At 41.8% G+C, this 546,331-nt stretch overlaps 5 protein-coding genes, 1 non-coding gene and 3 pseudogenes across 11 annotated transcripts; 4 read left to right on the top strand and 5 right to left on the bottom strand.

Annotated features, from left to right (window-relative positions):
* The first annotated feature begins 38,974 nt into the window (after positions 1-38,974).
* Positions 38,975-94,597, top strand: TUBGCP5 (tubulin gamma complex component 5). Of its 2 annotated transcripts, none has more exons than XM_060153142.1 (23): positions 38,975-39,143; positions 41,542-41,595; positions 41,714-41,822; positions 61,068-61,164; positions 61,615-61,694; positions 62,095-62,230; positions 65,851-65,965; positions 71,295-71,384; positions 72,147-72,240; positions 72,739-72,985; positions 74,724-74,926; positions 76,011-76,126; positions 77,625-77,893; positions 78,865-79,063; positions 80,545-80,733; positions 81,545-81,727; positions 87,359-87,443; positions 87,676-87,796; positions 88,272-88,447; positions 89,538-89,663; positions 90,659-90,747; positions 92,397-92,497; positions 94,047-94,597. In XM_060153142.1, exons 1-23 carry the CDS (start codon positions 38,998-39,000, stop codon positions 94,100-94,102), a joined length of 3,081 nt encoding a protein of 1,026 aa, XP_060009125.1. In that variant the 5' UTR covers positions 38,975-38,997; the 3' UTR covers positions 94,103-94,597. The 2 variants fall into 2 exon arrangements, with proteins under 2 accessions (XP_060009125.1, XP_060009126.1); XM_060153143.1 differs by having other exon boundaries at positions 39,017-39,143; positions 41,559-41,595.
* Positions 94,598-123,156: 28,559 nt separating this feature from the next.
* CYFIP1 (cytoplasmic FMR1 interacting protein 1) lies at positions 123,157-216,807 on the top strand. Its single transcript, XM_060153137.1, is given in 33 exon segments — positions 123,157-123,238; positions 150,067-150,189; positions 150,265-150,354; positions 151,623-151,700; positions 151,868-151,969; positions 152,821-153,002; positions 157,307-157,403; positions 157,504-157,632; positions 160,823-160,927; positions 163,120-163,211; positions 165,751-165,868; positions 172,953-173,075; positions 173,948-174,073; positions 180,473-180,639; positions 181,994-182,141; positions 182,946-183,129; positions 183,132-183,214; positions 183,216-183,474; positions 184,417-184,573; positions 186,058-186,154; positions 187,924-188,000; positions 188,094-188,202; positions 189,123-189,242; positions 193,331-193,530; positions 198,164-198,251; positions 202,897-203,040; positions 203,304-203,394; positions 205,758-205,888; positions 211,372-211,444; positions 211,982-212,076; positions 212,867-213,105; positions 213,504-213,651; positions 215,628-216,807. Coding segments are annotated over 32 exon segments (4,134 nt in total). The 5' UTR covers positions 123,157-123,238; positions 150,067-150,072; the 3' UTR covers positions 215,793-216,807.
* A 687-nt stretch (positions 216,808-217,494) lies between these two features.
* NIPA2 (NIPA magnesium transporter 2) lies at positions 217,495-242,003 on the bottom strand. Of its 3 annotated transcripts, XM_060153139.1 has the most exons (8): positions 241,901-242,003; positions 240,840-240,975; positions 237,650-237,793; positions 232,520-232,750; positions 231,069-231,125; positions 223,762-223,852; positions 222,413-222,573; positions 217,495-219,051 (listed from the first exon to the last, which is right to left on the bottom strand). In XM_060153139.1, exons 4-8 carry the CDS (start codon positions 232,656-232,658, stop codon positions 218,417-218,419), a joined length of 1,083 nt encoding a protein of 360 aa, XP_060009122.1. In that variant the 5' UTR covers positions 232,659-232,750; positions 237,650-237,793; positions 240,840-240,975; positions 241,901-242,003; the 3' UTR covers positions 217,495-218,416. The 3 variants fall into 3 exon arrangements, with proteins under 3 accessions (XP_060009122.1, XP_060009121.1, XP_060009123.1); XM_060153138.1 differs by lacking the exon at positions 240,840-240,975 and having other exon boundaries at positions 241,726-241,997; XM_060153140.1 differs by lacking the exon at positions 240,840-240,975 and having other exon boundaries at positions 241,901-241,985.
* Positions 237,741-237,917, top strand: LOC132522452 (DNA-directed RNA polymerases I, II, and III subunit RPABC4-like; annotated as a pseudogene).
* A 6,808-nt stretch (positions 242,004-248,811) lies between the features above and the next one.
* Positions 248,812-286,120, bottom strand: NIPA1 (NIPA magnesium transporter 1). Of its 3 annotated transcripts, XM_060153135.1 has the most exons (6): positions 285,947-286,075; positions 285,311-285,560; positions 270,813-270,860; positions 269,756-269,846; positions 252,670-252,830; positions 248,812-250,366 (listed from the first exon to the last, which is right to left on the bottom strand). In XM_060153135.1, coding segments are annotated over exons 3-6 (765 nt in total). In that variant the 5' UTR covers positions 270,814-270,860; positions 285,311-285,560; positions 285,947-286,075; the 3' UTR covers positions 248,812-249,854. The 3 variants fall into 3 exon arrangements, with proteins under 3 accessions (XP_060009118.1, XP_060009117.1, XP_060009119.1); XM_060153134.1 differs by lacking the exon at positions 285,311-285,560 and having other exon boundaries at positions 285,947-286,120; XM_060153136.1 differs by lacking the exons at positions 285,311-285,560; positions 285,947-286,075 and adding an exon at positions 285,679-285,784.
* LOC132521930 (large ribosomal subunit protein eL21-like) lies at positions 260,311-260,844 on the bottom strand (annotated as a pseudogene).
* A 29,302-nt stretch (positions 286,121-315,422) lies between the features above and the next one.
* HERC2 (HECT and RLD domain containing E3 ubiquitin protein ligase 2) lies at positions 315,423-546,041 on the top strand. The gene is made up of 93 exons (XM_060153132.1): positions 315,423-315,587; positions 315,963-316,065; positions 327,854-327,968; positions 346,689-346,826; positions 356,085-356,304; positions 358,763-358,863; positions 359,353-359,509; positions 359,954-360,064; positions 360,610-360,781; positions 362,506-362,679; positions 364,348-364,536; positions 365,096-365,247; positions 367,277-367,434; positions 367,524-367,637; positions 369,212-369,463; positions 373,531-373,724; positions 379,065-379,265; positions 383,041-383,269; positions 383,375-383,499; positions 393,421-393,599; positions 397,875-398,059; positions 399,687-399,842; positions 400,544-400,729; positions 406,095-406,265; positions 406,655-406,758; positions 407,632-407,782; positions 410,120-410,334; positions 410,586-410,718; positions 410,818-410,945; positions 411,037-411,232; positions 413,498-413,625; positions 414,182-414,355; positions 414,432-414,568; positions 414,680-414,831; positions 415,497-415,688; positions 420,766-420,953; positions 422,058-422,250; positions 423,574-423,756; positions 425,619-425,800; positions 426,331-426,478; positions 426,559-426,755; positions 426,995-427,225; positions 428,083-428,221; positions 429,641-429,784; positions 432,383-432,525; positions 436,118-436,385; positions 436,531-436,667; positions 437,124-437,222; positions 438,747-438,915; positions 439,019-439,144; positions 440,839-440,947; positions 441,065-441,204; positions 447,030-447,220; positions 447,935-448,040; positions 448,129-448,220; positions 467,920-468,095; positions 471,275-471,386; positions 472,712-472,793; positions 472,899-473,042; positions 474,478-474,568; positions 474,874-475,051; positions 475,239-475,320; positions 475,401-475,572; positions 478,617-478,761; positions 479,418-479,643; positions 492,700-492,871; positions 493,721-493,910; positions 494,709-494,849; positions 498,799-498,990; positions 501,509-501,662; positions 508,820-508,927; positions 510,435-510,566; positions 511,007-511,165; positions 511,250-511,365; positions 511,961-512,086; positions 512,540-512,695; positions 513,098-513,213; positions 513,315-513,513; positions 519,319-519,533; positions 527,571-527,748; positions 528,277-528,438; positions 529,587-529,678; positions 529,891-530,030; positions 533,582-533,769; positions 534,301-534,498; positions 536,857-536,940; positions 540,415-540,556; positions 540,686-540,880; positions 541,530-541,642; positions 542,278-542,468; positions 543,312-543,417; positions 543,737-543,949; positions 545,094-546,041. The coding sequence occupies exons 2-93, from the start codon at positions 315,994-315,996 to the stop codon at positions 545,364-545,366; spliced, it is 14,505 nt and encodes a 4,834-aa protein (XP_060009115.1). The 5' UTR covers positions 315,423-315,587; positions 315,963-315,993; the 3' UTR covers positions 545,367-546,041.
* LOC132522550 (U6 spliceosomal RNA) lies at positions 336,027-336,133 on the bottom strand. The gene has a single exon (XR_009541288.1). It is a non-coding gene; the product is annotated as a U6 spliceosomal RNA (small nuclear RNA).
* On the bottom strand, positions 483,354-483,694 carry LOC132521896 (NADH dehydrogenase [ubiquinone] 1 alpha subcomplex subunit 5-like; annotated as a pseudogene).
* Positions 546,042-546,331: the final 290 nt, after the last annotated feature.

Raw genomic sequence — 546,331 nt, 5'->3', positions numbered from 1 at the left:
CCTTGGTCCAGCATCTGGAAACTCTTGTTTCCAATTTTTTTCAAAATTCAAAACTTTTTCTCCCTGTTTTCTACTAGCCTCTGAAATTTCTAAGGTAGAATTTGGACCCAGCTGGGGGGAAAATTTTTTTTTTAAGGTACATCTACATCTTGCTTACCCAGAAATAACTTTTCACTTTCATTTCTACTCATCAGAAATATGGTTAAAAAAGAAAGTTCTGAATATGTTTGGAGAGGAGTGAGCAGTTTGGGGTGGAGGCATATTTTGGGCCAGCATGACCCAGGGGTCCCTGCATCTGAGAGTCCTACTTCATTACTGGAGAGACCAGCCAAATACTCATAGAACAACTAGAAAATGACCAAGTGCTAAACAGGCTTCCAGAGCAAGAGAAAGGCCTGGACTGGACAGAGTTCACAGAGCTCCTTAGGTTTCAATAAGCCTAGAAGGGGAGTGAGAGTTCAGGCAGAGAAGGTTCTTGAAGAACAGCCTCTCAGAACACTGTGCAAGGACAGGTCGACAAGGTAACCCAGGTTATGTAAGGTCTGGGGTTGCTCATTCCTTCATCATTCAGTTCTGCCTGTTCTGGTGGAAAGAGAAGAAGGGAATGAAAAAGAAAAGTGGGGAAGGGCCCTAGAGCTGGGCAGTGCCCTCTGCGCCCTGCTGGCTCCAGGTGGGTTGGGGCAAGTGGCGCCCTGCAGTAGAGGCTGTCAGGGCTCTGGCTGGGCTGCATGACGGCCCGGCGGATGCTCATATGACCAAGGGCCCAAGGCCCTGAAGTCCCTACCCCCTCAGCCCCAGCAGCTGGACCTCGTGAGCTCTCGGAACCCAGCAGGGCTGGATCTGGAGTATCCCATGATGGGAGGGCACGGAGAACACCAGGACCTCGAAATGCTTGAGGCCCTGGTCTCAGGCACACAGCAGGCTGGCCTGCCTGCTACTTTCCAGACGCAGCTAGTAGGAGGCATGGGCAGCAGAAGCGAGGCCTACCGCCTGGGCCGGCTGGTGGTGCGCCCAGACCTGGCAAGCAGGGACCTCGCTGTGCCTGGTCCAGAGCCGCGTGGGGAGCCAGAGTGGCCAGAGCAGGCCATGGGCTTCTGGGGCCCTGGCGTCAGAACATATCACCTGGAACCTGCCCAATCTCCCCTGACCTCAGGAGCGGGGTTACTGACCTGGTTATTACTTGGTTTGCAGACCTCCTGGGGACACCAGCTGCTGAAGGCTTTAGCCTTCCACCCCCTCCCTCTCCCGCAGCTCTTTCCAAAGGCACCCCCCCCGTCCGTCCTCCCTCCCCGCCCTCCAGCCACTGCCCTCCCCATCCTAAAATCCCACCTGCCCGCTACATCCCAGTGGCCTTCGGTGGCCCCCTACGGCAACACTGGCAGGAGGCAGCATTCCAGCCCCTCAACCTCACAGCCCCACCCAGACTCAGGGCAATTGGGTGGGCGGGGGCACTGACTGAGGGGACCCCTAACGTGCGGGCAGCAGGCTCCCTACGTCCTTGAGTTCTTCCTATACTGGGAGCTCCAAGAAATTCACAAGGCAGGGGCTGCAGGCCACAGCCAACTCCAACACAGTCATTCCCTTTCCCAAGGGAAAGACGTTCCCTTGGCAAGACAGGGACAAGCCAAGAGAACGAATGTCCTTTTGCACCTGGACCCCATAGTACAAACTTTGTGTGCCCTTAGGTCCCAAGGACAAAAGACCTATCTGAGGCCTCAGGCCCCGCTGGTGTGCTCATGGATATCGCTCTTACAGAGCACCGGGTGGGGCTGGCAGGCACCCTGCGAGGGGCAGCCACAATACTTCCTGGCCCAGCTAGAGCAGACAGCCCTCCCTCGGGGAGCTGCCCTCTCCCCCACAGCCTGCCCTCTCTCCCTCTCTCTCTCTCCCCTCCTCTCTCCTCTTTTGGCCACCTGTGGGCAGGGTTCTGGTCTGGGTGGGTTGCATGGTGGGTTTGCAGGAAAGGCTGGGCTACTGCCCTCTGGACTTCCTGGCTGGCTTCCATTGGGTGGAGCAAGTCTGAGCTGAACTGGAACACAGTACTCAATGCTAGCAAACTGTATGCTCAAAATGGACCAATGGCTGACGTGAAATTTGGAATACTTCTTACAACTACCATTAAATATGTAGTTTCCATGTGCTGAAAGTGACCTCCATCCCACATCTTCAAATTAAGGGGAATAAAATGGTTCATATGTGACTCATATAATTGCAGTGATAAGTGCAGGCAATTTAGTCATGAAGGAGAATGACCCTGTGTGATTCTCTTTGTTTCAGTTCCATGAGTCTCTGAGGACTTTGTGAAGTGTCACACTTTAAGTATCATTACTGCAGTTCAAGAGATCATTTGAACTGCAATTTATAGATGAGTAAATGAAAGTGTGAGAGATGAGTCCAAGGTCAACAGATCCAGAATAAGAAACCAGCTAGTTATGGTTTTTTCAAAGGCATGCATCAGCCACTTGGATACTTGATATGCTAACACTGTCCACGTAGACTTTAAATCCAACCTCACTGACCCATATATGAGGTGGTCGAGAAACATTCGGGTGCTTACTTGAATTCTTATTTAAAAAGTACCCTTAGGGCTTTCCAGGGCTTCCCTGGTGGCGCAGTGGTTGAGAGTCCGCTTGCCGATGCAGGGGACACGGGTTCGTGCCCCGGTCCGGGAACATTCCGCGGCCCGCGTGCCGCGGAGCGGCTGGGCCCATGGGCCATGGCCGCTGGGCTTGCGCGTCCGGAGCCTGTGCTCTGCAGCGGGAGAGGCCGTGACATTGAGAGGCCCGCGTACCACAAAAAGTACCCTTTACTGCTGGAACAGTGAAGTACAGTTCCTTAGTACATAACACTCCTTTTTTTTCTGGTCTACATTCTGGTTCCTTGTCACTATCCTGGGTTCCAAGTGAATATGAAAACACAAGGGGAAATAGTTTCCTTAAAATCACTAGTTCAACTGGTTTAACCTATTTACAAAAACAGGAAGGTCTGTCAGAATGAGAACGTTCTTAGAGACCAAGGAGTTGGTACATTGGCACTCCAGCAGGTGACCACTACACCAACCATTCTTTTTTCAGATCATTATTCCTAGGGGTTTATTGATTTTATAAATCAAGTTTGGGCTTTGTTAATTTTCTCTATGGTTATTCATTTTCTATTTAATTTCTGCTCTTTTTATTTACTTCACTTAATTGGGTTTGATTTGCTCTTTTTTTTTTCTAGCTTCTTAAGAGGAAACTTGGATAACTGGTTTTAAACTTACCTTTTTTCTTTTTCTAATGTAAGTATTTAAAGCTACACATTTCCCTCTAAGCACCACTGTAGCTACATCTTACCAAATTTGATATGTTACCTTTTTATTATCATTATTTGAAATATTATATAATTTCTTTGTTATTTCTTCTCTAAAGCATGGAGTTTTATAAAGTGTATTGTTCAATTTCCAAATATTTAGGGCTTTTCTAGACATCTTATTATTACTGTTTTCTAATTTAATTCCAGTGTGGTCAGAGAACATAATTTGTAATATTTTAATATATTGGTATACATTGACCCAGAATATCTCAGTGAATTTTCCATGTTTACTATGAAAAAATGTTATTTTTTTCTACAGTAGTTAGGTGGAATAGCCGATAAAAGTCAATTGTGTCAAGATTTATAGTGTCATTCAGAAACCTTCTATGTACATATTGATTTTTTGTGTAGATGTTCTATCAGCAAACTTTAATTATATATTTTATTCTTCCAAATTCTTTTCCAATATACACTTTTATATTCCATGTTAGTAGTTCACTAAAATTATATAACTCATCTTTGGAATTTCATAAACAATTTTAAACTGTAAACAATACTTATTAAAATTCAATAAATACATATAGGTGGTAGCAAAACCAACTTAATTATTAATTAACTAATTCATAGTGATCATTAAATAGGTAATGTTTTAACATTACAATTCCCTTCTAAGTGTTTTTATTTCCAGGTAACCCAAGTCTTTATAATAAGTTTATGAAATTTCAGTTTCTCATTTGGTCAGTCAGTGTTTCTAACAGGGCATTTTTAATTACTATTAAGAAATAACAATAATAAAGTAATGAAGTTGCAAAGAAAAGAAATAACATAGCATAAATTGTTCACCAACTACTGTTTTACATCCAAAATATTGACCTTCCTTCAATCCAAAATATTGATAACCTTTACTTTGTTTTTTCCCCTTTGCTTACTGATATATCTGAAAATTAGATTGAAGGATAGCTGAGTCCCTTACATTGATCTCTTTTAGAACACTAAAGATAAGGCTTAAAAAGTCAACACTTAGGGCTTCCCTGGTGGCGCAGTGGTTGAGAGTCCACCTGCCGATGCAGGCGACACGGGTTCGTACCCCGGTCCAGGAAGACCCCACATGCCGCGGAGCAGCCGGGCCTGTGAGTCATGGCCACGGAGCCTGTGCTCCGCAACGGGAGAGGCCACAACAGTGAGAGGCCCGCGTACCGCAAAGAAAAAAAAGAAAATCAACACTTACATTTTCACTGAGTTCAGGTTTTCCTCTATGTCTATAGGGACTAATTTTCCAACAGAATGTCCATGTCTTTTATCCATTCAACTAACATCAGTCGAGCACCTAAACTGTGTCAGGCACTGAGGTGGAGGGAGGACCTGCACAGCTATCAGCTAAAAGGTCAGAGGCCATCCTGACTTCTCCATTTAAATTAGCCTCCTTTCCACATAAGGGGCGTGTAGAAGTTCTCTTTGAGGGAATGATAACACCTGCGGGATGTGCAGGTGATGAGCAAGAAAAAGAGTATTCTAAGCAGAGAGGATAGTACCAGAGATAGGAAAGAACTTGGTGTGTTCAAGAAGCTGCAAGAAAGTTGGCATGATCAGAGGATAGTGAACGATGGAGAGAGGGTCAAAAGGTGAGATGCAGAGACAGGATACAAATCAGGCAGGGTATGATCAAGGATTTGTGGATAATGCATTCTCTTATCCCATGATATTCTTCTCATGCATTGGTTTGAAAAAGGACATTTATTTTCTACTGCTGAAAGACAGAGAGAAAACATAAACAGGGAAGAGAATATATATCTGTATGTATGCAAGAGAGATCATAGCATCTCTGTGCCTGAAACTAAGGGATGTGTTAAGAGTGAACCAGAAAATAAGAACATATCTCTGCCATCCCATCACAGAGAAAAAACAACTAGCAAGACCCTGCAAATAGACAGTTCAATAATTCAGTGCAACAAATATTTATGATTTCGTCTGGGCAGGTCCCTTTGTTAGACACTGTGTGAAATCCTGAAAAGAGTGGCCACAGACCCTGTGCTCTGGTAGACATTTGTGAGGGGGGTTCAGTGGGAAAAGTCTAACAAGAGATGGATGGGAGAGACAAGAGAGGAAAACCCATTAGAATCTAGCATTGCTGATTGGAATACAGCCATTCAAATATAATGAAGTCTAGAGGAAGGATTCTTGGTGAGGATAGGAGAGGTTTGTGTCTGTGTGTTTATGTTTTGGAGACAGAAGGGACAAAGTAGAGATAACAAACATAGTTTTAAAAGTTGAGATCAGCTACACTTTTCTTATCCTCTCGCTCCAAGTTTAGTGGTTCGCATCCCTGTCTTCCCATTAGAATCACCCAGGGGAAACTAACAAAAACAGACAAACAAACAAATAAAGCTTAATATAAGACTCCATCCCATCCCATCCCATCACATCCCATCAAATCACATCACATCACATTACAATTAGAGCAGTCTCCAGCAGTGTGGCTGGATAGCAGCATATTTAAATATTTACCCTGAGTATTTTAAATTGCAGCCAGAGTAGAGAACCATGAGCCTAGCCTCTACTTTGGAAGAAAGTCTAAAACGATGAAAGCCTCAATATTTGAATTACTTTCTGGATATTTTTTATTGTTTCTGGAATTTCAATAAATGGTCTCAAAATACACGATGTGACCAACTGAATGATTGCCTTAGAGACTAAAAGGCTTTCAATGCATATACACTTTACTAATGCTTTTCCCTTAATTTACAAAACTACTTTCTAATGGAAATAAAATCAATGTAGTTCAGATTAAAGTAGACACAAATCTTTCAGTTATGGTATGTATAAAAGTTTTTTACAGTTAAAAAACCCTCCTGATTTTTTTTAAAAAACAGGATACTACAGAAGGAGATAAATTGCATAACACAACTTCATCAATTCTTTTCTTTTTCTCCCCTAAGAACTGGACAGTAATGGTAATAATCTGAAACCAGAAAGGAAAAGATAATTTACTTCTCTTAGACCTCTCAGAGCAAAACTCCATCCCATTAATGTAATAAAACCAATTGAGATAATCACTAAAATAGTAATGATTATGATAATAGTTATGGATTGAACACTTTGGGCCTCAAATTTACTTTTTTAAGTTAGTTTATCCCTTCACAAAACTATTAGTAACCTCCAATGTACATGAGTGTATGTGTATGAGTTGGAAGGGGGCAGGATCAGAGCTGGAGGATGAATAATGTATGCACAACCACAGGGAGCCTTTTCACACATGTAGATCTAAACACTGGATTACCCGGGTTGGGTGGGGAGTGGGGTCTTCTGCACTTTAAAAAGTTAGCTTATTAATTCTGGTACATTTTCCTTCTGTACAGTTGAAAACTACCATTTAAAACTACGAGCCATTCAAGATGAATAAAAATCAAATAACATAAAAATATTTAAAAGTTTTCATTTTAATAGTAAAACTGGGAAAGTCCCAAGCAAAGTGGAATGATCAGTCACTCTAGTATAATCATCTATGGTACATTTTAACCCATATGCACCTTGAGAAATTTCTACTGTGGAGTGATGTCAGCATCATGGCAGAATAAAATGTCTCATTTTTGTGCCCCTCTCAACAAGAATTATTTGGCATCTGTCCATGGATGCAAGTGCCTTTGAGGGAGCTGTGGAATTCAGCACCATATATCAAGAGACCTGGGAAGAATCTCACCCACCCATGAATTGGGTAATAGGCATACAGACCTCCGTCCTAGCTGTGGTCCTAGCCCATGGATCAGCTCTAACCGCTCTTGGCCATGGTCCAGTACCCTCTGGAAAACAATATTTTAGACAATGACCCAAGAATGAGAGAGCTTTTGTGGAAATCCAGGTTTCCAGAAGAGAAGTTCCAGCACACCACTGGAACAAAAACAAAAACATGTGAGTTTGGGTGCAATGGAGAGGAGTACTGAATCATGAGCTGCAAGAATGGACGGTGGGAAAAGACTAGGAGAGTGGCAGATGGCACTCTCTGAGAGAATTAAAGGGCCACCGATCCTACTAACTGCATCACAAGTTCTATCAAGAAGCCTGCCCACAAGCTTCTGGGAGCACCTTACCTGAAGATACCCTGAATGGCCCACAGGCATCCCAGCACTCAGTATGCCTCACTTTTCCTCTACCTTCACCCCTCCGCCCCTGGGGCTAGCTCCCAACACAGGCACACTCCAGACAGCAGCAGCAAGAGTGAGATTTGGCAGACAGCTGGTGGGCATGCACAGATAATGGAACCAGATCAGGCCAGGAAGAGACCACAAACTTGAGTTTTAGTGCCACCTTATGGAAAACAAAGACTGTCAAAATCCAGGCTGGTGCATTGCAGGATTGAGGGCAGGCATACAATCTTAAGAATTTTACACTCCCTCTACCACCAAGAGGGAACAAGAGGGGTGGTGAAGGTGTAACCACAAAAGGTGGGAGAAAGCCTCAGAATCACTAGCAGCACTGATAGAAGGTATTTCTCTCCTGAAGGCAGTAAAGACTGAAGGAGGTGACTGCTATTTCAAATGCAAAGACAGCAATGAAAAACTTCAAGGAACATGAAAAATCAAAGAAACATGACACCAGGACTTCCCTGGTGGCGCAGTGTTTAAGAATCCACCTGCCGCTGCAGGGGACACGGGTCAAGCCCTGGTCTGGGAAGATCCCACATGCCACAGAGCAACTAAGCCCATGTGCCACAACTACTGAGCCTGCACTCTAGAGCCTGCAAGCCACAATTACTGAGCCCATGTGCCACAACTACTGAAGACCGCGCGCATAGAACCTGTGCACCACAACAAGAGAAACCACCACAATGAGAAGCCTGAGCACCACAACAAAGAGTAGCTCCTGCTCACCACAACTAGAGAAAGACTGCGTGCAGCAGCAAAGACCCAATGCAGCCATAAATAAATAAATAAATTTATTTTAAAAAAACAAAGAAACATGACACCACCAAAGGAACACAATAATCTTCCAGTAACCAGCACCAAAGACATGGAGATCTGCAATTTACCAAATACAATTTCAAAATAGTTATTTTAAGGAAATTCAGTGAGCTACAAAAAAACACAGAAGACAATTCAACAAAAGAGGGAAAATAATACATTAACAAAATGAGAAGTTTAACAAAGAGATAGAAATCATAAAAAAACACAAATTCTGGACCTGAAGAATAAAATGAATGACATGAAAAATGCCATAGAGAACATTAACATCAGAATGGATCAAGCAGAAGATAGAATCTGTGAGATAGAAGACTAGAACTTTGGAATTATCCAGTCAGAGGAGAAATAAGAAAAAAAGACTGAAAACGAGTGAGGAAAGCCTATTTGATCTACGGAATGACATCAATAGAGCCAATTTGCAAATTATCAGAGTTCCAAGGGGAGAGGAGAGGGAAAAGGAGACAGAAAGTTTATTTAAAGAAATAATAGCTGAGAATGTCCCAAATCTGGGGAGAGATTTGGATAACCAAGCTTATGAAGCTCACAGGTCACCAAACAAAATCAACTTAAAGAGTTCCTCTCAGTGACACATTATAATATAACTCAAAAAACAAAGACAAAGAGAGAATCTTAAAAGCAGCAAGACCAAAGAAATTGTAATTTATCAGAGATGAAGAGAACTTAAAGAGATGAAAAAAAGATATTCCATGCAAATGGTAAACAAAAGAGAGAAGAACCAGCTACATGTAGACAAAAATAGATCTTAAACTAAAAACAGTAACAAGAGAAAGACAAATTCTTGATGAATTGACCTCTTTATCATTATATATATAAAACATTCGTAAATATATGTGCACCCAACATCAGAGCACCCAAATACATTAAACAAATACTAACAGAGCTGAAGGGAGAAATAGACAACAACAGTAGGGGATTTCAATTCCTCACTTTTAACAATGGATAGGTCATCCAGACAGAAAATCAATAAGTAAACATTGAATGTGATCTATACTTTATACCAAATGGACCTAACAGACATGTACAGAACATTCCATCCAAAAGCACCAGAATACACATTCTTCTTAATGCACATGGAGCCTTCTTTATGATAGGTCATGTGATAGGTCACAAAAGAAGTCTCAGAAAATTTAAGAAGATTGAAATCATACAATGTATCTTTTCCAACCACAATGGCATAAAACTAGAAATCAATAACAGAACAAAAGCTGGAAAGTTCTGAAATACTTGGAAATTAAACAACACACCCCTGAATGGGTCAAAGAACAAATCCAAGGGAAAAGTCAAATATCGTGAAAAAATGAAAAATAGAAACAAAAAATATCACAACCTATAGAATGCCACAAAAGCAGTTCTAAGAGGGAAGTTTATAGTGATTAATACCTACATTAATGAAGCAACTGACAAAGATTAATCTCTAAAATTTACAACCAGCTCATGCAGCTCAATGTCAAAAAGCAAATAACCGAATCCAAAAATGGGCAGAAGACTTAAACAGACATTTCTCCAAAGACGATATACAGATTGCCAACAAATACATGAAAGGGTCAACATCACTAATCATTAGAGAAATGCAAATCAAAACTACAATGCAGTATCACCTCACACCAGTCAGAATGGCCATCATCAAAAAATCTACAAACAATAAATGCTGGAGGGACTTCCCTGGTGGCGCAGTGGTTAAGAATCCACCTGCCAATGCAGGGGACACGGGTTCAAGCCCTGGTCTGAGAAGATCCCACATGCCGTGGAGCAACTAAGCCCGTGTGCCACAACTACTGAGCCCATGTGCCACAACTACTGAAGCCCATGCACCTGGAGCCTGTGCTCCACAACAAGAGAAGCCACTGCAATGAGAAGCCCATGCACCACAACGAAGAGTAGCCCCCGCTTGCCACAACTAGAGAAAGCCCGCGCGCGGCAACGAAGACCCAAATGCAGCCAAAAATAAATGAAATAAAATAATTTAAAAAAAATAAAAATAAAAAAATAAATGCTGGAGAGAGGGTGTGGAGAAAAGGGAACCGTCTTGCACTGTAGGTGGGAATGTAAATTGATACAGCCACTATGAAGAACAGTATGGAGGTTCCTTAAAAAACTAAAAATAGAACTACCATACGACGCAGCAATCCCACTATTGGGCATATACCCTGAAAAAACCATAATTCAAAAAGAGTCATGTACCACAATGTTCACTGCAGCACTATTTACAGTAGCTAGGACATGGAAGCAACCTAAGTGTTCATCGACAGATGAATGGATAAAGAAGATGTGGCACATATATACAATGGACTATTGCTCAGCCATAAAAAGAAATGAAATTGAGTTATTTGTAGTGAGGTAGATGGACCTAGAGTCTGTCATACAGAGTGAAGTAAGTCAGAAAGAGAAAAACAAATACCGGATGCTAACACATACATATGGAATCTAAAAATGGTTCTGACAAACCTAGGGGCAGGACAGGAATAAAGACGCAGATGTTGAGAATGGACTTGAGGGCACGGGGAGGGGGAAGGGTAAGCTGGGATGAAGTGAGAGAGTGGCATAGACATCTACACACTACCAAATGTAAAATAGCTAGTGGGAAGCAGCTGCATCGCACAGGGAGATCAGCTCGGTGCTTTGTGACCACATAGAGGGGTGGGATAGGGAGGGTGGGAGGGAGATGCAAGAGGGAGGAGATATGGGGATATATGTATATGTATAGCTGTTTCACTTTGTTATACAGCAAAAACTAACACACCATTGTAAAGCAATTATACTCCAATAAAGATGTTAAAAAAATAATGCTAGAGAAACAGAGGCCTGTTGCTCAGTGAAAAGGCTTGCTCTTATCTTGAAAGCTGGGGATTGTCACTGAAAGCTTTTAGCATGGGAGTGACATGACCTGTGTTGTAGAAAAATCACTTTTTCTAAATGTAAGACTGACTTGACAAGAGGAAGACTGGTTAGGAGATGGTTGCATCCAGGTGAGGATAGGAGTTAATGAAGTAAGTCAGGGCAGAGGTTTGAACAGGAGCTAATATGAGAGCCACTCAAATCTTCAGGTTCTGGCATTGGGTTGGGCAAAAGTGGTGAGAGGGAGGCACTGAGGACGACCCTGAGGTTTCTGGCATGGGCAAATGAGTAGTGTAGGATGGTGGGTGAGACCTCTAGCCTGGGAGTCAGAGACACTTGGTTCTGGATACAAAAATTAAAAAAAAAAAAAGGATCCCTGTCCTGGTGGGGGATACAGACTAAAAAATACTCACTTTCAATACCAAGTAGTCACAGCAAAGATAAAGATAAGCACAGGACACAGCCTGGGAGGGGGAGGCGTGGCAGGAGAGTGGTTTAAGGCATGCTTGCTAGAATTATACGGCATTGGAGTAAAGAAGGTGAGAAAGGTGCTCAGGATGGAGGGGGCTACATGCCTAAGACACAAAGGAACAAACAGCATGGTGGCCTGGGAGATGTCCCTGACTCTCTGGCTTGGGTTCCACTCACCTGCTAACAGCACCCAGATCTACATTTCAGGCAGACTGCTGCCTCTGTCCACCGGCCACCGCCACATCAAAGTTCCACCTCAAAGCAGTGCATCCGTGAGTCTTCCCTGCACATGCAGCGCCCCCTCCTGAAGTGCCCACTCAATCTGCTCCTCACCCGCCTGGCCCAATGCCACTCCCATCCACACAGGCTACCACTTCTGGGATCCTGAGAACCAGCCTCCATTCCTGTCTCTCCTGCCCCATACCCAACCTGTCACCAAATTCTATTCCACTGTTTCAAAAGTTCTAGAACCTGCTCCATCACCATTACTACCTTTATTCCAGTTTCCAGCAGCCGTAGGAGCACCTCTCTCTTTTCACATTATTTTAATTGAAATATAGTCTACATACCACAATATATCCTTTTAAAGTGGACGATTCAGTGGTTTTTTAGTATTTTCACCATGTTGTGCAACCATCACTCTTATCTAATTCCAGAGCGTTTTCATCACCGCAAAAGAGAAGCTCTGTACCCATCAGCAGTCCCCATTCCCCCCTCCCCCTTCCCTCTATCAACCACTAATCTACTTTATGGCTCTATAAAGTCCCCTGTTATGGACATTTCACAAAACGGAAATCATACAATATGTAACCTTTTGTGTGTTTGCTCAAGAATCCATCTCAGGAATTTCTCGGATTTCTTCACTATTAACGGCAGTGATTTCAAAGCCTGCTTCACTGTGAATTTCATATCAAAATGAATTAAGCATAATGTTTTTAAGTTTCATCTATGTTGTAGCAATGTATTAAACATGTTTTTTATTTTCTGTTTTCTGATGCTTTGACATCTGGGGCCTTGCTGACTCTGGAGGGATGGCCTCCTCTCTCAGGGCTCGCTAATTCCTAGAGATAGTAAATGACTTCTCTGCAAAGTGTACCTTTCATTTGCAAACCAACCAACTCACCACTGCCCATCTACTTTACCTGGGTCAATACCAATATCCACCTGTCCTAATCACCCCAGGTCCAGGTACCAGACAACTAGGGACAGCCTCTATGCCCCAGAGCCCACTGAAATTATTCAAAGTAGTCAATCTTAACCCTGCTTCCCCTGCCTTGCCCATTACTTGCCATGGAAACCACAATAAATGTTTTCTCCTCACTCCCTCTGCCTCTTGAAGCTGGTGCTTCCCCGTGTGACTCCCTGTGGCAGGGTGTGCCCCCTCCTTTTGGGAACTGTGAGTAACAAGTATCTTTTCAATGCTAATTGTCTCCTGATCTGTTGCCCTTACTAAAACCCTCAAATTTTCTACTAATACACTGTATTTTTTAACAGTTGGAAAACCACTTATCTTTATTATCAGTGTCAGGGGTCCACCTTCAAGAAGGTGAGGCTCACCTGCATCACATCAGGATCCCCAAGTGCACCTAGGTACCTAGATCTGACCTTCATTTGTTGAACTTGTTCCAGGAAAATCCTATGGTTTCTTCTTTTGCTTCCTCAGCCCTGATTAACCTGGACAAGAGCGAGATTTTAGCCACTCTGGCTTGTGATGGAATCCAAGATTGATTCAACATTCTTTGTTCTCACCTCTCCTGCACTGACTGACCCAATCAGTCACAATTTGTTTATTTTGTCTTCCAAGCTGGGCTCTAGCACCATCCTGGTGGAGGAAGCACCTTAGCAGACTGTCCAATCTGAGTACAAACATGGAGTAGTCTTTCCGTACTGTTGACACACAGCTTTCAATCCAGTATATAAATGCTGCTACTTTGCAGCCCGCTTTACCCTCTCTCCAGGGCAGCCAGGGAAGTGAGGGGTTCCAAAGCAGAGGTCCTAGGGACACTAAGTCAGCACACAGTTTTCAGGCTGACCTCCATCCACTCACACAGAAACACATTTCTCTCCTTCAACAATCATCATCCTTGTACCATTTCAATGGTGTGATCTAATCATGACTCAGCATGCTGTTTGTCTATTGTTATGTAACAAACCACCTCCAAATTTGGTGGCTTGAATTGAAAATGGAGTGTCAAATACATATTTCTGTACCCATATTCATAGCTGCATGATTCACAATAGCCAAAAATTAGAAGCAACCCAAGTGTCCATCGGCAGATGGATGGATAAACAAAATGTGGTATATCCATAAAACGGAGCCTTTACAAGGAAGGAAATTCTACACATGCTACAACATGGATGAACCTTGAGGACATTATGCTAAGTGAAATAAGCCAGTCACAAAAGAACAAATACAGGGCTTCCCTGGTGGCACAGTGGTTGAGAGTCCGCCTGCCGATGCAGGGGACACGGGTTCGTGCCCCCGTCCGGGAGGATCCCATGTGCCGCGGAGCGGCTGGGCCCGTGAGCCACGGCCGCTGAGCCTGCGCGTCCGGAGCCTGTGCCCCGCAGCGGGAGAAGTCACAGCGGTGAGAGGCCCGCGTACCGCAAAAAACAAAAAGAAAAAAAAAAGGACAAATACAGTGATTCCAGAAGACCTAGAAGAGTCAAATTCATAGAAACAGAAAGGAGAACAGTGATTGCCAGAGCCTTGCAGGAGGGAGGATGGGAAATTATTGCTGAATGGGTCTAAAGTTTCAGTTTTGCAAGGTGAAAGAGTTCTGGAGATGGATGGGTGATGGCTGCACAACATTATGAATGTACTTAATGCCACTGAACTGTACACTTTAAAATGGTTAGGATAGTACATTTTATGTTATGCATATTTTACCACAATTTTAAATTTTTACTGGCTTAAAATTATACTCTGTTATTATTTCTCAGAGTTGTGTGGACTGACAGGGGAGGGAGACATATTTGGAGACTAGCTACCACAATCCATCTCAGGGATTTCTCAAGTTTATTCTCTTTTTTTTTGGCTGCATCAGATCTTATTTGCATCACGCGGGCTCTTCCTTGTGGTGTGCGGGCTTCTCTCTAGTGTGGCGTGCAGGTTTTCTCTCTCTAGTTGTGGTGCACAGGCTCCAGGGTGCATGGGCTCTGTAGTTTGCCGCAGTCAGGCTCTCTAGTTGAGGCACAAGCTCAGTAGTTGTGGTGCATGGGCTTAGTTGCCCCGCGGCATGTGGAAACTTAGTTCCCTGACCAGGGATCGAACCCATGTCCCCTGCATCGGAAGGTGGATTCTTTACCAATGTACCAATGGACCACCAGGGAAGTCCTTCAAGTTTATTCAGTATTACAGCAGTGACTTCAAAGCCTGCTTCATTGTGAATTTCATAGCAACAACCAAGTTCCCAGAGAGCTTGTTTCAACTTATAAAGCACTGGAAAAGTTGTGAGCTCTTCTTGGCATATCTGCTACCAACCTCCTTTCCCATTCTAGAAAAAAAAAATCTTAATTTCTTATGAAACTATGTGTCCTTTGAGATTAGGTTAGAAGTCAACTTCTAATCGGTAATTCATGAGGGCATATTTTAGATAGGGTAACCACTCATATTTCAGAGTATACTTTGTGTTTCTATTATCAATGCCTAGCCCTTTCTCAGTTAGCATCGAATTTCCTGCATCCCAGGAAACCCATCAGCCTTAGGCAAACCAGGATGGGTGGTCACTCTACTTTTAGACCTTCTCAATTTTATGAACTCACCTAATGTTACATAAGGCTGATATTCTCAAACCATGTATATGTCTTAAAATTGTGATTCCAATCTTGAGATCTCTACAAAATTCCTTTGTCTTTCTGGTGGTTGTCCCAATCCATGATGCTTTGTGTCTGGTGCACTTGACTCCAGAGCTCTATAAATCCAACAATCTGGCAATAAAGATGCATTTTTAGATTGGGCCTATGGTGATTATTTTAATCCAAGATACACTTGGACACCATATCTTAGATCCACATTCTCATATGATAAGCCAGTGTTAAAATGCAACACATATAAACCAGGGAGTTCACACAACCCAGACTTGATGGGGTTGTCATAGTCAAAGAACCAGCAATTTGGCAGGAAAATATAACAAAAAGCAATTCAAATTTTATTTGGCTTGTGAATACTAATAAACTACTAGTTTTCTCCTTGTTATAATAGCATCAAACATCACAAAGTAGAAAGATTTCTGAGTAGACTAGAATCCTGCTGAGCGGCTCTGTGCCCTGGGTGCGGACAGTGAGGAAGGATACCCAGCTCTGCTCCCTGAGGTCCTCATTAGAATTAGAAGACCCCTCAGAAATCAGTTAGCGTCAGTCCCTTTAAGTAGTTTTCTACGATGTCTCTGTTCAATGAATTCTGGGTGATAATGTTCTTGGATAAATTTAATCTCTTAGCCTCAATGCCTAACATATTTCATATTTTGGTAAAGTTATGAGCATCTATATTCTAAGATTTAAAAAATATAGATAATATATTAAAATTTTAATGACAAATCATGATGATCCTATGGAAACTTTTTCATGACTACATTGGCTTCAGCAATATTATGTTTGGAGATAGGCTCTACTTTGACTCTTTGTGTTTCCATTATCAGTACATTGTCTTATCCATAACTGACCCCTACGTCGCCTCATCATTTTTGACTCAAGGAGGCAGACAGCAGCCCACAGGAGGGTAGGTAGAGCTGAATAGTATGAACCTCAAAGGAGGGAGGCTATTGCTTAATGCAAGGTAAATGATGGCTTGAAAGTAAAAAGTGGGAAGGAAAGAAAGACAACAGCCCTGCTGGGCTCATGGAACTTGGGAATATGCAGAAAAATTATCAGGACTTGTTCCAGAGGGCTTCAAGGGAACAATACCCTCAGGGAAAACCAGGAGGTAGAGCAGAACTTTAGGAAATTGGGAAGGAAGTTGAGGACGAGGAGAATTTCAATTTCAGGGAAAGAAAGATTTAAGAGGGCTCATTGGAGCATTGGGAAGAGGAGCATAGAGAGGTGGTGGTGATCCCACAGGCCTGATGTTCCCCAGGACTACAGGCTTTCTCCTCCCCCCATGGTCCAAGGATAGCTGCATCACTGGAGAAGCTGCTTCCTTCTCTTCAGAGACAACCTGAAGCTCCCACCAACCCCATGCTGAGACTGAGGCACTGCCAAGTGAAGACCCAGCCCCCAGGACCTTGAGCTTCCCACCTAGGTAGGCCATTGAATATGATGTGCTGTTCCAAGTCCTCTTTGCATCCTTCCACCCTCACAAAAACAGCCCCTGGCCACAGAGAACAGTAACTGAGATCAGAGGCTTTAGAATTAGTAAGACCTGACACATAGCAGCCACAGAACCTACAACAGGTGAGTTATTAGCCATTCTAACCCTCAGTTTCCTCATCTGAACCATAGGGATAATCATAACTCCTTATAATAGTACTGGCCTCTTTCACTGAGAACTTAATTTGGTTTGGGCAGTGACGCTCTTGTAGAAGGTTGAGGTTTGGGCCTTCTAGCACAGGTATGCAAACTCTGCATTCACAGCCCTGCACCCTCAGGAGCCTCTTCTCCTACTCATTCTTGCTGTCCTTCATGCCTGCCCACTTCAGTTCTGAAGAGGCGAGCACTCGTTTTGGGACTTACTCCCATTGGCTGCTTCCATTTTACTAATGCCTTTTTTTTTTCTCTTTCAGTCATTTCTTTTTTTTTGCGGTACGGCGGGCCTCTCACTGTTGTGGCCTTTCCCGTTGCGGAGCACAGGCTCCGGACGTGCAGGCTCAGCAGCCATGGCTCACGGGCCCAGCTGCTCCACGGCATGTGGGATCTTCCCGGACCGGGGCACGAACCCGTGTCCCCTGCATCGGCAGGCGGACTCTCAACCACTGCACCACCAGGGAAGCCCTCTTTCAGTCATTTCTAATGGAGAAACATATGCTACAGCTGCTGCCACTTGATGTTACAGAGCCAAAGGAACTGAAAACCATATTATCATTATGTGTGATATGAAGACAGCCAAGATATTTCTACTTATTTTTGTGCTTCCATAGTACTCACTGGTAGATATAAAATAGTTAAGCAGTCATCCTCTTGGAGCCCTTGCAGAAGACGGTGGGTGGGGATTTTTTAAATGATACTAAACAGAAAATGTTGTGATGTCCTTCTTTTTGACGGGTTTTCACGTTCAGCTCCTACCCCGAATTGGGAAATTCTTTTTCCTACCAAAGAGTGAACCAGATAAATCCTTTCCTTCACCACAGTACAGTAAGAGTTTCACAAAAAGCAGGAATGGCTGGCTATAGGGTCAAACCTCTAACTTCAGCCTCAAGGTCAACAATACAGGGGAGGTGGTGGACACAGAGAGATAGAGGAGGAGAGAGAGGAGGAGACATAGGAGAGAGAGAGAGACAGAGACAGAAAGCGACAGAGACAGAAAGAGAAAAAGAGAGGCCACTCTCTGGAGAATAAGTAGCAATAAACCTTTGAAAGAACTACTAGAAGCAGATTTCTCTGTAACACCACAGGTTAGGACTCTGTTCTTAAATTTTGAGCAAACATATAAGCAGAGGCACAATACAGAAACATTCATTAGGAAATTGGAATTGAAACCAGAATCTCTGGGAAAATTGTTTATAGTATGTCTAATATCGTTTCCAAGTTAACTGTATGGACAATTGCATGTAGCTCCTGTTCTGTTTGAAGACTCTCAGCCACTTTCAACTAATCCTTTTGTTGTCTCCATAAAATCCCAAGTTAAGTCCCCACTCCCTGAATATGCCTTAAGCAGACTAAATGTGGCCTCATTATCCCACCACAAATTCTGATAATAATCTCTGTGCTCTACTGACTTGTCACTAACAGAAAATTCTTAAAGTGGCTATTCACATACGGCATGTATTCTGTTTTCTAGTCTAGTTAACTTCTTACCTTAACCCAGGAACTAAAGTCAGGATGGCTCTGACCTCACAGCTGTGGTTGGTCATCACTGAATCCCAGACTGAGTGTCTCTGCAGGAGAGAGGGAGGTGGTGGGAAAGCAGGGAAAATAATCAGTATTTACCACGTGACTGCCTCGTCCCTGGCCCTGTGCTACCATGGATGTTCTGATTAATTGTCCCAACCACTTTATATCTACCTTCCAGATGGGGAAACAGGCTTAAAATGCTTGAGTAATTTGCTCAAGATCCCAGGTTAAGGACAGAGGAAAGCCAGAATTCCAACAGAGCTCTGTCCTGTTCCAGTGCCTATGGTCTCTTCACGGGAGGTTTGTGCAAATATCACCTAATCTTGAGGCTTTACTCTCAGTCTCAAATCACACAGAGCATTTCCAAATACACTTCTGATAATAGCATTATTCTAAGGCATGCTAAGGAGTCATGGGAATGATGTTTCATTATGGGAAGAGACATAGAGATGGAAAAAGAGTAGACAAAGGCAGTAGAGTAGACAAAGTTCTTGTCTAAGAACTGAAGTGGTTTTACCGGGATAAAGCCAAGTATACCTAAGATTGCCTCAGACCTGTGTACTGCCTGGCCATCCCTCAAGCTTTGGCTCAAAGGCTGCCTGACCCCTGTGCTGTCCCCACTTCATACTCCCCACCCCTGAATCCCTTTGGCTCAATTAAAAGGCATTCATGTACCTGACTGCCATCCCAGGGTGAATCTATTCCACCATGCCTTCCTTCGCCCCACCCCACAATGCCCCAGGCAGAAATAGCTTCTAAGTGGGTAGAAAGGATCCTGAGCTACTAGGCCTCTGTCCCCATGCCAAAATGAACTCAGAGGTTCAGCCTGTGGCTTCAGTTCAAGGGAGCAGGAAGGACAGGACCAAAGGGGACCTACTAAAATGTAACTTTGAAACAGGCAAAAACCGTGCGCATCTTGCCAGATAAACCTATCAGTGTTACTCCCAGACCGGTGGTTCTTAAACTCTTTGAACCTCTAGTAGTAATAGTAGTGGTAGTAAATACTCCAAACAGGTTTATGTGAGTACAAGAGTTTAGCCAACTCTGAAATTAGAGGGAACACAGTACACAAGATTTCCCTTACTTCTGTCAACAACTGCAAGTTTAGGGGTCCCTAAGATCACCCTTGGGTGTGATATTTCCCTAGGAAGACTCACAGAATTCACTGAAAGCAGTTATACTCATGATTATAGCTTATTACAAGAATACAGATTGAAATCATCTTACTGAAGAGTGCAAAGAGCAGAGTCCAGGAAAAATACCACACCTGGAGCTTCTACAGTCTTCTCGCCATGGGGTCAGGATGCCTCACCTTCCTGGCATGTGTGACAGCATGCACAGAGTGCTACCTACCAGGTGGGCTCACTCAGGTGTCAGTGTTCAGCATCTTTACTGGGGCTGTATTAAATAGGCATGGGTGATCTTAGGCTCCAGCCCCGCCGAGGGTGACACAAAGAAAGACCCCACCCACACATTGATAGTCTTTCTGGTGTAGCCAGCGCCCGGTCTAAATCATATTGTTAGACTATCCAGTGGGACCCAAGGTTTGCAAGCAAACAAAGGTTATCTCCCGGAAGCTAAGGGCAAAGGGCAAACCTTTCTTTGGGCAAGGTTAAATTTTTGACTATGCAGTGGGATATATCTATGGATGTTTACTAAATTAGAAATTAAAACAAAAGTTTTAAAATATTTACTGATTTGTGTAAAAATTATATACACCAATTACATGTTAACAAAAAATAGTAATTTAATGAAAAGCTATTTTCCCAAAACAAAAAAGAAATCAGTAAGAAGAGTTGCAATGTTTTAAATTTTTGCAAATCTCTTTAATGATTGGCTTACTTTAACTTATCTTTTCAGGTAACTGTGGATACTCTTCTTTGATATGACACTAAAACAAAACTAGCTGTAGTTTCTTAAAGGTTAATTACAGTGTGGAATCTGAAGCCTTAACAATGAACTTAGTGGATTCTGTTATATTACGGTTTGGCTTATCTTGCACTTTAGATGGATTTTTTACCCATAAATGATTGTAAAACATCACTGTGATGGTTAATTTTATGTATCAACTTGACTGGGCCACAGGGTGCCCAGATATAAGGTTAAACATTACTCTGGGTATGTCTGGATGAAACTAACATTTGAAGCAGTAGACTGAGTAAAGCAGATTGTCCTTACAATGTGGGCAGGCCTCATCCAATTCACTGAAGGTCTGAATAGAACAAAAATTTGAGCAACAGAGAATTGCTCTCTCTGCTTATAGTCTTTGAGCTGGGACAGTTCCTCTGGTCAGACTCGGACTCAGACTAGAATTTACACCATCCACTCTCCTGGTTTTCAGGTCTTTAGACTTAGACTAGAATGATACATAACTCTCCTGGGTCTCTCTAGCCTGCAGATTTTGGGACTTCTCAGCCTCCATAATCATGTGAGCCAATTTCTTCATAAACATTCTGTTTCTCTGGGGAACCCCAACTAATATAACCATGCATTGATCATTTGAAAAATATGGGTTCACTGAGTTATGCAGCTATTCCAAGTATTAATATACTTCCTTATCCAATATCAAAAATTACATTTGCTTCACTGTTGAATAGAAAAGCCTTTAAGGACTGGGAAGCCGTCAAGCTCATGGTGAATACAAGTATTTCAAAATTATAATTTTTCCTTCCAAGCCCAGATTTTAACACTGGCAACACATTCTTTCAGTTGTTTTCCTTGAAGTCAAAGACTCACTTTGATTATTTTTAAAAAATAACTACCAAACACCCAAGTTTGAATATTCATAGTGTTACTGAGTCTAAGCTTGTACTACTCACCGCACAACAGGCCAATAATCAAGAGACGAGTTTTGGGGACAAGGAATAAGACTTTATTTGGAAAGCCAGCAAACCGAGAAGATGGTGGGCCCGTGCCCCAAAGAACCATCTTGCCTGAGTTAGAATTGAGGCTCCTTTTATACTAGAAGGGGAGGAAATAAAGTGAAATACTTCTGGGGCTTCCCTGGTAGCGCAGAGGTTGGGAGTCCGCCTGCCGATGCAGCGGACGCGGGTTCGTGCCCCGGTCCGGGAAGATCCCACACGCCGCGGAACGGCTGGGCCCGGGAGCCACGGCCGCTGTGCCTGCGCGTCCGGAGCCTGTTCTCAGCCACGGGAGAGGCCACAACAGTGAGAGGCCCGCGTACCGCAAAAAAAAAAAAAAAGTCTAACACTTCCTGGTTCCCATCAGCCTCCAGAGGGAGAGTTTAATTTCTTCCTCTCTTCAGTCATTCACAGGTTGGCCTGGTCAGGATGTTTCCTGTAAGCTAAACAAAGGTATTTGAGCTTAATGCTCATTACATGGGAAGATTCCCAGAGATGGACCATTATGTATTATTTAAGCTTATAGGCAACATCCCTGTAGTGATTAGCTTGTAATAGAATGCAAAATGTTCTTCCCTATTACAATACTTTATCATAGTTGTTCTTCTGAGTAAAAATGGTGTTTCATTAAAAAAAAAAAAAAAACAGTACAAATCACAACTCAACAATCACCCCAGTGTGTGCCTCAAGAGCCCATCTGGTCTGGGACAGAAGTAACAGGCACAAGGCTGGCAACATGGAGCCCGTGACCTCAACAGCACTGCACTGCCTAAGCACAGGTAACGTGAACTCACCTAGCAACTGGTACCTAAGCACTTAGGGATTAGGGGCCCATGATGAGCGCCCCATTCTCACAAGGGAGCAGAGTGGGGCTGCCCACTTCATGCCATTGAAGGGCTTGATCAGATCACTGAGCCACCAGCAAGCAGCTGGGCATATCTGAGTCAAATTCTAGCTCCCTGTTGCCTGTTCTGATAGAGCACTGGAAGACTGCCCACAGAGCATCTGGAAGCCCTGAGTGGTCCACAGGGGCACCTTTTCCCTGGGATTTGATAGGGCACCTTGGGAAAGAAAACAATGTTGTTGAGGCCAGCAGTTCCTTTTCTGTGTTTACAACAGTGGAAACTCAGGGAAAACTCAGCTTACAAGTGCTACAGTTAGGGTGCAGGTCATGGCAAAACCTCAGACAAATAGCAAACGGTGGCAGTGGTCAAAGCACAAGCACTCCAGCGGGGAGTGATGCCTTCCAGGCTGCCTCCGCCATTCAGCAAATCCTGTTAGTAAGGCAAGAGCAATCAGGTGTCATCTGTCTCTGGGGACAAACCACCCTGCTCACTGCAGATTGTTTTAACCATAAAGCCTTGGGTGAGGTGTGGTAAGGTCAAGGGCAGATCAAGGGAGGGAAAATGGGAAGAATTTTACAGTTTGTTATACTCAGAGTCCTCTGAGAGAACGTGCATGCCACACAGGCCCATTCAGGGGAAGTATCGGGTTCAGTCGGGAGGCAGAGGGAGATAGGGGAACTGTGGGCACTTTACTGTGGTTTCCACAGGAAGGAACAGGCAAGGCAGAATAAGCAGGCTCATTAGCTAGTTTGAATACTTTCACCAGCTCTGGGGCATAGGGGCTGTCCCCGGTTATCTGGTACCTCACCCTGGATGATTAGGGCATGTCGATAGTCAGAGTGTGAGAGTCAGATAAGGTAGGTAGTTGGGGGTGTGGAATTCATTGGCTGCTCAAGAAGGGAAACTGACCAGCCTCTAGCCAGGGTCTCAAAACTAGGTCGAGAAGGCATTTATAAAAACTTTATTACAAGTGGCATTGAGTATATTCACAATGTTGTGTAACCATCACCACCATCTTTTTCCAGGACATTTTAATCATCCTAAACAGTAACTCTGCACCCATTAAACAATAACCCTCCACTCTTCACTACACACACACACCCAGTTAACCCCTATTCTACAATACTTCTGGCTCTATGAATCCGCCTATCTTAGATGCCTCATATAAGTGGAATCATACAATATTTGTTCTTTTTAATGTTCGAGGTTCATCCATGTTGTAGCATTCTCTTCGGTTCCTTTATGATTTTTATCTCTTTACTGATATTCTCTATTTGGTGAGAAATGTTTCTCCTGGTTTCCTTCATTTCTTTGTGGATGGTTTCCTTTCATTCTTTGAGCATATATAAGACAGTTGGTTTAAAGTCTTTGTCTATTATGTCCAATGTTTGAGCTTCCTTGAGGACAGTTTCTGTTAATTTCTTTTTTCCTATTAACGGACCATACTTTCTTGTTTCTTTACATGCTTCACAATTTTTTTGTTAAAAACTGGACATTTTGAATATTATAATGTGGCAAATCTAGAAATCAGATATTCCCTCCTCTCCAGAGTTTCTTGTTGCTACTTACTGTAGAGTGTTTGCTTAGTGACTTTTCTAAACTATATTTGTAAAGACTATATTCTTTGTTATGTGAAATGCCTGAAAAGAAGAAAGAAAAAAGAAAAGCCTCTTTACAAACTTTTAAGATTCTGGCAGGCAGAGATCTACACTTGTCTTATGGGCTCCAAGACAAGCCTGGTATGTAAGTTCCCTTGCTTATGAAACCTGTCACTTACCAGTCTGGAGTGGTCTGCCTCTTGCTTCAGTTTCTCTCTGCCCTCCATCCAAGGGGGCAGGTTTCAGATTTTACCCAGGAAGCCCCTGAGTGTGTGAACCAACGAAATGCTAGCAAACATAATTTAACAGACTATTAAAAGGATTATATAATGGTGTTGGGAAAACTGGATATCCGCATGTAAAAGAATGAGGCTGAGGGCTTCCCTGGTGGCGCAGTGGTTGAGAGTCCGCTTGCCGATGCAGGGGACACGGGTTTGTGCCCCGGTCCGGGAAGATCCGACATGCCGCGGAGCGGCTGGGCCCGGGAGCCATGGCCGCTGAGCCTGTGCCTCCGGAGCCTGTGCTGCGCAACGGGAGAGGCCACAACAGTGAGAGGCCCACGTACCGCAAAAAAATAAAAATAAAAAAAAATAAAAAGAATGAGGCTGAAATCTTACCTTACACTACATACAAAAATCAACTCAAAATGGGTCAAAGAACTCAACATAGAGCTAAATGTATAAAACTCAGAAGAAAACACAGGGGAAAACCTCATGGCATTGAATATGACACCAAGAGCATAGGCAACAAAAGGAAAAAATAGACAAATTGGACCCCATAAAAATTAAAAACTTCAGGGGCTTCCCTGGTGGTGCAGTGGTTGAGAGTCCACCTGCCGATGCAGGGGACACGGGTTCGTGCCCCGGTCCGGGAAGATCCCGCATGCCGCGGAGCGGCTGGGCCCGTGCATGGCCGCTGGGCCTGCACGTCCGGAGCCTGTGCTCCGCAACGGGAGAGGCCGCAACAGTGAGAGGCCCGGGTACCACAAAAAAAAAAAAAAAAAAAAATTAAAAACTTCAAAGTTTTTGTTTATTTTTTTATTTTTTAATAAATATTTATTTTATTTATTTATTTTTGGCTGAGTTGGATCTTCATTGCTATGCACAGGCTTTCTCTAGTTGGTGTGAGCAGGGGCTACTCTTCATTGTGGTGTGTGGGCTTCTCATTGCAGTGGCTTCTCTTGTTGCGGAGTACGGGCTCTAGGTGCGTGGGCTTCAGTAGTTGTGGCTCACGGGCTCAGTAGTTGTGGCGCACGGGTTTTGTTGCTCCGCGGCATGTGGGATCTTCCCGGACCAGGGATCAAACCCATGTCCCCTGCATTGACAGGCAGACTTTTAACCACTGTGCCTCCAGGGAAGTCTCAAAGGAAAGTTCTTATGAGACACTGTTTCTTTGTGAGAGGCTCTACCTGGAAAAGCATTGTGCTAGGAGGTATTGCTCTATGGGGATATATTGTGTTTCTGCCCCCTTCCAGAGCTGAGACCTCTCTGGAGGCCTAAGGGGTACTCTCTCCTTTGGTTGTGTCTGCCCCAGTGCCCAACACATACCTTCCAGAGTCACAGATACATCTAATTCAAGTGGTACCCCTGACTGGGAGGTGCTTAGAGCTTTAATCTGCTTCACTAACATCTTTCCCTTGTCAAAGGTGGCTTGTTGCCCTGATACCCAGTCCTATATGTGCCTTTCTTTACCAGATGGTGAGAGATGGAGGCATTGTGCCAGATGGGGAATGAAAGTCCTCCAAACCCCAAAATTCCTACAAAAGCTTGCACTTCTTTTACATTCTTAGGGATTGGATAGGTTTGTACCTTACCAATCACAGCTTCTGAGACAATGTACATCTTATCCAACAAAACAACTCCCCAAAACTTTATCATGTTGCCTGGGCCTTGAATTTTCTGTGGGCTCGCCACCCATCTTCTCCCTTGCCGATGTTAGCAAAGTCTGCAGAGTGTCCTGCAGCACAGGCAAGTCTTTACATTCAACATAATATCATCAATGTAAGGGGCCTGTTTTACTGATGTGCGAAGGAGAACAGGGGCAGGTCTCAGGCTACTATCCATGACATATGGTGGGGCTGTGCAGGCAGCCTTGGGGAACCACTTGAAAGGCCCACTATTGTCCCTCTCACATGAAGGCAAATTGATCTTAGTTACAGAAACCTGTATTTGTCAGAGTCTTTTCCATGAATCTCCTTGAAGATGAAGCACTTTTGCAGGAACTTTTGCAAACAGCAAAATAAACAATAACTGTCTATAAATTAGAAAAGACTTTAAAAATAGCCATGGTTAAAGATCTGATGAGAGTTCATTATAATGCAATTGACAAGGAAATTTCATTATCTCTGTGACATACAATTAAAAATTATGAATGATAACATCATACCAGGATATATCAGATTTTTAGGAATTTCATACAAATATACACTAAAGAAAGTTTAGCATCTGCTTCGCAGGTAATTTAACATATAAAATAAGCCCAATTCGTTTAATATCTCTCTTTTATAAGGAAAAAGAACATATCTTTTGAGATAGTTCAGGGACCCTCTGGAAAATCCCAAAGTTAGTTCAAGGTCAACAAGACCTCATTTAGAATTTGATTTTGGGGAAGCTTGTCAAAAATATCAAAAGGTTTTAAAACACTTGATTAAATAGGATCATCGTTCACTGTGAAACAATACTTAGTTATCCATTTAACTAGGCAAATATAGAAAGTTACATAGTTGTAAAAAAAAGTAACTCTTTTAACAGTTTTCTTGAGTAATCAAAAACCTGATAAAGACAACATGAAGCACAGGAAATTATTTTACTAGAACACAGAATCTTTGTTTTTAGGCAAATTACTTAAAAGGTAAAAAAAAAAAAGCCATTCCAAATCCCATCAAGAACAGACCAATAGTCCAATAAAAGTTTGTGCTTCTAGCAGATGAAAGAAAATTAACTTCTTAGTTTTACATAAGTGCACTATTGATATCAAAGCTTATTTTTCCTTTAAACCAATTAGAGACCTTTTACAAATTAATTTTGGCAATACCCTCTGAAGGTTAAAAAAAAATCACATATACATAACATATATCCATAGATATACATAAACGTAGAGACAGAGACAGAGACCCCATAGCATTCGTTCCAAAACCTTAGCCATACATCAGGTATAACAATACAAAACTCATTAGTTTATAAATAACGGTTGAATCCAAATTGTGTCCCTAGCAGGCAGAATGAGTTAAGGTTACCCATTCATACAGCTAAAGATTTTACTAATATTTATAGAGAAGACTTAATATTTGTATTTGCTCATGACAAATAACCTTATGGAGGCTGTGGACTAAATCTGGTTTGAGAAAGCTTCTGTATTTTAAAAAGTCTCTTTACCCCCTTTTTCCCTGAGAATCTGTGAGCAGTGTTTGAGTTATCTCCTGGCATGTTTACATTTCAAAGACATGATAAGATTTACAACTGCAAAGGACAGGGAAACAATGAGGTTTTCTCCCAAGAATTTTGGGGTATATTCCTCTACTATCAGAAGCCTAGGGAAATTACTATTTAAATTTTTCCTTTGTATTAGGGCACAGGGCACTCCAACCATTTCACTGTTAATATAACAATTCACCCTCCTCACTTTCCCAGGGATTTCACTTCTTAGTGTCCCAATCAGGATTTATCACAAATGCTTGGATTTTCATCCATAGCAACTTGCACCCTCCTAGCTTTGCAAAACAACACACTAAGGTCTGCAACTTATTATCCTGCTTTCCCACCTAGTCTGCTAACCCTGAAGCCAGCAGAGCAGTGGACACCAGAAGTCATTCTCTAACCTCAGCTCTTCTTCCAACATTCTAACTTGACCTTCAGCTTCTAGCTGGGCATTGGTGGTCAGCCCACTGTGCAGCCATGCATTCCACTTCTCTGCCACAGTGAGCTCTGCACAGTTCCTCAAACAAGTGAATTAGACCAGCCAGCATTTTGTGCATCCCCTTATTCACGTGGCAGTTCACAAGCACCTAACATACGGATCACCCTCCCCACATAGAGACTGATGGCCAACTCAGGATTTCCCCTGAGTATGCCTCTCTCCCAAGGCCCATTTCTTTGGTCGCCTGGCTGGCTCACCAATTGTTCGTTCACACACTCAGGAGTTTCCTGGGTGAAATCTGAAATGGGCCCCCATACACAGATGGTACGGAGAGACTAAAGAAAGAGGCAGACACTCTAAATTGGTAGGTAGCAGGTTTAATAAGGAAGGGAACTTGCATACAAGGCTTGTCTTGGGCAGCCACAAGTAGACCTCCATACTCACCCACTAGAATCTTAAAAGTTTATATAGATGTCTTAACTGAGTTCCGTCAGGCGTATGCCATCCAGATGGTCTCAACAGCACTTTATTATCTGAAAGTTGTGTCCCTGTGGCAACTTCTAGTATGGGGAAGGCAAGTGAATAAACAATCCAAGGACTGGGTAGAAGATGAGGAGCCTCAGATTGCCTGGGTCTAGCTCATGGGTCAATCAGCAGTGACGTCTTCTCAATGACTTCCTCCAGCACATTTTGTGGAGAGTCTTTGCATCAATAGTCATAAGGAATATTGGTCTGTAGTTTTCTTTTCTTATGGTTTCTTTGTCCAGTGTTAGTATAAAAGAAATTCTGGCTTCAGAATAAGTTTGGAAGTATCCCCACTTCTTCAATTTTTTAAAGAATTTGAGAAGGATTAGTGTTTATTCTTCTTTACAAGTTGGGTAGAATTCTGCCAGTGAAGTTATCTGGTCCAGGCCTTTTCTTTGTTGGGAGGTTTTGTGATTGTTTAAAAAAATGTGGTAAAATACATTCTTTGTTGGGAAGTTTTTGATTACTGTTTCAATCTCCTTGCTAGTAATAGGTCTATTTAGATTTTCCATTTCTTCGTGATTCAGTTTGGGTAGACTGTTTTTCTAGAAATTTGTCCATTTCGTCTAGGTTATCTAATTTTTGGCATACAACTGTCCATGGTACAGTTGTATACCTCTCTAATAACCCTTTTCATTTCTGTAAAATCCATATTAATATCCCCACTTTCATTTTAGTTATTTGAATTTTTGTTATCTGAGTCTTCTTTTTTCATAATCTAGCTAAAAAATGTTTATCACTTTTGTTGATCTGTTCAAATAACTAAACTTTGGTTGTATTGATCTCTCTACTGTTTTCCTATTTTCTATTTCATTTATCTCTGCACTAATTTTTATTATTTCCTTCCCTCTACTATCTTTGAGTTTAGTTTGTTCTTCTTTTTCTAGTTCCTTAATGTGTGAAATTAAGTTGTTGATTTGAGATCTTCCTTCTTTTTTAATGTAAGCATTTACAGCTATGAATTTCCCACTGAGCACTGTTTTTGCTGCATTCCATAAGGTTTTTTTTAATATAAAATTTATTTATTTATTTTTGGCTGCGTTGGGTCTTCGTTGCTGCGTGCAGGTTTTTCTCTAGTAGCAGTGAGGAGGGGCTACTCTTCGTTGTGGTGCACGGGTTTCTCATTGCAGTGGCTTCTCTTGTTGTAAAGCATGGGCTCTAGGCACGTGGGCTTCAGTAGTTGTAGCACATGGGTTTAGTTGCTCCGTGGCATGTGGGATCTTCCCGGACCAGGGCTCGAACCCGTGTCCCCTGCATTGGCAGGCGGATTCTTATCCACTGTGCCACCAGGAAAGCCCCTTCCATAAGGTTTTGTATGCGCTGTTTTTGTTTTATTTTGTCTCAAGATATTTTCTAATTTCCCTTGTGATTTTTTCTTTGACTCATGGGTTATTTGGAGTATGTTGTTCAATTTCCACATATTGTGAAATTTTCAGTTGTCCTTTTGCTATTGATTTCTAGTTTCATTCCACTGCAATCAGAAAATATACTTTGTATGGTTTCAATTTTTTTAATTTTTAAGATTTGTGTATCCTAACATATGGTCTATCCTGGAGAGTGTTTCATGTGCACCTGAGAAGAATGTGTATTCTGCTTTTCTTGGGCAGAGTGTTCTGTATATACCTGTTATGTTCTAACTATTATTGAAAGTAGGGTATTGCAGTATCCAACTACTGTTGTAGAACTATTTCTCCTTTCAATTCTGTTAATGTTTGCTTCACATATTGAGGAGCTCTGATGTTTGGTGCACATATATTTATAATTGTTAATATCTTCTTGGTGATTTGACCCTTTTATCAATATATTATGTCCTTTTTTGTCTCAAATAACAGTTTTTGACTTAAAGTCTATTTTGTCTGATATTAGATAGCCACCTCTGCTCTCTTTTGATTACTGTTTGTGCAGAGTACCTTTTCTATCCTTTCACTTTCTACCTATACATGTCTTTTAAACACAGGTATGCAGGTCTAATTCAACAAGTAATTGATATTTGAAATATCAATGTAATTCATCACATCAACAGGCAAAAGATAAAATCATATGATTATATCAATAGATGCAGAAAAAACATTTGACAAAATCCAACACCAATTCTTTTTTTTTTTTTTTTTTTTGGCCATGCTGCGTGGCTTGTGGGATCTTAGTTCCATGACCAGGGATTGAACCCAGGCTCTCGGCAGTGAAAGTGCAGAGTCTTAACCACTGGACCGCCAGGGAATTCCCTAACACCAATTCATATTAAAAACTCTCAGTAAAATAAGAATAGAGGGGAATTCCTTAACTTGATAATAAACATCTACAAAAAAACCTACAGCTAACATTATACTTAATGGTGAGAAACCAGATACAAAGAACTCTTAAAACTCAATAATAAGAAAACAAAAACTCAATAAAAATGGGCAAAAGATCTGAACAGAACCTCACCAAAGAAAATATATAGATGGCAAATAAGCACGTGAAAAGATGCTCAACATGATAACTGCCAAAAATGGAAACAGGTGAATGTCCTCGGTGAATGGATTAAAAAAACTATGATACATATATACAATGGGATATTATTCAGCAATAAAAAGAAATGAACTATTAAGCCATGAAAAGACATGGGGGAAACTTGAATGCATATTACTAAGTGAAAGGAACCAATCTGAAAAGGCTACATACTGTGTGATTCCAACTATATGATATTCATGAAGACACAAAACTATAAAGATAGTAAAAGTACCAGTGCTTGCCAAAGGTTTCCAGGAAGGGAGGGGTGAATAGTTAGAGCACAGGGGATTTTTAGGGCAGTGAAACTATTCTGTAAGATACTATAATGGTGGACAAGTGACATACACATTTGTCAGAATCCATAAACTATTTAATGCAAAGAACGAACCCTAATGTAAATGATGGACTTTAGTTAATAATAATGTATAAATATCATTTCTTCAATTGTAACAAATGTGCCACACTAATACAAAATGTCAATAAGAGAGAAACTGTACAGGGGTGAGGAGAGATGGGGTACACTTTCTGTACTTTCCCTCAATAATCCAGAAATTCCACTCCTAGGCATATACCCAAGAGAAATAAAAACATATAGCCACACAAAAACTTGTACACAATTATGCATAGCAAGATTATTCATAAGAGCCAGTAAGTGGAAACAACTCAAATGTTTATCAACTGATGAATGGGTAAATAAAAAGTGGTATCATAGGGCTTCCCTGGTGGCTCAGTGGTTGAGAGTCCACCTGCCGATGCAGGGGACACGGGTTCGTGCTCTGGTCCGGGAGGATCCCACATGCCACGGAGCGGCTGGGCCTGTGAGCCACGGCCGCTGGGCCTGTGCGTCCGGAGCCTGTGCTCCGCAATGGGAGAGGCCACAACAGTGAGAGACCCGCGTACTGCGAAGAAAAAAAAATGTGGTATCATAAAATTATTTGGAAAAAAAGAAATTAAGTATTGATAGTTAATATATGCTACGTGGATAAACCTAAAAACATTATGCCAAGTGAAAAAAGCCAGTCATCAAGGACAATTTATTGCACGAATCCATTTATATGAAGTGTCCAGAATAAGCAAACAAAAAAGTAGATTGGTGGCTGCCTAAAGCTGGAGGGAATGGAGGTTGCGAGATAATAGCTAAGAGATCCAGGATTTCCTTTAGAAAATTAAATTTTCTAAAACTGTTTATGGTGAGGATGCACAACTCTATACTAAAATAGCCATTGAATCATATGGTTTAAATGGGTGAAGTATATGTAGATGAGTTAATATCTTACTATAACTGTTTAAAAAACCAGAATGGCAGATGAACTTATGAATACAAAAATAGGTTTAAAACTGACAGATGAACAGAAATATAGTTGAAAGATGGACAGACAGTCAGATAAACAAATAGTGTAAAGGTAGACAAAGACAGATGGACAAGTGGCCACATAGAAACACATACAGAAAGAGAGTATGTAGATACTCCCTACATACTTGCATAGGGAGTTAGATAGATAGAGAGACAGGCAGATGGCTAGATAGAGGGATAGATAGATGGACATACAAGCATTCACACAGACAGACAGGTAGGTAAATAGGAAGAAAGAAACAAAAACAGAGATGATAGAAAGTAGGCATAAATATAGACAAAAAGATAGGTAGAAAGCCAAAATGACAGACATACAGAGACCTGCAGATAGACAGTTACTAGGATTGACAGACAGAAAGACAGATCTAGACAAACAGAATGACAGAGATACAGACACACAGAAAGATACAGAAACAGAAAAAAAATCAGGAAAAAAAGAGACAGAAGGACAGATCAATATTATGATACAGTGATAGACGATGAAATGGATAAATAGACGTATTGACAGATGGACAGAGAGACATATTGACAGCTATATAGATAGACAGGGAGCAGAGAGAGACTTAGAAATAGAGAAACAGAAAAATAGGCAGAGAATCAGACAGAAAACCAACAGAGTAAACAGACGGTCAGATAGGTGAACAGAGATTAAGACATCTAGACAGACAGAAGACAGACATATTGAAGATATATAGACAAATAGATGTATAAATGGATGGACAGAGAAACAGAATACAGACGCAGATAAATAGAAAATAACTAAGCATTCAGACACACAGACAAGTAGATAAATCAGAAAGAAAGATGAACAAGGGTTCCACTTATGTGATGCTGGCATGAGAGGCTCTGTGGGCCATCAAAACAAGCGGAGCTGTGAAAACATTTAAAATATCTGAAAATAGTCCTAAGGACATACTGTACAGGAAATGAAGAAACTTTTGTTTTTTTAATTTTTGGCTGTGCCGTGTGGCTTGCAGGATCTTAGTTCCCTGACCAGGGATCAAACCTATGCCCTTGGCAGTAAAAGCTCAGAGTCCTAACCACCGCCAGGAAATTCCCAACATTTGTTTTTTAAATCAATTAACACTCAATAAAAACAGCAACAGTCTACAGCATTTGAGGCACAACCAGCTCTCTTCCTCCCCAGCCTTCTCAGTGTGCTGAAAGCTCCTCTCCAGGTGGTGGCCAAGAAGGCAGGGCTCCACTCCCCTCAGCCCCCCACTGACCAGCATTTCACCGGGAGAATCAGCATTTCTCATCCCCTGCAACTCCAAGTAAAGAAGCTAACTTCCTGGTTTGTGCAGCTGAGCAGTTGGGGGATCCCTTTGTCCACCCATCACCCAGAGAAGTGACCAAGGATACTTGAAAACAATCACCCTCTTAATTAAGAGCAAGGAGCAAACTATGGCCAGCTGGCTCACCACCCAAAGCAGGGTGGAGACAGCTAAAAGAGCCCTCCTGGGGTCGAAACACAGTGATCACAAATACACAAACCACTCAACACAGTGTCTCTCTCTTTCTCACACCCCCCCCCACTCCCATAAGCTTCGAGCCCTCAAATACTCAGTGTCTCACACACAAAGCCCACCCAACACAGTGTCTGCCACAAACACACAACACTAAATACAGTTTCATATACATGTGTTTCTAAACAGTGAGTTGGAAACATCTTCTGAAGGTGGTTCAATAAAAAGGGCCATGTGGACACTTCTCGGCCCGTCTTGGCTGGCTCCATCTCCCCTCTGAAGCAACACAGAAAACCTTCTGGAGGTGCATCCTGCAACAGGGTCCCATATCCTCCTACAGCCGACACAAGCTGACTTTGGTGGAGTCCCTACCACCTCCCCAGGACTTCCTGGCCCCCCTCCAGAGAGAGACAGAGACATCTTCATGCTGTGCAAACACCTGCACCCTGTGAAGGGTCGTGGTGGGTCTGGGGCACCTCCTTGGCCCAGTCCTGGCCCTCTCTGAACAGTCCTGGTCCTCCACCCCCCCCGCCATTTGGACATTTTTTGGTGGAGGCTGCTCATTACTGAGACCCCACAGGACTGAGGCATGACCAGGTGTGCAACCTCTAGGACCCCTGGCCAACCCAGACCGCTGTCCCCACTCCAGGGGGTGGCCTGGAAATGGTAAGGGAGAGTCATACGCTCACCAGGGCCCAGGTGGAACCGTGCCCAGCCCCTCACCTCACCTTGGTGCCCCCAGGGCCTGCCTGTCCATCCTGGGTTGTCCCCACCACCAGAGGGGGACAGAAAACATTGGGAAACGCACTGACCAAGCAGAGTCAGCCAGGCCCGGGTGCCCCCTGTCAAAGATAAACACAGCGAGACATTAGTTAAAGCCAGAAAACAGGTTTTACTCAGTAACTTCTGATAGTAGGGGATAGAGCTGAGCTCTGTTCAAATAAGCGCAGAGCTGATTTGGGCATTTTAGGGGAGAATGATGGAGGGGCGTGTGACGGCTGGGCACAGTCAGAGAGCTGAAGAAGTACACAGGGTTGCTCAGTGCAGATGCAACGTGTTCATCTGTGTTTGTTCACTGGCAGTTTTGGAAGTTAGGACAGAGACTGGGAGACAGAGGCCTTATCTTAGTGATTACATTTCCAAGGAATGGCTCTCAGGTCCTTGAGAGAGATGCCTCTGAGTTGCAAGAGATAGATACAATTACAGACTCCTTTCAGTAAGTCCTCTAAGAAAGGGAGGGCAGGGGCCAATCATCAGGTGTCGGCTGGAACATTTCATGTCAGCACTGGGCGTTCCCAAGCAGGTATTTTGTTTGGGGTGGGTGGTGGGTGGGACATGGGGTCATCCTAGAGACACATGCTGCCAAAAGACAAGCCACAGTTTGCTCAAGTCTTTTAGTGGAAGGGTTTGGATGGAGTTGTTCTGTGCCATGAGTTCTTGCAGTTCTTACTCTCTGGGCCTCAGAGAGTGGGCCCTGTGCAGCGGTGTGGTGTGTGCATGGACAGCTTCCACAGTTGCCCCTCTCTGCCTGAATCATTCCAGGACTGTACAAAACATTGTGTGAGGTGCTCCCAACGCTGGGGAAGCCAGTCCCAGACTTCCTCTCCAAGCCTCCCTAGGTCCAGAAGTGGACATGGAAACATTTTCTAAAGGGGCGTGTGATGACAGGGGCCCATGTGGGACTGTGGCTGGACCATCTGCCCCTCCACAGGCATCTCTGGCTGGCCACTCCAGAGACACACATCTCTGTGTGTCTCTGGAGGCACATCTGACCACCAAGCCACACCTAGGACTGTGGTCAGGACGGTGCTATCACTGGGCCTCCCTGTCCAACCCAGATCAGTCTCTGACTCCAAAAGGGACTTGGTAAAAATTTCAACAGACACATGTGGTAACCAGGCCCCACGCAGGACTGTGTCTAGGCCCCAGTACCACCCCATGGCATCCCTACCCAGTGCTACGCATAGAGAAGACTTGGAGATATTTTCCACAGTTGACCAGGGCCCATGCCTGACCATGCTCAGGACACTCCGTGGGGCTCCCTGGCCATCCCAGGCCAGTCTCCACCACTGATGAGAGATTAGGAAAGTGGTTGGGTGCCGCCTCCAGTGACCTGCCCTACAGAGGACCTCATGGAGTCTCGGTGGGATCTCAGGGTGCATCTGACCTGCCTGCAGTGCCCCCTTCTCTGGTTGGGACATGAAAACATTTGGGGGGCTGCATGAAACGACCAGGCCCACATGGGATACCACCAGGCCTGGGCACGTCCTTCTTGATTCTCACTGGCTCCCCATCATTGGAATGGGTCTTAGGAATGTTTTAGGAGTGCCTTCTACGACTGGGCCCCATAAGGCACCCTTCCAGGGGCCTCTCTGGCCAGCTCAGACCAATCCCCATTTGTAAGGGGGATACAGAAACAACAGCTGAGATGAAGACTCCCACTTGGAGCCTCCATGTCGGTCACAGGCTGGTGTTCACCACCAAAGTGGGACATAAAATTTTCTGGGGGCACATCAAAAACTGGACCTCACACATTACTCTCCCTGGGCAGCCCTTGCTGACCTGGGCCAGTGCCCACGTCCTTCAGAGGTGAACATCCAGAGGCCATCCAATGACCAGACCCACACAGGACCAGGGCCTGACCCTGACCCTTAGTGCCCTCTCAGACCTCCCTGGCAGGCTCATGGTGGCACACACCCACCCTTTGAGGGGAACTTGGAAATGTTTTTGGAGGCACACCAATGACTTGGGCCCATGCAGGACCAGAGCTGTGTCCACGCTGCCCTCCCCTGCTTCCCATCTGGCTCGGGCCAGTCTCGGCCAGAGCGGGGCTAGGAACACTCAGGTGGGTGCTGCTGACAGCCGGGCCTTTGCGGGACTGTGGCAGAGCCCAGAGCCCTCCCCAGGCCTCCCTGGCAGGCCGTTCACATCTCAGCCACTGGAGGGGGATTGAGAAACGTTTTGGGGAGGCACCCTTTTCATTCAGAGTCAGGTACCAGCCCAGGTCAACAGGGAGGCCACAGGGGGCACCCCAGTTCTGGCCATGGTCCCACTTGGAGACTAAAAGGTGGGTGCACATTCTGAAGATATTGATGTCTCCCTCTTGAGGGGGGTCATCACCAAGACAAGCCTGGAGGCTGCAGAGGCACCTTGGCCCTGGCTGTGCTCCTGCCTGGTGACTGGTCCTTGGAGATACCTCAAAACATTTCTAAGCCTCTCTCTGGTGTGGAAAGGCCTGGGCAGGCCAGGGAGGCCTGGAGAAGGAGCCTGGATAGGTCCTGGTATTGGGATCCCCACCCCCAAAGTTTCTAATTGCCCTTCCAAGGCCAGGACCAGCCCCATTAGTACAGACAGGCCTGGGGAGGGCACTCTGACCACAATCCTGCATCAGTCCTGGTCTCTGGCTATATCTCCCCCAAACATTTCCAATTTCACCTCCAGAGGTGGGCATCACCTCAGGCTGGCCATGGTTGAAGGGAAGGGCATTGGACCTCCCCCAAATTTTTGTAAGTTCCCTCTAAAAGCCAGTCCAACTTGGCTGGGCATGTAGATCTGTGGTAGGCATCCCTAGACTGGCACAGTCCCATATATGGCACATTCGACAGAAACACCCCTTAAATATCTCTAAGTCCCTCCAAAGGGGACATTGGGACAGGCTGGACAGGAGGATGGGGATGGCACCCTTAGCCAGGCTGCAGTGGTGCCTGGGGCCTATTCTTTGAATGCACTTCCAGAAAATTTATCCAAGGGCCATTCTGGAGGGCTGCACTGGCCTGGGCCAGCAAGGGACACATGGCAGTGCACCCAGCCTGTTTGCTATCCTGTCTTTGTATGTTCTTTCCAAAAATGTTTCCACATCCCCTGCAGAGTGGGTGACCAGCCTTTGAGGCCCACAGAGGATATCTGGGGGCCAACTGTATTTTGAATGGGGCTCAGTCATCAGAGGCACCTCTAGAAAAAATTTCCAATTCCCCTTCCAGAATGGGAACATTGGCCCAGGCCAGCCAGGGAGGCCTGGGAGAGTAGCTCAGTCCCTACTGGGTCCAAGTCATTGGGAGCGCCCTGTGGAAAGTTTTCTAAGTATCCCTCCAGAGGTCAAGACCAACCAGCTACATAGGGAGGCAGGAAAGACACATGTAAGTGTGTATGTATACTTTGATTTTGGAGATGTACAATAAGCAATTATAGATTTGGAGTGCTAAGGAAAATGTGAGCTGCATACACAAATTTGAGAGTTATAAACACACAGATGATAGTTGAGACTGGAGTAGAAAAGACTGCCTAGGGAGAGAGTATAAATTCCGTTTCACAGAATCATTTCTACTGCTATGATTTTCACCTTCTTGTGGGATTTGTGCAGTTGTGTGCAGCCTATGTTTTAGGTAGTTGTTTGTGTCCCCTCAAAATTCATAATTTGAAATCCTAATGCCCAATATGCTGGTATTCGGGAGGTGATTAGAAAAGGAGGGTGGAGCCCTCAAGAATGGAATTAGTGCCCTTATAAAAGAGGCCCCAGTGAGCTCCCTTACCCCTTTCACCATGTGAGGACACAACCAGAAGTCAGCTTACAGCAAGCGGGCCCTCACCCAATCATGCTGGCACCCTGATCTCAAAATCCAGCCTCCAGAACTATGAGAAATAAGTTTCTGTTGTTTATAAGCCACCCAGTATGTGGTACTTTGTTACAGCAGCTCAAACAGACTGAGACAGTGGTGTATCAGCTATCTTTTACTACGGTAATGCAATGTAATAAACCACATGAAAACCCAGTAGATCCCTAAAAGAAAAAATTAAAGAGTTCTATGTAACAAGTCTTGGAATGGTTACGAGCAATTCTTAACGGAAACAGTTTTAAAGTACAGTTTTAATTACGAACAACAGCAAAGACATTACCTCTGGCCAACGAGGTTTACCAAATTCTCCTTTGGCCACTGGGAGTCACTGGCAAGAGCAGGAGGTGTAGCACTCAGCCTGTGTGGGGGACAACGCACTTTCCTTACACCTGCCGGAGCGTGGGCCATGTACTGTGTGTGGCCCTTGTAGGCAGAGCGGGACCGAAAGATCACTGGAGATCACCTCTAGGAGAAACTGAAGCTTAGAGAAGAATGGGCAACTAACGGATCATGGTACCTGAAAGTTCAGGTGCAAACAGATACACCGAATGAGAAGTGGCTGCTCTCAAAACATTAGGAGTTAAACCATCAACCAAGGTTAGCCAGAGACTATTATTAATAAAACTACTAATAACGTCTACCCCTTTTAAAACGTTCCTAAACTTAACCACGTGAGACCCAAGCCACCAACAAATATCAGAGCCAGGGCTCAACGCGATTGCAGCGCGAACTCTCGCGAGACAGGCCGCAGCCTCGCTCAACTAGGCGGTAGCTCGAACACTCGCGAGAGCGGGCGCGACCGGGCGAAGGACTGCGGGAGCGCCGGAGGTATGGCGTCTCCGGCGCCGTCTTGGAGCCGGCTGGACCGACGGCAAGAACGCGACGTGCGCGAGCTCGTCCGCCTTGTGGCGGGCGTCCAAGACGAGGCGGACCCCAACTTCCAGCTCGCCTTGCACTTCGCTTGGTCCAACTTCAGGTGCGGGCGCGGCACCGGAGCCGGGGACGGAAGGGGTCTGGCGAGGTGTGCGGCGCGTGGCGCGACCGGCAGAGCCCCAGCGCGCCTTGCCGCTCCAGCTGCTTGGTGACCTCGCGCCTTCTGGGTCCCTGACGCAGTGACACACGCAAGCTCGAACAGTGGGTTGTGGGTTGCTGGGGGTCGTCCTCCAGTCTTAGAAGTGCGCCCCTAGGGAAGGGTTCTGTCTATCCAGTTCCTTGCCCCGCCCACTGCGCTTAGCGCGGGCCACTGCCCATCAAACAATTTTTTGAATGGATGGGTGAGTAAAGTTTTAGAGCAAAATAATGGCCGTACCCAATTTAAAACTGTATTCTCGCTGACTCTCCCTCCCTGCTTGGGCCACTCCAGATCTCTTTTACCCTGCTCTTTTTCTTTTTCCAAAACGCGTAGCATGACACATGGGATAACTTACCTGTTGTTACTGTTTGTCGTCTCCTCCCCCACCTTCATGCAGAATACAGCTTCCACCAGGGTAGGGATCTTCGTCTGTTTTGTTCAGTTCTTATTCCAGCACCTAGAACAGTTCTTGGCATAGAGTACACCAGGCCACCTAATGCAACTTCTAATACAGTTTTTCATGTAATTAATTTTTAAAGATTTATTCAGTTTAGGTACTTAGGTGAAGTCAGAGCTCCCATTTTTCTTTATGGAACATGTAAATTAGACGATACTGTTTTGATCATTACCTGTAATTAAATTATTATTTTTAAAAAATTATCAGAAGAATGTTAGTCATTGTTAATATTCTACCTGTTTAATTTCAGTAGAAATCTTCTTGAATAGTAAACAGTTTTGCAAAATCTGTAATCTTGATTATCAACCTTAATGATCATAAAGTGCCTACCTGGTTTATAATAAGAATAGATGAGTCTAACAGCCCCCCCAAGTTTCTGAAATAAAATACTCAGTGCTTAAATGTAACTTATAAATATAACAATGCCTGAATAGGTGATATAAATAGAGAAATTTAAATGCTGTATCTCAAATAATTTTTTATATTATTATTTCTAAATGACAGTAGGTAAGTAGACATTATTTTAGAGTTGAGAGAGACATTAGCAGTTATTACCTACTTTTGCACACTGAGAAACTAAATTATTATAAGTAAAGTGGTATTCCACTCAGCCATTTACTGGGTTAGAATTTGATATGTTATTTAGTAGTATAATTTACTTCAAGTACAGATTATGTGGCTTTGATACTAAAAGATGAAAAACAAGAGTTGAGTGAGCTATACTATAATTTCATGATGCTTTAATCCATCAGAAAAATGAACAATTCATGTTTGTTTTTTAAAAAACTGACCACATTCTAGGCCTTAGAAATTCATAGATAGGCAAAATAAAGCTTCTGTCCTTCGGTAAGACAGACAAAAATTAATTACATATGATGTAGAATAGGACTTCTTAACCTGAGGGCCTGAAGATAGAATTCAGATGTTATGGATTTGGACAAGAAAAAAATTACACTAATCTCTAACTAAAAAGTAGCATTTCCTTCAACTATGAATGAAAGCAACAGGCCGTTACTTATTATATGACTGTATCACCAACAGAAATCACATATTTCACTGCCATATTGTAGTTATTGCAGATATTTTTAAATGTCATTTACTGTTACATAGTTATGAACCCACTGCTAGATTTTGTTATTTAATGCTGTAACAAAGATATATGTCTCTTACTGCATCACAAACTTTAAAAAAATATTTCACAAATAAATAAATAAAAATAAAAATATAGGGCTTCCCTGGGGGTTCGTGCCCCAGTCCGGGAAGATCCCACATGCCGCGGAGCGACTGGGCCCGTGAGCCATGGCTGCTGAGCCTGCACGTCCGGAGCCTGTGCTCCGCAGTGGGAGAGGCCACAACAGTGAGAGGCCCGCATACCGCAAAAAAAATAAAAAGTAAAAAAAATATTTCACAACTGTATTTCACTATGCTTGGCTTCTTTTGTATTTCATTTTATGATTAAAAGCATTAATCATACCCCATAATTAATTAACCCCTGAGAAGGGGTCCCTAGGATTCACTGGGCTTCGCTGGCATAAAAAGGTTAGGAACCCCTGCTATAGAATGTATTGTGCTGGACTTAGACACATGGCATTATGAAAAGACAGAGGAGCCAGAGGACAGGGTTGGGTAGCTCAGGACAGCCTGTGTCCTATGGAATGAATGCTTGAGCAGTCTCTCAGATTCAGTGGTGGTTTGCATGAATGATAGAGGTGATACAGGGAGAGAGGTGCACTCACTGGAAACATATAGCTGAGGATAGGGTGTCGGGGAGATGTGCATGGTTGTGAGACTAATCTGCATAGCTATATGACAAGATTGTTATAAGAATTACATTTTCTCATTTAGATTTCATCGTTTCTTAGATGTCAACAGCCACAAAGTAGAAAAGACAATAGAAGGGTAAGTTTATATGTGTGTATATATATATGTGCATGTTCAGATATATATGAATTTTCTTATAGACCTTTTTGTTAATATAGTTTTACAGTTACCGGTAGATATTTTTTTAACGTTTTAGGATTTATGAAAAATTCATCATTCATTCTGATCTCAGCAAAGCTGCTAGTTGGAAGAGATTAACTGAGGAATTTCTAAATGCATCACTTCCAAGCATAAAGGAAATCAAGGTATGCTATATTGTGAGATCTCTGTTGTATTTTACTGTTTCTAATCTGATTATTGTCAGCCTGTTTCTATTAACATTTAAACATTCATTCTGTTTTAGTATTGTCTACTAACTAGAACCAGAATCTCCTGGAAGTTGACTTAAGTGTTGCCATCAAATCCAGTGTGTCTCAAGCTTGTGATGAAAGAAGTATGTTCTTGTATAATCATCTTAGCCCCAACCTACTATGGAAATTGAGATCAGAGATTGGCAGAAATAATAGCACTCTCTGGCTATCCTTAAACTTTTAAATGACTTCTCTGCACTTGGCAATAATAATTATCCATATATTGCTCACTAGATGCCAGGTGCTTTTCTAAGGACTTCCATATTCTGTCATGGGTCCCCAAGACCACCTTTAGGCTCAATGATTCACTGGAAGCATTCGCAGAGCTCCCCCCCAAAAAATTGCTCTCCTTTTTGTTATGGTTTATTACAGTGAAAGGATACAGATTTAAAATGAGCAAAGGGAAAAGGCATGGGGTGAGGTCCGGGAGAAACCAGGCACAAGCTTCCAGATGTCCCTTCCCAGTGAACTTGCATGGGGATGCACTTAACTCTCCCAGTGACAAAATGTTGCAAACTAGGGAAACTTTCCTGAGTCTTGGTGTCCAGGATTTTCTTGGTGTCCAGGATTTTCTTGCCCATGTGGCTGACCTTAGCTACTCAATCTACAGCACTCCCAGAGGTCAAACCAAGGACTTCAGGCCTACAAAATCGTTCACCATAAGTCACATTGTTATCATAAACTGTCTGGTCAGGCTGATAACAGTGTGGCCCAAAGAATGGCATACAAATATACTGTACTAGCAGGGTATTCCAAGGGCTCAGAGGATATCTCAGGAGCCGGTCAAGGGCCAGTCCTGAAGATCTTTGAGATGTTCAGGGTTTGGGCAACCCAGGCCTCCTGAGTTAACCCTTTAGTGCGTACATATATTAACTCAATCTTCACAATAACCTCTGTGGAGTATTCTGTTATTGATAGACTTTCCCTTTGTCTGCACTGAGTTTGTGGCCTAAGAAAGAAAGCTTGAGATAATTTTTAAAACTGTCCATAAATTTAAGGAAGGGCTATAAAGGTATTTCTGGAGGAGAGAACTGCAGTGCTGTGAACCCATGCCCTAAGGATTAGAAATACACTTCTGTGTACTGTTCCTGCAAGGATCATTTTGAAAGAGAAGGAGGCAAATCTTTTTTTATATCTCTTCTTGATTCATTTTGTATAGCTTTCTGGATAGACTATAGAACTTAATAATTTAGGCACTATGACACCATAATATTAATAATAAATATAAAGGCAAGCATTTTTAGGGCATTTACTATGTGCCAAGCACTGTTAGTCCAATAAAGACCATCTTCAGTGCATACTGTTACTATCATTTTGCCAGGCAAATGCCCTAATCTCAGTTTCATCTGTACCAATGAAAATACCTATGTGGTGCAGAATAATTAAATGAAACATTGAGTGTCACTTCTGATTCCTACTTTGACCTTTTTGTTGCCATCTTTGGTTATTTTTCTGTACACCCCCAGTCACAGGGCTCACTGAACACAGTGAAACCACATACCCTAGTTCTTCTGTGGCACATCCTATGTCCTGTACCTGCCCTTCCCCTTGTGCCTGAGGAATCTCATCATTTAATGTTAAATTCAAATATTGTCTATACATACTTTTAACTTGTTTATCATGTTTGTTATTGTTTATTTCCTATCTTCCCATTAACATAGGAGTTTTACAGGTGTAGACTTTGCTTCTGATGTGTTCTCAGGCACCTAGAACAGAGTAGACAATAGATATTTGTTGAGGAAATAAATCTGTGTATTCCTTTCTGCCTTGCTGTCCCTCTCTGTCCTTGGCTTCTTCCCCACTTACACAGGCAAAGTTGGTTGGTTGCCCTTTTCTCCTTTGCTGTGGTGTCTTTGACACATCTCTTGTAGTGCAGCAATAACGTCACATTTTTTCAGCTTTATTGATATATAACTTACTATAAAATTCCTCCATTTTGAATGTACAGTTCACTGATTTTTAGTAGGTACGTAGTTATGCAACCACAGTCCAGTTTTAAAACATTTCCGTCACCCCAGAAGCTCTCCTCAAGCCCAGTTTTTTTGCAGTCAATGCCTGCTCTCACCCCAACCCCACACAACTACTGATCTACTTACTGTATGTATAAATTTGCCCTTCTGGATATTTCATATAAATGAGATTGTACAATATCCAGTTTTTGTGTCTGCTTTACTTGCATGATGTTTTTGAGGTTCATCCATGTGTAGCATGTGGCCATATTCTATTCCTTTTAATTACTAAATGGTATTCCATTGTATGGATATGGCCACATTTTGCTTAATCACCAGTGGATGACATTTGGATTGTTGCCAGTTTTTGGTTAGTATGAGTAATGAACTGCTGTGTATATTCTCATATGAGCTTTCTTCACGCTCCTTGGTAGATTTCTAGGAGTGGAAGGGCTGGTTTAAATGGTAAGCTTAGGTTTAACCTTTAAAAAAACTGCAAAATTATTTCCCAAAGTGGCTGTATCATTTTATATTCCCACTAACAGTGTTTAAGTGTTCCAGTTTCTCCACATCCTTTCCAACACTTGTTATAGTTTGTCTTTTTGATTGTAGACATCCTAGAGAGTAGGTAGTAATGTCTCCTATGGTTTGATTTACATTTCCTGAGTGACTAACGATGTTGAGCATTTTTTCATGTGCTTTTTAGCCATTTGTATGCCTCTGTGATATTCATTCGAGTCTTTTAACCATTTTTAAATTGGATTGTCGAAGGAGGATGTTCCTTTGTATTCCTAGTTTGGTGAAAGTTTTTACCATGAATGAGTGTTGGATTTTGTCAAATTTTTTTCTGTGTCTTTGAGATATCATATCTTTTTTTGCCTTGAATCCTATTCATGTGTCTTAGTCAGCTCAGGTTGCCGTAACAAAATACCACACGCTGGTATTTTGGTGACTTAAAAAACAAATTTATTTTCTCACACTTCTGGAGACTGGGAGTCTAGGTCAAGGTGCTGGCCAATTCGGTTCCTGGTAAGGACTGTTCCTGGCTTGTAGGTGGCTGCCTTCTCACATGGTGGAGAGAGAGAGAGCTCTCTGGTCTTATCCCATTGGACCAGTTTTTCCACCCTCGTGACCTGATTACCTCCCAAAGGCCCCATCTCCAAATACCATCACAATAGGAGTTCGATTTTCAACATATAAATTTGAGGGGGACATAGTTCAGTTCATAAGATATAGTGTATTACATTAAATGATTTTTGGTTGTTAATCTGATTTACTTGTGTGTGGACTGAGAAGTACATTCCTACTTAAGCTCTTTTCAAGACTGTCCTGGCTTATACTTTGTGTGGGCTCTCTCATCTCTGCACATGAACTCAGTCTCCATCAGCCAAAGATGTGGGTGGCTTGGGTCCACTCCAGTCTCTGCTGTGCACATCACAGCTTCTAGTCAACCCAAGACATGTGGAGAGCTTAGCAAGCCCCCTTTCATTGTCTTGCATCCAAGAGCTCCCTGATAAACCCTCAACTGTTCTGCTGGTCCACTGCTTGCCCGACACTCAGGTCTGCAACTGCTGGTTTCCCCACTCACTTGCCACTGCGATCACCACTAAGACAATGGCAGCAAAGCTGCTAGTGTTTACTTGCTTTACAGCCCTGGCTGAAGTACCACTCTGATGGAGCTGGTGGGAGAAGGGAGATAGCTTTAGGCATACATGCCTCAAACTCACACTGTTCTTACCTGAGGTTATTTTCATGGATAAACACTGCATTTGTATACCTATGCTTGATCCAGAGCGCTGAAATGGTTGTCTTTGGCAATCTTGTCCAGACTTACAGTTACTTTTTGGGGAGAAGATCTGAAGGCCATCTTCCTCCATCATGCCAGAAGCGAATCTCTAACCCCACTTTACTTAGATTTACAAATAGACATAGTTTCCATAGGAGTTACTCAGTAAAGGACACCTTACCTCCAGGCTTGAAACGATGTTTGGCAAAGGAGAATTTAGGGTTATTTGTTATTCCAGAAGAAATAAGCAAAGACTTTGGCATATCTGTAAAACGCCACTGGAACTAGGAATTCTGGCTCTTTGTAGCTTTGGACTTCAGAGGATGTGGAAGTAGAAAATTATTTTTAACTTTGAGATTCAAGGCCACCTCTGATATAATGAATGTATAGCACATGGAATTGCTCTTTCAATATATATGTACATGTATTTCTTGACTTTCCATAAAGTAGCAGGGATTGTGCAGGTCTTCATAAGACAGACTATGAAGGGACACGTGACTGATTTAGAGATGAAGCTCTAACTCTTTACTTTCGTCTCTTTGCGAACAGGTAGCATAAAAGAGCAAATTAACCCGTGTTTTAAAGGTTAATTGAAGTATAATTGACCTACAACACTATGTTAGTTCCATGTGCACAGTACAGTGGTTTGATATTTCTAGTTACCGTATGTCACCATACAAAGTTATTACAATATTATTCCTATGTTCCCAATAGGGTACATTTCTTCCCCATGACTCATTTATTTTGTAACTGGAAGTTTGTACCTCTTGATCTCCCTCACCTATGTCACTTATTCCCCATCCCTCTTCCCTCTGGTGACCACCTGTTGTTCTCTGTATCTGTGACTCAGTTTCTGTTTTGTATGTTTGTTTTGGTTTTCATTTGTTTTGCTTTTTGATTCCACATGTAAGTGAAATCATACAGTCTTTGTCTTTCTCTGTCTGACTTACTTCACTTAAGCGTAGTATCCTCTGGATCCATCCCTGTTGTCGAAAAAGGCAAGATTTCATTCTTTTTAATGGCTGAGTAATAGTCCATTAATACCACCACCACATCTTTTTTATCCATTCATCTGTCAATGAACACTTAAATTTCTTCCATATCTTGGCTATTGTAAATAATGCTGCAATAAACACAGGGGTGCATATATTCTTTGAATTTAGTGTTTCTATTTAGTGGAATTGCTGGATCTTATGGTAGTTTTTGTTTTGTTTTGTTTTTTCTTTTTTGGTTGTGCTGCACAGCTTGCAGGATCTCAGTTCCCCGACCAGGGATTGAACCTGGGCCATGGCAGTGAAAACCCAGAATCCTAACCACTAGGCCACCAGGGAACTCCCTATTTTTTATTTTTTGAGGAAGCTTCATACTGTTTTCCATAGTGACTATACCAATTTACATTCCCACCACCAGTATACAAGAATTCGTTTTTCCACATCCTCGCCAACACGTCTTATTTGTTTTCTTTTTCATAATAGCCAGTCTGACAAGTGTGAGGTGATATCTTGTGGTTTTAATTTGTATTTCCCTGATGATGACTGACGTTGGGCATGTTTTCCTGTGTCTGGCCATTTCTTTGTCTTCTTTGGAAAAATGTGTATTCAGATCCTCTGCCCATTTTTTAATCTGATTTTTTTTTTTAATATTGGCTGTATGAGTTCTTTGTGTATTTTGGATATAAACCCATATTGGATATATGGTTTGTAAATATCTTCTCCCATTCAGTAGGTGGCGTTTTCATTTTGTTGATATTATCTTTCATTGTATAAAAGCTTTTTATTTTCTGCAGTCCCATTTGTTTATTTTTGCTTTTGTTTCCCTTGCCTGAGGAAACATATCCAAAAAATATTGCTAAGACTGATGTCAAAGAGTGTACTACCTATTTTTTTCTAGGGATTTTATGGTTTCAGGTCTTATATTTAGTCTTTAATCCATTTTGAATTTATTTTTGTTCATGATGTAAGAAAGTTGTCCACTTTGATTCTTTTGCATGTAGCTGTCCAGTTTTCCCAACACCATTTATTGAAGAGACTGTCTTTCCCCATTGTATATTCTTGCTTTCTTTGTCATAGAATAATAGCCCATATAAATGTGGGTTTATTTCTGGGCTGTCTGTTCTGTAACACTGATCTGTGTGTCTGTTTTTGTGCCAGTACCATACTGTTTTGATTACTATCACTTTGTAATATAGTTTGAAATCAGGGCATGTGATACCTCAAGCTTTGTTTTTCTTTTTCAAGATTCTTTTGGCTATTTAGAGTCTGTTGTGTTGCTGTACAAATTTCAGAATTATTTGTGCTAGTTCTGTGAAAAATGCCTTGGTATTTTCATAGGGATTACATTGAATCTGCAGATTGCTGGGTAGTGTGGTCATTTTAACAGTATTAATTCTTCTAGTACATGACCACTGTAGATCTTTGCATTTCTTTGTGTCATCTTCAATTTCGTTCACCAGTGTGTTATAGTTTTCCAAGTATAGGTCTTTTACTTTCTTAGTTAGATTCATTCCTAAGTATTTTATTCTCCTTGATGCAACTGTAAATGGGATTGAGTTCCTAATTTTTCCTTCATTAGTTCATTGTTAGTGTATAGAAATGCAACAGATTTCTGTATATTAATTTTGTATCCTGCAACTTTAGTGATTTCATGAAATAGTTTTAACAGTGTTTTGGTGGCATCTTTAGGATTTTCTTATATATATTACCATGTCATCTGCAAACAGTGACAGTTTTACTTCTTCCTTTCCAATTTAGATTCCTTTTATTTCTTTTCCTTCTCTGATTGCTGTGGCTAGGACTACATTGTATGAAAGTGACAAAAGTGGGCATCCTTGTCTTGTGTCTGATGTTAGAGGAAATGCTTTTGCCTTTTTTTTTTTTTTTTTGCGGTACGTGGGCCTCTCACTGTTGTGGCCTCTCCCATTGCGGAGCACAGGCTCCGGACGCGCAGGCTCAGCGGCCATGGCTCACGGGCCCAGCCGCTCCGCGGCATGTGGGATCTTCCCGGAGCGGGGCACGAACCTGTGTCCCCTGTATCGGCAGGCGGACTCTCAACCACTGCGCCACCAGGGAAGCCCCTGCCTTTTTTTTTTTAACTTTTTTTTTTTAATTCAAACGAAGTCACAAAAATTATAATCATCCTCATCAGTTCACTCAGTCCCATTAATTAATTTTTTTTTCATCTTGATCTTTTGTTAGCACTTTTATGAATTCATCAGTTTTCCATTAGAGTTCTGAAAATGCTTATTCATTCAGCAGTATATTTCAGCAGTATAGTCAGTTGCCAGAAACCTGTACTTGTCAGAGTCTTTTCCATGAATTCCTTGAAGATGAAACCCTTTTACAGGAACATTTTTGCAAAAGCATCACAGTATACCCAGAACTGTCTGTAAATGACAAAACACTTAAAAATGACCACGGTTAAAGATTTGATGAAAGTTCATAATAATACAGTTGACAAGGAAATTTAGTTATTTCTGAGATATACATTTTAAAGTAATAACTAGAATTATGATTTATAACATTATACCAGAATATATAAGATTTTTAGGAATTTCATGTAATGGCTGAAACATTTATATTGATATATTTCCATACAAATAACCCAAAGAAAGTTTAGTATTAGTTTTTTTGTTTGTTTTATACAGCAGGTTCTTATTAGTCATCAGTTTTATACACATCAGTGTATACATGTCAATCCCAATCGCCCAATTCACACCACCGTCAACACCCCCCAACAGTTTTCCCCCCTTGGTGTCCATACGTTTGTTCTCTCCATCTCTGTCTCAACTTCTGCCCTGCAACCCGGCTCATCTGTACCATTTTTCTAGATTCCACATACACGCGTTAATATACGATATTTGTTTTTCTCTTTTTGACTTACTTCATTATGTATGACAGTCTCTAGATCCATTGACATCTCAACAAATGACTCAATTTCGTTCCTTTTTATGGCTGAGTAATATTCCATTGTATATATGTACCACAACTTCTTTATCCATTCGTCTGTCGATGGGCATTTAGGTTGCTTCCATGACCTGGCTATTGTAAATAGTGCTGCAGTGAACATTGCGGTGCATGTGTCTTTTTGAATTATGGTTTTCTCTGGGTATATGCCCAGTAGTGGGATTGCTGGATCATATGGTAATTCTATTTTTAGTTTTTTAAGGAACCTCCATTCTGTTCTCCATAGTGGCTGTATCAGTTTACATTCCCACCAACAGTGCAAGAGGGTTCCCTTTTCTCCACACCCTCTCCAGCATTTGTTGTTTGTAGATTTTCTGATGATGCCCATTCTAACTGGTGTGAGATGATACCTCATTGTAATTTTGGTTTGCATTTCTCTGATAATTAGTGATGTTGAGCAGCTTTCCATATGCTTCCTGGCCATCTGTATGTCTTCTTTGGAGAAATGTCTATTTAGGTCCTCTGCCCATTTTTGGATTGGGTTGTTTGTTTCTTTAATATTGAGCTGCATGAGCTGTTTATATATTTTGCAGATTAATCCTTTGTCCGTTGATTCGTTTGCAAATATTTTCTCCCATTCTGAGGATTGCCTTTTGGTCTTTTTTATGGTGTCCTTTGCTGTGCAAAAGCTTTGACGTTTCATTAGGTCCCATTTGTTTATTTTTGTTTTTATTTCCATTACTCTAGGAGATGGATCAAAAAAGATCTTGCTATGATTTATGTCAAAGAGTGTTCTTCCTATGTTTTCCTCTAAGAGTTTTATAGTGTCCGGTCTTACATTTAGGTCTCGAGTCCATTTTGAGCTTATTTTTGTGTATGGTGTTAGGGAGTGTTCTAATTTCATTCTTTTACATGTAACTGTCCCGTTTTCCCAGCACCACTTATTGAAGAGACTGTCTTTTCTCCATTATATATCTTTGCCTCCTTTGTCATCGATTAGTTGACCATAGGTGCCTGGGTTTACCTCTGGGCTTTCTATCTTGTTCCATTGATCTATGTTTCTGTTTTTGTGTCAATACCATATTCTCTTGATTACTGTAGCTTTGTAGTATAGTCTGAAGTCATGGAGTCTGATTCCTCTAGCTCTGTTTTTTTCCCTCAAGACTGCTTTGGCTATTCGGGGTCTTTTGTATCTCCATACAAATTTTAAGATTATTTGTTCTAGTTCCATAAAAAATGCCATTGGTAATGTCATAGGAATTGCATTGAATCTGTAGATTTCTTTGGGTAGTATAGTCATTTTCACATTATTGATTCTTCCAATCCAAGAACATGGTATATCTCTCCATCTGTTGGTATCATCTTTAATTTCTTTAATCAGTGTCGTATAGTTTTCTGCATACAGGTCTTTTGTCTCCCTAGGTAGGTTTATTCCTAGATATTTTATTCTTCTTGTTGCAATGGTAAATGGGAGTGTTTCCTTAATTTCTCTTTCAGATTTTTCATCATTAGTGTATAGGAATGCCAGAAATTTCTGTGCATTAATTTTGTATCCTGCAACTTTACCAAATTCATTGATTAGCTCTAGTAGTTTTCTGGTGGCATTTTTGGGATTCTCTATGTATATTATCATGTCATCTGCAAACAGTGACAGTTTTACTTCTTTTCCAATTTGGATTCCTTTTATTTCTTTTTCTTCTCTGATTGCCGTGGCTAGGACTTCCAAAACTGTGTTGAATAATAGTGGTGAGAGTGGACATCCTTGTCTTGTTCCTGATCTTAGAGGAAATGCTTTCAGTTTTTCACCATTGAGAATGATGTTTTCTGTGGGTTTGTCGTGTATGGCCTTTATTATGTTGAGGTAGGTTCCCTCTATGCCCACTTTCTGGAGAGTTTTTATCATAAAAGTGTGTGGAATTTTGTCAAAAGCTTTTTCTGCCTCTATTGAGATGATCATATGGTTTTTTTCTTCAATTTGTTAATATGGTGTATCACATTGATTGATTTGCGTATATTGAAGAATCCTTGCATGCCTGGGATAAATCCCACCTGATCATGGTGTAGGATCCTTTTAATGTGTTGTTGGATTCTGTTTGCTAGTATTTTGCTGGGGATTTTTGCATCTATATTCATCAGTGATATAAGTCTGTAATTTTCCTTTTTTGTAGTATCTTTGTCTGGTTTTAGTTTCAGGGTGATGGTGGCCTCATAGAATGAGTTTGGGAGTGTTCCTTCCTCTGCAGTTTTTTGGAAGAGTTTGAGAAGGATGGGTGTTAGCTCTTCTCTAAATGTTTGATAGAATTCACCTGTGAAGCCATCTGGTCCTGGACTTCTGTTTGTTGGAAGATTTTTAATCACAGTTTCAATTTCATTACTTATGATTGGTCTGTGCATATTTTCTATTTCTTCCTGGTTCAGTCTTGGAAGGTTATACCTTTCTAAGAATTTGTCCATTTCTTCCACATTGTCCATTTCATTGGCATAGAGTTGCTTGTAGTAGTCTCTTAGGATGCTTTGTATTTCTGCAGTGTCTGTTGTAACTTCTCCTTTTTCATTTCTAATTTTATTGATTTGAGTCCTCTCCCTCTTTTTCTTGATGAGTCTGGCTAATGGTTTATCAATTTTGTTCATCTTCTCAAAGAACCAGCTTTTAGTTTTATTGATCTTTGCTTTTGTTTTCTTTGTTTCTGTTTCGTTTATTTCTGCTCTGATCTTTATGATTTCTTTCCTTCTTCTAACTTTGGGTTTTGTTTGTTCTTCTTTCTCTAGTTCCTTTAGGTTTAAGGTTAGATTGTTTATTTGCAATTTTTCTTATTTCTTGAGGGTGGCTTGTATAGATATAAACTTCCCTCTTAGAACTGCTTTTGCTGCATCCCATAGGTTTTGGATCGTCGTGTTTTCATTGTCATTTGTCTCTAGGTTTTTTTTTTTTTTTTTCTGGGTTTAAACTGTCTTTTTTTTTTTTTTTAACATCTTTATTTGGGTATAATTGCTTTACAATGGTGTGTTAGTTTCTGCTTTATAACAAAGTGAATCAGTTATACATATACATATGTTCCCATATCTCTTCCCTCTTGCGTCTCCCTCCCTCCCACCCTCCCTAGCCCACCCCTCCAGGCGGTCACAAAGCACCGAGCCGATATCCCTGTGCCATGCGGCTGCTTCCCACTAGCTATCTACCTTACGTTTGTTAGTGTGTATATGTCCATGACTCTCTCTCGCCCTGTCACAGCTCACCCTTCCCCCTCCCCATATCCTCAAGTCCGTTCTCCAGTAGGTCTGTGTCTTTATTCCTGTCTTACCCCTACGTTCTTCATGACATTTTTTTTTCTTCTTAAATTCCACATATATGTGTTGGCATATGGTATTTGTCTTTTTCTTTCTGACTTACTTCACTCTGCATGACAGACTCTAGGTCTATCCACCTCATTACAAATAGCTCAATTTCGTTTCTTTTTATGGCTGAGTAATATTCCATTGTATATATGTGCCACATCTTCTTTATCCATTCATCCGATGATGGGCACTTAGGTTGTTTCCATCTCTGGGCTATTGTAAATAGAGCTGCAATGAACATTTTGGTACATGACTCTTTTTGAATTTTGGTTTTCTCAGGGTATATGCCCAGTAGTGGGATTGCAGGGTCATATGGTAGTTCTATTTGTAGTTTTTTAAGGAACCTCCATACTGTTCTCCATAGTGGCTGAACCAATTCACATTCCCACCAGCAGTGCAAGAGTGTTCCCTTTACTCCACACCCTCTCCAGCATTTATTGTTTCCAGATTTTTTGATGATGGCCATTCTGACTGGTGTGAGATGATATCTCATTGTAGTTTGGATTTGCATTTCTCTAATGATTAATGTTGTTGAGCATTCTTTCATGTGTTTGTTGGCAATCTGTATATCTTCTTTGGATATTTGTCTATTTAGGTCTTCTGCCCATTTTTGGATTGGGTTGTTTGTTTTTTTGTTATTGAGCTGCATGAGCTGCTTGTAAATTTTGGAGATTAATCCTTTGTCAGTTGCTTCATTTGCAAATATTTTCTCCCATTCTGAGGGTTGTCTTTTGGTCTTGTTTATGGTTTCCTTTGCTGTGCAAAAGCTTTGAAGTTTCATTAGGTCCCATTTGTTTATTTTTGTTTTTATTTCCATTACTCTAGGAGGTGGGTCAGAAAGGATCTTGCTGTGATTTATGTCATAGAGTGTTCTGCCTATGTTTTCCTCTAAGAGTTTGATAGTTTCTGGCCTTACCTTTAGGTCTTTAATCCATTTTGAGCTTATTTTTGTGTATGGTGTTAGGGAGTGATCTAATCTCATACTTTTACATGTAACTGTCCAGTTTTCCCAGCACCACTTATTGAAGAGGCTGTCCTTTCTCCACTGTACATTCCTGCCACCTTTATCAAAGATAAGGTGACCATATGTGCATGGTTTTATCTCTGGGCTTTCTATCCTGTTCCATTGATCTGTGTTTCTGTTTTTGTGCCAGTACCATACTGTCTTGATTACTGTAGCTTTGTAGTATAGTCTGAAGTCAGGGAGCCTGATTCCTCCAGCTCCTTTTTTTCGTTCTCAAGATTGCTTTGGCTATTCGGGGTGTTTTGTGTTTCCATACAATCTGCGAAATTTTTTGTTCTAGTTCTGTGAAAAATGCCAGTGGTAGTTTGATAGGGATTGCATTGAATCTATAGATTGCTTTGGGTAGTAGAGTCATTTTCACAATGTTGATTCTTGCAATCCAAGAACATGGTACAACTCTCCATTTATTTGTATCATCTTTAATTTCTTTCATCAGTGTCTTATAATTTTCTGCATACAGGTCTTTTGTCTCCTTAGGTAGATTTATTTCTAGATATTTATTCTTTTTGTTGCAATGGTAAATGGGAATGTTTCTTGATTTCAATTTCAGATTTTTCATCATTAGTATACGGGAATGCCAGAGATTTCTGTGCATTAATTTTGTATCCTGCTACTTTACCAAATTCATTGATTAGCTCTAGTAGTTTTCTGGTAGCATCTTTAGGATTCTCTATGTATAGTATCATGTCATCTGCAAACAGTGACAGCTTTACTTCTTCTTTTCCGATTTGGATTCCTTTTATTTCCTTTTCTTCTCTGATTGCTGTGGCTAAAACTTCCAAAACTATGTTGAATAAGTGTGGTGAGAGTGAGCAACCTTGTGTTGTTCCTGATCTTAGTGGAAATGCTTTCAGTTTTTCACCATTGAGGATGATGTTGGCTGTGGGCTTGTCATATATGGCCTTTATTACGTTGAGGAAAGTTCCCTCTATGCCTACTTTCTTCAGGGTTTTCATCATAAATGGGTGTTGAATTTTGTCAAAAGCTTTTTCTGCATCTATTGAGATGGTCATGTAATTTTTATTCTTCAATTTATTAATGTGATGTATCACATTGATTTGCAAATGTTGAATCATCCTTGCATCCCTGGAATAAACCCCATTTGATCATGGTATATGATCCTTTTAATGTATTGTTCAAGTCAGTTTGCTAGTATTTTGCTGAGGACTTTTGCATCTGTGTTCATCAGTGATACTGGCCTGTAATTTTCTTTTTTTGTGTGATATCTTTGTCTGGTTTTGGTGTCAGGGTCATGGTGGCCTCGTAGAATGAGGTCAGAAGTGTTCCTTCCTCTCCAATTTTTTGGAATAGTTTCAGAAGGATACGTGTTAACTCTTGTCTAAATGTTTGGTAGACTTCACCTGTGAAGCCATCTGGTCCTGGACTTTTGTTCATTGGGGCTTTTTTTGATTACTGATCCAATTTAATTATTGGAAATTGATCTGTTCATATTTTCTATTTCTTCCTGATTCAGTCTTGGGAGATTGTACATTCCCAGGAATTTGTCCATTTCTTCTAGGTTGTTCATTTTATTAGGTGTACAGTTGCTCGTGGTAGTCTCTTGTGACCCTTTGTATTTCTGTGGTGTCAGTTGTAACTTCTTATTCATTTCTGATTTTATTCATTTGGGCCTTCTCTCTTTTTTCATTTTTTTTTTGATGCGTCTGATAAATTACCAAATTTGTTTATCTTTTCAAGGAACCAGCTCTTAGTTTCATTGATCTTTTCTATTATGTTTTTGTCTTTATTTCATTTACTTCTGCTGTAGAGCTTTATGATTTTCCCTTTTATTAACTTTGGGTTTTATTTGTTCTTCTTTTTCTAGTTCCTTTAGGTGTGAGGTTAGGTTGTTTATTTGAGATTTTTCTTTTTTCCTGAGTTAGGTTTGTATTACTATAAACATCCCTCTTAGAACTGCTTTTGCCATGTCCAGTAGATTTGTATCATTGTGTTTCCACTTTCATTTGTCGCCAAGTATTCTTTTATTTCCTCTTTGATTTCATCAGTGAGCCATTGGTTCTTTAGTGGCATGTTGTTTAGCCTTCATGTGGTTGTGGTTTTTGCAAATTTTTTTCTTGTAGTTGATTTCTAGTCTCTTAGCAGCATGGTCGGAAAAGATATTTGATATGATTTTAGTCCTCTTAATTTTACTGAGACTTGTTTTGTGGCCTAGTGTGTGATGTATCCTGCAGAATGTTCTATGTGCACTTGAAAGAATGTGTATTCTGCTTTTTTGGATGGAATGTCCTACATATATCTATTTAGTCCATCTGGTCTAATGTATCATTTATGCTACTGTTTCCTGATTGATTGCTGTCTGGATGATCTGTCCATTTATGTAAGTGGGCTATTAATGTCCCCTACAATTATCATGTTATTGTCAGTTTTTCCTCTATGTTTGTTATTATTTGCTTTCTGTATTTAGGTGCTCCTATGTTGGGTGCATATATATTTACAGGTATTATATATTCTTCTTGGGTTGATCCCTTGATCATTATGTAATGTACTTTGTCTCCTTTTACAGTCTTCGTTTTAAAGTCTGTTTTTGTCTGATTTAAGTATTGCTACCCCAGCTTTCATTTCCATTTGCATGGAAAACCTTTTTCCATTTCCTCACTTTCAGTCTGCCTGTGTCTTTGGATCTGAAGTGAGACTCTTAGGAGTGGCATATATATGGGTATTTTTGTATCCCTTCAGCCACTCTGTATTCTTAGATTGGAGCATTTAGTCCACTTAAATTTAAAGTAATTATTGATAGGTAAATTCTCATTGCCATTTTGTTAATTGTTTTGGGATTGTTTTTTTATTTCTTTTTTGTTCCTTCTTTTGTTCTCTTCTCTTGTGATTTGATGACTATCTTTAGTGTTATGTTTGGATTCCTTTCTCTTTTTGTGTGTGTGTATCTATTATAGGTTTTTGGTGTGTTATTACCATGAGGTTTGTATATAGCAAGCTAATATATACACGTGATTATTTTAAGTTGCTGATTTCTTAAGTTTGAACACATTTTCACAACCCTGCATTTTTCCTCTCCCCATAACATTTAATGTTTTTGACATCATGATATATCTTTTTGTTTTGTGTATCCCTTAATTTACTTATTGTGGATATAGATCATTTTACTACTTTTATCTTTTAACCTTCCTGCTAGCTTTATAAGTGGTTGATCTACTACCTTTACTGTATATTTGCCTTTACCACTGAGGCTTTTACTTTTGTAATTTTCTTATTTCTCGTTGTGACCTTTTCTTTTCCAGTTAAAGAAGTCCCTTTAACAATTTTTTTTTTTTTTTTTTTTGCGGTACGCGGGCCTCTCACTGTTATGGCCTCTCCCGTTGCGGAGCACAGGCTCCGGAAGCGCAGGCTCAGCAGCCATGGCTCACGGGCCCAGCCGCTCCGCGGCATGTGGGATCTTCCCAGAATGGGGCATGAACCCGTGTCCCCTGCATCGGCAGGCGGACTCTCAACCACTGTGCCACCAGGGAAGCCCCCTTTAACAATTCTTGAAAAGCTGGTTTGGTGGTACTGAACTCTTTAAGCTTTTGCTTGTCTGTAAAACTTTTGCTCTCTCCTTCAAATCTGAATGATAGCCTTGCTGGGTAGAGTATTGGTTGTAGGTTTGTTTCCTTCCATCAGTTTAAATGCATCATGCCACTCCCTTCTGGCCTGCAAAGTTTCTGCAGAAAAGTCAAATGATAGCCTTATGGGAATTCCTTTGTAAGTAACTTGTTTTTCCCTTGCTGCCTTTAAGATTCTCTTTTTAACTTTTTTTTTTTAATTTTGTTTATTTTTGGCTGCATTGGGTCTTCATTGCTGTGCACAGGCTTTCTCTAGTTGTGGTGAGTCGGGGCTACTCTTCATTGCAGTGCACAGGCTTCTCATTGCGGTGGCTTCTCTTGTTGTGACGCACAGGCTCTAGGCACGTGGGCCTCAGTAGTTGCGGCTTGCGAGCTCTAGAGCGCAGGCTCAGTAGTTGTGGCGAACAGGCTTAGTTGCTCCGCGGCATGTGGGATCTTCCCAGACCAGGGATTGAACCCATGTCCGCTGCATTGGCAGGCAGTTTCTTAACCACTGCGCCACCAGGGAAGTCCATCTGTCTTTAACTTTAATTTTTGCATTTTAATTACAATGTGTCTTGGTGTGGATCTCTTCGGGTTGATCTTGTTTAGAACTCTCTGTGCTTTCTGGACCTGGATGTCTGTTTCCTTTCTCCCAGGTTAAAGAATTTTGCAGCTATTATCCTTCAAATAAGTTCTCTGCCCCTTTCTCCTTCTTCTAGGGCCCCTATGATGTGAATATTAGTACTCTTGATATTGTCCCAGAAGTCTCTTAAACAGTCCTTATTTTTAATTTTTTTTGTTCAGTTTACATGATTTCCACTACAGTCAGTTCACTGATCCATTCCTCTGTATCATCTAATCTACTGTGAATTCCTTCTAGTATATTTTTTATTTCAGTTATTGTATTCTTCACCTATGTTTGGTTTTTCTTTGTATTTTTTAACTTTTTGTTATGCTTCTCATTGTGTTCAATCTTCTCCCAAGTTTGTTGAGCATCTTTACAGTCATTGCCTTGGAAACTTTACCAGGTAGATTACTTATCTCCACTTTGCTTCTTTCTTCTGGCCTTTTATTGTGTTCTATCATTTGGAACATGTTTCTCTGTCACCTCATTTTGCCTAATTCTCTGTTTTCACTTCTGTTCATTAGGTGGAATGCTTACGTTTCCCAAACTTGAACAAGTGGCCTTATATAAGAGATGCCCTATGGGGCCCAGCAGACCACTCCCCTCTGGTCACCAGAGCTATTTGTTCTGTGGGTGCCCCCTCTATGGGCTGCATGGACCCTTCTGTTGTGGTGGGCTGACTACTGTGGGTGCAGTGGTACACAGGACGGTCCTCAGCACAGTTGGCTGCCAGACTCAGCCTCAGTTAGGTCTGCCCGGATGCTGGTGGGCAATGCCGGGTCCTGGCACAGCTGGCTGCAGGACCCAGGAGGTCCTGGGGCTGGGTCTGGCCCACTGGTGGGTGGGGTTGGGTCGTGGGCACACTGGTAGACAAGGCTGGGTCTCCACATGGCTGGCAGCTGGCCTGGGGGCCCTGGAATTGTTACAGACTGGCTGGTGGACAGGTAAGCCCCCTGTGCTAATAAGCTAGAGGAGGACTCCAAAATGGTGCTTGCCCACACTAATGTCCTTGTGGTAGAACAAGCTCCCCACGATGGCTGCCAGCAGCATCTGTGTCCCCAGGATGAGACCCAGTTACCTCCTGCCTCTCTGGGAGGTTCTCCAAGATCAGCAGGTGGGTTTGACCCAGGCTCCCTTCAGATTAGTGCTTCTGCCCTGGGTCCCAGAGCATGTGAGATTTTGTGTGTGCCATTTAAGAGTGGAGTCTATATTTCCCACAGCCTTCTGGGTCACCTGAATATAAGCCCTACTAGCCTTCAAAGCCAAACATTCTGGGGGCTTGTCTTCCCAATGCAGGACCCCCATGCAGGGGAGCTCAGTAGGGGGCTCAGACCCCACACTCCTGTGAAGAACTTTTGCAGTTATAATTATCCTCCTATTTGTGGGTCACTGACCTGGGATGGGAGCATGGGTCTTGACTATACCATGTCTCCACCCCTCTTAACCATCTCATTGTGGTTCCTTCTTTGTATCTTTAGCTTCAGAAAATCTGTTCTGCTAGTCTGCAGAGCATTCTCACTGATAGTTGCTCTGTAAATAGTTGTAATTTTGGTGTGCCCGTAGGAGGAGGTGAGTGCAGGTCTTCCCAGTCTGCCATCTTGGACGGTCTCCTGTATCATCTAAATGTTAAGTTCCAGGGCCCTAACTTTTAGCAGCAGTCTTCTTTGTTCTTTAATGCTATTAGTGACTTCAGTTAAAACGTGATATTAGCTGATTGATAGGTTATGTTTTAGCCATTAATGCTAATTTTTAGTTCAGTGATTACCTCAATTAATCAGTCTTCTAGGTGTCAAGCTCCCTTACAGATGTTAGCAAAAAAAATGAACAAGGGGTAGGGGAATGGCCTCATCCAGGTCCTCTTCCCAGGACCATGTGCTGCTTTTGTGCATCACCATGCAGCTACAGGGCGGTAGTTCTGGTCCTTGGCAAAGTAGGGAGGTCTGCAAGGGCACTGTGTGTGCTCTTGCTTTTACTGTACATAGTTCTCTCCTCTTTCACTGGTAACATTCACCTGTTTCAGGTGTACAGAATTCTTCCAAAATAAGCAATCTGATGTTAGCAATTATTACTAAATAATAGATTTATATATTGGGAGTTATTTTCTTCAAGTATTTACATTTTAGACTACTCTTCTCTATGGAATGAAAATTATTTTTTTTTGTTAAAGGAATTTAACGCATTTCTAAGCAGAGAATTTGTGATATATTGCCTTATCATTCCCAGGAAAGTTTACCAAGTGTCTACTGTGTCCCTGTCATCACTGGGTGGTAGGAATACGGAATAAACAAGACATGATCATCACTACCCAAGTAGTTGTGAATAGCTATTTAATTATAATTATGATAAACACTATGAAGCTGTACATAAAGTACTATAGAACATATAATAGGGAGAGGTAACCTGAGACTTCCTTACCTTCCTTGATTTTAATTCACCTCCTCTCTCCTTTCCATGCATAGTTTATGACTATTTGCATATTTGGAGTATTTTTCATTTTTGGCAGCTTTTTTAAATGTGATTTTTAAAATACAATTTAAGTTTTAAAAAAACTTAGAAGTTGAAGAATACTAAAAGGAACTCCTGTGTACTTTTTGCTTGGGTTCACCAGTTGGTGTCCTTTGATCTGGAACATTCCTCACCCTTTCTTTTTTTGACCGTGACATTATTGAAGAGAGCAGGCTAATTATTTGGTAGCTTGTCCCTCAGTTTAGGTTTGTCTGAGATTCCTCATTATGATTCAGGTAGTGCATTATTTGACAGGTTCCTTGTCTGTACATGTTTGAACTATAAAAACAAGTTTAGAGTTTGAGATTTATTTAGGTATGATTTGTGTTTTCTTAAACCAGGAAAAAAAATTGAGGACATAACTGTCATGGGGTTATCTTTTCTTTACTCAAACTAGTTTAGAAAGCTCTTACCAACCTCAGTGATTCATATTTTTCATTTCTTGTTTTAAAGACAGATGCACATTATTCCATACTGTCACTTCTTCTATGTCTGTCTGATTCTCCTTCAAACAGCAATTATGTGGAAACACCAAGAGATAAAGAAGTGGGTATGTTACCAAATGCTTTTCATATATATAACAAATAAAAGAGAAATTGGTTTTATGACTTAATTACCAGACTTTGAGATTTTATAAAAAGTTGTAAAAAAAATCTGAAACTAAAATATTTCTGTTGTCTTAAGTGCAATTATAGTTGTAAATTTTCTTTTAAAATATGAGTTCTGACTTTGTAAGTTAAACTTTCAGTTATATAAAGAGAAAAATCACTTTTGAAGATAAAGAAATTAAATTTTTTAATGTATTAGAATGTCAACTTATTGAGTGTTTCAATATTTTTGAACTTTCATTTCCCAAGTGTATTTTATTATGAGTTTTGTTAGACTTTTTACTGTAATTTGGGGTTTTTTTCCCACATTTTTTTTTAACATCTTTATTGGGGTATAATTGCTTCCCACATATTTTTGATCAAGCTGATGAAATTCTTCTGCTGTATTTTAGAAAAGAAAGACGATTTCGACTGGGGAAAATACTTGATGGAAGGTGAAGAAATTGACCTTGGCCCAAATGTAGACACACCAGTAAGTAGCAGTGGTTTTGCTACTGAAAATATAAATACATGCCAAGTTATTTAGATGATTTTTATGGGTCCTTCTGCCCTACAGCAACTTATCTAAAACAGGAACACTCTTCACTAAATTAGAGTGGTTTATTATGGAAGTTTTATTAAGATTTTGCACCCAAACATCGGTACTAGGAAGTTGATCAGAAAATATATGTATCCCTTAAGGAGCTGTAAATCTTGGGATTTTGCCACCAAAACTAATTCCATCTTATAATAGTAACTTTCAAGATATGTAGAAAAAGGTTTTATTTGATAAAGTTTTTGCTTTTCTTCTGAAATTTTCTTGATCTTTTAGTCTAAATAGCTCCAGTTGTTAGGTGCTCTAAAGGTAAGGTGTATTGCCTTCTTTTAATCAGAATTGGTCTGAAGAAAGTGAAGATGAAGATGATCAACAGCCTTTAAGCAGAGAGGACTCTGGGATTCAGGTGGACAGGACACCATTAGAAGAACAAGATCAAAACAAAAAGCTGGGACTTCAAGTCAGCTGGAAAGGTAGTGTGTGTTCTTAGATACTGGCATCATTTTCTGATAGAAGAATTCTCTAGAAGGAAAGGCAAGCTTTGAGAATCAGTTCCATGTGGTTTAAAATATTGGTAAGCTCTGCCGTCCTTAAAAACAAACCTTTTTAAACCATTAGTAGATCTTTCTTCTGTAGTGCCTAAGAAGTAGCTCTATAGAATTAATGTTGAAAGGGCATTTACAGTGCAATTTTGGTCTTTTTTTAATATAGTTCTGAGAACTTTGTTAGTCCTAAATGGTTGTTTCTTTTCTTTTCTTTTTCTTTTTTTTTTTTGAGAAGGATTGGCTTTGCTAAAGTTAGTGACTAAATAAAAGGAAAAGATCCATACAATTTAATTTTAAATTTGAATGTCTGCTTTATCAGTTTTTAGTAAAAAAAATATGAATTGGTAGAATCCAGAAAGAGCTGGAAACAACCTTAGAGATTAGAACATCTAATCCTACTTCTCATTTTGTAGATAAAAAACAGAGGCATGGTTACAGTGTTTTTCCCACGGTCACAGCCGGGAAGCTAACCCCAGAAGCTGGGGTCTGTGACCTAGCCCTGTTCATTGTACCTGAACCTTGCCAAATGCACATAAAGTAGTTAAAGCTGATTTAGCATGCTAACGATTTTCTGCTTTCTTTTCTCTTCCCTTTCTTTTTCATTCTTGAATTGGACCTTTAGGGTAGAGTGTGGGTTAATCAGCTCGGAGCATGTGAGCAGCAGCAGCAGCCCGTGCAGGGCCTTTTGGTTTAGTTTATTTCTTCTCTTCTGCCCTTCCTGATTCTCACTCCCCTTTCCTTTTCTCTGCCAGCCCAGTGACAGGCTCCTGTTCTAATGTATTTGATATCTGTTCTCAAACATGTTGAGTTCTTGTAAAGTACATTGTTTTGGTTGGTTGTATTCCTTTTTTAAAATTACATACTGGTATTATGCTTTGTGTAAACTCTGTTCTGTTCTTCTTTTCATTTAACTCTGTTTTAATCTGTCCATGTCACTCTGTGCATATCTCTTCTGTTGCTCCTAATGGCTGAGTAGGATGCTGCAGTTTGCAGTACCTCATTTCTGTAATAGCTTCTCTTGTGGACAGGCCTGAACTGCCTTCAGCCTTTCTCCCTAATGCCATGCCCAATTATGGACCTGGTCCACAATCTCATACCTACTTGATTAGGACCCCGCCTCTGATTTGGTCTGCTGTTTTCATTTGCATTTGTCTGACTACACAGGATAAGTACTTGGGATCAGTCTTGCCCCTTCTACGATGTATCCATTGATATCCTTTGCTTGCTTTTCTTTGGAGTTTCATGTCATTCTTGCCCATCCCTATACTTCAGAGTTCTTTGTATATCTAGATAGTAATTTCTAGGTTTTAGACATTGCAATTTTCTTCCTCTAGTTAGTCACCTGTATGTTCATGGTATCCTTCAAACAGAATCTGTGATTTTTAAAGATACCTTATTGTACTCAAATCTGAATTTTTCATGGTATGGTTAGAATTTGGGCCTTGATATTTTTCTCTAAAAGAACATTCCCCTGTATTTTCCTTCTGTTTGCTTTTTTAGAGCTTGTGTTTAGCTCTTTAGTGACCACCAGATCCTCTTTTATGTATGAAGTGAGGTTAAAAGGTCCAGCTTATTTTTCTCCCATGTCATGAGCAGATTTCCCAACAGTCCATTCTTTCCACATTGCTTTGTGGTTCTAACATTATTATGTATCTATACACTTATTTATTTCTGAACATTCAGTTCTCTTCCCTGAGTGTGAGTTGTGGAGGAACAGACTTTTTATTTATATGGCTTTGTACTGTGTTTCAACACATAGAAGGCAAGTTTCCCCCTCACCTCCTTTACTCTTTTTCAAAATAGGCTTAGCTATTTGTGGGCTTTTATTCTTCTAAAGACATTTTAAAAGTTCCTTTTTAAAAATCCAGCTGGAATTTTTATTGGGATTGCATTGAATTTATAGATTTAGCTTGGGGAGATCTGACATCTTTACTATGAAAATATCTGCATTTATTCTAATTTTTTAATGTCTTACCAGATTTTGGAAATTTTCTTTGTAAAGACCTTAAGTCTTTGTTAATTTCTGTGTATGTTAATAGTTCTTATTGTGAATAGTGTCTTTTTTTGTTTTATTTATTGCTGGAGTAGGGGGACACTTGTTTTTTGTAAATTGTTCTTATATCCAGCATTCTTGCTGAACTCTCATACTGCTTATATATTGTTGATTCCATTAGGTTTTTTGCGTAGACAATCAGTATTGTTTGCAAATATTGACAGTTTTATCTCCTGCCAGTTCTTCTTTTTTTTAATAAATTTATTTATTTTATTTATTTATTTTTGGCTGTGTTGGGTCTTCGTTGCTTTGTGGGCTTTCTCTAGTTGCGACAAGCGGGGGCTACTCTTTGTTGTGGTGCGCAGGCTTCTCATTGCAGTTGCTTCTCTTGTTGCAGAGCACGGGCTGTAGGCTTGTGGCCTTCAGTAGTTGTGGCGTGTGGGCTCAGTAGTTGTGGTACACGGGCTTAGTTGCTCTGTGGCATGTAGGATCTTCCCACACCGGGGCTCAAACCCGTGTCCCCTGCATTGGCAGGCAGATTCTTAACTACTGTGCCACTAGGGAAGCCCCTCCTGCCAGTTCTTATACCTTATATCTTCTTAATGACATGTTAACCGTGTCTCTTTCCCAGCCCTCTAGTCTGCAGAGGAAGCAGTGGCAATGAGCATGGGTTTCCTGGAGTAGTTTTTAATCCCAAGAGGGTTGCCCCTGAAATTCCTTAATTAAGTGTGATAGTTTTTGGCATAGGTTCTGGATATGTGTCCTTTGTAAAATTAAGACTTTTATTCCTGTTTTTCTAGGAGTCTTTAATTATAAATAAGTATTGAACTTTATCAAGTGCTGTTCTTTATCTGTGAGATAATTCTATAATTCATCACTTTTACTCTAGTACTTTACTGATAGATTTTTTTGATAGTGAATCATCCTTGAATTCCTGAGCTAAACTTCCTTGATCATTCTGTTATTTTTTTACTATAGTATTGGATTGGGTTAGCCTTTTTTAATTGAGAATTTTTAATCTTTATTCTTCGATGAATTACTTTTTCTATCATGTCTTTATCTGGTTTGGGAAGCAGGGTTATATTGGCTTCATAAAATGTTAGACAGCTCTCCCTTTTTCTGTTTTCTACTACAATCTGTATAAGATAGCTAATCCTTCAAACCCTGCTACTAGTCCTGAGGCTTTGGGGGTACTTGGGAACATCTTAAGTTACCATTTCAATTTCTTTTATGATTATTGAATTATTCAAGTATACTGATTGTGTCTTTTTATTCATGGGTCATTTTAAAATCGAGTAATTTTTTTTTTTTTTTTTTTTTTTTTACTTTCTAGCAGTGACAATTAAATTTTGTATGTCTCTGTGTGTGTGTGTGTGTGTATGGTTTTAAGTAAATGATTATATATATAAATGTTGTTGGGTAGCTGTTATTTTAAAGACCCTTTGTCAATTGAATATTTGAATGGAATCATAAGTCCAGATTTTGTAGCAAAGCTGATCAAGTATTTTGTTGTTAACTCTTATAACTTAAATGTAAATAAATTCCCTTCCACTAGATGAGTCAGATGCCCGAAGCTGGCTGGAACAACATGTGGTCCGTCAGTACTGGACAGTCAGGTCCTCGAGGTTTCCTCATAGTTTACATTTGCACTCCAATCTAGCTGCTGTCTGGTAAGAAGCTATTTTCCATTTCATGTGTTGATAGAGGAAACTTGGATGTTTTAATATTTGGTTTTGAATTGTGACTTAAATCAAATGCTTTCTTGAACTTTTTTTTAACAGTTTTCAAAATTGAAGTATTGAATTTAACAGTGTTGTGTTAGTTTCAGGTATACAGCAAAGTGATTGTTATACATACATACATTTATATATGTGTGTGTGTGTGTATATAATCCTTTTTCAGATTGTTTTCCATTATGAGTTATTACAAGATGTTTAATATAGTTGCTTATCCTATACAGTAGGTCCTTGTTGTTTACCTGTTTTATATGTAGTAGGGTGTATATGTTAATCCCAAACTCCTAATTTATCTCTCCCCCCGTCTGCTATCCCCTTTGGTAGCAGTTTCTATTCTATGCCTATGAGTGCAATTATGTCTTATAAATAAGTTCATTTCTATCATTTTTTTAGATTCCACATATAAGTGATATCATGTGATATTTGCCTTTCACTGTCTGACTTATTTCACTTAGTATGATAATCTCTAGGTCCATCCATGTTGCTGCAAATGGCAGTGTTTCATTCTTTTTGTGGCTGAGTAATATTCCATTGTGTGTATATGTGTGTGTGTGTGTACCACATCTTCTTTATCCATTCATCTGTCCATCTTTTGATGTACATGTAGGTTGATTCCATGTCTTATCTATTGTAAATAGTGCTGCTATGAACATTGGGGCTCTGTTTTTAGTTTTTTAAGGAACCTCTGCATTGTTCTCCATAGTGGCTGCACCAATTTACATTCCCACCAGCAGGGGAGGAGGGTTCCTTTTTCTCCACATCCTCTCCAGCATTTATTATTTGTAGACTTTTTTTTTTTTTTTTGTAGAATGCGGGCCTCTCACTGTTGTGGCCTCTCCCGTTGCGGAGCACAGGCTCTGGACGCACAGGCTCAGCAGCCATGGCTCACGGGCCCAGCCGCTCTGCGGCATGTGGGATCTTCCGGGACCGGGGCACGAACCCATGTCCCCTGCATTGGCAGGCAGACTCTCAACCACTGCGCCACCAGGGAAGCCCTATTTGTAGACTTTTTAATGATGGCTATTCTGACTGGTATGAGGTGATACCTCATTGTAGTTTTGATTTGCATTTCTCCAATAATTAGTGTACTGAGCATTTTTTCATGTGCCTGTTGGCCACTTGTATGTCTTTGGAGAAGTGTCTTTAGGTTTTCTACCCATTTTTTGATTGGGTTGTTTGTTTTTTTTCAAATTAAGCTGTATGAGCTGTTTATATATTTTGGAAATTAATCCCTTGTCATTTGCATCATTTGCAAATATTTTCTCCTTGTCAGTAGGTTGTCTTTTTGATTTGCTTATGGTTTCCTTTACTGTACAAAAACTTTTGAATTTAATTAGGTCCCATTTGTTTATGTTTCTCTTTATTTCCATTACTCTAGGAGACGGATCCAAAAAAATATTGCTGCGATTTATGTCAAAGAGTTTTCTGCCTATATTTACCTCTAGGAGTTTTATAGTGTCCAGTTTTATATTTAGGTCTTTAATCCATTTTGAGTTTATTTGTGTATATGGTGTTAGAGTCTGTTCTAATTTCATTCTTTTACATGTAGCTGTCCAGTTTTCCCAGCACCAGTTATTGAAGCGACTGTTTTTCTCCATTGCATATTCTTGCCTCCTTTGTTGTAGATTAATTAACCATGAGTGTGTGGGTTTATTTCTGGGCTTTCTATCCTGTTCCATTGATCTATGTGTCTGTTTTTGTGCCAGTACCATACTGTATTAATTATTGTAATTTTGTAATATAGTCTGAAGTCAGGGAGCCTGATTCCTCCACCTTCATTTTTCTTTCTCAAGATTGTTTTGGCTATTCAAGGTCTTTTGTGTCTCCATACACATTTAAAATTTTCTTGTTCTGGTTCTGTGAAAAATGCCATTGGTAATTCGATAGGGATTGCATTCTGTAGATTGCCTTAGGTAGTATGGTCATTTTAACAGTATTGATTCTTCCAATCCAAGAATACGGTATATCTTTCCAGCTGTTTGTATCCTCTTCAGTTTCTTTCATCAGTGTCTTACAGTTTTTGGAGTACAGGTCTTTGCCTCCTTAGGTAGGTTTATTCCGAGGTATTTTATTCTTTTTGATGCAATGGTAAATGGGATTGTTTCTTTAATTTCTCTTTCTGATATTTCATTGTTAGTGTATAGAAATACAACAGATTTCTATATATTAATTTTGTATCCAGCAACTTTACTGAATTCATTGATAAGCTCTAGTTGTTTTCTGGTAGCGTCTTTAGGATTTTCTTATATATATTATCATGTCATCTGCAAACAGTGACAGTTTTACTTCTTTTCCAATTTGGATTCCTTTTATTTCTTTTTCTTCTCTGATGCTGTGCCTAGGACTTCCAAAATTATGTTGAATAAATGTGGCAAGAGTGGGCATCCTTGTCTTGTGTCTAATGTTAGAGGAAGTGCTTTTGCCTTTGAGTATGATGTTAGCTGGGCTTATCGTATATGGCCTTTATTATGTTGAGGTATGTTCCCTCCACACCGATTTTTTTTAGAGTTTTTATCATAAATGTATGTTGAATTTTGTCAAAAGCTTTTTCTGCATCTATTGAGATGGTCATGTAATTTTTATTCTTCAATTTATTAATGTGATGTATCACATTGATTTGCAAATGTTGAATCATCCTTGCATCCCTGGGATAAACCCCACTTGATCATGGTATATGATCCTTTTAATGTATTGTTCAAGTCAGTTTGCTAGTATTTTGCTGAGGACTTTTGCATCTGTGTTCATCAGTGATATTGGCCTGTAATTTTCTTTTTTTGTGATATCTTTGTCTGGTTTTGGTATCAGGGTGATGGTGGCCTCGTAGAATGAGGTCAGAAGTGTTCCTTCCTCTGCAATTTTTTGGAATAGTTTCAGAAGGATACGTGTTAACTCTTGTCTAAACGTTTGGTAGACTTCACCTGTGAAGCCGTCTGGTCCTGGACTTTTGTTCGTTGGAATTTTTTTTGATTACTGATCCAATTTAATTACTGGAAATTGATCTGTTCATATTTTCTATTTCTTCCTGATTCAGTCTTGGGAGATTGTACATTCCCAGGAATTTGTCCATTTCTTCTAGGTTGTTCATTTTATTAGGCGTACAGTTGCTCGTGGTAGTCTCTTGTGACCCTTTGTATTTCTGTGGTGTCAGTTGTAACTTCTTATTCATTTCTGATTTTATTGATTTGGGCCTTCTCTCTCTTTTTTTCTTTTTTTTTTTTTGATGAGTCTGATAAGCAAATTACCAAATTTGTTTATCTTTTCAAGGAACCAGTTCTTAGTTTCATTGATCTTTTCTATTATGTTTTTGTCTCTATTTCATTTACTTCCACTGTGGAGCTTTATGATTTTTCCTTTTACTAATTTTGGGTTTTATTTGTTCTTCTTTGAGTTAGGTTTGTATCACTATAAACATCCCTCTTAGAACTGCTTTTGCTGTGTCCAGTAGATTTGGATCGTTGTGTTTCCACTTTCATTTGTCTCCAGGTATTTTTTTATTTCCTCTTTGATTTCATCAGTGAGCTGTTGCAGACTGTGGTTTTCTTGCTTCTGGTGTCTGCCCCCTGGTGGGTAAGACTGGTCCAGGGGCGTCTTCAGGCTTCCTGCAGGAGGTACTGGTGCCTGCCCACTGATGTGTGAAGCTGGGTCTTGTCCCTCTTGTGTGCAGGGTTGTATCTGCGGGCATGTGTAGGGGTGGCTGTGGGCTCAGGAAGTCTAGGCAGCCTGTCTGCTGAGGCGAGGGGCTGTGTCCCTGCCCAGTTTGTTTCACCTGTGGCATCCCCACACTGGAGCCTAGAGCCTACTGGGTGGGACCAGGTCTTGGTGCCAAGAGGTCAGCCTCCATGAGAGCTCACACAGGTGAATGCTCCCTGATATAGCCACCACTAGTGTCTTTGTCCCCAGGATGAGTCACCAGCCATCCCCCACCTCCCCAGGAAACCCTCCAAGACCAGCAGGTAGGTCTGGCCCGGGCTTCTATCATATTGCTGCCTTTGCCCTCCGTCTCGGTGCTCATGAGATTTTGTTTGTGCCCTTAAGAGTGGAGTCTCTATTTCCTTCCATCCTGTGGAGCTCCTGCAGTCAAGCCCCCCTGGCCTTCAGAGCCAAATGCTCTGGGGGCTCCTCTTCCCGGTGCCAGACCCCCCAGACTAGGGCATGCCTCACGTGTGGGAGAACCTCTGTAATATAATTATTCTCCGGTTTGTGGGTCACCCACCTGGGGAGTATCAGATTTGATTATATCACGAGTCTGCCTCTCCTACCTGTCTTGTTGTGGTTCCTTCTTTAATATTTTCTGGTATGTTTCAGTGTTTTTTATCAGTTTTTCTTTCCACAGTTAGTTGTAATTTTTCTGTGCTCATGAGAGGATGTGAGCTTAGGGTCCTTCTACTCTGCCATCTTGGCCGCTCTCCTCAGTCACTTATTCTTCATAACACTTTGCACTTGCCACTTAACCTGTGATCAGTTCCTCATCGAACTAGCGCCATTTGCCTGATGAGCAGCAAGCCAAATGCTGAAACTCCAAGGTTTGCAGCAGAAAGGGTTTATTCACAAGGCAGCCAAGTGAGAAGGGAAAACAAATCTCAAATCTGCTTTTCCTTGAAATTTTTAACAATTCCAATTAAGCAGGGGTTTTTTTGTTGTTTGTTTGTTTGTTTGCGCTACGCGGGCCTCTCACCGTTGTGGCCTCTCCCATTGCGGAGCACAGGCTCCGGACGCGCAGGCTCAGCGGCCGTGGCTCACGGGCCCAGCCGCTCCGCGGCATGTGGGATCTTCCTGGACCGGGGTATGAACCCGTGTCCCCTGCATCGGCAGGCGGACTCTCAACCACTGCGCCACCAGGGAAGCCCTAAGCAGTTTTGTTATTTAATTATTATTTTTAAAGTGAAATTATTTAACTATAATCTGTCTTTTGATTTGTTATTTTCAAAGTGAATGGATTGGTTTATATTAGGCCATTTATTTGATTTCTGTTTTAGTGTACTTACTGCAAAAATAGTTACTATTTTTCCAAAACAACAATACATAGTTTTAAATATTTGCCTAAGTCGGCAGTAAACTTAAAATTGCTCTGAAAGTGCTTCTCTGAGAGTATTTCAGTTGACTTGTGAAAATGAATATGGGAGGAAATTTAAAGTATGTATTATGTTTATTTGCTTATCAATTACTGGTTTAATTACCACTAAATTACACATATTCTTTGAGACTTCTACTTTTACTTAATGAGAAATCTTTTCATTGACATTTGATGTTTGTTATCTAATAGGGACCAACACTTGTATACCAGTGACCCATTATATGTTCCAGATGACAGAGTTTTTGTTACTGAAACGCAGGTTATTCGGGAAACCCTGTGGTAAGACCTGTTAACCTAATTCATAGTCTAAAGACTTTATTAATGAGAAGCAGAATTTTGGTTTTCTGAAGAAAGGTGTTTGAGGGTTTTTCACATGCATATTAGAAATAGACCATTAGGTATGAACCCAAATCAGGTCCCTGTCGACACCTAAATTTGGATTGGGAGACTCAGTAAGCCCAAACTTTAGAGTCGACCATGGAGATTTTGGTATATTTACCTCTTTTCCATTTAAATACTGTCATATATGATTTAACCAAGATTAGACTATCACTTTTTAAATATCTGAATTCAAGTTAAGGTTTCTAATTTTCTGCTTACTGCTTTTTAGGCAGAGCACATCAGTGAGAGTTACCTGTGCCCTGTACCTAGGAACCAGGAATCTCAGAATTTAGACTGTGTTCATACAAAAATGAAGATGAAGAATGTAACATGTAGTGCTGTTACTACTGAGATTTCCAGTTTCTGGTTCTCTCTGCCATAAAATATAATACTGACATGCTTAAAAGTGGGAAGATCTGTTTGGACCATCATGTATGTGAGGAAATGTTTTGACAATACTGTTTTGTACTTTCTTAAAGATGGTATTGAAATAATCAGTCTTAAAGTAATCAGATAAAAAGACTGATGTCTTGTTTTCTAATTATCTGACCTCTTTGTCCTCCCTTACCCTCCCCTTCTGAATCTTTTATTAAAATTTCTTAGGCATTACTGTAGTGTATATTTTTCTAAACTTAAAGTACATTCATCTTTTTATTTCAGGTTACTTTCAGGGGTAAAAAAGCTCTTTATATTTCAGCTGATAGATGGAAAGGTAACTGTGAGGAACAACATTATAGTAACTCATTTGACAAATGTAAGTTATTTGTATTTATTGTAATTAAAATTAAATAATAAGATTTATGTAAATCATGGTTATGTAACTTTAGAACATTTTGCAAAATTAAAATTAACTATTAAATATATTTAAGTTCCAAAAGGCAAAATTAAGTGTGTATTTTTATAGTGCTTAGAGAATTCTTTTATATTGTTTGTGGTGTTCATATTTAGTTCTGATTTGTATTTTCTGTCATTCTTTATTGGGAAAGCTGTCTACTGTAATTTTTTTGCCTACAGTACATTTACCTTATATTTATGTGTTTTTAAAAAGTGTAAGCCACAGTTCTATATTTTATAAAAATTAATGCTTACACTGTTTCCTCTGAATGTAAAACTAAATACTCGTTTTACTTTGTCTTTTACTAAGCATACTGTTTAAAAAAGTCACAAAAGAAATATTTTACAGTGAGGGGATATTAATTAGAATGCCTACAGAAGACTGACTTTAAATCATTCTGGTTTGCTTCTGTTGTAGAGCTGTTTACGATCAGTGCTAGAACAAATAGCAGCATATGGCCAGGTTGTGTTTCGACTCCAGGAGTTTATTGATGAAATCATGGGGCACAGCTCTGAAAGCATGTTACCTGGAAATGGTTCCGTTCCTAAGAAGTCGACAGAAGCACCTTTTAGAACATACCAGGCTTTCATGTGGGCCCTGTACAAATACTTCATTAGTTTCAAAGAGGAACTTACAGAAATTGAGAAGTGCATCATCAATAATGGTATTTAAATATTCTTCCCTTTTATGCATAACACATGTAACTCATATTTTGAATGCCATTTAGGTTAATAATTAATATAAGATTTGAAAATTACATGGCAAATAAGTAATTCTCCTGGATACACTCATTTTTTTAAATTATTTTAAATTTGTATTTTTAAGCCATTCATATCTCTAAAAATCCAAGCAGTATAGAAAGATTTACAGTGAAATTTTTTCCTGCTGCGTTAGTTCCCCAGCCCAGAGACAACCAACTGATCTATTTCTTGTACATCCTTCCAGAAATAATTTAGACATGTGCAAGCAACATGTATTCATATACACATGCCTAGTAGTCTTTTAACTGCTCTCTTCAAATTGCTTTCTAATTTAAATTTTGAGGAATATACCATACAAGTATTTAAAGAGCCTCCTCGTTCTTTTTTACATATTGAGCATCTTATTGTATGGATGTATCATAGACCAGTCCCCTTTTGATGGACATTTGGGCTGTACCTGATCTTTTCCTGTTGGCAACAGTGCTGCAGTGATAACCACTTACATATAAGTAATTGTACACATGTGCACCAAGTTAGCTATAGCACAAATTCTTGAGAGTGGAATTGCTAAGTCAAAGAGTATGTGATGGCATATGTGATTTTAGTAGATATTGCCACATTGTTCTCTACGGAGGTACAGATAAATAACTTTACACCCTTGCCAGCAATATATATGAGTACCCGTTTGTTCCCAGTCTTGCTAGCAGTGTGTTATCAAACTTTTGGGTCTTCATCAATATGACAGGTGAAAAGGGTAACCCAGTGCATGCAGGTTTTCCCCCTTAACTTTTATTTACAACTAATGCAAAAAATAGTGCATTGAAGTCCCATGTTCCCATCACCCAGCATCCTCCAGTGTTGACACCTATAGGACGTTATCAAAACTAGGAAATTGACATTGGCATAGTACATTAACTAATCTACAGGTCTGACATGGGTTTCACCAGTTTTGCAGGGCCTTGTTTTTTTGCAAGGAGGTAAGCAGTATCTTTCTGCCGTTCTTTTACATTTTATCACATGTGTAGATCTCTATGACCACCTCCATATTTAGGGTTCAGAGCTGTGCCATCCTGACGAAGGGACTTGCTCTTGTTACCTTTAGTAGTCACCCTCTCCGCCTCCCCTCACTAAAACAGGAGCCCATTGTAGTCTGTTTTGTATTTGCCCAGAGTAGTTTTATTCTGCATTCATTTTTCATAAGTTTGGTTGAGTATCCTTCTGTATGTTTAAGAATTGCTTGAATTTCCTTTTCCATGAATTGTCACTTCCTTTATTCATTATTTTTCTGCTGAGTTGTCTTTTCCTTCTTTAGGGGGTTCTTTTTTGGGGGAAATCAGTTCCTTGTAACATGAGATTAAAACCTGCCATCCTGGGCTTCCCTGGTGGCACAGTGGTTGAGAGTCCGCCTGCCGATGCAGGGGACACAGGTTCGTGCCCCGGTCCGGGAAGATCCCACATGCCGCAGAGCGGCTGGGCCCGTGAGCCATGGCCACTGAGCCTGCGCATCCGGAGCCTGTCCTCCGCAACGGGGGAGGCCACAACAGTGAGGGGCCCACGTACTGAAAAAAAAACAAAAAACCAATAAAAAACCTGCCACCCTCCGGTTTGCCATGCCTTTCCATAAGTAGGTTAGCATTTATATCACATTTTGAATGCAGATATTTTTCCTTGCTAATAAGTTTGATTTCTTGATATTTGCAGATACTACAATAACTCTTGCAATAGTGGTGGACAAGTTGTCACCTCGATTGGCTCAGCTCAAGGTTCTGCACAAAGTGTTTAGTACTGGAGTAGCAGAAGTTCCACCTGACACTCGAAATGTTGTTCGAGCATCTCACCTGCTCAACACCCTGTACAAAGCCATCCTTGAATATGACAATGTTGGAGAAGCCTCTGAGCAAACTGTATGTGGGGATCCTTGTCTAGTCCACCGTGTGTGACTAATTCTGCTCAGCCATAGGAGTGGTCAATAGCCTGTCATAGATATTTGTAAAAATAGTATGTCAGACAGTTGTTGTGAGTTTTCAAATTAGATTCTAAATTTGAGGCTGCAGGAAACTAGCTTTTCATCTATAATTGCCAAGATCACCAGATGGATGAGGCAAGAATAAAACAAAACATAAAAGCAAGATGTGAAAAATACCTAGCTGATTTTTATAGATATTTGTAATAACTCTTTCTTAAATAAAAATACAGATCTATTATATGAGGTATCTAGAGTAGTCAAATTCATAGAAACAGAGAAGAGAATGGTGGTTACCAGGGACCGGGGGAGAGGAGAAAATGGGATAGGTAATGGGTACAGAGTTTCAGTTTTGTAGCCTGAAAAAGGTTTAGGAGGTCTGTTTTCATAACAATATGAATACATTTAACACTACCAAACTGTACACTTTAAAATGGTTAAGACAGTGTAGTTTATATTATGTATTTTTTTACCACAATTTTAAAAAATACAAATCTAGACTTTAATCTAGAAAGCCGCATGTTTCTTTGGACACATAATTTAGGTGTTTTGCCTAGTTTGTTGGTGTGACTCTTTTGCCTCACCATTTTGATACTGCATTTCAATAAAAAGTTGATTTCTTTCAGCTCTGTAATTTCTTTTTATTAGGAACTATAGTAGAACAGAATCACTTGCTTGTTAATGGACATTTTGCTAATAGCACTATTTGGATAGGATAACCATATACCAGTTTGGACTGTCCAGTTTAGACCTTTTGTCCCTGGGTAACTTTCACTCCTAAGAGGGTCCTGCTATGGACAATATGGTCTTCTCATATTTAGGTGAGGTTTTTCATAAGGATTTTATAGCATATGGTTAGGATTTTTTTTTTTTTTTTGGTTAGGATTTTTAATTTCTTACTTTGTTTCAAAAAACATAGAAATTGGGTCACTTTTTAAAAGGTGCTTCAGAAACGCTCGAACCTCATTTAATCCAGAGACGAGGGAGTTCTGAGAATGGATGTGCGTGCTGCACTGTCTCCTCAGGTCTCCTTGCTGTTCTCGCTCTGGGTGGAGACCGTGCGGCCCTACCTGCAGACTGTAGATGAGTGGATCGTGCATGGGCACCTGTGCGACTGTGCCCGGGAGTTCATCATCCAGAGGTGAGGGAGGCACAGCAGGAGCTGGCTTTACCTCTCTTCTCCCATGTGGAGATCGTACAGTTCTGTTAGCTTCACCTGATCCATAGGCAGGTTCTTTTGCATTTTTATAGAAGACATCAGGTACCAGTGCAAAAATATTTTTCCAAGTTTTATGTCAATCACAGCTTTGCTTATTAGCAAATTATATTTTTGAGTGATAGTGTGTTTTGGGCTGGCTGGTATGGTGAAAGGCACACTGAGTCCCTTAAAATGAATTAGGTGATGTCAGATGGCTTCATTAAAGGGAACCAATGGGAATAAATTATCTATGAGACAAAAGGTGTGAAAATATTACAGAATATGCCTCTAATATATTTATTTCTCCTAATTGGCTGCTCTTTTTACCTTTTTAGTATAATATTTAATAAAACAATTAAGGAAAATCTTGATCATCATAAAATCTATGATGATTCCCCTTCACTTAATTGATTTTTCTGAACAGAATCATGGAAACTGCAATGTAGAACTATTTGCACTCTCTTAACTCAGTCTTAAGTTCTGCACTCTGTACAGATACATGTTTTTTGTTTTGTTTTGTTTTAATTTATTTACTTATTTTATTTTTGGCTGCGTTGCTGCATGAGAGCTTTCTCTAGTTGTGACGAGTGGGGCCTACTCTTCGTTGCAGTGCATGGGCTTCTCATTGCGGCGGCTTCTCTTGTTGCAGAGCACGGGCTCTAGGCATGCGAGCTTCAGTAGTTGTGGCTCGCGGGCTCTAGAGCACAGGCTCAGTAGTTGTGGTGCATGGGCTTAGTTGCTCCACAGCATGTGGGATCCTCCCAGACCAGGGCTCGAACCCGTGTACCCTGCATTGGCAGGCAGATTCTTAACCACTGCACCACCAGGGAAGTCCCTGGATACATGTTTTTATTGATAGCTATCCATTTAACTCATCAGGGAGAGTAACTTAGAGCTACAGAAAGGTAACCCTGTTTACACAGTGCTCATATAAAAAAACTGGCCTTTCTTTAGCTGAATCTTGGGTCTCATTATGTCTTGTTTCTTCTGTTGCACATGAGGATTTTTGTAAAAACAGGATTCTGACTATCCTTAGGGGGTGATGAGTACACCTTGTTTCATTGTTAAAATAGTCCAGTGGAAATAGTTGTGGAAAAAAAGATGTGGAATTCTGGAGTTTACTTTCAGAGGAGATGGGTAAACTTTTATTCTACCTTTAAAGAGAACCAAATTAATCATATTTTGTTTAATTCCAATTCAGGAAACTTTCTGCATAGTTAGATTTTACCTATGCCATTCAGAGTATTTGTCCACTTTTCTGTGTTAAGCTGAAGTCAGGTAAAAACATCTGTCCCATTTTACCTAAAGATTGCATTGTTTTACTAATAATTGATATTACTGTGTTTTGGAATGTTTGGACAACATGCCTAAGCTAGAATAGATATACTGTTGTTTTTAAGGAAGAGAAGTTAAAGTTTAAAATTCTTTTGAATCCCTATAGAAACAAGAATGTTCCGGTAAATCACAGAGACTTTTGGTATGCAACTTACACGCTATACAGTGTATCGGAAAAGACAGAAAATGAAGAAAAAATGAGTGATAACGCTAGTGCGAGTTCTGGCAGTGATCAAGGGCCCTCCAGCAGGCAGCACACCATGGTGTCCTTCCTGAAACCCGTCCTTAAGCAGATCATAATGGCTGGCAAGTCAATGCAGCTGCTGAAGAACCTGCAGTGCATGGAGAGCACCACGTGCCAAGCCACAGCCAGAGGTAACCCCTTAGTGGTGGAGCAGCTGCTCCAATCTTCACGCTTGCCATTCTGAGATATGACATTATTTTGCAGTTTGAAAATAATCAAAGCATTTTATTTTCATGGAACTGATCACCATGATCAAATTGATAGATCATGCTGCTCTGACTGAAAAAAGATTGTCCTCGTTGGAAACTTTTATCACGGTGTTTGAAAGGCAGTGATAATACGTTCCACATGCATTTTACTTATTCTTGATGCCTTAGGACTGGTCCTTTGACAATAATTCTCTGGTATTTCTTAATGCAGAGCAGCATTTGGCACCTGAGGACATGAACTCTGGCAGATAGGAATTTGTTGGTGAGCGGTTCAGACTTGATCATAGGTTTTGAGAAAATCTTGATATAATTTCTGGTCTTTTTGGATGTAATTTAAGCAATATACTTAAGGTTTTATCAACTGTCTAAAAAGGCTTTGAGAGGTATAGATGTGACCTTAGTTGTTTTGTTTGTAAATCATCTTAATGTTACGTTAATTAGTTTAAATTATTATATCTACTTTAAGTAATATTTTCACTTTGTGGAATGTTTCCTTTTTAACTGAATAATAAAACGTAAAGAACTTTCCAGGGCCACTGTTCAAAGTGTTTTTCCCAATGTAATTATGACTCCTATTAGTGTTATCATAGTGCTATCTAGTATAATGGTAACTTTACTTTCAGGCTTCCTGCTTAAGCTGTTACTCTGTTCAGAAAAAAACTAGCTTATACTTTGAATGTTTAACCATGAACTATTTGTTCTAACAGAGGTTATAAAAATGTTTAGTTGTACTAAGGGTACTATACTGTAAGGGTAACAAAACAGGGATAGACCTTCATAGGCCAAAGGAAAAATACCAGGCTATAATATATTTAGATAAGTTTACTTAATATTTCTTAATGTTAGTTATTTACTAGAACATAATGCACCTTACACATTTCTTTATGTTTCAGATGCAGAAAGAAAAAGTCTGTATACCCTGTTTCTGGAGTCTGTGCAGTCTCGTCTTCGACACGGAGAAGACTCCACTGCACAGGCCCTCACTGAGCAGCAGGCCACCAGAGAGACCCTCATTAAGATGCAGTCCATTGCCGAGAGGCATCTTGAACTGGATGATGTTCATGATCCGCTGCTGGCGATTAATTTTGCAAGGTGATACGCACCTGCAGGATTTTCAATGATTGAAATGGCAGAATCTGTGCTGCAATATTTAGTAACTGTTTATCTCTGCCAGGTAGGGCTTTCCAGCCTTAAAAATAGAAACCTTTGTAGCCTCTCCTTTCTAATGAATGAAATACAAGAATATATTGCATTCACTTATTTCAGATACATAACTTAGCCTCTTTATTATTTGTGAAAGTCCACAGATTATCATGAGCCCTAGGCCCATTGGCAGCGCTGTCACTCATACAGAAGACGCTCATGGAAGTTAGGGGTCCTGGGACATGTTGAGTCAGACCCTCCCGATGTATCTTGGCCCTTAGGGGCTTTTAGATAATTGCCCCAATGAAATAAATTATTAATACCCACACAATACCCTGTTTATTGTCTAATGGCCGTCATTCACTACTTTCAACCCTAAGGGCTAGAAAGACCTACTCAGTACTTGATCTTTTAGGCAGAAGCAACTCTGTGAAGGTCTGCTTCACACAAAGAATACTTTGAGGAAAAAGATTTTTATTTCTGTAATAGTTGGTAATTTTACGACTAAAGGTAAATATGGGACTCCAGAGTTTTGATTTAAGAGAATTCTGTTGAGATGAATGAATAAACATGTGGTGTATATGTATACAGTGGAATACTACTCAGTCATTAAAAAGAATGAAATTCTGCCATTTGCAGCAATATGGATGGACTTAGAGGGTATTATGCTTAGTGAAGTAAGTCAGATGGAGAAAAACAAATAATGTATGATATCACTTATATGGGAAATCTAAAAAATACAGGGCTTCCCTGGTGGGTCAGTGGTTAAGAATCCGCCTGCCAATGCAGGGGACACGGGTTCAATCCCTGGTCCAGGAAGATCCCACATGCTGCGGAGCAGCTAAGCCCATGAGCCACAGCTACTGAGCACGTGTGCCACAGCTTCTGAAGCCCACGTGCCTAGAGCCCACGCTCCGCAACAAGAGAAGCCACCGCAATGAGAAGCCTGTGCACCGCAATGAAGAGTAGCACCTGCTTGCCACAACTAGAGAAAGCCCACGCGCAGCAACGAAGACCCAACGCAGCCAAAAAATAAATTTTAAAAATAAAAAATACAAGAAACTGGTGAATATGACAAAAAAGAAACAGACTGACAGATACAAAGAACAAAATATTGGTTTACCAGTAGGGAGAGGGAAGGGGGAGGGGCGAGATAGGGGTGAGGAATTAAGAGATAACAAATTACTATGTATAAAATAAATAAGCTACAAGGATATATTGTACAGCACAGGGAATATGCCAATATTTTATAATAACTATATAACCTTTAAAAATTGTGAATCACTATGTTGTACACCTGAAACTTATATAATATTGTAAATCAGCTGTACCTCCATTCAAAGACAAAAAAAGAATTGATGTCTTTTTTTAAAAAGAGAATTCTGTTGACAGCAACTCTTACAAAGAAGACTCATATTTTTATATTAAAGGTTGTATTTGGAACAGAGTGACTTTCACGAGAAGTTTGCTGGTGGAGACATATGTGTGGATAGATCATCAGAATCTGTGACTTGCCAGACTTTTGAATTAACGCTGAGATCTTGCCTCTATCCTCATATTGACAAACAGTATCTAGATTGCTGTGGAAACCTCATGCGAACTCTAAAAAAAGATTACAGGTATGAGGAGTGGTTTCATTTGGGAGGTAGTTGGTAGTTTATTGTACTTTAAGAATAGCTGAAGTTATTTTTAAACCTAGATTTCAAGCTAATTTTTATTAGAGTAGGGAATGGTTAGGCAATAAACAATTTTCTTTTGAGAAGATCAGTAGACCATCAGTGTTTTCCTAACTTTACTGTGAAATTTGTTTCTGAGAATTTATCCCAAATGAAATACAGAAAAAGCTTGTTACACAAAAATGCTTGTCACGAAGTTTGCTATCAGAGAAAAAACATGAAATTACTTAGTAATGGATGACTAGTTCTTTAAATTGTGGCATATCCATAAATATGCACATCCATATTAAAATATGGCATATTCATTTACATGTATGAACTTCGTAAAGTTCATACAAATTATGTTTATACAGAGTTTTAAATAATGTAAAGTTTCTTAAATCTTAAAAAATAGGATATATATTATAGTAGGAACTATTTTTTTAATGCATGGAAAAAAGACTGGGAAGACATACCCTAAATATTAACAGTGGAAATTCATCATGAATAGATTTGGATTAACTTTTTTTATTACACTTTTGTGACTTTGCCAAATTTTCTTCAATGTTATAGAAAAATAACTTCTTTCTGATTATTAAAAGTAAACCATATGCTGTTTTTATTATTTTTGAAAATCTTTAAGATGTATTAGTATTTCTAATTTTAGTAAATGTACAGTGTAAACGCGTTTCACTAAAAATGATACCTGATCCTGATCTAGAATCCTATCTTATCAGCCTAAGATTTTTCTGTCACTTATTTTCTCTTCATTCAGGTTGGTTGAGTACTTACAGGCCATGAGGAATTTCTTCTTAATGGAAGGGGGGGATACCATGTATGACTTCTACACGTCAATTTTTGATAAAATAAGAGAAAAGGAAACCTGGCAGAATGTGTCTTTTCTTAATGTCCAGCTTCAAGAAGCAGTAGGACAGCGTTATCCTGAAGACAGTTCACGGTAAAATATGGGAGGACCTTTTATTTTAAAAATTATAAGATAATCCATGTGTCACGAACTCTTCTTTTATGTGTTATCTTATTTAATCCTCACACCAACCCCTATGAGTTTTACTAATGTTATTTTACACATTAGAAAACTGAGGCAGGGACTTCCCTGGTGATCCAGTGGGTAAGACTCCAGGCTCCCAGTTCAGGGAGCCCAGGTTCGATCCCTGGTCAGGGAACTAGATCCCACATACCGCAACTAATAGTTCATATGCCGTAACGAAAAAGATCCCTCATGCCACAGCAAAGATCCCACGTGCTACGACTAAGACCTGACACAGCCAAATAAATAAATATTTTGAGAAAAAAAAAAAGCTGAGACAGCAGCGACTTGCCCACTGAATGAGAGGAGATGTGAGATGGCACCGTGTGGTCTCTCAGGGTCTGATGGCCTTGCTCACATGGCTGGAGTCCATACTGGCCGCCTTCCTGACCCACCCTTGCCCTCCAGCCGGCTGCACCAGCCTTCATTGTGATGTCACAGGTGGTGTTCTGAGAGAGTGAGAGCAGAGCCCTTGGCACTGGCCAAGGCCTGAGCTGCAGGCCTCACCTCACAGACCCTTACTTCCACCACAGACCAAGTCAGAGGCCAGCCCAGTTAGAGGGGAAATAGATTCCACCACTTTTCACAGACAGCATTGCCTGTTTTCAAGCTGTTGTACTGGTTTATCCCCGGCTCGGGAACTCACCTTCCCTCCTCCCTGTCAGTCGGCCTGCTGAGCACCTGGGCCAGGTCTGTGGGTTGATGCCATTAAATCTTTGTATAACAGAGGCTCATTTTCCACCCTGCTTGTTCGTCTTTTTTCCTGTTCCGTGTCCTTGCTTGGCTACCTTTCTTGGCTCCCTCAGTGGCCCTTGAAAAGTAATAATGATAATAATTAACATTTATTACATGCCACTTAGGACATTATTTTCCTCACAGCCATGCCAGGTTACTGACCATCTACTACTTAGTAGTAGATAAAATAATTCCTTTTATTTATGTCATGTGTTACCTTTGATGATTCCACAGAAGTAGAATTTTCATCAATTATATGATTAGTAAAAGCAGGGTAACCGCTAGATTCTTTTCATAGTAAGGAATTAGTGCCTAGTAATCCCCAGGGGGGGGCCAGGGAAGGCTAAAGTTATATTTTTCACTATCAATAGAAACTCATGAATTTTGTTATTTTTAGTATGTTTCAATCTATTACAGTTATTCTTTTTTTCTTGCTCAGACTGTCCCATCTTTACCCAGACGGAACTCCTTCACTTGACTCTAGTAATCTTGGAGAGCATCTTTGCTTTCAGGACTGGATGTCTGGACTCATCTTGTGCACTTCCTGCCCCAGGCTCTGCACCTCTTCCAGGATCACTGGTCCTGTCTGTTCTGTGGCTTTAAAAGTCCTTGGTCTGTGTCCCAGAGTGTTCGTCTATACTGGATTATCAGTACTTCTGGGCTCACTCAGTGGATGGAGCTAGGAAATATGTAGAAAGAGGAAGATGAATCATAAGCTCATATTGATATTTCCAGTATGTATTAAAGATTATAGGATTTCACTTTTTTGATTTTCTTTTGTATCTTCCCTTGAGTGCTTACTAATGAAGATAAATATTTATTATATTTATTCTATAATAAATCATAATAGTTCCAAAGTAACAATAACAGCAACAAGCCCACTGAGAGTTTAAAACATGCTTGTGACTATATTCTCTTCCTTTACTTTCAAGTCATCAGAATCCTGTATTTCAGGGTCACCTGGAACAATTCTCAATGTGATTATACCACAAATATAGGGCTGGGTTCATTTGTTTTATTTTCTACTTTTAGGAATCACTTCATTTTTATTTTTCTTGATTCCATTTTGTTTTTTAATTGTATAAAACAGCTATATATTTCTTAAGTTAAAATCATTGATACAAAATTACTTTTAGGGAGCTCTGGCTTCTGTTCCTATTCCTGTCCATTTTCTCCCTTTCCTCATAACCTTTTTTATTAGATTTTATTTTATCCTTCCAGTGTTTATTTTTTGGAACCAAAACCGTATGTGTACATATTCCTTTTTCTCCTCACATGTTACAGAAAAGGAAGCACACAGTGTGCACTCTGTAACACCTGCTTAACTTTTCTTTAGTAGATAATACATCCCAGACCCACTGCATTGCAGGCTAGAGAGCTTGTCCTCACTACTTTACAGCTGATTGTGTTCATTCAACCAGGCGTCCTGTTGGTGGACACGTGGATTCTGTTCTTCTGCGATGTATGTATGCAGTGACTGGTCTTGTGCATTTCACTTCTTATTTTTGCCTGTGTAACTTTGGAGTATTTTTCTAGAATGGGATTGCCAGGTAAAAGGGTAAACACCTGTGTAACTCTGCTAGCTGTTACCAAATTCCTCTTCATAAAGGCCGTATTTTTTCTAATTCCCACCAGCAATGAGGCTTTCTCCACAGCCTCACCAACAGAGTATGTTGTCAGACTTTCGGATTTCTGCCAGTCTGATGATGAAAAATGATGTCTCAGTGTAGTTTTAATTTACATTTTTCCATGTGAGCATAGTTATCTTTTCATACGCTTATTTTTGCATTTGTTTAAAAGTGAACTCTCCATATCTTTTGCCACTATTTCTGTCAGTATCAAGTTGTTGGTCTTCATCCTCTCCATTTTTAGAAGCTCTTTTTTTCTTTTGGCTGTGCCACGTGGCTTGTGGGATCTTAGTTCCCCAACCAGGGGTCAAACCCACGCCCCCTGCAGTGGAAGTGCGGAGTCCTGACCACTGGACTGCCAGGAAGTTCCCTAGAAGCTCTTTTTATAGGTTTCCCAGTTTGGCATTTGTCTTTTTGTTCTGCTTATGGTATAACAATTTCTTGTTTTGTCATGAAGATAGTTTTTAGTTTTATAATGTATCTTTTTTATTACTTCTGAATTTTAAGTGATAGTTAAGAAAGTTTTACTGTATCCAAGTGTATAAAGAAATTCACCCATGTTTTCTTTTAATGCTTGAATGGATTTTTTTACATTTAGGTGTTGATCCATTTGGAATTTATTCAGCTAAAAAACATGAGAAATAGATCCAGTTTTATCTTTTTTCCAAATGACTGGTTGGTTGCCATCACTTATTTCTTTAAAAAAAAAATCCACCTTTCCCCATTTATTTGATACCCCTTTATCATTAAATTTTCATATGCATTTGAGTTATATGCATTGGGTCTCTCTCTGAATTTTCCATCCTATTTCGCTGTTCTGTTTATTCACATGCCAATAGCTTTCTGTTTTATTAATAGGGTTTTCCTGGCTATTCTTGCTTATTTATTTTAAAAAATGTACTTTATCATCTTGTCCAGCTCCATCCACCAAAACAAAAACAAAAACATTCGTGGTATTTTTATTGAGATTCCCACTCATAGATTAACTCAGGACAAATGGGCCACCCCATTGGGACCCCTTCTCCTATGGCTTCCATGTGTTCTAGGTGCCTGTCTGTGCCCTCAGGCTCCCTGAGTCTGCACCCAGAGGTCTCCTTCCCGGTTCCAAGCTCCCCTGCCCTGCCCATACCCCTCCCTTGTCACTGGTGCTCCTTCTGCATCCTCCCTGTGAGCCCCTTGCCCTCCGCCCACCCTTAGCGTAGCTTCTCGCTCTCCTGCCTGGGGCACCTTCGTTCCATGTCGATGGCTTCAGCGACCGCTAGTGACCTGCAGGTCAGTACCTTTAGCCCAGGTGTCTGCACAACCAGTGCCTCATGACTTTCCTCAGATGCCATGTGTCCAAAACTGAGCTTCATCGTTTTCTCAGCCCTTTGTTTCTTCTGGATGGGACCACTGTTCATCCCAGTGCCCAGTGTAGCTCACCTTAGATTCTTTCCTCTCTGCCGGCCCCCACATACCCTGGTCCCTCGGTTCTGCCTCCTGGATGACATTCCCCATGCCCTTCAGCGCTCACTGGAGAGCACCTCCCTGTCGCCTGCTAACCAGCTGTCTCCGCATCTCTCCCTTCCACTTGGCCCTCCAGGGCCACACGGGACACTAGCCGCCCCACCCCCACACACGCTTGGGCTGCTTGGCGCCTCGGAGCAGATGGGCCGAGCTTCACCTGAGAGAGAGCTTTTCACTGTCGGGCTCCCCACCTCGCTTCTTGTGCACACAGAGACAGACACATCACCTTCTCTCTCCACCATACTTCCCACTTCAGGGATTTGGGACATTTCTGTTTTCCCCGAGAGCTGTACTCTCTCCCCCAGGAGCCTTCACGTGTCTGCACCCTCCAGTTACCTGAGTTAGCTGCTCTCCCATGGGCATGGCCAGCAGTTGTCTGCACTCCTGCAAAGCTCTGCCCCCCTGGCTTGGTGACTGGAGGGTGACTGCACGTTTTGTATGCTCTGGGCTATAAGCCCCTGGAGGGGGGCAGGGATTGGCTTTTTATCACCTGCTTAGTGCAGCACTTGACAAGGTATTCAGTAGCTGCCTGCTAAGTACTTGGTAGATGCACGTGTAACAGACTTACAAGCTAAAAAAATTCTGACTAGTCTGTGACATGGAATGAATTGGCTAAACTCGTAAATCACACACCGGCCCTTACATCTCTGGTTGTAAGGCTAACTCCTGCCTTGGCCTTCAAGTTAACCTTCCGTGGGCTGCATCCAGGCATCGTCACAGGTGCCTCTGTATCCTGGGAGAGTCACGTCCTTTCTCAGCACAGTGACAGAACTGCTCTGAGGAGTGAAGGAAATAAGTGCCTGGCTCAGGAACATTTCCATGCCCTATGGTAGCTGCATTCTATTGAGAGTCACACTCAGACTAGTTGGGCAGGAGTGGATGAAGCCATGTGTGACCCTTTGCTTTAGAAGCAGACCCCATTCTTTGTTTGTTTGTTTGTTTTTTTAACATCTTTATTGGAGTATAATTGCTTTACAATGGTGTGTTAGTTTCTGCCCCATAACAAAGCGAATCAGCCATACACATACATATGTCCCCATATCTCTTCCCTCCTACGCCTCCCTCCCTCCCACCCTCCCTATCTCACCCCTCCAGGCGGTCACAAAGCACTGAGCTGATCTCCCTGTGCTATGCGGCTGCCTCCCACCAGCTATTGGTTTCACACTTGGTAGTGTATATATGTACATGCCACTCTCTCACTTTCAGACCCCATTCTTGCCCACACACTTGCATATGCCTGCTCTCCAGGGTGAGAACAGCCTCTCCCGCCACCAGACACACACACACACACTCCCTCTCCCTCTCTCTCCCTCTCTCTCTCTGTCTCTCTGTCTCTTCCCACCCTCTCTCCTGCCACCCCCAACAGAGTGTCCGTCTCCTGAGCCTCTCGCTGAACTCTACCAGGACTAGGCACCTGCCAAATACAGTTAACCTTCCCTGACTTTGTCTTTTTTCCTAAGTAATTTACTATAAGTATCTTCTTTTTTATAGCTAAACCCATTATTTAAAAATTTTGCCCCCTTCTTTATTTCTAAAACCTGATTTCTATTCTGGAATATATGCTTAGAAAAATATGGAATATCTGCATTCCTTTTATGAAATGTCTTTTTGGAATATATAAATTAAATAACTCAAAGTGCTAAATAACTAAAACTTATATTTCTTTATCTAGTCTATCTATATCTTTTGAAAATGTTGACACAGCTAAGAAGAAACTCCCTGTTCATATCTTAGATGGTCTGACCCTGAGCTATAAGGTATGTACTGATACTCTAAGAACATTTTCTATTAAAATTAAGGCATACAAGGGACTTCCCTGGCGGTCCAGTGGTTAAGACTCCACACTTCCAATGTAGGGGGCGCGGGTTCGATCCCTGGTCGGGGAACTAAGATCCCACATACTGTGCAGCACAGCCAAAAAAAAAAAAATTTGAGACATATGAGTAATAGGTTACTTTCTATTCTAATTTTCTGTTTTTGTTTTCATAGGTCCCATGGCCTGTGGACATTGTTATAAGTTTGGAATGTCAGAAAATTTATAATCAGGTGTTTCTTCTCTTATTGCAAATAAAATGGGCAAAATATAGTCTGGATGTTTTACTATTTGGTGGTAAGATTTGTTTTCAACAGATAAATTATAATTTAATTTTAGCACTGAAAAAAAGGTTGGCAGTCTTAGGTCATTTTTTATATATACACAAGTGCCAAAATGATATGTATTTATGGCCATAGCTTTACAGACATCAGAATTAACTTCCCTGAATGAGTACAGTTAATCTGAAATACAATAACTAAATTAGGAATTTAGCCAGAATAAAAATTCTTAGGTTATGTGAAAAAGTTTTAATGACAAGTTAATAGGACTTTGTTTTTATATTTTTGATGACAGTGATAATCAGGGTGATATGGCAGCTTTAACTGCTTCACCTTCCAGATAGGGAGGATGGGGTCCCTGCTGTGCATCCAGCTGAGTGCCCTTTACAGGGCAGACGACCACACCATTGCAAGTCCTGCTCTGTGCAGTGGTGCCGGTGGGGTCTGAGTGGATGCTCTTCCCACCCCCTCTCCTCTTCGTTCCTTTACAGAACTAGCTAGTCCTGCTGAAAAACCACAACTTGAAGGACTCTTAGGTGGACAAGACACAGCTGCTAATTTTGGACCACAGAAGGAGCCAGTAAGACAGCAGATTCATCGTATGTTCCTCTTAAGAGTAAAGCTCATGCACTTTGTGAACAGCTTACACAACTACATCATGACCAGGGTTCGTGTCTGTCCATCCACTCAGTTCTGTCACCGTGTATACATCTGTTCGTGGAGAATTACTTGTAATATATTTATAAATACAAACAAGCACACAAGATACTTAATAGACTGTAAATGTGAAGGTAGCACATACTAAAAACTTGATCATAAAATAACATGGCAGCAGAGGGAAGTGTTTTTTAAAACATGCCAGAGCACATGTTTCCAGACACTGTGTCTCTCCTGTCTAGTGACCCCTTGGGATGACACACCCAGAGCGCTTCTTTTGGACTTGCCATCAGAACTTGCCACATAGTCCTTTAAATGTCAGCAGTGGGAACAGGGCTGTCCCTGGAAAATGGCTTCAGTTTTTTGTAATGGAAGCCTAAAAACAAATCTGTCAGGCTACTATGGGGTGTAAGGAGGAAAATGCAGCCAGATTATATACTTTTTTTCTTAAATATAAGAAGTAACTCGTACAGTAAATAAAACTGCTTTTCTTACACATATTAAAACCAGTTCTAGAGGAACTTCTGAAGAGGAGTTCAGATGTTTGAACAGTAGCAGTGTTATTCGAGGACAGTACTCATTGGTATTATAATGGTTGCTAAAAAAGAATTTGTAGTCATTCTGGTAGATAGGTTCTAAGAACCCACTTTTGTTTGGTTGAAGTGAGCCTTTGAAGCCTGTGTTTTATACATGATACACATGGCAGAGGTGCTCCCTTTCCCGTGCACTAGTGGCCTTCAGAGGACCAACCTTAAGCCCTTAATTGTTGAGAGTAAATGGTTAAGTTTTTGTTTAATTTGTTTTTTGTGTTCTACTTGAAGTACAGTTATATTCCTTTTAAAGAAAGACCATTATGTAAGCAGTGGAATTTATTAAAACATATAAATTCAATTTATCTGGTGACGTTTTTTAAAAAAATCAATGCATATCCTATACAGTTCATATACTTGCCCCTCCACACAGGAGCAGTCTGTTAGTCCAGAGTGAGGCATTCCCTCCCTGTGCAAGTGAATGTAGAAGAGGTTGGTAAAAAAAGTTTTGTGTGTGGCACATTAGTTCTCAAAGAAAAAATCTATTGATTAAATTTGTCATCTTTCAAGATTCTTCACAGTACAGGGCTGGAGTTTCAACATCAAGTCGAAGAAGCCAAGGATTTAGATCAATTGATTAAAATTCACTATAGATACTTGTCAACCATCCATGATCGATGTCTGCTGAGAGAAAAGGTATGTGAGGTGTCACCTGTGAACTTGGCCACTGAGGCAGGAATGAAGCCAGCCAAGGGAAGTTGTCTCTCTACTTTGGAATTTTGTACTTATTAAGCTTCTGATCTGCAAAATATTTTTTTGACATCTTTATTGGGGTATAATTGCTTTACAATGGTGTGTTAGTTTCTGCTTTATAACAAAGTGAATCAGTTATACATATACATATGTTCCCAGATCTCTTCCCTCTTGTGTCTCCCTCCCTCCCACCCTCCCTATCCCACCCCTCTAGGTGGTCACAAAGCACCGAGCTGATCTCCCTGTGCCATGCGGCTGCTTCCCACTAGCTATCTACCTTATGTTTGGTAGTGTATATGTCCATGCCTCTCTCTCGCTTTGTCACAGCTCACCCTTCCCCCTCCCCATATCTTCAAGTCCGTTCTCTAGTAGTTCTGTGTCTTTATTCCTGTCTTACCCCTAGGTTCTTCATGACATTGCAAAATATTCTTTAAGGAAGGACCAGATCAAATAGGTTACAAATTTGTGCCATATGACTGGAAATTACATACAAGAGAAACAGCTGACAACTTTATTGTGACAGTCTGCACTCAGCACTGTGTTTGGATTCAATAAGAAAATTTTATCTGCAGTTATGGAATAATAGTGCTTTGGTCAGGAAATATGTCCAGCTTGATGTGAATATATTAAGTCATCTTACAGCCATTGGAATAACTTGCCCCATTTCACTGGTGAATTCAAATGGCTGTCCCAGGAAAAGGTAGCTTGCTGGCTCTGTTGGTCAGACTCTGCTGCTGATATACCTGTACTGTGGGTGCAGTAGGCGTGTGGTCCAATTCCAAGTGCATTTTGTTCAGAGCCTAGTACCCTTCCTTATACCTAGAAGGCAGCGATTGCACTGAGCTTTTTCTGTGACTCATTTAAATTAGGTGAAAGTGTTGGTGTCAGTGTCCAAACATGGTCACAGAGCCTATGTTCTTCCATGGCTTTCTCTCCAGGTCAGTTTTGTGAAGGAAGCCATCATGAAGGTGTTGAACTTGGCCCTCATGTTTGCAGATGGTTGGCAGGCTGGCCTGGGGGCATGGCAGTAAGTATGCAGCTTGTGGGGCCTCTGTGCTGTGACCATTTCAGTTTCACTTTTAGCTGGCTTCATTCTGGGAGCCTTGTTTTTCTTCTTGGCAACACATCACATACACTTATAATTATGGAAAGAATTGAATTTGTTCATCTAAACTAGGCAACATCAAGAATTATGCAATTCTTTTCTGAGCGGTAAAACAAGAAAAATCTGAAGTCTTTTGATTAGAACAAGCAAATATCCTTAAATTACATTCCTGTTGTATAGGTTTGCTAAATTTTTGTTAATGGATGCCTTTGAGCATACACAGAAGCGGGCGGGGAACATAACAGACCCTGGGGTCCATCACTCCACTTCAGCAGATGCCAGTGACAATCAGTTCTGTTTTGTGTTTACTGCCCACTCCCACTCCCATTCACTCAATTATTTTAAACCAAATTCTGGACATCATGCTAGATCCTAGTCCAAAATTGTATTTTAGAGAGCTCTAAAAGAATGATTGTATATTTTACTTTTAGGGTGTTTATTATCTACACCTATCACATAGAAAGAGGACCCAGGAGCTCTTTCTTCCTATCCAGAGTACCATCCTCTACTGTTACCTTGAATGTGCAGCTCAATAGTTTGTCCCTGTCTTGTTTATAAAATTAATGTAATCTTGCTATTATTACTTCCTTGAAATATATTTAAAAGAGCAAGTCTGGTTGACTGGGCTGTTGGGATAATAGCTTGTACTTAGTTGTTATCAGTAAGGAGCCGAAAGTTCATTATAGCACTAATCTAAAATCTTAACATATGGCTGTGTCAGAATACTCTGAATGGTAGATAAAATTCCTCATTGCAGGGGTGAAAACAGAAGTCTTACTTTATTATTGCTGTCTCAAGTGTGTGCAGCAGACTTCCCCCTCCATGTCACTGTCAGGTGGAGGAGAAGGTAATAACACTGCTGCATATTGTTGGCTAAAATTGAACTGTTTCTTCAACAAGGGGGTGAGGAGGACTTAAGAGGCATATTAACCATCACAGTTTATGGAAATTAACTGATCTTGATTCACATTTAAAGCAGAAAGTGAAAAATTTTTAAAGCAAGGTGAAATTTTTAAGCAAATGGTATGGTGGCTATGATTTTAAAGGAGTATTTATCTTTAGTGTGTACACACTGAAATATTTATGACTGAAATGCTATGATGTCTCAACTTTGCTTCTAAAGATATGGGGCTAAGGGTATAATTGGGACTGCCTGCAGGGGGGTGACTACTGAAGCTGGGTATGGGTGTTTGCTATTTCCCATAATAATAGTTTTCTAGTAAGTTTAAAATGTAAGGTTTTATATCTTTAATGTGCTGTTTATTTGAAAGAAGGTGTGCTTGTGAAAAGTAAAAGTATAGAACTGTACAATAGAAAAGGGAATATCCTCAGTTATCCTCACTCTAGAACTCACTACCATCCTGAAGCAGCAGTTTTGTATCCTAATGACACTTTCCTTCAGACTCTTTGAAAGTTTGGCAGGAAATTTTATATTTTATTTTAGAATCTTTAGAGTTAGGATTCTACATAATTAAACTGAAGCACATTTGAAATTACTCCAAAGGTATTTTATAGCCTACCTAGTAACTCCTTATGCATTTACCTAAATTGAAATTTACTTTCTTTCCTAGAATGGAATCTATAGAGAAAATGGAGTCTGATTTTAAAAACTGCCATATGTTTCTTGTAACCGTTTTAAACAAAGCTGTCTGTAGAGGATCCTTTCCCCATCGTGAGTATTATGTTAAAATATTACTGCTTTTATATTTTCTGGTAACTAAGTCTACCTGTTATTGTTTTGGTACTGATCTCATGAAGAATTAGAATTTTTCACCACTTCGAACCTGGAAAGTCCCTCAGCAGTTGAATTGTTTTTCCCAAATTACAGTGGGGTGAGTGAATCAGTTGTAAAACATTGAGACTGAAGATTTTGCTTTCTAGTATATCATGTGTTACACCAATGGATTTCTAAAACCATTGTTAATTAAAGCAGATGGCAGAATAGGTTTCAGTACACTTCACTGTCATGTGTAGCCTTTGTAACTATTCCTTTTCAAAAGATAGGGTTTGCGGGGGTGGGGGGGGTGTTTGTTTTTTGTTTTTTTAGCAATTTTAAAATTCCCAAGGCTGCCTCTTACACAAGGAAATGCAGGCCTGACGGTTCAGTACACAGACAGTGTGTGAAGCAGACAGAGGTCTGTGGGGTGAGTCATGGGGAGAAGACAGTCATTTAATCTACAGACACAAAGGACTAAGTAATATCTCTTGCAGAGCTTTTTTGGGAAAAGTATGCAGGACTAATTTGTTCCCTATTTCTGTATGTTCAAATTGTGATGTGCTCATTAAAAGTAGCTGAACATTTTTTAAAATACTGTTAGAGTAACGAGTGAACATAGAATAAACAAACAAAAACATATCATCAGAAAGTTGTGAATGCAAAGAAATCTAAATAAATTCTGGGATGAGATGAGCCCTTCAGTGCTGACCTGCTGCACCCACAGTTCAGGTAGGCGGGGCAGTGACCGGCCAGAAGCACATAATCTTTGCCAGGATAGTTTGCCAGGATAGAGAAACTCGTTGTTGGCGTGGCAGACTGGAATCCTAGAGGAGTGCACGCAGAGCCAGTCCTCCTGACCCCCAGCCCTCCCCGAATGCTCTGCGTAAGTGGTGAAGAAGCTGGGGGCCGGCCAGGCAGGAAAACAGAGAAAGTTCTGATCTCACAGTGCTTACTTAGATCCCTATATTCCTGTGTCGTGTGACTTCTACAACGAAGAGGCATTTGTTTATTACGCAAGTATTTAAAAACAAATTACTGTTGTAAGCCCCTACTGCCACCTCTCAGCCTCCCCCATTTTTACCCCTGGCCAAAAAAAAAAACCATACTGTGTTAGAAATGTGTTAGAGGAAACATTGATACATTTGTCCGTTTTTGCACTGGGTGACTATTAGGCAAGGAGATTCCACTCATAGCTCAGAACATGGCGTTTTGTTATGAATTGAGGCCAGATTTTATGACATTTTGAAAAATGTGATTTGCTCAGTGTAATGCCCAGATTTTTTTTGTTTTCAAAACTAAAATGATCTGAAATAGAAATAAATCATACTTTCTCAATTGTATTTAATAAATGATTATCATCTTTATTGTATGTTAGAAGTAATGAGTATTTTAATTAAAAATAGAAAGTGTCTCTAAATACTTTTCAAGACATTTATTAGAGCCTATTTAGCCATTTTCAAACATTTAAACCTATTTTATTAACCTATTTTTATTCTTCCCACAGTGGAATCTCTAGCACTGTCACTCATGGCTGGCATGGAGCAAATATCTTCAGTGTAGTAAATGCCTCAGATTTAATCTTCATACATATACATTTCCACCACATGCAGCTGCGAAACGGGAGTCTATTTTGGTTTGTTTTTAAAACTGTTGTTTACTATCTAGACAAGTGGGTTTTATGTGTTTTCTCTGGAGATTATTGGTTAGTATATTGGGTTATGCATATAAAACTGTATCAATAATGCAGAATGTGTATAGGCTGTTTACACTTATATTTCCTACTATAAGCTATAGATCTATGGTATTGATACCTTTAAATATAAAATAATTGTTTTTGAAAATGTAATTATTAATATTAAAAATAAATTAAAGCACTTTATTCCCCTTTTGCTTAGTCACAGAAGTTTTGTTTTTTTTTTTTGTATGCCTGGGAAGTTCCAAAATGGAAAATAGCTTCCACCAATGTCAATAAATGTAAAAGCCCGCTGTTGATACATCCTACCGTATGGCTTTTGTGAGCTAACCACAATTAATTAAAACTATATTTACTGTTCAGTTTTCCTACATTTTCTTTATATACTTCTTGGCATGTCTCTAGCATTTATGACTCACCCTATATTTACTACTTATTTTTTTAAAAACAACTACTGAAGTCCACATAGCCTCAGAGCTGAGCACCAGGGGCCTCTGCCCAATCTCAGTCGTTTTACAGCATCAGCATTTCCTGCATGCAGATGGCAAAGTTGGCTAATAAGCCCTCCTGGGAATGAGCCCAGGTCTCAGGCTTTACTTTGAAGTCTTGGAGGAAATTCACTGAGGAGGCCTTCAAATGCCAGGGATGAATAGTTACTTCCAGGTCTCAAGAAAACACTGCAGTATAACCTAACAGCTATAAGATATGAGAAGTATTTCTTGATCTGGTGCTTTAAGTCAAAACCCTGTAGAAACTGATGGAAGCATAGGCTCGCATAAAGCAGTCATGATGGAGTCAAGGTTCAAACAATGATGGCCTGGCTCTTTTGGTAAAGTTCTTTATGCATAGCAAAAATCATCACATCAAACATACCAAAACATAATTATTTCATAAACTGAATTATGTTTATTATCAGTGTTTCTAAACCTGGGATAGAATATACATTTATTTATAGGATATTTAGGAAAGTAAATATTTTCATTTTAAAAAATGAGTATTTGGAATTTGTTGTTATCTTAGACTGATTTTATACTGTATTTGTTCTTTTCTCATGACTTTAAGAGTTTCCAAGGGAAGATTAGCAAAGTTTAAATTGGGGGAAGAATAGACTTCACAAAGTGTCACTAGTTGGTTTCTTTGGGAAGGAGCCTCCAAGATGCAGAGTGCCCAGTGGGAGGAAGGGAAAGGGCGATGAACTGGCTGGAGAGAAAAGCCAGCCCTGCAGGGCTGAGACAATAGGCTTCTATCCCCCACCTTCATCAGTCCTTGGTTGTGGGTCCCTAGGGCAAGCATGACCTCTCCAGCTGAGGCCACCCCAGGAGCAGCGACACTGCAGCTGTGTGCTGGCAGTGCACCAGCACATCAGCTACACTCATCAGGTGATTCTTGAGTCATCTAAATAAAGGACTTTTACACTAACTCTAAGTAAGAACTGCTCCTTAACTAGTTTGTGTAGGAAAGTTAATGCTGTGATGTATATTAAATCACCTTCTCCTCTGTGTGGAATAGATGGGATCTCTTTTACTTAATTTTTCTTCTGGTTCTGTTTGGACCTTTAATCTTATGGTTTTCCCGTTGGGCATGTTAGGAGCTTGGAAGTCATCATTCCCATCCTTGGAACAAGAAAAAAACTAAACAAAATGAAGATCAAGGGCTTCCCTGGTGGCGCAGTGGTTGAGAGTCTGCCTGCCGATGCAGGGGACACGGGTTCGTGCCCTGGGCCGGGAGGATCCCACATGCCGCGGAGCGGCTGGGCCTGCGTGTCCGGAGCCTGTGCTCCTCAACGGGAGAGGCCACAACAGTGAGAGGCCCACGTACCGCAAAAAAATAAATAAATAAAATTTAAGAAAGGTCCTCTCCACTCCAAGATTTTATAAAATTTCACATTATTTCCCTTAGGAACTTTTAAGTTTTCATTTTTATATTTAACTGTTTGTTCCATCTAGAATTTATCTTGATGTAAAATATAATGTGTAAGATCAACTTGGGAGTGATTTCCCATGTGAACGGATCCAGGAAAGCCTCCTTGAGAGGTGACATTTGAAAGTCATGTCTTAACAGTCATGTAAAAGGTGGGGATGGGAAGAATGAGCCTGGTGTGTCCATGACAAAGCAAGACCTGTGTGGCTAGTGCACAGAGAGCAAGGGGCATGTCAGGAGACAGGCTTGGAGAGGTAGTTGGGTGGAGAGGGGAGTCCAGGAGGAGCCCCTGTGGACAGGAGCTGGTGCTACTGACAGGGCTAAAACTGTGTGCTACTCTACTCGGCAGTGGCCTTCCAATTGGAGTTTTTGTACCCTGGGGTACATGAAGACTCTCCAGGTATTTTATGGGCATGAAAAATTTAAGGGAATCTACCAATCCTAGAATTAGGATTCAGAAGTGACATGGTTGGCCTGGGCTAACACCTATGAAATTTAAAAATGAAGTCAGACATTTTCTGATAGGAAGTAATCTGACTTAGCTCATTACTTCAGTCAGAGAATGGTTTTGCCAATGAGGACTGGTTTTGCAATTACGTTAAACTTGGGGATATTTGGCATAAATTGCATAGGTAATGTGTAGCTTTAAAAATTTAATGAAGATGTATTGAAAGCATTTGTGATAAACCAATAGAGCAGAACCTATAACCTTTGCAAAGTTAAGAGAAAATGTTTGAAGACTACTGAGTTAGAACATAGGCTCAACTTCTGTAACAAAGAGACCAGAACACATTTCCATGAGGAAAGAGAAGTTCATTTCTCTCCCGTGATAGTGCAGAGGTCCAAGTGGGGTTCAAGGTGGCCGAGTGGTTCTACACCATGAGGTTGAGGACAGAGGTCCCTTCTGGCTTCTTATTGCCAATGATGTTGCCCTTGTTTGAATAGCCAAGGACAGCTGGCAGCCCTCTGTCTACTTTTCAGCCCACAGAGGAAGAGAGGAAGCAGAGGGCAAGCATCTGTCCTACATGTCACACGTAGTTGCAAGAAGACTGAGAATTTAGTTAAGGTACCTAGAGTTCCGGCCTTTTTCAAATACTGAGATATAATTTACCTACGCTTATTCACTTTTATCAGAGATTGATCTGAGACCTGATCCAAATTCTCTATCTCAGAAAATGCCCTACATACTTCCACCGGTGCAGGTGTGAGTTTGCAGTAGGACTTCATGTGCCGTAGATGGAGAGAATATACAGTTGAGAAGAAACCAGTTGAGTCTTTGACAAGCAATGTGGTCTGGTAGGATGGATTGGAATGTGAAAGCTGCGAATGAAAGATCAGTCACTTACCCCAACAATTTTTTCCCCCAGTCCTGCTCAGATTTTGCTGAGAAGGTGGCAGTAGATAAAAAGCTGGGAGTGTCGGAGTCCTGTGCCTTCTCGGAGTGATCGTATTCTGGAGCCCTGTCAAAGCCAAATCCAAATGTGGACCAAAAGTATCTGAAACTGCAGCCCAACCCCGCCTAGTTCAGATATTCACAGGATTAAAGAGGCGGTGGTATTAGAGGCTAGAGATTGGGAACCACAGGTTCAATATGATTAGTGCAGCTCAGCTGCAATTCAGTTCAAACCTAGGAGGAATCTCTAGAATCCTTCCCTGTCACCAAATATAGGACTCAAGATTCTGACACTCCCATTCTGATGTGTGTGTTTTTCCCCACACTACAATTCTGACACCAACTCGCTGTCATAATTCAACTCAGTTCTGACATTATCCACCTGCAGATAGTGTCAGATCAGGTTAAGGGCTCAGTCCTACCGTACTGCTGTGTACCCCACTTCAGATGCCAATCACAAGTCCGGGTTGTCGCCTGCTCTTCTGACTGATCGGCTGTAAATCGGAGGTGCCCACGACCCCCTCCTTGGGTTTGATTTGCTAGGATGGCTCACAGAACTCAGAGAAACATTTTACGTACTAGATTACCAGTTTATTATGAACTAATATAATTTAGCAGCAGCCAGATGGAAGAGGTGCATAGGGCAATGCATGGGGAAAGGGTGCGGAGCTTCCATGCTCTCTGAGCGCAGCACTCTCCCTGCATCTCCATGTGTTCACTAACCCGGAAGCACTCTGAAGGCCATCCTTTTTAGGTTTTTATGGAGGCTTCATTACATAGACGTGATTGATTAAATTATTGGCCATTGGTGATGAACTCAAGTCTCCAGCCGCTCTCCCCTCTAATCACATGGTTGGTTCCTCTGGTGACAAACTGTCATCCTTAGGTTACCTAGGCTAGGGGCTTTGAAAAAGTCACCTCATTAACGAAAGGAAACTGGAAAAATGTCTTTAAAGTGTTGAGAAAGACTGCAGGTTCTAATGATGGCAGAGTAGTGCATATCTGACTAATATTTTTACCAGTAGTGATAAAGTCCAGACAAAATGTTTACAGTGGTACTAAAAAATAAAAGACACCTTTGTTGCTCTCATCACAGGAAATCCTAAGGATTTTAGGAGCTCTTTGTCAGGAGCAGGGATAAAGACCAAATATATATTTCTTATTATAAAACACAGTATCACAAGGACAGAGTTGCATTCTCTAGGAAATTAAATAAAGCAATATTATACTACAGTGTCCAATGTTCTTTTTATAGACAATATCTAGATTACCATTTTAAAACTTAGAAGATGTGTAACTATCACCATATATAACAAAATGGGACCCATAATCAAGGAAAAACATAGTCAATAGAAGCACACCCACAGTTAATTCAGTTATTAAAATTACCAGGCAAGTACTTTGAAATAATTTTATGATTGTGTTGAAGAATTTGCAGGAACAGATGACATACATGGTGAAGAAGACAGGTATTTCAAGTAGAGAAATGGGAAGTCTAAAAAAAAAACTAAAATATACCTCCCGAAATTTTAAAATTTATTAGATGGATTTATCAGCAAATCTGCTGAGACCGAAGACAAAAAGGTTAATAAACTTGAAGACATTACTAAAAATTACAGGAAGAAAGAGAAAAATTGGGAATGAAACAGTATCACTAATTTTGTGTGATAATATTGTATAATCTAACATACATGTAATTGATGACCCAGAAGGAAAAGACAGAATGTGCCAGAAAAATATTTTAAGAAATAATGGCTGAGGGGCTTCCCTGGTGGTCCAGTTGTTAAGACTCCACGCTCCCAATGCAGGGGGCCTGGGTTCCATCCCTGGTCAGGGAACTAGATCCTGCATGCTGCAAATAAAAGATCCCGTGTGCCGCAACTAAGGCCGTGCACGGCCAAATAAATATTAAAAACAAAAAAGGAATAATGGCCAAGCCCTGGTTGGTTTGGTACCCGGGGACATGGATCTAGGGTGCAGTTGCAGGGTCGCCTGCCTGTTACCACACCCCACCCACCCCGGGAGTGTGACACAAGCAAGCCTGGGTGTGGGGTGCCTGTCTGTCTCTATCTGGGTGTCTGAGTTCCAAAAATGTGTGTCGTTTGTTCCTCCTCATCCTTTTCTAGGACTGTTGTTTTTTCAGAGCTTGATTGTGAGAGAAAAGCTTGTATGAAATCCCCCCTTTGCCTCCGCACCTCTCCCCAAATAAAAGGGGGAATAAACATTGGTCCCCTGAAGAAGCCCTGCCTGGGGGAGGGTGGAGCCAGCCTGCTGAGAGGGCAGTGCCCTTGGGGCTGGGGCTGGACTAGGGCTCACACTGGAGCACCTACTTTCTTTGCACACAAAGAGCACCCCATTTCCAACAGCAGAGGGGAGTCCCTGCAAGGTGCCCACACCGCCACAGCTCCAAGCCAAAGAGGTTCACGATTGCCTTGTGTTTGTTGGGCCCAGACTGCTGCCCTGGAACCCATACATGCCAAGCTGTTCTCCTCACTTGATAGCCCTCAAAGCATCACATCTTCACACTGGGTGCCGCTTCCCCTTGCCCGTTATTCAGCAGTGGCTTCGTGGTCACCGTCAGTGGCTCTGGCCCTGCCACAAGGACCCTGCTCCTCCTCTTGCTTTTAGGCAATCTTACCCAGCAAGGTAATTGTCCCAAGCATGTTGGCTTCCCTCTCAAGAGCAAACCCTTTCTGTACACATCTTTGGAGAGGTGAGCTCCTTGCAGAGGCCAGAGCAAGTGCAAGCCATGGAGTAGGGCTGGAAAGAGTCTGTGGTCCTCCCAGGGCCTGGAGGCTCTTAGTACCATTCATCCTGCCTCTTCTTGCTGGTTTGGGTTCTGAGCAAGTCCTAGAACCCCTCTTCTCCCCTGCCTAGTGGGGCGGCAGAGGCTACCCTCTCAACCGCGGTAGTCTCAGTTCCTCGGACTCTTTCCCAAATGGCAGGCTGCCTCTGGGCAGGACCATCAGTGTTTGGCACACACGAGGTGAGGCAGGCACCACCCTTAAGGACCTGAGCCCAGTGGGGGAGGCAGAGGGGCTCAGGCTTGAGAAGAGCCTATCTGTGTGCACAGAGTGAGGTGTGTGTGGATGTGTGTGCACGCGTGCATGATTTTATTCTGTTCTCCATGGGGACAGTTGAATTCAGGGCATTTTTCTACAAGAAACAGCCTTCTCTTCCCCCAGCAAGGACTGGCTGTAACCTTATGTCCATCTAAGACCCTTCCAGCCAAAAGAGAACCTCACCATGACAGCTGGTGTGGCCTGAGGGTGGCCAAGGTGGGAAGTGGGCATAAGAATAAATGCCTCCCCAAATTCAATGTGAGCCCCAGCAGGAGAGGGTGTCAGGGTTGCCAGGGCCCAGAAATGCAAGCTGACTCCCTGCCTGGCCTTTTCTTTGCTTCCTTGAGTAAACCTGGAGCAGCAGTAGCTGCCTTCTCCACCTGGGTGGACGGTGGCTGGGTGTCTGTGGTGGGGCCTCATGGTGCCTGGGAGGAGATGAAGGTGAAGAGGTTTTTCCTTACTGTATAAATGAATATTTGTATGGTTAAATTAGTGCGCGCGCACACACACACACACACACCAAAAAAAAAAAAGAATGGCCTAAAATTTTCCAGATTTGATGAAAAACATGAACCCGTAGATCCAAGAAGGTGAATGAATCTCAAGTTAGATAAAGACAAACAAAACCATACCTGGGTCCATCATAGTCAAACTGCTAAAAACAAAAGATAAAATCCTAAAAGGCAGCCTGAGGAAAAGAAATACATTACATACAGGGTAACAATGATAAGAGTGATACTGACATATATGAATCAAGGCAACTAAGAGAAACTGGAACAACATCTTTAAAGTATTGAGTAAGATTGCTGGTTCCAGTGACGGCAGAGTAGAGCATTATTAGACTAAAATTTATGCCAATAATAAACTCTGGACAAAATGTTTTTTAAAAAGGTACTAGAGAATGAACAAAAGCAGAAAATTCGGGGTATTTAGAGAAGGAAACCACATTATGTGAAACCCACATTTACAAGGGTTTCTCTAAGAGCACCCCAGGATACACAGCACTCCAGGATGAACAGACAGAGCTCAGCTGGAAAGCTGAAGTCTCACTGGCTTGGACTCTAGGACTGCTGGGAAGGCTCAAACCCTGAAGGGGAGCCCTATAATCTGTATTAAACTCCTCTCACATACTTGATTGACTCCTAAGCATGCATGTGTATGACAAGACCTCAAAGAGTGAAGAAGTAAATCAACAGCTGACAGTCAAAAGCACTGAACAAGGACTTTGAAAGATACTTCCAGAAGAAAAGGTGGTAAGTTCAAGACCCATTTGGTTAAACTCAAAAAAGCTGGAGAGGGCTTCCCTGGTGGCGCAGTGGTTGAGAGTCCGCCTGCCGATGCAGGGGACACGGGTTCGTGCCCCGGTCCGGGAGGATCCCACATGCCGCGGAGCGGCTGGGCCAGTGAGCCATGGCCGCTGAGCCTGCGCGTCCGGAGCCTGCGCTCCGTAACGGGAGAGGCCACAACAGTGAGAGGCCCGCGGACCGCAAAAAAAAAAAAAAAAAAAAAAAAAAATTATTTATTTATTTGGCTGCTCCAGGTCTTAGTTTCGGCACGTGGGATCTTCGTTGCGGCATGCGGGATCTTAATTGCAGCATGCGGGATCTTAATTGCAGCATGCGGGATCTAGTTCCCTGACCAGGGATCGAACCCGGGTCCCCTGCATTGGGAGCATGGAGTCTTAACCACCAGGGAAGTCCCTTGGAAAAGAATTTTTAAAAGAGTGAATATGTGTATATGTATAACTGATTCACTTTGCAGAAATTAACACAACATTTTAAATCAACTATACTCCAATAAAAAAATTTTTTTAAGTTCAGTTTGAGATTTCTTATGAAAAGTTCCAGCAAAGCCAATTCAAAAGAGCCTATATGATAAATTACACTTATGTAAATAATCAGGACAAGCTTATTGAAATGAGAATTATTTTACAAACAAATTAGCCTCAATTTGGCTATATCTGGTAAGAAATTAGGGTAATTTTAGAGAGAAAAGTTTATGGTTTCAATGGATATTAAGTTCTGGTGCTCTTGTTAATGGTTTTGAGGTTCAGTATATACTGCCTAAGACTCACTTCCTAGATGCTTCCTTGATGGTATGTTACATCATGGTAAAGTTTAATTGAATTATTAAAAGGACATTCGAAGTTTGTTTCTGAAGCTTATATTAATCTATATTTGAATGAAGGTCAGATGCCCCATGACCAACAACCACGAGATTATGCATACTGGAAAAGACACCACTTAAAGGACTGTCTCCAACTTAGATGGAAGGACCCTTATCAGGTATCTCATGCACAGCGAAACTGAAGGGAAATAACTCTTGAATTCAAATTTCCCACTTAAAAAGGGCCTCTGGGGACTTCCCTGGTGGTCCAGTGGTAAAGAATCTGCCTTCCAAGGCAGGAGACGCAGGTTCGATACCTGGTTGGGGAGCTAAGATCCCACATGCTGCGGGGCAACTAAGCCTGCACGCCACAACTACAGAGCCCACACACTCTGGAGCCCACGCGCCACAACTAGAGAGAGAAAATCCGCATGCCACAGCTAGAGAGAAACTCACGTGCCACAATGACGAGCCCGTGCCTCAATGAAAGATCCCGCATTCCTCAATGAAGACCCCACGTGCCGCAAATAAGACCCGACGCAGCCAAAAAAATAATAAAAGAAAATAAAAAGTAAATAAATATATATTTTAATAAATAAAAGTAATGTAGTGAATGCATGGTGTTTATTAAAAAAAAAAAAGGGCCTCTGCCCCAGACTGATGAACAGAGAGGACTACTGACCTCAAACTCACCTTAAAACAATGCTCAAACAGAGGAGAAATGACACCCACACCAGGATGAGAAGAAGACAACAGCATTGGTAGACAGTTGACCCAAGAATGCAGACCAGGCCTGTAAGACCCATCCTACCAGTTCAATTGAACTGTTTACCAAATGTTTGTCTCCCTATCAAAATTGAAATTTATTATTCTAAGTATACTTTTGCCCCAGTGTTCAGGATGGAAACAAAATTCTTTAGTGAAGTTGTCACAGAGTATAACTACTCATGACATGTATTGCCACTTGTTTTATGTCTACTGCTAAAAGTACATGTACAATGTTTGTGTGACAATTAGATATAATTGAGAAAATATATAATGTTTCCCTATTAGTATAAACCTCTGTGCTTGTTCACTATGTCCAATTAGTTTCCCCCAATTAGTTTTCTAGCTATTTATCTATAAATAAAAAAGAGGCCTAGCACTGAGGGACATTATGGACTCAGGGCAGGCAGCAAGCACCCTCGAGTCAAGGGACAAATATTTTGATCATCAGTGCTTTCTATCAAAAGATTTGTGATCAAAAGGGAGAAACAATGGAAGAAGTTTTCACCATGTTGAAATGGGGAAATCATTCTGACTTATACATGGTTTAATTTGAATTTTATGCTAACTAGAACAGCCTGGTTGGTGACGTATCAAACACCCATTGCACATCTGTTTTAATCATTAAAGAAAATGGTGGGTTGTCCAGAGTAAAGAATGACTGTTTTGAAGATAGAGATAAATGCCTCCCTTCCTGGGATGACAATGCTAGTACGCCAATGATAAGCCTCCCTTGCCAGGTTCCAAGGCCATACTGACTGTACATGCTGATTTGTCTTTTTGAAACCTTGAAAAAGTGTACCCCTGCCATGTTTGATATTCTTTGTTCTGATGAGATATAAAACTGTGCGGAAAACTATGAAACCATTTTGGACCCTAACCAATCCTTGCTTAACAAGCCTTACTCCTTGCCAACTCCAATCCTAATTTTTGGTAAACAACTTATGAAATTTTTTTAGGTTTTGTCTTTGTAAACCTTCCAGCAAAGGGCTCTAGATTCTTTAGTCAGAACAGTACTAGACAATAGAATTGCTTTAGATTATATTTTAGCAGAACAAGGAAGCATATGTGTAGTGGTCAATAGCTCCTGTTGTGTATATATTAATACCTCAAAAGTTAAAACCCACTCAGGTAAAATTAGACAACAGGCAACTAGGCTCCAACAAACGTCATCACAAGAACCTGGATCTGACCTCTTAGGAAATATCTTTTCGTGGGTCGCATCAGAAATAAGGTCTATATTTAAGGGATTATTTAAACTAGGTGTCATTGTTTTGTGCTTACTAGGATGTATATTCCTTCTTGTCAAACTCTGTATCTGATGTGTGCCTCCTATCCTTAGACCCCCTACCCCAACCCATATGATGATCATTCAACATACAGGCCCAAACCCAAAGCATTGGCCTCATCCTGGAACTCATGAATATTTATAATTAAATGCAAAACAATTTCATTCTTCAAACCGAAACCTGTACCCCTTACCAGAAGGAAGCAACTAGAGCTGTCATCACACCCTATCCTTCAAGACTGAAGAATGAACAACAAAAAGGTGGGATTTATAACTGCAGAACCAGCTCAAACTGACCCTATCCTTTATCTAATAAGATACTGAGTTGTTTTTCGGAGACAACAGGACAAAACTGCCATCATGCAGCTGAAGCATTTGCAGAGGAGAAATTTTGACTTCAAATAGCACCCAGAACCAAAATTTACCCTTCACCCCCATGGAACCAAAAAACAGGGACACGACCAGAACCTCAACACTGGAGCCCTTTCAGAAGTGAAGGGTCTGTTATCCAGGAAGATCCAGTGCTGAAACCCCTTTACCACACTTTACCATAAATGTTCCAAAGTTCCAAAGCCCTCCAATGGAATCCTGCCCCACCAGTATTTCCACATACCAACCCTCTTCCCCTAACTCATAAAAGTTTAATTGAACCCCAGAACAGGGAGACAGATTTGAGCCATGACTCCTGTCTCCTTGCTGGTGGACCTCACAGAAAAGCTCTTTATTTTCTTAGAAGCCAGTGCCATAGTGTTGGCTTCTATGCTCAGTAACAACACTACAGTACTACTATGTGATCCAAAGTTGGTTGAATCTGTGGATGTGGAACCATGGATACAGAGAGCTGACTCTAAGTTATACTTGGATTTTCAACTGTGTGGAGGGGCAGTGCCCTAACCCCTGCATTGTTCAAGGGTCAACTGTAAACCCTTATCTTCCTTGGATTCCTCCTGAGGAGTAGCCTCCTTAAACTTACTAGAGACCCTATGGTCTGAAAGTGTCTATGAGGCACACCCTTGATCTAGTCCTCTATGTGACTGAGGATAAGCTGGGGCACAACTTTTGAGTTTTCTGAAGTCTTAAGACAGTATTTTATAGTCGCACCTTCCCCCTTATCTTCAGACCACGTTGTCTTGGCAGTGAATTATATTTGATATTGGCACAGCAGCCATTTTTTAATTTTAGCATCATTTGCCACATGGAGAAACTGAACATCTTCAAACCATTAATTCAGGCTCCTTTTTTTTTTAAGTCTTTTTCTGCTACTTTTTTTTGGCCCCGTGGCATGTGGGATCTTAGTTCCCCAACCAGGGAGCGTACCCGCGTCTCCTGCATTGGAAGGCGGATTCTTTACCAGTGGACCACCAGGGAAGCCCCCAGGCTCCTTTTTATTTAAAAATCTTTTCTAAGTTATCACTCTCCTCTCACATTTTACTAAAACTGTAAAGAATAAACCAGGCAGCATCTGCAATACTTTGCTTGAAAACCTCATTAGCTAAATTACTCACTTCATTAGATATATTTTCTTCTCTCCATAAAACTGCAGGCAACAGCATTGTTAAATTTTCTCCTCCAGTTTTCAATGATATTTTTCTCCCTTTACTCTAAGCCCTCTCCAGCAACTTCCTCAAGGTCCTTGTCTGCAAAAACACTGTGTTTCAGGCACTTGAAGCTATCATTAACACACAGCTGAAACCCTGGTTTTAAAGACACACCCACGTTTTAGGGTTTTGTTACAGCAGCATCCCTCCCTAAGTAACAAATCCCGTAACAGTCAAGATTCAATCCAAGAAGCAGAACCACTAATATACATATTATTTGTGTAAATATGGATAATCACATATGGACTTGTCACAGGGATTTTTCTGTAAAGATTTGACCTTACACTGTTGCGGGAGCTGGCTTCTCAGTCTCCATAAGGTTGTGTCTGCATCTGATGCTGGAGTGTGTTGTCCACAGGACCAGTGGGCAGGAGAAGATGGATATGAAGTGAGGGAAAGAACAAGCTGGAGAACTTGTGTTTCCACAAGCATATGCCAGAAACCCCATTTTGGATAGACTAAAAGCCATGTCTATTTCTGTTGCCTCTGACTTGGCAGTGTGGTTGTCCTGCAAACCTAGGGCCCTTCTTCAGGAAGCTAAACATATGAATTGCTGTATGCGTCAGAGGATCCAGGGAAAGGCAGTGATTGGAGACCTTGCCACTGCTTCAAGTTAACTGTCCGACATATGACACGTGTAAACTACAAATAACTGCTGCCTCACCCACCAAGTCTCCCTTAAGAACCTCTGTTGTCATCCCTCAGGAACACACAGGAAAGAGAACACAACTTGGGTCAGGTGTCCACCCAGGTTTAATAAATGTGAGATAAGGTGGTGAGAAATATGAGGTCAGAGTGTACAAATACAGCTACTGAGATCCTGTCATTGTGAAATGGTGGGATCAGCTAAGAAATTATTAAGGTTCTGCTTAATGAAATAAGAAAAAAAGAATTAATATTGGAAATGAGACAAAATTATCATCATCTGAAGATAATCGAATTGTCTTTCTAGAACCCTCTCCCCTCAAAATGAGAGAACAATGCTCTGAAATTAGTAAGAATGCTTTCCTATATACCAATAATAAGTTAGAAAATATACTGGAGTAAAATAATCCATAACCCTGAAGATTTCTGCCACATTCAGACTAAGTTGTGTGGACTTTCTCCTGTGTAGAATGAGGAATGTATCAGGATTAGATTCAACAGAAATGATAGAAACCTCAAAATAACAAGGACATATAGAAATTAGAAGTTTGAAATATCATATATTAACGCATGTATGTGGAACCTAGAAAAATGGTACAGATGAACCGGTTTGCGGGGCAGAAGTTGAGACACAGATGTAGAGAACAAACGTATGGAAACCAAGGGGGGAAAGCGGTGGTGGTGGGGGTGGTGGTGGTGGGATGAATTGATTAGGATTAACATGTATACACTGATGTGTATAAAATTCACGACTAATAAGAACCTGCTGTATAAAAAAATAAATAAAATAAAATTCAAAAATTCAAAAAAAAAGAAATTAGAAGTTTGTTTCTCTCTCTTGCAAAAATGAAAAACAAAAGACCACTGAAATTAGTGCAGCTCAGGTATGGAACATCTTGGTGACAAAGTTGTGGACAAAGAGTGTCTCCTGCCATTTCAGTAAACGAAGTATGTTTTGGGCCATCAGCCACTGCAGCTGCTTCCAACGGCACATCCTGAGGGATTTCAGGATCAAGATAGTAGATAGTTAAGGTGCATATAAAAAGGATGATTTCAGTGAGCTCAGACTCTTGCATCTTCCCATACATAGAAAAGTGCTAAATTCATCAACTTGATGATGTCTGGTTTTCTTTAATAATTAGCAGTAATCTTGTTTTGTTGTTGGTGGTGGTGGTTGTACCGTGGCATGGGGAACTTCCCCAACCAGGGATCGAACCCACGTCCCCTGCAGTGGAAGCACAGAGACTTAACCACTGGGCCATTAGGGAAGTCCCAGTAATCTTTTTTATTATTATTATTAATTTATTTATGTTTGGCTGTGTTGGGTCTTTGTCGCGGTGCACGGGCCTCTCATTGCAGTGGCTTCTCTTATTGCGGAGTATGGGCTCTAGGCGTGCGGGCTTGAGTAGTTGCGGCTCACAGGCTTAGTTGCTCCGCGGCATGTGGCATCTTCCCGGACCAGGGCTCGAACCCGTGTCCTCTGGATTGGCAAGCGGATTCTTAACCACTGCGCCACCAGGGAAGTCCCCAGCAGTAATCTTTTGATGTTCAACTACTTGTTTTTGTTTTTGTTTTTGCAAAAACTCCTATATATCCTGGCTCCTCTCTTACCTCTTCAGAACAGTCCCTCAGAGCATCTGAGAGGCTGTGTCCCAAGTGTAAGTCCTCAGTAATGCCCCAAATAAAACATGATTCTCAACTTTTAGGTTGTGGGTTTTTTTTCAGTCAACAAAGTTGTAGGATTCTTTCTATCTTTTTGGCCCTCTACCCCCAGGTTTCATTTCATATTTCATGAGGATTATTTTATCAGTCAGCAGGAGAAAGAAAGTGCTGGAGGCTGGCATATCAAGCCCTTTAAAGACAGCTTCCTGAAGCTGCACACCCACTTCTTCTTAAGTCACATTGGCCAGAACTTTGTATCTAACTACACCTAACTATAAGCAGGCCAGGGACACATGCACCCAGCTAATCCTGGAGGTGATCCATACACTAACCAGAAAAGAGGTGAAGCAGGTATTGATGGCCATTAGCAGTTTCTACCACAATAAAAGCCAGAGAGAAAAATGAGCACCACCACATTTTACTTTTTATTTTGTTTTGATTTTGGTTCTTGTTGTTTTAAAAATTAATTCTGGGAACAAAACTGGAATAGGCAGCTCAAAGGGCCCTACCCCAACAAAAACATGAAAAAACAAGCAAGAACTCTAAGAATCAACTTTGTCAGAACCCTGGAATAGTTGAAGGTTAACAGCAACCAAGCAAGTACTGAATCAAGATAAAGCCAAATTAAAATGATGGGAAAGCTTTGTACATTTTTATGTGCCCTTGTCCCATCCCCTCCTCAACTTGCTGGTGACTTTGAAGACAAGCTAACGTTCCCAGTGCAGGACGCTGGTGGTCCCTGGCTTCAGAGGGAGCACAACTTATTTACAAAGAATTGTGTTTGCCTCTTCCAGACATCTGCAGCTACCTGAAGGACCAACATATGGTAATTGCCTTTGTTTTACCTAATTTAGAAAAGAGTTACTCAGGGAAGAAAAGAAGTAGGAATTCCTCAAAAACATTGTAAGACAAAAAGCAACACACAGCTACCTGGGGCAAAAGATTACAAATGAGGCATACCATACCATACCATACCATTTCTTCCTAAATCCTGGGAAGAAAAGCTGAAGAAAGTATTTCTTGAGGAAATTAACGCATTCGAAGTGTCTTATGGATTTCCCTGGTGGCGCAGTGGTTAAGAATCTGCCTGCCAATGCAGGGGACACGAGTTTGAGCCCTGGTCGAGATGCTCTGAGGGACTGTTCTGAAGAGGTAAGAGAGGAGCCAGGATATATAGGAGTTTTTGCAAAAACAAAAACAAAAACAAGTAGTTGAACATCAAAAGATTACTGCTGGGGACTTCCCTGGTGGCGCAGTGGTTAAGAATCCGCTTGCCAATCCGGAGGACACGGGTTCGAGCCCTGGTCCGGGAAGATCCCACATGCAGCGGAGCAACTAAGCCTGCGTGCCACAACTACTGAGCCTGTGTGCCACAACTACTGAAGCCTGTGTGCCTAGAGGCCATGCTCCGCAGCAAGAGAAGCCACCTCAATAAGAACTCCGAGCACTGTGATGAAGAGTAGCCCCTGCTCACCACAACTAGAAAGCCCATGTACAGCAACAAAGACCCAATGCAGCCAAAAATTAATTAATTAATTATTTTTAAAAAGTGTCTTGTATAGAAGCAATTGTGCCTACTGTGATGAAGCCACCATAAAAACCCAAAAGAAGAAGGTTGGAGAGCTTCTGGATTGGTGAACACGTGGAGATTCAGGGAGAGTAGCATGCTCAGAGAGGGTATGGAAGCTCTGTGCCCTCTCTCCATACCTTGCCCTATACATCTATTCCATCTGGATTTCCTGTATATCCTTTTATAATAAACTGTAATCTAATGGCCCTTCCAAATTTCTTTTTCCTGAAAAATACAATAACTGAATTGAACATTTCACTAGAGGATTTCATAGATATTTGAGCACCCAGAAGAAAGGATAAGCAAAATTGAAGGTAGATGGATATAAATCACCCACTGTGAGTAGAAAGAAGAAAAATGCAAAAGCCTAGGAGACCTGTGGGATACCACCAAGTGTATCGATATGCAGATAATGGAACTCCCAGCAAAAGAAGTGAGACAAAGGGGCAGAAATAATATTTGAAGAAACAATGGCCAAAAGCTTCCGAAATTTGATTAAAAAAACCCCAAAAACCTACACCTTCAAGAAGCTCAATGAATCCAAGAAGGATAAACACAAAGAGATGCACAGAGAGACACATTATTATCCAATTGTTGAAAACCAAGGACAAAAAGAGAATCCTGAAAGCAGCAAGAGAGAAATGATACATCAGCTAGAGGGGATTCTCAAAAAATTTATCAGCTGGAGGAGGGAGTTGAGACTGTGGAGTGAGAGGACGTGGAGCTCACCTTCCCCCCAACAAACATCAAAAATACCTGTGGGGGCTTCCCTGGTGGCGCAGTGGTTGAGAGTCCACCTGCTGATGCAGGGGACACAGGTTCGTGCCCCGGTCCGGGAGAATCCCAAGTGCTGCGGAGCGGCTGGGCCCGTGAGCCATGGCCGCTGAGCCTGTGCTGCGCAACGGGAGAGGCCACAACAGTGAGAGGTCTGCATACCACACACAAAAAAAATAATAATACATAAATAAATTGTAATAAAATACATATAACATAAAACTTACCATCTTAACCATTTTTAAGTCTGCAGTTCAGTGGTACATTCATATTGTTATGCAACCATCATCATAGTCCATCTACAGAACTCTTTTCATTTGCAAAACTAAAACTCTGTACCCATTAAATAATAACTCCCCATTTCCCCCTCCTCACAGCCCCTGGCAACCACCCTCTACTTTCTATCTCTATGTATTTGACTATTCTAGGTACTACATAGAAGTGGAATCATATAGTATTTGTCCTTTTATGACTGATTTATTTCACTTAGCATAAGGTTCTCAAGGTTCATCCATGTTGTAGCATGTGTCAGAATTTCATTCCTTTTTTAAGGCTGAATAATATTCCATTGTATAGATATAACACATTTTGTTTATCCATTCATCTGTCAATGGCCACTTGGGTTACTTTCATCATTTGGCTATAGTGAACAATGCTATTATGAACATGGGTGTACAAATATTTCTTTGAGACCCTGTTTTCAAGTCTTTTTGGCATATACCCAAAAGTGGAATTGCTACATCATATGTTGATTCTATTTTTCATCTTTTGTGGCATCACTGTACTGTTATCCACAGCATGTGCATCGTTTTACATTCTCACCTATAGGGCACAAGGGTTTTAATTTCTCCACATCCTCAGCAGCACTTGTTATTTTCTGTTTTTTTAATTAATTTTAATTAATAGCCATCCTAATTGATGTGAGGTAGTATCTCATTGTAGTTTTTTTTTAACATCTTTATTGGAGTATAATTGCTTTACAATGGTGTGTTAGTTTCTGCTTTATAACAAAGTGAATCAGCTATACACTCACTGTAGTTTTGATTAGTATTTTCCTAGTGATTACTGATGTTGAGCATCTTTTAATGTGCTTATTAGCCATTTGTTATTTTCTTTGGAGAAATATTTATTCGAGTCCTTTGCCCATTTTTGAACTGGGCTGTTTGTTGTTGAGCTGTGCAAGTTCTTTATGTATTTTGGATATTAACCCCTTATTAGATACATGATTTAGAAATATTTTCTCCCAGTCCAAGGGCTGCCTTTTCACTATGTTGATTGTGTCCTGTAGTGCAAAAAAGTTTCAAAATTTGATGTCAGTCCAATTTATCTTTTTTTTTTTTTTAATTTATCTTTTTTTTTCTCTTTTTGTTGCCTGTGTTTTTGGTGTCATAGCCAAGAAATCATTGCCAAATCCAATGTCGTGAAGTTCTCTCTTATGTTTTCTTCCAGAAGTTTTATAGTATTTTTTTCTTACATTTAGGTCTTTGATCTATTTTGAGTAAATTTTTGTGTATGGGTTAAGGTGATGGTCCAACTTCACTCTTTTGCATGTGCATATCCAGTTTTTCCAACACCATTTGTTGAAAAGACTGTCCTTTCCACATTGAGTGGTCTTGCAATCTTGTTAAAAATCATTTGACCATATATGTAAGGGTTTATTTATGGGATCGCTACTCTATCCCATTGGTCTGTCTGTCTGTCTTTATGCCAGTAACACACTGATGTGATTACTGTAAGCTTTGTAATGTTTTGAACCAGGAAGTTTGAGTCTTCTGGTTTTGTTCTGCTTTTTCAGGGTTTTTTGGCTATTTAGGGTCTCTTGAAATTTCATATTAATTTTAGGATGGATTTTTGTATTTCTGCAAAAAACACCATTGGGTTTTTGATAAGGATTGCATGAAGCTACAGATCATTTTGGATAGTATTGACATCTTAAGAATATTGTCTTCCAGACCTTTTTCCAAAGACAATATTCAAGTGGCCAACGTGTACTTGAAAAGGTGCTCAACATCACTAATCATCGGGGAAACGCAAATCAAAACCATAATTAGATATCATCTCACACCTGTTAGAATGGCTAGCATCAGAAAGACAAGAGATGGGCTTCCCTGGTGGCGCAGTGGTTGAGAATCTGCCTGCTAATGCAGGGGACATGGGATCGAGCCCTGGTCTGGGAGGATCCCACATGCCGCGGAGCAACTGGGCCCGTGAGCCACAACTACTGAGCCTGCGCGTCTGGAGCCTGTGCTCCGCAACAAGAGAGGCCGCGATAGTGAGAGGCCCGCGCACTGCGATGAAGAGTGGTCCCCGCTTGCCACAACTAGAGAAAGCCCTCGCACAGAAACGAAGACCCAACACAACAAAAATAAATAAATAAATTACTACAACTCCTACCCCCAACATCTTAAAAAAAAAAATAAAAAAGACGAGATAACAAATGTTGGGGAGGACTCAGAGAAAAGGAAACCCTGGTGTACTGTTCATGGGAATGTAAACTGGTTCAGCCAATATGGAAAACAGTATGGATGTTCCTCAGAAAATTAAAAATAGAACTATCATACTATTCAGCAAATCTGCTTTTGGGTACATATTCAGAGGAAACAAAATCGGTATGTCAAAGAGACATCGACAATAGCCAAGACATGGAAATAACCTAAGTGTACATCGACAGATGAATGGATAAAGGAAATTTGGTATATATACATATATATAATACATATATAATATATATATATAATGGATACCATTCAGCAATAAAAAAGAAAGAAGTCCTGCCCTTTGCAACAACATGGATAAAACTTGAGGTCATTATGTTAAGTGAAAGAGAAAGACAAAATATTTTATGATCTCACTTATATGTGAAATCTAAAAAAAACAAAAACAAACAAAACAGAAAAAAATCAGATTTGTGGTTACTAGAGGCAGAGGCTTGGATGTAGAGCAATTAGATGAAGAGGGTCAAAAGGTACAATCTTCTAGTTATAAGATAAATCACTACTGGGGATGTAGTGTACAACATGACTATAGTTAACACTGCTGTTAACTATATTTGAGAGTAGATCCTAAAAGTTCTATCACAAGGACATTTTTTTCTTGGCAACTATATGAAGAGATGGATATTAACTATACTTACTGTGGTAATAATTTTGCAGTGCATGCATTTTAAGCCATTATGAGGTACACCTTAAACTTACATAGAGCTGTATGTCAGTTATATCTCAATAAAACTGAAAAAAATTGTCTTCCAATTCATGAACATGAGATGTCTTTTCATATATTTGTTCCTTGTTTAATTTCTTTTAGCAAAGTTTTGTGGTTTTAAGTGTACAAGACTTTGCCTTCTTCATTTAGTTTATTCCTAAGTATCTTGTTCTTTTCGATGTTATTGTAAATGGAATTGCTTTCTTAATTTCCTTTCCGGATTGTCCATTTTTAGTGTATGTAAATGCACCTGACTTTTTAATGTGTTAACGTTGTATCTTGCAACTTTGCTGAATTGTTTTATTACTTCTAACAGTTTTTTTAATGGGATCTTTAGGTTTCCTACATGTAAGATCATGTCATCTACAAACAGATAATTTTACTTCTTCCTTTTTATTTTGGATTTTTTTTTTTTTCTTGCCTAACTGCTCTGGGTAGGTCTTCCAGTACTATGGTGAACAGAAGTGGTGAAAGTGGTTTATCCTGGAGAATGTTTCCTGTTCACTTGAGAAAAATGTGTATTCTGCTGTTGTTAATTGGTGTTCTGTATATTTCTTCAGGTCCAATTGATTTCAAAAAATTATTATAAAGCTACAGTAATTATGACATACAGTAATCACAACACTGTGGTACTGGCATAAAGACAGACATACAGACCAGTGGAATAGAATAAAAAGCTCGTAAATAAACCCTCACATACATGGTCAAATGATTTTTGACCAAATAAGGAAAGGAAATAGAGTACTTTAACAATGTTCCTTTAGCATATTAATCATAGTTTAAAAAAAAATTCCTAATCTGATAATTCCAACATTCTTGCCATAGCTGAGTCTGGTTCTGATGCTTGCTCGGTCTCTTCAAACTGGTTTTTTGTTTTTTGTTTTTGCCTTTTAGTTGTTGACTAAAAGTATATATATATATATATATATATATATATATATACACACACACAGCCTAAAAGTTGAGTATTATGCTTTCTTTTGTGGACTAACTGAGGACTTCAAGTCCAGGAGGCAGCATCTCAAGTAACCCTGAGAAAAGTGCTCTGATGAGGCAAGGCGGGAGCTAGAATATATAGGAGTTTTGCAACAAAGGGCAGGTGGTCTGAACATCAAAAGATTATTGTTAATTAAAGAAAACGAGATAGATCAAGTTAAGGAATTTATCACTTTTCTATGTATGGGAAGATGCAAGACTCTGGGATTACTGAAATCATTTCGTTGATATGCACCTCGGAAGGGAGTGGCTGCCGTCTGATGGCTGCTACACGGCAGGTATTCTACGTTTCCTTCCCCAGCTCATGGAGGGTTGCAGTCGCTGAGGACGGTGACATCGTGTTACTGATGTGGCAGGCAATATTTTATTTCTCATAGTATACCTTGTAATTTTTGTTGAAAGACAAAAATGTTGTACTGGATAAAACAATCTGTGGTAAATAAGCATTTACAGATGTGGTGGTAAGGTGTGGAGGGATGGGTAGCATTCCATAGACCATGAAATATTAGTTCTCAGTCTTTTAGGGAGACTGTACCCCTGAGCTGTGAACTTCACAGCTTTCCCCCTCCTTTATGTGGGACAGGATGGCTAGAGGGGCTGGCATTATTTCCCTTCATTCAGGTTGGTTATGCTCTGACAAAGCTCCAATAAGTTACGCTTTGTTGAGGTAGTTCTCTTGAGGGCAGGCTTTGTTAAGAACAGACTGCTCTGGCATATTTCAAAATGGTTCCTTTTCCCCTCTCTCTGTTGTAATCACAAGGCAATTTTTTTTCTCTAATCCTTACTTATAAGTAACTGGTAAGCCTCCTGGAGAGCAAACACACAAAATCACAAGCACACCTGTAACAGGGATGAGTCAAATCTGACCACATGTTGGATCTGTTTCTTGTACTTTAACCTTTGCTTCCTGTTGCTTTTGTTCACTAAAAGGATACTGTCTATACACAATGGCCTGCCTCAGGGAACCCTGCCCCTCTGCCTGAATGTTAAACTAAAGCGCCTTTGTTCAGGGAAGCATCCTGACCCTGTCCACCTGTGGATGGCTGCAAGAAAGAAGAAACTAACACATCCCCTCCCCGAGGCTGGCCATTCCACGGGACATTTGAAAATCTTATGGATTTTTCCCTTTACTTCTTCATCTCCTCCCTATCTCTGTTCTATAAAAAAAACTGGCATCCAAACCCTGATAAGATGTTTTTTTGAGACATTAGTCTACGCTCTTCTCGGTCTGCTGGCTTTCAAATTAAACTCGTATTCCTTACCTCAACACCTCGTCTCCCAATTTATTGGCACGTATTGGCCTGTTGGGTGGTGAGCAGAGTGAGCTTGGACTCGGTAACACACCCATCTAAGAATGGTCCCTTCTGGAGATTTAAACTCTCAGACTTTTCCACACTGAGCCTCCAACAATTCATCAGTTTCAGTTTAGGATTCTTACCCTGATACTAGCTCCCACAGAAGTTTCTATTCATGGGTTTCTGCTTTGGTGAGTTCTGATTCTCTGGATCTCCTTGTGTGTCTCTCTGATTTATGGGTCAGCAATTTGCCCTGTGACCTCACTTCTCTAATGGATCTAAGAAGAGTTGTTGATTTTTGGCCCATTTAGTTTTTTACTTGTTAGGACACAGGGACAACTTTCAAGCTCCTGATATGCTAGATCAGAAACTGGATCTCTATAATTTCTCTCTCTTGTAGATATTTTCATTTTGTTCATATATTGATTTCCTGATTTCCTTTAGTTCTCTGTATGTGTTCCTATTTAGGTTATCAAGCTTAATCACTAAGACAATTGTTTCAAAGTGTTAGGTAAATTTGAAACCTTTCTTTAGGGTCATTTTCTGGAGATTTATTTTGTTTCTTTGAATGGATCATGCATTTGTTGAAAACTGGGCATTTGACAATCAGATACCTCTCCCAATCTTTGCGTCCTTACTCTGTGCAGGTGTCAGTCCCCTAATCAGTGCATCATGAGGGCTCAGGGTCTTCTCAGGTGGTATACATCTTCCTTGGGCCTGTGTGTGTGCTTTTCCCCCTAATTCCTCTATATACACAGCTGCTTTTCAAAATATCTTATGTCCCTAAGAGTCTCACCCTTCTTCTTCTCAGGGACTTGAGTGTTCTATTGTATTCCTCCACCCACAGTCTCTTGCCCCCCGGTGCCCACAGGTCAGAAATCCCCCTGAGGCTCTCCACGGGGCCCTGCACCACACTGCTATCATCAGCTTCCAATCTGATACCCAAACTAATCCACCATTCGCGTCAGCACTCTGAGTCAGGGGAGAAAAAACAGACCCTCCAATAGCCCCCAGAGAAGTCAGAACAGTGTAGACAACTTCCTTCCGCCGTAAGGGAGGGATCGGGAATTGACTTCCTCTCTCTGAGGTATGCTTGGGTGGGGGTGGGCAAGGGTGATCAAAAATGCCACAGAATTTTCGTTTGGAATGTTTTGAGTGCGGCTGTTTCTTGGTTGTGCATTCAGTTGGCTGCTGCAGATCCTTAACTGGTTTCTAAAGTTCTCACAAAACTACTTAGGTCGGTATGATATTTACTTGGTGTTTCTGTGGGGAAATGAGGGCCTGGAGCTTCCTACTCTTCTTTCTTCCTCACATCAACCAATATCGTCTTTTGTACCTGGTAAAATTACATGATAATTTTGAGATTCATCTATTTTGTGATATTACTTGGATCAGTCATTCCTTCCTTTTTATTACTAATGTTCCATTGTATGAATATACCACAATTTGTTTATCTACTTTCCTAATTATATACCTTGAGTTGTTTTTAGTTTTTTGCTATTATGAATGAAGTTCATTAGAATATTCATGTACAAGTCTTTTTGTAGAGATAATTTTCATTTCTCTTAGGTAAATACATAGAAGTAGGGTTACTGTACCATAACATATATGTATATCTAACTTGATAAGAGACTTCCAAAGTAGTTTCTTCTTTGAAGTGTCCTATTTTTATTGGGTTGGCATTTTATTGTTGATGTGTAGGGGTTCTTTGTATATTGTGGATACAAGTCGTTTGTCAGTTATCTGTGTAGCAAGACTGTCTTCCAGTCTGGCATTTCACTCTCTTAACATTGTCTTTAGATGAGAAGTTTAAAATTTTTTTTTGGGGGGGGGTACGCGGGCCTCTCACCGCTGTGGCCTCTCCCGTTGCGAAGCACAGGCTCCGGACACGCAGGCTCAGCGGCCACGGCTCATGGGCCCAGCCGCTCCGTGGCATGTGGGATCCTCCCGGACCGGGGCACAAACCCGTGTCCCCTGCATCAGCAGGCGGACGCTCAACCACTGAGCCACCAGGGAAGCCCGAGAAGTTTAAAATTTTTGACCAAATCATTTATCATTTTCTTTCTAAAGGTACTGACCAAAGAGGTTAATACATTTTCTGTTCTAAGACATCTTTTCCTACCTCTACACTAAGGTTGTGAAATTATTCTCTATGTTTTCTTCTAGAAACTTTAGCTTTCACATTTAGGTCTATGATCCATATCAAATTAATTTTTGTGTATGATGTGGGCAAAGGGGTCAGTTTTTTCCACATAGTTATGCAATTACTTAGCACCATTAAAAAAAGACTTCCCTTTCTCCATTGAATTACTTTGGCATCTTTATTAAAAATCAACTGACTGTAGAGGTGTGGGCTTATCTTAGTCTGTTTGGGCTGCTATAACAGAATACCATAGACAGGGTGGCTTATAAACTATAGAAATGTATTTCTCACAGAGTCTGGAGGCTGGGAAGTCCAAGAGCAAGGTGCTGGCAGATTTGGTGTCTAGTGAGAGCCCAGTTCCTGCTTCATGGACCTGTAACCTCACATAGTGGAAGAGATGAAGGCTCTCTCTGGAGTCTCTTTTCTATGTGCTCTAGTCCCATTTGTGAGGGCTCTATTCTCATTACCTAATCACCTTCCAAAGCCCTCACTTCTAAATACCAACCCATTGGGGGTTAGGTTTCAACACATGAATTTTGGGAAGACACAAACATTCAGTCTATAGCAGGGATTATTTCTTACTATTCTGTTCCATTGATTTATTTGTGCATCCTTAGCCAAGACTATGCTATTTTAATTACTGTGGCTTTGTAAAATTGGTATTACTTCTTCCTTAAATGTTTTATAGAATTCACCAGTGAAGCTATATAACCTTGGAGATTTTCTTTATAGGATGGTTTTAAATTACAGATTCAACTGTTTTCTTCTACCAATATAGGACTATTCAGATTTTCAATTTTTTTCTTGTATCATTTTTGGAAAGTCATATTTTTCAGGAAATCTATTTCTTCTGAATAAGTACATTTATTGCTATGAAGTTATTCATATAATACTTTTTATACCCTTTTATTTTGGTAAGAAACTATTGGTATCACCCTTTTTATTTCTGTTGTTGGTAATTTATGTTTTTCTAAAAACAATTTTGCTAGGGTGTAACAATTCTATTAACTTTTTTAAAAAAGCCAGTGTTTGCGGGGAGGGAGGGATTCTCTATTTTTCTTTTTTTTGAAGTATAGTTGATTTACAATATTATGTTAGTTTCAGGTGTACAGCAAAGTGACTGAGTTATCTATCTATCTCTCTCTATATATATTCTTTTTCAGATTTTTTTCATTATAGGTTATTGTAAGATATTGAATATAGATCCCTGTGCTATACAGTAAGTCCTTGTTGTTTATCTGTTTTATATGTTAGTAGTGTGTATCTGTTAATTCCAAACTCCTAATTTATTCCTGGGGGAAGGGGTGGATTTTCTTATTTGTTCATCTGTTTTCTAGTTCATTAACCTCTGGTTTTTTTTTAATATTTATTTATTTAGGCTGCACTGGGTCTTAGTTGCGGCATGCGGGATCTTCGTTGCGGCACGTGAACTCTTAGTTGCAGCATGCGGGCTTCTTAGTTGTGGCATGTGAACTCTTAGTTGCAGCATGCATGTGGGATCTAGTTCCTTGACCAGGGATCGAACCCAGGCCCCCTGCATTGGGAGAACAGAGTCTTACCCACTGGACCACCAGGGAAGTCCCTGACCTCTATTCTTATCTTTATTATTTCTTCACTTGTACTTTCTTTGGATTTAATTTGCTTCTGTTTTTCTAACATTTTTGAGGTAGAAGTTTAGATAATTGATTTTAAACTTTTCTTGTTTCTGCTATATGTATTTGGTGTACTAACTTTCTCTTTGAGCATTCATTTAGCTGCATCTCACAAATTTTGATGTTATTTTTTCATTATTTCATTAGTTCAACATATTTTCCAGTTTCCATTGTGATTTCTTCTTTGATCAAAGGAATATTTAGATGTGTATTATTTAGTTCTCTAATATTTGGGCATTTAAAAAGTTATCTTTTGTTACTTCAGTTCAATTTCGTGGTGATCAGAGAAAGTTCTGTATGATTTCAACCCTTTGAAATCTATTGAGACTTGTTTTACTTCCTAACATATGTTATATTTTGTGCATGATATTTGAAAAATTTAATTCTTCTCAGTAATACCTTGAGGATTCAGTATAAAGATTTTAAACATCTTTCATCAAATACAATGTATTCTGTATTTTGTTTTGTGAGGGTTAAGGGCAAATAGGTCAATTGCTTTTAACTTTTTTCTGCATCTTTACTTATTTTGGTGTCTGCCTGTTCTATCGATTACTAAGAGAGGGGTGTTCAATCTCTAATTACGACTGTACATTTGCCTATTTCTTCTTCTGGTTCTATCAATTTTTGCAAAGTATTTCAAAGCTTATTTGGTTGCATACACAATAAAAATTGTCACTTTTTTCTGAATTAATTGACCCATTTATGTTTACAAAATGTCCCTTTTAATTTCTGGTCACACTCCTTGTCTTGAGGTCTACTTTGAATATTTATTTATTTATTCATTTATTTATTTATTTGGCTGCGCCGTGTCTCAGTTGCGGCTCACGGGATTTTCCTTGTGGCATGCGGGATCTTTAGTTGTGGCATGCGAACTCTTAGTTGTGGCATGTGGGATCTAGTTCCCTGACCAGGGATCAAACCCGCCCCCCTGCACTGGGAGAGCAGAGTCTTAGCCACTGGACCTCCAGGGAAGTCCCTTGAGATCTACTTTGATATTAATATAGTCACCCCAACTTTCTCATGATTGGCATAGGCATGGTAGATGTTTTTTCATCTTTTAAAATTTCAACCACTTCGTGTCCTTATATTTAAAGTATGTCTCTTTTAAACAGCCTTATATTTAGGTTTTGTTTTTATCCAATGTGACAATTTCTTTGGAGTGTTTAGTTCATTTACATTTAATGTAATTACTAATATGGTTGGATTTAAGCCTAACAGCTTGCTTTTCATTACTGTTTGTCCTGTGTGCTTTTTGCTCCTCCTTTGCTGTTTTCTTCAGATTTATATCTTAGCATTCCATTTTATTTCCTCTCTTGGATTTTTTTTTTTTTTTTTTTGGCTGTGTTGGGTCTTGCTTGCTTGTCCATGGGCTTTCTCTAGTTGCCCCGAGTGGGGGCTACTCTTCGTTACAGTGCGCAAGCTTTTCACTGCGGTGGCTTCTCTTGTTCTCTTGCGGTGGGCTCTAGGCGCGTGGGCTTCAGTATCTGTGGCTCGAGGGCTCTAGAGCGCAGGCTGAGTAGTTGTGGTGCATGGGCTTAGTTGCTCCACAGCATGTGGGATCTTCCCGGCTCAGGGCTCGAACCTGTGTCCCCTGCATTGGTAGGCAGATTCTTAACCACTGCGCCACCAGGGAAGCCCGGATATTTTTTAATTGCTTACTTTTATTAATTGCTCTAGGGATTATGATATTTAAAAATTATCATAATATACCTTGAATTTGTATTTCAGCACTTCACCTACAGTATAAAAAAACAGGAAAACAAACAAAAACAAACAAAAAAACCCAACCCTTCGGAATCTAACTTTGAGACTCAGCCCTGGGCAGAGAGATGCAATATTTCTGCTGATTGAAAATGTGTGGGCTGGCTGGGAACCAGAAAGTCACTCAAAACCCATGTTTTGCAGGAGTGTGAGGGACCTCCAGGAGCTTCTAGAAAAAGTGGTCTCTGAATATTTAGACAACTGATAGATTCTGGTTTAGTCAGGATCCATTTTCTGCAACTTTTTGAATCATCTGGGGGACAGCCAGGAGGTAATCAAACTTCTTGTGGTTTTCAGTACCCGCTGCCCATCTTTATTGCTCTCCCTTACAACTCGGCGGGGGGCGGGGAGAGTGTAGTTTAGGGAAATTTTTCTCCTAAGCATGTTTGTGACAAGCTCACTCCACTCGGCGATTCCATAAGACGTGTTATTTGGCCTCTCAAGATTGTGTTTTGGGGCTAGTTCGTCAGGACTTCTTGTCAGCCATTCCCACAAGCCTGCGCACGCCCTTGCCCCCAGCTCAGAGGGGAGATGCGATCACTGCAGGGGCCAAACCGGGTCATTTTCTCCCAGCTGGCTCGGTTCCGGCGGCGTGTCCCAGTCGCACCCGTCTCCAGCCCGCGGAGCGCAGGTGTGCGCACCTCCTCCCTGGCTGTGGGGCGCCAGGCCAGCCTGCCTGGGTGTCCCCCCAAGTCTTTTCTGCAGCTCATCTCACCCGCCGCCCTGACCCTGTGGAGCCCCGGGACAGGGTGCGCACCCCCCGCTCTTTTTACGGCCCAAAGCGGGCAGCTTCCACGGGGAAGCGCCCCCCCTCCCACCGCCCCCGCGGTCCCAGGTAGAGCTGAGGTCGCCGAAGCCGGCAGGTGGCCCTGGAGGCTCTCTCCCTGGGGAGCATTTTCTGCGGCCGGAGGGGAGCGCGGCCCGGCATACTGCCGGACTGCGGAGTCGGGGGAGGGAGCTAGGCATGGAGGAGCGGATGGACTGGGCTGGAGAAGAAGCGCGGAGGGAGGAGCGCTGGGAGGAAGGGGCCGAGCCGGGAGAGCCCCCGCCCCGGGAGGAAGGGGAGGAGGCCGGGTGTTTCCTGGAGCATTCCCGACCCGCCTCGGTGACTCATTCGGCCGGGAGACTCCCAGGGCCCGCCCGGGACCCCAGAGCCGCCGCCGCGGACCAAGGTGAGGAACGCTGCCGCTTCCGCCCCACCCCGCCGCCCAGGTGGGATCGGGACCTCGCTCGAAACCCGGCCGGGAGGGAGCTGGAAGGCGGCGGTGCCGGGCCGGGGCCCCGCGAGCGGCCGGGACTTGGACCTCGGCCGCGCGGCCTCCCCGGCTGCGCCGCCTCCCAGGATGGCCCTGGCCACCGCGCTCCGGCCCGGGAGTCGCGGACCCCTGCCCCAGCGCCCCCGGCACGTGGCGAAACTCCAGTGGGGACGGGGTACATTGGGGTTTTGCAGTTATTGTTGGAAAGCAAGGAGCAGGCGGTTTACGCTGAGGTCGTGCTTTGTGCCCCTCTCTGAGGGAAGGAGGGAGACTCTGGCCGAGCGAGACCATTTTGCAGATTCTTGGAGAGAGGAGTTTGGGGCTTTGTTAAGGAGCCGAGATTGTTACTTGGGCAGCGCGGTTCAGTATAGCCAGACTAAATTGTCTATTTCAAGCCTGAAATGCGTGCTCCTAATTCTCAGCGCTTGGTGGGCGGGAGAAAAGGGCGGAAGAGTAATTTGGCAATGGGGGCTTAAGGAGCGTTTTCTAAGCCGAGAGAGGTGTCCGGACCACGTCCACTCTAGTGTCAGGTCTGAACGGCATGATAGCGTTGCTTATGAAGCCCCGTGTTGGACGGTCTGCGCTTCTGTGGGAGACCTGGGAGTTTCCCTTTACAGGAGAGGAGGGTGCTGTGCGCCTCGCCGCACAGTGCTTGGCCGAAGCTGGTGAGCCGGGTGGTATTTCTTGGCCGTTACCGACGTGATTCCGTCAATGATCCGTGATTGAATCAGCAGTGATTCCCCTTGCCTAGCTCAGGTTGCCGTTCTTGACAGCTCACCAGCGGCTGCAGCGGCTCTGGGCTCGTGCTGGAAGATCCTGCCCGGGCCGCTCGGCTGGGGCGCCGGCCTGTGGCGGTGCGCGCCGGTGCCTGCCGTCCCTTCTCCCTGAAGGCCCTTCGAGGTTTTCGGAGTAAAGCGCAGATCTACACGCACGGAGCTCGAAGAAAACATTCAGGGCCACGGCAGGTTTGCGTTTGTGGGAATTCAGTTAGGAAGGTGGTGCCAACGCTGCCTTCGCGCAGCGGCATCATCTCTGTGCCAGAGGCGAACCGGGGAAATGTGGTGGCAGACATTTCCTGTATTAATACATACATTTGTGTGCTCATAGGTCGCCCAAGAAGAGCTACCCCCCAAGTGTTTTTGTTTTGTATGTGTGTTTACTTAGATTTATTTTTAAGTTTACACATAGTAAGATTCACTTTGTGGGGTACAGTTCAGTGAGTTTTAACAAATGCTTAGTGTAGTGTGACTCCCACCACAGTCAAGATACAGAACAGTTTTATCACCCCGCTGAACTCCTTCTTCCTGTTCCTTTGTAGGCAATCCCATTCCCAACTCCTGACCCCTGATCTGTTCTCCATTCCTACAGTTTTGCTTTTTCCAGAATGTCATATGTAGTTTTTGAGTCTGGTTAGTTCACTTAGCATAATGCGTTTGCGATTCATCCATACTCTAGTTTGTCCCTGGGGTAAAGACATTAAAGTTTAGAACTTGTACCACTAGGGTACAACCTGAGCCATTCAAATAACACTTTTGAGTCATGAGAAAAATTACAGAACTTCAGCTTATTAAAAAATTCAAACAGTACTCAGCTACATATACTAAAAGTGAAATTCCCTCAGTACTTCTATCTTGATATGTAGCCTTTTCTGTGCATACACATAGGTTTTGTTTGTGTGTGTTCTTTTTGTAACGTAATGCGATTATACTGCATGTAGCATCATACCTTTTCACTTAATGATCTCGGATTATTTAAAGATGTTGGAAATCTTAACGTGTTGGCACATACAGTATATATACCCATGGATAGCCTTCATTCCTTTTAATGGCTGTATATAGTGTAGCTGCATTACAATTTATTTAATCAACCACCTGTTAATTGACATTGTTATTTTACTTTTGTCACCCCCATAGTCAATGCTTGTGTGTATATCTTTATGTATATACTCAAGTTTATCGTTCTGGAAGTAAATTAGGGTCTAAATAATAGCTAACATTCCTTGAGTACTTACTTTGCTCCAGCATCGTTCTAAGCCAGGGCTACTTTTCCTGTAAAGGTCCAGATAGTGACTACTTACAACTTTGCAGGCCGTATGGTCTCTGTCACAGCCTCCCCAGTTGCACTGTTGCAGCAGAAGTCGGCACAGTCTGTAATGAATGAGTATGGCTGTGCCCCAGTAGGACTTTGCTTGTAGAAGCAGACCACGGGCTGTAGTTTGCTAACTCCTGAGTGCTCTACATACTAATTATTCTCACGACCCTCAGAGGTGGGTGCAATTATTACTCCCACTTTATGGATGAGGAAACTGACCAAGAGGTGAAGTATGTGCCTAAAGTTACATGCCTGGTAAGTGGCAGAGCCAGACTTTGAATCCAGCCGTCTGACTGCACACTCATAAGTTAAAAATTAGAAAGAAACACGGGCTTCCTTGGTGGCGCAGTGGTTGAGAGTCCGCCTGCCGATGCAGGGGACACGGCTTCGTGCCCCGGTCTGGGAAGATCCCACATGCTGCGGAGCGGCTGGGCCCGTGAGCCATGGCCGCTGAGCCTGCGCATCCGGAGCCTGTGCTCCGCAACGGGAGAGGCCACAACAGTGAGAGGCCCGTGTACCGCAAAAAAAAAAGAAATTAGAAAGAAGCTGTCAGTAATGCCTTCTGCAAAATGTTAGACCCTAGGACCTGACCCTCACACACCTATTGAATCACTTACCTGCGATTTTTTGAAGGCACTGTGCTTGCTCAGGTACCACTCCAGGAGCACCTGCCTCCACTCCCCAGGTGGGCCAGTGTTCCCTCAGTCTGTGTGACAGTCTGTGTCCTGGCTTTTGATCTGCGTTTCACTAGCACCGGTTTATAGAGGGGTCAGCTCAGTCAGTGCCTGGGGTTGCCCACTAGCCAGTGGGAAGAAAGATACATTTTGGCAGGTGTGATCAAGTTGGGTCTTGGCAAATCTACTGCTTTGACTGTTGTTGATGTCTGCTATGTGTTCACCTGAGCCCCGGTGGGTATGTTGCTTGGACTACCTTCGACCATTTTTCTTCTTTGGTATCATGGGAAAAGCACCTATTAGGTTGTGATGAAGATCAAATGAGGTGTAATATATATAGGAAATGTACTGTATAAGGGGCTGTTACTATTCGTGCTATGTTTTCTAAAGCTTTTATATAACTAACCAGTCCTAGCTACTCATTGTTTTTGCAACCAAAATAAGTATAGCATGGGTTAACCACATCCATGTAATTTAAAAACTTTATTTTAGCCAGGGCAGTAAGGTCAGAAAAATAAATAAAAGGCAGATTGGAAAGAGAAAATAAAATTGTCCCTTTTTGCAGGTGGTATCTACATAGAAAATCCAAGGAATCTATGAAAAAACTATTAGAACTAGTAGGTGAAGTTTAACAAGGTCACAAAATGCAGTCAACACATGTAAGTCAGTCTTATTCTATATACAAGCAATGTGCAATTAGAAAGTGAAATTTTAAAAAATACCATTTTCAGCAGCTTCAAAAAATCAAATACTTACATATAAATTTAATAAACCACATGCAGGATCTATATGCTGAAAACTACAAAATGCTGATGAATGAATCAAAGATCATGTAAATAAATGGAGAGGCACATTGTGGTCATGGGTTGGAACACTCAACATAGTAAAGATGTCAGTTCTCTCCAAATTGATCTATAGATTTAACACAATTCCAATCAAATACTGCAGCAAAAAAATATTTTAACTTTATTGATGTATAATGTACATACTATAAAATTTACCTACTTCAAGTGGGCAGTGATTTTTAGTAGATTTACGGAGTTGGGCAGCAGCACCATAACCCAGTTTTGGAACATACGGATCTCACCCCAGTAAGATCGCTCATGACTTTTCACAGTTAATCCCCATTCGTAGGCCCTATTCCAGCTAATCACTAATTTGCTTTCTTTTATAGATTTGCCGTTTCTGGACATTTAACATAAACGAAAGTGTACAATTTGTGGGCTTTATGTGTGGCTTCCTTCACTTAGCATAATGTTTTTGGAGTTTATCCCTGTTCTAGTATGTACCAGCATTTCATTCCTTTTTGTTGCATTGTATTCCATTGTATGGATATATCACGTTTTGTTTAACCATTCATTAGATCCATTTTTTGCCTGTTACGAATAATTACTGCTATGAAGACTCATGTACAAGTCTTTACGTGGGCATATGTTATAATGTCTTTTGGATAGAAATCTAGAAGTGTTCTTGCTGGGTCATAAGATATTTTTGTTTATTAGAAGTCTCAGGAGGATGTTTTTTTGTGTGTGTGTGTGTGTGTGGTATGTGGGCCTCTCAGTGTTGTGGCCTCTCCCGTTGCGGAGCACAGGCTCCGGACGCGCAGGCCCAGCGACCATGGCTCACGGACCCAGCCGCTCCGCGGCATGTGGGATCCTCCGGACCGGGGCACGAACCCGTGTCCCCTGCATCGGCAGGCGAACTCCCAACCACTTGTGCCACCAGGGAAGCCCAGGAGGATGTTTTTATAGATAAAAGACAAACTGACTCTAAAATTTATATGAAGGGGAAAATAAACTGGAATATCTGAAAAAAATGATTCAAAAATAAATTAGGGAAATCACCTTGCCTGATTTTTTTTTACTATAATAAAATATAAATAACCCAAAATTTACCATTTTAACCATTTTAAGTGTACAGTTTAGTAGCATTAAGTTGTATAGCCATTACCACTATCCATCCCCTAAACTTTTTCTTCATCCCAAACTGAACCTCTGCACTTATTTATTTCTTTATTTTCTTGAAGTATGGTTGATGTACGTTTCAGGTGTACAGCAAAGTGATTCCGTTTTGTATATATACATATATATACACATACATATACATACATACACACATATCTGTTCTTTTTCAGATCTTTTCCATTATAGGTTATTATAAGATATTGAATATAGTTCCCTGTGTTATACAGTAGGTCCTTGTTAATCTATTTTATATATAATAGTATCTGTTAATCTCAAATTCCCAATTTATCCCTCCCCCCACTTCCCCTTTGGTAACCATAAGTTTGTTTTCTATGTCTGTGTCTGCACCCACTTAAACACTAACTCCCCATTCCCTTATTCCTCCAGCTCTTGGTAGCAACCATTCTACTTCCTGTCTATGAACATGACTATTCCAGACACCAATTAAGCATTGCTATGAACATGGTAATTCAATGTTTAATTTCTTTGAGCAGTTGTCATACTGTTTTCCATAGCAGCTTCGCCAGCCTTTATGTGTACCAACAATGCACAAGGGTTCCAGTTTCTTCACATCCTCACCAACACTTGTTATTTTCTGGTGTTTTTTTTTTTTTTTTTTTTAAATAATAACCACCCTAATGGGTGAGAAGTAGTATCTCATTCTGGTTTTGATTTGCATTTCCCTAATGCTTAATGGTGTCAATCATCTCTTCATGTACTTATTTGCCATTTGTGTATCTTCTTTACAGAAATGTCTATTCAAATCCTTTGTCCATTTTTTAATCATGTTGTTTGTTTTTTTTAGTGTTGAGTTGTAGGAATTCTTTAATATATTTTGGATAACAATCCCTTATCAGATATATGATTTGCAAATATTTTCTCCCATTCTGTGGGTTATCTTTTCATTCTCTTGTCCTTGGGTGCACAAAGGTTTTTAATTTTCATGTCCAGTTTATCTACTTTTTCTTTTGTTGCTAGTGCTTTTGGTGTCATATCCAAGAAATCATTGCCAAATCCAGTGTCATGAAGATTTTCTCATATGTTTTCTTCTAAGAGTTTTATAATTTTAGCTCTTCTGTTTAGCTTTTTGGTTCATTTGAGTTAATTTTGCATATATAGTATAAGGTGATGGTCCAATTTAATTCTTTTGCATGTGGATATCCAGTTTTCCCAGCACCATTTGTTAAAAAGACTGTCCTTTCTTCAGTGAATGGTCTTGACACCCTTCTTGAAAATCATTTGACCATATATACAAGGGTTTATTTCTGGGCTCTTTATTGTTTCATTGGTCAATGTGTCAGTCTTTATGCCAGTACCACACTATTTTGATTACTGTAGCTTTATAGTAAGTTTTGAAATCAGTAAATGTGAGACCTCCAGCTTTGTTGTTCTTTTTCAAGATTGTTTTTGCTGTTCTGGGTCTTTTGAGATTCCATGTTAATCAAGGTGGGTTTTTCTATTTTTGCAAAAAATGCTTTTGGAATTTTGAAGGGGGTTACATTGAATCAGTAGATGGCTTTGGATTATATTGTAAATTTTCTTTCTTTTTTTTTTTTGCCTGCCCCGTGTGGCTTGCAGGATCTTAGTTCCCTGACTAGGGATCAAACCCAGGCCGATGGCAGTGAGAGTGTGGAGTCCTAACCACTGGACTGCCAGGGAATTCCCTATATTGTCATCTTAATAATATTAAGTCTTCCAGTTCATGAACATGGAATATCTTTCCGTTTGTGTCTTTAATTTCTTTCAGCAGTGTTTTGTGATTTTTAAAATTTATTTATTTTGGCTGTGCCGGGTCTTATTTGCAGCATGCAGATCTTCGTTGCGGCATGCATGCGGGACCTAGTTCCCTGACCAGGGATCGAACCCAGACCCCCTGCATTGGGAGCACAGAGTCTTAACCACTGGACCACCAGGGAAGTCTGTGTTTTGTAATTTTTAGTGTATGAATCATTCACCTCCTTGGTTAAATTTATTCTTTTTTTTTTTTTTTTGGTTGCGTCGGGTCTTCATTGTGGCGTGTGGGTTTTCCTTTTCTAGTTGCGGCTCACGGGCTCCGGAGACCCTGGACTCTGTAGTTTGCAGCACATGGGCTCTCTCGTCGAGGCCTGCGAGCTCAATAGTTGTGGCGCCCAGGCTTAGTTGCCCCGCGGCATGTGGGATCTTAGTTCCCCAACCAGGGCTCGAAACCGTGTCCCCTGCTTTGGAAGGTGGATTCTTTACCACTGGACCACCAGGGAAGTTCCTAAATTTATGCTTAAGTTTTTTTTTCTTTTTGATGCTATTGTAAATGGAATTGTTTTCTTAATATTCTTTTTGGAATATTCATTGCTAATGTATAGAAATGCAGCTGATTTTTATGTGTTGCTTTTGTATCCTGCAGCTTTGCTTAATTCATTTATTAGCTGTAACAGGTTTTTTTGTGGTTTTTTAGGATTTTCTACATATAAGATCATGTTCTCTGTGGTTTCATGTATTCTGAGGTTGTTTCATCAGGTGAATATGTTAATAGTTGTTACATCTCACTGGTGGAGTGACCATTTTGTCATAATGTTTCTAGTGACAATTTTTGTTTTCAAGTCTATATTTTGTCTAATATTTATCTAATATTAGTATAGCTACTTCTGGCCACTTTTGGTTTCTCTTTGCACGTTATATCTTTTCCCATCCTTTTCGTTTCACCCTCCCTGTATCTTTGAATTTAAAATTTGTCTCACAGCATGTTTTTTTAATCCATTCTATCAATGTCTGCCTTTTGATTGTCTATTCCATTTACACATAATGCAGATAACTTATATGGTAGGATTTACATTTGCCATTTTGTTATTTGTTCTTTTTATATCTGGAGACCCTTTGGCTATAAGTGAGGGGCTTAGGGACAGAGCTTACACTCTGTAGGAGCCAGTAGAGAACATAGCACCATGAATGGGGCTCAAACATGGCAACTCTGGCCTGAATTCAGGCTATCTAATAAGATTTTAGAGCACTCCAGGGATAAGATTTGCATTTATATGAACTTACTGTGTTAAAGCCCTCTCAGAACATGGTCTCAAGAACATAGGGATGTGTTTTTTACCTTTGTGTTGGTCTGAGCCTGGTGTGCACTTGTGCTCTTCAGCAGAAGCTCGTTGAGCATTCATTTACCTGGCTGTGCCCCCATCCAACTTCATGACTGCCTCACCTCCACACAAGGCTGTGGGGACAGAATTCACAGGCCTTGAACTGTGGCTTTCACATTTTTTAGTTGTGAATAAGACAATTGGACAGTGATAGCTACTGTGACTTTTGAAACAAACATATTTGTGATTTGTATTTATATCTCAGATACTTCACTCGCCAAGGTTGTCAGGCCCTGTTCTTCACTCTCTCTTGGGGGAGTTTTGTTCCACAGGAGAGAACAACCAATGCCTAGAGAGCAGTGAGTTTCATCTTGGAACCTGATTTGACAGCCAGAATTTTACATTCAGAGTTAGCATGGCCATTCCTTGTGCCTGTGTTGTCCTGGCCAGGACTGGGGTGGCAGGGGGAGGGTGGGCGATGATTCATCCTTGAAGATACTCACAGAAGAAGGTACACTTTGCTCTGAAGAACCACACCGCCCCAAGTCAGAAGTGGTGATGAGGATTTGCATTATATTTAAATCCCTATCTAAAGCTTGACCTACTCAAGCTGTTCCATTTGAAAGAATTTTCGTCCTTTTCCACAAATGCTGCTTGGAAGGACCAGTCTGCATAAAACCAACGAGCTTTAAAACCGCCTGGACTCTTGACTGATTGGGGTTGTCTGTCCCCAGGGGTCATGGAATAACTAAGTGTGTTAAATCAAGCAGACCTGTGCACGTGCATGATAATTTCACAGATTCTGGAGAGTAAAGTTTTGCTCCTGCCCTGGAGACCACACTGATAAGGATTTTGTACATGCAAGTTGGGTTTCTTCCTTTGCTTTGATTGAGGTGGGGGTGTGTGTATTAGTCAGAATTCTCCAGAGAAACAGAACCAATAGGGTATGTTTATATATAGAGAGAGATTTATTTTAAGGAATTGGCTCACGTGACCATGGAGGCTGGCAATTCTGAATTCAGAGTAGGCAGGCTGAGACCCAGGAAGAGTTGATGTTGCAGCTTGAGTCCAAAGGCCCTCTGGGGGCAGAATTCAAATCCAAAGAGGACCTCGGTTTTTTCTCTTAAGGTCTTCAACTGTTTGGAAGAGGCCCACCCACACTATGGAGGGTCATCGGCTTTACTCAGAGTGTGCCCATTTAAATGTAAATCACACCTAAGAAATATCTGCACAGCAACATCTAGACTAATGTTTGACCAAAAACTGGATTATACCATAGCATAGTCAAGGTGACACATAGAATTAATCATCATAGGGGGTAGTTTTTCTTTTGTATTTTAATTTGCATTTTAGGTAGTTGCCTCCTCCAACAAAGATTGGCTTCAAGGTAAGCCCCATGCAAAGGGTGGAAAGGGATTTGGGGGGGATCCCTGCCCTCTGGAACTGCCAGCTGAGCCAGGGAAGAATCAACACTGCCTACCCTCCCTCCACCAGGAAGAGGGAACACATCCTTCCACATGTCACTGCCAGACCTTGCACACAAGCACTGAGAGGCTGTGACCCTCTCAGTGGCCACAGATGGCCCCAGGTAGACCAGAGGTGGATACAGCAGAGTTAGTTCACTCCGGGAAGCCTCTGCCAGGATGGCCAAGGTCTGGGGCAGCTGCCATGGAAGATGTGACTTTCTGCCCTGCAATTCTGTGTTGACTCTGGAAGGGCTCTTGAGAAGCTCCTGGAACTCTCAGTTGTCTTGATTCTGCCTTGAGGTCAAGGCAGGAGGAAAAATGTGCTGTATTATAGGGCCTCTGGGGTGTGACTCAGCCTAGGGGTCCCCCCAGACTGGGGCAGAGGCAGCCCGGGTGCTGCGGCGCTGTGGGCCTCGGCGCGCCGTGCGGAGACAGCCGTGCGTGCCCTTCCTGCGGACTCCGAGCGTGAAAGGCTCGAGTTCTCCTGAACTCGAGTTTTCCTGAAGGTCGGGTGCATTTCGGCAGATTAGCCCCCGTTGTGTTTTGCGCGGGCGTGTTTAGGGAACTCTGTGCCTCCGCAGCCTGTGATTGGCTTTACAGCGACTGGGGGCGTGCAGCGCGCTGGACAGTCCCCCCCCCCCGCCCCCCGGCTCTCCCCGAGGGCCCAGCTTCCGCCCGCTGGGGAGACGCGCGTAGCAGTCCATTCCAGGTCCCCTAGCCGCGGTCGGGCCAGGCTGCCTTCACACTCCTGCACGGCTCTCCGGGCCTTACAGCCGGCCGGTTCCCTGCCTTTTCCCGGCCTTCTGCCCCTTCTGTCCCCTCAGCCAGCAGCTCCCAGGAAGGGGTGGGGGAGGGCAGCGCCCACCCAACGCACCACGGTCCCAGCGGCAGCCCGAGCTGATGCTTCCCAGCTTCCGAGCGCCTCAGGTTGCTTGAAGAAGTTAATTATGTGCACTTATCAGTATTTCTCCTTTCATCTTTTATCTGCTTCTTTGTTAGCTCCCCACCCCCCCACCCCCCCACCCCCGTCCACACACACACACACACACACACACACACACACACACACACACACACACACACACACACACACACACACACACACACACACACACACACACACACACGGGCAGAGGTGATTTTGGGAATCGCAGCATTTCAGGGCCCAGTCATTGTCGACTGCTCACTTCATCCCTAAAAGGTCTCCTTGCGTGTGCCCTGGTGGGTGTCTCTGTCCACACGCGCTGGATAAGGCATGAAGTGCGCACAGTCTGTAATAGCTAGAGAGCTTGAAAAGATGCGGGAGGCAGCCCTGAATTTGCCGGTTGGTTGTGGCGGCCTTGTGCCAGTTGTAGAACTCCCCATGCCACACTTTGGGGCCAGGCTGGTGAACTGTAGTGGGCCTGCGCTTGCCTGGGGCCGCAGGTCCTCCTGCCTTTCTGCGTGCCTGGCATCTTTGCAGGAACGAACCCTTTTGAAAGGTTTGTATGTTAGCTAGGGCTCCTGCATCAAGGTACCACAGACTGAGGGGCTTAAACAGCGGATATTTATTTCCTTGCGGTTCTGGAGGCTGGAAGTCCAAGATCAGGGTGTCAGCAGCGTTGGTTCTTTCTGAGGCCTCTGTCCTTGGTGTGTAGATGGCCACTTTCCTACTGTGTCTTCACATGGTCTTCCTTCTGTGCCTGTGTGTGTCCTGATCTCCCCTTCTCGTAAAGGGCACCAGTCACATTGGATTAGGACCCACCCTATGACCTCATTTTACTAATTACCTCTGTACATCTCCAAATGTAGTCAGTCTGAGGTACTAAGAGTTGGGACCTGGAAGGGGGACGCAATTCAGCCCCTAGCAGTTCATTTAGTTACAGTGATGAGGTGCCTGTGAGCCATTGGTTCTTGCTGCTCCTTGAGGACCTGGCAAGGAGGCGGGAGAAGGTGTGTAGCTATCAGGGAGGCTTAGTTCCTCGTCCTCGTGAGGCAGAAATACAGACACTCCAGCGTTTTCTTCTATCGCTTCAAAGGATTATATGGTCCACCCTGTGTCGGAGACTACTGCCCTAAAACGTTTTCTCAAAGTGTGGGCCGGAGACTCCAACCTCAGAATCAAGGGGTGTGTGTGGGCCGGGCATTAAACATGCAGGTGCCCACGGCACTCAGCTCCACCAAGTCAGGACAAGGTGTGAGAGAGCATTTGCGCCGATCTCTGGTGATTGTCCGTTTCAGTTACAGCCAGCTCATACCCCTGGGGTGCTGGGCAGCAGGAGCCCACTTTCAGGATTTTATGGTACTCTGAATAAAGCACAGGCAGACATCATTTAATTGATCTTTGCTTTCTTGCACTTCACAGATAGTACATTTTTTACAAATTGCAAGTTTGTGGTAACCCTACATCAAGCAAGTCTGTTGGTGCCATTTTTCCTTCAGCATTTGCTAACTTCATGTCTTTGTGTCACATGTTGGTAATTCTTGCAATATTTTAAACTTTTAAATTATTTTTATATTTGGTATGGTGATCTATGGTCAGTGATCTTTGATGTTACTATGACTTGCTGCAGGCTCAGGTGATGGTTAGCATTTTTTAGCAACAACAGTTTTTAATTAAGGTATGCACATTGTATTTGTTTTTTGAAGAGTTGATAGCCATTATTTAGTCTCTCGATGCCAAGTAATTCTGAGCCGCTTTTACATTACCACAATGGCATGCTTTTCAAAACACATTTCTAGCACCCTTATTGTTTTCCCTCCAGTATTGTCATCAAATACTCCTGGTTGACATTCCTATGGGACTCTTGGCCTGTCGTCTCTGCTATCACACATTATTTCCAACTCAAAAGCAATACTAAAATACAGTGAATTTCCAGTCTTGACAAATACCAGTGTCAAAAATACAGTCTTGAATTTCTTGTGCACAATGTTAAATAAAAATATTCTACTATTTACCTAAAAGCATGGCAGAGTTTGAATGGTGGCAAAAGGGATATGGGACATTTGGGGCAGCAGCAGCATGAATCAATCACATAGTAGAGAATGATAATAAAAACACTAGCTGGTAGTTATTAAGCACTTTTGTGTATTCGCCACTGTTATTTAGACCAAGTCTGTACATTGTTTTTTTCTTTTTTTGCGGTACGCGGGCCTCTCACTGTTGTGGCCTCTCCCATTGCGGAGCACACGCGCAGGCTCAGTGGCCATGGCTCACGGGCCTAGCTGCTCCACGGCATGTGGGATCTTCCCGGACCGGGGCACGAACCCGTGTCCCCTACATCGGCAGGCGGACTCTCAACCACTGTGCCACCAGGGAAGCCCTGTACCTTGTTTTTAAGAAATAATGCTATTGCACACTTAATAGACTACAGTATAGTGTAAACATAACTTTATATGGTCTGGGAAACCAAAAACCTTTATTTGCTTTATTGTGATGGTCTGTAACTGAACCTGCAGTATTGCTGAGGTATGCGTGTACTCACCCTATCAGCTTTGTAGTAGCCTGAAAATGTTTGTTTGCAAAAACTCTTACCTCTTGATGACTTTTTAATTACCATGGGGGCGGGGGTGGGGGGGAAAAGATGTAGACAATTAGAACTATTCAGGAAGGAACTTTAAATAGGTGGCCTTTGGGCCTGGTGGCTGCAGGCAGAGCTACTAGCTGCTGCCTAACCCCCAATCACTGACAAGGCAGTGATTACACATTTTAGCTCAGCCTGAAACCTGAAATCTCACATATATGTATATTAAACTGTTCGTTGTGGGCAATTCCTTAATGTGCAGAGGCACGGAAAATATTGAATAGTGTATGAACCCTCAACAGTGGTCTGGGCTCACCTGTAACCCCTGCCCACACTGTGCTGTTGTGAAGCAAGTCCCAGGAGCACTGTCTCACCTGAGTCATAAACAAACACTTCATTCAGTACATGTCTCCAAGAGAGAGGAGTTCTACTTAAAAACATGAATGCTCTTGGAGTTTTGCTGCTTTTTTCTGGGCCAGAGGTGGAAATGGTTTTGCGTTTTTAAAGACCTCTCGCTATTTTGTGTAAGCTGGTTTCTTCAGATCCTAAAAATCTGGGAAGTGTAAAATTATTAAGTAATTGAAGCTAAACATTTGGAGTGTATATATATTTTAAACAAAGCCCACCATTCTGCAGTGGTCTGAAGCATTTGATTATAGAACGAAAATGATCACTGCTGAGGGCTGATTTGCCTGAGGACGCGTGGTCCCTGGCCCAGATCTCCGATAGGTCTGTCAGAAGCTTTCTTTAGGAGTGTAGGACTCTGGGCAGACAACAGGGATTTCCAAGGCAGTTGATCTGATCGGAAAGATGCGTTTCACTCTGTGGTGGACGCAGGTGTGTAACCTGCTCTGCGTCACAGCAGTGAGGCTCACCGAAACACCTGCAGTCACGGACGCATCTGTTTTCAACGTTTTTCATTCCCTTTCCCTTATGTTCACAAAAAGTTTTCAGAGAGATATTCCATTTTTTACTCTTTTTAAATAATTTCAACCTTACAAAAATTGCAAAAATAAAAATAATACAAAGAACACACGACAAAACTCTTTTACATCAATTTGAGGCCCTTCATCCCCCAGTGCCTGTGTGTATTTCCTAAGGATAAGGATATTCTCTTACATACCCACAGAACAATGACCAACCCTGGCCCTTTATAGAAAATGTTTGCTAATCCCTGTCCTAGAGAATCCATTGCACATATTAATGTGCAAGAATTTTCCTCACAGTTTACAATAAGAAACACCCCGTTATAGGGAGCTTCAGGAGATAGCACACAGACTAGTTCATTCGCTCAGTGGAATAGTACGCATCTGTCAAAACAGCACTTCAGGGCAGCATGTGACAGTGTGTGGATGCCTCTTAGTAATAGCAGTGAAAAAAGTGCGTCAGGCAATTACGTATATTGATAGCATAATATCCCTTTTATAAAGACTGAATTTTAAAAGTGCCTTTTTGAAAATATGTATAGATGAGGTGCAGCTTGTACAAAAGAAGGCAGGGGATTGATGCCCAGGTGGAATTTGCAGGACCCTGGCTTTTGTTGTGGACAGGTGGTTCACCTGTCTTTATGGCATCATTTTAACATAACAAGGTGAGAACGGGCCAGGGTCTAGGAACTATTATGCATCTGAGGTCCAACAAAAAAATTCCTAACATCAATCAGTTACTGAACTTTTTATGGATCTCAATATTACTTTTAAGTTAATTCTTTGAGATTACCTGCTGCCTCAGAACTGTTTCTCAGATGGGCGATTGTTTGACTTCTGACAGAGGGTCAGCAGTTTGCTCAGGCGGGGGCTGTGCATTAGAAACTGCTCCCTTCCCTGGTTGGGGCTGGCACAGTTCTTCCTACTTGGTACATTTATAAGGGAAAGAGGGAATTCCAAAGGCAAAAGGCTGAAAAGTTGATATGGTAAAAATTTTAAACTGAGGTTTCAAAGAAAAAAGTAAGTGACATAAGAAGGCAAGTAGTGTGACCTGGGAAAATTTTTTGTAGCAACTTTCACACAGTTTTAATGTCTAATAAAGTTTAATAATAAAGTTTAATGTCTAATAAAGCAACTTTCACACAGTTTTACTGTCTAATAAAGAGGTATAGTTGAGTACTTGACATTGATGAGGAAAATACCGAGATTTCAAAGGACAAAATAACAAGAAAACAAACCAAGCTGGCAAGTCACAAAAGAAAGAAAAAAAAGGGTTACTGTATAAAAATTTGTTCAACTTTAATAAGAATAAAAGTAATGCAAATTAAAAGAACATTTAGATGCGGTTCCACTTATTAAATTGTAAAAATGCAAGTGATCCCTGGATGTTGTGATGAGGTGCCATGCTGGTGTCTGTGGGACCCTGTGGGAGGGCACCTCACCTGAATCCACCTGTAACTTTTTAAAAATTGAGAAATAATTGACATACATTATGTTAGTTTCAGATATAATGATTTGATATCTGGATATATTGTGAAACGATCACCACAGCATGTCTGGTTAACATTCATCACTTTACATAGTCACAAAAATTTTTTTCTCTTGTGATGAGAACTTTTAAGATCTGTTTTCTTAGCGACCTTCAAATATGCAATACAGTGTTATTTACTGTAGTCACCATGCTGTACATTACATCCCCATGACTTATTTATTTTATAACTGGGAGTTTGTACCTTTTGACCACCTTTACCCAGTTCTCTCACTCCCTGCCTCTCACACCACCAAGCTATTCTCTATCTATGAGTTTTGTTTCCTTCCTTCCTCCCTCCCTCCCTTCCTTCCTTCCTTCCTTCCTTCCTTCCTTCCTTCCTTCCTTCCTCCCTCCCTCCCTCCCTCCCTCCCTGCCTCCCATCCCTCCCTCCCTCCCTCCCTGCCTTCCCTCCTTCCTTCCTTCCTCCCTCCCTTCCCTCCCTCCCTCCTTTCCTTCCTTCCTTCCTTCCTCCCTCCCTCCCTCCCTCCCTCCCTGCCTTCCTTCCTTCCTTCCTCCCTCCCTTTCTTTTTAAGATTCCACATACAAGTGAGATAATACAGTATTTGTCTTGCTCTGCCTAACTTATTTCACTTAGCATAATACATGTCTTGGCTACTGTAAATAATACTACAGTGAATATGGGGTGCAGATATCTTTTTGAATTAGTGATTTTGTTTCCTTTGGATAAATGGCCAGAAGTGGGATTGATGGATCATCTCCTGCAGCTGTGAAGACATTCATGCGATTTAAGAATCCCCTCCTGGGACGTGCTGCCGAGGAAGTCATCTGGAAACACCGTCGTCCCTCGCTATCCACCGGGGGTTCGTTCCAGGAGCTCCCGTGGATACCAAAATCCACAGATGCTCAAGTCACTTATATGAGATGGAAGTTGTACCATGAATACAGTCAGTCTACCGTATCCCCAGGTTTTGCATCTGTGGATACAGAGGACCGATTATACTGGACCTTTCTGCCCAGATACGGTCATCTTAGGCTTTTCTCTAGAAGGTAAAAATTTGTTAAAAGGCTCACATGAAGGGAAGGCTTAGAAGGACTGCTGGGTCGGAGTTCTTGGTGAGCATTTATGAGGCTGTGTAAGCAAGGATGAGGCCACCTTCCGGTATGGGGTGGCGCTGGTCATGGAGCCTGGGCAGGCAGCGTCTAGGTCTGTGTGCCGGGGCCCAGGCCTTCCCTGCGGTGAGCTGGGGAAGTGTCTGCCCCTGGCAGGCCTGTGTGCAGGCTCACTCTCCCTCTTTCTGGGGCAGGAAGCGGCCCCGGTGTCACGGTGGATGGAGAGCCCCCAGCCTAGTCGGGAGGTTGGTGGCACCCTCTCCATGGTGTGACCACCCCCCAGTGCCAGAGACCGCCGAGCTTGGCTCCATCCTAGAAGGAACACGCTGAGCTGCTACTGTCATCTCCCCTCGTGTCTTAAACATGCACTGGATTCTGTGTGAAAGATGAAGACCACCGGAGTCACAAAGAAATGGTCAGGCATTAGTAGACCAGAGGGATCCCAGACCTTGGGGGAAAACAAGCCCCCCCCCCCGCCACCCCAGGAGAACCCACCCCGTCCCAACCTCCATCCCACAGCAGTGCGTCCAGCTCTGTGGGGCTCACCTGTGTGCTTGGTGCGTGGCTGCGCCAGCTGTGGAGCATTTCCGTTCCCCAGGGGGTGGCGGGAGTGGCAGGGCGCAGCGCAGAGGTGTCAGGCTGGGCCCGTGTGGGCGCTGCACACTGCGAGGGATTGCGACTTTACTCTGGCCTCCTAGGTCCATTTCCGTCTTTTGTTGATTGATTTATATTTGCATCAGGTTCATTTTTCATACAAATCTCAGGAGGCATCCCAGTTCGTAAAATAGATAAACACGGGGCTACTCTGCCTTGCCATCGTGGGGCACCCTGGAGTTCCAGGGAACATGGTTTGAGAACCACAGCTGTAAGCATATAAGCAGGAGAGCAACAGGATCAGAGTCCTAGTTTAAAAGGAATGAAAAAGGAGCGTGGCAGGCTTGAGGGTGGCATAGGAGCTCTGGGTTGGGAAGAGGCCGGGCAGGTCGCCCGGGGAGGAGACGTTCAGGAGGCAGAGACACCGCTGTGTCTTGGGAAGACCCTGTCCCAGGTCTGCAGACTGAGGCTGAGGGCACAGGAGAGCAGTGTCAGGAGGGAGGGGCTGACAGGCTCAAGACTCCTCTGCGGGCTCTGTCTCACACTTCGCCTATTGTCATGATTTTCAAGCAAACTCGATTTTTGTTTTTCTGTTGATGCAGCAATTGTTTTGAGGTAATTGCAGAAGAGACCAGTGCTGCTTTCGAGAATGGAATCTAAAATTTTTGTGCAGTTTGCATTTCTTCAGTAGTAAAGCTGGGCAGAAGATGGTGTTTGCTTTTTAATTTTGAAGTTTTTGCCTAGAGATCATAGCAACCCCATTCTCTCTCCCCATCCCACTTGATCTGGGGAAAGAGGCTGGAGTTGGAAAAACATGTTGTTTTAAAATGCGAGAGAGAAGGGCACAGTTGAATAAAGTATGCTTCTCTTCCTCAGATGGTTTATTTTACATGTGAACAGATTGCACAAAAAATTGGATGTTTGTACTTTTCTGGGAACTACTGTTATTTGTATATATAGAAGAGGAAGAAAATCAATGTGCGTCCTGTGCATGTTAGCAGAAACATTTCGTAGTTTGTTGTGGTTTGGTTATGCTGTGGGGTTTGACAAATGAAATACTGTCTAGTTGTAAAGTAAAAAATATTACAAGTTTGGAGATGCTGAAGAGACCCAACACCCTCGTGGCTCAGGTCACGTGGGCTTGAAGGGTGGCATCGACACACAGGCAGTGCTGTCACTGTGGTGCCACAGTCAGGACATCTGGATGGGCATCTGAACCACGAGTTCTGCATTTTCCCTCCTGTGGTTTTGCCATGTTTTGCAACCTTGGTGTCGAGCTGCCTTGGCAGTTCTATTTTAAAGCTTACCGGGCCTGTGCAGAATGCCTGCTTGCTGGCTCTTGGCTGGGATGCACCCTCACTTAGCTTTGCGTCTGACCCCGGGCCCCGTCTGTGCTGGACGCCCTCCCTACCTGTGTGTGGCGCTCACACAGCCTCCTGCCCGCCCCGCCCTGTCTGTCTGGCCCAGCATGCCCCCTGGTCTCCAGTTCCTGGCCCATGGGTTGGCATCCCCCTGCTTCAGCCCTTTCTCGGGGCATCCAGTTGCCAGCTCCTGCTGCCTGACCCTCCAGGGCCTCGGGGTCAATTTTTAGTCCCATTTATGAGCTGGGTCCACATCCTACCCCCGCCCCCAGTCTGGTTCCCAGCCCCTGGAAGCCTACTGTTTATTAATAGGCACATACCTAGTGTAACAGTTCTCATTTCATTTCTGTTTTCATGGACAGTAAATTAAGACCTTGCCTTGACGAAAGTGATAGATTCTCTGAAACTGTGTGCCAAGTTCTTTCATGGGTGTGTAAGACCAGTTGGATTTAAATGCTTGATTTGTGGAAGATTTAAATTCAGCTGCTTTTGGGAGCAGAAGTAACCAGAAACCGAGTTTGCTTGCTTCACTGCTTGTTTTGAGCTGTTTCTCTTAGTGTTTTTAACCCAGCCTTCTAAATGGTCGCCCTCCTCGAGCTGATGTCCCTTCACCACTGGGCTCCACCCTTTTTGCTATTTATTTTTTCCTTTTTGCTATTTATTTATTCTTGCTTTGTTTTTACCTTAACCGCTGATAGATGAATGTTCTCTTCCAAATACATGCAAGTTATTCAGCCAGAAAGTGTTTTAGCTGTTTTTTGTTTCCAGAGCAGTACTAGAGGTATAGATGGTCATAGAAAATAAATACATCTCCACGGTGATAGAAGTTTATCCTCTAACCTGGCAAAACACAAGGCCCCCCTCCGTGGCCCATGTCCTGTACCAGGCTGGTCCCCACAGGCAGTGCGGACTGAGGTTGTCTGGGCCTGGAGGAGGCCTTGTGTGTGGTTGGCAGAGGTGCATCAAGGGTCTGAACCAGGCCTGGACCCTTCAGGAGTGGATGCCTCCGGACACTGCACTCTCTGGGGCCTTCACAGGGAGTCTGGACCGTGGACTCCTGAGGGCGCCCCTCCTCACTACCCCCACCATCTGTCCTTGTGCCTCACCTTTGATGTCTGTCTCCCAAGGTACCTTTCTTGTCTTGCGCTTTTGTTTCATCTTGTCTCTGCAGCCAGTGTTCTGATGGGGAGCCTGTGTTCTCCCAGTGATCTTGGGTTATTGAAAACAAACACACACACACACACACACACACACACACACACACACATACTTTTTTTCTCTTTTCCTTTTAATCTCTTGGTGCCACCCATGCTACCAGGTTGAAAATTAGTCTCTCCGCTTTAATTTCTATTAATTCTCTGCAGCCTAGCCTAAGTGTTCTTTTTTTATTTTTTAAAATTGTTGAATTATGTAAGGACTCGTTGTCTATTATTACCTTTTAACTGAACTGCCGGCAAACAGAGGAGGCTTCCCTTTCGTCCTGCACAGAAACAGGGAAAACGATCAGATCATATTCTCATTCAACAACAAAAGTCCTGTTATCTGCTGTTCTCGGTTTTGAATTGTGTGGTGGCTGCTGTGATTCACAGAAACCAACCTACCTTCTCCCTGGGCTGTTCACCGCAGCCCTTCCCCATTCCCAGCGCTGTTCTCTCGACCCCAACAGCTGCTCTGGGGTTCGGGCTCTCGCTGCCCCTCTCCTGCCCTCAGGCCTGGCCGGCTTCTCTACTGCTGTAATCTGCCTGTGTCCTCGGCCCAGGTGCACACGGCGCCTGGCGCTGGGGTCACGTTGGCTCTGCCCTGCTCTGTGGCTGTGCGGCTCTGTGCATTGCCCTGATCATCTGTCAGAGTGTGACGACCCCACCCTGAGGGTGACTGTGCGGATCACTTGTTGGGAAGTTGTAGGGTGATCTAGGCTGAGGGGTGGACGGTGCCACGTTGGGGAGAAAGGGGAGCAGCAGCCATGGGGTCTCTAGCCCGGCACTGGGAACCTTGACCTCCTGCCCACCTGAGGTTGCCTGACCCCCATCTGTGGCCCCCTGAGCCCACTTGGGGTTCTCTGATGCCTGCCTGTGGTGGCCACCTGAGGTTCAAAGGGTGTCTTCCTTGGGCCTTGGCTCTGGTCACACATCGGCTCCAAGTTCAGGAAGGGTGCCCCCAGCTCGCTCTGCTTGTGAGCTATGCCAGAAGCATTGTCTAGGTGCTGGTCCTGGGTGGAGTGGGGTTGGGTGCCCCTCCATGAAGGGGTCCATGTCATGGCAGGAGACGGGAGGTCCCCTTACGGAGGCAGGATTTCAAAGACCCTGCCCTGCACAGAACTGAGCCTGAGTTTCGGTTGCAGGATGGTGTGTCAGCTGAGTCAGAAGAGGCCCCTGGACCCTGGGAGCCCCTCACCCAAGGGCAGGGGCCGGGGAGCATAGGAGGAGGAAGCAGCTGGGCCCTGGGGTCTCGCTGGCTATGAGTGTTGCGGTATGTCACAGCACAGCATCCCTGCATCTCGGCCCTACCGGGGAAGCTCGCCCACTCTCCGCCTCTCCAGCTCACAGGCGTGGGCACACCGTCTGAGTGCTAGGGCCCTGCCGTGGGGCCCCAGGACACTGCCCGTTAAAGGAACAAGCAGGGTGGGTGGTGGTGCACAGGGCGGGTGAAGTGCTACCAGCTCAGAGCTCTGGCTTCCCACTCGCCCACCCTACCTGTGGGGAAGTTGCTGAGGAACTGTCCAGAGTACGCGTGTCCCCTGAGCCCTGGGGATCCCTTAGTCAGGGACACTCCAGCAGCAGCAAAGTGAGATCAGCATGTCTTTTTTTTTGGCTGCACCGTGCGGCATACAGGATCTTAGTTCCCCCTACCAGGGATCGAACCCGTGCCCCCTGCAGTGGGAGCACGGAGTCTTAACCACTGGACCGCCAGGGATGTCCCAGTGTGTCCTTTTTTGAAATCTTTATTTTAAAAACTCGTAACTTGTTCATAGCTTGTTAAAAGAAAGTTCCGCTGACATATTTAAATTCATCTTGATAACTTGACAAGCCGTAGGGATCAGAAACAGGGTTAGGAACTACTGCTGAAAGGAATCAGTCAAGGAAGAAAAAGCCTGGCTTTTATGTTGTTGGGTGGACAACGTCTGTTTGCAGTTGTTTCACCCCCAGGGGGAGGAAGGATGGGTGTTGGGGGCGGTCACAGACCAGAAGTGCTGATGCTGGTACTTTCAGACTGAGGCCCGAGTGGGTCAGCTGGTTTTTGCTCTCAGCAGTCTTTTTCTGCATCGAGCCTGTATTGTTTTATGATCAGAAAAAACACCAACATGGGGATGGTTTTCGTGGCCAGTCAGAAGAGGGGTGTAGGGACCCTGTCTGGGAGATTCTGCTCTACCCGACCTTGGCTGTGTTAGTCTGGGCAGCTTAGGCAGACTCCCTCACAGTGCTGGAGGCTGGAAGTCTGAGATCAAGGTGTCGGCAGGGCTGCTTCCCTCTGAGGCGCCTCTCCTTGGCTTGCAGACGGCCGCCTTCTCGCCGTGTCCTCACGTGGCCTCCCCTCTGTGCCTGTGGTCACATGTCACCCTGCTGTGACCAGGCCCCAAGCTGTGGAGCCGCATGAGCTCCTTTGAGCTGAGCCAGAGGAGACAGAAATGTAATCAAGTTGTTAAACCGTAAGCTCCCGCATGGCAGCACGGGCAGGTTTGAGTGCGTTCCAAATGTGTTACTTTAGTTACGCTCTTGGGCTTTGGCACCAGTGGAAGCCCGCTGCAAAGGCATGTGGGTCCTTCAGATGTAGTTGAGGCTCTGTCCCAGGGCCTTGCAGTGACCAGACACACAAGGCCCCTGTGTCGTGCTGGGAAGGAACCCCAGTGGGCCCGACGTGAGGCTGGGAGGAGGGGCCGGCGAGGCTCTGGGTCTGGGTGGCAGCAGGCACAGGGAGGGAGCGTGGGCCACCCCGATGAGGGGCGGCCGTTAGAGATAGAGAAAAGTAAATGGATTTAAAGGGAATTCTGAGCTGTCAAAGAAGGCGGCGAGATGGAGACTGGGGACTTGAACTCGGAACTGGCAGTTCCAGGTTTCCTCAACAGGTGAGGCAGAGGCCGGGCAGACGTGCATTTGTGGAAGATGCACAGGTTGGAGAGTCGCGGGGGTGCCCGTGGCCCTGGAATTGGGTGTTTGTAGGGGGTGTTCCTGACCGAAAAACATGGGGAGGAAAATGCAGCAAATAAGAGAGAGCCTCCGTGAGTGACGGCCGGGCCTTGACCTGTAGTCCACATGAAGCTTAAAAGATGCTATGAAAGAATGTTCAACAACGTCAACGTTTTTTGGAAGTTGGAAGGGAAAAGTAGCTTACAAAACAGCTTCTATCATCTTGTTTCTGTGAGAAATCAGGGGATTATGGATAATTTCTTTTACCTTTCTGTATTTTCTGATTTATCTACAATAAATATTGCTAATTTTTTGCTCCTAATTTTTTTTTTTTTTTTGCTGTACGCGGGCCTCTCACTGTTGTGGCCTCTCCCGTTGCGGAGCACAGGCTCCGGACACGCAGGCTCAGCGGCCATGGCTCATGGGCCCAGCTGCTCCGCGGCATGTGGGATCTTCCCGGACCGGGGCACGAACCCATGTCCCCTGCATCGGCAGGCGGACTCTCAACCACTGCGCCACCAGAGAAGCCCACTCCTAATTTTTTAACTGTAGTAAAATATACATAACATATAAAATTTGCCATTTGAAACATTCACACTGTTGTGCAACCATCACCACCATCCATCTCCAGAACTTTCCCCATCTTCCCGAACTGGAACTCTATGCCCATTAGACAGTAACTCCCCAGTCCCCGCCCCTCCAACCCCTTGGTAACCACCGTTTTACTTTCCTTCTATGAATTTAGCTCCTCTCATGTGAGTGGAATCGTGCAGTATTTGTCTGCTTGTGACTAGCTTATTTCCCTTAGCGTGTCTTCAGGGTTCATTCATGTTGTAGCATGTGTCAGAATTTCCTTCCTTATTAAGACCAGATAATATTCCACTGTATATATAAAACACAACAAAGAAAAATATCCTTACACATTGATTGGAAATAAGTTGAACATTTGACATTTTTCCTAGGATGTGACCCAAGTGTGTCACGGAGGCTTTCTGCAACCCTCCTGCACCAGTTCTGTACCTGGGTTCTCCTGGACTGTCCTGGGCAGAGGTGGGGGAGGGAGGGCGTCCCGCAGGCACTGGGCCTGTCATGTGAGCTGTGTGGCTGTCCCAGGGTGGTTGGCCCGACCAGTTTTTCTCGTTGACCCGCGGGGGTGGGAGGCACAGAGGTGAGGCCAAGCAGCCCTGAGGGGCCGCAAGATCATTGCAGGGCAGCCTGGCCCCTTGGAGGCCATCAGCTTTGAGGTGCCGTGTGTGGGCACCACTGGGGCCCCGCACTGGCTCTGCAAGGCAGTGACCAGGTTGAGGACATGGCGCTATGCATCCCCTGTCCTGGGTGTGTGTCTTTTCTTGAGCATGTGGAACAGGAAGTTGTGATGATAGAAGGAAGTTGGTAATGGAAGGAAAAAGTTTTCATTATTTTGAAAAATATCTGCTACATTTAAAATTCGTAGTTAGCACCGTGCTGTCGGGAGGGGTGTTCTGTGAACCGCCGTCAGGCCCCGTTGCTCCCTTGGTGTCTGTCCTGTGTGTCCTGCTGATCTCCTGTTGCTGGCTGAGAGCTGTTGTTGTCTCCAGGGTGGAGTTACTTCTCCTTTCGGTGCCATCAGCGTTTGCCTGGTTTGCACTCTCTTGTTAGTGCATCCACCCTGAGCGTGGTTCTGTCTCCTTGCTGAATGACCTTCTGTCGTTATGCAGCCCCAGTCTTTATCCCTGGTAACTTCCTGCTCTGAAGTTGGCTTTGTCTGACACTCAAGTAGTCCAGCTTCCTTTTCTTGCACAGTTTCTCTTTCCCCCTTTTACTGTCAGCCTACCTATGTCATTATGTTTTTGTTTTTGTTTTTTTGCGGTACGCGGACCTCTCACTGTTGTGGCCTCTCCCATTGCGGAGCACAGGCTCCGGACGCGCAGGCTCAGCGGCCATGGCCCACGGGCCCAGCCGCTCCGCGGCATGTGGGATCCTCGCGGACCGGGGCACGAACCCATGTCCCCTGCATCGGCAGGCAGGCCCCTAACCACTGCGCCACCAGGGAAGCCCATAGTTCTCTTATATATTACGTTTCTATACAGTGAATACTCCATCAGACAATATTTTCATTTTTGCTTTCAGCCACCAAACATCTTTTAAAGACCTCTAGAGGAAGCTGTCTACTCTGTTTACTCACTGTTTACCCTTTCTCTTGCTTTTGCTTTTTATATCCCAAGTTTCCTTCTGGTATCATTTCCTTCTGAACTTGTGTTCACCTGCTGTCTATGAATCCTTTTGATTTTCCTTCATCTGATAATGTCCTTATTTCATCTTCATGACACTTCTTTTTCAACCTAAAAAGTGTCTTCTACTTCTTTAGGTCCCCCTGGTTTCTGGGGAGAGGTCGAACGTGGTCTCTAGGTCATGAGCCACTTTTCTCGGGCTCTTTTTAAGATATTTTCTTCATTGTCTATTTTTCAGCAGTGTGACTGTGATGTGTCTGGGTAGGGATTTCTTTAGTTTATCTTGTTTGGGGTCTGTTGAGCTTCTTGAATCTGCAGATCAAAGTTTTGCCACATTTGCAAAGTTTTCGGTCATGTTTTCAGCTGTTTTTCCAGCCATGCCCACTTTGCTCCCTTTCTTGCACTCTGATGAGACTGTCAGACTTTTTCTCTTGTCCCAAAGGTCCTCAAAGCTCTTCATTCTTTTCAGTCTTTTTTCTCTCTGTCATTCAGATTAGATCATTTCCATTGCTCTATCTTCAAGTTCACTGAATCTTTCTTCTGCTTTTAAGCTCATATGGGGAGTTTTTAAAATTTCAGTATTGTATTTTTTAGTTCTGAATTTCCATTTGGTTCTTTATATCTTTATTTATTTATTTGCTGTCTTTCAGTTTTTTTGTTCAGTTCAGGAGTGCTGTTTGTTTAGAGCATTTTTATAGTAGGTGCTTTAAGTCTGGTAGATAGTTGTAGCATCTGTTATTTTGGTATTGGTATCTGTTGCTCATCTTTTCCAACAGGGGTTAAGACACTACTGGTTCTTTGCTGAGTAGTTTGGATTGCAGCTGGACATTTTGGATATTATAGTATGAGACTCTGGGTCTTGCTTAAATCCTAGGAAAATGTCGGTGTTTCCATTTCCATTTCCAAACGAGGCAAACAACCTCGTTTGATTTAGGTGCAGTTCTGACCTGCCCTCTCTGGGTTACGGTTCCGTGTCAGTTCTTTGGAGCCTCAGCCGTGCCATTGGATCTGGCCTGTGTGTGCCTCCTGTGGCTGTCTGGGACCTGGCCGTGGTCTCAGGGCTTGGGGTGTCAGGATCAGATCCACGCAGCCTGGGGGTGGGCCTGACATTCATGAGCAACTTTGGGGGCTTGCTCTTCCAAGCTTCTTCCTCTCCACACTGGCCTTGGGGCTTTCCAGGGGCCTGGGGTTCCCTTGTTGGTCCTCTAATCAGTATGCCCGGGCTTTGGAAGCTTGCCCTGCCGTACACTTCCACGCCCATGCCTTGCCTGGGGCCCAGTTGCTATAGGTGGAGCAACTGGGTGCTTCTTCCTTCAGTGTTCTTGTCCAGCCCGCTTGCTGCTCTTTCCATCTCAGAATGAACGTAGCTTCCCATGTAGCTGCCCCACGCAACCTGTCTGAGGTCAGAGCTACCCCAGGATCCTGCCAGGGGCGGAGCTGCTTGGTGTGCCCGTCTGCAGTCAGAGCTCGTCCCTGAGTCCTGTCCAGGGTCACAGCAGCACTCAGTGGAGGCAAGCTGGAGTGAGCTGACTCCTCTCTCCTGGAGCTGGCGTAGGCGTGGCAGGTGAAGTCCGTCTCTGTTGCTGTGCTTCTGTCTGGCAGCTGCAGAGTCCAGGCTCTCAGGCCTCTGCCAATAGTCCTTCCCTATTTCCTCCCCTTGGCCGCCGGCCCTCACCTCAATGGGCGCTGCAGGCTGCCCTGTATTCCTGGAGGCAGGGCTCTGGCCTCATCCATCTCTGTCCCTATTGTGTGGCCCTGCTTGGAGGACGCACCTGGGAAGCGCCACTGGCAGGGAAGCACCATCAGCCCCTGGAGGCAGACATGGTACTGGAGGAGCTGTTCCCACCTCCAGCTCAGTGAGGGGTTGCCAGTCCCTCACGGAGAGCCCTCCAGGATGGTGGCCCTGAGGTGGTAAGGTGGCAGGGGGTGATGGCACGTGTTTTGGCCCATGCGCCCTACTCCACGACCAGCAGAGGCTGTATTGTGACTCCCCTGCTGGTGAGCCTAGAGAGAGATGCCAGACCCCAGGGATGGGCCGAGACCCCTCCAGCATCCCCAGCTCCCTGAGGAGAGGGCACAGGGGAGCAGGGTGCTAAGCACCCCACCCTGGAAGGATTGGCAGGGTGCCCCTGCCCTTCCTCATGGCCTGGGGGGACTCTGTGTTTTGTCCTAGGGCAGGATGGCAGCCCAGGTGACGCTGGAGGATGCGCTGTCCAACGTGGACCTGTTGGAAGAGCTGCCTCTGCCCGACCAGCAGCCCTGCATCGAGCCCCCGCCATCCTCACTGCTCTACCAGGTGGGTGCTGGGCGGCCGCGGGATGCGTGGCCTGTGGTGCTGACCTCTACTTGATGGTTTTCTTCTTTCTTGCAGCCAAATTTCAACACTAATTTTGAAGACAGAAATGCATTTGTCACTGGCATTGCAAGATACATTGAACAAGCGACCGTCCATTCTAGCATGGTAACTCTGCGCAGTTTCCTCTGGGGGGATGGCATGTCTGAATAGCAAATGTCACTTTGGTATTATCCTGATAGGATACATAGTGAGGAAGAAGAGAAGAAAGTGAATGAAGTGTTTTATGTTTTTTTAAAGCACCTTTTTTTTTTTTTTTTTTAAATTATAAGGACAATATATGCTCTTTCTGAAAACCTGGCTTCTGTGGCCCAGAGAAAACCTTTGTCAGCATTTTGAGGGAACCCATTCTCCCTCTTTTATACTTGTACTCAAGCATACCAGGTACACACCCATATGGGATTTAGATTGCATAAATGAATTGCATTGTTATTATAATTATGTATTTTAATGATTTCATGAACATTTTAACATGTCATTAAAACGCACCAGATGAAGTAATTTTTAATGGCTGTCTAGTCCATTTTTTAAGAGTTCAAAATTTAACTATTTTTGCAAATTTTAACTAATTTGCAAAATTTAACTATGTTTACTTAGTTTGCCTTCATTTCTTCTAGTAAAAAATGCTGTGATGAACATCTTCCTAAATACATCATCATTCTCACCGGCTAGATTTGTAGAAGTGAAGTTACTAGGTCAAAGGTTGTGAGCATTTTAAAGCATCTTAAAAACATTACCAAACTGTAGTCAACATTTTCAGGGACATCTGTGCAATTTTTGCAATTTTTACCAAAGGAAATAACGTGAAAGAAGGAGTAGACACGAAAGCAGTTTTGAAATGATGGCAGTCCTCTTCCCATGGATACTCTCCCTGGATTTTAAGTGCTTTCCCTCCCCGCCCTGGGGACAGCAGAGTGTGTTAGTCTTCCTTCGGGGCCAGGAGGCTCTGTGTGGCTTGGTGGAGCGGCTGTGAGGACCCCGTGTGCGTTCAGCTGCACTGCACGCTTCCCATGTCCCCAGCTTCAGATCTGCACTGCCAGTAGGTGGCTTGGGGCTGAGTGGGGCTGAGGTGTAGCGGCTACGGCAGGTGCCCTGGGCTGTGCTGCCCCTGGGCAGAGGTGGCTGCATGTCGCTCATACCCCTCTTCAGCCTGCAGAAGCCATGGGGGTGTTTGGGGTGGTCTGCAGTGTCACCAGTATCTTAGCAGCTGTCTCTTGGCACACAGGTCCTGGTGCTTTTCTGTCCCTCAAAGAGAGGGTCCTCCTGGCCTCTCCACCATGGTCACCATGGTTTATGGCTCTAGCTGTTGGTGATTTGGCATCTCCTTTTTTATGATTATTTTGCTTGCCTTTGATTTGCCCCGTGTACCCTTGCAGAACGAGATGCTGGAGGAAGGCCAAGAGTACGCCGTCATGCTGTACACCTGGAGGAGCTGCTCTCGGGCCATCCCGCAGGTGCCCCATCCCAGCCGGACCCCACCCCCCACTGGCCACGCCCTCATCCTTTCCAGTCGTCCCTGCCCAGTCAGACCCCGCCCCACCTCTGGCCTGCTCCATCCCAGCGCACTCCCCACATCCTCTCAGGGTTGAAGCCTCTCTATGTCATGTTTGTTTTCTCCCAGGTGAAATGTAACGAACAGCCTAACAGAGTGGAAATTTATGAGAAAACCGTGGAGGTCCTTGAGCCTGAGGTCACAAAACTGATGAATTTTATGTACTTCCAGGTAAAACAGTGAAATAATCCTAGGGGTTTAGAGCAGAGGAATGAGATGGTGGCACCATCTACCAACTAAACAAAGTGCGTGTAAATTCAATCGATCACAGTAGCTCTGAGACCAAAGGGAACTAAGCCTTAGACAGTCCAAAGCGTTACTGGCCCTTTCAGAATAAATGCTGCTTCTGGGTTTCACTTCTCTTCTCCCCTCCAGAGTGAATTTGTAGTTCCTGCAGGAAGACTGCTTTCTGTCAGTACGCTTACAGGCTTACACTTTCGATTCATCTGGTTTTGGGGTGTTTTCTCCCCACTGTCCACTCTGGTGGGCTTCACCCTGGCCTTGGCTCCTTCTGGCCCTTGGGTTAAACAGAGTGGCTACAGGGAGGGACTTGCTGGCTTTTTTAAAGACATAGTTTAGAAATGTGTGAAAGTTTTTATTATAGAATCCTTTAGCAAAGGGAGAAGATAGAACTTCTTAGGTGATGAATTTTTGTCTTATCTTAAAAATTGTCAAGTGGAAATCCTCCCACCCCCTTTTTCAACTCTAAAAGCTAAAGCAGTCTGCTTTACAGACATTCTATTGGAGCATTTTGCTCAGTAACTTTGCTGGAACAATCAACAAAATTCTTTTACTTTGGGGACATAGTTGGTAAAGTGCAAAGTTGATGATGATTGTTACCGAGCAAAGGCTCGTGGAAATCACTTTCTAGAAACATGTCTCTTTACCCGAGCTGTAAACATGCACCCCTGGTTGGGTGTTTCATCAGCGAGTAAAGTGACTCTGGACCCTGTGCTTAGAGCTGGGCTTGGGGTTGGCCCGTCCCTGAAAGCCGCGTTTCTGCCCCTGCTTCCTCTGCACAGAGAAACGCCATCGAGCGTTTTTGTGGGGAGGTGAGGCGCCTGTGTCACGCGGAGAGAAGGAAGGACTTCGTGTCTGAAGCCTACCTGATCACCCTGGGCAAGTTCATCAACATGTTTGCCGTGCTGGACGAGCTGAAGAACATGAAGTGCAGCGTGAAGAATGACCACTCAGCCTACAAGAGGTGATGAGCGCGCCTGGGACTCAGGGCCGGGTTCCCGAGCGCACTCGCGTGCGGGGTGCAGTGCCCACGAGGGCCAGTCTCCTCCCGCGGAAGTGTTCTCCTGGGCGGACCGCCAGCGCTGCGAGGCGTTCTTGTAGGCTTTGGGGGCGGGGCGGGGCGGGGGTGGGGGCGGGCCCTGGACTCTCAGCCCAGACAGCAGTGATGTGCTCTGAGCCTGTATGGGGGCGGTGGTGCGTGGGCGCTGAGGCGCTGAGCGTCTTGTCCAGGGGGCTGGAGGCTCCACGCCTGCTGGGGACGCCGCTGCTCGTCGCTGGCTGGCTGGTGGGCATCCCCGGCAGGCGGGCACCGTCACTGCAGTGGGCACAGCTGGCCCTGGCACCCACAGGGCCCCCCAGACCAGTTGTCCTCCAGAGCGGTTTTCTTTTCGAATGTGGACAGCTTCTGGAGAAGAGAATTGGAAAAGGTGGGCACGGCTCGGCGCTGCAGCTGCGACACTGTTGGTGGCAGGTAGAGCGGAGCTGCTGTCCTCTAACTGACTCTCTAGAAAGTCTGCCTGGGACTGTTAAAACATGTTGGCTGGAATGAGATGCTGACTTCTGTTTCCTTTGCTAGACAAGGAATCTTAGCTATAAAATTAAATTAGAAGAGATTTTATTTTGTGTCTGAATAGGCTGTGGTTTCATTTGTAGGGGAAGAAAAATAATTTTTCCTCTGCCCTTCTAGGTTCTTGCCTGAGTACCGCCTTTAAGAAAACAGTGATTAATAGGAGAAAAACAAATATAATTTCATTTCATGAGTATGGGGGTCCCAAGATATGAGACCCAAAGAAGTGACCAAAGGAGGCAGTGTTTATACCTTTGGTTTTTGTTTTTTTTTTGGCCACACCTGGCAGCGTGTGGGATCTTAGTTCCCCGACCAGGGATGGAACGCGAGCCCCCTGTAGTGGGAGTGCCACCGGACTGCCAGGGAATTCCCAGCGTTTATACCTTTGAAACAAAGAAAAAAAAATTTGTGAAGAATTAACAAGACAAAGAAGTTTGAGTTGGGGTGGCCAGTGAGTGAGGAGGTTGGAAGGTTAGCTCACACGGCCTTCTCAGCCTTGAACGCCCCGTCTCTTGTGATGACGATGTCTCCCGACCTCCTGGTGCAGGGAGGGGACCTTTCATGTGGGAGGTTTGTTTCCTGCTTTCAGGGGCACAGAGGAGGTCAGAATGCCTTGCTGTGGCTGTTTCTTAAGTAACTTTAATTCTGAATAATTCAGTATGCCACAGTGGCATATTTGGGGGCGGCCTACCATGAACCCCAACACGTACTTAAAATCGTGCACCTATTGCTGTGTCTGTAAAATGAAGTCGACTTGAGATGAGGCATGAAACAGATTTGAGGAGGGGATGGCACTGGAAGTTGAGCTAGATCTCCCAGACTTTAAGCCTCATTCGTGTGAAATAAGTTCAGGCGATCCATTCATCACCTAGAGTTAGCTCTGCACGGAAGCCTAAATCTTCAGAACGACAAAATCTTTTGAATTGTCCTGTCAACTCCGCTCCGGTAGGAAAGTCTGGAGTTGTCTCCATTTGATGCCAGTTTTGTGGGATTCCAAGTGCGTGTGACTCTTGGTGGAGTGTCGGGGCTTCGGAACTTCCCAGCTCAGGAGAACAACTGCTGCTCCTAATGGCACAAATCACTTGTCGGGTGATTTGGAGCAGCTTTCTCAGCCTTCCTGACTCTATCAGGGAAATGGGGAGGTGGACAGCCCCAGGGGTTTTAAATTTTAAAAAGGTTTCTTTTCTCCCTCTCTCTCTTAGCAGCAGCACCTTTATTTCAAAGCCCAGTCTGGAAAATAGTTTAAAGATACGGCTGCTCTGTGGAAGGCCCCCGGGCACCCCATTCAGAAGTTGCCCAACGTGTTTGCTACCCCCTAGGCTCCCCTAAGCACAGAAGAGGGCCTGGGCACCCCTCACCCTTCCAGCAGCCTCTTCCTGTGACCTATGTTTGGTATCCCCTGTTGGTTGGTTTACTTTCCCAGACAATAACCTCCACTTCTCCCTAGCCCTCACACTCCCACACTCAACACTCAGAACACATTTTATGTGCACCCAGCTGGTAGTTACCTTTCCTGAGTGTAAATGCCAGATAACCCATATAGTCATGGTGAGACTTAAGGAAAATAAAAGCAGGTATTCTTGGTCCCTTCCTTGGTTTCCACTCCTGCAGCTTCAACACCCACTCAAATCAATACAGTAAAGTGAACACTTTAAAAAAGAATGTAAACATATCAGTTAATATTGTTTTACTGTATATAATTTTTTAAAACTTAAGAAGTAAGCAAGATTGCAGATTATTTCTCACCTGAAAAGTTCTGACGTAGGTGGTGTGCAGCTGACGGGGTTCCATAGTGTTGAGGAACCAGAGCTCCTGCTGTCTTCATTTGTTGCCTTGTGGCCCAGGATGGCTGCTTGAGCTCTAGCTGTCATCTCTGTATTCCAGTCAGCAGCAGGAAGGAAGGATCATTGAAGGGCCCACAATATTCCTTATAAGTAAACTTTCAAGTGCCTTACAAAGTTTTGCATTACACCTCATGGCTGAGCAGTTGGTCACAGCGTGGAGATGAGAATAAGGCACATTACTGCACCACAGAAATTCAGGGTTTATTCTGAATAAAGGGAAGGGAAGGAAAAGGAAGGAAATGACAGTTGGGGTAGGTTACCAGTCTTTGCCATGAAAGCTTTTCTTTAGTAAAACCCCAGAGGTTCTAGGTTGCACGACAGGTCCTTATGTGGGCAGTTTCCACTAAACTTTTTTGGGGAAGCCCTAGGTGTGCAGAATCCTCATATGTGCTTTCACCCTCTTTGCAAAAACTAGAGACTCAGCCTGTGTTGCACAGGATTTGTTGGACCTCAGTGTACAGGTCCTTCTGTGTCCACCGTTCCCTTGTCAGCCCCATTGGGTAGGTCGTATAGCTATTGTTTTTCACAGGTATGGTAAGTGAGAGTCAGGAGAGTTCAGGAGGTGTGATATTGATTTATAATAAGAAATATGTATTCATCCCCATTTCTGACACTGAACTCCTAAAACCCTTAGAATTTCCCATGATAAAAGCAAGAAAGTTTCTTTTGTTATGTAAATGTGGTGACTTTGGAAAGCCTCTAGTTACCCTAAGGATGGGGGCTGGTCACCAGCAGAATCAACCCTGTAACTACAGGGTTGGAACTTTCAGACCTACCCTCCTGATCTCAGGGAGGAGAGAGGGGTTAGGGGTTGAATCCATTGCCAATGTCCAGTGATCTAACCAAGCATGTTTATGTGAGGAATCCTCCATAAAAACCCCAAAGGACAGGGTTCGGAGAGCTTCCAGGTTGGTGAACATGTGGAGGTTTCGGGGGGAGTGGTGCTTGGAGAGGACATGGAAGCCCCACCCCCCCGTCCCCATATGTATCTCTTCCATTTGGCTGTTCTGAGTTATATCCTTTCATAATGAATTGTTAATCTAGTATATAAAATGTCTTCTCAGTTCTGTGAGCTGCTCTAACAAATTAATCGAACCCAAAGAAGGGGTTGTTGGGACTGCCAATCTGTACCTGGTTGGCCAGGAGCACAGTGACAACGTGGACCTCCAGCTGGTGTCTGAAGTGGGGGGATAACGTGGCAGTCTTGTGGGACTGAGCTCTTAACCTGTGGGGTCTGATGCTATCTTCAGGCAGTGTCAGAATTGTAACACCACTGGCAACTGGTGCTAGAGAATTGCTTGGTGGTGTGGGAAAACCCAGCCCTCATGTTAGACTTGGTACCGGATCTTTAGGTTTGTCCAAGATGGAGCTGCAAATTGGTGGTGGAATCAGGATTCTGTCTCAGACCTTTGGCACCAGAACTATGCGTGGTGTGGTCCCTGACTGTTGGGAGGTTTGGCTGCCCAAAAGTTTCCCAGCAGAGAACCTAAACAGTGTTGGCCGTCTTTGTCACTCAGCATAGGGAGTGTCATCCTTTCTCACACTTGGGGACAGGGAGCCCAGGGGAGAGGCCCATGTATAGGTGCCCTTCAGGAAGGCCTGTGAGAAGTGCTGCCACATCTCTGAGGAAGTCCATCAGCTATGGACAGTAGGGTCATGAGCTATCCAGGTTGCAAAGAGACTTACCTGGAGTTCAGGGGAGAAGCTGGAGGAGGCTGAAATTGTAACGGCATCTAAGATGCACATTTCTACAGATAACTGTAGCGAGGGTAAAATAATTTTGTTATTCCCAGGCTGTTTTTCTTTAAAGTCATTAAGCATGTTGGTTGATTAATCCTTTTTTTCCCCCTTTCATAGGGCTGCTCAGTTTTTACGTAAAATGGCAGATCCACAGTCCATCCAGGAATCACAGAATCTGTCCATGTTCCTGGCCAACCACAACAAGATCACACAAGTAATTCACACTCTTGCCTCTCTGGCTGATGGGGCGCATCACTGGGGGGCTGAGGGGCGGAGAGTGGTCAGTGACACAGGTGTCTCACTCTGTGTTTCAGTCTCTGCAGCAGCAGCTCGAAGTGATTTCTGGCTATGAAGAGCTCTTAGCAGACATTGTGAACCTGTGTGTGGACTGCTATGAGAACAGGATGTACTTGACGCCCAGTGAGAAACACATGCTTCTCAAAGTACGTGTGTTAAGGGTAGGCTGCCAACAGCACCATGAGATAGGGGCAGCCCTGCTTTCATGAATAGGCTGCACTTTATGATCGTTTGGCCAACCTTTTCTCTCATGCTTGTGTGTGTGTGTGTGTGTGTGTGTGTGTGCGCGCACACGCATATATAGCACCCTCCACCCTACATGCAGTTTGCCCTACAAGTCCTTGATGCATTCCCGTGAGTGTGTTCCAAGCTTGACCCCAGTGCCAGGTAGATTACATGCCCATCCCTGGAGAAGGTGCTCGTGGGTGAGGAGTCCCTGGTCAAGGGCCTTTCTCAGTATAAAGCTTGTAGCAGAGGTTATACCAGATTCTACGTGGTAAGGATGTAATTCCTAGAAATTTAGTATGCTGTGTCACCATGATTATAGTAGACTTTTGTTGGTCAAGAAACATGCCATTTACCATATTCCTCAATATTATTCTGTTTCAAATTGGGGAGGTTTTCAATGATGTTTCTCACTGGGAAGATGAGAAGGCGTTTTTTTTTTTTTCAAACAAAAGTTTAATAACTTGTACGTGGGAGAGACCCAGGAAAACTGAGTAACTCTGAGAAGATGCTTCTGCCATTCTCTTCACTCTGCTCTCTACCTTCATGGAGGGCAGCTCTGGGGGACCCTGTTCTGGGTGTCCTGCTGACCCAAAGCCCTCCGTGCAAGTGGGCCCATCTCCAATACTTCTTCCCTGCTGGAGAGCAGCACGGAGGGATCAGAGCGAGAGGACACATCCAGTGGAGTGCTTTGTGGCAGTGGAAACATTCTGTTTGCACCTACCTGGTGCAAGAGCCCCCTGGTCATAAGTGCTTATGGAAGTCCACATTTAGTATTGCCTTGTGCTTGATGAGAAGTGGAGCTGATGTATGCACCTGGAAGAGGACACAAAAAATGACATAAAATAGCTTCATGTGAAGGGATAGCTATTAATTTCTGAGGGACTTTTAAAAATGCTTTTTACCAAAACTAGAAATATTAAAATTACAAAAAGAAAAATCTCATTGGTAAAGGCAAATACACAGTAGAGGTAGTAGATCAACTACTTACAAAGCTAGTAGCAAGGTTAAAAGACAAAAGTAGTAAAATCATCTATATTCACAATAAGTAGTTAAGGGATACACAAAACAAAAAGATGTAAAATATGATGTCAGAAACATTAAGCATTGGTGGGGAGTAAAAATGCAGGGTTATTAGAATGAGTCTGAACTTGAGATCATAACTTAAAATAATCATATATGTATATGATCATATATATATGTATATATATATATGGCTATATATCAACCTCATAATGACCACAATCAAAAATTTATAAAAAAAATTTATAATAGATACACAAAAAAGAGAAAGGAATCTAAACATAAAACTGAAGATAGTCATCAAATCACGAGGGAAGAGAGCAAAAGAAGAAAGGGACAAAAAGAAACTCTTAAAAAAAAAACCCAGGAAACAATAAAATGGCAGATGGAAATATCTGTTGTGTTTTGGGGATTGGGAAGATTAACATTGTTAAAATGTCCATACTACCCAAGGCAATCTACAGTTTCGGTGCAACCCCTAACAAAATACCAATGGCATTTTTCACAGAACTAGAACAAATAATTCTTTCATTTGTATGGAAACCAAAAAGACCCCAAATTGTCAAAACAAATCTTGAGAAAGAAGAACAAAACTGGAGGTGTCACATTCCCTGATTTCAAACTATACCACAAAGCTACAGTAATCAAAACAGGAAGGTATGGCACAAAAACAGACACATAGATCAGTGGAACAGAGAGCTCAGAAATAAACCCACACTTAAATGGGCACTTAATCCGTGACAAAGGAGGCAAGAACACGTGACAGGGAAAAGACAGCCTCTTCAATAAGTGGTGTTGGTAAAACTGGACAGCTCCTTGCAAAAGGATCAACCTGGACAACTCTCTCACACCATATACAAAAATAAACTCAAAATGGGTTAAAGATATAAATGTTAAGACCTGAAACCATAAAACTCCTAGAAGAAAACATATATTTTGGATCTGTCTCCTCAGGAAAGGGAAACAAAGGTGCAAACAAATGGGACTACATCAAACTAAAAAGCTTTTGCACAGTGAAGGAAACTGTCAAAATGAAAAGGTCACCTACTGAATGGAGAAGACATTTGCAAACAGTATATTCAGTAAAGCATTAATATCCAAGATATACGAAGAACTTGTACAACTCAATATCAAAAAAAAAATTCAGTTTAAAAATGGGCAGAGGATCTAAATCGGCATTTTTTCCAAAGAAGACATTTTTTCCAAAGAAGACAAAGTGCTGGCGAGGATGTGGAGAAAAGGGATCCCTGGTGAACGCTGGTGGGAATGTAAATTGCTGCAGCCACTAGAAAACAGTATGCTGGTTCTTCTACAATTACCATAGGATCCAGCAATTCCACTTCTGGATGTTTATGTGAAGAAAAGAAAAAGATATATGCACACCAGTGTTCATTGCAGCAGCATTGTTAACAATAGTGAAGACACAAAAGCAACCAAAGTGTAACATTGATAGATGCATAGGAAGATTTTATATAAAAATATATATATATATAATGGAGTACTATTCAGCCCTAAAAAAGAATGAAATCTTGCCATTTGTGATAACATGAATGGACCTAGAGGGTATTAGGCTAAGTGAAATAAGTCAGACAGAGAAAGACAAATACCGTATGATTTCACTTATATGTGGAATCTAAAAAACAAAACAAATGAACAAACATAAAATAGAAACAGACTCATAGATACAGAGAACAAACAGGAGGTTCCTAGTGGGGTTATTGTGGGGTGGTGGTGAATGAAATAGGTGAGATTAAGAGGTATAGACTTCCAGCTACAAAATAAATGAGTCACTAGGATGAATGTACTCCATTGGAAATATAGTCATTAATATTGTAATGTCTTTGCGTGGTGACAGATGGTAACTAGACTTATCGTAGTGATCATTTTTTAATGTGCAGAAATATCAAATCACTATGTTGTGCTCCTGAAACTAACATAGGTTGTAGGTCAACTATACTTAAATTTTTTAAAAAAGTGCTTTTTGAAAGAAGAATGGTCATTTCTAAGTTATGAACTGTAGCAGTATAAGTGTTTATGGGTAATTAAACTTGCAGGTCTGAGCTTTATGTGCCATTTTGTGATTTGCAGGTCATGGGGTTTGGTCTGTACCTGATGGATGGGAGTGTCAGCAACATTTATAAACTAGATGCCAAGAAAAGAATAAACTTATCCAAAATCGACAAGTACTTCAAGGTGAGTTACAGTTTCTAGGTAAACCTTTTTATTGAAGTGTATGCAGTTTGAGCTTTTGGAGGTCAACCTCTGTGGCTTTGTTCTGTGCTGGGAAATGCAGTTGTGGCAGGTGGGTGGGTAGGTGGAGGTAGACTGTCTCCTACCCTGTACCAGATTTGCCTGGGTTTGAACCTTGTCTAACAGAATGGTGCCATGTGTACTCTTTTGTGTCTGACTGCACCCATTCACTTTGTCAGATCATCCCTGTGGGAGCCTGCAACTATAGTTTTTACATTTTCATTGTGGTGTAGCAATGCATTTAATGACTAAACTGCAATTTATTTATCCATTCTGTCGTGATGAACATGAGATTGTTTCTGGATTTTGGCTTGTCCGAACAGTGCTGCTCTGATTCGTGCACATCTATGCACATTTCTGTTGGATGAATACCCAGTGGTGGATTGGGTATTCATCCAATAGAATGAACATTTTCAGTGTAGTAGATACAGCCTCACAACTCTCCCACATGGCTGTGCTGACTTGCATCACCACCAGCGGTGATTCTACATCATGGCCATCACTTGGCTCTGTCATTTTGTGGGGAGGAGGGGGGCATCCTGAAGGGTGTGTATGTATATCCTTGTGATTTTATTGGCTACTGTTTCCTTGTTTACTTGATGTTTCCCTGATGGCTTTTCACGGTATTATTAGTCTTTTGTGTGTTCTCTTTGTGAAGTGTCCTTTCAAGTCTCTCATTCTTTTTTTCCCCTGTTGATTTGTAGTTCTTTATGTATTCTGGGTATGTGTCCTTTGTCAGATACATGTGTTCTAAAATACATGCATTTCCCCTATGTGGCTCTTTTTTTTCACTTTCTTGAAGAGTCTTTGGTGAACTGAGGTTCTTAATTTTAATGTGGTCCAATATATCAATCTTTGATGTCCACTTTAAGAAATCTTTGATAAAGCAGACTCTCGAGAATTTTCTTTTGTGATACCTTCTAGAAGCATCACCATTTCTTTTCCATCTAGATCTATAATGCCCCTGGAACTGGCCATGTGTATGCTGTGAGGTAGGGGGTTGATATTTTTGGATTTTTTTTTTCCTGTTCTAGATATCCAGTTGACTCTGTCCAATTATTGCAAAGACCGTTTCCCCTCCATTGCTCTGAGGAGTCACCTGTGTCATAAAGCAGGTGTCTGTATGTGTGTGACTCTGCCTTAAGTTCTCTGCTCTGCCCCACTGGTCTGCACCTGCGCTCCAGGGCCATGCTGGCTTTAGTTGCTGTAGGTTTCCAGCAGGTCTACTTACCAGTCTTCAAGTTACGTTCTTCACAATTGTCTTGAGTATTGTCCCTCCATCTTTTGAAATACATTTTAGAATTGACTTGCTGATTTACACATACACACAGAAAACCCATAAACCATTTTTCCTCTTGGAATATTGTTTGTGATTCCATTGAATCTATAGATCAATTTAGGGAGAATTGATATTTTTAAAATACCGTGTCTTCCAATATACATGAACCTAATGTATTTCTGTATTCCCTTAGAATTTTAAAAATTTCTCTAGAATTCTTGGTATTGTTTTTGTCTAGAAGTCTTGCACATATTTTGTTGGATTTAATAATATATACTTTTTATTTATTTTTTGATGCTGTTGTAATTTTTTTCTCTTTAGATTTTTGTTTTCTAATACTTCCTAGTATATAGAAATAGAGTTGATTTTTTTTTTTTTAATGACCATGGATCTAGCAACAAGGTAGGTTAATTTTAATTTTTTTTTTTTTTTTTTTTTTTGCGGTATGCGGGCCTCTCACTGTTGTGGTCTCTCCCGTTGTGGAGCACAGGCTCCGGACGCGCAGGCTCAGCGGCCATGGCTCATGGCCCCCGCCGCTCCGCGGCATGTGGGATCCTCCCGGACCGGGACACAAACCCATGTACCCTGCATCATCAGGCGGACTCCCGACCACTGTGCCACTAGGGAAGCCCTAATTTTAATATTTAATTGGTTTTATGAGAGTTGGTTTTTAACTTTTATTTTGTTCTTCTTAAAGTGAACGTAGAAGTTGTTTACAACTTTTTTGCAGTAAGTGATTTGCAGAGATAACATTCAACCCACAGTAATTATTAGCATTATTCATTCTTCTTGCGATTGTATTTGGTGACTAAACATATTTAATGACCCTGTTTTTTTTTTTATTCTTTGAATACAGCAGCTCCAGGTGGTTCCGCTGTTCGGGGACATGCAAATAGAACTGGCAAGATATATCAAGACCAGCGCCCACTATGAGGAAAATAAATCTCGGTAGGCAGAGTGAGCTGTCCAGTTAGAGCATTCTGCAGCGTTCTCACTGTGGTTCCTAACACTCCACTTATCTATCCAGAGATGCCACCTTTGACATTTTCAACCACGTGGAACCGAATGCGTGATATGGTAGCCTTTTCCATGAGTGGATGTTTACATTTAAATTCATTTACAAATGCAATTTATTTCCTTAGTGGGATAGCCACATTTCAAATATTTTAATAGTTTTGGTCAGCACAGATATAGAACTTTTCCATCATCCCAAAGAGTTCTGTTAGTGCTGGCCACAAGTATGGAAGTATAACCAAATGCTCTGGATGTTTATAAAAGCTTAACAGCAACCTGCTGGGGAACGGCTGGATATTCACGTGTAACTTACAGAGGGTACAGAGCTATCACCCAAGGGCCCAACCAGGCCAGGCCCAAGGTCTCTGTGGTTGAGAATGGTCTTTACAGTTTTAAAGAGTTTTTTTTAAGATGATGGCTCTATGGCTGATGTGTGACAGAGACCGTGTAACCCCCAAATCCTAAAGCATTTGCTTTCTGGACCTGTCCTGAGAAAGATGGCCAATCCCTGTCATAAAGCATCTGCAGCTCACAGTTAGAAATGATAATAAATACACAGTACTTTTTATTGTAGCTTCCACATACCCACTTGAGTTTAATAGGATGCTTTAGTTGACTTTTGCCAAACACGTGGTCTCCATTCAGCCATGGTTTTGAAAAATACAGTTGCACCTCAATCTGGCTACTCAAAGGTAAACAGTCTTTTTCTGTGAAGACCAAATTGTAAACATGTTAGGCCTTTCTGGCCACATGTGTCACATACTCTTTTTGTTGTTGTTGTTTTTAAACGACTCTTTGAAACTGTAAAAACCATTTTGTATGGCTCTATGGCCATGCAGAAGGTACTCGCTTTGGGCCCACGTTGTATGTAGTTTGCCAGCCTCTGTGCCAGCTTGTTTCCTAACACATCTGCCATTAAATCTGATACGTGATCACCTTCCTATAAATTACATTCACTAATCTCTCTTCACTTCAGCATCAACTTGAGCTCTGATTTGGAGGGTGTGCTGATTTCCATGGTATAAATGGAAATGCCTGAGTTTAAGTTAATAATGTACAACTCACCTCCTACCCTAACAAACACAGTCAGATCCAGATCATACGTAATTGTAAAATCAGTAAGAGAATCAGGAAACAAGGAGTTTTGCATACTTTCTTTGTTTTTAATATGCTCTGTTGTAAGTCGATGGCCATTATTACCAATTAGATGCTGTGTTTCACAGCCACCAAGGCAGGTGCCTGAGCGTGCAACAACCAGCTCCAAGAGCTCAGCCCAATGGCGTAGCACCTTTGTCTGGCCACAGGGGGTGGGCACAGAGTGGGCACATGTTGGCATCGGGCTCTGGGCTTCTTGCCTCTCCTGAGGTGGACATGCTGTCTGGGGCCTGCAGGGGAGGCCAGTGTGTTTAAGGTGGACCCTGGCAGAGGGCCTGGGCCTTGTGTGCTTACTGCACACTCAGGGAGCTGCCTTTGCTCATGCCGTAATCACGTAATCCTGTAGTAAAATCAGAAAGTTAAAAAGTGATGCTGCTTGAGATAGTGTACTGATCACCTTGAAAACTGGTAATCTGAATCCTTCCCTTCTAGCAAAGGGGACCAACTTGTTAAAACATGGTGTGAGTTGGTGCTGAGTCCGAGGGAACCGAGGGAACCGCTCTGAGCCCAAAGCAAGGCCCATGCTTTCTGCCCAAGAAGTCCAACAGATTTAATTTTTTTTTTCTTTTTTTTTTTTGTGGTACGCGGGCCTCTCACTGCTGTGGCCTCTCCCGTTGCGGAGCACCGGCTCCGGACGCACAGGCCCAGTGGCCATGGCTCACGGGCCCAGCCGCTCCGCGGCATGTGGGATCCTCTTGGACCGGGGCATGAATCCGCGTCCCCCGCATCGGCAGGCGGACTCCCAACCACTGCGCCACCAGGGAAGCCCAGATTTAATTCTTGGTACACATTTTTCCACCACATTGACTGTATCCGTTTGCTGCTGAAATGGTGTGTTGTGCAAATAGTTAGCTATAGCAACACTGTCTAATTTCCAAGTTTCAACTCTCTCATTAAGGATAACTTTTGTCCCTGAGTCCTTGGCTGACTTGTTTTGTACTATAGCTATGTTTTCATATGTGAGTAATAAGGAAATATTAGTTCCTGCCTACTCTGCAGTAATCTGTCAAGGGGCCCTGCAAGGGTGTTGCAGTGTCCTGAATTCAGCAACACCTCTCAGCTTTGTGGTAAGTAGTTTGCCGATTAAGGAGAAATTACGGTTCCTTTTCCAGAATACAGACATGAGAAGGTAGGACGCAGCCCTGACACAGGGAGATGAGGCAGGCCTGGCTCTGTTTCCATGCGGAGAATTCCACGTTTCCTCTGCATCTCTACCTCTTGGCTGCAACGGGGCTCCCGGGGTGGTAGGTGGGCCTGCTGTGCATGTGCCCTCAGCCAGTCGCCTGTCAGGTAACACATGCTTCCCCTTTACCACCAGATGGACGTGCACATCCTCCAGCAGCAGCCCACAGTACAACATCTGCGAGCAGATGGTACAGATCCGGGAGGACCACATGCGCTTCATCTCGGAGCTGGCGCGCTATAGCAACAGCGAGGTGAGTGGCCTCTGCCTGCAAAGCACACCTGGGGACATGGGGTCTGGTGTGGCCCTTGTATTCTCTGCGCCCAAATACTACCATTGATCGCTTTGAGAAACATAGTTTAGCACTGCGTGCTTAAAAAGCACTGATAATAATGGATGAGGCAGGGCAAATATAATGGAGTTTGTTTGGATCTGTTCAGCTGTACAAGAAAGCATCTTCTTTTTTCAGAAAAACGTTAACACGGGACTGAGGACTGAGGTGAGACCATGAATTAAGTGCATTTCCTAGTGTAGTTCCATGGTTCCAAGCTGCTAGGAGAGGGGTGGGGAGAGTGGAGGACGTCAGGAACAGAAGGGGTGGTTCTGACTCGCGCCCCTTTCGTGTCTAGAGGGAGAAAGTGCAGGAGCCTCCGAGTCGGTGGGCAGATGCGTCGAGTGCCCAGAGGAGACCTGGAGTTGCGTGTTGGAGGAAGTGGGGTCTCTTCGGCCGTGGGCCTTGTTAATTCCTTCCAGCTTTGCAGCTGGACTCTCTGTGTCCTTGCTTGGGCCGGTCACATTCCCCACACCTGCCCCAAGCCTGGCTCCAGGCCATTGCTGCTCGCGCATGGGGTGGGTGGCACGGGGGTCTGAGCGAGGGGGAGCGGGAGTGTCGTTTCTCACGTCTTAGTGGACTGGGCACTGAGGTCAGGGTCAGGGCGGTGGTCAGTGGTGTGGGTGCTACAGGTGGTCTAGAGGAACCCGGGGACTTGGGGCCACATACGCAGGTCTGGTTTCCGAGATCGCGGTACCTCGGGGTTCTCGGGAGGCCCATTACATTTGGGGGGAACAATCTGTTGGTCCTGCTCATTGCAGGACAATGTGCACTCTATCCCTCACCCCCGAGCACTTGTCGTCGTGTAACCAAGATGACTGAAAGACAGCCCCAATGCTTGGGGCACATCGCCTCCTTGCAGACCCCAGGTGGGCAGCCGACTCCCCATGAGGAACGTTAGCTCACCCCTCTGTGGAGGCCAGTGCAGCCCGAAGAGTAGAGGTGGGGGCCAGTCCCCAGGACTTCATGATTTAGTTGTAAACTGAGTTCCTAAGATGTTCTCAAACAACACAGAGAGCTGGCTTCTACCTTTCCAACTAGGAGCCCTTGACAGCATGCATGGTTCCTGTGTGCCTTCTGGTGTCTGCTCTTGTGCCTTTATAATCAGATGATGGTTTTTTGTTTTTTAAAAAAGGGCGTATGCGTGTTTTTTTTTTTAAAGAAGATGTTGGGGGTAGGAGTTTATTAATTAATTTATTTATTGTTGCTGTGTTGGATCTTCATTTCTGTGCGAGGGCTTTCTCTAGTTGTGGCAAGCGGGGGCCACTCTTCATCGCGGTGCGCGGGCCTCTCACTATCGCGGCCTCTCTTGTTGCGGAGCACAGGCTCCAGACGCGCAGGCTCAGTAGTTGTGGCTCACGGGCCCAGTTGCTCCGCGGCATGTGGGATCCTCCTAGACTAGGGCTCGAACCCATGTCCCCTGCATTAGCAGGCAGATTCTCAACCACTGCACCACCAGGGAAGCCCATAGATGATGATTTTAATAAGAGAAAAGAGATCTACCTTTAAAAGCTTTGCACAGTTTATTTTTAAACAGATTTATGAAGACATAATCCACATACCAGACAATTCTCTGATTTAAATTATACAATTCAAAGGTTTTTAGTCCATTGCTGAACATTTTCATCATCTCCCAGAGCAACTCTGCACCCATAGCAGTTACTCCCCATTCCCCTTCCTTCTAGCACGTGGCAATCTACTTTCTATCTATGGATTTGCCTACTGGACTTTATATAAATGGAATCATAATATGTGCTCCTTGGTGACTGGCTTTTTTCATTTGACATAGTATTTTTAAGGTTCATCCATGTTATAGCATGTATCAGTAATTTTATGGCTTATTTATAATATTTATAATAATTTTATGGCTGAATAATACTCCACTGCTTGGACACACCACATTTTGGTGGTTTGTTCATCTGCTGTTGACTGATGGACAGTGGGTTACAAATAACGCTACTGTGAACATCCTCGTACAAGTGTTGTGTGGACGTAAGGTTTCATTTCTCTTGGGTAGCTATCTAGGAATGGAATTGCTGAGTCTTATGGCACCTCTGTGTTGAACATTTTGAGGAACTGCCAGGCTGTTTTCAAGGTGGTTGCACTATGTTACACCCACCAGCAGTCTGTGAGTGTCTGATGTCCCCACATCCTTGCCAGCACTTGTTGCTGTTTTTTTGATTCTGGCCATCCTAGTGAATGTGAAGTGGTATCTGGTTGTGGTTTGGATTTGCATTTCCTTAATGACTAATGAAACTGAGTATCTTTTCATATGCTCATTGGCGAGTTTTTAAAAATGTCTCTTGAAGTCATTTGCCCATTTTTAAATTGGGTTATTTACCTTCTTTTTACTGTAGAGTTGTGTGAGTTCTTATATTCTATCCCTTATCTGTTATGTGATTTTCAAATATTTTCTCCTGTGTCTGTTTGCTGTCTTGATGGTGTCCTTTGAAGCACAGTTTTTTATTTGTGATGTGGTCCAATTTTATCTATTTTTTCTTTGGTTGTTTGTGCATTTGGTCATAATGAAGAAACCATTACCTAACCCAAGTCACAAAGATTTACTCCTCGTTTTCTTCTAAGAGATTTGTAGTTTTAGCTCTTATATTTAGATCTATGATCCATTTTAAGTTACTTTTTTTTTTTTCACGATACGCAGGCCTCTCACTGCTGTGGCCTCTCCCGTTGCGGAGCACAGGCTCCGGACGCGCAGGCTCAGCGGCCATGGCTCACGGGCCCAGCCGCTCCGCGGCACGTGGGGTCTTCCCGGACCGGGGCACGAACCCGTGTCCCCTGCATCGGCAGGCGGACTCTCAACCACCGTGCCACCAGGGAAGCCCCCCAGTACTGTTTTTAAAATTCCATTCTTTCCCCACTGAAGGCACCCTCAACAGAAATCAAGTGACTGTACACCTCCATATTCATTATAACATTATTTACAAGAGCCAAAGCAAAGAAACAGCCTAAGTGTCTATAGACAGATGAATGGATAAAGAAAATGTGGCATACAGTATGCAATGGAATATTATTCAGCCATACAAAAGAAGGAAATCCTGGGACTTCCCTAGTGGTCCAGTCGTTAAGACTTCGCCTTCCAATGACGGGGGTGCAGGTTTGATCCCTGGTCAGGGAGCTAAGATCCCACATACTTTGTGGCCCAAAAAAAACCCAAACATAAAACAGAAGCAATATTGTAACAAATTCAATAAAGACTTTAAAAATGGTCCACATCAAAAAAATCTTAAAAAGAACAAAATCCTGGCATTTGTGACAACATGGATGGACCTTAAAGGGCATTATACTAAGTGAAATAAGTCAGACAGAGAAAGACAAATACTATTTAATATCACTTTATGTGGAATCTAAAAAAAACCAAACTCATGGCTACAGAGAACAGATTGGTGGGTGCCAGAGGCAAGAGGTGGGAGAAATGGGTGAAGATGGTCAAAAGGTACAAACTCTCAGTTATAAGATAAATAATTTCTGGGGATGTAATATACAGCATGGTGACTACAGTTAACAATACGGTATTGCATATTTGAAAATTCCTAGGAGAGTAAATCTTAGAAGTTCTCATCACAAGAAAAAAAATTGTAACCATGTGAGTTGGTGAATGTTAACTTACTGTATAATCACTTCACAATATATGCATATCAAATCAAATCATTGTACACCTTAAACTAATACAAAGTTGTGTGTCAGTGTGTCAGTTATTTCTCAGTAAAACTGGGTGATGGGGGGATCAATTGATTCTACTCCTGAGGCTTTATTTCTGGGCTCTCAGTTCTGTTCCATTGACCTTTTGTCAGTCCTTATGCCACTACCACACTGTCTTGATTTTACAGTTTTATAGTAAATCTTAAAACCAGATAATATAAGCCCTACAGCTTTGTTCTTCTTTTTAAAGATTGTTTTGTCATCTTTGTCAAGATTATTTGTGGATCCTTTGCATTTCCTTATGAATCTTAGGATCAACCTGTCAATTTCTACAGAATAAGGCATCTGGAATTTTAATAGGGATTGCACTGAATCTGTATATCAGTTTGGGGAGTATTGCCATCTTAACAAGATTGAGACCTCCAATCCATGAACATGGGGGATGTCTTTCCATTTGTTTAGTCTTTCTTTGATATCTTTCAAAAATGTTTTATCATTTTCGGAGTACAAGCTTTATACTTATTCTGTTACATTTATTCCTAAGTGTTTTATTCCTTTTGATCCTATTGTAAATGGAGTTATCTTTTTAATTTTATTTTCAAGTTGTTTGCTCAGTTTCTTTTGACTAGAGGGTAAGGATTTGTACTGAGCAGGGACAGCGGCTGGGTTTGAATAGTTCATGAGAATGTCAGTGCAGCTGTGCACAGACCCTGAGTCCTCAAGAGCCCCCAGATCTGTTCAGTTTCTAACAGTGACCAGAGCCAGGTTCTGGGTATAAATTTTGTTTGCTTGTTTGTTTTTCAATTTCTCCGTTACGTAAATGTTCAAGCATACAAAGGGGGAGACCAGTCCTGGCCCCTCAGGTGCCACGCTGAGCTTAATCACCTGCCCCTTTTCAATTATTCCTCCAACCCTGTGCCTCGGTCTGGGTTAGCTTGAAGCAATCCAAGATAACATAGCACTCTCTCTGAAAGTATTTCCCATGTGTCTCTATAAGATAAGGGCCCTTTTTAACATATAACCATAATACCATCCCACCTAAAAAACCAACAAATGTATTCCCTAATATTAAATAGTGGGTCATTGTTCAGATTTCCCGTTTGCTCATTATCATTAGCGGTGTATTTTTCCAGGTTTGTGTGCCTCAGGACCCAAATAAGTTCCATACACTGCAGTTGGTTGACATGCCTGTCCCAACCATCTCCCTCATTCCCTCTGGTGTCATTTGCCATGATTTCTGTCCCCTGTGTGTCCTGTACGCTGCCGGCTCAGGGCCCTGGTCATAGTCAGCTCCCACTGTCCCGGCCCATTTGGCCTCTCGGTGGCCATGCTGAGGGCTGCTGGGGGGTCCAGCTGACTCTCTGGGATGTGGACGGCTGCATCCCCTGCCCTGATGTGAGACTTCACCAGGCCTCAGCTTGGTGGTCCTCTCAGCTCCTTGCGCCTTCCAGAGCTGGATTCCTTTGCTTTATGCATCAGGTGTTAAAATAATTGATTCCCTAGCATATCTAAAGAAACAAACCAGCTTTTGGAGTACTGTTTTCTAGTCAGTCTACTTCAGTTTCCTTCTGCCTTTTTCTTTTTTCTCCCATGGTGAAAGTCCTCGTTCTTAAAGATTTTTTTTTTTTTTTGGCGGTACACGGGCCTCTCACTGTTGTGGCCTCTCCCGATGTGGAGCACAGGCTCCAGATGCGTAGGCTCAGTGGCCATGGCTCACGGGCCCAGCCGCTCTGCGGCATATGGGATCTTCCCGGACCGGGGCACGAACCCGCGTCCCCTGCATCGGCAGGCAGACTCCCAACCACTGCGCCACCAGGGAAGCCCAGCATATTTTGACTGGGGTCAGACTATATGTCTCAGTATACACTCAGCAGTCTTAAAATAGCAGTACTGGCACTGCTAATAACAATTACTAGAAATTCAGATTTTTATTTTATTATTATTGTTTTTTTTTGCGGTACGCGGGCCTCTCACTGCCATGACCTCTCCCGTTGCGGAGCACAGGCTCCGGACGTGCAGGCTCAGCGGCCATGGCTCACGGGCCCAGCCCCTCCACGGCATGTGGGATCTTCCCGGACCGGGGCACGAACCTGCATCCCCTGCATCGGCAGGCGGACTCTGAACCACTGCGCCACCAGGGAAGCCCTTCAGATTTATTTTGCAGTTAATTTTGTCCTTAGATTTCTTCCTCTAGGGATGTTACATCAAATTGTTATTTTTCAAAGTCACTGAAGTGGTTTGTTTTGTGTTGGTCTCAGCCTACAGATAGTGATGCCTGGACCTGTACTCCTCTTGGCAGTCCCCACAGACACCCCACCTCCAGCCCGCACCAGAGCCAGTGTTGTGGCTGGACTGGCTTGTGGTCCTCACGATTGCCACATACCCTCTGCAATGATCATCAGGGAACTTTGAGAAAAACAAGTTTGATTACTCACAGGTCCTAGAGGGTACACAGCACACCCAGAGCCCCAAAGCGAGGTCATAGGTAGAGAGGGAGGGAGCACAGACCTGGGTCTCTGCCTTTGTCAGGGCTGAGGGTGGGGTGCCTAGGGTTTCACGGGTTCACTGTTGGTGAATTTAAAACATAAGAGCAGGGATGAAGGTGTGGGAGGAGAAAAGCCCTGTTGGCAGTTATCTAGGTCACCATGGGCTTTCTAGAAGGGGAACTTCATGGATGGGCTGGCTCTTTATCTACTTGGGTAGCTGGCAATATGTTTATTCAAGATGGTTGTCTTTGAAATGGATGACTTGGCAACCAAAACCTTAATGTTAGGCACTTACACTACATGGTTCCTCTGTCTGGTCACAATGCCAATTCAGTCCTACACAGCTCAGTTCATTGTTTCATTTTGCGTTTGAGTTTGGGGGATTGCTTTTTCCCCCTAATTTAATTTTATATCATAATATATAAACTGTTTATGTGGTTCTAAAGTCAGATCTGTCAGAGGAGGTATGTTCAGAGAAGTCTGCCTTCCTCTCTACCCTCTGCTTTCCTGGCCTGTAGATAAACATTCTTAAATCTAAGTTTTCATTATTTGATATAAGCAAATACACATGTGAGCACGTTTTCCTTTATTAGCTAAGTTAGAAACATGCTGTGCGCATGTTTCAGGAGGGACCAGGTCTGCAAACCCCTCCAGCGCAGGCTGTGGCGGCCTTTCTCTGTGTTTTGAGCTACGTGTGCCCATCACGCGGGCTCTGCAGTTGCTCTGCCTTTTGATGCACGGAAGAGTCTTGTGCTCATATCATTTTCTACTTCGTGAGTGTGCATTTGGGGTAGGCTTCTAGATTGGGTTTGATAGGTGGTTTCTTGGACGTTTGTGACTTCTTGATGCTCTGTCTCCTCTAGGTGGTCACAGGCTCAGGCCGCCAGGAGGCTCAGAAGACGGATGCTGAGTACCGGAAGCTCTTCGACCTGGCGCTGCAGGGCTTGCAGCTGCTGTCCCAGTGGAGTGCTCACGTGATGGAAGTGGTGGGCACTCTCACTTTTATTTGGAAATGTACCCCCTACTTGGTTAGAAGTGCTTTTCTTCCCAAACTTGACTAAATTATATTTTTTCTGCATTAACTTTGGTCTTTGGATCAAGAACAAATTGGCTTTTTATCTTTGGCACTAGAAATAAGAGTATATATTAATTTAAATGTTTCTAAGACGGCTCAATGTACACTTCATTTACATATATTACAAATAAAGGGCCTTATCTTTTAAAACATATTGATAGAATTAAATTTGTATAGTTATGATGATTTTTAATGCTCATTTTTTTTTAAACAGCACTCTCTGTGTATTTCTAGCCATGAGTTTCTTTTGTTTAGGATTAGTAAAGTGGTTTCTGATGCATAGAAAGATTTGGATACCCGAAAGTCATAGAGGATTTTCCCTTTTGTTGTTTATTTTGCTCAGATAAGGATGATTATATTTGGATGGGTACCTGATTGTTTGAAAGGCTGATTCTTTTAGAAATGGTGATGAAATGCTTATAGTCTTAGATATTCCACATAAAATATCCAGGCCTTTTTACCTCATGTATGTCTTAAGTTTCTGATGTATTACTTGAACCTGAAGTCACATTGCCAGAAAATTTTGCAGTTTTATGGAGATGGACTATGTATGCGTGTGTGTGGTGTCTGTGTGTGTGTGTGCACGTGTAGTATGCATGTGCCCGTGTGTGCATGTATAGTATGCATGTGTGTGCGAGCACACATGCCGCTGTGTGACTTTCAGACTCAGTGAACAATAGAAGGCTGACCTTTGGTAGCTTTGGTGATGGTCCTGTGAGTCAGACCAGCAGTTAAGCATTTCGCATTCAGTGTGGCTGTCTCCCCTCTTTTTGACCACACCAGTATTCGTGGAAACTTGTGCACCCAACGGACAAGTACTCCAACAAGGACTGCCCTGACAACGCCGAGGAGTATGAACGTGCCACCCGCTACAACTACACCAGCGAGGAGAAGTTCGCCCTGGTGGAGGTGTGCTTTGTCTGCTTTCTCTTCCTTCTTTGACTCTGGCCTGAAACTGTCTTCCCTTTACAAAGCAAAGGCAAAAACATGAATGAACTGCTTATCTGATGTCATTGTATCTGTGTAGGGCGGCCCTTTGCATCTGTCACAGTTGTCAAAACAGAGAGTAAAATAGGTTGTGGGTTCCCGGTCTCTGCGTGGACACTCCCCTGGGGCAGTCGGGCTATGTTCTGAGTGAGAGCCTGGGAGCTGCAGCAGCTTCTTTATGGCTACACACAAGAGGAGTGAGCCAGGACCTGGGTGTCTGAGGGAGAAGAGCCCCTTTCACAGCTCTGTGGTCCCCAGCTCAGCACTGTCATTAGGACCCTTTGGATGAATATTTCTTAATTGCTCTGCCATCCAGTGTTTGGATGTAGATTTTGTAGCTGTACATTTCCTGCCTTATTTAAGGAATCTTTGCATACCCCAAGGTCATGAAGATGTCTCCTATGTTGTCTTCTGGATGTCTTATTCTGCTTTCACATTTGGATCTGAAATGTCCCCACCAACCCTCCCAACTGCTCTTCTTGCCGCCTCTGTTGTGAGTCAGGTGACCATACCTGGGCAGGTGTGTTTCTGCTCATGTTCTAATCCATTGGTCAGTTTGTCTATCCTTTCCTAACACCCCTCTGTGTTAATTATAATAGTTAATCATGTGTCTGGTACAGCAGGTCTTTCTGTCTTCAAGAGTTCCTTAGCTATTCTTGCTCTTTGTATTTTCATAAACATTTTAGAATCACCTTTCCATGTCCCAGTGAAACCTGTTAGAATTTTTTATGAGGATATGAATAAACCTATAGATCATTTTAGGAAGAATTGACAAATTTATAAAATTAAGTCTTTTATGAATCTGGTATGTCCCTCCATTTGTTAAGATTCTCTAAGATCTCTTTTCATCTGTAAAACTTTTTCACACCTTTTGTTGGCTTTATTTCTAGGTATTTGATATTTGATGGTGTATTTTAATTTTTTTCTAAATGTTTATCACTGATGTTTAAAATCAGAATTATTTTTTGTATTTTCCTTGTATCCACCAACTTGTCTAAACTCACTTATTAATTATAATAAATTACCCATATATTCTTTTGGATTTTCTACTTATATAATCATATCATCTGGAAATGATGACAGTTTTATTTCTCCCCCTTCTGTTTTTTTTTTTTTAATCACACTGGGTAGGATCCCTACTCATTAAATAGAAGGAGGCTCTAGGCATCTTTGTCTTGTTTCTCATCTCAAAGGGAAAGCTTTCAGCATCTCACCGTATGATATATTTGCTGTAGGTTCCTTATAGCCACCCTTCCTCAGATCAGAAAAGTGGCCTTCTATTCCTTGTTTGCTAAGAGATTTTATCATGGATTTTCTATTAGTTTTATAAAACACTTCTGCATCCGTTGAGATAGTTTTATGACTTTTTTATTCCATTAATGTGGTAGATTTACACTGAGAGGATTTTTTGGATCCGGTTTGATGTTAAGCTAGCCTTGCATTCCTGGTTTAAACTCAACTTGTTCATGATATATTATCCTCTTTATATATTGCTGGATATAAGTTGTTAATATTTTGATTTGGATTTTGCATTAAGGTTCATGAGTAAGAGTGGCTTTTGATAATACTTTTTTCTTTCAGTGTTTCATTTTAGAATACTTTTAGATTTACAGAAAAATTGCAAAGGTAGTACAGTGAATTCCTATATACCCCACACCCATTTTCACTTATTACTAACATCTTACATTAGTGTTGTTACATTTTTAATAAGCCAGTATCAATACATTATTATTAGCTAAAGCCCTTGCTTTATTCATATTTCCTCACTTTTCTATAACGTTCTTCCTCTGATCCAGGATCCTACATCACATATAGTCAATCTTGTGTCCTTTGGCTCTTCTAGGTCACAACAGTGTCTCAGACTTTTCTTGTTTGTGATGACCTTGACGGTTTTGAGGAGTGCTAGTCAGGTGTTTTTAGAATGTCCCTCAATTGGAATTTATCTGATTTTTTTTTTTTTTTTGCGGTACGCGGGCCTCTCACTGTTGTGGCCCCTCCCACTGTGGAGCACAGGCTCCGTACGCGCAGGCTCAGCGGCCATGGCTCACGGGCCCAGACGCTCCGCGGCATGTGGGATCCTCCCAGACCGGGGCACGAACCTGTGTCCCCTGCATCGGCAGGCGGACTCTCAACCACTGTGCCACCAGGGAAGCCCTATCTGATGTTTTTTTCTTGATTAGACTGGGGTTGTAGTTTTTGCGAAGGAGGACCACAGAGCTGTTTTCATCACCTCACATGCGAGGTCCATGCTGTCACTGTGGTTCATCATTGCTGGTGTTGCCCTTGGTCACCTGGCTGAGGTTACCCACACCGGCCATCGCCCCCTTTCATAGGGCGCTTTTGGGGAGGAAGTCACTGTGCTTAGCCCACACCTGAGGAGTGGGTAACATTGCTTTTTGATAACCTTCCACTCTAGTTTTTGGATGCTGGCTTTGTAAAATGGCTCACAGCACTTCCTTCTTTTCTGTTGTCTGTAGTGGTTTGTGTAAGATGTTATTTTTTTCCTTAAATGTTTTCTAGCATTTATTGGTGAAGCTTTTCCTTTATGGGATGGTTTTTGAAACTTTCAATGTCTTTGCTATATGTAGGGGTATTCAGATTTTCTGTTTCTTCTTGTATCAGTTTTGGTAAGTTGTATTTTCAAAGGTTTTCTAAGAATCTTTCTAAATTTTCTAATTTTTGACACAGTTTTTTATAGTATGTTCTCATCTTATTGGTAACAGCTTTTTCCCCCCGCATACCATACAGTTCACCCATTTAAAGTGTAAAATCCAGTGCTTCGGGGATACCTATTCACAGAATTGTGCAATCACAATCAAATTTGGAACATTTTTGTCGCCTCAAAAAGGAACCCATTAGTAGTCACCCCCCCCCCACCCCCATTCTCCCCTTTCTTCATCCCGCGGCAGCTACCCGTCTACCGTCTGACTCTGTAGATTTGCTTATTCTGGGCATTTCATACAATACGTGGCTGTGATTGGCTTCGTTCACTTAACATAATATTTTCAAGGTTCACACATGTATCAGTATTTCGTTCTTTTCATTGCCAAATCATATTCCATTGTATGTGTATGTCACATTTTATTTATCCATATTAGCTGATGGATACTTGGATTGTTTTCGTTTTTCACTTTTGAGTAATGCTGCTATGAACTTTTGTGTATAGATTTTTGTGTGGACTTGTTTTCGTTCCTTCTGGTGATACACCTAGGAGTAGAATTGCTGGGTCATATGGTATCTCTGTGTTTAACATTTTGAGAAGCTACCAGGTGGTTTGCAAAGTGGTAGCACTACTTTACATTCCTACCAGCAGTGCTAGAGGGTCCCACTTTCTCCAACTCCTTGCCAACCCCTGATATCTGTCCTTTGATTCCAGCTATCCTACTAGATATGAAGTAATATCTCATTGTGGTTTTGATTTGCATTTTTATAACAACTAATGCTGTTGAGCATATTTTCTGTGCTTATTGATAGTTTGTATATCTTTGGAGAAATGTCTGTTCAGATCCTTTGCCCATTTTTTAATTGAATTAGTTGTCTTTTTATTATTGCGTTCTCTATATATTCTAGATACCAGTTCTTATCAGACATATGATTTGCAGTATTTTCTCCCATTAACTTTTTACTCTCTTCATGGGGTCTTTTGAAGCATAAAAGTCTTTAATTTTGATAAAGTGCAGTTTTTCAATTTTTCCTTTGGTTACTTGTGCTTTACTGCCTAACCTAAGTCACAAAGATTTATTCCTATGTTTTGCCTCATATATTTGAGGTGTGATCCATTTTGAGTTAATTTTTTTGTGGTGTGAGGTAGGGTGTTCTGTCAGGGGTTCCCAAGACCACCCTCAGGCTAGATTTGCTAGAAGGACTCACAGGACTAAGTAGCTGTTCTATTCAAGGTTATGATTTATTATAGCAAAAGGACACAAATTAAAATCTGCAAAGGGAAAAGACACCTGGGTGAAGTCCAGGAGAAACCAGGTGCAAATTCCAGTGTCCCCCTCCTATTGGAGCTGCAGGGGATGTGCTTAATTCTCCTGGCAGTGATGGGTGATAACAGATGCAAAGTGCTGCCAACCAGGGAAGCTCACCTGAGCCTTGGTGTCCAGGAATTTTATTGAGGGTCAGTAATGTAGGCATGTAGCACATGCACGATTGACCTCAGCTACTCAGACTCCAGATCCAGAGCAAAAACAGCTGTTTGCTATAAATCACATTGTTAGCATAAAATATCTGGTGAAACTGCTATTGCAATGGCCCAAAGCCTCAGGCACACAGACATTCTTCAGGCTGAGTATTCCAGTGGCTCAGAGTTGGTTCCTAGGAGCCAACCAAGGGCCAGACCTTTCCTGGGAACGTGCAGGGTTTGGTCATCCCAGGCCTGCTGAGATGACCCTTTCCTACACAGGAGTCCAGCTTCATTCTTTTGCATGTGGATATTCAGTTGTACCAATACTATTTGTTGAAACGATAATATTAACCCATTGAATTATTTTCACACCCTTCTTGAAAATTAATTGACTATAAATGTGAGGGTTTATTTCTGGACTCTTAATTCTGTTCCACTGATCTGTATGTTTATCCTATTCCAGTATAGTCTCATAATCTCTTAATATTTGTAAATCGTGTGGTAGTGTCCCCTCTTTATTTGTAATGCTTGTAATTCATGCCTTATCTGTTTGTTTTTTCTTGATCAGTCTTGCTGAGCATTTGTTTGTTTATAAAACAGCTTTATCTTAGTTGATCACCCTCTATTATATGCTTGTTTTCTATTTCATTAATTTTTGCTTTTAGATATTCATTTCCCTCTACTTTTGGAGAGGGTTATTTTGTTTTACCTTTTTATAAATTGGTGATCAGTATTAGGTTATTATTATCTTTAGGCTTTTCTGTTTTCTAATATATGCATCCAAAGTTCCAAATTTACCTTTCAGCACACCTTTTCCTACATCCCATAAGTTTGAATATATAGTAATTTCATTTTCATTCAGATTGCTGTGAATTTGAATTCAATTCAACTTCAGTTGGAGAATTTGTTGTTTTAAATAGAAAAGTTCCCTTTTTTTTCTCATTAGAAAAACAACCCAGATTCATCATATAAATCCTCAAAGCAAACAGAGAAAACACACATGTGAGATGAGGACAGGATCATGTCTCTGATGCCATCACAAAAATGAACTTTAAGCAGTTCAGTGCATTTTCTTCTGACCTTTTTATGCATATTAATTCACTGTGCCATTATTGTTTAACACAGGGGTCCCCAACCCCCTGGCCACACAGCAGGAGGTGAGCGGCAGGCGAGCGAGGGAAGCTTCATCTGTATTTACAGCCTCTCCCCATCGCTCTCATTCCTGCCTGAGCTCTGCTTCCTGTCAGATCAGCGGCGGCATTAGATTCTCATAGGAGCGCGGACCCTACTGTGAACTGCGCATGTGAGGGATCTAGCTTGTGCGCTCATTATGAGAATCTAATGCCTGGTGATCTGAGGTAGAGCTGAGGCAGTGATGCTAGCACTGGGGAGCAGCTGCAAATACAGATTATCATTAGCAGAGAGGTTTGACTGCACAGAGACCATAATAAATCAATTGCTTGCAGACACGTATCAAAACCCTATCAGTGAGTGGCAAGTGACAATTAAGCTGCATCTTACGGAGTAGACGGGACATAAGCAACACAGTTCGGGTATCACTGTCTCCCATCACCCCCATATGGGACCATCTAGTTGCAGGGAAACAAGCTCAGGGCTCCCACTGATTCTGCATTATGGTGAGTTGTATAATTATTTCATTATATAGTACAATGTAATAATAATAGAAATAAAGAGCACAATAAATGTAATGCACTTGAATCATCCCAAAACCTTCCCCCCCACCCCATCCTCAGAAAAAGTGTCTTCCATGACACCGGTCCCTGGTGCCAAAAAGGTTGGGAACCGCTGGTTTAAAGATGGGATTTGGGTTACAAGCTTGTAACTTCTTTCTTCCTGTCCAGATAATAACAAATTTGCTTTCCTGAATCTTTTTCTGTTTTGTTGAAGTCTTTCACAGAGAGGTGCACCCTAAGGCATTCAGCAGTATTTTGAGTCAGTTACCAAATCCCCATATTGGCTCCAGGCCAAGCAGATCTGTCCCTGCCCTCGAGGCACTCATGGTCTGATGGGGTCAGACCTAGGAACAGGGACAGCTACAGGTGCAGAGCAGAAACACAGGAGGCCAGGGAGAGGCCCGGTGCTTGGGGGAGGCAGTCTCCTGGCATGTGTCAGGCCCATGGAGCTCAGCTGTGACCCTCCAGCACACTGAAGATCATGTGTCCGTGCCCCTTCAGGTGATCGCCATGATCAAAGGCTTGCAGGTGCTGATGGGCAGGATGGAGAGCGTGTTCAACCATGCCATCCGCCACACTGTCTACGCCGCGCTGCAGGACTTCTCCCAGGTCACCCTCAGGGAGCCGCTCAGGCAGGCCATCAAGAAGAAGAAAAACGTCATCCAGAGGTCAGTGCTGCTGTACACACTCCCTGCACAGTCATCCAAAACTGAAGGATCAGCTTAGGTTTGAACAGCTGTAGGGTTAACATTTTCATAAAGTGCATTTATATTCAACCTCCAGACACCCTTTGGGTGAATTTCCTCTAAATGTAATGCAGTGGGTCCAATTATTAACCTGAGCAACCCACAATAAATCAACTACAGAAGGTCCAGGCAGTCTGGAGAACCAGGGACAAGGGGGTGCTTATCTGGGGCCTGGGAGTGTCTCAAAATCTGTCTGGCAGTTCTGTTCACCAGGCCTGTAGGGACACACAACCCAGAATCTCATCTCCCATTTCTTCAGTATTTTTGCTTCTGTTCCTTCTCGCCTGTCTTACAAATGAGTCAAAAACTATTGCGTTGGCCAAAAAGTTTGTTCAGGTTTCGCCGTAAGAGGCTGCAGAAAAACCCGAACGACTTTTTGGCCAACCCAGTACATACATATTGCAGAGTTCCTGTAGCAATCTTGAGCTAGTTTTCTATGAATGTTTAGCCTTTTAGATAAAGTTTTCTTTCAGAGACATTTACCTAAAATGAAGCTCACAGGGGCTCACACATGTACTGATTTCATTTTGTTGCTTTATATAATTGTCACCTGATATGGAATGACTTTAGCATTAATAAGATCTTACACTGTGAGGTTTCCCAGTTTGTGTTCTCTCTCCTGGAGGGCTTAGTAAAGGTTTTCATATTTTCAGTAGTGCCTTGGTTTTGCTCACGCTTACTGTGATGGAGCCTCACCACTGGGAAATGTGCAGCGTAGCCTTAGAGTAACTCTGGATTTAGCTAGAGCTTTCCCCGTGAGGTGATTAGGATGGGCGTGTGGGTGTGGCGTCTGCCCTGAGGGTGGCACTGTGGAAGACTCCGAATGGTGGAGCCCTGTTGGGAGTGGGGGCATCCCGATGTCCAGGTGAGTTGGGGACATGGGCAAAGTCCCCAGTATTGTGCTGGTGACTTCAAATTCAAGTTAGAAAATGGGATGACTCGCAGGGAGGTTGAGTTTCAGCTCTGGGTGATGTTTGGGGTCTGTCCTCTTGCTGCCCTGAGTATGTCTCAGTGTTTAGGAAATAAAACATCACGTCTGGGCTAATTGATGCAAAATGCAACTACATTAGATCCTCTGAGGGTAGTAATGTCCCCAAGAAAACGATCTATTTTTAAAGTTTCACGTTGAACTGGTCCATTACGACGTCTCCCCCCTGCCTCCGGAGGGATTCACGTGTGAGAGTTGTCTGTGTGAGAGGCGAAGCGATGCTGTGACTGTAAAGGTGCCGAGCCTGTCAGCACTGCATCTGCCCTGACAGCTTGACGGGCGGTTTAGTGTCCTGCAGGCCATCAGGAAGACCGTGTGTGACTGGGAGACAGGGCACGAGCCCTTCAACGACCCGGCCCTGCGGGGCGAGAAGGACCCCAAGAGCGGCTTTGACATTAAAGTGCCACGGCGCGCCGTGGGACCCTCTAGCACCCAGGTTCTTGTTCCCCGATCCCCTGTCGCTGCCTGTTCCCCTGAGTGGGCTGACCCTGAGCTGGGGGGTGGTAGGGGGGCTGGGAGTGAAATGACCTCACCGCTGTCTGCTTGGGCAGATAAAGTACTGCCTGTGTCTTTTTTGCTCCTTTATTCCCTGCCCAAGTGACTCTGGGGTGCAGACGCCCTGTGATTCTTGGGTTTGGTTATTTGCATGCAGAACTTTGACTGCATCAACTCCTATCCCAAAAATGTGGGTGAAAGTCTATGTGTCTGTATTTATGCTGTGTTGCCTGGTGGGTGTTTAAATGTATGGTTATAATTTTTATGTTGTCTCTAAAAATGATCATTCCTAAAGATAAAATTTTTGGAAATTTAAAAACATAGCTTTGGTGTGTCTGTGGTCTTCAGCTACCTCTGCTGCACCCTCTCCTGGCATACTCAGCTCCCTCCTGCCCCCAGGCAGCTTTTCTCTGACCCTTATACCTGATTTACTATGCCCCTTGGCTTTTCCCCTCCTGTTTTGGGACTTTGTACTTCTTACTCATCATCTCTGTGTTGGGGGCTTTTAGAATCGCTTCTGTCAGTCTTTCAGAGAATTACCAGCAGAGCATGTTGCTGACTGTGTATGAAACCTCTGGGGTACCTGGGAGGAAGTCATTGCTGCCCAGGGAGGGTGCCGTCCGGGGTCTGTCCATCCCCTGTCTGCCAGCACGCTGGCGCCCTCCTCACTCGTCCGCGTGTCTGTCCCTGCCCTGTGCTGCGTGTGACTAACGCTGTCTCCGCTCTCCCGTCTGTCCGTGTCTAGCTCTACCTGGTGCGCACCATGGCGGAGTCCTTGAGCTCTGCTGAGCTGCTCAGGCAGCTCAAGTCTGTGGGCACGGAAAGGCTCTTGCATGTGGTTAACGCGTTTCTGAGGCAGTCCTACACCTATCCGCCTCTATTAACCTTTGGTGGTAAGACATTGTTTGTTTTTCTTGTTGGTATTTACGGCCCGAGGCGAAGGGTTCTGCTCCAAGTTCTTTGTCCCAAGCAGCAGCGACTTGGCCTCGTGGATGGGCGCCGCCCCTGCGAGCCGGCACGGTGTCCACGGGGCAGTCCCCCTCGTGGTTTATCTGCGTTTGTCGTAACTAATGTGCCATGTATATTTTCTCCCCCACAAATGTTTCCTTGGATAATGCAGCTTTACATGGTGAGAACCATGCTAGAGTCCCTCATTGCAGACAAAAGTGGTTCCAAGAAAACCTTGAGAAGTAGCCTCGAGGGGCCCACCATATTGGACATAGAAAAATTTCATCGCGAGTCATTCTTCTACACCCACTTGATAAATTTCAGTGGTAAGAGCTACTGCTGACCAGTGTCCGGCCCAGCATGTTCTAACACCACTAACACCATCTAGAATGCTTCCGCCTGCCTGGTCGCCCCTGCTCTGGTCCCTTCACGCACCCAGGCAGTGACACAAGTTGCCACCCTCATGACATTCCCTCACCTGTTGCTTTAAATGCATGGCCGGCTGGGGGTTCCCTCCATGTGGCATGGCCCTTAGAAGGGTGAGGCCTGTGGGCCCGGGGCTGGCCCAGTGACCTGGACGCAAAGTCTTTGTAACCTGAACTGGGTCAGCAAGGCAGGCCAATGTGACTGTCACCTGGCTCGAGACGCAGGTGGTGATAAATATCAGAAGCCGCCCACGACTGCAATGTGTGGAAGGTGGCAGGTGACCTGACGTGCACAGCCCGTCCTAGGGTGACCGGGGCACGTGTGGATGCCCTTTGTCATCGTGGAGCCGTCCACGTTTATTTCTGTGCTGCAGCCATTATCCAGGGTGGGAGGCCTCTATCTTGGCTGCAAGTGCTGCAGGTTTAGAGTAATAGTAAGGCTTTTGTTTTTCTCTTCATAAAAAGATGGAAACATTTTTTTTCAATCTATTTTGCATTAGATAGACCTGCACCAAGTGTGCCTGTAATGCTGTGTCTGTATCCCGTATAAAATAAATCCCACCAGAAGGCGCGCAGTGTTGACCAGCTCCTGTTGGTGGGCGGTGGTGTCCGTGCTGGGCCCGTGGGGCTGGACGCTGACTCTGCTCTGTTTGTGAGTGAGAATCAGCATGTCCAGGTGGCTTTGCCTGTGGCCACACTGTGCAAGGCACACGTGACCCCTCCCTGCTCATGTGCACTCTCCACAGCTCAGGGCTGAGAGCCTGGCACGCGCCCCCTCGCATTGTCCTGTGCAGTCTTCTCTGCTTGCGGAATATTAATGTGGTGTTATTTGAATTCCTTAAGAGACGCTCCAGCAGTGCTGTGACCTTTCGCAGTTGTGGTTCCGAGAGTTCTTCCTGGAGCTGACCATGGGCAGGAGGATCCAGTTCCCCATCGAGATGTCCATGCCCTGGATCCTGACAGACCACATCCTGGAGACCAAGGAAGCGTCGATGATGGAGTGAGTGTCCTGGAAGCCTGTCCCAGGCTCCTGTCTGTGTGATTGAGGCCCTTGGTGGCATTTGGGAGCCGGGAGGTGGGGGAGGGGTGACTGTTCTCAGCACTTCATTTGAGGTCGTAATTCTTTTTTTTTTTTTTTTAATTTATTTATTTTTGGCTATGTTGGGTCTCCGTCACTGTGCGCGGGCTTTCTCTAGTTGTGACGAGCGGGGTCTACTCTTCGTTGTGGTGCGGTGGCTTCTCTTGTTGCAGAATGCGGGCTCTAGGCGCGTGGGCTTCAGTAGTTGTGGTGTGTGGGCTCAGTAGTTGTGGCTTGCGGGCTCAGTAGTTGTGGCTCGTGGGCTCTAGAGCACAGGCTTAGTAGTTGCAGCACACGGGCTTAGTTGCTCTGTGGCACATGGGATCTTCCTGGACCAGGGATCGAACCCGTGTCCCCTGCATTGGCAGGTGGATTCTTAACCACTGCGCCACCAGGGAATTCCCTGAAGTCGTAATTCTTGGGGTGAGACTTCAGATATCAATACAAGGAACAGGTGTCTTGGCTTCAGACTGGAATCCAGAGCTGAGGCAGTAGAGCTAATCAAGTCCACTGTGTCCAGGTGCTGTGAGGCCTGGGAACTTGGCAAGGGGAGAGGTAGCCTGGCATGTAGTGTGTGGCATGGCCTCCGACTCAGATGGATTTGGGAGAGGAAATGTTCATTGAACATCTTTGTTTAGAGTTTGAAGCTCAGGGTCAGGGCAGGGGGTCAGAGATTTTGAAAATATGAAGTCCATGGAGGGAAAGTAATAGCAAACGGGGTGTCGTGTAGTGAGCAGATTGGGGCCCTGCCTAGCGGGTCCTCCCGCCACCGTCCTTGCCTGTGCACGTCAGGAGGGCGGCCTTCCCTCACTCTGCAGCAGCCGTGGTGTCTGTTCCGTAGCGTTAGAGGCCTTGATGGGCGTGTGTGCGCCTCTAGGGCCACATTGGGCCCTCTGCTTACGTGCCTCAAGCCCTCAGAGGGACCTTACTTCTGGAGACCGTCGGCTACCACCATTTGTCCAGGGAGAGAGGGGCTTTGGCCACACCAGGTGTGCTCAGGGTCAGCTCTGGGGCCCAGGACCTTTGTATGTTTTTCTTTTTAAGTCGACAGTTTAGTCTTAAAAATAAGAAAATGACTCAGTCTTGTGGTTATTAAAAATACTGCAGAGTGGGGTGAAAATCTTTGAAACGTGATGGCTGAGAAGATGAAGTTGCAGGAGGCCCTCGTGGACCCAGCAGGCGCCCTGGGCGTGGCTGAGCCAGGCATGTCCTGCCAAGGGTCTGGCCAGCTTGCTGGGGCCTCTGTTAGGGCTCTCACAGAAGCCGAGTTTGGCATTTGAAGTAAGAGATTGTTTTTCCTCATGAGAGAGGAAGACAGTGAGGGTTACATTTCCCGTGGAGGGCAGGGTGTGAGAGCCGAGAAACCCCGTGTGGGCAGTTGGCCTGACCTCTCTCCCACTCTGCAGGTACGTCCTCTACTCACTGGACCTGTACAACGATAGCGCCCACTATGCCCTCACCAGGTTCAACAAGCAGTTTCTCTATGACGAAATCGAGGCAGAGGTGAGGGCCCAGGCACTTTTAATAGACTTTTAAAATTTTCCTTTTTCCTCTGAGTGTTAGAGGGGACAGCCTTTCTTTTTAATACAAGGAGGTTCAAACAATGGAATGAACTTTGAAATAAACATTTTGGGTTGAACCCTTCTATCTGCACTTTTTTCTGTGCATCCACACAGGATGATTGGGGTCTTAAAACATCAGCTGTTGGGGGACATCCTTTTCACGTGACTGCATGGCATGAACACTGCATATCTTGCCTGTTTCTTTCATGAACACAGTCTAGAGCAGGGGCCTTGTACAGAAGAGATGCACTGAACCAACCTCTATTTAATTTCTCTAGTTTTAGCTTTTTACTTTTAATTATAAATAATGCTTTGATGAACTTCCTTGCATGTATCTTTTTAGTTGTATTGGATTATTCTTGAGGACAAATTCCTACAAGTGGAATTATTAAGTCTGTGTACATGCAGCTAAGGAGAAAAATCTTATTTTCTAGCTCAAGATGTAAGAGAATTTAACCTCAGCAGATTACATTATACATCTGGGTCTCCTTCCCCATATCCTCACAAAAACCACAGGAAGTGCTTCTTTGGGGGAGATGTCGTGGGCTCCTGGGTGAGGCAGGGTGGGCTGGGACAGAGACCCGTGGGTCCTGGAGCAGCTCCGCTCTGAGCACAGGGTGTCCTCATCCCAGTTCCGGGGGGTATGTGCTAGCCCCATTTGCAAGTGAGGATACAGTTTTGAGGGTGAAGTCACAGACTGTGTCCTCCCTGCAAATCTGACTGAGGAGCCCAGAGGAGGCCACGGGCAGCGGCTCTTGGGACATACAGCCTGGAGTCAGGAGCTGCCCCCAGATGCAGTGCACGATAGCCCCTGGGAGCACGTGAAGAACAGAGACTTTCTTATATTCCATTGTATTTAAGAGAATTGGAGCATTTTTCTCCATCAGTAAGTAAGGTTCTGACATAATTTTCAGTGGTGGTGTGGTGGTCACTCCTGGTCCCACTGAAATGGATTTAATCTGCTATTGTTGGACAGTAAAGATGTTTCTGTTTTCTCATAAGAGCCTGTTTTAGTTGCCTTAACAAAGGGTTGGGGTTTTGCGGTTTTGTTTTGTTTTTTAATTCAATCCCCAGAACTTATTTATTTTATGACTGGAAGTTTGTACCTTTTGACCCCCTTCACCCAGTTCTCCCATGCTCCACCTCTGCAGCCACCAATCTGTTCTTGTATTTATGGGTTTGTTTTGGGGTTTTTTTTAGATTCCACATATAAGTGAGATCATGCAGTATTTGTCTTATTTCACTTAGCATAGCACCCTCAAGGTCCATCTATGTTGTCGAAAATGGCAGGGTTTCCTTCTCTTTTATGGCTGAGTAATATTCCATTTGTGTGTGTGTAGATACCTTCTTTATCCATTTATCCATCAGTGGACACAGGTTGTTTCCATGTCTTGGCTGTTGTGCTGCAGGAACCCTGGGGTACAGATATCATTTTGAGTTAGTGTCTCCATTTAAATACCTAGAAGTGGAATTGCTGGATCAAAAAAAAAAATTTTTTTTTTAAGTTCTGTTATTTGATCTTGGTTTAGGGAAGCATTTTTGGGGGGCGGGGGGCGTGCCATACCACACAGCTTGGGGGATCTGAGTTCCCTGATCAGGGATTGAACCCAGGCCCTTGGCAATGAAAGTGCAGAGTCCTTACCACTGGACCACCAGGGAATTCCCTAGGGAAGCAAAATTTAATGCACGCTTTCCTTTTCTTTCCTTTAGGTGAATCTCTGCTTTGACCAATTTGTTTATAAGCTGGCTGACCAGATATTTGCATATTATAAGGTTATGGCAGGAAGGTGAGTATGTGTTTGTAATTTGGGTACTTGATCTGACATTTCCATTAAAATTCACAGCACGTGAGAAATTGTCCTCTCTTCCTTCCATGCTAGTTTGCTTCTTGACAAACGGTTACGATCAGAATGCAAGAATCAGGGTGCAACAATCCATCTCCCGCCATCTAATCGCTATGAGACGCTGCTCAAGCAGAGGCACGTGCAGGTGAGCCAGGCCTTTCCTGGGCACGGTGAGGCATGGAACCAGCAGTGGAAATAGTGGGGTTTTCTTAGAGCTCCTCAGGTTTTAATAGATGTCAGTATGTATGTGGCTGTGGGACCATCCATGTAAAGAGCTGAGGTTTTAAAGATAAGCAGTTTCTCTTGCATAACCTGACACACAAGGGAAGGCTGCCCTGCACAGTTCCCAGGAGGCCTGGCCCAAGCACAACTCCTCTCCAGGAGCCCAAAAGACAGAGCTTAAAAGAAAGAAGATGTGGACTCTAGTCAGCTCAGAGTGGTGGGGAGGAACTGCTTCTTGGCCAGCACAGAGAGTAATAATACAGTGCTTGTTTTTTTTTGTTTCTTTAAAAATAACATATATACATCACCAAAAGGAAAATACAGAAAACTGTAGGAAAATCTCATGTAATTCTATCTACAAATAACCACCATTCACATTTTGGGACATTTTCACCAGGGTTTTGCCTGTATTTTTATGTTATTGAAATGATACTGAGGTATGCACATGTTGTTAGGACTCTGCAGTAGAGGTGGAGTAGTTTTCTCCTACTCATCCTCGTGACACGGTGAGGGTAAGGCACACGCAGGCCGCTCTGTGCTGGGAGGTGGCCCTGAACCCGATACAAGGGGTGCGCTAAGTGCCAGACCCAGGCTCTCCAGGATCTCTGGGGAGGCTTGGGGTTTCTGTCTGTGATGTAAGTGTAAGTACACTATAAGAGTCCTTTTATAGCTTTGACTTACAGAATTTCAGCTCTAGGAAAGTAGGGTATTTGATCATACTGTCATCTAAATTTTGTACATTATTTGTCTGTCTTATCTTTTGGAATCAGTTTCCTGGGATAGATCCATATTCTCTTGCTTATTTGTTTTTTAATGTTCATGCTTTCCACTCTCTGTGCCCAGCTCCTGGGCAGGTCCATAGACCTCAATCGTCTGATTACCCAGCGCGTCTCCACCGCCATGTACAAATCCCTGGAACTGGCAATTGGGCGATTTGAGAGTGAAGACCTGACATCAATAGTTGTAAGTGCTCTCCTTTTTCTCAGACTCAGCAGATTTGGGGGGTTGGAGCTATTTCTACTTTTGTCATTATTGATAAATTGACCTGATGGTAGGTTCATTTTTTGCATAGAACTCAAAAGGTGTGCACTCACTGAGCTGGGCCTACCTGGGCATCTGCTCTTCATACGCACAATTCTAAATTGACTTCAAAGAACAAATAGTTAACACCTCACTATGGCAAAAGATATGGCAAAAGAATGAAAGGAGGAACGTTTTAAAAATTAAAAGGAAATGAAGACAGACAGAAAGGATTTGAGAGATCATGGAGATGATGGACGGTGAAGATTCAACATACATATCATAGAGGCCCCTGAAGACAAAAACCAAAGCAATGAGATGGAACAAACATTAAAAATGCTACTTGAGGGCTTCCCTGGTGGTGCAGTGGTTGGGAGTTCGCCTGCTGCTGCAGGGGACACGGGTTCATGCCCCAGTCTGGTAAGATCCCACATGCCGCGGAGCGGCTGGGCCTGTGAGCCATGGTCGCTGAGCCTGCGCGTCCGGAGCCTGTGCTCCGCAACGGGAGAGGCCACAACAGTGAGAGGCCTGCGTACCGCAAAAAAAAAAAAAAAAAAAAAAGCTACTTAAAGAAAACTTTGATGAAATAAAAAACAGTGTAAATACATATTAGAAGCAAATATTGCATACATGGGAAGACGACCTAAAGTGGCCAACACCAAAGAACACTGTAGTTAACATTGTAGTATTGGACTTTCAAGGAAAAGGAAAAACCCTCTGGGTATCTAAGCAGAGTGATCAGGGAAAGAAAATCCAATTGTCCTCAGACCTTTGCCAGCAGGGAAGGAAATGCAACTTAAGGATTTCGTGCCAAATCTATCTTCCAAGAATAATGGCTGCAGGCAAATGGTAATGAGCTTGTGAGAACTTCAGGACGACTGTTGTTCCTAGAGAAGCAGGTGGGGGGCAGGTGTCTGCTGGGCCCACCTCTCCTTCCTCAGAATCCAGGCTGTCTGGCCACAGAGCCCACAGTGGCTCTTCCTTCAGCCTGGCTTGGGCTGGGGCATGGTGTTTCATTGCCCTTGGTCTTAATGTGATTTGGTTGAGGTTTTGACCACTATAAATAGAATGCAAGCCAGAGACCTTTTTTTCTTTTCCCTAGCTTTTAGTTTTATTGATCTTTGCTATTGTTTTCTTTGTTTCTATTTCATTTATTTCTGCTCTGATCTTTATGATTTCTTTCCTTCTACTAACTTTGGGTTTTGTTTGTTCTTTCTCTAGTTCCTTTAGGTGTGAGATTAGATTGTTTATTTGAGATTTTTCTTGTTTCTTGAGGTAGGGTTGTATTGCTACAAACTTCCCTCTTAGAAATGCTTTTGCTGCATCCCATAGGTTTTGGATTATCGTGTTTTTGTTGTCATTTGTTTCTAGGTATTTTTTGATTTCCTCTTTGACTTCTTCAGTGATCTCTTTGTTATTTAGTAGCATATTGTTTAGCCTCCGTGTGTTTGTGTTTTTTATGTTTTTTTTCCGTGTAATTTATTTCTAATCTCATAGTGTTGTGGTTGGAAAAGATGCTTAATATGATTTCAATTTTCTTAAATTTACTGAGGCTTGATTTGTGACCCAAGAAGTGATCTGTCCTGGAGAATGTTCCATGTGCACTTGAGAAGAAAGTGTAATCTGCTGTTTTTGGATGGAATGTCCCATAAATATCAATTAAATCTATCTGGTCTGTTGTGTCATTTAAAGCTTATGTTTCCTTATTAACTTTATGTCTGGATGATCTGTCCATTGGTGTAAGTGAGGTGTTAAAGTCCCCCACTATTATTGTGTTACTGTCGATTTCCTCTTCTATAGCTGTTAGCATTTGCGTTATGTATTGAGGTGCTCCTCTGTTGGGTGCATAAATATTTATAATTGTTATATCTTCTTCTTGGATTGATCCCTTGATCATTATGTAGTGTCCTTCCTTGTCTCTTGTAACATTCTTTATTTTAAAGTCTATTTTATCTGATTTGAGTATTGCTACTCCAGCTTTCTTTTGGTTTCCATTTGCATGGAATATCTTTTTCCATCCCCTCACTTTCAGTCTGTATGTGTCCCTAGGTCTGAAGTGGGTCTCTTGTAGACAGCATATATATGGATCTTGTTTTTAAATCCATTCAGCAAGCCTGTGTCTTTTGCTTGGAGCATTTAACCCATTCACATTTAAGGTAATTTTCAGTATGTATGTTCCTATTACCAATTTCTTTAATTGTTTTGGGTTTGTTTTTGTAGGTCCTTTTCTTCTCTTGCGTTTACCACTTAGAGAAGTTCCTTTAGCATTTGTTGTCGAGCTGGCTTCATGGTACTGAATTCTGTTAGCTTTTGCTTGTCTGTAAAGCTTTTGATTTCTCTGTCAAATCTGAATGAGATCCTTGCTGGGTAGAGTAATCTTGGTTGTAGTTTCTTCCCTTTTATCACTTTAAATATATCGTGCCACTCCCTTCTGGCTTGTAGAGTTTCTGCTGAGAAATCAGCTGTTAACCTTATGGTAGTTTCCTTTTATGCTATTTGTCGTTTTTCCTTTGTTGCTTTTAATAATTTTTGTCTTTAATTTTTGTCAATTTGATTACTGTGTGTCTCGGCATGTTTTTCTTTGCGTTTATCCTGCCTGGGACTCTCTGCGCTTCTTGGACTTGGGTAGCTATTTCCTTTCCCACATTAGGGAATTTTTCGACTGTAATTTCTTCACATATTTTCTCGGTTCCTTTCTCTCTCTCTTCTCCTTCCGGGACCCCTATAATGTGAATATTGGTGGGTTTAATGTTGTCCCAGAGGTCTCTTAGTCTGTCTTCATTTCTTTTCATTCTTTTTTCTTTATTCTGTTCTGCAGCAGTGAATTCCACCATTCTGTCTTCCAGGCCACTTATCCGTTCTTCTGCCTCAGTTATTCTGCTATTGATTCCTTCTAGTGTATTTTTCATTTCAGTTATTGTATTGTTCATCTCTATTTGTTGGTTCTTTAATTCTTCTTAGGTCTTTGTTAAACATTTCTTGCATCTTCTGGATCTTTGCCTCCATCCTTTTTCTGAGGTCCTGGATCATCTTTACTCTCATTATTCTGAATTCTTTTTCTGGAAGGTTGCCTATCTCCACTTCATTTAGTTGTTTTTCTGGGGTTTTATTTTGTTCCTTCATCTGGTACATAGTCCTCTGCCTTTTCATTTTGTCTGTCTTTCTGTGAATGTGGTTTTTGTTCAACAGGCTGCAGGATTGTAGTTCTTCTTGCTTCTGCCCAGAGACCATTTTAAATTTACTCGTAGTCACATTAGAAAAGGAGAAAGAAATTGGAGGAATTAATTTTAGTAATCTACTTTATTTACCCAATATATCCAAAAATTAACAATTCAACATATAATCATTATAAGAACTCTATTGACGTGGATATCTTACATTCTTTGTTTTCATGTTCAGTTTCTGAAATCTGTGCATCTCACACATATGGCGCATCTCAGTTTGGACCAGCCACATTCTTGTTGCCATATGGGGCCAGTGGCTGCCTCAGGGGATAGTACAGACCTGGGCAGGTTTATGAACAGTCAGTGTGGGAGCCTGGAAGGCCACCTCTGAACATGCTTGCCAGTTTTGCTGCACAGCAATGCTTTTGAGTAACTTCAGGTGCATTAGGAAAGCTAATTAAGGCTAACACCTGAGGGCACACTGTGTGCCGTCGGGTGGGGGTGGACACATCCCAGTTTTCTCTGCCCTGTGAGGGGTTTGGAGGCCAGCAGTGGACAGTGGGAGGTAATTGCAGTAGAGAATGGACAGTGGCCATTCGGGGGCAACCATGGAAAGGAGGGGCATTTTAAGAGCAGTGGAGAGGACACGAATTTAGGTGTGAGAAGGAAGCTTGTGTCACCTGCCAGACTGCCACCACGTGCGTTCTTGGCCTAGCTCACTGGCCTCCCCTCAGTGCAGCCCCTCGCCGTCCACGTCCTCCTCTGCCCGCTCCTGGCCCACCACCATGGCGCTACCCACGTAGAGGATGGAGGCCGCCACGCCAGGCCCAGCTCTGTCCTCACGCCCCTGTCTTTGTGGTCCCACAGGAGCTGGATGGCCTCTTGGAAATCAACCGCATGACCCACAGGCTGCTGAGCAGGTACCTGACTCTGGACAGCTTTGATGCCATGTTCCGGGAGGCCAACCACAATGTGTCAGCGCCCTACGGGAGAATCACCCTCCACGTCTTCTGGGAGCTCAACTACGACTTCCTGCCCAACTACTGCTACAATGGCTCTACCAACCGGTGAGCATGCTACCTCACAGATGGCTCTGGATGCCCCTTCCAATGGGCATCGAAACAGGATGGTCTCAGGGCCCATCTTTTCCCATGTCCAGGATACTCAGGCCCTCCTGGTCTCCTCCATTTGCAAGTGCAGCCCTGGGCCAGCCCTTGGGTGTATGGTCATGGCTTTCATGTGCAGACCAAGTGCGGGGCCAGGGTTCCTATCCAGGGCACTCCCTTGGGGCTCAGGGCCAAATCTGGTACATGTGGACAGCAGCTGCTGGGTCTGTACCACCTCCATACTTTTAATGTCCACTGACGTTGGAATGTGCTGGGTGACTCTACTATTCATGCTTCCATTCTGGGATGTCGGGCCATGTGAGGGTCTGCCAGTTAGCCGCCCTCCACGCACCTACCATTTTACTATGTTGAACAATACAAAGTGGCCCGCTGGAAGGGTGGCATGGCTGCTGGCTTCAGGGTTATGTGGTGCAGTCTTGTGGTACAGCCAAGGTCCTGGGATGGCTCTGTGTCACCTCCACACTCTGGCAACTGCCTGCCTGAGGCCTGTCCTCTCTGCGCTGAGCTTCACTCCTGCTGGTCAGCACATGCCAGAGAGGAAATGTGTGTGTGTGCTTGTGAGTGTGAGAAATGGGGGTGAGTATGAGTGAGGGTGTGTGTGAGAGACCGTGTGTATGTGAGTGTTATGACCACTTTTTATTTTTATTTCTTATAAATTTATTTATTTATTTTTGGCCGTGTTGGATCTTTGTTGCTGTGCACAGGCTTTCTCTAGTTGCGGTGGCTTCTCTTGTTGCAGAGCACAGGCTCTAGGCACGCAGGCTTCAGTAGTTGTGGCTCGTGGGCTCTAGAGCACAGGCTCAGTAGTTGTGGTGCACAGCTTTAGTTGCTCCGCAGCATGTGGGATCTTCCTGGACCAGGCATCAAACCTGTGTCCGCTGCATTGGCAGGCGGATTCTTAACCACTGTGCCACCAGGGAAGTCCTATGACCACCTTTTACAAGTAAATGTCTTTTGCTTTTCCTTTGCTTCACTACTGCATCTGAACATCCTACCATGTGTTGGCTTGATCACTACTGTCTTTCAGGCCTAGATTTTTGTGTCTTGATCCGGGGGTGCTGAGCTTCGACCCCGAGGGCAGAAGGGAGGCCCCCCTGTGGCCTGATCATACCTGCTATTGCCATAGTCTGTTTGGGACCCCAGGGTTGGTTTCCTTGTGGGAAATACAGGCCTGTTGCTGGTACATGGAGGTGTGCCATTAGGCCCATCAGCTCAGCCCCATGCAGCAGCAGAGGGCACATGGCCATGGCCACAAGAACCACAGGTGAAGGAGCCCTGGTTGCCCTTCTTGGGTCAGGGGGCCCTGGGCCTGGCTGGGCACAATCCACCGGAACAAACTTTAGAGACTACTCATCCCTGTAAACTCCCTTCTAAGTGCCCAGGTTCTTGAAACAGGTATTGTTCAAGTTGTTTTAGAGTTGGAATTAACTGAAAAAATATTTTTATTGCATAAGTAATGCATCATAATTGTAGAAAAGCTAGAAATCGTGTGTGTGTGTGTGTGTATGTATGTGTGTGTGTGTATATATATATATATATATATATATATATATATATATATGGAATAGGTACATGGGGAAAATAATTAAATCCCTAGAGATTTCCCTTATAAAATGTCTATCTTCTAGAATTTTTGCCATACGGTCGAATATACATGTGTATTTTTTGTTTTGCAGAAATGGATGTTGTTAGGCATACTGTTAAGTACACATTCTTTTTTCACATCATATGTCATGATGGGGGCATTCTGTGTGTACATACGTGCTTGTCGTGTTTCTGAAAACCCAAGTCATGGCAAGATTTTCTGTGCTTTGGTCGGTCCGTTTAGAACTTTTGGAATTAATTTCTGTTATGTCCCTTAAATCATTTTGCCTAGTGCTTAGAACTGGCGTCTCTAAAGGTGAAATGCAGCCGAACCCCATTATTGGCAAGTTGAGAAAATATGTTCCGGGGGCGGGGGGCATTGGGCAGGGCTGTGGAGGTGGTAGACTCAGGCAACACGAGGAGTCGTGATTTTCTTGTGTTACTTTAGGTTGCATTTTTGATTATCTAGCATTTCGTCGCCCTTTAAGGGATTCTCAGAGATCTTGCAGAAGGAACAGTTGAAGATGCTCCCTGGGCCCCCTTCATGCCAGCGGCACTGCGTGTGTCCAGCATCTGCCTGTTCTGTCATCTTGGTGACAGCCCGGTGGGCCGAGGGGCTCAAAAACAACAGGAGCCCCATGGAAGGGCTGCGAGGGGGGGGTGGGAGGGAGCTGAAATCTACATGGTGATGAAAACTCAGCATGTGCAGTAAACCTTTCTGTTGAATCACTATGTTTTCTGAAAGATGCTCCAGGCATGATGAGTCGTGAGTGTGCAGTTAGGGAAAGAGGTCTATTTCGAGGCCCTGCCTGCCAAGCTGGGCTCACGTGGGTGCCCTTCCCTGATCGGGGCCGATGCTAGGGAACAACCCGCCATCCTAGGCTACCTGTCCTACTGGCAGCAGGAGTCTTGTCAGAGACGAGGTTGCCAGGACTCAGGTCAGGAAGTTGGTGCCGTGTGGCCCAGCAATCTTAGCAGGAGTGGAACACCTCCAGGCCGTGTCACTTGCATGGCCTGACAGACACGATGGCATCAGGTGTATAAACTGACGAGAGGCACCTCTGCCCTGGGTCCCCTTAGCCTGTCCAGCACGAGGTCCACCCTGAAGGGCAGCAAGCAGATGGCTGCCCTCGCCTGATAGTGCGTGCTCCCCACTGCCCACACGGCGCTGGTAGGTGGCTTTGCCTCCAACGGGCTGTGCGATTGATTGCACGGGAACCCAGTTTCCCATGCATTGGAGCTGTGACCTTGGGCACGTGTGCTGGCAGGGGCCAGCGTGAAGTGACCTCAGTCTCCTTGGGCCCAGAAACCTGAGGTGCAATTCAGAGGGAGCCCTGGCTGCACGAGATGCAGTCTTCACCAGAGCAGCAGCGCTGGAGGCCTCCACCTCTTGATAGCATCGGCAAAAGCCATTACTCCTGTATTTTTAACAGGTCTTTCAGTGGAACCCTTAGAGCTTCATTATCTGGAAAAGACATTTTAAAATAGCGTTTCGTATGTCCACGTTGCATGTGGAAACCTGAGAAGACAGACAAAATTATGCCACCCAGTATCTTAATTCCATGCCTGAGGGTTTTCTGAGAGCTGCTTGCGGGGAAACCAGAACTCCGTTTGTTGCTTGGCGTATCTACTTATTTTGCTGCTTATTTCCGATTAATGATTTATGCCTGGTGACTCTGGGAAGTCGCATGGGGTGGCCTGTGACTTAAATTTAACCTGTACAGCTACTAATTGTGACAGCGCGATAGCCCTCGAAGTAAGCCAGCAGTTGGGATCAGAGTCGGGCCTCTTTGGCAGGAAGACCACTAAGGGGAGAGTATGTCCTCAGTGCAATATACCACAAGGTTTTCCCATCACTGGCCATCCGTCCCTTGGTTAGGGTGGTGGCTGCCAAGTTTCTCCACTGGCGTGTTTCCATTTTTCTGTTTGAAATTTATAAGTAATATATAGGGAGATAATCTGAGACTTTAAAAATGGTTCCTTGGGGCTTCCCTGGTGGCACAGTGGTTGAGAGTCTGCCTGCCGATGCAGGGGACACGGGTTCATGCCCCGGTCCGGGAAGATCCCACATGCCGCGGAGCGGCTGGGCCCGTGAGCCATGGCCGCTGAGCCTGCGCATCTGGAGCCTGTGCTCCGCAATGGGAGAGGCCACAACAGTGAGAGGCCCGTGTACCGCAAAAAAAATAAAAAAAAAGGATAACGACAGAACCCAGCCACTCAGCAACGTGATGTTTCCATGTAAATGTGATCAGCTCCACAGGCCGCTGTCCTCTCCTCAGATGCAAACATTTGTTTCATGCACAAGTGGTGTTTTGACAGTTACATCCTTTTTTATTTATTAAAGTGCAATATGTGTTAATCAAGTTTTTTGAATTTAATAATTAGCAAATCCATGAATTTTATCATGCTTCTTTGTAAAAAGTTTTATATGTTTAAATGAACGCTTCTGATTTGAAAGTGTGAGTCGATTTTGACATTTCTGCTTTAAGATCCAAGCATTTGAGTTTTAGTTACTCTTAATCTGTTATGAAGCCACAGTCTCGTGGCTCTGCAAGTGTGTTTACAGACTCGTCTTCTGTCAGTTTGTACCCAGTGACCTGAGTGACCACATCACTGTCCGAATCTGCCTTCCCACTCCTGTCCCTGCCATCATTGCTGTGTCCAGAGGCCCAGCAAGGCCCAAGTGCCTGCATCACCTCTCTTCAAAAGACTGAATGAAATGGTCCTAGTGCCAAGTTTGGAGACTCTTTTTATGTGCTAGAAGGGCCTCTGGTGTCCTCACTCTGTTCCTGAACTTCGGATACATTTATCATACTTCAGAGTGTTTATAGCTCATTCCTAGTATGGGTTTTGATTTCCCAGAATTTTCCTATGTGATGATTAATTGGGAGGAAGATTTAATTGATGAGTAATGGAAAAGTTCTGAATTTTAAAGAACTACCATTAAATTTTTGGTTTTCTTTCTTTTTTTTTAATCTTTCTTGTTTAGATTTGTTCGGACAGTATTACCATTTTCTCAAGAATTTCAAAGAGATAAACAGCCAAATGCACAACCCCAGTATTTGCATGGATCAAAGGTAGGTTCTTCTGTGTTTGTATTACGATTTTTAAGTTCATAGCGAAGCGTATTTTGAAGTTTAATTTGAATCAGTGTAGTTTCAATAATTTGAATGTATCATGCCACATATAAAATGTTATTGTTTCCTTCAGTTAGCACCCTTCTGAAAAGTAATGTAGTGCTGGGACAGCTTCTGGCCATGTGGTGGGTGTCAGCTGTGAGACTGTTGGAAGATTTAAAGGTGTAAAAATATCAAGCCAGAAAAGTTTGTGGAAGAGGCTTGTGGGTGGGGGCCACATCTGTGATGGAGGGGCAGGGTGGCCTGTCCAGCTGTGACACCTTAAAGGAAGGAGCTGAGGTGGGACGGGGCATGCGGAAAACAGCTGACATCCGGGAACCACAGGACACCCACCATCCCATGAGATGAGGCAGGTTTCCCGGCTGACATGGCTGGATGTGCAGCAGCAAGGGCATTTCTAAAGGTTAGTGTTGTCAGTATTTAAAGTACTCTTACAATTTAATAAGAAAAAGACAAGCGGGGGCTTCCCTGGTGGCGCAGTGGTTGAGAGTCCGCCTGCCGATGCAGGGGACACAGGTTCGTGCCCCACATGTTCGGGCCCCGCGGAGCGGCTGGGCCCGTGAGCCATGGCCGCTGAGCCTGCGTGTCCAGAGCCTGTGCTCCTCAACGGGAGAGGCCACAACAGTGAGAGGCCCGTGTACCACAAAAAAAAAAAAAAAAAGACAAGCATTCTGTGCTAAAAAGGAGGCAGGTGCATCTGCATCTGCAAAGTAGGTGCCCATCTCGGAAAAAAAAGATTAGATTGTTCTTTTTAAAGCGACCAGCTGTGACTGAACTTAAACTTATGGATTTCAGCCTCTTTGAGAAATTGTTCATGTCATGTTTATTCTTAAAACCTAAACCAGTATTTTTTTGTTAGATCATTTGGACTCCTAACAGAAGTCTAACAAAAGTTTGCGTGAGAAACACTGATGCTGACTATTCATCTCATATGATACTTTTTTGAGGATCAAAGAAAGGCAGAATGCCAGAACATTGTGCTGTCAGAGTTGAGCCACCCTGTTCCTTGTGAGCATTCAGACTTGTCAGCTGCACTTCAGTGTGCTGCTGTGCGGTTAGGGTGTTCGTACCTATGAGAGTATGGAATACACAGGAATCCAATTCAAAAATCCAATCCATTCTTTTGTTAGGAGTGGTGAGTGAGGGCTAGTGTCTTATGGTAATAAAATCGACTTAGATGAGTGCCCATTTGTGGCGTTACCCTGTTGGTTCCTGGTATCACCATTCCGAGTGAACACTCTCTTGAGTACATCACTGATGTTCTCTTTCCTATAAGATAAGTAAGGTTGTCCCTACTTCACAGTTGAAGATGCACAGTGTTGAGGGCATTAGAGAACCCAGGGCACATGACTAGTGAGTCTGGAGCCCTTGTCCACTGGTTTCCGGGCAAGGCCCCAGTCTCTGCATCAGGCGTGGTCAGCAGTGTTTCTTGACTTGAGCTGTGAGGCTCCCCTCGTCTGAGTCTGCGTGTTTTATAGTGTACGATTTGTAATTTTGCCCTCTTCAGAGGTAGTTCCTCCTCCCCTTCCTCTGAGTAGGTATGTTGCTCCGGTTGTGTTGTCCCTGGGATGTGCCATCTTTGGGGTGAGTGAGGTCTCCAGGAAGCCAGACACTCATCGGGCGGCCGGGGACTTAGGTGTCATTGAGCCCCAGGCCCCGAGCAAGTGAGGGTGGCTTTGGGAGTGAATTTTCCCACTTGTAACATGAGGCCATTTAATTTTACTAATGATTTTCATGTTTTTCAAGCATTAGAACTTATTATCAAGCAAAAACCTCACCCAGAATCCCAGCATTTTTTTTTTTTTGGGGGGCTATGTTGGGTCTTTGTTGCTGCGTGCAGGCTTTCTCTAGTTACAGTGAGCGGGGGCTACTCTTTGTTGTGGTGCGTGGGCTTCTCATTGTGGTGGCTTCTCTTGTTGCAGAGCATGGGCTCTAGGCACATGGGCTTCAGTAGTTGTGGCTTGCGGGCTCTAGAGTGCAGGCTCAGTAGTTGTGGTGCATGGGCTTAGTTGCTCCGCAGCATGTGGGATCTTCCTGGACCAGGGATCAAACCCGTGGGCAGGCAGATTCTTAACCACTGTGCCACCAGTGAAGTCCCAGAATCCCAGCATTTAAAGCACAGTTTAGGGACACTGCTTTGGGAAAGCAAGTGTTCTCTTGCTACAAGTAATAAGCCCTTCCTTCTCTGGATTAAAAAATAATCATAAAGCACAGTTGGTGCTTTGAGGAGGGATGGCAGGGGGCAGGTTGTGTCTGAGCCCACAATCAAGATATGGTCTTTCCAAGTCTGATAGGGTTGTAGGGAGGAATGTGAGACAGGCATTTGGCAGTGTTTCCACCTTGGTGAATCTTGCATTTGATCATTGGTTTGGACTCAGACTTTCTGTGTTGATGGTCCCAGGACCACCTGCACACTTGGTGATTCTCCAGAAGGATTCATTCATTCACAGCTGCAGTTTATTACAGCTAAAGGACACAAAGCAGGATCAGCAAGGGGGAAAGATGCATCTGGTGGTTATGGAAGCAGGTGCGGGCTTCCAGTGGTCCCTCATGGGGGTCGCATGGGACGTACAGGGTGATCCTGCCCAGGAAAGAGAAGCTCACAGGAACACCTGGGTCCAGGGCTAGGGGCATAGACACAGCCACAAGTTACTGCAACCTCAGAATCCCCAGAAGGAAAGGAGGGGCTTGCCATAAATCACTATTTGTACAAACAACCTAGACAAGCTCGTACAGCATGGTTAAGTGTCCCAAGTGTAGAAAACAACTGTATCAATCAGCAACATAGGCAACATTTCAAGGGCTGAGTTCCCAGGAATTGCAAGCAGGCCTCCTGAGGATATTCATTCAGAGCTGAGCAACTAGACTTCTGCCAGTTCTTCAGAATCCTTGCTGTCCTGATGTGGTTCTCTGTGTACATAGAGGAAATATTTAAGACAATTATAAAAGGGGAAGGGGGAAGGTTATAGGGACCTAAAAGCAGGTGAGAGTGGTACATTTCACTCAAAGTAGTAACATGTTGATAACAGTAGGTTGTGATAACTTACATAACGTATAATGTAAGACCGGGAACATCACTGAAAGGCCTGTGCAAAGAGATACTTTCAAAAATACCACAGTTAAATCACAACAGAATTCTAAAAAATGTTTAAATGACCCACAGGAAGACAGGAAGAATGAAACAGAGACTAACTTAAAAATCATAATTACATTACATGTAAATGTATTAAATGTAAGTGGTCTAAAGACAGTTAAAAAGGCAGAGGGATTGACAGAGTGGATTAAAAAATATGACTGTATAAGAAACTCACTTCAAGTCGATGATGTATGTAGGTTAAATGTAAAAGGATGGAAAAAGATGTATCACACAAACAATCAGAAGAAAGCAGAGTGACTGAGTATAGGATAAAGCAGATTTCAGAGCAAAGAATATTACCAGGGACAAAGAGGGAGGGACATTACATAATGATAAAAAAGTCAAGCCACCAAGAAAATATAGCAATCCTAAATGTTTATGCACCCAACAACAGAGTTTCAAAATACTTGAAGCAAAAACTGACATAAGTGAAAGGAGAAATGAACAACTCCACAGTTATAGTTGGGGAAGTCAACATTCCTTTCACTTGGTAATCGAAAGAATAAGTACACAGAAAATCAGCAACAAAAAAGAATGAACGCCATCAACCAATAGGATGTTATTGACGTGTGTAGAACACTTCGTCCAACAACAGCGGAACATACATTCTTTTCAAGTACCCATGGAGCATTCTCCAAGATAGATCATACCCTGGGCCATAAAACAACATCAACAAAATTCAAAGAACTGATATATTATAGAGTGTGTTATCTGACCACAGTGATCTCAAGCTAGAAATCAGTAACAAAGAGATAAGAAAATCAGAAATTAACACATTTCAAATGATCCTTAGGGCAAGGGGAAGTCTCAAGGGAAAGTTTTTAAAAAGACATTGACCTAAATGAAATGCAAATATATCAAAATTTACGGGGTGTAGCTAAAGAAGTGCTGAGAGGGAAACACGTAGCACTGGATGCTTACATTGGGAGTCTCCCTGATAGGTGTGCAGACGTCTGTGTCCTTAGACAAGCTTGGAGGTCCCGTCTGACAAGAAACCACCCTGACTACCTTTCTCGCCTGCCCCCCCTGCAGGGGCTGCTGTCCCCCACTCCCTGCATACCCCACTGCCTCATCAGAGTCTATCCTTGGTGTCTCCCTCAGGAGACTGGGAGCAGTAACATGGGGGCAGCAGTGAGGCCCTGAGATACATTCATTTCTCATTCCAGAACCTCAGAATGTCTTCTGTAGGACTGGCAGTTTAATAAATGTTGAAGAACCAAGTGGTTTTGTATTCTTCTTTCTGTTTTAGCAAGCTTGGTTTTTATGTCTTCAAGTTGGAAACATAGATTATACCAATAAAGGGCAGTCCAACAGGTTCTCTGGATGCCTCCGCCTGAGGGCACTGTGTGCTAATGCACTTTACGTATGGATTCTTCATCTTCACCTGTGCGTGGGGCTACGTTGAAAACCCTGCAACTTCCATCAAGCGCTGGCCTTCTCTGTCCCCAGGCTTTGAACCTGGCCTACTCAAGCATCTACGGCAGCTACCGGAACTTTGTGGGGCCTCCACACTTCCAGGTCATCTGCCGGCTGCTCGGCTACCAGGGCATCGCAGTGGTCATGGAAGAGCTGCTGAAGGTGGTCAAGAGCCTGGTATGTTTCCCTCGGTGGGCCTCCTTCCCCGGGCAGGGGGGTGGGTGGTGGTGGTGGGAAGGATTCTGCACACAATTCCTGTGTGGGGAGGGGCTTTCCATTCCATCTCTCACATCAGTCTCCACGCGTGAGATTTCCCCTCCAGCCAAAGTCCCAGGTCGTTACTGTGCATTTGACTAACAGACTCCTTTTCAGAAGTGCCCGTCACACCCACAGCCTGCGTGGTGGTGTGGCTGGTGGCTGACACAGCCCATCTCTCACAGCTGCAAGGCACAATTCTACAGTACGTGAAGACGCTGATGGAGGTGATGCCCAAGGTCTGCCGGCTGCCGCGGCACGAGTACGGCTCCCCTGGTGAGCACAGCGTCTCCCTGGGGTGCACAGGGAGGGACAGTGTCAGCCATAGGCCCCAGTAAGGGAAATCAAGTTGGAAATTACTGATAAGGATCAGATCTGCCTTCCCCGGGTGGGAGGAGGTGGGGAGCCCAACCAGAGCCTGATTGTTTCCAGCAGAAAAAACCAGCCAGCCTTTCAACCAGGAGCACGTGTGCAGGAGGGTGTGTAGGAGTTGCCGTTTGGGGTGGGAATGCTGGGTGGGGAGCGAGGGCTGTGAACCCTGCGCACCTTGGCTCTCCTACAACACCAGGATCTTGAAGATTGCTGACCAGGGAGGGGCAGGGAGCTCCACTGCCAGGTCCAACTGCCCAGAGGCCTCAGAGGCAGCCCCATGCAGGGGTGCTGCTTCCCCTGACAGCGCAGCCCATCTGTCTTTCTGCCTGACAGCCTCCCTCTAATTGAGAGCCTGTCTCATTGGCTGGCTGACCGTAGGGCCCTCGGGCAGATGTGCCCTTTGGGGTGCCAGACAGACCTGCATGGCCTGACCAGAGCGGATTTGGGGCTCTCCATGTGAACAGCCTTCGTGACCTCAGAAAGCATCGTTCGTGATAAAATTGGACTACAGGAACCCTTATCTCGTAACAAAACTGCCTTTTGTCTCATATTTGTTACTACTTTCTTAAAAGCTGTGCAGCTATCTTACCAAGTGACTTGGGCCCACACGTGGGTCACCCATGAGAGACTGTTCTGATGGGTAGTCGGCTGGTGTGGCTGAGCCCCCAGAGGTCGCTGGCACCGCCCAGGGCTATTGGTGTTTAAGGAGACAGTGAGATGACCCATTTGGCCCCTGGGAAGGGACATAACCGTTGGTCTGGCCTGGCTTCGGAGGATCTCAGAAAACAGATGAGTAACATTGGGATAATAAAACTGTTGCTCAGATCCTGACTAGAAGCAGATATTTTAAAGGTGGATATTTTAAATGTCAAAGACAAGCCATTTAGGCCAAATCCAAAGCTGGTCTGGGGCAGAGCTGTGGACTTCAGGGCTGCTCTCTGAACGTCCTCGCCCAGCTGGCCTGGCACCACCATGTGGATAGTGCCATGCTGCTGGGAGCACCCCTGCTCTCTCGTGCCCGTTTTGGGGTGGACCGCAGAGAGGAAAGGATGGCCTCTCAGGCAGGCAAGGCTGTGGGGTCCGTGCCGAACGGCATTCAGGGCCTGACCTCTCGGAATGAGGGGTTTGAAGTCATTTAAGTTTCTGAGTTTGTTCTCCTCAGGGTTGTTGTGGCTGTTCTAGGTCTTCTGAGAGACTATAAATTCTGGAGTCAGCTTGGGGATTTTTGACTGTATCAGCATTGAATGGATAGATTGAGTTCTTTCCAGACTTTATGCCTTGTGCCTTTTCCTGCCTTATTACAACATCCAGGGCCTCCAGGACAGTGGTGAAATGTGTGTCTTGCTCTGGAGCTCAGGGAGAAGGTGTGCAGATTCACCACTGAGTGTGACACTAGCTAGCTACAGGGTTTTTGTAGATGTCCTTTATCAGGCTAAGTACATTCCCTTCTGTGCCTGTGAAGGGATACTGAATTTTACCAAATACCTTTTCTACCTCTGCTGGAGATGACAGTGTGGTCTTTCTCATTTACTGCGACATGATGCCTCCTCTGAAGATACAGGCAGACCTTGGAGATATTGCAGGTTTGGTTCCAGATAACCGCAGTCAAGTGAATATTGCCATAAAGCAAGCCACATGAATTTTTTTAATTTCCTGGTGCATATAAAGTTATGTTTACGCTGTACTGTAGTCTGTTAAGTGTGCAATGACACCATGCCTTATGAAACATTCATATCTTAATTAAAAACACTTCATTGCTAAAAAATGCTAACCATCGTCTGAGCCTTTAGCAAGTTGTGATCTTTTTGCAATAGTAACATCAAAGATCACTGATCCCAGATCACTGTAACAACTACAATAATAATGAAAAAGTTCAAATATTTCAAGAATTACCAAAATGTGACACAGAGACATGAAGTGAGGAGACGCTGTTGGGAAAACGGCACCTATAGACTTGCTTGATGCAGGGCTGCCACAGATCTCCAATTTGTAAAAAACAGTATCTGCGAAGCACAGTAAAACAAGCCATGCCTGGACAGGGTTGACAGAGAAAGAGGCTTTGGAGCTGAGGCCCGGCACTCAGGTGGTGGACAAACCACCAGTGCAGGGAAGGTGCTGGGGTCAGGAGACGTGCGGCCATGTCCCTGTGGGCACGATGGCAGTGGGAGAATGCTCAGTGCTCCCGGCCGTGAACCCCAGGCTGCTCCCTGTGGGGCTCCCTCCCCTCCAGCCACCCCCAGCCCCACACTCATTCTGTGCCACCACAGGCATCCTGGAGTTCTTCCACCACCAGTTAAAGGACATTGTTGAGTATGCAGAGCTGAAGACGGTGTGCTTCCAGAACCTACGGGAGGTAGGCAACGCCATCCTCTTCTGCCTGCTCATAGAGCAGAGCCTGGTGAGTGCCCTGCCCCGCCCCACGTCCCGCCAAGCCCCCCTCCCCACGGGTGATAGATCAGGCCGAGCTTTAGACGCTTGATTCAGTGGGGTTATTTAGTGGCGGAAGGGGAGCAAGTATCGTAAAGCGCCGATCTTTTCTCATGACTGTTTAGACTTTAATTTGAATTTGTTCCCTACAACTGGAAAACAGAAATGCAATGAAGTTCATCATTTAAGAATGTTTTATTATATAGTATTTGCTGCATCTAAGTTAACATATGTGATATACACATAAGGTAAAAGCACTGCTGCCCAGGGGAACTGTGTATGATGGAAAGTTCCACAGCTGAGGCTGTGGAGCCCTCAAAGCGTGGCTCCGTGTGAAGAACTGATTTTTAAATTTTGCTGAATTTTGTTTTACATTTAAATAGTTGCATGTGCCCCATGCCTACTGCAGTGGACAGCATAATAAAGCAAACACCAGGAGCCCACCACCACTAGGAAGGCACACATGGGACACCCACTTTCTCCACTGATTGCCTCCTGGTGGTGTCATTTAGCCTCTCCCTCTGTCCCCTGCAGACCATGTCACCTGACAGTTCTGCACTGAGAGCCTTCGTGAGTGTAGCACGGACTCTTGGTGGCCTCACTCTGCCTTTCCCTCAGGACTAGAGAGCCGGCTGTCTTCCCTGGTGCTGGCCTCTTCCCGTCCTGTTAAATGCTCCGTTTGTATCTTTTGTCCATTTTACTACAATTTGTGTATCTTCTTCTGTATGTTACACTTAAATGCAAATACCTCCCCCTGTTTTTGGCTTGTCTTTCCACTCTAACAGTGGTGATGTTTGGTAAACTGATACTCTTAATTTGAATGTAGTCTCTGTTTTTTTTTTTTTCCTAATGGTTAGCACTTTTTTTATCTCTTCAAAGAAGTCCTTTCCTACCTAGGGGTCATAAAAATATTTTCATATTTTCTTCTAAAGGTTTTAGGTGTTGCTTCTCTTTAGTTTATAATCCTTCTGGAGTTGGTTTTTGTGTGTAGTGAGATGTGGATGAGGTTTTTTTTCCCTCTGTGGGGTAACCAGTTGTCCCTCCTCCAGTGGCCGAAGGAAGACTCCTTTCTTTGCTGGTCAGCAGTGTCACTCTGTCATCCTTCAGCTTTTTGTGGATGTGCTGGTCTGTTTCTTGGCTTTCTTCCTCATTCCACCGGTCTGTGTGTCTGTCCGTGGCTTCTAAAACGTCTTACTCATGGTAGCTGTAACTTAAGTCTTGACACCTGACAGGACGTGCTCCTAACCTTTTTCTTCTTCAAGCACATGCTCCCTCTTTGTGGATCTTTGCTCTGCTCTGAAAGTATTAGAATCGGCTTGCCAAATGCATTGAAAAAGCATATTGGCATTTGGATGGGAATTGTTTTGCATTTCTGGCTCCGTCTGGGGAGCTCCTCCGTTACTTCTTAAAGCAGTCTCTTGTCTCCGGGGCCCTGGCAGCTTGGCAGAGGCAAGGTCGTGTTTTGCAGTGACTGGGGCTGGGGTGCCCGTACACTGTGCAGGGCGTGGCAGTCAGACTGCCAGGCCTGTAGGGGCTGAGCCACTGGACTGGCCCTCTTACACCCAGGTACACAAAAAAGAAAATATGTTGGCTCTCATGTCAGGGAGCCCAAGGTTGGGTAGAGGGTACAGCCTCTGGTCAGGACCCGCATCTTCTGGCTTCCCCTCTGCTACTCTGCTCCCTGGAGACCCTTTCCATGTGGTGCCAGAGATGGGCAACTCCCAGCCCCTCACTGTCCCACTAGCTGTGACTCAGCCCAGCCCACCTCCCCTGCAGCAGGAATGGTGGTGCAGGGCCGGCGGGCGGCTCCCTGAAGAGCTGGTGTCCAGGGCAGCCTCACTCTAGGAACAGCTGAGAGAGAACTGAATCTTTTATCTTTCACATGTATTTCCATGTGAATTTTTAACAAACAGATAAGTTAGGGAAAATTCCTTTAAACAGTAATCACTCATCATGAATTTTAAAGATTTAATATAGGAAAATTCCCTTCATGAGTGACTTTTCCTGAAACACACACATAAAGGGAACACTTGGACATTTGTTGGCTTCTGGAAGGAGTGTGATCCTGTGTTAGAAACTTAGGGAAAGAGAAATCTGGAACTGATGTGATCCTTCCCTGCCCAGACCCTTCAGTAATTCCTATTGTCTATACCTGGACACCAGTGCAGCCCTTCTGAGGCGTCCAGCACTCTCAAAGCACCACACCCTCGCCCTTCCCAGGCGTCCAGCACTCTGGATGGCCCCCTGCAGTTCTGGGGGACCAACCTCAGCAATGGCTGGACCTTCCAGGTCTCTGGAGCCAGGTGAGTGCTGGGCCTCGGCACCCAGGTGACACAGATCCCCAGTGTCTCTTCCCTTCTGAGACCAGGGCCTGGGTCTCAAGTTTACACCCTGTACTGGGCTCCCCTGAGTGACAAGCACAGTGCTGGGCATCTAGGAAAGACATTAAATCAGTTGATCTTAAAGCAAACTTTGGCTTATGAGTGGACGGATGTTTCTGAAACAATAAATAAAAAGGTCATCTACAACTCAGTTGAGTGCCATTTTCTTTTCACTGCAGATTCCATGGCCCATGAGTGGCCCCTGGACACGGTGGCTCTACCTGCAGGAATCTCTGTCCCCACCCCCTCCTGCCCTCTGTGCACTGTCACCCTTTGCTTCCTCCTTCCCCCCTCACCTGTCAGTGCACCTTATGGCAGTGGCAAGAAGCCGCACTCCTTGTGTTGGGCAAATCTGCTCCCAGGCCCTGCCCCAGGCTGGAATTTTGTGGTCTCGCGTTTGTCCTTTTGGAAATAAGGGGTGGTGTTTTCCAGTACCTGGGTGGGACTCTGTAAGGTGAAAGATGCATTTTCTCACTCCATCTCATCAAACCCAGATTCCAGACACTGATCTCTCCTTGGTGGTTGTTTTGGTGTCTCCAAGGAAAGTGGTAATGAACTGTGTTTGGCATTTGTGTGGACTTCCATTAATATAAATGGAGATGTTAAGCATAGATGTGTTCTTGAAATTGTCACATTAGAAAAGTGGGGTAACCGTCACCCAGCTGCAGGGGGCACTGAGCCTGTGGTGAGGCCCCCAGGGTATTGGTGGCCCCAGCTGGCAGTAACCAACAATGTTGATCTTACTCTGAACCTCTGCATTGGATAGATAGGTCTACCTTTCTGAAGAAGGGGTTTTTGTTTTGTTCTTTAAATTCTGCTCTTTAAGCCCAACCTGAAATTTTTGGTGATATAATTCTTCTTAGCTTATATGTGTATGTGTGTGTTTACTGAACTTTTTGTTTCAGAATAGTTTTAGATTGCTTGTTTTTTGGGGTTTTTAAAAATAAATTTACTTATTTATTTTTGGCTGCGTTGGGTCTCCATTGCTGCGCGCAGGCTTTCTCTAGTTGCAGGGAGTGGGGGCTACTCTTCGTTGCGGTGCACGGGCTCTAGAGCACAGGCTCAGTAGTTGTGGCTTGTGGGCTCTAGAGCACAGGCTCAGTAGTTGTGGTGCACAGACTTGATTGCTCCGCAGCATGGGGGATCTTCCTGGACCAGGGCTCGAACCTGTGTCCCCTGCATTGGCAGGCGGATTCTCAACCACTGTGCCACCAGGGAAGCCCTGCTTGTTTGTTTTTAATACTGGATTTTATAGCCGTTCTCCCTCTTTCTCTGGCTTGGTTTGGGTGCAGAAATTTGAGTTCATTGTCAGTGACACCTGGAAGCTGTACTGATAGCCAAGTGGTCCCTCTAAAAGTGGTGTTGCCAGCAGGCAGCTGCTTTTACCACCTATAGAGCCCTCCATCTGTGTGGCTCTGCCCCAGCCGTTCCACCCAGCAGCTCTCTTCCCTCATCAAAGTTTCCCATCCCCCATCCATTGGCCCGGCCACTTCCTTGCAGTTAGTCACCTTACAGGTGCCCTCCAACCCTCTCTTGGTGCAGATGGGCTGATCGCCCGTCTCCACTTGGCTTTTTTCACTTGACAGTAAATATATTTTGGAGATCACTCCACATCAGTAAGTGGTGACGTTCCTCAGCCTCTCTTAGCTGCATGGCACTCCACGGACATTGCCCCCATGCTGTGTTTGCATGCTGTGCCGTCGCCGTCTGACGCCTTCCTTCTTTAAGCGTGTCCTCTTTCGGCCACCACGCCTTCTCCTAGTGCAGGGGGCCTGGGGACCAGGTCCTGTGTGCTCTGGCCTAGAGGGGCTCCCGTCACGTGTGTGCTGCGTGAAGAACTCGTGTTGTTGCTGGACTTGGGCACAGGAGACGGGGTGGAGGTCAGCCTCCTTCTGGGGGGTTCTGGAGGAGCAGGGGTGGCTGATTGGCTGCTGCACCGGGCTTACGTTAGGTGACAATGGGACCCTCACTTGATGGGTACAGAAAGCCTTCTCTTCCTCCTCTTGGTCTTAGCCTTGCTTTCATCTTTGGGGAGATCCTCAGAAGGGAAACTCTCATCAGTTAGTATGTTTTGACTCTCTGATAATCATTTCTTTAACAATTTGTTTTATTAAGGTTTCAGGATGGGTGTAGCATAGGAGGCATGAGAGCCCGTTCTCGTCTTCTGCCTTTTTGCCCTGCGGTGAACGCACCGCGGTCTAAGGCGCTTTCCCTCGTTTAAGGGCCCTCGGACTCGGGAAGGGCGCCCTGTTCTTGCCCATCTTTGGGTTCACGCTGGGCTTTTAGGAGTTCTGCAACCCCTGTGACATTGGAAGTAAACTTTCTCCCTGCATTGCATTGTTCTGGAGGTCTTGTGTAGCATGGCGGTTTTTTTTGTTTTTTTGTTTTTTTTGCGGTACTCTCATTGTTGTGGCCTCTCCCGTTGTGGAGCACAGGCTCTGGACGCGCAGGCTCAGCGGCCATGGCTCACGGGCCTAGCTGCTCCGCGGCATGTGGGATCTTCCCAGACCAGGGCACGAACCCGTGTCCCCTGCATCGGCAGGCAGACTCTCAACCACTGCGCCACCAGGGAAGCGCAGCGTGGGGTTTTATTGCCTCTTTAAAGGAGTTGGTGATCCAACAACAGGTTCAGAGCGACTGCTCAGAACCTTGTTTTCGGCTCTGTGGGGAATCGCTGACGCTGCCCCTTCCTTCTGCCTTCTGCGCTGTTTACACAGGAAGCACCTCCTTCCTATCTCTGCACGGAGGGCTGCAAAACTGTAAATACGAAGGCCACGTTCAGTGCTGGGTTTACTCATGTCTCTGTTTAAATTAGTCAAAAGTAAGTAAAAATGAAAATTCAGTTCCTTAGCCACATTCCAAGTACTTAATTGCCACATGTGGCTGGTAACTACCTTAACAGCACAGCTAGGGGACATTTCCATCATCCCAGACTCCTGTTGGGCAGTGCTGTTTGCAGTGTTTAATTTACACTAAATGCCAAAGATGTGCCTTGTTTTCAGCGCCTGATTTCTTTGTCCATTTTTGCTGTGAGATAAGCTTCATAACACAGCCTTCTTTTTCTTTGTTCTAGTCTTTAGAAGAAGTATGTGACCTCCTGCACGCAGCCCCTTTCCAGAACATCTTACCAAGAGTCCACGTGAAAGGTGAGCCAGCCCTCTGACCAGGGCAGGGATGCATGTCTGTGTGGCCAGAGAGTTCTCTTTAGTTACAGGCCAGCTTTGTTTGAGTTTCGTGCCTGTTCAGTCATAACCTGGGGTAATTGGTAACATAATGTTGTTAAATGAGTATCAAATAACGGAAGTATTTAGGGCTGAAATGCTGTGTCCTGGATGTGCTTCAGAATAGCACGGAAGGAGAGGTGTTGGGTATCTATGAAAGAAGAGTGCCATCTCATGATTGTTGCAGCGGATGGGCACAGAGGATTCACTGTACTGTGCTGTTTTTGATTATATTTGGATTTTTCAGTAAGTTTTTAAAAGTGAATATTGAACAGAAAATCAATTCTCTGAGTTAAAATAGCAAATGAGCCAGTTCCATAAAAGAATTTTCAAAGAGAACCTACATGTATAACGTTAAACATTTTTCATTTGGTTGGTTTTTGTTTGTTTTGACAAAATTAAACTTGTGCAGTTGTTATTCATACAAAGGAATAGAGTATAAAATATTTTTTTCCACTGCAGAGGGAGAGAGACTTGATGCCAAAATGAAAAGACTAGAATCAAAGTACGCCCCACTGCATCTTGTCCCTCTAATCGAAAGACTGGGAACCCCTCAGGTAATGCATGTTGGGGCTGCTGTCACTGCCATGAGCTGGGCCCACACATTAGGCCACTACCGGGGTTGGGGCTTGAGAGCACGGGCTCTGGGTGAGACCCAGCCCTGAAGCGTCATGAGGGGGGACGAGCCCGCTCAGCTGCTCAGGCCCCAGTGTCTCAAGTGGGGCTCGTAACAGGACCTTGTCACAGGGTGGCCGGGAAGTTTGAATGAGCTAACACGTGAAAGGGACTTAGAACATCACCTGGCACGTGAGACAGACACAGAAAACGTCGCTGTTTTTGTTGTCCGTCCCTTCACGAAGAAGGCCTTCTCGTAGGTTTTTAATAACAGAAAGCAAGGAGGAGTTACGTGAACTTAGACCAGCTACATCAGAGTCTCTCAACCTCAGCACTGTCGCCATTTTGGACGAGATAATTCTGTGTTGTGGGGACTGTCCTATGAATTGTAGGACATTTAGCAGGATCCCTGGCCTCTACCCACTAGATGCCACTAGACCCACCCCAAGCTGTGTCAACCAAAAATGTCTCCACACATTGCCAGATGTCCTCTGGAGACAAATCACTCCCCGTTAAGAACAGCTGTACTCGACAGTTCTCAACTCTGGAATACGTTTAGTGTGGTAAGACATACGGGTAATAGCTGACGTATTTATTTTGTTGGTACTTATTTCTAAAAACCCTCTTCTGCAAGCTGGGACAGTTTCCAGTGGGTCAAAAACAAAACTGGAGTACTTCAGTTTCAGCACTCTAGCCTCCTGCCATGCCCGTGACATTTTGTCCTTCCTACAGCAAATTGCAATAGCAAGAGAGGGGGACTTGCTGACGAAGGAGCGCCTCTGCTGTGGCCTGTCTATGTTTGAAGTCATCCTGACTCGGATCCGGACCTTTCTGGACGACCCCATCTGGCGTGGGCCCCTGCCCAGCAATGGGGTCATGCACGTGGATGACTGTGTCGAGTTTCACAGACTGTGGAGCGCCATGCAGTTTGTCTACTGCATTCCTGTGGGAACACACGAGTTTACAGTGGAGTAAGCGCGTGTGCTCGGGGCGAGGTGGGGGAGAGAACCTGGTGCCGGGCTAACACGGGGGACCACCTTCCTCTGGAAACGGACCCCCAAATTGCTGAGCTGCTATAAAGCTGCTCAAGTGGGGGCTCTTGCCTGAGGCCCAGCAAGTGCCTCAGGGCTGGGCTTCTGCAGTTCTCTGAACTCATGGAAACTTGTGCAGGTCAGGTGTACATTTTGCTAGATAGGAGGTCCGCAACTTCATGACCTCATCCTTCATGGAGGAGCCACAGTTTGCCAGAGGAAGCCCAAAGAGGCGTTTACCGGGGGCACACCTCTGCTCAGCATTCCAGGCGGGGCACGCAGGTGGTTTGGTCGCTGGAACCTGATCACTCATCCTACCTACTGCTTCTTGTCCCCAGGCAGTGTTTTGGCGACGGGCTCCACTGGGCTGGCTGTATGATCATTGTGCTTCTTGGGCAGCAGCGGCGCTTTGCTGTACTGGATTTTTGCTACCATCTACTCAAAGTCCAAAAACATGATGGCAAGGATGAAATTATCAAAAACGTGGTATGTGGAAGTTTCACAAAAAAAGATACTTTCTAGTTATTGTAAGTCGTTTTTCTGGAAATGTTTCTCATGCCAGGACAACTGAAGCATTCTTTTCACTCCCCAAATGAATCTAAATAGAATTAGTAAGTAAAAGAGTCTGGTACTGAAATACTAATGGTTCCATTTTCCTTCTGTTTTTAAGGTATGTAGACCTACTTCAAATTATAGAGGCTTGTAAGATCTGCAGTTTCAGATTATTGGCATACCCTTCAAGTCTTCTGGCTCCCTTCGTTGTAGTTAAAGTGTGTTTGGGGCTTTTTTAAAGATCTTTTTGTGTTTTATGGATTCTTTGTAATTGAATTCCAGAAAATACTCTGCCATTATCTTTTCAAATATTTTAGTTTTTCTTCCATTTTGGGACTTCAGTTAGATATGTGTCAGACGGACTTATCTGGTCTCCACTTAATACCTCACAGTTTTCAAGGTCAGAAGTCGGGTACAGCACAATTCAGCTGGGTCCTCCATTTACAGTTTCACAAGGCCACTATCAGTGTGTCTGTAGGGCTGTGCTCCCTTCTGGAGCCTCTGGTCATGGATCTGCTTCCAGACTCATTCAGGTGGTTGGCTCAATTCAGTTCCTTACAGTTGGAGAACTGAGATGTCCATTTCCTTTTCCTTGGCTCTCTGGGCTGTACCCAGAGTACTGTCTTCGTTTAACTAACTCACTTCAGCTCAGTCTGACCTGCTGTGCTTTTACTTTTGAAAGTCATCAGTTTATATTTAAAATGTTGATTTGCTTCTTCTTCAAATCTTGGTAGTAATTGATAATTTTATCTTCTTCATGGAATTTTTTTCCGATTTTTATTTCTTTACACATTTCATGTATCTTATATTCTTTTTTAGTTCTAGTATCTGAGGCCTTGAGGGGTATCTAAAACTCTGAAATGTTCCACTGTGTTGGACTTTATTTTCTTTTTGTCTGCATCAGGTCTTAGTTGCGGCACGTGGGATCTTTGCAGCACGCGGGATCTCACTGCGGCACACAGGTTTCTCTCTAGTTGTGGCACGCGGGTTTTCTCTCTCTAGTTGTGGCGCGCAGGGTCCAGAGCACGTGGGCTCTGTAATTTGAGGCATGCAGACTCTCTAGTTGAGGTGCGCGGGCTCTGTAGTAGTTGTGGCGTGCAGGCTTAGTTGTCCCGCTGCATGTGGGATCTTAGTTCCCAGGTTTGACCAGGGATCAAACCAGCGTCCCCTGCATTGGAAGGCAGATTCTTTACCACTGGACCACCAGGGAAGTCCCCGTGTGTTGGATTTTATTTATTTGGCAGCTCTTGTTTGATAGGGTTTTTCCCTAGGATTTTCATTTACTGTTCATCTCCCAGAATTATTACCAACTTGGGACCACTTTAGCCTAATGAGAGGTCCAGGCTTCGTGGAGAGTCTCCAGGTGTAGTCCACCTTGCTTACTGCCCAGCCTGTCTCCTCATCCCACTGCTGCTGGTGGCATCTATCCCTGAGGAAGTCCTGGCTTTTGCTTTACTTCCTGCATAGACAGAACCAGCAGTGCTTGTGTTTTTTTTTTTATCTGGTTCTAGTATAGCATGAAGGTCTGTCAAAGCATCCTGTCCACAATAACTGGAAATATTTAAAACTTGTGTTATTACTAGTTTACTGGTCTTTCCCCATTGCCCATATTATCTTCATCTTTACATTCCTGGCTTTTAGGAGGTGTCCTATAGGTTCTTAATACCTGTTTGTTGAATAAATAGGTCTTTAAGTTTCACAAATGAATCTACAGTTAGTAGCATGAAACCAACAGAGAAATGTTGCAAAATATATTCATTGGTCCAATAGTTACATTAACGAGATGGTACGTGTCAGTAGTTTGCTATAATTTTTCTGAGAAAATATGAAAATCCTGACATTTTGACACATGAAGAATAAATGTGTAACTGTTATTAGTAAAACATCCTAATTTTAACTGTTGTATGTAGCCTTTGAAGAAGATGGTGGAGAGAATTCGCAAGTTCCAGATTCTAAATGATGAGATTATCACTATCTTGGACAAGTACTTGAAGTCCGGCGATGGAGAGAGCACGCCTGTGGAACACGTTCGCTGCTTTCAGCCACCTATCCACCAGTCTCTGGCCAGCAGCTGAGGGCATGTGTATCACCTGTTTTGAAGAGTCCCAGTACTGACTGCATTTAAGAACTATAAGGGCATGTTTTTCTTTCCATAAGCTAGTTAGATTTTTAGGAACTATTTTTCAGTATCTCTGTGCCTGTTAAAGGGGGTGTTTTCAATCTAAAAGCTTAATTTTATAAAGTTGACTTATTTTTCTACACTAAAATTGTATATACTTTTGGTAATTGGAAAGTCGGAGGATTTGGCTGCTGAGGGTTGCCATCATGTCCTTACAAAATTATTTTCCATTTTTCTATGGAATGTTCCAACAGCTAGCTATGTTATGAAGTGCTGCTGAGTTCATCCATTTATCCTTTAACAAAGGATCCGTAACATTTAGGGAAAGACTTGTGAACTTAAGCAAGAACCTTAATTACCAGCTAATTGTGATAAAACCCATTACCAATTAGAATTAAACTTAATGATTATTTAGCTTTTGTTTAGGGATTTTTCCAGTTTTTTTATGAAAACCTTTTCTAAGTCATTTGTTTCTTTCCCCTTTTTGTGTCAGTGTTTCAGAAAATAGTGAACTTGATTTCTCTGCTTCTGCTAAATCCAGTTGTGACAAAATCTAATTTGTGAGGTATGATTTAAAGGTTACAGAAATAAAACTAATGAAACCTGTTTGTGTTCATTTACTGTGACCCTCCCTACGAGCCCTGGCTTGGGCAAGGTACTCTCTCTCCTCACTCGAGTGCACAAACCAGGCCAGGAGTCTAGGTTACCTGCAGCCTTGGGAGAAGGGACAAGATCATGATAGTAAAGCTTCCATATGGCTTTAAAAACGTTAATACCAAAAAGTCCAGGTGCATCATCCATGGCACCAAATATAGTCTGTGAACTATTCTGTTGTACTGCTTAACCTTGAGTTACATAAAACATAACTGTAATGTGAAATAATAACCCTGGGGCCAGCATTCTGCTGCAGATTAAGAGGTAGCAGCTGTGCTCACCCTGTAATGAAAGTATAGAATATGATGAAAACTTAAGTTTAATGAGTAAATTTAAATAATTTACACTACTGAGTTTTATAAGACTTACTTAATAACCAAATAAAAATTTCAAGTGCTGTAAGATGTTAAATAATTAAGAATTTATTACTAATAACCTGTGCATTCTCAGTGAGGGCAATATCACACCCAAGGGAGTGAAAATTGGTTTTTATCTATTGTATACAAAGCACAGATATAGATACAGTACATAAACAAATATAGAGTTATATCTGTGGTGTTAAAATTACATGGAGAGAGGCAGTTAGAAAAAAATGTCTACAAAGGCTCCTTAGAGGGTCAATGATTGATACAATACTGGGAAAATGGAATTTATTTCATGAAACTTGAAAACTGTCAGCTTTGCCCTGATAAAGCCAGTGAACAGTGAGGCTCCTGTGGTGGCTACTTACACAGTGGGCCAAGCTGTGGGGCCTTGGGCAGGAGCAGCAGAATGGAAACAAGCCCAACCCACCAGATACTGACCCAAATTAGTTGTCAGTATTTTTGAGGCCAATCAATCAGTGACAGGTTTTGAAGCTGCATAGAATTAATTATAGTACTCTACCTTTTTTGCATATTTTTGAAGTTTTCTGTAAACTTTCTTTTATGGACATTTTTTAAAAAACCAAAATATATAGTGGTCCAAACAAAGCAAAGTAAAATATGTGGTACAAGGAAACCGTATTTTACAAATATCCTGTTTATTCTGAGCATTCAGACTTAGAAAAGAACTTCGTTTCAATTTGTCTTTTTATTTCAATATGAGCTAAATTTAAGAAATTACCCTAGTCTTCTGACTTCATTTCCCAGAGTTGTTAGAAGAGCTAAATGACAATATAACTCCTTATGAAAATATATGGAAAAGTACAAGAGCTGATGTAAAAATGGTAATCAAGGTTCCAGGCATCAAGGGATTACTGAGTAACTGAAGAATAAAACCAGCCAGGCTGTAGTCCGACAAAGGGTACGCTGGTTTATTAACAAGGTGCCATCTAGGAAGGCCATCAGACGTTCACGGTGACAACTCACTGCCTGAGAAGTATTTCAGTGTGGTGATTTCCTACCTTTTTTGTTTTTGTTGTAATAGAGTTTCCTTCATTTAATAACTTAGGAGTCTCTTAAATTAACATTTCAAAATTAAAATAATTCATCAAATGGGAGTCATTTTTACAGGTAAGGTAAATTACAGGATAAGGTATTGAGTTAATTTTGTTTTTTTAAATCAAAAAGCCTTAAAATGGTCAAGAATTGATAGAGTGGGCATGACAAATATACATTTCAGAGTTTCATCACCAATGAAAAAATAAAGCATTTTTATAGACTTAAAACTGTCATTAGTGCATTTAGATTTTGGTGAAGGAAAATTTAAAATACCTCTATAATAATACAATGTTAAAAGAAAGTGGCCATGTACTGAGGTCATTTTAGTGAGCTACCATCATTTAAATATAAGAAAAGTAATTTCTTGGTCCAGATTAGTGAAACCTTAAAAAAGATTGTCTCTAGGGAACATTATTTGAGAAAAATGCTTTTTCAGACACATTCTGATACTCAAGTTCACTTTATAACACAATTATAGATTAACCTTTTAATTACATCTTTCTTATTAAAAAGCTGTCAGATTTCCATTTCTTCGGGAGATATTTTCAGCAGTGTGTTGTTCAATTCCACAGGTTAAGCTCTCTTCATTATTATTAAGAACTTCATACATATTACAGAGACTGCCATTCATTACTTTTTCATCTTTCCGAAAAGACACAGGCAGACTTGCGAGACTAAAGTTGACGTCTTTAAAGGCATGCAATAAGAATATTCCCACAATGATTGTAAAGAAGCCACTCAGAGTACCAATGACATCATCAACAGGCATATCTTGCCACTCCTTAAAAAGAATAGCTGAGCAAGTTAAAACCGATGTTGTAAAGAATACATAATATATTGGAGTCACGATGGAAGTGTTGAATATGTCCAGGGCCCTGTTCAGGTAATTAATCTGTGTGCTCACACAGACTATAAGGCTCAGCAGCAGAATCCAGGCCAGGGGATGTCGCAGCACAGGCTTTCCAGCAAACAGCTCCTTGATAGCAATGCCCAGGCCCTTAACACAGGAGACTGAAAACGCTCCAATTACAGAGCAGATTGTGATATACACAAGAATGTTTGTCTGTCCATGGCGAGGTCCCACCACAAAGATTAATATCAAGGACACAATGACCACAAGTGTTGCAAAGACCACAAAACCTGGAGGAGGCAAAGTCAAATATTTAAGTCCTCAATAGGAAGGAGAAAGAAGTGGCCTTAACATAAAAATCAGCTTTCTTTTGCTGCCCCAGCAAAAAAGCACATTCATAAAAATTTAGTTAGAAGTACACACTGGAAGATTAAACTATGCTTCATATTCACAAATTATTATACATGTAACATTTTTAAAGTAGCGTCTTAGGCCTCATAATTATACAGATATCCCTTGATCAACATGGGATTGAGCTGCGTGGATCCAATTATATGTGGATTTTTTTCCTAATACATACTGCAGTCCTACACAGTCTGAGGGCTGAATCTGTGGCTGTGGAACCTCAGGTGTGGAGGATGGACTGTAAGTGGGTTTTCTCGGGTGCTCCTAACCCTTGTGTTGTTAAAGGGTCAAACTTACAGAAAACGGCATCAGGCTGATTCACAGCTGTCTATCCTAGAATATTGTACTACTTCCCACCCACTGGGGTGCTCTAACTCCAAAGACAGAATCAGAAACTAGTGGAGAGAAATCATGAGATGACCTTGAATGCTCAACGATTTATAGATGCTAAACAACATTTGTCTAAAATGAGTAAATTTTAAAAGTATCTAGGGACAACCACTGGGGTAAAAAACAAATCAGTAAGAGAACATGAAAATAACTGTCAGGGTTCAGGTTGGATATGGAGAATTGAACCCAGCATGATAATAGTAATGATTGTGTAGCACCATGGGCCAGGCACTTGTCTCAGCAATTTGCACCGATTAACTCATTCAACTGACAATTACCCTGCAGTACAGACGCTGTCATCTGCATTTTAAGATGAGGAAATTTAACCTTTTTACTCCTCTAATTCTGTCTAGAAGGAAACTTCAAATTAGACAAATTACCATCCCCCCCAAATCAATAAAAACTACCATTAATTTCCTCAGACAGACAAAGATGAAATATGAGAGGAATCAAAGCAGTCAAAATCTGGAGAGAAAGTACTCTGAGGTTGCACCAACACCTCTGCTTGTTCCCTCAGGGCAAACACCAAACCTAGAGCAGGAGTGAGGATAGGCACGAAGGCCAGCAGAGAGTGGTAACCTGGGGCTTATGGATGTTTCAGCAGAGGAGGTAAAAAAAAAAAGAAAAAGTGAGAATTTTAGGCTAAGTAGCTGGGACAAAACAGGCCAAGATTCCAGAAAGGAGGGAACTGAAGAGGCGCACGCGAATTTTCTGTGTGGTGTCTGTGGGCACAGAGCTGTACACGCCTAGTCAGAGGGGCCAAGTGGACAGCCTGGTGAGGAGGCCAAAGGACGAAGCAGAGAGGCCCGCCTTGTCTTGGGGCTGCCGAGACAAGACACAGGCAATCCACAGCTCGCCAAGCTGGAGAGTCCTAGCCTATCAGTTGGGAGCCAGAAGGGCTCTGACCAAGAATAATGGCAAAATGGAAAAAAACTAGCCCCAGCTTACAGGTTGAAGGTCATCTGCTTACTCTTATCTGCCTACCCAAAGAAATTTAAATTCTCTCTGAAGGAAGAAAACATCACTTAGAGCCTTTACACTTTTTAATACACTATGGCCAGCATTCAACTGAAACTGTCCAAAGACAAAACTAAATGACTGAAAACAAAAGAAAAAACAGACCATAGAAAGAGGCCCACAAATACTAAAGTTTTCGGATAAAGACTTTAAAATACCTAGGACTCTCCAGGGACCTGATGCACCATACCATGCATGTGGCTGACAATACTGTACTGTACATCTGGAAACTGGTTGGGAGGGTGAATTTGTTATGTGTTTTTTGCCACCAAAAAAAAAAAAAAAAAAAAAGGAATCAAAGTACAAAGCCAAGCTCTTGGAATTAAAAATACAATAGCAGAACTAAACACTCAAAAGAAGGGTTGGAAGATTTGAGGAAATCTCCCCAAAAGACAGTAAAAAGGCAAAATGGGGAAAAAATATGTAAGAAAATTGATGGTCTAGTTCAGGAGGTCCAATCAACAAGAAGAATAAGAAGAATTTCACAAAAAGAAGAGTATCAAAGAAGTATTTCAATTGCTTCTAGCGTAAGGCATGATTTTTTAAATTAAAAAAGATACATCAAGTACCTAACACAATGGATAAAAATTAACCCGCATCTAGGCACATTACTGGGAAATGTCAGACAATGAGGGCAAAGAGGACATCCCTACATGTTTCCAAAGATCAGTCTCATATAAAAGATAAAGAATCAGGAATTCCCAGGCGGTCCAGTGGTTAGGACTCCACGCTTTCACTGCCAAGGACCCAGGTTCAATCCCTGGTCAGGTAACCAAAAATAAAAAAAAAAATCAATTGTGTTTGATTTCTCAGCAGCAATACTGGAAGTGAGAAGATAATAAGGTCATGGTAGATTAAAGACATCTTGATATATGCAGGGTCTCAAAAAGTCTCTCTTGTGTGCCTCTCTTGTCTCCTACAAGAGTGGCTCCAGCAAAATGAGGGTGCAAACCCAGGATTTGGGAGATAAGAGATCCACGAAAAAACAAAAGTGAAAGGGATCCCCCAGGATGCTGGTGAAGGAACCCAGGATGTTGACTCTGCTAGTGGCCTCAAGACATCAGTCTAAATTGAGGCCAAACAAGGCTCTTAGAGAGAGAGTTCCATAAGAGATGACACTGCAGGAACACCAAATATGTCTGAAATTACTGAGAGTAGAATTAGATCACAGGGGAAAAATTTCAGAATGGACTGATAAATTTGTAGAAAACTAAGCAAATAAGATCATTATTAGTTCAGGAAAATCAGAAGTCACAAGAAAGGAAGGGAAAAGTAATCATAATGTACTGTATGTCCAAGCTGAGAATAAAAGTTATGTAGTGACAATAATGTAAAACAAATCATTTAAACAAAACTAAATAGATACAACTGGTAATAGATATAATAATGCCTAAAGGCAAGGAGGTAGTAGCAATATAGCATGTTATTTAGAGCAGCAGCCCCGACCCTTTTGGCACCAGAGGCTGGTTTTGTGGAAGACTGGTGGTGGGGGTGGGGGATGGTTCAGGCAGTAATGCGAGCGATGGGCGGCGGCAGGGGCAGGTGAAGCTTTGCTCATTTGCTGCTCACCTCCTACCGGGCGGCCCAGTTCCTAACAGGCCTCGGCCCGGTACCAGTCCGCGGCCTGGGGGTTGGGGACCCCTGATTTAGAGATACCAAGTTAAAGAACAAAAGAAACAAGGGCGGAGGGGCTGCCAGGGGAAGAAAATGACTGCAATTTCCCTGATAAGCCTTGTAGGACAACTGGCCTCTTCATATGCACATAAAATTTTGATTCAATAAAAACTATGTTGAAAAGTAAAATACAGTAAGACCAATAAAGCTTTTCTTTTTTTTTACCTGGATCTCCTAGCTTGTGAGACATTTCATTTAAAGTCTCAATCTCCTCTTCTTTTGGAGCATGAATAACCATAACTGTAGATCCCAGAATACTTAGCAAACATCCAATTTTTCCATGAAGGTTAAGTCTTTCATTTAGAAAGTATGAAGAAAGAATAGCACTAAAATGGGGAGAAGGTGGAGAATATTAAAATAATCAGCTACTTTTCTCATTTTTAAATATCAACACAACTCAGAATTTAAACTAATGAACTCAAACTAAAACACTGTGAGCTTATAAAGATTCTGGCTTTCAGCCAAAGTAAAGAAAATGCAAATTCAATCATAAAACGAAAGTTTCTGGGAACCACTTGTTTCATCATACACTAAACCAGTATAGTTACCATCTTTCTACTGTAGTACATCAATGTGAAATTTATAATTAACAGAGCTATGGTACAAATGTATATTCTATTTAAGAATCTATGTCCAAACCAATGCTTAATATTTGCTCAACTTTAATTTATCCCTACTGGTTGATGCATCCTTTGTACATTTTCATTTAATTCTATGTAATTTGCCTATTATATTATCAAGTTTTAATAATTTATAACTAGTTTTATCAAAATCTTTAAAAAATATAAACCTATAAATATAATGGCATAATATACAAAAATTAAGGATAAAAGACACATGCCATAATATATCTTTATTTATTATATATAATACATAACATCTTATATCTTTATATATTATGTATAATATATAGTATCTTGAAAATTATATAATTTGCATACTACATTGATTTATAAAGTACTATCTTTAAAAATAAAAATACCTATCAACCAACCAACTTTGGGAATAGTAGCCAAAATCCAGACTTCAATATGGGCTTAGCTGTTTGGGCTAATGATTAAAATAACAGAAACAGGACAAGTCTTGTACTGCTCCTTCCAAACAAGGATCCTGGGCCAGTCTTCAACCATGCCCCAATCAATGATTTTCTGTAGAAGGTACAGAAATCTATTCATCACCAACCACCACCTACCAAAGTATACATGTATCAAATGATAAATATTGTAACAAGTGCAACTTGGAGTTTTAAAAAACTGAAATTAAAGTAGAACTAGTGCTGACTTTGAACACAAGCAAGACAAAGAATAAAAGCATCTTCTCCCACAACTTGATAGCTTGCCTCCACACAGAGGGTAACATTTCAAAAGCAAATTACTACGCAGCATAAAAAGTTCTCCACATTGCTTAAACATAAATTATGCAGACCATGTGTGGTTAGATGGTACTGAAAACTTCACAAGCTGAAGGCTGAAACCCTAGCTGTTGTTTCTACATGTGATGAGTAGGGTCCTTACCTCACTAGGACACTGAGTGCCCCTAACGGAGTCACTAGGGTGGCTGGTGCAAAGGCATACGCAGCAAAGTTGGCCACCTCGCCAGCTCCCACTTGGAGACAGACAACAAGAGAACACTCTCAGATAGGAACATATCTAGTCAAAACGGAAATGCCTGCATTTCATTTACATTTATTTTTTAACATACTATTTCAATCATATCTAGTAATTTCTGTATTTTCTCCCATCTATTCACAAGGGTTCTCCTGTAAATTAGCAACATTAGAATAGAGTTCAAACCCATTAGAAACAATACAAATCTATAATTTCAATGGAAGACATCTAATTTATGTTTATATAGGTGTTTTTTAAATTAAAAATTTTAATAGATATTTACATCCTATGACAACAAACACAAATCAGCTAAAAATGATATGAAAGCACTTCTCCCAAGTCTTTTTCACTAGCTCTTTTCTTTTTTAAAACCCAACTCTTACATTCAAAAGGTATTCTTAGGTTCCTACTATGTGCCAGATGCTGTTCTAGCATCAGGAAATACATCAGGGAGCAAAATAAAGATACCACCCTCCTAAGAGTTACATTTTAGTGAGGGAAAACAGACAAAACACGTATGTCAAGTATTTAAGTGTGCTATGAAGAAAACAAAGCAAGGGAAAGGAATGGAGAGCTGGTGACAGGCAGGACATGGTGCCAGGCAAAGATGCTCTGATAGGTAATTCTGACCAATCTGATATGGAGTGAGGGATTTACCAGCAGCTATGGGTATGGGGAAGGGGGAGAGACATCCCAAGCAGGGAGAAGAGCAAGTACAGAACGTTGACTCAAGACAATGTCTGGCATGTCTGAACAGCAAGGAAGCCAGGGTGGCTCCAGCAAAGCGAGCCAGGGGGAGAGAAGCCAGGGAGAGTCTCACAATGGATTTTAACTGAGCTGAAAAGCCACTGGGGAATTTTAGCAGGAGAGGGACATGTGATCTCATAAAACAATCACTCTTGGCTACTATTTTCAAAATGGTTATGCCAAATATCCTTTGTCTCTCACTCTCCCCAACATTTATTGTCAGATTTTAAAGTTGGCTAATCTGTTAATGGGAAATGGGATTATTTTATTATGCTTTCAATTTGCATTTTCCCTTTTCATATTTATTGGCCAAGTGAAATCTTTTAGTGAAGTAGCTGTTCAAGGTTTTTCTCTGTCTATTAAGCTATTTGTTTTCTCTTATTGATTCTAGGTAATTCTTTATATATTTTGAACACAAATCTTTTGTTGGTTAAAAGCATTTTTTTTTAATACCATGACCTGCTTTTTTTAATTCTCTTAAACTCTTGTAATCAAAAAAGTTCTTGGGGGCTTCCCTGGTGGCACAGTGGTTAAGAATCCACCTGCCAATCCAGCGGACACGGGTTCGAGCCCTGGTCTGGGAAGATCCCACATGCCATGGAGCAACTAAGCCCGTGTGCCACAACTACTGAGCCTGTGCTCTAGAGCCCGTGTGCCACAACTACTGAAGCCCACGCACCACAACTACTGAAGCCCACGCGCCTAGAGCCCATGCTCCGCAACAAGAGAAGCCACCACGATGAGAAGCCTGCGCACTGCAACGAAGAGTAGCCCCCGCTCACCGCAACCAGAGAAAAGCCTGCACGCAGCAACAAAAACCAAACACAGCCAAAAAATAAAATAATAAAATAAATTTATTTAAAAAAAAGAAAAGAAAAAAGATCTTGGGGCTTCCCTGGTGGCGCAGTGGTTAAGAATCCACCTGCCAGTGCAGGGGACACGGGTTCAAAGCCCTGGTCCAGGAAGATTCCCCATGCCATGGAGCAACTAAGCCCATGCACCCTGACTACTGAGCTCGCACACCCCAACTACTCAGCCCACGTGCCACAATGACTGAAGCCCACTCGCCTAGAGCCTGTGCTCCACAAGAGAAGCCACCGCAACAAGAAGCCTGTGCACCACAACGAAGAGCAGCCCCCGCTTGCCGCAACTAGAGAAAGCCTGCGCACAGCAACGAAGACCCAACGCAGCCAAAAATAAATAAATAAATTTATTTTTTTTGAAAAGTTCTTAATTTCAATGTCAAATTTTAAAATATCTTCCTTTATGGTTAGTGCTTCATACAACTTGTACAAGAAATCTGTCTCAAAATTCTTTATCCTCTAAATCCTTTAGTGTTCTGCTTTCACATTTAAGCTTATAAACCACCTGGAGTTGATCTTTATACAGAGTGAAGTAGGAACCCTATTTTCTTTTCCAGATGGATTGTTACAGCAATATTTACTGAAAAGTACCCTTCCCTATATCAATACCACCTCTGTCATAAATATACTGCCCATGGACCTATTCTATTGGCTCATGTATCTATCTTGTTATAATACCATCCTGACTTAATTAGTGTAACTTCATTAAGTCTTGATATCCAATAGAACAAGTCCTTTCACCTTTTCTTCTTAAAGAGTATCTTTGCTTTTCTTAGACTTCTGTATTTCCACACATAATTTAAAATCAATTATCATGTACCACCTAACAACCTAGTTTCAAATGGAATAGCATTAATCCATATATGAGCATGGAGAGAAATGACAATTTTACAATTACAACTATTGTTGTATTTGTTGAATACAAATACAAAACTATTGTTATATTGTTGAATCTTTCAATCCATGAAAATGACATATCCCTCTACTATTCGTCTCAGTAATGTTTTCATTTCCTCTGTGGGAATCTTTACCATCTTTTGTTAGATTTATAACTAATTCCTGTTTCTTAAAATTATATGCTGATGGTAACATTTTAACATTTCATTTTCTAATTGTTGCTGATATATAGAAACACAGCTAAGTTTTGTATACTAACTTTGTATCCAATAACCTTGCTAAATTTTAATTTTATAACTCATCTGTATGTTCTTTGGAATTCTTATACCCACAATCATATAATCAGCAAATAACAACAGTTTATATGTTCCTTTCTAATCCTATTTTCTCCCCTTGACTTTCTGCATTGGCTAGAAATTCCAGTAAAATATTGAAAAAGTGATGAGAGGTTATTTGCTTGTTCCCAGTTCCAAAAAGTTAAGTCTTCAATATTTCCCCATTTTTGCGTTTACTGGGCAATTGTTGGTTTTGGCTTTCTTTTGTTAGCATTTTTTTTTTTTGGTTTTGGCTTTTTTTGGTCTTAGAAATCCTATATCATATTAAGGAAATTCACTTAAATTATTAATTTGAAGTGGTTTCTTTATAGTCATGAATAGCTGAATTTTTCTGAAATAATTTTTCTCCTTCAATTTAACATGGTAAATTATAGTGATTGGTTTTCCAGTATTATGCCAACTTTGCATCAACAGAATAAATCTAACTTGTTCATGCTATACCATTTTATTTGTAATTTTTACATATATGTTCATGAATGAGACTAGACTTGATTTTTCCTTTCTTATCCTGTCCTAATCAGCTTTTGGCATTAGAATTATGCTAGCTTTTTAAGAAGAGTGAAGGAATATATACTGCTTTTTCTATTATTAGGAAATTTCTCAAGACTACAATTATTTCTTCTTTCAATGACTGAAAAATTTACCAATGAAACCACCTGGGCCCAAGGTTTAGTATATGCAAAGGTATTTTTTTTGGCTGCGTTTGGTCTTAGTTGTGGCATGTGGGATCTTTCATTGCGGTGCGTGGGCTCTCTAGTTGTGACGTGCAGGTTTTCTCTCTAGCTGTGGCATGTGGGTTCTATAGTCGTGGCACGCAGGCTCCCTAGTTGAGGCGTGCAGGCTCAGTAGTTGAGGTGCACAGGCTTAGTTGCCCTGTGGCATCTTAGTTCCCTGACCAGGGATCAAACCCACATCCCCTGCTTTGGAAGGCGGATTCTTTACCACTGGACCACCAGGGAAGTCCCATATGCATAGGTTTTAAAATTATAGATTCAACTGTGTTAAGTTAGAGGAGTATATTCCAGTTTTCTATTTCCTCATGAGTGTTGATAAATTTTACTTTTCAAGATATTCTGTCTACGTTTTTTTATCAACTGGAATAAATTTTTCGTAACATCCTGTTAATACCTAGAAAACCCTAATTACATCACCTAGCTATTCTACCTTCTCCTTTTCTTGATCAGTTTCAAGGTTTACCAAGTTCATTATCCTGATCACAGACCCAAATGTTTGCTTTAATGCCCTGTTTTCTATTTAAATAATTTCAGCTTTTCTCTTTATTTCCTTCTACATTTTGGGGTTTATTCTGCCATTCTTTTTCTATTTTCTTGAACTAGATGCCTCACCTTTCTCATTTTCAATTATATTTATTTGAAACCATAAACTTTACTCTAATTACTTCAGTTATATTCCACAAATTATGATATTCTGTACTTTGTATCAACATATTGAAGTATTTTCTAAATTAAACATATTTTAAAAATATTTTTTAATTTCCATTCTGACTTCTTTGAACCATGGGTTACATAAAGCATATTTCTAAGTTTCCACACGTGTTTTTCACGATATCTTTTTGTTACTATTTCTAATATAATGATCTGTGAAAAGACTTCATCAAATCCTTTGAAAAATTAAAGACTGGCTTTATGGTCCTGCAAACAGTCCATGTGCATCAATATTCCATGCACTTAAAAAGAATGTAGATCTTAAGTTGCTGAGTTCAGTGACTTAAGTGTGTTAAATCTGCTGTTCAAATTTTCTATCACCTTAAGATTTTACTCTGCTTTCCCCATCAACTGCTCAGTGTTACATTAAAATCTCACTGTATGATTTTGGATTTGTCTATTTCTCCTTGCTATTCTGTCAACTGCTGCTTTGTATATAAGGCCATATTATTAAATAAAATTAAAACTGTTAAACTTCCTGAGTTGAACCCTTTGTCTTAAGAAATAGTCCTCTGTCTCTAGTATTGTTTTTTGCTTTGAATTATACTTTTTCTAATATCAATAACAGAAATCTCAACTTTTTTCAGGCATGTTTTCCCATCCTTCCCTTTCAGCCGTTCTGTATCTCATGTTTTACAGTGGACCTTGTAAAAGGCATGTAGTTGTTTTTGTTTGTTATTTGTTTTTATAATTCCAGTAGAATAATCTTTGCCTTTTAACTGGGGCATTTCGTGTACAGTAGTTATTGATATATCTGGATTTAAATATACCACCCATTTTAAAAGATTTTCTTTTCAAAAGTTTAAAGAATAATGCAACACTTCAAATATTCAGAAAAACAGAATAAAATATAAATGACAGCTATATATCCACCACCCAGACTCCCCAAGTGGCATCACCTAACTGATCCTTATTAGTCCAGTTCACAAGTTCTCTCTTTCAACTGCCTGCTCTGGAGTCTGCGATTACCTCTAGGGCAGAAGTATCTCCAGCTTATCCTGAGCTCTATGCTTTTCCCTGATCTAGGCTAGCTAATTCTTCACTAACATGTTAGCTCTTTAATGCTTTTAAGAGGATGGTTTTTTATATCCTGTCCAGACTTTTAACTTATTTTCAGCAAATCTTATTAGTTTTAGCTTCAAAACACATCCAGAAATTCTACCACTTCTCACCATACTCACTGCTATTACTCTGGGTCCATGCCATCACAACCTCTTACCTAATTATTTCAATAGCTTCTCACCTGGTTTCTCTGCTTTTGCACCTATGCAGTCTGTGCCTCAACACAGCAGCCTGAGAGTTCCTATTAAAACCTGAGTCCGATCAGGTTACCTCTTCACTCAAGCCTCCAATGACTCCCCATCAAACATAAAAGTCAAAGTCCTTTCTATAACCTACAAAGCCCCACATGATCTAGGCCCTTATTACTTCTCTAAACTTACCCCTACTGCTTCCCTGCACATCCACTCCCTTACTATTCTTGCCTCTTTAATGTTTCCTGAGGTTTTAGTAATCCAGTACTGTATAACAAAGCACCCCCCAAAACTGGCAGCTTAAAACAACAAAAGCCATGTTTTCTGTTGGTCAAGACTTAACGGTTTCTCATAGTTTCTGTTGATCAGTAGGTACTTCCCACTCAGGGTTTTTCAAGAGGTTGCAGTCAAGATACGATCTGCAACCTGTACCTTGCTACAATCTGGAGGACCCAGTTCCAAGATAACTTACTCACATGACTGGTAAGTCAGTAACTGGTTATAGCCTGGGGACCTCTCCTCAGGCTGCCTGACTGTCCCCCAGCACAGCAGCTGGCTTCAGAATGACCAATACAATCATCAAGGCAAACCTTAACGCCTCTGATAACTCAGTCACATCATCAATTCCGTTGTATTCTTTGATCACACCAGGTCAGCACTAATTCAGTGTGAAAGGGGATCATAGAAAGATGTGACCACCAGGGGATGAGGATCTTTGTGGGCTATCTTGGATTCTGCCTACCACACTTTAAAAGGCCAGGCATGGTCCTGCCTCGTGGCCTTCATATTTATTACTTCCTCCTGCTTAAAATGTTCTTCCCCCAAATATCCATATGGCCAGCTTCCTCAATTCCTTTATGTCTTTTACTCAAATATTATCTTTCCAGGGAGGGCTGCCCTGGCCCCCTAACTAAAATCTAAACCTATCCTTCCTTCACTTTATTACATCCCTTCCCTACTTTACTCCTAGCAAGTGTTAACATTTATCACTAATACACATTTTATCTTGTTTATTTTGTTGTCCATGTAGAATGTAAAGTCTCATGTGGTTAAGAATTTTTTTGTTTGTGTATTCTGTTTGCTATATCTCCAGCACCTAGAACAACTGGCATACAAAAACTGATCAAGAAATATTTGCTGAATGAATAGTCAAATCAGTCTCTTTCTTATTTCAACTGCCCTTAAACTTAGAAAAAAGTTTACATAATTTAATCTTGAATACTTTGAAGGCTTAGTTTCTTAAGGATCACTTTTTCCATGTACCCTTTAAAAGGTAATCATCAAAATAAGCATGGACAGTCTTCTCAAATGCATATCTCATTTCCAATTTAGAATGAAAATTAATGGAGGGACAGGAATTAAAAACAGGATGTGTTCTATGATCTTTCACTTTCAAAATTACCTTTTTAAAATGAGCATAATTTTAAAAAATACATATATATATATCAGACATGTTTTAACCAAGTAAATGTCTTCTCATTCAAATTAAATAAGCTATTAAACTGCAAAATGACTTTTACAGGCTTAAATTTTACATATTTTGTGTTTTGTTCATTTACAAAAACAGAATTTATTTAAAGTTTTAAAACTGCTGGTAATATGAGGCTGTAATAGTATATGTAAATATTTCAATATACAGCTATAATATTTTCTTGAAATGTCCTCTATACATACTTGATAGCAGTCCAGCCCACCACAACCATTCTTTAAGATATGCATGGCCACCTTGACCTGTGAATGAAAACATATTTCACCTCTTTGGAAAAGTGCCAGACTTCAATAAATTTATGACAACTATTAGTAATGACAGATTTTAAAATATCATTTGCTAATTATTACTACATTGAATAAAGGTTTCATCATGATTACATACGGGATTTCTTAGATAATATTTTTATGATTATCTTAGAAAAGGGAATGTGAGGATCATGTGAATGTGAGTGACACATATTCAGTTCATACTTCATTCTTTTGTTTTGTGAACTCAGTTTCAATAAATAAAGAAACTGAACCTATAAGAAGTAGCCCAACTTCAAATGAATCAGATAGTGGACAAGCCACTTAGGTGTGGGTGAGCCCCACTTATGAGGTAGTAACCTTGGAGAAAGGGGTCCTATATTGACCAGACATAAAAAGACTGAGCACTGCTCACAGTGTGGGGCTTCCAGGATGCTCATGCTGCCTTTTCACTTGACTTTCCTCCAGTCTAAACTAATAAGATCCGAAAGCAATCAGTACTTAAGCCGTTGTTCAAAAGAAAAAGCCAAAGTGAATGAACCCCTCGACAAGCGTATCCATATGGGCAATGAGTACCTGCCTTAGGAATGAGGATACACTTGTTCAAGCAGCATATGCCAATACTTTCTCCCCTCTGCACTAAATCTAATAGAGGCCATTGTTTTAAGAGAGTTTAATTAGGTTTGGCCATAGAGATGGCACAGAAAAGAAGGAGGTAACATTTTTTACTGCCAAAGCAGGTTTTCCTATGAGGTCAGAACTGGGGCAGAGGCTGAATGACAGAACATGACCAGAATGCAAAATAATTCTGAGAGCTGTTATGATGCACCAGACGAAGTCAGGGGGGTTCAATCACACTGGGCATCCCCCAGGGTCTCGTGACTTATCAGTAATTTCTGGGGATCAACCCACACCACCCATCAGAATTTCACGCAACTGAGTACACTTCAACCTTAGGAAGCCCTCTCTTTCCTTCCTGCCAATTGGAGATCATCAGAAAAAATGTCTAAGGAAAAGTTAAACTTTTACTATCATAGACAAAAGATCCTAGCCTTCAACAGGATTCTGATTCTATCCACATACCTTCATTTCCTTCTCTGCAGTCATATCAAAATTTAAAGGAAAGGCTGGATGCTAATTGGGCATTGGTCCCTACTCCCACTTTGATAATAACTCCAAGAGCGAGTAGTTAACTTATTTTGACTTCTTACTTTTTATTTTTCTCATTACAAAAATGATTCTCTATAAACATTTACAACTCTTGCACAGTTCAAAGTTTTAAATATAGTCACTAGGAATGAAGATATGGTCTTCTACAGTCAAAGAACCCAAGTACATAAGCATACACTGATGTCATTTCAAAGTCACATAGGGCATAAATAACCTACCTGCTCTCATGGAGCCTTTTCTGGCAAGTCGCAGAAGGCCTTTTTTTTTCAAAATGAAACTCCCTCCAATGAAAATGCTGGAGCTCATAGCCAATCCCAGACCAATATAAAAGTCATATTTTCCACGGCCCTGGCTCATTTCGTTTGTTACTTTAAAAATTCCTGTGAATCACATTGATCAAGAACAGAGAAACTGCTGGTGCTGGAGGCAGGATGATGCAGTCTTCAAATCTAAATGATGCAAAAGAAAATGAGATTTTTCACAGAATGACAGGATGCATGACCATATACAATTCAAAATTTTACTCTTTCTCTTTTCATAAAATAATAACATTTCTATTGGTACTATTAATTAACATCAATATATTTACCATTTGTATTTAGTGCTAATCTAATTATATTTCTTCCAATTATGGCAAAAGATGGGATCTTGATATAAAACCATACTTAAAAACTGAACTCATAGGGACTTCCCTAGCGGTTCAGTGGTTAAGACTCCAAACTTCCACTGCAGGGGGAGAGGGTTTGATCCCTGGTTGGGGAATTAAGATCCCACATGCCATGCGGTGTGACCAAAAAAAAAACCAAAACAAAAACTGAACTAGGGCTTCCCTGGTGGCGCAGTGGTTGAGAATCTGCCTGCCAATGCGGGGGACACGGGTTCGAGCCCTGATCTGGGAAGATCCCACATGCCGCGGAGCAACTAGGCCCGTGAGCCACAACTACTGAGCCTGCGCGTCTGGAGCTTGTGCTCCGCAACGAGAGGCCGCGACAGTGAGAGGCCCGCGCACCGCGATGAAGAGTGGCCCCCGCTCGCCGCAACTAGAGAAAGCCCACGCACAGAAACGATGACCCAACACAGCCATAAATAAATAAATAAATAAATAAAATTTAAAAAAAACAAAAATAACACTGAACTAATAGAAACAGAGAGCTCCCAGAGTTAGGGGGTAGGGGGTAGGAGTGAAGGTGGTTAAAAGGTACAACCTTCCAGTTACAAGATAAATAAGTCATGGGGATGTAATGTACAGCACAGTAACATAGTTAATAATACCATATTGTATATTCGAACATGGCTAAGGCAGTAGATCTTAAAAGTTCTCATCACAAGAAAAAAAATGTGTAACTCTTGTGTGGTAATGAATGTTAACCAAACTTAATGTGGTAATCATTTTGTAATATATACATTATCTGGTACACCTTAAACTAATACAGTGTTACATATCAGCTATAACAATAAAACTGGGGAAAAAATTAAAAATAAAACCACATTTAAATTGATTTTATAAACTGTGGTTTCATATTTTTAAAATGTTTCCAGTCTTAGCTGGATAGTCCATAGTAACAAAACTTTGCTTTTAAGACAAAACCTTCTAGGGACTTCCCTGCCAGTCCAGTGGTTATGACTCTGTGCTCCCACTGCAGGGGGTACAGGTTCAATCCCTGGTCGGGGAACTAAGATCCTGCATGCAGTGCAGTGTGGCCAAAAGTTAAATAAATAAATAAATAAATAAATAAATACATATTTTAAAAGTTAGTTTCACCAAAAAAGAAAAAGAAAAAAAACTTCTACAGAATGAAAGTCAGGCATAAAAACATACAAATCTAGTCTGCAAATACATTTACCAATTTCACAAATGTGTCCTTTTTGAATAATCTATACAGAGAAAAAATTTTCTCACTCATATATTTTCTTCTTAGAAATCTATGTAGACATAAGCATTTGGTAATTTATTTCTTATTTAGCCTATTTGGGGGTGTGTAAGGAGAAGGCAGATGTCACATTATTTTGTGAGCAGAGGATGATGATTCTAACAGACAGATGTTTGCCAGCGTGTATGTATAGTACTGGTGGACTTTTTAGAGAACATGAGGGCCATGGGACCTAGAGGACTTGAGTCATAAGGCCAGAAAGGATGCAGTGGCATACCAAAGACTGCAATTTTTTTTCCAAATAGCCAAAACTCAGAACTCTGCTGACAAACAAACTAAAGCAAAGTGTAGAAAGTGGAGGTAAAAACATTTACTTAGCTGCAAGATTTATGATTGATTATAACTAACTGCCAGTCCAACTTTCTGGTATGTCCTGAGATTTTTAGTCCCACAATTTAACAACTGAATCCCAGAACTAATCTGCAACTCAGTCAGGATCCTTAGTCATTAACCCTCACTAACTAGCCAAATGTTTCCATTCTTCAGGTTATGGGACTCAGGCTTTTCATAAAAGGAACTTAACTTCCTATCTACCCAGCCCCTCAATTACCTTATCCAACCACTCAAACAGCTTTTACTGAACATATGCTATGTGCACTAAGCATTATGATAAGCTCTCTGGATAAAATGGTAATAGCTTTTACACTTCAATGGGGAGACAGACAAGCGACAGATTATAACAGGGGTTTGGGGGATAAGAGAAATAGGTGAGGGAGATTAAGGGGTACAAACTTCCAGTTACAAAATAAATGAAACCGGGATGAAAGGTACACTATGGGGAATACAGTCAATAACAATGTAATATCTTTGCATGGTGATAGATGGTAACTAGGCTTATTATGGTGATCATTTCTGTAACATAGAGAAATATCAAATCACTATGTTGTACACTCAGAACTAACATAGCATTACAGGTTAATTATACCTCAAAACAAACAAACAAAACTTTTGACACTAAACTTCCAGGTATGAAAAAACATCTTAAAAACGGTACTTACTGTAATTGAATACCAAAGATTTGACAATATACTTAAACACAAAGGAATGAAGCTCTCTGCAAATATGCTATAGTTTTTCAAATCTGGTGGCTTAGTTTGAATCAATTCCTTTACTTCTACTTCTTATCAATAAGTAAAAGTACAAAAATGAAAGATAAATTTCAAATCTATAATTAAACTGCTCTATCACCAAAAGAAAAAAAAAATTATAACAAAAACAAGTGCTTACAGGTTCCCACCACACCGTGAACAACTGGTTTATCCACGTTTATGGCCCAGTCACCCTCAGCAGAATCCAGCTCCTGGGCTCCTGCACGAGTCACCTTTTTTTATCCTGTGTACTCAGCTATCTGGCAGTCTCATGTCTCAATACATGTTTGGAATCATATAATTGGTCCTAAAAAATAAAGTTGGCTATTCATGAGTGGTCATTAGTGGACAGAAAACCACTGCATCACTCATATCAGCATCCTAAAATGTAACCACTATTTTATAGACTATAAACTGAAGAACTGTAAAAAGCTGTCAAAGTATACTGGGAAGTCATAGTACCACATACAAGTGAACATGCAAAGATAATAGTAATAACGGCTGGAAAATGGGAGTAAAGAAACCTGGCTACCAAACATGTCAGCCCACTTGGCAGGTATATCCTTCTAATGAGCAAGAGTCACCTAACTTTAATGAAACCTCTTCCTTCAACCGTTACGTTCATGGAACAATGTTCGTAATTATGATTCATACAAGTTCTACTGAGGAAGTAACTACTTAAATCTTCAAAAATCTCCCTTTTGAAGGTCTGAACAGAACAAGCCAAATTATAGTCTGAATGTTCTGGAATCAGTAAGATGGAACTTTGTTATCTGCAAGGATGATACCCAGAAACAAGTCAGGTTTATCTGTAATTCCAATCCCAGTATAATGATAGCCTCACAAATACAAATTCAGACTTTAATTATATAAACCTGACCTTCAAATGCCAAATGTGTAACTACTAATTTACTAATATTTACTAACACTTAATGTTAAATTTCACTAAAGGCGAGTTAGTGGTGTAAGGTCTAAAATTAAGACCCAATATATTGTGCTGCCTTGACACCTGGTAAAACTGGGATGACCTGACCACAAGTTCCTGCCCTCCCCCACTCTGCTTTCATGGCTAGGTCCCGAAGCCAAACAACTCTACTTATCATGGGGACCAGGCACATTTCCTGCTTATCCTTGAGTAGTGGGCTTCACTGCCTTGACAGACTGCAGAATTATTAAAACCAGCTAATCACATCCTCCTGCAGGAGCCAAGGGGCCCCTCAACCTCTTGCACTACAAAGCCTGCCTCCACAGTCCCTGGTTCTTTCTCTGCAGCCCCCGTGTGGCCCTGTGTGGTATGCGGTGTCCTCCTCCTCGATGAGTAAAAGTGACTAATAAACTGCTGTCTAATAAACTGCTCTCACGTGTCCAGTGTCAAAGGGAGGGAATCCGCACCCTACCCCCAACCAACAAAGTGAAGAAGAGGTGATTAAACGAATACCTTATAATGTAATCTTACTCATTTTATAATGTAATCTTATTCATTTTATAATGAGTAAGATTACTCATTTTATAATGTAATCTTACTCATTTTATCCAATCTTACTCATTTTATCCAATCTTGCTCATTTTATCCAAATAGTGAACTGAAAGTTCACTATTCTTAACTTTACTATGTCTACATATAAATTTTTTCCACTTGTTACATAAAGTTGCATGATGCTATTTAAAATCTTTTTCCCTCTTTTTTTTAATTGCTATTGACTTATTGTGGAAAATTTCAAACACACAAAAGTAGAGAGAAGGCCTTTTTTGAGCAGTTGGGTCAATCATTTATTATGCATGTGGCTCTGGAGAGCTGTACCCCTCGTGCCCACTTCATTTCCCAACACAGGATCATGGCTCCCTTGAGACAAGTCATCAGTGCCCAGCCACACTACAGCCCTCCCATCCTCCTTTCCACTACTTAGAGGCTGCTCTTCACTCCAGGCCAGGTCACACTTCAAGCTATGCTACAAAGACTTCTCGAGTAACTATAGCCCACGGGCATTTTCTCTCCTTTGCACTCATTTTATTTACAGACAGCTTCATAAAATTTATTTCTTAATTACTGTTGTATGTTCAAAGATAAATTCTAAGTTTCTTAAAGACAATGACTGGTTCTTTGTAGTGGTTTCTCCACAAAAGGCACTCATTTATAGTGGCAAATATGATTTATAAGCTTTTCTAGAATTAAGGTTATTTGTTGTGCTTGTTCGTTCACTTACTGAACTACAATGATGTGTATGTGGGTGGGGAAGGGTGCCAAGAAACATAAAAGTTACATGCCATCAAGTTATAAAGCAGCCTTCAGCCACTAAACTAAGTAAATGAATCATCTCATTTCACTTACAGTTTGAAAACAGGACGTCCGTGGACACAGCGGCAAGTCGGAATCTGCTTGGAAGTGCAGAGAAGTTCCTCCGCACTATGTGGGGACAACAATGGACACACAGAAGGACGTTCAACCCCCAAAGCAGCAGCCAGTGATATATACCTGTGGAGAATGTCACACAGAAAATGAAATAAAATTACGGGATCCAGTCTGAGGCAGAGAATGTGGATACAGAATAATGCACAAGAAAAGGACTAAAAGATGGGTGATTTTTGATGCTCGGTGAAACATGAAATTTTGAGGACTATCTTCGTTTGTATTTGGATTTGCTGTTAATGTTGTTGTATAGCTTTTGATTAGTGTACTTCATGAAGACAACTATATATATATAATTTCATTTTAAAAACCATATTGTATTTAGAGATCTATTAATAGTTTATATAAAGATATTACTTTTTGTTCAATTAAAAAAAAAAAGGAAAGAAAATAGGACATCAGTGTGAATGTCCTGAAAGGAATAGTTGCTTCACTATTCGCTGACCTGGTAATGTTCTATTCCTACTCTGTGTAACTGAAGGTCAATCATAGCCAAGAGAGCCTGAAACAGAGATTATTTTTTATTTCTTAAGGATTAGCTATGAGGCAGGGCCAGGTTTAAAGACAGCTAAAAAAGAAAACTTGCTAAGTTTCACTTCCTCTAGGTTCCCAAACCAGATATGACGAGCTCCAGGTAGTAACCTGCCCATGTTACCTCTTAAAGGGACTCAGGTGGAAGGTCCCAATCCCCTACCCCTGGCTGTTACTGTTTATTTATATGTGGCCATCTGTTCAAGAAACATACACTGAGTAGCTACGATGTGCCAGGCATTGGAGTTATAAAGATGACCAGAAGTTCCTGTCCTTAAGAATTCCACAGCTAAGGGAGAATTCTGAAAATAAACTATTCAAATTTTAAACACACTCAGACTCTTAGAATTTTCAGCTTGTTCTTTCTAAACTTTAACACACTTAATTTTCACAACTGATTTCACCAATATCTATGAATACTTATACTGTTAACTTCCACTAAATGCAATTATGTCAAAAATAAAATGAATATAGCTCCAAGAAAATAATTATGAAATTGGTCTACCTCCTTCTAAAACGTGGAGAACACATAATTTAAGGAACAGGAAAACATGGACTAGTATTCTAACACCTATACAAAAGGCCTAAATTAAGATTTGTCTTGGGAGTTAGAGTTCCAAAACAAAGTCCCCTGGTGGTCCAGTGGTTAGGACTTGGTGCTCTCCCTGCCATGGCCCTGTGTTCAATACCTGGCAGGGGAAAGACCCCACAAGCCACACAGCACGGCCAAAAAAAAAAAACCCAAAACATTTTGCTTTGCAAAATGACTTATCATCAATCACCAAAGTTAGCTAACTTTAAAATTATACTAACTGAAGTACATTTACAGCTTTAAACTTGTCACAGCACTCCTGACATTTCATTTTCGAAAAAGCTTGAAAAGAAATGTGATAAGAGCCTCATGATGAGAAAACAGGCACAGAGATGTTAAGTAACTTCTCATGCAGTTGGTGGGTAGGAGACCCAGGACTAGAATCCAGGTCTCCTCAGCCTTTTGCCTTTCCCACTGGAGTCTCCTTTTAGTCCCCGAGCTGGAATACAAGCAAGGGGCAGCTCAAATCAGGCACTCAGTGTAGGCCACTGTCTTCACACCCAATCTGCCTCTCCTTATGTTCTGACTGCAGCTTCACCATTTTCATTACCCAAACTGCATACAAGGGCCAAGGATGCCAGATGGATTGTACCTTTGAAATGTGGCCTGGCACCTCCATGTCTCTTCTGACCCTAATCCAGTTTAAAAACATCATGCTACCACACTGCTCTATAAAACACATCTCTGTCATCTCATTCTCCTGCTTACAAACTTAGAATGGCTACCCAACTATTTACAGAAAGAATTCCAAATTTTGTAAGCAAGTAACTAAGACCTTTCACCATTTGTTCCAAACCTGTCTTTTCAATCTTAACTTCCCGATACTGTATTTCACATACCCTGGTTCCACCCTAAGCCAACATACTGCTGCCATTCTTACCTATTCCTTTCACTCCTCTATAACTTTATTACATTATCCCTTTCTTCTTTAAGGACCTGCTTCAAAAAAGCACCTCCACAATGAAGCCCTGCTTGAATTCCATAAGCCAATCTTTTCTGAATTCCCTAGCCTTTAATCTGAACCTCTCTTTGGACACTTTTCTAGCCCTTATTATGATTACTAATGTACATGACTCATATCCCCCTATGGACAAGTGGTATGCTTATCTCATTTACTCAATCAAAAAATATTTACATGAATACACACTATGTTCTAGGAACAGGGATACAGCAGTGAATACAACAGACCAAAACCCTGCCCTCATGGAGTTTACCTTCTGTTGGTAAATAAGGACACAATATTGGAAGGCGGTGAATGCTATGGTGAAAAGTAAAGCACGTTAAAGGCATTGGGGAGTTGGGTTGGGGGGCTTCTATTTAAACTAAGTTGGTTAGGAGGTCTAGTGCAGAAGGTAACACTGAGTAAAGGCTTGAAAGAGATAGTAAAAGAACAAAGCTGAGAAAGAAGTGCAAAGGCACTGAGGCATGAGCAAGTATGCAGTTTTCTTGGAAAAGAAAGGCCACTGTGGCTGACACTAACTGAACCAGGGTATGTGGGATACCACAGCAGAGTATTTTTATACAATGGAAATTTCCTGAAAACTAGTGTAATTGTTTTTTATTATTATGTCTCCCTAATAGTAATAGCTATCACTTATCGAACGCCTACAGAGGCACTGCTCCTGGTGATTGAAACACATTAATTCTAATCTACACAATAATGAGAAAAAGGTATCATTACCCCCACCTTGCAGGTAAAGAAACCAAACCTCTCTGAGGTTAAATCACATGTGGAGGATCACACAGAAAGTTAAACAGACTGAACTGGAACCTAAGTGTCCACTGGACTCAACTTCTATATAGACTGCCCACATCATAATAAAACCTTAAGAGTTCTCAGTCTTTACTTCTACTTGGTTTCCACTGCTTTAATTTTTTCCAACCTCTCATTTGGCTAATTATTTCTAATAGTAGTAGTTATTAATACTACAGAACCTAAATTTCCAACCCTATTTCCAACATTAGTTATAAATTAAAACTTTAACTTACATGTACGTTTAATATGGTCTCTCTTATGAAAACAAGGCTGGAAGAGGTTAGAGATGACTTATTCACTCTCATTTCCTCGTAAATAATACCCTTTATTCTCATTTAAAGTTTTAAGCCCTGGCAGAGTAGCTCCAGCCTGGAACGAAGAAAATACAGAAATAGGCAAAAGGAATGAATAGTTACTGAACACTTTTAAAATTTGACTACTACCCTCCATACTCGTTTTACTTACCAACTAACATAATACCAACTCAACCGATCATAACATACTGCTTCAACGGACAGCTTACTGGTATGAAACAAAGATCTCTATTCCCTCACATTCACTGACAGTACTTTAACAAAAAATAAAAGTACTAACTGGACTCGCGGTATATAGAGAATTTCTAAAAACAGAACTAAAGCACGGTCTATAGTAAATGAAACGAAAAATCTAGTAAAGAGATTCAAGAGACAAAACCAAAGTTTTGTTCAGCTGTATGGAGAGGGAGAGAGGAATCTCTGAGTTTATAAAAGTTAGGAAATTAAACAAGCCATGTTCAAACCGTTACAGCGACATCTAAGGCTTGTTCAACTGTCAGTTAATATCTCCGCAGTAGCTGAAACAATCTTCCAACTCACAACAATAGGAAACTATCTTAATGAACTTAATGAACACGCGCCCCAGACAGGGCCAGGCCGGTTTCCGTGGGATTTACTGGCAATCCAAAGCACGGTGGTATTCCTCGATGCAGGTTACGGGGGAAACCCCATCTCAGACCACGCGCGGCTCGGGGTCCCCAGAGAAAAGAAAGGCGCCCCTGAAGAGTCCTTCCCGACCCAAGATGGGCAGGCTTGCCCCCAGCCCCTTCGCGCTTGCCTGAAAGGAAGAAAGTGGCGACCTCACCGCCGGTGGCCGGCCCGCCGCGCGCGCGGCTTGCCCTCCACTATCCGGCCACGGTCACCTCCGCTCACACCCCCGTACAGGCCGCACGGGCCACCCCCTCCAGAGCACGCGCGGCCACCGCCTTCGTCGCCGTCCAGTGGGAAGTGCGAGCATCCGCGGCTGCAGCCGTGCGCACCTCTTCCTCCATGTGGGAGCGCCCAGGGGAACCTGCTCCGGACGACCTCCGGCCTCCACCTCCGCCACCAGGTCCAAGGGGCACGGCCGAGAAGAACCTAGGCGCGGCAGAGTGACGCAAGAGAAGCCGCGCGCGCGCGCACTGCGGCGCGGCAAACGCTCCGCCTCCGTCTTGCTTTCCGGTTGTGTTCCAGTCTGTTTTCCAAGTCCTGGTTGGCGGAAGGCGGCGGGGCGGGCCAAAGAGAGAAGGTTTAGGAGGCAGCGTTTTGCCAGGTATTGTTGGGCAACCAAATGATCAAAGCCAAAGTACCTTGTACCGTGAATTCCCACGCGCGGTTAACATGTGAAGCTGCAGTTTAAGCGGTGTCCCTAAAAGCCCCTAGGGAAAGGTGCTCCAAGAGGACAAGGGGCGGGACTAGAGTGAGGCCGGTAGACCGGGGCGGGTTGGCGGACGCGGAGGCGCGAGACCAAGAGATGGGGGCGGGGCGGGGCTCGGCTCAGGGTCAGGCCCTCTCTTCCCAAACGTTAACTAAGCGAATCGGGGAATAGATAAGTTCTTTGGAAGAGTTTGTGGTTTGGTTAAAGCCGGTCTCCCGACACTTGGAGCAGAGATTTATTTTTCATGAGATGCACAGAAAACCCACTGTTAAGCTGTCCTGCCTTGGCTCCTTCTGGAACGTGGCAAGTTCCTGGGACCCATCATCATGGTTTCCTCGAAAAAGGACAAAGACAGAGGGCTCATTTATTAGAAACGGAAAGCGCAACTAGCTACATCTGCAGTGAGACCTGCTAATAAATCAATAATACCTTTGTTACAGGTGCAAAAGTCCTCTGGGGATATTCTTCCAGTTTTTGACTAGATACAGAAACACTATTATACCAAATTTAAATCATTTTGGGTGGGAATCTTTCTAAAATGAAGTCTATGTTTATTTAGCCAGAAAATGCCAGATATAATTTGCTCCTTTCACTGGACTGTTAACGTTCTAGACTGCACAGCCCCTGACCAGCCTGGTTTTAGTAACTATACAGCTTCTAATTTAATCTGTAAGCTTGGCAACCAGACAGATGTGCTTTTTAGAACTGGCTCCGGAGGAACTTTTTTGCTTACTTTTTTGGTCTCAGCTGAATTCTAGCTAGATGACATGGTCAAATAAGGAATTCCATTGACTATTGATAGCTGGCAAGCTGGTCTCTGATGATGTGGTAGATTGATAAAAATGGCTCTGATTCTCTACTCATCCATGTGCCCACCCATTTTGCAGAGTGGCTTTGCAGTTCCACTCCAGCCTTGGCCTTGGCCTTGGCCTTGGGACTGTCTTTGGCCAAGAAAATGTGGTGGTTCCCAGCCTAAATCATGATGAGAAGAAGCCTGGACTAGTTTGCTGGAGGAGGAGACCAGGTGGAGCAGAGCAACTTGCAAAGCCACCTAGCTGACTCAGAGACCAGACATTGGGCCAAGCTGGTTGAGGTCCACAAAATTGTGCTGTTGACCCATAGACATACGAGAAAGAATAAAGGAATCTTGTATTAAGTCACTCTTTTTTTTTTTTTTGCGGTACGTGGGCCTCTCACTGTTGTGGCCTCTCCCGTTGCGGAGCACAGGCTCCGGACACGCAGGCTCAGCAGCCATGGCTCACAGGCCTAGCCGCTCCACAGCATGTGGGATCTTCCCGGACAGGGGCACGAACCCGCGTCCCCTGCATCGGCAGGCGGACTCTCAACCACTGCGCCACCAGGGAAGCCCTCTCTTTATTTCTTGACTGTGCCTCAGCTCTCCAACACAAAAAGCCTTTTTGAAACTACCTACCATATGAGGTTCAAAATATGGTATGATTAATATTACATCAGAGATGCTGACAATGTCATGCCTAAGGGCCACCTGACAGGGACATGACCCATCAACAAAGGAAGTAAAGGGTAGGGAGCATGCCTGATTTTCTATACTCCTCAGATCCAGATGTAGAGCTCAGGTTCAACAGTATTGTGATTGGCTAGCAGATACAACTAACAGTTTTGTTAATAGTAACCAACCCAGGCAGGTTTTTGTAGAATTTGGCACTTATACATTTCATGACCCCAGAAACCTGTGTGGAAAGGGTTATTCATAGAAACATTTAGTGGTTTCTTAAAATGTTTGTTCCTGACTTCTATACAGGTATACTTTGATCAAAATGTGAGTCATCAAATCTTTTTGGATAGAGCCTAAGGAAAAATATTTTTTCTCAAATGAAATATTTTTTTCATTTAATAAAATTACTTATAGGACACTAATAAAGATTAATGACAAGATTTCTCATGACACTTGGAGTATTAAAATGTGTTATGATTCTCATATTTTCCATGTGTTTAAAACATGTTATACACCTCAAAAACATGTACAAGTTATTAAAATATAGCTGGTTTTCTTTAATACCATCATTTCATTGTATCAGAAGGTAATCACTGGATGGTGAATCCTTCACACATCATGGATTTGCTCCCTAATATATGCTCGGGTAGACATTTTCTACATTGTGATGGAGACCTGGGCTATTTGTTTCTACAAAGAAAATGTGAAGCATTTGATTGAGGAATTAGGATGATATGGAACCAGAGACCACACAAGCATTTCATGTAAAGGGCAAAAAAGCAACGAGTGTTCAGCTAGAAATAAGTTATTTTATTTTAAAACACATACAGATTAATAAATATTATTGGAAAACTTAATAAATAGCATTTTTATTTACATAAGGCAATTACAACATGCTATGACTACTTCTATAAAGCAAAATATAAGCAAGTCTTAGTCATTGACAAATGGGTGTGTGTGCTAATTGGAAGCTTCCCTGATACATTTACATGAAAAAAAATTTATGCAACCGATCAAACATTTTACATTTTTTTATCTAGTCTTCTTCCTCTCTTTCACAATTATATTCCATTTTACAAGACAGTAATAGTTATCATTTAAAAAGGCAAAAACACTCAGGAATGCTACTGGAAAAACAGTACCCTTAAATTTTTCCAAACTGCAAAAACACTGACATGGCAGGGGGGAGCAAATTATTATAGTCTGACAAATAAAAGAAATATTCTGTACTTTTCAATGTGACCCTTTGGCACTAGTGGTTTGGGAGTTCCTGACATTTACCTGGTGTCAGGTAGTTCATGGTCAGGGTTGAGCCGCTTGGAAGCAGGAAGTTCAGCATCATTCATTACAAATTCAACGCAACAGAATCAATCTGGTTCACAAGTCATTGATTCTTCTGCAGAACATAAACCTTTGCAGAATGTCAGAGAAGCTCATCACACCATCAGAATGTGATCTCTCAGTGCAGGTTTTTAAAGTCCTTGCTTAATTTCCATATTTTACAACAGAAAATATAAAACCCTGCCTTTTAAAACAAAAAAAAAGAAAATTAAAGCTTCATGGAATCATGCAGACTTTACACCCAGTGCTTCCTTTGCTTACTCAGTGCTCGAAGCTGTGTGTCTACAGCATGGTCCTGAGCAGACAGGATGCATGGTGCATCGCTCCAAAGGAGTCCTGCACATGCGCTCTGGTCTGAGGCTACCAGCACAAACTAAACATGTGAGTGCTATAACACAGATTTGGAGACCCATCCCACCATTTAGAGGTAGAGAAACTGAGGCACAGAAAGGTTAAGTGACTCACCTATAGTTGCACAATTCAAGGAAAAACAGAGAAAAGAACAAATAAATCCTCCCCGGCTCATGCACTGGGCCCTAGACTATGCTTTTTATCACATTGGGTACATTTGAAATAGATGTTTATTTACATGATCATTGTTCAACTGAATATCAACTTTTCACTAGACAATATGTTTTTGATGTAACACAGAGTTACATTTTCTTAAAATATAATTCTTTGTTGCATTTAATAGCATGTGAGAAATGTGTATGAAAATAAATGAGTAGATACTGGGCCAAATTCTTGTTCCCATTCCTAAAATTCTTAATCTTTTCAAGTATATGATGGAGGTATAAGAATCTGGCCAGATGTGAAAAATCACCTTAAAATTCATCACCAGTTCAACTGTGAGGTGGAAGTGAGGAATACATATAGTTGAGGTATTTTATATGATAAACTGTTTTATGGTGTGACTGGTGTGCAAACTGATCTTTTCTCTTCCTAACTCAAGCTAACAGACCTCTAGCTATGAATATGAGTAAAACATATGAAAAACTAACACAGATATGTCCTTGGGAGGAAGGTCAATGCCAAGGAGTTAATGTTACGTTTTTGGTCCCTGAGAAGGTGGAACACCAAGTTTCCATCTAATCCTGCTTGATAGGTGAACTACTTCGGCGGTGTCAGACACAGTTAAGGACAACTTCTTCAGACCACTGAAGCCAATCAGACAGTCAATGAACAGATCTAAACTAAAGCTTCTTCTCTTTCCAAGTTCCTACTCAGTCCCAGGAAGTCTAAGTCAGGATCAAGTAGGCATCAAAGAAGAGTGATGGGCATAGCTCTGTAAACTGCTCTTCTGGGTTAGTTGAGCAGCTTAGAAACGAGAGGTGTCATCTCCCAACAAGAATTAGGCAGCACGACAGTGGCCTGTGATCAACACCTCAGTCTCCGTGGACTCATCCACGCATGTAGACAGTGCATCTCGAGCACTTTATGGATGTCTAGAAACTGGCCTCTAGAAGGGAGCGCAGTATTTACAAAGAGCTGAGCAGTCGAGGAAGAAGGAAGGTGAGAGGTGACTGCATACTTCAACAGTGCTCTCTTCTATCAGACGTGAAACCCAAAGAAAAACCCGAAGACCAATCTACTACAGCTGGAATGAACCTCTGGAAATAAAACTGCATAAATCAAATTGGCCTGAGAAGTAGGACTTGAAGGAATATTTCTTATTGCTGAACCAAGAGCAGCAAAGTGTATTTCACTAATTTTCTAATGTGAAAAGACCATAATAACATCTGAGTGATGATTCCCCCTGAAGGTCCAGCCGTGGGCAGTTCTTGCTCCCCATGTGACAGGGAGCAGACTGCCCTTCTCTCCGGATCCTTCTTTGCAGAGTTGGAGCAGTCCTGCAGAACAGCAAAACACCCAGGGTGGTCTTCGTGCTGGGTTTGGGTTAGAATCCTTAATAGGCCCTACACTTGATCACTGAGCAGAACAGGAAGCAATCTTTTTAAATGCAAAGATTCAGATGAGAAAACAAGGCATTGTCCAAGTAAGACAGGAGAGAAATGGCCTATTTAAGTATCTATCCAGAGCAAGCCTGGATATCATATCACAAACATATGATTTTAGAGGAGGCTTGCTTTAATTGAAGATAAAACCCAAAGAATACCATAATAATGAAAATGTTTTATATGTATTTACTTTTGGAAAGACCAATATAAGACCTATCCCCATTCTGGGCCCTACCCTTCAAAGCTTTACTTTTTAAATCTTTTTTTGTAATTCCAAATTATAAAAACATGAATCTGTAAAATAAATACTATAAGTCAGATATTAAACGCTCTATGTTAAACTTGAAAATTAGGCTGTTCGACTGCTGGTCATGTCAATTACTTCCAGGCTAGAGTCACACTTTTGGAATACAATGGATGATATGAACTGTGTTCCACTGGAAGGGAAGTTGTGTATCCTACCAAGGTAATTTGCTGAACAGATGTAAACTTGGGAGAGTCTAACTGTTCTGGGACTTATCACCTTCAAGAGGAGACAAACTATTACTACTTTGAGATTCTATTTTACTCTAAAAAAAGTCATAGGGAGATAATCCAGAAAATATCACCTCTAAGTATCTATGGAATAATCATGGATTAACTGTAATCAGGAACATCAATAGATGAATTTAAATAAACTAAGCTTCACATGTAAACTGTAAACAAAAAAATGGTAATTTCCATATGACACACGGACTTTCTCATTATACTTGTATAGCCACATGTATTCTCTGAATATCTCATACTCCTTACCTAGAAATGATTTTTATGCCTAAAAGTATATTTATACTCCTGCATTATACTTTCAGAAAGTTCAGTTCAATAAATTAAGGCCTGCATTCCTAAAAATACTGATGATAAAAAACAAACCTTCACGAGCTGATAAAAAGAGTAATGCATTTTTTGAGCATTTATTAACTATCAGTTACTATAAGATTTTTAAAAATTTTTAAATATTCTTGCTGCTGTTAGTTCACAGATCACTTGACAACCCATGATCATCACATGTACTTTTAATTCATAAAGGTGTTTTTTTCTCTATGTTAAACTATCCTTATTTAGTTTAGTCTCTTTGTTCAACACTTTAGGGAACTATTCCTTAGGTCTTTAGAAATGTTCTTTTTGTCCGAAAAAACACTTTTTTTTTCCTATTGACATTCCTTAGTAATTTTAATTGGGTATTATTTAATTGGGTATCACCAAACCTACCTTACCCAATCCCATCTTTCAACTTGGCATAGCTTCCTATTTAGATAAAACGGTACACATGGGACTTCCCTGGTGGTCCAGTGGTTAAGACTCCAAGCTTCCACTGCAGCGGGCACTGGTTCGATCCCTGGTCAGGGAACTAAGATCCATCATGCCGCATGGTGCAGGGGTGGGAGAACCACTGCAAATGAAGTACATGATATCGTGATGAATATCTGCATCACTCTGTGCTTTGTTCCCATTTAATACACATGCAAGGTTACTATCGATAGCCAAATGACCTCTTTGATCCAAATACTGGAATAATTAATGGCTATTTTGCATTTCAGAAGTTTGACTGAGGAATTGTAGGGTGCTCTGCCATCTCAAACAACAGGGAGATGGCTACAAATTGTTTTCATTTTTGCTAGAAATTCTTTTGAAAACTATGTGTGTTCCAGTTTGTAGAATACAGCCTAAGCTTAATTGTGTCCTTTAACTTGTTCCTTAATTACAGGGAACTCATTTGTGCTATTGAACAGTTACTTTCTCATTTAACAGCCTTATTATCAAGTTAAATAATTTATTTCTTCTTAATGGCCACAATGCTTGCTGAAAGAGAACATGGATATATTTAATACTGGATCCCAGTTACATTAGACTGAATGCAAATAAAATACCTCATGCTACTTAAGTCAATTGTCTTTAATTGAACTATAACTACATGCTGAAAGGGTTGATTTACTCCAATGTGCCCTTAGTCTTGACTCTCTTCCAGTGAATGAATATACTATAATTTCTAACTGCTTTGAACATTTATGTTTTGAAGAGTGAAATATTAAAGTATAATCAAGGAGGCTGCATTACTCTAATCTAAGAGAACATACACACAGTAATAGTCAAATTAAGTGAATAGTTCAAGTAATAAAGGCACTGAAATTGATTTGAGCTATTGAAAATCATCCTGCAAATGGAACAGTATATCATTTCCATTCACTCTTCTCTCTCTGTTTGCAATTAAAATGTCTAGGAGTTGGGGGTAGGAGAGTCAACACATCAGAGGATTAAAACCAATTAAATGTATATGCCTCTGATTTGGATCCGACACCTGAATGTTATACATGCTTAATGCAAAATTAAAAAACTACAGACACATTTACTATAGAGTCAGACTTCAAGACAACAATTTCTCCCATTTCCAAAGTAAGCTTCTAAGTAAGAATATCTGTTCCCCTGCAAAGACTAATCAGAAAAGGCCCATTCTATTTAAATAATGATGACGTGTTTTAAAAGCAAAGAGTATTCATGAAAGCTTCCAGGTTAATGGCAATGAACGTAAGATTCCTCTCATCAGAGAGAGATGACACCCAGGCAACCACTGAGCAACTTCAGAGTACAGAAGGCTGGGCCCCCACCCCAGTGCTGAGCAACACATCCTCACTCTCCACCAGCCCATCCATTAATATACAGGCAACTCCAACACCAGCGATTTACGGTCTCTTCTACTTCACGACAAATCAGGACCAGAAGCCACATCCATTTCCTGTTCCTCAAGCCATCCAACCCCCTGTTACATCCTAGTCTGTTTTCATATTAGATTTGTTCATCTCCCCAAAGTTGAAGTTGAACTCTTTGAACACCTGTATAAGGACAATCCCAACGGAGACAGTGGTGAACCCGCAGGCCATGCCCAGGAAGTCCACCAGACCCACGTTGCTCCACTCCCGGAAGAGGATGGCCGAGGCCAGCAAGACCAGTGTGGTGAACACAACGTAGTAGATGGCCCCAAACACAGAGGAGTCGAAGCACTCGAGGGCCTTGTTGATGTACCTGAACTGGATGATGATGCTGCAGCCAAGCACGGCCAGGAGCACCAGGCACAGGCAGAGGGCACGCCGACTAGACGGATTGTTGTGGAAGATGTCTTGGGCTGCCAGCCCAATGCCCTTAGTGGAAGGCACGGTGAAACTCCCCAGCAAGGAGCAGATGCTGATGTAGACCATGATGTTGGTGGGCCCGTGGGCCGGCGCGATCCAGAAGATCAGCAGCAGCAGCATGAGCAGCACGATGCACAGATAGCCTACGAACACTGGAAACGAGAGGGCGCACGGTGACCCAGGGGGCGAAGCAGAGCAGCCCTCGCCACGTGCTCCGCCACCTGCCCCCCCCCCACCCCGCTGTCACCAGGGCACCCTACCGCTCCGGATGTGCTTTACCACAGCCCCTGAGCTCACTCCACAAAAGTTATTCCCATCATCACTTTCACCATTCAAACATTCATAGCTCCTATATATTACATGTCAGTAAATAAGTCTTCTCTCTATTAGTAACATTTTTATAACAATAAAAGTCTACACAGATGCTTTGAGATTTTTTTTTCGGCCACACTGTGCGGCACGCAGAACTTCCCCTACCAGGGATCAAAGCCGTGCCCCGGCAGCAGAAGTGCAGAGCTCCAACCACTGGACTGTCAGGGAAGTCCTGAGAATTTTTTTAAAATCATTTCACAAGATGGTCAACTCAACAAACCCTAGGCAGAGAGTACTCCTACGTGTGGGGTGGGAGAGAAAGAGAGTCACGCGGGGTCTCAAAGGACACACAGGGAAGCTGTAAGGGTATTTCTGGCTGTTGCAGTGACTGGGGGATGCACACAGTGGGCAGAGGCCAGGGGTCCTGTGATGTGCAGATGGCCCCACACAATGAAAAATCATCCTGTTCTCCTGATGACTTCGGGATGTCATCTTGGACAGGAAAGTGGAAAATATTTATAATAATCAGAGCTAGAACCTGTTTTATGTGTAAAACAGAGTAATTTGGCAAGGACTTAATATACATTGAATTTTTCAGAACTTCAAGAGTTATACTCCATTTCAGAAGATCCCATTGCTGGGAGTTCCCTGGTGGTCTAGTGGTTAGGATTCCGGGCTTTCGCTGGTGGGGCCCAGGTTCAATCTCTGGTCAGGGAACTGAGATCTGGCAGGCCACCTGGCGTAGCCAAAAAAAAAAAACAAAAAACAAAAAAGAAGATCCCATTGCTGATGGCAAAATCCTTAGTGTTTGAGTCAATAACGCAACACCTCCACATCGGTCTGTTTTGCACCTGCCAGATTCACAGCACACACGGTGTGAAGTCTGCTGGCTTTAATATGTCTTCTCCTATAGTTGTACCTGAGCATTCCATGTTATTCCAAAGTACTGTTCTTAGGGCATTATGTTGACTGCTATTATATGTACAAGGAGTTGTATTTTCCATGAACTTCATTTCCAGATTGTAAAGGGGGTGCCAGGCACTGGGCCTGAGGGCTGGGAACAGCCTGGACATGTGTATCAGCAAGCAGGTGGTGGGAGCCCCTCTTCCTCAAGGATAAGAAAAAGACTATGTAGCTCTGCTGCAGGGGAAGATTCAGGAAGCTACTACAGCTGAAAGCTGCCTGGGAGCCTGACCTATAAACTGGGCAAGGGGTAGTGGAGGGCAGAGAGCAGCACACGCAAACGTAAAATACTGCCGAAGTGTGGGCTGTGTTTGCAGAAAAATCAGAAGTAGCTTGAACGCAAGTGCGCAGGCTTTATTTCATAAAAAGCAGCTGGGGGGCTTCCCTGGTGGCGCAGTGGTTGAGAGTCTGCCTGCCAATGCAGGGGACACGGGTTCGAGCCATGGTCTGGGAAGATCCCACATGCCACAGAGCAACTGGCCCCGTGAGCCACAACTACTGAGCCTGCGCATCTGGAGCCTGTGCTCCGCAACAAGAGAGGCCGCGACAGTGAGAGGCCCGCGCACCATGATGAAGAGTGGCCCCCGCTTGCCGCAACTAGAGAAAGCCCTCGCACAGAAACGAAGACCCAACACAGGCAAAAATAAATTAATTAATTAATAAAAAAAAAAAGAAGAAGAAGAAAAGAAAAAGCAGCTGGGCCTGAGTGTGCAGTACTTTGGGTTTTCTCTCATCAGGGGGAAGGGGTGGTGGTGATTGCAGTTATGAAAAAAAAGAAATTATGTCAAAAGTAGATACCAAAAAAAAAAAAGTACAGGGCTCTGCGGGGGCTCTAAAGATGAATTAAATCAGACCTTGGCTCTCTGAGAGCTTCACTTCAGAGGGAAGCATGGAGGCCTGGACACATGGTGGTCCTGAGAGGAGCAGCCTGGGGCCGATCCTGCAGAATGGGCGCACAGATGCGGGGTGGGGGACGGCGTCCACGCACAAGGTCCAGATCCCAGGAGGCAGCAAAGGGGCCACGGCAGCAGGGCAGCCCCGGGGGGCAGCAGCAGACAGTGGTGAGCAAAGAGGAATCAAGGGCCTGGAGGACAGACCACAGCGGGGGGGAGGGTACAGCTCCAGCCGGGAGAACCGCGCCGGAGGCGGCAAGCTCTCTGGCACCACAGCTCTGAGTTACCTGGGTTGGTCAGCTTCTCCTCCAGCTCGGCCTGAGTGGTCACACTCTCAGATTTCGGGGAGTGGATAATCAGCACGACAGAACCCGCACAGCTTAGTAGACACCCCAACTTGCCCAAGATGTTGAGCTTTTCTTTCAGAAGGTAAGAAGCTAAAATGGACCTTCAATTTTAAAATAAGATATGATTAAATCAAACTATCTGACCGACCTGTTTCTTCTAACTGCAGATGTTATTAAAGCTACATCTTCTTTACCATCACATTTTATTTTTAAATTAGTTTTTAAGTGTACAAAGATTAGGAATTTATTGAAGTTGCTATTTCAGTACAAATAGGATCTTCATGCCAATTCCATGCAGAGCCAGTACATAATGATACTAGTAACTCATACCACTCTATTATTTCAGTAGATATGAAATATACCAGGGTAGAAAACTAAGTTTTATGATTGATCAAAAATAAAAATATTGCCTCCATATTTTTAAAAGTACACAGTCCAAAAAAACTATGTTAAGTAGGAAAGCAGGATATGAAAATCGTTAAAATAATTACAAGTAATTCATGATCAGAACACTTAAGTTAAAATAAATTAAGTGAGAAAATGCACAAATAAGAAAAAATCAAAAGGCTAATAGTAATTGAATTATGGTACAAGGAGTATGGGTGATTACTTTTCTCTTCTCTAATATGGAAACTTTTAAAATGTGGTCACATTACTTATTTAATGCAAAAAAAAAAGCATTCCTCATAAAACATCTGTAATCTTAAGACTGGTACGGGGAGGGCACACCAGACCCAGATACCAATATATATATATACAGGACTATTTCCATTCATCCTCATTTCACAGATAAGGAAACCAAACCCCAGAAAAGATCAGCACTGAAACCAAGGCCACAAAGCTAACAAAAGGTGAAGCCACGGAGAGGTCAAAGCTTCCATCTTTCCCTTACAGCGCTTTGTGTCCCTGGCCCTGGATAGCCTGGTCCCCAAGGAGACCCATCAGTGTAGCTGGGAAAATAAGCAACATCCCTGAAAGAAACCATACAGGATATAATAATACAGAACTGGATGTTAAACTGGGGGGCTCCACACAGCTGCACGGAGAGGTGGCAACAAAGGAGTGGGCGGCTCCGAGAATAAGAGGTGGGCTGGAGTCAGCCAGGAACAACGGGTGGGCCTATGCCGGGGGAGAGGGCTGCCACGAATATGGAAGAAAGGGGCAGGGTAATCCCGCACCGCGAGGCCAACTCACCTCTTATTGCACTCTTGGTCTTATACCAGAGTACAAATTAAACAGCCCTGCTATAAAACAGTGCGTAACAGAAAACTTGAGGGATGCTAAGGCCAATAGATCAGGAAACAACTGCCATTGAAAAAGACAGTTTATTGCTCACGGTCTCCGAGCTGAGGGCCGTAGCATCCTACGCAGGACGGCACAGGGAAGTGCTAGCGTTGGTCAGGAGGCGCTGGCGGGTTGCGGAGGGCTGTAGCAAGAGCCTTCACTTCACTGTGGTCTCCGGGGGAAGGGGTGTGTAAGGCAGTGCAAGCAGTTTAGCACTGGCCAGAGGGAAGAGCTCAGTGGCGCTTGGGCACGGGCTGTCCCTAGCTGTCTATGACTTGGTCCTGGGGGATCAGCACAGGTGGGTAGTGGGCGGGAGTGTGAGAGTCCAAAAAAGGAGGTGGTTGGGATGTGAGCTCTGGATCGGTTGGTTTAGATTTGAGACGCATGCCTGAGCAGGAGAACTCCTCCCGAGGAGAAAGGTGCACATGCCAGCGGACACGTGAGCCAAGGCAAGGTGACTCAGGACCGGACTGTCCAGAACGAGGCGTGTGCGGCACAGGCATGCAGGGCAGATGTTAGGGCATCCAGTTTAGAGACGCTAGACACATGGTCAATAGAGTGCCATGTCATTTAAGGACACACCAGATAAAGACGTGGGCAACCGCTTACCTCCTGAGTATGTTCCTCAGGGAGAACTAGTCCTTGCCTCCCCTCTGTGGCTGAGAATGGATGACCCCAGGGCGGCTGGAATAGGGGCCATCTACCTAACAGGCTTCCCCAGCAGGAAATCCACCAGCTGTCTAGGCTCAAAACCTTTCTCCTCTCACTTTTCCTGGGCTGCAGTAACTAAAGCCTGCTACCTTCTGATCTGAGATTAAACAAAAAGCATATAAAATCTCTTTGACTTAAATCAGGAGTCCACAGACTATGGCTGAAGGCCCAATCCAGCCCTTCACCTGTTTCTGTGAATAACATCTTACTGGAGCACAGCCGTGTCCACACAGTTAGTCTGGTCTCTGGCTACTTTCCACTACAATGGTAGAGGCGAGCAGCTGCAACAGAGGCCACATGGCCCACAAAGCCTAAAATATTTACCATCTGGCCCTTTACAGAAAAAGGCGGCCACCCCCTAAGTTAAATGATCTACAGAACTAATCGCACATCTATCTGGAGAGTTGGCCTGAGGTGGAGGCACAAGTTACATGTCGGCATCAGGGCCACGACAGCACAGAGGAAGGAGCAGCATCCTCACTGGAGGGGTTGGGGGTACAGCAGAGGTGGGAGGGTGGGGTGAGAAGCAGCGTGATAAAAGGCAATGGAAAGAGGGGGAAAGAAATTTAATGCCGAGAGAGTCAATAGACTATCTTAATAAACTTATAGTAATAGTAAACAAACAAAAAATGCGCTGTAGAATTGACAGCAAGGTCTTGAAGAGAAATTTGTATACCCAAGTTCATAGCAGCATGATGCACAATAGCTAAACTGTGGAGGCAACTCAAGTGTCCACTGACAGATGAAGAAGGAAACAGTACACAAGGAGTGCACAAGGGTTCCCTTTTCTCCACACCCTTGCCAACACTTATCTCTTGTTTATTTTTTATGACAGCCATTCTAACAGGTATGAGGTGATATCTCATTGTGGTTTTGATATGAATTTCCCCCATGACTAATGATGTTGTGCGTCTTTTCATGTACCTATTGGGCAACTGTATGTCTTCTTTGGAAAAACATTTCTTCAGTTCCTCTGCCCATGTTTTAATCAGATTGTGATTTTTTTTGCTATTGAGTTGTAAGATTTTTTTATATAATTTGGAGATTAACCCCTTACCAGATCTATGATTTGTACATATTTTTTCTCATCCTGTAAATTGTCCTTGTATTTTGTTGATGGTTTCCATTGCTGTGCAGAAGGTTTTTATTGATTTTTTAAAAGATTTTTTTTTATTTTAAAGTCTTTATTGAATTTGCTACAATATTACTTCTGTTTTATGTTTTGGTTTTTTGGCTGTGAGGTATGTGGGACCCTAGCTCCCTGACCAGGGATTGAACCCACACTTTCTGCATTGGAAGGTAAAGTCTTAACCACTGGACCACCAGGGAAGTCCCTGTGTAGAAGCTTTTTGGTCTGATGTAGTCCCACTTATTTATTTTTGCATTTGTTGCCTTTGTTTTTGATGTCAGATCAAAAAAATTGCCAAGACCAATATCAAAGAGCTTACTCCTTATGTTTATCTTCTAGGAGTTTTATAGTTTCAGGTCTTTTTTTTTTTTTTTTTTTTCCCTGCGGTACGCAGGCCTCTCATTGTTGTGGCCTCTCCCGTTGCGGAGCACAGGCTCCGGACGCGCAGGCTCAGCGGCCATGGCTCACGGGCCCAGCCGCTCCGCGGCATGTGGGATCTTCCCGGACCGGGGCACGAACCCGTGTTCCCTGCATCGGCAGGCGGACTCTCAACCACTGCACCACCAGGGAAGCCCTAGTTTCAGGTCTTATGTTCAAGTCTTTAATCTGTTTTGAGTTGATTTTTGTGTACAGTGTAAGATAGTGATCCAGCTTCATTCTTTTACATGTGGCCTGACCAGTTTTATGGAACAGACTATCGTTTCTCCATTATATTCTTGACACTTTTGTCTTAAATTAATTGACCATATATGTGTGGGTTTGTTTCTGGGTTCTCTATTCTGCTCCACTGATCTACGTGTCTGTTTTTATGCCAATACCATACTGTTGGGACTTCCCTGGTGGCGCAGTGGTTAAGAAACTGCCTGCCAATGCAGAGAACACTGGTTCGATCCCTGGTCCGGGAAGATCCCACATGCTGCAGAGAAACGAAGCCTGTGCACCACAACTACTGAGCCTACCTTCTAGAGCCTCGTGCCTAGAGCCTGTGCTCAGCAGCAAGAGAAACCACCGCAATGAGAGGCCCGCACACCGCAATGAAGAGTAGCCCCCGCTCGCCGCAACTAGAGAAAGCCCGCATGCAGCAACAAAGATCCAACACAGCCATAAATAAATAAATAAATACCGTTTGGATTACTATAGCTTACAATATAGTTTGAACTCAGGAAGGTTGATGCCTCTAGCTTTGTTCTTTCTCAAGATTGCTTTGTCTATCTTTGTCTTTTATGGATCCATACAAATTTCAGGATTGTTTGTTCTATTTCTGTGAAAAAATGCCACTGGAATCTTGATAGGATTGCACTGAATCCATAGATTGCACTGGGTAGTATGGACATTTTAACAATATTAATTCTTCCAATCTATAAGAATGGAATATCTTTACCTTTATTTGTGTCTTCTTCAATTTTTTTCATCAATGTGTTAATAGTTTTCACTGTACAAGTCTTTTGCTTTCTTGGTTAAATTTATTCCTAGGTATTTTATTTATTTATTTTTTTGGCCATGCCACATGTCATGCAGAATCTTAGTTCCCTGACCAGGGATTGAACCCGCACCCTCTGCACTGGAAGCTCAGAGTCAACCACTGGACTGGCAGGGAAGTCCCTATTTTATTCTTTTTGATGCAACTATAAATGGGATTGTTTTCTTGATTTCTTTTTCTGATTGTTTTTCTTCGTGTGTAGAAACACAACTGATTTTTGTACATTGATCTTATATCTTGCAACTTCAGTGAATTTATTTATCAGTTATAACAGTTTTTTGGTAGAGTCTTTGGGGTTTTCTATATACAATATTATGTCAGCTGCAAGTAGAGACAGTTTTACTTCTTCCTTTCCCATTTGGATGCCTTTTATTGCGTTTTCTTGTCTTGCTCTGGCTAGGGCTGCCAGTATTATGCTGAATAAAAGTGGCAAGAGTGGGCATCCTTGTCTTGTTCCTGATCTCAGAGAAAAAGCCTTTGGCTTTTCACTATTAAGTATAAAGTTAGCTGTGGGATTGTCTTATGTGACCTTTATTATGTTGCAGTATGTTCCCCCTGTACCCAGTTTGTTGAGTTTTTGTCATGAATAGATATTGGATTTTGTCAAATGCTTTTTCTGCATCTATTGAGATGATCATATGATTTTTACCCTTCATTTTGTTAATGCGGTATATCACACTGATTGATTTGTGGATACTGAACTATCTCTGCATCCCTGGTACAAACCCCACTTGATCATGGTATATGATTTTCTAGTGTATTGTTGAATTCAGTTTGCTAATACTTTGTTGAGAATTTTTGCATCCAATATTCATCAGTGATATTGGTAAGTAATTTCCTTTTTTGTAGTGTCCTTGTCTGGTTTTGGTGTCACAGTAATGCTGGCCTTGTAAAATGAGTTTGGAAGTGATCCCTCCTCTTCAATTTTGGGGAAGATTTGAGAAGGATTAGTATTAATTCTCCTTTAAATATTTGATAGAATTCACCCGTGAAGCCATCTCTTCCTGGACTTTTCTTTGCTGGGATGTTTTAAATTACTGATTCAATCTTCTGCTCAGATTTTCTATCTCTTCATGATTCAGTCATGGTAGGTTGCATGTTCTAGGAATTTATCTGTTTTTTCCTAGGTTATCCAATTTGTTGGTGTAGAATTGTTCATAGTCTCATGATCCTTTCTATGTCTGTCGTTCAGTTGTAATGTCTCCTCTTTCATTTCTGAATTTATTTGAATCTTCTTTTTCCTTAGGTAGTCTAGCTAAAAGTTTCTCAATTTTGTTTATTAAAAAAGAAAAGCAGCTCTCAGTTTTGTTAAGCATCTCTATTGTTTTTATGGATGTTATTTCATTTATTTCTGCTTGGCTTTTTATTCCCTTCTTTCTGCCTACATTGGGGATAGTTTGTTCTTTTTCTAGTTCCTTTCTAGTTCCTTGATATCTTTCTTTTGTCTTAATGTAGGCATTTATTGCCGTAAACTTCCCTCTTAGATCTGCTTTTGCAGTATCCCATAGCTTTTGATATATTAGGTCTCCATTTTCATTGGTTTCCAGATACTTTTGGATATCCCATTTATTTCTTCTTTGACACACTGGTTGTTCAGGAGTGTTTATTTAATATCCACATATTTGTGAATTTTCCAGCTTTCCTCCTGTTATTGATTTGTAGTTTCATACCACTGTGGTCGGAAAAGATACTGGGTATGACTTTGATCTTCTTAAATTTGCTAACACTTGTTTGTGACCTATCGTAAGATCTATCCTGGAAAATGTTTCCTGCACACTTGAGAAGAATGTGTACTGTGCTGCTGTTAGATAGGATGTTCTGTATATGTTAGATTGGTCTAACATAGGGTTCAAGTTCCATGTTTCCTTGATTTTCTGTCTGGATGATCTATCCATTGTTGAAAGTGGGGTATTGAAGTGTTTTACCATTATTGTATTGTTGTCTATTTTTCCCTTCAGATCTGTTAATATCTGCTTAATATATTTAGATGCTCTGATGTTGGTGTGAATATATTTGTGATTGTTATATTTTTGATGAATTGATCACTTTATTATTGTCTAATGACCTTGTCTGTCTTTTGCTACTGTTTTCAGGTTAAAGTCTACTTTGTCTGATATAAATATAGCTACTCTTGTTCTCTTTTGGTTCCCAATGGCAAGGAAGATCTTTTTCCATCCCTTCACTTTGAGTGTATGTTTCCTTAAAACTGAAGTGAGTCTCTTGTAGGCAGCATATACCAGGGTTCTATTTTTTAATCCATCTAGCCACTCTATGTGTTTTGATTGGAGAAATCAATCCTTTAACACTAAGAGTAATTATTGATAGGTAAGGACTTATTAATGCCATCTCATTAACTGTTTTCTGGCTTATTGGAGTTCCCTTGTACCTTTCCTTCTCTCTTGCTGCCGTCCTTTGTGAACTGCTGATTTTCCATTGTGATATCCGTTGATTCCCTTCTCTTGTTTGTGAATCTACTGAAGGTTTTGTTTTGTGGTTACCATGAGGCTTACATTAAGACATCTTAGAGATATAAGTCTATTTTGCACTCATAACAATTTAACTTCTATTGCACACAGAACCTCTAATCTTTTATTCCCTCCATTTTTTCATATTTTTGATGCCACAATTTACATCTTTTTCTATTGTGTATCCATTGATCAACTGTGGTAGCTATGGCTCTTTTTTAAGACTTTTATCCTTCAACCTTTATACTAGAGTTAGGTAGTTAACACACCACCATATTACAGTATTCAGTATTCTCAATCTGACTATATGCTGACTTTTGCCAGTGTGTTGTATATTTTCATATATTTCCATGTTACCAACCAGTGTCCTTTCATTTCAGCTTGAAGAACTCCTTTAGGCATTTCTTGCAGGCAGGTCTAGTGGTGATAAACTCCCTCAGCTTTTATTTGTTAGGGAAAGTCTTGTTTTGTTTTTTTTTTCCGGTCCAGGTCTTTTATTTTCTTTATACCCATCATGCCATGAATTCATAGGGAATGGGCTACAACAGTTCAGGCTCCTTTCCATTGGTTCTCACAAAGTGTGCTTCTCTGGGTGGAGCAGGCTGGAGCTTCAGTTGAACCCAAGTACCTTTCTCTTTGGCTTCCTTCTTTTTCTGATCATTTTCCTTCACCCGTTTCAGGAAGCTATCTTGGCTCTTAGAGTGCTTAATATGCTTGATACGCTCATTAATTCTCTTGGCAAGAATCTTGCCCTTGTTTGTTTACACTGATGCCAACAGCATGCTGGGTTAACATTGTAGACTCTCCCAGTTTTGCCGTGGTAACATTTGTGGGGCATTCCTTTTTGAACAGTGCCCATTCCCTTGATATCTACACTAACACCTTTCTTGTAGATTCGCATGTACGTGGCCAAAGGAACAACTCCATGTTTTCTAAAAGGCCTAGAGAACGTGTAGCAGGTGCCCCTTTGTGTTGGTCATTTTGGCGAATACATTTTCATATAATTTCTGTGGCAAGGAGACCGAAGAATGCTTCAGATAACCCATCAAAGCCAAATCACTGTTACAACGAATGCACACTTCACTTTAAATGGTGAGAAGAATGCCTGAGAGACAGGGGGAGGGATAGGAGGCTCCGGGAGCCACGTGCGTAGGGAAAGTCTTTTTTTTTTTTTTTTTTCGGTACGCGGGCCTCTCACTGTTGTGGCCTCTCCCGTTGCGGAGCACAGGCTCCAGACGTGCAGGCCCAGTGGCCATGGCTCACGGTCCTAGCTGCTCCGCGGCATGTGGGATCCTCCCGGACCAGGGCACGAACCCATGTCCCCCACATCAGCAGGTGGACTCTCAACCACTGCGCCACCAGGGAAGCCCATGGGAAAGTCTTTTTCTTGCCTTCATTTCTGAAGGGCAACTTTGCGGGGTATAGTATTCTTGGTAGTTTCTTCCATTCAGCACTTCAAACATATCATCCCCTTTTCTCCTGGACTGCAAGGTCTCTGTTCAGAAATCCATTGATAGCCTTATGGGTGTTTCCTTCTATGATTTTTTTTCTCTCTTGCTGCTTTTAAAATTCTCTGTCTTTGATTTTAGACAGTTTTATTATAATGGGTATTGGACAAGATCATTTTGGACTGAAATTTTAGGGTAACCTATGAGCTTCATGAACTTGGATTTCCAAATCTCTCCCCTGGTTTGACAGGTTCTCAGCTATTATTTCCTTTACATAAGCTTTCTACTCCTTTCTTCCTCTCTTCTTCTCCTGGGATTCCAATGATGCCTACATTGTTTCTCTTAATGGTGTCATGAAAGTCCCACCAGCTTTCTTCATTCCTTTTCGTTCTTTTTTCTTTTTGTTCCTCACATTGGATATTTTCAATTGATCTGCCTTCAAGCTCACTGATTCTTCTGTTTGGTCGTCTGCTGTTAAAGCTCTGTGTTGAATTCTTCAGTTCTGTCATTTCATTCTTCAGCTCCAAAATTTGTTTGGTTCTTTTTTTACATCTTCTATCTCTTCATTAAACTTCTCATTTTGGTCTTATGTTGTCTTCCTGATATCATTAAATTGTTTATCTGTGTTCTTTTGTAGCTAAGAGTCTTTGGAACAGTTATTATGAATTCTTTATTAGGAAATTCAGGATCTTTATTTCTTTGGGCGTTACTGGAGGTTCTTTTGGTGGCGTCATGTTTCCCTGATTCTTCATGATTCCTATAGCTTTGCGTGTCTGCACATTTGAAGAAGCAGTCACCTTTTCCAGACTTTACGGGTAAGGGAAGACTTTCACCTAGGGGTGGGGTCATGCTGGAGTGCGCTGCGGCCCTTGGTCAGTGGTGCGGGGCACCAAGAGCAGGCGCATACGGTGGCACCAGGTCTGGTGAGGCATGTCTTTTGGCTCAGGCTGCTAGGGTCTACATCATCAGCAGCTGTGTGCTCCATGGTGAGTACTGCTGAGGGTCCATAGTGGCCGCAAGGGGTACTGGGGTCCATAGTATCACTTGGGGTCAAGTGGCTAGACACCAGGATAGGCAGAGATGGTGGCCAGAGCCAATGATGTGCCACACTCAGCTCTGAGGGCCAACTGCAGGTGCCTATATAGTTTCAAGTGCCTACATAGTGCCTGCCAGTTGCAGACACACAGACAGCGGTAGGGGCCAAGGCAAGCAGCAAGGGCTGGGACCAACTATATGCTCACTAGCAGCTGTGGGATCCCTACCATGGCCCTGCGGTAGCTGCACACTTCCCAGCCCCACAAGCCATGCACAGTGTAATGGAGGCTGGTGACAGGGGTTGGGCCAGGGCTGTGCAAGTGCATAGCTCAAGTGGCTGGCGGCAGGTCAATGCAGCAGGGCAGGCTAGTGACAGAAGACAGGGCCTGATCCAGACCAACATGTAGCTGTGGAGGCTGGCGGCCAGAGTGCTCTCCTGTGGCTGCCAGGATACCCGCTCCCAAACTGCACATTGCAGTGGAGGCCTGCAGTGTGGAAAGGCACAGCTGGAGGCACTAGCTGCAAGGAAGCACTTTGTGGCGGGGTCAGCTGTGGAGGTGTAGGCTGCTGTCTTGCACTCACATGGCCACAGAGGGCTGCTTGCTGCCCGTGCAGTTCCCAGGCTCCCCAAGTGCGGGGGGGGAGAGTGGGGAAATGGAGCAAGGAAGGCCTCGGCTTCTGGCATCAGTGAACGTGAATACCTATAGGGCAAAAGTTGCTGAAATATGCAGGGGTCCACGGTGGTGAAATCTGCTAAGTTTTTCTGCAGAGCAGGTCACTGAGAACCACACTCACTCCCATTGCATGGCTGCCACTGGTATCCCCTGCTTTTCTTCCTTGCTCCTAGCCATTTCAATACACTTCAGTTTTGCCAATCTGGGTGGGAGCTTCGTGTGGTGCTCTGAAAGTCTTGGGGAAACTCGTCACTTCCTCCATTCTTCCTTTCCTGGCCAGGGGAACTCTTCCTATCTGGGAAGTTCCCTCATGGCACTGAGCAACCCCAACTTGGGGGAAGGGATAATGCAGTCAAAATGAAGCTGTCTTCTTCCTTATTTTTCTTGCAGTTATTCTCAGGTTTTTGGTTCCACTGTATCACTAAATTTTCTCAAGTGGACTCCGGAGCTCTCCCAGAGCTGTTTTCATTAATGGATAGCTAATTGTTAATTATTGTGGGGAGATGGAGGCTGAGTTCTTCCTTTCCAATCTGGATGCCTTTTAATGCATTTGCTTGACTAACTGCTTTGTGTAGAACCTCCAGTACCATTATGAATAGAAGTGGCAAAAATTGGACATCTTGTCTTGTTCCTAATCTTAGGGAGAAAGCATCTAGTCTTTAACCAGTAAGTATGATGTTAGCTGGGGCTTTTCCATAGAGATCCTTTGCAAGATTAGGAAGTTACCTTCTATTCCTAGCATATTGACTGTTTTCACCATGAAGGGGTGTTGAATTTTATAAAATAATTGTTCTGTGTCTGTTGAGATGCAGTGTTCACCCTTTATTCTATTGATGTGGTGTATTACATTATTTTATTTTTGATGTTAAATACACCTTGCATTCCTAAGATAAATCCCACTTGGCCATGGTATATAACCCCTTTTATATATTGCTGGATTCAATTAGAGTATTTTGTTGATGATTTATCCATCTATATTCGTAAGAGAATTGGTTTGTAGTTTTCTTGCACTGTGTTTTGGTTTTCTTACCAGGGTAACATTGACTTCATAGAGTGAGCTGAGAAGAAATCCCTCCCTTCCTATTTTTTGGAAGACTTTGTGAAGAATTGCTATTAATTCTTCTTTAAATGTTTGGTAGAATTCACCAGTTTTACCTAAGCTTTTCCCTGATGTAGATTTTTTTATTTACTAATTCAATCTATTTACTTGTTATAGGTCTTTTCAGATTTTCTATTTCTTCTCAAAACAGTTTTGTTAGTTTGTGTCTTTCTAGGAATGTGTCCATTTCACCTACATTATCTAACTTGTTGGCATACAGTTGTTTATAATATTTGCCTATAATTCTTTTCATTTCTGTACAGTTGGTAGTAATATTCCTCTTTCATTTCTGATTTTAGTATTTTTAGTTTTCTCTCTTTTTTGCTTTGTCAGTCCAGCTAAAGTCTTATCAATTTGGATGATATTTTCAAGGGACTAACTGCTTTTATTGATTTTCTCTATTGTTTTACTATTCTCTATTTCATTAATTTATGTGCTAATCTTTATTATTTCCTTCCTTCTATTTGAGTTTGCCCTCTTTTTCCAGTGTCTTAAGATGGAAGGTTAAGTTGTTTATTTTGAGGTCTTTCCTTTTTTTTTTCAATGTAGGCATTTACAAATATAAATTTCTCTCTCTGTACTGCTTTAGCTGAATCCTAAATGCTTTGGCATGCTGTTTCTTCAGTTTTATTCATCTCAAAGTATTTTCTAATTTCCCTTGTGATTTATTTTTAAATATTTATTTTTTGGCTGTGTCAGGTCTTAGTTGCAGCATGCGGGCTCTTTGTTGCGGTGCGTGGGCTTCTCTCTACTTCTGACATGGAGGCTTCTCTCTAGTTGTGGTGCATGGGCTCCAGAGCATGCGGGCTCATTAGTTGCTGCACATGGGCTCTCTAGTTGTGGCACACGGGCTCCAGAGTGCACGGACTCAGTAGTGGCAGCACACAGGCTCCCTAGTTGTGGCACGTGGACTCTCTAGTTGCAGCATGTGGGCTTAGTTGCCCCATGGCACGTGGGATCTTAGTTCCCCAACCACGGATCGATCTGGTGTCCCCTGCATTGTAAGACCAATTCTTAACCACTGGACCACCAGGGAAGTCCCATGATTTCTTTTCAGATCATTGATCATTCAGTAGTAAGTTATTTAATTTCCATATATTTGTGAATTTCACCAAGTTCACTGATTTTACTTTCTAATTTCATTCCACTGTGGTCAGAGAATGATTTCAACCCTTTCAACTTTATTGATGATTTTAACGGCCTACCACATGGTCTATCCTGAAGTATGTTCTACGTACACTTGGGAAGAAGATGAATTCTGCTATTGTTGGGTGGAGTGTTCTAAAGATGTCTATTTTATCTACTTGGATATAGTGTCATTCAAGTCTTCTATTTCCTGCATGATCATTTGCCTAGTTTTTCTATCCATTATTGAAAGGGGGGTACTGAAGGCTGTGACTATTATTGTTGAACTTTCTATTTCTCCATTCTGTCAGGTTTTCTTTTATATATTTTGGATCTCTGTTTTTAGGTAACTATTTGTTTATAATTGTTATGTCTTCCTAACGGACTGCCCCTTTTGTGATTATAAAATGTCTCTCTTCATCTCTAGTAACTTTTGTTTTGTTTTGTTTTACAGTCTATTTTGTCTGATACATAGCCTCTCCAACTTTCTTATGGTTACTATTTGCATAATGTATGTTTTTCCTTCCTCTTACATTTAATCTATTTGTATCTCTGAATCTAAAGTATGTCTGAAGTAGAAAGAATATAGCTAGATCTTGTTTTTCATCCTGCCTGACAATCTTTGCCTTTTAATTGGATTGTTTAATCCACTGACATTTAATGTTTTTATTGATATAGTTAGATTATGTTTGCCGTCTTACTTTTTGTTTTCTACGCTTCACATCTTTTTCTTGTTCCCTATTTCTCACTGCTTTCTTCTGCATTAAGTGAATCTTTACAGTGTGGCATTTTAATTCCTTTAATGATTTTTTTCACTATATTGTTTTAAGTTATTTTCCTTGTGGTTTCTCTAAGGCTTATGAGAATACATTTCAAATTGATACTAACTTAACTACAGTGAGATACAATAATGTTACTCTTATATAGTTCTATTTCCTCTTCTTCCTTTGTGTGTGTGTATACACACACACACACACATATATGGTGTTTATTAAATCTGTTTGCTTATGTGCATTTTATTGAAAATGAGGTTTAACATTAGTGGAATAAATTTATTTTCCTATGTATAAAGTGACACTTTTTGCCCTTTGTCATTTTATCTATTGGGGTTTTCATATTATTTTGGTCAATTTAAGAAATTCTTTTTTTTAATATATATACATTTTAAAATTTTATTTATTTAATTTATTTATTTTTAGCTGTGTTGGGTCTTTGTTGCTGTGTGCGGGCTTTCTCTAGTTGTGAGTGGGGGCTACTCTTCGTTGCGATGCGTGGGCTTCTCATTGCGGTGGCTTCTCTTGTTGCAGAGCATGGGCTCTAGGCACCCAGCCTTCAGGAGTTGTGGCTCGTGGGCTCTGGAGTGCAGGCTCAGTAGTTGTGGCGCACGGGCTTAGTTGCTCTGCGGCATGTGGGATCTTCCCGGATCAGGGCTCGAAGCCGTGTCCCCTGCATTGTTAATGGGATGAGGTTGCTAGAATTACACAGAAACATCCTTCTTATTTTATCTTTTAGTGTAGAAAATTAACCTTTTCATTTTTATTGCTTCCAATGTTTGAAACTTCTTAACCTTCTAAGATCTGAAACACATTAAAAGTTTTCCTACACATGGACCATAAAATCTAGGTACATAGCTAAACTTTTTTTTCTCCTTTTTTACAGATAAAATCTCTGTATGACTTACTCTGGTTTGTGCTAGAGATGCGAGTTTGTTCAATGAATATCAGAGACATAAACTATCTGTAGCTACAAGCCACTGATACTCAGGTAGGTATTAGTGGAGATGCCAGTTAACACACTGGGTTCACTTCAGCTTTACATAGCATACTCTGCACTGCTGAGTGAGATAACACACCTCAACATATCAAATAATGTCATTACACAAATCAGGCACTGAATGTAATATCAACAAACGATTCAATGTTGTATTTGTTTCTATTTCACATTTGGATGGCCATCCTGTACATAATGCTTAATTCACTTAGATCACATTTTGATGATGCTATGATTAGGATTTAAACTGATGTTCCTACAAATTGTTTACCAGTTTTCCCAAAACTATTTATTAAAAAAAAAAAAGAAACCCTCTGTTTTAAACTGGAGATATGACAACTAAATGCAGATACTAGACTACATCTTGCACTAGAAGGAAAAATAATGGTATAAAGGATGGCAGTATAAGGATAATGGTATAGAATAATGGTATAATGGTTCACTTAACAAAATTGGAATGGGGAAGGCAGATTAGAAAGATACATTTATTATAATAATGTTAAATTTATCAAAATTGATGATTATACTATTGTTATGGAAAGGATGTCTCTCGTCTTAGGAAGTACAAGTCAAAGTGTTTAAGGGTAAAGGATCATGATATATGTAACTATTGTCACACGGATCAAAAAAAAAATCCAAAAAACAAAACAAGCACCACATTCATAATAGAAAAGTGCTTCTCAAACAAAGGTGATTTGCCCCACAAGGGGACATTTGCTTATGTCCAGAGACATTTTGGGGAGAGGGAGCTACCAGTATCTGATGGGTGGAGGCCAGGGATGCTGCTAAACACCCTACAAAGCACAGGTCAGCCCCCCAAAACAAAGAATTATCTGGCCCCAAATGGTGATAGCATCAAGGTTGGAAAACCCTGATACAGAGAAAGGAAATGATGGAGCGAGTGGGATAGAACGTCAACAATCGATGTATCTGGGTGAGGTGTATATGGATGCTGTTTTAATTTTTCTTAACCTTATAATTTTTCTGTAATTTGGAAATTAATTCCAAATAAAACATTTTTAAAAGCCTTTTTAAAAGTACTTTGTTGTGATGATTACTTTATCATACATTAAACCACTGCAGTGAAAAGTGGACCTATCTGGGAACTCTCTATTCTATTTCACTGATATTAGACATCTTTTTTCCCAGTGCCACATTCTTTTCATTTCTGTTTCTATGTAATTCTAGCAACCTCATCCCATTAACAAAAAAAGAATTTCTTTTAAATATACATATACCTATGTACCTACATATTGATATCTTTACTTTTTCCAAATTAATTTGTTTTCTTATTTTTAAAAAAACATCTTATTGGGATCCTGAGTTGAAAGCATTTTTTTAATCCAGAATGCCATCTCACACGGTTCTTTGGGAAACGTCTCCTGAAGACCTGGAGCAGTGAACACTTCTAGTGAGGAGTCTTTGAATTATCAAAGTCCTTAAGAATTGACAGTTCTTTGGAAATTAATGAAGCAAGGCATTTTAATATGTGTGCATTAAAAGTGCAAACATCATATGGTTGGGTTGTTTATTTGCCTGATTATTTTTCAGGAAACGGTGAGTGAGGCTGGGCTCTGAGAAGCTGAAGTGGTGATTCCCCAATGAGAGCCCCACTCATGTAATCTAAGCTTTTCAGGGCCATCCAAAATGCAAAGTGTTGTTAAGCCACACGTGATACTAAGCATATGTTTGGATTAGAACAATGTACTACAAACACATTTTCAAAGGTTCACACGTGGAAAACGCTTTTGTGCTTTTTAGGCCACAGAACCTTAAAGCCTAAGCGACGTTAAGGTACGCAATTAAATACATCTACCATAGACACACTTCTCTGCAAGGATCTGGAGCTCTGTCTGGAATATAGCAGAACACCAATATATCAATGAATTAGAAACCTGGATGCTATTTCGCTTCTATTCTATCTCTGTTTATTAATGATTTCTTCAAAGGTAAAATAATATAAAGAGGTTCACAAGAGGATATGTGTTAATATATTTAATAAATGTCTCATAAAATCATTTTCATAGGTAAGCCAAGTGTAATAAAGAGAAAGACCTCATTTGTGGTAGCTGGCTGCTTTCGTGTCCCCAGTCCTCTCTTTTCCCTTTTGCCCCATATCCGGGTAACCTGATAAGAAGGACAGCTCACACCCTCAGGCCCTTGGCACTAAAATTTCAAACCATGTAAGCCTCAGACTGAGCATGGGAACCTCCACCTGGCTCACTTCGTAACTGCAATAAAAACTCAAGGCCCCGCGTGGCTCCTGTTCTACTCCAGACCAAACCAGAGCTATTCTCCTCGGGTGATACATTTGCTATTGACTGTTGTGAGTTGTGAATCCTTTTACACAACCCACTGGAGCCCATGTGTCATTTGTCCCAACCTCCATAATCTCCTGAGATAGGGGACTGCCCAGCATCCAGCAGGGGATGCTAGGGACCCAAATAAAACACCAACTGACTAGTTTTGCTTATTGATTTCTCAGAATCACTTGCTAAGGAGCTAGGAAGACTCCAGTCTCTAGGAAGTCTTCCAGAGCAAAGACCAGGAGAGTGATGACGTCATGTTGGTATCCATGAATAAGTAAGGATTTGAAATATACTGAAGCAAATGTCTAAGACAGGGTTAATAATTCATACAACTAAATCTGAAGGGATAAAAATTAAACCATATGGAATGCAATACTGAAGACATATCTTCAGTTACACTTCTACTTTTATTATTTTAACAGAAACATTTAAAATGAAAAGTTTTCTTATACCTAAACTACACATTAAAAAGCAAAACACAGAATCCCAGCTCTCACCCAAATGGCACTCCAAGGGCACCAAGAGGAGTCACCAGGACTGTGGGGACCGCCGTGTAAGCCAGGAAGTTTCCAATCTGGCCAACAGCCACTGTCAAGAGAATCACAAAGGTATCACTGCAATTACAAAAATCTCTTTGAGCATTCATCACAGAGTTGAATTTTGCAAGACTGTGCTCTGAAAGGGCTACTTCTTTCTCATTACTGGTGAGGAAGGAAATATGGGGCATCATTTGCGTGATTAAGAGTCCTGAGGGCAGAGGAGAGCAGGCCCCATAGTATCACTGGCCCAATTAGTTTCAACCCTCTATGGAAATTCCCAGTCTAACCAGCAGTGACTGACAGTGGGTACAAGAGTATGTTTCCACTTTCTTCTTAACACATCCCTGTTTTAAGATAGATCATGTAGAGCTTTCCATGTCCCGTCAGGTGGCCTGGGATCTATTCCAGTGACTCACTGCTGGCACATCAAGTGGAAACACTACTGCCTGTACAGGGCTGTGCCTGGGGCTGCACTGAGATAGACAGATAGACAGATAGACAGATAGACAGAGCTTAAAAATGAGTTCTTCGATGAATCAATGTCTACTAGAAAATTTCTTGCCTAAAAGACAATGTGTGACAAAAAGACCTCAAGATATATCTGAAATATCTAACAGAATTTTTCTTTATATATGTAAAGGTCTGAACTCTAATTTTATTATTTTTATATTATAACACATGACCTCTGATCTGGTACTTAAGGCTGAGTGAAGAAAGTCCTTTGTAAAACTAGTTGTGTGGGGCACAAGCTCACCAAATGCCCACAGCCCAACTACAGATGAGGAAGCAGGAGCTGCTTAATTTCTTCAGACCCAGGACAGTCTGACCTGGACAAAATTCAGGGCCAACAGCAGGCAGCAGGATCCTCTGCCTTCACCCTCCACTGTCTCCCACCATCCCGGTCCTTATTCCAAAGAACAAGCTAAGCTCATCCCACCCCCTCCATCCAGCCCTGACAGACAAATGACTGATCTTACAAAAGGAGACCAAGCTCTTCACCACAAAGAGTACTTACTTGCAATTGTTCCTGCCCACCACACAATGTCTGTTAAATAGGAGGTACCTGCAAAAGAGTGAGACAAAAACATCAGGAAAGTACGAACCAAGAGGTTTACAAGCTACACACTCAAAAGAGGAATTTTTAAATAAAACTAAAATTGAAAAGAATGAATGCCATACTTTTATTCACCCTACAAAGAAACTTTAAAGTAGTCTATAAAGAGCAGAATGAGAAACGATTAAAAGTGGCAAAATACTTTCTGCAATCAACACAAGCTGACCCAAGCAAATAAAATCTTTATAAATTGTACTTTATTTGGGAGGGGGTCTCAACACATCATCTAGAGACAAATATTCTTTGGAGTAACTTTTTATATGTTGATTTCAAACGAGATTTGACCTTCAAAGTCCAATTCTCTCATGCATTTACTGAAACCCATTTATATGATAATTTTTCTAGTACAGGGTTCTGTGACTTGCTACTTAAACAGGTTCATAATGTAGAACCTTTGTGACATGGCTCTTTTTGCAACCATGTGAAAATGGTTGAAAGCAGACCCTTACACTCACTCAATGATCGGACATTGTACACAGTGGTTTCCCTTTTACTCTCTTGGATTACCCTCTTATGCCCCAATGCATGCCAGGGCAGGCAGAGATGGGAGCAGGTCTCCTTGTCACATCCATCTCTCCTTTTGTCCTTCTTCAGGTATGTCAAAATGCTCCTAGTCTAACAGGATTTTTTCACTTCAGACTAAAACACCTAATCTATTTGGATGTTTTAATTCGCAATAATTTGGTATAATGAACATAGGAAGCCAGGCTGCTTCTTTGAGGAGCAGAGCTACAGGTATTTAAAAAGTACTTTTAAGAAAATGAGACCAATAAGTAATGATAGAGTGGAAGGAATGGTCTAGTTCAAATAGCACCATTTGGTAACATCACAGTAAAAACTGATTCAGGCAAGAACCATCAATAGAGACTAAAATAAGTGAATGAAAGTTTGTTGAGGGACAGGATTGCCACGTAACCTCCATGAATCACCTCCACCAGTTTTTTTATTAATCACAAAGAGAAAAAGTTATCTTTACAGTACTCTAAGACTCTGACGGACATCACCTTAACTAAGTGGTCAAAGTTGACACCATCAGCAGTGGGACAAACCAAATCCTGCACCTCCTGAGGGTGCATTGAGAAAGGCACATCACATCTGCAGTACTCCTGCCAGACTGCATCACCTGAATCTAATCATGAGGAAATTGTGAAATGGTCCACATATCAGCTGGCCTGTACGTTTCAAAATCGGCAAGGTCATGAAAGACAAAGGTACTGTTGCAAATGACAGGAAACTAAAGAGATGTGACTAAACACATGATGTTAGATGGGAAAAAAGGCTGCTATAAAGGACAACATTGGCGCAACTGGCAAAACTTCAATATGGATTGTTGTAGATAATTGAGTAACAAAACCCCTTCACTTTCTGCATGAGAATGCGACTATAAAGCTGACAGCCATGTGGCCAGGGGACAGCACGTAAGGTAAAAATGACCTCTGATGGGCAAATGGCATCTGACTGGAGGTTGGGCTCCCCTAGTGCAATACCTCTGAGAATAGGAACAGCTCTTTCAGGGCCCGGGATTCCTGCCTCTATGACTTTATACTGGAGGGCATGAGGCTTGTAAGGCTGGGCAGCTGTGACACCGTCTGCTGCAGTTCTGCCTCTGGGACCCTAAACCATGCTCTGCCTCTGCTACCAGGCTCCAACAGAGAGGGCCTGACACTGGCTGTGGCTCCTGTCCCATGTCCCTCTGAGTGTGTCTGATACAAATGTGGCCCATGATGTCCTACATATCAGAAAGTAGAGCTGAGCTGAAGAATGCCCTGCAGTGAACACTGCAGAACAATGATCAACTATTAGTATAGAATCCTTGTTCAATTTCCCAAATGTGCTAAATCACAACTGTGGCTATTTTAGAGCATGTCTTTTACTTACATGTGGAATCTGAAAAAAAAAAAAAAAAGACACAGAATTGTCAAAGCAATCCTGATGAAAAAGAACTAAGCTGGAGGCATAATCCTCCCAACTTCAGACAATACTATAAAGCTACAGTAATTAAGACAGCATGGTACTGGCACAAAAACAGACAGGTCAATGGAACAAGATAGACAGCCCAGAAATAAACCTATATACCTATGGTCAATTAATCTTCAACAAAGGAGGCAAGAATATACAATGGAGAAGACATTCTCTTCAGCAAGTGGTGTTGGGAAAGCTGGACAGCATCATGTAAATCAAGGAAATTAAAACACTCCCTCACACCATGTTCAAACATAAACTCAAAATGACATAAAGACCTAAATATAAGACATCAAACTCCTAAAAGAGAACATAGGCAAAACATTCTCTGACACAAATCATAGCAATATTTTCTTAGATCAGACTCCCAAGGCAAAAGAAATAAAAGCAAAAATAAACAAATGGTACCTAATCAAACTTAAAAACTTTTGCACAGCAAAGGAAACCATCAAAGAAACAAAAAGACAACCTACGGAATGGGAGAAAATATTTGCAAATGACACAACCAACAAGGGCTTAATTTCCAAAATATACAAACAGCTTATGCAACTCAATATCAAAAAAACAAACAACCCAATCAAAAAATGGGCAGAAGATCTATATAGACATTTCTCCAAAGAAGACATAAAGGTGGCCAACAGACACATGAAAAGATGCTCAACATTGCTAATTATTAGAGAAATGCAAATCAAAACCACAATGAGCCTCACACCTGTCAGAATGGCTATCATCAAAAAGTATACAAATAATAAATACTGGAGAGGGTGTGGAGAAAAGGGAACTCTCCTACACTGTTGGTAGGGATATAAATTGGTGCAGCCACTATGGAAATCAGTATGGAGGTTCCTTAAAGAACTAAAAATAGAGCTATCATATGATCCAGCAATCCCACTCTTGGTTATATATTGGGAAAAGATGAAAACTCTAATCTGAAAAGATACATGCAGCCTGATGTTCACAGCAGCATGATTTACAATAACCAAGACACAGAAGCAACCTAAGTGTCTATCAACAGATGAACAGATAAAGAAGATATGGGGTGTGTGCGTGTGTGTGTGTACACACACACGCACACACACACACACACACACACACACAAAATGGAACATTACTCAGCCATTAAAAAGAATGAAATATTGCCATTTGTAACAATGTAGATAGACCTAGAGAATATCATACTAAGTGAAGTTAAGTCAAAGACAAACATTATATGATAACACTTACATGTGGACTCTAAAAATAATGCAAATGAATTTATATACAAAACAGAAAAGACTCACAGACACAGAAAACAAAATTATGGTTACCAAAGGGAAAGGGAGGGGCAGATAAATAAGGAGTATGGGGTTAACAGATACACATTACTATATATAAAATAGAAAAGCAACAAGAATCTACTGTATAACACAGAGAACAATATTCAATATCTTGTAATAACCTATAATGGAAAATAATCTGAAAAAATACATATAAATAACTGAATCACTTTGCTGAACACCTGAAACTAATATTGCAAATCAACTATATTTCAATTAAAAAAATTTTCAACAAAACCAAATTTATAGATACAAAGAACAGATCAGTGGTCTTTATTTAATTATTGTTATATATGTTAAATTTTTTATGTTACAAACCCAACAATATATTGTTGTAACTTATAATAAAGATAATGTTAACTTTGTTATTTTATATCCTAAAGAAGCTTAGAAAACAAAGGAAGTCAAGTATAAACTTATAGTAGACCTTTTCATTGTTATAAAATGTCCTTCTTGGGCTTCCTTGGTGGCGCAGTGGTTGAGAATCTGCCTGCCAATGCAGGGGACACGGGTTCGAGCCCTGGTCCGGGAAGATCCCACATGCTGTGGAGCAACTAAACCCGTGTGCCACAACTACTGAGCTTGCGATCTAGAGCCCACGAGCCACAACTACTAAAGCCCGCATGCCTAGAGCCCGTGTTCCACAACAAGAGAAGCCACAGCAATGAGAAGCCCGTGCACCGCAACGAGGAGTGGCCCCCGCTCTCCACAACTAAAGAAAGCCCGCGTGCAGCAAAGAAGACACAATGCAGCCAAAAAAAAATGTCCTTCTTTGGCTACAGTAACAATTTTTGCCTTAAAGTCTGTTCTGTTTCATACTAGCATGCCCACTCCTGCTCTCTTTTGTGTATAAGTAAATATTATTGCTTATTATTTAAAATAACTGTGAACACATTTCATTCTAGATCTTGAAGCTTGTTTTTATAGCAGATGCACACAATAATTTACTCAACAGCTTTTCAAAAATTCTATATATAATATTCGAAAGATTTTAGGGACTCTGAGATCAAGGAATCAGTCACAATCTTTTCTGTTGGGGGTCTATGCTGGGGGCAGGGAAAGGCCAATTCCTTTTACTGTGATGAATACAGTTTTGTCATGAGTGCTTACGCAGTCATGGGATCACTGCTACAGCAGCAGCTAGAATGTGGGCAACACTCGGGCAGTGAAAGCTTGTCCAAGGATGCCAGCACAATGGGACCCACTGAAGCTCTCCTCTTTCACTGCTATAGTTTTCCCCACACCATTAACTACCACACAGCACGTGCTTTTGACAGTCTGAAATGGACTGTCACTAAAATGGGGAAGAACCTGGGATACCACGTAGCCAGGGCTAGAGAAATAACAAGCCTTTGGTCTCCCTTTAGTCAAAAGGTACAGGTTAGTTCCAAGTGTTTAGGGTCCTCCCACTCATACTCCCCAGGAGGAGTTTGTGTTTGCTGAAATCCAAAGGTATTGCGATCACCCTCACCTTTTAAGCCAATATTAGGCAAAATTTTTCTGCTTCCATGGACATTAAGTAAGTTAAGATTTTCTGTCGGGATACTTGCCCCACACCCCTAACTGCAGATCAAAGTGATACTGCTCTCCATGGCCCCCAAGGGCTCCAGCTCAGCAATATCCCCAGTGCCCACGGAAGTAGCCTATGGCTCTTCTTGCCCATGCACCTGTGCCTAGCATCTTCACTGAGCTGGCTGCCCCAGGTTCCATCCTCCTGCAGCCAGGAATTCCTAGGAACCTGCATTCCATGTTAGCCATTGGCCCTGTCATAGATATTATTTTCTTATGTCCTAAAATGACTTTGTTTCTTCACAGTTTCACCTTCATCACTGTCCCTAAAAATCCTAAAGTTACTCACCTGACACCCTCAGGAGGCACCTGTTCAAGCCTATGGCCATGCTCATCCTCTTCCCAGCTGATGCCTGGGACTTTTCAAGTTCTCTGGCCTTAGCAAGAACAAGGAACCTCAGAATTGTAGAACACTGGTTTTCTGTTTGTTTATTTGACTATACTCATGCCTCCTCCCCTCCACTCCTAGGTGTGGGTTGCAAAGGTAGCAATATCTAAAGTCTAGAATTTTTTTCCCCCTCATACTGGAAACCTTGGATGAGAGTTGAACGGTTGTTTATAACAGCTGAACTACAAGACAAAGAAGTGTTGTGCAAATACAAAAGAGACTTGTCAGGATGATAATATCAATTGGCATTGATGTTGTCCAACCATGGACTCGTGGCTTTTAAAACCTTCCATTTAGGTTTAAATGTGTATCAGAAATGTCCTTAAAATATGACTTTCTAGCACAAAAATAGAGGCAGTCATCTAGTTTATTTACTTGCTGATTATACCACAGCAAAACTGCTTCCACTCGTGTGTGCTCTGTACAGCAACAACAGAATTGCTCCTATCAGCAAAGCAAGAGTGGATCACTAAGTCCTTTACAAATTAATTAATGCCTTAACTTTAAAAAATGTGTAAAAAGATGCTACATAGTTTTTACAGAGTTCTTAAAAAAGGACTATCAAGAAAACTTCTTTCCTGACACCAACACAGCTAGATGAGGGCATTAATTAGACTCAATCTGAGCACTTGGTATTCACCAATTTATGAATGGATTTAGTACTTGAAGTTCTTTTGTATGTTGGCTATTAGATATGCAGAACTTATTTTCCTAAAGAAATAGTTGGGCAATCTTGAAAAAGAAGAACAAAACTGTATGACTTATACTATCTGATTTTAAGATTTAAAAATTAGATTTTTTAAGATTTTTAAAAAAGATTTAAAACTACATAATCAATACAGACTGGTGTAAGGATAGACATATACAATAAAACAGAATAGAGTTCAGAAATAGACTCACACATGTACAGTCAGATCATGGACTAAAGCAACAGTATAATTCAGTAGGGAAATTTCCTCAACAAGTGATGCTGAACCAAATGGATACCAGTAGGGAAAATACTGAACCTTGATTCATACCTCACTCATATACAAAAATTAACTCAAGATGGCTTACAGACCTAAAGGTAAAAGCGAAAGCTATAAAACTCCTAGAGGAAAACACAGGAGGATGCCATTGTGACCTGAGGAGAAACAAAGATTTTATTTTGGCAGAAATCAAAAAGTACTAACCACATAGAAGGAAAAAAATGATAAGTTAGACTTCATCAAAATTTAAAATTTCTGCTCTTCAAGAGGAAACATTAAGAAAATGAAAAGACAAGCCTCAGAGAAAATATTTGCAATTCCTAAATCTGCCAAAGGACTTGTATCCAGATTATACATACATGTTACATATAATGCACACTATCAATAATAAAAAGATATAATCCACTAAAATACAGGCAAAAGTCTTGAAAAGACACCTCAAAAAGAGTGTATACAAATAGCCAATAAACTCATCAAAAGATGCTCAATATCATTAGGTATCAGGGGAATGTAAATTAAAATCACAATGAGATACCACTGTACACTCACCAGAATGGCTAAAATTAAACAAATGACAACACCAAATGTTGGAGAGAATGTGGAGCACCTGGAACACTCATTCATTACTGATGGGAGGGTAAAATGGTACACCTGTAGTTAGAAAGTGTTCAGCAGTTTCTTAAAATTTAATTATATACCTACTGCATGATCCAGCACTGCATGATCCAGCAATGCTCCCAGGTATTTACCCCAAAGATAAGAAGACTTTAAGTCAAAAAAGAATTATGTAAGGATTGTCATTGCAGCTTTCCTCAAACAGCAAAAATTTGGAAACAACCAAATTTTCAGAATAGATAAGCAAATTGTGGTATATTCAAACAATGGAACACTACTTAGCAATATAAGTACGACTGATACATATATCACGATGAATATTCAAACCATGATGAAAGAAAGAAAGAAGAGTAGACATAAGAGAATACATACTGTATGATTCCATTTATATGAAGTTCAAGAACAGGCAAAACTAATTCAATCTATGCAGATGGATACTAGGAGAGCAGACCCTCTGGTGTAGGGAGGACAGAATGAAAAAGAAAACGAGAGAACTTTCTAGGATGACAGCAATAATCAATTTCTTCACCGAGGTGTTGGTTACACAGGTATATTTGCTTGTCAAAACTCACCAAACTGGGACTTTCCCAGTGGTCCAGTGGTAAAGAATCTACCTCCCAAGGCCACGGACGTGGGTTCAATCCCTGGTCAGGGAACTAAGATCCCACATGCCACAGGGCAATTAAGCCCTCGTGCCACAGCTATTGAGCCAGCGCACCTCAACTGGAGAGCCTGTGTGACGCAAACTACAGAGCCCACGTGCTCTGGAGCGTGTGTGCCATAACTAGAGAGAGAAAACCCTCACGCCACAACTAAAGAGAAGCCCACACACCACAACGAAGATCTGGCGTGTGGCAACTAAGACCCGACGCAGCCAAAAATAAAATAAATAATAAAATAAATAAATATTTTTAAAAAATCATTCTTGTAAAAAAAAAACACCTCACCAAACTGACCCTTAAGATCTATGCAGCTGACTATATGTAATTATACTCCAATATTTAAAAAGAAAAAATAGTTTATAAACAATAACTAAACTTCTAGGTTAGCCCACACAATGCTGACCATAATGCAATAACCATTGTGACAGTTTCTCACAGTTTCTGTGTGGAAATGACATTCAATGTTTCACAGGGAGTAAGTCCAGTATATATTAACACATACTCCCTCCAGGGAAGCTCTCTATCAAATGTTTACCGGAAGCATCACGTTCCTTGGTGAATACAAAGACTTATAAAGACTCCCAAGGCATGGTGTCTGCCCTTGAAAAGTGTTCTCTTCCTCCTCACTTTTACTGCAGCATTTTCCCTCTCCCTTTCTCTGAAAACCAGGGCTGCCCCCACTCACCCTGAGTACAGAGAAGCCAAAGTGGCCAATTCCTGTTTCCACGACAGGTAGATGTCAGGCATTTATACCTGTACTGTCAGGCTCTGTTGATGTGAACAGAACAATCTAAGAATATGAGCTCTCAGTCATGACTCCTATACACACACGTACTATACTATACACGTACTATATATATGTACGTGTATACTATACACGTACTATATATATGTACTATACACACATACACACAGTTTATTGAAACATCACCACTTTTAAAACTCTATTTTGGGGCTTCCCTGGTGGCGCAGTGGTTGAGAGTCTGCCTGCCGATGCAGGGGACACGGGTTCGAGCCCTGGTCTGGGAGGATCCCACATGCCGTGGAGCAACTGGGCCCGTGAGCCACAATTACTGAGCCTGCGCGTCTGGAGCCTGTGCTCCGCAACAAGAGAGGCCGCGACAGTGAGAGGCCCGCGCACCGCGATGAAGAGTGGCCCCCACTTGCCACAACTAGAGAAAGCCCTCGCACAGAAACGAAGACCCAACACAGCCATAAATAAATAAATAAACAAAACAAAAAACCCCTTGATATTTATTTTATTATTCTCTATACCCTACATATGTGTTATATATTTTTTGCACACAGGATTTATTCATTAAAATTCAATTTTGAAATATAAGTATTGAATGTGACTAGGAAGAAATACACCCTAATTGTAACAGTGGTTACCTGAAGGTGAGGAGATGAATGCTTTTTATTTTCCTATTCGTAATTGTATGTACTTCCCAGATTTTAAACAATGACCATATTTCTATAACCAAGAAGAAGATGCTCTTTTAAAAGCATGACTATGCCCAGGTTCTGTGAATTCACGATATACTCTGCTGAGTAATCATATCATACCAAAGAGCTCTGACTGGGCATGAACATGCAAGGTAAACCCTCTGCCTGCCCACCCTCCCTGGCTGATCCAGGCAATATGTAAAAGGGGTCAGTTTACTGTCACAGGTTCCTGGCCCAGAAACATTAGGGAGTGTGGGGTTAGGGAGTGTGGGGTTAGGGGGTGTGGGATTGAGCATATTCTTCTTGAAAAGTGGTCTTTTTTAGCCGCTCATGGTTACATTTTTTTTAAAAAAAAAAGGACTGAGGCTTCCCTGGTGGCGCAGTGGTTGAGAGTCCGCCTGCCAATGCAGGGGACACGGGTTCGTGCCCTTGTCCGGGAAGATCCCACATGCCGCCGAGCGGCTGGGCCCGTGAGCCATGGCCGCTGAGCCTGCGCGTCCAGAGCCTGTGCTCCGCCACGGGAGAGGCCACAGCAGGGAGAGGCCCGCGTACCGCAAAAAAAAAAATTAAAAAAAAGGGCTGGTTGGTTACTCATTAAGGACTTAAAGGGCTAGAAATATAAATTACATTATAGTTTATACTATTTATGTATAAATATTTTTGAAGAAAAAATATACTCTGTCCAACAGAAATTCATCAACACCAAAGGTATTTCATGTAGGAATTTATATTAGTGATCTATTCCCACATTTGTCACATGAAAATGATAAGAAATTCTTGTTTGTCTTAGTTTCGGGGTATTATTTATACTTAATGTTTGGGGTATTATTATACTTATTTATAATAAAACAGTATCGGAGTACCAGCTTTTTCCACATAGACTGTGAAGCCCCTCATTAGAAAAGTCTTATCTATAGGTGAATTTATGTATCTTCCCCCCCACCTTTCCCACTGGGAGCAGCAGAGAAAAACCACCTTCAAAGTCAGCCCAAGCTGGGTTCAAATCCTAGTGCAACCAGTCCTGTATTGGGTGCATGCCTCAACTTCCTCTCCTGTATCACACCTCCTGGGATCCATGTCTCTATGCCATCCCCTCCCACAGTTGACCTGGGCTGGCCCTGAGTACACCAACAGAATGTGGCAGAAGTGGTATTGCCAGACCTCCAAGGCTAAGGCACAGGGATCCATTCGGCGCTCACCTTAGTCTCTGGAAGGTTTGGTCTAGGGGAAGCTATCCACCATGTAAGGGGTCTGACTTCCCTAAGACCACTATGGTGTAAGGAAGCCCACGGTAGCCACGTGTGAAGAGAGTATATGGAGGGATGAAAAGAGGTGGTGGGGGGAGGCAGCTCAGGAACCATCTTGCTGTCTCAGCTATCCCAGACAAGTGATGAAGAAGTCATCTCAGATGACTCTAGCCCCAGCCACCATCTGACCGCAACCCACTGGAGACCCCAAGGAAGCGGGGCCCATCTGAGTCCAGTCAGCCCATGGAACATGACAGATGCATGAGTCAGGGACATCATAAGTCTTTTGTAAGTAGCAGCCTTCTTTATCTTCTCTTCTCATGGAAATACTATCAAGTAAACCAGATATGTACAGGCTGTGGAGCCATTCAAATGCTCTTAACACTCACCCTATTCTCACCATGTTCCTTATCAACAATCTCCCCTTGGAGCTAGATAGATATCAGGGTTACAGATTTTCAGATCTAGCAGTAACTCTGGATTCTGTTACTTAGTAGAGGCCACAGGTAAATGAGGTCAGCTCTGAATAATTTGAAGAAAGCTCAGAAATAAAATACGAGGTTTGGTTTTACCCTCTTTACTCCAGGGTTACTCATGGCCAATTAGATAGCATTACTGAGTGTCCACCACATGCCTCCCAGTGGACAGGACATGTGCCCTGCCTTGAAGAGCCAGGATCCAGGCAGAGCACAGACAAGTGAACAAGCCATCATACCACAGGTTTCAGGGGCAGGAAGGGGTTGAAGACAGGCACCAAGAAGACACACGGCAGGAGAGGAAGCTGACCCCATCTGTCAGGGTCTGGAGGGTTTACAGAAGCTGGAGGAACTAACCACAGAGTCAAAGGGCTGCAGGGGTGAAGATAACATGTGTGTGCCTCAGCTCTGGGTTTGGGGGTACATGCACCTAGATGTGTGCCTGGGAACGGCAAGAGAGGCAAGGAGAAAACATGTACATTCCATGATCAGAGAGCACATGCCCTTCAAAATCAGTACAGAAGGCTTGAGACTGGCAGGTGGGATGCTTGGATCCCAGTTTCCACTCTCACAAGACAACTCACTCACCTTCCGAGCATCTTAACAGTGTGACTACACCACTAGGCTGTACTCCTCTCAGGAAGGAGACTATGAAATCTGAAAAGGACTTTTTTTATGGTGTTAAAATATATACCATAATATTTAGCATTTTAACCATTTTTAAGTGTACAGTTCCATGGCATTAAGTACATTCACCTTGCTGTGCAATCATCACCACCATCCATCTCCAGAACTAACCCATCCTCCAAAACAGACACTCTGTGCCCACTAAACACTAACTTCCCATCCCCCCTCCTCACAGCCCCCTGCAACACCATTCTACTTTCTGTCTCTGTGAATTTGACTATGCTAGGTACCTCATATGAGTGGAATCATACAAGCTTTGTCCTTTTGTGACTGGTTTATTTCACTTAGCATAATGTCCTCAAGGCTCATCCATGTTGTAGCATGTGTCAGAATTTCCTTTCTTTTTAAGACTAAGTAATATTCCTTTGAACGTATATACCACAATTTGTTCCACATTTTCTCTACTGTGAATAATGCTGCTATGAACATGGGTGTGCCAATATCTGTTCATGTCCCTGCTTTCATTTCTTCTGGATATACATACTCAGAAGTGGAACTGCTGGGTCATATGGTAATTCTACATTTAATTTTTTGAAGAACCTCCCTACTGTTTTTCATAGCAGCTGCACCATTTTACATTCCCACCAACAGTGCACAAGGGTTCCAATTTCTCAACATCCTCACCAATGCTTGTTATTTTCTGCTTTTTTCTTTTTTAAACAATAGCCATCCTAATGTGTGTTAGGTGGTATCTCCCAGTTTTGATGAAAGGGATTTTAAAAAGATCGTGGTTCTTCCTGGCCTAGGACATTCTACATAGAGTCACTCATCTATGCAATACTATGACTTTCCTGAGGCTGTCTCCACAATGTCTGTCTGAGGGCAGGACATCATCCCCCCCAGTTAAGAGGCTCCCAGGACATCCTCACCTATTCACCAGCACAGAATTCTAATGTTGCAACTGGCTTTCAACAAATTATCTTCAGACTTGATGGTCACCTTGTTTCTCTCTTCTAAGTTCTGCTTCAAGTGGGCTCTAACACTAAACATACTATCAATGACCTGTGGCCCCAGGTGTCTCCTGCCCTCTTCCCATCTTCAGGGTCTTTCAAAGCCACACCAGGAATGAGGCAGTTCACCTTGAGCCTGTGTTGTGGATGGTGCTCCTAGCCTATCCATTCCATTCCATGAATGATATTCCATTCATTGGGAAGGTCCTTTCAAGAGTGAAAGCTGGTAACAGAGAAAGCTGCACCCCAACTCCTCCCCCACAAAGGAAGGGCTGTGACCAGAACTTGGCTCTCCTGAAGCTGAGACTTGAAAGAAATGCTGGTGCACGGCAGTGCAATAAAGCTGAAACTTTCAGTGAGACAGCTTTTTACAGTGTAAGACCATCAGGTCTCCCTTAGCACAAGAACTTGACTCCCCAGTTTTTAGCCACCCCCTCTTTCCTCCGATCTCCCCCATTTCAGTCATTTCACAACGGCCAACTACGCTGCTTATTAGCAGAGGTAGAAAAAGGTTTCAGGGGGAGTAGATGCTAAAACTATGCATCCTCAATACCTACAACAGTGCCTGGCACATAATAAGAGTTTCGTGAATATCTGTTGAACAAATCAAAACTAAATTTATCAAAACAAGACTGTATGTCTGTCTTCCACCATTATGAGCAAGCCAGGTAGCTTGAATTAGTAGTGGTGGGTAGTAACTGGAGAAGTATGAAATCAGCAAATATCACATTTTCACTCATTTATTTAAGGACATAGTATGCAGGTATAAATAAAAGCATGAATAATGTGTTTTTTTTCAGGTTGCTGTGTTTTTTATTTTCTTAGTCACTAATTCCCTTGAACACATAAGCTGAGCTGAAATAATGTAGTTTTACTCAATAATTATTGTTTTCTGGTAACTGAAGTCTATATTCAGGTTTCCTTAGATTTTACCTAATGTCTTATGGCCATGTGTCCTCAGGCTCCTCCTGGCTACGACAGTCTGTCAGACTTTACGACCTTGACAGGAGGACTGGTCAGGTATTTTGTAGGCTGTTCCTGAATTCAGGTTTGTGTGCTGTTTTTCTCATGGTTAGACTGGGGTCATGGGTTTTGGAGATCATGTACCTATCCTATCAAGGGCACGTGTGTTGTTTATTTTTGAATCATGACGAACATGTCACCCACCCCTGGAGCCCCTCAAACTGATATGTGCTCCCTTAAAAGTGCTCTACTGCCAGATGTCCATTTATTACCTTAGAGATAGATCTGCATCCTAGGGAAACCACGCTTGGTTTTATTTAGATTTTATGTACAGACTGCAATGTTTTCACTTCGAAGTTGAATTCTTTAACAAATATCTCTGATTTTATATTTTCACTCAATATTGTAGGCCCCTTTATCTCTTTCCTCAGTTCACTCCTGGCTGATCATCCAGGACACTCAAGAGAGTTTCACTTGCATTATAGAATCTGAACTATTAAATAAGTTTACTTATCTTAAACCCATGACCTGCCGGTTTCCTCCTTTTTTTTTTTTTTTTGCGGTACGCGGGCCTCTCTCACTGTTGTGGCCTCTCCCGTTGCGGAGCACAGGCCCCGGACACGCAGGCTCAGTGGCCATGGCTCACGGGCCCAGCCGCTCGCCGGCATGTGGGATCTTCCCGGACCGGGGCACGAACCCGTGTCCCCTGCGTCGGCAGGCGGACTCTCAACCATTGCGCCACCTGGGAAGCCCTAACACTATTCTTGTAGAACGACCACAAGACTCTCTCAGTCCTTCTGGACACGCTGATTTTCAGTTTCAAAGCATGCTACACCTTGCGTTCAGTAAACTGTCTCAGGCCTCTCTTATTACAGAAGAACACTGGCAAAGAACTCTGCTACATCTTAACACTTTCCACATTGATAAGCAGTGGTGTTTGGTGGCTTATCCACCCAGGGAATACTCAGTTGGCCCATTTTTGGTGGTTTTAATCTTCCTTGAGTGTTCTTCACACCGAAGATCACTTGTAGTCATAAGGACCCCAGGAACAGAAGCCACAGGAAAGGTCAGAACTCTCGCTCGACCCTGAGAGCGAGCGCCTCCTTGGCCCGCAGGTCCCACCCCGGCCTGCCTAGCACACAGCTCTTACTTCTGCACTGGTGTGGCCACTGCAGGGCGAGAAGTCAGCAGGTCCTGCCCTCCAAGTGCACCCCAGGCCGGAGTCACGGCAAAGGCGGGAGGCCCGTCGCTCCTTCTGAGCAGGCACTGGGCTCCGACCATTCGGGGGATACTGCAAACAGGAAGCTTTCCCTAGCAGCCGGTGGGTGCGGGTGACAGGGACGCCTGGGCGCCAACCAGAGGGCAGGTCGGTGGGATGCACGGCTGCAAAGCGATTGGGTCTGGGAGGGAGGAAAGAAGTCAGCGGGAGAAACCTTATAAAACTGAAGAAGGCTTCGCCAGCGCTGGGAAGGGAGAAACACCGTGGCGGCGACACAACTACCACCGCTCAGGGCGCACCGGCCGCCTCCGGAGCTGCTGGAGGACTAGGCTCGGCCGCGGTGGCGGCGCTTCTGGCGCACAGGACCGCGTCCGCGCCTGCGCTGCGGGTGGTCTAGGGGCCTCGCGCCCGCGCAGCTGGCCCTCCGAGGTGCCCCGCCCCGTCTCCGGACCCCACTCGGGCGACGACCGGAACACCCCACCCCGCGGCTGCTCCCCTCCCCACGGCCGGCGGCTGCTCCCTCCACGCCTCCGCCCCCACCCCGAGCAGGGCCGCGGCCCGCCCTACCTCGCCGCTTGGCGCGCACGATGCCCTTTTTCTGCAGCACGAACGTGGACCCGTTCACCAGGCTCGACACCACGGCCACGCCCAGGCCGAGCGACACGGCGGCGGGGCTCGGGCTGCGCGCCCCCTCCCCGGCCGCCGCCGCTGCAGCCGCTGCAGTCCCCATTCCGCCGGCTCCCGCCCTCCGCGCCTGCGCGCTCGCCCGCCGGGCCTGGAGGCGGGGGCCGGCTCCGCGGCCCAGAGCCACTGGGGTGCGGGAGACCGGGGTTCTGCAGGGGCGGGGTGGAGCCCGGGCTCCGGGAGGGGGTGAGAGGGGGGAGGAGGGGGAGGAGCGCGTTAGGAGAGGCGGCGGCGGCGAGGAGTGGGGTGAGGTGGCAGGTGGGTGGGCGCAGAGGCCGAGCTGCAGGCTTGGCGGTGCAAATACAGGGCCCGCAGTTAAGTTTGCTTCTCAGGTAAACAGATGGGTTTTGGTGGGTGTCCCATGCGATATTTAGGACTGGAAGAGCGCTAGCAAGACGCAGCGTTCGCTGGGATAATGGTCCCTGACAAAGCTGTTCGGGGGCCCGCAGAGAGCCGCCCCTGGGGCCTGAAACCAAGACACGTCAGCTGTGGAAACTCGAATGGGACCGCTGAAGGAAGGGAAGTCATCTGTCTCCGCACCGGGGCAGTGAGCTCGTGATCGCACCGTCCAATTTACTGATTTATTTTTAATAAAATATACCGAAATTACAGAAAACATGGGACAATATTTTAAAATTACTCAATACCACAGCCCTAGCCTAATAGTTATTGTTTTCCCACCTAAAGTACAATTGCAATGACAATATACAAAATATCCTTTTTATTTAATATATCATAATCAGTTTTTACGTTGCTACATAATGATTATTTTAATGACGGTGTAATTTCCCATAAAGTTAATTACCGTAATTTGTCTAACTGTTCAGCTGTCGTTGGATGTTAGGTTGCTCCCAGTTTTTTTTTCTATTATAAGTGATGCCGTGATGAGCATCTTCGTAAATTTTGAAAAAACTAAAGAATATCAACCTATACCTATATGCATCACTGTTTGTGAAGCAATATAAAATCAAATACTATTTCTGTATGAAAACTTTTATGCTGAATGAATCTAGTCCTTTGCTTATTCTCTTTTTGTTGTGGTAGCATATATATAACAAAACTTGCCATTTTAGCCATTTTTAAATGTACAATTCAGTGGCATTAATTACATTAACAGTGTTGTGCAACCCTCACCACTGTCTATTTCCACAACTATTCCATCACTCCAAACAGAAACTCTATACCCATAAAGCAGTTATCTCCCATTTTTCCTACCCCCTAGTCTCTGCTAATCACTAACCTACTTTCTGCCTCTATGAATTTGCCTATTCTAGATATTTCATATAAATGAAATTGCACAATATTTGTCCTTCTGTGACTGGCTCGTGTCACTTAGTATAATGTTTCAAGCTTCATCCATATTGTAGCATATGTCAGAACATCATTCCTTTTTATGGTTCAGTAATAGTCCATTGTATGTAAATATAGTAGTCCCCTTTATGCAAGGTTTCACTTTCCTTGTTTTCAGTTACCCAAAGTCAATGTGGTTCAAAAATGTTGATAGAAAATTCCAGAAATAAGCAATTCATAAACTTTAAATTGCATGCTGTTCTGAGTAGTATGATGAAATCTCATTCCATCCTGCCCGGGACATGAATCATCCCTTTGCCCATTGTATACTGTCCATTTATTCACTTAGTAGCAACTCAGTTATCACATCGACTACTGGCTATCGCAGGGCTTGGGTTCATGCAACCCTTATTTTACTTAATAACAGCCCCAAAGCACAAGAGTAGTGATGCTGACAATTTGGATATGCCAAGGAGAAGCTGTAAAATGCTTCTTTTAAGTGAAAAGGTGAAAGTTTTGAACTTAATAAGGAAAGGAAAGAAAAAAATTGTATTCTGAGGTCAATAAGATCTACACTTAGAATCTTCTATCCATAAACTGTGAAGAAGGAAAAAGAGATTTGTGCTAGTTTCGCTGTCACACCTCAGACTGCAAAAGTTATGGCCACAGTGCATGATAAGTGCTTAGTTAAGATGAAAGAGGCATTAAATTTTTACAATAAGATATTTAGAGAGAGACTACATTCACATAACTTTTATTACACTATATTGTCATAACTGTTCTATTTTATCAGTGTTGTTATTAATCTCTCGCTGTGCCTAATTTACAAATTAAACATTGTCATAGGTATATATGTTCATCTGTATGTATAGGAAAAAAAATAGTATATATAGAGTTCAGTACTATTAGAGTTCAGTACTATATATAGAGTTCAGTGGATGTTTCAGGCATCCACTGGAGCTCTTGGAGGGTATGGCCTGCAGATAAAGGAGGACTAATGTACGATATTTTTTTTTAAAAAACAACTTTATTGGAGTATAACTGCTTTACAATGTTGTGTTAGTTTCTGCTGTAGCACAAAAAGAATCAGCTATATGTATACATATATCCCCATATCTCCTCCCTCTTGCATCTCCCTCCCATCCTCCCTATCCCACCCCTCTAGGTGGTCACAAAGCACCGAGCTGATCTCCCTGCGCTAGGCAGCTACTTCCCAATAGCTAGCTATTTTTCATTTGCCAGTGTATATATGTCAGTGTTACTCTCTGACTTCATCCCTGCTTACCCTTCCCCCTCCCTGTGTCCTCAAGTCCATTCTCTACATCTGTATCTTTATTCCTGTCTTGCCCCTAGGTTCATCACAACCATTTTGATTTTTTAGATTCCATATATATGTGTCAGCATATGGTATTTGTTTTTCTCTTTCTGACTTCACTCTGTATGACAGACTCTAGGTCTATCCACCTCACTGCAAATAACTCAATTTCATTTCTTTTCATGGCAGAGTAATATTCCACTGTATATATGTGCCACATCTTCTTCATCCATTCATCTGTCAGTGGACACTTAGGTTGTTCCACGTCCTGGCTATTGTAAATAGAGCTGCAGTGAACATTTTGGTACATGACTCTTTTTGAATTATGGTTTTCTCAGGGTATATGCCCAGTAGTGGGATCGCTGGGTCATATAGTAATTCTACTGTTAGTTTTTTAAGGAACCTCCATACTGTTCTCCATAGTGGCTGTATCAATTTACATTCCCAACAACAGTGCAAGAGGGTTCCCTTTTCTCCACACCCGCTCCAGCATTTATTGTTTTTAGATTTTTTGATGATGGCCATTCTCACCAGTGTGAGGTGATACCTCATTGTGGTTTTTCTTTGCATTTCTCTACTAATTAGTGATGTTGAGCATCCTTTCATGTGTTTGTTGGCACTCTGTATATCTTCTTTGGAGAAATGTCTGTTTAGGTCTTCTGCCCATTTTTGCATTGGGTTCTTTGTTTTTTTGATATTGAGTGCATGAGCTGCTTGTAAATTTTGGAGATTAATCCTTTGTCCGTTGCTTCATTTGCAAATATTTTCTCCCATTCTGAGGGTTGTCTTTTGGTCTTGTTTATGGTTTCCTTTGCTGTGCAAAAGCTTTGAAGTTTCATTAGGTCCCATTTGTTTATTTTTGTTCTTATTTCCATTTCTCTAGGAGGTGGGTCAAAAAGAATCTTGCTGTGATTTATGTCATAGAGTGTTCTGCCTATGTTTTCCTCTAAGAGTTTTATAGTATCTGGCCTTACATTTAGATCTTTAATCCATTTTGAGTTTATTTTTGTGTATGGTGGTAGGGAGTGTTCTAATTTCATTCTTTACCTGTAGCTGTCCAGTTTTCTCAGCACCACTTATTGAAGAGGCTGTCTTTTCTCCATTGTATATTCTTGCCTCCTTTGTCAGAGATAAGGTGACCATATGTGCGTGGGTTTATCTCTGGGCTTTCTATCCTGTTCCATCGATCTATATTTTTGTTTTTGTGCCAGTACCGTACTGTCTTGCTTACTGTAGCTTTGTAGTATAGTCTGAAGTCAGGGAGCCTGATTCCTCCAGCTCCATTTTTCTTTCTCAAGGTGGCTTTGGCTACTTGGGGTCGTTTCTGTTTCCATGCAAATTGTAAAATTTTTTGTTGTAGTTCTGTGAAAAATGCCAGTGGTAGTTTGATAGGGATTGCACTGAATCTGTGGATTGCTTTGGGTAGTAGAGTCATTTTCACAATGTTGATTCTTCCAATCCAAGAACATGGTATATCTCTCCATCTATTTGTATCATCTTTAATTTCTTTCATCAGTGTCTTATAATTTTCTGCATACAGGTCTTTTGTCTCCTTAGGAAGGTTTATTCCTAGGTATTTTATTCTTTTTGTTGCAGTTGTAAATGGGAGTGATTCCTTAATTTCTCTTTCAGATTATTCATTGTTAGTGTATAAGAATGAAAGAGATTTCTGTGCATTAATTTTATATCCTGCTACTTTATCAGATTCATTGATTAGCTCTAGTAGTTTTCTGGTAGCATCTTTAGGATTCTCTATGTATAGTATCATGTCATTTGCAAACAGTGACAGTTTTACTCCTTCTTTTCCAATTTGGATTCCTTTTATTTCTTTTTCTTCTCCGATTGCCGTGGCTAAAACTTCCAAAACTATGTTGAATAATAGTGGTGAAAGTGGGCAACCCTGTCATGTTCCTGATCTTAGGGGAAATGGTTTCAGTTTTTCACCATCGAGAACAATGTTGGCTGTGGGTTTGTCATATATGGCCTTCCTTATGTTGAGGTAGGTTCCCTCTATGCCTACTTTCTGGAGACTTTTTATCATAAAGCGGTGTTGAATTTTGTCAAAAGCTTTTTCTGCATCTATTGAGATGATCATATGGTTTTTATCCTTCAGTTTGTTAATATGGTGTATCACATTGATTTGCATATATTGAAGAATCCTTGGATACCTGGGATAAACCCCACTTGATCATGGTGTATGATCCTTTTAATGTTCTGTTGGATTCTGTTGGCTAGTATTTTGTTGAGGATTTTTGCATCTATGTTTATCAGTGATATTGGCCTGTAGTTTTCTTTTTTTGTGACATCTTTGGTTTTGGTATCAGAGTGATGGTGGTCTCGTAGAATGAGTTTGGGAGTGTTCCTCTCTTTGCTATACTTTGGAAGAGTTTGAGAAGGATAGGTGTTAGATCGTCTCTAAATGTTTGACAGAATTCACCTGTGAAGCCATCTGGTCCTGGGCTTTTCTTTGTTGTAAGATTTTTAAACAGTCATTTATTTATTTATTTTTTTCGCGATACACAGACCTCTAACTGTTGTGGCCTCTCCCGTTGAGGAGCACAGGCTCTGGACGCACAGGCTCAGCGGCCATGGCTCACGGGCCCAGCCGCTCCGCGGCATGTAGGATCTTCCCAGACCGGGGCATGAACCCGTGTCCCCTGCATCGGCAGGCGGACTCTCAACCACTGCACCACCAGGGAAGCCCTGTTGTAAGATTTTTAATCACAGTTTCTATTTTAGTCCTTGTCATATTTTCTGTTCATATTTTCTATTTCTTCCTGGTTCAGTCTTGGAAGGTTGTGCTTTTCTAAGAATTTGTCCATTTCTTCCAGGGTGTCCATTTTATTGGCATAGAGTTGCTTGTAGTAATCTCTCATGATCCTTTGCATTTCTGCAGTGTCAGTTGTTACTTCTCCTTTTTCATTTCTCATTCTATTGATTTGAATCTTCTCCCTTTTTTTCTTGATGAGTCTGGCTAATGGTTTATCAGTTTTGTTTATCTTCTCAAAGAACCAGCTTTTACTTTTATTGATCTTTGCTATTGTTTCCTTCATTTCTTTTTCATTTATTCTTATCTGATCTTTATGATTTCTTTCCTTCTACTAACTTTGGGGTTTTTTTGTTGTCCTTCTTCTTTCTCTAATTGCTTCAGGTGTAAGGTTAGGCTGTTTATTTGAGATTTTTCTTGTTTCTTGAGGTAGGATTGTATTGCTATAAACCTCCCTCTTAGAACTGCTTTTGCTGCATCCCATAGGTTTTGGGTCCCCGTGTTTTCATTGTCATTTGTTTCCAGGTATTTTTTGATTTCCTCTTTGATTTCTTCAGTGATCTCTTGGTTATTTGATAGCGTATTGTTTAGTGTCCATGTGTTTGTATTTTTTACAATTTTTTTTCCTGTAATTGATATCTAGTCTCGTAGCACTGTGGTCGAAAAAGATACTTGATACGATTTCAATATTCTTTAATTTACCAACACTTGATTTGTGACCCAAGATATGGTCTATCCTGGAGAATGTTCCATGAGCACTTGAGAAGAAAGTGTATTCTGTTGTTTTTGGATGGAATGTCCTATAAATATCAATTAAGTCTATCTGGTCTAATGTGTCTTTTAAAGCTTGTGTTTCCTTATTTATTTTCATTTTGAATGATCTGTCCGTTGGTGAAAGTGGGGTTGAAAGTCCCCTACCATTATTGTGTTACTGTTGATTTCCCCTTTTATGGCTGTTAGCTTTTGCTTTATGTATTGAGGTGCTCCTAGGTTGGGTGCATAAATATTTACAATTGTTATATCTTCGTCTTGATCATTATGTTGTGTCCTTCTTTGTCTCTTCATATAGTCTTTATTTTAAAGTCTATTTTGTCTGATATGAGAATTGCTACTCCAGCTTTCTTTTGATTTCCATTTGCATGGAATATCTTTTTCCCCTCACTTTCAGTCTGTATGTGTCCCTAGGTCTGAGTTTGGTCTCTTGTAGACAGCGTATATAGGGGTCTTGTTTTTTATCCATTTAGCGAGTCTGTGTCTTTTGGTTGGAGCAATTAATCCATCTACATTTAAGGTGATTATCCATATGTGTGTTCCTATTACCATTTTCTTACTTGTTTTGGGTTTGTTATGGTAGGTCTTTTCCTTCTCTTGTGTTTCCTGCCTAGAGAAGTTCCTTTACCATTTGTTGTAAGGCTGGTTTGGTGGTGCTGAATTCTCTTAACTTTTGCTTGTCTGTAAAGGTTTTAATTTCTCCATCAAATCTGAATGAGATCCTTTCTGGGTAGAGTAATCTTTGTTGTAGGTTTTTCCCTTTCATCGCTTTAAATATGTCCTGCCACTTCCTTCTAGCTTGCAGAGTTTCTGCTGAAAGATCAGCTGTTAACCTTATGGGGTTTCCCTTCTATGTTATTTGTTGCTTTCCCTTTGCTGCTTTTAATATTTTTTCTTCGTATTTAATTTTTGATAGTTTGATTAATATGTGGCTTGACGTGTTGCTCCTTGGATTTATCCTGTATGGGACTCTCTGTGCTTCCTGGACTTCATTGACTATTTCCTTTCCCATGTTAGAGAAGTTTTCAACCATAATCTCTTCAAATATTTCTCAGACCCTTTCTTTTTCTCTTCTTTTTCTGGAACCCCTATAATTTGAATGTTGGTGTGTTTAATGTTGTCCCAGTGGTCTCTGAGACTGTCCCCAATTCTTTTCATTCTTTTTTCTTTATTCTGCTCTGCAGCAGTTATTTCCACTATTTTATCTTCCAGGTCACTTATCCATTCTTCTGCCTCAGTTTTTCTGTTATTGATTCCTTCTAGAGTATTTTTTATTTCATTTATTGTGTTGTTCATCATTGTTTGTTTGCTCTTTATTTCTTCTAGGTCCTTGTTAAAGGTTTCTTGTATTATCTCCATTCTATTTCCAAGACTTTGGATCATCTTTACTATCATTACTCTGAATTCTTTTTCAGGTAGACAGCCTGTTTCCTCTTCATTTGTTTGGTCTGGTGGTTTTTACCTTGCTCCTTCATCTGTTGCATATTTCTGTCATCTCATTTTGTTTAACTTACTGTGTTTGGGGTCTCCTTTTTGAAGGCTGCATGTTCATAGTTCCTGTTATTTTTGGTGTCTGCCTCCAGTGGGTGAGATTGATTCAGTGTCTTGTGTAGGCTTCCTGGTGGAGGGGACTGGTACCTGTGTTCTGGTGGGTGGGGCTGGATCTTGTCTTTCTGGTGGGCAGGACCACACCCGGTGGTGTGTTTTGGGGTGTCTGTGAACTCAGTATAATTTTAGGCGCCCTCTCTGCTAATGAGTGGGGTTGTATTCCTGTCTTGCTAGTTGTTTGCCATGAGGTATCCAGTACTGGAGCTTGCTGACCATTGGGTGCAGCTGGGTCTTAACGTTGAGCCAATGATCTCTGGGAGAGCTCTCGCCGATTGATATTACGTGGGGCCAGGAGGTTTCTGGTGGTCCAACGTCCTAGACTTGGCACTCCCACCTCAGAGGCTCAGGCTTAACACTTGGCCAGATCACCAAGACCCTGCCAGCCACACAGCTCAGAAGAAAAGGAAGAAAACAAAAAAACAAAAAAAACCGAGAACCCTAGGATAGATGGTAAAAGCAAACCTAAACAGACAAAATCACACAAAGAAGCATACACGTACATGCTCACAAAAAGAGAAAAAGGAAAAAAAACTCAAAAAAAAATTACAATTAAACATAAAAAAAAAGAGGAGGGCAACCAAACCAATAAACAAATCCACCAATGATAATAAACGCTAAAAACTAAACTAAGATAAACATAAAACCAGAAACCAATGAGACACAGAAAGCAAACCCCAAGTCTACAGTTGCTCCCAAAGTCCACTGCCTCAATTTTGGGATGATTCATTGTCTATTCAGGTATTCTTCAGATGCAGGGTTTATGGAGTTGATTGTGGGGATATAATCTGCTGCTCCTGAGTCTGCACAGAGAAATTTCCCTTTCTCTTCTCTGTTCACACAACTCCTGGGTTTCAGTTTTGGATTTGGCCCTGCCTCTGCATGTAGGCCACCCTCAGGAGTCTGTTCCCTGCCGAGACAGGAGGGGGTTAAATTAGCAGCTGATTAGGGCTCTCTTGCGCACTCAGGCCAGGGAGAGGGAGGGGTACAGTAGTCATAATTGGAATGTGGGTTGAGCCTGGAGTGGCAGAGGCCAGCGCGACATTGCAACAGCCTGAGGCGTGCCCTGTGTTCTCCCGGGGAACTTGTCCGTGGATCACAGGACCCTGGCAGTGGCGGGCTGCACAGGCTCCTAGGGTGGGTGTGGATAGTGACCTGTGCTTGCACACAGAATTCTCGGTGGCAGTGGCAGCAGCGTTAACAGTTCATGCCCGTCTCTGGGGTCTGAGCTAATAGCCGTGGCTTGCACCTGTCTCTGGAGCTCGCTTAGGCGGTGCTCTACCTTCTGTGGGCACGTGGGGAAGGGATCTCCTTTCCTTGCACACCCCGAAACAATGGCCTCTTGCCCCTTAGGCAGGTCCAGACTTGTTCCCGGACTCTCTCCCAGCTGGCTGTGGCGCACTATCCCCCTTCAGGCTGTGTTCAAGCAGCCAACCCCAGTCCTCTCCCTGGGATCTGACCTCCAAAGCCCGAGCCTCAGCTCCCAGCCCCCACCCGCCCCGGCGGGTGAGCAGAGGAGCCTCTCAGGCTGGTGAGTGCTGGTCGGCACCGATCCTCTGTGCGGGAATCTCTCCGCTTTGCCCCCCGCACCCCTGTTGCTGCGCTTTCCTCTGTGGCTATGAAGCTTTCCCCCACTTCACCCCACCAGTGAAGGTCCTTCCTAGTGTGTGGAAACTTTTCCTCCTTCACAGCTCCCTCCCTCTGGTGCAGGTCCTGTCCCTATTATTTTGTCTCTGTTTTTCCTTTTTTCTTTTGCCCAACCCAGGTACGTGGAGATTTTCTTGCCTTTTGGAAAGTCTGAGGTCTTCTCCCAGCATTCAGTAGGTGTTCTGTAGGAGTTGTTCCACATGTAGATTCATTTCTGATGTATTTGTGAGGAGGAAGGTGAGCCCAACGTTTTACTTCTCCGCCATCTTGAAGGTCTCTCTCCAACATTTTTTTTATCTAGTCATCTTTTGATGGACACTTATGTAGTTTCCACCTTTTTTTTTTTTTTTTTTTTTTTGCTGTACGCGGGCCCCTCACCGCTGTGGCCTCTCCCGTTGCGGAGCACAGGCTCCGGACGCGCAGGCTTCGGACGCGCAGGCCCAGCGGCCATAGCCCATGGGCCCAGCCGTTCTGCGGCATGTGGGATCTTCCCGGACCGGGGCACGAACCCGCGTCCCCCGCACCGGCAGGCGGACTCCCAACCACTGCGCCACCAGGGAAGCCCAGTTTCCACCTTTTGTCTGTTGCGAATGTTGCAATGACCATTGGTGTGAAAGTATCTATTGGAGGCTCTGACTTAAATTCTTTGGGATATATACCTAAGAGTGGAATTGCTGAGTCATATGGTAAATTCAATGTTTAGATCTTGAGGAACTGCCAAACTTTTCCACAGCCACTGCACCATTTTATGTTCTCACCAGTAATACACGAGGGTTCCAATTTCTCCAAATTCTCACCAATACTTGTTATTTTCCCCTTGTCTTTTTTTAATAGCCATCCTAGTAGGTGTGAAACGGTTGCTTATTCTTTTTAAATATACCTATGAACATCAATGATGTTTTCTGGAAACATAAGCAATAACTTCTATCATAAACCTCAGCAGAAGCAAGCAGGTGGACACAGCAGCAACAGCATTGCCAACATAATCATAATGTTTTACTTTTCTAATAATGCTAGTAAAAAAATTTAAAAAAAGACTAAAGTGCTTTTGGCAAAAAAGGTATGCTCAGTTTTTTAAAAAAACACAATAAATTCAGTAAATGCCAAAGAATATAAGACATCACCCCAAATTTCATCACACTAAAGTAATTATTATTACCATTAAGAACTCCACTCCAGGTATTTTTCCAGTAAATGGGTATATGGGTAAGAGGATAGACATTTTATCAGATGGGAAGGCACATATATATTACTTGGATATAACATTTAAAAAACTGAAATGAAACTAACTACCAAAGCTGAGATAACTACAATTTTACCATGAGATATTAGTTCCTAAATGATGCCACTATAATTAAAGTAAGTAAAAAACATTAAGAGGTGGGAGTTATTATGTTTCTCTTAACTCCATGTTTCAAATTTAGACAGTATCAGTTGACTCCTTGCAATGAGAAGTGAGGAAATCAGCTTACTTTCCAGTGCCTTGAAAATGTTTTATATGTCGAGGCATATAACATTTAGAGACTACTCTGTATTCATACCTCTATATTTGTGTTATCTTAAACACATATGAAAAGTGGGTTTATTGTTCATATCATCCTTTTACCAAGTTTTCCCATTCATCTTTAATTCACTGGAAATTTTTCAATGAGTGTATATTAAAAATAAACAACCAGGGCGTCCCTGGTGGCGCAGTGGTTGAGAATCTGCCTGCCAATGCAGGGGACACGGGTTCGAGCCCTGGTCTGGGAAGATCCCACATGCCGTGGAGCAACTGGGCCCGTGAGCCACAACTACCGAGCCTGCGCATCTGGAGCCTGTGCTCCACAACAAGAGAGGCTGCGATAGTGATAGGCCCGCACACCGCGATGTAGAGTGGCCCCCGCTCGCCGCAACTAGAGAAAGCCCTCGCACAGAAAGGAAGACCCAACACAGCCAAAAATAAATTAATTAATTAATAAAAAATAAAAAAATAAACAACCATGGGTGCTATAATCTTTGAGCTTTTTTTATTTATAGAAAGTTTGCCTGAAGTACAAAATGGACAAGTCTAATATTTCCAGACCATACTTTATTTTCCTAAAACTTTGCAGGCATTGTCCCATTGTCTTCTGACATTCAATGTTATTTAAAAGTCTGAGGCCACAGTCAGGGGAAATTGAAAACAAATAGGGTATAAATAATGTTGAGGAATGACTTAATTTTGTTGGGCATGGTATTACATTATATAATGTAATTGTGATTACATTAATATCTTTATCTATTACAGACAACTACTAATGTGTTTACAGGAGAAATAATTATGTTGCAGATTTGATTTTTTTAATTTCACAAGGAAAAAAAAATGAGTGTGTGAGCATGTGTGGAAATGGATTTGTCAAGCAAATGACACCTGTTACCACTCCCGGGGAAAAGTCCTACTGCATGGAGGATAGCAAATAGCATAAGAATGCCTGCCACCAAGAGTAGCAGTCTCAGGATGTCTACTCTCTCCATGGTTTGTAGATATCAGGGTTGCCAAGAGAGACACGACTCACATAGGCACTGGATGGAACACTTTACTCACATACAGGAGAGGCAGAGCGAGATCAGCTTCAGGCGGGGGCATTGGTCCCTCATGGTCAGTGATGCAAACGAGAAATGCAAATGAGAAATCAGGAAAGATTGAAAAATCTGTTGTTTTTCTTCATCATAAAGTATTTCAAATGTACATAAAAGTACAGAGAATAACATTTTTTAAAAATCCATGCATTCATTCTTCCAACTCTATCTAATCCTATTATCTTGCTGTTTGCTTCAAATGTTTTAAGGAAATAGGTAGTAGTAGAGGCTCTCTTTTATTTCACCTCTCTTTCTTCTGCTTGGCGCCTCCAGAATTATTTATCCTTGAAGCTCAATAACACAATCAGGACATACTACAGAATTGCTCAATCTATATCATTCTTCCTAGTCCACAGTATATCCTTTTTTTTGTAGATTGTTTTTCCTTCTTTCAGGCAATTTTTTTACCACTGTGTTTTTAAATATCCCCTAACTACCCCTTCTCTTCTTAGGTTCCATCAGGTAAATTCTCTATTTTAAAGACACCAATTATCCTTATGCTGAATAGTATTTTATGTTATTTTCTTAATTATCTCACTATATATCATCTATGTCTAAAACCACTAATAGATGATGTTCTGTTTATTTCCTTAGCTCTGAAACTTTCTTTTTCATTGTATCTGTTGTCTTGTTATCCAATATCTGAGTTCTTCTTTCATTGATTCTATATTCTTATTAAGCATCTGTGTCAGGGGTTCCCAAGGCCACTCAGAGGTTTGATGATTCACTAGGAAGACTCATAGGACTCAACATATAGTCATACTCATGACTTTGAAAGAATGCAAAACAAAATCAGCAAAGGGAAAAGGTACATGGGTCGAGGTCTGGAGGAAACCAGCAGTGAGCTTCCAAGAGTTCTTTTCTAAAGAAGTCACACAGCATGTGCTTAATTCCTTCAATAAGCTGTGACAATATGTATGAAATGCTATCTGCCAGGAAAACTTGCCTGAGCCTAGGAGTCCAGAGGTTTTCTCTGTGGTCAGTTACACACCAAAATTCAAGACTCCCTACAGAAAAGCAAGTGTTCAGCATGAACCATATTGTTTGTACAGTTTAGGCATGGTGAACCACTCTTATCAGGGAAAAAGATAATAATGGAGTTGTGAGAGGCCTAACTAAATCCAAGTTCCCAGAGGCCAGCCAAGGGAAAACTTTGCAAGCAGGCATCTCTCAGGACAGTTTCTTTATCTATCTATCTATCTATCTGTCATCTATCATCTATTTCTATCTATATATCTTCCTGTATGTCTTTTTCTTTTCTCCCTTCCTTCCTTCCTTCCTTCCTTTCTTTTTCTTTCTTTCTTTCTTTCTTTCTTTCTTTCTTTCTTTCTTTCTTTCTTTCTTTCTTTCTTTCTTTCTTTCTTTCTTTCCTTCTTTCCTTCTTTCCTTCTTTCCTTCTTTCTTTCTTTTTTTTTCTCTTGTGTGTTTGCAGTAATAGCCTCTCCCATACCAGAAATCAACTAAAGTCAGTGAAGTAAGCTCAAAAAAGGTACTTGAATAGATAAACTAAATATCTAATTTTAAAAGCAGGAGGAACTCAAGTCTCACTCAGAAAAATTATTTACTCATTTTACACACAGAACAGGCAAGCTGTAAACTTGATCAGAACTGCCTAAACTATTGTCTGGTGGAAAATGTTAATAGATAGGTTGAGGACAACTGGGTGACCATATAGAAAACATTAAATTGGATCCATTTATCATAACGTATAGCCAAATATATTCCAAGTAGATGAGTTTTTTAATGTTAAAAACAGCCTGAATCAACATCTTGATTTCAGCCTTGTGAGACCCTAAGCAGAGGACCCAGCTAAGCCACATTGAGTCTTTACCTACAGAAACTCTGAGAGAATAAACATTTTTTAAGCCTCTAAGTTTGTGGTAATTTGTTATGCAGCAATAGATAACTAATGAAGTTCGCTAGTTTCTTGGTGATAAAATTTTATTTGTTCCTCTATCCTCCATATTTTCTGTGGAGGATGAATGAATTCATGAATGAATGAATTCATAGTATGTGTTCCTCCACAGAGGACTTAGGTTTGGCTCCGCCAGGCTCCCAAAGGTGCTGTTTATATGGGACAAGTGCTTGACTTTCAGTTTTCCAGGTCATGAAGACAGTGTCAGTTTCAAACCTCAAAACTATGTAGTTCTATATTTAAAAATTCTTAGATGAGATTTTAAACTTTTTTTTCATTAAATGCTAAAACAGTTTTTTTTTTTCTGCACCAGGCAGAATTTTTCTAGTCTACAAGTCTCAAATCCCTACAAAAATTGTGGTTTCCTGTGTGCGTGTGCAGGGGGTTGTCTAAATTCCACTTCTGCAGGTTGCACAGATCCTTTCTTAGTTGTTTGCATCTCAGTTTCCAGGTTGCATGTATGAGCAATTACTCCAAGAGATAAAGGCTTCTTGGCTCCTAGTTTTCTAGGTTCCAAGCAGGAGAAACTACTCAAAACACTACAACTTTGTCTCTTCTCCCTTTTGGTTTCCAGGTCTCCAGGTTCTAAGAAAGAGCAGCTACTATAGAGCAAGAAGGCGTTGACTCCTCTGCTTCTTGGAATCAAGATCTCTAGGTTCAGAGTTTGAATACTACTCTCTGTAATGGACAAGAAAACCATTTTTCCTCTGCTTGTGCTATTTCAATCCTCTGGGTTTTGAGTATGGGCAATTACTCCCAAGACATAACGGGCTTGTTTCTTCTGTTTGTTGAATCCCAAGTTATAGGTTCTGAGTGTGAGGAAGTGTTCCCAGGACACCAAATCTTGTCTTCTTTGCTTGTTATTTATCTAATGTCCAGGATCCAACTATTGGCAACTCTTCTCTGGACAACAGAGCCTTGTCTCCTCTTTTGTTGGATCCAATGTTTCTAGGTTCTGAGGAAGAGCAATTACTGCCGCAGCGTCATGGCTTTGTTGCCTTTGCTTCTTGGATCCAAGTTCCCTAGGTTCTGAATATGGGCAATAATGTGTCTTACTCCGTTCAGCCTACTGTAGCAAACATCCTCTGCTAGTATAAACTGGATGGCTTATAGTTGTCAGATTTTCATTTCTCACAGTCTGGAGGGTAGAAGTCCAAGACCAGGGTGCTGGCAGATTGGGTGTCAGGTGACGGTCCACCTCCTCTAAGTCAGCTGGCTCTCTTTCTGCTGTATCCTTATATGGGGGGAGGGGTTAGGGAGCTCTGTGGGGTCTCTTTTATTAAAGTACTAATCTCATTCATGAGGGCTCCAACCCCATAACCCAAGCACCTCCCAAAGGCCCCATATGCTAATAACATCACACTGGGCAATGGGGATACTTTCTCATACTCAGAACCTATAACCTGAGATTAAACACCCAGAGGAAACAAGGCCTTTATGATCCAGGAGTAACTGCGTTTTCTCAAAACCTAGAGATTTGAATTCATTTCAACACATGAATTTGGGGTGGGGGATGCAAATATTCAATCTATAGCAAACAGCTAGGGCTCCAGTACCACTTTTGCTCTTCTTGAAATCACTGGGGTCCACTTCTGGACCAGCATTCCTTAGGCAAGAAAGCCTTATTTCCTCTTTGCGTTAGATCCAGAGGGTCTAGGTTCTGGCAATGGGCAACCTCACCCAGGACACCAAGACATTAAATCCTGTGCTGGGTAGAAAACAAAGATGTATACTGTGAGAATGGGCAATTACTTCCAGTTACCCTGGCCTTTTCCTTACTGCTTCACTATTCAAAGGTCTCCAGAACATGAAGAAGTGAAACATGAAACTCCCAAAGCAACAAGGCCTCATCTCTCTACTTTTACATTCAAGATCTCTAGGTTCCAAGTGGGCCTTATTCCTTCTTTGTTGGCTTATATCGATACATCTCTAGGTTCTAAGTATGTATGCCTATTTCAGGGGTTCCAAAGCCATATCTTCACAGTTTGTCAGATCCCAAATTGTTAGGATTCAGGTATGATACTAATCCCCCAGGCACTAAGACCTCATTTCCTGTGACTGTGAGATGCAGGGAGGCCACTCCCTTCAGGGCACCCAAGGCACTGATTATTACATAACAGTTCTCTGTGTTCCAAATATGACCACTTCTCCTTGTGTCTTCTGCTTGTTGGATCCCAGGTTTTGGTTCCGAGTATAGGAAACTACTCCCAGGTCAGCAAGGCCACTGCTTTTTGGATAAACATCTCTGGGTTCCCAGTATGTACACTTATTTTCAGAGCTTTAAAGCTTGTTTCCACTGCTTGTTAGATCCCAGATGTGTAATGTAAGTGCCTGACAATCAGCTTTTTTGAATGTAATGTAAGTGCCTGATATTAAGCTTTTGATTGCAGTCATCTATTTCAAAGACGTCCATCTTGAATAAACATATTGCCAGCTACCGAACTCGATAAAGAGCCAGCCCACCCATGAAGTTCCCATTATAGAAAGCCCATGGTGACCTAGATAACTGACCAACCCTGATTTTCCCTTCTTGCACTTTAATCCTTGCTCTTATGTTTTAAATTCACCGATAGTGAACCCATGAAACCCTGGGCAGAACCCCACATGTGTATGTACTTTCTCTCTATCTGTAACCTTGCTATATGGCCCCAGGCATGCAGTGTACCCTCCAGGACCTATGAGTAATAAAACTAGCTTTTTCAAAGTTTTCTGGTGTTTGTTGCTGAGGTGCATCTTGCGATTGTAATAAAAACCACAAGGGCCAGTCCAAATATATCATCAGGGAAATGTCTGTGGGGCTGCCACAAGCGGTATGGGCCCAGGTGAGTGCCCCAGGCATTCCCAGCTAATAGCATCACTATAGATTGATGGAGCCACCACAAAACAAGATGTCAGTCAAGATTTCAAGTATAATTATCTATACTTGCTGGATTTAAAGTCTCTAGGTTCAAAGCATAGACAACTACTCACTGGGTGCCCAGGGCTGACCTCCTCTCTTATTGGCACCAAAGTCTAGGTTCACAGTGGAGGGACAAACCAGAATACACAAAGACTGGTCACCTCTGCTTGTTGGATCTCATGCCTCTAGGTTTCAAGTATTGGCAACTATTCTAAGACTAAGGCCTTGTCTGTTCTTCGGTAGAAGGACTTTAAGTTTCCAATATGGGCTACTTCTCTCAACTCAGCAAAGCCTATTCTATTCTGCTTGTTGGATATCTGGTGTTTAGGAACCAATCATGGGTAACAGGACCTTGTCTCCTCTGTATTGAATCTCAGGTCTCTATTCAAGTTTGGGAGAATAATCCTGGGGCACAAAGACCTGGTCAAATACCCTTATTAAAAATGAGCCTCGGGGCTTCCCTGGTGGCGCAGTGGTTAGGAGTCCACCTGCTAATGCAGGGAACACGGGTTCGAGCCCTGGTCCGGGAAGATTCCCACATGCTGCGGAGCAACTGGGCCCATGCGCCACAGCTGCTGAGTCTGCGCTCTAGAGCCTGCAAACCACAACTACTGAAGCCCGCGGGCCTAGATCCTATGCTCTGCAACAAGAGAAGCCACCACAATGAGAGGCCCGCGCACCGCAACGGGGAGTAGCCCCTGCTCGCCGCAACTGGAGAGAGCCCGCGCGCAGCAACGAAGGCCCAATGCAGCCAAAAATAAAATAAATTAAAAAAAAATAAAAGCCTCTAGGGCTTCCCTGGTGGTGCAGTGGTTAAGAATCCACCTGCCAATGCAGGAGACATGGGTTCGAGCCCCGGTCGGAGAAGATCCCACATGCTGCAGAGCAACTAAGCCTGTGCGCCACAACTACTGAGGATGCGCTTTAGAGCCCACGAGCCACAACTAATGAAGCTTGCACGCATAGAGCCCATGCTCCGCGACAAGAGAAGCCACCGCAATGTGAAGCCCGCGCACCACAACGAAGAGTAGCCCCCGCTCGCTGCAACTAGAGAAAGCCCGCGTGCAGTAACAAAGGCACAACTCAGCCAAAAATAAAGAAAAGAAATAAATTTATAAAAAAAAATAAAAAAAATAAAAATGAGCCTCTAGTTTCTGAGTATAACCCACTACTCCCCAAACATCAAAATTTTTTTATCTGCTTGTTGAATCCAAATTTCTAGGGTTTGAGTGAGAGAATCAACTTTCAAGGCACTAGGCTCTGTTTTCTTCTTACCGGGTCTCAGGTCTCTAGTTCTGGGAATGGCAGCTGCTGTGAGAATACGATGTCTTGTCTCCTCACCTTATTGCAATCCCAGGTAACTACATTCTTTTTTTTTTGAATTTTATTTTATTTATTTTTTTATACAGCAGGTTCATATTAGTCATCCATTTTATACACATCAGTGTATACATGTCAATCCACAGGTAACTACATTCTAAGTATGGCAACTACACTCAGGGTATCAGCACCTCATCTCTTTTGCTGGATAGATTCCAGATCTCTGTGTTCTGAGTATGGGCACATAACCTTAGGGTCACCAAGACCACATCTCCTCTGCTTGTTGGAATCCTGTTATCTAAGTTCAGGTTGTAGGGAGCTACCCCCACAATACTAAGAGTTTGCCTCCTTTGCTCTTTGTTTTCCAGGCCTCTAAGTCTAGAGTATGTATACCTTCTAAGGCACAGGACCTTGTCTCCCTGCTTGATAATTCCCAGTTTTCTAGGAACTACTCCCAGGTCACCAAAGCAGTGTATTCTTTGCTTATTGCACCCCAGATCTCTCATCTGAGTACAGGCAACTACTCTCAGGGCACAAAAATCTTGTGTCCTCTGCCTGTTGGAGTCCAGACCTTTATGTTGAGTTGGAACAACGTCTACCTGGGCAAAAAAGTCTCATATATTCTGCTTTTTTGGATCCCAGATCTTTAGAGTCCAAAAATTGTTACATGCTCCTAGGTCACCATGTCTATTTTCCTCTGCTTGTTGGATCTCATATCTTTAAGTTCTGAGTATGGGCAAATAATCCCTAGGCACAGAGGCACAGGCTCCTCTGCTTGTTAATTTCCGGTCGCGAAGCTCCTAGAATGGGCAACAACACCAGGGGCACCCATGCTTTCTGTCCCTTCTCCTTAGCTGACTTCAGATGTCTATGATCTCAGCATAAGCAACCATTCCCAAGGTACAAAGACCCTGGCTCCCCAGCTTGAAGGAATCCAGGCCTCCAAGTTCAGATAGTGAACAACTACTTCCAGGGCAAGGTCTTGTGTCCTCTGCTTGTTGGATTCCAGGTCTGTGCATTGCCAATAGTGGCAAATCTTCCCCAGGCAAGAAGGTCTCATATATTCTGCTTTGTGGATTCCCATGTCTCTAGAATCTGGGAGCCGGCAAGTACACCGAGAGCATTGCTCCTTCTCTGCTTGTTGGATCTCAGGTTCTCTCTTTTTTTTTTTTTTAATTTTTAATTGGAGTGTAGTTGCTTTACAATGTTGTGTTAGTTTCTTGCTGTGGATCTCAGGTTCTGATTATGGGAAAGTATCCTGGCACTGAGTCACAGGCCCCTTTGCCTTTTGGATTCCTAGTATAAATTCTGGATGTTGACTACTACTCTTAGGGCTCCAAAGCCTTGTCTCCTTGGCTTGTTTAATCTCATGAGCAGAGGTTCTAAATATGGGCACCTAGCTTAAAGGCATTAAGACCTTGTCTCTTCTGCTTGTGGGATTCAGTATCTCTATGCACGGGGAACTAAGGCCTTGTTCCTCTGCTTGTTGGATGCCAGGTCTCCAGGTTCTGAGTATGATCTTCTACAGCCAGGCACAAAAGCCATGGGTCCTATTCTGGTTGGATCTCAGGTTCTTGTTCCCAGTATGGGTTACAGTTACTAGGTCACCAAAGCTGTCTCTGCTGCTTGTTTGAATCCAGTTCTCCAGGTTCAGATTATGAGGGTCCTACATGTCTATGTTCCAAGTAGAGTTACCTCCTCCCAGTTTGTCAAGGCCCTGTCTCCTCTACTTGTTATACCCCAAGTCTCTAAGCTCTGGGAATGAGCCTCTACTCTGGGCAACAAGCCTATGTTTCTTCTCCTTGGTAGATCCCAGGCGTTTAAGTTCTGAATGTGGGTAACTTCCCCAGGGTGAGCAGCCTCATCTCCCCTACTTATTGGTCCCATACTCAGGCTCCCAGTACAAGCACTTATTCCCAGTGCTCCAAGTGTTGTCTGTCAGATTTGGGATCCCAGGTGTCTAGGTTCCAAGTATGGGCAACTACTTTCATGTCACAAATTCTTTCTCACTCTATCATTGCTTTAGCTCTCAGTTTCTATTTGCATTTGACCCTAGAGATACTCTTGAAGTTTTTAAACTTGGTTATATTTAGACTGTAATACCATTTCCAATATGTCTAGGTGTTTTTAAGTGGCAGGTTTTTTTTCTCAGGAAACTATTCTATCATATTTCCAGAAACAAAATTTTGCCAGTTAACTAAAAGAAATTTTTACACTCTTTTTTTGTAGTGAAGTCTTATTTATTTATTTTTAGAGTACAATTTAATCTTTATATGTTCAGAAAATTCGAAAATACAGATAAGCATAACTAAGAAAATAATAACATCCTTTCCCACTGTCCAAATTTTATCACTGTTTACCCCTTAGAATGTACATTTCCAGACCTTTTTCAATGCACACACACACACTCTTTTGCTAAAATGTTTTCGTCCTATACATTGTTTTTCAACTTGTTTTCTCCCCATTAATGATATATACCTTTCCAATATCAGTATATATTCACTTAATTTAAAGCCCAGATCTTATTCAGATTTCTCCTGTTGTCCTCCAAATAACTTTTTAAAAATTTTATTGGAGTATAGTTGATTTACAATGTTGTGTTAGTTTCAGGTGTACAGCAAAGTGGTTCAGTTACACATATACATATAATCATTCTTTTTTTTAACATCTTTATTGGAGTATAATTGCTTTACAATGTTGTGTTAGTTTCTGCTGTGTAACAAAGTGAATCAGCTATATGTATACATATGTACCCATATCCCCTCCCTCTTGCATCTCCCTCTCACCCTCCCTATCCCACCCCTCTAAGTAGTCACAAAACACTGAGCTGATCTCCCTGTGCGATGCAGCTGCTTCCCACTAGCTATCTATTTTATATCTCCAAATGACCTTTAAATGGAGATTGTCAAAAGTATCCAGTCCAGGACTCTGCATTTATATTTGATCTCTTAAATCACTTAAGTATCTCTTAATTCTCTTTTTATCCAATTCAGACCCTTTCTTTACAGCACTGAGTTGTTGATGAGACTAGGTCAAATTATTCTCTTGTGATGATTTCAGCTTGTTCCTCTAATTCCTATGTTTCTTATAACTCAAAAGTTATAAGAGGCTATGGGACTTCTCTTGTGGTCCAGTGGTTAAGATTCCACGATCTCACTGCAGGCAGCCCAGGTTCAATCCCTGGTCAGGGAACTAGATCCTGCATGCCGCAACTAAGAGCCCACATGACACAACAACTAACACCCAGCAGAGCCAAATAAATAAATAAAAATAAATAAATAAAATTAAAAGTTATAAGAGCCTAAAGACGTGATAGATTTAATGAAGACATTAAAAACAACTAGAATGTATCATGGGTAATATTGTGTATTTCATATTGCATCAGAAGACTCAAAATATCTAGTTGACCTTTCATAAGTGTTTCTAACAGTGGCCACTCGATTAGGATGATGTCAGTCAGGACAATTAAGGTTTTCCCCCTGTGACTAGAAAGCCATTTGGGTAGTGTTGCTGTAGGAATGCCCAATTCCCCATCAATCATTTACTCAATGGTTTTAGTGTGAGTTACCTGAGTCAATGTTATTAGGATTTGAAAACAATGCTTCCCTAATTATGTCATTCCTTCTACACTTATTATCTGGCTTCTTCTGAAAAATGTATCATCAGAATAGGTGAAGATATGTTGCAGAAATAACTCTTGAATCCCAGTAACTAAAAAAAAAAACCCACAAAAGTTTGTTTCTTGGTCAAGCTACATGTCAAATATGGGTTGACAGTGGGACCACTGCTCTCACAATCACTTAGGGACTCAGGTTGATGAAGGCTTAAATTCAGCACCTGCTCCTACAATTGTCATGCAGAAGAAGAGAATGGTAGAGGGTCTCACATCAGCAACTTAATGTTCCAGCCCAGAAGTGATGCACGCCTCTTCTACCCATGACCCACTGACATGACACTACCTCACTTCAAGGGGAAATACAACCTTCCATATGCCTTGAAAGGAAGAGGAACTCTTTCCGGTGCTATTGCTGGTTATTGAGTGGTTACAGATTGCCTGACACCTCACATACATTGTCTCTGACTGTGTGAACATTCCAAGAGGTAGGCAGTAATACCCCCATACCATAGATAAAGAAAATGAGGTTAAACAATTTCCACAAGGTCACATAGAAGGTAGCTAACTCAGAATTCAGGTCTCTCTGACTCTACAGCACATGGAGGAATATTTTGGTGGGATAAAAGTATCTTTTCTTTTTCTTCTTTGTCTTTTCCTTGGGGATAAGTTTTGGAGTTTGGGGTCTCCTTCAGCTCTGAATAACTAACTGGAGCTAGAGTGAGGCCAAGGGGAATGATGATGATGGTGATGGTGATGATGATGGTGGCTAACATAAATTAAGACCTTACTAGGTACTGTTCTAGGCACATTGCATCAATTATCTCATTCCTCAAAGTAACTCTATGAGGTGAATACTTTTATTATCCTCATTTTAAAATAAGACAAAATAACTCGCCAAAAGTCACACAGCTAGTAAGTTGCAGAAACAAGATTTGACACAAGAAGTCTGACTGCCCTTCCTCTTAATCATTGCAAACCTGACCAATCAGAGAGGTGAAGAAATTGTAATAGACATTTACAAGTGCCTACCCAACTCATGCATCTTATTTGAAAATACATACATCGAACCTATAGCTTCTACTGAAGGACTGGGTCTAAGTAGGTGTTTTGTACCACATGACTTTCTTCTTGACTCTGATGATTGACCCAAGGGTGGACACCTGCCTCAAGAGAGAGGGACCCCCTCCATGGCCTGGGAATAATCAAAGAGGTATCCTCTCTTGGACACTGGAAGTTGGGGTGTGGGTCAGACAGATGGTGGGGTCTTTGAGCCATGTATAAACAAATGAAAGCCAGACAAATTTCTGAGGAAAGATCTTTCCAAGTAGAACAGCAAGTGCAAAGGCCCTGGGACAGAAACATGTTTGGCATGTTGAAGAAGTAGCAAGAAGACCTCTGTGCTTGGAGTGAAATGGGTGAAGAAGAAAGTGGAAGGAAGAAAGGACAAAGGAGTCAGGAGTAAATCAGGTATAGCCTGTAGGCATAATAGTGACCTTAGATTTTATTAGAAGTATGGTGAGAAGCCATTAGAGGGTTTTGGTCAAGGAGAGGTAGTCTGAAGCATATTTGAGAAGCATCATATGGTTGCTGGGTGGAGAACAGATGATAGGGGCATGAAAATGGAAGCAGGGGGAGCAGTTAGGAAGCTCTTGTGTAGGTCCAGGTGAGAGACATAGGCGTTTTGGATCACATTATTGTGGAGGTGATGGGAAGTGATCTAATTCAAGATAGAGCCAATGGGATTTATTCTTGGAGTGGATGTTGGACATGAGAAGAGTTATGGATGATTCCAAAGGTTTGTTGCCAACAAATTTTGGCTCCCTGTGCACCAATGCCGAATAGAAATACGGAGACAGAGATTTGAAGGATAAGAAATAGAGAGGCTTTTTATTTTCTTTGCCAGGCAAAGGGAAGGCACAGCAGGCTAGTACCTCAAGAACTGTGCCCTCCTTCCCTGGGAATCGAAGAAGATTTTATACACAGGGCTTGCTGTCCCGGGTATATTATAAGGATCAAAGTAGTGAAGGTCTTGCATTCTTTTTTCCCTTGCATTACTTCAAAACAGTCATAGCTGGTGTTAGGCAGCCCGGTAATTGGGGTCTGGCAGCCTGGTAATGAGTCAGTTTGTCTCTGGTTTATGGGCCGGCAACCTTCTTTCTGAAACGCAAAAGCTACAGGGCAGGGATTTGTTACAAGGGGGCATAGGGAATGTATGCCCGCCAGGATGTAATAAGGTTACACAGAGTCTCTCTGTCACCCCTGACTCTCACACAGAGTCAGGGGTGATAGGTGCAGAATGTAATTTACATAGTGTCAGGGAGTGAGGTTAGTTTTGTGAAGTACAAATCTAGTTACAGACACTACAGATTAGTGACAGTTAAAATAAAACTAGGAGTGATTAATTCTTTCAGGCCAGGTTATGTTTCTTCTCTAGCCTGTTCACTGTGCCCTTTATTTTCCTTGTTCTCAGAAGAGGGGAAAAAAAACCCTTGACTTCTATTTTTATTGCAACAAATTTTGGCCTGAGCACCTGGGTGAAAGGTAGTCTGTTTACTGAGAAGAGTAGGGGGTGGAGAGGTGAGACCCTACATTCACTTTTGAACATGTTAAATTTGAGATACATATTGTTCTTCCAAATGGGTCATTGGATGTAGGACTGTGAAATTTAGAACTGGAGATATATACATCTTACTCCTTCAGTTCTGAGGTACACATTTTCCATGTATTAATATCTCTGAAATCAGGATGCATCCTGTTATCAATGGCTGTCAGACAAGTGGAAGTTGTGACTCAGTTATGACATCTTTTCTGACACCTTTTAGTAAGATTAAGAAAATAATGGCATCAACACATCTTAGATTTAATGAAAGATGTCAAACCAGGGAGGTATTAGCACATTGAAAGCCACAGGATTAGATAACACCACCCAGGGAGTAACTGTTGGTAAAGAAGAGAGCTGAGGGAATTCCCTGGTGGTCCAGTCGTTAGGACTCTGCGCTTCCACTGCAGGGTGCACGGGTTTGCTCCCTGGTTGGGAAACTAAAGATCTTGCATGCCCCATGGTGAGGCCAAAAAATAAAAAAATGTAAAATAAAAAAAATTAAAAAAAGAGCGTCGAGGAATAAGGTTGGGTCATTCCAATAAAGAAAGGTCAGGAAAATGAGGAGACTGATGAAGAATTTCCAGTCATGTAGGAAGAAACCTGGGAAAATGTGAAGAAAAGGTTTCAATAATGAAGATGGGAACAACTGTGAACTTACTACTGGGAGCTCACATATGGTGAGGACCGATGACTGACATGAGATTTGGCCAAGTGAACGTTTTGGTAACCTATCCTAGAGTGTTCTGGTGAAGTGGTGGGAACAAAGCCTGACTGGTGTGGTTCAAAGGAGAGTGGGATGGAGAAGTAAAGGTAGAAAGTAGAGACCACTTGAAAAAAAAATTTGCTGTGAAAAAAGAGAGAAATGAGGTAGCTTCTGAAGGGATATGTGGAGCTCAAAGGAGGGTCTTTAAAGCTAAGATCCTTGGCATATTTATAAGCTGAGAGACCAGATGCAGCAGAGAGAGAAAGATGGAGGGGAAGTGAGGCAAGGACTAATACTTGAGTGGAGTCATTGATAGGTGAGGGGGTGGATCCAGAGCCCTAGCAGGGGGATTGTCTACCTATTAGATATGGGAAGATTTATCCACAATAACAGAGGCAAGAAAGAAGCTACAGAAAGAAATTATGATGGTAATTTTCATGGTGAGAAGTTTTATCAGTTAGGGTGCTTCTGGCTGCAATAACATCTGGTTGTTAATTTTTTCTACCCTTAGTTAAGTCTTAGGGTGAATGGGCTCAAGACTGGGTGAGTGGTGCATGTACATCTTCCAGCATCTCCTTCTATCCCTCCACTCTGAGGCTCCACAGCTGGCTGGTTTTTCATTCTCAGGCCTGTTGTATCCTGAGTACCAGAGATCTCTGCAGCACCAGGGGAATGGAAAAAATATTGAGTATATACTCAAGTGTGTACCTCAGGAGTTCAGCCACATTGCCAGTGAGTGGAGTGGACTAACCCAGTGTTGAGGTTTGCCAGGCAAGTACAACAGAGGGAGAGAGGAACAACTGATTAGAGATCATGGGCAAGTGATCAAAGAGTCAGAGGCTCACAACTGTGATCTTCAAGGTGATTTGGTGAATGGAACTGGTCATGGTGGTTATTGGCTCAGGTGGAGCAGGAAGTAAGATGGTTAAAAGTGAGGCCCTGAGGAACTGAAAGTTAGGGAACTGGGTGGTGACTCGTGTTCTTCAGTGAACATGAGAAGTGATGAAAGGGAGTATGGATTATTGGAATCAGGAGCAGAGGGTGGTATCGTCAAATACAGTGTTTCTAAGAAGTTTGGCTTTTTGTCTTCTTTTGTTTTGTTTTCTTAAGTGAAGCAGGAGGAAAAATGGTTTAAAAGTGGCAGGGAATGATATTGCATGCCCTAAGATGTACAGATGTGGGAGAATAAAAAATGACTGTTTTCCACAGGGAACAACAAGTTTTTCATTAGATCAGTAACATGATGAGAATATTAAAAAATCAATTGAAGATGTTGCTGAAGATAGTCTGTAAGTTCCACAGGGTTTAGGGGTAGAGGTAGAGGGGTAGAGGTAGGGGTAGAGGTGGGGGAAATAGATGAGAAGTAGGAACCTAAATAAGATTAGGGATAAACAAAGCTTTAGATTTATTTGTTGTTGTTGTTTCCTGTGCTTTTGATGTCATATTTAAGAAATCATTGCTAAATCCAATGTCATGAAGCTGAAGATTTCCCCCCATGTGTTCTTCTAAGAGTTTTACACTTTTAGTTCTTACTTTTAGGTTTGATCAATTTTGAGTTAATTTTTATATATGGTGTAAGGTAAGGGTCCAACTTCATTCTTTTGTATGTGGATATCCAGTTTTCCCAGAACCATTTATTGAAAAGGCTGTCTTTTCACCATTGAATGATCTTGTCAGAAATCAATTGACCAGATATGTGAATGTTTATTCTGGATTCTGTATTCTATTCCATTGATCTATATGTTTATCCTTTTGGAAGTATCACACTGTTTTGTTTACTATAGTTTTGTAGTAAGTTTTTGTATCGGTAAGTGTGAGTCCTACAAACTTGTTCTTTTGCAAGACTGTTTTGGCTTGCATGGAGGTTTTCATAAGTGTCCATTATCAGGTTGAGGAGTTCTCCTCCCTTTCTAGTTTGCTGAAAGTGTTTATAATGAGATGTTGGATCTTCTCCAAAGCATTTTTTGGTATCTAGTGAGATGCTTTGAATGTTAAATCAATCTTGAATTCTTGGGATAAACTCCACTTGGTTATGATGTATTATTCTTTCTATATGGTGATGGAATCTATTTGCAAAAAGTTGGCTAAAATTTTTTGCATCTATGTTTGTAGGGGATATTGGTCTTAAGTTTCCTTGTAATGTCTTTTTCTGGTTTTGTTAACAGGGTATGCTGGGCTTATAGAATGAAAATGTTCACTCCTCTTCAATTTTCTGGAAGAGTTTGTATAGAATTTGTGTTACTTCTTTATTAAATATTTGGTATAACCAGAATCCACCAATGAAACAATCTGGGCCTGGAGATTTCTTTTTTAGAAGGATTTTAACTGTGAATTTAATTTCTTTAACCCTGTTTAGGTTATCTATTTCTTTTTGAGTGAGTTTGGTAGTGTACGACTTTCATGGAATTAGCCCATTTCATATAAATTGCCAAATCTGTATGTATAGAGTTGTTTCTAGGACAGGTACCCCCTGCTTTTCAAAAGCTCGCTTTATGCCATGTTGCTTCTGTGAAAAGACCTGCATTACTACCTGTTTTTGCTAACCAAAAGAAATCCCAAAGAGAATTTTCCCTTTTATGGAAAAAGGCAAAAAATGAAAACAGCATTCAGCATTTGTTTTGTTGTGAGCTGTTATAGAGGTACCTGCACCCCAAGCAGCAAGTGGCACCACCAAGCTCCTTCCCTGGGAACTACACTTAGCAACTCATCATCAAGCCACCATAGCTTCGAATTGTATCTGTGAGTATCTGAGCTTTATCGCAATTTACTTCGTGCATCCCTTGGCAAGATGTGTCCTTTCTTTGCTTTACAACATTTCCATTCCGAAAGGTTGCATAGGAATTCTCTTTTGGATAGTTGGGGAAACCTGTATTCCCTTACTGTCCTTTTGAGGTCTTTAGTGATAAATTTTCTTGCATTCCAGATATTGGTAGCTTGTGTGTTTTCCCTCTTTTTGGAGGTCTCATCATAGCCTATAATCTTTTCAAATGACTGGTTTTATTTTAGTTTAATTGATTTTTCTCTATAGTTTTTCTGTTTTCAATTTCATTTATTTCTTCTCCTCTATTATTTCCTCCCTCTTCTTGTTTTGGGTGTGTGCTGCTTTTCTTTTCCTAGTTTCTTAAAATGGAAGCTTAGCGCAGGGAACTCTACTCAGTCCTCTAATGGTCTATATGGGAAAAGAATCTAAAAAAAGAGTGGATATCTGTGTATGTATAACTGATTCACTTTGTTGTACACCTGAAACTAACACAACATTGTATTGATCAATAAATCAACTATACTCCAAAATAATTAAAAAAAATAAAGTCTAGAAATCAGGAAAATAAAGAATGGGAAAATAAAAAAACGTAAGCTTAGATTGTTGATTTGGGGTCTTTATCACTTTTAAGATAAGCAGTTAGTGTTATAAATTTCACTTTCATCAGTATTTTAGTTGAGTCCCACAAATTTTGATGCTGCATTTTAATTTTGTTCAATTCAAAATAGTTCTTTTCCTTTGAGATTTCTTCTTTGACCCATGGACTATCTAAAAATGTATTGTTTAACTTCCAAGTGTTTGGAGATTGTCCTGTATCTCTTAATGATTTGTAGTTAATTCTATTATGATCAGAGAACATACTTTGTATGACTTTGTTTTAAATTTCTTAAGCATTGTTTTCTGGCTACTGGTTCAGTGGAACTAAAAGCTCTCATTTCCTTCTCTGATCCCCCTGCTACCAGCTGCTCCATGTATTCTGCGCAAGGTTTTGGTTGCATTCAGTGGGACAGGCAGCAAGAGGCTCTTGCAGACCCCATCCCGCCTCACCTTCAGCCCTAGCGCCGACCAAGCCGAGCCATCCTGCATCACCACCGGCTGGCTTTCTGGGAGCGCTGGGAGAAGTCCGGTTCAGGAGCGTGTGCGTGCGTGCGTGCGGCGGAAATCCCGCCTCTCGGCGTCTTCGGTTGGCCTTGACCGCAAGGGGGTGAGCTCAAGGAGGAAGAGGAGCCGGATTGAAGGAAACTTGGAGAGTCGGCAGAAGGGGCGGGGATGTTCCTCTTCCCCATTGGCTGGGCCTGCGGAGACGCCTCGATGCGATTGGCTGGGCAGCGTGGGCCGTAGTCCCGCGTCGGCCCGCCCCGCCGGCCTCTGGAGGCGCCGGGATTGCAGGCCCCGGGATTGGGAGCGCCGGCGGAGCCCGTGGCTTTTGGGGCTGTGTCCGCACGCGCTGGAGCCAGGCAGCCGGGCCTCTGCCGTCCGGTCTTCGTTCTAGGGGGGTGGCGAGGGCGGCCGGCCGCTGGGGCGGTGCAGGCCGGGGCCGGGCCAAACCGGGGCACGGCGGGCGTTGGCGCAGCCGCCGGACCGGGGCCTGCACGGACCGCCCGCGGCGCGCGTCTCGGGCTGTCTTTTCATTTCCAAGTGATTATTGTTTTGGATTTTTCTGCAGACGTGAATTTTGGTTAATTTATTTCACGCACCAGTTCTGGCCTGAGGTAAAGCGGAGGATGCGTTCTGGTGTCATTTGTCGTTGAGATGTGGGCTTTTTGCAGTCTGTGTGTTTACCTTTTGGATTTAAGTGAAGGGGTGACATTGTGATTTGGTCTTGTAACCGTCCATTCTCAAGGTCTCGCCGACGTGGTACAGACCCGGGCGAATCCCGTGTGTGACTCTTACCTGGACTGGAAGTAGGCTTTTTCCTTTCTCGCCCCATCTTTCTCTTTCCCTCTCTCCTCCTCTCACTCCCCTCCTCCAGAGCTTCTCCTCTCCCGCCTTCCTGTTCCCTCTTTTTGCCGCATTAAATCTTGCGGTAGGGTCTTTGTAAAATTCTGAAAAGGTTTAGGTCTTCAGCGTTTCTGTTTTACTTGCAGGTTTGACGACTGGGAGGAAATCGGGGGAAAGATGCCTTCTGATTCTTTCTGTTTGGCTGCTCAGGCTCGACTTGACTCCAAATGGTTGAAAACAGATATACAGGTGGGGTTTTGACATTCCTTTTTCCTGGTGTTTTCCTTGCCTACATAGTTAAACTTCTGGTGAACCCTTTCTTTAGGATATGTAAGGGCATGCAGATCAGATCTTGCCATATTAGAGAAGCAGGTTTGTTTTCTATAACTTTAAATGTACCTTTTATTGTGTCAGTTTTTATTGCTCTATTTATAGTGTGTGTGGCTACATTTTAATTACAGTTATTTATAAGTGCAAGAAACGAGATATTATGCAAAAATTTTTTGTTATTATTTTTTAAAAGGTCTGTATCATTCTTAGCCATATCTTGGTGACTGTTTAGTGATACTTTTTGAGATGTTCAGTTAATTATGTGGGGGAGAAGTGACATACAGTCATTTATTATGTCCTGCAGAAACTCATTTTTATGGGATTCTGTGTTTGTGTTTCTGGAGAGACAAGGGTTCAGTTGAGCTGTTTGTTTTGTATTCTCATTGGTCTTATTAAGAGGAGTGCTTGGATTTTCATATCAAGAACATGTGGAAACAAAATGTTAGCCTTAGACTCTCTAATAATTTGTTTTAAGGTAATTGCATGCTTGTCCAGAAATTGTCAAATAAATAATGATGATGTTTCTGTAGTCTTTTCTTTATCCCAAGTTAGTTTTGTTTGCAAATGGAAAAACTGTTTGTAACTCCCTGTTGCCCTCAGAAAGAAATGGCTGAAATATTTTGTTGTGTATATGTGTTTTTTCCCTCTTCCCTGAGGTTAACCATTTTAAGTATTTCTCAAGTAATCTTAACCTTGTTTAAATACAGTCTTACCTACTGCATGACGCAAGTCATGTATTCTGTAAGCAGTTGATCTTAGATATTTGTAGTGAAGCGTTATTGCCCTTCTTACATTTTTTTTTTTTTAAGTGTGGAGTCCCAGTTGGTTTCAGAGCCAAGTGTTAAGAACTATGTTGTGGGTGATGGGATGGTTAACCCAAGAAGAATTGGGTTAAGAATTGGCAAAGTAGTGACTTTTTATTTTTTTAATTTAAACATTACCTTTTATTTAGCAATTGCTTTCTGTTTTCCTTTGACTTTTTTTTTTAAGCAGGGGTGGGGAAAGTGAGAGATGAATAATTTCTTATTTACAAAATCTTGAGATTCCGGCAAACTGATTTTAAGAATTGTTTTTATTTTTTTATTTAAAAAAATTTAAAAGAAAATTTATTTATTTTATTTATTTTGGCTGTGCTGGGTCTTAGTTGCCGCACTCGGGATCTTTAGTTGAGACATGTGGACTTCTTAGTTGCGGCATGCATGTGGGATCTAGTTCCCTGACCAGGGATTGAACCCTGGCCCCCTGCATTGGGAGCGCAGAGTCTTACCCACGGGACCACCAGGGAAGTCCCAAGAATTGTTTTTGTATTAGTGTTTATATATTTTACAAAACTTTTTGAAGTAAAGAACTTTACCTAATGAAGTTTTTTTTCCCTTAGTAATTATAATTGAATAATTGCTAAATATGAGTTTTAGCATCTTGATCTAAAACCGGTTTAATGCTGAGTTGAGTGCCTACAATGAGTCAGGCAGATACACATAAATAGAAACACCACTCATGCCTTAGAGTGATTACCATTTTACCTTTGGTTTATTTAGTGTAATATACAGTGCTTGGCCCTTCTTTAGACATTTGAGTACTATTCAGAAGTCTTCTGAACTCCTAGGAATAAGTGAAGAGACCTAGGTCCTAGGAATAAGTGAAGAGACCTAGGTTTTGGATAGAGGAAAAATGTAGTATGGGTGTTGAAGCTGTGAGATAAATGAAAATAGTGTGAAAAAAGTGATTGGTGACCTTGGTTTTATACAATTTCTCCAGCATTGCTTATTAAATGTGAGGAATGAATGTTGTTTTACCCTAAGGAATAACTTAGACATGGTTTACTCTTTGGAATCTTTCCTGAAAACATATATTGTGGATGCCAGCCTTATGCTGATGGGTTTTACACTTACCTTGTTGGGGATGTCTCTCCCACCTGGAGTGGGAAGGGTCCCCTTCCTTAAGTAGGCTTCTGTATTGGGAGCAGGATTGACACCTGGGTAATGAATAATATGTGGGGTAGAAGCATGTTTCTTAGCTGTAAGAGTTAGCTAATCTATTTTTCTATGGCTGTTTTTATTTGAAATGCCTGTGAAGTTTTCAGTGACTTTAGAAAGGAAAAATTTTTGGAGACTGTGAAAAGTTTTAATATGTCTATTATAGAGAATATAGACACTAATCCTAGACTTTCTTGATCAGAGACATTTAGATCCCTCAGGCCTGGGACTTTGTAACCAGCCGCCTCTAATGGAGTACCCATTGTATGGCAGACATATATCTGGTTTTTACATATATAATGCCTTTTACTTCTTCAGTACTCTTTTCTGGTTGTTGTGTGGAGTTCCTTGAATCGCCATCTTCCTTCACAACTCTCTTGAGGAGGCAACAAATACAGAGCTAAGAAGTGTTAGCTACATAATCACTACCATTACCATGTTTATATTTACAGTAAAAGTCCTTCTGTCTAATGTGATTGGTAGTTTTTTTGGTGAACCAAAAAGTCAGTTAAGCAAAAGAACTATAAAAATAGTACCTAATACCTTAAAAACTTTTTATTCTTGAAATATATATGCATATTTATTTCCTAGTCTTGTTTTTTTTTTTTTCTTCTTTTTGGCTGTGCCATATGGCATGTGGGATCTTAGTTCCCTGACCAAGGATCGAACCCGTGCCCCCCACAGTGGAAGAGCAGAGTCTTAACCACTGGACCACCGGGGAAGTCCCTTGCTAGTCTTGATGTAAGGTTAAGGGTGTATCTTTGAGCTGGGGTCCACGAACGGCTGGTGTTATCCTGTTCGTTCTTGAATAAGCTGTACACAGATCAATCTCCTATTTTTGGGTTTCTATTTTTGGGTTCTTTGAAGTGGAACATGAAATTAGGTATGTATGAAGCAATTTTTAAAACTTTTTATTTTGAAATAATAATAGACCCACAGGAAGTTGCAAAGAAAGTAGAGAGGTCACGGTATACTCTTCTTCCAGACTCCCCCAGTGGTACAATCTTAGGTAACTATAGTATAATATTAAAACCAGCAAATTGACATTGGTACAATGTGAGCATAGTTCTATGCCATTTTATCATATGTGATTATTCATGTAACCACCACCACAATTAAGATCCAGAAGTGTTCCATCACCACAGAGATCTCCCTCCTGCTGTCCCTCTATAGTCACACTCAACTTTCTCTACCATCTTTGACCCCTGGCAATCACTAATCTGTTCTCCATCTGTATAATTTTGTCATTTCGAGAATGTCGTATGGTGTGTGACCTTTTGAAACTGGCTTTGTTCACTCGGTATAATGCCTTTGAGGCCCATCAAAGTTGTTGACTATATCAATAATGCTCAGATTGAATTTTTCTTTTCTTCTAGTCATCAATTTAAAATGATTCAGCATGAAAGTTAGCTTTTAAACTTAAAGTTATTAAATGTATATATTGTCACTTTACGCTTAGAAATATCAGTAGATTAAAAAATGTAAACATGAACATCTTGGTAAATTCAAATCTCAGGTTTTCCAGTTGACAGATGATACATAGAAGTAAAAGGATGTTGTACACACAGGTAACTTAATTGATTTTCATAATGACTTCTTGTGATTTCTTTCGTGTCTGTGAATAGGTAGTATTGCTCAATTTTTTATTCATGATTTTGGTTGTTTGTATCTTTTCTGTACTTTGGACCTGTCTTGTCAGGGGTTTATATATTTTGTTAGTCTTTTTTTTAAAGAACTGACTTTTAGCTTTGGTTCTTGGAAAAGACTAATAATAGTTATAAAGGAAAGAAAATGAGTTTATCATCAGACTTGACAACAAGGCCTTATGCAGAAGAAAGCTGAGTAACATATTCATGGCACCCGAGAAAAGAAAATGTGAGCCAAGGATTTTATGTTCTAGCAGAACTGACTTTTCAGGTAAAAAGGACACAAGTTTATCAATGAGCAGGAACTCAGAAAATATTGTTTCCAAGAGCCCTTCCTGAGGAATTGAGTAGAGAAAGATCTTTAGATGACTGAATGACTGTACATGGACATGAAGACTGGTGGTGGGCATTAAACCTATAGTTATGGGTAGAACCCAGAGTGAGTTTTAAAAGGGAGAGAGCATAGCTGTTAACAACAGCTGTATGCTTAGACATGTTGGATTATAGTAGAACTGTTCTGCAGTGTCTAATTTAGTAATCCTGTGCGTTGAAGTTTTCACTTTAGGTCTTGTATTTTCATCTTTAGAGATTCCATTCCATTCCTTTTTATATCTTCCATTTCACTTGTCATGATGTTCATATTTTCCTCTCTGTGAGTACATGGAACATATCTATAATAGAGCTTTTAACATTCTTGTCTGCTAATTCCATCATGTCTGTAATTTCTGCATTTATTTTGATTGACTGAATCTATCATTTCTGGTGATTTATTGCTCTGGTTATGGGACATGTTTGCATGCCTGGTAATTTTTTATTAAATGTTGGACATTATAAATAAGTATTATGTTATTCTGTGTTAGATTTTGTTTTATTCTTTTACAGAGCATTAGTTTTGTCTGGCATGCATGTAAGTTACTTGGGATCAATTTGGCCTTTCAAAGATTGATCCTAAGGTTTGTTTGGGCTGATCTAACACAACCTTTAATCTTGGGCTAATTTATCTGCCTTATTAAGGCAATGTCCTTCTCAGGACTCTAATGCTTGGTGTGTTGGGAGGTCTTTCTATTCTGGTTGGTGGAAACACAAGATTTCCCAGACTGTGAATCATGGGGGTTCTGCCTACTCCTTTTTAGTGCTTCTTTCCCCAGCCTTGGGAGTGTTCTCAACTCATACCCAGATCAGTTCTCAGCCAGAATCTCAAGGGGTCCCCTCTTCCCATCTCCAGAGATCAGCCTCTCTGCAGCCAACTTCCTCTCCTGTGTTCTTGTCATTTTGACCTACTTATAACTGGTCTGTCTCCTTCATTCAGCAAGACCTCTGGGCTCTATTTGGGTTCCCCTTTCCTGTGTTGCAGCCTGGAAGCTGCTTCTAGGCATTAAGTTTGGGAAGTTGTAGCCCTTACTTCATTTGTTGCCCTTCTCAGGGATCACAGTTCTGGGCTGTCTGTTGTCCAGTGTTGGAAAACAGCTGTTTGATATATTCTGTCTGGTTTTCTACCAGACAGGTAATTCCTAAAGAAGTTAATTCTTCACAGGTGGAAGCACAGGCCTTCCCAATCTGCTTTTAATCTCATTTATTGACTTCTTAATTTTAGATATTGTTTGTTTTGGTTTTAGAATTTCCACATTTTTGTTTGAATGCATTTTATTGAGGTATAATTATATTTAGTAAAATGCATCTATTTTAAATGTTTAGTTTGAAGTGTTTTGGCTGTTTGCTTAACTGCCACATTAGGTACTTTTCTATAGTTTCTAGTTCTCTGCTGAAATTGTTCATGTGATCTTTTAATTGCTTGAACACGTTAAACCTTGTGCAGCCTCTTTAGATTCCTCGACTGCATCTCCCTTTCCCTCTGGGTTGATACCCCAGCGTGCCTGTGGGCCGCCCTTCTACTCTTCGTCTTAGATATAACGTCACACAGCAGGGTGTAGGTTAGGGCTTCCCAGCTGCCTGCCATGGAGTTGCAGGTGACATCGTCTGGAAGGTGGGGGAGAGCAGGAGCTCACTTTCCACAGGGCGAACATTCACCGCTTGGTAAGGAGAGATACGGGAACTGGGTATTTTAATTCTCACCCCCCACCCCCTTTTTTTCCCTCCTTGGACGGGTCTGTGGTTTCTTCTCGGAGACCTTGGCGAAGAGCCCCACATGCCTGGAGAGTATGCCTGCCGCACACCGTGGAGTGGGGACCGGTGCAGTAAAACGGGAGTCTGCAGACTTTTCCTGTAAAGGGCCAGATCGTAAATATTTCTGTGGGCCATGTGTCCTCTGTAACAGCTGCTCACCTCTGCTGTTGTCATGCGAAAGCAGCTACGGCCAGTACATAAAACAAGTACATGTTGGTAGGCTCCAGAAACTTTATGGATACTGAAGTTTGAATGTCATAATTTTCATGTGTCATGAAATATTTTCCTTCTCTTGGTTATTTTTCGATCATTGAAAAATGTAAAAGCCACTCTTAGCTTGAGGGCCATCTAAAATCAGGTCGTGGGCCACGTTTGACCCCTGGTGGGCCTTAATTTGCTGACCCCTGTAGTAACTTGCTGCATCATTTGCTTCCTATGCTTCCTTGTCTTGCCTCCCCCTCTGCCCTTCCCCTCACTGCCCTGGGCTGGCATCTGCCAGGGAAAGTGTCAGCACTTTAATCTGTTACTTGGGCTTTCCTTTTTAGGGCAAAGTCTGTATCTGTATGTCTCTTTTCTGGATACACTCTTGATTTGCTTATGCTGTCTTCCATTTTCTTCATTTTTCAGTCATGTGGCCTTATCTTACCCATTTTTATTTTTGTTTGAGTTCTAGGTATTGTACATGAAAAATCGTTGTGATCACTTGGGGACACTGGGTAACGCTTTCCTCTTCCAGAGAGGATCTGTGAAACTAGTAGCACTAGTAACCTCAGGTTACTTCAGAGCAGCAGGGAACTGTGATGGTTCAAAACGGGGCTCCTACCGGCCTGCTTGTACCTAACCCATTCTTCTGTGTGTGTGTGTGTGTCCCTTCGGAGTTCTGCTCAAAGCGTGGCATGTTTCCCTCTTCCTCACAGGCCTCTTTCCTGTGAGGACCATGGCTCTAGCCTCTCAGCAGCTCCACTGAGCTGTGCTTGGTCTCAGCCCTGCTCGCAGAATTGGCAGGTGCCTCTAGGGAAGCAGCCTTCGGCTCCCTGGGCTGTCCTCCTCTCCTTGCTGCCTGGATGTCTTCAAACAGATGTACTTTATGTTTCTTTCTGACCTTTCCAGTTCTAGAAACCTGTTCTTAAAATTTTTTGGAATTGGTATATTGTCCTGTGTTCAGTAGGTGTTCAGAAAGTATTTTTCTGCAAGGCTAAGAAAAAAAACCAGATATCTTTACTTTAGTCATCTGCAAATATTTGAACAGATCACATTTCAGGCATATTTTAAAAATAGAAGAAATAGGGGCTTCCCTGGTGGCGCAGTGGTTAAGAGTCCACCTGCCGATGCAGGGGACACGGGTTCGTCCGGTCCGGGAAGATCCCACATGCCATGGAGTGGCTGGGCCTGTGAGCCATGGCCGCTGAGCCTGCGCGTCCGGAGCCTGTGCTCCGCAGTGGGAGAGGCCACAACAGTGAGAGGCCCGTGTACCACAAAAAAAAAAAAAAAAAAAAAAATAGAAGAAATAAACATTTTCTAACTATAAGTTAATCAAAATGCCATTTATTTCATTTGGCATATTCTATTTCGGATTATATTGTGTAATTATACAGTTCTGAAGTAGTGATTTTAATAGATACCTTCAGGGTCCGCTTGCCCAATTCTATTTGGTTTTCAAGTATTGGTAGCACCTGTGATGGCTCCCCCAGGCCTCCTTACTGCATGTGTTGGTGCATGTGGTGTTGGTGAGAAGAGAACAAGCTTGAGAGTTAGGCCTCTTCCCAAAAACTCTGACAGCCTCGGTGTTGTGTGATCTTGGTCAGGTAATTGAACTCCTAAGTTTTAGTTACTGACCCTCAAAACTGGGCCTATTACTACCCGCCTTGCTGGCTTCTTTTCAGGATGAAAATGCCTTTACCTGCTATGTCATTTTAGAGGTGTGAGGTAAGAATGTAAGAGCACATTGGAAAAGGGTCCTAAGACTGAATAATGCTAATCAGAGGCATCTGGATTCTACGTGAAAAAAGTTAAAATTTAAGATCTGTGTTGTCACCCATTGGGAACGTTTATGTAAATTACCTACTAATAAAGACAAACTATTTATAGACTGTTGTACAAATACTCTTAAACTGCCAAATTGAAGTGACTTTCACTGCTTGTGCAGGTTATTCTTCCAGTGCCATGATTATTTCCCAGTTTTCCTGGCCTCTTTCTCCTTGGGATCCTGTGCTTCCCTCCCAGTGCCTTGGAATGCTCTCCCAGGGGCTTCATCTCTGCCTTCTGCAGTCTAGCTCTTTCAAGCCCTGCTCCATGGAAGCTTGCTCTGTTGCCTTAGCAGTGTTCCTCCTTCCTCGAATCCTTTCAGATGCCCGAACCATTGTAGTTTGGTGGTTACTCGAGTTCACGTCCGCAGTTCCTAAGAGGCTTCTACAGCGAGTATCCCTCCAGACATCCAGTGTCTACCTTCCACACAGCTGCCCTACTCTCATCCTTCCCAGCATGACCCGAGTGATGAAAGAATGGGCGGTAGTGATAGTTCTTGTTTCCATGTAAACTGGGCTTCTTCCTTGGCTTATTCTTTAATAAATGTTTCGTCCCCAGCCACCCAGGGGTAATCCTAGTGGGCAGTCGGGGCTGGTCCACCCTCCCTCCTTCGGCGTTAGCATCTTCTGCAGGTCTATTGCCCATGCTGTTGACTCCCAGATTTGAACCTCTAGCCCTGAACACTCTGCTAAGATCTGGATTTGTATTTGCAGTATGTGTGTAATGTGTCTGTGTGTGTGTATGTGTGTACATGTATGCACGTGCATGGGGAGAGTATCTCCATGTTTATGTTCAGTAGTTGGTGCAAATCTCAGTGGTTAAAACTGAGCTAATTCCCTGTCATCCTGAGTCTGTTCCCTACCTGGTTTTTCACGTTTCACATCTGCTCTGTCCCATTTGATCTGAAATGTCTTACATACTCTTCTCTTCCATGTCTTGGCTTAGGCTCTCATCCTGTTTGGGGGAGCTCTTAGCAGAGGCCTCCTAAGTTATTTCCTTTGTTTCTGGTTTCTTCCTCTGTCCTCTCCACTGCCCTGACACTGAGTTATGTCTGGAGGTGTGATCATTTATTCCCTGGCCCCTAGAAGTGGCGTGTAACTGCTGGAGCACAGCACGTGTGGGGCTATATTTATTCTGGCCACTGTTTGCCTATGTGGCTTTGTGGGCGAGGACTGAGCCCAGCGGCAGCTCTTAGCTGCCCACCTCTTACGCAGACCAGCAGATGAGCCAGGCCTTTCCATTCCCGCGTTAAAACCTCAGGGGCCCTGAACGTTTGTGGCTCACTTTTTAGAAAGGATTTACTTCTCCCTCTGCCAGTTAATACTTTTGCCAGCAGTCGTGTTTTGGTCTCAAGTATGTTTATGGCAGTTATCTTGTTAGTGATGTGGACAGATAAAATATGAGTGCTGAGAGCAAGTTGTTGCTTCTGTGAAAACTAAGTTAGATGCGAAATTGGTTTTCTGTTGCTATGTAACAAGTCACTGACCAGAAATTCAGCAGCTGAAAACAACTCCATTTACTCTCTCCCCCTTTCTGTGTGGGTCAGGTGTCTGGCCATGGCTTAGCTGGGTCTTCTGCTTCGGGATTCACAGGCTGCAGTCAGGGTGCTAACCAGTCTGCTTTCTCATCTGGAATCTCATTGGGGTCCTTGTCGGCAGAATTCAGTTTGTTGGGTGTTGGGTGGGGCTGAGCTGTGGGCTCCTAGGATATGCCCCCTCCATTGGCAGCTCGTGGCAGTGGCTGGGAGAGTGTCTCTTCTGGATGGCCCCATCCTCTTAAGGGCTTTTACCTGACAGGGCCCTAGGGTAATCGTCCTTTTGGTTGACTAGAAATCAACCAATGTGAGACCTTAATTATATATGAGAAATTCCTTCACTTTTGCCACAGAAGGAAACAAAACCTAGTCACAGGTGGAAAGTCCCGTCCTATATTCACAGATCCTGCCCACACTCAGAGAGAGGATTACACAGGGTGTGTGTGCCCCCGGGGGGCAAGGATCTTGAGGGCATCTTAGATTTGCCTACTGCACATCGTTTGGATAAAAGTGAGATGCTAAAAAAATTACTTGTACGGGTTAGGTAAGAGAGAACTGTAAAGGATTGCGGGAAAAGCCTTGCAAGTCTAAAGGAATTGTGTACTAAGATCGCTCACAGAGTGCCCTTCAGTTCTTGCTCCCTTTAAAGAAACTGAGTCTGGAAATAGTGGATGCTTCATGAGAGTGGCGAATGTTGGATTGATGACAAGGGACAAGCTGGTGGACTTGTGAACAAAGAAAAGGCCCTGACCTTCCATTAAAAGATGGGCAAACAGATGTGTCTGTTTTAGTGTAAAGTGTCTTGTCTGTCTGAGAAGAGGGTTTCTGTTGTACCTGCCGTTTTCAGAATGGATGCCTTCTTTGGGTGTTTACCATGCCCACGCCCTTCAGTGACTGCTGTCTCTGGGAAACCTTTTCTGACTTCCAAATACTGACAACCAAGAGCATTTTTGTGGGCGTTTTTGTTTTGTCTTTGAATATCACTATGGACTCGTGTTTTTGTTTTTTTTTTTTTTTGCGGGTTCGCGGGCCTCTCCCTGCTGTGGCCTCTCCCGTTGCGGAGCACAGGGTCCAGACGCGCAGGCTCAGCGGCCATGGCTCGAGGGCCCAGCAGCTCCGCGGCATGTGGGATCTTCCCGGACTGGGGCACAAACCCGTGTCCCCTGCATCGTCAGGAGGACTCTCAACCACTGCGCCACCAGGGAAGCCCCGTTATGTATTTTGATGTTCAAAAGTATTCTAAATTTGGCCAGTGAGGGAGTCCTCATCAGGCTTTGAGCAGCTTTTTTGGTGCAAACTTAAGATATTCCAGGCTCACCTTTCTTTCCTGGTCCTTGACTCAGCCTTTTTTTCCCTAGAGCCCAGGTTTCATTTAGTAGGAAGTGGTTCTTGGAAACCAGTATCTGGGTGCTGGGTGTACTCACTGCTCTCAGAGTGCCATTGATTTTAGGTCTTTTCCAGAGACAGTGCAAGCAGATATATTCAAATATAAATTCATGCTGAGATTTCCAATTCAAATTGTTCTTAAAAACTTCCTTGATTTTATCTTTTATACTTAAATCTAGTAACATTAACATACTTTATCATAAACATACATTTTATTATATTAACATTGCTTTATCCTATAATATATACATGAAATAGTTGAAAAATTTTAATGTCAATATTATAGTTGTGAATAAGACCAATTAGTAAAGTTTAAGGGTTTTTTTTCCCCTTGAAGTATATCCAGCTAAAGATGTATAGTTGAAAAGGGTCTTGACATACAGTTGACCCTGAACAATGCAGGTTTGAACTACGTGGGTTCACTTGTACTTGGATATTTTTCAGTAGTAAATACTGAAGTACTACACGGTCTATGGTTGGTTGAGTCTGTGGATGTGGAGGAACCGTGCATATGGAGGGCTGACTATAAAAGTTATATTTGGATTAACCCCTGAGTTGTTCAAGGGTCAAGTGTACTTTTCTTTTTGATAAACAGGTTAATTTGCTTGTTACCAGTTATAGGCTTTGCTTTTTATGATTTAATTGTACTTTTTGAAAATGGAAATCATTTATATGTTTTAGAAGTAAATGTAAGGTATACTCAAAATCTTGCCTTCATTCACTTCTGCTGCTTTTTACCCACGTTCCCCTTCCCATCTCCCGATAAGTGATCATATAATTTGTGTCTGGTTTATCTTTCCAGAGCACCTGCCCACATGTGTCTTTTTTCTTGTATCTTAGGCAAAACGTAGCACAGTATATAAGCTATTATGCACAGTACCTTTTTCACTTAACTGTATTTCTTGGGAAAATTTTCATTAAATGTTGAACGAATGAGATTTTTTTTCATATTATTCTTTAAGAATTGCATTGTGAGTGTGATTACTCTGTAAGTTTATTTTATTTATCATTGCCAGCTTGCATTCACACGAGATGGGCTCTGTGGTCTGTGGAATGAAATGGTTAAAGATGGAGAAATTGTATATACTGGGGCAGAGTTAACACAGAATGGAGAACTTCCTTCTAGAAAAGGTAAGGGCCTTTAGTATTTTTCATTTTGTGAAGACCTTTATAAATTGCATTTTATAGAAATTTTGGAATGTGCTATAGGAACAGAAGTGTGCTTGAGTGTAACTGAAGTTTTGTTTTCACTTTGGAGATGTCTAAATGATAGTTAATCTTAGGAGCTTCCTGGATTTCATTGTTCTGTGTGAATTGAAGGCCTTTTCACGGCAAAACCACCTTGCTGTGGTGTCCTTCCTCTGATGTCTCATTTGTAGCTTATAGGAACTCCACTTAATGTTTCTTCGTTAAGTTTTGAAATATATATTGCTTTGGCTAACTATAAATTGTGGTTATTATAAGGTCGAGTGGAAATAATCAGTATTCCTGAAATTTTTCCTGTATGACTCTCGAGTGGGAGTGTATAAAACACTTTTTGGAATCCTTCGGCCTGTGGCCTGGACTTGGCTCCCCTTCTATTGTATCTTCTTGTCTATGCAGGGAAATATCAGTGAACACTCTTGTTAGGCCTGTAGTTATGAAAACGCAATGAAATTCTGTCACTCAGTTGTTCTTGACTTTGGCTGTGAATCAGAATCACTGTTTAGGCTTTAAAAAGAAATGAATGCGTGGACCCACCCCAAACCTGAAAAGCCTACAGGTCTACACAGTGAGCAGCCGCACGCCTATCCCCCAGGCCCTACTAGTCCCTTCTCTGTCCATTGGTGCGCCTTACCTGGTGCCCTTGGACACTTCATGCACGGTATTAACAGGGTCCAGTTCAGTGTAACTTTTTGTCTTTAAGGTAAAACTTATGCATAATAAAATACATGTTCTAAGTTTACTCTTCCATAAGTTTTGACAGATGTAGTTGGTGTAACTTAGACCCCTCAACGTTACTCTCACTTCGAAGGTTCTCTCGTGCCCCTTCCCGGCTCACCCCTGCCCTCTCTGCTCAGAGGCAACTACTGGTCTGATCTTTCTCTACCGTGGATTAGTTTTGCCTTTTCTAGACTTACATGTAAATAGAATCATGTAGTCCTCTGTGCTGTTTTGTGCATCTTTCACTCCGTAATGTTTTAGTAGTTCATTCTGTATATATATATTTTTTGAACATTTAAATTTTATTTATTTTTTTATACAGCATGTTCTTATTAGTTATCTATTTTATACACATCAGTGTATACATGTCAATCTCAATCTCCCAATTCATCACACCACCACCACGCCCCCGCCGCTTTCCCCCCTTGGTGTCCATACGTTTGTTCTCTACATCTGGGTCTCTATTTCTGCCCTGCAAACTGGTTCACCTGTACCATTTTTTTAGATTCCACACATATGTGTTAATATACGAAATTTGTTTTTCTTTCTGATTTACTTCACTCTGTATGACAGTCTCTAGATCCATCCACATCTCTACAAATGACCCAATTTCGTTCCTTTTTATGGCTGAGTAATATTCCATTGCATATATGTACCATATCTTCTTTATCCATTCGTCTGTCGATGGGCATTTAGGTTGCTTCCGTGATCTGGCTATTGTAAATAGTGCTGCAATGAACATTGGGGTGCATGTATCTTTTTGAATTATGGTTTTCCATTCTGTATATTTTTAAAGTTTTTGTGCCTCTTCGTCTCAGCTCTCCAGTATTTGTTAATGCATTGAAACTCATTCCCCAAAATGTTTTTTGTGAAACATTGGTTCTAAAAGTTACTCTGAGAAAAGCTAATTACATGGATAAATTCAAAGTGTATTTCTTATTCATTACATTTGATGAATATTTTTTGTTCTTTTAAAAATCATGTGGTTAGAAAGCAAAGTGTAATTGTTCCTTATGTAGGTCCCAACTGAATAGTTTGACATTCAGTAAAAGTTTATTTTTAATGTGGCATGATATTGCTTTTTATTATTAGAAAATACTTTTTTTCTCAGGCTTATACATGACAAATTTCATTTTTAAGACTGTGTACATTATATGTGGTTGTATTGTAGCTGATTGTGAGGAAAATACAGATTAGAGTAGAAGTTCCTCAAACACACAAGTTTTCTTTGTTCTGTTTTCCGCAGGGATCGGTCACTTTCTTCTGCACCCACCCATTCTAGGATGAGTTCTTACTGTTATCAAGCTGGATTTCTGCATGGTTAATTTCTGGGAAATCGTGGCTTCTAATAATTTGCGCTTCCATTGAGATAAACTTTGCTTTCTTTTGCAATCACATTTAGAACTTTCTGGTCCTACTGATGAGGAAAGAATGCTTCCTCCTACGTAGTAAGCTTTTGTGTTTCCTTTTGGGGGCCTACCCTGCAAAAGACAGGCTAGATTATAGTCATATACGTTTTTTTAAGTGAACATTTCTTTCAACCCTCTTTAGGGTTGTTTGTATTTATTATTTTGAGGAAGGTAGAGGAGGGAATAGGATATAAAGAAAGGAAAGTTAGGAGGCTACTAAAAGATATGCTAAGCTTTTTTAAAAATTTTTGTCTAGGGCTGGCCTTTATGTGAAGAACTTAAGTATCATGAGCTGTTTCATTTATTATAAACCTTCTCAGTCTATGCAGATAGTAGAAATACACTAGCCATTATTTTGCTTAGCCAGGCCTCTTGAAAAAGTTTCACTGCTGCTTCTATTACATTACAAATGTAATTTATTGACATCAGGACTAATTTTTGTAGTTTTATGGAGCTTATTTTTGGCTTTTTCTGACTTCATATTGTCCTTAAGTGCATTAACTGTTTGGGGTTTTTTTTTTTCCTTTGTCTAGTCAGTACTCTTTAGTTATGTATTCCATGAGATGAGTTTTTGATTTTTTTTTTAAGAATACAACTTTCCTGCTAGTTTTATAGTTTTTCTGTGGAGGGTGTAAAACATTGAATGTGGCCTTTCTCCCCAAATAATTCATGATTATTTGGGCAGAAAAGGCATCTGTATAAGCAAGGTGTGTAACAGGATGATGAAGACCCCATGATGTTACCCACAGCCAGGGCTGGAGGAGTTCCGAGGTGGAGTGTTCCCTGTGGTCTGTCAGGGGGCCCTGGCCTGGGCTCAAGGGCGGTGGCGTGTGGGGTCCCTGGGGAGAAGTGAGCACAGGCCTCCAGGTGGAGGACTGCAAAGAGCAGCAGGGTGCCGGGTAACGGGGAACAGTGGAGGTGGGGTGGGCCAGCCTGGAGGGAAGTGGACTCCTTGGAGCGCCAGCTGCGTCTGAATCCAGGAGGGGCGCCTGCTGCTGCTCTGGACACACTCCCGGGGGGCACGCTTACACACTACAGGTCAAAAGCCTAAGGGTTCTCAAACTCTGTAGTTCATCAGGATCTCCTGGAGGCTTGGTCAGACACCCATGCCTGGCCCACCCTTAGAGCTTTCCGTTACTTGGAGTTGGGATAGGGCCTGGGAATCTGCCTTTCTAATGTGTTTCCAAGTCCTGCTGATGATGCTTGCTTGTCAAAGAGTATGTTGTGTCTGTTTGTAGCTACAGTCTATTACATTGGGAGTTTCAGAGGCAGAAAGAGGAAAAGAGCTTCCTCATGTGCTCCTTAGAAAATAGAACATTAAAGAAAAGCAGGGCTTCCCTGGTGGCGCAGTGGTTGAGAGTCCGCCTGCTGATGCAGGGGACGTGGGTTCGTGCCCTGGTCCGGGAAGACCCCACGTGCTGCGGAGCGGCTGAGCCCGTGAGCCATGGCCGCTGAGCCTGCGCATCCGGAGCCTGTGCTCCGCAGCGGGAGAGGCTACAACAGTGAGAGGCCCGCGTACTGAAAAAAAAAAAAGCAAATGACCACAGTTAGATTTCCCTCATAAATATATTCTGTCCTTCATAGTTAATTCTTAGCGCTTTGAATCTTGAGTCCTTTATGGAAAACTTAACCCACTCCTGGGAGCCTGCCTGATGTCTGTTGGAAGCAGTGATATCAGCTTCTGCTGGAGTCTGTTCCCTACAGGGTTGGTGCTGTTGCTTTTGTTTGTTGAAGACCCAATTTCTGGCCTTTAGCTTTAGCTTTAGAAGGGAGCAGATGATAAAACTTGAGGCTCCAGTTGATTGATTAGACTTAGCAACGTTATCAAAATGGACAGGAGTAAAATCTTTTGCAGGGTGGGCTTCTTGGCTGTGGTGTGAGGATTTGGTCCTTGTCCATCCTGGAGTTAGAACACAGCAAAGGCAGCGAGGCATGGAAGCATGTCTAGAGCCTCCCACTCTCCTGGGAATTGCAGTGTGTTTGTTTAAATAACATCCTGCCTGTATGAAGTTAATCAAGGGAATGCTAATTTTCTCTTTTTGATTATGCTGGCTCTCCCATATTGTGGCTCTGAAGCACAGGGAAGCTCTAATGATAGCTGTGAGCTCATGAAGAAATACGGAGCATCCCTTCTCTGCTTATTTTTATGTCCAGCCTTCTTGCTGCATGTGGCTGTTAACATTATGAACTCCATGATGTGGGAGCCACTGTTTGTTATTCTGGTCATCTAGGAAGTGCCAGATACATCTGGTGTAAAAATACCTTGACAATTTTATAGTTCAGAGTTTAGAGTCTGATCCTGGGAAGGTGGCATCAAACAGCTTTCAGAGGAAGCTGACCTGGGCTCGAGAGAGGATGGCTGTGCCCTAGTCCCAGAGAGAAAGCCCAGCCTGGTAGTAAAGGGCTCACACTTTTATTTATTGCTCAACTTTGTCAATTCTGACACATTTTTGCAGGTTTTGTTTAACTTAGGCAGATAAAGTTCCCTTTTCCTCAAATCTTCTGCAATTTACTTATCTGCTCACTTATCTCTTACCGTCTTCTTTCATGTTTTGACATAATTGGACATTTTCCTTTAAGACAAAAATTACTGTCTTTCTTCCTTTTTTTTGGCTGCACTGTGCTGTGCGGCATGTGAGATCTTAGTTCCCCCACCAGGGATTGAACCCGCGCCCCCTGCAGTGGAAGCACAGAGCCCTAACCACTGGACTGCCGGGGAAGTCCCTATCTTTCTTCCATCTTTATTCCTTGATAGTAATGTTTATCATCTTGCTTATATATTTACATTTCTCTGCCACCATCCTTTCTGGTTTAATCTCAACCATCCATGTTAATTATGACTTTTATCTAAATTAAGTAGCCTTTAATTCGGATAGTCGTTCCACACCACTTCTGTAATTCTCCAGCACTAGCTGGATAGCTAATAATTCAGTCCAATTCTGACACTTAACTACTGGAGTTAGCTCAGGCCCCACAAATTAAGGGCTCGGTCCCACAAGACTACCTCCACTTCAGATGCCGGCCTGAAATGAGATTCCCAGACTACTCCCACTTCTGCCTGGCTGACTACAAATTCGGAGGTTACCATGACCCTCTCAGTTTCAGTAATTCACTAGAACAACTCACAGAATGCAGGAAAACACTTCGTTGGTTTATTTTAAAGAATACAGCTCGGGAACAGCCAAATGGAAGAGATGCAGAACGCAAGGTTTGGGGGAAGGAGCTCAGAGCTTCCATATGCCTTCTCTGGGCCCTCCACCCTCCCAGCACACCTGTGTGTTCACCAACCTGGCATCTCCCCAAATTCTGTTGTTCAAGAGATTTTATAATTTAATCTCAGCCCCCCTCTCTCTGGAGGTCAGGGGATGGGCCTGATAGTTCTCACCCTCTAATCGCTGTTTGGTCCTTCTGGTATCCAGCCCACATCATGAAGCTGTCTAGAGGCCCCACGCTGAGTCAGCTCATTAGCATAAGCTCAGATACAGTGGAAAGGGGCTCGTTATGAGTATCAAAAGACACTCCTATCCTCAGTAAATTCCAAGGGTTTTAGGAGCTCTGCGCCAGGAACCTAGAGCAAAGACCAAATATATATTTTTATTATACCACAGATAAATAAATGGGAAGTAGATGTTAGAGCATTTTAGCAGAGCTCTGGAGTCCACATTATAAGGGTCCCATTTTACATGTTTAATAAGCAAGAAGAATGTGCTCATTAAGAGGTGCAAAGGTGGTTTTGAATACTGCCATGCAGTAACAATAAGAGGCAAAGGCATGTGTGCATTTATTCGTTAACCTGTGCTTGGTGACTGATGATCTAGTTGTTTTCTCTTAGCATTTGTACAGGGGTTCACAGATTAGCTATCAATTAAATCAATTTAGTATTGGGGCCAGTGTAAGTTAATGAAAGATTTGAACATTGCTTTTAAGGTAATACACTACAGAACAATGTGATTTTTATTGATATAAAAAAGTTTGTCAGAATTTTATAATTCAATTAGAGTGAGTCTGTAATCTTATATTTTCACAGTCTTACACTTGGAAGTTATGTCAACTTTCTGATGAGTGAAACTCATGTAGACAGTTTAGAAAATTCAGATTAACTAGGTTCTCCTTGAGAAAACAAACCCAAGGCTTAGAAATCATGTATGCTGTGTTACATGCCACACTGCTAGCACATCGGGGAATGGACATAGAGCCTTTTTTTTTTTTTTTTTTTTGTGGTACGCGGGCCTCTCACTGTTGTGGCCTCTCCTGTTGCGGAGCACAGGCTCCGGATGCGCAGGCTCAGCGGCCATGGCTCGTGGGCCCAGCCGCTCCGCGGCATGTGGGATCTTCCCCGACCGGGGCACGAACCCATGTCCCCTGTATCGGCAGGCGGACTCTCAACCACTGTGCCACCAGGGAAGCCCCATAGAGCCATTTTTAACCAGAGTTATCAAGTCAGTCTGATTTATCCAAGGGTTCACCTGGAGTATGTGAATTTAAATTCTAAATGTAAAGGTGCCTCTAAGTTAGCAGTTTCTGAGAGATGTGTTTTCCTTCCATAGTTATCGAGATGTAATTAACATAAGTTTAAGATGTGTAGTATGATGATTTGATATACATAGCAAATGAAATGATTACCACAATAAGGTTAGTTAACACGTCCATCCCTTCACATAATTACCATTTTTTGATGTGTGGTGAGAACATTTACAGTTACTCTCTTAGCAGCTTTCAAGTATACAGGACTCTGCGGTTAACTGTAGTCACCATGTTGTACATTACATCCCCATAACTTATTTTTCTTATAACTGGAAGTTTGTACTCTTTGACTGATGTCTCCGACCCAGGCAGCTCCTGGCAACCACCAGTCTACTCTCTATGTTGAAGCCTTTTTAGATTTTACATGTAAGTGGATCATATAGTCTGTCTGACTTAATTTCACTTAGTGTAATGTCCTAGTCAACCATGGTGTTCTAAATAGCAGGATTTTCTTCTTCTTTTAATGGCTGAATAGTATTCCATTGTGTGAGAGTGCCTGTATGTGTGTGTTTGTGTGTGTGTACATACACATTTTCTTTATCCATTCATCCATTGATGGACAGTTAGGTTGTTTCCATGTCTTGGCTTTTGTGAATAATGCTGCAGTGAATATGGGGATGCACATATCTTTTTGAGATAGTGATTTCATTTTCTTCGGATATTTACCCAGGAGTGGGAATCCTGGATCATATAGTAGTTCTATTTTTAATTTTTTTGAGGAGTGTCCATACTGTTTTGCATAATCGCTGTACCAATTTACACTCCCACCGACAGTGCACAAGGGTTCCATTTCTGAGATTTTTTTAATTAATTTTTTTTATTGATGCATAGTTGATTTACAATGTTGTCTTAGTTTCTACTGTACAGCAAAGTGAGTCAGTTATATATATATCCACTCCTTTTTAGATTCTGTTCCTATATAGGTCATTACAGAGTACTGAATAGAGTTCCCTGTGCTTTACAGTATGTTCTTATTATCTATTTTATATATAGTCCATTTCTGAGAGATGTTTTTTTTTCCCCCTGAAAAGGCTGGCCACTCTTTGAAGTATCAGAAGTTTCTTTCTTTTCCGGGGATTCTTGATTTCCATTTTTTTTAGATTATGTAAGTTTTTATTATTCTTTAATAAATAGGAGTAGAGGAGTACCACTAGATTTAATAGACTTCATAGTTAATAATTCCTTGCAGAGGTAAGAAAATATACAAATACAATGAAGGGTACTGATATCAAGAATCTGCTGGCTCCATAGGGTTTTCTATTGAATGAGTCTGAATTTTGTGTGTGTGTGTGTTAATCAGCAGAGGGTGTCAAGCTGGTGGGGAAGGGCACAAAATGTATAAGAACACTTCATGAATTTGTGTGTCAGCCTTATGCAGGGGCCGTGCTAATCTTCCCTGTATTGTTACCATTTTAGTATATGTGCTGCCAAAGTGAGCACCTGAATTTCTTTTAATCATCCAAAGTTCCACCACAGTTTTATCCAACCTCAGACAAATCTGGTCAGCATTTTGGTGTCTGGTCTTGCAGTTGGCTTGTGAGATGATGAGGCGCACAGACCCTGGGGCCAGCAGAGGTAGAGCGCTCCTTACTAGCCTAAGGCTCTGGGTGAGATATATGCTCTGAGCACTATCTGGGTGGCAAGAAATGCATTTCAGCAAGGCTAAGATGCCTCAGTAGTAAGACGTGGTATTATTTATCACCAGGAGAGAATGTGCTGCCCATGAATCTGATGCATATCAATTTGACATGCTGAAATTTGCAAAAGGTGCATCTCTGGATTGATGAAACACCTACTTCATAGGGTTATTGAGTTGATTAATGAGTTGATTATGACATGTGCAGAACAGTGCCTGGCTCCCAGTTTGTGCTATTTAAGGGTTTGTGATTCTCACGGTGGTTGTTCAAGTGCAGGCAGGAGTGTCAGTGTCCTGTCGCCATGAGTCCCCTTCACTGAACACAGTGCCTGGCACATAGGAGGTGCCAGTACCTAGGATAAAGGATGTCCCATGTTCCTGTGTTAAATCAGCTTGTGAAGGGACTTGCCTGCCTGAGAGACTGGAACTCCTGTTTTTGATTAAAGGAGTTGCAGCAGGAATGAATTCAAATCTTTTATATCACACATTTATTTTTAAATTCAGTGTTAGAACTTTTAAACATTTTTATCTTATTAAAAAATACTTATATTGCATGCATAGCTTATAGCATTCTAAAGCTAACACAGTTTTCAGCGAAGAGTGAGTTCCTTCCCAGTCCTATTCTTCAGTTACCTCCTTTTATTTACTTTTTTCCTTCTCAGGGGTATTATTACTATTATTAGTATCTTTCCAGAGGTAACTTACGGGCATATAAGTGCATGTATGAAACATACACACTTTATTTTCAGTAGAAATTAAAGCCTTCTAGGATGTGAGGTACACCAGAATTTAGAAGAAATGTACAAAAAATGTGTAACGGTACAGCATTTAGAGTCTAACCCTCAGTCTCTGGCTTGACTTTATTTTATCCTTTTTTGAAATCAGTAAATTGACCCCTCCTGGGCCCAGCTCCGTTGAGTCGAGGAGAGACCAGTGGATGGGTAGGAAGCACAGCCCAGACTGCAGCCAGGCTGCTTTGGCCATGGGTTATTGTGGGCAGTTCTGTGGATCGGAGCTTCCAGATCCTTTTCCACACTGCAGTCCCAGGGATGCATGCTCCTCTGGGGAGACTGAGTGAGTTGTGCAGCATGTGGGTCATTCATTCATTTGCTCATTGATTCACGGACTCATCCGGCTGTTGGTGAGGGTTTCTGGCGCTAGGATGTGGTGGTGAATGAGCCAGGCGTGGCTCCTGCTTTCCTGGAGCTTATATACCAACTGGCACAACAAATAAAAAATGGACAGAGTGGCAGTGGTATGAAGAAAACAACAGAGCGATGCAAGAAGCTGCCAGGGAGGGTCCCTGAGTTGAGAAGCCAAGGCCCCTGCATTTACTCTCGTGTCCCTCACCCTGCCTGTAACAGCTCTGTATCCACCTTGAACCATGAGGACAGGCTCTGTCATTTCACCCTGGTACCCCAGCACCTGGCAGAGTACAATATATACAGGAGAGATCCAATCAGAATTTGTGTCATGAGTTAGTGAGTTGTCTTGTCATGGCTTCAGGCTGATTAGGGCTGTACCAATTCCCCAGTGGAGGATGCGACACTGAAGATGAGTGCCCTTTTATGTGTCACTCAGATGGATGCTTTCAGCTTTTTAACTATTCATGCCTGCTGAGAGGTCTTCCTTAATTTTATTTCTCCATCTTTTAAAATCCCATTTATTGGGAATTCCCTGGCAGTCCAGTGGTTAGGACTCGGTGCTCTCACTGCTGGGGCCCTGGGTTCGATCCCTGGCTGGGGAATTAAATCCCATAAGCCATGCGGCATGGCCAAAAAAAGAAAAAATCCTATTATCAACTTGATGGATCACTTTATTTTTCACGTGAGAATTAAATTTTTCTGTTAAATGAATATAGGCATCTTTTTTCCCTAATCTGCTCCTAAAATCTTTGAATTGTTTGTGAAGTTGCCATGTTACCAGTACTACATCCCTAATCAAATGAGCTAGACATAATAAATATTGCACTGTATCTTTATAATACAATGGAGTTAAGGGAAATTTGAATGGCCACTTCTGTGTTTGTGTTCCATTAGAAAGTTTTCACACCTAAAATCTCTTAAAATTATACTTGTACTTCTTTGTAAATAGAAAAAAAATTTCAATGTCATATAAAAACATATACTGTATCTCTTTTTAGCTAATGTTTGATTAATTGGGACCTTTAGTGTAATGGTTAATTTTATGTATCAACTTTGCTAAGCCGTGGTGCCCAGGTATTTATTAGATCAAGTAATATTCCACATAGCTCTGTGAAGGTGATTTTTGGATGAGACTCACATTTAAATCCATGGACGTTGGGGCTTCCCTGGTGGCGCAGTGGTTAAGAATCCGCCTGCCAATGCAGGGGACACAGGTTCGGGCCCTGGTCCAGGAAGATCCCACATGCCATGGAGCAACTAAGCCTGTGCGCCACAACTACTGAGCTTGCGCTCTAGAGCCCGTGAGCCACAGCTACTGAGCCCATGTGCCGCAACTACTGAACCCCACGTGCCTATAGCCCGTGCTCCACAACAAGAGAAGCCATGAGAGGCCCGAACACCGAAACGAAGAGTAGCCCCCTCTCACTGCAATTGGAGAGAGCCTGTGCACAGCAGTGAAGACCCAACACAGCCAAAAATAAATAAATAAACAGATAAATTTATTAAATAAATAAATAAATCCATGGACTTTGAGTAAAGCAGATTACCCTTCGTAATGTGGGTGGGCCTCATCCAATCAGTTGAAGAGCCTGAATAGAGAGAAGACTGACCTTCCTCTAGCAAGAAGGAATCCTGTCTCCAGATTGCCTTTGGACTCAAACTGTAACATCAGCTGTTCCCTGGGTCTTCAGCCTGCTGGCTTGCCCTGCAGATTTTGGCATTGAATCCCCACAATTATGGAAGCCAATTCCTCAAAATAAATCAATCTGTTTCCCTCACCACCTTCAACATGCACATACTCCACCCACCTCCGCCACACACCCCTGCTCTGTTTCCGTGGAGAATCCTCGCTAATACACTTAGATACCCATACAGTCTGTTTTTTGAGAAGCATATGTTAGTGAATAAGCTTTCTTCAAAACACAGTTGAACCTTGTTGAACAGTAGAATGCAGGTCTCCCTGATGGTGGCCCTGGGCTGTTCCAGGAGCGCCCCTCCAGCTGTGGCCCCGACCCACCTGTGGGCAGCTGCACAGAAGAGGTGCCTCCTACCTCTATTTTGCTGTGGCCCCTGGGCCCCAAGCCTTTCTGCCTTGGCACTCCTCTTTCTGTAGGTCCTGGAGACAGTGATTTGAGTGGAAATCTCACTGGGTGGTTGTAAAAAACCTCCTCACTGTAACTGACAGGAATGTGTTAAAGTTATCCAGTCCTGGTTCCATCTCCTGGAATCTGCTCGTCTCCTTCAGGGTATTGCCCTGGAACCTCAGGAAGGTCAGCTACCCTGCCACCCCCTGTCCCCAGCTTTCCATAATCTGTGATGTGTGGGTGTTCCATAACAGTTTATGTTCTGTTTGTTTTCTCTCTGTAAACTTTGAGCCCTGCGTTGATGAAAAGGAGAGCTGACAAATACTGGAGGTACTGTGCGTGTTGTCGTGGAGCTGCTTGTGGAGCTCTTCTTGGTGGTTTTTGCATCCTCGTGACTTCCTCCCGCCTTTGCTATTGTAAATGTTCTCATTTATGCTCCTGAGAATAAAACTTGGGGTGTGCTTAGTGATGCTTCTTGTCTGCTTCCTGATGAATTGTCAAAGGTTTTTACCCTGGATGAGAGATTATATGGCTGGTATTTAAATGAGCATTTTGAGTTCTTTTTTTTGTTTGTAAAATTTATAGCAAGGTGCACATCAGGGGTTGCAGACTTTCTCTAAAGGACCAGGTAGTAAATATTTTAAGCTTTGGGGACCCTAACTATTTGGTAATTATGGAACCCTGCCGTTGTGCCAGAGCAGCCATACGCAAAACTAAGTGCACGCCGACATGTGAATGCTTTCATCACAAAATATTATTCTTCTTTTGATTACTTTTCAATCATTTAAGAATGTAAAATCTTTTCTTAGCTTTTGGACCATACATAAACCAGCCTTGGGCTGGAGTTCGCTCCCAGCCTTATAGGTGGACCCCACCGGTGAGCAGGGCCTACCTAGCAGTTAGAGCCAGCACCGTGTTCTAACCCGAGCTCTGTGGCTGGGCTACACTGTGAGGTACAGTTTCTTCCGCATCTCTGAGCTGGAGACAAAAACCTGCCTCCTTGAATAATTGTTTGTAAGGATTAAAAAGGATAATGCCCTGTTGTTTGGCCAGATACTTTGTATAGTACATGTAAGCTTATTTTCATTTTCCATTAGCTGCTGCCTTTTTGTCCCCTCTACTTAAGTCCTACCTTTTTGGGAGGTGGTCTGTCTTGGTGAGTATTCAGTGTGTACTTTAGAAAGAATACCTGTTCTGCTGTTGTTGGGTGGTGCGTTGTATAAAATGTTGATCACTTATTCAGGTATATGCCATTGCTGTTACTCATTCTTCATTCTGGTTGTTCCAGGTTTCCTTCTGGTATTGTTTCCCTTATCTTAAGATAATTTAGTAATTCTATTGGAACAGGTCTGCTGACTACAGATTCTCTTAGTTTTTCTTCATTTGAGAATGATGGATATTTTTGTTAGATACAGCATTCTGATTGATAGTTGTTTTGTTTCAGCACGTTAAAAGTGTAGAACGTTACTTTCAGGCCTTATACCACAGTTGGCCTTCTGATGCTATGACATCAGTTTAAACTTTGGTGATGACTGTGACTTTTAGGGAAGAGGAGAATTGCCCCCTAGGAAATGAGTTGGCATTGACCAGGAGAGGGAGGACCCCATGGTGAGGCAGTTGTCAAAAGCATGAACTTTACAAGTCTCCTCTATTATTGTTAATACAGGCGATTGAGTGACCCGTGTGCCATTGGTGTGGGGGAGTATGCCTCCCCAGGGTGCGTCAGTTTCGGTTGCTCAGTGCTTGTGGCAATAGTGACAAAATTCCATTTGCCACATTGTAACTTAAATAGTTCTTTGAGGAGTCTATTATGCATCTCAGTAAACTTGCTGCCTCCCCCTATAGGGGAGGTAGAAGTGTCATTGAATGCCTTCTTTAAGAGCCAGCATGTGTATTCTGAGAAGCAGAATGAGTGCCTTGGTCACTATCAGTAATGTCTGGAACTCTAAAGGGGTAAGGAGTGTCCTTGTCCTTACAAGGATAAGGCAATTGAGGCCTCATATTGTGGTCTTAATATATGTAGAGACTTTGATTTATATTTTGGGTATCTGTGAGGGAAGAGATTCCTAGGGTCCTTGAGCCCAAAAAAAGCAACTCTAAAAGGCTGTGTCCCAAGGGTTTGTAAAAATGTGCACCTGGGGCCAGGCTTTGTTCTCAGGAAAGCTCATGACCAGCAGTTTCCACGCTGATGAGGTACAGTATAGTGCAGGGCTGAGAAGGGCAGTTTCTTGCATCTGCAGCCCCAGGGTAACAGCTAGTCATCATATGTGGTCCAGAGACCCCAGGGGGCATGAGAGAAGGTTGCTGAAGCCTCTTCAGTGAAGGAGTCTCTGAGGGTGCTAAGGGGGGGCGTATCTGTATTAATTCCCTAGGGATGCTGTAACAAAGTACCACTGACTAGGTGGCTTAAACAACAGAAATGTATTGTCTCACAGCTCTGGACCCTGCAGGTCCAAAATCAGGGTGACGGCAGGGTTGTTTCCTTCTGAGGGCTGTGAGAGAAGGCTCTGTTCTGAGGCATTCTCCTTGGCTTGTAGGCGGTCATATTCTCCTTGTGTCTTCATATTGTCTTTCCTCTGTGCATATCTTTCCATGCTTAAATTTCCTCTTTTTGTAAGGACACCAGTCACGTTGGATTAGGGCCCACCCTAATGACCTCATTTTAATTTGATTATCTTCAAAGACCTTAGTTTTATAAATAAGGTCACATTCCCAGGTACTGGAGGCTAGGACTTGAACATCTTTTGGGAGGATACGATTCAACCCATAAACAGGTGCTGTGTTTGTCAAGCCAATTTGTAATTGCTAAATACTTAGTTTAATTTTTTAAAAAAGTTTATTTATTTATTTATTGGCTGCGTTGGGTCGTCTTTGCTGCGTGTGGCCTTTCTCTAGTTGCGGTGAGTGGGGGATACTCTTCATTGCGGTGTGCAGGCTTCTCATTGTGGTGGCTGCTTTTTGTTGCAGAGCATGGGCTCTAGGTGCACGGGCGTCAGTAGTTGTGGCTCGCCGGCTCTAGAGCGCAGGCTCAGTAGTTGTGGCACACGGGCTTAGTTGCTTCACGGCCTGTGGGATCTCCCCTGATCAGGGCTCGAACCTGAGTCCCCTGCATTGGCAGGCAGACTCTTAACCACTCACTGCACCACCAGGGAAGTCCCACTTAGTTTAATTTTAATTTATTACTCATTGTGTCGGTGTCCATGCCCACCATGGGATATTTTAGGGCAATGGGTGCTGTGACCATGGGGAGTTTAAGGCAATAATAGTTGTGATGGTTAAGGCGAAGCAAATTTATTTGTCTTCTAGATTATATGAAGTAATTCCCCTAAGATTATATGGGCTGCCTTGTTTAGATTTAGTGGGATCCCCAGCTATACATGTAATTTGAGCCCCAGTATTGATTTAAATTCATGAAGGTTTGCCAGTTGGTACATTTCAGCAGATACTTAAGTTAAATCAGAACCTGTGTTATGGTGGCACCAAAGCCCTTTGTCTTCGTTTTTTTTTTCTTTTTGGCAGTACGCGGGCCTCTCACTGCTGTGGCCTCTCCCGTTGCGGAGCACAGGCTCCGGATGCACAGGCCCAGCGGGCGCAGCCACTCCGCGACATGTGGGATCCTCCCAGACCGGGGCACGAACCTGCGTCCCCTGCACCGGCAGGCAGACTCTCAACCACTGTACCACCAGGGAAGCCCTGTCTTTTTATTGTATAAGTTCTTGCAGTAAACTCTGGAGTTCCACTTGGGTTAAATTGTGGACCTTTGTTTCAAATTTAATTTGTTTTTCTCCAGAAAGCTTCAGTATTGTCAGGGTAAGGGGACTCCCCATGGTGAAGGTTACTTTATAGGGTTTAAGGATGCTGGGCTTACATTGGGCTTGAGTTAACCACTTTGCTGTGCCCATGGCTGCCTTGGGTGTTTTCTCTACAACTTTGGGGATCAGGCTCTTTGTTGTGACAGAGGCAGCAGAGTGGTGTCATGGGAGAGTACTGGACCTACAGCCCAGAGGTGGATGCATGGACACCATCCTCTGCTGCAGCCTTGCCTTTTCCCAGAGTGCACCCTTCTTCTCCCTCTGCCCCTCTCTCCCTCCTCCCCCTCCTCTCCACATTTCCTCAGTAGTTTAGATTTCTAGCCAAATAAAGGCCAGGCTTTCGGTTCCTGTCCCGGTCCAGTCACTCATAGTGAGGATCTTCTGGGTGTTTCCAGGGAAGAGTTGGGGTCCTGATGGCCCACCTCTTCTTCCAGGGAATGCCAGCCAACCTCCCCAGGGTTGGGATCCACAGCCAGTCTGGTCATTTTGTCTTTGCCTTGATGAGGATCAAATGGGGTGACATGAGAGCTGTGGCCAGGTCCCCCACACAGATGCTGTGCTGGTACTCCCTGGTCACAAAGCAGGCTGGAGGTGAGCTTCTGAGCTTTACTGAGGATGGAACTGAAGCTAAGAGACAATAAACAGTGCTTCATTGCTTGTAAAAAGATTGAATTCCAATAATCAGGTTGCCAGTCCCCATGGACACTTCTCTCACACTTGTGAAAAAAACAAAAATTAACAAATCTCTCTTCTTAGTCACAAAACTCAGTAATGATTATTTCATGATTTAAGTTTTAGTGAAAAGATGAACAATTTGTGAAAAACAGAAGTGCCAAAGTTATTTGGCCTTTCTCTCACTTGTCTTATCTTTTTAAAAAGATTTATTTACTTCTGCATGACCTTAATTTGTTACAGTGAGAGTGCTTATGATAGCTAAAATAGCCATTGTTTGGTCGGTTGCATTTGCATTGTCTTATTAACGTTTTACCTTCTACGCCAGTGGTCCTTAAACCTGGTGGAATATTAGGAATATCTTGGAACTTAATGCTGGTGCCCAGGCCATGCCCTGGACCAACTGAATCAGAATCTCTGGTGATAGAACTGAGGCTTGGTATTAAAAATGTGTGTGTGTGTGTGTGTGTGTGTGTCCCTCACCCCCTGCTTCTGATGTATGATAGGGTTGAGAACCTGATTCTGAGCCTGACTTTTTCTGTGACTTCAAGCAAATCTGTACTTAATTTAGAGGCGCTGTGTGGTTTTACATCTGTAATGTATGAAAAGTACACATTACAAAAAAATCTATATTTAATGCCCAGGAGCTTGTTGGATATCTTTTTTTTTTTCTTTTGGGCTGTGCCTCTTGGCTTGTGGGATCTCAGTTCCTTGACCAGGGACTGAACCTGGGCCCTCGGCAGTAAGAGCACAGAGTCCCAACCACTGGACCGCTAGGGAACTCCCTGGATATTTCTGTAAATGGGGGAGGTACTGTTAACCATAGCTGTTGCAGGAGGTTGAAAGAATGGGACACATGAGGTGTACAGGGGCCTTTTCTTGGGCCTCAGGGGCAGAGGGTTGAGTTAATTACACTGGTCAGTTCCTGGCACACCATTTCCAAATCCATATTTTTAGGTGTTTTCTTTGTAATGTATTTGTTTTTATGCCATTTAAAACATACTGTTGTACAATGTGCATGCATTGTAAGTTTGTGTACATGGAGAGTGTGTGGTTCTTTAGCCCAAGCACTGTATTTTTAAGTTGTGTCCAAGGTCATTAGACTGCTGCGGGTCTCTGTCTTCCACCTCCTCCCAATCCCAGGCCTGTGTGAGAGCTCTGTGGGCATAGCCCCTCGGGACGACTGGAGGACCTTCCATGTAACTCAGCTGTACCAGATTGCTCTCCAGGTAGGCTGCGGGGTCCACCCTCCCACCAGCTGTGTCTGAAGATTTGTGCCTCCAGCCCTACATTTCTACTGACACTTGGCATTATTTAGTTACTGAACTCATCATTGAGGGCTTATTCCCTGGCATGCATTGTTCTAGGCATTTGGGATATATCAGAGAGCAAAACCAGATGAAAAAGGAAAAAAAAATTACTGCTTTGGAGCTTATATTTTAGCTTTCTAACAGTTGTGAATTTGGTGAGTGTAAAGTAATATAATACTTCATTATTTTAATTTATATTTTTCTAAATATGAATTTGAGTATCTTTTCATAGCATTAGCTGTTTGGGGTTCCTTCTGTTGGATATCTGATATTTTTCTGATAGAATTTAGGAGTTTCTTTTGTCCCTTGTTGGTTTTAGGTATTTTTAGATACTCCTTACTGTTTGTGATATGATATATTCTCTTTCACAGATTTAGATGTACAGTTGATGCTGGCAACATGGGTTTGAACTGTACCGGTCCACATATAAGCAGATTTTTTTTTTCAGTAGTAAATACTGCAGCACTGCATGATCCTTGGTTTTTGGAGTTGCTGGACTCAGAGGAACTTCACATGTGGAGGGCTGACTATAAGTTACATGCGGATTTTTGACTGCACACATTGTTCAGGGGTCAACTGTATATTTCTAATTATGTCATTTAGAAAATAGTTCATTTAGTAAGGGCTTTCTAGGCTAGGATACATTTACACCTCTATGTTAATATTAGTTCTCTCTTAACTTACTGTGTAAGGAGTTTCATGACATTTTTTCTTGACTGAAACTTGTCAGTGGCCTAAAGTCGTGGTTCTCACGTTTCTGCTGTATTGCAGTGCTCCTGAATTACGCTCCCTCAGTGGTAGTGGCCCTGTGTAGCACTGGTTCTCAGTTGGTGGTGGAGTAGGGCAATGTATAGAGTTGAAAATGATCATTGAATCATACTCTGATTCCACATCCTCCCTTCCCGTGGACACACAGCAGTTGGGAATCACTGGATGAAAACAGTTAACGTTAATATCAAAGACTAAGTTTCTTAGTTGTGAGATGTAGTAAGAAATTAGAATATTTTGGAAGACATGCTTCAAAGAACAATTGGAATATCGATTTTTTAAATTAAAAGGGTCACTGGGCTATTCATTACTTAATAAATCACACTGTTTCTGTTATGTTGATGAGTCATGTAATTTTTTTTTCCCCAACCATCAAATGGTCAGCTAATGATGTGTGTTGTAACTTAACCTTTCCATTTCTGGGAGCGACTGGGAAAGAGATGTTACATTTTAAAAAGCAATTTATACATGTACATTTAAAAAATTTTTTCCAGATGATGGTGTTGGCAAGTAGATGTTACATTTTAAAAAGCAATTTATACACTTAAATTTTTTAAAATTTTTCCAGATGATGGTGTTGATATGCAGATTGGAACAAAGAAAGAAGATCTAAATGACAAAGAGAAAAAAGAAGAGGAAGAAACTCCTGCACCTGCATATAGGGCCAAATCAATCCTAGAGAGCTGGGTGTGGGGCAAGCAACCAGGTATTATGATCTTCTGAACTATTGGTACTTTGGAACGATTGATCCAGCACTCATTTTCTAGATAGAGTAGGTGGACTTTTTTTTGGTCATAGAATTTTTAAAAATTAAACTTAAAATTTTTTTATATTGTAATAGACTGTGCATAACATACATTTTACCATTTCAGTCAGTTTTAAGTATACAGTTCAGTGACATTAAATACATTCACACTGTTGTGCAGTTATGACCACTACCCATTTCCAGAGCCTCTTCATCTTCCCAAACTGGAACTCTGTACTTATTAAATGATAACTCCCCTTTCTTCCCTAGCCCCCTGGGAGCCACTAACTTTCTGTTTTTAGGATTTTGACTAGTCTAGTTACCTCATATAAGTGGAATCATTATATTTGTCTTTTTGTATCTGGCTTGTTACTTTATTTAGCATAATGTCTTCAAGATTCATTCATGTTGTAGCATGTGTCAGAATTTCCTTCCTCTTTAAGGCTGAATAATATTCCATTGTATGTATATACCACATTTTGTTCATCCATCTGTGGATGGGCATTTGAGTTGCTTCCACCTTTTGGCTATTGGGAATAGTGCTGCTAAGAACATAGGTGTACACGAGTTAGAGTCTCTGCTTCAATTCATTGCGTATATACCTAGGGGTAAAATTGCTGGATCATGTGGTAATTCTGTGTTTAAGTTTTTTTTCTCCAGTTTTATTGAACTATAATTGACATAAAGTAGTCACAAAGTAGTGTCACAAAGTAGACATAAAGTAGTGTACAGCATAATGGTTTGACTTACAAATATCATGAAATGATTACCACAAAAAGTTCAGTGAACATCCATCATCTCATATAGATACAAAATTAAAGAAATAGAAAAAATATTTTTTCCTTGTGATGAGAAATCTTAGGGTTTCCTCTTCTAACTTCCATATTAACATATAGCAGCATTAATTATCTTTATCGTGTTGTTCATTACATCACTAGTACTTACTTATAACTGGAGGTTTCTGCCTTATGACCCCCTTCAGCCAATTCCCCCTCCCCCCACCCCCTGCCTCTGGTAACCACAAATCCGATCTCTTTTCCTGTGAGTTTCTTTGTTTTTGAAGTAGAATTGACCTACAACATTGTGTTACTCCCTGTTATACGACATAGTGATTTGATATTTCTATACGTTTCAAAATGATCATCACAATAAGTCTAGTTATGATCTGTTACTATACAAAAATGTTACCTAATTACTGACTGTATTCCCCACACTGTATATTTCATACTCATAACTCATTTTTTTATTGAAGTATAGTTGATTTACAATGTTGTATTAATTTCTGCTGTATGGCAAAGTGATTCAGTTATACATATACATACATTCTTTTAAAAATTCTTTTCCATTATGGTTTATCACAGGATACTGAATATAGTTTCCTGTGCTATACAGTAGGACCTTGTTGTTTATCCATTCTATATATAATAGTTTGCATCTGCTAGTCACAAACTCCCAATCCATCCCTTCCCCACTCCTCCCCCTTGGCAACCACCAGTCTGTTCTCTGTGTCTGTGAGTCTGTTTCTGTTTTGTAGATAGGTTCATTTGTGTCATATTTTAGCCCTGACTCATTTCCTTTGCAACTGGTTGTTTGTACCTCTTAATCTTCCTCACCTCCCACTTTTCTCCCTACTGGCAACTACCTGTTTGTCCTCTGTATCTTTGACTCTGTTTAGTTATGTTTATTTATTTGTTTCACTTTTTAGATTCCATATATAAGTGAAATCATACAGTATTTGTCTTTCTCTATCTGACTTATTTCACTTAACGTAATACCCTCTAGGTCCATCCATGTTGTCACAAATAGCAAGATTTCATTCCCTTTTATAGTTGAGTGATATATTGTGTGTGTGTGTGTGTATCTGTATCTATATTTATCACATCTTCTTTATCCATTCATTTATTGATGGGCACATAGGTTGCTTTCATATTTTGGCAATTGTAAACAATGCTGCAATGAACATAGGGGTACTTATATCTTTTCTAATAGGTGTTTTTGTTTTCTTTGTATAAATACCCAGAAGTGGGATTGCTGGATCATATGGTAGTTCTATATTTAATTTTTTGAGACATCTCCATATTGTTGTCCATTGTAGCTGCACCAATTTACATTCCCACAAACAGTGCACAAGGCTTCTCTTTTCTCCACATCCTTGTCAACACTTGTTATTTGTTGCCTTTTTGATAATAGCCATTCTGACAGGTGTGAGGTGGTGTCTATTTCACTGTGGTTTTGATTTGCATTTCCCTGATGATTAGTGATGTTGAACGTCTTTTCATGTGCCTGTTGGCCATTTAAATGTCTTCTTTGGAAAAATATCTGTTCAGATCCTCTGCCCATTTTTTTAATTGGGTAGTTTGTTTGTTTTAATGTTGAGTTAAATGAGTTCTTCGTATATTTTGGATATTAACCCCTTATCAGATATATTGTTTGTAAATGTCTTCTCCTATTCAGTAGGCAGCCTTATCTTTTTTTGTTTTTTTAACATCTTTATTGGAGTATAATTGCTTTACAATGGTGTGTTAGTTTCTGCTTTATAACAAAGTGAACCAGTTATACATATACATATGTTCCCATATCTCTTCCCTCTTGCATCTCCCTCCCTCCCACCCTCCCTATCCCACCCCTCTAGGTGGTCACAAACCACCTAGCTGATCTCCCTGTGCTATGTGGCTGCTTCCCACTAGCTATCTATTTTACGTTTGGTAGTGTATAAGCCTTATCCTTTTGCTGATAGTTTTCTTCACTATGCAGAAGCTTTTTAGTTTGATGTAGTCCCATTAGTTTACTTTTGCCTTTGTTTCCCTTGCCTGAGGAGACATATCCAGAAAGATATTGCTAGGGCCATTGTCAAAGAGTGTACTGCCTGTGTTTTCTTCTAGAAGTTTTATGGTTTCAGGTCTTACATTTAAGTCTTAAATCCATTTTGAATTTTTTTTGTGCATGATGTGAGAGAGTAGTCCAGTTTTGCATGTAGAGGTCCAGTTTTCCCAACATCATGTGTTGAAGAGGCTGTCTTTTTTCCATTGTATATTTTTACCTCTTTTTGATTAATTGCCCATATAAGTATGGGTTCATTCTGGGCTTTCTGTTCTTTTCCATTGATCTATGTGTCTGTTTCTGTGCCAGTACCATACTCTTTTGATTACTGTAGCTTTGTAGTATAGTTTAAAATCAGGGAGCATGATACCTCCAATGTTGTTCTTCTTTCTCAAGAATGTTTTAGCTATTAGGGGTTTTTGTGTTTCCGTACAAATTTTAGAATTATTTGTTTTAGTTTTGTGAAAAATGCCATTGGGATTTTGATAGGGATTGCATTGAATCTGTAGATGGGTAGTATGGTCATTTAAGCAATATTAATTCTCTCAGTATACGAGCACAGTATATCTTTCCATCTGTTTGTGTAGTCTTCGATTTCCTTCATGAGTGTCTTACAGTTTTTTGACTATGGTTCTTTTACCTCCTTAGATTTATTCCTGGGTACTTTATTCTTTTTGATGCAACTGTAAATGGGACTGTTTTCTTAATTTCTCATTCTGGTAGTTCATCATTCATGAGTAGAAATGCAGCAGATTTGTGTTTATTAATTTTGTATCCTAAAACTTTACCAAATTCATTGACAAGTTCTGGTAGTTTTTTGGAGTGTCTTTAGGATTTTCCATGTATGCTGTCATGTCAGTGCAAACAGTGACAGTTTTACCTATTCCTTTACCGTTTGGATTACTTTTTCTTGTTTGATTGCTGTGGCTAGGACTTCACATACTGTGTTGAAAAAAAGTTGTGAGAGTAGGCAACCTTGTCTTATTCCTGATCTTAGAGGAAATGTTTTAGCTTTTCACCACTGAGTATGATATTAGCTCTGGGCTTGTCATATATGGCCTTGATTATATTGAGGTATGGTCCCTCTGTACCCACTTTTGTGAGAGTTTTTATGATAAATGGATATTGAATTCTGTCAAATGATTTTTATCCTTCAGTTTGTTAATGTGGTATAGCACATTGATTTGTGGATGTTGAACCATCCTCGTATCTCTGGAATAAATTCCAATTGATCATGATGTATGATCCTTTTAATGTATTGTTGAATTTGGTTTGCTAATATTTTGTTGAAGGTTTTTTGCATCTGTGAACATCAGGGAAGTTGTCCTGTAATTTTCTTGCCTGGTTTTGGTATCAGGGTAATGCTGGCCTTGTAAAATGAGTTTGGAAGTATTCCCTCATTTTCTGTTTTTCTTGTAAGAGTTTGAGAAGTATCGGTATTAATTCTTCTTTGAAGGTTTTGCATAATTCACCAGTGAAGCCCTCTGGTTCTGGAGTTTTGTTTGTTTGGAGGTTTTTAATCACTGATTCAGTCTCCTTACAAGTAATTGGTCTGGTCATACTTTCTATTTCTTTATGATTCAGTCTTGGCAGTTTGTATGTTTCTAGGAATTTATTTCTTCTAAGTTGTCTTCGTCTTTCTGTGGTACCAGCTGTAACATTTCCACTTTCGTTTATGATTTTATTTATTTGGGCCCTCTTTATTTCTTGGTGATTCTAGCTAACAGTTTGTTAGTTTTGTTTATCTTTCCAAAAAACAACTGTTGGTTTTATTTATCTTTTCTGTTGTCTTTGTAGTCTCTTTCATTTGTTCCCACTCTGATCTTTGTTATTTCCTTCCTTCTAAAAACTTTGGGCTTCATTTGTGTTTTTTTTTTTTTTTTTTTAGTTTCTTGAGGTGTTTATTTAGGCTATCTGGTTTCTTGTTTGAGATTTTTCTTGTTTTTTTGAGGTAGGCATTTATTGTTCTGAACTTCCCTCTTAGAACTGCTTTTGCTACATCCCGTAAGTTTGGGTATGTTGTATTTCCATTTTCATTTGTCTCAAGGTCTTTTTTTGTTTTTCTTTTGATTTCTTCCTTGACCTATTGGTTGTTCAGTAGCATGTTGTTTAATCTCCACATATTTGTGAATTTTCCAGTTTTCGTCTTGTAGTTGATTTCCAGTTTCATAACTTTGTGGTTCAGAAAGATGCTTGATGTGATTTCAGTCTAATTAAATTTATTGTGACCTAATACATGACAGTCTGGAGAATGTTTCATGTGCATTTGAGAAGAATGTGTATTCTGTTACTTTTGGATGGAATGTTCTGTATATATCTGTTAAGGTCATCAGATCTAACATGTCATATGAGGCAGATGTTATTTTAATGATTTTTCTGTCTGGGTGATTTATCTGTTGATGTAAGGGGTGTATTAAAGTCCTGTACTATAATACAATACTATTATTGTATTGCTATCAATTTCTCCCTTTAGGTCTGTTAAGATTTGCTTTATATTTAGTTACTCCTATGTTGGGTGTATAGGTATTTACAAATGTTATATTCTCTTGTTGGACTCACCCCTTTATCATTATGTAATGCCCTTCTTTGTCTCTTATTACACTTTTGTTTTAAAATCTATTTATCTGATGTAAGTATAGGTACCCCAACTTTCTTTTGGTTTTCATTTGCATGGAATATCTTTTTCCATCCCTTCACTTTCAGTCTGTGTGTTGTGTCCTTATGTCTGAAGTGAGTCTCTTGTAGGCAGTATATAGATGAGTTCTTTTTTTTTAATCCTTTCAACCACTCTGTGTCTTTTTATTGGTGAATTTACTCCATTTACATTTACAGTTATTGATAACGTTTGTTTTTATTGCTGTTATGATAATTGTTTTATTCCTGGCTGTTTTGTAGTTCTCCTTTGTGATTTGATGATTCTCTTTAATGGTATGCCTAGATTCCTTTCTCATTATCTTTTGTGTATCTACTATAGTTTTTTGCTTTGTGGCTACCATGAAGCTTACATATAACAGCTTGTATTTATAACATTCTATTTATAAATAAACATACGTTTGAACACATTCTAAGCTTTGCATTTTTATCCTCCTCTCCCATGTTTTGTGTATTTGATGTCATAATTTGCAACTTTTTATCTTATATATCCCTTAATTGTTTGTTATAGTTATTTTTACTTCTTTTGTCATTTAACCTTTATACTCAGTTTTTAAGTTATTAATCCACTACCTTTATTATATATTTACTTTTACCAGTGAGATTTATACTTTCAAATGTTTTCTTGTTACTAATTAGTTCTCTTTCTTTTCAGCTTAAAGAACTCTTTTTATCATTTCTATTAAGGCTAGATTAGTGGTGATGAACTCCTTTAACTTTTACTTGTCTAGAAAACTCTTTATCTCTCCTTCACTTGCTACTTGATATGTTTGTTGGGTAAAGAAGTTTTTTTCATTCAGGCTTTGAATATATTATGCCACTCTTTTCTGCCTTGCAAAATTTCTGCTGAAAAATCTACTTACAGACTTATAGGGTTTCCCTTGCATCTAACAAGTTGTTTTTCTCTTGCTGCTGTTAAGATTTTTATCTTATTTTTAACCTTTGACATTTTAATTATGATGTGTTTTGTTGTGGGTGTCTTTAGTTTTCTGTGGTTTGGAACTCTCTGGACTTACTGGATCTCAATGTCTGTTTCCTTCCCCAGGTTAGGGAAGTTTTTTCCTATATTACATCAAATAAGTTTTCTGTCCCTTTCTCTGCCTCTTCTCCTTCTGGGACCCTGTGAAGTCTGCTTGATATTGTGTCGTATATCCCTTAACCTATTTTCACATTTTTTCATTGTTTTTTCTTTTTGTTGCTCTGACTGGGTGAACTACAGTGCCCTGTCTTTGAGTTTACTGAGCTTTTCTGCTGCTTCATGTAATGCGCCATTGAACCCTTCTAGCATGTTTTCAGTTTAGTGCAATTTTATTTTTCCAGTGTATTTTCTCTCCTTATTCGATTGGCAACTTCTGGCTTCTAATTTAGTGATTCATCTTTATTTTTTTCCATTCTACTGTTGAGCCCTTTCACCAAACTTTATTTTGGTTATTAGGTTTTTTGGTTCCAAAATTTCCATTTGGTTCTTTTTTTTTCTTTTTTAAATAAATCTCCTTTTTCTTGTGTTAGGTTTTCTATTTTTTCATATGTTTCAAGTGTGTTTGTTTTTGCTTTTTGGAGCATTTTTTTATTGTGGCTTCTTTAAAATCTTTATGAGAGTATTCTAATGTCTCTGTCGTCTTGGTGTTTCCATCTATTTATTGTCTTTTTAAAATTTATTTTGAGATCATCCTGGCTGTTGATGTGATGAGTGACTTTCTGTTGAAACATGGACATCTTCACGTTATGTTCTGAGACTCTGATTGGTTTTCTGTGACACCATTCTGGCAGGGCAAGAGTGTGCTATACCTTGTTACTGCCAGGAGGGGATGGGAGTTCTGCTGGCTCCCCCCATGGTCTCCATGATTTGTTTCTTTGTTACTTTATTTACTCACCTACTTGTTTCAAGGTATCCTACAATAAATGACTGATTGACTAGGCATTAGGAGTTGGGCAGGGCAAGCACCGTTAGGACATCAGGAAGGAGAGCAGGCTCAAGGGCATGAAGGCTCTCTTTGAGCTTCACGGTTGTCTCTGGGCTTTGCAGCAATGCGGAAGAGAGACGTATTATTATTTCAAAGTAGAAAACATAGTGATTATTCAGGAAGGTAAAGCTTTTCTTAGGCCTGATTTCTGGAAGAAATTCTGCATGGGGCATGTGTAGACAAACTGTCTTTGACAGGGCTTGTCTCAGTGAAGTCTCCTGTATGTATGCAGGGCCTCAGGCACCTCTCAGTGCTGGGCCAAAGGTGATTCTGCAAGGATGCCTGTGAAGGGGTAGGGATGGTACTTCATGTATAAATCTTTCTGCTTCTTCATCTTGAGCCTAGTTTGGAATTTAAAGTATTTTTAAAAAACATTTATTAATGTTTTTCTCATATTTTTCTGTTACATTGCTTTTAGTGTTTCTGAAATCTGTATTTAAAAAAAAATTTTTTTTTCCTTTTTTGGCCATGCCACACAGCATGTGGGATCTTAGTTCCCAGACCAGGGATCGAACCCTCACCCCTTGTATTGGAAGCATGGAGTCTTAGTCACTGGACCACCAGGGAAGTTCCAAAAGTATTTTTCAAAAAAAAAAAGAAAAACACAAAAAGACATATTTTTTCCATCTAGTTTTCTATAATGATTAGCCATTTTAGCTAGTGGAGCTTTCCAGACTTAGCATCCAACCTCTGGTGTCTGGATGTGCATCTCTGTGCCATAGTTCCTGTGTGTGAGGAGGGAAGCTTTGTCCTGGTGGCCTCTCTAGAGAGTGGTGAGGTGTATCCATCTGATGCCTTCTATGATCTCCTTCTCTCCCATAGGAAAAGCATGTTTAGGTCATGGGTAGCTAAAAAATAAATGTCTTCCGTATAGGGGAAGTCAGTAGGTGTGTGACTTTTGTCTCTTGGTATATGAGGCTACCAGGGCGATGACTGTTTTGGCTTCATAGCTAATAAATATCAGAGATAGAAAAACAAGCATAGGACATCTCCTGCTCTCGTTACCACTGGGTGCTTTATTGGTATAGGGGGTTGGTGGAAGGTAACTTAGTTTACAGGTGCTTTATTGGTATAGGGGGTTGGTGGAAGGTAACTTAGTTTACAGTTCAACTTAAGGCAGCTTTATGCTTAATTGTAAGACAAGACTCCTTTTAGTTATTTTCATTCACGTAATTTTCTTCTAGGTACCTAAAAAAAAAGTCCTTAAGTGTAGAAAATTTCAAACATACACAGTAGAGAGAATAGTATGATGAAATACTACTTACCCATAGCACATTCTGACTAGTTACTTCATCTTTCTCTGAAATATTCCATAAATGTATTACCTCTCATCGGTCATGTATGCTGGGCAATTTATTGAAACTGTTTTTATTTTGGATTTGGTTTTATAACATGAAAATACTGGATGTAGTTTTTCTCTCTATCTAGGAAATGTGTTGCTGATAAGGATTGACTTCACAATTTTGTGTTAAAAACTTTTATACCATGTTTACAGAGAGGCAGTATAACATGGTGGCTAAGAGTGGTCTCCCGTGTGCCATACTCAGCTGGGTGACCTTGGGCAAGCACTCTGTGCCTCAGTTTCCTCCTCCATAGAATGCATGCACAGTACTACCTCTTAATGGTGCCTGTGAGGATTACCTAATGTGTGTAAACTGCTTAAAACCGTTCGTGGCACATATTAAGCACTCAGCTATTACCTATTATTGTTACCCATTTTATAATGTTACAACAAACTGTGCCCATGATATTCAGAGGTTGGATGTTTTATCTTGTTTTCTAGAGGTGAATGAACTGAAGGAGTGTCTTTCTGTGTTGGTTAGAGAGCAACAAGCTCTGGCCATCCAGTCAGCCACCACCACCCTTTCAGCCCTGAGGCTCAAGCAGAGACTCGTCGTTTTGGAACGATACTTCATTGCCTTGAATAGAACTGTTTTTCAGGAGACTGTCAAAGTTAAGTGGAAAAGCAGCAGTGTTTCTTTGCCTCCTGTGGACAAAAAAAGGTAATATAATTAAAAAAGAATCCTGATACCAGCTAAATATAAAACTCATGCTGTTTTGTTTAAGAAAGTTTAATTAAGGCTTTCAATATAGTCTGTTTTTGTTTTCTGAAATTTTATTCTTTCTTTCCCTTTTTGTATGTTTCATATAATCTGGAGAATGGCTTTCCCAATTTGCTCATAAAGTAACAGGCTATGCTGTAACCTGTACCATTATTTTAAAGACCCTGTTCTGTCAGTAACTGTAGAAGCCAGTCAAAAGTTTAGATCGGCATGTCTAGATTTGAAAATGGGATCTGAACATTATATTCTTTTTGTTTTGGTACCGGGTAGGGAATTATCACATTGTAGTAGTGCTTAACTAGTTTAGATGCTTCATTTTTTTTCTTCTTAATGTGATTTACTTATTCTTTTCTTACAAGAGATGCTTTTATGGATTCACATGCAGTTGTAAGAAATAATAGAGAGATTCCTTATACCCTTCAGCCAGTTTCCCTAGTTTTTCACTTGCAAAACTGTAGTACAAAAATCACAGCTAGGATATCGACTTTGATACATTGTACCCGTCTTACTCAGATTTCCTATTTTACATGCTTTCAATCCTCTGTGTATGTGTGTATGCATGAGATTTTATCGCAGGTGTAGATTTCTGTCAGCACTGCCACAGGGTATAGGACAAAGACCCTTTTTTATAGCTGCAACCATTAACCTGTTCTCCATGTTTATTATGTAACCTTTTGAGGTTGGCTTTTTCACTCAGCATTATTCCTTTGAGATTCTTCCAAGTAGGTGAATGTGTCATCATTGTTGAGCAGGATTCCACGTATGGATGTACCACATTGTGTTTAACCACTCAACCTTTGAAGGATATCTCAGTTGTTTATCATTTTTGAGTATTTTGAATAAAGCTGCTGTGAATATTTGTGTACAGGTTTTTGTGTGAACTTAAGTTCCATTTCTCTGGAATAAATGCCTAGGGTGCAATTGCTGGGTCTTACGTTTAGGTTTGTAAGACATTTTCGTACTGATTCCGGAATAGCTGTACCATTTCACATTCTCATCCGCCATGTATGAGTGGTTCCATTTCTCCATATCCTCGTCAGCATTTGGTGGTGTTGTCACTTATTTATTTTAGCCATTCTGTTAGATGTGTAGTGTTATCTCCTAAATTTTAGTAGATATCTTTCCCTAATTTCTCGACTTATTTGGATAGTAGTGGGTTTTACCTTTTTCGTAGAACTGGCTGTGGGTTGGATAGTTGATTGGCGTAGATGGGGGTGGGTCCAAGCTATTTCTATTTCTGTTTTCTTAAATAGCTGTAAAATGAAGAGCCACTTGTTGAAGATTTAGCAGTTTTTACACGGTACAGATTTAGGACTGTTTGGCTCTTTCTCCGTGGATGAGGTCGCGATTGGCTGAGGGGAATCCCAGCTTCATGCCTCTCCTGGTACAGCTTTCTTAGAGGGTTGTTTCCTCGTAGAGCTCCCCAAGCACGTATCCTGCACTGTTCAGGATTCATAGACGTGCGCGTACCAGCTGCCTCTGTGGGTCCCCACGTTCCTCACTGCTAATTTGACTTGATATTGTATCTTGGGGAGATCATTCTATATGATTGCCCATTTTAAATAACATTTCTCCCTAATTATGAGAGCAAATTAGAGTAAATTTGGAGAGTGAAGTATATAGTAGAAATACATAACAGTATAAAGTTGAAAATAAAATTTCTTGCTACGTATGATTGAGTTTATATTGTACACACATTTTTATATTCTAGGTTTTTTTAAAAAGGATGATTTTTATGGTTTGTATAACTTCTTAATACGTGCAAAATGAAACCATGTCTTGTTAAATTAACATGTATAAGTAGAAAAATGCTTAAAAAACACGTGAGAATGAAAAGCAGTAAATTCAGGCGGGGTTACCTGCTGAGGTAGGTGGGAGTGTGGGTGAAGGAGAAGAGCACATGAAGGGGCCTGCAGACCTAGCAGCCACATAGCCCTAGGCAGGGGGAGGGCCAGAGCGGATGCCCAGGCCTGGGGCTGAGCGTCGGCACTTGCTGCCTTGTTTTCTGTGTGCTTCTTACCCCTCACCTGCCTTTTCTTTACTTTGTAAATTGAATCCCCCTTTTATGTTTATCTGTTTATTTCATTTATCATCTGTCTTCCCCCAACTAATAATATTAGTTCCCTGAGATTATTTCATGAGTGTTTTAGCAAGTCATTTAAAATTCTTTTTAACTGTCTTTTTTTTTCCCCTCAAAGAGAAAACTTTTCCTTTACAAAGGACATTTGATAAAAGTCTTTAAAGCGTGAAACTAAAAGTCATTTGTGATCCTGCTATCTAAAGAAACCCATTGATCACATTTTGGAACAAATCCTTTCGTATTACTTATTTTATTTTAGAATTTGCACATGCCTCTGACTGACCAATTCCCACAACCCCCCATGTATGTTGTCCGCAGTTCCCGGCCCACAGGCAAAGGGGTGGAAGGCCTTGCGAGAGTTGGATCCCGAGCAGCTCTCTCCTTTGCCTTTGCGTTCTTGCGCAGGGCCTGGCGGTCAGGTACGTGTGCCCCGCGTGTTCTGTTTCCTGCCATATCAGAGGATGTGGGTTCTTTCCTCACTTCTGCCACCACGTGCCCCTGGGTTGATCCCATGTGCTCTCGAGGCCTCATTTTCCTTGTTTGTAAAATGAGAGGCTTCACAGTCTGTTTGACTTTGCAGGCCTGTGCTTCTAAGAAAAAAGGTGTGTATGCACATACATCCCAGGTGAACCACCGCAGTGCCTCTGTACTGATTTATTTTCTAGGAGAACCAGAAATTAGAATTGCTCACATGAGAGTCATAAAATAAAGAATTGACGTTGGAGCAACTGTTCAGTGTTAGTCTCTGAGTTCTTGCGGTATCTCATTTAGAGGAAAGTGAGAGATTGAAAACCTGCCAGTGGCATCCTCTCACTCTGGGGGTAGGAGACCTGCCTGGGAGAGTGGGGAGAACTCTGTCTGTGTGCTGCCCGGGTACGGGTGGCGTCATCTGCCTTGTGTGTGCCCAGGGGAGGACGCGGACCTCTGCAGCGAGCTGTTGCAGGAATCCCTGGACGCCCTGAGAGCCCTGCCTGAGGCCTCGCTCTTTGATGAGAGCACAGTGTCCTCTGTGTGGCTGGAGGTGGTAGAAAGAGCAACCCGCTTCCTCAGGTCCGTCGTGACCGGGTGAGTTCTTCCTCTCACATTTACTGTGTGAACGGTTACAGCATGCTTTGCAGTCTCGTCTCACCTTCTTCTCTTTAGAGCTAAGAAATTTAATAGGTTGGTTTCTGGAGTGTTTCCAGCGTACCCTCAGGCTCATGATTTGAATAATGATACAAGTAGTTTTATGCTATAGCAACTTGGAATATGTCTTCTAATGTAATCATCGTATAGTATCTGAATTAATACTTTTAATAAAAACTTATCTTTACAGGTTAATTGTATGCTTTAGAATCTGATTAAATTTGAGCAAGCAAGTCTCAGAAACCTGATTCTAAATATTAAAAATATATTTCTCCATGGGAAAGGGAAGGTACTTAATTTAACATTAACAACATGCTTGTTTTAAGTATGCTGTCTTTAAGGTCTGTTGTTACTTTGTCCCTGCATCCTCTGCTGTCATTTCAGGGATGTTCATGGAACGCCTGGTACCAAAGGGCCAGGAAGTATCCCCCTGCAGGACCAGCACCTGGCCCTGGCCATCCTGTTGGAGCTGGCTGTGCAGAGAGGCACGCTGAGGTGAGGGGTGCTATAGGCTGGGAGTGCTGTAGGGAGATGCCTCTGTATCTGAGCAGCTGTTGCATTTCATTGAACTATTTGTGACTGTAGGAAATGTGTGGTGGTCTGTGATCAAAGAACCATGTCCCAGACCCTCTATTTTCAGACCTGGGTACACTTAAGTTTTCTTCACTTCCTTTTTTGTGTTCAACTTTCTAGTAGTTTAGGAACTGTTATTTCTTTTCCCTCTCTCTCTTAATTTTCTTCAAATAGTTATTTTTATTCCATTAATTTAAGGTCCTAGAAATTCCCTGTAGAAAGTGCTATTTGAGCTTCTTAACTGGTTTTATGTTTCTCATCCACAGAAGGTAGATGTCTTGTGCTAAAATCTTGGCATTGATTTAGGGATTTTACTGCCAAGAATTGTTTTCAGGGCCTTGTTTTAGTTTCCTTTCAAATCTAAAGTATTTCTTCAGTTTTATTTAGCTGTCTGCTTTTATTTTTTACAGACCATGGCAAAAAATGTTAAAGTTTTTACTAGAGAATAAAGATAATTTCTCTTCCAGCCAAATGTTATCTGCTATCCTGTTGCTGCTTCAATTGTGGGACAGTGGGACACAGGAAACTGACAATGAGCGGTCTGCCCAGGGTACCAGCGCCCCCCTTCTTCCTTTGCTGCAAAGGTTCCAGAGCATCATGTGCAGTAAAGATGCCCCCCATACAGAAGGTGACACTCATGTAGGTATCGTCACGAGACTTTGCACTTAAGTAGCTCTCTTCATTTCACTTATCCTAAAGGAGTTAGCCTTTTATAAACAAGACCAGAGCACATTATCTGTGGTGGTAGTTGCTTCTGGGGGGAGAGTGGTTTTGGCCATTAAAACAGTAAATCAGAGACTTCCCTGGTGGTCCAGTGGTTAAGACTCCGTACTTCCACTGCAGGGGGCACGGGTTCAATCCCTGGTCGGGGAATTAAGATCCTGCAAGCTGCGTGGTATGACCAAAAATAAAGAAAAAAAACGAAGCAAACAGTGAGTCAGGTGTGGGATTGGCTATGGCAGGTCATTGTGTAGGTCACAGTTGATACAGCAGAACATTGCATGATCACATTCGGATTCTTTGCAGCAACTAAGGAGTGACCAGAGCCAGCTGTGTTTTGTAGACCCTGGCCCTTTGTGTTCATTTTGGATTGTGTGTATTAGGACCATGTTTCTTAACAAATATCAGCTTGTGCTTTTACAGAGATCCATCTGCTGCCTTGCTGGCCATGCAGTTTTCTTTCTGCTACGCTGGAGCCCCTGAGCCTTTTGTGCGTTTAGCGCTTTTGTGTTCCCGGCAGCCAGTCGTGTTGTGGTTTGGCTGTGATGGGGCTAATCGAGTTAGTAGCGGCGTGAAGATGGGTAAAAATCCTGATGATATTTCAGAAAGAGTGCGTTCCTACGGTGCCTGCGGTGATGACATGGGGCCATGGTGCAGGAGCGAGGCTCGGCTGGCGTGGGAGGGAGCGCGCGTCTGGTTCAGAGGAGCTGTTCTGCCACGATACCTCACTCTGTCTGCGTTGAGGGCAGTTACTGTGGGTTGGTGTTGACCCTTCCAGGGCCCAGGCAAATCTTCTCTTCCCGCTCTGTCCTCCTCCACGTGCTGTTTATGGACAGCACCTCCATTAGCCAGCAACAGCTGCGTTGGCAGCGTGGAGCCAAGTCTGAAATGCACACTTTCAGAAAAATATTAGAAAAAGAGCGTTGGAAATAGCGACTCACTTTGTTGGCCCTTCCTGAATGTGGGGCACCACGCAGAGAATGTCACGTAAGTCATCCCTGTGTTTAGTCCCAGGAAGCTGAGGCTGGTGGCAGAGCAGGGCCCGCCCAGCTCCACACCCCTGGGGCTGTGGCTTTTTAGAAGTACAAGTTTGATCTTGCAGGTCTTTTCTGGAAAGACTTAGCTATTCCATTATGAAGTTTCAGCCTAATTATTCTTTCACTTTGCAGTCTTTAGTGATAATAAAGCTATTCTGGCTTCAGAAGAATTAGAATTATTACTTAATGTGCAAATAAAATTAGGTTTTCTGATGAGTGGGCAGCATTTAGATTAAAGTAAGTGGTTTTTGTTTTCAGTTTTCAAAGCCAGGTTGAGGTACAGTGCTTTGTTCCCAGGAAGATTGCTCTGAGTTCTTTCGAGGGTCCTTGGGGTAGTGAACCTGAGGACGGTCAGGCTGTGTCATTTACCTGTGTGGAGTTGGCACACAGGTGACGGATGTGCGGATGTGTGGGCACCACTGTGTGCGGTGCGTGTATAGATCTCAATGCGTCAGCAACACTTCTTACTTGATAGCCAGAAAGGGGCAGGTTTACAGATAATGTCTAACTGTGAATACCAAAATATAAAGAGTGGTTAAAGGCTAACTGTGTTACTTTAATTTTTCCCACCGTTTCTGAAGATGTTTCTTTACTTTTCTTCTCTAGCTTCTGTCTGGCCCTCTGAGCCCCAATGAGAGCTTCCTGAGGTACCTCACTCTTCCACGAGACAGCGAGCTTGCCATAGACTTACGACAGACTGCGGTTGTTGTCATGGCCCACCTGGACCGCCTGGCCGCCCCCTGTATGCCACCTCTCTGTAGCTCTCCGACCTCTCATAAGGTCAGTGCGAGAGCATTGTTTATTCTCTGTGTGTATGTTCCTAGGTTCTCATTCTGTACCTGTGTGGAGACTCACTTTCTCTGCTGTTGGGGTGGATTTGGCTTTCAGCTTTTAAACATGTATATGCTTTAAGGCGTCGTTAGCGGTCACAGTGGGCGATGAGCAGGCCGAGGCACACAGCGGTTCAGGACCCACCCCGTGTCCCAGGTTCCAGATTCAGGGGCACGTCCCTGGAGCGCTCTCCTGCCTTCCCACAGCCACATGCCACGCTGTCTTCCTCAGGAGAAAGGTAGCGACGTGTCTGACACTAAGCTGGGTGTGTGGGGGCCTGCTCGTGCAGGCCTACGGAGGACCTCACACAGACGCACCCGACCATCACTATGCTGCCCCATTGTGTCGATGAGAAGGCTGCCGTTTGGAGTGGTACCGAACCTTGCCAAGGTCACGCAGAAGAATCCTGGTTTTGAATCCAGATTTTTCTAATGGTTTTCTTTGTTTGTTTTGGCAGCATAAGTACTTTTATTTATTTATTAAATTAATTTTTATTGGACTCTAGTTGATTTACAATGTTGTGTTAGTTTCTGCTGTACAGCAAACTGCAGATTTTTCTAATTTTTAATGCTTTTTTTCTTTGGCTGAGCCATGTGGCTTGTGGGATCTTAGTTCCCTGACCAGGGATTGAAGCTGGTCCCCGGCAATGAGAGCGCAGAGTCCTATCCACTGGACCACCAGGGAATTCCTTCTAACTTTTAGTGTTTAATACGAGGAGTATTTATTTTATTTTGCAGGTATTTATGTTTTCCAGATAAGTAATACATTCCTATGGTTCAACAATGAAAACTAAATGCAGAGACACCCTGTCACTTCCTCTCCCACTGCCTCCTCGCCCTCTTTCCCCACCTTTGCCTCTCATGCTTCTGGTCCCTTTTGCATCCTTTCAGTTCTCTCAGCAGTATTGTATTATATCACTTCTGTAGCTTGTTTTTTCACTAAGCCGACTACTGAAGAGCTCTCTGTATAAGTAAGCAGAGCTTCTCTCTTTATTTTTAAAAGAAACTTAGTGTTCCACATGTGGACGTATCATGATTTTTTAAAATGTCTCCTATTGGTGGACACTTGTGTTGCCAGAAGCTTGCTACTCAGGTAATGCTGCGATGGCTACCCTCTACCTTTGTTCCTCTATGTGTGCGCACGCGTCTGCAGTGGTGATGTACCCGATGTGGTAGACACGTGAGCTGATTATCCCCGAATTGCTCTCACGTGGCTTCATTCCTCTCACTCCCACCAACAGCCAGGGACACTTGTCTCCTAGGCTTGTGCTTAGGCCTTCGGGTCCCTGCCTGTAACGGCGAAGTGGTAACCTGATATGGTTTGAGCATTTTAAAATATGTTTCAGGTCTACTTGTACTACTTTTTAATGGGCTCTGTTAAAATGAAATGCTGTGGAAAAGAAACCTGTTCAGTTACTTCATCTTACCTGCTAACTGAGGCCATATGGGGTATTCTGAGTTATTTTGATGTTGTGAATCAGTGTCTTTCTTTACTTCCTTTATTTTTATCTTACTGTATCTCATTGTTACTCCTTGCATGAATTATTCTTTTTTTTGTCTAAGAAAGAATTTTCTTGCTGATATAAAGAAAATGTTTCCTTACGTTGTTGTCTGACAGGGATCATTGCAAGAGGTCATAGGATGGGGGTTAATAGGATGGAAATACTATGCCAATGTGATCGGTCCAATTCAGTGTGAAGGCCTTGCCAACCTGGGGGTCACACAGATCGCCTGTGCAGAGAAGCGCTTCTTGATCTTGTCGAGGAATGGCCGTGTGTACACACAGGCCTACAACAGTGACACGCTGGTAGGTGCTGGGGCGGGTTGGTGGAGGGGCCCCTTTGCTGTGGGTGCTGTGGATCTTGTCTTTCTTTCTGTCGGTTGACTTCTGAAGATTTATAAGCACCTGCTCATTGTATATTATTAGTTGTGTTTAAAAATTTTAATCGTGATCATTATTGTCAAGATTTGGGGGGCAGAATTTCTCAGTTTTTAAGCTCAGGAACTCCTTACAGCGCCATTTATTGCCAGCTGTTATTCCCATTTGTAAACTGTAACGTCATTTCACTTTGGGGGCCAGGAAGGTAGTAACAAATGAGGCAGTCGTGGGGTTGGTGGCAGATTGGGCACGTTCCTGTTAAAGGAAGGAGCTCTTCACCTCTGAGCACGTGGAGGCCGCCCGCCTGGTGCTCTTCTGTTGGTGCTGGGCAGGGTGACTGGACAGGTGGCCTGGCAACCACCAGAGGCTCATGTTCTTTCAGTTCGAGAGGAGTTTGTCAACATAAGGTACAGGGTTGAGGCGAGTCATGCTGTTTTCTTTATCCTTGGACTGCTTACCAATTTTCTTCCTATTTTTACCTTTTTAGGCTCCACAGCTGGTCCAGGGTCTTGCCTCCAGAAACATTGTAAAAATTGCTGCCCATTCGGACGGTCACCACTACCTGGCCTTGGCAGCCACCGGAGAGGTGTATTCCTGGGGCTGTGGGGATGGTGGACGTCTAGGCCACGGGGACACAGTGTATGTACAGCCTATTCCTGTAACTGACACACTCTTGTGCTGCTGTAACCAAAATAGGGTGGAAAAGAAAAGTGTGGTGAGGTGTTTTGCAGCTGCTCAGACATGTAGGGCTAGGACGGAGAGGGCTGCCGAGGGGGATCGGCGCTCTGGTGGCCCTGGGCAGCCGTCCCCCCAGCACAGGGAGTGATGGCAGCTGGCCTTCGTGTTCCTCTCCCCCAGCTTTTGCTACTCCTGTTGTTAGCTGCCCACGCCGCACCCTCACCGTGGGGTTTCCTAAACCAAATCCCACGCTCTTCCTTCATTTACAGTCTCCACACATCTCTGTCAGATGAGGTCCTCATTTCCTTGAGCCATACTGTCGTTTTCCCAGCTAATAAAATCAAGAGTTTCCTAATACCTTATTTTGCGGAAGCTTTCGATTATCGTAAGAGACCAAGAAATAAAACAGAATGGTTGTTCTCAATGCAGGCTTGTGAAAAGAAAGAGTTCTGATGGCTGCCTCAGAATCAGAGGAGCCCTTTTGTATGTTGCCGTTGTGAGTGGAGCCTTAGGCTGAAATTGAAGATGCAGCCCCATTTCAAAGTGGTCAGAGCCGTGAGTAGGGAGTGGGCAGCAGCAGTCGAGAGGAGACTGCCCCGTTCTTACTGGGGTGGAGGTGGACATCCACCAGGAAGGATCCCAAACCGTGAAGAAAGAGTCATGCATACTGGGTGTTAGCATTCAGCAGACTTGATATTCCAGACTGGACAGTGTTGTAGGGGACTCAGACAAATGTGGTAAAATGATAGTGAAAAAAAGGAGTGATAAGTACAGAACTTAGAATTGTTACTCTCAGGTTAGCAGGGGGGCAGGATTAGCATGGAGCACACAGGATTTGAAAGGGTTGAGCTACAGGATGGAGGCATTAGTCTTTTTACTTTTTTTATGTTATATATAATTAGTATGCATAAAATATGTTGTAATAAAATAATACTCAGTTGAAGTTAAGTGCTAGGTTGACTAACTTGTCCATTACTCGAGGAGTTGAGGGAAGGAAAGGAGACCAGTACGAAGGGCAGGAGTTGCAGAGGAACTTTGGTGTGTGGGGTGGGGGTGTTGAGACTTGAGCTGAATGGAAGAAGGGGGAAGTGGTACCAGAGTAGAGTCATTGTCCCCCTTCCCGTGTGTGCCCCTGCCTCTGTGTGTGTTTATTTTGCAGAAAAGTGGGTCACAAAGTGAGCAAACTATGTCTTTGGAGAGGCTAGAGTGGGTGTTACCAATCACATCAGACATATTTTAGATTATAAGCATCGGGCATTTTGCTAATTTTGAAGGTGAAGAATCAACTAAGGAGACTCTTCTGCCCAGTTCATCCTTGCTGTTTCTGACTTTTCATTTGTAAAATATAGATTGCAGTGCGATTAGTAAACCTTGCTGCATCATTTCTTCTCATTTGTTTAACAAATACGTATAAATTTCAACCATGTGTAAGGAGATTTACAAATTCATCAGCTTCCCTTACACAGTCTGTTGAGCTTCACAAATGCCTGCAGCTGGGAGCCACCATAAATGAGGCACGGAGCAGTTCCATTACCCACTCCTATCCCCCTCCCCCTTTCTTTGGACCCTTTTGCAGCCAACCCCTGCTCCCCACTTCCAGCTCCTGGTGGCCACTGACCTGCCCTCTGCCACTTGGTAGTATTTTGTTTCTGGCTCTGTCGGTGAGCTTCATCTTTCCCTGTTGCTGAGTGCTGTCTGTGGATAGGCCACCATTCAGACCACTGTGACCACAGCTGCCATGGACCTGATCACCTTTGTCTTTAACAGACACTGTTGTGATAGTCTGCTGGATGCCATGCTTGGCATTAGGTGCCCACTTAACAAAGAATCATGGAGGTGGTATGTGTTTGAATTCTGTATTTCTTAATTATTTCATAAGGCACCTGAAAGGTGAAAGTGTCTTTTGACGCTCTGATAGTTTATTCCCAGTAGTGTCACTAATAGGAAGGTCTCAGAAGGCCATTCACGTTTGTTCCTCTTCTCTCCACAGGCCTCTTGAGGAGCCTAAGGTGATCTCTGCCTTCTCAGGAAAGCAGGCCGGGAAGCATGTGGTGCACATTGCGTGTGGGAGCACATACAGCGCGGCCATCACTGCCGAGGGCGAGCTGTACACCTGGGGCCGGGGGAACTATGGGCGACTGGGCCACGGTATGTCTGCTCTGAGTCAGCTGGAGCATGCAGCATGAGGCTGCCTCTTCTGAGGGACTTGCAGTAACAGTGGTCCTATCTTTCTGAAGGCTCCAGTGAAGACGAGGCCATTCCGATGCTGGTAGCTGGGCTCAAAGGGCTGAAGGTCATTGACGTGGCATGTGGGAGTGGTGATGCTCAAACGCTGGCTGTGACGGAGAATGGTATGTGGGGCACTGCTGCCCTGGACAGGCTCTCAGGATGAGGAGGGCCGCTCTCCTAGAGGGAATGAGCTTTGGAGTCTTTCTTTTCTTTTTTTTTTTTTTGGGCTGTGCCACACGCCTTGTGGGATCATAGTTCCCTGACTAGGGGTTGAACCTGGGTCTCCTGCAGTTGAAGCGCAGAGTCCTAACCACTGGACCGCCAGGGAAGTCCCTGGAGTCTTTAAGTGTGCACCTCAGTGTCTTCAGGAGAGGTAGAGAAGTTATGGGACTTGTAACTTCTGTTACCCAGGGCCAGAGAGCTACCATCCTTCCTGGTTGGGCATTTTACTTTTTAACAGAGAAATGAAAATAAATGGAATAATTGACGTTTTAAGTCGTTTCTGATTATTGTGATTATATTTCCTAATGTTCAGCCACCCTTGATTCCCTGTGGTAAATCCTGCTTAGTCTTTGTGTATTCACAGTATGATACTTGTTTTTAATTTCAGTTTTATATTTGTGTTCATTACTGCGATTGTACTCATTTGACACTTTTTGAGGATACATTTATCAAGTTTGATGTTGATTCCTCCCCCTCCCCCCCCACCCAGCACTGCACGGCTTGTGGAATTTTAGTTCCCCCACCAGGGATTGAACCCGGGCCCTCAGCAGTGAGAGGGTGGAGTCCTAAGCACTGGACTGCCAGGAATTCCCGATGTTGATTTCTTTTTTTATAAATTTATTTTATTTATATTTATTTTTGGCCGCGTTGGGTCTTTGTTGCTGCGCACAGGCTCTCTCTAGTTGCGCCATGGGGGCTTCTCATTGTGGTGGCTTCTCTTGTTGCGGAGCACAGGCTCTAGGCACGCGGGCTCAGTAGTTATGGCTCGCGGGCTCTAGAGCGCAGGCTCAGTAGTTGTGGTACACGGGCTTAGTTGCTCCGTGGCATGTGGGATCTTCCCGGACCAGAGATCAAACCCCGTGTCCCCTGCATTGTGCCACCAGGGAAGCCCTTGATGTTGATTTTTTAAACTGTATTTGTCTTTCAGTATTGTGGGGGTTTGTCCTTCGAATCGTGGGGTCTGTCAGGATTAGCTGGGAGCCTCTCAGCCTTGCTCTCCCACAGAGAGCAACTTAATTTTATCCCCTTATGTAATATTTAATTAAATTACGCTAACAACTGTTACTGGGAATAAATACAATCGTACGTTTGGCTTGTGGTCAACACAACAAGAGTGGTGTGCAGTGGGCCATGGGCCCAGTTGCTGTGTTTTATGGAAGCAGTGGAGCTTTCGCTCTGTGTTTAGTAATTAGTGGAAGCAGTATCATTGAGCCCAAACTAGCAAGGGTTAGGATTTTATTATTCATTCAGTTAAAACAAGAAGAAAACTCAGCTTTCCATTTCTTAATTACTTCTCTATCAACCTGAATAGAAACTAGATTTCATTTGGTCAGTAACCACCTGTGTAGTGTCAGCTATATACATTAGTGGTCTAGATTTTTGTGTGTTATTGGCTATATTGATTATTTGCAGACATTTAGAAGTTTTCTTTAGATGTACAGTTATTTTTACTCAAATAACTTGTATTTTTTAGGTCAGGTGTGGTCTTGGGGAGATGGTGACTATGGGAAATTGGGCAGAGGTGGTAGTGACGGCTGCAAAACACCAAAGCTGATTGAGAAGCTTCAAGACTTGGATGTTGTCAAAGTCCGATGTGGAAGTCAGTTTTCTGTTGCCTTGACAAAAGACGGCCAGGTTTATTCATGGGGGAAAGGTGACAACCAGAGACTTGGGCATGGAACAGAGGAACATGTTCGTTATCCCAAACTCTTGGAAGGATTGCAAGGTGAGTGCAAAATGTAAACTTTTAAAACCATCTGAGGCAGTTGTCTTTAGTAATCTTTTAAAGTTTGCAGGTATTTTTCTTTATCTGACATCTGTGAATGACTCATCATTAGAAGCTTTTATCCACATTTTGATAGGTATAGATAATAAGTGGAAAGTGGTTTGTCTGTATTAAAAAGTGACCTAGAATTATTTTCATCAAATTTAATTTGAAACTTTTAAATTTTACCGGTGTTGGAGAGTTCTTTTTTTTGTTTGGTTTTTTTTTATTGGAGAGTTCTTTTTTGTGGCAAGTACCCATTCATTACTCATTCAGCTGGCCTCAGTGAGATTAACTTCCGTTTGGTGAGGTCGTCTGCTTGCTATGGATATGCGTGGTGTTATGGGAGCACAGAGGGAGATCGGGTTGGGTCAGCCTGGAGTGGTCTTGTTTGAACTTATCCTTTATGGATGAATCTTCTTGTTTGGTTTCAAGGGTGTCCAGCATGCATTCTCAGCAGCTGGGAGGAATGGGAGCCAAGGCGTGTAGGTGTGCTTTACAGGTGCCTTGTAAAGTATGGGAGAGGTTGGTGATAAGTGTACCAGGTGGGGCCTGTAGTGCTTTATCTCTACACTACAGGGGGTGGGCAGGCTATTTTTTAATGGACCAGATTCTATGTGTAATTTTAGGTTTGAGGGCCTTGTGCTGTCTCTCCTAACTACTCAGTCCTGCTGTTGTAGCCCCAAAGCAGCCATAGACAATATGAAAACAAATGCGCCTGTGTTCCGATACACCTTTATTCACAGAAATGGACCTTGGGCTGCATTTGACACAAGGGATGAAGTTTGTTGGATTGCTGCGCTGGATTCTCCTTTATGTTTTTGCTTTTTTGTCAGGGGAGTTTGGAAGTGAGCCTTTTAATTGGGACTTGCGGGTTCCTTTCCCCAGCATTTTTAGTTTAAAGCATGTTAACACTTTGGTGATTAGAAGTTTTGTGTGCTCCTCTGGTGTTTATTATTTTCTAAGCATCTGAGATAAGTTACAGAGTAATACAATTGGTTGTTTATTATGGAGATGTATTTGAATTTTATTTGCCTTCTTGTTTATATTCCTTTCATTTAGTGGAGGAAGTCAACTTCCTCAGCAACATTAATTAGATACAGAGTTAGTGTACTGTGAGAGTATTTAAGTGACTGTTGATACATACAGTCATTTGGTAGTTCTTAAAATAGGCTCTTTGGATAGAATTGTTTCTCTTACTGTAGTAGAGTTCTTTCAGCTGAATTATTTTTTATGTTGACATGTCTGAAAACACCCCTTGTGTTGGTCATGTTAGATTTAATAATAAGCAAAAATACAGTACTTTGCTAACACTATTTAAATAGAAAAAATATATTTTACACTTACATCATTTAACTTTGGAGAGAAATAGATTTTGTTTTAGAAAACTTTCTCACTGAAGAGTGTATTTTGACTTTCACCAAGATAGACCCAGCCTGGGCCATAAAACACGCCTTAACAAATTTAAAAGAAGAGAAGTCAAACAGTGTCTCCTCTCAGACCACAAAGGAAATGACTAGAAATCAATAACAGAAAATTAGCTGGAAAATCCCAAAATACATAGAGATAAAACAGTATACTTCCAAATAACACATAGGTCAAAGAAGAAATCACAAGAGAAATTTTAAAATATTTTGAACTAAATGAAAATGGAAATACAGCTTTTCAAGATTTGTGGGATGCAGTGAAAGCTTAGACAGAAATTTATAACATCGAATGTATATATTAGAAAAGAAGAAAGATCTAAAATCAGTAATCTTTTTGTACAGCAAAGGAAGCCATCAGAGAAATGAAAAGACAACATATGAAATGGGAGGAAATATTTGTAGGTCATATATTTGATAAGGAGTTAATATCCAAAATATATAAAGAACTCGTACAACTCAACAGCAAAAAAACCCAAATGATCTGATTAAAAAATGGGCAGAGGATCTGAATAGTCATTTTTTCCAAAGAAGACATAACGATGGCCAACAGGTACATGAAAAGATGTTCAGCATCACTAATCATCAGTGAAATACATTTAAAAACAGTGAGATATCACCTCATACCTCTTAGAATGTCTGTTATCAAAAAGACAAGAAATAACAAGAGTTGGCAAGGATGTAGAGAAAAGGGAACCTTTGTGCACTGTTGGTGGGACTGTAAATTGGTGGAGCCACTCTGGAAGACAGTATGGAGGGTCCTCAAAAAATAAAAATAGAAATACCATGTGATCCAGACATTCCAATTCTGGGTATCAAAAACACTAACTTGAAAAATTATCTGCATCCCCATGTTCATTGCAGCATTATTCACAATAGCTAAGACATGGATACAACCAAATTGTCCGTTGATGGATGGCATATAAAGAAAATGCATATGCACACACAGACACACACAGACACACACAGACACACACAGACACACACACACTCAGACACTATGAAAGGCTGGTTCAATGTTAAAAAAAATCAGTTAATGTAATCCATCAAATTGACAGATGAAAGAAGAAAAATCACATGATCATATCAATAGGTGCAGACAAAGCTTTTGACAAAATCCAGCACCCATTCATGATTAAAAAAAACTTTCAGTAAACTAGGAATAAAGGAGACTTCCTCAACTTGATAAAGACAATCTATAAAAATCCTACAGCTAATGTCATACTTAATGGTGAGAAACTCAAAGCCTTTCCACTAAGATCAGATACAAGGAAAGGATGTCCCGTCTCACCATTTCTTTTCAAAATTATACTGGAAATTTTAGCTAATACAGTAAGACAAGAAAAGGAAATAAAAGCTATACAGATTGAGAAGGAAGAAATAAAACTGTCTTTGTTCACAAATGACATGATTGTTTATGTGGAAAATTTGAAAGAATTGACCCAAAAACCCTCCTGGAACTAACAAGGTTGCAAGATGGTTGCAAGATGGTTAATATGCCAAAGTTAATTGTTTTCTTATATACAAGCAGCAAAAAAATGGAATTGAAATTAAATACACAATACCATTTGGATTAGCATCCAAAGAATGAAATACATAGGTATAAGTCTAACAAAATATGTGTGAGATCTATATGAGGAAAACTACAAAACTGATGAATGAAATCAAAGAACTTTATAAATGGAAAGATATTCTATGTTCATTGATAGGAATACTGAATATTGCCAAGATGTCAGTTCTTTCCAACTTGATCAATAGATTCAATGCAATCCCAATCAAAATCCCAGCAATTTATTTTATGGATATCAAAAAACTGAGTCTAATGTTTGTGTGGAGAGGTGAAAGACCCAGAATAACCAACACAATATTAAAGGAGAAGAATGAGTGGGAAGACTGATACTGCCCAACTTCAAGACTTAACTGTAAAGCTACAGTGATCAGGACAGTATGGTATTGGCTAAAGTATGAACTAATAGATCATTGGAACAGAAGAGAGAGCTCAGAAATAGATCCACATAAATGTACTTAACTGATCTTTGACCAGAGGAGCAAAGGCAATACAATGGAGCAAAGATCGTCATTTCAACAAATGATGTTGGAACAACTGGACAGCCATGTGTAAAAAAATTAATAATGGGAGGCTAAACATCTGTTGGGGTAGGGAGTATATGGGAAATCTCTGCCTTCTCCTCAGTTTTACTGTGAGCCTAAAACTGCTCTAAAAACACAAGAGTCTTTTTTAAAAAGAGTGCACTTGGTTATACATTGGGACAGGAGAATATGATCTAGTAGTTAATTAAAAGTACACTTGTCTTTTTCTGAATGAAAATCTGAATGGATGAGAAAAATGAACAGATCCTTTTCATACCCTAGAATTATTTTATTTGCAGGCTGTAGGGCTTAATAAGTTGTAGCTAGTAAAACACAACAGGGGTTTTAGTAATGTACACAAGGCAGATGAATTGTGAATAATATTAAAGCAATGAATTATTCTTTAGAAGTTGACATTAAATGCCTTCTGACCTGAGTGGCCTAAAGTAAATATCTTTATTGCAACAGAAGTCATAGGCGTGAACCTGTATCTGCATCCCTCTTTCCTCCCAGGGAAGAAGGTGATTGATGTAGCTGCAGGCTCCACCCACTGCCTGGCCCTGACTGAGGACAGTGAGGTCCACAGCTGGGGGAGCAATGACCAGTGCCAGCACTTTGACACCTTGCGTGTGACCAAGCCAGAACCTGCTGCGCTGCCAGGACTGGATACCAAACACATAGTTGGGATTGCCTGCGGACCTGCCCAGGTACTGAGTAGATGGCTTGGCATTTTGTAGAATTTTGGTTTCCCAGTGTTCATTGCTAGTATGTAGAAGTACCATTGACTTGTGTGTTTAGTCCTTACATCCTGTAGTTGTACTAAACTCATTTATTAGTTCTAGGAGCTTCGCTGTGATTCCTTGCGGTTTTCTTCAGAAACAGTTCTGTTGTCTGGACATAGAGACAGTTTTATTTTACAATATGTATGCCTTTTCTTTCTTTTCCTTGCCTTATTGCACTGGCCAGGACTTCCAATATGATGTTGAGTAAGAGCAGGGAGGGGGTGCATCCTTGTCTTGTTCCTGATTGTAGGGGGAAGGCATTCAGTCTTTCACCATTAACTGTGATGTTAGCTGTATGTTTTTTTGTTTGTTTGTTTTTGGTAGATGCCTTATTAAATTAAGGACGTTTCCTTTAACTCCTACTTTTTTCAAGTTTTTCTTTTTTTAAAATCCTGAGTGATGTTAAACTTTGTCAGATGCTTTTTATTCTCACATGATATGATCACGTTTTCCTTCTTTAGTCTGCTTATATAGTGGAATACATTGACTGATTTTCAAATATTGACCAAACCTTGTATTTTTGAGATAATCCCCACCTGGTCATGGTGTATTATTCTTTTTTTATATTGTGGGATTTGATTTGCTTAATACATTGTTGAGGATTTTTCTGTCAGGACTCTTCAGAGATACTAGTTTGTGGTTTTTTTAGTGCTTTCTTGTCTGACTTTTTATCCGGATAAAACTGGCCTCATAAAAAGTGTAGGCAAGTGTTCCATCCTCTTCTATTTTCTGGAATGAGTTGTGTAGAATTAGTGTCATTTCTTCTTTAAATGCTTTTCTATGAATCCATAGGAGCCTGGGGATTTCTTTCTCAAAAGATTTTTAACCACAAATTCAATTTCTTTAATATAGAATTATTCAGAGTGTTTCCTCTTGGGTGAGTGTTCCTGGTTTGTGGCACTCAAGGTATTGTTCAATTTCATCTAAGTTACCCAGTTTTTATGTATAAAGTTTTCCTTATTAGTGTTCTCTTATTGACCTTTTGAAGTCTTTGGGTCTGCAGTGATATCCCTTCTTTCATTCCTGATATGGGTAATTTGAGTCTTTTCTCTTTGCCAGTTTTGCTAGATGTTTATCCATTTTGTTTCTCTTTTCAAAGAACTAGCTTTTGGTTTCATTAATTTTCCCCTTGTTCTTTTGCTTTCAATTTCATTGGTTTCTCCTCTTGTCCCTTTTTTCATTCTTCAGCTTGCTTGGCATCACTTTACTGTTTTCTTAGTTTCTTCAAGAGGAAGCTTAGGTTGTTGACTTTAGACATTTCTTCTTTTGTAATAGATAAGTGCTTGATGCTATAAATTTTCCTCTAAGCAGTGCTTTAATTGCACCCACAAATCTTGATTATTTTCATTTTTGTTCAGTTCAAAATATTTTCTGATTTCCTTTGTGGATTGCTCTTTGACCTATGGATTAAGTGTGTTGTTTAGTTTCAAAGTGTTTGGAGATCATTCTGTTATCTTTTTGTTACTGGTTTCTAGTTTAATTCCATTGTGGTTAGAGAATAAACTCTATATGATTTCAATTCTTATAGATTTGAGGTTTGTTTTATATCTCAGAATGAGGTTTGTTTTATATCTCAGGCTGTGTTCTCTTAGTGAATGTTCTGCATGTGTGCTTAAAAAGAGTATTTTGCTGTTGATATATTTTGCCATTATTGGGTGAAGTGTTCTATAAATGTCAATTAGATCTAGTTCATTGATGGTATTATTCAGTTTTTCTAGATCCTTGCTGATTTTCTGTCTGTTTGTTCTGTCTTCCTTTGGGGAGGGTGGTGTTGGTATCTCCAAGAATAATTGTGGATTTGTCCATTTCTCTTTTTGGTTCTGTCAGTTTTTTTTTTTTAATGCTTTTGATCATTAAAAAAATTAGGGTAAAACATACAGTGATGTTAAGTATATTCACAGCATTGTGTTACCATCACTACTATCCATCTCCAGAACCTTTTCATCATCTCAAACAGAAACTCTGTACCCATTAAACAGTAACTCTCCATTTCTCCTCCCCTAGCCCCTGGTGACCTGAAATTTACTTTCTGTCTCTATGAATTTGTCTATTCAAGGTATCTCATATAAGTGGAATCACATAATATTTGACCATTTGTGTCTGGCTTATTTCACTTAGCATAATATTTTCAACATTGATTCATGTTGTAGCATGTATCAGAATTTTTTTTAAGGCTTAATAATAAAAATATGTAACTCCCACATTTTGTTCATCCATTCCTCCTTCAGTGGACACATGGGTTGTTTATCTCTTGGCTATTGTGAATAATACAGCTAGGAATATTAGTGTAGAAGTATCTGTTTGAGTCCCTGCTTTCGGTTTTTTTCAGTATATATCTAGGATTGGAATTGCTGGATCATTATGATAACTCTGTTTAAATCTTTGTGGAACTGCCTTACTGTTTTTCCACAACAGCTGCATGATTTTTACATTCCCACCAGATACACACAAGGGTTTCAATTTTTCCACATCCTTGTCAACACTGGTTATTTTCCTTTTTCTTGTTTTTTTTAAGGCCATCCCAGTGGGTATGAAGTGGTATCACATTGTGGTTTTGATTTGCACTTCCCAAATGGGAAAGATGTTGAGTATCTTTTCATGTGCTTGTGTGTCTTTTTTGGAGAAATGTATTCAAGTTCTTTGCCCATTTTTGAATTAGATTTTTTTTTTTTGAGTTGTAACAGTTCTTGTTATATTGTGGGTATTAATCCCTTATCAGGTATATGATTTACAACTGTTTTTTCCCCATTCTGTGGTTTTCTTTTTATTCTGTTGATAGTGTTCTTTTATGCACAAAAGTTTTAGTTTTTCTTCTGTTGTCTGTGCTTTTGGTGTCATACATATCTGAGAAATCCATGGTCATGTAGGTTTTCCAGTCTTTTTTTCTAATAGCTTCATAATTTTAGGTCTAATATTTAGGTCTCTGATCCATTTTGACTTTATTGTCATATATGGTGTAAGATAAGGATCAAATAGATTCTTTTGCAGTTTTCCCAGCACCGTTTATAGAAAACATTGTTCTTTCCCTATTGAATGGTCTTGGCACTTGTCAAAATCATTTGACCATATAGGCAAGGGTTTATTTATGGACTCTATTCTATTCCGTTGGTCTGTAAGTGTGTCTTTATGCCAGACCCACACCGTTTTGATTACTGTAGCTTTGTAGTGAGTTTTGAATTAGGAATTGAGTCTTTTTTCCAACTTCGTTATTCCTTTTCAATATTCCTTTTGTTATTTGGGGTGCCTTGAGATTCCACATGAATTTTAGGATGGGTTTATCAATTTTTGTCTTACGTATTTTGAAACTCTTTTGTTTGATGCATACGCATTTTGGATTGTTTGGTTGTCTTGGTGAATTGACCCTTTAATTGTTGTTCAGTGTTCCCACTTTATCCCTGCTTTTCCTTGCTCTGAAGTCTCTTGTCTGATTTTAATGTAGGTACTCCAGTTTTATTTTCATTTAATTAGTGTTTGAGTACTATAACTTTTCCATGTATTTGAAAAAAATTTAAGAAGTCTATATTTTAGTCCCTTTGCCTTTCCATTAAAATTTAGAATAATCTTGTCTACATTTGCAAAAATATCTTGCTTAGATTTTGGTAGGGATTGTGTTCAACCTGTTATCAGTTTGTGGAGAATTGACATCTTTGCTACATTGAGTCTTCTAATCTATTAAAATGTTATGTCTAAACATTTATTTGCATCTTCTTGATTTCATTTATCAGTGTTTTCAGCATACAAGTCCTGTCCATGTTTTGTTAAATTTATATCTTTAACTTTTAACCCACCTGTCTCATTATCTGTATAGTGAACTTCTTGGATGCTATGTATAGTTGCATTTTTTTTATTGTTGTCAATCTGTCTTTTAATTGGTGTATTTAGATCATTTACATTTACTGTAATTGACATGTATAGATAAAGGTCTTCCATTTTATTGTTTGGCTTTTGTCTGTTTTCTATTATTTGTTCCTGTATTTTGCTTCTTTTGTTTTTTTGGGGGATAAATGAACATTTATTTTAGTATTTCATTTACCTTTATTTATTTTGAATTTGACTATTTCTTTTTATAGGTTTTTATTTTTGTGGTTGCTCTAGGAATTACTGTATACTACATAACTCTTTGCAGGCTACTTAGAATCAGTATTTTACTACTTTAATTGGAATGTAGAAACCTGTTGTTTAATTTCTAAGTGCTTGGAGATTTTTCCAGTTATATACATCTGATTTATTCTTATTGATCTCTAGTTTCTGTTCTTGGTTTTCAGCTTAATTTTATTATGTTATGAGATCATACTCTATATGATTTCAGTTCTTTTAAATAGTTAAAATTATTTTATGTCTTAAATATGGTTTATCATGGTGAATGTTCCTTGCATCCTTGAAAATTTTGTGCATTTTAACTCTTTGGGTGAAGTGTTTTTATAAGTGTCATTTTTATCTCGTTCATTGATGGTTTTGTTCATTTCTTTTAAATCCTTACTAATTTTCTGTCTGCTTGTTCTGTCTGTTATTAGGAGGGTAGTTTTGATATCTTCAACTACATTTGTGGATTTATCTGTTACTCTTTCATTTCTCTCAGATTTTACTTTCATGTGTTTTATGGTTCTGTTGTTAGGGGCATATACATTCATTATTGTTCTGTCTTCTTTGTGAATTGAGCCTTTTATCATTATATAATGTCCCTCTTTAGTCCTGGTAATTTCCTTCCTCTGAAGTCTACTTTGTCTGATATTAATAAGCCACTTTCCATCCCTTTACTAAGCCAATTTTATCTTTATATTTAAGGTAGATTTCTTGTAGATACTGTATAGTTAGTTTCTGTTTTCCTACATCCTGATGATCTCTGTTTGTTTTTATGTTCAGACCCATTTAAATTTAATGTCTACCATTGTTTATTTGTTTTTTGTTTGCTCTCACCTTTTTGTTTCTTTATTGTTTCCTGACTTTTTTGGGGGTTAGTTGAATAGCTTTTAGTGTTTAATTTTAGCTGATTGAGTTGCTTAATTTTGGTAGTGAAAAGATTTTTGAAAAACTTTACCTGTTTATTTGTGGCAAATGAGATGGGGTAGTGAAATGAGAGAAAATTGGAAACTGTTAGCATGTGAGTTAGATAACTGAAGGTGCTTGTGCATTTGGGACAATCAGAGGGATGAATGAGTAGTAACTTAGGGCACCTTCGTCATTCATAATGGTGAATCTCTCGTGTGGAACAGGCTGATCGGTGAATGTGTAGATTCATTTTAGGTTCTTGTGTTTCTTCCATAGAGTTTTGCTTGGTCATCTTGTTCTGAGTGGTCCATTGGCCTCCGTGTCCCTTTTGTGGTGGACATCTGCTCAATGACTTTTGAGCAGTTAGACCTCCTACTACGGCAAGTGAGTGAGGGGATGGATGGCACTGCTGACTGGCCCCCACCCCAAGAGAAAGAGTGTATGGCTGTGGCAACACTGAATCTTCTGCGACTTCAGGTATTTTCCTTTCCCTCATTTTGTAAGTGTCTTATGCGTTTGTAATGATGTTTATGCATATTAAAGGGTATGGGGTTTAGCCTGTTGAATAAACTGCTAATGAAAATTTTAAAGTGTTTTAAAGTCAGATTATGATGGAGTGTAATGTGTATGAGGCTTAAAAAATTCAGTCTAGTTATTTTGTGCTTACCCTGGAAGTCAGTATCTGCATGCAGGTAAGAGCATATATGGACTGCGTTATTACTGCTAAATTCAGCTTGTTGGCATTCATCAGGGAGTCGGTCTTGAATTTCCTGTTGCTGTGTGTGGAGAGGTGACTGGGTGAGACGGTAGGTGACTGGGTGAGACGGTAGGTGACTGGGAGATCAGCTGGAGGTGGTCGCCAGCCTCTCCTCTGGACTGAGAGGGGAGCCCCATTCAGGAAGCTCTGTGTCCTCCACGGGTACCTCCGCTTCCTCAGGGGGGAAGGTTAAGTTTAAATGTCAGAAGAAGAAAAGCTACAAAAATTTTTTTTCCAAGTAGAACTGTAGCTAAAATCTTTGATCGTCGTGTTTTTCTTTGTCATAAAACCCTGTGACTTAATGTTAAGAGAACAGTTTTTCTCACCAAAGTAATTTTCCCCCTTTATAATGTGAGGGTTGCTGTGTGACCCATCATGTACCCCTTCTGTTCCCTCCACTTTTTTGTCTTGGCTTCCAGAAAGCACAGAACTGAATGTAATGTTTAGTTGCAAAATGGAATTAGCAGAAATTTGGAGAGTATCTCCCTTCGCCAGAAGTCTTCTGTAGGAACTCATTTAGCAGGGCATCTGTGGTGTAGTATCCTAGTCATGGATCCGCCCAGTTTTTTGTTGCTTCCCATGGTCTCCTAGTGACATTGCTGCTCTGGTCGGTGCTGTGGAGAAAGACCCTGTACATGTTCTAGGCTCTATTTCATTTGGTCCATATTTGCCTCATGCCATCTGTTTTTCCACTGCTTTGTTCTGTCTGTCGAGGTCTTTGTTTTAGTTGTGTCTTTTAAAAAATTGACTCATAAAGCTCAGTTCTTAAAAAGAATACAACTTGAGAGTCTTTATTCACTATGTGGATTTAATCTTTTACAATTATTGTGATTACTAATGTATTTGAATTCAGTCTTGGCGTAAGTTTGTTCATCATTTTATTATCTTTTGAACAAATTTCTAAAAAAGTTTTTTCCTTTCAAATCCCTTTAATTGTTCCTAAGTTTTGAAATTTTGATTTCTGGACATTAATCATGTTACAAAAAAATTAAATATTTGTTAATTCCACAGTGTTAAGTTAATCAGTACTTCTCTTCCTGAAAAATATAGGGGTTATAGGGTGCATTAAACCTAAACTCCCCTTTCTATCTTCAGTATTTGAATTGTTCAATAGTCTGTTGTTACATTGACTCCAAGGCACACTGTTTTTTTGTGTGTGCTGCTAAAAAGAAAAGCGCTCCAAATTGCAATGTGTAAGATACATTCTGATTTTAGAGTTAAGATCTGGAAGAAAATAACTCTTAGGATTGGTGAAATGTAGTAATTGTTTTTAAACTTTCCTTCAATTATTATCATAATCATTTTTTAAGAGGACATACTCAGGCATATAGTCCTTTTTTTTTGTTTGTTTAAACCAATTTGTTTTGTCATTGTTACTTACATCACCTCCCTCCTGGGTACCTCCTTCAGTAAATTTCTTCCTTAAGGTCTGTGAGTTACAACCTCTGAAAACTTGGGTCCCTTTAACACCTCTTAAGATAATTTAATGGGGCTTAGCTCTTTAGGTTATATGTAATTTTATAAGCACTTTGAAGATGTTCTGCCGTCTTTTGACCTTTATTTTTGCCAATGAGAAATCTTTTTTTTTTTTTTTTTTTGCGGTACGCGGGCCTCCCACTGTTGTGGCCTCTCCCGCTGCGCTGTGGACGCGCAGGCCCAGCGGCCATGGCTCACGGGCCCAGCCGCTCTGTGGCATGTGGAATCCTCCCGGACCGGGGCACGAACCCGTGTCCCCTGCATCGGCAGGTGGACTCTCAACCACTGTGCCACCAGGGAAGCCTGAGAAATCTTATATTAGTGCAATTGTTGTTTCTTCGTAGCTAATTTGTCTTTCTCTTTGGTAGCCTTTTAGGTTTTTGTCTTTGTTTTATATTTTAATACATTATATCTAGGTCAGGATTTATTCTTGTATATATAATTTGAGATTATGATTCTTGTTCAATCTGAGATTACTTACCTTTGTTAAGTTTTGAAAAGTCTTCACTATTTACCATTGGAATTGCTCTCTTCTTTTTTTCTACCTTTCCCCTTGGAAAAGTCCTACTAAATGCATGTTGAACTTTCTCATTTTATTTTCCCAAGTATCACAACTTCTTTGATATTTTAAAATCTGTTTATCCTTTTTAATGCTCACTTTCTGCTCTGCTTTCTGGGTGGTTTACTCAGCACTCTTCTTTCAATTCACGAATCATTTAGCTGAATGTTCCATATTGTTGAATTGTTTGTTTATTTAAAAAATTTATGTGAGCACTGCTTTACACATATTGATTGAATCATCAAATCCCTTTACCAGCCCTCTGGGAGGTGGGACCCTCCATCTGTATTGAACAGCTGGGGAGGCACGAAGTTCAGGAATGTTGCCCAGGTTGGGTACCCAGTGCACAAAGGTTTAGGTCTGGAACCTGGGGCCCAGGCTCTTCACTCCTCTGCCTTGAGGTGTTTATTCCTGTAGCTGTTTTTTTCATTTTCAGAATTTATATTTTTGGTGTTTTCCAGGGCTTTCATTTGCTCATTATGTTCTTGTCTTCTGGCTTCTGTTCCTTCCTTGATCTCTAAGAACATTTACTTATTTTATGAATTCATTCCAGTTTTTTAAATTGCTAAAATCTGTTGGGACATGCGTTTTGCCTCTTACCCTGTCTGTGACACTTCTTTGTGGTGACCTAGTATGGCTTGTCCTTTTTGACTATGAGGCCACCCTTAGGGGAGGGTTTGTGGAGTGTCCCTTTGCCCTTGGCTGTGGAGATGTCCTGAGAGGGCAGTTTTGTACTTGTGTCTGTGAGGTTCCATTGAGTTCCTTGGGCTCTTGATGAGTTTTGGTGTTCAGTTCTTGACGTGTGATATCCATACCTAGATGATTGGTATAAATTTGATTTCACATCTGCTCACAGGGCAGGCCAGGTCTCTGATTCACTGGGGGGTCTCTATGTGCCCAAAGCCTTGTGTGGGTAGTATGTTGCCCTCAGGCCCTGGCTGGCTGACAGGAAGCTCAGGTTCAGTGGGCTGTCCTGAGCATTTTGTGTCTCAGAAGGCTTTGATCTGCTCTCTGAGCCCAGAACCCCTTGGCTGCTGCTGTGTGTGTCTCAAGAGCTAAACCAGAACTTCCCCTTGTATACTTTTCCTTGTATACCCTCAGCTTGGCTGTCTACTCTTTTAATAGTTTTTAGTTATATTCACTATTTCTGTGTTTGGTCCGGGTGCTTGGGGGTGGGGTAGAGGTTGCTGTTTCCACAGGGTTCAACCTCTTTGTTGATCTTTTCCACATACATACTCAGAGTTGGGTTTAAAAAATTCCTTTTATAGAATACCTTACCATGGATTCTCAACTACTATAGGTGAAAAATTTTTAGTATGGTTAAAAAAAATACCTATACTGGAAGTTTTACCTTTATTATTTGAGTAAAACTCAATTTGAGGTATTATTCCATCTTTAATAAGATTTGGAAAGCATTTGTTTTTAGGGCTTCTAAGTGAAAATTGTTTTTCTCCTTTCAGTTGCATGCTGCCATCAGTCACCAGGTTGACCCAGAATTCCTTGGTTTAGGTCTGGGCAGCGTCCTCCTCAACAGCCTGAAGCAGACGGTGGTGGCCCTGGCCAGCAGTGCGGGCGTGTTGAGTACTGTGCAGGCGGCCGCCCAGGCTGTGTTGCAGAGCGGGTGGTCAGTGCTGCTGCCAACTGCTGAGGAGCGGGCCCGGGCACTCTCTGCTCTCCTGCCCTGTGCAGGTGGGCTGGGGCTAGGAGCAGGGGTCGGGTGGGGTTGGCCCAGGAGGGGGTGCCAGAGGGGATGGTGCTTGCCTCACATTGGGAAAAACTCTTTACCTTTTCCAGTTTCAGGCAATGAAGTTAACATAAGTCCAGGTCGTCGATTCATGATTGATCTTCTTGTGGGCAGCTTGATGGCTGATGGAGGCTTAGAATCAGCCTTAAATGCAGCCATTACTGCAGAAATCCAGGTATGGTCCTAGGAGTGTGTGTGTGTGTGTGTGTGCGCGTGCGCGCACACTGATGGAGGTGATTTTACTCCCCAGTGAGCTGAGACTGACACTTTGCCAGAATTATTTAAAAAAAACGTTGAAACACAAAGCTTTTAGTAACATCCAAATATTTCTGTAATTAAATTTTTTTACTAGTTTAATAAAATATTGAGTTATTATTAAGTATGATAAAATGTACCCATTTTAAATGTCTATTTAAATGAATTTGACAGGTACCCCAATCATAATATAAATCACTTCCATCACCCTGGAAAGTACCTTTGTGCCCCTTTGTGTTTGAAGTTAGGACACTTTCTTGCCTCCCCCAGATGATGTTAATTTTGCCAGTTTTGATTGTCACATAAATGGAATCATACAGTATATACTCATTTGTGTCAGCTTTATGTTGCCTTGATAATGATTTTCAAATTCACCTGTGTTGGATGTAGTGTTATGTTTTTTTTGCCTTTTTTTTTTTACTAAGGAACTATTTATTTCTTTTCGTATTATTATTTTTTTTAATTGGGATATAGTTGTTTTACAATGTTGTGTTAGTTTCTACTGTACAGCAAAGTGGAGTTCCCTGTGATATACAGCAGGTTCTCATTAGTTATCTATTTTATGCATATTAGTGTATGTACGTCAACCCCAATCTCCCAATTCATCCCACCACCACCACCCGCCCCCCTGCCTTACCCCCTTGGTGTCCATACATTTGTTCTCTACATCTGTGTCTCTATTTCTGCCTTGCAAACCAGTTCATCTGTACTGTTTTTCCAGATTCCACATATATGTGTTAATATACGATATTTGTTTTTCTCTTTTTGACTTACTTCCCTCTGTATGACAGTCTCTAGGTCCATCCATGTCTCTACAAATGACCCAATTTCGTTCCTTTTTATGGCTGAGTAACATTCCGTTGTGTATATGTACCACATCTTCTTTATCCATTTGTCTGTCGATGGACACTTAGGTTGCTTCCATGACCTGGCTATTGTAAATAGTGCTACAATGAACATTGGGGTGCATGTGTCTTTCTGAATTATGGTTTCCTCAGGGTATGTGCCCAGTAGTGGGATTGCTGGGTCATATGGTAGTTCTATTTTTAGTTTTTTAAGGAACCTCCATACTGTTCTCCATAATGGCTGTATCAATTTACATTCCCACCAACAGTGCAAGAGGGTACCCTTTTCTCCACACCCTCTCCAGCATTTATTGTTTGTGGATTTTCTGATGAGGCCCATTCTAACTGGTGTGAGGTGATACCTCATTGCAGTTTTGATTTGCATTTCTCTAATAATTAGTGATGTGGAGCAGCTTTTCATGTGCTTCTTGGCCATCTGTATGTCTTCTTTGGAGAAATGTCTATTTAGGTCTTCTGCCCATTTTTGGATTGGGTTGTTTGTTTTTTTGGTATTGAGCTGCATGAGCTGTTTGTATATTTTGGAGATTAATCCTTTGTCAGTTGATTTGTTTGCAAATATTTTCTCCCATTCCAAGGGTTGTCTTTCATCTCGTTTATAGTTTCCTTTGCTGTGCAAAAGCTTTTAAGTTTCATTAGGTCCCATTTGTTTACTTTTTTTTTTTTTTTTTTTGTGGTACACGGGCCTCTCACCACTGTGGCCTCTCCCATTGCGGAACACAGGCTCCAGACACACAGGCCCAGCGGCCATGGCTCACGGGGCCAGCCGCTCTGTGGCCCGTGGGATCCTCCCGGACCTGGGCACGAACCCGCACCCCCTGCAGTGGCAGGCAGACTGTCAACCACTGCGCCACCAGGGAAGCCCCCATTTGTTTACTTTTGTTTTAATTCCGTTACTGTAGGAGGTGGGTCAAAAATGATCTTGCTGTGTTTATGTCAAAGAGTGTTCTTCCTATGTTTTCCTCTAAGTGTTTTATAGTGTCTGGTCTCACATTTAGGTCTTTAATCCATTTTGAGTTTATTTTTGTGTATGGTGGTAGGGAGTGTTCTAATTTCATTCTTTTACATGTAGCTGTCCAGTTTTCCCAGCACCACTTATTGAAGAGACTGTCTTTTCTCCATTTTATATTCTTGCCTCCTTTGTTGTAGCTTAGTTGACCATAGGTGTGTGGGTTTATCTCTGGGCTTTCTCTCCTGTTCCATTGATCTATATTTCTGTTTTTGTGCCAGTACCATATGGTCTTGATTACTGTAGCTTTATAATATAGTCTTAAAGTCAGGGAGTCTGATTCCTCCAGCTCCATTTTTTTTTTCTCTCAAGATTGCTTTGGCTACTCGGGGTCTTTTGTGTCTCAATACAAATTTTAAGATACTTTGTTCTAGTTCTGTAAAAAACGCCACTGGTAATTTGATAGGGATTGCATTGAATCTGTAGATCGCTTTGGGTAGTATAGTCATGTTCACAATATTGATTCTTCCAATCCAAGAACATGGTGTATCTCACCATCTGTGTCATCTTTGATTTCTTTCATCAGTGTCTCACAGTTTTCTGAGTACAGGTCTTTTACCTCCTTAGGTAAGTTTATTCCTAGGTATTTTATTGTTTTTGTTGCTCTGGTGAATGGGATTGTTTCCTTAATTTGTCTTTCTGATCTTTCGTTGTTAAGTGTATAGGAATGCAAGAGAATGCAAGACTCCCAAAACTATGTTGAATAATAATGGTGAGAGTGGATATCCTTGTCTTATTCCTGATCTTAGAGGAAATGCTTTCAGTTTTTCACCGTTGAAAATGATGTTTGCTGTGGGTTTGTCGTATATGGACTTACACATATTATGTTGAAGTAGGTTCCCTCTATGCCCAGTTTCTGGAGGGTTTTTATCATAAATGGGTGTTGAATTTTGTCAAAAGCTTTTTCTGCATCTTTTGAGATGATGGTATGGTTTTTATTCTTCAATTTGTTAATATGGTTTATCACATTGATTGATTTGTGTATATTGAAGAATGCTTGCATCCCTTGGATAAATCCCACTTGATGATGGTGTATGATCCTTTTTTTTTTTTTTTTTTTTTGCGATATGCGGGCCTCTCACTGTTGTGGTCTCTCCCGTTGCGGAGCACAGGCTCCAGACGCACAGGCTCAGCGGCCATGGCACACGGGCCTAGCCACTCCATGGCATGTGGGATCTTCCCGGACCGGGGCACGAACCCGTGTCCCCTGCATTGGCAGGTGGACTCTCAACCACTGCGCCACCAGGGAAGCCCTGTATTATCCTTTTAATGTCTTGTTGGATTCTGTTTGCTAGTGTTTTGTTGCAGATTTTCACATTCATATTCACCAGTGATAGTGGTCTGTAATTTTATTTTTTTGTCGTATTTTTGTCTGGTTTTGGTATCAGGGTGATGGTGGCCTTGTAGAATGTGTTTGGGAGTGTTCCTTCCTCTGCAATTTTTTGGAAGAGTTTGATGAGAAGGATGGGTGTTAGCTCTTCTCTAAATGTTTGATAGAATTCACCTGTGAAGCCATCTGGTCCTGGACTTCCGTTTGTTGGAAGATTTTTAATCACAGTTTCAATTTCATTACTTGTGATTGGTCTGTTCATATTTTCTATTTCTTCCTAGTTCAGTCTTGGAATGTTATACTTTTCTAAGAATTTGTCCGTTTCTTCGAGGTTGTTCATTTTACTGGCATATAGTTGCTTGTCATAGACTCTTATGATGCTTTGTATTGCTGTGGTGGCTGTTGTAACTTCTCCTTTTTCATTTCTCATTTTATTGATTTGAGTCCTCTCTCTCTTTTTCTTGGTGAGTCTGGCTAAAGGCTGATCAATTTTTTTTATCTTCTCAAAGAACCACCTTTTAGTTTTATTGGTCTTTGCTTCTATTTATTTCTGCCCTGATCTTCATGATATCTTTTCTTCTGCTAACTTTGGGTTTTGTTCTTCTTTCTCTAGTTCCTTTAGGTGTAAGGTTAGATTGTTTATTTGAGATTTTTCTTGTTTCTTGAGGTAGGATTGTATTGCTATAAACTTCCCTCTTAGAAATGCTTTTACTGCATTCCATAGCCTTTGAACCTCGTGTTTTCATTGTCATTTGTCTCTAGGTATTTTTTTATTTCCTCTTTGACTTCTTCAGTTATCTCTTGGTTATTTAGTAGCATATTGTTTAGCCTCCATGTGTTTGTGTTTTTTACGTTTTTTCCCCTGTAATTTATTTCTAATCTCATAGTGTTGTGGTTGGAAAAGATGCTTAATATGATTTAAATTTTCTTAAATTTACTGAGGTTTGATTTGTGACCCAAGATGTGATCTGTCCTGGAGAATGTTCCATGTGCACTTGAGAAGAAAGTGTAATCTGCTGTTTTCGGATGGAATGTCCCATAAATATCAATTAAATCTATCTGGTCTATTGTGTCATTTAAAGCTTGTGTTTCCTTATTAATTTTCTGTCCGGATGATCTGCCCATTGGTGTAAGTGAGATGTTAGAGTCCCCCACTATTATTGTGTTACTGTCAATTTCCTCTTACAGCTGTTAGTATTTGCCTTATGTATTGAGGTGCTCCTATGTTGGGTGCATATATATTTATAATTGTTACATTTTCTTTTTAGATTGATCCCTTGATCATTATGTAGTATCCTTCCTTCTCTCTTGTAACATTCTTTATTTTAAAGTCTATTTTATCTGATATGAGTATTGCTACTCCAGCTTTCTTTTGGTTTCCATTTGCATGGAATATCTTTTTCCATCCCCTCACTTTCAGTCTGTATGTGTCCCTAGGTCTGAAGTGGGTGTCTTGTAGACAGCATATATATGGGTCTTGTTTTCATATCCATTCAGCCGGTCTGTGTCTTTTGGTTGGAGCACTTAATCCATTCACATTTAAGGCAGTTATCGATATGTATGTTTGTATTACCATTTTCTTAATTGTTTTGGGTTTGTTTTTGTAGGTCCTTTTCTTCTCGTGTTTTCCACTTAGAGAAGTTCTTTAGAATTTGTTTTAGAGCTCGTTTGGTGGTGCTGAATTCTCTTAGCTTTTGCTTGTCTGTAAAGCTTTTGATTTCTCTGTTGAATCTGAGTGAGATCCTTGTTGGGTAGAGTAGTCTTGGTTGTAGGTTCTTCCCTTTCATCACTTTAAATATATCTTCCACTCCCTCTGGCTTGCAGAGTTTCTGCTTAGAAACCAGCTGTTAACCTTATGGTAGTTCCCTTGTATAGTATTTGTTGTTTTTCCGTTGTTGCTTTTAATAATTTTTCTTTGTCTTTTTAAAAAAATTAATTAATTTATTTTTGGCTGCGTTGGGTCTTCATTGCTGTGCGCAGGCTTTCTCTGGTTGCGGCAAGGGGGGTTACTCTTTATTGCGGTGCGCAGGCTTCTCATTGCGGTGGCTTCTCTTGTGGATCACGGGCTCTAGGTGTTCAGGCTTCAAGAGTTGTGGCTTGTGGGCTCGGTAGTTGTGGCTTGCCAGCTCCAGAGCACAGGCTCAGTAGTTGTGGCGCATGGACTTAGTTGCTCCACGGCATGTGGGATCTTCCCACCCCAGGGATCAAACCCGTGTCCCCTGAATCTGCAGGCGGATTCTTAACCACTGCACCACCAGGGAAGTCCCCTCTTTGTCTTTAATTTTTGTGAATTTGATTCTTATGTGTCTTGGCATGTTTCTCCTTGGGTTTTTCCTGCCTGGGACTCTCTGTGCTTCCTGGACTTGGGTAGCTATTTCCTTTCCCATGTTTGGGAAGTTTTCGACTGTAATCTCTTCAGATATTTTCTCCAGCCCTTTCTCTTTCTCTTCTCCTTCTGGGACCCCTGTAATGCGAATGTTGGTGCGTTTAATGTTGTCCCAGAGATCTCTTAGGTTGTCTTCATTCCTTTTCATTCTTTTTTCTTTATTCTGTTCCATGACAGTGATTTCCACCATTCTGTCTTCCAGGTCACTTATCCATTCTTCTGCCTCAGTTATTCTGCTATTGAGTGTATTTTTCATGTCAGTTATTGTATTGTTCATCTCTGTTTGTTCTTTAATTCTTCTAGGTCTTTGTTAAACATTTCTTGCATCTTCTCACTAGTTGCCTCCATTCTTTTTCCGAGGTCCAGGATTATCTTCACTCGCATTATTCTGAATTTTTTTTCTGGAAGATTGCCTAGCTCCACTTCATTTAGTTGGTTTTCTGGGGTTTTATCTTGTTACTTCATCTGGGACATAGTCCTCTGCCTTTTCATTTCATCTATCTTTCTGTGATTGTGGTTTTTGTTCTGCAGGCTGCAGGATTGTAGTTCTCCTTGCTTCTGCTGCCTGCTGTTTGGTCGATGAGGCTATCTAAGAGGCTTCTGTAGTGTCACTTTGTTTTTGCTGTTGAGGAGTGCCCCATTATGTGATTATGGCACTGTTTGTGTATCCCTTCTCCTGTTGATAGACATTCGATGATTTTTGAGTCTCTACAGCTGCTCTTATCATGCTGTGTAAAAGTCCTTTAGTGAACACGTGTTTTTCCTTTTGGGTAAATAGTTTGAATTAGAATTTGCAGGGTTCTAGGGTGGGTGTGTGTTTACAGTTTCCCAAGGTGGTTGTGCCATTTACATCTGAACCAGCGTGTATGAGAGTTCTAGCCGTTTCTTGACCTCATCAACATGAGGCGTGTCAATCTTTTTAAAAGCTTTAGCTATTCTGCGGGTAGGGTGGGGTGTTAATTTGTTTGTGCTTATTGGCCATTCATAGCTTCCTTTGTTGCTTTCATTGTCATAATAGTTTTCAATTTAAAAACTTACACTGATAAAATTGGATGAAGTGAGTGTATTAAAAATGTTTTTGAAAATATACCTACTTTGATTAAATTGAAAAAAATTAGAGGAAATCATAAATGTAATGATTTTAGTTGCAAGTATCATTCTTTGTGTACCTTGTTATTTTCCAGATACTATGCTGTGTACTTTCATTTTTTTTTAACCTTGTGAGCCATGTTGATGTTGACAAAAAATTAATCAGTCAATCTAAGAAAGAGATAGAAAATTTTATTCAAGCCAAATTGAGGATTATAACCCAGGAACAGAATCTCAGAAAGCTCTGAGAATTATTGTGTTCCTTACAAGTCAAGGCTCAGTTATGTAAGTTTTTTGAGACAGAGGGCTGTACGTTAAATGATGTATTATTGACAGTTTACACAATCCAGATCTAAGCATCATCATGGCCTCTTACAAGAGGAAGAAGGAGGGTTTTCTTTGAGGGTGTTGTCTTGTTGATGCTAGGAGAATGTTGCTGTTTATGGTTGAGCAGGTATTTTTGCTGATAGGGAAGGCTGATCGATGCATAATGCAGGTAAACAATGTACAGTAGGGGGCAGAGAGGAGGCCAAAGGACAGAGAAAGTTTTTCTATGTGTAAATTTTTCTTTTCTTGCCAGGAAATGTGAATTGTTTTTCACATTGAGTGGAAAAAGTTGTCTTAAAATTCCATTTTATAAGCGTGGACATAGATACCACAGAAGTTTAGTGATTTGCTAAGGTGTCATGACTAGTGAATGACAGGTTTGCTGACTCCAAACCTCTTCCTTTTCTTCCTGTGCTCCATGTGGCTCAGTGTAATAGTTCACCTGATGGGAGCAATGACAGCGAACAGGCAGAGGCGGTTCACATGTGGGCCAGACCCAAGCAGTATTTTTATTTTTTAGATTTATTTTTATTACTTTGAAACATTTTTTGGCTGCACCGTGCAGCATGCGGGACCTTATTTCCCCAACCAGGGATCCATCCCGCGCCCCCCTGCAGTGGAAGCGCGGAGTCTTAGCCACTGGACTGCCAGGGAAGTCCCCCCAAGCAGTATTTTTAGAACCTGTTAATTTAGTTAGCATATGTTTATTCTTTGCGTCCTGCTGGAGAGTGGTACCTTGAGAGGGGGAGGTGGGCTATAGAGTATGCAGATTGTGATCCCTATGACAATAATTAAGATGTCTGAAAAAATAGCCAAAAGGCCATTTGTTTTAAAACAAAAATGTTTTGAAGCTACAGAAAGGCATAAACAGAAAAACCCTCATCATTTAGGAATAACCATTGTTAATGTTTTTCATGTATGGTCTTCCAGGCTTTCAAAAATGCAAATGTTTACTAACAATACTAATTATGATGCCAGAACTGGCCTCAGTGGTTTGTATCTTTTCCACTCATAAGGTTGCCATGTCTTCTGTGTTGAATATTCTGCGATGCCCATTTGTTCTGTTGCTTTGGGGAAGTCTGTCATATGGAAAGGGAATCACTTTTTTTTTTTTTTTTAAACAATTTCCTATTGTTGACCATTTAGGTTTTAGATAGTTTTACTATTATAAATAATTTTTAATTACATTCTTGAAGATTATAAGTCATTGGGTATAAGAATGATTATTAGGAAGAAGTTCTAGAAATGAAATTGGGTCAAAAGCACGCACATTTTCAAGCTGTCTGGTCTGTGTCCTTCTTATTCTGAAGAGTAGGTGGCACAGTTCCAGTCTAGCCCCTTAGACATGGTCCTTGTCCCCACACCCCTCAGAATGGGGAAGACTTTGTGTTTAGACTTGTTCTGGCTTTTGCCATTAGAAAATAAAGCCCAGTAGGAAAGAACTTGTGTGCTTTTTCACAGTAAATTTGATTACTAGAACAATGCTTAGTGTATAATAGGTCCTCAGGAATATTGGTTGCATTTGACTGGCAAAAGATACCTCCTTTAAAAGTTTTTTAAAATAATAACATTATTGAGATCTAATTCATCTACTGTAAAATTCAGTCTCTTAAAGTGTATGATTTAGTGATTTTTTTTTTTTGTATATTCACAGAGTTGTGCAACCACCATCACCACTATCTAATTTCAGAACACTTTCACTCCAAAAAGAAACCCTGTGCCCCTTAACAGTCACTCCGCATCTCCCACTCCTCCCAGCCGTTGACAACCGCTAATCTACTTTCTGTTTCTAAAGATGTCCCTGTTCTGGACATTTCATATAAGTGGATTTGTACAATATGTGGCCTTTTGTGTCTGGTGCTTTACACTTAACATAGTGTTTTCAAAGTTCAGCCAAGTTGTATCATTCATGTCGTACTTAACTTTTTAAAATCGCTAAACAATATTCTGTTGTATGGATACAGCACATTTTGTTTAATTCATCAGCTGATGGACATTTAGGTTGTTCTCTCTTTTAAGTTACTATGAATAATGCCGTTATAAACATCTGTGCATAGGTTTTTGTGTGGACATACGTTTTTATTTCTTATGGGCGTATGCCTTGGAGTGGAGTTGCTGAGTTTTACGGTAACTCTATGTTTAATGTTTCGAGGTATAGCCAGACTGTTTTCTTAAGTGGCTGTACCATTTTACATTCCCAGTAGCAATGTATGACAGTTCCAGTTTCTCTGTATCTTTGCAAATGCTTGCTACTGTTCATCTTTTTTATTATACTGTCCTAGGAGATGTGAATTTCCCTGATGACTAATGAAGTTGAGCATCTTTTCATGTGTTCATTAGCCATTTGTATATCTTCTTTGAAGATGTGTCTGTTCAGATTTTTTGTTTATTTTAAAATTGGGTCATTTATCTTTTAATTGTTGAGTTGTCAGAATTCTTTCTTTATTTGTATGTCTTACATCAGATACAAGATTTGGTAATGTATCCTCCCATTCTGTAGGTTATTGCTTCATGTTTACAAAGCAGGTAGACTCTGCCTAGGTGATCACATTGGGTGTTGTGAGAGCCAGAAGCAGGGGTAAAGGTTTTAGGAACTTCACAGAAGGACGCTGGAGACCATTAGCACTGGCAGCCTGGACACGGGGTTTGTAGGACAAATCGTCTGTTTAGAAACTGAGCAACTGAGTGGCGTGATTTCCAGTGGGTGGGTGTGGGCCACTGTCACCAGGTGTGTGCGTCAGCACACAGCTAGGCTGTGGGATCAGGGCTCAGCCCATGGTGCCTTCATACCTGCTACTGAGATAACTGGTAACCAGTTTCTGTTTGATGAATTACAGGATATTGAAGCCAAAAAAGAAGCACAGAAGGAAAAAGAAATTGATGAACAGGAAGCGAATGCCTCGACATTTCATAGAAGTAGGACTCCACTGGATAAAGATCTTATTAATACGGGAATCTATGAATCTTCTGGAAAACAGTGCTTGCCTCTGGTTCAGCTCATACAACAGCTTCTTAGGTAAATAGCATTAGACATATTTTAATTAGGAGGATTATTGGTTTTCATATTAAGATAGTGAGATCGAGTACTAGGGTCTCAAAAATGTGTTTAGTTGTTGATGAAGTACTTTGAAAATTACCTAGGATAGACTTTAGAGCAGATTCTTAAATGTAGGTGAGAGGAGAGGTTAGAATGTATGAAGTAGAACTGGAGATTCTAAAAGTTTTCACACAAGAGAAAATTGGAGTGTGTGATAAACCTAGGATGAGGTTCTTAGCCTCGTTAGTAAGCAGGTAGATACAAGTGAAAATCATCATGGTAAGATTGTTTTTTTTAAACTGGTTGTGTCCTTGCCTCATTCTATATATCATAGAATTATATCTATTAGTTTCTAAGACAACTTTCAAAAGCTGAAATAAGTAAAAGAATGGTGAGCGTTATTGTCAAAGGACTGATCAGAAGGAGGTAAGAATCAGTCAGAGTCAGAATGTACGCAGAGACTCACCTTGGTAAGGGCTGAAGTAGTCAGTCACTGTTTGCTAAAGAATGTCAGCCTGCATTGCGGTGTCCTTCAGAAAGAGCAAAAAAGCTGGGTGGTTTCTGAAAGGCATTTGTTAGACAAGGAAAAATTATTGCTCCTTTATGTAACACAGCTCCGCTCTGTGTAAACCTGGCTCCTGGTTTATTGTTTATACAGAGAGGAAAGAGGGCCTGGTGGGTTGGCTTAGGTACCTAAGTCCAGGGCATTGGTGGGCGGTGTACTGGCGTGGGGTGGCCTGCCCTTCACACCTGGAAACACCAGAATTTGCTGGGCTTTTAAAAGAGGAAGTTTTAGAGCTAGTTCCTGACATATATTTTAGTAAATGCTAATAAAAAACCCCTTGTTTCCTATTTTTTATAATGTGGTGATGATTTTTAAAATCAGTATTCACGCATTCTGATCTTCACTATAACAGTCTGAAATAAAGTGAATTAAGTCAGTGCAGCTGTGGCAGTGACAAGAGCTTGGGAATTGTTCCTAGAAAATTGCAGTTGCGCCTGCTTGTCTAAAGCTGGCCACTGACACCTGCCCAGCATGGTAACTGTGGCAGTAGCAGCAAGAGCAGTGTTTATCTTGCAGAGTTAATCGAGGGTCAAGTGAGAAAATGAACATTGAGTGTTTTGGAGTGAAAAGGTAAAGGTCTCTGGAGAAGTTTTAAAGCAAAAGCAGTATCTCAAGATGTCATTTTCCGTGTTCTTGACTGCCCCTTCCTTTGCCGAGGAGGCTGTGTCTGGGCCCGCTGGTGTCACTGGCAGAGAGCCAGTGCTGGGTTCTCTGACCTCAGTCCTGTCTTAGGTTACTGTTCCCATGAGGGGCCAGCTCTCCTGCTTGTTCAGACTACTTGTTCCCTTGGTGTGTAGAGACCTGTCCATCTTAGCCTACCTACCCCTGTGCTGTTCAGTCTGGCAATCATTTGCCACGTTTGCCTGTGGGTGTCCAGTGTAGCTGAGTCACTGAGTTTTTATTTTTTATTAAAATTAAAATTAAAAAACTTAGACATTCAGCTATTAGATTCAGCTATTAGAAAACTTGTAATTATGTTTGGAATAACTTGGCCATATGAATTTACCTTTTCAGCTCTGCATTTTTATGAGACTTAAGTGCAGATCAAGTATTTGCAGTGAAAATTTAGTTATCTGAATTGAGATGTGCTGTATGTACAAAATACACAGTGGCTTTTGAAGACTTTGTGTCTTCAAAAAACTAATATAAATATCTCAATGCTTTTTCTTATTGGTTTTATGTTGAAATGATAATATTTTAAATATATGGGGATAAGTACATTATTAATACTGATTTTACATGTTCTTTTAATCTTTATTTATGTGACTGGTAGACATTTTAAAGTACACATGTGACTCCCTGGCAGTACTTTTCCGTTGGACAGTGCTCTCTAGCCCATCCTTGCACATTGTCTTCTGAACCTTCCTCTTTACTTTTGGTTCCTTTGGCATGCAGGGAGGAGTTGGCTCCACAGCAGATTTATAATGAAAATGTACCTGTTTGGAAAATACAAAACAAAAACTGAAACATGGAGTAAATAGTACCTTAAAAATTTTTGGAAAATAGAAAAAGAAAAATGCATGTACAGCCCTCTCACTAACAGAATGCCTATGCTCCAGGGTCCTTTCATAAGCATAGATGATGTGCCCCTCCCCTTGCAGAGATAAACTTTAACATTTATTTCTTACCTTAAGTGTCTGTGACTAAAGGAGACTCAGTGTATGGAGTCTAAATACCTCTTGACTGATGCAGTTGTTGAAAAATAGTCTAAAGAGTTACATTTTGGAGATTTTGGAGACATTTCCTATATTTTATTCTTTGGAAGACAGGTTGGAGAAACTGTAGCTTCCCAAAAGTAAGCCATGAAACAGATTTCAGAGTAACTCTTATGCTGGCAAAGAAACACAGAAAACGATTTATATTTGGCAATAGAGAGCTGTGAAGATGTTTAAATTAATGAACTCTATCAGAATTACACACTTTGATTATGATTCTGAATTTTATATTAGGGAAATAAGTTAACATTTGTATTGTATTTTATTACTGTCTTTTGCTCCATCATGTATGGCATAAAACCCAGATTCCAGACCTTTTCTTCTGTTGTGATATGGTTATCAGGTCAGGTTATCAGGTCGTGGAGCAGAAAGGTGAGGTGGACCGCAGGTGAGGCCCTGAGCATCCACCTGCGTTTTGTGTGGCTGGCAGTGCTGAGCACAAGCCAGGGGTCCCTACTGCTCTTTCTTCTCAACTCTGTGGACGTGAGTTGATGTGTGTCTTCTGCTCCTGTCCTCACTCCACTGCTGTAGTGGATGAACCCTGGGGGCTGGTGCGATTGACAGAGGTTCTCCTCAAACCTGCTGTTACGTTAGAAATCAAAGAAGTGGAGCAGAATCCTCTTCCGTGGCCTGGTGTTGTGCAGAGGCTCCAGACTCGCCTCCCCAGTGACAGTGCCAGCTGTCAGCCACTGGCTCTCACCCTTCTGGCTGGGTTGGGGCTGCTGTGGTGGAGCTACACTGACAAGTTCCAGGCTCTGCTTCGGCTCTTTTTTTTTTTTTTTTTTTTTGGCGGTACGCGGGCCTCTCACTGCTGTGGCCTCTCCCGTTGCGGAGCACAGGCTCTGGACGTGCAGGCTCAGCGGCCATGGCTCACGGGCCCAGCCGCTCCGCGGCATGTGGGATCCTCCCGGACCGGGGCACGAACCGGCAGGCGGACTCCCAACCACTGCGCCACCCGGGAAGCCCATCTGCTTCGGCTCTTTAATTTCACTAACTTCCTTCCTTCTGTCTTCAGTATCACGGATCAGACCTTGTTCACCTGGCGCCAAGACTGTCCCTGGGTGGCAGGGTCTTATCTGGTGTTCCCTGTGCCCTCTAAAATCTGCTTTCTCACTGACTTCAGTTACCTTTCTCGGACACAAACAGGATGTCACTTTCCTTTCAAAACTGGTGGCTCAGCATTGCAGAATCTAGTGCCAGCAGCCTGGCACTCCGTCACCTACAGTGTCCACTGTGTCCACTCCCCTTCCTTGTTTTGACCTCTGTGCCCAGGTTCCTTTGCATTCTGCTCATGGAAACAGAACACTTACTACTCTTCTAATTGTACTTTCTTTTCTCCCCATTTACTTACTGATGGTTCATGGCTCAAGTTGGATCCTGCAGTTGGAATTGGATCCTCTGCTCCTTTCCTTGCTGCCGTGTTCTTTGAGCATCTCTTACTCTGACCTGTTTTATTTGTGCCCACTTTGGTCTTCCTTCCTGTAGTTTCTGAGCCCTGGGTATCCCCCCACATGGCCCACCTGGGTGTTTACTTGATTAAGTCCGAAGGCACACTTGTGAGGCAGATGCAGAAATGCTAGTGGGTCTTGTCTTTAAGGATAGTGTCACATTTATATTTGAAATGCAGATTTGGACAAAAAATAATAAGTTACTTTTCCTTCCAAAGGTTTGTACAGGGGTTTCCTATCATTTTGGACTGTTCCATGCAACTCTTAGGAGCACATCTATAAAGCAAAGGGTATCATTCTACCTCTTGTGTCTTCCGTGTGCCTCTGCTCAGTTTTGAATGAGGTGTGCTTATTGCAGATACAGCTGACACACATTTGGGGAAGGAAGCCAGCTGCAGGTCACTTGGGTGTATGATCTTTATTTCTGATTTTAGTTTATGTTGTGATTTTTTTTTTTACAACTCCTCTCCCCCTTTAAAAACAAGCATAATTTGTTTAATTTTGCAATCCTCTTTCTCCTGCATAGAAACATTGCTTCTCAGACAGTAGCCAGATTGAAAGATGTTGCCCGTCGGATATCATCATGTCTAGACTTTGAGCAACATAGTCATGAGAGATCTGCTTCATTGGATTTGTTGCTGCGTTTTCAGCGCTTACTTATCAGTAAACTTTATCCAGGAGAAAATGTTGGTCAGACTTCAGATATTTCTAGTAAGTTACTTAAAATGTTAAAGTGTCTTGTGTGTATTTTGGCTTTTTTATTTAGGCTTCTTGACATGCCTATTCTGCATGCCCAGATGTGTAGTTCTTATACTGTTAGATGCACCAATTTTGGGGGATTTCATTTTGCATCCACTTTTTTTGGACAGATATTTCTATATTAGACTCATCAATATTTTTTATTTCATTGTGTTAACATTTAAATTCCTCAGACATGAGAAATAGCATCCTTTATGTTCAGGTCAGTCTTACAGAAGATTTATCAGACTTATTCAACGGGTTAGTTGTGGACTGTTAGAGATTGACATAATGTGGGGACGAAATAGTGACCTAATGTTTGTATGTCACCCTGGTAAGCTAGATGGGTGTAGTAGGAGGAATGCATTATTGTTGAAGGAAGACTGAATCTCAGTTATAGCTCTGGTTTATTAGCTGTTGGACACGGGACTAAGTCTCCTGGGGGCTGTAGATTGCTCACCTACAGAGTTAGGTTAAGAAGACTTGAGGGTGCCTGTGAGAATGAAAATAGGATGATACATAAGTGCTCAGTTCTGTGTACAACGTAGAGTAGAGCACTTTCCACAAACTCCAAAAGGAGTGCCTGGCTCTTTATAAGGTAGTTTTCTCTGTCAGTGATGGAAAGGTTTGCTACTTCTGTTAATTTTTTTTTTTTTTTTTCGCGGTATGCGGGCCTCTCACTGTTGTGGCCTCTCCCGTTGCGGAGCACAGGCTCCGGACGCGCAGGCTCAGCGGCCATGGCTCACAGGCCCAGCCGCTTCGCGGCATGTGGGATCTTCCCGGACCGGGGCACGAACCCGTGTCCCCTGCATCGGCAGGCGGACTCTCAACTACTCCGCCACCAGGGAAGCCCTGTTAATATTTTCATAGCCAGTATAGTCTAAAACAATTTTGTTACTTCCTGAAAATCGTTAGGCACTTGTAGAGGATGGAAAATTTCAGGTTGAAATCGGTGAACCATTTCAGTCTGAAAGAGGTGACCATCTCAATGTCATAAAGTTACAAGAACTAAAAAGCTTTTAAGAGCCATGTAGGAGGAAAAGTTGAAGATTTTTTTTTTTTAATATTTATTTATTTGGCTGTGCTGGGCCTTAGTTGCAGCACGCAGGATCTTCGCTGCCATGTGTGGGATCTAGTTCCCTGACCAGGGATCGAACCAGGGCCCCCTACATTGGGATTGTGGAGTCTTAACCACAGGACCGCCAGGAAAGCTCCGAAAAGTTGAAGATTTTTATAAGATTGAAAAATGCCTAACTTTGTTCACTGGGAGTAATTTTCAGGCATTAAGTCTTGGACTTAGAAAACATGTATATTGGATATAAGGTTTTAGAACTCTAAGTTATGACTTTAGTATTCTTACTTGAAGTTTTTAGATACTATATAGTGCAGTGTATAAAAATCAGTATATCCAAATTCAGTTTCTCAAATTATGTGATATAAAAGGAGCCAAGGACTAAATAAGTAAGATTAACCGCTCCTGTTTGAGAAAATTATTATAGGTAAAATATGTATAGATGAGAGTAGAATAGTGGAACGATGAAGTTTATTTACAAAGTAAATTTTAATAGTGCAAATGAAATTGTCTAAATCTTCCCTTCAGGTCCTGAACTAATGGGGGTTGGTTCCTTGCTGAAGAAGTACACAGCCCTTTTGTGCACACACATTGGAGATATACTGCCCGTGGCAGCCAGCATTGCTTCCACTAGCTGGAGGCACTTTGCAGAGGTGGCCTGCATTGTGGAAGGGGACTTCACTGGTACTTACCTTGTTTCCTAAATGTGGGCATGTATTTATTTTCCGAGATTGATGAGATTTAAAATTTATCATTTTGTGGTAAACCTGCATGCCTTTACCCCACACATCTTCTAGTCCTGTAGCCCTTTCTCCTTTCGTTTTTTTAGTTACTGACAGTTCTGTGGTTGAGCAACCTGGTATGGGAGTCACGTCACTGTATCATATACAGTGATACATATAATTGGTGATTTAGAGTCATACCACCATTATTAACACTTCAATAATGAGGTTAATGGTAATTGTCTAATTTTATTTCAGCAGCATAAGAATTAGTTGCCCCTTTTAGGACCTTAATAAATTCCTATATTGCTTAATATTTTTTCAAGTTAATTCTGTGACAGAGTATTGAGTGCCTTTTTTCTGATAATAAGCTTAGTGGCAAACACTTAGTTTTCTCAATAAAAGACCCTAGTTAATACTTTTGTGTTGAAACACAGTGTTTTTGAAAAGTATTCTTATAACTCAGAGGCTTCTGTTTGATACCTATATTTGTTTCTTTCAGAATGAAAGAGAAAATAATCCTGTAGAAATATGCTAAAGGATGAGCATTCCTTATTTTGTGATTTATCAGAATTTAAACATAGCACAAGCTTACAGAATGGTTTTATAGGATGAACACTTTTGTTTAAATCTTATGCCTTTTTTTTTTCTTTTTAAATGTAGGTATTCTCCTTCCAGAACTAGTAGTTTCTGTAGTGCTTCTGCTCAGTAAAAATGCTGGTCTCATGCAGGAGGCTGGAGCTGTCCCTCTGCTGGGTGGCCTGTTAGAACATCTGGATCGGTTCAACCACCTGGCACCAGGAAAGGAAAGGGACGACCATGAAGAGTTAGCCTGGCCCGGCATCATGGGTATGGCATCTTAACTTAAAGACTTTCACTGAGGAAAGTTTTGTCCTAGTCTATTCTGTTCTTGCCTTTTCATTTGAAAGACTATTTAACAAAGGAAGACCAGTTATTGCCATTTTCACTGATGGTAGTGTAAATGGAAAACAAAGATAATCCAAATCAGAACAGATTTGGGTTATATTTAAGGAAAATTTTTCTGTTAGAAATGGTTGTTACATCCCAAATTGGATTATTTTAGAACATTCTGGAAAACCCTTTCTTGGAAATTGTCTCCAGAAGGTACTGTTGAGGTGGCTAGATATGGTCCCACTTTGGAGGCAGACATTAATATGGGAGGACTTTCTTAAACTCATTGGTGTTATGTGACATGAGTTATGGAGTTCCCATAGTCAGCTGAGCACTTCCCATCCGTACTGTCTCTAGTGCTTACCAAATTGGAATGAAACTTGTCTTCTCAAAGTTTTGAACTTTGATGCTTTTGAATCTAAGTATTATGACTTCCTGAACTCACAGAATTAATTGAAGTTGTGGTTCAACTTTCATTTTATAGGAAAGCTCAAGCAAGGTAGGCCTTTTCTTATGCCATTGTAGATTGTCATTTCTATAACATAGGAGCTTAAAACGAAAAGTAACAGTTGTCCTGAGGAAAATAACTGACCTTAGGATATTGAGCATAATTTTTTATTTTTTAGTATAGCTAATATTTTCAACACGATTCATTTACTGTTGTGAACTTAAATGGTCATTTGTGACTTTTGTCTGTTTACTGTGTATGGTTGAAGGCATATAACTTGATCAGCAGTTCAAACATACTCATTGTAAAACCTTTTTTTATTGTGAAGTATAACATGTACACAAAAGTACCGAAAGCAGCTTTGGGACTGATCACAGGGGAAGCTGTTCATTAAGCAGGACCCTCCCAAACACTGTCTCTGTCTCCCTGAAAGATTCCCCTCTCTGGGCTTGTGTGCTTGCCGCTCCCCTGCTTCTCTTGATCATTTTATCAGATAGGCATGTTCCCCATAACAACCTAGTTGTTTAAACATCCTCATGTCTTTTGCTTGGTGGTTTGTAAGGCGTGTTTTAGTACAGAATGCCAGGTTCCACAGTGATTGTGCCTCATCTCTACAAAGTGTGGGAGTTCTCCCTGTCCCTCCTCTGTGCCAAGAGATCGCATGCCATTTTTTTCCATATGCATTTTGTCCGTAGATTGTTGTGCCAGCACGCTTGGGTGAAAGGACCGTTGTGGGCTCTCCTCTAGAGTGCCACTTTTGTCTGAATCAGGTGACTCTGCCCGTGTCTGCTTCTGAGCACAGCTTTGCCCCGGAAATACTGCACTTGCTGGCGCCTCTAGTGCACTGTGGAATAGAAATGGTGATAATGGGCATCCTTGTCTTGTTCCTAAGAGCAGAGGGAAAACTTCCCAGAGTTCACACATGAAGTATGATGTTTGCTGTAGGACTTTCTTTGTAGATACCTTAAAATATTAAGTTTGTTTCCTTCGTTTCTGCTTTGTGATGAGTCTTTAATGGTGAATGGATTTTTAAAATTATTTATTTATATTTTATTTATTTATTTTCGGCTGTGTTGGGTCTTTGTTGCTGTGCGTGGGCTTTCTCTAGTTGCGGCGAGGAGGGACTACTCTTCGTTGTGGTGCACGGGCTTCTCATTGCGGTGGCTTCTCTTGTTGTGGAGAATGGGCTCTAGGTGTGCGGGCTTCGGTAGTTGCAGCACGTGGGCTCAGTAGTTGTGGCTCGTGGGCTTTAGAGCGCAGACTCAGTAGTTGTGGCGCATGGGCTTAGTTGCTCCCTGGCATGTGGGATCTTCCTGCACCAGGGATTGAATCCGTGTCCTCTGCATTGGCAGGTGGATTCTTAACCACTGTGCCACCAGGGAAGTCCCGTGAATGGATATTAAGTTTCATCAAATACTTTTTCTGCAACTCTTGATGATTATACAGTTTTTTTCCATCCATGTTGTCACAAATGGCAAAATTTCATTCTTTTTTATGGCTGAGTAGTATTCCATCACATATATTTGGTATATATATATGTATATATGGTGTATATATGTGTGTGTGTGTATACATACACATATACAAACCACACCTTTTTTATCCATTCATCTGTTGATGGATACTTGACCGTTTTCACCTTTTGGCTGTTGTGACTAATGCTCCTGTGAATATGACTGTGTAGATGTCTGAGTCCCTGCTTTCACTTCTTTTGGGTATATAGCCAAAAGTGGGATTGCTGAATCATATGATAATTCCATGTTTAATTTCTTAAGGAATTGCCATACTGTTTTCCACAGTAGCTGTACCATTTTATATTCCCGCAGGCAATGCACAAGGAAGGGTTCTAATTTCTCCACCTCTTTGCCAACACTTGTTGTCTGTTTTTTAAATAATAGCCATCCTGTTTGGATGAAGTGGTATTACATTGTAGTTTTTTTTTTTTTTTTTTGGCGGTACGTGGGCCTCTCACTGCTGTGGCCTCTCCCGTTGCAGAGCACAGGCTCCGGACGCGCAGGCTCAGCAGCCATGGCTCACGGGCCCAGCCGCTCCGCGGCATGTGGGATCCTCCCAGACCGGGGCACGAATCCACGTCCCCTGCATCGGCAGGCGGACTCTCAACCACTGCGCCACCAGGGAAGCCCTACATTGTAGTTTTGATTTGGTTTTCCCTAATGATTAGTGGTGTTGTGCATCTGTTTATATGCCTGTTGACGATGTGCGTATCTTTGGAGAAATGTCTTTTCAAATCTTTTTCCAACTTTTGTTTTTTTGCCATCCTGTGTGATCTTAGTTCCCCGACCAGGGATTGAACCCGTGCCCCTGCAGTGGAAGTGCAGAGTCCTAACCACTGGACCACTGGGGAATCCCTCTTTTTCCTACTTTTGAGCCAGATTTTTTGTTGTTATTGTAGAGTTGTAGGAGTTTCTTATGTATTCTGGGTATATATGATTTGCAAATATTTTCTCTCATTCTGTGGGTTGCTTTTTCATTCTGTTGATAGTGTACTTTGATTTTTTTTGGATGAAGGTTGCCTGTGCATTTGGTGTTTTGTCTAAAAATATCATTGCCAAATCCAGTGTCATTAAGCTTTCCTCCTATGTTTTCTTCTAAGATACACACACACGCACACACACACACACACGTGTTTTTTTTTTTGGCTGTGCCGTTCAGCATGTGGGATCTTAGTTCCCCAACCAGGGATCAAACCCGTACCCCTTGCCTTGGAAATGCAGAGTCTCAACCACTGGACTGCCAGGGAAGTCCAAGAGTTTTCTGTTTTATAGTTTTAGCTCTTATGTTTAGGTCTTTAATCTATTTTGAGTTAATTTTTGTGTATGGTGAAAGGTAGGGGTCCAACTTGATTCATTTGCAATTGAATATTCAGTTTTCCCAGCACCATTTATTTCTAAAGACTGTCCTTTTTTCCCCATTGAATGGTCTTGCCACCCTTGTCAAAAAAATCATTTGACTATATATTGTGAGGGTTTATTTCTGGGCTCTCTATTCTGTTGATCCAAATGTCTGTCATTATGCTGATACCACACTGTTCTTTCTTTCTTTCTTTTTCTTCTTTCTTAAGGTTTAATCTGACATTTTTCTAACTTTCTGAGAAATGATAATTGTTAGCATACTGATGTTTTTGTAATATGTTTATTTTGAAAGTTTTCTAACAGAGATAAAAGAGAGAATAATAAAATGAATGTAGAATAAAAAGTATTCACAATCCTGGGGACTTTCCTGGCATTTCAGTGGTTAGGACTCTGAGCTTCCACTGCAGGGGGCACAGGTTCCATTCCCCGTTGGGAACTAAGATCCCACATGCTGCGTGGTGTGGCCAAAAAAAAAAAAAACAAAAACAAAAAAACTCACATTCCCGAAGCATTCCTACACTTTCTATCTGATTGATTGATTGTATTATTTTAAAGCATATTTCTGTCTAAAACATTTTCATACACGTCACCTGATAAGAAGAACTTTTTTGGGAGAATAAAACCACAATCTCATTTTCCTAAGATTAACAGTGATTGATTAATCTTTTTATTAGTGGTTATTTTGAGTCAGGATCTAAACAAGTTCTGTACGTTGCAGTTGGGTGATACATACTTGAGTCTCTTTTTCCCCAACAGCTATTTCCAGGCTCTCCTCTCCCTCTCTTTTGTCATACTGTTTATTTTTCAAAGAAGTAGGACATTTGTTCTGGAGAATTTCACATTTTCTGAACTTGGTTGATTGCATTTTCTTCTTCAAATCTTAACATCTTCTGTCAGTTACGTTTTCTGTAAACTGCTGATAATATGTATAGGCTTAATGAGATTCGGATTCAGTTTTGATGGGTCAGAGTGTGTGCGCTTTTTGTTTCATCGGCTCAGAGGCCTGTGATGGTGGGCGGCCCCACCTTCACTTCTGTTCACATGGACCAGGGAGTTCATGTATAACGTGTCCTCTGTGCAGTCCCCCAGCAACCTTGCCCTCAGCTCTCTGGTAGCATAAGATACAGTTTGCACAGGGAGGATGTGATCCTGGCTTGATTCACCACCACCCCACCCCTCGTTAACCATTTTTTGTAATATTAAGTTGGAGTCCTAATGCTTCCAAAGGTGACCCATGAGGTTTTCTTGTTTTTTTGAGTATCATTATGAACTCATTGAATTTTATTGATTTTATGTTTGTTAACTTTTTAGCTTTTCTTTTTTCCTAATATATACATTTAAAGGTAGAAATGCCCTCAAACATACATTTAGCTGTATGTCACAAGTGTTGATCTGTAGTGTTTTCATTATTGTTCATTTCAGTTGTCTGATTTCCGTAGTCATTTTTTTCTGGGAATTTATGAAATATATTTTATAATTTTCAAATATGTAGAGGTTTTTATTTATTTTTTGTTACCTGTTTCTGCTATTCATTCGTTTGTTTGTTTATTTACTTATTTATTTATTTTTGGCCGTACCACACGGCTTGCGAGATTGAACCTAGGCCCTTGGCAGTGAAAGCGTGGAGTCCTAACCATTGGGCCCCCGGGGAATTCCGTTACCTATTTCTAACTTAACTGCATTGTAGTCAGTGTCCCTGCTGTGTAACTTGACTTACTTGAAATCTTTTGAGATTTGCTCTAATGCTTGGTATATGGCCAGACTTGCTATTCATGCTGTTCATGTGGTGTTTTTGTTTTTAAATCATTCTGTATCCTTGCTGAATTTTTGTTTGTGGTGACAGTTATAGGAAGAGGTATGTTAATTTCTCATTGTGTTTGTGGATTTGTCTATTTCACCTTGTAGTTCTTTCACACAGTTTGTACTAGTCATGTTATCTATTGATCTATTGATTCATTGACTTTGGTTTCTGTATACACAGAGTCATTTTTTACAGGTCAGAACTGTAGAAATAATGAGGAAGTGACGCTTATACGCAAAGCTGATTTGGAGAACCATAATAAAGATGGAGGCTTCTGGACTGTGATTGATGGGAAAGTGTATGATATAAAGGACTTCCAGACGCAGTCATTAACAGGAAATAGTATTCTTGGTAAGGCCTCTCTTTTTACTTCATGGTTAGTAGTTTCAGGTGTGTTATTTTAAGCAGAGCGTTTGGTTTAAAATAATCAATTTAGTACTGCTCCAGCACCCGTACATTTCAATCTGTCAGTGACTTTGGGGTCTGTCCTATCACAGCAAATTCAGGCACATATGCAAAATTTCTTATCATTATGCATTTTTTGTTCCAACACTTGTTGGAACTTGTTCCAAGTTCTGAGTTGACCCAGACAGCCCTGGCAGAGGATGAGAGATCACATTACTTTGGTAACCCTCACTTTGGAGTTAACCTGCCTAATCTATTTCCTACTTGCCATTTCTACTATAAATGCCTAGGCAAACTGTACTGAAGTCATGTTGCTTTTGTTTGTTATGTTGCAGCTCAGTTTGTAGGGGAAGACCCAGTGGTAGCTTTGGAAGCTGCTTTGCAGTTTGAAGACACACGGGAATCAATGCATGCCTTCTGTGTTGGCCAGTATCTGGAGGTGAGGCTGTGTGCAGTGAGCACCAAGGTGGACTTTAGTGGAGAACCTCTCTGGATATTTCTGAGAAGTGGTTTTTACCCTGAAATATTGCTGGTTGGATCTTTTGGGGGAGGGGGTCATTATTAAGTGATAAACATAAAGATCTTTTAGAGATGTTTTTTCATAAATCAGTTTACATTTATTCATGTAGTTTATGATGTATTAGCCTTGAAAAATTATTTTAAAATTGTTAATTTGTAAGAAACGTAGACCTTGTTCCACAAAAAAAAAAAAGAGGTTAACTTTTTGTCTTTATGATTTTATTGTAATCCTATGTAGAAATTTGGAAGGACTTAACCATCTTGAGATATATATTTTTGGGGAGGAACTATTTAGTAGCATAATTTTTTAGAATAGAAATATGTCCATTCTATATATTCATTAGCATTGGGATTCATATATTGGGATTGGCTTTCCAGATATGGATACAGAGGTAATAAAATTTATTAAGTTATGCCTCAAGGGTAATGTTTGCAGCATTTTATGAAGGGAAAATTAACTTTGTTTATAAATTGTCATGTGGCTGGCAACATTTAAGATTATTTTCATTAGATCCTTTTCTTTTCTAACTTCTATTTGATTCCCTAAGGAATTTTCTAGCCAAGTGGTTTATCCTTGCTTTGGATTTTCTACCAGACTTATGCATATACTGTCTGCTTTATATCTTCTGTTATTTTGGTAGCAGCCTGATCTCTCTATTATAGGATATAGTCTTTATTATGGCAGTATGTCTTGTTTAAGGTTAAAGCTGTTGGTCTTGGTTTAATGTTAATTAACGCTGTTTTCTCATACTACTAATCTCATCATACTAATGTTGAAATTTGTCTTTTGCAGCCTGACCAAGAAATTGTTACCATACCAGATTTGGGAAGTCTGTCTTCACCTCTTATAGACACTGAAAGAAATCTGGGCCTACTCCTTGGGTTACACGCTTCCTATTTAGCTATGAGCACACCGCTATCTCCAGTTGAGGTCGAATGCGCCAGTAAGAAAAATTTTGTTTTCTGCTAACAGATTAGCAGGTTATTTTAGCTGAGCTGTAAGTGCTACTGAGAATAGAACAGGAAGAATCAACACAGTTATTGGTGAGGAAAAATAAGGATAGTGAGACTAAACCAGTTAATAGAAATAGATGTGAGCGGCTTTCATTTGTGCTCACGATCTGTGGCAGCACAGGAAGCTAACAGGTATGTAGGAATGTTGGGCCTGTGCGTGGTCTCACTTCTGCATCCTCTAACAGATCGGCTCAACTCGACTGACATCTCCCTGTGTGCCTAGAAATCCACGTGATGTGGATTGGCTGTTCCTCTTAGGAATGCTGTTCTATTTGAGCATTGCGTTTTTACCAGACTCAAATCCAATACATTTTGTGATGGCAGCCTTTGTAACCACCTAAAGTATTACATTTTCTCCCTATCCCATATGATAGGTTTAAATATCTCTTCACATATCTTTGCATTTCTCCATCTGTCTTTCACTGACTATCCAACAAGTATCTATCGAGTAATTTCTCATGTGAATTACCATGTTAGTCTCTAACATGGGTGTAGTAGGTGTAGAATTAGGTGCACCTCTGCCCTCAGGTGCTTCTTGTGTGATGATGAGCCAGACATGGTAAGCAGGTCAGGTTGGATGGTGTTAGAGGATAAAATGGAGACATTTGTAAGTGGTTTGGGAAGTGGGGATGGGGTGGAGGGAAAGACTTCATGGAGGTGGAGCCATCCTGAAATTGGAGCCCCAGCAGACTGGGTGTGTGAGGGCATCGTTGAGAAAGTCAGCTTCGAGCTGCTTGTGTATGTGTAGGGTCGGGGGAGAAGGCTAGTGGGCAGGGATGATCATGGTGCCTGCTCAGCCTGCCTTCTGGAGCACACCCTTGGTGTGTGTGCTGGGCGCCTTGCTGTCTGCAGAGCCTCGAAGACAGTGGACTTTTCTTCCTCTGAAGACCTGTAGGGGACTTCCCTGGTGGCACAGTGGTTAAGAATCCGCCTGCCAATGCGGGGGACACGGGTTCGAGCCCTGGTCCGGGAAGATCCTACATGCCGCGGAGCAACTAAGCCCATGTGCCACAACTACTGAGCCTGCGCTCTAGAGCCCGCAAGCCACAACTGCTGAGACTGAGTGCTGTAACTACTGAAGCCCGCACACCTAGATCCCATGCTCTGCAACAGGAGAAGCCACCGCAATGAGAAGCCCATGCACCGCAACGAAGAGTAGCCCCTGCTCGCTGCAACTAGAGAAAGCCCACGCAGCAATGAAGACCCAGTGCAGCCAAAAATAAAAAAAAAAACACAAAAAATAAATTTTTTTTAAAAAAAGAGACAAGACGGAGTTCTAAATGGAGAGGTTCAGGGAGGGTCTGATCACATTTGTGTTTTAGAAGAATTAATGTGGCACTTTGATGAATGCTCCTGAATGCTCTAAAATCGAAATTTCCAGTAAAAGGACATTGAGTGCATCCCAGATTTGATTGTTTGGGTTTTGGAGGAATATTTTGATAGCACAGTTATTGAAAAAAAAATCTGTAGTTATGTAAAAACTGATTATTCTTTGGTGAATCTCACTCATAGCAGTTACAATGAGTATCCCTATTTGCACTGATGGGTGGCATGTTCTTATGGGGTCTGACCTGTGCCTCGACACAGGTCTCCTTTATAGCCTACTGGATCTCAGGTTTCCACGTATCCATCCCTTACTTAACGATCTTGTGTTGTATGTTCAGTAGTCTCTTATTATTATTAATTGATTAATGCTCTAGGGAGACGTGCTGCCCTGAGCATGTTTTTCTTCATGGAACCCTTCACACATGCTGTTCTCCTGCCTGGATGCTCAGTGTCTTGGTCTTCATCCAGATTACAGCAAATTCCTTACCGTCCCCCCGAATAGTCGGGGGCTTGTTGCTGCACGGTCGTTCCTCTCGTAGTACTTGTAGCCTGTGGTTATCCCAGTTGAAATCGGTGATTACTTGTGTAAGTGGTGCCTCAGTGCTCTTTTCCCTGTTAGAAGGCATAGCTCTAGTCTTCACATGGTTTCTGTGGAACTGGACAGCCCCATGTTTGAGCAGGTATCTGGAACAATTATATTGGGTTCTGATACCATGCTTAAGATGTGTTGAGTAACCAGAAAGTGTTACTTTTTTTCACATAGATATAGGAATTATAAGCCAATCTATGTAAATATGTTAGATGTGACTTTCATATGAATGATCCTGAATTTCACCTCCTAAATGAAGTACTTAGTTTTCTATCTTTTTTTTTTTTTTCAGTATTTATTTCTGAACAGTGCACTCAGGTTTCTTTTTAACGTTTGCATGTGCACTCTCTAGAGTGGCTTCAGTCATCCATCTTCTCTGGAGGCCTGCAGACTAGCCAGATCCACTACAGCTACAATGAGGAGAAAGATGAGGACCACTGTAGCTCTCCAGGGGGCACTCCCGCCAGCAAGTCCCGGCTCTACTCCCACAGACGGGCGCTGGGTGACCATTCCCAGGCATTCCTGCAAGCCATTGCTGACAATAACATTCAAGACCACAACGTGAAGGTGAGTGAGGCCTTCCCACACTCAGCGTCCTTTGTTTACGTTAGGACTTTGACTTGTGAACACCTTAGCACAGACTTTGGTTAGCTTAGCACAGACTTTGTTTATGTATTATTTGGAGGGCTGGTTTTGAGGTAAGAGGCTGGTTCAGTTCAATGTCCGGTGAGGTTTTAGAAGCTACAGCACTTAGTTTAGAATTCATGACGATGTTGTGAGGTTGGCTCTGAAGTTACCCCCAGCTGTTTCTGTTGCAGGACTTTCTGTGTCAGATAGAAAGGTACTGTAGGCAGTGCCACTTGACCACACCCATCACCTTTCCTCCTGAGCATCCTGTGGAGGAGGTCGGCCGCTTGCTGTTATGCTGCCTCTTAAAACATGAAGATTTAGGTATGACGCTCAATATTGTAGCTGTACTGTAGATCTTTCAACTGACATGTAGTACACATTCATTCCTACCCTGCCCTTTCTTTTAAATATCTTTTACAGGTCACGTGGCATTATCTTTAGTTTATGCAGGTACACTTGGTATTGAGCAAGTAAAGCACAGAACGTTGCCTAAATCAGTGGTGGATGTTTGTAGAGTTGTCTACCAAGCAAAATGCTCACTCATTAAGGTAAATAGATTTCGATTTTCTTTCTTCTGTGCTTCTGGACAGTTGGCGAAGTATTTGTTGTTAAGTTGTTCTTTCATATTTAACTTTGTAGACACATCAAGAACAGGGCCGTTCTTACAAGGAGGTCTGTGCCCCAGTCATTGAACGTTTGAGGTTCCTCTTTAATGAACTGAGACCTGCAGTTTGTAATGACCTCTCTATAATGTCCAAGTTTAAACTGTTAAGTTCTTTGCCCCGCTGGAGGAGGATAGCTCAGAAGATAATTCGAGAACGAAGGAAGAAGAGAGGTAAGAAGGTAAAAGGTAGGAGGATTCTTTCAGAGTGTGTCCCCGTATAGGTGTCTGTGGTTGCAGTGAGGCTGTGGGCTGCTGCTCACCTATTGTAGCATTTTCACAAGTGCCATAATGTTTGTTATGTGTATTTAGGGTTAAGTGTACAAATCCTGCTTATTTTTCCAAGATATCAGATGATGATGCAACTTTGGGATTGAGTGTGTTATCATTTGGTAACTAGTAAATTGATGCTGAAAATACTGTAAACTTTATTAAATTGATGGGGAAAAGGAAGTGTTTTTTTAATCACTTGTCCTGGTAATGAGATATATGGGAACGTTTAATCTTTCAATAAATCTTGCCATTCTTGTGAAGAAATGTTTTTCTTTGGCAATATTGAGTATTCTGAAACATGGAAGATTGTTATAAAAGGAAACAAAAGAGTTACTGATATTTTCAGGAAGCAACTGTGTAGCGATATGGAAAAGAGTTTTTGTATTAACCAAACTTCGAGTGAAAATACATACTTTCTAATTTGGTCACTTGTGGTTATAAGCAAGTCTACCAAAATATCTGATTATATTCTTATGAATTATATTGATTTATCCCCAGATTAGCTTATTAAGCAATATTAATTACTGAGTTTTAGATGGACATTACAAACAATGCCATGAAAGACTAACTTATTGTAGACGCCATCCTGAATTGATTGTTCCTGAGCTTAAACCACAGCTTATCTGGATCCTGGAGATGCTCTGAATCAGGAGATATGGCAGGAACACTTCTGAGATCCCTTTAACCCAGGTAGCCAGGAAACTCAGAGACTGCCATCTCAGCGTGAGGGAGGGTGGCCCCATCCCTGTGTGGCCATTGCCTCCCTGGTCTCTGAGCTCACACTGCCACCACTTAAAATTTCTTGATGTTGTGGGTTTATATACTTAATTGTAACATAGAAATAATTAATATTCCTGGTGCTGTGCTAAGTTTGATGATTTACTGGTAGGGCTCCACAGGACTCAGAAGAACTATTATACTCTTAGTTATTACTGTGAAAGGGTACAGATAAAAATTAGCAAGAGGAGAGGTGCATGGAGGGAATTCCAAAGGAAACTGGGTCCGGGCTTCCAGTGTTCCCTCCAGTGAATCACACAGGGTCGTGCTTGGTTCTCTCAGCAGTGACATGTGACACGTGTGAAGGACTGTCAGTCAGGAATGCTCACCTGAACCTTGGTGTCCAGGGTTGTTGTTGGGAGTCAGTCACGTGGCCATGTGGGGCCTGCGTGATTGCTCTCAGCTGCCCAGACTCCATCCAGAGTAGACACAGGCAGTTGCCGTAAGTCACAAGCTGTCTGGTTACACTGGTAAAGGTGGTCCTGTGCCTCAGACACACTCTTCTCAGGCAGAACATACCAAGGTTTCAGAGCTCAGTTCGCAGGAGCTGGTGAAGAGCCAGTGCTGACGGGACAGGCCTTTCTTGGGAATTTGCAGGGTTTGAGCAGCCCAGACCTGCTGTGTTAATGTTTTATTGCCTATGTTTATTATTGTGTTGCTGGTTATTTATATTATATATTGAGAAGAATGAGACTTAAAACCTTGAAGAGGACCAAAAGTACGGAAGCAACACCACATATCACATTGCAAATTCAATAGAAATTTCTCTGATTAAAAAGACTAACGTAGTCAGAGGCATCTAATTGATTCAGTTGCACAGTGGTGACAGAACCAATGCACTAGTCCAGGGTGGGCAAACTAGGGTCTGGGGACAAATGCAGCCTACCACTTGCTATGTATCGCCCATGAGCTAAGGCTGGGTTTTGCATTTTTAAATTATTTTTTAAAAACTCAAAAGAAGACTATGATTCATGAAGATTATATGAAGTTTAAATGACAGCATTCATAAATAAAATTTGCCAGTTTTCATGCTGCAACAGTAGAGTATTTGCAGTAGACTGAAATAGCTTGCAAAGGCTAAAATATTCACTGTCTGGCCCTTTATGAAAAAGTTTGCCAACCCCTGGGCTTCCCCTTCTTTAGGGCTTCCCTCCATCATAACACTGTCACTGTCTTTCTATCCCTGACATGGAGTGGCAAAGTGTTATTACTAGATGTCATGTGAGAATAATTATGATAGTTTTTACTTTTGTAATTTGAGCACTTGACAATGATATTTATGTGTTTCTGTGAATAAAATATATCCTTTACCTTCATGCAAATTTAAACATTTCTTAATTTAAAATCATATTTAATGATTGTTATAATGAATGATGTTTTTAAACATAGTTCCTAAGAAGCCAGACTCTACTGATGATGAAGAAAAAATTGGAAACGGAGAGAGTGAAGAAGCTTGCATCTTGCCTCACAGTCCTATAAATGTGGACAAAAGACCCATTACAGTTAAATCACCCAAGGTGAAGTATTTTGTGTGGTTCTAAGACTGGCTGTGTAGAAGCACAACATACTGCAAGGGAATCCACAAATATTGTTGCTTTGTTTTTGAATATACAGTAGAGAGTTTGGTGGTCATTAAAAGTATGAGTAACTGTGCCCCAGTGATGCTTAATGCACTTGACTTATGGTGCCCTGGTCAAATTGATAGCCAGAGAAGTGTTTCCTTTTGCCTTTATTAGTATATTGTATCATTATTTGTTCACCATTTTCTTCATTCATTTATTCACTCATTCATTGAATGTATCCTTTGTTCCAGAAGCTATTAATATGGATGATAATTTAACTTTGCATGTCAGGTTAGCTGATTCCAAAGTATGTAAGCATATAGATTATAAATTCACTTATAAGCCTATTTATGATGTAGTCATTTTTATCATAAATTAATTACTAAATTTAAAATATTTTACCAATTTAAACCTAGTGGCATTTATTTATATTTTCTTCAAGTAATTGTTTTAGAGCACATGTTAATATGAATAGGGTTAACTAATGGTGAAAATGGTTTTCCTTTGTCAGGATAAATGGCAGCCACTGTTGAGTACAGTTACAGGTGTTCACAAATACAAATGGTTGAAGCAGAATGTTCAGGGTCTGTATCCTCAGTCTGCACTCCTCAGTACTATTGCTGAATTTGCCCTTAAAGAAGAGCCAGTGGATGTGGAAAAAATGAGAAAGTGCCTACTAAAACAGGTAAATTTGCTAAGAACATTCTTCTCTGTATTGGATAATACGTAAACACTTAACGGTATGCATTGATGTTTTGCAGTTGGAGAGAGCAGAGGTTCGCCTGGAAGGGATAGATACAATTTTAAAACTGGCAGCCAAAAATTTCTTACTTCCGTCTGTGCAGTATGCTATGTTCTGTGGATGGCAAAGACTTATTCCAGAGGGGATTGATATAGGGTAAGACTTCATAATATTTTTTTCTTAATTAAGGGAAGCTGTGACAACAAAGCATTGTTTTATTGAAGCCTGGCAGTATTCTGAGTAAAATTCTTCATCTTTGTTTGAAAGGGAACCCCTTACTGATTGTTTAAAGGATGTTGATTTGATCCCACCTTTTAATCGGATGCTGCTTGAAGTAACTTTTGGCAAGCTGTATGCTTGGGCTGTTCAGAATATTCGAAATGTTTTGATGGATGCAAATAACAAGTTTAAAGAACTTGGTGAGTTAAAAATCTGACAGTTAAAAGGCTGTATTAAAATTGCTGTTGATGTCAATGATCACATCAGCATTATTTCATAGTTTGGCTCTTTATTATATATTCTGGAAACTTGCAAATTCTTATTATTGCTTTGAAGACTTTAATAACTTTGTGCATTAGAATGATAATCTAAGCTGCTTTAAGTTTTCTCAAATTCTAAACAAAACTTTCAAAATTTGGCAGAAGATACAATCTTGTAGTATCCTAATATAAAGCTTTTGCATTTTAACATTTTCATGTGTATCACTTACACAATCTATCCTAGAATGTGTATCCTATATTAATACATAATTTCCTGGACAGTTTGAGCATCTACAAAGAAGTGGTAGGATTGGTTTTGTGGAAGAGAAGTGAAATATCTCTCTTACATTTGACATGAAATGAGTAAGCCACCAGGGATATTTAGAAGAGCAGTGTGATACGTTTTGTAGACAGATGAAGATAGCTGTATGTGGAGTGGTGGTGGTATGATTATTGCAAAGCAATACAGAGCTGCCCGATGTCCACACTCTATGGATATCTGATGAAAAAGACAGACTTATAAAAAAAATTGTTAATGCTTTCTTCATCGTGTATGTTCTTGTATCCATGCACAAGAAATTTATGTAGGTGCCAATGCTTTTTAGGTATCCAGCCTGTCCCCCTGCAAACCATCACAAATGAGAACCCGTCGGGACCCAGCCTGGGGACAACCCCACAAGCACGCTTTCTCCTGGTAATGCTCAGCACGCTCACCCTGCAGCACGGTGCCCACAACCTGAGCCTCCTGCTGAACTCCGGCATGCTCGCTCTCACACAGACAGCACTTCGGCTCATCGGTGGGTCGGCATCGCCCTAAGTCCTTTGTGAAAATGCCACGGTTTTGCCTTGATCTCTCTCTCTCTTTTTATAAACTTTTTTTTTTATTGTGGTAAAATACAAATAACATAAAATTTACTATTCTAAGTACTTTTATGTTTATAACTCATTGTTATCAGTAAGCACATCCACAGTGTTGTGCAAGCCTTAATACTATCTAGTTCCATAACTTTTCATCACCCCAAACGCAAACCCATATCCATTTAGCAGTGACTCCTGAATTCCCACTCCCCCAGCTGTTGGCAACAACAAGTCTGCTTTCTGTCTCTATGGACTTGCTCCTTCTGGATATTTCATACAAATGAAAGCATACAATTTTAGCCTTTTGTATCTGGCTTATTTCATTTAGCATGTATCAGTACTTCATTTCTTTCTATGGCTGAAAACTGTTATATGAATATACTGTGTTTTATTTATCCATTCATCCATTGATGGACATTGGCTTGTATCTGCCTTTTGGCCATGGTGAGTGGTGCTGCTAGGAACATTTGTGTACAAGTTTTTGTTTGCACATTTGTTTGCACATTTGTTTGCACATTTGTTTGCACATTTGTGTACAAGTTTTTATTTGTTACCAGTCCTTTTGTCATATACTTAGGAGTGGAATTGCAGGGTCATATGGTAATCCTATGTTCAGCTTGCTCAGGAACTGTCAAACTATTCCACAGCACTATACCATTTTACATTCCCACCAGCAATGGGCCAGGAGTTTCAGTTTCTCCATGTCCTTGCCAACACTAGTTATTTTCTGGTTTTTTTTTTTTTTTTTTAAATTAAGGCTACCCTACTTGGCGTGAAGTGGTATTTCATTGTGGTTTGTTTTACACTTCACTAATGTTGAATGATGTTGAGCCTCTTTACCTGTGCTTGTTGTATATCTAGGAGAAACGTCTGTTCACGTCCTTTGCCCATTTTAAAATTGGGTTGTTTGTGTTTTGAGTTGTCTGGGTCCTTTACATATTCTGGATACTAGATTGTTATCAGTTACGTGATTTGAAGACATTTTTTTCCCAGTCTGGGTTTTGTTTTTCTTTGGTGCCCAGAAATTTTAAAATTTGATTAAGTGTAATTTATCTGTTATTCTTTTGTTGCTTGTGCTTTTGATTTCCTGTTCAAGAAATCATTGCCAAATCCAAGGTCAAGAGGATTACCCATTATGTTTTCTTCCTTAAGTCTTATATTTAGATCTTTGATCCATTTTAAGGTAGTTTCTTAATATGGTGTGGGGTAAGGGTTCACTTTATTTCTTTTGGTTATCCAGTTGTTCCAGTATCATCTGTTGGAAAGACTCTTCTTTTCTCAAGTTCTTAGCACCCTTGTCAAAAATCATTTGACTATAGATACTTAAGTTTGTTTGTAGACCCTCAGTTCTGCTCTGTTGGTCTCTGTGTCTGTCATTACGCCAGTCCCACACTGTTTTGAACACTGCAGCTTTGTGGTAAGTTTTGAAATCGATAAGTCCTTCAACTTTGTTTTTCTTTCTCAAGATTACTTTGGGTCCCTTGCATTTCCATATGACTTTCAGGTCTGGCTTTCCCATGTCTGCAAAAAAGGCCATTGGGGTTTTGTAGGGATTGTATTGAATCTGTAGATTCTGTTGGGGAGTACTGCCATCTTCAAAATATTAAGTCTTTCATTCCATAAATATGAGATATCTTTATATTTATTTAGGTCTTCTTTCGTTTCTTTGAGCAGTATTTTATAGTTTTATTGTTATCAGGGTAATGCTGGTAACTCATAGAGTGAGTTAGGAAGTAGTTTCCTCCTATTCTGTCTTTGAAAGGGTTAGAGAATTGGTGTTAGTTCTTTTTTAAATGTTTGGTAGAATTCACCAGTTAAGCCATCTTGCCCTGGGTTTTTGTTGTTGTGGAGAGTTTTTTGGTTACTGATTCAACTCTTCACTTGTTTTAGGTCTATTCACATTTTCTATTTGTTCTTGAGGCAGGTAATTTCTATGTTTTTAGGAATTTATCCATTTCATCTAGGTTAGCTAATTTATTGGTGTACAGTTGTTCACAGTGTGGTCATAATTCTCTTTATTTCTATAGGATCAGTAGCAATGTCCCCACTTTTTCTTTCTGGTTTTAGTGATTTGCATCTTCTCTTTTTTTTTTTTTTTAGTTAATCTACCTAAAAGTTTGTCAATTTTATTGATGACATTTTTCAAAAAAACAACTTTTGGTTTTGTTGATTCTGTTGTTTTTCTATTTTCTATTTATCTCTGCTCTAATCTTTATTATTTCCTTCTTTCTAACTTTGGGTTTACTTTGTTCTTGTTTTTCCAGTTCCTCCAGGTGTAGTTAAGTTATTGATTTGAGATCTTCTTTTTTTACTGTGTGCATTTATAGATTTAAATTTCCCCCTTAGGACTGATTTTGCTGCATCTCATAAGCTTTGGTATGTTGTGTTTTTGTTTTCATTTGTCTCAAAGTATTAATTTCTCTTGTGATTTTTGTTTCTTTGACTGGTTGTTTAAGTGTGTGTTATTTAATTTCCACATATTTGTGAATTTTCCAGTTTTCCTTCTGTTGTTAATTCCTAGTTTCATTCCATTGTGGTCTGAGAAGATAATTTATATGATTTTACTTATTTCAATTTATTATTTTTTTTCTTTTCTTTTTTCTTTTTGTGGTACGCGGGCCTCTCACTGTTGTGGCCTCCCCCGTTGCGGAGCACAGGCTCTGGACGCGCAGGCTCAGCGGCCATGGCTCACGGGCCCAACCGCTCCGCGGCATGTGGGAACTTCCCGGACCGGGGCACGAACCCGTGTCCCCTGCATCGGCAGGCGGACTCTCAGCCACTGCGCCACCAGGGAAGCCCCTATTTCAATTTATTGAGACTTGTGTTGTGGCCTAACATACTGCTTCTCCTGGAGGGTGTTGTTCTCTTTGTCCTTGAGAAGAGTGTGTCTTCTGCTCTTTTTGTGTAGAATGTCTCTACATGTCTGTTAGATCTGATTGGTTTATAATGTTGTTCTTTGCCTGAAATTTTGAGATACTACAGGGCCAGTATTCCAAGTCCAAATGAAAGAGCAAGGCTTTCCTAAGCTCTTTGATTTTGTCAGTCTTTGTGCCCACACGACCCATTCAGAAATATGCACCATACTGTCAGTCAACATCTGATTTCTGCAGACCTCATTAGCAACTAAAAATTGTTTTAAAAATCTTGAAAGTGTATTTCCATCTAGAAATTGCCTTTCTTTTTCTGTTGTCTCCCTTTTTTCCAGAGACTCCAGTAGGTAAAAATCATAGCACAAATCATTAATTATGGGGGCTTCCTCTGTTAACAGTACTCAAGAGTTTAAATTCCAATCTGACTACTGGCTGCAAAAAGCCAGGGAGTTGTGTCCAATGAATACATATCTATCTTTGTTGCTTTCTCTGATCAAGGTGATTTCTCTTTCATACAAGAAATTATAAGCATATGTTTTATATTAATTTTTATGTATACTTCTACATACAATAGCCACAAAATACAAAGCCACTTAAAGAAAGATTCTCCTTTTTTTCTTATTGCAAAATGAAAAAAAGCAGCAAATTCAGCCTTTAGAGGGTTAAAATTACAGCTGCCAGGGGAGATCCCAGATGGAATGCAGCCCCTGCCCCTTCTGGGGCCTCACAGAGGCACTGCCAGGCTGAAGAAAAGACTATTTTCCCTCCAGTTTATCTAAAGCTTTTACTCCAGACCTGGGAATTGAATAACCTTTTTTTCTCCCTCTTGGAGGAGAGTGGAACACAAACTTTACATTTTTAACCGACCCAAGCCCATTTTTGGGAATGTTTGGGGCACTTTTCCTCTTACGTGGAGACAGAACAAAGACCACAGGGTTACCAGGGATGTGCTTTCCCCTCCCTCAGTCCAAGCAAGCTGGCTGCTGGGGTTGAATTTACTGTTTTCAAATACATTGGTAAATTTTATTTCTCACAGCTGACAGGTCAGCTTCTGTTTTATACTATGGGTGGTTCCATGGCCACCAGGGACCAAATATTCATCATGTCCCATCCCTTCATTCTTCCTTGTACCGAACAATGCTTTTGCAATATCTCAGTGACTCAGGGTTGTTCTAGAGAATCCCATTGCTGTCATCCCTGTGTCAGGGTCCCCAAGACCACCCCCAGTTTTAATGATATGCTAGCAGGCCTCACAATACTCTAGATATAGTCATACTTAGGGCTAAAGTTTATTACAGTGAAAGAATAGAAAGCAAAATCAACGATGGCATATGGGCAAAGTCTGGGAGAAACTAGACACAAGTTCTCTCCCAGTGGAGACCCACAGGGTGCACTTAGTTCCCCCAGCAAAGAGTTGTGACCACACATGTGAAGTGTTGTCGTCACATGCAAAGTGTGGAGACTCGTGCCCTGTGCTTTCACTGGGCAGGTCATGCAGGCATCTCTGCCTGGCACTTGAGTAAGTTTCAGGCCCCCCAGAAGGAAGCAGGTTTCAGCATGTTGTTTGTGCAAACAGTTTAGGCACAGGGATGCATTCTTGGCAGTGAGGGGATGGTGGGAGCCCTCACGAAATCCAGGTTCCCAGAGGCCAGCTGATGGCTGACTTGCAAACAGGCTGTCTAGGGACAGCAGTATCAGGCCTGCTCTGTCAGCTCTTTTCTTTACAGTACCATAATTAAAGTTTGTTAATTTCTCACACGGTTAAACATTTAGGTGGTTATTTTTTGTTTTTCTGTTCTAATAAAAACATGAGTGATGAATGTCTCTCTAATAACTTAAAATCATTTTGTTTTTTGGAGTGGGGCATAACTCCTAGAAATAGAGTAAATGTCTTTCCTGAGAATTTTTATATCTTTTACATCTTCTGATACATATTTATATATTTTGTCCTCCACTTAACCTTTTTAAAAATTTTAGTTCTCATCAGTAAATTTTTCATGGTATCTGTTGTATAGGTAGAAAAATATACTACGGATTCTTTAAAATTATTATCTTCATTAATATGTAATACTTAAAAAAAAACATATCAAGATTAGGAAATTCTAACTACTTATTGGCTCATCTGCTGTTTTTGATGCTCTGATAGGCCCTAGTTGTGATAATGTTGAAGAAGATATGAACTCTTCCGCCCGAGGAGCTTCTGCCACAGTTTTGGAAGAGACACGGAAAGAAACAGCCCCAGTACAGCTCCCAGTTTCAGGGCCAGAGCTGGCCGCCATGATGAAGATTGGAACCAGGGTCATGAGAGGCGTGGACTGGAAATGGGGTGATCAGGTACTTAGAGATTTGACTTAAACACATTAGCCATATACGTTAGTTACTTTCTGCACATCCTGACTTGCATGCTGTGAGTAGGTGGAAACTGGAATAAATACCTACCTCATTCAAGGACATGTGTGATTGACAGGTGATGTAGTTGTTGATTTCCGGGCAGGTGAATAGAATCTCAAAACCAGTAGAGAGTAGCGGCGGCCTGCTTTAGGGCCCTTGAACAGGATCAAGTCTATGAGGAGTGGCGACTCTTTTCAGGAAACTCCTGGCATAGGCGCGACTTGAGGTGCAGCCCAGAACAAGTGTGAGAGGGGGCAGGAGAGGGTAATCCTCACCTGAATAATCATGTAGGGAAAGCTCTGACACTGCCTCTGTGAGCTCATGGCCGTGTGCCGGTAAGGCGTGCTGACCCAGTGGCTACAAGCACCTGCTTGGGTGGTGCCCATCTTTCCACTTCTCCCCCAGCACTTTGCTCCTGTGTCTCTGTCAGGTCGCCCCAAGTAGAGGCCGGGGGCTGGGCTCTGCGCCGGTGCTGGAGCCACTAGCTGAGGACAGCGCTCGCCCTTCTGTGACGTGGAGCGTTCTTGTCATGTCCAGGTTTTCTCAGCCTCACTCTTAAGCACATGCCTCCTGAGAATCATCTCAGAGTGACTGGAACAGCTAGCAGCATCCTAAAAACAGCTTCTCCTCATAGAAATGAGAGGCAGAGGTTCACTCTAAGATCTGGGGGAAAAATGAAGAACGAGAGGCAACGAGGAGATACTGGTGCTTGTTGGAGGTTCCTGACCTTGTGAAGCCCCAGGAGGGGTTGAGGGGCCAAGGAGCAGGGTGGCAGGACCAGGCTGGGAAGTCTGGTCTCTGCACTGGCTTAGAGAGCGTGCTAATTGAGGTGGTGCTTTCCCCGCTCACCTCTTTGGTAAAGGCGTGCGAGCAGGTTCGTGCTGGTGTTCACTTTACAGTGATGATGTGAGCTGGGCATGTAGGTGGGTTTGGAGCCCCCTGTGGACTCGGGGGCTGTGTCCATTGCTGCAGCCATCTTCACAGGCAGTGTTCCTGTGACAGACAGGCCCGCACACCTTTAACCCGTCTCTGCTTTGGCTTCCTCAGGACGGACCTCCTCCTGGCCTCGGCCGCGTGATTGGTGAACTTGGAGAGGATGGCTGGATCAGGGTCCAGTGGGACACAGGCAGCACCAACTCTTACAGGATGGGGAAGGAGGGGAAGTACGACCTGAAGTTGGCGGAGCTTCCGGCCTCTACGCAGCCCTCGGCAGACGACTCGGACACGGAGGACGACTCCGGTGGGTGCCCGGGGGACCTGGCAAGCTGTGTGTTGGCTGCCCGTCCTTTCATCTGGGAGTGAGAGAGGTGCTCTGTAGGTCAGGCTTTCCCGGAAGGTCTAGTTGACAGGCCCCGGGTGATTTCTGAGGGACTTGACTCCCCATTTCGCCTCGGAGACAGTGGGGGGCGGCGGGGTGAGGCAGTGGGGAGCTTGCTGTGTCCTCTCCCCTGGTGGGCCTCCCGCTGTCCCTGAGCCTGTTCCTGGAGTTGCGGGCATTGCCTCACCGTGCCCTGAGCATGTGTTCTTCCTTCTTTCACCTTCCCCTCCTGAGGCCCTTCCCTCAGAATGTGGCACATAATGTGGAGTTAGTCAGTACTTTACTGCCTTAGAGAAAGTGAGGGTGAGAACTTAGAGTGACCTCAGAAAGTTAACCCTGTAAGGAGAGGTAAGGCTGTGGGAAGAGGGCTCCATGACACTTTTTGAGACGCATCTGAAAGACCCCGGGATGCCGATCTTGGCGAGACTGTCTAGGAGGCTGGCACTGATTCTTGGGGCTCAGGTGTCTGCTGTATGCATAGCATGGCAGGCTCCCAAGGTCACTCTTATGGTTAGGAGAGGAGACCCAAGAGGCTGAGCTCGCTAGAGAAGGGGTGGCGTGGAAGGTGGCAGAGGCTGTGTTCTGTGCCCATTGCATGTGCAGGCTGCTCCATGCATGTCAGATATAAATGGGTGACCCCTGTCTTGGGCATGTTAGGAGTAGTGTGCGGGAAGCTGTGTGGCCCTGCCTAGATAGTTGGTGCTGGTTTGTTACTACTGTATCTGACAGTGTCCAGGCCAGGTGTCCCTCCTCCCAGCTCTCTGCCTGGGGGCTTTGCTTGTGAAGTTGGGCCCTGAGCAGGGCAGGCCAAGTGACAGAGAGGTGGCCCAGTTGTGTCTTCCTCATCCAGAGGCCGATGGCCTGGACGTGTGAGCACCAGGCTCCGCCTCCTTGGAGTTGGCCACCTCATCTTCGTCGGGGCATAGCCAACTCAGCAGCAGCCGGCTTTTGACATTTGATAAGTTGGATCCTTGAAATCATTTTAGTGCTTCTGAGCTGTATGCTGAGATTGCTTTAAAAAATTTAACTGTAATTTAAAAGGCTTGTTTCCTTTGAGTAAGGTGGGGCCAGAGCTGATTAGGGTGAGCACTTGTGCATCCTGAATTCCGTCTTTAATTGCAAAGAGCTGCTTCCCTTTCCACAGTAAGAAAAGAAGAATGTGATAGTAAATCCCTTAAGTTACATGCAGGGACATTTTCCAGTTTATTTGGGAGTATAGTTACTTATTTTGATTCTCTTTTTCAGAAGCTGAACAAATTGAAAGGAACATTCACCCCACTGCAGTGATGCTTACCAGCACTGTTAATTTACTGCAGACTCTTTGTCTTTCTGCTGGAGTCCATGCTGAAGTTATGCAGAGCGAAGCCGTCAAGACTCTGTGTGGGCTGCTGCGAATGTTGGTGGAGAGTGGAACGACAGACAAGACATGTATGCAGTGGACAGTTGTGGACCACAGAGTCAGAAGTGGGCTGTGGATTTGTCATGTGTTTGTGTGTGTGTGTGCATGTGGGGGTGTGTGGGTGTGTCAGTGTCATAGGGCTGCTGCTGTAACGAATTACCACAGACATGGTGTATTAGTTTGCTTGAGCTGCCACATCAAAGTACCACAGCCTGGCAGCCTCAGTAACAGAATTTATTTCTTCACAGTTCTGGAGGCTAGAAGTTCAAGATCAAGGTGTCAGCCGGGCAAATTCCTCCTGAGGACTGTGAGGGCAGGAAGGATCTGTTCCAGGCTCTCCCCTAATTTCTGACGGTTTGCTGGCAATCTTTGGCATTGCTTGGCTTGTAGATCTCTGCCCTCATTTTCACATGGCATTCTCCCTGTGTGTGTCTGTCTCCAAATTTCCCCTTTTTATAAGGACATCAGTTACGTTGGATTAAGGACGCACCCTAATCTATTTTAACCTCATCTAAACCAATCACATCTGCCATGGCCCTGTTTCCAAATAAGGTCCCATTCTGAGATAGTAGGACTGAACACAGTTCAACCCTTCACAGTGGGTTAAAGCAACAACTTCATTCTCTCAGAATCCTGGATACCAGAAGTCCAAAATCAAGGTGCCGTCAGGCCTGTGCCCCCTCCCAACGCTCCAGGGGAGGGCCCCTCGTTTTCTCTTTGAGCTTTGGTAGCTCCAGTGTTCCTTGGCTTGTGGCCACATCGTTCCAGTTTCTGTCTCATCTTCACTTGGATGCCTCCTCTGTTCTTTTCTGCCTCTTGTAAGGGCTTTCATTGGATTTGGGGTTCACCCTAATGCAGTATAATGTCATCTCAATCCTTACCTTACTTACATCTGTGAAGAGTTTATTTCCAAATAAGGTCACGTCTGAGGTTCTGGGTGAATATGAATTTTGGGGGATACAATTCAGCCTACAAAAGTGTTCTGAGTATGTGAATATGAGTATGTGTAAGTGGGGGAGAAGTTGAGGAAGTGAGTGGAGCAGACGTGTGTGTGTACATGTGAGTGTGAGTTTGAGTGAGACTGAGTGTGGATGTGGATCTGTGTAACTGGGTATGTGTGAGTGAGTGTGAGTGGCCGTGAGAGTGCGTACCTGAGACATGCTGGGGTGCGAGTGCCTGTGCATGTGTGTGGGTGTGACTGAGTATGGGAGAGAGCATGTCTGAAGGGTGGTGTTCCTGGAGGCCTGGAGGCCTGGAGAATAGGACGGCTGGTCCGTGGGAGCTGGGGAAGGGAAGCTGGTCCAGGATCTGAGCAGGTCACGTGGCATGACCCCACCTCAGGGCCTCTGCCAGCCAGGAGGGCTCGGAAGCCCCAGGTGTCCGCTAGTGGAGACCCCGGGAGAAGCAGATAGGGTCATGCTCTCGTCAGAGTCAAGCCGGGTAAACTAAACCCTGTGAAAACCTCTTATTCTCATTCTACTATCGTAGCCTTCTTAAACTTGGATTGGAAATTTATGATGCAGATCAAACATAAACAAGCTCCTGGGGGATATTTAAAACATGTGAAATTTACAACCTATACCAGATGTCCTCCCACAGATAACTGCTATTGAATTGTGAATTGTTTTCCTACTGCTTAGAGACAGTAAGTAGATGAAATTCCTTAGCGAGTTTGAGTTGCTCTGTGTACCTTAGAGATTTTTAAAATCTACAGTGTTCCTTGAGCCAAGTCGCAGGTCCTCCTGTTGCTCTCACTTAGAATAATTGAAACTGTAATATATTTGGAAAGGAGCTTATTATTGAAAGTAATGTGATGTAGGTAAGTTAAAAGTTGGACTGGGCATTTATTTCTGGAAATGGGGTACCAAGCTGGTCTCTCTTGCTCTGGCAGCCTCCCCCAGCAGGCTGGTGAGCCGGGAGCAGCACAGGAGCTGGTGCACCCTGGGCTTCGTGCGCAGCATCGCCCTCACACCGCACATGTGTGCCGCCCTCAGCTCCCCGTCCTGGATCGCACTGCTCACGAAGGTCGTGGAGGGACACGCGCCTTTCACCGCCGCCTCGCTGCAGCGGCAGGTAACTGTGCTGCCAGACTGATCCCCGCTTAGCGTGAGTTTTGGGACTGTGGGAGCCCCATCAGAGGTGGCATTGAGCTGGCCGTCGTCATTAGGTGCCTGAGGGCAGAAAAGAACTGGAACTAACACAGTAGATTTTCTAGAGTTCAGAGGCTGAGGAAGTTGATTATTTTAAATTGATTCAGTTGTTAAGCCTTAGTTGACTTGCTTTTCTGTGAAGTGATAAATCCTACCAGCTGCTCTGATCTGCTTCATGGGAGTTGTGGTATAATTGTCTTGAGAAGAATTAAACTAAAAGGAATTATTTTTTAATTAAATGAATATCTGCATGTGTAATGTAGCTTATTTTTTAACCTCTGATAATCCATATCACTAATCAACCTGGATGTAATTATCTTGCTGTTAGAATCATGAATATTAGAATTTTCACATGATTAATTGTGTTACAGGAACAAAAAATAAAGTAAAACCTCCTAATCTGTCAGACAGTGGCTTTCTTTAATGCTCGCTGTTTTCAATTGCCCTTGTCAGATCTTAGCTGTACATTTACTGCAAGCAGTACTTCCGTCGTGGGACAAGACGGAAAGGGCAAGGGACATGGAGTGCCTTGTGGAGAAGCTGTTTGGTTTCCTGGGGCGCTTGCTCACCACCTGCTCTTCAGATGTCCCGTTCCTCAGAGGTGGGCAGCTCTCCCCCTTACCGGTGTCCTGGGTAAGCGAGCAGGGCGTCATGAGGCCCTCCTTCGCGTGTTTCCTGCAGAATCCACGCTGAGGAGGCGGAGGGCCCGGCCGCAGGCCTCCCTGACTGCCACACACAGCAGCACGTTGGCGGAGGAGGTGGTGGCGCTGCTCCGCACCCTGCACTCCCTGGGCCAGTGGAACGGACTCATCAACAAGTACATCAACTCGCAGCTGCACTCCGTCACCGCCGGCTGCGCGGGAAAGCCGGCAGAGGGGGTGGGTGCCGCACTGCCTTTTCACAGCTGCTAGTTTTTCTCTGTAGAATGCTGATTTAACTTTCAAATTACCTTTTTAAATGCTGTGTATTTTGTTCAAGGATGTATTTTAAAATATTTTTTACTGGAAAAAGTTATTGAGGAAACTAACATAAAAGTGAATTTGGCTTAATTGCAAGTGTGTAGGAGACAGGCAGCCCCTGGGCTCTCGTCTACAAGCTTGCTGTCTGTCTGCATTAGGCTCTGTTAGAGGACTACTTTCCTGACTCTGAGACCCCTGAGGTGGGGGGCCTCATGGCAGTCCTGGCTGTGATTGGAGGCATTGACGGTCGGTTGCGACTAGGGGGACAAGTCATGCATGATGAGTTTGGAGAAGGCACCGTGACTCGCATCACCCCGAAGGGCAAAATCACCGTGCAGTTCTCCGACATGCGGACGTGTCGCGTTTGCCCACTGAATCAGCTGAAGCCAGTAGGTGAACTTGTGTTTGGGTTACTAGGTAATGAGGCAAAGGGGTTTTTTATACTAGACCTGGGAAGAACTTGATTCTTGTAGTTTAGGTTGGCCTTCTAGGAAGCTACCCAACTTGAGGAAAACCATCTATCTTTTTCCCTTTGATTAACAGGGCCTGTCTCACAGGGTTGTATATAGATTAGTAGTTCATGTGTCTTATTTTAGCCTCAAAAGACATGAAAGGGCATTAGCAATTTAGAGGGTCCTGTGTAAGTATAAGTTAGTTTTATTTATTTCAAAATGTGAATTTATGAAATTTATTTTTTATTGAATGACTCAACTTTCAAAAAAACCTAAAAATGATTCCTTTAAAAAAAATGATCTTTTTTTCACGTTGAAAATGCTTAATGCCTATGTTGAGTGACACGACTTATGTAGCAGCTACTGTCGTCTTAAATCTGTGAATTAGGGATCCATAGGGAAAGTGAGTGATTTATATTACTTTGATATAACCCAAGTGCAATTTGCCTAAATCTTTCAATAAAATGCTGTTTTTGATTATTATAAGAATATATGCATGTTGTAGAAAATTTGAAATGTATAGAAAATATCTAAGAAGTTAATAACTACCACCACGATGTAATCATTGTTTAACAAGTCAGTAAAGAAAAAATTAATTTAGGTTATATTTACTATATATGTAAGCCTTTATCTTGCCTTTGGGGTCGTCTTTTTAAAATTATTTTCAGATCTAGAAAGGCTTATGAACATGTTTGTTACTTCAGAATTAAGACGCATAGTTATGATAACTTTCAGAACGTTCATTTGTCCTTCTCGTTGGACACACTTTGAAGGTTTCTGTGCTCCCTCTCCAGCTCCCTGCTGCGGCGTTCAGCGTCACCAACTTGCCCTTCACAGAGCCCATGCTCTCGGTCTGGGCTCAGCTGGTGAACCTTGCTGGTAGCAGATTGGAAAAACACAAAATAAAGAAGTCACCTAAACAGGGTTTTGCAGGTCAGTACATGCCCTTCATGATGAAACAGCTACAGTCTTAATTAGTGTTGTTTGGACAGTGTTTGTTGTTTTGTCAGAGCAAGTTCTGTCACTGCTGAAGTCTTTGGGTTCAGATGGATGGCCACTGGTTGAGTGATGGTGGGTGTGTAGATGAGAGTGTGTGATGCAAAGAATGATGCCATGGCAGGGGTGGCACCTGAAGAACCCCAGGCCTCCCTACCTCCTGGTGCCAGCGTTATTCTGCGCACACTTTTTGAAGAGGAATCTGTGTTCTTTCCCCCTCCCCATTTACCCCCTGGCCTCTTTGCAACCGTACCTAGCAGGGCCTGTGTGTTTGGACCTGCCTCGCTTGGTGTCTGGATGCTGGCCACCCGTCGAAGACCAAGGCCACTCGTGCTGGAACTATTCCTCTTCCACTGCTCACTGGACTTTCCTTACATTGCCCCTCACATATTATTTGAGAGTTCTTCTCCCTGACTGTTGTTTGCACCTTGGAAATCCTTGTGGTTTCATCCATAACTTCTTGATCTTTCTGCCCACTCTTCTTGAGTTTTCTCACCCATTTTCCCCCATTCCTGTAATTGCTGCTGCAGCGTTTATGACGGTAAACACCTTTAACTCTGGATCTCCAGTTCACATCTCTGGCTAGAGGACCAGGTGCATGTAAACCACAGCATGTCAACAATTCAAGTAACTTTGTCCCTTAGCCAGCGTTTCCTGTCACAGTGAATAAAACTGTCTGCCAGGTATTCGAGCTTGGTGCCCCAGTGGCACCTCTGGCTCTTCCTGTGTCCTCCCATCCCACATTCCCACGTCCCCATGCTGCCTTCCATGGCCTCCAGCATGTCCTGCTTTGGAACGCTGCTGCTGTGACTGTAGTCTAGCTCTCCTTGTGGTCTGCCTACCATCCTTGTGGTGGCTTCCCTAGTCTGTTCCTCAGTCCGCTCGTGGACATTACTGCAGTCATTTGTTTAGATAAGATTCTGTAGGGTGCGATGGTTTTGATGAGTTAGAGAACTGTATGCTGTGAGTATCTGACAAAAGTGTCTCATAGGCGTCTTGGGAAGACAAGGTGAAAGTATTTTATTTGTGATGTAGGTATCTGGTTGAAATTTCAGCAATTTGGGAAATATTTGATTATACTAGCAATAGCTAACATGGTTCTAACTGTGTTAAACCGTCTAATACTCGCCCCATCCCGAGGTAATGCATGGGGAGCGGGAAAGGGAGAAGACATGAGGGAGGTAGAGGATGCTTACCCACAATACTGGGAAAGGCAAGTCCTACGTTATGGACAGGGTTTGACATGGTCAGCTGAGTCCCTCAGGGCAGTGCCTTCCTCAAGGCTGTACAGCTGCTGAGGGGGAGAGCCCAAGCAGCGTGTTCCATTCCTGCTGAGTCCTTTTTTTTCCCCCACAGGACAAGTAGACTTGGACCTGCTGAGGTGCCAGCAGCTAAAACTGTACATTCTGAAGGCAGGCCGTGCTCTGCTTTCCCACCAGGACCAGCTCAGGCAGATCTTGTCTCAGCCAGCTGTTCAGGAGGCTGCAGCTACTCATACAGGTATCTTTTTAAGGAGCCCTTTTGAATCTGTCAGAAAGGCAGATACTCCAATAGGAAACAGGCAAGGAACATGAACAGGCAGTGCATAAAAGGGGAGGTACAGATGGCTTCTACATGTACAAGGAAGATGTGCAACCTGGCTAGTAACTGATGAAAAGTGATAGAGCCTGAGGGGATTTGGTGGGGGGGGAGGGAGAACAGTGCTCTGCTGCCTCACTATTTAAAGTGCGGCCCAAGGACCAGTAGCATTGATGGCACATAGGAACATGTAGAAATGTGGACTCTCAGGCCGCACCCCAGAGCTAAGAAATCAGGATCTGCATTTTTTACAAGGCCCTAAGGTGGTTCGTATGCATGTAAAGTGGCACTGTTCTAACACTTTGCTAGTGAGAATTTAAGTTGGTACAACCATTTAATGGGCATTTGAGGAAATCTTAGACTTCAAAATGCATACACACACATATCTGTATATCCATTGATTAGCAAGTCATCCTGTGGGGATTTATCACATGAAAAGCCGTGGAGATACGTGTTTACAGATGCTCATTATGGCTTTTTTGTTGGTGTTGTTTTTGTGATGAAAACTGGAGACACCTAAATGCCCATTATTAGGTGGGGTACCCATGCAGTGGAGTACCATGGCGTCATTCACAGTGATGATATATATATATGTTAATGCCATGGAAACTTGAAAATGATAACAAAAAAGCTCATTGCTATGTATATCTGTTTGTAGATTTGCCGTAGATTCATCTGCTTACCAAAATAGTGACAGTAGAATTTCAGCTGACTTTATTTTCTGTGTACTCTTCTGTATTACCTCAACTTTCAGGAATGAGTTCATATGACTTTGAATAGAAAAAAACCAAAGCTATGAAATATTTTTTGATTACCTATTATTGAAAGACATTGTGTTAAATATTATGGGGAACAAGATAGTCCTTGTTTATGATTTTTTTACTCTCTGGGGTGAGGGTGGGGATAGAAAATGGACGCAGATGGCTCTGTCCAAGGTACGGGCCTGTGTGCTGTAAGACATGTGAGCACAGGTTCACAGGCGTCTGGGGGATGCTGGCAGCTGAGGGCTGGGGAGAGCAGCCTCGGAAGTGTGTGGCAGACCCTGGGTGCAGGCTACTGAGGCGTCTCCGTCCCGCGGGAGGAGACTGTAGGAGCCCAGGCATAAGCAGTAAGTATGTGGGTACTGAGCTTTGTAAGGAGCTCAGGGTTTATCGAGGACTGTGGGGCTAAAGCTGGAGAGGTTAGTTGAAGTCATGTGGTAGAGTGCCCTGACTACCAGAATGAGAGGTAAGGCTGACTGGAAAAGCTGTGGCAGCGCCTGTCATGACAAGGATTGATGTTGAGGAAGATAAATATATACGCTAGTGAGTTATAGGAGTATTTGAAACAGGAGATCATGGATATGGGGGCAATTGTGTCAAGTGATAAGGTGTCTTCCAGGGGAAGGCATGAAAAATGGAAAGAAGGAATCAGTAGACACTGTGATGGTGTAGTCTTTTAGATAATATCTTTTTGGAAAACTAGCGAAAAGTCAAAGATGGCTGACGTTTCAAGCTTGAGTTATAGGGAGGATAGGGAGGAGGACTGTTGACAAAAATTAGAAAAGCCCAGTGGAGTGTGGGGTGTTGCGTTTTGTTTCCTAGACTTCAGAGGGCATCATGGAGGTAAATCTAATGGAAGTGCAGATTCGTTCCGTATTAGACATTAGGGACCCTGAAGACAATCCACAGTTGTATTAGAAGATCAGGAAGCAGAGCCCAGGGAATTGGATTGGCTGTTCTGTGGTCACCCCGATGTGGAGCTATGGCAGCGGTGAATCCGGATTACCTTCCCACGCTTGGGGCAGATCAAGGGCTCCAGATGGAGCTGTCTAGAGCAGGGCTTAAAAAATCCACCACAGCCACCTGTTTTATAAAGTTTTATGGGAACATAGCCGCACCTGCTTGTTTACATGTCATCTCTGGCCGCTTTCACACTTCAGTGGCAGAGTTGAGTAGTTGTGACAGACCCTGTGGTCGGTAAGCCTAAACTGTTGACTCTCTGGCACTTCAAGACGATTTACAATCTCTGGTCTTAGAGGATTAGTTGAAATTGTAACCAAACCTGGCTATCAGTGGTCCCAGGGCAAACAAGAAGTGCCAGACACCTCACCCGAAGCTGCTCAGATTACAACAAAAGACATCACCCTGACCACACGTCATATTTGGGATTGGTGTCAGTTTATAGTCTGAACAAGCGTTAACAGAAAAACCAGGGCTAGAGATACAGACTTGGGAGTGTTCATAGAAGGGGTTTCTGGAGTACTGAGTGAGCACCAAGATGGAGAAGGTTAAGAACTGGACCAAGGGCAGGAATCTGGGAGGTAGCTTTGGTTGACTCTGAAGGCACAGACAGATGAACTAAAGAAGGACCGAGGCCAAAAAGCAGGGAGTGGAAAAAGCCTTGAAGATTTTGGTTATCTGATGCTTGATGAGGTAGAAATCATACCTGGTTTAACATGCTCAATGCATTATCTTTTGTAGTAAGGAGATGTTTGCTGTTGGAAATACAGTGTCATCCATATTTTGTTTTTAAATTCAGATGATGGAGCAGCCTCATCCCCTGACCTTGGGGACATGTCTCCTGAAGGGCCACAGCCCCCAATGATCCTCTTGCAGCAGTTATTGGCCTCGGCCACCCAGCCGTCTCCAGTGAAGGCCATATTTGACAAACAGGAGCTTGAGGTACAGTCAGTAGCCTTGGCAATTCTAATCCAGTGCATTAGATTGTGGACAACTTTCTTTTCCTAGATGTGTATTTTCTTAAGGATATAGTCTGAATTTTAAATGATATGCCAAAGTAATTCTTATGACTAGGTTTTAACCATGTTTGTCATAGAATATTACAATACTAGTTAGAGAATGAATGAGTTAAAGTTTAATCTTATTTAAAGTTTCTGTGAATTATTTGTAAAAATTAACTAGATTCAGCATTTGGTGTTAATGCTCAAATATTCATGGAGGGGTCTTTTTCCAGGAAATATTATTATTGAAAGAGCCCCATTAGACCTAGGAATATGGTGCTTGCTTATTTGTTTCACTCACGCCAAAGCCTGTCTTGAGCATGCCTTGTTGCTGCCAGGCTCTCAACCAACACCCTGTTTTGGAGCATGTGCACTGCACTGCATATTCAGGGGTGGGGCTGTGGGCATGTTCCTATAGAAGAGACTGACATCTGGCCAGGTCTAAGCATGATGGGAACTTTCACGGCCCACCACGTGGAGGACTAGGTATTTTAAAAAATACTTCTTGCTTTGTACTACATCAAAAATTTTGGACAAAATATCAAAGAAAAAACTAAAACCTTGGGGGCTTCCCTGGTGGCACACTGGTTAGGAATTCACCTGCCAATGTAGGGGACACGGGTTCAAGCCCTGGTCTGGGAAGATCCCACATGCTGCGGAGCAACTAAGCCCGGGCACCACAACTACTGAGCCTGCGCTCTAGAGTCTGTGAGCCGCAACTACTGAGCACGCGTGCTGCAGCTACTGAAGCCTGTGTGCTTAGAGCCCATGCTCCGCAACAGGAGAAGCCACTGCAATGAGAAACCCACGTATTGCAACTGAGAGTAGCCCCCACTTGCTGCAAGTAGAGAAATCCCGCGTGCAGCAGCGAAGACCCAGCACAGCCAAAAATAAATAAATAATTTTTAAAAAACGCACACAAAACCCAAAACCGTGAGTGCTCAATTTGGCAGGCAGAAAATACCGTAGTAGAAATCTTCAGAGACTAAGACCCTGTGGGGAGCCAGGATCCAGAGTGAGCTAGGAAGCTGGTGGGGGGCAAAGGGAAAAGGCAGGAAATGTTGGGCACAGGGGCAGCAGGAGAGGAGGGTGCTGGGCCTTCTCCAAGTGGGCCTGAATGCCAGCTACTCCTTAGGTCTGAAAACTTGAGATGGGAGATCAGGTTAAAGTTGCTGCAAGGCTGTGTTGCCAGTCACCTATCAGATAAAAACAGGACACTGAGCAATGAAGAGGATGTTGGGCAGATGCACCCCCGAGCCATGCTGGGAGGTGCCCAGTGTTATGGGGAAAGATAAGACTCGAGGAAACAAGGAGACCTAGAGTTGTCCTTTAAGAACCGGGAAGGGCTACTGTACCAGAGAGAGAGCTTCCATTGCTTTGTCTCCGTTGATTCTGATGGAAATTCAGCTGACATTCTTATTGTTCTGTATGAAATGTCTTTCATTTCCTCTGGCTGCATTTAATATTTTCTATTTTCCTTTTGTTTTCTGCAAATTTGACTAAGGGTGCTTATGGTGTAGGTGGTTTTTCCCCCTTATCCTCCTTGGGGTTTGCTTAAGTTACTTGTATCTCTGACTTGATGTTTTTTTTCCCCCCACCAAATTTGGAAACTGTTGACTATGATATTTTTTCCTGTCCCATTCTCTTTTGTTCTTTTCTAAGATTATTGCTGTAGTCTGCTAGATTATTAGTGAGTTTCTGTTATTTTTAAGTCTCTTGGTTAAATGGCTTGGTTAACTGTACTGAACTGTTTTAAAGGTCAGGGTGTGCTGCTTTATTGGGTCTAATCTGCTGTGAGCCACCCAAGAAATCCTTTATTTTATATTTTCAGATCTCATATTTCCATTTTGTTCGTATTTTATAGTTTTATCGTTCTTGACAGTTCCCATCTCTTCACCCTTTATACCTGTCTTTTACTGTATATTTTAAAACATATTTCTGATTGTTACGTTAAATTTCTTATTTGCTAATTCTAATGCCTAGGCCACTTGTTGGTCTGCTACCATTGGCAGTTTTTCTTCTGATTATCGATTCTGCTTCTTTACATATCTAAAAAAAATTTATTGTATTCTGGATGTTTTGGATATTATGTCGTATGGGCTCTGGGTCTGTCACTTTCCTCTGGAGAATGTGGAATTTTATTTTTGTAGATGGTTCAGTACCTGGTAGTTTTCCTCAGTCTAAGGAGGCTTGGTTCTCGACTTTTTGGTGATGATTTATTTTTGTTTTGCCCTTAGTCCTGGTTCCTGGTCTCTTAATTCTGTGGGATTTAGAATCTCTTTGAGGTTTCAGTGGAGACCTTTACATCTTGAGCAACGTGCTGAAACTTGGTTGGACTGGGATGTCACACCGTCTCCCTAGCGCTGGGCCTTCCAGCAGTTTCTTTTGGCTGGGTTCTTGAGTCTCACACACGCTTAGTTTTGCCGTCAGCCAAAGATTTGAGTGTAGACCACATGTGCATTTTGTGGTTCTCCCTCACGTCTACTTGCTCTGGCAGGCCGCAGTCCAGTGACAGTGCCCCTCTTAGCAGCTTGCCTGTGGGCTTCCCTGTGGCCAAGGTTGCACCTGTTCCTGTTTTCTCCGGGACCTTCAAACAGTTTTAAAAAATATTTTGTCCAGAATTCATAATTATTATCACGGCAGAGGCTTAGTCCAGTCCCCTCTCCATTACCAGAACCAGAATCCCTAGCTCGATCTGGTTCTGAATTGTAAGCTTTTAGGAAGCCTGTCACTTCCCAGTTATTCGGACTTCACAGCAAAACCCTAGGCTTTTGACACTTCCTAAGCACTGGAAGGCCCAAGGGTGTCTTCTCTTTCTTCCGAATGCCTTCCGACGTGTTCAGTTAAAAAAAAAAGAGCAAGTCTCAGTGCTGTGAGAACAACTGAAGAGAAGGGAAAGAGAGCTGCAAGTGGACAAGGGAGAGGGCTCCCTGTCTGGAGGCAGGCAGTTCCCAGCTTCAGGCCACAGTGATGCATGTATTCATTGATGCATTGCAGTTTGTTACCCAGTATTCTTTATTTCCCTCATTTTTTTTTTTATACCATGTTTAACCCCCAGAGTGGCTTTTCTGCCTTTGAATAGTTGGGAGTTGATTTGGTGACACACGAGAGGGTCCTGTGCCATCTCTGACCTGCGTGCAGAGGGAAGAAAGCGGGAGGCTGTGAGCACTGACCTGTCATGTGGAAGGGTGGGGGTCCCTTTCTCCCACCCCATCAGGCCTCTCACCTGTGTTCGCTCGCTTAGCGTTCAGGGCTGCTGTGAAGTTTCCTCAGTGGACATTGATAATTAGCTCATTTACTAGGTAGACTCTGTGTGTACTGAAGCAGGAGTTATTTGACTATTGAATCTTTCCTCTGCATTCGACTATGGAAGTTGTCTTTGTTGTTTTTAAACATGTTTTATCCATTCATTTAAAAATACACATGTAAGCCAGGGCTTTCTATAGTTTTGTACTGCAGTTCATAGTAGTAGTCTGTACTTTCCATTTCCCTAGACTTCTTAGTCCCCTGATTTACAAATCCCATTTGCCCAGGCTGCCGCGTTGGCCGTGTGTCAGTGTTTGGCTGTGGAGTCTACTCACCCGTTGAGCCCTGTGTTTGAAGACTGCAGCTCCAGTGAGGCCACGACGCCTGTTCCTGTGCAGCATGTTCGCCCAGTTAGAGCGAGGAAGCACAAGCAGTCTCCTGGTCCTGCTCTGCCTATTGTGGTTCAGCTCATGGAAATGGGATTTCCTAGAAGGAACATAGAGTTTGCACTGAAGTCACTCACTGGCGCCTCTGGGAATGCTGCTGGCTTGCCAGGTACTGGGTTTTCCTTGTGGGTGTTGGACTTAACGCGCCCACGCATTTGTTTGTAGGCTTCCCTTGAAATACTAACGTCAGAGGCCCCTCGGGAGGCAAGCGCTGTGGTCCTCACTGTGGTTATGCTGTGTGTGCTTGCTCCTAGGCGTGGAAGCCTTGGTTGGGTGGCTGCTGGACCATGCTGACGTGCAGGTCACGGATCTCTCGGATGCAGACACGGGGTCTGAGGAGTGTTCAGACGAGGAGGTGGTGGAGGATGTGGATGCCACGGCCTATGCTGTGGTCAGTGCTCCCCTCGTGCCATCTGTCCTGAGCTCTGGATTCCTCTGCACCACTGCTGGGCATGAGGCAAAGCTACGAAGTGCTGCCTGGGTTTTCTGTCTCTTAACTACTTTTAGCTTTAAGACAGACCCTTGTTCCAACATCTAATGATGTCGGGTAGCCATTAGAGGAGCTCTTAATAAAAAATCATTATTTATGCGACATGTTGACTTCTGAGCCAGTTGTTTTATGGGATTAATTTGGATATGGCTCAGAAATTTTCTGTACTTTCAGCTTTTGAGATTTATCCTGCTTACATCCTGTTGCTATTAGTCTCTTTTAAATGAAGAATTTCATAGTGAAAACATAGAATAATATTTTATACTTTTTTTTTAATATTATCGATTTCACAAACTACTTTCTTTTTAAGTAGGTTTATCGGTTCATCATTTAAAAAAATGTATTTATCTTTTGTAGTCTACTGGTGCTGTTGTAACAGAGAGCCAGACGTACAAAAAGCGAGCTGATTTCTTGAGTAATGATGATTATGCTGTGTATGTGAGAGAGAATATTCAGGTGAGTAATTGTCTTAGGCTGGAACTTTGTTTAGGTTTTCATTCAGCAAATGTCTGAGCATCTCAGAAAGTTGGAGAGGGAGGGTGCAGCACCCAGCAGGGGAGGCCGCTGTGGCTGGAGCAGAGGACGGAGGAGCAGAAGATGAGCAAGGGGGGCGGGGGGACCAGAGGCAGAGAGCAAGAGGGGGCTTGTCCACAGTGACGTGGCACACAGCCCTGTGCTTCTCGATTACCCCCGTTTTGGACACTTTTACAATCTGTTTTTGCTTTCTTTTAAAAAAAATATTATTAAAAAAAAATTATTCTCATTGCCATCTAATTTTAAACATTTAGTTATGCTCTTTATGTAGTCCTTTTTAACCTTAAATCCTTTCTTTTCCTGTTTTAATTCTTTTGTTCTAGTTAGTATACTTCTGGGAAAATCCCAAAAATCATCTCGTTTCTCCTATAAATTTGTCAACAGTATGTATCCCTAATAGATAGAGGATTTTATTTTTAACATAACGACATTACTGTTACCTCGCATTGCCTAACAGAATAAACAATAATTCCTTACTATCATCTTACATATAATGCTTGCTCAGATTTTCCCAATTTTCTCAAAAATGGCTTGTTATAGTCATTTTTAAAGAGTTGGATACGAATAAGATCACGCATCTTACATTTGGGTGATGTGTCTTTTTACCCTGGAACAGTTTCTCCCTCTTTTTCCCTTTTCATGCCATTTATTTGTGGCTAAAATTACGTTGGCCCTCATCTTCCTCCCTCTCCTCTGCATCTCCTGTAAAGTCAAAGTGAGGGCTGGAGGATGAGTGGACTCGGGCTGCATCTTAGGAAAGAATGTATCGTATGGACCAACGTGCAGCATCACTTGTTGTCTACGCCATCCATTCTCTATTAATTGTCCATCTTGGTGCTTCAGTAGCCATTGATGTCATTATCTAGACCCATCAAGAAGGGTCCCACAATAGTGATTTTCTAAGTTCGTCATCCCTTCCAAATTTATTAGCTGGAGTTCTGTTCGTTGAAGAAAACATTCTTATCAACTCTGGTTGATAAACTATAATATAGTTTGTATACACAGAAAAGGCAGAATAAGTGGTTGTTTTTTGTTTGTTTGCTTGTGTTATCAATTTTCAGAGTGGTGAATTGGTGCCCTGGTACTTAAAAAGATGACCAAGAACCTTTATTTTGCTTATTATCATTATGATGAATTTATTGGCTGTTATGGATTTGATGTGTTTCAGCCATTTTCCTTTTGGTCAGGTTGTTCTTTTGAGGGACCCTGTTAATCTTTGATAGCTCCCTTGCTTGATGACACAAGTTGGTCCAAATTCATCTTGTATATTTCCTGCCCCAGACATCGAACCAGGCAGTTTTCTAAAGAGCCCTGGTTCCTTTTAGTGTAAAATGATTTTGAGAGCATGCTGGTGGGTAGAGGAAATTTTTCTTAGGACTAGAGTAATACTACTTAAAATTGATCATTTCACCTATATACTGTACTGGATTTTTAACTTAATTCTAGGTGGGAATGATGGTTAGATGCTGTCGAACATATGAAGAAGTGTGTGAAGGAGATGTGGGCAAAGTTATCAAGTTGGATAGAGATGGATTACATGACCTCAATGTGCAGTGTGACTGGCAGCAGAAAGGAGGCACCTACTGGGTTAGGTATATTCATGTGGAACTTATAGGTGAGAACATTCTTTATTAAGTTCTTTTGTCTTTCTTAGTTAGATTCAGAGTTCCCAGAAATGAATGCTAATTATAGTTCATTTTTTTTATTGGAATCTCTAGGCTATCCTCCACCAAGCTCCCCTTCTCACATCAAGATTGGTGATAAAGTTCGCGTCAAAGCCTCAGTTACCACACCGAAGTACAAGTGGGGATCTGTGACTCATCAGAGTGCGGGGGTTGTGAAAGGTAATGTTCCCCAGGCAAGAAAACTCCAAGTGCCAGGTTTTCATCTACTAATGTAACTTTTAATTTATTCATTCGAGGGCAAGAAAAACAAGTGGAAGGCAAGCCTTATGATACATAAATAGTGTTGTTTTGCTTTTCAGTGCTCTGTAGACCAGGAGTACACCTGTTGTTGGACCGAGTCAGATGTATTAACTCACTGCAACTTGGGAGGATGCATACCCTGGAAAATGGGTGTCTCCATAAGTGGGTGTAACAAAGACTAATGGGGTTTGCATTGTGTATTTGGGGAGGGGTTCAAGGAATGGGGTAATTCTAAGAATCTTAGTGAAGATTATTTAGGAGGAAGAACAGTGGACTCACAGTGAGGTTATGATGAGCAAGGAAGCAGAGCAGCCAGGATGGATTTGTGGTTTGGATTAGATTGAATGTGACCAGATATGTTAAAGAGTGGTTCTGGTTTTATCTCAATCTGTTACAGTCTCAGGGTGGCCTTGTCTCATGCTGGGGTTCTATAAACTTGTTCTGTCAATCCTTCTGCCAAATAGCTAGCTTCCTCAGTGTTTTTCTCTCTTTTCTTAATGCTGTGTAAGAATTTAGGACTAAATTTAAATGGATGTGTGCAAATGATAGGAGTTAGCAACTGGAAACACAAAATTCTCCTCAGCTAATATTTAATGTGATATTCTTGAGATTTCAAATCAAACACATGGCATACTTTAAAAGGTATACTATGTCCATTTTAACAATTGCATGAGAAATGATCCAGATATATGTGTGGTTTTATTTTATCTTTAAACTCCTTCAGTGCCATTTTTCTTTGTTTTTTCTTGTTTCAGTCTTGGAGAAAACTCTTACTGTCAAACAGCTTAGATTAGAAGTGGCTGCAATGGTGGTGCAGGAGTGTTAGTATTTCTTAGGTTACATAAGAACAAATAGCTTATTTAACATTTTACTTTAACAGTTTTCTTTACTTAAGAGATTCTTCAAAGTTTTACAAATCAAAACAAAGATAAATTTAAATAGTAACTTGGTTTAGAAGTTAACTTTTGGAGTAGCTTTCACCAAAGGGCAATAGATGTCTTAACGTTATTAATGTAATTTTTAGTCCCTAAGATAATTGAATGGAGTTTTTGCTTGGCGTAATTAAACAAACCTTCTTATCGCGGAAAATTTCAAACATATACAAAAGTAGAGAATATAGTATACTGAGCTTCTGTGTACCGATCACCTGGCTTCAACAGTTGACAAACTCCTGGCCAAAGTTGTTCATCCATGATCTCCTCCCTCCATTATTTTGAAGCTAATCCCTGATTGACATCATGTGTTAGTTCATCCATAAGTATCTTAGTATGTCTCTCTAAAAGAGAAGTACTCTTTGTAAACAGAAATAACTATAATATAATATCCCATAGCTAGATTATAGATTTAATTTTTTTTTTTTTTTTGCGGTACCCGGGCCTCTCACTGTTGTGGCCTCTCCCGTTGTGGAGCACAGGCTCAGCAGCCATGGCTCACGGGCCCAGCCGCTCCGCGGCACGTGGGATCTTCCCGGACCGGGGCACGAACCCGTGTCCCCTGCATCGGCAGGCAGACGCTCAACCACTGCGCCACCAGGGAAGCCCTATAGATTTAATTTTAATTTTAGGTTTTTATTGGTGACAGAGATGTTCCAGACAATTTCTGTTCTGTCCTAGCTTTCAGTGCCAATGGAAAAGATGTTATTGTCGACTTTCCTCAGCAGTCTCACTGGACTGGGCTGTTATCAGAAATGGAGTTGGTACCTAGTATTCATCCTGGCGTTACGTGAGTTTTTATTTTTATATTGCTAGATTTGTTTGGGAAGGATGGTTTTCTTTGGAATTAAATTTAATAAATGACCTCAGCTTTTTCTTTTCAACTCAATGGCTATTTTAAAAACAGGTGTGATGGCTGTCAGATGTTTCCCATCAATGGATCTAGATTCAAATGCAGAAACTGTGATGACTTCGATTTTTGTGAAACTTGTTTCAAAACCAGAAAACACAACACCAGGCATACATTTGGCAGAATAAATGAACCAGGTATAGTAGACTGGTTATGTTCTCTTTCATCAAACTATTATTAATGAGATAATTACTGTGGAAACAAATGTACTTAACTTTGCTCTTTAAAGTTCATATTTATATGGTGAGCACTGTACTGTGTGCACAGCAAAACAGGGAAGATGGTCCTACCCACTTGATGAATTGCTGTTTTTTCTTCAAGCAATGAGTGGTCACTGGAACTAGAATAACAGGGATTGTTTGCTTGTATTTCCATAAAGAACAGTAAAAGGATCTCAAGAAACTAGTAAATGTTTCGTTGGATGGGATGTGGAATTGGAGAGACGGAGAGTGAGTCTTTTTATTTGTATATCTTTTAGTATATCTTTTTTTATTATGGTAGAATATATACAACATAAAATTTGCCATTTTAATCACTCTTAAGTGTACGATTAAGGGAATATTGCACACTGTCACCACTATTTCTGAGACTTCTTCACCATTCCAAAATAAGAGTGTACCCAGTAAGCAATAATCCCCATTCTTCCCTCCCCCAACCCCTGGCAACCTCTAATCCACTTTTCGTCTCTATGAATTTGACAACTCTAGGTACCTCATGCATAAGTGGAACCATACAAAATTTGTGTTTTTGTGTGCCTGACTTCTTTCACCTTGCATTAGGTTTCCAAGGTTCATCCATGTTGTAGCATGTGTCAGAACTTCATTTCATGGCTGAGTAATAGTCCATTGTATGTATCTACCACATTTTGCTTATCCAGTTCTCTCTTAATGGACATTTGGGTTATTTGTACCTTTCAGCTATTGTGAATAATGTTGCTGTGAACACTGATGTACAAATCTGTTTGAGTCCCAGTTTTCAAAACTAGGAGTAGAATTGCAGGGTCATTAGGTAGTTCTTTTAACTTTTTGAAGAACCACCAAAATGTTTTCCATACTGGCTGCACCATCTTACATTACTATCAGCAATGTTTTTGCTGTTTCAGTTTTTCCACATCCTTACCAACATTTGTTATTCTCTTCTTCTTCTTTTTTAAAAAATTATAGCCATCCTAATGGGTGCAAAATAGTATCTTGTGATTTTGATTTGAGTTTCCCTAATGACATTGAGCCACTTATCATGTGCTTTTTGCCATTTGTATATCTTTTGGGGGAGGGCGTATCAATTCAATTTTAAAACTTTTGATATTGAGTTGTAGGAGTTCTTTATATATTGTGGACATTAAATCAGATATGTGATTTGCAAATATCCTATTCTGTGGGTGGTGTTTTCACTCTCTTGATAGGATTCTGTGATACAGTTTTAAATTTTAATGAAATTTAATTTATTGTTTCTTTTGTTGCCTGTACATTTGGTGTCATACTTACTTCTGGGTCAACTTAAGAAATCATTGCTTAAATCCAAAGTTGTGAAGGTCAGCCCCTATGTTTATAAGAGGTTTATAGTTTTAACTTTAGGTCTTTTAATTTAGGTCTTTGAACCACTTTGAGTTAATTTCTATGCATGGTATAATGTATAATTTCATTCTTTTACACGTGTATCCAATTTTCCCAACACTATTTGTTGAAAAGACTGTCCTTTCACCACTGAATGGTCTTGGCACCCTTTTTGAAAATCAGTTGACCGTAGATGTGAGAGGTTTTTTTCTGGGCTCTCGATTCTATTCCATTGGTCTATTTGCCTATCCTTACATCAGTACCACACCATATACAGTGATTATGATAGCTTTTGTAGTAAGTTTTGAAATTGGGAAATGTGAGTCCTCCAACTTTGTTCTTTTTCAAGATTGTTTTGACTATTTGGTGTCCCTTGGAAGTCAGTATGAATTTTGGGATGGAGTTTTCTGCATCTGCAAAAAACAATATTTTGATAGGAATTGCATTGACTCTGTGTATCACTTTGGACAGAATTGTCAGTTGTCTTTCCATTTACTTAGGTCTTCTTTAATTTCGTTCAGCAGTGTTTTGTGATTAGTGTGTAAGTCTTATGGGTTCTTGGTTAAATTTATTCCCAAGGGTTTATTTTTCATGCTATATTAAATTAAATTATTTTTTAAAATTTCCTTCTTGGAATATCTGTTGCTAGTGTATAGAAATATACACTACACACCTACAGTGCATATTTTCAACACACTTTGTGTGTTGAATTTATTTCCAGCAACTTTGCTGAATTTATTTATTAGCTCTGATGGGGTTTTTTGGTGGCGTCTTTAGGGTTTTCTGTATGTAAGATCATGTTGTCTGTGTTTAAGAGCATGTTGTCTGTGAACTGGCATAGTTTTACTTCTTCCTTTCCAATTTGGATACCTTATATTTCTTTTTCCTGTCTTATTGCTTCAGCTAGATCTTCCAGTACTACATTGAAGAGAAGTGGCAAGGGTAGGCATCCTTGTCTTGTTCCTGGACTTAGTGGGGAAGCTTTCAGTCTTTAAGCACTGAATATAATGTTAGCTGTGGGTTTTTCATAAATAGCCTTTATCATGTTGAGGAAGTTCCTTTCTAGTCCTAATTTGTAATATTCTCTTATCTTTATGAAGGAGATCTGTAGAATCTGCAGAGCAATCTCCTTTTCAAGGCTAACTTTGAATACTTCATTTTGTTTTTGATCAGCCTGCCATGGGTTTATCAATTTTATTAGTTTTTTCAAAGAACCAACTTTTGGCTTTGAATTGCTGTCTCTCATATTTTTTTCATTTCTTTTTCCTATGGAATTTAGGTTTACATTGATTCCGCACCCCACCCCCGCCCCAAATGCTTAGTTCATTAATTTCTCACATTCATATTTTCTAATATATGAACTTAAAATTTTAAATTTATCTTTAAGCATGGCTTAAGCTGTATCCTGTAATGCTGATATGTAGTAATATCTCATCATCATTCATTTAAAAGTATTTTTAAAATTGAATTGGAATTATTTTCTTATATTCATTGATATTTAAATTTTCAAACATGTCAGCATTTTCTATCTCTATCTGTTTATTGGTTTCTGCATTGCATTCAGATTGTGTATCCTGCCTGATCTTTGACATTTTGGTGGAAACTTCTGTATGATCATAAGACTCAGCATATAATGGGATTTTACACATGTTTTATGCATGCCTGAAAGAATGTCTCCTGCAGTTTTATGGTGAAGTTAGTGTTTGCTTAGTGTATCTTTTTCTAGCCTTTTACCCTCAATATTTCAGTAATCTTGTGATTAGTGGAGGTTGTAGATAGTTCTGTTTTTTTAAAAAATTCCAATGTGATGATCTTTGTCTCTTATTTGGATCTTTTAGGTATTTATTTACAGTTAAGGCAGTTACTGAAATATATTTTTTTAATTGATCAACTTCTTAGTGTTTTTTTTTGTTGTTGTTCTGCCTGTTTTCTGTTCCATTTTTTCTCCATTCCATCTTCCTTTGGACTGATACGTTCTTTATTAGTTAGCCAACCACCGCCTCCCCAACACACACACTTGGCTTAGAAGTTACACGTTTAGTGTGTATTCATATACTATATGAGTAGTGTATGTTATATGCATTTTTGGTATTAGTAGTTACTCAAGATATAGTGACATCCTTTTTTGACTTATAAAATCTAATATTATTTAGTACTTTTACCCTCCTCCTAAGCAATGCAAGGACCTGAGATCCCTTTAACTTCATTAACCCTCATTCTGATTTAAATTACCATGGTTTTATTATTGTGTTTAAAAACTTTACACATGTAAATTTTAAACAACACAAGGCATATGATTGTTATTTTCTGTAATATTTGTCAAGATTTTTTTCACATACTTAATATTGTAGTTTTTTTCTATTCCTTTTTGTGTGTTTCACTTTTCATCCATCATCATTTTTCTCCTGCCTGAAGAATGGCCCTTAATATTTTCTTTAATGCATCTATGTGGTTATGAATTCTCTTTTTGTGTGTCTTTATTTCTCCTTTATTTTTGAAAAATATTTTTGCTGGGACTTTTAGCACTTTAAAAATACTGTTCCATTGTAATTTGGTTTATATTTTTTCTGCTGAAGTCAGCTGCAAGTGTAGTTACTGTTCCATTAAAGCTATTCAGTCTTTGTATTTCCCCTTAGCCTGCTTTTGAGGTACTCTTGTTTCTATCTTACACAAATTTTATGTGTGTGTACATATGTGTTTCTTTGTATTTATCTTTCTTGTAGTTAGTAGAGCTTATAATTAATTAATTTTCCAACTTTTTTGAGCTTTAATTGACATATGACATTGTGTAAGTTTAAAGTGTTCAATGTGATGATTTGGTACATGTATATTGCAAAATGATTACCACAGTAAGGTTGGTAGTTAACACGTCCATCACCTCACATAATTACCCTTTTTTGTGTGTGTAGTAAAAACATTTAAGATCTTCTCTTCCAACTTTCAGAGTAGGGCTTTTAAAATTTGTGCCTTGATATCTTTTGTTGGTCTTGGGAAGTTTTCCATCAGTCAATATTTCTTCCAGTATTATCGATGCCCTATTTTCTTTTCCTTCTTTTTTGGGGATCCTCTTTCACCTGTTACTCTTATCTCTGTCTTCTAAGTCTTTCACCTTCTCGTTTATGTTTTCTAAACTTTTGCTCTTCAGTTTTTCATTCTAGATATTTTTTACTAATTCAGTTTTCACCTGAGTCTAGTCTGCTCATAAACCTATTCATTGAATTTTAAATTTTAATTACTGTATTTAACAGTTCTAGTCTTTCTTTCTTTTTTAAAAAATAGTTTCCAGTTCTCTGCTGAGATATTCAGTGTCTTTTCAAACATAGTAAGTATAGTTATTATAAAATTTGTATCTTATAACTCTAATATCTGGAGCCTCTCTGGGTCTCTTTCTATTGTCTGTCATTCTCATAGCTTTTAGTCATGTTTTCTTGTCTCACATTCCATCATGTACTGGACATTATGTTTAAAAAATTATTTCTTGAGTCAGTTTGAGGCCTAAGATATTATCTTTCTCCACGGATTGGGGGGAGAGGGTTGTTCTTCTAGGTAATTGGGGTAAGTAACTATGTGGGCTCACTTCAGTCCAGTTTCATTGATTGAGGTGATTTCATGCAGAGCTGCAATCTGAACACAAACAGTCAACCCTGTAGAGTTCACCCTTCCTCTAGGGGTTCTTCCTGTTGGGATCCCAGCCCAAAGTGTGAGTTTTTCTGTGGCCATCCCCTTCTTTCCTGGTGAGCTCTGCACTCTGGTTCCTGGCCCCCTCGCCCTAGGAAGCCATCAGAAGTGCCATGTGTCCTCTTTAAGGTTCTCCTTAGAAACTGATAAATACACCGGGGAAAAGCAGCCTCTGATCCATGGGGCACTCATCTTGACACCTTTCATCTCAGCCTTTCTCTGATTTTGGTCCCATAATTCTGTATCACCTTGTTAACTCTGATACTTTCAAGATTTATTCATCTTTAAATGTTTTGTCTGCCTCTAGTTGTCCTCAATGGGAGAGCTAGATGAATTTCCAGATATACCATTAATGGAGGTAGAAACTTCACAAATTTGTTTTTGTTGCATTTATGAAAGGTTTTTTGATAAGAATGTTTTCTGTAAGCACAGTTACTGAACTTGCCCCCCAGCTGCTTATATGTATCGTTCTATCTGGAAATGTATCACTCTGTTGTTACTTGAGAGAGTCAAGTGGAATAAATCAGCATTATATGAACTTTGTCTCATAAATTGGGGTTAAATACCTTGAATAGGTTTTTTGCAGTCATTTTAGGTATTTATTAGCTCCTTTTAATTTGGAAACTTACTATTTTCTTGAAGTAAGGAGCTCAACACTATGTAATATCTATTTCTTGGTTGTGAAGGTTCTGTCCCACAAGTATTAACACTGTTTGACCGCCATTAAATAGGACAGTCTGCAATATTTTGTGGCCGTTCTGGAAAACAGCTGAAGCGCTCTCACAACAGTCAGCCAGGAATGCTGCTGGACAGCTGGGCACGGATGGTGAAGAGCCTAAACGTGTCATCCTCTGTGAACCAGGCTTCCCGTCTCATTGACGGCAGCGAGCCCTGCTGGCAGTCCTCGGGCTCACAAGGAAAGGTAGTGTGCCATGGGGACACTTCCAGAAACACTTCATTTAGATGGCTTAACCTTTTAGAGCTTCAGCACGAACTTTGAAAAACCTACTAAGTTATACTGTGATGGCACCTCTCAGTACTCATTTTGTATTTTAGTTCATAATTACTTTAAAGTTTCAGAGTAATATGCCATCCAGCTTTCATTGTCAGAGATTTTTAAACAATATCGGTAATAGATTTTATATAACTGATAGAGGGTATAATAGGGTTTGTTTTGTTTTGTTTTATTCCCCCACATAAAATGTATGAGTTCAGATTCTGCTTCTGGTTAGAAGTTCTTCTAATATATCCTAACAAATATGTGTTTATCTTTGGAATGCTGTTTTAATCGCACTTACATATGGGTGTGCCTTATCTAGACATGCAAGTAAGACTTGGAGAAAGGTGCTTTCCCTCCACTTGGACTCTAGTGTTTTCTATAACCTACTCTTTGATGGGTATTAAGGGACCACCCTAAGTCAGGAGTCTATAAACACATGACTTCTGGGGCTTAGAGGGAGACATTCTTCTAATAAACAAGTAATGCTCTTGTTTCTGCCAGCTTAAAGGCAAATTCTGTCTCTCATGTGAAATTATATATTTAAAAAATCTCATTGAGAGTCAAGCTTTAGTGATACTTTCCAGCTAAAATATAGCTGAATTTTACTAAGAAGGCTTTTTTTTCTTTTTTTTAAAGCATTGGATTCGTTTGGAGATTTTCCCAGATGTTCTTGTTCATAGATTAAAAATGATAGTGGATCCTGCTGACAGTAGTTACATGCCTTCCCTGGTTGTCGTGTCAGGTACTTGAATTACTTTACTCAAAAAATATCTTCTATCATATAATAAAAACTCCTTTGTCTGATTCCTTTACCCCATTTTTCTTCCTAGGTGGAAATTCCCTAAATAACCTAATTGAATTAAAGACAATCAACATTAACCCCACTGATACCACAGTGTCCCTTCTGAATGACTCCACAGAGGTAAGTAGAGTCTCCATACTGTTCTCCATAGTGGCCGCACCAATTTACATTCCCACCAACGGTGCAGAAGGGTTCGCTTTTCTCCACACCCTCTCCAGCATTATTATTTGTAGACTTTTTAATGTTGGCCATTCTGACTGGTATGAGGTGATACCTCATTGTACTTTTGATTTGCATTTGTCTAATAATTAGTGATATTGAGCACCTTTTCATGTGCCTGTTGAGCATCTGTATGTCTTCTTTGGAGAAATGTCTGTTTAGGCCTCCTGCCCATTTTTTGATTGGGTTGTTTGTTTTTTTGATACTGAACTTCATGAGCTGTTTGTAGATTGTGGAGATTAATCCCTTAACAATTGCATCATTTGCAAATATTTTCTCCCATTCTGAGTGTTGCCTTTTTGTTTTGTTTATGGTTTCCTTTGCTGTGCAAAGACTTTAGAGTTTAATTAGGTTCCATTTGTTTATTTTTATTTTCATTACTCTAGGAAGTGGGTCAAAAAGGATCTTCCTGTGATTTATATCACAGAGTGTTCTGCCTATGTTTTCCTCTAAGAGTTTTATAATAATCCAGCCTTACATTTAGGTCTTTAATCCATTTTGAGTTTATTTTTGTGTATGGTGTTAGGAAGTGTTCTAATTTCATGCTTTTACATGTAGCTGTCCAGTTTTCCCAGCACCACTTACTGAAGAGGCTGTCTTTTCTCTATTGTCTATTCTTGCCTCCTTTGTCAAAGATAAGGTGACCATATGTGCGTAGGTTTATTTCTGGGCTTTCTGTCCTGTTCCATTGATCTATATTTCTGTTTTTGTGCCAGTACCATACTGGTTGTGATGACTGTAGCTTTGTAGTATAGTCTGAAGTCAGGGATCCTGATTCCTCCAGCACTGTTTTTCTTTCCCAAGATTGCTTTGGCTTTCGGGGTCTTCTGTGTCTACATACAAATTAAAAAATTTTTTTGTTCTAGTTCTGTGAAAAATGCCATTGGTAATTTGATAGGGATTGCATTGATACTGTAGATTGCCTGGGGTAGTATAGTCATTTTCACAATATTCTTCCAGTTTAAGAACATGGTGTATATTTCCATCTGTTTGTGTCATCTTCTGTTTCCTTCATTAGCGTCCTATAGTTTTATGAGTACAGTAAGTCCCCTACATACGAACCTTCAAGATGCGAACTTTCAAAGATGAGAACGTGTGTTCACGTGTCCAGTCATGTAAGTTAGTTCACGTCTGGCATACATTGTCACATGTGTGCATCCTCTACAAGTGGTTATGCTTTTGGATACTTTACAGTACTGTATAGACTACAGTAGTACAGTATCTTTCTTTTTTTTTCTTTTTCCTGCCCCCCCCAAAGCGTGTGCACACTCACACACACACACACACGCAGTAGATAGTGGAGTCCACATTTATAGCAAAGGTATATTCATATACTGTTTTTTTTTTAGGGTTCCCCAACCTTTTATTTATTTACATCTTTATTGAAGTATAATTGCTTTACAATGGTGTGTTAGTTTCTGCTTTATAACAAAGTGAATCAGTTATACGTATACATATGTTCCTATATCTCTTCCCTCTTGCATCTCGCTCCCTCCCACCCTCCCTATCCCACCCCTCTAGGTGGTCACAAAGCACCGAGCTGATCTCCCTGTGCTATGCGGCTGCTTCCCACTAGCTATCTATTTTATGTTTGGTAGTGTATATATGTCCATGCCACTCTCTCTCTTTGTAACAGCTTACCCTTCCCCCTCCTCATATCCTCAAGTCCATTCTCTAGTAGGTCTGTGTCTTTATTCCTGTCTTACACCTAGGTTCTTCGTGACATTTTTTCTTTTCCTTAAATTCCATATATATGTGTTAGCATACGGAATTTGTCTTTTTTTTCTGACTTACTTCACTCTGTATGACAGACTCTAGGTCCATCCACCTCAATACAAATAGCTCAATTTCGTTTCCTTTTATGGCTGAGTAATATTCCATTGTATATATGTGCCACATCTTCTTTATCCATTCATCCGATGATGGACACTTAGGTTGTTTCCATCTCCGGGCTATTGTAAATAGAGCTGCAATGAACATTATGGTACATGACTCTTTTTGAATTATGGTTTTCTCAGGATATATGCGCAGTAGTGGGATTGCTGGGTCATATGGCAGTTCTATTTGTAGTTTTTTAAGGAACCTCCATACTGTTCTCCATTGTGGCTGTATGAATTCACATTCCCACCAGCAGTGCAAGAGTGTTCCCTTTTCTCCACACCCTCTCCAGCATTTATTGTTTCTAGATACTTTGATGATGGCCATCTGACTGGTGTGAGATGATGTCTCATTGTAGTTTTGATTTGCATTTCTCTAATGATTAATGATGTTGAGCATTCTTTCATGTGTTCGTTGGCAGTCTGTATATCTTCCTTGGGGAAATGTCTACTTAGGTCTTCTGCCCATTTTTGGATTGGGTTGTTTGTTTTTTTGTTATTAAGCTGCATGAGCTGCTTATAAATTTTGGAGATTAATCCTTTGTCAGTTGCTTCATTTGCAAATATTTTCTCCCATTTTGAGGGTTGTCTTCTGGTCTTGTTTATGGTTTCCTTTGCTGTGCAAAAGCTTTGAAGTTTCATTAGGTCCCATTTGTTTATTTTTGTTTCTCTAGGAGGTGGGTCAAAAAGGGTCTTGCTGTGATTTATGTCATAGAGTGTTCTGCGATGTTTTCCTCTAAGAGTTTGATAGTTTCTGGCCTTAAATTTAGGTCTTTAATCCATTTTGAGTTTATTTTTGTGTATGGTGTTAGGGAGTGATCTAATCTCATACTTTTACATGCACCTATCCAGTTTTCCCAGCACCACTTATTGAAGAGGCTGTCCTTTCTCCACTGTATATTCCTGCCTCCTTTATCAAAGATAAGGTGACCATATGTGCATGGGTTTATCTCTGAGCTTTCTATCCTGTTCCATTGATCTATCTTTCTGTTTTTGTGCCAGTACCATACTGTCTTGATTACTGTAGCTTTGTAGTATAGTCTGAAGTCAGGGAGCCAGATTCCTCCAGCTCTGTTTTTCGTTCTTAAGATTGCTTTGGCTGTTCGGGGTCTTTTGTGTTTCCATACAAATTGTGAAATTTTTTTGTTCTAGTTCTGTGAAAAATGCCAGTGGTAGTTTGATAGGGATTGCATTGAATCTGTAGATTGCTTTGGGTAGTAGAGTCATTTTCACAATGTTGATTCTTCCAATCCAAGAACATGGTATATCTCTCCATCTATTTGTATCATCTTTAATTTCTTTCATCAGTGTCTTATAATTTTCTGCATACAGGTCTTTTGTCTCCTTAGGTAGGTTTATTCCTAGATATTTTGTTCTTTTTGTTGCAGTGGTAAATGGGAGTGTTTTCTTGATTTCAGTTTCACATTTTTCATCATTAGTGTATAGGAATGCAAGAGATTTCTATGCATTAATTTTGTATCCTGCTACTTTACCAAATTCATTGATTAGCTCTAGTAGTTTTCTGGTAGCATCTTTAGGATTCTCTATCTATTGTATCATGTCATCTGCAAAGAGTGACAGCTTTACTTCTTCTTTTCCGATTTGGATTCCTTTTATTTCCTTTTCTTCTCTGATTGCTGAGGCTAAAACTTCCAAAACTCTGTTGAATAAGAGTGGTGAGAGTGGGCAACCTTGTCTTGTTCCTGATCTTAGTGGAAATGCTTTCAGTTTTTCACCATTGAGGATGATGTTGGCTGTGGGCTTGTCATATATGGCCTTTATTATGTTGAGGAAAGTTCCCCCTGTGCCTACTTTCTGCAGGGTTTTTATCATAAACGGGTGTTGAATTTTGTCGAAAGCTTTCTCTGCATCTGTTGAGATGATCATATGGTTTTTCACCTTCAATTTATTAATATGGTGTATCACGTTGATTGATTTGCATATATTGAAGAATCCTTGCACTCCTGGAATAAACCCCCCTTGATCATGGTGTATGATCTTTTTAATGTGCTGTTGGATTCTGTTTGCTAGTATTTTGTTGAGGATTTTTGCATCTGTGTTCATCAGTGATACTGGCCTGTAGTTTTCTTTCTTTGTGACATCCTTGTCTGGTTTTGGTATCAGGGTGATGGTGGCCTCGTAGAATGAGTTTGGGAGTGTTACTCCGCTGCTATATTTTGGAAGAGTTTGAGAAGGATAGGTGTTAGCTCTTCTCTAAATGTTTGATAGAAGTCGCCTGTGAAGCCATCTGGTCCTGGGCTTTTTTTTGTTGGAAGATTTTTAATCACAGTTACAATTTCAGTGCTTGTGATTGGTCTGTTCATATTTTCTATTTCTTCCTGATTCAGTCTTGGCAGGTTGTGCATTTCTAAGAATTTGTCCATTTCTTCCAGGTTGTCCATTTTATTGGCATAGAGTTGCTTGTAGTAATCTCTCATGATCTTTTGTATTTCTGCAGTGTCAGTTGTTAGTTCTCCTTTTTCATTTCTCATTCTATTGATTTGAGTCTTCTCCCTTCTTTTCTTGATGAGTCTGGCTAATGGTTTATCAATTTTGTTTATCCTCTCAAAGAACCAGCTTTTAGTTTTATTGACCTTTGCTATCGTTTCCTTCATTTCTTTTTCATTTATTTCTGATCAGATTTTTATGATTTCTTTCCTTCTGCTAACTTTGGGTTTTTTTAATTCTACTTTCTCTAATTGCTTTAGGTGCAAGGTTAGTTTGTTTATTCGAGATGTTTCCTGTTTCTTAAGGTAGTATTTTATTGCTATAAACTTCCCTCTTAGAACTGCTTTTGCTGCATCCCATGGGTTTTGGGTCGTCGTGTCTCCATTGTCATTTGTTTCTAGGTATTTTTTGATTTCCTCTTTGATTTCTTCAGTGATCACTTCGTTTTTAAGTAGTGTATTGTTTACCCTCCATGTGTTTGTATTTTTTATGGATCTTTTCCTGTAATTGATATCTAGTCTTACAGCGTTGTGGTCGGAAAAGATACTTGATACAATTTAAATTTTCTTAAATTTACCAAGGCTTGATTTGTGACCCAAGATATGATCTATCCTGGAGAATGTTCCATGGGCACTTGATGTGTATTCTGTTGTTTTTGGATGGAATGTCCTATAAATGTCAGTTAAGTCCATTTTATCATTTAAAGCTTGTGTTTCCTTATTTATTTTCATTTTGGATGATGTGTCCATTGGTGATAGTGTGGTGTTGAAGTCCCCTACGATGAATGTGTTACTGTCGATTTCCCCTTTTATGGCTCTTAGTATTTGCCTTATGTATTGAGGTGCTCCTTTGTTGGGTGCATAAATATTTACAATTGTTATATCTTCTTCTTGGATCGATCCTTTGATCATTATGTAGTGTCCTTCTTTGTCTCTTCTAATAGTCTTTATTTTAAAGTCTATTTTGTCTGATATGAGAATTGCTACTCCAGCTTTCTTTTGGTTTCCATTTGCATGGAATATCTTTTTCCATCCCCTTACTTTCAGTCTGTACGTGTCTCTAGGTCTGAAGTGGGTTTCTTGTAGACAGCATATACGTGGGTCTTGTTTTTGTATCCATTCAGCCAATCTGTGTCTTTTGGTGGGAGCATTTAGTCCGTTTACGTTTAAGGTAATTATCGATATGTATGTTCCTAGTCCCATTTTCTTAATTGTTTTGGGTTCATTATTGTAGGTCTTTTCCTTCTCTTGTGTTTCTTGCCTAGAGCAGTTCCTTTAGCATTTGGTGTAAAGCTGGGTTGGTGGTGCTTAACTCTCTCAGGTTTTGCTTGTCTGTAAAGGTTTTAATTTCTCCATCAAATCTGAATGAAATCCTTACTGGGTAGAGTAATCTTGGTTGCAGGTTTTTCTCCTTTATCACTTTAAATATCTCTTGCCATTTCCTTCTGGCTTGCAGAGTTTCTGCTGAAAGATCAGCTGTTAACCTTATGGGGATTCCCTTGTGTGTTATTTGTTGTTTTTCCCTTGCTGCTTTTAATATGTTTTCTTTGTATTTAATTTTTTTTTTTTTTCCGGTATGTGGGCCTCTCAGTGTTGTGGTCTCTCCTGTTGCGGAGCACAGGCTCTGGACGCGCAGGCTTAGTGGCCATGGCTCACGGGCCCAGCTGCTCTGCGGCATGTGGGATATTTCCGGACCCGGGGCACGAACCCGTGTGCCCTGCATTGGCAGGCGGACTCTCTACCACTGCGCCACCAGGGAAACCCTGTGTTTAATTTTTGACAGTTTGTTTAATATGTGTCTTGGCGTATTTCTCCTTGGATTTATCCTGTATGGGATTCTCTGTGCTTCCTGGACTTGATTAACTATTTCCTTTTGCATATTAGGGAAGTTTTCAAGTATAATCTCTTAAAATATTTTCTCAGTCCCTTTCTTTTTCTCTTCTTCTTCTGGAACCCCTATAATTTGAATGTTGGTGCGTTTAATGTTGTCCCAGAGGTCTCTGAGACTGTCTTCAGTTCTTTTCATTCTTTTTTCTTTATTCTGCTCTGCAGTAGTTATTTCCACTATTTTATCTTCCAGGTCACTTATCCGTTCTTCTGCCTCAGTTATTCTGCTATTGATCCCATCTAGAATATTTTTCATTTCATTTATTGTGCTGTTCATTGTTGCGTGTTTACTCTTTAGTTCTTCTAGGTCCTTGTTAAATGTTTCTTGCATTTTGTCTATTCTGTTTCCAAGATTTTGGATCATCTTTACTATCATTATTCTGAATTCTTTTCCAGGTAGACTGCCTATTTCCTCTTCATTTGTTAGGTCTGGTGGGTTTTTATCTTGCTCCTTCATCTGCTGTGTGTCTTTCTGTCTTCTCATTTTGCTTATCTTACTGTGTTTGGGGTCTCCTTTTTGTAGGCTGCAGGTTTGTAGTTCCCGTTGTTTTTGGTGTCTGTCCCCAGTGGCTAAAGTTGGTTCAGTGGGTTGTGTAGGCTTCCTGGTGGAGGGGACTAGTGCCTGTGTTCTGGTGGATGAGGCTGGATCTTGTCTCTCTGGTGGGCAGGTCCACGTCTGGTGGTGTGTTTTGGGGTATCTGTGGACTTATTATGATTTTAAGCAGCCTCTCTGCTAATGGATGGGGTTGTGTTCCTGTCTTGCTAGTTGTTTGGCATAGGGTGTCCAGCACTGTAGCTTGCTGGTCATTGAGTGAAGCTGGGTCTTGGTGTTGAGATGGAGATCTCTGGGAGATTTTCGCCGTTTGATATTATGTGGAGCTGGGAGATCTCTTGTGGACCAGTGTCCTGAAGTTGGCTGTCCCACCTCAGAGGCACAGCACTGACTCCTGGCTACAGCACCAAGAGCCTTTCATCCACACGGCTCAGAATTAAAGGGAGAAAAAGTAGATAGGAAGAAAGGAAGAAAGGAAGGAAGGAAGAGGGGAGGGAGCGAGGCAGGGAGGAGGGAAGGGAAGGAAGGAAAGAAAGAAAGATAGAAAGAAAGAAAGAAAGAAAGCAGATAAAATAAAATAAGATAAAATAAAGTTATTAAATTAAAAAGTCATTATCAAGAAAAAAATTTTGTTTGAAAAAGAAAAACAAAAACGGACGTATAGAATCCTAGGACAAATGGGGGGAGTAAAGCTGTACAGACAAAGTCTCACACAGAAGCATAGACATACACACAAAGAGAGGAAAAGGGAAAAAAAAATAAATCTTGCTCTCAAAGTCCACCTTAATTTGGGATGATTTGTTGTGTATTCGTGTATTCCACAGATGCAGGGGAGATCAAGTTGATTGTGGAGCTTTAATCCGCTGCTTTTGAGGCTGCTGGGAGAGATTTCTCTTTCTCTTCTTTGTTCTCACAGCTCCCGGGGTTCAGCTTTGGATTTGGCCCTGCCTCCGTGTGTAGGTTGCCGGAGGGCGTCTGTTCTTTGCTCAGACAGGACGGGGTTAAAGGAGCAGCTCCTTTGGGGACTCTGGCTCACTCAGGCTGGAGGGGAGGGAGGGGCACGGAGTGCGGGGCGAGCCTGCGGTGGCAGAGGCCAGCGTGAGGTTGCACCCGCCTTAGGTGCGCCATGTGTTCTCCCGGGGGAGATGTCCCTGGATCCCAGGACCCTGGCAGTGGCGGGCTGCACAGGCTCCCCGGAAGGAGGTTGTGAATAGTGACCTGTGCTTGTACATAGGCTTCTTGGTGGCGGCCACAGTGCGTTAGCATCTCATACCCGTCTCTGGGTTCCGCAGTTTTTTTTTTTTTCACATCTTTATTGGAGTATAATTGCTTTACAATGGTGTGTTAGTTTCTGCTTTATAACAAAGTGAATCAGTTATACATATGTTCCCATATCTCTTTCCTCTCGCGTCTCCCTCCCTTCCACCCTCCCTATCCCACACTTCCAGACGGTCCGCACTTTTAGCCGCGGCTCGCACCCGTCTCTGGAGCTCCTTTAAGCAGTGCGCACCAGGAAACAAAGAGGGAAGAAAAAGTCTCTTGCCTCTTCGTCATGTCCAGACTTTTCCCCGGACTCCCTCCCGGCTAGCCGTGGTGCACTAACCCCCTGCAGGCTGTGTTCATGCCGCCAGCTCCAGTCCTCTCCCTGTGCTCCGACCTCTCCCTGAAGCCCGAGCCTCAGCTCCCAGCCCCGCACGCCCTGGCAGGTGAGCAGACAAGCCTCTCGGGCTGGTGAGTGCCGATCGATACCGATCCTCTGTGCGGGAATCTCTTCGCTTTGCCCTCGGCACCCCTGTTGCTGTCCTCTCCTCCGCGGCTCTGAAGTTTTCCCCTTGTGCCACCCACAGTCTCCACCCGCGAAGGGGTTTCCTAGTGTGTGGAAACCTTTCCTCCTTCACAGCTTCCTCCCAGTGGTGCACTCCTGTCCCTATCCTTTTGTCTCTGTTTATTCTTTTTTCTTTTGCCCTACCCAGGTACGTGGGGACTTTCTTGCCTTTTGGGAGGTCTGAGGTCTTCTGCCAGCGTTCAGTAGGTGTTCCGTAGGAGTTGTTCCACGTGTAGATGTATTTCTGGTGTATCTGTGGGGAGGAAGGTGATCCCCACATCTTACTCTTCCGCCATCTTCCCCTCGTCCCAGTATCTTTATTTCAAGCCCCGGATAGGCTTTATGGCCCCTATTATGTTGAGGTATGTTCCCTCTATGCCCACTTTCTGGAGAGTTTTTATCGTAAGTGTGTGTTGAATTTTGTCAAAAGCTTTTTCTGCATCCATTTGAGATGATAATACGGTTTTTATTCTTCAATTTGTTAACGTGGTGTATCACACTGATTTGCGGATACTGAAAAATCCTTGCACCCCTGGGATAATTCTGCTTGATGATGGTGTATGATCCTTTTAATGTATTGTTGGATTCGGTTTGCTAGTATTTTGTTGAGAAGTTTTTTAAAATTTATTTATTTATTTATTCATTTGGTTGAGCCAGGTCTTACTTGCAGCAGTCAGGCTCCTTAGTTGTGGCTCGCAGACTCCTTAGTTGCGTCACGTGGGCTCCTTAGTTGTGGCAGGCAGGTTACTTAGTTGTGGTTCGAGGGCTCCTTAGTTGTGGCTCACCAGCTCCTTAGTTGTGGCACATGGGCTCCTTAGTTGCGGCAGGTGGGCTCTGTTAGTTGAGGCTCACAGGCTCCTTAGTTGCGGTTCACCAGCTGCTTAGTTGCAGCATGCAGGTGGGATCTAGTTCCCTGACGAGGGATCAAACCCAGGCCCCCTGCATTGGGAGCGTGGAGTCTTAACCACCCGCGCCACCAGGGAGGTCACCTGTTGAGGATTTTTGTGTCTATGTTCATCAGTGATAATTGCCCTGTAAATTTTCATTTCTTTTGTGTGTGTGTGTGTGTGTGTGTGTGTGTGTGTGTGTGTGTGTGAGATATCTTTGTCTGGTTTTGCTATCAGGGCGATCGTGGCTTCATAGAATGAGTTTGGGAATGTTCCTTCCTCTGCAGTTTGTTTTTTTGCAGTAGTTTCAGAAGGATAGGTGTTAACTCTTCTCTAAATGTTTGGTAGAATTCACCTGTGAAGCCACCTGGTCCTGAACTTTTGATTGTTGCAAGTTTTAAAATCACAGATTTAGCACATAATTAACTGAAAAGCTTTTGCACAGCAAAGGATACCCTGGAGAAAACGAAAAGACAACCTATTGAATGGGAGAAAAAAATTGAAATGGTATGACTGATAAGGGATTAATATACAACATATATCAACAGCTCATACAACTCAACAGCAAAAAACCAACCCAATTAAAAAATGGGCAGAAGAACTGAATAGACATTTTTCCAAAGAAGAAATGCAGATGGCCAACAGGCAGATGAAAAGATACTCAAAATCACAAATCATCAGTGAAATGCAAATTAAAACCACAATGAGATATCACCTCAGACCTGTCAGAATGGCTGTCATCAAAAAGAACACAAATAACAAATGTTAGCGAGAATTGCAGAAAAGGGAACACTTGTACACTGTTGGTGGGAATGTAAATTGGTACAGGTATATATCCGAAAAAGATAACATGTACCCCAATGTTCATAGCAACATTATTTACAATTGTCAAGATAGGGAAGCAACCTAAGTGTCCATCAACAGAAGAACGGATAAAGATGTGGTACATAAATACAATGGAGTACTGCTCAGCCACAAAAGAGAATGAAAATTTGCCATTTGCAACAACATGGAGGGACTTGGAGGGCATTATGCTAAGTGAAATAAGTCAGACAGAGAAAGACAGATACTGTGTGATATCACTTACATGTGGAATCTAAAAAATACACCAGTTAGTGAATATAACAGAAAAAGAAGCTGAGTCACAGACATAGAGAACAAACTAGTGGCTACCAGGGGGAGAAGGAAGAGGGGAGGGGCAATATAGGGGTAGGGGGTTAAGAGGCACAAACTATTAGGTATAAAATAAGCTACAAGGATATATTGTACAACGTGGGGAATATAGCAGATATAGAGTATAACCTATAAAAATTGTGAATCACTATATTGTATACCTGTAACTCACATATTATTATATATCAACTATACATCAATGAAAAATAAATTGCTTAATTGATTTAAAGAAGTCACAGATTCAATATCAGTACTTGTAATTGGTCTGTTCATACTTCCTATTTCTTCGTGATTCTGTCTTGGGAGATTATACCTTTTAGGAATTTGTCCATTTCTTCTAGGTTGTCCATTTAATTGGCATGTTGTTGCTTGTAGTAGTCTCTTATGACCCTTTGTATTTCTGTGCTCTTGGTTATAACTTCTTTTTCATTTCTGATTTTATTGTTTCCAGCCCTCTCCCGTTTTTTTCTTGATTCTGACTAAAGGTTTATCAATTTTTTTTTCTGTTTTCAGAGGACCAGCTTATAGTTTCATTGATCTTTTCTATTGGTATTTTAGTCTCTATTTCATTTATTTCTGCTCTGATCTTTATGATTTCTTCTCCTAACTTTGGCTTTTGTTTGTTCTTGTTTCTCTGTTTGCTTTAGGCATAAGGTTTGTTGTTTATTTGAGAACTCCCCTCTTAGAATTGCTTTGCAGCATCTCATAGGTTTTGGATCATCATGTTTTTATTTTCATTTGTCTGTAGGTATTTTCTGATTTCCTCCTTGATTTCTTCAGTGATCCACTGGCTGTTTAGTAGCATATTGTTCAGCCTCCATATGCTTGTTTTTTTTGCAGTTGTTTTCTTGTTGATTTCTAATCTCATAGTGTTGTGGTCGTAAAAGATGCTTGCTATTATTTCAGTTTTCTTAAATTTACCAAGGCTTGCTTTGTGGCCTAGCATGTCATCTATCCTGGAGAATGTTCCATGTGCACTTGAAAAGAATGTGTATTCTGCTACTCTCAGGTAGAATGCTTTATAAATATCAAGTAAGCCCCTCTGGTCTAATATGTCATTTAAAGCCTGTGTTTCCTTACTGATTTTCTGTCTGGGTGATCTGTCCACTAATGAAGGTGGGGTATTAACATCCCCCACTGTTATTGTGTTACTGTCGATTTCTCCTTTTATGTCTGTTAATGTTTGCCTTATATGTTGAGATGCTTCCCTGTTGGATGAATATATATTTACAATTGTTGTATTTCCTTGGATTGAAGAAGATATAACATTTCTTCCCCTCATTTTCAGTTTGTATGTGTCTCTAGATCTGAAGTGAGTCTCCTATAGGCAGCAGATATATGGGCCATGTTTTTGTTTCCATTCAGTCAGTCTGTGTCTTTTGGTTGGAGCATTTAGTCCGTTTACATTTAAGGTATTTATCCATATGTATGTTCCTATTGCCGTTTTGCTAATTGTTTTGGATTTGTTTTTGTAGGTCTTTTTTTCCCCTTTCTTCTTTTGTTTTCTTCTGATTTGATGTATATCGTTAGTGTTATTTTGCATTCCTTTTTCTTTTTTGTGTGTATTTCTATTACAGGTTTTTGTTTTGTGGTTACTATGAGGTTTTTGTACAGCAGTCTAGTTAAATATGTGCTTGTTTTAAGTTGCTGATCTCTTAATTTCAAATGCATTTTAGATACCCTGCATTTGTACTCTTCTCCCCTCATGGTCACTGCTTTTGAATTCATATTTTACATCTAATTGTTTTGTCTATCCCTTAAACCCTTATTGTGGGTACAGATGATTTTACTCCTTTTGTCTTTTAACCTCCCTACTAGCTTTGTGTGTGAATGATTTCCTACTGTATGTTTACCTTTACTAGAGAGCTTTTCCATTTTGTAATTTTCTTGTTTCTAGTTGTGTCGTTTTCTTTTCCACCTAGAGGAGTTCCTTTAGCATTTGCTGTAAAGCTGGTTTGATGTTCCTGAATTCTTTTAGCTTTTACTTGTCTGTAAAGCTTTTGTTTTCTTCATCAAATCTCAGTGAGAGCCTTGCAGTGTAGAATATTCTTGGTTATAGGTTCTTCTCTTTCATCACTTTATATTGTGCATTCCCTTCTGGTCTGCAGAGGTTTTGCTGAAAAATCAGCTGATAGCCTTATAGGATTCCCTTGTATGTTGTCTTTTGCTTTTCCCTTGTTACTTTTAATATTCTCTCTTTATCTTTTAATTTTTTCATTTTTATGACAATAGTCCTTGTGTATTCCTCTGCGGGTTAATCCTATATGGGATTCTCTGTGCTTCCTGGACTTGGTTGACTTTTTCCTTTCCCAGCTTAGGTAAGTTTTCAGCTATTATCTCTTCAGATATTTTATCAAGTCCTTTCTCTCTCTCTTCTTCTGGAACCCCTATAATATGAATGTTTATGTGCTTGTCGTCGTCCTACTGGTCTCTTAAACTGTCCTCATTTCTTTTTGTTCTCTTTTCTGTTTGGTAGCAGTGATTTCCAGTACTGTGTCTTCTAGCTCACTAATCCATTCTTCTGCCTCATTTAGGCTACTGTTGATTTCCTTCTGGTATATTTTTCAGTTCAGTTATTGCATTCCTTAATTCTGTTTGGTTGTTCTGTATATTTTCTAATTCTTTATTTAAAAACTTCTAATTTCTCGCTCTGTGCATCTATTCTCCTTCTGAGTTCTTTCATCATCTTTATCATCATTACTCTGAACTCTTGGGTAGATTGCCTCGACGTCACTTAGTTTTTCTTCTGGCGTTTTATCTTGTTACTTCGTCTGAAACATAATCCTGTTGCTGCATTTTGTTTAAATTGCTATTTGTATTTTTATGTATGTGGTAGGTTGGTTCTGCTTCTCAACCTTGGAGAAGTGGCCCTCTGTAAGAGATGTCCTATGCATCCCAGCAGTGCAGTTCCTTCTCATCATCCAAGGAAGGGCCACGGGCCAGCTGGTTCCAGGGTAGGGTCTGGCCTGCATTTGCAGACTTGGTCTGTTGGCTGAAGGACTGTCATTTTCTTGCTTCTGGTGTCTGACCTCTGGTGAGTGAGGCTGGTCTAGATAGTTGAGTGAGTGAGATTCCTGGCAGGTGGGGCTGGTGCCTGCCCCCTGGTAGGTGGAGTTGGGTCTTGGTCCTCTGGTGGGCAGGACCATGTATAGAGGCAGCTGTGGGCTCAGGAAGTCTTTAGGCAGTCTGTCTGCTGATGGCTGTTTCCGCACCTAGTTTGTTGTTTATCCTGAGGCGTTCCAGCATTGGAGCCTAGAGCCTGGTGGGTGGGGCCAGGTCTTGGTGCCAGAATGTCAGCCTCCAGGAGAGCTCATGCAGATGAATATTCTCCTGATATATCTGCCACTAGTGTCTATGCCCCCAGTGTGGGCCACAGCCTCTCCCTGCCTCCCCAGGAGACCCTCCAAGACCAGCAGGTAGATCTGGCCCAGATACCTATCAAATTGCTGCTTTTGCTCTTGGTCCTGGTGCATGTGAGATTTTGCATGCACCCTTTATGAGTGAAGTCTCTATTTCCCCCAGTCCTCTGGATCTCCTCCAGTCAAGCCCCCGCTGATCTTCAAAGGCAGATGCTCTCAGGGTTCCTCTTCCCAGTGCCAGACCCCCAGGCTGGGGAGCGTGATGTGAGGCTCAGAACTCTCACTCCTGTTGGAGAACCTCTGTAATATAATTATTCTCCAATTTGTGAGTTGCCAACCCCGGTGGGTATGGGATTTAATTATATCATGAGCCTGCCTGTCCTACCAGTCTTGCTGTGGTCCATCTTTATGTCTTTAGCTGTAGAGGATCTTTTCTAGTAGGTGTCAGTCTTTTTCAACGATAGTTGTTCTGCAGATTGTTGTGATTTTGTTGTGCTTGTGAGAAGAGGTGAGCTTAGTGTCCTTCTACTCTGCCATCTTGGCCACTCTCCCATAGTGTTCCTTTTTGATGGTTTGCAAATGACAATGGAGTTGCCTTTTTTTGACCATCTCTATAATAACATTGAGCCCATATTTTCCCCCTTAATTAAATAATTGTATTTATTTTAAAATTTGACATGTATACAACTTGAATTTGTTGCTTATCAGATCAGCTTGAAAAGAAAACAAAACAAATTTCTTCCTCACTATCTTTGGTAAGAAGCAGGGGTAAAAGCTCTTGGCAAAAGTCATTGCCAAGCATGTCAGGGTGCTTTGTGCATTTAGCATTGTGTTATTCACGTTAAATATCTGTTACTATTGCAATAGTTCTTTCTGACCATACATGTGACACTGGAAATTGCTTTTTTGTTTTCATACCTTTAATTTGGTAGTAAGGAAAATTTCAAAATGAATCCAAGTTAATTTTATCTCCTGAAAATTCTGTCTGAGAGAATCAGTGAAGGTTCTTTTAAACAGTACATATTACGGATCAGTGAGACTGCCTTATAAATCTTCCAGTAAATCTTTCCACACAGACGTGAACACTATTTTAGTAAATTAAATATATTTAAAGTAACGCAGGTTAAAGCAGTTTTTTTTAACTACCTATACATTATCTCATGAGAACTTATTTAATTGATATGATAGTGGATAAAGATACCAAATAGTTGACTTTTTATTCATCTAAAGTTTATCATAAGTGAGTTTATTTTTAAATTATTAAATGCAGTTTACCAATCATTGCTTTATTACTTTAAAAAAATTTTTATTGGTGTATAGTTGACTTACAGTGTGTTAGTTTCAGGTGTACAGCAAAGTGAATCAGTTATACATGTACATGTATCCACTCTTTTTTTTAGATTCTTTTCCCATATAGGCCATTACGGAGTATTGAGTAGAGTTCCCTGTGCTATACAGCAGGTTTTTATTAGTTATCCATTTTATATATAGCAGTGTGTATATGTCAGTCCCAGTCTCCCAATTTATCCCTCCTCCCGTTATCCCTTGGTAACTATAAGTTTGTTTTCTACATCCATGACTCTACTTCTGTTTTGTAAATAGGTTCATTTGTACCCTTTTTTTTTAGATTCCACATGTAAGTGATATCATATGATGTTTGTCTTTCTGTGTCTGACTTACTTCACTTGGTATGACCATCTCTAGGTCCATCCATCTTGCTGCAAATGGCATTATTTTGTTCTTTTTTATGGCTGAGTTATATTCCATTGTATATATGTACCACATCTTCTTTATCCATTCCTCTTGTGACGGACATTTATGTTGCTTCCATGTCCTGGCTATTGTAAATAGTGCTCCTGTAAAGATAGGGGTGCATGTGTCTTTTCAAATTATGGTTTTCTCTGGACATATGCCCAGAAGTGGGATTGCTGGGCCATATGGTAGTTCTATTTTTAGCTTTTAAAGGTACCTCCATACTGTTCTCCATAGTGGCTGCACCAATTTACATTCCCACCAACAGTGTAGGAGGGTTCCCTTTGCCCTACACCCTCTGTAGCATTTACTGTTTGTAGATTTTTTGATGATGGATATTCTGACCAGTTTGAGGTGATAACCTCATTGTATTTTTGATTTGCATTTGTCTAATAATTAGTGATATTGAGCATCTTTTCATGTGCCTGTTGCCCATCTATCTGTATGTCTTCTTTGGAGAAATGTCTCTTTAGATCTTCCACCCATTTTTTGATTGGGCTATTTGTTTGTTTGATATTGAGCTTCATGAGCTGTTTGTATATTTTGGAGATTAATCCTTTGTTAGTTGCTTTGTTTGCAAATATTTTCTCCCATTCTGACAGTTGTCTTTTTGTTTTGTTTATGGTTTCCTTTGCTGTTCCTTTCCTTTTGAGTTTAATTAGGTCCCATTTGTTTATTTTTATTTTTTTTAAACATCTTTATTGGGGTATAATTGCTTTACAATGGTGTGTTAGTTTCTGCTTTATAACAAAGTGAATCAGTTATACATATACATATGTTCCCATATCTCTTCCCTCTTGCGTCTCCCTCCCTCCCACCCTCCCTAGCCCACCACTCCAGGCGGTCACAAAGCACCGAGCCGATATCCCTGTGCCATGCGGCTGCTTCCCACTAGCTATCTACCTTATGTTTGTTAGTGTGTATACGTCCATTTTATTTTTATTTTCATTACTTTAGGAGGTGGATCAAAAAAGATCTTGCTGCGATTTATGTCAAAGATTGTTTTGCCTATGTTTTCCTCTAAGAGTTTTATAATAATCCAGCCTTACATTTAGGTCTTTAATCCATTTTGAGTTTATTTTTGTGTATGGTGTTAGGGAGTGTTCTAATTTCATTCTTTTATATGTACGTGTCGAGTTTTCCCAGCACCACTTATTAAAGACACTGTCTTTTCTCCATTGTAGAGTCTTGCCTCCTTTGTCATAGATTAGGTGACCATCGGTGTGTGGGTTTATCTCTGGGCTTTCTATCCCATTCCATTGATCTGTATTTCTGTTTTTGTGCCAGTACCATACTGTTTTGATTACTGTAGATTTGTAGTATAGTCTGAAGTCAGGGATCCTGGTTCCTCTAGCTTTGTTTTTCTTTTGCAAGATTGCTTTGGCTATTCAGGGTCTTTTGTGTTTCCATACAATCTGTAAATTTTTTTGTTCTAGTTCTGTGAAAAATGCCTTTGGTAATTTGAAATGGGTTGTGTTGGATCTGTAGATTGCTTTGGGTAGTATAGTCATTTTCACAATATTGATTCTTCCAATCTAAGAACATGGTATATCTCTCCATCTGTTTGTGTCGTCTTTGATTTCTTTCATCAGTATCTTATAGTTTTCTGAGTACAGGTCTTTTGCTCCTTGGGTAAGAATCATTGCTTTATTATTTTTTTCTGTCCACATAAAGGCAGGCAAGTTCCATGTGATCCCAGTGTGTTACGTTAAAGAAACTGGTAACACAGTTTTTCAAGGTGGAAGATTGGTAACTTGTATCTAGAGACTATGGGACCATACCAACACTTTCCCCCAGGTCTAAGAGTTGATGCTTTGGCCCTTGGGTACACCAGAAGGTTTTTGTTCTATTTATTTTCTTCCCGTCTTTGATAAATAAAATTTTGGAACACCATTCATTCTTGAATGTCATTAAACTATTTTATGGAATGCCATGTAATAAATTAACAGTTAATACCAATGGTGGTAATAAATTAATAAAGTGGCAAATGATGAAAATTGAAGATATTATTGAGTTTTTCTGAGAAAAGATAATATTGCATTTTAGTGCATTTTATTAACTTATTGCTGGGTAGTGGAATGTAGCTTGTCTGTTATCTTAATTATGCTACTGAATTCTTTTTTTTTGTATTTTAAGTAAATCAGTAACCACAGAAATTTATTCAGTAACTGAGATAGGTATTCATGAAAGGTGTATTGATTTTAATAAATTTTAATAAATTTTCCGTTCAGAACAATTTATTACGTAATATTTGAGAAGCACAGAATAGTGTATTTCACGTATATGAGAAATATGAAGCATTGTGAGTATTCAGAAAATTCAGGGCCCACTCTCCATCCCTCCAACCAACTTAAGAACTAGAATATTACCATTCCTGTAAAGCTACTGGACTCTTTCTTCTAGCATTGCTTTTCCTATCAAAATGGTTTGTGACAGGAATTTTCTAACATAGCTGTAAATAGTAAGTATACTGAATCCTCCATGAACCTATCACCTAGTTTCAATGATTATCAACATTTTTGCCAGTCGTGTTTCACTAACTCCGTCCATGTGTCCCCCCTGCCCCCCGCCCTTTTTTTTTTGAGGTGTTAAAGCAAGCTCCAGACATGGCCTTATTTCAGTAGTGAGTACTTCAATTATTCATTTCTAACAAGGACTTTAAAAATGTAACCACAATGCCATCACACCGAAAAGTTTTTCTTTAATATCATAAAATATCCAGTCAATGTTTAAATTTTCCCAATTATCCAATAAATGTTCATTTGTAGTTGGTTACTCTGAATCGTGATTCAGGCAGTGTCTGCACTTTGCACTTCATTAAAATTTTTCACTGTCTTGGTTTTTCCTTGCTAAAGAAAGAAACAGGGTCTCTTTCTTGTAGAATTTTTCATTTCTCTGTTTGCCTTTTTCACTCAACCTGTGCTTCCTGTGACATCATAGGTAGATCTTAAGGTTTGATTAGGGCCCATTGAGGCAGCAAGAAGTCATTGGTGATGTGTGTGCTTCCTGCTGTTTCAGTGTTTGTTCACATGATATACAGGAATAGAAGAATACTCTGAATGTCAAGTACGGGGGGTGGGGCATTCTGTGGGACAGGGAGCCAACTTTAAAAAATGAATGGCAAAGGTGTAACAGAGGGAGGTTGCATCCTGTTTGGATTCTGATTTGGATAAGCTGAAAATAGAAAGATGTTTATGAGATGATTAGAAAATTTGATCACTGGTAGCATTTAGATGATATAAGATTATTGATTTAGCTATCATAATAGTACTGTGGATATATTTTTTAAATGCCTGTATTTCAGTGATACATACTAAAGTTTTAAAACAACATGCTGCCTGGAATTTTCTTATGATAATCCATATATGAACAAAATCAGTCATCCATTGATAATTGTTGAACTAGGTGATGGGGTTATGGGACTCTGTATTGTTTTCTCTAATTTGTATGTAATGAAGTATTTTTATTATGTTTTAAAAATTATGAAGCCTTTGTGACTACCTGACACCTAATCTCTTTCTTAATCATCTTGGTTTAAGAAAGCTTTAAGACAGAAAAGTTTTGGAGTCATTCAGTAAGGCTATCATACTATTTCATTTTAGTAAGAAAATTACTGTGAGTCCCATGCCTTGGATGAACATCCTTGGTGAATTAACGACTTCTTTTGAAAGCAAACCCCACTCAAATGTGCCTGCCTCAACCCTGCCTAGTATTTCCAGAACTTAAGTAAAGGGGCTCTAACTTTCCACACATTCCATGTCTCATATGTCCTTCTCTCCAGTTAAAGTATCTAATGTGTTTGATTCTGAAAACTCTGTAGCTTACTGTGTTTGTATCTAGTATCACAGGTATATTGAAATTGCAATAAAGCAGTGCAGGAGCTCGGGAATTGATTGTAAAATCCATGGTCTCATCCTACTGGGACGGATACGTGCGGAGGAGGAAGATTTGGCTGCAGTTCCTTTCTTAGCTTCAGATAATGAGGAGGAAGAGGACGAAAAAGGCAACAGTGGGAGGTGAGAGCTGTTTGCTGTTGGTGGTACTCATGCCCAAACTCTGACTTTCAAAAGCCAGTGTTTAATTGGAGTGTATCTTATAATGAGGATAGTTTAGTGCCGATAGGACTATTTGTTAAGTATTAGTTAATGTTCAAATCATATTCAAAAATATGATTTAATTTAATTTTAGGAAAAATTTAATGTGGAAACACATTGTATTTAGAAAAATTCACTTAAAAGGGAAAATAAAAATGTTAATTTTTCTACCTGAAATATTACTGTTAATATTTTGGTATATATTCTTGTAGTTTTCTTTTTTATCTGTCCCTAATTGTGTTTTCCTTTGGAGATAGTGTGGTATGGTATGTATTTTACAGGCTTTTTTGTTAAGAATTTTATTAATAACTTTTAAATTAAAAATTTTTTATTACAATAAAATATACATAAATTTACCATCTTAACCAGTTAAGTGTATAGTTCAGTGACATTAAGTAAATTTACATTATTGTGCAACCATGAGTAACATCCATCTTTAGAATATCTGTATCATTAGCCTTCTGTTGTATAATTTTATTTTGTACAATATTTCATCTCATGATTAAGTTCTCATTTACTCAGTTCCTTATTTTGTATGAGCCCTGTAGTGATGACTATTACTGTATTTATTCATCCACCATATATTTATTGAACACCTACTGGGGGCTAAACCCTGTTCTCTGTCCTGTGAATGCTGTAGTGAACATGCTAAATAAAACAAGACAAACTCACACACATTAGAGTGGCCTCATGGCTGTGGGAAGTGCACGAAGGAGAAGGGCCTGGTGCTTTGAGCGACTGCAAAGGAGCATTGGGCTGTCAGGAGAACAAGGAAAAACTCCCCCCATCAAAGCAAAGTGGGCAGTAAGGGGTGTTGGCAGGGGAACATCATATACCAAGGGTGAAGAAAGGTGTCTGCCAGGTCTGTGCACATTTGCTTTTTATTCCAAGACCTGTACGGAGGGCTCACGTGCAGTGTCTGTTCTGAGCTCTGTTTACGTCCCAGCAGCAAACAGTGCAGGCAATTACTGTCCTCAGATAAGTTGTCTTTTCACAAATAAATTGCTAAAAGTGAAATTGCCAAGTCGATAGGTGTTTCTCTTGTATTGCTGGTGTAGCTGGGTCCTTGCAGATGTTCACTAGAGGCAGGTAACAGTGCTAGCTGAGCTCTGCTGATCACTGCCCTTAGCACTGAGTGCTTTCTAGTGTGTGACGTGAGCAGTCTGTCCTTTTGAAACAAAGGAGCTTGGCTCTGCACTGCTATTAAGCACATACTCTTAATCATGAAGAGGTGGCCACTGTGGTGATAAATCAGGTCATTCTAGGGATCTTGGGCTTGGATCCTGTCTTGTTTCATTTTGGAAGCTTTGCAAAGAAGTTGAAGAGAAAATAGTCTTATAACACTACCTTATCTAGAATATATGTTATACTATATGTTACAGTTCAAACTGTTTGTGTCTACATGCATTAATTTAATTAAGTGAGGAAAATGACATTTCACTTAAATAAATCATTGGGATTTTTAAGTGAAAGGATTCTAGAGTCACATTTTCTTATTCGGTAGCTACTAAAATGAATTGGGCAAATATAATTAGTACATGTACTATATATGTGAAATAACCACAAAAGTTTGAGCTTTACTCATAGGTGAAATTTTTACACAGCTGGATACATTCACAAAAGAAATTCTAGATATTTGAATGTAATTTTTTTTCCTTTCAAATATCATTAATGAGCTAATAACTAATGAATGCTCCAAGCAGTCTCCCACAGGGCAAGCCCCCAACTAGGGTGTGCCCTCACTGACCACCCGCTGGCATTTGTTCCCCCTGCTGATGATTACATGGTACCAGTCCTTACATGTCTCAACACTGGTGGAATCCCTTACATACTTTTGAGTAACACTGTGTTACAGGGTATTTCAAATAGAATGTACATATACTTGCTCTCCTTTGCCTGGTATGGGATGAGAGTTTTCCTACCCTTTTATCCCCAAACCATAAAATTTTGATCCCTGAAAGTAAATATTCATTAGTATGTAACACGTTAAAAAATCTTACCTATCTGTAAGCTAATCTCTGGAGTCTTCAGTTGTCTATTGTAGCTTATAAAAATAGAACAAAAGCAAAAAGCTAAAACCTCAAACACAGAAGCAACAGTTTTCTTACCACCTGGCATAAAACTGACAACCAAGCAAATCTAACATTGTTCCATGTACTTCGTGTTCTTATCGTGTTCAAGAATTGATGGACTTTTTTTTTAATTGATTCAATCTAATTTATTTATGATGTACAACAAATTGGAAGTAACAATAGCCATTTTTCTCAAGTGTTAGCAGTATAGTTAACACTTAATGCATGGACATCGGTTACTGTGATTTTGTCATTTAAATTTTTTTTTAATTTAATTTTTATTTTATTTTGAATAATGTGTGGACTTTGTTGATCAAACTTTTAACCCATCGAGGGCAGGTCAGGAGATGGGATGAATGAGATGGCCTGTGCTTCAGGAGCCTCGGGGGGCTGGTGAGACCTCCCCTGGCAGAATGGAGATTTGGACCTCCTCCTCCAACACAGCTGGCCAGCACAGTGGGCAGAGGGTGTAAAGGAAGAAATTTGCATTTTGCCTCGGGACATGTGTTTGTGTTTGAGTACATCAGAGGCCATGTGGCTACATCCATTTTATTATTTCTTTGCGGGGAAAATATGACCAAACAGGGTTTGAGGTTTAGGGACATGGCCACAATGCCAGTCCCGGTGGTGATTCTTGGCGCCATTAACCAACATTCTCTCCAGTTACATCTGCAGTAGCTGTGCATTAAGGCGATGGGCGGTAATTGCTGTAAAAGCAGTAAAAGCTGTCACGTTCAACTTGGTATACAAGAAGAAAGAGAACTGCACAGTGTCTCTTGGGAAGATCTCCACCGGAATAAAAAGCTAAGGTTAAATTCTAGTATTGAAAGGTAGCATACTGGTATCTAGAAATTTTGACCCTCTGGAACACTAACTCCTGTGTATACTTCAGGCTTTGTTGAATTAAAACAAAACTTTAAGAGTTTCTGATAGTAACCAGCAAACTGTGTGCTTGAGGTTGTTTTCCTTTTTATTTAAAAATTTTTTTCACTCTGACCTCTATTTCTGTTTTATTTTTCCTTTGATTAGCCTTATTAGAAAGAAGGCTGCAGGTCTGGAATCAGCGGCTACGATAAGAACCAAAGTGTTTGTGTGGGGCCTGAATGACAAGGACCAGCTGGGAGGGCTGAAGGGCTCCAAGGTACCTGCCCGATACCCAGTGCCCTCGCCACCCCATGCTGCTCAGACCCAGACAGGCTCAGCAACAGCCATGCTTCTTGAAGTTTTTATAATGGTCTTTCCTTTTATATGTTGTTTTTAAAGTTGACTTTTCTTAAGTAATTCTTGACATGAACTTACAGACATTATCAAATTTAGTTTCTGAGAAGCCTCTGTCCTTGGAAAATAGTGCACTTTAGATATAGTTGCATTATTGCTGTTTTGTAAACTAGAACATACACTTTTGAAAAGATTTGACAAGCACAGAGGTAAAAATTGTAGAGTATTAATTATATTTTAAAGAGTAGGTACAACAATTGATGCATTTGAACTAGAGTTGAATTCAGTGTGGCTCTTAACTGAGGAAGAGATTCCTCCGAATTTTAGTGTCTGGAAACAGTTTCTTTTCAGATGAGCATCTCCACTACTTAGTATTCCATGAGACTTCACCCATCATAAGATCCCTTGTTATCTGCATTGCCGAGGAGCTGAAAAGGAAAGTTAGAACTCATTCATTTTAAGTCTTGTGGTTCTAGTACAATGAAAATAATCTTATGCAATTCAGCAGCCTCGAGTTACATCTGTTTTTGAGGCTCCTGCCCTGCATTTGGAGATATGTGAGGCCCAGAAGCTCTGGGAGCCTCAGCTGTGACAGGGGCTGTCTAGGGGGTCCCGAGGGCATGGCCCTTTTTGGGGTTTGCACATGAAAGATAGGTTGGCGCTTCACGGTTGGGATGAACATCCTTCTTCCACAGTAGTAGTGAATATTTGATACTTTCTGACACATAGGAATCATAAAGGGCTTCTTAGACAGGGGCTTTGATAATTTTAAATTAAATCACACCCATCTCTAATGGGAAATTTAAGTGTATAATTTCTTAGAATTAACAAGAATGAGCAGGACATGACCTGAAATAAAATGTAATTTACCAAATGTTTGTTTATATCTTTACATTATGTGTATTTTATTTTTTGCCTTTTATTATGGATATGTTCAGATGTACCCAGGTAGAAAGAATAGGGACCTGAGTCCTCTTGTCCCTGTACCAGCTTCAACAGTTGCAGATGGTCACATTTTTGTCTTTATTTCCTACACAGCCTCACCCCTATTCATTTTAAAGTCAATCTCAGTATATCATTTCATCCTTAAAATACTTGTGTATATCTAAGAGACAAGAACTTTGGTTAATATAACCATGTAAATTAACAGTAATTCTATGTACCATCTAGTAAGATTACTTGTAATTTTAAAAGTGTAAATAACATTCTCTCTTTTCTCCTTTCCTTTAAAAAAAATTCTTGTTTTAGATAAAAGTTCCTTCATTCTCTGAGACACTGTCTGCTTTAAATGTAGTACAGGTGGCTGGTGGTTCTAAAAGTTTGTTTGCAGGTATGATTATTCTAATATTTAAAAAGTTTTATATGATGCTTAGGACTGAAAACATAATTGTTGCATTGTGAAAAGTGAGTCCTTTCCTCACTCCTGTTCTTGCAGTGACAGTGGAAGGGAAAGTGTATGCCTGTGGAGAAGCCACGAATGGCCGGCTGGGGCTGGGCCTCTCCAGTGGGACTGTGCCCATTCCTCGACAGATCACAGCTCTCAGCAGTTACGTGGTCAAGAAGGTGGCCGTTCACTCAGGTAAGAGCCAGGCTTTGCACTGGTGCACAGATAAGCCTGTTGTTCGTGCTCTGTAATTAACTGGGGCCGTAAACAATTTCCCCTAAAGTGTCTTTGCATTCTTTTTCAAATTTTACTTAACTATTAGGAATAAAAGTTGGTTAATGTAAAACTCCAGGTGGTCTAGAGTTTAATTATTGTTGCTGCACGAGGCTTCTTGGAGGCCAGTGGTTGCTGGCGTTCCAGGCGTGTGGGGCATACCTCACCAGAGGAGGGGGCTTTTAATCTTGGAGCTTGTGGTCTCAGGTTCATAGCATCTCTGCAGTCATCACGTTCTGTGCTTAAATATGTGTTACTTTTCTGGGGAAAGAGCCTGTAACTTTCATCAGATTCCCAGTATCTGTAAATTCCAGTGATAAGAAAGAACCATTTAAAAAAAAAAATTACACTGCTTCAATTCAGGAAACTTTGAGTATCATTTCAAAGCCCTGTGCTCTGAGGAAATGAACTGAATTAGATACAAACTGAGTTCGTGTCTATACTGGATAGGGTTAGATTTAACCCCTTAAAACAGAAAATCCAAACGGTAGTGGCTTGAGCAAGATGGCATTTTACCATTCTCTGTAGAAACCTGGAGGTGGGGTCCAGGGCCAGTGTAGCAGCCTCAGTACCTGTGAGGTGCACTAGCTTGCTGTCCACCCCCGTTGCAGCCACAGGTGAACATATAAGATAGGCCTTTTCCTCAGGCCCACTCTGCCCCTCCAAAGAGCTTTTCTGGAAGCCTCACTCACTTCTGTCGCACCTCTGTCACCATCCTCTGTGGGCAAGGGAGTCTGGGAAGCGTGGTTTTTAGCTGAGCACATTGCCCTGGATCATGTGGGCTCTGTTGGCAAGGGATAGGGTGCGAATGGGTATTAGGAGCCTAGGAACTGGTGGACACAAGTGACAGAGAGGAAATGCTCTTCAGTCCTGAGCTGGGGTGGATGGACTAGGAGAGTGAGCCATACTGGGGAAAAAGCATGAACTGATTGTTTTGGGAAGAGTGAGCATAGTGCCTTAATTGCAATTGATGGTACTTTTGCTTAAATAATTCCATTGTTTAGGTACATTTCACAAAAGCCTAATTGCCACTGCATTTGATAATTTGTCTAATCACAAATGTACTTATTTTTCCATCTGAATTTTGACCCTTTATATATTTAACATAGCAGCAACCCCATTAATAAATAATATCATTTTGCTGCTTCTTTGCGAGTAAAATTCTTTGTAGGACTTAAACTTTGTAGTTTAATAAATGTTCACTTATTTTATGTATTTGTCACCCTGAAATGTTCATCTTATTTACTCAATTATTCAACACATATCCACACCTACTGCATGCCAGGAAAAATAGGTAGTTGTGCTGTTAACTTTTGTAAACCAACTTTGGCAGCCTCTCTCTGTGTGACTGTTGCAGGTGGACGGCACGCTACAGCTTTAACTGTTGATGGGAAAGTGTTTTCCTGGGGTGAAGGTGATGATGGCAAACTTGGACACTTCAGTAGAATGTAAGAATATTTTCTTCATTACTTGCTAATAAGAAACTGTTACTGTTAATAATAGTGAATGCTTTTTGATAGTTTTTTGTAGAAAATTGAGTAGGATGGGTTATTTATGAAAACGGAACTTAAAAATATATTTAAAAATTGTCTATGAATGTGGTTTGGCCTCACATGTTCTGTTTTAAGGTTTGATAGTTAACTTAATCTAAAGATGTTGTTTTGACTAAATGTGGCTCAGTGTTGATGTCCTTTTCTTTCTTCTTTAAAAAGGTTGGATTGATTATAGGGAATATTATTTAATCTTGCTTTAGGAACTGTGACAAGCCACGGCTGATAGAGGCCCTGAAAACCAAGCGAATCCGGGATATTGCCTGTGGGAGCTCTCACAGTGCAGCCCTCACGTCCAGTGGTGAACTGTACACCTGGGGCCTCGGAGAGTACGGCCGCTTGGGACATGGGGATAACACAACACAGCTGAAGCCCAAAATGGTGATTATACACATTTTTGTTGCTTGCAGAAAGTTTACCACCTGCTGATTTCCAGAGAAGATAAGCTCCCAGTCTAGGACAGTTCATAAAGACATGACCAGTATTGGCTTTCAGTCTGTGGGGAAAAATCCCCCTTGCTTTCTTAGTGCCTGTGCTTGATTCTGTTTTTAAATTTGTGATTGAGTAGGTGAAAGTCCTTCTTGGTCACAGAGTAATCCAGGTGGCGTGTGGAAGTAGAGATGCACAGACCCTGGCTCTGACTGATGAAGGTGAGTCCTGTCCTGACTCCACGTTGCTGGGGGAGGAACATTGTGAGACACTGGCCTAAAGTATATATTTTTAAACCTAGGTTTGGTATTTTCCTGGGGTGATGGTGACTTTGGAAAATTGGGCCGGGGAGGAAGCGAAGGCTGTAACATTCCCCAGAACATTGAGAGACTAAATGGACAGGGGGTGTGTCAGATTGAGTGCGGAGCACAGTTCTCCCTGGCCCTCACCAAGTCGGGAGTGGTGTGGACATGGTACGTAAACGCCTGTCATCTGTCAGTGTGTCTGTTTGGGGCCTTTTAGGGAGGGGGAAACCTTTATTTTCTTACTCGTTCAGGCATCTTTGTTTTTTAATTTATTTTGAGTTGGGATTAATGACAATATTATAAGAAATTTCCCATTATAACTGGGCTGTTTAGAAAAGAACACTGGAGAAATTTTAGCCCAAACTTGTCTGTCTTGTTTTTTTTTGTTTTGTTTACTTATTTATTTTTAACGTTTTATTGGAGTAGAATTGCTTTACTATGGTGTGTTAGTTTCTGCTTTATAACAAAGTGAATCAGTTATACATATACATATATCCCCATATCTCTTCCCTCTTGCGTCTCCCTCCCTCCAACCCTCCCTATCTCACCCTTCTAGCTGGTCACAAAGCACTGAGTTGATCCCCCTGTGTTATGCGACTGCTTCCCACTATCTGTTTTACATTTGGTAGTGTATATATGTCCATGCCACTCTCTCACTTTGTCCCAGCTTACGCTTCCCCGTCCCCATATCCTCAGTTCCATTCTCTAGTAGGTCTGCGTCTTTATTCCCATCTTGCCCCTAGGTTCTTCATGACCATTTTTTTTTTTTTAGATTCCATATATATGTGTTAGCATACGGTATTTGTCTTTCTTTCTGACTTACTTCACTCTGTATGACAGACTGTATGTCCATCCACCTCACTACAAATAACTAAATTTCGTTTCTTTTTATGGCTGAGTAATATTCCATTGTATATATGTGCCACATCTTCTTTATCCATTCATCTGTCAATGGACACTTAGGTTGCTTCCATGACCTGGCTATAGTAAGTAGAGCTGCAATGAACATTGTGGTACATGTCTCTTTTTGAATTATGGTTTTCTCAGGGTATATGCCCAGTAGTGGGATTGCTGGGTCCTATGGTAGTTCTATTTTTATCTTTTTAAGGAACCTCCATACTGTTCTCCATAGTGGCTGTACCAATTTACATGCCCACCAACAGTGCAAGAGGGTTCCTTTTTCTCCACACCCTCCAGCATTTATTGTTTGTAGGTTTTTTGATGATGGCCATTCTGACCGGTGTGAGATGATATCACATTGTAGTTTTGATTTGCATTTCTCTAATGATTAGTGATGTTGAGCATTCTTTCATGTGTTTGTTGGCAATCTGTATATCTTCTTTGGAGAAATGTCTATTTAGGTCTTCTGCCCATTTTTGGATTGGGTTGTTTGTTTTTTTGACATTGAGCGCATGAGCTGCTTGTAAATTTTGGAGATTAATCCTTTGTCAGTTGCTTCATTTGCAAATATTTTCTCCCATTCTGAGGGTTGTCTTTTGGTCTTGTTTATGGTTTCCTTTGCTGTGCAAAAGCTTTGAAGTTTCATTAGGTCCCATTTGTTTATTTTTGTTTTTATTTCCATTTCTCTAGGAGGTGGGTCAAAAAGGATCTTGCTGTGATTTATGCCATAGAGTGTTCTGCCTGTGGTTTCCTCTAAGAGTTTGATAGTGTCTGGCCTTACATTTAGGTCTTTAATCCATTTTGAGTTTATTTTTGTGTATGGTGTTAGGGAGTGTTCTAATTTCATTCTTTACCTGTAGCTGTCCAGTTTTCCCAGCACCAGTTATTGAAGAGGCTGTCTTTTCTCCATTGTATATTCTTGCCTCCTTTATCAAAGATAAGGTGACCATATGTGCGTGGGTTTATCTCTGAGCTTTCTATCCTGTTCCATTGATTTGTATTTCTGTTTTTGTGCCGGTACCATACTGTCTTGATTACTGTAGCTTTGTATTATAGTCTGAAGTCCAGGAGCCTGATTCCTCCAGCTCCGTTTTTCGTTCTCAAGATTGCTTTGGCTATTCGGTGTCTTTTGTGTTTCCATACAAATTGTGAAATTTTTTGTTCTGGTTCTGTGAAAAATGCCAGTGGTAGTTTGATAGGGATGGCATTGAATCTGTAGATTGCTTTGGGTAGTAGAGTCATTTTCACAATGTTGATTCTTCCAATCCAAGAACATGGCATATCTCTCCACCTATTTGTATCATCTTTAATTTCTTTCATCAGTGTCTTATAATTTTCTGCATACAGGTCTTTTGTCTCCTTAGGTAGGTTTATTCCTAGGTATTTTATTCTTTTTGTTGCAGTGGTAAATGGGATTGTTTTCTTAATTTCACTTTCAGATTTTTCATCATTAGTGTATAGAAATGCAAGAGATTTCTGCGCATTAATTTTGTATCCTGCTGCTTTACCAAATTCATTGATTAGCTCTAGTAGTTTTCTGGTAGCATCTTTAGGATTCTCTATGTGTAGTATCATGTCATCTGCAAACAGTGACAGCTTTACTTCTTCTTTTCCGATTTGGATTCCTTTTATTTCCTTTTCTTCTCTGATTGCTGTGGTTAAAACTTCCAAAAGTATGTTCAATAATAGTGATGAGAATGGGCAACCTTGTCTTGTTCCTGATCTTAGTGGAAATGGTTTCAGTTTTGCCTTTCTTGTTTAGGTGAGGTGTATGTATAGGGTTTCTTCTGCTGCTTTGCCGTGCAAGAAGCCTAGTGATCAAATATGTGGAAAACAGATTTCTGATTTATTTGATCCCTGAAAAAGTTCATGTTTGTTTCTAGTGAAAGATTGTTTTACTAAATCAGAAAGGAATGGAATATCCAGCTGACCACGGCCAGGCAGTGTGATGGCCTAAGCCTGAGTATCATGACCCAAAGGCAGCTGAGGAAGAATTATAGCAGAGAGGTCTTTTAAGAGCCATTTGAGGTTTCGTGCCATGTTTTCAATCTCTTTAGATGAAACCTACCTCAGTAACTTAAATGTAAAACACACATGAAGGATCTTGCTAGCAGAATTAATGAATTAATTTGAATTAATGGTATACTATTTTAGAACAATATGATAATAACAATAATTTCAAAGACCTTGGGCACTGTGTATGATGTTATCATTGAGCTGCCTCTAGCGCTGTGACAGTGAGTGTTTTCCTGTGGGGCATTGCCAGCACCATAATCATGTATTAAAAATGCTCGCTCTTGACCTCCTTGCAGGGGGAAGGGGGACTACTTCAGGCTGGGCCACGGCTCTGATGTGCATGTGCGGAAACCGCAGGTGGTGGAAGGGCTGAGAGGGAAGAAAATTGTGCATGTGGCCGTCGGGGCCCTGCACTGCCTGGCGGTCACTGACGCGGGGCAGGTAAGCGAGCCTGTGACAGGTCCTTTCGTCTGTAGTGTAACATGATGAAACGACATGAGTCCCAGTACTGGGGCACCAGGAGGGTGGGCTTTGTCCATTGTGTTCCTGTGTATATCTGCCTAACTGTCAGCATGGGTGAGCATACCCGGGAAAGAGCTGCTGACTGATGCAGGCTATAAAGCCATGGGGTTTCCCACTCTAATGCCTGATGTGGAGATATATGTACTTCATTTCAGAAATAAAGTTATCTTTGACAAGTGTTACTCGTTCTTCCACCATGACAGGCCATCCCGTGACAAGCTCATAGATGATATACTTTGACATTGACTTATGACAACAAATCAGCACACTGTACTTTAATCAAATGAATTAAAAATGAATTATACTTTCTAATTCTGTAAAGCCAAGAAGTAAATTCCTTGAAAAGTGAGCATATTGTTTTGATCATTTTTCTTTGCAAAATAAAGGAAAAAATAAGTTACTATATTTAGTTGAAGAGGAGAACTTCCCTGCTTCCTGTAACAGAACAAAATAGGTGAATTCATTGGGTTGATATTAAGTAAATACCCATCTGTAGTCATTGGCAAGAATTTTGAAGTAAATTTAGAGCAAATGTTCTGAAATGTTGAAAAATTCTGTTTTTTCCCCCTTAACAGGTATATGCTTGGGGTGACAATGACCACGGCCAGCAGGGCAATGGCACGACCACGGTTAATAGAAAGCCCACACTTGTGCAAGGCTTAGAAGGCCAGAAGATCACGCGAGTGGCTTGCGGGTCTTCGCACAGTGTGGCATGGACAACCGTCGATGTGGCAACACCCTCCGTCCACGAGCCCGTCCTCTTCCAGACCGCAAGAGACCCTTTAGGTGCTTCCTATTTAGGTAACACAGATTTGTGTTTTATTTGAGACCCCTCTGTATGCTATAGCATGCCGTCGATAGAATGTGTGGTGTCGCTACCAGATTAGGGGTTGTGGCACTGGGCTAACCTCATTCTGAACCACAGCCACAGAATCGTCGTGGCGCACTGTGCTGTGATTTATGCTGGAAGGAAAACTTGGAAGGGAGTGCAAGGCTGATTCTTGTACTGTGGTCAGGTCAGGTCTGGCAGTGCTGTGCACATGTGCAAACAGGGGAGACTTTACAATAACCACCTGACATGTATAGGCACTTGGTATTTTCAATAACTGTTTAGGTGTGATCACCATACAGTAAGCCATACACCTTTAAAGTGTAGTTTTCATCAGCTTTGATCTGTGCATGCCTGGGAGAGCATCATCCACAGGTGAGGTAATGGATGAGCCCATGCACCACCCTGGAGTTCCCGTGTGCCCTTTGTAGACCCACCCTGCCTGCACACCACTGACTTGCTTTCTGTCACTATAGATCAGTTTGCCCTTCAGAGTTTTATATAAATTAAGTCATACAGCATGTACTTTTTTCTTAATCTCACTTTTTTCACTCACCATAATTATTTTGAGATTCATCCACATTGCATGTATCAGTATTTCATTCTTTTTTATTGTTGAGTAGCATTTTATTTATGGGTATACTGCAGTTGGTTTATTCATTTGCCTGTTGATGGACTTTTGGGTTGTTTCCAAATTTTGGCTATACAGATAAAATTGCTGTGAACCTTTGTGTACAGGTCTTTATATGGACATACGCTTGCATTTCTCTCTAGGGTAATACCTAGGAGAGGAATTCTTGGTAGATGTAGGTTTATCTTCTTAAGAACTGCAAACTGTTTGCAAAGTGTTTGTTCTAAAGCTCTAGCTCCTCCATATTTGTGTCTGTACCTGGTGTGGTCAGTCTTTAATTTTAGCCATTCTTGTAGATGTGTAGTGGTTATCTCATTGTGGTTTTGCTTTGCTTTTCCCTAATGACTAATGATGTTGAGCATCTTGCTTATTTACCACCCAAATATGTTTTAAGTGTCTATTCAAATCTTTTGCCTGTATTTAAACCTAGGTTGTTTGTTTTCTTATTATTGAGTTTTGAACACTTTTTATGTATTCTGGGTACAAGTCTTTCATCAGATATATGATTTGCACATATTTTCTCCCAATGTAGCTTGTCTCTTCATTCTCTTAGGTGAAGTTTAAAGAGCAAAAAATTTCTAATTTTGATGAGTCCAGTTTATCCATTTTTATCTTTTGAGTGTTGTATTTAAACAGCCTTTGCCTGACTCAAGATCATAAAGATCATAAAGATCCTTTTCCTGTGTTTTCTTATAAAAGTTCTGTAGTTTTAGTTATTTAGGTCTATGCTTGATCTTGAGTTAAATTTCATATATGGTGTGAGGTATGGATTGAAATAAATTTATTTATTTATTTATATTTGATATATGGATATCCAGTTGTTTCAATTGCATTTGTCAAAAAGAAATATCCTTTCTTGATTGAAAGAATTTGCACTTGTGTCAAAAATCAGTTGTTTATGTATGTGTGGATCTATTTCTGGATTCTCAGTTCTGTTTAGTTGATTTATTTTTGTATTTTGATGCAAATACCACATTGTCTTGATTACTGTAGCTTTATAAAAGAATGAATTCAAGCTTTGGTAATCCTTTAGCTTTATTCTTTTTCAAGTGTGTTTTGGGTATTCTAGACCCTTTGCATTTCCATATAACTTTTATTTTTTTATTTTTAAAATTTTATTTATTTTTGGCTGAATTGGGTCTTCGTTGCTGCACGTGGGCTTTCTCTAGTTGTGGTGAGGGGGAGCTACTCTTCGTTGCAGTGCATGGACCTCTCATTGCGGTGGCCCCTCCTGCTGCAGGGCATGGGCTCCAGGTGCGCAGGCTTCAGTAGTTGTGGCACGTGGGCTCAGTGGTTGTGGCTCGTGGGCTCTAGAGCACAGGCTCAGTAGCTGTGGTGCATGGGCTTAGTTGCTCCATGGCATGTGGGATCCTCCCGGACCAGGGCTCGAACCTGTGTCCCCTGCATTGGCAGGCGGATTCTTAACCACTGTGCCACCGGGGAAGCCCCTCCATATAACTTTTAGAATCAGCTTGTCAATTTTTATAAAATAGCCTACTTGGAAATTTGATTGCACTGACTATAGATCATTTTGGGACTTGCTTCACAGTATTGAATCTTCCAACCCTTGAATGTAGTATTTCTCTCTATTTGTTTAGATCTTTAACATTTCTCAGCAATAATCTGTAGTTTCAGTGTACAGGTCTTGTATATCTTCTGTCATATTTATCCCTAAATATTTCATATTGTTCATCTGTTGTTAATGGTGTTTTAATAATTTCTTTTGTTCTTTGCTATTATCGAGAAATATTCAAGTTGATCCTTGCTAGTGTGTAGAAATACAGTTGATCTTTTTAAGGACATTTGGATTATTTCAGTTTGGGGTTATTAGAAGTAAAATCTGCTATGAATATTCCTATTAAGGTTTTTGAGTCAGTCTTCCATACCTTGAATAAACCCCGCCTGGTTTTGCTACTTTTCATTTCTTTTTCTGTTGTTTATCGGTTTTCAGTTTTATTGGTTTCTGTTCTCATCTTGATGCTTGCTTTATGTTTATTTTCTATTCTTTTTCTAGTTCCTTGAGGTGAGAGCTTAGATCATTGATTTGAGACTTTTCCTCTTGTCTATTGTAAACTTTTAGTACTATAAATTTGCCTCTCAGCACTGCTTTAGCTACATCTCTCAAATTTTGGTATGTTGTATTTTCATTTTCATTCAGTTATATATATGTATTTTAAGGACATATGAAAAGTAATTTTATTTTTGTTTAACCTTAAACTTGCCAAACTGCTTCATTCTTTGAAGAGCATTTATCTTCTGTTTGATATCCAGGCTGCACTCATATTGGAAATTAGTGAAAACCACTTAGTGATTCCACTTTGAAGTTATAACCATACAGCGAGATGTTTTGAATGTAAGCCTATCTATATGTTGGATAAACTTTAGGAACTCTTAGTGTCTCTTGTTTTACAGAAATTCTCTCTCTATCCTGATGTACTTTGGTTGATCTAGAAAACTAAAGGCAAAGGGCCAGAAAGCTAACTTCCTTAAATGAGACAAAAGGAAAATTTTTCCAACTACCACTATAAATAAAAATCTTTCAAATACCAAATCGGTTTTCTCAAATCTTCAAATACCGAATCAGTTTTCTCAAGTATACAACAAATTCTAATTTGATGGTTTTTTTCTTACTACTTCACTTCAAACAGTGACCTATAAATTTGTTTAAATAATAATTAAGTACCTTTTATGTTTTTTCAGAATGAAAAAAATTAAATGCTGTGTTGAAGATACTACTAAAAATACTTCACCTTTCAAATATGGTCCCTGTGTTGAAAATCTATAGGAATTTTTCCAATTAACTTTCAAATCTTCCCACAACCTCTTTGTTTTTTTAAAAAATATCATCTTGGAAATAATTTGAATGAATGCTCTGCAAATCAAGAATTGATTCACAAGTCCCTATTACCATAATCATCAATTTTAACAAGTCTCCTCAATATGTTTTATATCAGTTTTCTTGATTATAAGATGAATATGGAAACATTTTTAATATAACAGAATATTTAATTATGTCAGTTTCCCATGAAAACACAAGTCATTTAATGATGTTTATATTAGCCATTTCCATTGGTTGGCAGGAGGCTCTTCCACTGAAGACTCCCATGGTTTCCATTCCACCATTTTTCTCACCAGACTTAGTTCATTTTCAGCCTAAAGAATCACCTCTCCTAGTTGGCCACCCTGAAGTTGCTCATCTAATTTTTTAACATCTGGCTCCACTTTAACCATACGCAGCTTCTCATTTGTAATCTGTTCTATATACCTTTTATATGGTACATTTTTAAGGATTTGTCCAAGAACATAAAGAATCTTTGTATACAATATTTTTAGCCACTTGGTGGACTCTTACATACCCACAGTCCCACAAGGCCAGTGGTCTTCTTCAGCATGCCGCCATGACAGCCCAGTTTTATGTATTTTAAAAATTTCTTTTCAGCTTTGTTTTTGATCTGTGGATTATTTTTTTTGTACCTTGTTGTATTCAAGTTGCCAAAAAAAAAGGTTAAGAACAGTTACCTCTTTGTTCATGATGGATATTGGTTTGTAATTTTCTATTAGTATCTCTGTCTGGTCTCATAGAATGAAGTGGTAAGTGTTCCCTTCTTTTCAGTTTTCCTTTTTATTTTGTGTAGAATTGGTATTCTTTCAGTAGAATTCACCAGTAAAGCCAGCTGGGCCTAGAGTTCTTTGTGCAGTTTCTTTATGTTTTTTAACCACAAATTTAATTCCTTTAATAGATTCAGTGTTATCTGTTTTTTTTTTTTCCTAGTAAGATTTGTGTCTTTGATGGAAGTGGAACTTATTGGCATAAAGTTGGTCTCAATATTTGCTTATTTTTCTTTTAACATTTGTAGACTCTGTAGTGATGTCATTACTCATTCCTTATATTGGTAATTGTACCTTCTCTTTCCTAGAGGTTTATCAGTTTTATTAAGTTTTTTCAAAGAACAAGCTTATGGTTTCCTTGATTTTTCTTCATTGTTTTTCTGTTCTCTATTTCACTGATCTCTGCTCTATCTTTATTCTTTTCTTCTAAGAAGCTTAGGATCTTCCTACTTTTCTAATGTGGACATTTACTTTTCTCTCCTTGATTAATTGACTCTGCTATCATTATGACAGATTACCCTCTTTATCCCTTTGCTTTGAAATTCTTGCTTTAAAGTCAAATTTGTCTGATATGAATATAGTGACTCTAGCTTTCTTTTGACCAATGCTATATGGTACTTAAACTATGGTACTCCATATACCACAGCAAACTATGGTATATCTTTTCCATTCTTTTACTTTTAACCTACTAAAAGACACTTCCTTGTACGAAACATATAGTTGTATTTAGCTTTTTAATTTTTTCTCTGACAGTCTCTAATTGGGGTGTTCATTTCACTTACAGTTAATGTGATTATTAATGTATCTGTTTTCAGTCAGTATCCTGCTATTTGTTTTCTGTTAGTCCTAGCTGTTCATTGTTCTTTTTCTTCTCTTTTTTTTGCCTTTCTTTGAATTAATTGTTCTTTATGATTTTATTTTCTCTTTGTTTTCTTTGAGCTCTAACTTATTATGTTATTTTAGTGATTGCTTTAGGATATATATTATACACCTTTAATTTATCATAGTCTACCTTCAGGTGATTCTACACTTTCATGTATAGTATACGAATTATACAACAGTATACCTCTATTTCTTCCCTCCTAGCCTTTGTGCTGTTGTTGTTATACATTTCTTTGTATGTTGTAAATGTGACAGTTTTAAAAATTAATTTTCTTTAAACATTAGGTTATCTATTTAAATGAATTAAAAAGAAAAGAATATCTCTATATTTACTCATGTAATTACCATTTCTGGTGTTCTTTTTTTTTTTTTTTAAACATCTTTATTGGGATATAATTGCTTTGCAATGGTGTGTTAGTTTCTGCTTTATAACAAAGTGAATCAGTGATACATTCTGGTGTTCTTCATTCTTTGTGGAGATCCATATTTCCATCTAGCACGATTTTCCTTCTGCTTAAAGGACTTACTTTTTTTTTTTTTTTTTGGTGGTACACGGGCCTCTCACTTGTTGTGGCCTCTCCTGTTGCGGAGCACAGGCTCCGGATGCGCAGGCTCAGTGGCCATGGCCCACGGGCCCAGCCGCTCCGTGGCATGTGGGATCTTCCCAGACTGGGGCACGAACCCGTGTCCCCTGCATCGGCAGGCGGACTCTCAACCACTGCGCCGCCAGGGAAGCCCAAGGACTTACTTTTTTATGTCTTGTAGCTCAGGTCTGGGGTTCCTCCTTTCAACTTTTTATGTTTGCAGTATATTTTAGCTGGGTATAAAATTTTTGGTTGAAATTGTTTTCATTGAGAATTTGCTGTCATCTTTGTTCTTCTGTACATAACAGCTTTTTTTTTAAGGTTTTCAAAATAACATTTATTTCTTAAAAGTTAACCTGTGCATAATAGGAAACCAAAGAACACAAGAAGCAAAAAACAACGTCATCTATCATCACAAGCAGTTTACCATTTGATGTGTCCTTCTAGGTCTCGTTTGTATATTTAAACAACTAAGCATCCATTTTTATGTAATTAAGATCATACAGTTATGTATCATGCTTTTTCACACATCATGAATATTTACCGTTTCAAAGTCCCAAAGCTATGAGTATTTTGATAACCAAAAATAGACTACACCAACTCAATCTGGAAGGAAAAAAAATGTAATCCTTTCTTGGCGACAAAAACTTCAGAAAAGGCAAAAATGGCAACAGGCCTCTAGATTAAGATATTGGCAGAGTTATGATTAAAATACTACATTCCCTTAATGTTCAATTAAAAAATGAGATATAAAGCAACAGAGTACCCAAAGTATAATGCTCTTAAGAGGATTCATTATCTGATCTAAACTATTAAAGTATTAGCAAGGAGGTATGTTTCCACTGAATTACTTAACAATGTATTCCTATAGTACAGCTCAGAGATGCACACACCATCAATGGTTATCATCAAAATATAAAAAGGAACACATCCACATACTTCCCTCCCTTTTATACTTCCTTCTGCCCCTCTGCTGCCAACCTAATGAACAAATCCTGGTGTACATTTCTCAGATGGTTTAACAATTCCATGTCCAAGATGCTACTTTTTTACCAATTATAACAAAGATATTTACAAATTGGTTAATTCGCTAGCTCTACTTTTTATCATACATTGTCACCTCAGGACTCCTAAAAAGCCTAGATGTTGCAAAATAATGAATGAACCTTGTCCATAATAAGCATTGGTACTTTACAAAAATGCACATTTAGACCTATGGTTATAACCTAAAACTGTCTTCTAGATATGGAGATATTAGCTAAGAGCCCTTCCCTTCACCCTTCCTCTTACCCCTCCTCCAGCATATCAGCGACTAAGTACAGGACTATATCTAGCTCCAAGAGGTGGATTAATGTAGACGCTCCCAGAAGACACAGCCCTTCCTAAAAACCAACAAAAGGGCATTTATTAAGGGGTTATTTTACTCCCTCTACTTTTAATATACTTTGGGTATTAGGACTTGCTTATTCTTTAATACACAGCAATATTAACTAAAACACACAAGTAGAACAATGGTTAGACAATCTGAACTTGTCTAAAGACTCATGGGCACAGATCCCTTCTCTGTACTTCCTTCCCTGTCCGCTCCCCACCTCCCCACCCAGTGAGTCAGCTTACTCTCCAAGACTCAAGTTTAACAATTTCCACTCCCCCAATACAACCATTCCTATGAATTAACAGGAAAAAAATACTTTAAAGGTGTTACTTTTAACTCTCTGTTTTCGATATATGTTATGCACTTTTACACATCTAGAAAGATTAGATGTTTCAAATACAGATTTAATTTTGTCCACAATGTATACACGTAGTAGCACTGAAGAAGCTGCACACAAAGGCTATAGTCACAAAGTGTCTCCTAAACAGGAACACTCTGGCCTAGAAGTCTAGCTTCCCCTTCTCATCTCTGTCAACCCAGTGGACAAGAATAATAAGCATCTGTAATGCTTAGAGGGGATTTTAATAATTTTACTTCTTCCAGTTGTTTTCAGAAGTCTTTCCTATGAATTTTAACACAAAGTGTACGCAATGTATTTATCGGCTATTTTTTTCATACACTGGCAACCTCTTTAACATCTAGGAAGACTAGATGTTGTAAATTTGGACCCTCTGTCCTTTATGTACACTATGTACACAGCCAAGTAAAACAAAACGCAGAGACACACCAGACAATGGTTAGTCTTGGTATAAAGCCCTTTACGCTTTCTTCTCCCTGAACCAGCACAAATAAAATAATGTGTACTGCTCAGAGAGGTGGTTTGATCATTTTGATCACTCCATTTCTAAAAGACAGTATTTCATATGAATTTTAACAAAAGGATATATCTACAAAATATGTTACTTCACTACCTCTACTTTTTTTTTTTTTAACATCTTTATTGGAGTATAATTGCTTTACAATGGTATGTTAGTTTCAGCTTCACAACAAAATGAATCAGTTATATATATACATATATTCCCATATCTCTTCCCGCTTGCGTCTCCCTCCCTCCCACCCTCCCTATCCCACCCCTCCAGGCGGTCACAAAGCACCGAGCTGATCTCCCTGTGCTATGCGGCTGCTTCCCACTAGCTAACTACCTTACTACCTCTACTTTTAACATACGTTGTTCACTTCTAAACATCTAGAAAGAGTAGATGTTTCAATTAAGGACTTAAGTTTGTCCACCATATACACAGTAGTGTTGAATAAACTACACACATGTAACAATAGTTAGATCTGAAAGTGTCTTCTACATAGGGACATCCTAATCTAGAACACTTCATTTCTCCCAGTACCTCCTTTCTGCCATCCATCCAACATTGGGCACGTACAGGCACAGGTGTCACTTAGATGTGATTTACAATTTCACTTCCAAAGGCCCTTTTCAGAAGACAGCCTTTCAATGAATTTTAACACAAAGTGTACAAAATGTGTTAGTTTACTAACTCTACTTTTGTCATACATTGGCAACATCTTTAATATCTAGAGACTAGATATTATAAAATTGGGACCCACTGGTCCAGTATATACAAAATATATACAGTAAAGTTAAACAAAATGCATGAAACATATAGAGCAATGGATAAGTTGAAATGTTCTAGTACCTGCTAGCAAAACATCTTTTGCAATCTTCCCTCCCACCTCCCTAAACCCAATGAACAAGCACAGAGTATACTGTTCAGAGAGGAGGTTTAACAATTCCATTTCCAAAGACAGTATTTCCCATCAGTTTTTAAAAGCTATTTACAAGAAGCATTAGTCTACTAAAACTACTTTTAAATACATCAAGCACTTCTAAACATCTAGAAAGAATAGATATTTCATATAAGAACTTACTTGTCCACTATGTACACAGCACTGTTAAATAAAATTGCACACATGTAACAATGGTTATAATCTGAGGTATCTTCTAAATATGACCATTTTGGCCTGAACCATTTCCTCCCTCACTTCCTTCTCTCCACCGCCAATCCAGTGGACAAGTACATGCATATGTAATGCTTAGAGGTGGTTGAACAAATTCATATCCAAAAGTCATTTAAAGAAGACAAGCTTTCCTATGAATTTCAATAAAGTATACAAAATGTGCTCATTTTACTACTTTGTCATACACTGGCAACCGCTTTAACATCTAGAGACTAGATGTTGCAAAACCAGGACTCAATTTGTCCATTATATACACTATATACACAGCAAAACAAAATGAACATACAAAAAATGGTTTTGTCTGAAAATGTCCAGATATGAACACACTAGCATATTACCTTTTGCAATTCTTTCCCTCCCTCCTCCAAATCACTGAACAAGTATAGACAATAGTATACTGCTCAGAGAGCTGGTTTAACATTTAACATTCCCAAAGACAGTACTTCCTGTGAATTTTAGCAAAAAGATATTTACAAAGTGATATTTTACTACCTCTACATTTAACATACGTTGGGCACTTCTAAACATCTAGATGGACTAGATGTTTCAAATAAGGACTTAATTTGTCCACTATATACAAAGCAGTGCTGAATGAACTGCACACATGTAACAGTTATAATCTGAAACTGTCTTCAAAATACCAGCATTCTAGCCATTCTAAGACCAACCCCCTTCTCTCTCTCCCCCCTCCACCAACCCAGAGGTCTATCATGCTCAAATTTTCAGAAGACAACCTTTCCTAGAAATTTTAACACAAAATGTACAAAATGTATTATTTACTAACTCTATTTTTGTCATACACTGGCAACCTCCTTAACATCTAGAAAGACTAGATGTTGTAAATTAGGACTCATTTGTCCATTATATACACTATATACACAGCAAAGTGAAACAAAATGCGGGAACATAAAAAAGACAAGGTTAATCTTGCTTCACTATAAACACACTGGCACAGAGCTCCTTGCACTTCCTTCTCCTCCCCCCGACCTTGAACCAGTGCACAAACAAACACAGTACATACTGCGTACTGTTCAAAAAGGTGGTTTGGCCACCCCTCCCCCCCAAAGCAACATTTCATACGAATTTTAACAAAAAGATATTTACAAAATGTCTTTTTACTACCTCTACTTTGAACATACATCAGGCAGTTTAGAAGATCTAGAAAGACTAGATATTTCAAAAAAGTACTTACTGTCAACTACACGTACAGTAGTAAGGAGTAAAATGCACACACAAACCAATGGTTCTAATGCGCAAATGTCTTCTAACTGTGACCAGTCTGGCACAGAACCTTCTTTTCTTCCTCCTCAACGTCTTCCATTCCATGTCCTCTAACCCACTGAACAAACGTGGACCTCTGTGGCTCCTGATGTCGCCTCTAGAGGCGGTCAAACAACTCCATTTCGAAAAGTCATTTCCAGAAGACGTTTCTTTTCTACGGTTTTTTTAAAGAAACAAATGGCATTTACAAGACATGTGACTTTAACTCTATAATACGTCGGCAACCTCTTCACATCTAGAAGGCCTATATGTAGAGAAAAGTTTTCTTTCCAAAGGTTGGGGGGAAAGTTGAGAGCAGCTTTTTCATATTATATACACAGGCCTTCTATAAACGGCCAGTAAATCTTCCCGAAGGGTGGCGGGCACTTCCTATTGGCGGCACGTGGTACGTGATTCTACCATTTCTGTCTTCCGACATCGAGGTCTTGGTAGAACGACGACCAACCGCCCGATGACCCGCTAACTTTCCACCCGTCGTCGATCGGGGCTCCGCACACCTTCCGGGCCCGTTCAGGCCTTTGTCTGTCGTTGTCCGGACGAGGTGAGGTCTCGTCCAACTGGGGCAGAGAGGTCACCTCAGGTCTCGGATCCGCATGGGCTCCAAGGCCTAAGGGTGGCTGAGCTGGCCTCCACGTAGACCCCCCTTCCCGGGCCCTCGAGGCTCTAACGGCCCTCCTCGGTGTTCCAGTGGCCGTCATTCTTCTCGCCCTGCCACGCCCGACGCCCAAAGGCATCATGTCCTTGGTGGCCTGCTGGAGGCTTCGCCTAACCCCTGCAGCGTGGGGTCAAGAGACCCGGCGGTGGGCGGGATCTGGGCTCCGAGGGGCCGCCGCCATTAGGTCAAGGAGGTCGGGGTGGGGGAGCAGTTCGTTGCTGCTTCCGGGCTCGGGCACTGCCAGTGGGCGGCTGCGGTGAGGGCTCTGGGGCTCGGCAAGACACAGCCTGAGCCTGTCCCGGGGGCCCCCCAGTTCACCTGCCGACCAGACGTCGGAGGGCCTGGAGGGCCCCAGGCTAGAAGGCCACGATCCGCTTCTCACCGTGCTCTCTGCCGGAACTCTGTACGTAACATCTTTTATCTCAGACTACTTTTAGGATTTTCTCTTTATTTCCATGGTTTTTATCTTCATGGTTCATGTGCTTGTGGGTCATTGTGCTTCTTGGATCTTTGGGTTTCTAATTTTCAACAAATTTGGAAATTTTTCAGTTACTATTCTTCACAAAAAAATTCTTTCCTGTACCTTTCTTTCTCCTCTTTGGGAGGTTTAGTTCTATGTATATTAGGTCTCTTGAAGTTGTTCCACAGATAAATGACATTGTTCATTTTTTAACTTCCTTTTCTGTGTTTCATTTTGGATAGCTTCTATTGCTATGTCTCCAAATTCACTTGTCTTTTCTTCATTTTCTAATGTGCTGTTAATGTTACCAAACTGTTTAAATCTCAGACATCCTAGCTACCTCTCTCGAAATTTGATTTGGGCATTTTTATATCTTTCATGTCTCTGGTTCTCTTTTGAACATATGGAATAGAGCTATAATAAGTGTTTTAACCTGTCTGCTGATTGTAATATCTGTGTTAGTTCTGGATTGTTTAGCTCAATTGATTTTTCTTCTTATTTCCGAATTGAGTGGTATTTTCCTGCCTTTCTGCCCACTGGGTAACTTTTAGGTGGATGCCATACAGTGTGAATTTTAACCTGAATGTTGCTGGAGATTTTTGTGTGTGTATAAATCTTCTTGAGCTTAGGTACAGTTAAGTTACTCTCAAACAGTTTGATCTTTTTGGGTCTTGGTTTTGGATTTGTTAAGTGGATTCAGACCTGATATTAGCCTGGGGCTAATTATTTCCCCACTGAGTATTCTACTCAGTGTCTTGTGAATTACGAGGTCTTCCCATTTGGCGGATGGGAGCAGGCACTAGTTGGGCCCTCCATTTTCTCCCAGCCTCTGTGCTGGGTCTCCAGTCCTTTCATGCAGTTCTTTCTTTGGCTTTGGGCAGTGCCCTTTTATGTAGGCACCCATCAGCTTCTGCTGCATCCTTAGCTGGGTGAGTGAGAGCACCTGCCCATCTCCAGGGCACTCTCTGGGCAACTTTCTCCTCTCGTCCTGTCCTGTGAACTTTGGCCACGTTGGACTCCCTGGCTCTGAGCTCTACCTCCTCTGCTCGCAGAGACCACTGAGCTCCACCTGGTTCTCTCCCTCTGCTGAGGCCTGGGAAGTCTCAGGGCAGTGAGCTGGAACATGTGTCCACTAAGACTGTATATGGTGAACATCTTGTCTTCTCACCATTGTTTTGGATTATTTTTTGTTTTACATTTCAATGATAAGTAAATACAGATAGTTATTGTATTTTCAAAGCTTACTTATGTATAGCGTAAATTGTTGTAAGTGTACTTTGCAAAAGTATTTATATCTGTTTGCATTTACAGTGAACCTTTGCTGAAAATAGCTTCTTTAGATAAGTATAGATAATTTTTTTTAAACTCTGAAAGACCATTAATGAAACTAATATTTAATTTGTGAAATAGCAAAATGCAGATTGCAGTGTGTCTTGGAACTAAACTGAAAGGTCAAATGATAGAAACAGAGCAAACTGTGATCTTAACAATTGAACCCAAATTTTATTTTCCTTTTTCAGGTGTGCCTTCTGATGCTGACTCTTCTGCTACCAGTAATAAAGTCAGTGGTGCAAATAATTCTAAACCAAATCGCCCCTCTCTTGCCAAGATTCTCCTGTCATTAGATGGAAATCTGGCCAAACAGCAGGCCTTATCTCATATACTTACAGCACTGCAAATCATGTATGCCAGGTAGGCTCGTTTGCTAACTTTTGAAATCCCACAGCTATGTAAGCTTTGGGTTTTTGTAGTTTTTTGATGGAAAATGTTGTGTGTATTGTTTTTAAATACTGTGAGTTCTGGGTCATACACCCTTTGATGGTGAATGATGGTATCTGTGCTTTCTTTAATGGAGGTTGAAATATGAATTAGAAAATCAAGTTAAAGAACATTTTCATTATTTTTTATGGCCAATAAACTTTAAACATATTTTGGGGGATGAGAGGAAGAATCAGTTGTTAATAATATACAGTAATGTTCAAGACACCTGTCATCTCCTTCACTTTTGATAAGGCAGTTTTGGTAGTGCTGTGTTTTCCACCGTTTTGCTGCTGTTTTCTCACAACCTGAATAAGTGCCCCAGCCATCAGTGTATCATGGTTATGGATCTGATGAATAGAAATTAATACTTACACAGGAACATTAGTTTAGACCAAAGGCTGACTTATCGTTGAGAGGACATTCAGTCCTTGCTGTTCTTGTGTGAGGCACCTTTGTTATTTGGCCTTCAGTAAACACAAAATTACCCTCAGGCTTGAACAAACCAAGAAGATTTCTCAGGGAAATACAGAGGCTGATATTTATGTTGGCACTTTTTCACCTGTCATCACTGTGGTCATTCAATAAATAAGATCAGGAGTAAGTATTTTAGCTTTTAGCCGATGGATAGTAATAACATTCAGTATTTTTCTAAAACTCTTTTTATACTTATCTTATAAAAATGAGGGGGTCCTTCAATAAGCGCTTGTCCTGCCCCCTGACTCTTCCTTTCTGCAGAGGTGAATGGCAGCTCACTGCAGGTCTGGCTTTCTCTCCTGACAGAGACGCCGTGGTCGGGGCCCTGATGCCAGCTGGCATGGTTGCCCTGGTGGAGTGTCCCTCGTTCTCTTCCTCAGCACCCACTTCTGATGTGTCTGCCATGGCCAGTCCCATGAATGGAGAGGAGTGTGTGCTGGCTGTTGATATTGAAGACAGACTGAGTCCAAATCCATGGCAAGAAAAGAAAGGAGAGGTAAAAATAAATGGTAAAGCAATAAAGCAATATTTGATCAGAAAGGAAAAGGTAGCTAATTTGTATCTAGTAAAGTATGTCATTCTTTCACTTAATTCAGAGTGTTTTTGTGCCTACTGCTGTGATTTTTGGCTTGAATTAGGAAATATTCTGTTTGCAAAAGGAGCCTTGGAACTTCCCTGGTGGTCCAGTGACTAAGACTCCATGCTCCCAATGCACGGGGGCCTGGGTTCGATCCCTGGTCAGGGAACTAGATCCCACACGCATGCTGCAACTAAGAGCTCGCATGACACAACTCGCCTGCCGCAACTAAAAAGATCCTTCATGCGGCGACGAAGATCCCGCGTGCTGCAACTAAGTCCCGGCACAGCCAAATAAATAAATATTTTTTTTTAAAAAGGAGCCTTTTTCGTGTGTAGGTGGAAACAGATTATTCTTTTAAAAAGTTGCTAAATGCAAGTGCACAGTTGTTTATCTGAAGTTCTGAAACGTGAAAGCTCCAAAAGCTAAAGATTTTTGTAACTTATTTCAGGGAAAAATCCAACTTGAAGAAATGGGAGCTCATTTTAGTTGTTTTCATGTGACCTGTTGTGACTATTAATAGGTTCTCCTGGGAATATGAATATGGTTGATTTTGCAGGGCTGTCCCAGAGCCCACTGGAGGTGGTAGCTTGTGGTGTGTGCCTTGTTACCTCTATAAAATCTGGTATATTCCAGGTGGCCCAAGGAGTAAGGCTTTTGGAGTTGGATGGGAAGTGTGCCATGTTGCCAAGTTTCTCCTTTTCTTCTTCATTTTAGATCGTCTCTTCTGAGGATGCTGTGACCCCCTCCGCAGTGACCCCATCTGCTTCCTCAGCTTCTTCTCGGCCATTTATCCCAGTAACAGATGACCCAGGAGCTGCCAGCATCATTGCAGAAACCATGACCAAAACCAAAGAGGTCAAGGGGCTTTCTTCTTTAACATTTTATTTTGAAATAATCTTAAATGTACACAGAAGTTGCAGAAGTAGTTCATAGAAATAGAACATGGTATAAGCCTGTGTACTATGTGATATACTCCTAGGTACTGTCTACCTAGGTTCTCCAGTTGTTAGTGTTTCTAAACCATTGGCGGGAGCGCTGTAGGGCACAATCCCCAACTCTCCTTAATGTTTCAGTGCATATTTCCTGAGTATCAGGACATTACCATTGATCCAGGATTACTTTCTGTCCATAGACCTATTCAGATTTTGCTCGTTGTACCAGTAGTATCCTTTATAGGTCTAGGACCCAGCCCAGGGTTGAGTGTTGTGTCTTTGGTCTTCAATATGGAACAATCCTTCAGTTCCTGTTTTTGTCAGAAACGCCACAAGAATGATGCAGGGTTCTTTTTAGTGCATCCCATTGGGATGTGTGCATTGTTAATTTGCTGCATTACAGGTGATGTTAATTCTTACTATTTTGTTAAAAGTATCTGCCAGATTTCTCTATTGGAAGTTAATAAAAGTGTGTTAATAAATATTCATGGGGAGATACTTTGAGACTGTGTTAGTACCTTATCCCTTGTCATATTTTCACCTACCAGTTTTTAGTATCTTGATGATTCTAGCTAGATCCATTATTACTGTGGTAGTTGTCATGTGGTATTTTTCAAATTTCATCATTCCTTTTGGAATATCACTGTTGCGGTTCTTCTGTAAGGGAGAACTTTCCTTTCTCATCTCATCTGTTTGTCTGTCTATTGGTACAGATTCATGGGATCCTGTTTTACTCAAATAATGACATACATCATTTGACACCCAAATTGCCCCAGACTTGGCCATTGGGAGCCCTTTCCAGCTGGTTTGTCCTTCTGATGTGTCCCCATAACTCTTTGAGCACTTCCTTACTTTCTGGCACAATAGAGTGTTCCAAACTTACCTTTCACCTACCCTGCCCTCGCCCTGGAATCAGCCATTTCTCCAAGGAGCGCTGGTTCCTTTTAGTGGATCAGAGAATTTAGAAACAAGATTTGGGAGCTTGCAAAGCTGATTGCTACTGGGTGTCCTTGGTTTAGGCCCTCTCAGCAAACAGACACACACACCCACAAGCATTTATTTCTCCTTTGGCATCTTATCTATATAATGAAAACCATGAGTGGTTCAAACGAATACTTTAGTTTTCAGTCCAACACCACAGGGTTTATTCTTACTCTCTTTCTATATTTTAGGTATATAATCCTTTTATATGTTGTTGGATTGCTTTGCTATTTTGCATCTATATCTTCTCCTGATTTGGGTTAAAGCGTAATACTGGTCTCCTGGAATGAGTTGGGCTGTGTTCCTTCCTCTTCTGTTTTTTAGAAGAGTTTGTGAAGGTTTGGTATTAATTCTTTAAATATTTGGTAGAATTTTCTCTGTTCTAACATGTTCTGATTATTCTTATATTTCCTTGTTTCCTGGCACAACACAAAATTCTAGGTTTAACAAGATGTTTTATATTCCAGCACAGAAATCAGATGTTTCTCCAAGAGGTCTTCGTTCTTTTTAGTGGAGAATGGTACTTAGAAGCCAAGATCTGGGCCTTCATGTGCTCACTGCTCTTGAGGGGGCAGCTGTTCACAACCGCTGTTCCTGGGCAGAGCTAGGAAATAAGCGTGTGTGCGCGTGTGTGTGCGTGTGTGTGCATGTGCGCATCCATGCAATAAGTTATACACATTAATATTTATTTTGTTATATATCTACATATAGTGAAACCGCAGCAATACCATCAATTCTAGTAACTGCACAGGATTCATTCTACTTTCCTCCCTTTCTGTGTTGGAAACTCTCTTCTCTGAAAGGGAGAAACCTGGCTCCTGTTAGTGACTGTTTAATAACTTGCCCTTAGGTAGCCACCCTCCCATTTTCGCTGTCGTTCCTCTCCCACACGGACACCCCCCGTCGCCTGCACAGCTTCTGGCACGCAGAACCAGCCTGCCCTCGGCAGGGATAACCTCTCACCCTGCTTGACCTGTGACCTCCCCCACCCCTGCACCCAGTGCCGCTGGCCCAGAGCAGGGACATCTTCCCCTTGGCTCTAACACGCGGCGCCCCAACATGGATGCCCTCCCGAGCCCGCCGGGTGCCCCCATGCCAGGCCATCGCGCCTGCTCCCACCCTCTTCCCTGCCGGCCGATCCTGGGAACAGACACACGTTGTTGTCAGTTACATCTGGAACTCTGGATTTATATTATGCTCTTACTGCTGATGAAAATATGTCCTATGGAAAATCGTCATAACCATCTGTGGTGATGAGGAAATTGCTATTTATAAATTAGGTGTCTGGACTCAACTTCTGATATTTGGCAGTCTCCTAGGGTGAGGGTTTAATGCAGAAATTAATCTGAATTATGCAAAATTTTTGCTTTTAGCTAGAAGAGGGATGGTATAATTTCTTTCTAACCAACTTATTTATGAGACATAGGTATTATCCAGAGTATAGCCCTTTCCTATCATTTCAGTTTTGGTTTGATTCATAAATAATGGCAAAGTAATTTTCATGTTAGTTTTGGGCTTATTCAAGGATAGGCAGCTAGTGATTTTATTTTTTTAGCACTTCCTTTGGACTTGTCCTCTCTATTTTTTTTAAACCCCCCACCAAAAAAATGTTGGATCCTGCTTCAAATAAGACCAAAGATGTTATATATGATTAATATATTCCACTGGATGCTTTCGCTGGTCTTCAGTGAGTGAGATTCTGGAATGTCATTGTTTCCGATGAATTTCACTTACTGATTCCCTAAGTGTTCATTCGGAGGTAGGAGCAGGGTCTATTTCTTTAAAGGGAGAAACCATGCTCCTGCCCGAGAGAGCTATGGCTTCCAGGGCCAACTTGAGCATTGATGGACTTTGCGCATTGGATACGTCACATTGCCCTTAAGGTTCCTAAGTGGGGCTTGTGCTTCCCCTGGCTCATTTCTGTTTCTGAAAAGCATTGGCACTGGTTTCACTGAAATCCAGAAGGCAAGAGAGAAGAGAAGAGGAACTTGTGGCACCTTGTTCTTCTCCTGGAGAGCTGGACTCTGCTTGGGGAATGGGAAGGGCCCGGCTGCTCCCCTGTTCAGCACAGGTCTCAGTGTTGCTCAGAAGCTGGGGGATTTCCCAGCTCTGACGGCTCCCTGTTCCCCCCTGTAAGCTGGACCCTACCGCCAGCCCCCAAGAGGCTCCTTTGTGGTGGGCGGCAGGCTGTGGGGTGGCTCTCCCGGGGGGGCACCCCCACCCTCATGCGGGGTTGGGGGTGTCAGTGATGCTGCCACAGGCAAACAAGCATCTCCTTTCCTCTGCTAATGTGGAAAGAGAGGTAAATGATCGCAGGTGTGGTTTGTTTTATCTGACATACTGTGAATGGGAGGTGCAAGGGGAATGTTGAGAAGACACTTACTTTGTATATTTTCTTTTTAAAAGAACGTAAGGGGCAAGAGATTATGGACAATGTGTTACATGCCAGTAAGTCCATTAAATAAGATTCTAAGAAAGAATTATGGAGAGGATCTAGACAAAATATGTAAAAGCATAGTGTACAAATTTAGTTGATAGAAAACTCCCAAACATACCCTATGGGGGTAATTTTACATGGTGTGATTTCATTCCAAGTCTCCCCTTGTAACGTACCTCTGTTATGAACTTGGTCACAGTATAAATGTCATCTCTTTATAGTTTAGGCATTCCTTTTGACAGCCATTGGTAATTTGTGAAATAGGTAATCGATCTTGAAAGCATAGTGCAGGGCGGTGGAGATTTTAGGGGCTTGTCATTTCTTAATCTAGTATTTCATGGTCTTAAATTCTCAGAAAGTCCCTTATTCATTATTGGTAATCATGTATCCTTTGAGTTTATGACTGTTTACCTCTTAACATATCATTCCTCATTTTAATTGTTTGACTTTTTAGGATGTTGAAAGCCAAAATAAAGCGTCAGGCCCGGAACTTCAGTCCTTGGATGAGTTCACCAGCCTGTTGGTTGTGGACGACACGCGCGTCATGGTGGACCTGCTCAAGCTCTCTGTGTGCGGCCGGGCTGGGGACAAGGGCAAGGATGTGCTTTCGGCTGTGCTGTCTGGCATGGGCGCTGCCTACCCACAGGTGAGCTGCAGGCGGGTGGGCGGGCTGATGCTGTCTCATGCTTGAAGGGCTCCTGCTAAAGTTGAGTCCCTTCTCTGTCATCTGTGCTGCAGTTGCTCCCCAGTTTGCCTTTTGATGTAATTTTGATATTTTAGAATTTTAGAATTTAGAAATTTCTAGTTTTTACGAAGTCAGATCTGCCAGTTTTTTCATTTATGGCTTTTGGATTTTGTATTATACCGAAAATATGCTACCAGCATGACATTGTTTAAAAAACTCTCTCACGTTTCTTCTAATCATTTTTACGTTTTCATCTGTTATTATATTTACCTTTTTGAACTACCTGGGATTTATCGTGATGTAAGGGATAAAGTGAGGATTCAACTTTACTTCCTCCTAGATGGCGAACATGTTGCCCCAACATCATTGATTGAATAAATCCATCTTTTCCCTAGTGATTTGAAGAGCACTTTTTATCATATTCTAAACTTTTATGGACTTTTTTCTATTCCATTAATCTAGTTTCTGTGCTCCAATACCACAGTATTTTAAGTATCAACTATTTAAAATAGATTTTAATATTTGGTAGTACTGGGTCCTGTGGGACTTTCTGCCGTGGTGATGTTCTGTACCCGAGCCATCCAGTGTGGTAGCCACCAGCCATATGTAGCTACTGAGTACTTGAAATGTAGCTAGTGCACCTGAGGCACTGAAGTTTTCATTTTATTTAACTTTAATTAATTTAAATCTGAACAGCCACATGTGGCTAGTCTAGGGTGTAAAGTCAGTATCATATCAATATATCTTAAAAGTAGAATTGGTTAGTCCTGAAGTCCTTGGGCTTCCTTAAGGACCCTTATTTATCAGCAGCCTTTCTCTGCCTTTTCAGAACTGGCTGTGTCAGGGAGTCTGATGCCATGTGCCCTGTGCAGATGGGTCATCTGTGTTTCTCCAAGTTCCATATTACCACCACCAAAACCATAAAGTACTTAAGTATGGTCAAGTGGTCTTGAAATCATAGTAAATGGTTTGGTAGGTATTTTAGGGGCTTGTTAATTTCTTAATTGTATTCAGGAAGAACTAAAAGTTATAGGTTTCCTACTTTGTAGTTTTTTGAGGCAAGTTACTTGGCATAATTCTGAGAGATTAAATCAAGGTGAATTGCCATAAGCAAAATATTAATGTTTTCACAAGTTTAATGTATTTGTGCAAGGAAAGGGTGGAATGAGAACATGGATTTAAAGTAATAATACCCAGCATTTCTTGTACACATTACCTGCCAGGTCTGGTTCTTGGTGCATTCTCTCAGTACGGAGCACAGACTTTCCCTTTGTTCACAGATAAGCACACTGAGGCTCTCAGAGGTCATTACTGCCTCAAAGACACTCAGGTTGCTGGTGGGTGGGAGAAATGGTGGTGGACTCTTGAGTGCTCTGAGGACAGAACCGCAGCTGTGACTGCTCTGTCACCCTCGCCTCAGAGCTTATTGGCCTCTCCTGGGGCTTTGCAGAGGAAGGTTCTGAAGCCCAGAAGAGCCCTAGTGGGCTGTGCATTAGAAGTTTGATGATGTCAGCATCTCAGATTCAAGGGGAGACAGAAACAAAGGTGGGGATTGTCTTCAAACTTTCCTGGCCAGTGGCAAGATGCTACTCCTATGTCCTACTCTGACCTGATATTTGGGACTGTTTAAGAAAAAAAGAGAAACTTTTGAATTTATAATGATAACACCTAAATGGCAGTGATCTTAGTTTGTCATTAATAAAGCTGTTTGCTAAGCTAATCTGTTTATTATCTAAGTATGAGGAAAAATAGATAAAAGCAATCATTTCTGAAAAGTACAGAATAGATTCATTATTTTTCTCTAAATTAAAAATATTTGGAGGTTAATATGTTATTACTGTAACAGCATATTCTTGTTTGTTTTTAAAAATAGCAGTCAAGGAGTTTATAATCACCAGTATTGACCATTTAAATGGTGTGAATCACTAAAATTTTCAAATGAAATTGGAACATTATGGATTGTTGGGAGAATGTGGTATGGAGGCTGACCCTAGACGTCTTGGGTCAAGAGACACCCCCAGTTGTCTTCATATTTGTAGCCCTCATTTCAGATGCCGTCTGCTGCTGTTCAACCTGGACAGCTTGGTCGTTCCTCTCCATTCCTGCTTCCCTCCTGCTTGGACCCCACTGCCTTCTAGGATCTTGGTCCTTTTTATACCTTCTGCTCCTTCGCTTGATAGTTTTGTTCCTGGAGCAGAAGAAATCTTGTCTTGATGTAAAGAGAAACTGTTGTAATCACAGGCATTTCATTTCATCAGTTGCCATGTACTGGGTGTTTTGGGTGTGTCAGGCACCTCCTGGCTGCTACCTCTGCGAGCTCTGTGCTGTCTTGATTTTCTAGGTGAGGAAACTGAGCCCTAATTTGAACTAGATTTCTCAAACTCCCAAGGCCTCCACTCTGCCCCCGCCCCTATGGAAAGATCTGAATTGGGCGGGCATCCTGACGTCCTTCTGCTTTGTACCCCGCTTCCTCCTGCAGGTGGCAGATATGTTGTTGGAGCTCTGTGTCACCGAGTTGGAGGATGTAGCCACAGACTCACAGAGTGGCCGCCTGTCCTCTCAGCCCGTGGTGGTGGAGAGTAGCCATCCCTACACTGATGACACTTCCTCCAGCGGTACAGTGAAGATACCAGGTACTCAGGGCTGGCCCCAGGGAGGAAATGGGGCGTCCCTGCCTGTAGAACAGCTTCATTTCTGCAATTGCATCAGTAGAAGCAGCCGTCATTGTTTTATAGAAAAGAAGCTACGGAATTGCTTTAGAATCACTTTTCCCACCTTTTCTAGAAAAACGACCCCCCCCCCCCCGCGAAATAAAGCATGATAAAGAAAACCACGCAAAGTAAATGTTTAGCTTAATGCTTATTAGATGGATGCTTTAGTCACCAAAACTCAGGTCTAGAGTTTTTGTGCCTGTCCACAGAAGCCCTCCTTGTGTCCCCTGAAGTAACACTGTCCTGGCTTGTGTTTCTGGACAGTTTCTATTACCCAAGCGTGCATTGTCATCTTACCTCTCTTAATTAATAATTTCCATCTTTTAAGTTTCTTTTGACCTACAGTTTTTTCCTTTTTTCTCAACAATTCAATCCTCCTGTGGAGGAACCTGGGCCTTTGACCTGCACACTCCTGCTGCACTTCCACCTGCTCCCCAGCCCCGTCTTTCTGCAGATTTCCCCTGATTCAGAGGCCCAATTAGTTCAGCCTTTGGCGAGACCATTGGTATTTGTGATCCAGCATCTGGAAGCACCTGCTATCTGCTTGTCTCTCCTTTCGTGATGGCAGCCGCTACTGATGCTCATTGCCTGAGGCCATTAAATCCATTAGAGGTTGCAAAATGGTGCTGTTCTAATCGTTCCATTGCTTTCTTATTTATTTGCTAGAATACTCTATATAGGGACATTTCCTCTCTTTTGGTTGGTTGTTTGCGTAAGAAAGGCAGGATAAAAGCTTGATTCTTTTCTTCTGTTTACATTTTCAAGAGAATGAACTGGTTACCTATCATTCTTTGAAGGTGACCAGTTCTTTTTTCTTTCTTTTCTTGGCTGCACCTCACAGCTCATGGGATCTTAGTTCCCCTACCAGGGATTGAACCCAGGCCCATGGCAGTGAAATCGTCAAGTCCTAACCACTGGACAGCCAAGGAATTACCTATTTTTTCTTTTATGTCATTATGAACTCATGGTTTTAAACATATATGATGGGCTTTAATCCACTGTGACTATTATCCTACGGAAGCTCAGATTATCCCATCTCTAGACATCAGGAACCTCTTCAGTTTGGCTCTTGCAGTGACTCCCATATAGTCTGATATGACAGGATGCTTTAGGCTTGTCATGTAGTTTCTCCCCTCCACCTGGAATCTGCCCTGGTATCTTTTAGTGGAGATAGCATTTCAGATCACTGGGCTATCATTGTTTCTAGATTTTTTCAGTGGACAGAGATAGGATGAATGAGTGGACAGTCAGACAGACTGACTGACTGACTGACTGACTTTCTTTTGAGTTCATAATGATATGATAGAGCCAAATTCAGAGCTACAAGGTTTCTACTTTTAACCTCTTCTCTTATGTCAGTGTTTCTTTTGTTCCATACCCAAAATCCTGGTTCTAAGACACGGGATGTTAGAATTAGAATATCTCATAATTACTTATTTGCTTTATCCCACACTACATGCACAAAAGACTAAGGATACAATTCTAATACTACCAAACATGCACATAATTACTGAAAATATTTAACAAAATTTTTTTCTTGCTCTCTTCATTGTTGTAACTTTATTTAAATGATTATACTGTATATCCCAGAGCATAATAGCTGTTACATACTCTGCTTCCTTCCTTTTAATTTGCATTTAGTTTTAGTTGTCTCCTTCCTTATTGTGATTGTCTGACGCTCATTCTCTCATCAGTTCCTCATCAGGGCTCAGAGGACGGCAGTCCCGACTGAGGTCAGCTTGTTCTAAGAGTTTGTGCCCAAATTTGAAAGTTAGCTTTTTTGGGAAAATACTAATCTGTTCCCCCGCCCCTTATAAATTGTGCTTTCTTTCCATAATTTTACTAGAATATGTTTTCATATTGGTTGTTACAAGGCGATATTCTCAGATAAGGGGTTGTGCCCCTTTAAAGTGTAGTTTCAGGTCTTGTCTTTCAAGACAGTTTTTTTGCATTACAGTTTGTAGTATTTGTTTGTATCCTAGCTTCAGTTTTCTTTTTCATGGATATGTGGTCGTTTTCTTGTGTTGGATGCCGTGTAGAGCCAGGGGTGGGGGTGGGGGTGGGGTCCCCCGGGCTGAGGCCTGTTAGGAACTGCGCACAGCAGATGAGTGGTGGGTGAGCAAGCGAAACTTCATCTGCTGGGAACCATCACCCCCAACCCCGGCCATGGAAGAATTGTCTTCCACAAAACTGGTCCCTGGTGCAAAAAGGTTGGGGACCGCTGTTTTAGAGTCAGTGTTGGCTACTCCCTCTCAAGTGCTTCTTTTTTTTAAAACAGTTTTGGAGGAACAGTTTAATTAATTAATTTATGTCTGCGTTGGGTCTTCGTTGCTGCGCGTGGGCTTTCTCTAGTCGTGGCGAGCAGGGGGCTACTCTTCGTTGCGGTGTACAGCCTTTTCATTATGGTGGCTTCTCTTGTTGTAAAGCATGGGCTCTAGGTGGGTGGGCTTCAATAGTTGCAACACCCAGGCTCAGTAGTTGTGGCTCGCGGGCTCTAAGAGTGCAGGCTCAGTAGTTGTCGTGCACGGGCTTAGTTACTCCATGGCATGTGGGATCTTCCTGGACCAGGGCTCAAACCGTGTTCCCTGCGTTGGCAGGCAGATTCTTAACCACTGCACCACCAGGGAAGTCCCTCAAGTGCCTTTTATCTCTTTTTTTTCCCCTTTTGTCCTTCTGTTTGTTTCAAAGCATTATTCGTTGTGTTTATTTGCTCCTGTGTTCTTTCTAGTTTAATTTTCATTTCTGAATTTAAAAAAAAAATTCTTTACCCTATTTTCTCATTTAGTGTTTTGGTTGTCCTAATTCTAATTTATGTTGTTCTTTCATATCTTGTATCATTTTCCTAATTTCTTTTAGCTTGGTTTGAAATAATAGATTTTAATTTTCATGTGTTTTGTGGGTACATCTTTCTGGCTTGCTTTCATTGTCTGTAGGAAAATGTTATTCTGTTCTTATTCTCTCTTTTATAACAATAACTTTTTATTGCATTTGGCCTTGATACATTTTTTAAATTAATTTTTATTGGAGTAGTTGCTTTACAGCATTGTGTTAGTTTCTACTGTACTACAAAATGGATCAGCTATACATATACATATATCCCCTCTTTCTTGGATTTCTGACCTTGATACTTTTATCCTGATCATTTTTATGTGAAACTAGTATTCTTAAACTTTTGGAATGAGATGGCATTCAGAAAAGCTTCTTTAACTTTGAGCTCTTACTCTTTCATAGAAATTCACAAAACAAAAGATAATTCCACTCAGCAGTTGCCTAAGACAAAAATCTGGTATCCCTCTTCCTCTTTTCTGTTTCTCTCTTTACTTCATAACCAGTCTACCAGGCAAGTCCTATCATTTCTACTTTAAAAATATATTCCAAATTAGGTCATTTATCACCAACTCCAGATCATTCTGGGTCCAACCATCTAGTCTCACCTAGTTTATTATACTAGATGTCATATACTAGTATAATATACATGTTCTGCTTCTACTTCTCACCTTCTACTTCTCGCCTACCCCCAGAATCAACTCCTTACGTGGCATCTAGAGAGATTCTCTTAAACGAGTCAGAACATACTGCTACTCTGCTTAAAACCCACCAGTACACCCCTGTAACCTTAAAATAGGATGTAAACCCTTGATGGTGGCCTGTGCAACTTTACATGAGCCCTGTTCACCTCTCCAACAACATTCTCTTCCTCTCTACCCATCTCTCTCTCCTGTCCCCTCCACGTCATCTGCTTTGCTGGTCCTTAAATATGTTTTTCTCCTGTGAAAGTGGGAAAATGATAATCTATTTTCCCCCCTTATAAATTGTGCTTTCTTTCTGTAATTTTACTAGAATATGTTTTCATATTGGTTGTTATAGGCGATATTCTCAGATAAGGGGTTGCGCCCCTTTAAAATGTAGTTTCAGATCTTGTCGTTCAAGACAGTTTTTTTGCATTATAGTTTGTAGTATTTCTTTGCATCCTTGCTTTGGTTTTCTTTTTCATGGGTATGAAAAGGCAGATGGCAAGTACAAAGCAAGACAAATGGCCTAAACCTGGAACATATTTAAGGACCATCCTTACAGTCTTTGCCTTTTGATTGAGATGCTTAGGCCATTCATATCTAATGTAATTATAGATATGGTTGGATTTACATCTGGATTAGGAAGACAGTTATAGACAATGTGGTTGGATTTACATCTGCCATTTCGCTGTGTGTGTTCTCTGTGTCTTGTATCCTTTTTTGTTTCTCCTTCAGTGCTTGGTTTTATATTGAACAAAATTTTCTTTAGTGTACCATTTAAATTCCTCTGTTGATTTTAAACCACTTTTATTGGTGTTTGCTCTGAGGATTAAAATACATAATTTATCACAGTCTACGTCAGGTTAATGTTTTAGTTCTGGTAAAATGCAGCAACTTTGCTTCATTATAGTTCTATTTCCTCTTCCTTCATTTTTGCTGTTATTGTTGTATATACTGTATCTGTATATGTTGCAGACCTGTACAACATATTTGTAACTATATGTATTACAAATATATGTATGTGATTTAATAATTATCGCATTGTGCCAGGGATTGGCCAACTTTCATATGTCACAAAATATTATTTTGAATTTTTTCCAACTATTAAAAAATGTACAGACTGTTCTTAGCTCACAGGCTATGTAAAAATGGTGAGTGGGACAAATTTCTCCAGTGGACTATAGTTTCCTAAGCTCTCCCTTATACAGTCTTTCACCTTGTAAAAATATTAAGAAAAGGAGAAAAAAAACCTGATTTCTCAATCCATGTCTTTCCCATTTTTAGTGCTCTTTATTTCTTCCTGTGGATTCAAGTTACTATCCAGTATCATTTTATTTCAGCCTGAAATACTTTAAGTGGTTTTTCTAAATCATGTCTGCTGGCAGTGGATTCTCTCAGTATGTGTGTATTTGGGAATGTTTTTATTTTGCCTTCGCTTTTGAAGGATAGTTTTGCTGGAGATTGAATTCTTAGTTGATAGGCATTTTTCTCTCATATCACTTTAAATTTGTCATCCCACTGGCTTCTTGTGTTCATTGTTTCTCAAGAGAAATCAGAGTTAACTGTATTTTGTACCCTTATATGTTATGTGTCTTTTTCTCTTGCTTTCCTGATTTTCTCCATGTCTTTAGTTTTCAACAGTTTCAGTATAATGTGTCTGGGTGGGGATCTCTTTGTGTTTTCCTACTTGGGGTTATTAATTTTTGGAACTGTGGATTAATGTTTTTCATCAGACTGGAGATTTGGGGCTATCTCTGTTCAAGTACTTCTTCTGCCCCCCTGTTAACCTCTTCCCTCTTTTTTGGGGGGGTTGCGATTCCCATTATGCATATGTTTGTATGCTTGATGTTGTCTCCCAGGTTTATGAGACTTTATTTATCTTCAATCTTTTTTCTTCTGTTCTCCAGTTAGAGTAATAGAAATTACACAGTCTTCAAGTTATATAATGATTCTTTTTTTCTGCCATTTCAAATCTGCTGTTTTGTCCAGCTGGTGAATGTTCCATTTCGGTCATTGTACTTTTTCCACCCCCAGAATTCCTCTTAGTACTTTTTTCTTCGAGTCATTGTTACCATATTTTCCTTTGTGATCATGTTTTCTCTGGGTTTCTTGAACTCTTTGAACATATTTATTACAGCTGCTTTGAAGTTGTTGTCTACTCAGTTCAGCGTCTGGCCATCGGGGTCAGTTTCTGTTGCCCGATTTTCTTCCTGAGTATGGCTCACACTTTTCAGTGTTTTTGCATATCCCATTTATTTTTTATTGAAAACTGGACATTTAGATTGTATTGTGCCATCTGGATTCTGACTTTTTTTTAAGATTTGTAATTGTCACTGGGTTTCTTTCTTTGGTTGTTTTGTGTGTTTGTTTTGTAACATGCCTGGAATTACTCTCTGAAATCTCTCCCCCACATCACATATCCACTGGGATCCCTGCTCACTTTTCTATTTTGATTTTTGTTTTCTAGCCTGACTTCTAGGGTTTGCTCTATGTCTGCTTGGTTTGGCTGTCAAGCCTGCTGAGTTCCCTTTTGCGGGTGGATCTCTGTGTGGGTGGGAGCAAGGAGGGCATGGAAGTCAGTGTTTTGGCAGTCTTCCCTGTGCGTGTGTGTGTGCCCAGCTCTTTCCGTTTTCCTGAGTACACGTGCCTCGCGTCATCCAGGCCTTGATGACATCCTCATTGAGCCCTTCTTTGCTCTCTGACTTCCAGGATCTTCCTGTTAGAGTTCTGGCTAGTTCTCAGGTCTGGCACCCCCCCAGCCACACCCCTGTCCCCGGGCCAGCAAAGATGCAAGTTTTTCTGTGTGTCCTCAGTTGCCCTCCCTACTCTCTGACTTCCAGAATCTCTGCCCGGGCACTTCCCCTGCTCTACACAGTGAGCATAAAGCCCCAGGAGGTAGAGTCCCACCCTGGTAGAGCTGTGCCCCAGCTTGCGTAGAGCAGCCCCAGGCGAGGACACCACAGGCTCTCACTCTCCCTACCCAAGTTTGGCAGGTTTTTCCATAAATAATCACTTCTCAATTTGTTGCTTGCCGTTAATTGATTTGAAGAGCCCTGGAATCACTGTTTTTTTTTATCATTTTGATTGGTTTTATAGTTATTTTGCCACCCTCTTCCCTCCACCATAACCCAGTCCTACCCTTTACTGATTCTTTTGTAAGCTAATTTGTCCCAGAGAAGACTCTAGATCTAATGCTAAATGCTTGATGCATGTGATTTTATATGGCTTTTTAAATATGGGGGTGGGCGGGATAATAAAGCGTGGTCTCACAGCTGGGGCTGCAGCATGAAAATGTGCCCAGAAGTGAGACCACAAAACCAGTTGGCCAAGTGAGAATGTCTTCTGGCGTTTCCATCCCGGGTGAATTCTTTTGTGGGAGGCAGGGTGGGAGAGAGGGGTGCTCAGTCTTAGGTTCTTATTTTTTGAGGTTAGTTCTTCCTGAGTTTTGCTTTTCATTAGCTGTTACACATCATTTTAGTCTCACTGCTTCTGTGTGGCTTTTGGCCTTGTCTGTGGTATGTTGAGTGGGAGTTGTTACTTTGTGTTTTGTGCTCGCTTGTCCTCCAGGCGCAGAAGGACTCAGGGTGGAGTTTGACCGGCAGTGCTCCACAGAGAGGCGCCACGACCCTCTCACAGTCATGGACGGCGTCAACAGGATTGTCTCCGTGCGGTCAGGTGGGAAGCCAGTTGAGCTTGCTTTGTAGAATGGAACCATTAGCATTACTAAACAGAACATTACTACTGCTTCGTTCTCATGTAAGACTTAAGGAAGGGACCATAAGTGATCCAGCTGCAAAATACAGTAGGTTTTATCTGCCTCTTCCCAGTACTTTCAGTAAGATAATTATTCAAGTGATGTTTGCCCCTAACCACTGATGGGTGGGATTACTGGGTGACTAGTGTGAGCACGGGTCCTTGTTGGGAGCACAGGCCGCCTGGGGCCCAGTCTCAGCCAGTCAGTGGAGACGGTGTTGTAAGGTGTGTGGTAGTGCCGGGCTCGTGCCAGGTAAATGTTGACATACTACAAGGCTTTAAAGGCTTTTGGGTTTTAATTGATTGCAGTGAGGACTTGGGTTGCACACGGAGGAAGTGTTCTGTGCGTGTGGTAGACAGCACTGGAGTGGGTGAGAGGTGTCTCCTTTGGGCCTCTCTCTGCTCTGCTGATGTGCTTCAGGAGGTTGAGCGACCTCATGCTCAACATGAGGCTGAGCAAGAGCAGATCACTCTGTCTAGGGGCTTGTTAACACGCTCTTCACTGGGCTTTTTAGAATCATCAGTGCGGGTGTGTGTGTGTGTGTGTGTGTGCGCGCGTGCACACGTAGATCTCTTCAGACTTTATCCTTCACCTGGAGCAAGGGTCAGCAGACGTTTCCTGACATAACTACTCCCCTCTGCCTTTGTAGTGAAGGCAGCCACAGACCGAATGTAAACGATGGGCCTGGCTGTGACCCAGTAGAATTTTACTCACAAAACATTACTTCGGATGAAGTGGTGTCATAGATGAGCATGGATTTTTTTCTGGCAGTTTGACAAATGTCGATATAGTTTTCAGTGTTGTGAGATGTTCCCCCCGGTTTCTATGCTTCCGACAAGATTCCCTCCAGGCTGCCGCCACGCCGCTGACCGACGGCACTTCGAAGTAGAAGCCTGGCTGGGGTAGCACGCCACACGCCTGTCTCTCTAGCTCCTCTCCGTGGCATCCCAGGCCCCGGGCTCTGGCTGGGCTGCTCCACTCTCCCTTGAGGGTGGCTCTTCCTTGCTGAGCTGCCCCTGTGCCGCAGGGGTGCCCCCTGTGCCTTTGAACATTTGCACCCTCTTTGGGGAAGAACCGGGGCTTTTCTGTTTTGTTGCCTGGGTAACAACCATTATATCAGACCTTCCCCAAGAGACCTCCCTGCGGCCCCGACCCTGGGTGTGAGCATGGGCTGTCTCTGCGGGCCTCTCACACAGCATTGTGGTTGTGTGTGAGTGTCTCTGTTGGAGCAGTGCCTGCCTGCCCTCCACTTCCCAACTGCTTGCTACAGTGTGAGTCGAAGGGCATGGTGTGAACGCACATGGGGAGTGGGCTGGAGGAGCCAGCTATTCTTCAGATGTGGCATGAATGACTTTGCTTTGTATTTAAAGAAGTTGATGTTGTTCTGATGACGGGTGAACCCAACCCCAGTGTGCTTCTGTCCTCCAGGCCGGGAGTGGTCTGACTGGTCCAGCGAGCTGCGCATCCCGGGGGATGAGTTGAAGTGGAAGTTCATCAGTGACGGGTCTGTGAATGGATGGGGCTGGCGCTTCACAGTCTACCCCATCATGCCAGCTGCAGGTGAGGAGGAGGCTTATGGCCACCAAGGCTTGATGACCCACGCGAGGGAAACACACATGTCGTGTTCATTTAGTACTTTGTGGTCCACCTTCTCCTGTGGTGTTGGGAGACAGCACTGCCCAAGGCCCCGCCGTGGCAAAGATCAGAACTGCAGTGAGCTGCTTCAGCTGTCTGCCTGTTGGGCGTTAGCCTTCCATCCTCACCCAAAGTTTCCCAGCTGTTGCTGGTTGCAGTTCTTAAGCCATTTGATTTTTCAGGTAAAATGTCAGTGTACAGAACGTAGTTATGTGCAAGACAGTGGCAGCACCCCGGGCGCCCCTCTAACCGTGGCATCCAGGGGGATGGGGCCCACTCATTGTTGGTTGAATCTGTCCACGTCTCCTTGTGGGGTAGCTCTCGCCCTGTCCAGCAAGGGGACATTTATAGTGCTCTTTTTTCAGGCCCTAAAGACCTCCTTTCTGATCGCTGTGTCCTCTCCTGTCCGTCCATGGACTTAGTAACCTGTCTGTTGGACTTCCGGCTCAACCTTGCCTCAAACAGAAGCATCATCCCCCGCCTTGCAGCCTCTCTGGCAGCGTGCGCACAGCTGAGTGCCTTAGGTAAATGGCACCTCCGTTGTCAGGTCCGTCTCACTCCGTGAGAAAAATGATCATCCTCTGACATTTTCTGCCTTCTCATTTCAGCTGCCAGTCACAGAATGTGGGCCCTTCAAAGATTAAGGAAGCTTCTTACAACTGAATTTGGGCAATCAATTAACATAAACAGGCTACTTGGAGATGATGGGGAAACGAGAGCTTTGGTACGAAACATCACATTACAGTTTCTAGTCGTGTGACCCTTTGGGACTAAAGCGTTGCTTTAATGATGTAAACTTCTAAATCACCGAGAAGAGTTGGGAAGTTTCACATAGGAATAGACAGCTTTTCTTGCATCCAGACTCCCTTATATTGCTACTATATTGAGTTCAGGCTGGGCTTAGATTTTAAGAACAGCCCTATTCTCAGGCTGTGAGAATAGGATTGTCTGTTGGACTTTATGAGTCTGACTCACCACACCCCCTTTGTTTTGCTGGATGAAATAGTTACTATGAAAAGAATTCTTGATCTTAACCATGTTGGAGATGGAGGTTTGTAGGCCAGAAAGTTCCTTTCTGGTTCCCTGGGAGTTGCTGTGCTGAAATTAAGACCAAACATTTTGAGGTGAATTTTCATGTTCTTTTTTATTTTCGTGTTCATCATGTCCTTTTAGATTTTTTCCTATTTGAAAGTATCAATCACATGTTTTAGGGGAGAACAGTATCAATGTAATAAAACATTTGACTCACAGGAACAAAACACTCGACTCCCCTGCATTTGGTTTCCTGGGATAGGTTATAATTTGGTTGTTTTCTGAAGAGTTTTTCAGGCAGTGCTCTTGCTGCTCTGGTGAAAGGCCTTCCAGAAGCTTTGCAAAGGCAGTTTGAATATGAAGATCCTATCGTGAGAGGTGGCAAACAACTGCTCCACAGCCCATTCTTCAAGGTAATACTTGACTTGTTCTGAAGTGATGAGAGAGCCACAGAGAGCCATCAAGTGCAGTGCATCAAGTATCAGGCATCCCCGAGGACAGGTGTAGCTATTGCTGAAGTTGAATATGAAAGATTTTCAGGAGTTAACTGTGTGATCTAAGCCCTTGTACTTTAAGTATCAGTGTGCTTTCAGATGCCTTGGTTTAGGTGGCAAGTGTTGTAGCAGTGGTCTGATCTGAGGTCCTGTTGTCAGGTGCATTGCTAGTCACTGGGTAGGAATAATCCACATCACTGGTGATGCTAAGACCCTTGCTGGGCACGTGGCAGTCAGCCTGGCATGAGGAATTCTGAAGGAGGACCCCCAGGGAGCCTGCGTGGGGGCTGTCTTTGGCAGGCAGTGTTGGTGAAGTGGAATGTCAGCTGTGTCTCTGAGTGTCCCTGTGTTGTTAATTTGTGGTGTCTGCAGGTACTAGTAGCTCTTGCTTGTGACCTGGAATTAGACACTCTCCCTTGCTGTGCTGAGACGCACAAGTGGGCTTGGTTCCGAAGGTACTGCATGGCCTCCCGTGTTGCTGTGGCCCTGGACAAGAGAACACCACTGCCCCGTCTGTTTCTCGATGAGGTATTGCAAGTTATTTTGGAACCACTTTTGGGATGCACAGTGTTTTCTTTATAGTGTAAAAAGATGCCAATATTATGAGACACAGTAACACTTCTCTTGCCAAGGAATATCATAAAGAAAAAAGCACATAGGTGAAAATGAATAAACTGATACTGTAAATTTCAGTTAAAGTTTATTTTTAGTAAAGATATAATGATACTGTCTAGACATTTTAAAATATCTTCAACGTGATATAATCATGTTGATTTTACTTATTAACTGTAAAGTCACAATGTTGATGTTGGCATTCCCTCATATTCTTGGGTGGGGAGACCTCCTCTCCTGTCTTCTTACCTTAGTATTATTTGTTTTATTCTTGAGAGATGAGTGTTTGATGTATAATCTCATAATAATGTTGTCCAGGTGGCTAAGAAAATTCGTGAATTAATGGCAGACGGCGAAAACATGGATGTTCTCCATGAGAGCCACGGCATTTTTAGAAGAGAGCAAGATGAACAACTTGTGCAGTGGATGAACAGGTTTACTATATCAGAAATAAGAAATAATGTTGTCTGTGAGAGAATGGTGCTTCACGTGCAGTTCTTTCCCATGTCAATTGTTCTCTTAATGTTTGTTACAGGCGACCAGATGACTGGACTCTTTCTGCTGGCGGCAGTGGAACAATTTATGGTTGGGGTCATAATCATAGGGGTCAGCTTGGGGGCATCGAAGGTGCAAAAGTTAAAGTCCCCACTCCATGTGAAGCCCTTGCAGCTCTCAGACCCGTGCAGTTAATTGGAGGAGAGCAGACGCTCTTTGCAGTGACAGCTGATGGGAAGGTAAGAAGGTGCATTTCCTGTGTCATACACTGAAACTGAGACAGCTGTGGCTGGAGGGCATTTGTTTGGTTCACAGCATGTATAACGATGCTGTGCTAAAACAGTATCTCAAGATTATGTACACAGTGCTTATGGTGTGCTGGAAGCAGTTATCGTTCTAAAGTATCTCTGTTTAATCTTTAATGTGTTCTGTGGTTTTAGAATTTTTTATTTTGAGATGCAGCATACATAAAAAAGCGTGTTATAATTGTTTGCATATCAGTTCGTTAAACGTATGTATTCCTTTTTGTTTGCTATCATAATGCTATCTTTTTTTTTTTGCGGTACGCGGGCCTCTCACTGTTGTGGCCTCTCCCGTTGCGGAGCACAGGCTCCGGACGCGCAGGCTCAGCGGCCATGGCTCACGGGCCCAGCCACTCCGCAGCATGTGGGATCTTCCCAGACCGGGGCACGAACCCGTGTCCCCTGCATCGGCAGGCAGACACTCAACCACTGCGCCACCAGGGAAGCCCCACAATGCTATCTTTTAAAAAATTAATTGCTACTGATACATGGAAATCGTTAGTATTTATATACTGACATTATGTCTAGTGACCTTATTATACTCTTTTCTTTCTTAGTATTTCAAACTGTTGTGTATCTTCTTTATAAAGCCATGTTCTGTAAATAAATTTTGTTCCTTCCTTTCCAGTTCACCTGTCTTTTACTTTTACTTTTCTCCTGTGCAGGGGAGAAATGAAGCTCATCAGCCTGGTGGGTGCTGCAGTACAGTATTGAACAGGGGTGGTAGTGGGCCTATTCTTGGCTTGATCCAGGCTGCAAAGGAAGCACTATGATGGAATCCTTTACACACTTACTGTGGGGTTTTGGTAGATGCCCTGTATCAGATTAAGGAAGTTCCCTTCTTTTTTCTATTTAGGAATAGGTACTGACTTTGGTCAAACATTCTTCCTATGTTTAAAAAATAATCAAAGAGATGTTTTTCTCCTTTAGTGGATTAACATAGTGAATTGGATTAATTGTTTTCCTTATATCAGATAGTCTTGTATTCTTTGGAAAAACCTTACTTGGTCAGGTTCTGTTTTATATTTTTTGGTTTGTGTTTGGGATTTTGGGGAGATCCAGGATCATGAGTGCAATCATCATAATATTCTTGTCTTACCCACTCCATGTCCGGTTATGGTACTATTGGGTTGGCCAAAAAGTTCCTTCGGTTTTTAGGTTAAAAATAAGAGACACATTTTTCATTTTCACAAAGAACTTTATTGAACAACGTATTCACTGTTTTGTTCCACTGCCTTCTGCCATTTTTGGGGCAACTTCATGATTCTGTCTTCCCAAAACTTTTTACCTTTTTGAGCAAAGAACTGTTCCAGGTGTCTTTTACAGTATTCAGGGAATTGACATTTTTTCCATTAAGAGAATTTTGTAAAAACCAAAATAAGTGGAAATCTGAAGGTGCAGTGTCTGGTGAATACGGCGTATGAATCAGAACTTCCCAGCCAAGCTGTAACAGTTTTTGCCTGGTCATCAAACAAACATGTGGTCTTACGTTATCCTGATGGAAGATTATGCGTTTTCTGTTGACTAATTCTGGACGCTTTTTTTGAGTCCTGCTGTCAGTTGGTCTAATTGGTAGTGGTACTTGTTAGAATTAATCGTTCGGTTTTCCAGAAGGAGCTCATAATAGAGAATTCTCTTCCAGTCCCACCATATACACAACATCACCTTCTTTGGATGAAGACCGGCCCTTGGTGTGGTTGGTGGTGCTTCATTTCATTTGCCCCATGATCTCTTCCGTTCCACATTATTGTACAGTATCCACTTTTCATCGCCCAACACAATTTGTTTTAAAAACAGAACTTTTTGTTACATTTCAGTAGAGAATCACATGCGGAAGTACGGTCAAAAAGGTTTTTTTTTTTGCTTAACTAATGCGGAACTCAAACATCAAAGTGATTAACATAGCCAAGCTGCTGCAAATGATTTTCAGTGCTTGTTTTGGGTATTTTGAGTGTGTCGGCTATCTCCCATGTGGTATAATGTTGATTGTTCTCAATGAATGTCTTGATTTGATCGCTGTCAACTTCAACTGGTCTACCCGACTGTGGAGCATCATCCAGCAAGAAATCTCCAGCATGAAACTTTGCAAACCACTTTTGACATGTTCAGTCAGTCACAGCACCTTTTCCATACACAAATTAGCAACATGCACAAATGTTGTGCACAAATTTTTTTTTGCATTTTCCATGCACAAATCTTTTTTTGCATTTCAGTTGCGTTTTTACCTTTCTTGAAATAATAAAGCGTAATGTGCCAAAACTGTTGCTTTTTTCCCCCCTATATCTTCAGTATTAGAATGGCTACACAAAAATTCACCAATTTTGATTTTTTTTTTTTAATGCACACTGATAATGACAGCTGTCCCAATACAGTCTAACAAAATTGTTTCAAATGAAGTTAAAGACAACTAAGCACTACTAGAGCCATCTTATGGAAAAAAACGAAAGAACCTTTTGGCCAACCCAATATATTAGTTATCTGTTTAACTTACAACAGTTGGCGTAAAACAATACACATTTATTATTTCACAGTTTCCCTGGGTGGCTTAGCTTGGGCCTCCAGCCCAGAATCTCTCATCAGGCTGCAGTTGCTGCAAGGCTGGCCTGAGGAAAATTCAGCTCCCCATGACCTGTTGGCTAAGGTTGCCCTCAGCTCTTTGCTATCTCACTATGTGGCAGCTGGCTTCATCAGAGCAAGCAAGGGAGAGGGCAGGAGAGCATGAGAGCAAGACAGAAGTCAGTCTTGTGTGAGCTAATCCAGAAGTGACAGTCCATCCCTCTTGCTGTATTCTGTCCATTAGAAGAGAGTCATTAGGTCTAGCCCACATCCAAGAAGGGATTACATAGGGGCGGGAATCCCTGCAAGCAGGGACTCTTGGGAACCACGTCAGAGGCCACCCGCCAAAGGTATCAAGGTCGTGCTAGCCTCATAGCAAGGGTTGAAGTGTAGCTCTCTTTTTCTGTTTTCTGGAGAATTCTTTCAGTTGTTCCCTGGTGATTTTAACATGTATATTTAAAATCTAAAATTTCTATACTCCTCTCAAATTAAAAAGGCTGATCCTTTGTTATCCTGTGTTTTGGCGCTAACCTGCTCCCCGAATGATAGGCATTATTATTATTGTTGTTTTATATAGACCGTGTGTTTTCTGGATTTACCCAAATGTTATACACATCTTTGGTCACCAATTATTTCGTACGTCTCAGATCTTATATCTGCAGTCATTGTTCTTCTACTTTAAGTGTATATTTTCAGTTTCCGTTTGTGAGGGTCTACTGTTGGTTAATCCCCTGATTGTTTTTGTTGTTTATTTAAAAATATCTTAGCTTTGTCCTTTTTCTAGGTAAAGGATAGTATTTTTGGCTATGGGAATCATATAGTCTGGTCTCTGTTGCAATTATGAAAGCAGCTTGTAGAGAATATGTAAATGAATGGGTGTGGCAAAATCAGGTGGTGGGCCTGATTTGCCAAGCCCTGTTCTAGAGTATAACACTTTCAGTTGACCATTATTTTCAGTCAGCCTATTAAAGGTTTTATTCTTCTGGTTTTTGGCATTCATTGTTGCTAATGTGATGTCAGCAGTCAGATTAATTTTTACCCAAATGAAGGTAATAAATCTTTTCTTTGTAGCTGCTTTCAAGGTCTTTCTTTAGTGATCTACAGTTTCACTAGAATATATTTAGATGTCAGTTTCTTTTTACTTTTCCTGCCCTTTTTTGTGTTGTTTTGTTTCTGCCAGGTGGTGAGGGATGAGGGGTGGGCTTCCTGGCTCTGAGAAGTGGCCTTTTAACAACTCTGGTAAATTATCAGACATTTTTTCAAATATTGCCTCTCCCATATTCTCTGTATGATCTGTACCTGAAACTCTGAGTTCTGATCGACGTTCAGGTGAGGAGATTTATCCCAAATTCTCTCTTCTTTTCTGTTTCCTCTTCTGTTTGTGTTTCTGTGCCATATGCTGGATAATTTCCTTAGATCCATTTTCTAGTTGTCTGATTTCTGTACCTGTTTATAATCTTCTGTTTAATACTTCTGGGTTTTTTGTTTCAACTATGTTTTTTTTAATTTCTGGAAGTTCTGTTTTGGGTTACCTTCTGGTCTCTTATTCTTTGGGGATACTTTCAAGCTTTTTATTTCTTTAAACATAATATTGGGCTTTTTTTCTTCTGACTCTCTCTCATGGTGCCTTCCTTCCTTTTAGATAATGGGAATTTTTAAAACTATGAGCTGACCATTTTCCTTGGAAAATTTGATGTAGAAATTCTTTGAGGCCTAGTTTTTGTTTGTTTGTTTTTTGTATGTTTTGTTTTGTTTTTGATTTCTCTCAGCTAAGGTATTTTATTACAGGGTCCATGCATTTAATGGACACATTTTAAAAGATGATATCCTAAAGTATCAGAATCTATTAACATCTTAGAAAGCTAAGTATCTCACAGAAATGGGACTCTGAACAATAAAGTTCTGGTAGGATGGGACGATTTTGAAGCATGGAAAACTGCTGGGAAATAGCTCCATGAAAGGTGTCTGAGAGGAGGAGTTCCAGACAGAAGGCTGAGGAGGGATCAGGCAGTATCTAAATGAAGAGAAAGTAAAAGAAGAAGGCAGCACATTTTCACTTTTTCATAGTGTTGTCTCCTGCCTGTGCTGGTTAAGAAGTTTGTGGTGTCAGAGGCCTAGTTTGAAGTCACTAATCAAACAAGAATTTGTGACCCTGGGTACTACCAACTTTAAGCCATTGTAAATTAAATTCTCTACCTACGGAATTTAGACCATAGGTAGCATTAATTCAGACTGAAAACCAACTCAAGGACCAGCTTTTGTAGTTATGAATTCTCAGGAGAGATTTTCCACCCTCTCATTCAGTCCCAAGTTTTGAGAAAGGCAACTCTCTTTGTTTTCTTCTTAGTTCTCATTCACAGTCTTAGTGAGGGGAAGCACTTCAGAGCCTCTCCTTTCTACAGAGTCTCCCTTTAGGCTTGGCGCCTCACTGCCCACACCCAGTGCACTCGAGAGCCTTAAAACCTTCCCAGGGGAGGCTGACTTTGGATTCATTTATCCATCTGAATTCTTGGTTTCACTTCCTGTTTTAGTCCTTGAAGTTTCCTTACTGTTGTGTCAATGCAGCAGAGCATTTGAAACAATGTGAAACAGCATTTAAATTGTTATAGGAGGGGTGTTTGACATGCATCTGGAAATGGCAATCTTGATTTTTTTTTTTATGGTAAAGATGTTTTATGTCCCAAATCAATTACCCACTTAGAATGAAAGAAAAGTAGTATATTCTGCTGTGTGATTTGTATGCTGCCTTGCTGAAGTACTAAGTATATGTATAATTTTCATATGAGTGTTTCTGTAGGTGTTATTTTTCTGGGATTTGCATATAGTAGCTAATTAAATCGTTTTTGTTTTTCTTGGTATTAATTGTAGTTGCTATTCTAGACAAAAATAGAAATGCTTCCAGGGAAAAGACTGTGTTTTCAAAATACATTTTCTGAATTTGGGGTTTCTATTAATTATAATGTTTTCTTTAATTTTTAGAGATCTGATAAAGCAAAAATAAAGTCTTAAACATTCCTGTGATTTTTAATTTTATTTTTCTGTGGTAAAAAAATCTAGAGCATTGATCTGGTTTATTAATTACTAAAATATAGGTTATTAATTACTAAAATGAACTAATTGGTTTATTATTTACTGAAATATATTTAGATAAAAATCTGATGTTTATGTTACTTTTTCTTGTCTTAGCTGTATGCCACTGGGTATGGTGCAGGCGGCAGACTAGGAATTGGAGGGACAGAGTCGGTATCTACCCCAACATTACTTGAATCCATTCAGCATGTGTTTATTAAGAAAGTAGCTGTGAACTCAGGAGGAAAACACTGTCTTGCCCTCTCTTCAGAAGGAGAAGTTTACTCTTGGGGTGAGGCAGAAGATGGGAAGCTGGGGCATGGCAACAGAAGGTATTATGTGAAAATATCATTTTTAATGTTATGTTTTCCTCTTCTTGTTTGTGTTAATGCTTGTATGGTGTATTGACAGTTTGTTTTTTAAGACAACATTTGTAATAATCTAATCAAAGTTAATGTTAATGACTCATTTAGCAGAAATAAGTTCATGTGACATTATTTAGGCTTGCCTACATGACCCCTCTGCTGGGGGGAAATCAGTTCCGAATTTTGATTTCTGATTACTAAGTATGGTGAGCTTCATCTTGTCCTTTTCTCCCAAGTCCCCTTCCCCTCATCCTGAGTCATCCACTGAATCACAGTTGGCATTTTGTTAATATGCAGATGCTAAAACTGTAAATACAGAGGAAATGGCAGTAGGGGAAAGGGACACACAAATGACATAGTTTTTCAAACAAAGCAACGAAACCCACTAAATTTTTAAAAAGTAACGGGAACTACCTGCCAAATTGGAATGACAGGGCCCTTTGCATCTGAAATAACTAAAGCACCAGACAAAATACATGAAATAGCAGCCCTAAAGACATTGGATAACAGGAAGAAAAGTACGGTCAGTGATCTCCAGAGGTGAATACTGACAATCATGTGTGAGGAGAATATCTGAGAGGCCAAGGAACAGACCACCTAAAAAGATTAGGAGGAACATTCCCAGAGCTCACAGAGGGCAGAGGATAGTGCCTACTCCCAAAACCTCATAATTCACTGAGTAGAGGACTAAGAGTGATGGTGCACAACAGAGGGGAAAGAAATTAATCATAGACTAAGTGTTTTTCTGATCCCACCAACAAAACTAAAAAGCAAGACCTGAAAGGATTAAACTGTTTACAGGTAACTTAACCGTGTTGTAGAGATCAAAGCTCAAGAATGTTTTTATGGATACAAATATACCAAGCACCCAGCCAGATAATATTCACAATGTTGTTCATCCAGTCAGAAATTATCAGGCACATGTCTCTTCAGTAGTGTTGGGAAAATTGGATATTCAAATGCAAAAGAATGAAATTGGACCACTCTCTTACACTACTCACAAAAATTAACTCAAAATGGATTAAAGACTTGGCTATAAGACCTGAAATGATAAAACTCCTAGAAGAAGACATAGGGAAAAAGCTCTTTGACATTGGTCTTGGCAATGATTTTTTGGCTATAACAGCAAAAGCACAAGCAACAAAGGCAAAAATAAACAAGTGGGACTCCATCAAACTAAAAAGCTTCTTCACAGCAAAAGAAACAACACAGTGAAAAGGCAAACTATGGAATGAGAGAAAATATTTGCAAATCTTATAACTGATCGGGGGTTAAGATCCAGAATACATAAGAAACTCATACAACTTAATAGCAAACAAAAACCAAATAACCCAATTAACAAATGGGCAAAGGACCTGAATAAGCATTTTTCCAAGAGGCATACAAATGGCCAACAGGCACATGAAAAATTGCTCAAGATCACTAAATCATCAGGGAAATGCAAATCAAAACCACAGTAAGATATCACCTCACAAGTGTTAGAATGGCTATCATCAAGAAGACAAGAGGTAACAAGTACTTGCAAGGGTGTGGAGAAAAGGGAGCGCTTGTACATTGTTGATGGGAATGTAAATTGGTGCAGCCACTGTGCGAAACAGTGTGGAAGTTCCTCATAAAATTTAAAATTGAATTAGCATATGATCCAATAATCTCACTTCTGGGTATATAGCCAAAGGAAATGAAACCACTATTTCAAAAAGATATCTGCACCCCCATGTTCATTGCAGCATTATTTACAATAGCCAAGATAAAGAAACAACCACTAAGTGTTCATTGACAGACAAATGGAGAAAGAAAAATGTGTTGTGTGTGTGTGCGCGCATGTGAATATTATTCAACCATGAAAAAGGAAATCCTGCCATTTGCAGCAATATGGATGAACTTCGAGGACTTTATGCTAAGCGAAATGCGTCAGAGAAAAGACAAAAAAACTGTATGATCTCACTTACATGTGGAATCTTAAAAAAGCTGAACTCATAGAAATAGAGAGCAAATTGGTGGTTGCCAGGGGTTGGGGATGGAGGAAATGGAGAGATGTTGCTAAAAGAGTGCAAACTTCCAGTTATGAGATCAATAAGTTCCGGGGATTTAATGTACAGCATGGGTGACTATAGTTAACAATACTGTATTGTACATATGCAAGTTGCTAAGAGCGTACATCTTAAATATTCCTACTACACACATACAAAAGTAAACATGTGAGGTGAAGGATTTGTTAACTAACCTTATTGTAGTAACCATTTCACAATATATACATCTATCAAATCGTATTGTACACCTTAAATTTACACAATATTATATGTCAATTTTATCTCAATAAAGCTATAAAAAAATTATCAGACACACAAAAGAGAAGGAAAATACAACCCATATAAGGAGAAAAGTCGGTTGATTGAAACTGACCCAGAAGTGACACAAGTGATGGAATTACTAGACAAGAACACTGAAACAGTTCTATCTTCAGTAAGCTAGAGGAAAAGCTTGAACATGTTAGGTAGAGACTGAAAGACATTTAAATGCACAAATCAAAGTCCTAAAGAAATACAATGTCCAAGAAAAATACAATGTTTCAGATGAAAAATACAGTGCATGGGATTAATGGCAGATTAAACATTGCAGAAGAAAAGGTCAGTGAACTTGAATATATAATAGTAGAAACTATCCAAATGAAACAGAAAAAAAAGAATATATAAAAAGACCATAGTATCAGTGAGCTGTGGACAACCTCAAATGGCCCAATACATGCATAATTGGAGTTACCAAAAGTGATGAAGATGGGGATTTTGAAGAAGTAATGGCTGAAAAAATTTCAAATTTGATGAAAATTATAAACCCACACATTCAAGAAGCTCAGAGAACCCTAAGCAAGAGAAACATGAAGGAAACTACACCAAAGCACATCATAATCAAATTGCTCAAGGCCATTGATAAGGAGCAAAATATTTTAAAGCAGCCAGGGGGAATAATACCAGTTATGTACAGAATAAAAGGTAAAGGGTGATGGTGAATTTCTGATAAGAAATAATGTAAGCTAGAATACAGTGGGAGATACTGAAAGTAAAAATAACTGTCAGCCTAGATTTTTTTTACTCAATGAAATTATTTTTTCAGGAATGAATTTGAAGTAGACTTATGCAGGCATACAAAAGCTGAAATAATTCACCACCTCCAGATCTGTACAACTAAAAATTTAAAGGAATTACTTCAAACCAGAGGAAGATTATACCAGATGGAATCAGGGATCTATACAAATGAATGAGGAAATTACTACATGGTTAATATCATGATGTTTTCCCTTATTATATAAATCTCTTTAAGAGATAATTGAATGTTTTCAGGATACGGTAAAAATGAATTGAGATGCTTAAAACATACATAGGAGTAAAATATATGACAGCAGTAGCACAGAGGCTGGGGTTAGAGGCAGGAAGTGGACATATACTGTTGTGAAGTTCTTATACTATACATGATGTAGTACATGACCCCAGACTACACTCTAATCGTTAGAGATGCATTCTACATCCGCCAAAGCAACCCCGAAAATAACGCAACAAAGTTTTATCTGATAAGCCAACAAAGGAGTTAAAGTGAATCAAAAAACGTACTCGAAAGAAACCAGAAAAAGGAAAAAATGGAGTAAACAGATGAGACAAATAGAAAACAAATAGTAAGGTATAGATCTAAACCAAAATAATATCACATCAAATGTTAAATGATCTAAATGTTAAATGATCTAAATGTTAAATGATCTAAACCACAGTTAAAAGTCATTGTCAGAATGCATATAAAAGCAAGATCAAACCATATGCTACATAGAACAAAATTTGTATTTAACATGTCTATATTTAAAAACGATTTTTTTTTAATTTTTAAAAAAAATTTTTTTTAATTTTTTAAAATTTAAAATCGATTAAAAATAAAAGGGTGGGAAAATATGCTAACACAGATTAAAATAAAGCTGGAATGCCTATATTAATATTATACAAACTAGATGTAACATCAGAGAATATCAATAGAGAAAGGGTCATTTTATGATGTTGATGTGGTCAGTTCATCAAGAGGACATAATAATCCTAAATGTTTACACAACTAATAATAGATCTTCCAAATATATGAAATTAAACAAAATGACAGAGCTGCAAGGAGAAACAGATTTACAGTTGCAGATTTTAATATCCTTCCTCAATAACTGATAGGTGGATAGAAGATTTGGCAGAAGACTTGAACAACTTTATCGACCAATTTGATCTAATTACCACTATACAACACTACTTAACAAAAGCATATTCTTTTCAAGTACACGTGGAACAGCTGCCAACATAGACCGTAATTTGGGCCAGAAAACAAATCTGATAAATCAAAAAGATTCAAGTTATATAAAAGATTTTCTCTGACCACAATGGAATTAATTAGAAATCAATTACTTCAAAGTATGGAAAATCCTCCGTATATTTGGAAAGTAAATAAAATGTAAAAATAACTAAAATGTAAAAACTGATGGGTCAAAGAAGGAATCAGTGCTGAATTAGAAAGAATTTTGATCTGAGTGAAAATGAAAACAACATATAAAAATGTGTGGGATCCAGCAGAAGCAGTACTTAGAAGGAGATGTATAGCATGAAATGCCTTTTTATAAAAGAAAAATGATCTCTAAACAATGACCTCAGCTTCTACTTTAAGGAATTAGAATAAGAAAGACAAAGTGAGCAACTAAGAAAGATCAGAGCAAGAATCCATGAAATAGAAAACAGAGAAATAGAGAAAAATTAAAGAAAACAGAAGTTGGTTCTTTGAGAAAGGTAGCATCATCAATAAAACCTCCATCTAGACTAATCTATCTACCTATGTATACACACACACACACAAATTATAGCAATATCAGGAATGAGGGAGCTTTCATTACTGCAAAATGTAGTTATTGAAAGATGCAGTATATTAAATAACTTTATGCCGACAGATTGAACTTTTTAGATGAAATGGACAAATTCCTCAAAGGACACACATTCTTTAATGCTCACTCAAGAAAAATTAGATGACTTGAATGGCCCTGTGTCTATTTAAGAAATTGAATTTCCTACAAATAAATGCTCAGGACCAGATATATGACTGGTGATGTCTACCACACATGTAAGTAACAGATAATACCAGTTCTTCACAGTCAATTTCAGAAAATTGAGGAGGGAATTCTAGCCAATTTACTTTTTTGAGGACAGCTTTATTTTTATATCAAAACCAGACTCAGATGTTATTAGGAAAATATAGACCAGTATCCTTCATGAGCATAGATGTAAAAATTCTTAATATTTTAGAAAGTTGAATCCAACAATATGTAAAAGGATAAAGCAGTAAGGCCAAATGACGTTTTTGCCAGTATTGAATAATTGTTTTAACATTAGAAAATTGATCAGTGTAAAAAAGAAAAACTGTATAGATTATCTCAATAGATGAAAGGCGGAAAAGCATTTGGCAAAGTAACATTTGTTTCTGATAAAAACTTTCAGCAATCTGGGAATGAGAGAAAACTTCCTCAGCTTCGTAAAGGGCATCTCTGTTAAAGCTAGGGCTTGACTTCCCTGTTGGCTCAGTGGTTAAGAATCTGCCTGCCAGTGCAGGGAACACGGGTTCGAGCCCTGGTCTGGGAAGATCCCACGTACCGTGGAGTAACTAAGTCCATGCACCACAACTACTGAGCCTGCGCTCTAGAGCCCGCGAGCCACAACTACTGAGTGCCTAGAGCCCGTGCTCCACAGCAAGAGAAGCCACCGCAATGAGAAGCCCACACACCGCAATGAAGAGTAGCCCCTGCTCGCCACAACTAGAGAAAGCTCACGCACAGCAACGAAGACCCAACACAGCCATAAATAAACGAATGAATGAATGAAAGAAAGAAAGAAAGCTAGAGCTAATGTGGTACCTGATGGTGACAGGCTGAACACTTTCCCTATCTCCAGGAGCAAGACAAGGACATCTGCTGCTGTCTGTCACCAGTTGTATTCAGCGTTGTTTAGCAGGTTTAGCAAGTGCAGCACAACAATGCAAAGAGGTAAAAGGCATTCAGATTGGAAGGAGAATTAAAGCTGTCCATTTACACATAATATGATTATTTATGTAGAAAATCTGATGGTATCTACAAAACAGCTACTAGAATTAATGAGTGTGATTAGCAGGGTTGCAGGATAGAAGATCAGTAAATAAAAGTCGATTGCAGACAAATAAAGGAAACATTTCTGCATTTAAAAAAGTCAACTGTGTGTCTTTATACATATACATATGCAATCAGAAGTTGAGATTTTCAAATACCATTTATGGTACCCTCCCCCTAAAATCGAAATAGTAAGGAATAAATTTGACCCAAAGGTATGGATAACTTACAGACAAAAAACTATAAAATATTGCTGAGAGCAATTTTAAAAGACCTAAAATAATGGAGGAGTATGCTGTGTTCATGGATTGGAAGACTCAATATTGTTGATTTTTTGGTTTTCCCCCAAATTAACCTATTGATTCAACCCCTTCCCAATCAAAATTTCTGTAGAAATTGACAAGCTGATTATAAAATTCATGTGGAAATGAAGAGTACCTACAGTAGTCAAGACAGCTTTGCAAATGAGGAGCAGAGTTGGAGGACTGACACTATTTAACTTCAAGTCTCATTTTAAAGATACAGTAATCAAGACAGTGTGGTATTATTGTATCGAGTGAGAAATACATCAGTGGAGCAGAATAGGATAGGAAGTCCAAAAACGTACCCACAAATACTGATACAATGAGTGTGGAAAAATGAAACTTGATTCCTCCCTCACAGTTTGCAGTGCATAATACAAAAGTGCAAAAACAATTTATTGGAGAAAAGGTAGTGTTTTCAACAAATGGTTTTGAACAATTGGACAACTGTATGGTAAACAGTGAACTTAAATTCTTATCTTGCACCATTAATATCCAAAATTAAACCAAATACTTCATCTACTTCTACCTGGGCCAAGTAGCCATTCTTCTGTTCAGATCTGGTTTAAAGCATGAACTGTGCCACAAACCCAGTGATCCATCCAAAAACAAGGACTGCAGCCTAAATTCCAAATACCACAGACTGAAATCTTCAGCCTTGCCTAAGGGAACACCTCGATCTTTGAACTTGAGTTCTTATCTTGCGTCATATGCAAAATTAACTCATAAGTCTAAAACCTACAATTAAGAACGTCTAGAAGAAAACATGAGAGAAAACTTTTGTGACCTTAGGTCAGAAGAAGATTTTTAGATAGAACTCCAAAAGCACAATCCAGTAAAGAAAAATAGGATAAATTGGACTTTATAAAAATTGTGAACTTCTCTTTGAAAGACACTGTTAAGAGATGGAAAGCACATGCCACGGACTGGGAAAGCATATTTGCCACATCATATATCTGACCTTAGGTCTTATATCCAAAATCATTATAAATAGCTTTCAAAACTCAGTAATAAGAAAAAGAAGTTTGTCATCAGGCTTGCCATGTTATATATAGACTAGTTGACTCCTTAAATGAAATGTTGATTTATAGCAAGGGTGGACAGGCTGTTTGTGCAAAAGACCAGATAGTAATAAATATTTTAGGCCAGCCACATACATTTTTTGTTGTGTATCCTTCTTTCGTCATTTTCGTTTGTTTGTTTTACAACCCTTAAAAAATGCAAAGCCCATTCTCAGCTCACTGGCCTTTCAAAAACAGGTCATAGGCCAGACATGGCCCATCTGTAAGTGCTGGTCTTCCAGCCCCTGATTTAGACTGTACGTCTCCTCTCTGGCATTTGGGCAGTTTGTATAGAAGGAGGTAGGTAGGGAATTACATGATTTTGAGTTCAGGCCTGAATGATTCTTCCAGATTGATTTAATGATTGACTTGACAGATGTATGTAGGTTGAGAGGTGTGCATTGAATAAATGAGCAACAAACCAAAAGCCTATATTTAATAATTTAAAAATATTTAAGAATGAAACTATTTCAGTTATATTTGGTGACCTCTTTTGCAGTCCGTGTGACCGTCCTCGTGTCATTGAGTCTCTGAGAGGAATAGAGGTGGTTGACGTCGCTGCTGGTGGAGCCCACAGCGCCTGTGTCACTGCAGCCGGGGACCTCTACACGTGGGGCAAAGGCCGGTATGGCCGCCTGGGGCACAGTGACAGTGAGGACCAGTTGAAACCAAAGCTGGTGAGGAGGAACTGTGCGCGGGAGGCCTGGAGGGACAGCTTGCTGTTGTCGTTATGCTTTGTAAAAATCCACAGTATTTCCTATTCCGGATTCTTTTTAGTTTCAGAGTTAACAGTGTTTTTTTTGGTGGGAATAAAAACCACCGTGGTATATATTCTATGGGTCGTTTAAACAGGATAGCGTTTGAAATACCCTTTTATCTACACTAGTAAATATTACTTGGCATCTAGCTAGAGGCTTTGTCTTCTGGGAGGTCCGCTGTGATTTAGGTGAGGCTGCAGGGTGGGTGGCAGGACTGAGCACTGGACATTGGGACCTGCCTCCTACCGCTGAGATGCTCACAGTTCAGATATGCGAGGGTGTCTTTTGTCTTGGCCTGCAGGACCATTAAGATTCCCTGTTGTTTGTAAAGAATTAAGACAGGCACCCTCCCCCCCACCCCACCCCCAAATCCCAGCACGTTAACCCCTCCGGGGAGAGCCTCCGTTCTGTTGCAGTCGGATGTCCTCAGTGCCCCTCTCTCTGCAGGTGGAGGTGCTGCAGGGCCACCGTGTGGTCGACGTTGCCTGTGGCAGTGGGGATGCCCAGACCCTCTGCCTCACGGAGGACGACACCGTCTGGTCCTGGGGGGACGGGGACTACGGCAAGCTGGGCAGAGGGGGCAGCGACGGCTGCAAGGCGCCCGTGAAGGTACGCTGCCTGCCGCCGCCTGCGTCTCAGGAGTAACCTAACTTCATCTTTAGCTTCTTTGCAAAACACATGATGGGTCACTGGGTGAAAAGGGAGTGAAAGACCCAGAGGTATGAAGATAGTTTTAAGTACTGTTTCGTGCTCTCTTGGGAATGTCTGTGGTCAGCGGGGCTTCACGCAGCCCATGGTTTTATTTAGCGTGCGGACCTGTTTGAGGGGAAGGACGACTTGTTCACACCCTTCTGTTCACAGAGGTCTGTTACGTATGGTTTCCACATTTATGAAAAAATTGTTGTGGGCTTTTGTATGTCAAGAAGGCATTAGACAGAGGCTTTGCACCTTGCAGGACTGAGATGTCGAATGTTGGGGGGTCTTGGGGGGGGAGGCCATTACTGCTATCATTGTGATGGGGGTAGGGTGAGGAGAAAACAGAGAATTAGGGGATAATTAATTTAAATTTGAGAACTTGAGTCTGGAAACAGTCACAGGTAATAAGGAACATAGTTTGCTAGGTGAGAAAAGATGTCAGCTAGGTAAATGAACCCCAACAAGACCTCTGGGTGCTGGCTGTGAAGGGTCTGGACCCTTGAGCATGCAGGGGTGGAAGTGGGCTCCAGTACTGACCCGATCAACGTCGTGTTTAATTGGAATAACCTGGGCAGGTGGATTGCTAGTGTCTGAAGTCAGAACCCTGGTTGTCTTGGCCATCCGTCCCCCGTTACCTGCTTCTTCTTCCCTGTGGGCCTGTGCATCTGATAGGGCTGGAGGGCAGATGGGAAGTGCAGGGCTTGCTGGAGAATGGGGCCACCACATCACAAAGAGAAATGGAGTTGGGAGAGTGAATGCTGGGGAAAGCGATCATAGAACTTCAACAGTGACGTGTTCATTTCCAGCAGTATGCGGCGGGTCTCACGGGTGGTGGCATGGCCGCCTGGCCGCCTGTGGCCTGTGCTCCCTCAGAGCCAGGGTTCCTGCCCCTTCTGAGAACACTTGGCTGTGTGGAGTAGGGTTTTATGTTGTAGTAAATGTTTGGTGTAGGAGTAAGGGCTTTCCGAGTTCTCTATTCGCGTCACTGCAGTCTCTATATGGGTGCAACCATCAGCAAAAACCTTGATTGAATCAGTCTAATTAAGCCTTTTCCCTTCTAGATCGATTCTCTGACGGGCCTTGGAGTGGTTAAAGTGGAATGTGGGTCCCAGTTTTCTGTCGCCCTGACCAAATCTGGTGCTGTCTATACTTGGTATGCAAGATTCTATTTATTTAAGTCCACCAAATCCAGATTGTTAATTAAAAGTCACTTTAACTGCCTTTTTGTAGATAGAAATGTGGTTTCTGTGGCAGGCTGTGGTTTGTGTCTTGCAGTGTCAGTGTGGTGTCTGCTCCAGGAGGGTGGCGCAGGGTGGTAAACAAGATGGCTTTGCACTCACAAGTTCCACGTTTCCTTGTGTGCAGGGGCAAAGGTGATTATCACAGGCTGGGCCATGGATCTGATGACCATGTTAGAAGACCTCGGCAGGTTCAAGGGCTGCAGGGGAAGAAAGTCATTGCCATCGCCACCGGCTCCCTGCACTGTGTGTGCTGCACTGAGGACGGTAGGTGGGAGGCCCAACCTTGTAACTTGGAGGTTTAGGGATAATCTGTGCAGCTCTAAGGTGGAGGGGGGATGGGGAGAGTCATACTATACTCTGAAAATACGCCTGTGGTTTTGGCCCTATCGTCTTCAGTCCCTGGTGTTAACACTGGTGAACATGTTGTGTTTCGTGGCTAACAGAGCAGGCCTGATACGGCTGTTTTTAGGAACACTCGCTTGCAAGGTTGGCCTTCGGCTGGCTTCTGGGAGCCTGGATTTCAGGAGGGCTCCCACCAGTCCTAATTGAAGGAGGCTTTGTTAGAATGTTTGCAAAGAGCGTGGTCTCTGCTGAAACCTGCTTCCTTCTGGGGGTCTGGAACTTGCGTACGTGCCAGGCAGAGTGCCTGCCTGACCTGCCCCAGTCAGAACCCTGGCATCGAGTCTCTTATGTCCCTGCTGGACGGCACGTCACAAGTGGCCACAACTTGTTACTGAAGGAACTAAATGCGTCTGTGTGACTCCACTGGGAGTGGGGGACCCTTGGAAGCTCACTCCTGGTTTTCTCTGCACTTCACTCATGTGCCTTTTCCCTTTGCTGATTTTGCTTTGTGTCCTTTCACTGTAATGAATTATAGCTCTGAGTATGATATGTGCTGAGTCCTGGAGTTCTCCTAGTGAATCATCAAAACTGAGGGTGGTCTTGGGAACCCCAAGACAGTGGCAAAAGGGAATTACAGATGGAATTAAGATTGCCAAATCAGCTGACTTTACAGTATGGAAATATTCTGAATTATTAGGTGAGCCTAGTAAAATCTCACACACCCTTCAGTGGAGAAAAGGAGGCAGAAGATCAGTGAGAGAGATGTGATGGAAGAAGGGGAAGGAGAGATTTTCCAGTTACGAGAGGGTCTCAACTTGCCATTGCTGGCATTGAAGGTGGAGTGAAGGGGCCAGGGAGTATGGGTGGCTGCTGGAAAACTGACATTCCCCAAATTTTGCTCCCTTTAAAAGGCTTCGGTGAATTATATGAACACGTGCCCTTTAATTAGTTTCGATGAATGAGTTTCATATATGAATATGCAACTTCTGTGGCTTGTGGTGGGACTGATGTAGTTCTTGATGAAGAAATTACAACACACTTTTATTTCCTTTATTATAATTTAAAATTTTTTGAAACATATATATAACACACTTAGAGAACAGTTGCAAGTATAGTACAAAGAACTTTTTCTTTTTCCATGTGAGAGATAGGTGATGCCATGGTGCCCCATTACCCTGAACAAGTGTGTATTTCCTACAGTGATGGGCCCTGTGCTACATAATCACAACATGGCCTTCAGTGAGAAAATACACACAGTTGTCACTCCACCTGACCTCCCTCTCTCTCCCCTCACAACATGGGCTCCATCAGCTGTGCTGCTCTTGTCTGTTCTGAGACAACCCTCAGTCACCCCTCAGGGTCATTCTTGTCAGTCTTCTTCAGTCTTCTTGGACTTTTTGGACCTTGACACTTTTCACACTGGTTACGGGCTGGTTATTTTGTAGAACATTTCTCAATTTGAGTTTGATGTTTCCTCAGTAGATTCAGGTTGCACATCTTTGATCTTAATTTATCCTGCATTCCTAACTCATTCTCAGTTCATCAGGTGACATGCATGTTCTCTTTGTCCCATTACTGATGGTGTTAATGTCAGTCACTTGATAAAGGTGGTGTAGCCAGCCTGTTCCACTGTGAACATCCTTTGTAACTAATAAGTATTTGGGAGGGTGTTTGAAACTATATAAATATTCCTTTTTCACTGAACATTTTATTTATTCTCATCAGATATTTAAATTTTTGTTGGTTTGTTTTCATCTTGTCGGACTCATGGTTTCCTAATTTATTTAATGAGTTACATATAAGCTGTTGCTTTTACTTACCTTGATGCTCAAATTGTGCCCTGTTTGGCTGGTTTCATCTCCTGAAGTTCCCACCCCGTCATTCATTGAGTACTTCCTTGCTTTCTGGCACAAAAAGACCTTCTGTCCTCGTCTTGACTCTCCATGTCTCAAGCTTAGAATTGTCTGTTTCCCCAAGGAGCCCTGGTGCCTTTAGAGGAAAATGGTGTTTGAAAGACAAGGTCAGGTCTATAGGTGTGCTCATCGCTAATGGAATGTCACTGCTCCCAGGCCTTCTTAGTGGACAGAGCTAGGGAATATATATGTAAGTAATACACAAAATTACATCTGTGTTTATTTCTATATGTATATATGTACATAGAGTACCACTTGTTCACACCAGTACCCCAAGGTACTGGACCACAGGTTCATTCTAGTTTTCTCTCTTTCCATACTTGTTACTCCTTTCTCTTTTGGTAAGAAACCTGGATCCCCTTACTGAGTAAGTAAGTGATTCACTTACTCTTCCTGTAGTGGCTGGTGTCCCATCGTTGCCTTTGCCTTCTCCCCTGGTGGATCCTCACCTCACTTGGGCTGTGACTGCCCACTCTGGACCGTGTCCCCACATGGGTGTACTGCTCCCTGCTTTGGCTGACTTCCCACACCTGGCTACCCTCTGTGTGGAAGTCCTTGTCTCTCATGCACTCTGATTCCCTGCACCCAGCTGCGCCTCTGCGGAGAGGCTCTCTTCCCCTTGCTTGCACTCTGACACCTACCCAGTGGCTTTAGGACTGAGTTCTCTAGAGCAGGAAGGGGCAGGACACAAGCACACTGCCCTTGATCATGTGGGCCTTGCACTTTGCACAGTGGTGCTTATGGCTTCATGGCACCCTGAGGAGTCTGTGGATTTGCAAGGCTTGTGATGTTCCTAGAGAACTAAACTCATTTCTATTCTAGTCACCACCTTACCCATACAGTGGTGTTTCATGGTTGGAATCTAGTATGGTATGTTGAAAAATATGATTCTCATCAGTGAGATATGAATGAGAGATTCATATCTCATGTTTAGGATATGAATAACCATTGGAAGAACAACATGTTCCTTTAAAACATGGATTTTGTTTGGTTAAAAACTGACTTTCTCTTCCTTTGACATACAAAATCAATTTGGATTGTAAGTATTTACCATCTGTTTTTTTTTTTCTTTGCGGTATGCGGGCCCCTCACCGCTGTGGCCTCTCCTGTTGCGGAGCACAGGCTCCGGATGCACAGGCTCAGCGGCCATGGCTCACGGGCCCAGCCACTCCGCGGCACGTGGGATCCTCCCGGACCGGGGTACGAACCCGTGTCCCCTGCATCGGCAGGCGGACCCCCCACCACTGCGCCACCAGGGAAGCCCTACCATCTGTTTTGATGTTACTTGTTCTGATTAAGAACTGCTCCAGTTACATGCTTAGTCCTGTGAACAGACACGGTTGGAAAAGCCGTGTTAGCAGCAGGGGAAGGGTCCTGGGAAGCCTGCTACCTCTTTGAGTGTTGTGATTAGAGACATCTAGATCACCGTAAGGTTAACATTTCACAGACAACCGCCGACACCCAGCTGGAGGGCAGCGAGGACTGTACGTGTGGGAAGATGGTGGTGGTTGTGCGTTCATTGGTCCTAGTATACAAGTCCTTGTTCTAAATCTGCATTAGGTGAAGTTTATACGTGGGGCGACAATGATGAGGGACAGCTGGGAGATGGAACAACAAATGCCATCCAGAGGCCTCGGCTGGTAGCTGCCCTTCAGGGCAAGAAGGTCAACCGTGTGGCCTGTGGCTCAGCACACACTCTCGCCTGGTCAACGAGCAAGCCCACCAGTGCTGGGAAGCTCCCTGCACAGGTTAGTGGCGATTGGGTGAGTGGGCCAGCAGGCATGCAGGTCGTGACAAAGTTACAGCCTGTGTATTGAATTATGCGTGTGCAAGCATGCGCGCACTTTGTTTTCCCCTTATACATTTACAGAGGTGCTCTACTGAAAATAATTTATAATTATTGGTAATGGTAAGAACAGTATTTTTAAGAACATTAATTATTCACACCTGTCGACATTCTGTGTGTATCAGTGTGTCACCTTTATTCAAAATTTTATAAACTATATAAAACCATTCTGGTAGTTCAGGCTGCATGTTTTCTGTAGTAAATATATTTCTATACGCTAATTTTTTTTAACGTTCTCTTTGTTTTACGTTTCTTGGCTCAGGCAAAATGGCCAAAATATTATTTTAGAAACAGCAAGATATTTTAAACCAAACTCAGAAGTCATAGTGCTTCTGTGTTTTCAAAAACAGTATTTTCAGAATCCATCTACTATACTATGGCTTACCTGTGCGTTTGGCGCCTAAGTTGACTTAACGCAGTTTCCATGTTTCAGGTCCCCATGGAGTACAGTCATTTGCAGGAGATCCCAATCACAGCACTGCGGAACCGGCTGCTGCTGTTGCATCACATCTCAGAGCTCTTCTGCCCCTGCATCCCCATGTTTGACCTGGAGGGCTCTCTCGATGAAACTGGACTCGGGCCTTCTGTGGGCTTTGGCACTCTGCGAGGAGTTCTGATATCCCAGGGAAAGGTACCGCTCTGGTAGCAGTTTTTACTGTAGGTGATATTGGTATCTTCAGTAAGTTTTATCCAACAAAAATTCCTAAAGTAGGAATGTATTGAATACAGCTCATTCAGCAAATGTTCACTGAGCACCTACTATATGCCAGGCTCTGTCCTGGGTACTTAGAATGCATCGAAACAGACAAAAATCTCTTCTCTTTTGGAGCTTATGTTAAAAATGAATAGTGTGGTGTGCTGCCTTTTCCCCCTGTAATCTCTGTTTTCCACCTCCCCAGAAGGGGGTTGGCAGACCTAAGCTTCCATTCTTACAGTGTTCTCTGCTGTCCTGGCCTTGAGGCTTTACGGCAAATCCCTGCCGACAGCAGGAAGGAAAAATAATGGGATAATTTCTTCTCCAGGGATGTCCAGCAGAGGGACCTGGACGTTACAGATCGCTTGGATAGAAGTTCGGTACCAGGATATGTAGAAATTCCTGGCCGAAGGGTAGTTTAACAGCCTCTGAAAAGAATCATGAATGAAGGCTTCTGAAAGTCATGAGAGAAATTTTTGACCCATTGACATTTGTAATAATTTGAGCTTTCTAGAATGAAATGCCTGAAGTCATCAAGTTTCTGGCAAGCAGCTTGACAGGGTGTCCTGGAAGAGGCTCGATTGTTGTATGGTAGGGGGAATATTTGTATAGGGAAAAAAAAGCATAGAGGTCAAATTGAGGAATCCTAGTCCTGAAGAGTCTGATTCTGTGACATATATTGTTATCCAAGGTTATGATCTATTCTTATTGATAATAAAATTTAGATGTTTTGGAGTACTGTCCAAACAGATTTTTTTTCAGGATTAGCTTTATTTCCTAAAATACCTAGCCGAAGGAGACTGGTGCACACGTTTTATTTTTATGTGTGGCTTAGAGACACGTAGACAGTGATGAGGATTGTGGTAATGGTAAGAGCTCTCTGATGACCCGGAGCAGGAAAAAATTGTGGGCAGGTAAAATCAATATGAGACTTTACTTCAACCATTTTTCAATAATAAAAATGGCAAATTTGATTACTTTCACCGATTTTTTAATCCCTCAAAGCAGAGGTGATAATAAGCAGTAAAAGGGAAAAAGCCTCTCCTTGTAGGGAGGAAACAAAGCGAGAGGTAGCACGTGTCTCACGCTGAGTATGTGAGTGTCGTGCAGGCTGGGAGCGCAGGGCAGGGACGCCCAGGGAGGCTGAAAGGGCACCCTCAGCCACGGGGGTGTCAGCCTCTATTCTGGTCCTCGTTGGAAAGGACCGCCTCTGCAGGAAATTCTAGGGAGTGGGTTTCGTTGGTGACTGTGGAGAGCTGTTACCAGGGCCCAGAAGAGAGCGAGCCACGGGAGGGCGGGGCTCGCGGGGCACTCCGTGGGGAAGGGAGCTCATGCCTGGAGCAGGACCAAGCAGCGAGCAGGGTGTTGGTCCTTGGGGTGGAGGGTGTGCAGGAATGCGTGGGGAGCGGCCTGCCTCTGCATCGCCTATTATATGGTGCGGGGTGTGTGTCTGTGGGCCCCCCGTGTGATGGCAGCACCTCTTCCCTTCCCATCTTCACAGGTTGGAGCTCTCAGGCTCTGACCTAAGAGGGGGGTGCAGACCTTGCTGTCGGCACCTCGTGGCCCGCCCTCCGCTCCTACCCCAGCCGCCCTGTCTCCAGAAGAGAGCCCAGTCGTCCACTTGGCAGGGACCTGGGGCTGCCACTGGTCCTGCCTCCTCCGGGTGTCTGGACTCTCCTCCCGTCCTCACGCACACGCACACGAGCACGTGTCCCCTGCGCCCAGGCCCACGTGGGCATGTGTCTCCCTGGGTGAAGTTGGGGCCTGCTCCCTTTGCTTGCCGTCTTCACCCTGGGTTTTCCAGGTTTCTTTCAGTGCCCGGTGCCCATGAGTTCCCTCCCTCACTGGCTTCGCCATCCCCATCCCACCCTGGCCCGCTCCCCGGCCCTGCTGCAGCTTTGTGGCCGATGTCTCTGCTGGGACAGCAATACTGTATAATTAGTGCCTCAGTCCTGCCACTAGTGGACTTGCAGTTTGGCTGGGAAACCTCGGTTTTCTGTTTAACCCTCGGAGCCTGGCCTGAGCCCTGGGTTGGAGCAGGTGGTCCCCGGGCTCTGGCCCTCGCCCCTCTCTGTGCAGTGCGTGCCGGGTGCCTCATGCCTCCAGATGGCAGGCAGGGGGTGCTGCTAAGCACTGGCCCTGCCGGCTGCCTGAGCCTCTGCACGGGCTTGCGTGTGGATGCCAGGCTACCCCCCTGGGCCACCTCATGACCCGACAAAGGGAGTTTTGTGATGTGAAATATCTGTGGGTAATACTTTCTATATCACATTCTAAATTTTGTCTCTCGTGTTTTAGGAGGCGGCTTTCCGAAAAGTAGTACAAGCAACTATGGTGCGAGATCGCCAGCACGGTCCCGTGGTGGAGTTGAACCGGATCCAGGTAACAAGTGGAGATGGCTTTCTGTTCTTAGATGTGATGGCTTTGTGGTTGTGAGGCATGACCCCTCAGCCGGGGGCAAGTGCTCGTAGAAAACCTTCTCTCATGCCCTTGCTTTAGAGAGCAAGGTGCCACATGTGTGAGATGTCCAGTGCTGAGACTGCCAGGTGGCAACGTTAGTGGTTTTCTTTATAACGGAAAGAAGAAAGGCTTATTTCAGATAACCCAGAACCACAAATCCAGATAAGCAAAAGGGGAAAAGTAAAAATGACCCATATTTCCACCACATAGTGATAACTGCTGCTAACATTTGGGGGGTGTGTATCTGTTGGTTGTAAACTGAACTGGATGACTCTCTTTTGCAACTTGCTGTCTGTTGCTCTTAATGCATTGTAATAAGCACCTCCCTGTCCCATGCTGTAGGGCCGTGGGATTGTTTACGCCAACCAGCTGCCCACGTTGATTTCTCTGCTGGGGGCTAGAAGGCTAGGGTATAGCAGGGCCAGGTGGTGTGGCCCCAGCTACGTGTGTGTCTTCAGTCACCCCCTTGGGTTAGGTTTTGAGAGGCAGAGCAGGTTCCCTGTTCCCGCCAGCCTCATACCTTCCCCGGCTCTGATGGCTGCTTACTTTGCCAGTTTAATAGGCCAGAATCACTTATACTAAGACTGTGTCACAGTAGTAATTGAAGAAGTGAAAAGTAGACCGTCTCTGACTTTGTACTGCTGCCAAATGTATATAAGCTTCGAGCTAAAAGAATTAATTAAAACCAGAGGAAGCCCAGCACTGCTGATGGCGTGTGTGCACTTGACATTTCCCACGCCAGCGAAGTCGGCCCCGCCTCTTGGAGCAGGAGCAGAGCCTGAAGAGCAGATGCTTTGTTCCTGAGCCGTCATGTCAGCACATGGTTTCTACCCTGATGCTGGTTGTATGACTAGACTTTCTTCCAGAGCTGTTCCTGGGGGCATTTTCAATTAAGGCATCAAACTCTTTTCTTTTGTTGGAGAACACATGTGACCATGCTGATGGAAGTGGTTCCTTCACTGACGTCATAGTGTTTAATGTGAAGCTGGAGGTCAGTCAGCCCATTCCACAAACAAAAGGGCTGTTTTAACTAGGGTCATAAAAAAGCTTTTATTTCCCCACCTTGGAGGATCATTTTGGTTTGCTCTACATTATTAGGGTGTAAATACTAAAGTTCGTAAGTGAGGAAAGCTGATCGTCTAATTCAGACAGTTGGGTGTTCCTGGATTGCAGGCCTGCCTCAGCTGTGCACAGGCACCACATTGGGGCCAGTGGCCCAGTGTGGGTGTCCAAGCCCAGGGCCCTTGGCACCAGGGAACCTGGCTAACCTGGAGTCCACACCAGGCACATTTTCCAGTCATTGTGTGCTCAATGCCTCTTCTTTTCTCATCTTGGCATCCCCAGCACAGTGAGTTATGAAAATGCTCGGTGTGTGTCTGAAAGAACAGAATAGGTAAGGAGAGAAACAAATTTGTATTAGACATTTTTTAAAAGGCGTATAAACAACCTTCAACACAGCGTGCAATGCTCATTGATGTCACAGGGGCCACTCCGGGCCACCCAGCGGTCCTCAGGTGCCAGAGCCAGGTTCCCTTCAGTTCAGGGTTTCAAACATACTCTTGAAATTGGGAAGGTCCTCCACAAAGATGGATATAAAGTAGAGCAGAGTGGTGCGGGGGGCATTCTGTGACTCCAAGTTGAACGCAGACACCAGCAGTGACCCAGAAAGGTGGTGCGGGCATCCTCTTCCCTGTGCTGTCCCAAGGCTGCAGCCTTCTCTCGTGGGGATGCCCTTGGAGACATTTTCTTACTGTCTGTCAGAAGTGCTGTAGAGACACTAAAAGTAGGCCATGTTCTTGGAGGGTTTCTCTGTGTTTGAATTTAATTTAGTTTTGTAACAGGATCTAAAAATCTGTGTACATTAAAAACTCTAAATGTATTGCAGATAATGCTTGCTCATTTCTGAAAATTTAGAAAATTCAAATTAAAGACCATTAAAACCACCTATATTCCTGCTGTCCAGAGGTGTCAGGTACACAGCCCTGTCCTTGCAGTGTCCTGGCTGTGTTCACATAACCATGTTCCTTCATAGCAGCTGAGAGCATCAGTCTGTGTTAACTGGCACTGTAAACGGAGGTGATGTGACCTTTCGAGTGGGCAGCAGGTCTGTGTCTTACCCCTCACGTAGGAACGCATCCTTCTTCCTTTCTGTAGCTCACTCTCCCCTGGGCGCTGTGTGCCTTAGAGAGCTGCTGTTAAGGTCAAATGAAATGACATATGAGAACGTGCAGCTGACTGTGTGGTGCACAGGAAACCTCACTCCACAGGAAACTGTTGTCATCGTTCTTATATTTTTAGTCTTGAGAATGGTAATTTATGCAGTGAGGAGAATTAGCTGTTAAACTCAGCCTAGAACTCACGAAGAAGTTAAGGATGGTGAGAGTTTAGCCAGAAGAGTCAAGTGAAAGTACATTCTCACAATCATATTTTCCTTAACTTCTCATTTTGCAGTCATTTCAGACTGAGCTTCTTGGGTGATTCTGAAGCACAGCCTAGGCTGCAAGCTGCAGGGTTACTGAGGCCACACTAAGTGAGGGCTTGAGGGCCATTGTTATGATCTGTTGGGGAATCTTAGCTTATGATGAGAAATACAGGTGGGACAAGTGATCATACTTGGAGACACAGTGACCCCAAGAGTTGAGCAGGGTCTGTGCAGGTGAGGAAAGGAGGGGAGGAAGGTTCTGTCCTGGCCCAGATATTACAGGCCAGGTTTGGTCTCAGAGCCCCTTGGGGTGACCCTGCCAGGGCTGATGGTCTGCTCGGAGGGCGCTTTCAGGGCTCCTGGCCGCTTCTTCACGGAGACCGTGGGCAAGGTTACAAAGTGTGAGGGTGAGCCAGGCTGCAGCTCCTGCCCGCCCGGGCTGCTGCAGTCCTTCCTGTGGTCTGTGATTTCTTGAGGGCATGTTTGCTTAGCCACCACCGTCCTGCCGGGCTGCGTGTGCTGGCGAGCGCGCCCTGGCCCCATGAGCACAGCTGTCCAGCAGGCAGCCTGCATCAGGGGAGGGAAAAAGAGGAGCGCAAGGCTGGTCTTCGGGGTCCTCAGCAGGCGTGGGTGAGGAGGCGAGGACATAGGTCAGTCCTGGGAGGTCCAGCAACCCTTCGTGCGTGCACAGGTGTGCTCGGGGGGTTGTGCTTGAGCTTGCTGGGCGCTCGTGGCGGCCTGAGGTTGTAGGGGCCGTGCCACACGTCTGGGTGCTGCTTGCTGTCTGTAGGGTCTCCTGCCCCCACTCCCCGCTGGTGACCAGGACAGGACAGGCGAGGGTAACGGGAGGGGTGACTGGCCGCAGGGCCCTGCTTTGGATGCAGGGGTTCCAGGGCCAGTCGGCTGCCGAAGATGGCACCTGTGTGCTTTCTGCTGTGGCCCCCCTTCTGTATGTTCTTTGTCTCCCTCTCTAGGTCAAGCGTTCAAGGAGTAAAGGTGGCCTAGCGGGCCCTGATGGGACCAAGTCTGTCTTCGGGCAGATGTGCGCTAAGATGAGCTCATTTAGTCCTGACAGCCTTCTCCTCCCACACCGCGTCTGGAAGGTCAAGTTCGTGGGTGAGAGCTTGCGTGCGCCGAGGGGCGGTGGTGTAATGGGTGGTGCGAGGAGAAATGAGCGGCCCTCAGCCACTCCCCAGGGAGCTTTGGCGCAGTGACCGTGAGCTGCCGACCCTCCTTTCCCCCCAGGTGAATCTGTGGATGACTGTGGTGGTGGCTACAGTGAGTCCATAGCTGAGATCTGTGAAGAGCTGCAGAATGGACTCACCCCGCTTCTGATCGTGACGCCCAATGGGAGGGACGAGTCGGGGGCCAACCGCGACTGCTACCTGTTCAGCCCGGCTGCCAGGGCGCCCGTGCACACCAACATGTTCCGCTTCTTGGGTGGGCCTCTTGCGTGGGTGCAGTGCTGCAGCTGTTCCGCTGTGTGTGCCCTGTTAGCTTAATGGCTGCTGTGTCTTGGGAGTGGTGTAGCTGTTTTAAATATCTCCTTCGAGCTTTCTCAGTGTGTAGCTGCAGGGACGTGCAGAGCCGGACCATTAGCAGCTGTGTGCTAAGGACCAGGAGGTGCCTTTGGCACTCAGAGGATCTGAGATAGCGTGTGTCTGCATCCTAAACGTATCTGAAACTTGGGATCAGATCTTAGGATGTCTTGATACTTGGCCACCTGTTCATTGAGGGTCTGTGCCCATTAACTCACGGCACTGCCTGCACCTCTCCAGGCACTGCGAGCACCTCCTTGAGAAGCTCGGCTGTTGGCTTTGCCGTCAGAGGATTGGCCTCTGTGGCTACAGCTGTTGGTGGAAAGAGCAGAAGAGTTATAGACTTCACCCATAGGGGCAGAGGGAGCGATGAATTCAGAGTAGGGTGTAAGGGTTAAGGACAGACCTAAGTCTCTGTGAATTGGGGTAATGTTGGTTTAGAAGGCACTGAGGCCCCAGTGAAGAGCTCATCTCTGCTGCGTTGTTGAATGGACTGGATGTTCTGTCATCCGTTCCAAGTATCTCCTGTTTCTTGTGTTTCGAACGAGCAGGTGTGTTACTGGGTATTGCCATCCGGACTGGGAGTCCTCTGAGTCTGAACCTTGCTGAACCTGTCTGGAAGCAGCTGGCTGGGATGAGCCTCACCATTGCAGACCTCAGTGAGGTAACCTCCAGGAGGGAGAGGGCTGAGAGATGTGACACCTTGTGTGCCCAGCACAGAGCATGGGGGGCGTCCCCTGGGGTCTGGTTAAGAGGCACAGGCTGTCCCGAGGTGCTGACGTACTCGCAGGTGGTCAGGCTGCTGGCTGTCGGCCGCCTTCTAGTAGCAGAGTCGGGGTGTGGACACAAGGCCAGTCCGTTTCTAGACCTTGATGCACCAGCTGCTTGTGGGCTTTGCCACTTGTACGGTCTCGTCAGATAAGAAAGCCCTCTGTCTTTCCTGTGGCACAGCTGAGCCCGTGGGCAGCTGGGGGGAAGTTGAGGCTCCCGGGGCCTCCCTAGATGTGGTTCCCTTGGTTCCATGAGTGAGGTTGGGACTCGCCTGTGAGCAGTGCCTGTCGCGCTCTCAGTGAGTGGTTTTAAAGACTTCCTTGTTACATGTTCTTTCTTCAGCTCCTCGGGTAAAATGCTTCCCCGCTGCCCCTCTTTTATTCCCCGGCACGCGCAGTACACTGGGAGCCTTGCCGTACGCCCCAGGCAGATCGAGGCCTCGCGCGACTGCGTGTCGGGTGTGAACTGGGGCCTGGGGTGCGGGAACAACCCCGACCCAACAAACGGACTCCCTTCTCCCCTTGAAAGGTCGATAAAGATTTTATCCCTGGACTCATGTACATCCGTGACAATGAAGCCACCTCGGAGGAGTTTGAGGCCATGAGCCTTCCCTTCACGGTGCCAAGCGCCAGCGGCCAGGACATCCAGCTGAGCTCCAAGTACACACATATCACCCTGGACAACCGCGCCGAGTATGTCCGGCTCGCAATGAACTACAGGTACGTGGTCGTCTGCCCTCCAGTGTTTCAACTCAGTAAATAGCAAAAACAGCAGAAAATGGTTTGCTTGGGTGGCCGCTTTCTTTCCACAAGGAAAATGTAATGGACTTGGCTCCATCGTGATCAGGGTTGGAGTACTTACTATTCTCACCCGAGATTCCTGGCTCTGATCAGAATACCAAGGTGAAGAGAATCCCCGTTTGGGGACTGTCCCAGCAGAGGTCACAGGCCTTTGTGTGCCACCTCTCCGGGAGCAGGGCTGTGTTTGGGGCGTCTCCACCCCTCGCCTGGCCCTTGCGCCACCGTCAGCTACGGTTGCTGCGTGGCCTCCGGCGACGTCCGCTCAGTGTGCTGCTTGGGAGCCTTCTCCTCCAGAAGCACCTGGCTGGGTGTTGGGATGAGGGCCCGTGCGTCAGGTGGGCTTCGCTTGCTAGGCTCTGCCTGAGGCTGGTCCTGGCAAGTGTCCTGTGCCATCCGCCCGTGTTCCTTTCTGTCTCGTGCCCTAACTCGCCAGTCACCAGGGCCTTGGACGCGGCATCTGCTTTCGGGAAGTTCTTACCGTGGGTGCTGTGAGGCCTGCTCGCTGCCTCTGCTTGTCGGACTCTGGCTCCTTCCTGGGAAGCAGGGGGGATTGAGAATTGTGTCTTGGAACGTGTATAGCCGTAGCTAGTTTTTGAGGTCGCGTTCCCTGTGCCAGTGAGATGGCCCCACTCCGTGAGAAGCTCTGAGACTCTGTCTGCAGAGCCACACCTGGCTCATCTGTGTGGCAAGGCTCGGTTGGTATGAGCAGAACAAGGTCTACATCACCAAAGACAGAAGTGTGAAGTGAGTGTTTTCTTTCAGACTCCACGAATTTGATGAGCAGGTGGCTGCTGTTCGGGAGGGGATGGCCCGAGTCGTGCCTGTGCCCCTTCTTTCTCTGTTCACCGGATATGAACTGGAGACAATGGTATGCCCGCCGCTTCGTGCTGCCGCCCTGGAATGCCTTCTCATGGTCATCCACTGAGTCAGTGCCGCCAGTTCACCTCTCAGTTAACTCTTGCTCTTGGAGGTCTGAGATACACTTGTGCCTTTTGGGTGAAGTAAGCCATGCTCAGGGAGCGATTAGTCCCCGCCTCCCCCGCCCAGCCCTGGCCCGCACACGGCAGGCCACAGGGCCTGTCCTCCCACCCATCCCCTAGGGCCTCCCACGCCTGAGCCTCCCCACACCAGCCCTGGGAGAAAGGAGCGGTGGACCCTGTGCTGACGCAAAGCGTGTCCCTCCACAGGTGTGCGGCAGCCCAGACATCCCCCTGCATCTTCTAAAGTCGGTGGCAACGTACAAGGGGGTGGAGCCTTCCGCACCCCTGATCCAGTGGTTCTGGGAGGTGATGGAGTCCTTCTCCAACACTGAGCGCTCCCTCTTCCTTCGCTTCGTGTGGGGCCGCACGAGGCTGCCCAGGACCATCGCCGACTTCCGGGGCAGAGACTTCGTCGTCCAGGTGCGGCTCCGACACACCCCGCGGCGTCAGCCGAGGGTCGTGTTCCTCGCACGCAGCCCTGCCCCAGCTGGGAAGGCGAGCAGGTCTCTCCTGTTACGTGGTTTTCCTTCCCTCTGGAAACAAAAATGAAAAACACGTAACTTCTTTGGTTTGACAGCTCAAAATTCAATGACTATAGGTCTTGGGTACCACTGCCTACTTCTAAAAAGTTTTATCTGGCCACCACCAGAATACACTGCTGTTATGTCAGCGTATCCTAGGTTGTTGAGCACACACATCACTTAAAGCGTTTATTTGATTCTCTGGTTGAATTAGGTGAATCACTGAGTAATGCTGCTTACTGAGAAAAATCAGCGCTCATCAGATTGAGTTTTGCTTTGAGTTCTGACTCTGCGGTCCGTGGTCAGAGATAGGCTCTGTCTACCTGTCAGGCCCTGGGGGTGAAATGACCTGATTCCCCACTGCCTACTCTCAGTTGACTTTGCCAGTCGCAGTGCTGAGGGGTGGAGTTTACCGCAGAGAGAGGGATTGGAAGTCCACTCTCCCGCATGTTTGGCGGGATTCGGGGACGACTCCTTGCCCAGTGCACCCTGTCCTGGGTCTCTGGCCAGGGTTACAGAAGTAGTCCCCTCTCAGGGAGATCTTTGAGAGCATATGCAGTTTTCCTCTCAGAAGGTAGGTAATTTGTGGGGTTTTTCCACAGTTCTTGCTGGCTTCCTAGCATCTTAATCTGTTGTGGTTGAAAGTGGGCTGATAGATTCAGGGAGAGCTTCCCCACATGGGTGATGGCTAAGCCCGTGCCTTTGCACCGGACCCTGTGTCAGTGGGTCTGGGGTCCCACCTTGTTGACCGGGGGTGGGTGGAGCCATCTGACTCTCCTCACAGCATTGGTCTGTAAAAGGCAATTGTCACAGTAACCAGTTGCTATTTTTTTATTGAAAGTCCTGGGAAATAGTTAGTTGCTCCTTTTTATTTATGAAATTGGCTAGATTTTGTGTTTTCTGATATTTTGTTATTTTTAGGCAACAAAATATGATGCTTTATGTGAATGAGAGTCAAGAGTCTAATGAACACAATAAAATAGATTGTGGTTTTACCTGTCCTTGTACATAGTCTGTGATGATTTAACATTTTTCATTAACAGGTATTGGATAAATACAACCCTCCTGACCACTTCCTTCCTGAATCCTACACCTGCTTCTTCTTGTTGAAGTTGCCCCGGTATTCCTGTAAGCAGGTGCTAGAGGAGAAACTGAAATATGCCATCCACTTTTGCAAGTCCATAGACACAGATGATTATGCTCGCATAGCCCTCACAGGAGAGCCGGCTGCAGATGACAGCAGTGACGACTCAGAGAATGAGGATGTGGATTCATTTGCTTCAGACTCTACACAGGATTACTTAACAGGACACTGAGGTGGAGAAATGGCATCCATCACAAGACACCACAAGACTGAGCGAGGAGGCAGAGTGCTGCAGTTCAGACTGCAGGGTGTGACGTGTGCCATGAAAAGGGTTAGCCCCCTAACGTGTGGGAGAATGATCAGAAGGTCAGCCTCGCACGTGGAGACTTAAAAGGGGCTTCTTACCCACAATGCTGCATTACATGTAGGACTTCTGCGTTTACTAAAGTGTGTAAATGTTTAATATAAATAATGAATTGCAGCGTCCCAAAAATGAATAAAAAGCCTTTTTCCCTGTGGGTGCAATAGATTGGTTTTTTCCCTTCCTTTTAAGTGTTGTGCATTGCCTTGATTGTACATTGGAAATACTGTGTAACAATTAAATCGTATCATAAATATTTCAATTAATTTTACTCGGAATTTGTTTATTAAAAGTTTTTTGAACATTAAATGATCAGTATTACTTGAATGCATCCAGAGGTTATTTAAACCAAAATCAAAACAAAAAGGCCATCAGCCCCCCTCTCCTCCCCAGGTGCACATTCTAGCGTATGCGGTGTGTAACTTGAATTGAGGCCTTTCTGTGAGCAGTATCATAACTTCTATCATGGAAAGTACTATATATAATGTTTGTGTCATGTATATGCCTAAATTTTAATACCCTATAAATAAAACATCTGTCACAAAATTGTTAAGCTGATCTTTCTTATGTGGTTAGACTAGCACTGGTGGGTGTGCTGCCACCCCAAAATAGATTAGTGTTTGATGCAGCATTAGTTAAAGCCATTCCAGTCTAGTTAGACTTTTTTGGTTACAAAACCAAACTCACTGCAGTGACAAAGGGAGTGGTCCTCAGGAGACTGGAAGGGCTCCAGGGGAGCAGCTAGGGTCGGGAGCCTTCAGCGTCCCTCCCCTGTCCTCCATGCCATCTGCCTCTGCAGCCTTGGTTCCTTCCTGTCCCATGGGCCTGGGGGCAGG

This window comes from Lagenorhynchus albirostris, chromosome 6 (genome assembly GCF_949774975.1).
Source record: "Lagenorhynchus albirostris chromosome 6, mLagAlb1.1, whole genome shotgun sequence".
NCBI lineage: Eukaryota > Metazoa > Chordata > Mammalia > Artiodactyla > Delphinidae > Lagenorhynchus > Lagenorhynchus albirostris.
This window is presented reverse-complemented; position numbering and strand designations above follow the sequence as displayed.

Coding starts and splice junctions, on each gene's coding strand:
- NIPA1 (XM_060153134.1), bottom strand. CDS start 286,109: ATGGGGACTGCAGCGGCTGCAGCGGCGGCGGCCGGGGAGGGGGCGCGC. Junction 270,861..285,946: donor CGTGCGCGCCAAGCGGCGAG/GTAGGGCGGGCC, acceptor ACTCTTTTGCAG/GTACCTCCTATTTAACAGAC. Junction 252,831..269,755: donor GCCCTTGGAGTGCCATTTGG/GTGAGAGCTGGG, acceptor TTAAAATTGAAG/GTCCATTTTAGCTTCTTACC.
- TUBGCP5 (XM_060153142.1), top strand. CDS start 38,998: ATGGCGTCTCCGGCGCCGTCTTGGAGCCGGCTGGACCGACGGCAAGAA. Junction 61,695..62,094: donor GCCCAAATGTAGACACACCA/GTAAGTAGCAGT, acceptor TCTTTTAATCAG/AATTGGTCTGAAGAAAGTGA. Junction 90,748..92,396: donor GCTGGCCTGGGGGCATGGCA/GTAAGTATGCAG, acceptor TTTCTTTCCTAG/AATGGAATCTATAGAGAAAA.
- HERC2 (XM_060153132.1), top strand. CDS start 315,994: ATGCCTTCTGATTCTTTCTGTTTGGCTGCTCAGGCTCGACTTGACTCC. Junction 398,060..399,686: donor TCAGACTTCAGATATTTCTA/GTAAGTTACTTA, acceptor TCTTCCCTTCAG/GTCCTGAACTAATGGGGGTT. Junction 425,801..426,330: donor CCGCCTCGCTGCAGCGGCAG/GTAACTGTGCTG, acceptor TGCCCTTGTCAG/ATCTTAGCTGTACATTTACT.
- NIPA2 (XM_060153139.1), bottom strand. CDS start 232,658: ATGAGCCAGGGCCGTGGAAAATATGACTTTTATATTGGTCTGGGATTG. Junction 223,853..231,068: donor GTGGGCTGGACTGCTATCAA/GTATGTATAGAG, acceptor TCTGTCTCCAAG/TGGGAGCTGGCGAGGTGGCC. Junction 219,052..222,412: donor TCACAAGCTAGGAGATCCAG/GTAAAAAAAAAG, acceptor TGCCTCCTCCAG/GTTTTGTGGTCTTTGCAACA.